Here is a 535,515-nt window from a genome sequence, read left to right as displayed (position 1 = left end):
AGCTGGATCAGAAGCAAACTGGACAGGACATAAACCAAGCATTTTAGTAAGGAAGGTGGGCATTCCAAGTCATTGCTTAACCTGTTGTGCTACAATGCCTGCCCCATTATCCAGTTTTAAAAGAGACTATTTGTTTTCTTCTTTCTATTGCTTTGCTAGAATTAGTAATATAATCTAGATTTTAACTCATTGTCATATGAGTAGTTTGCAGATTTCTAGAGATTCTTTCAGTATTGTCTTCACTGTGCCTCTTTTGTGTATGTGTGTGATGCAGAAGCTTTTATTTTGAAGTAATCTAAACTTTCTACTTTTGTTGTTGTGTCCTATGTTTTGGAATTGGATCCAAAAAACCCTTGCCTGTTCTAATGTTCTGAAGCATATCTCCTGTTTTCTTATAATGCTTTCATAGTTTCAGGACTTACAGTTAAGTTCTTTTCTTTTTCTTTAAAAAAAGATTTATTTATTTGAAAGTCAGAGTTACAGAAAGAGAGAGAAGAAGAAACAGAGAGAGTGAGAGATCTTCCATCTTTGGATTCACTCTCAACATGCCTTCAACAGTCAGGTCTGGGCCAGGCTCAAATAAAGAGTCAAGAATTGCATCCAGTTCTCCCACATGAGTGGCAGGAACCCAGGTACTCAGGCCATTATTTCAGGCTTCCCAGGTACATTAGCAGAGAGCTGCATCAGAAGCTCAGAGTAGATAGGACTTGAATCAGGCACTCTGATGTGGGATAGGGGCATCTCAAGGGGCAGCTTAACCTGCCATGCCACAACTCCTACCCTTGTGGCTAAGTCTATCCATTTTGAGTTGATTTTTAGAACAGGGTAAGACATAGAATCAAGTTTCATTCTTCTGCCTGTGGATATCCTATTTTTCCCATACTGTTTATTGAACAGATGGTCCTATCATTGATATGCATTCTTAGCATTGTTAAAGATCAGTTAGCTATAGATGTGTGGGTTTGCTTCTAGATTCTAGATTCTCCATTCTGTGTTATCAGTCTATGTGCTTACTTTATGCTAATACCATACTATTTTAATTACTGTAGGTTTGCAGTTGACTAGAAGCTGGGTGATATAGTGCTCCTGCTTTGTCCTTTTTGCTCAAGTTGCTTTGGCCACTCAAACTTTTCAGTGGTTTCATACAAAATTTGGATTTTTTTTCTAGTTTAGTGAACAATGGCGTAATTTTGATAAAAATTGTATTAAATCATAGTATCTTTGGGTAGCATGGACATCTCAACAATATGTATTCTTTCAATCCATGAACATGTGATATCGTTCCACTTTTGGAGATGTCATCTACAATGTCTTTATTCAGTATTTTATAGTTTTCATTGCATGAGTTACTCACCTATTTGGTTACATTTATCCCTGCATATTTCTTTTTTGTATCCATTGTAATGGAATTACTCTCTTGATTCCTTTTCAGATAATTCGTTATAAGCATATGAAAGCATTGCTAATTTGTACATGTTGAATTTGCATCTCAAAATTTTGCTGAACCCATTTATTCTAATAATGTTTTAATTTAGTCTTGCTCTTCTCTATAGAAGGCTATGCCATCTACAAACAGTGAAAATTTTACTTCTTTTCCAATTTAGCTGATCTTAGAAAGATTTCACTGTTCTCCCATTAAGGATAATATTAGCTAAGGGTTTGTCTTGTATATTCTTGATTATAGTGAGGTTTGGTTCTTCTATACCTATCTTGTTCAGAGTTTTTATCATGAAGAGATGTTGAATTTTGCCCACTGTTTTCTCTCCATCTATTGAGGTGATCATGTAGTTTTTAATCTTACTTTTGTTGATGTGGTGTGTAAAACTTACTGATTTGTATATATTGAACCATCCTTGTATCCCTGGGATTGGACCCTCTTGATTATTGTAAATAATCATTCTAATACACTGTTGGATTTGTTTTTTTTAGTGTATTCTTGAGAATGTTTGTATCTGTGTTCATCAGGGATATTAGCTGGTAGCTTTTCTTTTTTGTTATATCCTTATCTCATATCTTCAAAATTTTTGAATAGTTTAAGAATTAGTACAAGTGTTCTTTGAATTTCTGGTAGAATTCAGCAGTGAAATCATCTAGTCCTGCACTTTTCTTTGAAGGGCAACTTTTTAATACTAAAAGAACTTCCTCACTCATTACTTGTCTGTTCAGATTTTCTATTTCTTCATGATTAGTTTTGGAAAAGTACATATAGAGAAATTTCATTTTTAAAGCTTGTCAAATGTGTTGGTATACAGTTCATAATAATCATTTTTTATTTCTATATCAGTTATAATATTTCCTCTTTGTCTCTGATTTTGTATTCTCTCTTTTTTCCTTAATTTAGCTAGTTTAATCAATTTTTATCATTTCAAAATAACACTTCCCTGGATTGATCTTTTGTATTATTATTTTCTAATTTCTTTTTTATTATTTCTGTTCTGATATTTATGATTCTTTCTTGCTAATTTACAGATTGGTTTGTTCTTGCTTTTCTACTTCATTGATATGTAACAATAGGCTGTGTATTTTAGATTTTTTTGCATTTGGATGTTAATTGTTTTAACTTCTCTTAGTATGATTTTGCTGTATCCTATAGGCTTTTGTATGTTATGTTGCCACTTTCATTTATTTCAAGAAATGTTTTAATTTTATTCATAATTTCTTCCATTAACCATTTGCTATTCAGAAGTATGATGATTAATCTGGATGTGTCTGTATAGTTACCAAAGCTTTCTTGTCATTGTTGTTTAGATTTATTACATTCTGGCATGTTTTGATTTTTAAATATTTTTTAAAAATTGAGATTTTCTGTGTTTTTAAAAAATATTTTATTTATTTGAAAATGTTACAGAGAGGTATGCACACACACACACACACACACATATACAAATCTTCCATCTGCTGGTTCACTCTCCAGATGGCTGCAAGGCCAGGGCTGTGCCAGGCTGAAGCCATGCAGGATCTTCATCTAGGTCTCCCACATGGCTGGCGTTTTCCACTGCTTTCCCTAGCTCATTAGCAGGGAGCTGGATTGGAACTCAAGCAGCTGGGAAATGAATCAACACCTATCTGGGATGCAAGCGTAGCTGGCAGCAGCTTAACCAGCTATGCCACAACACCATTCCCAAGACTCGATTTGTGTTGTATCAAATGATCTGTCCTGGGGATTGGTCTGCATGATAAAGAGAAGAATGTGCATTCTGCAATTGTTGTATGAAATGTACTATAAAGTCTGTTAGGGCCATTAGGTTTAACTCTTCTGTTTCTTTTTTTGGGTGACTTGCCCATTGCTGGAAGTGAGGTGTTAAAGTTCCCCTACTATTACTGTATTGAAGTGTATCTATCCTCTTAAAGCTTTTAATATTTGTTTCATACATTTAAATGTTCCAATATCGGATGCATCTGAATTCAAAATTGTTATTTCCTCTTGCAGAAGTGAATACTTTATCATTATATGCTATTCTTTCTCACTTTTCAGTACATTTTGCATGATAGAAGTATGGCTCCTTTTTCTTTATTGAAGATTCCATTTGCATCAATTTTTTATCCATTTCTTTATTTTCATTTTACCTGTGTCCTTAGATATGAAATGTATCTTTTTTTTTTTTTTTTTTTTTTTTTTTTTTTTTTTGACAGGCAGAGTGGACAGTGAGAGAGAGAGACAGAGAGAGAAAGGTCTTCCTTTGCCGCTGGTTCACCCTCCAATGGCCGCCGCTGCAGCCGGCGCACCGTGCTGATCCTGGCAGGAGCCAGGAGCCAGGTGCTTTTTCCTGGTCTCCCATGGGGTGCAGGGCCCAAGCACCTGGGCCATCCTCCACTGCACTCCCTGGCCATAGCAGAGAGCTGGCCTGGAAGAGGGGCAACCGGGACAGAATCTGGCGCCCCAACCGGGACTAGAACCCGGTGTGCCGGCGCCGCAAGGTGGAGGATTAGCCTATTGAGCCACGGCGCCGGCTCATGAAATGTATCTTATAGGCAGTATATAATTGTCTCATTTTTTCTATCATTTCACTCATTTTATATTTCTTAATAGGAAAATTTAATCTATTTATATTTAATGTAATTATCAATGGGTAAGGGCTTAGTATTCTGTTTTGTTACATACTGTTTAGTTTTTTTTTCTTTCCTGCCCCCTCACTTTTCTTTCTTCTTTCCTTCATTTTCATTTTTTCTCTCTTTTCTTTCCATTTCCTATCTATTCTTTTCCTTTCCTTTTTTTAATGATCTTTTAAATTTTCTTTAAGTTATGCAAGCTTCATGAATTTCATATATACAGATTTAGGAACATGGTGACACTTCACCCACTTCTCTTCCTCCCGCCCATGCTCAATCCCTTCCTCCTCCTCCCTCTCAGATTACCACTCTTAATTTTTACAAAGATCTGTTTTCAGTTTACATAAACAAGAGATGTAACCAATCATCAAATCTCAAAATGTCTATTTCATTCCAATACATTACATTTCAGGCACTCTATTAGTTACTTTGGATCAGGGAAAATATATGATATCTGTCTTTTGGGGTCTGGCTTATTTCACTAAGCATAATGTCTTCCAGTAGCATCCATCTTGTTGCATAAGACAGAATTTTATTTTTTTTACAGCTGAGTAGTACTCCATAATCTATATACACCATATTTTTTTATCCTGTCAACAGTTGATGGATATCTGGGTTGATTCCATATCTTTTTTTTTTAAAGATTTATTTATTTACTTGAAAGTCAGAGTTACACAGAGAGAGAGAGAGAGGCAGAGAGAGAGAGAGGTCTTCCATCTGCTGGTTCACTCCCCAAATGTCTGCAATGGCTGCAGCTGCGTCAGTCTGAAGTCAGGAGCCAGGAGCTTCTTCCAGGTCTCCCACATGGGTGCAGGGGCCCAAGGACTTGGGCCATCTTCTACTACTTACTCAGGCCACAGCCAAGAGCTGCATTGGAAGTAGAGCAGCTGAGCACCCATATGGGATGCCGGCACTGCAGGCGGTGGTTTTACCCACTACACCACAGCGCTGGCCCCATGATTCCTTATCTTAGCTATTTTGAATTGTGCTGCAATAAACATGGGGATACAGATAACTCTTTCATATGCTGATTTATTTTGGTTTGGGTAAATTCCCAGGAGTGATGAATCTATCTTTAGATTTCTGAGATACCTCCATAATGTCTTCCACAGTGGCTGCACCAGTTTACATTCCCAACAACAGTGGACCAGAGTACCTTTTCCCCCACATCCTCACCAGCATTTGTCATTTGATAATCTCTGTGTAGGAGCCATTCTAACTGAATTGAGGTGAAACTTCACCATGGTTTTGATATGCATTTCCTTGATGGCTAGTGAGCATTTTCTCACTAAAGAAAGAAAGAACATTTTATCAAGTGCATGTTGGCCATTTGAGTTTCCTCTCTTGAAAAATTCCAGTTCAAGTCCTTTGTCCATTTATTAACTGGGTTGTTTGTTTGTTGTTGTTGGATTTCTTTTTTATAGATTCTGGATGTTACGCCTTTATCAGTTATGTAGTTTGCAAATATTTTCTCCCATTCTGTCTGTTTCCTCTTCACTTTGCTGGATGTTTTTGTTTGTTTGTTTGTTGTTTTGTTTTGTTTTTTCAGTGCAGAAACTTCTCAGCTTGATAGAATCCCATTTACCAATTTATTCTTGGATTGCCTGTGCCTCTGGGATCTTTTCCAAGAAGTTTTTGCTTATGCCTGTGTCTTGCAGACATTTTTTTGGACTTTTATATAATATTGTCTAGTAATGAGGGTATTGGATCATAATTTAGGGCTTTGATCTATTTTGAGTGGATTTTTTGTGTAACGTGTAAGGTGTGGATTGAGTTGCACACTTCTTCATGTGGAAATCCAGTATCTCCAGCAGTATTTGTCAGAGATTGTCATTGACATTTTGATGATGTTGATTTTTCCAATCCATGAATATGGAAGATTTTTCCATTTTTAATGTTTTCTTCCATTTCTTTCTTTAGTGTTTTGTAATTTTAATCATAGAGATCTATGACATCCTTGGTTAAATTCATTCCATGATGTTTAATTATTTTTGGAGCTATTGTGAATGAGACTGATATTTAAAGTTCTTTCTCAGCCATGGTATTGTCTGTGTATACAAAAACTTTGATTTTTCTGTGTTGATTTTATATCCCATCACTTTGTCAAACTCTTTTATGAGTTCCAATAGTCTCTTAGTGGAGTCTTTTGGACCCCCTTTATATAGGATCATGCCATCTGCAAATAGGGAGAGTTTATTTACTCCTTTCCAATTTGTATCCCCTTGATTTCTTTATTTGCCTAATGACTCTGGCTAAAACTTCCAGGACTATATTGAATAGTAATGGTATGAGTGGGCATCCTTGTCTGGTTCTAGATCAAACGGGGAATGCTTCCAGCTTTTCCCCATTCAGTAGGAGTCTGGCTGTATGTTTGTTATAAATTGCCTTGATTGTGTTGAGGAATGTTTCTTCTATACCCAATTTGCTTAAGGTTTGCATCATGAAAGGATGCTGTATTTTATCCTATGCTGTCATTGCATCTATTGAGATAACAATGTGGATTTTATTCTTCAGTTTGTTGATGTACCATACTCATTGAATTGGTACTATGTTTATCAGGGATATTGGTCTATAGTTCTCTTTCTCTGTTATATCCATTTTCTGGCTTAGGAATGAAGGTTATGCAGGCTTCATAGAAGGAGTTTTAGAGGATTACCTCCCTTTCAGTTGTTTTGAATAACTTGAGAAGAATTGGAATTAGTTCTTCCTTAAATGTCTGGTGGAATTTAGCAGAGAAGCCATCCAGTCCTGGGCTTTTCTCTGTTGGAAGGATCGTTATTACTGAACCAATCTCCATCTTGGTTATTGGTCTGTTTAGGTTTTCCATGTTTCCATTAGATTTTAATGTCTTCATTATTCCATTTTGGTAGATTGTATGTGTCCAGGAATCTATCCATTTCTTCCAGATTTCTCAACTTATTGGCATATAGTTCTTCATAGTAATTCCTGATTATTCATTTTATTTCTGTTATCTGTTATTATATTTCCTTTTTCATCTCTGATTTTATTGATTTGGGTCTTCTCCCACCCCCCCGTTTTAGTTGGTCCATTGTGCATCAATTTTGTTTATTTTTCCAAAAAACAGCTCTTTGTTTTGCTGATCCTTTGTGTTGTTTTATTTGGTTTCAATTTTGTTTATTTCTTCTCTAACACCTTCTTTTAGACCTATCAGTGTGATCAATTGTGAACTGAAATTGATTACTTGGACTAGTGAGATGGCATTGGTATATGCAACCTTGATGGGATTGAATTGGAATCCCCTGGCACGTTTCTAACTCCACCACTTGGGGCAAGTCTGATTGAGAATGTGCCACACTGTACATCTCCTCCCTCTCTTATTTCCACTCTTATATTTAACAGGGATCACTTTTCAGTTAAATTTAAACACCTAAGAATAATTGTGTGTGAATTGAAGAGTTCAACGAATAGTATTAAGTAGAACAAAAAAAATACTAAAAGGGATATAGTATTAAATTGTACATCTACAGTCAGGACAAGGGCTGATCAAGTCACTGATTCTCATAGTGTCCCTTTCATTTCAACAGGTTTCCTTTTTGGTGCTCAGTTAGTTGTCACCAATCAGGGAGAACATATGATATTTGTCCCTTTGGGACTGGCTTAATTCACTCAGCATAATGTTTTCCAGATTCCTCCATTTTGTTGCAAAAGACCAGATTTCATTGTTTTTGACTGCTGTATAGTATTCTATAGGGTACATGTCCCATAATTTGTTTATCCAGTCTACTGTTGGTGGGCATTTGAGTTGGTTCCAGGTCTTAGCTATTGTGAATTGAGCTCCAATAAACATTAATGTGCAGACAGCTTGTTTGTTTGCCAGTTTCATTTCCTTTGGGTAAATTCCAAGGAGTGGGATGGCTGGGTTGAATGTTAGGGTTATATTCAGGTTTCTGAGGAATCTCCAGACTGACTTCCATAGTGGCTTTACTAGTTTGCATTCCCACCAACAGTGGGTTAGTGTCCCTTTTTCGCCACATCCTAGCCAGCATCTGTTGTTGGTAGATTTCTGAATGTGAGCCATTCTAACCGGGGTGAGATGAAACCTCCTTGTGGTTTTGATTTGCATTTCCCTGATTGCTAGTGATCTTGAACATTTTTTCATGTGCCTGTTGGCCCTTTGGATTTCCTCTTTTGAAAAATGTCTGTTGAGGTCCTTGGCCCATCTCTTAAGTGGGTTGTTTGTTTTGATGTTGTGGAGTTTCTTGATCTCTTTGTAGATTCTGGTTATCAACGTTTTATCTGTTGCATAGTTTGCAAATGTTTTTTCCCATTCTGTCGGTTGTCTCTTCACTTTCCTGACTGTTTCTTTTGCAGTACAGAAACTTCTCAATTTGATGCAATCCCAAATGTTAATTTTTGCTTTGACTGCCTGTGCCTCCATGTCGCTCCCCCATTCGCGGAGGAACGACACCGGACCCTGCGCTGTTCTTTCTGCCCGGTTCTTCCTGGGTTGGCTGCTGGTCCCTCACTCACGGAGGAACGACGCCGTCCCGGGTTAGCTTCTGGCCCCTCCACCTCCGTGGAGGGGTGGCACACCCCGCCGCTTTCCCCGCTTCTGAGGAGGAGTGGCACACCGCCGGCCGGCCGGCTGGCTCTCTGGGGGCTGCTCAGATGGTCCTCAGATGTTCCTGGTGCATGTTGTCTCTCTCCTCCTTTATAGTCCTCTTCCACCAATCCCAACTCTTCTACCCACACGCCGAGCACGCTGCTCTCCTCCAATCAGGAGCAGGATCAGCTCCTGCAGCTCGTCAGTCAAATTGGCGAGGCAGCTGCGTGAAAGTTGTTTGCTCTCAGCGCCATATTGTGGGAGAGCAGATGCATAGAATAAGTCTTAATTCCAGTAACTTAGTCTAGTCTCAGTTGCTCCCCACACCTCCAGGGTCTTTTCCAAGAAGTCTTTCCTGGTACTATATCTTGCAGCATTTCTCCAATGTTCTCTAATAATTTAATGGTGTCAGGTCATAGATTTAGGTCTTTAATCCATGTTGAGTGGATTTTTGTGTAAGGTGTAAGGTAAGGGTCTTGCTTCATGCTTCTGCATGTGGAAATCCAGTTTTCCCAGCACCATTTATTTAATAGACTGTCCTTACTCCAGGGATTGGTTTTGGATCCTTGATCAAATATAAGTTGGCTGTAGATGTTTGGTTTGATTTCTGGTGTTTCTATTCTGTTCCATTGGTCTATCCATAGATGCAGAGAAAGCATTTGATAAAATACAACACCCTTTCATGATGAAAACTCTAAGCAAACTGAGTATGGAAGGAACATTCCTCAATACAATCAAAGCAATTTATGAACAACCCACGGCCAGCATCCGATTCAATGGGGGAAAAGTTGGAAGCATTTAAACTGAGATCTGGTACCAGGCAGGGATGCCCCCTCTCACCACTGCTATTCAATATAGTTCTGGAAGTTTTAGCCAGAGCTAGTAGGCAAGAAAAAGAAATTAAAGGGATACAAATTGGGAAGGAAGAACTCAAACTATCCCTCTTTGCAGATGATAGGATTCTTTATTTAGGGGATCCAAAGAACTCTACAAAGAGACTATTGGAACTCATAGAAGAGTTTGGCAAAGTAGCAGGATAGAAAATCAATGCACAAAAATCAATAGCCATTGTATACACAGGCAACGCCACAGCTGAGAAAGAACTTCTAAGATCAATCCCATTCACAATAGCCACAAAAACAATCAAATACCTTGGAATAAACTTAACCAAGGACGTTAAAGATCTCTACGATGAGAATTACAAAATCTTAAAGAAAGAAATAGAAGAGGATACCAAAAAATGATTAGGCTTTTGATCTTGCTTGTACATGAATAATATTAACAAAGTCTACTACATATTAACACATACTCTGTGCTAATGACTGTATTAAGTGCTTTCCTGGAGGTATTTTAATCTTCACAACAGCCACTTGAGTTAGTCATTATACCTATCTTATAAATTGAGACCTGGAAATTATGGAAATAGCTTGCTCATGACACTGATAGAATAGGAGATAAATTAGTGACTAAGACCTAGAGTCCTATGGTCACAATCCCCATGCTCCAGACTCGTTCAATACCCATCAGAGAGCTCAAGGACATTCCCCTGCCCAGACGGTCTCCTGTAGGCACACAGGAATTGGGACATCATTGCACACTTCATCCCTTAAAACCCGTCTGCTGACTGCTTTGGGTCTGTGGTGAGCTGAGTGAAATAAGCCAGTCCCAAAGGAACAAGTATCATATGTTCTCCCTGATCAGTGACAACTAACCGAGAACCAAAAAGGAAACCTGTTGAAGTGAAGTGGACACTATGAGAAACGGTGACTTGATCAGCCCTTGCCCTGACTGTTGATGAACAACTTAATACTTTATCCCTCCTAGTATTTTTTATTTGTTCTACTTAATACTATTGGTTGAATTCTGTAATTAATACACAGTTATTCTTAAGTGTTGAAACTTAACTGATAAGAGCAGGTTTTAAACACATACGTTACAGACCTTTGGCCTCCATAACTAGGAAGGAAAAGAATTTCTATCATTTTGAGCCACAAAATTTGTGATAATCTACTATGACAGCAACAGGAAGGTAACACAGGGCTCTAATATTAGTTATTAATAAATTAATATTCCTTCTATGGTAGGTCTTTTGCTTGAATAGTGAACAAAATATTTGTGGATCGACTTTTGGGATATATTAAACATATTTTAGAAGACAAACAAAGAAGTTGCTCCAAGAGGCACACATGCCCTGTGTCTTCTGCTATCTCTCAGCCTCTCACACTAACAGGTGCACTGTTTTGCCACTGTTGGTTCAGCAGATGCACTGTTATCTTCCATATAGTAATGAGGGGTTCATTGATTGTCTCTTACATTTTACCCTCTAAATCACAGCTGCCACATTTGTGCGGGTATTCAGAGAAGCTTCCTTTTATCTTTCCACTATTTCACCCTTCATTTCTGTGCCTTTTTGCCTTGTGGTTATATAATGGCTGTCATAAAATGAAAAAAGCATTGCCAGCTAAGTCTGTGTGAGAAAGCTGATATATATGGAATTTTGAGGTTAATGGATATTTTCCTCTTAAAAAACTTGTGGCCAGAGCAGAATGATTAACTGTAGCACTGTGTTCTCTGAAAATGGGATAACTACTTACGTGGTTCATGAGAATTTTAACCAAAAGCTTGATAATATTTGTTTCTGCTTGATATCTTAGATACCATGTAAATATTCACAGCAGATTGGTTTGTATACAGTTTAACCTATTGTGTGGCTTGCCTTAGATACCTTAGAATGACCACCCTGAAAGAAAAAAAGTAAAATATACCTCATCATTTATTTTATTGCCTTCTCTTATCGTGTTTCTAGTCATTTTTCCTTCCCAAGCATTGCTGGTGTGAAAGGAATACTTCTTTACAAACATGAAAGTCCTAGACATATTTTCCATGGACTTTCCATGATGAATGTAAGTTGTCTGTGAGATTTATAGTCTTTTCTTGTGAAGAGCTTAAATTGTACAACAGGGAGTACTCAAGTGTTTGCATTCAGAAATAGTAGAAAAATAATGACAGTGGTTTTGTGGAATGAAAATAAAATGCTGAATGAGCACAGCAATTTAAAAGTTAAAATATATTTTAGTATAATTTTAAAGTAACATCCCAAATATGAAATGGCATTGCAGTCATATTTCATTTGTTTTTAATTCTAAAATTTACAACCCTTTTCCAATTATTCTACCAAATATTATATCAAAGAGAAGACTCATCTTTGAATTCATACTTGAGTTCAACATGTACTTTCTTGATGTAATGCATGCTAAATGAACATCTTTTGGCAGATCATTTAATCTCTCTGAGCTTCGGTTGTCTCGGGTATAGATCAATTTTGATAATTGAATTTGCATGACAGATATTATGATGAACAAACTAATTTAAAGGGAAGGTTTCCAGAAACATCTGATACTGCACAAATATTTACCAATACTAACTTCCTCCGTTAGTCATTCAATACACCTTCTGTTCAAGATTCACTGTTATGGGATCAATAAAAGATATTTGTGTTCTTTTTCTCTGTGAGTTCCAGTTTGTATGATTGCAGTCCTGATAAAATTAGAACCTTGTAGGTGATTTTTATTGACATATGCCCATGATGGGGCAGGATTCAGCCCCTTTCCTTCAGTTAAATTTCCTCCACAGGTATTAGTGTGAAACAGCAACATTACCTAATCAGGTCTCCCAGAATCAAAGTGTGTATCACAAGCCATAAAGTAAGTGTTCAAAAATCAATGTGTGATATCAGTTTTCTACCATATTGACCCCAGAGTTTCATCTGCAGCTACCTTTTCTTCTTCATGCAGCTCTGAGTAAACTCTCCCCTATCCCACATCATTCTCACGCTCAGTCTCTCTCTATGATCTTCTTTTAATGGGCATGTCACTTCCTCATCAGGACTTTAGAAGGGAATTGTTCTTTCTTTTATTCTTTAATAAGTATACATCTCTTTTTTTAAAAAAAAATATTTACTTGAGAGGCAGAGTTACAGAAAGAGAGAGGGGGAGGCAAGAGAAAGGTCTTCCATCCACTAGTTCACTCCTCAAATGGCCATAATGGCTGGAGCTAAGCTGATCTGAAGCCAGGAGCCAGATGCTTCTGCCAGGTCTCCCATGTGAGTGCAGCGGTCCAAGCACTTGGGCCATCTTCCACTGCTTTCCCAGGACCAATATATTAGCAGAGAGCTGGATGGGAAGAGAAGCATCCAGGACATGAGCCAATGCCCATATAGAGTGCATGCACCACAGGTGGAAGCACTGGCCTAGAAGGGAATCTTTCTAAGAGACAGAAATGCAGATACAAATGTCATAATCCCATTTGGACTGGTTCACTTAACTAAAGCATGACAGAAGGTAAGTTTTCATGTGATATGGTGCTAATGCTCAAATTACATAAAGGACCTGTCCTTTGCCATACCTTGCTCTGTGTTCTTGCTGTTTTCACTTCAGCCAGGCTCTTCTTCATGGCAGCAAGATGACTGCAAGACCCCAAACTTACATTTTCATATTAGGGTGGGAGACACCAGAGTTCCAGAATTAAGCCACGCGTCTATCACTAAACTCCACACTGAGGCTAAGGTCAGGGCTATGGCCCCATCTGAAGATAAATGTCCCACATATATCGCATGAGCTCATATGACGGATTCCTCTAGACAACTGAAGCATTGACGCATGGTCCTCTAAAGGATGAACGATATGAGTAGCCAAAGTTCAACAAACTCCAGTTTGTCCCATACTTTGGAACATTCAAAGTCAGCCTTTTTCCACAAATACTTGATTGTGAAAGTTCCTCCTACTTTAGTACAGTACAGCCTAGGTACCCTTAAGCCACTTCCAAAATAAGAATATAAATTCACAATTAGTCACTAACTTTAGCTCCTGGTGCTTATCTCCCAGTGATGCAAGAAGTTTTGTAAAACATGTATTAATTAATTAATTAATTAAGTATTTATTTAAAAGGAAGAGGGACACACAGAGAGAGGGAAATCTCATCCACTGGTTCAACCCCCAATGATTGGGCCAGCAGAAAAACAAAGCCAGGAACTCAATCCAGGTTTCCCAGAAGGGCACAAGGGACCTAATTATTTTAACCATTACCTGCTGCCTCTCAGGGTCTGTATTAGCAGGCAGCTGGAGTCAGGAGCCTGTGCTGGGCGTCAAACCAAGTACCCTGATAAAGGATATAGGGGTCTTAACCAGTGTCTTAACTTCAAGGCTAATTTGTCCACCCTGTAATTAATGGGATCATAGAAATTCAAGCCATATACTCAATGGCTAAGTAATAAATTGAGCAACTCCCAAATCAGAAAATATGTAATGATTAAAGGAAAATTATGTCATAATAAAATTATTTTGTGTAAAGTAAAAAAAACCAGTAATTTCTGATTTTTCATATACTGTATGGGCAAATCTAGAGATTTTCCATTATTAAGGGGGTGATGAAAGCAGCCAAATTGTTGGCATGGACTGGGAAGAGTGCTTTGGAAATTAGGTCATGAGTTGGCAATCTCATTTCCATATATATTTGGCATAAGCTTTTTAACTGCATATGTTCTTAGAACTCCACAGACTGGTAACCAAGGCTATGGGTTTTCCCAAGTCAAGGTCCTTCAGCCTGTTTCTTAACAAGATGCTTTTTTTCCCCATTCTCCTAATCGTTTGCTCAAAGAGTCACTTCAATACTTCATAGCTATCTATCTATCTAAAATTGAGTTGAGTCCCTTTGAGTTGCAACTGATAGAAACAGAACTTAAATTTGCTTTCAAAGAAGGATTTTTTTTTAAAATCTAGTGTGAACTAAGTATTCATTGGTAGGCGTTTCAGGTTTGACTTGATCCATATGAACCAAGGACAATTGCTAGAATCTCTTTCCATCTCTTCCCTCTGGTTTCCTCTGTGACAGCTCAATTATCCTATTCTTTTGTAGCATCTGAGACTCATATCTTAAAATCTTGGCAAATGTAGTGGAAAGAGAACTCCATGTCTTTTCCTACTAGTTTTAATGAAAATCAGAGAATTAAGTGTTATTGTACTGGATCTCAGTACATGACCTTCTTAAAATAAATGCTTTTATCTAGGGGGCAGATAAAGTGTATTGAAAACCCTGGCTATTGCTTCAGGCCCATCTTTGGGTAGTGACACAATTCCCACGCAAGCCACATGTCTTTAAAATGGAGGTAGGGATGCACTCCAAGACACACATGGAAAATAAAGACAGAGAAAAACACACAGATTATGGCATTGTGACTAGGAAGCTGGAAACCAGGCCTGATGCTGAGCAGGCCCAAGGAATACATGGCCCTGACATGGAGTTTCTTTGATGTGTAACTTTACCCTCTCCTTAGGACATATGGTTCTTAGATGGGAAAGAATATAATAAATAATAACTTACCATATAAATATTAGTATTTTTTCTCTTATATTGGCATTTATCTACATACCATCCAGCATTGTTCCTCCCAGCCAGTAAATTAATGAGTTTGAACTGAAAAGCTGAGCGATATTTTTTTTTAACAGAAGCATAAAGCCTGTGTGGTTTTTCACATTTTCAGCAGTAGTGATGGTGTCAATGTATTCTGTGCCCCGTCTGAAACACCAGTGGAGCCATGTAAATGGTCTCAACTCACACTTTCCGGAAGACACATTTTAAGGAAGGAAATGCTGGAACATTTCAGAAGAATGCCAGCAATAATGAGGGTGACAAAATCCAGAATGAGAGCAAGGCCTTGGATATGCCAAGCAGCCCAGATCAGATGGGCCTTACTTCTTGGAAAGAGAAGTTCTCACGCAAACCGTGCAGGCTCCTGATGTCATTCACACTCCAGTGCAACCCATGTCAAGAGTCGGAGTCCCTCTAAATTGTGTATTCTGAGTCCTTAATAAGCTATGTTATTTTAGTTGATTTTTAGTCTATAAATTGAACAGAAGAAAATTCTGCTAATTGAGTCATTAATGCATTTGAATGAACATTAAAAAAAAATATTGCTTTCTAGAAGAGGAGAATTCTGAAAGGATGCCATCCATGTTGTTACCAGAAAATCTGAAAGGCCAACTTGAGACAATAATTGTTACCTTGTCTTAAGCTCTTATTATGTACTTAGTACAAAATGTGATGTGTACTTTATGTTGATTTCAACTTTCAATTCTCACAATAGCTGCAAAATACCTATTATTCATATTTTACATTGAGACAAAGGAAACACAGAAAGGTCAAATAGAGTGGCCCTCAAATTCACTTTGAAACTGATATTTAAATTCTGGTGTATCTAGGGGTGGGGGTTTGGTACAGTGGTTAAGATATTCACATCCTCCGGCTGAAAAGCCCATGAGAGTATTTCAGGCATGGAAAGCCAAGACACTCTGGCAAAAAAAAAAAAAAAAAAAAAAACTAAATGAAAGATCTCTATGAGTGAGATCCCAGTGGAAAGAACAGGTCTTCAAAGAAGGAGGTACCTTTCTCTGAAGGGAGGAGAGAACTTCCACTTTGACTATGACCTTGTCTAAATAAGATAAGAGTTGGAGAATTCAAAAGGCTTCCATAGCCTTGGAAACTCATGACTGGAGCATAGGGAGATTACTGATGCCATAAACAGGAGTGTCAATTTGTAAAGTCAACAACAGGAGTCACTGTGCACTTACTCCTCATGTAGGATCTCTGTCCTTAATGTGCTGTACATTGAGGCTTAATGCTATAACGAGTACTCAAACAGTATTTTTCACTTTGTGTTTCTAGGTGGGTGCAAACTGTAGAAATCTTTACTTAATGTATACTAAACTGATCTTCTGTATATATAGAAAATTGAAAATGAATCTTGATGTGAATGGAAGGGGAGAGAGAGCGGGAAAGGGGAGGGTTGCGGGTGGGAGGGAAGTCATCGGGGGGTGAGGGGAAGCCAATGTAGTCCATAAGCTGTACTTTGGAAATCTATATTCATTAAATAAAAGCTAAAAGAATATAAAAAAAAAAAGATATTCACATCCTGAACCAGCGATGGAAAACCTCTCTCTCTCTCCCTCTCCCTCTCTCCCTCTGTGTAGCTCTAATTTTCAAATAAATGAATCTTTAAAAAAAAAAAAAGATGTCCACATTCCTTACCTGAGTGCCCAAGTTCAGTTCCCAGCATTGCTCCTGATGCCACCTTCCAGATAATGTTCACCATAGGAGGCAGAAGGTGATGGCTGTAGCAATTAGGTCCTTGCTACCCATTTGGGAGATCTGGGTTGAGTTCCTAGCTCTTGGCTCCAGCTGTGGTTGTCGCAAACATGTGGGGAGTGAACCAGTGAGTGGGAGATCTCTCTCTCTCTCTCTCTCTCCACCTTTCTCTCTCTCTCTCTCTGTCTCTGTCTCTGTCTTTTCTCTGTTTCTGTTTTTCCCTCACCCTCTTCCACTCCTGCTCCCTCTTCTCCCTCTGCCTTTTGAATCTAAATATGTAAAATCTGGTGTGTCTAATACCAAAATTCATGGAAAATAACCAATTTATTAAAAAGTGCTTTTCAGAATTATAGCTTCCTCGCAAACAAATCTCCTGAAGTAAAAACAACATTATTACCCACTCCAAGCAGTGAAGCACAGACAAAGAGCACAGGCTGGAGTGGAGACATTGGAATTTCCACTTCAGTGTGCTGCTTGACACACTGACAAGGTATCTACTACAGGATCACATGGCCGATTTTCCTTATTAGTGAAAGAGAAGTAACATATTTTTATTGCATTCTTTATTGAAATTTTCATAGTCTCTTATATATACAAACATTATGTTTATCAGTATAGGTAGCACATAATTTCACAATATTTGACTTTATATGTGCATAAAACTATAACAACTTATTTGAGCCCAAAGGCATTAGACATTAACACAAAGATACTGTATCAATCCCATCAATATTTAACAGCCTTAAATAGGCTTACTGGAATGTAAGTGAATGTTCTCTAGACTTGAGCACTTACGATCAATCATGTAGCTATAGAGCACATCTTGCAATTATCAGAAGCATTTTCATGTTCTCTTCTCTCAAGGAAATGGTATTTTGGATGTGCAGATGATGCTTTTTACTTTTGGACCGAGTGTAGTCTGTCCCATTGTCACTGTGCAGTTCATATTCATAAGTTAAAAGAAGTACAGATGTCATGAAATTAGTATTCTAAAGAATTCTTATGAACACAATATACAGAAGCCTGAAAATTATATATAATCTTCTTTTAAATAAGTCTATGAAATGTTTGATTTAAAAATTTAGCAATTTTCAACACTTTGCCACTTTCACTTTAGTGTAGATATTATATATTACACATATATACTATATTTCTTGAAAACAGATGTTTATTTCAAAAAGTGAGGGATTCTTGATAACTATCAAAATGGGAAGAAAGCGTATCGTTGTCATGGACTTGTGATACAATGAAGCAATATGTATAACTACCCAAATGATATGACAGCCACACAATTTTAATACTATATGTAAATGAACTTCCACAAATAAGAGAAAATATGTGATAGTTGTTTATCAGGGTCTGGCTTATTTCACTTAGCATAGTCATATTTCATATTTCATTGCAAATGTCAAGATTTCATTCCTTTTGTAGCTGAGTAATATTCCTTTGTGTGTGTACATTATGCATATGTATTAGATATATTTTTATCACTTTTTATAAGTCATCAGTTGATGGACATCTAGGTTGATTTCTATCTTCAATATTGTGAATTGAGCTGTTAAAAAGTCAAGTGTGCAGGTATCTATTTCATATGCTGATTCCACTTTCTTTGGATATATTCCCAGAAGTGGGATAGCTAATTCATAAGGTAGATCTATTTTTAGTTTATTGAGGAATTTCCATACTGTTTTCCATAATGGTTGCAACAATTTGCATTCCAAATAATAGTGTATTAGGGTGTTTTTTCTCCATGTCCCCCTCCAGCATTTCTTATCTTTTGAATTGTGAATAATAGCTATTCTATCTGGAGCGAAGTATTACCTCATATTGGTTGTTATTTTCATTTCACTGATGCTGGTGATCATGAGCCTTTTTCCATATGCCTGTTGGCTATTCGTATTTCTTCCTTTGAAAAATCTCCATTCATATCTGTCGCCCACTTCTTAACTGTGTTGTTTGTTTTGGTGTTGTTGAGTTTCTTGCAATACCATATTAGATTCATAGTTTGCAAATATTTGCTCCCACTCTGTCGGTTGTCTTTTTACTTTTTTATTGTTTCCTTTGCCGTGCAGAAGTTAATGTAATCCCATTTGTGAATTTTTGCTTTTACTGTTGTGTTTTTGATATCTTGCCTAAGAAGTCTTTGCTTAGGCCAATGTCTTGCAGTGTTTCAGAAGTTTGATGGTTGTTAAGCCCTAAGTTGGGATCCTTGATCCATTTTGAATTGATTGTTATACTGGATGTAAGGGAAGGATCTTGTTTCAAACTTCTGGATGTAGAAATCCAGTTTTTCCCAACATTGTCCTTTTTCCAGGGAATGATTTTAGCTCATTTGTCAAAGATTAGTTGGTTGTAGATGTGTGCATTAATTTCTGGGGTTTCTATTCTGTCCCATTGGTCTACATGTCTGTTAGTGCTGTAACATGTCTTCAAATCTGGTATTATGATGTTTCCACTCTTGTTTGTTCATTTTTAAGATTGCTTTGGCTATTTGAGGTCTTTTGTGTTTCCATATGAATTTTTGGATTATTTTTTCTAGTTCTATGAAGGATGTCCTCAGAATTTTAATTGGGATCATATAGAATCTATAAATTATGTTGAGTAGTGTAGAACTTTGATAATATTAATTCTTCCAATCCAGAAACATGGAACATTTTTCAATTTTTTGATGTCTTATACTAATTCTTTCATTAATGTTCTATAATTTTCATTATAGAGCTTTCACATCCTTGATTAAATTTTTTAAAGATTTTTATTTTGTGGTTACTTTGAGTGGTACTAATCTTACAGATTCTTCCTCAGCCAAAAATATTATGGCATGTAAAAATGCTATTGGTTTATATATAATTTATCCTACAACTTTGGTAAATTTTCTTATGAGCTCTGATAATCTCTCAGTAGTCTTTTGGTTCTTCTGTACCAAGAATCATGTCATCTGCAAACAGAAAATTTGATTTCTTCTTTTCCAATTTGTATCATTTTTGATTGCTTCTTCTTGCATAATGCTTCAGATAAAACTTCCAAAACTATATTTAATAATAGAAGTGGCCATGGCATCCTTGTCTGAATTTTGATCTTAGTGAAATGCTTCCCACTTTCCCCCATTCAATGTGACAACTTTCTACATGTTTGTCATACAGTGCCTCTATTGTATTGAGGTATGTTCCTTCTATACCTGATTTTTAAAGTCTTTTTTTAATCATGAAAGAACATTGTATTTTCTTAATTGCTTTCTCTACCTCTATTGAAATAATAATATGATTTTTATCTTTGATTTTGTCAATGTGATGTATCATGTTTATTGATTTGCATATGTTAAACCATCCCTGTGACCCCAAGATAAATCCTGCTTGGGATTGATGATCTGAGTGGATGATCTTTTTAGTGTGTTGATTCAACTTGCCAATACTATTTTTGAGGATTTTTGCATTTTGTTCATTAGGGATATTTGCCTATAGTTCTCTTTTTGTTGTGTCTTTGGTTTTAGAATTAAGATAATACCAGCCTCATAGAATGAATTTGGAAGAGTTCCCTCCATTTCAATTGTTTTCAATAGTTTGAGAAATTTTAATGTTAGTTCTTTCTTTAAAGTGTGATAAAATTCAGCAGTGAAGCCATCGAATTCTGGACTTCTCTTTGTTGGAAGGCTCTTTTTTACTGATTCAATCTCAACCTTGGAAATTGGAGTCTTTTGGTTTTCTGTGTCTTCATGCCTCAATTTTGATAAATTTTATGTGTACAGAAATCTATCCATTTTTTTCTAGATTTTCCAATTAGTTTGCATTTTGCTATTCATAATAATTTGTAGTTATTCTTTATATTTTGTGATATCAGTTGTAAAGGAGTAGTATTTACCTCTGATTTTATCTTCCACTTCTTTTTGTTAGTTGGGCCAACTTTTTTAATAATTTTGTTTATTTTTTCAGAAAAACTGTTCTTCCTTTCATAGAGATTTTATATAGTTTTAATGTTCTATTTTGTTTATTTTCTATTTTTTATTATTTCTTTTCTTTTACTTATTTGAATTTGCTTGGTTCTTGTTTTTTTTTTTTTTCTAGTTCCTTGAGAAACATGCTAGATTATTTATTTGATACCATTGCAATTTTTTTATGTAGTAACTCATTACTATAAACTTTCCTCTTCACACTGCTTTTGCTGTATTCCAGAAGTTTTGATATGTTGTGTCTTCATGTTAATGAGTTTCAGATAATTTTTAAATTTTACTTCCCTCTGATTTCTTCCATGACCTGCTATTTATTCAAAGGCATATTATTCAGTGTTCATGTGTTTGTAGAATTTCTAGAGTTTCTTTTGTTAATTTCCAACTTCATTCCATTGTGGTCTTAAAAAAACGCCTAATATGTTCTCAATTTTTTTAGATTTGTTGAGAATTATAATTACCAGTCATCTTAATGCAGGGTTTAGACTGTAGGAAACGTGTTATTAATGGAAGCATTTTAACATGAAATCTAAGTTTAGAAAATAGAATTACCTCAAACTATCAGAACTTTGATATCTAAACTAATAAAAACAAATATCCAGTCCTTTTAAGGGAGAAAAACACATTTCCTTACAATTAGAAAACATGGAATAATTCAACACTATTAAAACAAGATGAAACTAACTTTAGGAAATGAAACATTTATTTTATAATTTATTTTAGTAATCAAATTTAACAACACTTACTCTATATAGCATTGATTATTATTTTATTAGTTCCAATAAATATAGTTGTTAATCATGATGACAGGATATACGGTTTTAAATGTCAGGTTTAGGTATGTAAACAATCACTTCAATATAAAAGAAAGAACTATACCATTGTTCATAATGGTCCAGAGAAAAATGGAAAAAAAGATGAAATGAGTCATGTGAAATTTTAAGCAAAACATCTTCAATGCTGTGATGTCAAAGGTAGAGAAAAATGTAGTGAAGTTATGAGTCCAAATTCGAGATTCACCACTGATAAGTTGCAGGACTTTTGACAAGCTATTCAATGCTCCTGGGAGATTTGCCAGAATTGAGCATAATCAGCATTTTTTTGTATTGAAACATAGAAACAGAGTCACAGAATATTAGAATTTAGAGGAGGCTTATGGAGTGCCAGGTGTTTTAAAGAAAGTAGCAACTTCAGTTCAGAAAGAATACAGTACCAAGCGTAATTTACTTTCCGGCAGCACTTTGTTGCATGAAAAGGATTGTCACATATATTGTCTTCTTGCCAAATTATCAAAAAGGAAGATGGCCCTGATTTTATAAGCCAGGGTCATTCAGTTGTCATCAGCTGAGGGGCCTAATAAGCCATACTGAAGCATGAGTTGTCTCTCATGATTTTACTCAAGGGCTGTTCATCCCAGGTCTGGCTGCCTAAGGAAGGCTTTGCTGCTGGGAAGAGAAAGATTTGATGCCATTGCCTCTGCAGCTAAGAGGCCTTGAAAAAAAATTAATACATAAGGGGGGGGGGGTTGATACTCAGCAATGACAAATGCCAGTAAAGTAATTTCTTCTTTATCCTGTTGTCACTTGGCTACCCAACTAGGCCTTCACTAAATGAACCCTTCTGGTCACCTAACACATGTGGCAGATTCACAGAGCTGTAGCCAAGGAACTTGGGGTTTATTTAATTTAAAAAAAATGTATTTATTCGAAAGAATGACAGAGAGAGAAATTTTTCCATCTACTGGTTCACTCCCCAAATGCCTGCAACAGCCAGAGCTGGGCCTTTACAAAGCCAGGAACCAGTAACTCCATTTGGGTCTGCCATATGGGGTACAGTGGCCCAAAGTCTTGGGCCATCTTCTGCTACCATCTTAGGCACATTAGCAGGGAGCTGGGGAGCATCCAGGACACCAATGGACACTTTGATATTGGATGCTGGCATTGAGTTCCTGGGGCCACAACACAGGCCCCAAGAACTCAGGAGTTTAGAGGAGAACTGCATGCCAACCCATAATGCAGTGTGTGAGAAAATCCAAGTGTAGTGAACTAGGCAAAGAATGGTAACCACTGCTGGTAATGAAAGGCAAAGTCCAAAACCTCCAACTCAGCCTGAAGACATGGGGTGTTTTCATTGGGGAGGTGATTTTAACCCAGGTATGGAAGGCGGAAGAGTCGGTCATGTCAGCAAGTTGAAGGAAAGCTGTCCCAGGATTAACAGTAACTTGGTCACAGAGTTGCAGGAAATAGAGAGAAATATATTGTGGTAGGAAGAGGGAGAAATTAATATAAGAAAGGAACTTGGAATCATGTTTGCATGGTCTATAACCAGCTCTTGAGTGTAGATAGATCTTCTTGGTATAATCTATTATTCTACTATTTTCTCTTATTTTCCTATTTTTACATGCATGTCTATTTCTCCAGCCTGTTCTCCTTTTTTTCCCTTGAGACCTTTTTCTAACAAACCATGATCACATTTAACCACAGTATTTTATTTCCTTTGCCACCTTTGAAAATGGGTTTTAATAAAAATACACTTGCTATCTTGGCACAGCCACCATCAGGATAGAGTTTCCTCGGTTGGAGTAGATTGATATATCTCACTACACAAGTGGTCCCCATGCTCTGTCCCGAGTAATAACAACTAATGGGAAATGAAATAGGATTATTCAGTGAGCTGTTGGGGTGTTTTCCCGTGTCACCTACACTCAGTCGGTAGATTCATCTCTCTCTTTGCCCTGAGAGAGTCTCTAGGAAATCCAATCCTTGTGAACATTCTTGGTTAATAAATATTCTATTTTTCTGGGCATTAAACTTTTAGTCCAGTCAAGTATAGTTTTAAACCTTTGTATTAAATGACTGCCCTCCCAGCTCAGTTGCACCCATGGAAGAGAAAGTTAAACTGGGCAAAGCAAGCTCCGGCAGCTTTCATTTCTCCTTTCTTCCCCGCACTTGCCAGCTGTTGTAGGTTTCTCTTCTAGCCAGCTCTGGAGGAATTGCAGTTTGAGGATGGAGTACATATGGGAAACTGAGCATTCCCTGTCTGATCATACCGCAGTCTGCTTCTGCATGCCCGCAGCATGCAGGTGCACAGACAAGGGCTACTGCCTTCTCACATGCAAACGGCTGCTCCCTCACTGCAGTAAGACCTCATCCCTCTGCCTGCTCTCCTGCACCCTCAGACTCTGCATTTGACCCTGCACACCCAGTCTCTTTTGTTCTGAGGTTGCCTTGCTCCTGTAGGAAGTGCTCTTGGACATGATGAAGCTGAACAGATACTTGTTGAGTCATATTTAAATGGATTGTCTTCATACGAAGTGTGCTGCCAAAAACCTGTATTTATGGACTAAAATAGAATATTTTGAAAGAAAAATAAGTCCATCTTCCTGCCTTTTGGCATTTATACTTACTGCCTTGTTTACCTCTAAGCCTCTTCCTTGGGACTTCATGCCTTGCTCCCTTAAATTTGAATGAAATTACCCACGTACAGCAATACTGTCCTAGGTGGTGTCAAAACTGAATTCTCTATTTTATTACAATGGTTCTTACCATATAGAACTGCTAACAAACTAGAATTTTTGAAGGTCTCTACTGTGCCAGATAATTATTGAACCTAGTTAATGACTCTTCCCCACCAATTATCTGTATACTCATTCTCCCCTATCCAGGGTATTAGTCTTAAAATATTTCATTAACATATTCATCAAGATAGTTCTGTGGTAGTGCCACAAGATTGAGTTTCTCTGTCTCTCTCTGTATCTCTCTCTCTCTCTCTTTCTCTTTCTCTCTCTCTCTCTATATATATATTTATACACATACACACATAGAGATAGATATATATAAATATGTGTTTGTGTATATACATGCCTATGTTGAATAAGTAATTGAAATATATAAATAGAGTTTTCCTTCTACACATTGTTTTTTTAAAAAACATTTATTAGTGCAGGGCGGAAGCACATGGACCATCTTCCACTGCTTTCCAGGACATAAGCAGAGAGATGGATCAGAGGAAGAACAGCCTGGACATGAATGGGTGCCCATATGATATGCTGGCACTACAGGCAGAGGCTTAGCCTACTATACCACAGTGCCAGACCCTTGATTTATTTTTCTTTTGAGAAGCAGAGAGATAGGCAGACAGAGATAGAGAGAAAGTTCCCATCCAGTAGTATTACTTCCCAAATGCTCACAGTGGCCAGGGATGGGCTGGGACCAGATCCAGGAGCCAGGAACTCAATCCAGGTCTTCCACATGTGTGTCAGAAACCCAATGACTTCACACATCACCACTGTCCTCCAGGGTCTGCATTAGCAGGAAGCTGGAATAAGGAGATGGAGCCAGGAAGTGAGCCCAGATATTCCTGTGTGGGACACAAGTATCTTAACCACTAAGTTAAACATCTGCTTCCACACACACTAATTATAATTATTTTCATGAAGGTTTGGGAAACAAAGTAATGGTTTTTCTTTTTAAATTCAGTTGTAAAATGCTTATAACTTTTGAGAGGTTCTGTTATGGTATATGTATATCTTGACTTTGGGACCATTCCAAGGTCATTCAACATTAAGGCTTACAAAAGAAGAGGGCAAGAAGCACAGCTCAATATTCTGTACATTCTGTTGAAATGGAAGAGTAAAAACATGTACTGGAGCACTAAGAGAGAGCTATGTTTTCAAATGTACTTGGCAGAGGATCTACAATAGGGCAAACTAAATTGATAATGACTGGATTCAAAACCACTGGATTCGAAAATACACAAAATAATCTCCCCCTCTCTCATTTTAACTCTGGATGGAGCTCTGTGTGTGTGCATACAGGTGCTTTTCTAATAAAATTCCCAAATACATACTTGAAAAATAAAAACATTTTTAACAAAGTACATTTCTCCTCCTTCCTTTTTTTTTCTTTAAAACTTCTGTTTTATTTTAAAACAGAGAGACAGAGAGAGACAGAGAGATATTCTATTCATTGGTTCATTCCCCAAATGCCCTCTATAGCCAGTGAGGCCAAAGCCAAGAGCCTGGAACTCAATGCCAGTCTCCCACATTGGTGACAGATTCACTTCCTCCAAGGGGCTTCATTAGCAGGAAGCTGGAATTGAACGCAGAGCTGAGACCTGAGCCCAGCCACTCCAGTATGGGACATAGGTGTCCCAAGCAGCATCTTAACTGTTCTGACAAATGCCACCGAAGGTGATAAACTCACTGGTTTTACAACAAGGCAATACTTTAATATGAGGTTATCAAAGATGTGTCAAATCTGATTTACTATATGATTTCTTTTCAAACGTCTCTGATGAATCTCTTTTGAGGAAACCCATCTGCTCAGGCTTTCGCCCTGCTTACTGACTAGTGATAATGCCTCAGCGGCTGCACAGTGTGCCCCAGGGTTTGCATGCATTCATGTAGGCAACAGGGTACTCAGTCTGTCCAGGACCTACCTCCCCGAGTTTCCCTTCCTGCTTTTCCTTGCCGTGCGTTAGATCAGTCCAGGCCCACATGCTACAGGCTTTCTCTGAACGCTTTCAACCTCTATCACAGGCTGATATTTTGCTCACTTATTTACTAGCAGGGATCAAAATGTGACATGGTCTCCGATAATGGATAACTTTATTAAAGACACACAAAGACCTGATACTTTTCAGAGCCAGGATTCAAACTAGATGTACTTGACCCTAAAGTTCATGCTCTTTTCATCACACAGAGCTGGCCTTCCAATTTTGATTTTATGTTTTGAATTTAGCATATTTTGAAAAAGTTTATTTTTATTCATTTGAAAGCCAGAGTTACAGAGAAAGAGAGAGATCTTCCATCTACTGGTTCACTCCCTAAATGGCCTCAACAGCCAGGGCTGGGCCAGGCTTAAGCCAGTAGCCAGAAGCTTCATCTGGGTCTCCCTTGTGGGTGAAGAGGCCCAAACACTTGGGCCATCTTCTGCTGCTTTCCCAGGTACATTACCAGGGAGCTTGATCTGAAGTAGAGCAACTGGGAATTGAACCAGTGTCCATATGAGGGGTCTGCACTGCAGGCAGCACTGGCTGCTCCCTATATTTATTTAAATAATTTGTAAACTATTCAAGTGATCAGGTTTCTGACACACATGTGGGAACCTGGATTGAGTTCCTATGTCCAGACTCTGGCCCCAGCCCATCCCTGGCCACTGTGAGCATTTGGGAAGTAGAACTACTGGATGGGATTTCTCTATCTGTCTCTATCTGCTTATGTCTCTGCCTCTCAAAAAAATTAATGTGTAGAAGGAAAACTTGATTTATATCTCTCATTTTTTTTTTTTTTGACAGGCAGAGTGGACAGTGAGAGAGAGAGACAGAGAGAAAGGTCTTCCTTTTGCCGTTGGTTCACCCTCCAATGGCCGCTGCGGCCTGCGTGCTGCAGCCGGCGCACCACGCTGATCCGATGGCAGGAGCCAGGAACTTATCCTGGTCTCCCATGGGGTGCAGGGCCCAAGCACCTGGGCCATCCTCCACTGCACTCCCTGGCCACAGCAGAGAGCTGGACTGGAAGAGGGGCAACCAGGACTAGAACCCGGTGTGACGGCGCCGCTAGGCGGAGGATTAGCCTAGTGAGCCGCAGCGCGGCCTTTATTTTCCATCTTTTCTAATCATTTTGCTATTTTGTAATCTTAAATGTAAATATTTGTAACAAGATCAGATATCAGTATCTGTAGGGAGTATGAATAATAGCAAATGAAATCAATTCTTTAGATATTCAATCTCACATGCACTCATTCAGTCACATCTCAGACTTTTGTCGGGTGTTCTCATAGGTCAGCTTCCATAGAAGGAGTCCTGGAGACAAAGGTTCTGGAACACAGGACGTACAGCAGAAACGAGCAGGGGGATCATGAGTGCTGCTCCTCCGCACGCGGAGGAGCCGCACCGGACCGGGCGCTTGTTGTTCCCCTTTTTTACAAGTCCTTTCTATAGTAAAGTAAGAATAAGTAAACAGCAAACTCCCAAAGCAAGAATGAGTAGAGAGAAATGAGAAAGAACGAAGTAACGAACTTCCCCGCGAACTCTCCAACGCACTCTCCAACCAACCCACACCACCATGCCGTCTCTCTCCTCCTATATAGTCCTCTCCACCAATCCCAACTCGGCTGCCCACACGCCGAGCACGCCGCTCTCCTCCAATCAGGAGCAGCTCCTGCAGCTTGTCAAGTTGGTGAGAGGCAGCTGGGTAGAAGCTGTTTACTTCTCTCCCAGCGCCATATTGTGGGAGAGCAGATGCATAGAATAAATCTTAATTCCAGTAACAGTATAGTCCGAATTGCTCCCCACAGATCCCCCTTTCTTTTTATTTTTTGGCGTTGATACGCGCCTGTGTAAAGTTCAGTGTGATCTTCATGCTATTGACTCTTGTTTGTCGTGCTACTTCAGAGTTTGTTGAAAAATGTCCCGTATTCCAAAGATCCCAGGGATTGGTTATTCATTGTTTTCTTCCTCAAATGGAGTTTTCTTCTTCTAGATCTTCTGCTGGCAGGTTTATCAACCGAATTCTTCTCTCAGGGGTCCATATTGGTTGTGCCGCACCCTGTGGAAAAAAACAAACGGCGCCTCGTACTCTTCTGAGTAAGGGGAACGGGCCTTTCCATTGGTTGTCCTGTAAATCCTTCCACATTACCCACTGTATTGATTCCTTATCAACTGATTGAGTATGCATTTCTGCAGGTGTTTTACCGTTCTTTTTCTTGTTCAAAAAATTAATTGTATAAAGAGCTAGGGCCAAGACATCCTTGTTGGATGTGGCCATTTCCCCTATTCCCCCTTTTTGTTTAATTATTAAATTTTTTAAATATAAGTGAGCGCGTTCTACCACAGCTTGCCCTTGTGGATTGTATGGAATACCGGTAATATGGGAGATTCCGAATTCTTTCAAAAATGCAGCAAAACGCTTTGATGTATATGCTGGGCCGTTATCCGTTTTGATCACATGAGGAACTCCCCAGGCTGCAAAAGCCTGCAAGCAGTGTTGGATTACTTGTTGTACTCCTTCTTTATTCATGGCTGTGGCCATAATTACACCTGAGTATGTATCTACAGTGACGTGAACACAGCTTTGTCGCCCAAAAGAGGGGATATGTGTAACGTCCATCTGCCAGATATGTCCTGGTTTAAGGCCACGGGGATTGGCTCCCGCAGGAATCTTTGGAACTATGGTAACAACGCACTTTTCACAGGATCTAATGATATCTTCTGCTTGCTTGCGGGGAATATTAAATTTAAAACTTAAAGTGTGGGTGTTAACATGCCATTTAGAGTGATATTCTTTAGCTTGTTCCAAAGCGGTGCATGCAAGCAAGAATCTTGAATAGTGATCTGCCATCATGTTTCCTCGAGTAAGTGGGCCAGGTAAATTAGAATGAGCTCTTATGTGGCCTATGTAAATAGCATGCTCTCTTTGATTTAATAACCCCTGAATTTCACTTAGATAAGAATAGACTGAGGAGGATTTAAGAATAAGGCACTGTGTAGCGAGCATCTGAACTGCATTCACCACATATGCACTATCAGACAAAATATTCATGGGTGCACTCTCTCTGCGTAATACTGTTGCGATAATAGCTAATTCTGCATGTTGTGGAGAAGGGGATGCTGTTAAAACGAAATATCGTTGATTGTTAAATATAGCTGCTCCTGTTCCGCCTTTAGCTCCATCCGTAAATACGGTAACTGCCCCTTGAATTGGATCCCTTCGCACCTTCTGCACCCGTTTGATTGAAACCTGTGTGCAGAAGTTAACAAATGGATGGCGAGGGTAGTGATTGTCAATCTCTATTTGTAGAATGAGAACTATGTATGCCCATTGCCAGCATTCCCTTGTAAAGGCTTCTACTGCCTCTTGAGCAAAGGGAACTACACATCGCTTTGGAGTCTTCCCTGCCATTTCTGTCGCCTTTTTTATTGCTGTTAATATTAAATCAGCCACCGCAATGCCTTGGGTGTATAGTACACGCGGTGCATGTGAATGTGGGTATACAAACAACAAGGGTCCTCCTTGCCAAATGACTGCGAAGGGATACAGCTGTTCCATAAAAATTAATATTTCTAGGGCTTGTTGTGGATCACATCTTTCCATCTGCATTGCTTTAATTTGTTTTTCAATTTTCTGTAACGCCAAGCGGGCTTCTATTGTCAATCTACGAGGGGAATCAAGCTGGGCATCTCCTTCTAAAATATTGAATAATGGCATCATATCTTCGGTAGTTAATTTACAATAGGGCCTCAACCAATTTAAATTGCCACATAATTTTTGGAAGTCATTAAGGGTCTGTAACCCATCTATTGCAATTTCAAATTCTAATGGGGTTACCTTTTCAGAAGTTACTTTAAGTCCTAAGTACTGTACTACTTCCCCTTTTTGTATCTTCTCTGGCGCTACTTGTAACCCAACTTTTTCCAAATATAATAGCAGCAGCTTATATGCTTCCATTAGGTGACTTTCACTTTCAGCCGTTATTAACAAGTCATCCATGTAGTGTAAAATTTGTACCTTTGGGCACTGTTGTCGAACCGGCTCTACTGCCTGGTCAACATATAGCTGGCATATGGCAGGACTGTTAGTCATTCCTTGGGGAAGCACCTTCCATTCATATCTTTTGTCGGGACCTTGATGATTAATGGAAGGTACGGTGAAAGCAAACCTCTGAGTGTCTTGTTCATGTAGAGGTATGCTAAAAAAGCAGTCCTTCAGATCGAGTACTATTAGTGGCCAATGCTTTGGGATCATAGTAGGAACCGGGAGTCCGGGTTGCAATGCCCCCATGGGTTGCATCTGCTGATTAACAGCCCGTAAATCATGCAACAACCGGTATTTCCCTGATTTTTTCTTTATCACGAATATTGGCGTATTCCATGGGGAGGTTGATGGTTGCAAATGGCCTGCCTCTAATTGTTGTGATACTATATCATTTACCGCAGCCAACTTTTCCTGGGTAAGGGGCCACTGTGGTATCCACTTTGGCTTGTTGTCCAGCCATGACAATGGCAGCGGCTGCATCTCAGTGGCCCCCACGAAAAACCCGTGTCCTGTCTTTTAAAATCGCCTATGGGCTGGGCTAGGTCCCTTCTGCCTTCTCTGGAGCCTAATCCTCTCTCCTGATATCCCTTTTTATACATAATACGCCGTCCTGTAGAACTCTCCAATTGATCCTCATTTGTTAACGTCAGTCCCAATTGTTCTAAAATGTCTCTTCCCCATAATGTGATGGGGAGTGCACTAACATAAGGTTGCACATTTCCCTTGTTCCCTTCTTGATCCTGCCAATGAAGCACCTGAGCACTCCTTGATGGTGTCATGGCCGCACCTAGGCCTACTAAAGTATTATCTCCTGGCTGAAGGGGCCATGACTTCGGCCAATCATTTTCCGAAATTATACTTACATCCGCACCTGTGTCTAGCAGGCCCTGAATTGACTTTCCTCTAATGGTTAAGGTCCACAGAGGTCGATCTGCTAGAGATAGGGACAAGGCTGCAAATTTCTCCCCTTGGGGTCCATGAACATCCTGCGCTCCAATCATGATCAGTATTTGAGCCACAGGTTCTTCTGGTTTGATTTGAATAATACCCTTTGTAGATTGTATTAGCACTTTTAGCTTATCAAAAGGTAATTGAATGACTCCGGTGATGACCATTAGGCCTCTCAAAGCATTTGTTTCTTTTCCTACAATTATTCCAAGTCCGTTATGCTCCGCTGAAATTGTTTCTGCCCTCACCTCTATGGCTTGTGGCCCCATTTGAGGTGTCAGTACCGAATATTCGGTGGCTCGTAACTCTGCGCGGTAAATATTTGGTTTTGGGACCGTGGCACCCACCGATTGTTTTGGCCCCGGGGTGCAGGGGCCCACATTCCGTTTTTTTGCTGTTGACCATATACACCTGATCTTCTTATGGGGCCCGGCTCATTTGGCATCCTCTGGGGATTGCCTGCGCTGTTTATTTTAAAGTAACATTCACTGACCCAATGATTTCCTCTTCTACAGCGTGGGCAAAGGCCTGGTCTTCTCGAGTTCTCTATGCCCTGCCGATCTCGGGCTGGAAATCTGGCCCTACATTCCCTCATTAGATGCCCTTCTCGACCACATCTAAAGCATATACGTCCCCTCATGTTCTGTCTAAATTGTCGGGTTACTGCTACTGCAGCATGTGATCCAGAAACTACATCATCCATGACATCCCTACAGATTTTCAAAAAGGTAGGGATGTCCTTATGCTGCCATGGTCTAAGAGCTTCCCGACATGTTTTATTGGCCTGTTCATACGCCAATCTTTTGACTAAGGGCATTGCTTCTTCCACGGTTTCGAAAATGTTTCCTGCTGCTTCCATTAATCGGTTCACGAAATCAGCGTAAGGTTCGGTAGGGCCCTGTACTATCTTAGTTAGGCTGTGTCTTACTTCTCCTTTTCTGGGTATCACCTTCCAGGCTCTTCTTGCTATCTCTCTCACCTGTAAGAGGACAGCTGTTGGTAATCGGGCCTGCTCATCGGGACAGGCAAATCGCCTTTCTCCATTTAACATTTCCTCATCCCATGCTTGATTCCCTGTTTGATAGTTCTGCTTTGAATATTCTCGCGCAAATTCTTTATAGGCAGCTAGCCACAAGAGGAAGTCACCCCCGCCTAATACCGCCTTTACTAAGTTTCTCCAATCCTCAGGTATTAGGCCTTGCTGCCCGATGTTATCAAGGATTGCCTGAGTGTAACTTGCATGGGGCCCATACAATTGTACTGATTGCTGCAACTCTTTAAGTAATTTATGGTCAAGAGGCGTCCATCCCCTGTTTCCCTGTGGATCCTGAATTACAGGAAACACCTGGCCTGGTTCCTGGTACTGCTCCCAAGCAGGTTTTCTATAAACAGCTCCCCTTTGCTTGTTTTCGGTTCTTGGCCTTTCTAGCTCCTCCTGCATACCTACTCCCTCCATCACTCCTTCTTCCTCCCACTCTTCTTCAATCTCATGGGGAAAAAAGGGGCTTTTCTTTACAGGAGGAAACTTTGGTAGTACCAATGGGCGATACCGGGGTGGTGATTCATCCTTTATGGTTGAATTTGCCAGCCTTGTATGGCCAGGCATCTCTCTCGGGGGCGAGGTTCCCTCCTCAGCTTCCTTCTCCCCCCCATAAGCTTCCTGGCTCTCTAAATCCTTCTTTGATTTTCTTCTCACTTGTTCGTTACAATAGTTGCTCGCCTGGCTGCCCTGCCATAATTCTTCCTGCATTTCACTCCCCTCATTAAGCAACAACTCGATCCCTTCCGTGGGGTTCTGAAGCACCTGATCAACGAGTTGCCACAGCTTCAGCACTTCTATCGGTTCCCCAGCCTCGCGCATTTTCCGTCCCACCTGCCTCCACTGCTGTGGAAACCAGGGGGACGTCTCTACGATTGCTCTTACGAATGCATGAATTTTCCTCCCCCCTCGTTTCCCTTGCTTAGAGGAAAAGCTGCGACGAGGTGGGGAGTAGGAAGAGAGAGAGAGAGAAACCATATTTAGCCCATAGATGATCTTTAGGGAGAAACAGAGGATGGTGCCCAGGAGGAGGAAGAGGTAGCCAGTGGGCAAAGAGTAGCCAAAGAACTCCATTGTCTGTACCGTCTGTGACATGTTGGAGCAGTGAGCGTAATGGAAGACTGAGTCTCCCAGACGTTCCCAGTTAATACCTCCTTCCTAGCTTCTAATTTTCTTCCCCCGCGGCTTTTTTCCTAGGTTCTGACTAGCTTTTCACCGGCACTCTTTCCGTCCGGCCTTCCCCTAGGCTCTTTGCTAGTCTCTCTCTCCAGTAATTTCCCACTTCTTCCCGGTCTTTCCCTCCTAGGTTTCCTATCCGAGTCACGGCACCACTTGCTGCTCCTCCGCACGCGGAGGAGCCGCACCGGACCGGGCGCTTGTTGTTCCCCTTTTTTACAAGTCCTTTCTATAGTAAAGTAAGAATAAGTAAACAGCAAACTCCCAAAGCAAGAATGAGTAGAGAGAAATGAGAAAGAACGAAGTAACGAACTTCCCCGCGAACTCTCCAACGCACTCTCCAACCAACCCACACCACCATGCCGTCTCTCTCCTCCTATATAGTCCTCTCCACCAATCCCAACTCGGCTGCCCACACGCCGAGCACGCCGCTCTCCTCCAATCAGGAGCAGCTCCTGCAGCTTGTCAAGTTGGTGAGAGGCAGCTGGGTAGAAGCTGTTTACTTCTCTCCCAGCGCCATATTGTGGGAGAGCAGATGCATAGAATAAATCTTAATTCCAGTAACAGTATAGTCCGAATTGCTCCCCACAATGAGGAGTGGGAAAGCAGAATGGGACAAAGCAAAGTCAGGATTCAATTTCAGTTGAAATCTCAGCCTTAGCCTGCTTCTGCAGGGATATGTGATATAAATTATACCTCAGAGACTCCCTGGAGACCTTCACTCCCCTGGTTATTGGCTAAGGACCACAGGTGAGGGGATGTGAATTGCTAAGTAACTCCAGCATCTTGGACAAAACAGCTCAAGAATCCTCATGGATTTTCCAAAAAATGAGTTGTAGATGCTATTCATTCCAGAAATGATAACATTAAAACTGGGGGAGGTAAGAGAGACCCAAGGGAATTCAGTATCCATTGCAATCTTCTACTATAAATCATGTGCTAGGATAAGGAGTTATAGATTCAGAATGAATTAAAATGCACTTCCTGCTTTTCAAAGTGGCGATACACCTGTGGGACACTATGATAAATACTGCATTGAAGAATATACAGAGTGACAAAAATGATTAAATTAAAATTTATAAAATTAACAATTTATAAAATTTTTAAATTATTAAAAAGATTATTAAAGTTTCCTTAAATATTTGAAATAACAAAAATCTCAATGTTAAGTAGGCTCATACAAATAGGAGATCTCACTCACTTTGAAGTTTTCTTAATATATAAAATATTAAAGTAGCCACAAGACACAAGCAAAGAAGGGAGAGATCTCAGAAATCCAGGCTGCTTACCTAGGCCTTTGTTTCTGGATCAAGGCTCTGAACTAGATTAACGTATGAGATATGAAGTGATGCATACAGCTACATCATTCCCATGTAATTTGGATCATGCAATGCTCCCATCTTTAAGTTCTTACAGCTACACAGATCACCTGATGTTTTCTTGGGATCTCTGCATAATGCCATGATTTCTAGCTCTGTTTATTATGAATAAACCTTAGAAAACCCGGTAACTTCTGCTAACGTTCTATAGCTCAAGAGCCTGCTACCAGCAGATATGATTAGTGTACTTGCGGGAGTCATGTGTTGTTAGGATGTTTACCTGAAAGTGTCACTGAGTCACCCTGCTTCTTCTTTCCTGGGACATCCCAAAGCCAAAGGAGAGAATGAGATATACTCCTGCTACGAATAATTGTTTTCTCCTCTATGTTCTTATTGAAGTTTTCATTTTAATCAATTACAGAAATAAATAGTTGTTTTAATAGATTAACTTAGATATGTGACAGGCAGTTGGATAAGTGATTTATGTCATAAAATGGTCCCAAAGGTATTATATTAGTTGCCAAAATTCCAGTGAGAACGACATAAGGATTTTCAGTGGGTCCTGAAGGGAAAGTCTTCAGCAATTTTTTTTAAGGATTGACATTGGAAAAAATGTAGAGGCTGGCGCCGCGGCTCACTAGGCTAATCCTCCGCCTAGCGGCGCCGGCACACCAGGTTCTAGTCCTGGTCGGGGCGCCGGATTCTGTCCTGGTTGCCCCTCTTCCAGGCCAGCCCTCTGCTGTGGCCAGGGAGTGCAGTGGAGGATGGCCCAGGTGCTTGGGCCCTGCACCCCATGGGAGACCAGGAGAAGCACCTGGCTCCTGGCTCCTGCCATCGGATCAGCACAGTGCGCCGGCCGAAGCGCGTCGGCCGCAGCGGCCATTGGAGGGTGAACCAACGGCAAAGGAAGACCTTTCTCTCTGTCTCTCTCTCACTGTCCACTCTGCCTGTCAAAAAAAAAAAAATGTAGAGAAGTTCCTACATCAAGATTATTGTGAAAAAAAATATAAAAGAATTACCTTTTAAAATTTAATAATATACAATAAAATCATTGAATTGAAACAGCACAATGATATTATTATATAAAGAAAAAAGTCAATCAGTAGAGCCCCATAGGGGATCTAAAATAAATCTTGGGATTTATTCTATGATGAAAATAGTTTTTCAAAGAGTATTTAATAAATTATGCTGGTACAATGATCTGAGTCAGAAAAAAAACTTGGGCAACTGTCGCTCCCCCTCTTCGTGGAGGAACACACAGGACCCTGCGCTGTTCTTTCGTCTGCTCGGCCCTCCCCGGGTTTGCTGCTGGTTCTTCCCGGGTTGGCTACTATCCCTTCCACCTCCGTGGAAGGGCAGTTCCCCCTGGCCGCATTCCCCACTTCCGCAGGGGAGCGGCACACCACCGGCCGGCTTTCTCGGGGGCTGCACAGGTGTTCCTTCAGCTAGATGTTCCCCTTAGATGTTCCTGGTGCATGCCGTCTCTCTCCTCCTTTATAGTCCTCCTCTGCCAATCCCAACTCGGCTGCCCACACGCCGAGTACGCTGCTCTCCTCCAATCAGGAGCAAGTCCTACAGTTTATTGGTTGAACTGGAGGCAGCTGTGTAAAAGCTGTTTACTTCTCTCCCAGCGCCATATTGTGGGAGAGCAGATGCATAGAATAAGTCTTAATTCCAGTAACTCAGTCCAGTCCGGGCTGCTCCCCACAGGCAACTGTCTCATCAATTAAGACATAAATTAAAAATGACTAAAATTAATATAAGGATTCTTTTTAATAAAGACAATCTAATGATGTTGGGGAAATGCATATGGTATAACTGACATACATGCTTTTACAAGTTAATAAAACAAAATATCATGAACAAAAATATAAGCTAATCAATAGATGTTTATCATTTTATATGACAAAGAGATAGCATCTGTTGTTACAAGGACCCCTTCAAACTAATTGAGGATAAAAGAAACTAAGTGATTACCTTGGGAAACTGGTAAATAACTGTAAAGAATAAAAATGCATCCCATTTTCTTATGTGAATTTAACGACTGAAGGGGTATATCATTATAAAATTACTTTAGCTAACAAATGAAATAAGACAGAGTTGGACTATCACTGTGTTACAGCCCTCAATGGGTCAATGAATCTAGGCATTGAATCAATGAGTCAATGGTTGCTAACATTTAAAAAGTGACAAATAGTATGTATATATCTTGACTAAAGAACGCAAACCTACCTATGAACTTGGCAAATGATCAGAAGTCAAAACAGATTTTTAGACATAGCTGCCAATTTGTAGTTTATACAAAGAAAATGACAATTTGAACTGTACCGTAAGGAGGCAGTCAGCATCAATGAAACAGATTTTTGGAAACTGTACAGATAAGTTGGCCTGAGTCCTTCAATAGAAAAATGTAAATGGTCTGATAGCTATATTCTAAGTCCATAGTTTGTGTTTTCTCACTAAGAAAATGTTCTTGAGTACTATCAAATATTTTTAAATATTTAAAAAGTTAGTAAAATCATATACAAATTGTCTCCAAACGAGAAAAGGAAACTTTAAAAAATTCTTTTTATGAGGCTAGGAAATCCTCAGTACCAAAACCTAACCTGCACATTAATAACAAAAGAAAATATAGGCCACCCTCCAATGGCCGCCGCGGCCTGCATGCTGCGGCCGGTGCACCGCACTGATCCGAAGCCAGGAGCCAGGTGCTTCTCCTGGTCTCCCATGGGGTACAGGGCCCAAGCACTTGGGCCATCCTCCACTGCACTCCCAGGCCACAGCAGAGAGCTGGTCTGGAAGAGGGGCAACCGGGACAGAATCCTGTGCCCCGACCAGGACTAGAACCCGGTGTGCCAGCGCCGCTAGGCAGAGGATTAGCCTATTGAGCCACGGCGCCAGTTAACATAGCTTTGGCAACTCATGACAAGAGCCTAGGGTGATTACTGAGGCCATAAACAAGAGTGTCAATTTGTTAAGTCAACAACAGGAGTCACTGTGCACTTACTCCTCATGTACGATCTCTGTCCTTAATGTGCTGTACATTGAGATTTAATGCTATAACTAGGACTCAAACAGTATTTTTCACTTTGTGTTTCTATGTGGGTGCAAACTGTTGAAATCTTTACTTAATATATGCTAAACTGATCTTCTGTATATAAAGAGAATTGAAAATGAATCTTGATTTGAATGGAAGGGGAGAGGGAGTGGGAAAGGGGAGGGTTGCGGGTGGGAGGGAAGTTATGGGGGGGAAGCCATTGTAATCCATAAGCTGTACTTTGGAAATTTATATTCACTAAATAAAAGTTAAAAAAAAAAAGAAAATATAGGCCAAGTTCTCTCATGAACACAGATGCAAAAATTTCTAACCAAAATATTGCATTCCTGCAGAATGCAAGAGGAAATCATATCTTTATCCAGTTGGATATTATTTCAGGAATGAAAACTTGGTGTAACATTAGAAATATCACTCGATGTTATTCATCACACAAGTGATATAAAAGATAAACATCATAAATTATATGATCAATTTCAATGAGTGAGGAGTATTTATTTTAAGTCAACACCTCCATGGTGAAACGTTGTCAAACAACTTCATGACCAATAGTAAGTGAAAGTAAGAGACTTCTTATCCTTCTTAACACCACATCTAAAAAAACCCTGCAACAAATGGTGAAGAATTCAGAACCTTTCCTCTGACATCAAGAGGAACAAAGATGCTTACTGTGGTCAATGTGAGTCAATACTGTGCTGTATGAGAGGGCTCCAAAGTCTGGAAGGTCAAGCATTTGGTACAGTGTTTAAGACACCATCTGGGACACCTACCTATTTTCAAGGCAGAGACGAGAGATGAGTCACCATTTACTGAATCTCTCCTTAAATGTTTACAGCATCTGGGAGTGGGCCAGGCCGAACCCAGCAGCCCAGAATTCAAGCTGAGTCTCCCAGGTGAATGATAGAGACCCAAATATATGAGCCACCATCTGCTACTTCCAACATGCACATTAGTAGGAAGCTGGAATTGGGAGTGGATGAGGGACTTGAATCAGGCACTGGCATCTGATATGGGATATGGGAGTCCCAAACTGCATCTCCTGAGCCTGCCTTTTTTGGTTAAAATAAAAATGTGTACTTAGTACTGTTACTTCTGTTGTCATTTTAAGTTCCAGTGAGGCCCAAAGGTTATAAATTTATTCATGGTTATCTTAGTTAGCTCCACCACCTGACAGAGCTCTAGGGTAACACAATAGAGTCTCAGCTGTTTACATCTGTTGTTGCAGGATAACCAGAAGCCATCTGCAATAGCTCCACTGGAGGTAGACGATGAAAGAAATCATTCTGACAGGAAGTCCTGTATTATTGACAAAGGGAAAATTAATATGGAAGGAAACTGTGAAAGATGGTTTTCAGGTGGAATGGAAGTCAGGTATTAGAGTTGTGAACACAGACCAAAATGCCTCTCGCGATATTTTCTAAAAATCACAGCTCATGGATTTCACTGTACTTGTTCAGTGTAGTCAGCCTGACATATATTGTATCTCTGTCTCCAGGTTAGAAAAATGAGAAGACAGGGCTGCCCTTTAACTGTTCCCTGTTTTTAGAAACACTGGGTTTCCAGCCAGTATCCATCTTTTGAGAGTTTATCATCTATTGACTACCAGCTCTCTCCTTCAGCCTCTAACCCAGTGTTCCTGGGCTTTCCTTTAAGCTTCGGGTCATGTAACACCAATCTACATACATTAGCGTGGAAAATACTGATTTCCGTCAACTTAAGTTTAGTATCCACTAATGGGTTCAGAAAGCCCTCTTTCTCTGCCTACCCACATCCACCCTCTCAAGATGCAGTTCCGTCTGTCACTGGCCTACTACTAATGGAAAACAGTATAAAGTTTCTTCAAAAAATTAAAAATAGAATTACCATTTGATCCAACAATCCCACTACTGAGTATGTATCCAAGGAAAATGGAATTAGTATGTTGAAGAGTAATCTGTACTCCCATGTTATTCATGATAGTCAAGATATGGAATCAACCTAAGTGTCCATCAAAGGATGAATGGATAAAGAAAACATGCTATTAAAAATAGGGAGTCAATACTCCCTATATATATATATATATATATATATATATATATATATATAGGGAAACCAGAATGCTTGTGCATTGCAGATGGAAATATAGATTGGTACAGCACTATGAACAATAGTGTTGTGGTTTCTCAAATTAAACAGAAGACTGACATTTAATCCTGCAAGTACTAAACAGATATCTGTACACTAATATTCATAACAGCATATTCACAGTAGCCAAAAGGTGAAAGCAACACAAGTGTCTACAGATAGTTGTATGGATAAACGAAAGAGTGGTATATGGATATGATGCAATATTATTCAGTCTTTAAAAAGAAGGAAATTCTAGTACATGCTGCACCATCGATGAACCTTGAAGACATTAGACTAAGTCAAATAAGTCACTCACAAACAGAAAATACTGAATGATTCTACTTATTTTAAGTACCTAAAGTAGTCAAATTCATGGAAACAGAGAGGAGAATGGTGACTGCCAGGGACTGAATGTGAGGAGGGAATGGGGAGTTGTTTAATGGATTTGGAGTTTAGTTTTGCAAGATGAGAAGATTTCTGAAAGTTGGTTGCATGACAATGTAGTTCTAGTTAACACTAGTGACCATACACTAAAAAATGCTTAAGATGGCTAATTTTATGTTGTATGTACTTTGCCACAACTAAAATAAGAAAAAAAGAATACATGGTATATTTACAAAATGGAACATTTTCAAGCCTTAAAAAAAAAAAAAAAAAAGGAATCCTGTCATTTACAGCAGCATAGTTGAATCTGGAGCTCATTGTGCCAGGTGAAGCGAGCCAAGCACAAAAAGATGTACACACATTAGCTCACTTAAACTCACATGTGGAGTCCATCAGTCAAACTCATTGATGTGGAGAGTGGAATGGTGGTTACCAGAAACTGATGGATGGGGAGGTCCCAGGAAAGGGGGAAATTTTGTTCAAATGATAAAAACCATTTTTTAGCTGAGAAGAATAGGTCCTGGTGCCCTGTTGCACAGCAAGGTAACTATAGTTGGTAATAATGTATAATTAAAAATTGCTATGATTTGGGGCTGGCAATGTGACGCAGCAGTTAAGCCACTGCCTGTGATGCCAGCATCCCATATGAGCACCTTTTTTAAATTAATTTTTAAGGAATGCAAATGTCATAAGTACAACTTTAGGAATATAGTTATTCTTCCCACCATACATGCCCTTCTACCCATACTCCTGCCCCTCCCCTTCCTCCCTCTCCCCTTCCCGGTCCTGTCCCACTCTCCATTAAGATTCATTTTCAATTGACTTTGTGCACAGAAGACCAACTCTATACTAAGTAAAATTTCAATAATTTGCACACACACAAAACTAAGAACTAGTTTACAGTTAACTCTCATAATACAAGTCATTGAGGACAGAGGTCTTGCATGGGAAGTTAGTGCACAGTGACTCCTGTTGTTAATTTAACAATTAACACTCTTATGTATTATGTCAGTGACCACCCAAGGATCTTGACATGAGCTGCCAGGGCTATGGAAGCCTTTTGAATCCACAACTTCCATCAGTATTTAGACAGGGTCATAAGCAAAGTGGAAGGTCTCTCCTCCCTTCAGAGAAAAGTACATCCTTCTTTAATGGCCCCTTCTTTCCGCTGGGGTCTCACTCATAGAGATCCTTCATGTAGAATATTTTTGCCATGGTGTCTTGGCTTTCCATGCCTGAAATGGAGCACCAGTTTGAATTCTGGCTGCCTTATTTCCAATCCAGCTCGCTGCTAATGCACCTGGGAAAACAGCAGATGACCCATGTGCTTGGGACCCTGGCACTTGTTTGGGAGACCCAGATGGAATTCCAGCCTCCTGGATTCTGCCTGGCTCAGCCCCATCTGTTATGACCATTTGGGGAGTGAATCAGCAGATGGAAGATCTCTCTCACACACTTTCTGTAACTCTGCATTTCAAATAAATAAATCTTTTTATAAAAATATTACTAAAATTTGTTAACTGAAATGATTGTATTTGCTTAAAACTCTGAGTGGAAGTTTACCCACGTAGTCAAACTGAGGATTTAAACCTGGGAACAGCAAGTCAGCTGAGTCAGCTGTTCTACAAGTCTGAGCTTGGTTACAGGTTTTATACTTTTCTTACAGGATGTGTACATACCTTGAGTCAGGGCTAAATGACATAGACTCATATGTGGTTGAAAATAAAATACCTGGTACTGGCAAACAGACTTCGATTGTCCATTAAGGAGGTGCCTCACAATCCCACACCCATTTCTGTATGGGATGTGATCCATATGCAGGAAGGGGTAAGCAGAGGGAATGTAACTCACTCTTCCTCCCACAGATCTGTGGAACAAAAATCTCATTCCTTCTGAAGGTAACACAGATGGTTGTGCCCCTGGCTGATATTTGTTGAAAGGCCCCACTACCTGGGGACCATTTTCAAGGCCTCTTCCCAGCATGTATAGTAAGTATCCTGGCTGACTTAAGGCCTCTGTGGTCACTTTTGAAGGCCAGAGTGGATTTGGCTGGAGGTTGTGAAGAATGAGAAGGATAAGAGGATTTTAAATGTTTTTGTTACAAAACAAATACTAAGTGTGTGAAATGATGGATTTGTTAATCAGTCTGATTTTGTCATATACATACACATTACAAGCGCACTTCAAAAATTTCATGGAGAATGGAATTAAAAGATGTTTCTTTTAGTGAAAAAAATTGGAATATATGAGGGGTCTTCAAAAATTCATAAAAGTGCACTATGAATAGATTTCAAAATTTTTTGCACCAAAATAAATTTATATTTTAGTTATATCAGTGGCTGGGGCTGGGCCAGGTCAAAGTCAGGATCTTGGAGCTTCTTCTGTCTCCCACATGGGATCAGGGATCCAAGGACTTAGGCCATCTTTTGTTGCTATCCTAGGCACATTAGCAGGGAGCTGGAATTGGAAGTGGAACAGCCATGTCTTGAGCCGGCACCCACATGGGAGGCTAGCCTCACAGGCAGAGGCTTAACCTGCAACACCAAAGTGCCAGCCCCAAAGTTCTCCAGTATCTTTTACCCTACAAACATATACAATTATTGTCAATTTAAAATAACTTTTTTTAAAGATTCTTTTATTTATTTTATTTGAGAGGCAGAGTTACAGATAGTGAGAGGGAGAGACAGAGAGAGGTCTTCCATATGCTAGTTCACTCCCCAAATGGCCACAACGGCCGGAGCTGCTCCAATCCGAAGCCAGGAGCCAGGAACTTCTTCCAGGTCTCCCACGTGAGTGCAGGGGCCCAAGAACTTGGGCCATCCTCCACTGCTTTCCCAGCCCATAGCAGAGAGCTGGATTGGAAGAGGAGTAGCTGGGACTAGAACCGGTGCCCATATGGGATGCCGGCACTGCTGGCGGAGGATTAACCTGCTATGCCATGGCACAGGCCCCCTAAAGTAACTTTTAATAGAATAAACTTTGTCTTCTCCTACCAACTATGCACTGGCTTTTGTCCTTGGAAGAATTTTATCCAGATCCATTCACACTGGCTGTTTGTTTATTTGTTTGAGAGGGAGAGAGACTCCCATCAGGTTGTTCTCTCCAAAATGCCTGTAATTGCTGAAGTGCTGAAGTTGGGAGTGAGGAATGCAATATAGGTCTCCCACATGTGTGACAGGATCCAATCTCTTGTGCCATCACTGCTGCCCCCCGGGGTCTGCATTACCAGGAAGCTGGGAGTTAAGAGCCAGACCTGCTACTCCAACCCAGGTGGTCAGGTATGGGACATGGCGCCCTAACTGGCATTTAAACCAGTAGGTCAAATGCCTGCCCCAGGTGCATTTTCATATTAAATTAGTCCCTTCACCAGGTATAAAGCAAGTGTGTTGTCTTTGTGGATATCAGTGCCTAAGCATGCGCATTCTCTGAGTATTTTGTGAATCCAAGTAGAGAGTTGAAGAAATCTGAGCAAAGCATTCACTTCTTGTTCCCATTTCCTACTGAGCCGGCATCTCCTGGGTCCTGTTTAATTCCTAAGTCTCCACAGACATCTCCATAACTGAATGCTCAGGGCCAGGCAGCCTTAAATAGTCCATGCCATCTATAACCCATTCTCCTGATCTAGAAGCAGGGCCACTGGCTGCAGCCCAGGGTTCCATGGCTATCAATCACTGTTCTGAGAACTGGAACCCGAATGCTTTGTACAGGCAGTTCTCAGCTGCCTGCTGCCGAAGTCTGCCCTTGCCTCTTACCACGATTTTCTCATCTGCAAGTATGAGGATGTTTATGACGGCATTGCTACTTGACCCTCCATCTGGGAACTCCTGTCCTTGAGCCAGGGAGCCTGCTTTGCCCACGCTGTAGAGAGTCATAGGGTGCACAACACAGAGCAGTGGGATTGGTATGAAAATTAGAAGGTTCTATTTTTAGCTTTTCAAGCAGTGAAGCAAACTGTTCCTGCTCAAGCTGGATTCTTTCCGAGCTGCCCCTTCTCCCATGCTGTTGACCCTACTACTTCTGGTTTGGTGGAGAACTTTGCTGTGGTTCTAAATCGTTATTCAAATATTTCCCAGGTTTCACTCAGGACTTTCAGCCCGCCCACTCAGTTTAGGAACTGCCATACTGAGTGTTTTAGCTGCAAACTCTGATCACCTTCAGCTATGGAAAACGCTGCTCCAAATGCCCACTCAGCACACTAGGTACTGTCCTTCAAATAGGCTTTAAGCTGATGCCTCAGGACGCTTTTGGGTGTGAAACCAGGCAGCACTCATGGGTAGTCTTCTTTGAATTCTGCACAAGATTCCAGTCTAAATATGATATTTACAACTATTTCCTGATAATGAGACTGCAAATAAGGCCTTCTTCAGGTTTGTAATGACCTTCTGGTCTGCCGTAATGTGTTTCATAAAGTTGGCTGCCTCAGTACCCATTTTCAGGGTAATGAAAGTTGTTTGAAGCTTAATGCACCCTCACCTTTGGCCTATTGAAAATTTCTCTTTCTTGCATTGTTGTTTGTGATGGAACCCACTTTTTTCTCATCTCCCTGACCTGAACTCCATATATCCCACAGCTTCTGACCATGATAAATCCCAGTGGTCAACACCAGAGGTCTGCAAATAAAAACTGCCCCTTGGTGCGTGCAAGTCCTTGCAGAAACTCCTGGAAGATAATGCACAGGTCTTCTCTCCCCTCTGCTATTGATGTCCCTGCTGCCTCCACACTTCCTGCAGAGCTGTAAGTAGCACATTTCTTCTGTTCCATGCATTTGGTTTTTGCTTCCTGTGTTTTCTCTCACCAGCACACCCAAACTTATATCTTCCCTAGTCACTGCTCTCCTAGAAAGAGGCTGACTTGGCCTCTTGCCATTATCAAGAGAGAAAACTCGAGATGTAGCATGGCTATGTAAAACAGTGAGATTTATGTCTTGCGATCTCTCTAGTGAATTTCTTGTGGTGTTAGGTTCTGGCTTAATGCTTATTCGATAACATAATTGTTTCTCCTTTTCATAGAGATTCTCTGTGGAGGTAGGAGATAATGTTTGTGGCTGTTTCCCCAACAGTCGTGGTAATGAGAATGATCTGATTGTGGTGGTTCCTAAACCGAGTAGCCAGCTAAGTATCTGTGGGCATGCACTCATCAAGGCAGAGACCCTAAAATATCAAAAGCTTTCCGTCTTGGTCTCTGCTCGTTAGAGACACCAGCCAGAAAATTCATCCCCTCCAAATCTGAGATTTCTTGTTGATTAAGCATGAGTAATACAGATTCTAAAATCTGATCAGGATCACTGTATACATGGAGACTGTGGTAAGCCGGAGATACTGCCAGCAATTCTCCCTACCTTAGGGAGTAGAAATCTTTGTCATATTTCAGTCACTGAGAATCCAGCTTTACAGTGGTTGGAAGCTTGTTCTTTTGATGCAGGTATTGGTGCGGGGGTCTTAGGTCTCATTCCAAACAATGAATTACTGGTGTATATGAGACAACCATCAGTCTAAGAAAAACAAATTCAAATTATTTAGATACCCCCCCCCAAAAAAAGGAAGATATTGAAGAAATGGACAAGGAAGTATAAGAATTCCTTCGCTTTCTTGGAACTGCCGTTTTCTTTGCTGACCCAGCTGTTCTGCACCTCTTGGTTCCTCCCTGTGTGGTAGGGACTTCAGAAGTAGGGCGCAGATGATCTCTGATCGGGGTGGCCCTCACCTTCAGTGGATTTTCCTGCGAAGAGAGTGGACGACACAATTTCTTGAGCCACTAACAAAGTACTTGAACTCTATGAGGTCATAGGCTTGGTGCTTTTTGGGCTAGTCCTGAGTCTACTTCATGTCACTCCAAATTCTACCTCCAGAAGCCGCTTGTTGTGCACACACCACGCAGCAAGGGAAGGAGATACAGCAAGGAAACCCAGTGGAGAAATAATGAGAGCATGGATCAAAGATGATGCCCACAAATCAAGGCTACAAGAGGAAGAATGGCTACATTAGTCCTTGGGGAAAAGAACAGTGTGTGCTTCCAGCACAGGTATAGCCACCAACAACACTGCTGTGCATGCCACAGAATCCTGCCTTCCTGGGGTGATGGGTGGGTGGGCCAGGCCTGGTCACTCCACTCGAGATGCACTGATGAGGGCTGAGAAGGGAAGAATGTGATCAGTGGGGAGGACCGCACAGAGAAGCAGAGAAAATAGGGAGAGGGAGGGCAGGGGAGGGAGAGCGAGCTGGTTGGTAAAGAACAATGGATGTGTCGATGCCCGGCTAGCAGCACAGAAACCAGATGCTGGCCCCATCCCCTCTGCATGCTCTTCCCGAGGTCCCCCAGTGTTCCTACCTACAGCTTTTGTGAGACACCGTTACAGTCAGTGTCCTCATTAAGACAGGGGTGTTTATTGCCCTCAGTTTATGTGCTGTTGCCTCCAGAGAATCCTATAACAATACTCATTCATACAAGGATGCTTTTAAATATTGGGGGGGGGGGTGGAAATAAAAGACAAGTTTATTTTTATGCAAAAATTAGAAAGTCTTTATTAAATATTTCTGAAATTTTTGAAGATCCTTCATATATACATAGGTTGTCAGCATAGCTTTTTTATACCTATTGATTCAACCTTGAATCAAAAGAATAAACTGGGCATCATCACCTTTCTATAGGGGAGAACGAAACATGTGATTGTTTATGAAGCACTTAGAGCCGTGTCCAGAACATACCATACCATGTGTCAGCAGAGCCCATTCAGACTAGGTCCAGCTTATTCATTCCTGATGCTACATGACAGATGTGCCATAAAGGTTTGGTTATTGACCACATGAAGCTTGAAGTGTGGTAACATCCTGTAATCGGTTCAATGTATGATTGGCATAAAACTAGCATCCTTTAGATTGCCACCCAGATTCAGCAAAATAAACCTGTATTGATCTGAGTTAGTGTGACTATTGTGAATCCCCTTTTTACTTAGTTTTCTCTCCCTTTATTCTCCATTGGGGTGTGTGTGTATGTATTTCAGAACTGGTAGTTATAAAATACATGATCAACACCCAGAAATTTAGTACTTCTGAATAATGGAACTATGTAGGCCTGCAGGCAACACATGTGTATATGTGATTTATGTTCTTTCATGTCTCTTCTCTGTCTCACAGATTACTAGAATGAGTTTTGATCAAGTCATGAGATTTTATCACACAAATATGTATGCAGTTAGAAACTGAATCAGTCTTATACTGTTTACAAGTATAATATTTGCATACTACTTATAATATCAGTGCATTTTTACATATTTCCATGCAAAGAACAATTATTAAATATGAGTGAAATAATGCTCTAGTATTTTAACTAGGTTAATTATTCTCCTATTCAACCAGGAGTCAAATATACATCTTTGGATTTAGAAATTCATGTTGGTAGAGTCATTTGTCCTAGTGATTAAGATGACCATGTTCTAAATATGAGTGCTTGGGTTTGACTCCTGGCTGTGGTTCCTGACTCCAGCTTCCAGCTAATGCAGACCTAGGAAGGCTACAATGATGACTCAAGTAATTAAATTCCTGCCACCCATGTGGTAGAGTTGGATTGAGTTCTAGGCTCCTGGCCCAGCCCCAGCTATTGTGGGGATTTGTAATGTGAGATGACACATGGGAGCTCCTCATTTCTGTCTGTTTTTGTCTCCCTGTGTTGATGTCTCTCTCATTCTGTCTTCTGTTATCCCTGCCACTGTCTCTAAATATATCAAATCCATAGATTTTAAAAAATTCATGCTATTTCTAATTTTGGATCACTTGCCATTAATAAAACTTTCAAACTTACTCAAGTATTAGGATACCAGATAATCATATTAGACAAAGGAAACCAAGGATGGAATAAAAAATAACTCACTGAGCTTCTATTATGTACTGAACATTGTGTCCATTCTGTATGTGTGTTTCCATTTGATCTACAAACATTTGTAATCTTTACCTCTGTATGTTGGATATCAATCCCAGAAGAATAGTGAAAACAGAAGGTCATGGTGTGATTTCCAAAAGTGATTCTGAGTCCCAAAATACCATTGGTTAGCATTGCCTGCTTATTGTTAGAAAGATTCGCTTGGCCAGAGAATTTATAAATGAAGCAGCTTATGGTCATTGAGTTGGAAACATTGCCCGGGTTTCTAAGGTCGGGTTTGAGTCAAGACAAATGTGATGTTTTGAAAGCCGTGCATTCTTCCGCAGGCTCCTCACATGGTAGCTGCATCCTGCATGTGAGTGAACATGGGTGCTTTTCATCTCTCTCTGACAAGAGTAAGTAAGCACTGCTCCATTCTATACCAACAGCCCAACATCATTCTCTCTGAGCTTCCAAACACTGCAGTGAAACCGCTTCTGAAACACAACAGAAAGATAAAGATGCACTTTCTTTGAAGTAAGGCAACTTTCTATTCACTGAGTGCATTTCTTAGAAATTCATACATTTTTGACATTTCCATTTGCTTATTGCTCAAACTAGCATCCAGAGATATACACAGGTGAGATCATTTGGGCAGCTCAGGACCGACATCTCTGTGAAGAGTATTGTGAGTATTTCAGACTCAGTGCAAAAGGAGGACAGATACGAACCCTTTATTGCTTTTCTTCTGTGAAATAATTTGTTTCCTTTTATTCTCTCAGAATGCTAAAAACATCATAAACTTGCTTTTAACAAATTGCTTCAAATTTGTCTTTGCACCATATGTGTTGTGGGTGAGGAAAATTAGCCATAGACTGAGTAATTTGATCACATGGCATACCTGTTAAATCCTGCCCTGCTATGGAGTTTCAGCTTCAGTAATATGTATGTGGTGCTGGGCCCTCAAAGGTAGAAAGATAAGTTCTTGGGCTCCATTCCAAATCTAAAATCTAAGTGGGTGCCCCCAAATCTATGATTTAATTACTCTCAGTGATGCTTACTAATGCTAATAACAGAAATTTTCATATGGACCAGTCTCAGCAAAATGTTCCCAGGTGTTGACTCATAGCTGGAAATTCCTAGAGGACAGACTGAAGACTAGGATGTGGGTTCTGTTCAGGTGAATAACATATGGTTGACCTCTGGGCCTCCAACCAGGATTGCCAACAGCACCTCAGCCAGGTGAAGAGCAATCCGTCTTTGTGGGCTCCTGTCTGTTTCTTCACTGGTGATCTGGTTTGTGCTGTCCTGGACAAGTGATCTCATCAGATAACCGACTGCTCTGAACTCAGAGTGCTTTCTCTGCATTGTCATGTTCTGCTTGGGTCAGGAGTGTCATCTCATAGCCCAGACTGCTCCCCAGTCTTTTATTCTGCAACTACAATTTAGTGATGTTGCATTCTCTGATAGGTAGAATTCTAAATCTTAGATCCATCTATCTGCAACATCTTGCCAAGTTCAGAACTGTGTAAGCCAGAATTATGTCAGAGACTGCGCCTTTTGTCCTAACTCATGAGCTCTCCTCACTGTGGCACTTTCTGCTGTCACTTGAATTTAGTGATGCAGAAACCAAGTAAAGTGAAGCGAGAAGTTGTATTCCATGGAGTGGAGGTTTCTGAAATACAAAGAATTCTGTCAAACCTTAAGGGGAGGTGGGTGTAAATTACTCATGCCAAACAGCCTTCTTCAACGTTTTTAATGCTACAAATTTCTCTTTGAAAAAGTTAATTCTTTGTAAGAGCTAAGGTAAGTATGAACTTAAGAAAACCATCACGTGCAATTTCAACTTAAACCTTTGTGTCCCTCCCCAAAATGGACGAAAAGATGTAAACAGCTGGAGCCCAAAACAAGCTTTGGAGCCCCTTGTTTTCTTGCCCGGTAAATGCTTTCTCCTTCGAGGCAGAATGAACCACATACAGAAATCTAAGGACCCTGCAGGGACTGCACTGGTTTTCCATTGCACTCATTAAACGAGGACAAAATGTGCTCTCCCATTAAAATTGCATTTTTAAAAATGCCTTTATTTTTGTTAACCCATTATTATCTTTGTAGCTCAAATGAGAATGCCATCATTATTGATAATTACTAGCACCCTTACAGCATAGGCAAATCATGATCAAAATTGGCCTCCATTAGCATTTTACAGAGGAAGACTTTCTCCAGGTCAGAGATCATCTGGGGCAGAGTCAGGTTTGGAAATCTGGTCTCCTACAGTGCAGCTCACTGCTATTCCTACCATAAGTCACTGCTTTTACTGAACTCAGAATAAAGGAAAGGAAAAAAATAGGTTGTTACCCAAAAACAGCTCATGCTTTGGATGAAATACCCATTAATTCCAACTGTTTCTCTAATGACGTTCTTTAATTTTGTGTTAATAGCTTATGATGTGCCAATCACTCTTACTTTTACATAAGGGGTCTTCAAAAGGTCATGAAATCAGAGTTGACCTAAAATTAGGGGGGAAAATGTAGAGATTTCAATTTTTGTGCCAAAATAAGCTGATTTTAATTCCATTTTCTATCAACTTAAAAATGTGTAAACTCAAATAATACTAAGATAGTACAACAAATAGTCATTTTGGGGGCTAATATTGTGACTTCGTGGGTTAAGCTGTTGCCTGCAACACTGGCATTGCACCGGAGCACCAGTTTGAGGCCTGACTGCTTATCTTCTAATCTAACTTCCTGCTAGTGCATCTGAGAAAGCAGCAGAAAATGGCCCATGTACTTGGACCTCTGCCACCCAGAATGATCCAGGCTCCTGAGTTTGGGTTGACCCAGTCCCGGTGTTTGCAGCCACTTAGAGAGTAAACCAGCAGGTGGAAGATATCTTTGTCTTTGTATCTTCCTCTAACTCTTCCCTTTAATATAATTTTTTAAAGATTTATTTATTCAAAGAGCCCAGCTGTGGGGTGGGTGCTTGGCCTAGCAGTTAAGATGCCACTTGGGAAACCACATCTTATAGTGGACTGCCTGGGAGGCTGAGTTATGGCTTAAGTAGTTGGATACCTGCTACCCACACAGGTAACTTAGACTCAGTTCTCAGTGCCTGGCATTAGCCTAGTTTAGCCTCAGCCATTGCAGACTATTGGAGAGTTTTCTTTTCTCACTCTCTCTGATTTTCTCTCTCTCTCTCCCCCTCCGTTGCCCCCTCCCCCCAAAAAATAAAGTTTAAAAACAAAACAAAATCCCAGAAGCTTTTTTTAAGAGAGGCAGAGGTGGTGGTGATGTTGACTTTATTGTTATCTCATTTTACACATGAGGAAATTGAGGCCTACGATGTTAAGCTGTGTGTCATGTGGACAGTACATAATGGTTCAGTAGTGTGATCCTGGTGGTATATGAAGATAACCTCTGTACAGTCCTCCATGGTTTTGTAACAGCATCTCTCAACTTGAAGTACTCCTTGTGATAAGAGGCATCAAACACCTTCATTGTCTAATTGCAGTATCTTGTGTAAATCATTTTTGCAAACTGCTAAATACATTTCCATAAAATTAAAGGGAGTCACAAATAATCATTTCATTTATATTACATTTATATTTATATTACATTTATATTACAAGAGCAAGTGTTGCTGATATTTTTAGAGTTTATATTTATTTGAACAGCAGAGAAAGGAGAGTAAGATCTTCCAGGCAGGGGTTCACCCTCCAAATGTCCTCAAAAACCAGGGTAGGGTTGAGTAAAAGCCAAGAGCCAGGAACTCAACCCAGGTCTCCCACATGGGTGGTAGGGACCAAGTATTTGAGCCATCATCTGCTGCCTCCCAGGCAGACATTAGTAGGATTCTGAATCAAAAATGGAGGCTGGACTGGATCCCAGGCACTCTGGTAAGAGATGCAGTTATCCCAATGCAGCCTAACCCATTGCACTACATTGTGAGGAGTGTGCCTCCTCACACTGTTAGCATTTTGAATTTTTCCAATCACAAAAGTAACTTCATATTTATATATTTTATAAATTTTCAGTAACTGTGAACCAGCTTTTCCCCAGCCTTCAGCATCTATGGGTAAAGAGAAAATTCTGCTGTCACAAAGTCCTGGTTTGAAGCATTAATGCAAGTCCTTCCAGGTGTCTAACAAGTGCTCACAGACCACCGTATTCACTGGACAACACATGGAGCTCAGGCCTTTCCAGGGTCACTGTGGTCCTTCAAGTTCCTGAGCATTTCCACCCTACCATGTGTCACCACTGGTAGGTTACATCCCTCAGATTGCCAAGGGCACACAGTGAAGTTAAGAAAAGTGGGAATTCGACCTTGGCCAAATGAATGAATGCATGAAGGGACACCCACAGACCTGCTTGGCCCCCAGCAGTTTGCAGAATTTTCCTTCAATTAGGTATGTGTTTCTTCTCCAGCGTTGGAGGCCGACGTGTATGTGTATTCAAAATCACATGGGTTCTGGGCGAGTTCATTGTATCTCCTTACGGGAAGAGCCCAACAACCCTGGCACGCAGATTTCTCATTAGTCTAGCAAGTCCATGTGTGGAACAAAACAATCTTGAATCATTTCTCATAAAGTCCCTAACATGCAAAAACATGGATTTTTGTGAAGGTTTCTTTGGCTGTTATTTCATCCTCCTAGCCTGGCTAGGATGTCCATCAGCACAATTTACTTTATACTTTTATTTCCTGGCAGCAAGTATTTGCGTGTTTTGAATATTTCCTAAGTTACTAAACAAAAAATAATATGCCACACCATTTAAAATTGTGCTTTGTTCTATTAGTCAAAACATAATTTTCTTATTTAATAAATATAAATTTCCAAAGGATAACTTTGAATTATAGCAGTTTTCCCCCCAAAACCTGCCTCCAATCCTCAAACCATCCCATCCCCTACTCCCTCTACCATCCCATTCTTCATTAAGATTCATTTTTAATTATCTTTATCAGAAGATCACCTTAGTGTATAGTAAGTAAAGATTTGCACCCACACAGACACACAAAGTATAAAGTACTGTCTGAGTAGTAGTTTTACTGTAAATTCACATAGTACAACACATTAAGGACAGAGATCCTACATGGGCAGTAAGTGCACAGTGACTCCTGTTGTTGATTTAACAATTGACACTTTTATTTATGATGTCAGTAATAACCCGAGGCTCTTGTCATGAGCTGCCAAGGCTATGGAAGCCTTTTAAGTTCACCAACTCCGACCTTATTTAGGCAAGCCCATAATCAAAATGGAAGTTCTTTCCTCCCTTCAGAGAAAAGTACCTCCTTCTTTGATGAACCATTCTTTTTTTTTTAAACTTTTATTTAATGAATATAAATTTCCAAAATACAGCTTATGGATTACAATGGCTTCCCCCCCATAACGTCCCTCCCACCCGCAACCCTCCCCTTTCCCACTCCCTCTCCCCTTCCATTCACATCAAGATTCTTTTTCGATTCTCTTTATATACAGAAGATCAGTTTAGCATACATTAAGTAAAGATTTCAACAGTTTGCTCCCACACAGAAACATAAAGTCAAAAATACTGTTTGAGTACTAGTTATAGCATTAAATCTCAATGTACAGCACACTAAGGACATAGATCCTACATGAGGAGTAAGTGCACAGTGACTCCTGTTGTTGACTTAACAAATTGACACTCTTGTTTATGGCCTCAGTAATCACCCTAGGCTCTTGTCATGAGCTGCCAAGGCTATGGAAGCCCCCTGAGTTCACTGACTCTGATCATATTTAGACAAGGCCATGGTCAAAGTGGAAGTTCTCTCCTCCCTTCAGAGAAAGGTACCTCCTTCTTTGATGACCCGTTCTTTCCACTGGGATCTCACTCACAGAGATCTTTCGTTTAGGTTTTGTTGTTTTTTTTGTTTTTTTTTTTTTTGTTTTTGTTTTTGTTTTTGTTTTTTTCCCCAGAGTGTCTTGGCTTTCCATGCCTGAAATACTCTCACGGCTTTTCAACCAGATCCGCATGCCTTAAGGGCTGATTCTGAGGCCAGAGTGCTGTTTAGGACATCTGCCATTCTATGGGTCTGCTGTGTATCTCACTTCCCATGTTTGATCATTCTCTCCCTTTTTTCTATCAGCTAGTATTTGCAGACACTACTCTTGTTTATGTGATCCCTTTGACTCTTAGTCCTATCATTCTGATCAATTGTGAACAGAAATTGATCACTGGGACTAGTGAGATGGCATTGGTCCATGCCACCTTGATGGGATTGAATTGGAATCCCCTGGTATGTTTCTAAGTCTACCGTTTGAGGTAAGTCAGCTTGAGCATGTCCCGAATTGCACATCTCTTCCCTCTCTTATTCCCACTCATATTTAACAGCGATCACTTTTCAGTTAAGTTTCAGCACTTAAGAAGAATTGTGTATTGATTACAGTATTCAACCCAAAGTATTAAGTAGAACAAACAAACAAAAAAAATACTAAGAGGGATAACATATTAAGTTGCTCATTCTTTCCACTGGGATATCACTTGCAGAGATCTTTCATTTAGGTTTGTGGTTTGTTGTTGTTGTTTTGTTTTTTTTGTTTTTTTGTTTTTTTTTTTTTTTGCCAGAGTGTTTTGGCTTTCCAAGCCTGAAATACTCTCATGGGCTTTTTAACCAGATCCAAATGCCTTAAGGGCTAATTCTGAGACCAGAGTGCTGTTTAGGACATCTGCCATTCTATGAGTCTGCTGTGTGTCCCACTTCCCATGTTGGATCATTCTCTCCTTTTTAATTCTATCAATTAGTATTAGCAGACACTAGTCTTGTTTTTGTGATCCCTTTGACTCTTAATCCTATCATGATCAATTATGAACTGAAACTGATCACTTTGACTAGTGAGATGGCATTGGTACGTGCCACCTTAATGGGATTTGGAATCTCATGGAACGTTTCTAGCTCTACCATTAGGGGTAAGGAGCCAGGAGCTTCCTCTAGGTTTCCCACATGGGCACAGGGGCTCAAGGACATGGGTCACCCTCCTTTGATTTCCCAGGCCATAGCCGAGAGTTGGATTAGAAGTGGAGCAACCTGGTCTCAAACCAGTGCCCATATGGAATGCCGCCACAACACACAATGGCCTTACCCATTACGCCACATTACTGGCACCTGAATCCTTTCTTTATCCTCTGGAAGGAAATGTGCCAGGCACCTTATTCAAATCTTATATTTTGTGTGTTACTTTTTTGAAAATTTTAATAGAAAATGTTGTATACATTTATGGAGTACCATGTAAGATAAAAACATCGCATAGCATATACATAGTAAACATATATATCTCCTCAAATATTTAGTATTTCTTTATGGTAAAACCATCCAAAATCCTTTCTTCTGGTTTGCTTTTGTTTTTCAGAGAAGCATACAGCATGTTTTCATTTTCTATAATCACACAACTATTCAATAGAACACTGGAAATTCTTACTAATATCTAACTATAACATAGTCCTTGTTAGTCTCACTCCATCCCTCTCTTCTACCTACCCTCCCCCACCTCTGATAACCATCACTCTACTCTTAACTGCTTTGAGATCAACTATCTTACATCCCTCTATGAGTAAGATCATGTGGTTCTTATATTTATGTCCTCAGCATATTTCACTTAACATGACCTGCAATTCCATCCATATTGGTGCAAAATACAAGATTTCAATCACTTTGTGGCTGAGTATAATTGTATTTGTAGATGTACTGCATTTTCTTTGTCTATTTCTAGTTGATTGACATTCACGCTATTTTTTTCTTGGCACTGTGAATAGTGCTCCAGTAAAGTTGGAAATATAGATATCTCTTCAACAGTGATTTCATTTCTCTCAGATATGTATATCCAGCAGTGAGATGGCTGGATCCTGTGGAACCTCCATAATGATTTCCACAATGACCAAACCAATTTACCTTCCTATCCACTCTGTGCAAAGGTACCCTTTTCACATACCCTAGCCAACACTCATGTTTTGTCTGTCTGAAAATAATCTATCTAGATGGGGTTTATAGTAGTTTTGACTTGCATTTCCCTGATGATTAGTGATGTTTAGACATTTTTCCATGTACCCATTGGCCGTTTGTATGTTGAGAAATGTCTGTTTAGATATGCAATTTAAGTTGGATTGTGCTTTTTTTTTTTGACTTTTTGTTCAAGTAAGTTCTTTATAGGGTCTTCTTTAACCCTTTGTGAGATGTATAACTGGCAAATGAAGATTGCCTCTTCATTCTCTTTCCTTTGCTATGCAGAAGCTCTTTAGTTTGATGAAATTTTGTTTCTCTACTCTCACTTCTGTTGTCTGTTTTTTGGGGAGTCATATCAAAATCATCCATGCCCATTCCACTATCCAGAAGTATCTTTTCTAGGTTTTCTGCTAATGGTTTCAAAGTTTCAGGTCTTACATCTAGATTTTTATTCTATTTTTATTTGTTTTTGGTACATGGTGAGAGAGACGTGTGTTTAGGTTCATTCTTTAACATGTAGATACCCAGATGTCCCAGCATTATTTATTGAGTAGATTGTTCTTTTCAAAGTGTGTTCTATTTTTAAGATTTATTGTATTTATTTGTAAGACAGAATTACAGAGAGAGGTAGAGACAGAGGTCTTCCATCCTCTGGTTCACTCTCCAGATGGCCACAGTGGCCAGAGCTGTGCCCATCCAAAGCCCCAAACCAGGAGCTTTTTCCAGGTCTCCCATGTAGGTGCAGGGGCCCAAGGACTTGGACCATCTCCTACTGCTCTCCCAGGCCACAAGACGAGAGCTGGATTGGAAGAGGAGCAGCTGGGACTAGAACTGGCACCCATATGGGATGGTAATGCTTCAGGCCAGGGCTTTAAACTGCTGCGCCACAATGTTTGTTCTTAGCATCTTTGTCAAGGATCAAGTAATTGTAGGTGTATGAATTTTATTCCAGCGTCTTTATTCTGTTCCATTGGTCTCCAAGTCTTTTTATGATAGTACCTTGCTGTTTCAATTACTATAGACTTATACATTTTCATGTCAAATACTTATAGTTACTCCTGCTTTGTACTTTACTCCAAATTCCTAGGTTATTTGCAGTCTTTTGTTCCATATAAATTGTAGGAGTATTTTTCTAATCTGGAAAACTGTCATTGGTATTTTGAGTGATATTTCATTGAATATGTAAATCACTTTGAGTAGTAAAGATATTATAATGATACTGATTCTTTAAATCCTTGAACATTGGATGTCTTTCCATTTCTTTGTGTCCTCTTCAATTTCTTCTGTAGTGTGTTATACTTCTCATTGTAGTGATCATCTACCTCTTTGGTCAAATTCATTCCAAGGTATGTATGTAAGTATGTATTGACATGGGATTGGTTTCTTGATTTCTTTTTCACATAACTTGCTATTGATATATAATTGGTTTTGGGTAAAATCTTTGTGGTTTTCTATGTGAAAGATTGTGCTACCTGCAAAAAGTGACAATTTCACTTCCAAAACTGTTTCTTTCTCTTGCCTAATAGATCCAACTAGGACTTCTAGTACTGTGATAAATAAAAGTGGCAAAAATAAACACCCTTGTCTTGTTTCATATCTTATAAATCCTTGCACTTTCCCCCATTCAGTATGATGTTAGCTGTTAACTTATTATTTGTAGCCTTGATTATGTTTCTTCTATATACAATTTATTCAGAGTTTTTTTAAAATATATAACAATTTTTTTCATAAATACAAGTTTAGGAATATTGTAATTCCAACCACACTCCCACCTTTCTTCCTCCTCCATCTCCTAGTCCCATTCTTATTTTTTACTAAGATATATTTTCACATATGACTATATCCATACGATTAACTCTATACTAAGTATATATATACAATTTTATACATATGTGATTAACTCTATACTAAGTGTTCCACAAATTGTGTTAAAAAAGAAACTATTCCTCAACAATTGAGACAAAGGCTGTCAAAGTCATTGCATCTTGAAGTGTTAATTTCATTTCTATATAATACATATTAGGTGCTCTATTAGTTGTCACAGATCAAGAACATAGGTATTTGTCCTTTTGGGTCTGGCTTTCACTGAGTATCATGTTGACCAATTTCATACATTTTGTCGCACATGACAGGATTTCATTTTTTTTTTACCACTATGTAGTATCCCATGGTGTGATATACCATAATTTCTTTACCCAGTCCTCAGTTGATGAGCATTTTGGTTGATTCCATATCTTAACTACTGTAAATTGAGCTGCAAGAAGCATGGGGATATAGATAACCCTTTCATATGCTGATTTCATTTACCATGGGTAAATTCCCAGAAGTGGCTTTGCTGGGTCATATGGTAGATCTATATTCAAATTTCTGATGTATCTCTATATTGGCCTCCACGGTGTCTATACGAGTTTACATTCCCATCAACAGTGGATGAGAGTACCTTTTTCCCTGCATCCTCACCAGCATTTGTCATTTATTGATTTCTGTATGTGAGACATTCTAACTGGACTGAGGTGAAACCTCGTTATGGTTTTGATTTGCATTTCTCTGATAGCTAGCAGAGAGTATGTTTTCATGTGTCTGTTGGCAATTTGGATTTCCTCTTTTGAAAAATAATCATGTGAATATTTTGCCCAATTCTTTTTTTTTTTTTTTTTGACAGGCAGAGTGGACAGTGAGAGAGAGACAGAGACAAAGGTCTTCCTTTGCCGTTGGTTCACCCTCTAATGGCCGCCGCGGCCGGTGCACTACGCTGATCCGATGGCAGGAGCCAGGTACTTATCCTGGTCTTCCATGGGGTGCAGGGCCTTCCACTGCACTCTCTGGCCACAGCAGAGAGCTGGCCTGGAAGAGGGGCAACCGGGATTAGAACCCGGTGTGCTAGCGCCGCAAGGCGGAGGATTAGCCTAGTGAGCCGCGACGCTGGTCGCCCAATTCTTAACTGGGTTGTTTTTGTTGTTGAGTTTTTTGATCCCTTAAGATAAACTGGTTATTAATCCTTTATCAGTTGCATAGCTTGCAAATAATTTTTCCCATTCACTTTGATTGTTTCTTTTTCAGTGCAGAACCTTCTCAATTTGATGTAATCCCATGTGTTAGTTTTGACTTGATTGCCTGGACCTCTGGGGTCTTTTCAAAGAACTCTTTGTGCCAATATCTTTCAGGGTTTCCCCAAAGTTCTCTAAGAGTTTGATAGCATCATGTCATAGATTTAGGTCTTTAATCAATTTTGAGTAGATTTTTGTATAAGGTATAAGGTAAAGTCTTTCTGCATGTGAAGATCCAGTTTTCGCAGCACCAATTGTTGAAGAGACTGTCCTTGCTCCAGGGATTGATTTTAACTCCTGTTTCAAATAAGTCGATTGTAAATGTGTGTACTGATTTATGGCAGTTCTTTTCTGTTCTATTGATCTCTCCATCTGTTTTTGTACCAGTACCAGGACTTTTTGATTATAACTGTTCTGTAGCATGTCTTGAAATCTAGTATTGTGATGCCTCTGGCTTTGTTTTTTATGTGTAAGATTGCTTTAGCTATTCAGAATCTCCTGTATTTCCATGTGAATTTCAGCATCATTTTTTCTATATCGGAGAAAAATGTCCTTTGAATTTTACTGGTATCTCATTGAATTGTAAATTGCTTTCAGTGTTATGGACATTTTTATGATATTGATTCTTCCAATCCATGAACATGGAAGATTTTCAATTTCTTGTATTGTTTTCTATTTCTCTTTAATGTTTTGTCATAGAGATCTTTGACATCCTTGATTAAATTTATTCCAAGGTAGTTGATTTTTTTTGTAGCTATTGTGAATGGAATTGATCGTGGAAGTTCTTTCTAATCTATGGCATTGTTTGTGTATGCAAAGGCAGTTGATTTTGTGTGTTGACTGTATATTCTGCTGCTTTACCAAAGTCTTCTATGAGCTCCAATAGACTTTTAGTGGAGTCTTTTGGATACTTGTATATAGAATCATATCATCTGCAAATAAGGATAGTTTGACTTCCTCCTTCCCAGTTTGTATCCCTTTGATTACTTTTTCCTGCCTAATGGCTCTGGCTAAAACTTCCAGTACTATATTGAATAACAATGGTGAGAGTGGGAGTACTTGTCTGGTACCAGATCTCAGTGGGAATGCTTCCAACTTTTCCCCATTCAATAGGACTCTGGCCATGAGTTTGTCATAAATTGCCTCGATTGTGTTGAGGAATATTCCTGCTAAACCCAATTTGTTTAGAGTTTTCATGATGAAAGGGTGTAAAAGGTGTTGTATTTTATCAAATGCTTTCTCTGCATCTATTCAGATAATGATATGGTTTTTTTCTTCAGTTTGTTAATGTGAGGTATCACATTGATTGATTAGTGAATGTTAAACCATCCTTGCATACCAGGGATAAATCCTACTTGGTCTGAGTGGATGATCTTTCTGATGTGTTTTTGGATTTGATTGGCTAGAATTTTGTTGAGGATTTTTGCATCTATGTTCATCAGAGAAATTGATCTGTAGTTGTCTTTCTCTGTTGTATCTTTTCCAGGTTTAGGAACGAAGGTGATGCAGGCTTCGTAGTAATAATTTTGGAAGATTCCCTCCCTTTTTAGTGTTTTAAATGAGAAAATTGGAGTTAGCTCTTTTATTTTTTAAAGGATTTATTTATTTGAAAGGCAGAGCTACAGAGAGGCAGAGGCAGAGGCAGAGAGAGAGAGAGAGAGAGAGAGAGAGGTCTTCCATCCAATGGTTCACTACCCAGTTAGCCGCAATGGCTAGACCTAAGCTGATTGGAAGCCAGGAGCAGGGAGCTTCTTCAGGATTTCCCATGAGGGTTCAGGGGTCCAAGAACTTGGGCCATCTTCTACTACTTTCCCAGGCTATAAAGAGAGCTGGATGGGAAATAGAGCAGCCAGGACATGAACCAGCACCCATAAGGGATGCTGGCACTGTAGGCAGTAGCTTAACCTACTACATGACAGCACCAACCCCAGAGTTAGCTCTTTTTAAATGTCTGGTAGAATTCAGAAGTGAAGCTGTCCAGTCCTGAGCCTTTCTTTGCTGGGAGGGTCTTTATTACTGATCAATTTCTGTCTTGGTTATTGGTCTGCTTAGATTTTCTGTATTCATGGCTCAATTTAGGTAGATTGTATGTGTCCAAGAATCTATCCATTTCTTCTAGGTTTCCAGGTTTGTTGGCATTCAGCTCTTTGGAGTAATTTCTGATGATTTTGTTTTAATTTTGTGGTGTCTGTTACATTTCCTTTTTAATCTTATTGATATCCATCTTCACCCTCTTTTTTTGTTAGATGGGCCAATGGTGTGTCAATTTTGTTTATTTTTCAAAAGACCATTTTTTGTTTCACTGATCTTTTGTATTTTTTGTTTCCATTTTCTTTGTTCTCTAATTTTAATTATTGTCTCCTACTAGTTTTGGGCTTGGTTTGCTGTTCTTCTAGATCCTTGAGATGTCTTGATAGCTCATTTATTTGGTGCCTTTCCAATTTCTTGATGTAGGCATCGATTGCTATAAACTTTCCTCTTAACACTAATTTTGCTTTATCCAATTAGTTTTTTTTTTTTTGATAGGCAGAGTTAGAGACAGGGAGAAAGGTCTTCTTCCGTTGGTTTGCCCCCCAAATGGCCACCACAGCTGGTGCTGCGCTGATCCGAAACCAGGAGCCAGGTGCTTCCTCCTGATCTCCCATGTGGGTGCAGGGCCCAAACACTTGGGCCATCTTCCACTGCCTTCCTGGGCCACAGCAGAGAGCTGGACTGGAAGAGGAGCAACCGGGACAGAATCCAGCTTCCCAACCAGGACTAGAACCTGGGGTGCCGGCACCGCAAGCAGAGGAATAGCCTAGTGAGTCCCGGCGTCGGCTATCCCGTTAGTTTTGATAGGTTATATTGTTGTCTTCATTCGTTTCCAGAATTTTTATTTCTCTGATTTCTTCTATGACCCACTTGTTCATTCAGGACCATTTTGTTCAGTCTCAATATGTTTACATATGATTTAGATATACTTGGGTTTCCAGCTTCATTTCATTGTGGTCCAAGAAGATGCATGGTACAATTTCAATTTTTTTTTTTTTTTAATTTGCTAAGACGTGCTTTGCAGCCTAGCATGTGGTCTATCCTAAAGAAAGTTCCATGGATTGGTAAGAATGTGTATTCTTCAACTGTAGGATGTAGGATATCAATTAAGTCCATTTGCTCTATAGCATCCATTATCTCTGTTTCCTTGCTGATTTTCTGTCTGGTGGTCTGTCCTTTGCTGACAGAGTACTGAAGTCCCCAATTATTATTTTATTGGAGTCTATGTCTCCCTTTATATCCATTGACATGTCTTTCAAAGGCCAGAGAACCTGCATTTTGTTGCCTCTACATTTACAATAGTAACGTCTTCCTGTTAAATTGATCCCATAATCATTACATAGTGCCCTCTGTCTCTTTTAACAGTTTTTATTAAAGTCTATTTTGTCTGATTTTATGATGGTTGCATCAGCTTTTTTTGTTTGTTTGTTTCTATTTGCATGGAATATCTTATTCCATTCATTCACTTTTAGTCACCATGGATCTTTGTAGGGAAGATGTGTTTCTTGTAGGGAGCAAATACATATGTGTCTTCCTTTTTAATCCATTAAGACAGTGTATCTTTTAACTGGGGAGTTGAGGCCATTTACATTCAAGGTGACTATTAATAAATAAGGACTTGGACCTACCATTTTTCCATAAATATTTCTATTTATTTTGGAATTCCTTTGTAGTTTTACTGGGAGATCTTCTGCATTCACCTTCTTTCATAGTGTTACCTATGTTTCTGTATATCTGTGTATAGCACATCCTTTTGTAAGGGTGGACAAGTGGTGACAAATTGTTTCATTTCTGTTTGTTATGGAAGATATTTATTTCACCTTCATTCCTTAATGAGAACTTTATAGAGAACATTTTCTGGGTTGATAGTTTTTTCTCTTAAGAACTGGAATTCTCTCCTAGCTATAGGGTTTCTGATGAGAAGTCAACTGTGAGTCTAATTAGAGATCCTCTGAAATTAATCTGATGTTTCTCTTGTGCACATTTTACAGTATTTTCTTTATGTTGTACTGTGGAAAGCTTGACTATAATATGTCGTGGTGAAGATCTTTTCTGGTCATATCTGTTAGCAGTTCTATGTGCTTCTTCTAATTGGGTGTCCCGTTCTTTCTCCAAATTGAGGACGTTTTCTGTAATTGCTTCACTACAAAGTCCTTCTAGTCCATTCTGTCTTTCCATGCCTTTAGTAATTCCTAAGACCCATGCATTGGGTCATTTGACAGTATTCCATAAATCTGATGCTGTTTTTTTTTGTTGTTTTCTAATTTCATCTATTTTTTCTTTTCTTTTTTTTTTGTATTTTTTTAACTTTTATTTAATGAATATAAATTTCCAAAGTACGATTTATGGATTACAATGGCTTCCCCCACATACCGTCCCTCCCACCCACAACCCTCCCCTTTCCCACTCCCTCTCCCCTTCCGTTCACATCAAGATTCATTTTCGATTATCTTAATATACAGAAGATCAGCTTAGTATACCTTAAGTAAGGATTTCAACAGTTTGTTCCCACACAGAAACATAAAGTGAAAAATAATAGATGATTTTTTTTAAATGATGATGAAATCAGAGCAGACCTATTGTCATGTTTAATCCCAGTGAGAGTCAAGTTGGGAGTTGATAATTTCTTTCTTTCTTTTTTTTTTTTTTTTTAACAGAGGATCAGTTTAGTATACATTAAGTAAAGATTTCGACAGTTTGCACCTCCATAGAAACACAAAGTGAAATATATTGTTTGAGTACTCGTTATAGCATTAGATCTCAATGCACAGCACATTAAGGACAGAGATCCTACATGAGGAGTAAGTGCACAGTGACTCCTGTTGTTGACTTTACCAATTGACACTGCTGTCTATGGCATCAGTAATCTCCCTATGCTCCAGTCATGAATTTCCAAGGCTATGGAAGCCCTCTGAGTTCTCCGATTCTTATCTTGTTTAGATAAGATAATTTGTTTAGATAAGATAATTTCATCTATTTTTTCTGAAAAATTTCCTGAGATTTGTCTTCAAAATTGGATATTCTTTCTTCTGCCTCACCAAGTCTATTCTTAAGGCTTTCCATAGTATTTTATTTATTCTATTTAATTCTTATTTTCCAATTTTTCATTTTGATTTTTCTTTAAAATATTTAATATGGAAAAAATTTCATGTACAGATTTCTTTAGTTCATAAATTTGCTTCTGTTTACTTTAAATTTTTTTTATTTGTATGTATCTCATAAATACAACATTAGGAACATTAGGAACATAGTTATTCTTCCCATCATACCCAACCTCCCACTCACTCTCCCTCTCCTCTTCCTCCTCTCTCTCCTGTTTAGTCTAATAAAGAAATAATTTTTGCATTCTTTATTTTTCTAAGAAAACTGTTCCTCAGACCTGGCGCCGTGGTTCACTTGGTTAATCCTCTGCCTACGGCATCGGCATCCCATGTGCATGCTGGGTTCAAGTCCCAGTTGCTCTTCTTCCAGTCCAGCTCTCTGCTGTGGCCCGAGAAGGCAGTGGAGAATGGCCCAAGTGCTTGGGCCCCTGTACCCACATGGGAGATGTGGAAGATCTTTATTTCACCTTCATTCCTTAATGAGAGCTTTATAGGGTACATTTTCTGGGTTGATAGTTTTTTCTCTTAAGAACTGGAATTCTCTCTTAGCCTATAGGGTTTCTGATGAGAAGTCAACTGTGAATCTAGGAAGCACCTGGTTCCTGGCTTCAGATTGGCGTAGCTCCGGCCATAGTGACCATTTGGGGGGTGAAAAATGGAAGGAAGACCTTCCTTTCTCTCTGTCTCTCACTGTCTAACTCTGTCAAATTAAAAAAAAAATACCTGTTCCTCAACAGTCTAGACAACAGCAGTTGTATGTTATTGCTTCTCAAATGTAATTTCACTTTTCTCCCCTTCTTCTTTTCCCTTCCTTCTTCCCCCATCTTTCCTTTTAGAAACTTAATTCTCTTTTATGGGCTCTTAGACATAACTATATCTTATGAAACATAGCATTATCCTCCATTTAATACACTAAATGAAGTGATTCTTAAGAACAAGTTTTACTGTTAAATCTCATGATACACCTCTTTGGGGACAGATGTCCTGCATGGGAAGTTAGTGCACACAGACTCTTGTTTATCTAACAAATAATGATCTTATGTATGACATCACCCAAGGCTCTTGAGATGAGCTGCCTTGGCTATGGATGCCTTTTGGATCCACTAGCTGAATAAGGCCATAAGCAAAGTGGAAGTTCTCTCGTCCCTTCAGGGAAAAGTTCTTCCTTCTTTGGCCACTTCTTTCCACTGGGGTCTCACCCATGGGAGTCCTTTTATATAGGGCATTTTTTTGCCAGGGTCTTGGCTTTCTGTGCCTGAAACACTCTCCCAGGGCTTTTCATCCAGACCAGAATGCCTTGTGGGCTGATTCTGAGGTAAGAGTGCTACTTAAAGCAATTGTCATTCTATGAGTTTGCTGAATGGACTGTTTCCCATGTTGGAGCCTTCACTCCTTTTTAATCCTATTATTTCCAAACACTTAGTCTTATTTATATGATCACTTCAACACTTGATCCTATATACGGTCACTTTACATCTTAATCCTTTCATTTGATCTTTATAACACTTAAGCTGCTATTTTTAAGAGAATTTGGGTTCCTATGGCAAGTTGTTAAGCTGTACCCTTAGAATTAAATCCATAGCAATGTATACAGGACTATACTTTGCAGTTATGAACTTCATACATTTGACAACTACAACTTTAGGATCTTGGTATTTCTTCTCATCATGCCTGCACTTCCACCCACACTCTCAACCCCTTCCTCTTCACTTATTCTCACTTATTCTTTACTAATATCTATTTTCAATCTATCTATTACCTATCTATGCTAGGTAAAGAGTTCAATTATTTGTATGAAAGAAAGGCGATAAGGAAAATATTATAAAGGAAAAAAAAGCAAAAACATAGAATAAAAAGTTGTTCCTGTAGAATCAAGAGGAAGTCTGTTTAAAATCATTGCTTCTCAAAATATCAAATTTATTTCTATATGTTGCCTTTTATGTGTTCTATTAGTTATCACAGGTCAGGGAGAACATGTAGAATTTGTCTGAGACTGGTTTATTTTACCAAATATGAATGATGTTTTCTAGTTCCATCCATTTTGTTGCAAAGACATTTATTTTTTACTGGTATTTAGTATTGCATGGTGTATATATCCCATAATTTATTTATCTAGTCTTCAGTTGACAGGTATTTGGTTGATTCCATGTCTTTGTTATTGTGAATTGAATTGTGATAAACATGGAGACACAGAGTTAGCTCTTTCATATGCTGATTTCATTTCCCTTGGATAGATTCCCAGGAGTGGGATAGCTGGGTCATATGGTAGGTCTTTATTCAGACCTCTATAGTATCTATACACTGTCTTCCATAATGACTTTACCAGTTAACATTCCCACCAACAGTGGATTAGGGTACCTTTTCCCCACATCCTCACCAGCATTTGTCATTTATTGATTTCTGTATGTAAACTATTCTAACGAGGGTAACATGAAACCTCATTGTGGTCTTGATCTGCATTTCTCTGATGGCTAGCAATCCTGAACATTTTTTCACGGGTCTGTTGGCCATTTGGATTTCTTCTTTTGAAAAAATATCTGTTTAAGTTCTTTGCCCATTTCTTAACTGGTTTGTTTTGTTGTTGTTCAGTTTCTTGATCTCCTTATATATTCTGGTTATTAATCTTTTATCAGTTGTACAGTTTGAAAATATTTTCTCCCATTTTGTCAGTTCTCTTTACTTTGCTGATTATTTGTTTTGTAGTGCAGAAGCTTCTCAATTAGATGTAATCCCATTTGTCAATTTTGGTGTTGATTACCTGTGTCTCTGGGGTCTTTTCCAAGAACTCTTCTCTGTGCTGAAACTTAATAAGGTTTCCCCAATGTTCTCTAATAATTTGATGGTGTTGGGTCATAGATTTAGGTCTTCAGTCCCTATTGAGTGGATTATGTTGAAAGGTGTAAGGTAGGGGTCTTGCTCATGCTTCTGCATATGGTGATCCAGTTTTCCCAGCACCCGTTGTTGAAGAGACTGTCCTTGCTCCAGGCATTGATTTCAGCTTCTTTATCAAAGATAAACTGGTTGTATGGGGAGGCCAAGGCAACTTCAGCTGACTGACAAGGTCACATCAGAAGGTCTGTCTCAGCAAGCTGTGAGAAGGACAGCTGCAGTGGTAGTTTTAGGTTTGTTTGGGAACTACACTCTGCATTAGAAAGCCGGAGCTTCCTGGTGGTCCTGCTAATGATTGCTGTGTTCCTAATTTTAGGGAAGAGCACTTAGTCTCATAACCTCCAAAATGTCCATTGCTTTGAAGAATTTTAATCAAGCAGAATGTTAGTGTAGGAGAAAGGATTAATGCTTTATGCAAGGTTGAGCTGTTTGTGGAAAAGAGTTAAAAGGCAACAGGCTCCCTGGTATATACTTCCCACTAGAATAAAGATAAATGTTATTAAAGCTTTAATTCAATATGATAGAAATACTACAATGGTTAGGATGTCAAGACTGGAATAGATCTAAGTGAACCTTTAAATAAGTACAATAAAGAAATTAAAGAATTACAGAAAGAACTACAAAGAGGGGATACATTTTAAAGGTTTTGCTTTGAACTTGGGGCTTCTAGTAAAGATTACATTAGGAAGGTTCTATTCTAGCTTGTGTGGCCAATTTCTACATAGTTCAGCACTCCAGGCCTTGGCTTGTGTGGGCAGCCTGTTAACTAGCACCTGTCTGTGCTTGTAACCCATGCTCTTAATATGCCTTTGAAAATCAAAGAAATTATAAGTAAAAGAAAAAAAATGGACAACAGACTTGTTATTGTGAGAAAAAAGAATTATTATTTGACTCATGATATAAAAATAAAGTCTGGTGCTCGAGAGCCAGAGCCATGCCGTCAGCCTTGCTGTGAGTGTGTCTCATTTATTTGAGCGCCGACACCTCTCACACCTTGGGGCCCCTGGACTGGCTAGAGCTGGTCTCCGGCAGTTGTAGATGCTTGGATAGACTTTTAGCACTTCTATTCTGTTCCATTGGTCTCTCCATCTGTTTTTGTGCCAGTATCAGGCTATTTTGCTATATAACTGTCCTATAGTCTATCTTGAAATCTGGTATTGTAATGCCTCTGGCTTTGTTTTTGTTGTATAAAATTGCTTTAACTATTCAGGATTTCCTGTGCTTCCATATGAATTTCAACATCATTTTTTCTGTATCTGAGAAGAATGGTATTTTGATTGGTATCACATTGAATCTGTAAATTGCTCTTGGGAGAATGGACATTTTGGTGATGCTGATTCTTCCAATTGAACATTGAAGTTTTTTTCCAATTTTATGGTATCTTCTATTTCCTGAATATTTTTTAATGTATCTGTTGGCCATTTGGATTTCCCCTCCTATTTTTTAAAGATTTTATTTATTTATTTGGGAGACAGAGAAAGGTCTTCCTTCAGCTGGTTCACTCTCCAAATGGCCACAACAGCCAGAGCTGCACTGATCCGAAGCCAGGATCTAAGACCTTCTTCTGGGTTCCCATATGGGTTCAGTGGCTGAATCATTTGTGCCATATTCAACTGCTTTCCCAGGCCATAGCAGAGAGCTGAATTGAGGAAGAAGAATAGCTGGGACTAGAACTGGCACACATATAGGATGATGGTGCCACAGGTAGAGGATTAACCTGCACCACTGTGCTGGCCCCAGGATTTCCTCTTGAGAAATATGTGTTTAAGTCCTTTGCCCATTTCTTAACTCGTTGTTTTGTGTTGTGGAATTTCTTGATCACTTTGTATATTCTGGTTATTAATCTCTTATCAGTTGCGTGCTTTGCAAATATTTCTCCCATTCTGTTGGTTGCCTCTTCACTTTCCTGTTTCTTTTGCTGTATAGAAACTTCTCAATGTAATGTAATGTCGCCGTGACTCGGATAGGAAACCTAGGACGGATAGGAAACCTAAGAGGGAAGAAAAGGGAAGAAGCAGGAAAATACCGGAGAGAGAGACTAGCAAAGAGCCTAGGTGCCGGAAGAAGCTATTGAAAGCCTAGGCAGAGACTCGGATACGGACTGTGGGAAAGAAGTTAGGATTTAAAGTGAAAGCAAGAAGAAACTTAGACTCATACGGACTGCAGGTTGAAAGTGAAAGTGAAACCTATAAGAAACTTAGACTTGGATACGGACTGTGGGGAGAGGCCAGGAGAAATGAGGGAGGAATATTGTTGGAAGAAAACTTAAGGAAACATACCGGGTAGAGAAAAATGTTAGGGAGGATGAAGCCGCGAGTGCAGGCCGAGGCGGAGATATAAGCCACCTTGGAATTCTTCAAGTCACCCCGGGGAGCAAGAGGCGAAGATCTGGAACCAGAGGCAGAGACGTGGGCCGCCAGGTTGAAAGTTGCCAGGTTAGTCCGGGGAACTTGGACTGAATGCCGGTGGTGGCAGAAACATTCGCGGAAGCCGCCGCGTGCAGAGAGAGCACGGGGCGTGAATAGATAGGGAACGCGGGGCTGGCGCGAGGCCGTGGTGCGGGCGCGAAGTGCGTGGAGACCGCGGAGCGTGCGCGCAGAGCCGGGAACCCGCCGGCGGGGCGAGGCGCCGGGAAGCCGCGCAGAGCCGTGAAGCTGCCACGGGGTGAGGTGCCGAGAAGCAGCCTCGGGGCGAGCGCCGCCGGAAAGCCGCAGGGATAAGAGAAACAGAAGTTTAGAAGTAAAATGAGAGAAATAGGAATGCTGGAAGATAGAAGTAAAATGGGAGAAATAGGAATGCCCGGAGATAGAGAAATAGAGAAATAGAAAGGCCTCCCCTCAACATGGCAATGAGAAAGCTTGGATTCGGTCTGCCCGATTAGTGAGGCGATGAGCACCTGCGGCGGCTAGCAGCTTATGCGCCGCAGGTCACCGAAGACAGGCACGAATTAACATCAGAAAGGCCTCCCCACAATACTGCAATTAGAAAGCTTGGATTCGGTCTGCCTGATTAAGTGAGGCGATGAGCACCTGCGGGCGGCTAGCAACTTACGAGCTGCAGGTCACCGAAGATAGGCACGAACCAACACTAATAAGTCTCCCCCACAATATGGCAATGAGAAGGCTTGGATTCGGTTTGCCTGATTGTTAGGGCTTGTAAGCCCCTGCAGGCAGAGCAGAGCATGCGCTGCGGGGCACCGAACACAGGCACGCATCAGCGCCTAAAAACCTCCTCACAATATGGCGAAGAGAGGACCCGGATTCGGTTTGCCTGATTGATAGGACTTGTAAGAACCTGTGGCAACTCTAGCAAGCAGAGCAGAGTGAGTGCCACGGGGCACCGAAGACAGGTGCGTATCAACGCCAAAAAATAAAAAGAAAGGGGGATCTGTGGGGAGCAGCTCGGACTAGACTGTTACTGGAATTGAGACTTATTCTATGCACCTGCTCTCCCACAATATGGCGCTGGGAGAGAAGAAAACAGCTTCTACACAGCTGCCTCCAGTTCAACCAATAAACTGTAGGACTTGCTCCTGATTGGAGGAGAGCAGCGTACTCGGCGTGTGGGCAGCCGAGTTGGGATTGGCAGAGGAGGACTATAAAGGAGGAGAGAGACGGCATGCACCAGGAACATCTAAGGGGAACACCTGTGCAGCCCCCGAGAGAGCCGGCCGGCGGTGTGCCGCTCCCCTGCGGAAGTGGGGAATGTGGCCAGGGGGAACTGCCCTTCCACGGAGGTGGAAGGGATAGTAGCCAACCCGGGAAGAACCAGCAGCAAACCCGGGGAGGGCCGAGCAGACGAAGGAACAGCGCAGGGTCCTGTGTCGTTCCTCCACGAAGAGGGGGAGCGACAATGTAATCCTATTAGTTAATTTTGGCTTTGATTCCCTGTACCTCTGGGGTCTTTTCCAAGAACACTTTTCCTGTGCCAGTGTCTTGCAGAGTTTCCCCAATGTTCTCTGCAGGGTCATAGATTTAGATTTTTAATCCATGTTGAGTGGATTTTTATGTAAGATGTAAGGTAGAGGTCCTGCTTCATACTTCTGCATGTGGAAATCGTTTTCCCAGCACCACATATTGAAGAGACTGTCCTTGGTCTAGGGGTTGCTTTTAGTTCCTTGGTCAAATATAAGTCAGTTGTAGATGCTTGGATTGATTTCTAGCATTTCTATTCTGTTCCATTTTTCTGTCCATTTTTGTACCAGTACCAGACTGTTTGGATTATAACTGTCTTATAGTATGTCTTTAAATCTGGTATTGTGATGCCTCCAGCTTTGTTTAATTTCTTTGTAGTACTTCAATCAAAATGGTAGAAAGTCTAATTCCAATCAGGGTATACATGTTTCTCATAAGTCATTTGTTCATCTATTCACCTTGAACCCTATCCAAGCATTGAAAGTGCCGGGTAGAAGTATATTTTGCACTTGGAGACTGAGAAAATGATGTTTATTCTGTGAAAGCTTATATAAAAATGGAAACTAGGTGCAGAAAAGGTGAAATAAGAACAAAATTCTGAGCCCTTTAGTACCTTTCTTAATTGAAAGCAGGAACATAAATTCAGTCTCTATTTCCAAAAATGGAACTGACCATCATTTGAGGGATGATTTCACTGATGGGAGCTGTTAAATAAGTGACACTGTCCTCCCTTACGATGTCAGAACGAGGAGGAAGACCATGAGCACACAGCTGCTTCACTTACCTGCACTCTTGGAGAAATAGTATACAAGAAAAATAACTAAACTATTTAAAACAGAATGACTAATTCCTGTTTCTTAACCGTTTTTGTGCTTATTTGTCAAGAAACAGCTCAAGTGGCACTTTGCTTCTGAAACATTCTTTGTTTTGTCCCTTGTACCTCAATTGAGAGCTTACTTATTTCTGGCTTGTATTAAGTCCCAATCATCGGCCGGCACCGCGGCTCAATAGGCTAATCCTCCACCTGCAGCTCCGGCATACTGGGTTCTAGTCCCGGTCGGGGCGCCGGATTCTGTCCCTGTTGCCCCTCTTCCAGTCCAGCTCTCTGCTGTGGCCAGGGAGTGCAGTGGAGGATGGTCCAAGTGCTTGGGCCCTGCACCCCATGGGAGACCAGGAGAAGCACCTGGCTCCTGGCTTCAGATCAGCGCGATGCGCCAGCCAGCGCACCGGCCATGGCGGCCATTGGAGGGTGAACCAATGGCAAAGGAAGACCTTTCTCTCTGTCTGTCTGTCTCTCTCTCTCTCTCTCAATGTCCATTCTGCCTTGTCCCTAGGTGGGCATGTAATTCAGTAGTTAAGTCACCTCCTGCACCAGCTCATCCCCTATGGGAGTTCCTGGATTTGAGTCACAACTATTCCACTTTTTATCTAGATCCCTGTTAATGAACATCCTGGGAGATGATGTAATTACTTGGGTCCCTGCCACCCATGTGTGAGAAACTTGGATTGAGTCCCAGACTCTTAGATTAATCTGACTTGGCTCTGGCTGTTTTGGGTATTTGGGCAACATACCAGCAAATGGAAGATCTTGCTTTATCTACCTGTATTACCTGTATTTTTAAGAGGAAATTTAGATATCTTTTTAAAATTTTTATTTAATTATATAATAAGCACTTAGTGTTGTATTGTTCTTGTATTGTGATGCTTATGATTTTTACATATATAAACGGTTTGAATTCATAGCCGGAGGTTTGTAAAATACTATTATTTTAAAGATTTATTTATTTGAAAGATTTACATAGAGAAGGAGAGAGGGTGAGTTTTTCCATATGCTGGTTCACTCCCCAAATTGCCACAATGACTGGGGCTGGGCCAAGTTGAAGACAGGAACTTCTTCTGGGTCTTCCTTATGGGTACAGGGGCCCAAGGACTTGGGCCATCTTGCACTGCTTTCCCAGGCCATAACAGAGGGCTGGAACAGAAGAGGAGCAGCTGAGACAAGAACCAGCATCCACATGGGATGCTGGCGCTTCAGGCCAGGGCTTTAACCCACTGCACCACAGCACCAGCCCTTGTAAAATATTTTTTACATTAAGATTTTGTGTATCTCCATTTAAGTTTACTTTTAAAGAAGTAGGAAGGTCTATTTTCATGGGTGATTATTTATGTAAATACAGATGGTAGATTCAAGGAACAATCTCATCCTATAAGGAAAACAATTTCATGCCTGCTGTGATAACTCAGCTGAAATTATAGGCTCTATAACAGGCGGCACCAGGCTGAATTTAATTCTAAAAGACCTTCTCCTTCCCTATAAATTTTCTGAAATCACATGTAATATGCTATCTTATACTTGTTAAGAGGATGATGTTGATTTATTTACAAAGAAAAATACTTTTATTTCTTGAACGCCAAGATTCTTGTAATCCCGAACATACCTGCAAAAATAGGGCAACCAAACACTATCAGTATTAATCATAATAATAATCACATTTAACCTGTCTATAAATAATTATATAATTTTATGAAGACAAATTCCAAATACACTTTGTCCAAAGGAACAAATATATCTTCATTTGCATGCATTTCATAAGTACAGCTTTAGGAACATAGTAATTCTTCCCCCTGTACACGCTCTCCTGCCCACTCTGTTGATATGGAAATGGAAATATTGATGTAATTTATAAAGTGATAAGATGGACATTTGGAAGTCAACTGCATCTGAAATTCTGATACTTTAAAAGAAAGTATTCTAAACACTTTTTTGTTGTTGTTGTTGCTTATAGTGATTTTGAAGATAGTGCTTTACAAGGGCATTATAAACTGATTCAAAAAAAAAAAACGTTAAATCCTGAAATTGTTTTATGGCTAGTAAAATGAAAGTATAGACAAAATCCATGACTATTATTTCATTTCTTCATGTCAAAGTACAACAAAATTATTTATCATGTTTTTTATTAATTCACTCTGAGAACTGGATAGATTTGATGTATTTAACACCTAAATTAATTTCTTCACATGATTACTATTAACATATTATTTCTTTTTCATATTTTTAGAAATTTTGGATTTTTTTTCTTAAGATTTAGGTATTTGAAAGGGAGAGAGAGAGTGTGTGTGAGAGTGAGCACACTCATTCACTGGTTCACTTCTCAAAAGGCCAGGGCTGGGCCAGAGCCAAGCCAGGAGCCCAAAACTCCCTCTGGTCTTTCACAAGGGTAGCAGAGGCCCAAGTACTTGTGTCATCATCAGCTGCATCCCCAGGTGCATTAGCAGGGAGCTGGATTGGCAGCAACACAGCCAGGACTTAAACCGACATGGCAAGCTGGAGCTTAACCTGCTGTGCCACAATCCTAGACCCATTAGATATTTCTTTCTAAACTGCTATGCATACCTGAATAATTTTTGAATATATTTTAATTGGGAAAGTAGGTAAAGGTATTTGTAATAGCAGTTAGGATGCTACGTGGGACGCCCCATATTGATGGGCCTGAGTTTGAGAGTTGGCTCTGCTCTCCATTCCAGTTCTCTGCAGTGTGAACTCTGAAAAGCAGCAGGTGATGTCTCAAGTGCTTGGGAGCCTGCCACTCACAAGAGACTGGGACCTAATTCCAGACTCCTGCATGTGGCCTGGCCCAGCCCTTGTTACTGCAGGCATTTGGGGAGTAACCTAGCAGATGGAGGAGAGCTCTCTCCCCACCCCTATCTTCCAACAATTTTTTTTAAATGTTAAAAAATAAATTGAGAAAGTTGAGCTGATGAGCAAAGAACTTCAACTCACTTCCTTTATATCTACCCCCTTGTGAAAAATTTTACTCATATTTGGCCCTCAGTCCTGTTACCAGTGGATGGACTATAGCTTTCGTGACGGTGACGTTTTAGACCAACCCCTTCACATGTGATGGGATCCTCACCTAACACATTCTTCCTGTAATCTCACCCTTTCTTCCTGTATTATCATTTCCCCTCTGAGCACTAGACTCTTCCCACCAGCTTGCTATCCTGTCTCATGTCTAAACAGTTTCCCTTGCCAACATGTTCACTTTGATACCTACCAAAGCCAGTTCTCTTTATACAAGTCTTGAAAGTATTGTCTCTAGTTGCTGTCTCCATTCCTCCTCTCACTCTCTGAAACCAGTCCTGATGAGCACTTTTTCTAATCATGCTACTGAAACCAGTGTCACTGGGACCACATGTGAACTCATGTTATCAAACCTGTGGTCCCTGGCAGTCCTTCTCTCCCTTGGGCTACTAACAGCTTTGATTTGGGTTTCCTTCCCTCCTCCTTGAGTTCCTTGTTGACTGGCCTTCCTTAATGCCTACCTCTTGGTTCTTCTGTCATCTCATTGCCCACTCCTTTTCAGTCTCCTATTTACGTCTTTAAAACACTGCCCATCTCTGTAACTTAGCTCTAGACTTCTTACCAATTGAAGTTTGAGAGGATAAGAAATTTTCTGTCTTGTACTTATTTAATCTACAGACATGAGAAAAAAATAAAGGCACCAAATTAAATGTTTCAGCTAGATCACTACCCTGAATTCTACTTTTGGATATACAACTGCCTATTAAACAAAGGCATTTGGCTATGTAATTGGCAACTCAAATGTAGCATGTCACAAATGACCTTTAGCCCCGCTTGGACATGCTTCTCTGTCACTTCTCCCCTTCTCAGTACGTAGTGCATCACTTCTTCCACATGCTCAGGTCAGAGGCCTACAAGTCTTCCTCAGCATCTCCCTCACACCCTGTCTCTGATGCAGCAGAAAAATCTTACCAGTTCTAACTCCAAGATACATGTAGTTTAAACAGTTCTTACTACCTTTAGCGTTACACATTCATTGTGATATAGTCTCAGGTTTCACCTCAACTATTTAAATAACCTTTGAGTCAGTCTACCTTCTTCCACCTTTGCCTTATTATAATGTAACAGACCCAGGAGCCTCCCAGTGATCCTTCCAAACAAGATACTGGAGTGTGTGGTGCCTGTAATTAAAACCCTGTGGTAGTAAAGAGCTGTGTGATCCACCTGCCGCAGACTCTATCATCTACATTTCTGTAGCCATGCTTGGCCCTCAGCCCTTACTCAAACACAGGAAACATACTTCCTCAAGACATATATTTCTGCTTGATGTTTGGTCTTCCTTGAGTAATTCATTTAGTCTTTTCAAATTCACCTCTTCAGAGAGGCTTTTCATATGTAACCTACATCAAATAGGGGCCTCCTGTACCACTCTCAATTCTGTCCCATGTTGGTAGCTGATGCCCAAGACTCCCGCATGCTTGGTGATTGACTCTTCCTGTTGCAGCACAAGTCTTGAAAGTGGGGACCTTGCTCTACCTGGAACATGGCAGGTGTTCACTATGCTTTTGTTTAATGAATGAATTTCATATTTTACAGTTTTAGGGATAAAATGACTTTATAAACAGAGTATACATCTCTCCTTCAATTTATAATCTCTTTAAAAGTCATATTTAAAGAAAGGAAGGATTAGGGAGACTTTCAATTTTTCTAGTTAATCATAATAAGTGGGTCAAACAATCTTCACAAGTACAAGAATATTTAAGGCTATATTTCAAATTTATGTTCTTATGGTTTTTCTTTGATGCTAAAGTAGTAAGCGGAGGAGAAAAGAATTTAAAAAGACACAATGATCCTTTTATGATTAAAACTCGGGCATAAGAGTAAGGCAAGGATGATAGTTTCAAACTCTATAGAAGCTTTTCAAACTCCTTTGCTAAGAGAGAGAACACAAATGAGTGACACTTTGAGGGAAGTATAGTTCATGTGTTTGAGAAGGAGCATAGGGGCCAGGAAGGCTGTAGAAATGTGTATGATGGAGAGTGTGGAAGGGGGATCACATAGGTCCTTACCATTGATGAGTTTCATTTATTACTTATTTTTAAATATTTACCAAATATTTGAAAGCCAGAGAGAAAGATTGAGATCTTCCTTCTGCTGACTCATTCCCCAAATGGTTTGATTGAAATGGTTGAGGGGTTGGGCCAGGCCATAGCCAGGAGCCTGGAATTCCACTGGGTCTCCCATGTGGGTGGTAGGGGCCCAAGCACTGGGGCTCTCAGGTGCATTAACAGAAAGCTGGATTTGAAGTGGGATTGAAGTGGCACTCATATGGGATGCCAGTGTCTCAGGGGGCAGCTTGACCCACTGGCCATGATGCCAGCCCCATTGGAGGGTTTTAACCACAGAAGTGACATCTTGTTTTAAATTAAGAAATACTAGGATACAGTGGGAAGATCTGAAACTGGGGCTTATCCTCAGTCCAAAGATACTAGTATTCAATTGAAAAACAGTTCTGTAACTAAAAACAAGTACCAGCTTGTAGATATTTCCCAAAACTTGTTAGTTGTGACCCCTGCTGCAGGAAGAATAATGTTGGAGGAAACAGCAAATGTCAGAGCTAAAACATCTCCTTAATTATACAAATGAGCTCTTCGATTGGAACTCAAAAGTGAATTTTTTAAAAGGTTGAATACAGATTGTGAGCTCCAGAATCCAAAGCATGTGATAATAGACTACTACTATGTAGTTGAACAAAAAGGAGAGTTTAAGAGAATATCAATACATACCATTTACACATCATTTAAGGAGAAATGGGATCATAATTCTTTCGTCACTTGTTCTGGAAAATATCTTTTCAATAAATTGCTGTTCATCACTGACTTCTAATGCCTTACTTATTCTGGGTCCCTTTTGGTGGTGGGGGAGGGGGGAACTCCAGTAATTTTTCTCACACTAGTTTATATACACAGTTGATCAGAATCTGAGTTGTCCAGATTTAAAGATAGCTGCTAACCTTGACCTTTCCTTTTCTATTCTAAGTGAGGGCAGAAGGAGATATATTTCAGAAACCCAAGGTTCTGCAGAGTAGAGGAGAAGATAACTAAGATTTGCTATGTGTGCTCACCTGAGACCTCATGTGTGGTAATCACTGGATATAGTAGCTCTGATCATAAACACATCCATTTGCAAGGTGGATATTTCAGTGCCATTCCTGTTACCCAATAAACTCATATTCTAGCTCTGTTTTACCTTAATGTGGCAATGGAACATATTCAAATGTTACAAGTAATTAGAAGTATTCAGGCCTAAAACGAACATAACAATTCCATCTTAATTGGCAACCTCCTGTGTTTTTATGTAACAAATGCCTTGCTCTTATGCCAGATCATTCTGCAGCATAAAAAGGTTTATATGACTTCTTGGAGAGTTGGCCACGCCTATTCTGCAGGAGCTTCTGAATGATGAAGCTTCAATTCATATACTTAAAGCATTGGAGTACATACATAATGTAAGTTTAGCTTATCAATGTGCTATCTGGCATACTCTCTTACATGCAATACCCATACACATGCTTACACACACACAGTCTTCCATTCATACTATAAAGGGATTGTTGGGAAAAGTTTCAAAGTTAATTGATGTCCAGTAAAAGCAGTCAATGTGGGAGGAAAATGATGCTCTGGATTTTTCTTCCAACTCTAATATTTTATATCTAGTAGGGGGCATGGGTGGTTCTCATCCACTTGACAGCCATGCTATTGTGTCTCAACCTGGTGACAATTATGTAGAGATGTTCTCCACTCTTCCTCACTGTCTTATGCTCATATTTTCCAAACATCAAAGTACTCGCTCAAAAAGCAGATTAATATTATTTCTTTTTTTATTTCTAAAAAGGCACATATGAGGAAAATTGTGTTTATGCTTAAGGACCAAGAAATAAAATATGGGATATTCCATGACACTGATTAAGAGCTAGAAAGTGAGTGGATGAGAGAGGCACGACAATACTGAGGATTGTTAAAAATATAAATCAGGGAAGGAAAGAGAGCAAGGGAGTCATATGAAAGAGCAGAGGCATTGTTTAGTGTGATGGCACCTGAACAGGCAGTCAGAGGGAGACAGTACTCCATGTTGGCTTAATAAGAGGTCTCCTGTGGTGTCTTGGGAGGCCCAACCCAGACACCAAACATTGAAAGGTGGGTAAGTGCTACTGCTCCAGCCTCATCCCCAGGCTTCCTGGCCCATAGCCATGAGATTGCAAATACCCATTTTGGACCAGTTGATTACTTTAGCATCCTTTCAGCTTTGTCTATTTGTTGCAATTTGTGAAAAAATAATAACATTTTTCCTGGAAGACATATTTTATCTTTCCTGAGAGTGTTAAGTTCTGGATTGGGTGCTGAAGTTACTGACATCTTTCCTTTGCTCTCTCTTTGTGGCCTGGGGAAATCTAATATTTGTGTTTGACTAAAGAAACTGTTATTTTAGAAACCAAGTAAGATTTACAGCTTTCCTCCCATATGACTGTGAGCCCCTTGGAATGGACTACTTGGTTCAATACTAAAATCCCTGTCAGTCTCCTCACAGTGCTGACCCAAAAAATAATTGTTTTGTAGATGAAACAGTAGGTTCCAGACATGCTTGAAAAGTTTGATTTTACAACCAATGATTGTCTGGCTAACTACAGATGATTATAACACATTACAACTGGTTCTTGCTGAGGTTGTGTGTGATGGATTTGTTCTGTAGTCATTCCATTTATTTGCAAATTGAGTTATCTAGATCATGGCTATTCTATGTCACAAACTGCTCTGTAAAACAGTGAACCTGTGCTCAGGGAGCTGGCATTCTCTCTGTGTAGAGAACAAGTCAGGAAATAAATGTGTAACAGGCAAGGTGGCAACAAGATCAATGGTGACAGCTACAACTGATGTGTTAAGGAATTTTATTTTATGGAAGCTGGTCAAGGAAGACCATGTGAAGGAAACGAGCAGGAACCATTTATCTGAGGATGAGCCTTCCAAGCATGGCAATGAAAAGAACAAGTCTTCATGGAGGGGTTTGTTTGACCGACTTGAAAAATAGCACAGAGGCCCATAAGGTCAGAGACAGGTAGTGATCTGGGACTATGGCAATAGAAAACTTCAGAGTGATCTGGGACTATGGCAGTAGAAAACTTCAGAGAGGGATTGTGTTTGGGTAGGTGAAACAGATCATGCAGGATCTTACAGTCTTTTAAAGTCATACAATGGGAAACATGGAAGATTTTGAACAGATGAATTAAACTCACCTGCTATCAAAGCTGAACTCTTGCTGCTATGTGGTGAGATAGAAGCTAATTAATTACTGTAGGACCAGGATGATATAGAGGTAATTTGAAATGTTCAAATTGTGGATACGGTTGCTTTTTTTATTAATAGTAATTAAACTCCATAAAGTTGCCAGGAACATGGAATTAATGCATACTGAACCATAAGTTACGAGAGCTCTGGGGTCAGACTACCACGAACTTCTGTTTTATCAGTCGATCAACATTTAACCTTTTATTATATGTGGTTCTGTGTAAAGACATCTTAATATTGTTGATTCATGAACATGCAATCATGGCCTAGAGCACTACATGTTAATGTAATATATCTTTTCTATTAGGGATGTCACAACCCTCTGCACTTAGTAACACTACACAGCTCTTCAACATCATAGTTGAGGGTGATTGTAAGCAATGAGCACCACCACCACCAACAACAACAACAAAAATGACACTCTACAGACTGTAAAGAAATCTGTCCAGGGAAGACCTGAATGGAGTTTATGGCACTTGGGTTTGGCCAGGCCGAGCCCAGCCTGTTGGGCAAATTTGGGGAATGAACCAGAAAATGGAAGATCTCTCCCTCTCTCTCTCTCTCTCTCACCCTTCCCCTACCTCTCTTCCTCCCTCCCTCCCACCCCTTGCTCCCTCCCTCCCTCTCTGCCTCTCTAACTCTGTTTTTCAAATAAATAAATCTTAAAACTTTTACTTGAATAATTGGATCAGTAAAATTTTAGTTGTATAGTATATTTTCATTTAGTTCAGCTGTTTGATTAGAGAAAGCATTTCTGACTTACCATCTCATTTACTACTTCCAGAAGTAAGATAAGGAGAAGATAACGTGGCCAGCTACCAAAGGGCTTGCAATGTTGAACTGGACTGTGTTCCTGAGAAGACCGATAGGAATCAAGACTCAATTTTCTTTTGAAAGCCAAGAGGGGATAATTTCTTTAAACTTGCTGAGACACTTCAGCAACCCCTTTGGATTTCCACTAAAAAAATGCAGTTATCTTTACAAAGAGCACTAATTTTGAAGTTGTATAGGAGATTGCATTATTTTAAGATCTAGAAAATATCAAAATATCAAATCAAAAGCCCTGTTGGGCAGCCTCTCATACTATCACCCTATTCTTCATCTTCTATCATGCACTTTTTCTTTTAGTATTTTCACAGTGGAGTACATTTTGGTACAGATATGATTCAGAAACAGGCCTGTTCTCACTGCATTGCACTCCAGCTCTGTAGGGAGATAGTCATGTTTTTCTCCAACAAATACTAACTGAACACTTACTATGGATTCGTCCCAACACCAGAGAAACTTTGGTGAGCAAAATGAGTTAAAATTCCTAATTCCTAATGAAACAGACATATTCTGGTAAGAATACTACTTGTACTTTTTAAAATATGCTAGAAATTTAAACATACACTTACACACATACACACTGTCTTTATCAGTTACAATTTAGAGTTAAGTACCTGACATATGTACAATAGAAATAAAGCAAAATGGAAATGAGAATAATCCAGTAGAAATTATATACCTTTAACTTCTCCCATCTTTCTCTGGTTTACACTCTGGTTGTCCCTTGTTTTCAGCCTGTATAGCATCTTTACAGTCCCCATTGCTTCTTTAAGCTCTGTAAGGATAGAGAAGAAAAATAATTCTTTTCCCCACTAAGTTGCTGGATACTTTTTTTTTCTTCACAAGTTTTTGTTGATGTAAGATGAACAAATTTCATGTATTTCAAACATACCGATTTAGGAGCATAGTGATACTTCCCACCCTATTGATTTTATTTGAAAGAGTGAGGGAGAGATTTTGAAGAGACATAAAATCATTAAGTGTTGTGTTTTCAGTGTAGTAAAATGAGAGAGATGATTTCCAAAGGTTTGTTGGTTTTAAAAGTTCAATACAATAAAACTGTGATTATTAAAGGGACATTTTGAACATCTACTTAGGCATAATATAGAATATTTTTATGTCTAACACTGTAATGAAAATGTTTAAAAGAAAATGTTTTCTTTGCAGTGCTCAGTTTGATTGACAAACATTTAATGAGTTGCCCCCAATATATATCTAATTTTATGCAAGGGAGATAAAAGTAACTTTTCCTCAATCCAATTCATTACTGGTCAGAGCATCTAATGATCAATTACCAAATGATAAATTACTAAGGAGAGGTTTAATAAAAATCTCTATGGAGAATTACTCCATTTACATTCAGGGTTATCATTGATAAGTATGATTTGGTCAGGATCCTGCCTTTTTTTTACATGAATATTCCTATTGTTTGTTTGTTTTTTTTTTTAACTTTTATTTAATGCATATAAATTTCCAAAGTACGACTTATGGATTACAATGGCTTCCCCCCAATACCGTCCCTCCCACCCACAACCCTCCCCTTTCCCACTCCCTCTCCCCTTCCATTCACATCAAGATTCATTTTCGATTATCTTAATATACAGAAGATCAGCTTAGTATACATTAAGTATGGATTTCAACAGTTTGCTCCCACACAGAAACATAAAGTGAAAAATAATAGATGATTTTTTTTAAATGATGATGAAATCAGATCAGACCTATTGTCATGTTTAATCCCAATGAGAGTCAAGTTGGGAATTGATAATTTCTTTTTTTTTTTTTTTTACAGAGGATCAGTTTAGTATGCATTAAGTAAGGATTTCAACAGTTTGCACCCCCATAGAAACACAAAGTGAAATATATTGTTTGAGTACTCGTTATAGCATTAAATCTCAATGTACAGCACATTAAGGATAGAGATCCTACATGAGGAGTAAGTGCACAGTGACTCCTGTTGTTGACTTTACCAATTGACACTCCTGTCTATGGCATCAGTAATCTCCCTATGCTCCAGTCATGAGTTTCCAAGGCTACGGAAGCCCTCTGAGTTCTCCGACTCTTATCTTGTTTAGACAAGGTCATAGTCAAAGTGGAGGTTCTCTCCTCCCTTCAGAGAAAGGTACCTCCTTCTTTGATGACCTGTTCTTTCCACTGGGATCTCACTCGCAGAGATCTTTTGCCAGAGTGTCTTGGCTTTCCATGCCTGAAATACTCTCATGAGCTTTTCAGCCAGCTCCGAATGCCTTTAGGGCTGATTCTGAGGCCAGAGTGCTATTTAGGACATCTGCCATTCTATGAGTCTGCTGAGTATCTCACTTCCCATGTTGGATCACTCTCCCCTTTATTTACTCCATCAGTTAGCGTTAGCAGGTACTAGACTTGTCTATGTGCTCCCTTTGACTCCCAGTCCCTTCACCATGACCAACTGTGAACTGAAACTGATCACCTGGAACAGTGAGATGGCAATGGTACATGCCACCTTGATGGGATTGAATTGGAATCCCCTGGTATGCTTCCAACTCCACCACTTGGGGCAAGTCAGCCTGAGCATGTCCCAAATTATACATCTCTTCCCTCTCCCATTCCCACCACCATGTTCAACAGGGATCACATTTCAGTTAATTTTCAACACTTAAGAATAACTGTGCATCAATTATAGATCTAAACCAGTCATATTAAGTAGAACAGATAAAAAAACTACTAAGAGGGATAATGTATTTAGTTGTTCATTAACAGTCAGGGCTATGCTGATCAAGCCACCATTTCCCATAGTGTCCACCTCACTCCAACAGGTTTCCCTCTTGGTGTTCAGTCAGTCGTCACCAATCAGGGAGAACATATGGTATTTGTCCCTTTGGGACTGGCTTATTTCACTCAGCATGATGTTTGTTTTGAATCTCTTTTGTCCAAAAATCAACCTTCAGTGGATCAAGCACCTAAACCTAAAACCTGAAAACATCAAATTACTAGAAGACATAGGGAAAATGCTGCAAAATATTGACATAGGCAAAGCATAAGTAATAAAAGCAAAAATAGACAATAGGATTACATCAAGCTAAGATGTTTCTGCATGGCAAAGGAAACAATCAACAAAGTCAAGAGGCAACTAACACAATGGGAGAAAATATTTTCGAACTATGTATCCAAAAAAAGAATTAGTATCCAGAATATACAAGGAACTAAAGAAATTCAGTGACAACAAAACAACCCAGTGAAGAAATGGGCAAATGTAATGAACAGGTATTTTTCAAAGGAAGAAATACAAATGGCCAACAGAAACATCAAAAAAAGTTCAGGATCACTCACCATGTGGGAGATGTAAATAAATAACACAATGAGGTATCACCTCACTCTAGTTAGATTGACTGTCATCAAAAAAACAAGAACAACAAATGCCAGCAAGGATGTGGAGATAAAGGTACCTAAATACATTGCCAGTGGGAATGTAAACTGTTACAACCATTATAGAAGACAGTATGGAGATTGCGTAGAAAACTGATAGATCTGCCGTCTGACTGATATCCAAAGGAAAATATCCAAAGGAAATGAAATCATCATACCAAAATTACCTGTACTCTTTTACAGTAGCTAAATTACAAATGCTAGGATATAGAATCAATCTAGATGTCCATCAACTGATGATTGGAAGAAAAAGTGGTATATATACACAATGAAATATTGTTTAGCCATAAAAAGAATGAAATCCTGACATTTTCAACAAAATGGATGTAACTGGAGATAATTATACTAAGTGAAATAAGTCAGACCCAAAATGAAAAATATCACATTTTCTCTTATTTGTGGTCGTTAATATATAGAGACAGGATAAAAATGATGTGGATGTTGGGTCATTTGGTATGTCATTGTAAAAATTGTTTCACTAAATTATACTATTAAAATGAAAATATATTTGTTTCAAATGTTGTCTTGGTGTATTTTAATAACTTTTTTTTACAAAAACAAATGAATGAAAGGCACAACTTTCATCTTTCTACTATTTGTTCTATAACACCTATGAAATGAATCTACTTTCTTCTCTCACTTTTCATACCTGATGTAAAAAGTGTTGTGTATGTTTGGAACACATAAATATGCAATGAATAATCAAGTTAAATTTAAATTCTCAAGCTATTGCAAAAGTCACTCTAAAACCTCTTTTCAAGTTAAGAAAGAAAAAGTTATTGACAGAATTCAGTTAGCAGAAAGAACATTTTCCTTAGGTTTTCTTCAGTTGGCAAATAGTATTTCACCAATTTATGGCATGTCGCCTTAACATTTAAGAAAAATTAAAGAAAATTTTGGGACAGACTTAGCAATATGCTATCTTATTTATTCCTAGAATTTTGTTGAATTAAATCATTTTATTCTTAACCATTTCAGTTCCATTTTAGAAGCAATGCCATTTGTTGAGATCTAGTTCCAGAAGCATTTTGAGATGATTTACTTTAAGGTACTTATACATAATGCTACACAAATGCTTTGAAAATAAGATCCAACACAAGGAAGGGAGAGAAATAACTGCTCATCACAGAAACAGGTACTGATACTAAGACTAAATATCAAATATCTTTCAGATATCCTCATAGGAGACAAGAAAGAAATCAAAGTAATAGCATGGCTTTTGTTTCTTGCAGAGAATGATACCATTCTTCAGGCACATAAGGTGTTGACTTGCCATTAAGATGCTTATCTCTGTTTTGAGTTGGCAGACAGAGAAACCCTAAATGAGGATAGTGACTTGGATGGATCTCTCAGGTCATGAATTTCAAAATGAACATAGCGGCGGCGGAGCCAAGATGGTGGAATAGTGAGGGCGCACACCGATAGTCCGGGAAAAGATAGTTTAATAAAAGTGAAGTTATGGTAGCCTCAGGAAAAGGATCAGGAAATAATTGCAGAGGAAACTTCTGGATCTAGTGGCTGTGACTCGGAGGACCTACGGGGAGAGCAAGGTCGCCCACGGCATGGAAGCCGAGCCGCGTGAGCCGCCGGAGCCATCTATTTGCTGCTTACAAGAAACACATCTTTCCAACAAAGATCCATACAGACTGAAAATGAAAGGCTGGAAAAAGATATACCATGCCAACAGAAATGAAAAAAGAGCAGGTGTAGCCATCTTAATATCGGACAACATAAACTTTACCACAAACTGTTAAGAGAGACAAAGAGGGGCACTATATAATGATTAAGGGATCAATTCAACAGGAAGATATAACAATTATCAATGTATATGCACCTAATTATAAGGCACTGGTTTATTTAAAAGATTTGTTAAGGGACTTAAAGGGAGACTTAGACCCCAATACAATAGTACTGGGGGACTTCAATACTCCACTCTCAGAAATAGACAGATCAACAGGACAGAAGATCAACAAGGATACAGTAGATTTAAACGACATTATAGCCCAAATGGATCTAACAGATATATACAGAACTTTCAATCCTACACAGAAAGCATTTACATTCTTCTCAGCAGTACATGGAACCTTCTCTAGGATTGACCCCATACTAGGCCATAAAGCAAGTCTCAGCAAATTCAAAAGAATTAGAATCATACCATGCAGCTTCTCAAACCATAAAGGAATGAAGTTGGAAATTAGCAACTCAGGAATCCCTAGAGCATACGCAAACACATGGAGATTGAACAACATGCTCCTGAATGAACAATGGGTCATAGAAGAAATTAAAAGAGAAATCAAAAATTTTCTGGAAGTAAATGAGGATAACAGCACAACATACCAAAACTTATGGGACGCAGCAAAAGCAGTGTTAAGAGGAAAGTTTATATCAATAGGTGCCTACATCAAGAAATTGGAAAGGCACCAAATACATGAGCTTTCACTGCATCTCAAGGACCTAGAAAATCTGCAGCAAACCAGCACCAAATCTAGTAGGAGAAGAGAAATAATTAAAATCAGAGAAGAAATCAACAGGATTGAAACCAAAAAACATTAGAAAAAAATAAGCGAAACGAGGAGCTGGTTCTTTGAAAAAATAAACAAAATTGACACCCCATTGGCCCAACTAACTAAAAAAAGAAAAGACCCAAATCAATAAAATCAGAGATGAAAAAGGAAACGTAACAACAGACACCACAGAAATAAAAAGAATCATCAGAAATTACTACAAGGACTTGTATGCCAGCAAACAGGGAAACCTATCAGAAATGGATAGATTCCTGGAAACATGCAACCTACCTAAATTGAACCAGGAAGACATAGAAAATCTAAACAGACCCATAACTGAGACAGAAATTGATACAGTAATAAAGGCCCTCCCAACAAAGAAAAGCCCAGGACCAGATGGATTCACTGCTGAATTCTACCAGACATTTAAAGAAGAACTAACTACAGTACTTCTCAAACTATTCAGAACAATTGAAAAAGAGGGAATCCTCCCAAATTCTTTCTATGAAGCCAGCATCACCTTAATTCCTAAGCCAGAAAAAGATGCAGCATTGAAAGAGAATTACAGACCAATATCCCTGATGAACATAGATGCAAAAATCCTCAATAAAATTCTCGCCAATAGAATGCAACAACACATCAGAAAGATCATCCACCCAGACCAACTGGGATTTTTCCCTGGCATGCATGGATGGTTTAATGTGCGCAAATCAATCAATGTGATACACCACATTAACAGACTGCAGAAGAAAAACCATATGATTATCTCAATAGACGCAGAGAAAGCATTTGATAAAATACAACACCCTTTCATGATGAAAATTCTGAGCAAACTGGGTATGGAAGGAACATTCCTCAGTACAATCAAAGCAATTTATGAAAAACCCATGGCCAACATCCTATTGAATGGGGAAGAGTTGGAAGCATTTCCACTGAGATCTGGTACCAGACAGGGATGCCCACTCTCACCACTGCTATTCAATATAGTTCTGGAAGTTTTAGTCAGAGCTATAAGGCAAGAAAAAGAAATTAAAGGGATACAAATCGAGAAGGAAGAACTCAAACTATCCCTCTTTGCAGATGAGAGGATTCTTTATTTAGGGGATCCAAAGAACTCTACTAAGAGACTATTGGAACTCATAGAAGATTTTGGCAAAGTAGCAGAGTATAAAATCAATGCACAAAAATCAACAGCCTTTGTATACACAGACAATCCCATGGCTGAGGAAGAGCTTCTAAGATCAATCCCATTCACAATAGCTACAAAAACAATCAAATACCTTGGAATAAACTTAACCAAGGACATTAAGGATCTCTACGATGAAAATTACAAAACCTTAAAGAAAGAAATAGAAGAGGATACCAAGAAAGGAAAAATCTTCCATGCTCATGGATTGGAAGAATCAATATCATCAAAATGTCCATTCTCCCAAAAGCAATTTATAGATTCAATGCAATACCAATCAAAATACCAGACCTTCTTCTCAGATCTGGAAAAAATGATGCTGAAATTCATATGGAGACACAGGAGACCTCGAATAGCTAAAGCAATCTAGTACAACAAAAACAAAGCTGGAGGCATCACAATACCAGATTTCAGGACATACTACAGGGCAGTTGTAATCAAAACAGCATGGTACTGGTACAGAAACAGATGGATAGACCAATGGAACAGAATTGAAACACCAGAAATCAACCCAAACATCTACAGCCAACTCATATTTGATCAAGGATCCAAAACCAATCCCTGGAGTAAGGACAGTCTATTCAATAAATGGTGCTGGGAAAATTGGATTTCCACGTGCAGAACCATGAAGCAAGACCCCTACCTTTCACCTTACACAAAAATCCACTCAACATGGATTAAAGACTTAAATCTATGACACAACACCATCAAATTACTAGAGAGCATTGGAGAAACTCTGCAAGATATAGGTACTGGCAAATACTTCTTGGAAAAGACCCAGAAGCATAGGCAGTCAAATCCAAAATTAACATTTGGGATTGCATCAAATTGAGAAGTTTCTGTACTGCAAAAGGAACAGTCAGGAAAGTGAAGAGGCAACCAACAGAATGGGAAAAAATATTCACAAACTATGCAACTGGTAAAGGGTTGATAACCAGAATCTACAAAGAAATCAAGAAACCCCACAACATCAAAACAAACAACCCACCTAAGAGATGGGCCAAGGACCTCAACAGACATTTTTCATAAGAGGAAATCCAAATGGCCAACAGACACATGAAAAAATGTTCAAGGTCACTAGCAATCAGGGAAATGCAAACCAAAACCACAATGAGGTTTCACCTCACCCCGGTTAGAATGGCTCACATTCAGAAATCTACCAACAACAGATGCTGGCGAGGATGTGGGGAAAAAGGGACACTAACCCACTGTTGGTGGGAATGCAAACTGGTTAAGCCACTATGGAAGTCAGTCTGGAGATTCCTCAGAAACCTGAATATAACTCTACCATTCAACCCAGCCATCCCACTCCTTGGAATTTACCCAAAGGAAATTAAATTGGCAAACAAACAAGCTGTCTGCACATTAATGTTTATTGCAGCTCAATTCACCATAGCTAAGACCTGGAACCAACCCAAATGCCCATCAACAGTAGACTGGATAAAGAAATTATGGGACATGTACTCTATAGAATACTATACAGCAGTCAAAAACAACGAAATCCGGTCATTTGCAACAAGATGGAGGAATCTGGAAAACATCATGCTGAGTGAATTAAGCCAGTCCCAAAGGGACAAATATCATATGTTCTCCCTGATTGGTGCTCAGTTAATTGTCACCGAAGGGGAAACCTGTTGAAGTGAAAGGGACACTATGATAATCAGTGACTTGATCAGCCCTTGTCCTGATTCTTGATGTTCAATGTAATACTTTATCAATTTAGTGTTTTCTCTTTGTTTTGTTCTAGTACTATTGGTTGAACTCTGGTGTTTAAATTTTAACTTAAAAATGATCCCTGTTAAATATAAGAGTGGGAATAAGAGAGGGAGGAGATGTACAATTTGGGACATGCTCAATCGGACTTGCCCCAAATGGTGGAGTTAGAGTCATGCCAGGGTATCCAATACAATCCTTTCAACGTGGCATGTACCAATCCCACCTCACTAGTCCAAGTGATCAATTTCAGTTCACAATTGATCACACTGATAGGTCTAAGAGTCAAAGAGATCACACAAACAAGTCTAGTGTCTGCTAATACTAGCTGATAGAATCAAAAAGGGAGAGAACGATCCATCATGGGAAGCGGGATACACAGTAGACTTATAGAATGGCAGATGTCCTAAATAGCACTCTGGCCTCAGAATCAGCCCTTAAGGCATTCAGATATGGCTGAAGAGCCCATGAGAGTATTTTAGGTGTGGAAATCCAAGACACCCTGGAAAAAAAAGGAAGACCTAAATGAATGATCTCTGCGAGTGAGATCCCAGTGGAAAGAATGGGGCCATCAAAGAAGGAGGTACCTTTCTCTGAAGGGAGGAGAGAACTTCCACTTTGACTATGACCCTGTTGGAATAATATCGAAGTCAGCGAACTCAAAAGGCTTCCATACCCTTGGCAACTCATGACTAGAGCCTAGGGAGATTACTGATGCTATAAACAAGAGTGTCAAATTGTTAAGTCAACAACAGGAGTCACTGTGTACTTACCTCTCATGTAGGATCTTTGTCCTTAGTGTGTTTTCCAATGTGAAGTAATGCTATAACTAGTACTGAAACAGTATTTTACACTTTGGGTGTCTGTGTGGGTGCAAACTGATGAAATATTTACTTAATATATACTGAATTGATCTTCTGTATATAAGATAATTGAAAATGAATCTTGATGTGAATGGAATGGGAGAGGGAGCAGGAGATGGGAGGGGTGTGAGTGGGAGGGAAATTATGGGGGGGGGAGCCATTGTAATCCATTAACTGTACTTTGAAAATTTATATTTACTAAATAAAAAATTAAAAAAAAATAAAAATGAACATAGGATAATGGAAAAACATGAAAAAAGAAGAGCAGATCAGACCTGTAATTATATCATATGCCATGGACCCAGCCTATTTCAAGAGTTAAAGAATTACAATCATGTAAGCTGGAAGGCTGTATTAGAGCCCGGTGTGAAACTACCAACCACCTCACTTCCTTCCCTCCTATGCCCAGACACTAGAAGTCTAGAACTGCAACTCCATCTTTGATGTTCTCGAAACAAAGTTTGAAAATAGCCTCTTCTCTGAAGGGAGGAGAGAACTTCCACTTTGACTATGACCTTGTCTAAATAAGATCGAAGTCAGCGAACTCAAGAGGCTTCCATAGCCTTGGAAACTCATGACTAGAGCCTAGGGAGATTTCTGATGCCATAAACAAGAGTGTCAAATTGTTAAGTCAACAACAGCAGTCACTGTGTACCTACTTCTCATATGGGATCTCTGTCCTTAATATGTTGTCCAGTGTGAATTAATGCTATAACTAGTACTGAAACAGTATTTTACACTTTATGTTCTGTGTGGTTGCAAACTGATGAAATCTTTACTTAATATATAGTAAATCGATCTTCTGTATATAAAGAGAATCTTGATGTGAATGGAATGGGAGAGGGAGCGGGAGATGGGAGGAGTGCAGGTGGGAGGGAAGTTATGGGGGGGGGAAGCCATTGTAATCCATAAACTGTACTTTGGAAAATTATATTTACTAAATAAAAGTTTTAAGAAGAAAAAAATAGCCTCTTAAAAATAAGTAATGATAGAAGTTACAAAACCAACATTAAATCAAGGAAGAAGTGTATGAAACCAGATGCTTCTGTTCAAAATTATTTTCTCCAGGGGAAAATGAAAAATACAGTATGGTTTCTGGGCATAATCTATACCAAAAATGTATCAATTACTTTATAATTGAAAAAGATCATAAGGAAGACTGGATTTCTCAATAGAATAAAACATTACATTTTCTTGGTAAGTGCATATTTTTGGAAGCTAAGCAAGTTGATTTCCATGAGTTGATTTCCAAACCTTAAAATGTTGAACTGGGAAATAAAGATCAGGAGAATCTAGTAGTAATGGGACAGAATAGTCACTTGGGATGAGTACAGACTAATGTAGTTAGGATACATTCAATATGTAACTGAACGATCAGGAGACATTTAACCTGAAGACATTTCGGCAATACAAGTTTAAGACAAAACAGGTGCCAGCATTGTGGTTTATCAGGTGAAGCCATTGTCTGCAACACTGGCATCCTATCTGGGTGCCATTTCATGTTCTGGTTACTCTACTTCCAATCCAGCTCACTGCTAAGGTTCTGGGAATAGCAACAGAGGATTGTCCAAGTACTTGGTCCCTTGCTACCCAGGTGTGAGATCTGGAAGAAGCTCCCGGCTCCTGGCTTCAGCCTGACCCAGCCCCAGCATCTGGAGAAGGAACCAGTGGATGGAAAATCTATTTCTGCCTCTCCCTATCTCTATGTAACTTTCAAATAAATCTTTAAAAATGATAAAAGATAAGGTGTTAGAAGAAATTCAGAAATTATGCATGGTATAACTGAATTACAAAATAAGGCAGATTTATTCTAAAATTTCATTCCTTTTTATATACTTTCCATAATGAGATAGCATGGAAGGAAAAGAGTAGTAAGAACAGATTTTGAGAAAAGCCCAGAGTGTGGGAAGAACTTCTCTTCCAAGGAGAATGTTTGTATTATGAAAACAAATTAGAAAAATGAAACCAAAAGCAAAATATTGAATTGAACCAGATGCAAAATTTGCATTTCAAGAGTATCTCCAGAAATGCCATGCCAACAATCTATGCATTAGGGCAGAGGTGAGATTTTAATATCATTTTATGATTTTTGTGGCTAGATGTTCAGAAATTCTAAATCCTGCCCTGTAAGTCACCCTGCTGCTCTTAATAATAACAGAGCTTATTAAGAAACACACACACACAAAACAAAGAACCAGCAAATATGAGGGGTCTTCAAAGAATTCATGAAAAATGTATTTATGAAAGAAGATTTATAGTATCCAATTACACTTCCAATTCCATCTTCCATGAACTTTTTGAAGGACCCTCAAAACAACCAAAGCAAAGGTCATTCCTTAAATCTTGTTTACTATAAAATGTGATGAGGTTGGATTTTAAGCACACATACAATGAAATACTCAGGCCTAAATGAGAAAAAGAACAATCTAAATTTTGATACTTTCTACAAACAATGAAATATCCAGCACACTCAGATAAGTGAGATAGAAGAAGAAATGGAGGCGCAGAAGAGAGACCTTTCCATGGAAAACATGGAACTGGAGCCCGCTTGCTCCAGTTGAATTTGTGGAAGAGAAGCAGAATAGCTGTCATGGAGTGTAGGTTCATGGCATTCAAACACAGTGACTTACCCACCTGTAGACCGTGAGCCCATCATGCTTCTGGCTTTCACTAAAAGATTTAGGATCTCCTCTTTGGAAAGAATAAAAAGGTAGACAAGGAGTGAAGAAGGCAGAGGTGAATACTCATGAGACTGCTGTTCAATCTCATTTACATAGTCTTCTTTCTCGTCCAATACAGAAACTGTAAAGAAACCAGTAAATAGCCCAACTGCATGTTTCCTTAGGATCCTGGAGAGTTGTCAACCTGACAGTTAATTCAATTCTTACCCCTGACAACTTGTGAGCACATATGGGAAGAAATGGTCTCAAGGTTGCTTTCACGTATGTGTGCCCATGTGTGTACTGAGGTGTGTACACATGAGTGTGCATTTAGTTGGTTCAGGATTCACTGTTTGTTCCCATAGGATACACCAGAAGGCTTCATATAAACCAATAACCTGTGGCCATTGTATTTATCAAAAGATTTTTATTCTTGCTCCAACGTAAACTTTTTTTTTTTTTTTTGACAGCTGAGTGGATAGTGAGAGAGAGAGACAGAGAGAAAGGTCTTCCTTTGCCATTGGTTCACCTTCCAATGGCCGCCATGGCTGGCGCGCTGTGGCCGGCGCACCGCACTGATCCGAAGCCAGGAGCTAGGCTCTTCTGCTGGTCTCCCATGGGGTGCAGGGCCCAAGCACTTGGGCCATCCTCCACTGCACTCCCTGGCCACAGCAGAGAGCTGGCCTGGAAGAGGGGCAACCGGGACAGAATCTGGTGCCCCGACCGGGACTAGAACCCGGTGTGCCGGTGCCGCTAGGTGGAGGATTAGCCTATTGAGCCGCGGCGCCAGCCCCAAAGTAAACTTCTAATTCAATTTCTTGATCAATTTTTTGTTATTTATTTGGAAGGCAGAGATAGGCAGACAGAGACAGAGCTTCCATCTTTCAGTTCACCCCCGAAATGCATGCAATAGTCCCAGCCTATCCTAGAGTGGAAGCTGGAGCCAGGAACTCAAGCAAAGTCTCCCACATAGGTGACAAGGACCCAGCTACCTAAGCCATCACTGCTGCCTCCTGGAGTCTGCTTCAGCTGGAAGCTGGAGTCAGGATGTTGAGCAAGCTCAGGCTCTCAGGAGAAATGGGCATCACAACTGGTGTCCAGCTGCTAAACCAAGTACCTGCCCCTCTGTACACTTTTTGAAGCACCCCTGTGATGTGAAAAGCACTGTTGTGGGCACCAAGGTTACCATGGTGAGAAGAACACGTAGCCCAGGCTCTTTCTGTGATGGAACTTAAATTTTAGTGATGAGGAGGCAAACATTAATAATTACTCAGAGTATGCAATTGTGAAAAATGGCAGTATGTAGAAGGGTGCTGGTTGAGCAATAGTATAAAAGTAGATGAAGAGGGGCCACTGCTGTGGCATAGCGGGTAAAGCCACCTCCTGCCGTGCCAGCATCCCATACGGGTGCCAGTTCAAGACCTGGCTGCTCCACTTCCGATCCAGCTCTCTGCTGTGGCCTGGGAAAGCAGTAGAAGATGGCCCAAGTCCTCGGGCCCCTACACCCATGTGGGAGACCTGAGGAAGCTCTTGGCTCCTGGCTTCAGGTCAGTGCAACTCTGGCTGTTGAGGCCATTTGGGGAGTGAACCAGTGGGACAGATCCTCTCTCCCTCTCTGCCTCTCTGCCTCTCTGTAGCTCTTTCAAATAAATCTTTTTTAATAAAACAGTGCAGATGAAGAGACAGCTCACCAAGGAGGTGCTGTTTGGGGCAGTCCTTGCAAATATGAAGGGGGCAACTACTCCAGGCCTAGAAAACCGTGCAGAGGGCAGAGCAATGAGGAGACACTTATTCCACCAAACGTCTTGCATATGGCTTAGGGAGGTAGGTAAAATGACAGAAGAAGAAAAAGAGGGACAATTTTTTACCAAATTTCCAAAGCAAAGCTATTGTAAGCAAAAAAGAAATGAAACTAGCTCATTCAGGTTTTGAAATAACATTTCAAAAAGTTATAATGCCACTTGCAAGTATTCACCTTGGCTAAAATTAATGAGATGTAGATAAATAAGTAAACATGTATTATAGTATTAAAAAAAAACAATCTGGAAAACTACTGAGATACTATCTGTTGGCTTAAAACAATTGATGCCTAATATAATTTGAGGCAATAATGTTCAGGGACATAAAGCTGAAATGAGGAGAAATGAAAAAATGCCAATATACGCTATATCCATCAGCCAAAACCATTGCAGAAAGCAAAGAGCTGCATTCATGTTTTCATTTTGCAAGCATCATAAATGCAGCCTCATTGGTAAAATATGCTTTCACTTTTTTTTTTTTTTTTTTTTTTTTTTTTGCAACTACTGAGGATGAGATGTTTGGGAGGTTTCAAGGGCTGCAGTAGAGAATTATTTTCTGGTCAGTTTTCTCTTTGAAAACTTTTAAGGGCAGGCATTTGACCTGGTAGCTACGATCCTATGTTCCATATGAGTGTGCCAGGGTTCAACTCCCAGCTCTTGACTGCAGCTTCCTGCCAGTGCATACCCTGGGAGGCAGCAGCTGGAGGCTCAAATAGTTGAGCCCTACCACTCACGTACAGAGACCTGCTCTAGGTGCCCAGCAGGGTGCCTTTTTCTAGCTCTGGCTCTCCTAAATTAAAGTGTTATACAATCAAAACGACTTCTATTCCTAATGTGTTCTGATGAAGACCACACAGGTCCTTTATTGGCTAGTAAATGGGTCAAGCATATTTGTGGAATGACCCAATTTGTGAGCAATTAATGAGGTGAGGTGAAAGAAGCAGCAAAGTGTAGAAATAATTTTTTTCTGGGATTTATCTTGCTTAATTGAACATGAAGCGAGTGGTTATCTAAAATTTCAAGCACATCTACCTGCTCAACTATTTTTCTGTTGCAGATGAAATAGTAGTAGTTCCTTGTAGATGGATTTTGTATGGTGCTGTTTAACAAGGCAATGAGAAGTGGAGATTGCATTCCCTTAAACAAGCTGTGTCTCATTTGCATTCATGCTTGGTGCTTCCATATAGAATGTTTTCCTTCCTCTTCCACCTTTTATCTAATAATAGTTTAACCTCCAAATCTCATTTATTCCTCTAGAAAAATTTTCTAGATAACATTTTATAGGTAGCCAAGGCATATAATTCAGTATTTCTTTTTTAAATTTTGGATTATATGATATGTCTGTACATTTTATGGAGTATAATGTATTATTTCAACAGACATACATGGAATAAACCAATCACACTGGGCAGTTAGACCTTCCATCTCCTTTACCTCAGACTGTAGTTACTGTACTGCTCTGTGCAATGCTGGAACCTGTCACATCACCTAACTGTGCTTTGTTACCCATCCCCCAGGCTCCTCTATCCCTTCAGCCTCTAGTAATCACTGTTAGATTGTTTTATACATACATGTGAAATTTTCACAAATGAGAGAAAGCATGTGGCATTATCTTTCTGTATATGGCTTATTACACTTAAAATAATCTCCAGTTCCATCTGTGCTTTTTTTGTTGTTGTTGTTGCAAATGTTAGAATTCTTTTCAAAAAGATTCATTGACTTATTTGAGAGAGAGAGAGAGAATATCTTCTAACTGCTGATTCACTCCCCAAATACCCAGCCAGAGCTACACCAGGCCAAAGCCAGGAGCCAGGAACATTCTACCCTACTCTCTCACATGGGTGGCAGGAATTCAAGTATACTTGGGCCATCATCAAAAGTGTGGAATAACCAGAGCTGGAATCAGGCACTCCAATATATGCAGGCATCCCAAGCAGCAGGTTAACCTGGTGCACCACAATGCACCCACTAGGATTTCATTCTTTTCTTAAGGCTGAGTTGTATTCCATTGTGCTTATGTATCACATTTTAATTTTTATTAAATTAATTTTTAAGGAATACAAATTTCATATGTATAACTTTAGGAATATAGTTATTCTTCCCACCATACCCGCCCTCCCACCAACACTCCCACTCCTCCTCCTCTTCCTCCTCTCTCTCCCCTTCCCAGACTCATTCTCCATTAAGATTGATTTTCAGTTAACATTGTGCAAAGAAGACAAACTCTATACTAAGTAAAGATTTCAACAATTTCCACACACACACACACAATCTAGGAACAAGTATCACATCTAGCTCTCATAAGTCATGGAGGACAGAGGTCCTGCATGAGGAGTTAGTGCATAGTGACTCCTGTGTTAATTTAACAATTAACACTTATGTATGAAGTCAGTGAGCACCTGAGGCTCTTGACACGAGGTGCCTAGGCTATGGAAGTCTTATGAATCCACAGACTCTGTCAGTATTTAGATAAGGCTTTAGCAAAGTGGAAGTTCTCTACTCCCTTCGGAGAAAAGTACATCCTTCTTTGCTGGCCACTTCATTATATTGGTATCTTACTCACAGAGATCCTTCATAGGAATATTATTTTGCTGCAGTGTCTTGGCTTTCCATGCCTGAAATGCTCTCACAGAATTTTCAGCCAAACCAGGAAGACTTAAGGGCTGATTCTGAGGTCAGAGTGATTGTCATTCTATGAGTCTGCTGTGTGGACTGCTTCCCATGTTGGAACACTCTCTCCTTTTTAATTCTATCTGTTATTACCAGACACTTGGTCTTATTAATGTGATCCCTTTGACACTTAATCCTATCTATATGTTCACTTTTTAACACTTAATGTGAGAACTTTAACACTTAAGATGACGTTTTTATCACTCAGCTCAATTGGATTTGGGGTCCCATGACAAATTTTTAAATTCTACCCTTAGAAATTAGTCCTTAGCAATGCATGCAGAACTATGCAGTGTTATAGCTATAAACTTCCTCCTCCCTCTTATTCCCACTCTTATTTCTTACTGAGATCCATCCTCAATTGACTCTATATACATATGATTAACTCAATGTTAAGTAAAGAATTCAATAAATAGTATGAAAAGAAAAAAAATGAAAGAAGCTGTTCCTCAACAATCAAGAAAAGGGCAGCTTAAGTCATCCCTTCTGGAAGTGTCAATTTCACTTCTGCAGATTTCACTTTAGGTGCTCTATTCATTCTCACAGATCAGGGAGAACATAGAGTATTTGTTCATTTGGGACTGGCTTATTTCACTAAGTGTTATATTTTCCAGTTTCATCTAATCTGTTGCAAATGACCAGATTTAATTTCATTTTTTATTGCTGTGAAGTATTCCATAGTGTATATATCCCATAATTACTTTATACATTCTTCGGTGATGGGCATTTAGGTTAGATCCATGTCTTTGCTATTGTGAATTGAGCTGCAATAAATATGGAGGTGCAGATAACCCTTCTATTTACTGATTTCATTTCCCTTGCATAAATTCCCAGTAGTAGAGGGGCTGGGTCATATGGTAGGTCTATGTTCAGATTTCTGAGATGTTTCCATACTATCCTCCAAAGTGGCTTTACCAGTCTACATCCCACAAACAGTGTATTAGGGTACCCTTTTCCCCATATCCTCACCAGCATTTGTTTGTTGATTTCTGTGTGAAAGCCATTCTGAGGTGAGGTGAAACCTCATTGTAGTTTTGAATTGCATTTCCCTAATGGATAGTGATCCTGAACATTTTTTCTTTTTTCTTTTTTTTTATAATTTATTTATTTTTATTTTTATTTTTTTGACAGGCAGAGTGGACAGTGAGAGAGACAGAGAGAAAGGTCTTCCTTTGCCGTTGGTTCACCCTCCAATGGCCGCCATGGCCGGTGCACCGCGCTGATCTGATGGCAGGAGCCAGGTACTTTTCCTGGTCTCCCATGGGGTGCAAGGCCCAAGCACTTGGGCCATCCTCCACTGCACTCCCTGGCCACAGCAGAGAGCTGGCCTGGAAGAGGGGCAACCGGGACAGAATCCAGCGCCCCAACTGGGACTAGAACCCGGTGTGCCGGCGCTGCAAGGCAGAGGATTAGCCTAGTGAGCTGCGGCGCCGGCCTATGAACATTTTTTCATATGTCTGTTGGCCAATTGGATTTCCTTTTTTGAAAAATGTCTAAGTCCTTTGCACATCTCTTAACTGGGCTGTAGTTTTGTTGTTGTAGAGTTTTTTTGATCTCTTTGTATAGTCTGCTTATTAATTCCTTATCATTTGCATAGTTTGCAAATAATTTCCCCCATTCTGTCAGTTCCCTCTTCACTTTCCTGAATGTTTATTTTGCAGAACAGAAACTTCTCAATTTGATGTAATCTCATTTGTTAATTTTGGCTTTGACTGTGCCTCTGGAATATTTTCAAAGAACTCTTTGCCTATTCCAATGTCTTTCAGGGTTCCCCCAATGGTCTCTAATAATTTGATGGTGTTATGTCATAGATTTAGATCTTTAATCCATTTTGAATGGATTTTTATGTAAGGTGTAAGGTAGGGGTCTTCTATCATACTTCTGCATGTGGAAATCCAGTTTTCCCAGCACCATTTGTTGAAGAAACTGTCCTTGCTCCACGGATTGGTTTTAACTAGCTCCTTGGTCAAATCTAAGTTGGTTGTACATGTTTGGATTGATTTCTGGTGATTCTATTCTATTCCATTGGTTTATCCATCTGTTTTTGTACCAGGACCAGATGTTTTGATTATAACTGTCTTGTAGTATGTCTTGAAATCTAGTATTGTGATGCCTCTAGCTTTGTATTTGTCATATAATATTGCTTTACCTATCTGAGGTCTCCTATGTTTCCATATGAACTTCAGCATTATTTTTTCTAGATCTGAGAAAATTGTCTTTGGCATTTTGACTGGTATAGCATTGAATCTGTAGATTGCTTTCAGAAGGATGGACATTTTGATGATATTGATCCTTCCAATCCATGAACATCAAAGATTTTTCCATTTTTGTATATTCTTCTATTTCTTTCTTTAATGTTTTGTAATTCTCATCATAGAGAACTTTGAAATCCTTGGTTAAATTTATTCCAACAGATTTGATTGTTTATTTGATTACTATTCAAAAATAGCTCTTTGTTTTGCTGATCTTTTTTTTTTTTGATTCAATTTTGTTGGTTTCTTCTCTAATTATTTCTTTCCTCCTATTAGTTTTGGGTTTGGTTTGCTGCTTTTCTAGATCCTTGAGATGCATTGATAGCTCATTTACTTGGTGCCTCTCCAATTTCTTGATATAGGTACCAATTACTATAAACTTTCTTCTTAACACTGCTTTTGCTGTATCTCACAAGTTTTGATATGTATTATTGTCTTCATTTGTTTCCAGAAATATTTTGATTTCTCTTGATTTCTTCTGTGACCCACTGTTCCTTCAGGAGCATGTTGTTCAGTCTCCATTTGTTTGCATATTTCTAGAGATACCCGAATTGTTGATTTCTAGCTTGACTCCATTGTAGTCTGAGAAGATGCATGGTATGATTCAATTTTTTTTTTGAATTTGCTGAGACTTGCTTTATGGCATAGCATGTGGTCCTAGAGAAAGTTCCATGCACTGCTGAGAAGAATTTGTACTCTGCAACTGTAGGATGAAAAGTTCTGTAGATATCAGATCCATTCAGTCTATAGTGTTTGTTAACTCTGCTGTTTTCTTGCTGGTTTTCTGTCTGGTTGATCTTATTGCTGAAAGTGAGGTATTGAAATCCCCCATTACTATTGTATCAGAGTCTATGTCCTCCTTTAGATACTTAACACTTCTTTTAAATAGCCATGTGCCTTGTAACTAGGTACATATGCATTTATAATAGTTACATCTTCATGTTGAATTGATCTCTTAATCATTACATAGTGCCCTTCTTTGTCTCTTTTAACAGTTTTTTTTTTTTTTTGAAGTATATTTTATCTGACATTAGGATGGCTACACCAGCACTTTTTTGGTTTTGGTTGGCATGGAAAATCTTTTTCCATTCCTTCGCTTTCAGTCTGCATGCACCTTTGTTGGTGAAAGGTGTTTCTTGTGGCAGCAAATACATGGGTTTTGTTTTGTAATCCATTCAGCCAGTATGTATCTTTTAACTGAAGAGTTGAGGTCATTTACATTCAAGATGACTATTGGTAAGCAACGACTTTTCCCTGCCATTTTTCCAACCATATTCCTATTTTTTACTTTGATTTTCCTTTGAACTTTTACTGGGAGATGTCCTTCTTTTACCTAATTTCATAGTATTGACTGTGTTTCTGTGTGTAGTGCATTTTTAAGCATCTTCTGTAGGGCCAGATGGGGGGTGACAAATTCTTTTAATTTCTGTGTGTCATGGGAGGTCTCTATTTCACCTTCATTCATAAATGAGACCTTAGCAGGGGATAGTATTCTTTTCTCTTAAGGCTTATATTGTATCTCACCATTCTCTCCTAGCCTGTAGGGTTTCTAAAGAAGTCCGCTGTGAGTCTAATTGGAGATCCTCTGAAAGTAATCTGGCATTTCTCTCATGCACATTTTAGAATCTTCTGTTTTACTGTGATGAGTTTGATTACAATGTGTCATGGCAAAGATCTTTTCTGGTCATGTCTATTAGTTCCTTGTGTTTCCTATATTTGGATTTCCATTTCTTTATCCAAAATTAGGGAAGTTTTCTGTTATTATTTTACTAAAAAGGCCTTGTAATCTTTTCTCTCTTTCCATGCCTTCAGGAACTCCTAGAACACCTTTGTTGGGTCATATGATAGTATTCTATAAATTCCCAACAGCGTTTTAGTTTTCTAATTTCCTCTCCTTGTTCTTGGTTTGACTATAATTTCTTGTGCTTATCTTCTAGGTCGGATATTCTTTCTTCTGCTCCACCAATTCTGTTGTTGAGGCTTTCCATTGAATTTTTTATTTGTTCTATTGAATTCTTCATTTCATTTTGGTTTCTCTTTAAGATCTCAATTTCATGAGAGAAATTTTCTTTCATGTCATGTACAGATTTCAGTAGCTCATGCATTTGCTTCTGATTATTTCTATGTAATCTTATGATCAATGTTTTTAATTCCATTTCTGGCATTACTTCAATCTCATCATCTTCACAAACTAGTATTGAAGTGTTGTGTTCTTTTGGAGGAGTTATGGTGTCTTCCTTATTCTTGTTTCTTGAATTGCTGCATTTTTTATTTGGCATTTGTGGAGATACTTATTGATTTCTTTGTTTTTTCCACTGTGGCAGCTTTTTTCTTTGTACTATGCCTCTGTGGATATATGGAATGTCTGCTATCAAGTGAATAACTAGAGGCTTGTAGTGAATGTGGCCAGGGAGCTCTATTCAGTTCTCCAGGGTGAAGGGCATGCCTAAGGTGACATCCAGGTTTGGCATGGTAAATCTTTTTTTTTTTTTTTAATAAAAAGGGAGATTTATTCTGCTTAGCTGAGCTCCTCTCCTCAAAGGAGACCAGTACCTGAGCACTAGCCCCAGTGGGTGTAATATTCTTCTGCTCTGTACCAAGGACCACACAGAGGATCTGCAGTCTTCAGTGTAAGCTCAAGTTCCCCAACAATGTCCCTTACCAGATAACCAGGAAGCTCTGAGCATGTGGACTCTCACAGTGACCGAGCAAAGTCCCAGCCACACTGTGAGTCCTCACAACCTCAGTTTTTTTTTTGTTGTTGTTGTTTTTGTTTTTTTTTTTTTACAGTTTCAGCACACAGGCCTCCACATTCATGAGCACTCAGCCTCATGTTACTACTATCCACTAGAGTCAGGAGTTTCCACTCCACTGATTGCTGACATGGTCACAAGCTAGCACAGCTGTTATGTATGTCTAAAATTGTGCCCACTCTATTGGCTTGTTAAATGACACCATTGTAAGGTGATTGTGGAGAGAGAAACGTGTCTCTTTTTTTTTCTTCTATAGTTTGGTAGGTACACTATCCCCCGTGGGGCTCTAAGCCAGGTTCCCTCTAGACTCTTCCTGTGGCTTTATTGCCAGTGCGTTGGGCTGCTGCAGTCTGGTCTCACCTCCCTCTCCCACAATTGTGTAGAAGTTCTCAGCAGCTAGAGTCCTAGAGTAGGTGTCCATGCCTTCTACATAGGTTCACTGTGTCCCCCTAATTTGCATAGCATTTCATCTGCCATTTTCTCCCTAACTCTTCCTTGAGGCTGTGCTCTCTCCACTTTTTTAAAACTATCCTCTCCTAGACCAAAGCAGTAAGCTCACTCCCTACTGCACCATCTTGGAACCACCACATTTTCTTTATCCATTCCTTAACTGGTAGACATCTAGATTGACTCCATGTCTTGGTGATATTGTGAGTAGTGCTGCAACAAACATGGGAGGGTAGGTATCTGTTGGGCTGATTTCATTTCCTTTGTTATATTCCCACAAGTGGGGTATGTAGTTTATATGGTACAAAAATGTTTAGTTTTCTTGAGGAATGTCCATACTGTTTTCCATAATGGATGTACTAATTTGCATTCCCACCAACAAGGTATTAATGTTCCCTTTTCTCCACATGCTCACCAGCACTTATTATTTTATTTTCCACTCTAACTGGAGTGAGATGATACCTCCTTGTGGTTCTTATTTGCATTTCTCTGATGGCTAGTGATACTGAGGATTTATTCATGTATTTGTTGGCCATTTGTATTTCTTATTTTGAAATGTCTTTTAGATCCTTTGCTCATTTCTTAAAAGGATTGCTTTGTTGTTTTGAATTCTGTGTTATTTATATATTCTAAATATTATCAAAAGCATGTCACAAATGTTTTCTCCCATTCTGTTTGTCTCTTCACTCTGTTCATTATTTTCTTTGCTCTGCAGACACTTCTAAGTCTGAAATAATCCCATTTATCTATTGCTTTTATTGCCTGTGTCTCTGGGGTCTTATCCAAAAAAAATATTGCCTGTGCCAAGGTCTTGAAGTGTTTTCCCTACATCTTGAAAATTTTTGTTGATCTTAAATGTGGCCTTGCCCTTTTCTCTTGTATATTTTAGAATTCTCTCTTTGTGTTGAACTTTTGAAAGTTGGACTACAACGCACTGTGTTGATATTCTTTTCTGGTCATGTCTATTTGGAGTTCCATGGGCTTCCTGGACTTGGATGTCCTTATCTTTCTCAAAATTAGGGATATATTCAGCTATTATTTCCTTTAATAAGTTTTTTTAATTGCTACTTTTTCATTCCTTTTTGAATTCCTCAAACAGAAATATTGATTCACTTAATATCCCAGAGATTCCAAATGCAGTTTTCATTATTTTCCATTTTTCCTCATTTTTTTTTTGCCCAACTGAGAACTGCAATATTTCAAAACACCTATCTTAATGCTTAGATATTCTTCATTCTGCTTGGACTAGTTTGTTGCTAAGACTTTGAGCTGTGTATTTTATTTGACTTATTGAGTTTTTCATTTCTGTTTTGTCCTGTTACAGGATCTCATTCTCTTTGATGAATTTCTTGTTTATATCACTCATTGATTCCTAATTTTATTTAACTCCCTATCTGTATTCTCTTGCATTTCCTCGAATAACTTTATTCTTTGGAATTCCCTCTGGCATTTTGTCATTCCCCTTTTCTTCATAGTCTGATACTGAAGCGTTGTTGTGTTCCTTCTGAAGTGTCTGTCATGTTCCCCTGTTTTTTCATACTACTTGTGATCCTATGTTGATTTTTCTGCATCTGAGAATCAACTTTCTATTGCTTCATGAATTGAAGGCTTTTTTCTAAAGATGATTCTTTGGGTGTCAGTTTGGTGTGTTGCTGTGGTTTTATTCTCAGTTTATTGTAGTGTAGCCTCCATAAACTTATTTGTTTTGTGTTTCATTTTTTACTATAGTTGATGGTAGAGAAGTGGGATCTGGACTATTCCTGGGGCTCAGGGTATAGTTTCTGGAGCTACAAGTAGTTCATGTAGTTCCCTAGCCATCTTCTGAGGCAAAGACTGGAGTCAGGCACATTGCTGGTATTGGGAGCAGGCCCTGATGGTGGTACAGGTGGCCTGGAACACTGACTCCTAGCTACCACCCAAGTCAGGAGCTGGAGTTGCCAGAGCAGCATTGGTGCTTATGGCAGCGGGACTAATGTTGGAATTGGGTTGGGCTCTTGGACCCCATACCACTGCCTGACTCTGGAGCCACAAGAGCAGCACGAGTGCTGGATGGTACAGGCAGGGCCTCCCATGTGTTGTCTAAGGAATTGACTGGGTCTGCAGGAGTGGATTTGGCTCTGGGAAAACAGAGTGCACATACCCTGAGTCATCTCCATGATAGGGGCTTGGAGCCCCAAGTTGTGTGCTGGCTGTAGTCCTGAGTTAGGGGGGGCACTGAGATGGGCAGCTTCTGGTGAGGGAGAGGGCTGTGGCTCTGCACTGGACTGGGCACAGAAGTCAGGCCAGTGCTCCAAGCAAGGAGCAACTTGGCTGGATGAGATATTTTGCAGAAACCCATCAGTTCTCCCTTAGAGAAACAGTGGTGCCAAGCAGAGATGGAGCCCAGTCTTCAGGCCCTTTGCTATACTGGTGTTGGGAGCAGGCTAGGCACATGCATAATCTCTAACATGCATGCAGCCCAAGCATTCCTGTCCCTAGTGCAAGCACTGTCCTCAGCGTCCATGGGCATACCACATTTGGCCCTGGCAACCCTGTCCTGTAGACTTTATATGTGCAGGTTCCAGCAGCAATAAACAATGCCCTGAATGGCTGGAGAAGAAGGGTTAGAGGGAGATGATCTCTGAGTCTGAAGAGGCAGGCAGACCTATTTCTAAGGTCCTAGGGACTGTATTTTGCAGCTGCTCAGCACTCAGTGTCCCCTGATATGCCAAGTGCTGTGTAGGCTAGGGTGCAGGGAGTGTCCCTGCTGCATGGGGCCCCATTGTGAAGCTCAGTCTTCCTTGCTGAAGAGTGGGGACGTCAGTGGGTCCCTAGGAAGGAGAAGAGCAAAAGCTTCTGCTCCGCATAGCACGTTAACTTGTAGTAATGACTCCATTCTCACGGTGGCACCATGCTGCCACAGTCTGGGGCTTGAGTGTTGAGGCCAGGGAACAATGTGGGTTCCTTTTCTAAAGCAAAGGGGTCAGGAGTTTTCCCAGCTGCTCTCCTTACTGAGACTCTGGTCTATGGCGATGGATTCCTCCCCAGCCGGGATGACCACACATGAAGTGTTCATGCAGATGGGCTCTGCTGGGCTGTCTTGCTCACACATTCCCCTGGGAACCCCCTGGCTTCGGGGCTGGGGATCCAGTTGCCAGTTGATTGTGTTCTTCTTGCTATGCTGCTGTCCATGTTCTTGGTATCCTACTGGGTTCCTGCTATACCCTGGATGAGTTCATGTGCTCTTCCTTGGGCGCTCAACTGGAGACGGAGTGAGTTTACTCACCTGGTGCTTTGGGTCTTGTCTTGGAGGAAGAAGCAAATTCTAGTTATCTCTCTTTGGTCGTTGAACATTTCTAGAATATTTTTTCTTCTAAAATTCTACATATCACACAATTCTGTAATTTACTGTCTGCATCATCTTCTGGTTTATAACTCTATGTGGACATAAGCTGTCCATCTCAGTATTCCCAGCAAGGTGTACATTGTAGAAAATACTTAAATGGTCAATAAATAGATTATGATTCAATAAAGCAATGAGTTAAAGTACATAGTTTGTTAATAACTTATTTGTACTGGTTGTTTTTGTTATGGATTTTCTTGGGGAGTGAGGGATTCTTCTGTTAAATATATTACTATTTTTTTCTTTTTTTTCCCATAGTATCAAGTATTACTGGGGACATCAAGCAGATCTGGTGTTTCTTGTCCTCATGAATGTGCTGTGATTACACTGATGTAGGTATATTGATTTGACACCTGACACAACACCAAAAACAGCAAGTGTTAGGATCATAACCAAAGGCGCAGTATGCTCTTTGCCTTCTATTTATGTCATTACCTCAGTGGTTGCTAATGCAACAGACTTGTGTTAACTTATAAATTGGTCATTGCGCATTTTTCCAGTTTTCAAGATGATGTGATTCTGAAAACATAAATTAAGATGTAATAGCAATGTTCTGCTGTGTGAAGCTGTCTTAAATAACTGACCTAACCTTACTTTATTGCTTCCATTTTAATAATTATTTGATTTGAGCTTGTTGTATGTCAGACATTTAAAATGTCCTAGAGACTTTAAACAATGGCAAACAGCACAGGCAAGATTGACCCTGTGGATATAATTTGAGCAGTCTTAGAGAGAGGCATGTATATAAGTGGGGTGGCAGGAAGGGACACTAGTGACAAGTGGAAAGTCATGAAAGCTTATGTAATGACCCGACCTACTTTATTTCTGCTTGATGTGTATTCAAATTGCTTTTTCTCTTCAAAAATGTTTTTAAAAATTACAGTAAATAGGCTCAAGTTAAATTATCACTGAAGGCAATAAACCAATTTAGCCAGTTCCTCAGGTGAGGCTGGGTTCTGTTTAGGTAGCATCTGCATTCTAGAATAGCTTTGGCAAGACTGACTGCATTGACATTTAGAATTCACAAAGCTAAAAGGAATTTCCCAATAGTATTTTGGGAAAAATTGGGGGAACACACAGTGCTCAAACAACCTGGCATTCAAATGTCAATTTTAGTACAAATCTGGCCACAAATTACAGTGATAAGGATTATTCAAACTGAGGTTGACTGTTGTCCTGAATATCCACCAGGGTTGAGCAAAAAATCTCACTTTTCTTTTTTTTCTTTCTTTTCTTTTTTTTTTTTTTTTTTTTTTTTTTTTTTTTTTTTTTTTTTTTTTTTGACAGGCAGAGTGGACAGTGAGAGAGAGACAGAGAGAAAGGTCTTCCTTTGCCGTTGCTTCACCCTCCAATGGCCGCCACGGCCGGCGCACCGCGCTGATCCTATGGCAGGAGCCAGGTGCTTCTCCTGGTCTCCCATGGGGTGAGGCTCTAAACTGTTCCACATGTCTCCCTCACCTCCCAAGAGGGATTTTACAACGTATCAAAGTGTAGCTCTTTTTACCCAGGACACAAGGATTGATTAACTATCCTTTGCTCAGTACAGATTATCACCACCAATCCATGTAAGATCTGTATTTCGCTTATATCTTTCTTCTTCCCTAATCTCTGCTTTCCCTTTCTGTTTCAGATATGTCCTCAAATAACATCTAAATGAAATATTTAATGTTACTGTATCTGTCCAAGGGGTATTTAAAAGTTTGTGGAAATGTATTCTACAAAAATTTATTCAGAGACTTCAAAGTTTTTGCAACAAAATAACTTATTTGATTCCATTTTCCATGAACCTTTGAAATATGCTCCTGTGTTTCAATACCTGACATAAATAAGAATGTGTGTGTAGACGTTGTGGTATCCTATTTTCTACATGAGTAAAAAATAACCATGTTGCTGAAATTTTTGTTAATGGCTACATAATGTTCTCTAATACACATACATGTCCTCCACATTTTATGTCTGTTGTTTGCATTATGTTCCTCTCAAAGATTAGCCTGAAACAGACACTGTTGTACATGCTGGGGCTCCCCAGCTGAGTGATTTGGATATTAGTTTGTCCACGAGTGAATTTTTGGCCATTGCATTCATGTGTACCTAAAATTACTAATAGTTCAGAGGTTGCTTCCTAGCATGACAGTGCCTGTTTACACTCCCACCAGCAGCACATTATAGTTCCTTAGCATGTGATATTATCCACAATGGAATTTATTTTCTTTTTTCTTTCTTTATTATTTATTTATTTATTGACAGGCAGAGTTAGAGAAAGACATAGAGAAAGGTCTTCCTTTTTACGTTGGTTCACCCCCAAGTGGCCGCTGTAGCCAGCGCACTGCGCTGATCTGAAGCCAGGAGTCAGGTGCCTCCCCCTGGTCTCCCATGCGGGTGCAGGGCCCAAGGACCTGGGCCATCCTCCACTGCCTTCCCCGGGCCACAGCAGAGAGCTGGACTGAAAGAGGAGCAACCAGGACAGAATCCGGTGCCCCAACTGGGACTAGAACCCAGGGTGCCAGCGCTGCAGGTGGAGGATTAGCCTGGTGAGTCGCGGCACTGACTGGAATTTATTTTCTTAATACTGAGTACATATTTCATGGTCACTTCAGTTTGGAATTACATTAACAAACAATGCACAAAACCTTTCAAGAAGACTTTTCTAGCTCTAAGAAGATATTAAATATAAATAATCTGAAGAAATGGGTAGATATGCCATATTTATTGATGTGTTTAACTCAATATTATATTGAATTAGGGGCTGGCACCATGGCTCACTTGGCTAATCCTCCGCCTGCAGCACCGGCATCCCATATGGGTGCCAGGTTCTAGTCCCGGTTGCTCCTCTTCCAGTCCAGCTCTCTGCTGTGGCCTGGAGGGCAGTGGAGGATGGCCCAGGTGTTTGGGCTCTTGCACCTGCATAGGAGACCAAGAGAAAGCACCTGACTCCTAGCTTCAGATCAGTGCAACACCAGCCATAGTGGCCATTTGGGGAGTGAACCAACGGAAGGAAGACCTTTCTCTCTCTGTGTCTCTGTCTCTGTCTCTCCCTCACTGTCTATGACTCTGTCAAAAAAATTATATTGAATTAAATATATATGAATGATATATAAAGCATATTCTATTTTATATTAATTTTATATTCATTAGTCCATTATTACTCTAAATATGTACATTACCATCCAGAATTCTATCTGGTTTATCTCAGATGTACAATAAATATGTATACCACAATTAATATGAATTTATGGTTTTGAAAAGAAAATTTATATCATACAGAAATACAAAGTAAAAGAATAACGTATCATTAAGACAAAAATAGTATTAAATTGGATTATTAGCAGACTGCACAGAAGTAGTTTTATGATTATATGTGGTATGAATGTATGATCAAGTAGGCTTCCAATCAAAAAGGAAAGAACCAGTTGTAACACATGGTGCTGAGAAAGCTCTTTAGTTATGACATAGGAGAGTAGAGCTGAGTCCCAGTCACATGATGTAAAAATGTATAAGACCTGAATGAGAAAGGAAAGCAAAGAGAAGCAAATGTTTGACAACTGTGACATTAGCGCTGCAGAATGACTTCTTGGTAGAAACTGCTTTTTAAAATGTGATGATGTGATTACATCAAAAACAGTGATTTATAGAAAACATAAATACCCAATGTTGACAAATACATGATGATGAAAAAAGAAAAATTGATGAATGTTTAATATCTATGATTGCATCTATCATAGTATGTTGTCTTTTTTTTTTTTTTTTTTTTGGACAGGCAGAGTGGACAGTGAGAGAGAGAGACAGAGAGAAATGTCTTCCTTTGCCGTTGGTTCACCCTCTAATGGCTGCCGCGGCCGGCGCGCTGCGGCCGGTGCACCGCGCTGATCCAATGGCAGGAGCCAGGTGCTTCTCCTGGTCTCCCATGGGGTGCAGGGCCCAAGCACTTGGGCCATCCTCCACTGCACTCCCAGGCCACAGCAGAGAGCTGGCCTGGAAGAGGGGCAACCGGGACAGAATCTGGCGCCCAGACTGGGACTAGAACCTGGTGTGCCGGTGCTGCAAGGCAGAGGATTAGCCTATTGAGCCGTGGCACCAGCCAGTATGTTGTCAATTTTTAATGTATCAAAATAGCAATCGCAAATAATTTCATCTATTGCAATAAAATTTTGTAGCTTAAGAAAAACAGGAAAACGTTAAAAGAATAATCAAAGCATAGAAATAGGGCAGAGAAAGAAAACATCCAATGGCTAACAAATAAAAAACAATGTTTAAGATAATCCAATTTATTAGTAATAAGAAAATTGAAACAATTTGATAGTATGCAAATTTATTAATTCAAATCAGTTATTTAATCATTCATTAATTTTAAAGCTGAGGGTAAGGAAATAATACCCTAAATGGATATAATACTAAGTGGGCACTGAGCTAGGCTCAAATTAACACTCTTCATCCAGGGCACATCACTCTCATGTGCCATGTTTTCAATCATGGCAGTAGAGGAAGTGGGTTGTCAGCAAAGGGTAAGTTACACGGAGAAAGTGCTGAGTGACTAGGGAACCATGGAGTGGGGGCTTGTCAGGGCTCAAACCAGAGCTGTTCCCACCCCACCCCCCCACCCTGTGGGACTCAGGTAAAATGTCAGTTAATCTGAATCCCACGGGCCTTTAAATCTGCGACAATTTTAGGCTATGGCTCACAGTGGTATTGGGACGATTATACAATGAGGACTTCATCAAAAGCCTGGTGCATAATGTAGGCTCGAAAAATGTTACCTATTATATGGATCTGAGTTCTTTAGGCATTGACTTTTGTTAAAGTTGCTAATATTTTTTATTTCTAATTGCATCAATTATTGATTATATTATAGATTTAGTATCCTGTATTCTAGAGGAAAAGTCTAGTGAGTATAGGCTAGCAATAGAGCCATATGAAATCTCCACATTTGTCTTAAATTCAATATGTGTCCAAATTTAGTATCACTGTCAAAGCAAGATGAATTTCTATTTATCCCAGTTTCTTTGTATGTTTGGGGAGGGAGTTAAATTGTGGTACATGGAAGAGGCAAAATATCAGTCAATAAATGGAACTCTCCATTAATATTCCTGAAACTCTGAATTTAAAATCAGACAGAAAATAAGTCCCAAATATTGGCTATGAAGAAGGGAAGTGAGGTAATCAGGATAAAGGGGAAAAGAGGAGGGATGTGTGAATGAGAAACAGAAAGACTACTTTGCATAAATGTGTTCATCTGTTCGCAAAGTGTTCAGTCCGAGTATAATGACATGAAATCATTAATAACAGCACTTCTGGATCAGGCATACACACATCTCATGTAACCCTCACAATAATCCAATAAACCCAGTATTTATCACCCCTACTTATAGGTGAGAAATTGAGGCCCAGAGTATTAAATCCTTTGCTAGTGATGATTCATGAATTGATCCAACATCTGTGTGGCCCCAAAGTCTATGATGCATTTTCCCAGACTTTTTCTAATAAAAATAGAACATGAATGTGGTATAGATCAATTTTTAATCAGTCCCTGAGGACTGTTGAGTTGTTAATTCTCAAAGTAGTACTCTTGCATTCGTAAAATCGTACATGAACAACTCCATTATACTGCTATCTTAAACATGTCGTGGGAAATGCATTTCTCACCTAGGAAGATAAAAGACTGGTAAGAACAGAAACAAATTCAGTGACCTACAAAATACTATTTTTTAGACTCAGTACAACTTGTCCTCATAATTACATTTGTATCTATTTAAAATCATTTCTGCTAATAGAAATGTTCTTGTAATAAAGGACCTAATAAATACATGCAGAACCCTGAGGCTTGAAGTGAACTTTTGAAATGTAATTTGAACCATTAGTTTTAATTATGGGATAAATATTTTGATAGTTCACTCTGCTTAATAGCCAGTCCAGTACTTTTCCTGCTGGGCCAGAATTTGGCAGCTTTTTAATATTTCTGACTACTAGAAAAGAACATTTGTTTTTGTTTATTTGAATCTATCAAAGTAGACAATGATACTTGTAAGCTGTGCCTGCAAAAGATGCGAGTGTACAGGTGTGCCTTTATTTGCCTCCAGACAGGGGCTCCCCTCAGCCTTGCGCACTCATAAGGTGTGTTAAGATGGAAGGAAAGTGGAGGGTTGCTTGTATAACTGTGCCAGCCTAACTTGGCAAACCGTCCACCTGTTTGTGAGATTTATATAACTTCTCACCTTATTCAGCAGCTTATTTTGCAAAGATACAACTGTAGTTTCCCATTTCCATCGACCTGCAAGGAGTTGGCAGACAGGAAGGGGTTGGAATTTGAATTAAGTTTTGCCAGACAATGGGAGGCTACACACCCTTTGAGACTCTCCTGATCAACACAAGATTGTTGGGGCTATCAGAACTTTAGATATGAACTAGGCAAGCAGATGAAACACCATCTAAGTAATTCTTTTTTCCCCTGTATATATTTTTTTATTTTTTAATGTATTTTGACAATGAGAGAAAATATTTGCAAGCTTCACATCTGACAAAAGCTTTAATATCCAGAAAATATCAGAAAATCCAATGCTCAACAGCAGCGTAACAACCTATCCAGTTAAGAAATAGGCAAATGATGTGAAAAGACAGTTACCAAACAAAGAAGCACATGTGGCAAAGAATATTTGAAAAAAGAATACTCAGTATCACTAGCCATAAGGGAAATGCAAATCAAAACCAGGATAAGGTATCACCTTACCCTTGTTAGAATGACTGTTATGAGAAAGACAAAGTAACAAGTGCTGGTGAGGATGTGGATAATGGGGAATTCTGATACACTATTGGTGTGAATGTAAATTAGTATAGCCACTATGGAAAACATTATGGTGATTTCCTAAAAAACAACTGCTACTGGAACCGCCATATGATCCACCTGAGTCTACTTATTCCTTTATTAAATATAGAACACATTTATGTGTACAAGGAATTTTCTAGAATATAAGGAATAATTAACTAATTTGACAAGAGATACCTTAGTTTCAGCATGCCTGGAATTTTATCATTTATCTGAGCTAGCACTCAGATGTAGTTTAGTAAATATATTCAAATGAGAACTAGGTTCTTTTTTTCCATTACATCACCCTATCTCCCACTGCACAGAAGTTTATTTAATCTGTGTCATGTAGGCAATTTGACAATTCAGTGTTGGAGATACAGTGATAAACAGAACAGATATGGGACCTGACTTACTGTAGTGCACATTCTGATGAGTGACACATGGAAGTAACAAAAACAAGAGGTAGCAAATAAAATTAACATCAACAAAAAAAGCACTTTGTAGAATACTGTAGCAGGGAAAGCAAAAGGAGATCTCATATAGATACAGTGAAAAGGAAGGACCTTGCAGGAGAAACAAGCACTTTCTCATGCTGAGAAGAAAATAATCATTTAAAGAACACAAGAATGAGCATTCCAAGCAGAAAGCAGCATATGCCATGGCCCTGTGGTACGAGAGGATTCCCCACATTGCAAACTGAAAGAACACCCAGATGGCTGAAGAATTGGGAGGTTCAGGAGGAAGGGATTGAAAATGAACTGGCATAAATGGATAGAGGTCCTTGCAGACCATATGTGGGGATTTTACTTTAACTGCAATGAGAAGTAACTGACATGATTAAAATGGGTTTGAAATATGATGCTGATGTGAGGTTTAAGACAGCCACTGTAACTAAACAGTGGGATGTGGCTTGCCAATAGAAAACTTAAGAGGTTCTTTCACCATCCAAGTGAGTAATGATGGCTACCAAGACTCAGATGCCCTGTGGTAATGAGGAATTCAAAGAATGCGGATGGGGAGTGATGAGTGAATGGCAGTGCTATCAAGTGGGCAGGTCTACTTGAACTATGGCATTGTCAGGACCAGGTCCAGTGGAAGATGACCTTCAACAACAGAAAGCCAAAGAATGAGGCTAAAATTGTCATTATCCAGGGAAATCCCTGATACTTGAGAGACCAATGAGATCTAAAGGACTCAAGAAAAATAGTGAATAAGGTTTTCATTAGTATAGGCAATCACTTCATGTTACTGTAATATCCTTTCTGTCAAAGTAATTACTTGAATTTTCTACATCTGATTAACACATCATTTGTGTGACATATGAGTATTAAACGCTATAGTAAGGATTTATTTTTGTGGCTAAATCTGTTCTGAATATTCAGGACATAACATTTAGTAAGAGCATCTGCTAATAAACTCAGGAAGGGGTGGGTGGATGTTGTGATGCAGCGAGTTAAGCTCCCACTTGGCGTGTCCTCATCGCATATCTGAATGCCTGGCTCCAGTTTTGGCTGCTTCACACCTCCAATCCAGGTTTCTGCTAATGGTCCTTAGACCCAGTTGACGGCCCAAGTACTTGGGTGCCTGCCATCCATGTGGGAGATCCAGATGGAGTTCTTGCTCCTACCTACAGCCTAGCTTAGCACCGCACCAGCAATTGCAGGCATGGGGGGCGGGGGGAGTGTATCAGCTGATGTAAGATACTTTTGTCTTTCGATTTCTCTCTATCCCTGTGTCACTTTGCTTTTTAAAGAAATATGTAAGTAAGTAAATAAATCAGTAAGTCAAACAAAATCAAGAAGGCCTTTTCTCTACAGTGTCTCATTTAATTTTCAGACAATTACTGGGAGGTAAATAAATCATCTTCATCTTAAAGAAGCAGATATTCCAAAGCCTTGACTAAATCATATTACAAATGATAGAGTATGAATTCTACTTCAAGATGGTTTGACTACAAAGACTACTGTATTTCCCTCATGTACTGCCTCTTCATTATGATTTATTACTAATTTCCATGGACAAATTAAGCTTTTAAGTTTATATAGTTTATTTGAATATATAATTTGATGATTTATATAAATGAGCCAGTTAAATTTCTAAAGCTTCATTACCATCTAGTCTAAGGAGTCTTATCTTTATTTACTAAATGCAAATTGTTAGCCATCACAAAACACACTGAACACCAGACCACTGGAGCCAAGGGCCTAGCCTGTAAAAAGGGAACAGAGGTGGAGTGTCACTCACACCCACTGTTGCCCGGACACAGTGTCCGTAGAGGCTAAAGGCCTTAAGTAGGAGAAGTAGGGGTGGTGGCTAGTGTACAGCACCACGATCGTTACGAGAGTCAGGCGAGCATACGACAGAAGACCACCACTTGAATAGGAGTCGCTGTGACGAATTTCCGTTCCGTGTCTTACCTCAAAATTTGGAAGGCCAATGTGTGGATGGGGATCGCAGAGCGTTTGGTGGTGTGGAAGGAGTTCCGGGGGCGTGTTTTGCAACTGGCAGGAATCCGGGACCCCAGAGCACTGTGGGACGCTGGATTACCAATGTTAGCCATCACAAAACACACCAAATGCCAAAATAGGGGAAAGGGTTTATTGGGGAATACCCAACAGACCACAGTGAAGGGGCAGCAAAGGGAAAGAGAGCACATGTCTGGGTAAAGGGTTCTAATATCCCCTTTCTAGGGGGCGGGCAGTGAGGTAGGAATTAGCCAATCCCATTAGGTTGGGTGGAGCTTGGCACAGGTAGTTTGGGCCATGTGGCTACCTGGCTTCCAGCAATGGCAGAGGGGGATAGAGCTTGGGATGTAAATCAGGGTATAGATCACGCCATAGATAAAACTGTGCCACTTTCCTAACACAAATGATATACAAATACCAGCCATAAAATTCAATAACTCGTTGTGAATGTGCTATATTAAAATTTCTTTAAGGATTTATTATTTGAGACACACAGTTACAGACAGAGAAAGTGGGGTTTTCCATAGGCTGGTTCACTCCCCAAATGACCACAACAGCCAGAACTGGGTAGATTTGAAGCCAGGAACTTCTTCGAGGTCTCCTGTTTGGGTGCAAGGGCCCAAGCATTTGTGCCATCTTCTGCTGCTTTCCCAGCTGATTAGCAGGGAGCTAGATCAGAAGTGGAGCAGCTGGAACTCGAATTGGTATACATGTGGGATGCTGATGCTGCAGGTAGAAGCTTAAGCTACTATGCCACAGTGTGTTAACATTTCTTAAACTAAATAAAGCAGCATATAGGAATATTTGATCAAGCTTCAGGAGCATAAAATGCATCTTATTTAAGGATCACTGTAAAATTTTAAGTGAACATCCCATTTACTAGTAATAGTCACAAAAATGCATATATTTCTTCCTGACACCCAGAATCTTTTTGATCTTTTCTACATTATGTTAGTGTCCTTTTGAAATTCCCCTACACCAAAAATTTAGTCCAATCCTGACTTCACCAGGAGACATTGGTATTGGGTCTCCAGCACCTGCAATATGGCACTAAGCAGTGACCAGTTCCACAGAGTCCATCAGGACACTCTCCCAGGGATGATCTAGTTCCTTCTTTTAATACTTAATTTCAGTCTATCCAACAGTTAATTCTACAGTCTTGTGTATCTTGTCTTTTATTATATACCTGAAAAAAATCATTGAAATAACTGTAATATTTCCCATATGTTTTCAGGGTTTCTGGAAAAAAATATCTAATGAATTGAAAAGTCTAAGGCCTCAAGTCTATAATAGGGTTTGTGGGTATGCCCAAAGGGTTATTCTTTCTTTATATTTAAAATACATTTCATCAAAATGAAATAACTCACTTTTAATAAATATCACCAGCATATATTAAATGAATATATTAAATGAATGTATTAAATGTATGTATTAAATTAAATGCATGTATTAAATGAATGACAGTCTTTTGGGTTTATTTCCAGTTTCCATTTCCTTGCTTACTAGAATTAAGGATCTTGTCAATGCTTCAATGAGATAAATATTAGAAATATATGTGCAATATGTTTTTAATGTTTGTTTTCCAAGAAATAGTCAATGAGGTTAGACTTTAATGACTGAATTGGTTCTCCTTGATGCTAAGCTAGTTGAGAAGATTCAGACTACTGTCAGTGCCAAAAGTGAAAATGCTTCGGGAAATTTAACAGACTTTGTTTACTAGGGTTGGGTCTGCATTTTTAGACCCTGATGTAGATCCTGCCTGAGCATGTTAGATCATGCTATGGAAACCTTCTGATGACTTAAATAAAATCTTCAATCTATAGCTCCTACTACTTCCTCACACTTTACCCTTCAGTTCCCATTTCGCAAAGAGATTCCAAGATCAACCTTTGAATTTTTCATTGTAAATGTTTTTTTTAGCTCTGCCTTTTAATTTTTTTAAAATTTCAGTTAGTTTTTAGCAGATTCAACATGATTTGTAATTACAATACTAAGAACATAATGATATTCCCTTCCTCTCTCTCACCCTCCCACCTTCCTTCCTTCACAATTGTTGTATTTTTTTTCATTTTTGAGATAATGTGTTTTACATTTATAATACAGTAAAAGGCTTTATACTTCAGCAAATAAGTTTAACAAGTAAAAAGCAAAAAGACCCTAGTTTAGTGGGAATGTAGGCAACCACTATAAACAATAATTAAATGGGAAAATAACCATTTCATCCATGTATAGCACATCTTAAACTAATCACAAATCATTAGAACTATAGTAGTGTAGCATTCTTAACCATTGATTTAACAATGGTATAAAAGTTTTGCAAAACTACATTTGCAGCAATACAAATATACAAATATTTCATTTTTTTTATTTTAACTCCCACTTATAGGAGAACATCCAGTGTTTGTCTTTCCAGGTCCAGCTTATTTCACTCAATATTATGTCTGCTAGTTCATTCCATTTTGCTGTAAATGGTAGAATTTCATTCTTTTTTTATAGCTGTAATATTCCATTGTGTATACATACAATATTTTCTTTTTTTTTATTTATTTGACAGGTAGAGTTACAGACAGTGAGAGAGAGACCCAGAGAAAGGTCTTCCTTCTGTTGATTCACCCCCCAAATGGCTGTCACGGCTGGAGCTATGCAGATCTGAAGCCAGGAGCCAGGTACTTCCTGGTCTCCCATGCAGGTACAGACGCCCAAGCTCTTGGGCCATCCTCCACTGCCTTCCTGGGCCACAGCAGAGAGCTGGACTGGAAGGGGAGCAACTGGGGCTAGAACCTTGTGCCCATATGGGATGCCGGTGCTGCAGGCAGAGGATTAAGCAAGTGAGCCATGGCGCCGGCCCCCACATAGCATATTTTCTTTATCCATTCATCTGATGATGAACACCTTGGTTGATTCCAAAGTTTGGCTATTGTGAACAGTGCTTCTATAAGCATAGTGGGAACACCTTGGTTGATTCCAAAGTTTGGCTATTGTGAACAGTGCTTCTATAAGCATAGTGGTGCAGGTATCTCTTAGATATGTTGTGTTTAAGTCTTTGGGGCATATAATCAGTAAGTGGGATTGCCGTATCATATGGCAAGTCTATTTTTTTAAGAAATTTCCACACTATAGTTTATGGAATAATGTATGTCCCCACCAACAGTGTATAAATGTTCCCCTTTCTCCTATCCTCACCAGCATGTTACTCTCTCTGTTTTGCATTTTAACCATTCTGACTGGTGAAGTGATATCTCACTGTGGCTTTGATTTGCATTTCCCTGATGGCTAGTGATTTTGAACATGTTCTCATATATTTGTTGGCCATTTGTATTTCTTCTTCTGAGAAATGTCTATTAATGTTTTTTGTTCATTTGTCAATGGATTATTTGTTTTTGTTGTGGAGTTAAGTAGCTGATATATTCAGGATATTAATCATTCATAGGATATGTTCTTTGGAAACACTTTTTTTCCCATTCTGTTGGATGTCTCTGCACTTGATTGATAGTTTCCTTTGTTGTGCAAACTTTTGAGTTTTCTATAGTCCCATTTGTTTAGTTTTGGTTTTGTTTCTGGTGCTTTGGGAGTGTGTCCCAGAAATTGCCTCCTACACCAATGTCTTAGAGTGTTTTCTTTATGTTTTTTTAGTAACTTCATAATCTCAGGTCTTAAATTTAGGTCTTCGATCAATCTTGAGTTGATTTTATATATGATGAGAGGTATGGATCTAATTTCATTCTTCAGCATATATACATCCAGTTTTGCCAGCACTATTTGTTGAAGAGATAATCCTTACTCCAATGTATAGTCTGAGCACTTTTGTAAAAAATAAGTTGGCTGTATGTATGTGGATTAATTTCTCAATTTCCTATTCTGTTCCATTGATCTCTGTGTTGGGTTTTGTGCCAGTACCATGCTGTTATAATTATTATAGCTTTGTAGTATGCTTTGAAGTTAATTATTGTGATACCTAAAGTTTGATTTTTCTTGTTCAGGATTCCTTTGGCTATTCTGGGTCATTTGTGATTCCATATGAATTTCAGGATTGCTTTTTCCAATTATTTAAAGAATATCATTGGTATTTTGTTGGAATTGCATTAAATCTGTAGATTGCTTTGGGAAGTATAGATATTTTAGTGATTTTGATTGTTCCAATCCATGAGCAAAGAATATCTTCAAATTTTTTGTGTCTTTGATTTCTTTCATCCATTTTTGATAATTTTCATTGTAGAGATCTTTGACTTCTTTGGTTAAATTTATTCTTAAATATTTATTTTTTGTGGCTATTGTGAATGAGATTCCTTTCTTGATTTCTGTTTCTGTGGGTACATCATTAACACACACAAAATAAGCAACTGATTTTTATATGTTTATTTTGTAACCTGCAAATTTACTGAATTGGTTTATCAATTCTAAGAGCTTTTCAGTCGTGTGTAGGTTTTTCCATGTGCAGTATCATGTCATCTTCAAACAAGGATAACTTGGTTTCCAATTTTGATGTGCTTTATTTCTCTCCCTAGTTTTGTGTGTTGATTTTATAACTTGCAACTTTATCAAACTCTCTTATAAGAGTTCCAATAGTCTATTAGTGGAATCTTTTGGTTTCCCTATATTATAGGAACATGCTATCTGCAAACAGGAATACTTTGACTTCCACCTTTCCAATCTGTATCCATTTGATGTCTTTCTCTTGCCTAATGGCTCTGGCTGGAACTTCCAGAACTATATTGAATAGTAATGGTGAAAGTGATCATCCTTCTCTGGCTCTGGATCTTAGTGGAAATGCTTTCAGCTTTTCCCCAGTCAACATGATGCTGGTCATATAGTGCCTTGATTGTGCTAAGGAATATTCCTTCTATACCCAATTTGCTTAAGGTTTTTGCCATGAAAAAATGTTGTATTTTATCAAGTTCTTTCTCTGCATCTACTGAGATAATATATTGGGGTTTGTTTTTGTCAATTTTTAATGTGATGTATCACCTTTATTGATTTGCACATATTGAACAATCCCTGCGTCCCTGAGATAAATCCCACTTGGACAGGGTGGATTTTGTGTGTGTGTGTGTGTGTGTGTGTGTGTTGTTGAATTCAATCAGCTAGTGTCTTATTGAGGATTTTGCATCCATGTCCATTAGGGATATTGGCCTATAGCTCTCTTTCTTGGTTGTATCTTTTTCTGGTTTTACAGTTAAGGGGATGCTGCATGCCAAACTTCTATACCCACTTCTTACTGCCCTATTGCTATTGTCTATTCACCCCAACACTCCTATCCAGCTTTGTTGCTGCTCTTAAACTTGCCAGTCATTATTCTATCATGAATCTTTGCACTAATTGCTCCTCCTTCCTGTGCTTTCCCAGATTATAGAGAACTGTCACCTCCTTCAGTTTTTTTCTCCACTCTTACCTTCTAAATGAGTTCCACTGCCATTCTCCTAATTATTACTATGGTACACTCTTTGTTTACCTTTAAACATACCAGATAGCCAATCCAGTTACAATGATGATTGATTCCTCTACTAAAATAAGCTCCAGGAAGATGGCAGGGAATTCCACTGTTTTGCTCACTACTGCTTTCTACACACCTAGAACAACGGCTGGCACACAGCCAGAGCTTAGTAAAAATGTTTGAATACATGAAGGAGTCTTACTCTGAAATAGCCATTGCAAATGGCCTTTGAGAGTCTCTTCTGTTGAGTGCTTGGCACAGCCATCAGGCTGCCCTGAGCTTCAGAGTGAATGGTGGCAGGGAGGGGGGAGAAGAGGCAGTGAAGCTAGGCTGCCCTCTGGAGAACTTAGGTGGTATTGGAAGAAGAGAAATCAGAAAATGGGTAATGAGACAGAAGCAGAGGTCAGTGGGAAATTGCTTCTATGATGAAGCAGACCTGAGCACATTTGGAAGCTTAAGGACTCTGTGGGAAGATAAGCTAATGATTTATGTTAGAAAGACAAATATGGGAGGAAGAAAATCAAAGGACTGGCTCTGTGTGGCTAAATGATTAGCTAGGTCACCTCCACCTTCAAGAGCATTCCTAACAATCATGAAAATCCAAAGCAAAGACAGAAAAAGTAGCTACTGCTTCTGACAATCTCAACTCCATTTTGGGGACATTACAGATGTTAGAGCATTCTGGCTCAGGTTATATTGCCATTCCAAGCAGCATGCAACAGCTGAGATATTACTGTAAAATCTTAAAAACTAGAATGTTGCACTTCCACATTGAGACACAAGTTCAGAAAAGGCCAGTGAAATATGGCTCATCCCAGCAGGAGACATGGCTGGGCATGCGAGTTTCAGTAGGGTCACTGGGAAGTGCAAAGTGCTGCACTGATAGACCTTCAGATTTTCCGCCAAATGCACACTTTGGCTCACTCGTGTAGGATGACCACACAGGCATTTGCTGATGAAGGGGTTGTGGGTGTCCCTTTAATAAATGGAAGAGTGCTGTCTATGGAGGGAGAACTGGAGGTTGGACTACTAATCTCAGCCTGATCCCAGTTATAGTCAAATTCAGGAGTGAGATTTTGAGAAAGTAACCTTTGGGTCTTAACCCTATGACTGCGAAATGAAGAATGCTTAGACAAGATAATATCTAAAGGTCCTGTCTGAATCAACATTAACCATCTCACCCTGTAAGATAAAGCAGCACAGAGAGGAGAAGCCAGCCAACAAAAGGGGCATCACAGTGCCCACTCTATTTCTGTTTTGGGCAGAGGACCGTTCAGGCAGATGGACCTTTCTGAGAAATTGTGACCTTAGTTTAAAATAATCAAATGTAATCTTTTGAGATCTGTGGATCATCCTTAAGAAGATAAATCTATTTTCTCTGGAAAATCTATTTTTAAACAACCACAAAACTTTACTGTGCACTTAATGCCTATAAGGCACCGTGTTCATCACTTTCCCTGGACGATTGAATTTTTTGCTTAAACAGCCCCATGAAAGATGTGCCATTCTCCTCCTTTGTTATGTGATCCTATAGGATCCTAAGTATAAGATCCTGTAAGATCCTATAGTAGCATAAGTAGCACTGGGGAGTTAAGTTAGACTAACACTTGGCTGGGAATAATTGTTTTCTTCCCTGAAATAATATTTTTGAAATTTTGATAAATTAACCAACCACCAAACAACAATAACCAAAAAAACCCTCCTTGGTTAACAAGGACATCATCAAATAAACAATTTGTTTGAAACCAGAGATTGGGTGGACATAGCAGCTGTTAAAAATGACAGCTTTCATGTAGCAGCATGGGTACTGCCCACAAGATAGACAATGTTTTACATATCCTGATGTATCAGGATGGGGGTAGTTTAGGAGGCCATTCTAATACTTAAGAAAACTGTAATAGCTTTGTGATAAATTATATCCTCTTGTTTCCTTTTAGAATTTGTGCTTTAGATGTGAAATTTAGTGAATTATTCTTTTCCTTGCTTGGAAGGCAGTGTACTGATGAACTGCTAAGTTTTGGTTTTGGCTCTGTATCAATTAGCCAAAAGCAGCTGGGTCCCCAGGGAATGTTTCTAGTATTTGTACATGTGTTGATAATGTCTGTACACTCTGAAGGTGGTTTTAATACTTTATTTCAGTTCAAGCAGTTTCATTTTAGCAGTCCCGTTTTTCTTAATCCTTCTGTAGCAGTGATTTCATCCATATTTTCATCACTTTGAAATGATTTTCTTTAAATCTTATATTGAAGTAGATTCATCATAAAGAAAATGTAAAATAAGTACAGAGGATTGGCTTGTTTTTGATATTTATACAAAGTGTATTCATAGGGGACCCAGCACTGTGACTTAGTAAGCTAAGCCTCCACCTGTCATATCAGCATCCCATATGGGTGCCGGTTTGTGTCCAGGCTGCTCCTCTTCCTATCCAGCTCTCTGCTATGGCCTGGGAGAGCTGTGGAAGATGGCTCCAGTGCTTGGGCCTCTACTCCCGTGTGGGAGACAGAAGAAAAAGCTCCTGGCTTTGGATTGGCCCAGCTCCGGCCAATAGTCATTTGGGGAGCGAACCAGCAGGTGGAAAGAATTTTCTCTCTCTCTGTCTGTATCTCTACCTCTCAGATAAATAAAACTATTAAAAAGCAGTGCATTCATGTAAATATATGAAGAAGAAATTTCATTAGTTAATAGCTTGGAGCATGTTTGCACCATTGACCATCTTTGCAGAAGTACATAATAGCTAGTCCCTTTGACTATTTCTTGAAAAAGAGAGTGCATATAATTAAAATTTTATAGTTACTGAAGGTCATTTTTAGTAAGTTCACCTTATTGTTTTTTATGAATTATTTGAAAGGTAAAATTAGAGAGAAGGGGAGATAGGTAACTTCCATTCACTGGTTCACCCTCCAAATGACTGCAATGCCAGGAACCAGGAGCTGCTGCTTCTGGGTCTCCCACGTGGGTGCAGGGCCCCGGAGACTTGTGCCATCTTAAGACTGCTGCTTTCCCAGGCACATTAGCAGAGGGCTGGATCAGAAATAGAGCAGCCCAGAGTTGAACCAGTGCCCATATGAGATGTGGGCACTGCAGGCCGCTGCTCCACCCGCTGCACCAAAGTGCCGGCCCCCATCTTATCAGCTGCTAAAGTCAAATGGTCGCTAGGGTTCCCCAAATTGGGTTATGCAGTACCATACGTGAGACCTGGTGACCTTGGGCCTTGAAGCAAAGCTGTGGTTCATTTATACATTGAAGATGATGAGGATGAGGGCCAAGGTTTTATTAATACTTAAAGTTTCTGTGAGATATTACATTAGGCTCTGTGCTAACAGCTTTATAACATCTCATTTCTCACCGCAATCATGCAGTGGTGTATGACAGGTCTGCCCCCAATCTTTACAGATGAGGAAATGGAACCGTAGTGAAGTTATCCAAGGCCAATCAGGCGTGAAGTGATTGGGGTTTAGACCTGAGCCTTGTTGGCCTTTGCAGTTCAAACTAGTAACAACCATGATATCGTGTTTCTCTACTAGCTAATAAATGGGATTCCATTGAGATGTTCCCTCCTCCTCTATGTCGTAACAACCATGAAATCGTGTTTCTCTACTAGCTAATAAATGGGATTCCATTGAGATGTTCCCTCCTCCTCTATGCCCGAGTTTCCAGTGGTGAATTCCCATCGGTCGTCAGGTGATCAAGTTTGTGTGTACGCTTTTACAAAAATCACTCTGAGATTACAGATTGTTAAAAACACAAGTTCCCCTTCCTCCTAAATCCTGGCATGGTTGCCCTACTCTCCTTTCCTCTCCTTAATTTCCAAGGGACATTGCATAGTTAAGTAGAAAGTCACCTCCCCCAGCCGCTTATTTTTTTTTTTTTTTTAAAAACAGTATGGCATACCTTGATGTGAAAATAAGACATACAACCACTTCATTTGATCTCCTTTAAAGCAAATACAAGTTGCAAATGAATTTAATGCCATTTAAGCTGTAGGTGGAAAGAATCTGTTGCCAAAACTCATGATAAAATCTAGATAGAGCCAGATCTATTAACGATTTTATTGCTACATGCTCCCAATACAACAACAGCATCAGTAGTGTACACGTTGATAAAAAGGAATGTGTAGCTTAGAAAAGAAAGCTCAGAGATGAGAAGTACACTGAATATGCACATCTTAATGGGAGGTGTGTGTGTGTGACATCTCAGCATTCCCCTGGGACCAGATGAACGCATGCCCATGTAAACTAGAGAGAATTTCATTCTTGGGAATTTTTTAGGGAAAAAAAAGAACTTCTAGTTAGGGCTCAGGGATTCTTTTACTGTCTGGAATTTGCCTCATTCGTTCAACCTTCAAAAGTCTTGCACAAAGTAGCAGCGATTCTTAGAGGTACGGAGTCAATAGCTCAGCCTGGTAGTTTACAAGGGTTAGAATACAAGAGCCTGAGCATGCTGTCCTTTGAAAAGCTAACCGATCTGTCTTCCTCTGCATAACATTTCTCTGACAGTTCTGGTACTGACCTTTCAAAAACGTCATGTTGACAGCACTCACCTCTTTCACATTCTTAAAAAATAATTTCTAATCGACTATTTCATTAGACAGCTAAGGTCATATTTTATATTTCCTTGAAGGGGAACAAATCATCAACTTTGTAGCAACTGTTTCAAAAATGCATAACCTCAAATTTGTTCAATTTTAGCTCTTTGAGAAGGCTGTGGTACTTTGTTCATACAGGAGAAATTGAAGCAGAACAAAACATGCATCCCTTCTGTCTCTCTAGTTTACCAAAATATGTCATTGATATTGGTGTAAATATTTAGTACATAAAAATACTATCAAGAAAAAAATCAACTTTTAATAAATAGCTTAGGTTCTGAATTCTATATACAAGTACTTTACATCTACTCCCTGTTGAGAGCATTTCTGGCTTCACTGTGAGCAAGATAATCACTGACATAAATTACTAGCACATGATTGCAGTCAGATGCATCGTGGTTGTGAACATTTGGATATGAACCATGCAGAAAATAAATATCTCAACCCTTGACAAATGCTTTCTTGAACCTCCTTCCAAAACACTACTGTATTTGAGTGTCAATTCTAGTTCAATGATTCTTTTCGCAGCTACCAACATAAGTTATTTCCAAATATCTTTCCTTGGTGATTAGTACAGTACGTGGAGTAAAACTCTCTGTATGCGCCAACAATGGGAAAATAAAAACACAAGAACATAGGACACCTCAATGGCATCTCTTATCTTGAACAGGTTCATTTACTGTTCTCTGTGGCCAATAGTATGCCAAGATAACAAGCTTATCCCTTTTCATTATAAAGATAGAAGGCAACAGATAAGCTGATATCTGTATATCTGAAGTTTTTTTTAAAAAACTATAATTTGGGTATCACATTGTTGATTCAACAAAACCATACAATGAACTTCTTTGTGTTGTAAGTAGCTATAATTCTAACCTCTTCTTCATAACCTTCTGCTTTGAAAATCAACCTATGGAATGTCAAATAAGGCAATACTCAATGACAGGCACCTAGAACATCCAGAAATGTAATATAGTAAACAATCACTTGAGAACACATCTCTTAAAATAATACTGATTTCTGCAATATACAGTATTTACACAACAGCTGCAAATTTGCTCATACAATATTTCTAATATAGATAAATAGGAATACAAGTCTAAGAATTCTTTGCTCCATTTTCAAAATTTCTGGTTAAAATGTAAACTGTTGGCATCTCTTTATTTTCACCATAACTTTTTTTAAAATAAAAATCAGCTGATATGCACAAATGGTTCCAGTCCCTTTTCTGCTACAGAGAGTGACCAACATACTTCACAACTTTCCTTCCGCTTATAATCTTTGGTGCTTTCTTCCAATTAATCCTAGTAAACAAGTCAATGCAGAACAAAAGGAGGATGAAAGCAACTCCAAAGTGAACCAGCACTTTTTGTTCTTCTATTTGGAGATGAACTGAGTTGATGACCGATGGAGAGTTCCACGTTCAACAAGCTGTATGCACCATGGGGAGAGGGAGGTCGCCCAGGCTTCCCTCTGACTTCTAGCTTCTTAGCGTCACTTTCTCATCTCTCTAAGTTGGATGATCTTACTGGATGTCTCTTATTAATCATCTTTTCATCTTTCTTTGAGGTTCTTGTCTGAGAAGAAGCACCTATTGAATTACTGACTGCAAGGAAGGGAGCAGCAGCCAACTGAGAAGCTGAACTGAGGTGGCCGCTCTGGGTGGGCGAAGAGGACGGTACTGAGACCGGCCTCAGCGTTTCGCTTCCTGATTGCTGAGCTCTCTTCTGGTGTAATTTAGCACCATCACGTTTCCTATTTGGCCTGAAAGCAGTGTGTGTGTTTGGACCTCCCATGGAAGACTTCTCAGCAGGGGTCTCTGCATAGTAAGGAACCAAGGAGGTGGGCACCACTAGAGATCCAGGGAGACCACTAGGACTAAGAATAGTATCCTCTTGAGTTTCAGCAGCTTCTAGAAGGTACGGTGGGGGCAGGGTGCTACTGCGCTTGCTACATGACTCACAGCATAACTTGTTGTAGCCTGGTATAGAGCAGTACCGAGCCAGCACCTCCATTTGACAGAATATGGACTTGTCTCCCAAGCACGGCTCATCTGCAAAAGTCAAAATAAAGGGCAAGAAATAAACATAATTAATGAATTAAAAATATTTTGGTGAAATCTGGAACAATGAAAGTTATCTGCATGAATGTTGCATTAAATCTGAGTATTCAGGAGGAATTCACTGAACTAAGTAGCTCTTGATTTACAAAGTACTGCTGGGCCCTGGCAGTTGTGGGTTCTACCTGGATGGATGCAACTCATAGTAGACTTGAAAATATTTTAAAGAGGAACAGATTTTTTTACAGCTTAAGGATTACTGGGATAACATTTATATTTTGTAGTAAAAGGCAGGAAGTAAAAGGTCATATGCAAACGCTATAGCATCTGCAGATTGCATATCTGAGGAAGGTCTGGGGACCTTTCCTCTGTGGATGTGCAGGGACAACTGTTCAAGGAACGACCTCCATGTCCCAAGCTCCTGAGAAGTCCTAGACCAGTGAGTGTGTTTCTGTCAAGTAGGAATGTATCATCTGATTTTAGGATGAGAAAATAGGATCCATTTGACCACAAACTTGTTTCTCTTTTTATTATTTTATGTTATTTCTGGCTTTTAAATTTCATGTAGTCAGTACTCTAGTAATTTTTTAATAAAGACTTACTGGGACAACATACCAATAATACCAAAAGAAAAATGAAAATTCCATTTTGGTTAAGAGAATATGCTCCAAGTGGAATACAATAGCTTTATGTTTACTACCAACTATTTTCAGCTTATTTGAAAGCACAAATTTGGGTGAAGTGTGTCAATTTGTATTTCATTGACTTGACAGCACTTTATGTTAATAGGGTACTAATCTAATGGAACACTCACATAAAGCGCTTGATTTGTATGTCCACACAATTTTTATTTTAAAATCTTATCTTGTATAAGAACTGGACTTCAAAAAATCCAAACACCTGCGCTCTTGGGAGTGTTAGTAGGTACTGGTTGTCCAGTTGTTCCAGGGCAGGCCTGTGGGATGGGTCCAGTTCCTGCTTCTCTCTCACAGGCAGAGCCAGCGCTCAGAGTAGCACCTGGAGCTATGTGACACTGCAAGACTGATCCGCATCCAAATAATACATGCCAGGAACTGTAAATTGTGGAATTTTTTAATAGTCATTTAAAATTAAGATACATTATTGGGTAATACCATATTGGGAGCTAAGCAACCTACTATTTAGCTTGCCAAAGAAACTGGATAATACTTTTTCGAAAGTTTGAAAAATAAAAACAGAGGTGTGTCAGTTGGCAATGGTAACTGGCTTAAATGACCAGTTTTGTTGGAGTTCTAAGATTACGTCCACTTCCCAAATCTGGACTGACTTGTACTGGCCTGAGCTTTGTAGGCCTATTAATTGGATAACGCTTTTGAATATTTCCTATTAGCGAAGGTCATCATCTAGCTACACTGTAAATGCCTTAGAGTTACATCAGTGGGTTTCCCCTTAAATGTGAGGGTCACCTCAAATATCAGTGAATTATTTTTCTATGCCTGCTTCTTAAAAGAAGAAAATGTTTTTCTTTGTTTGATGAGAGGCCCTTAGTTAACCTTATACTCCTTATGCTTTGACCCTCTTCAATCGTGGTCTGAGTCCTGGCTCATAAGTGTGACCTATTCTTTCTGAGGGTCTCCTGTCTGGACATGTTTGTGCCCTGGCACTGTGGAGACTGGGTCACAGCCTGGGCCTCAGGACAGGGTGTACTTCTGTATGGAAGAGGAAAGGGAGAGAGATTCGGAGAAAAAAACACAACCCAGCAGCAAAGGAATACATTTAATTTGTCTACATCTAGAGAAGAGCTTTACAAATGAACAATGAGCACAATCAAAATATGGAGTCACACGACAAAACTGATCACTAGAGAAACGTTTTAGTCTTATTCCACTCCAGCCTCATCCTAAGCAGCTCAGGAAAAAGGACCCACATTTGGTTTCGAAAAGCCACTTGGTGCTTACGCAGGTTGGGTATCCCTGCTCTGAGATGCCTGGGACCAATGGCGTTTAGGATTTTGGAATAAATGCAGAGACTTTACCCAGTTGAGAGTCCCTAATCCAAAATACTCTGAAACCCAAAACTTTTTAAAAGTTTTGGAGTGAGAGTCTGGTGAAAAGTATTACCTATTTGCTTGAAATATTGTAAAATATGTGACCTCGCAAAAACTCCTGGAATTGGCATTTGGGCCTGGATTTCAGAGCAATAAAGCAGCTAGAAGGAATGTGGGAACACCAATGTAGTTTTGATGCCTCCGTTGCACCTGGGCTTGAGAGCAGCCTCAATCCAGTTCTTGCTGGCATTTGGGCACATCTGCAGAAACACACTGCTCTACCAGCTATTAAGAATAAAATCTAATGGGGACAGTTAGCTTTAATGTTTCTCCCTCAGTTGTTTGCTCTTTTGGGTATAACTTGGGTTTTTAAGACTTCAAATATATTAAACCTTTTACTTGGGAAAGTATATAAGTCCTATGTCTCCCCCTCATGGCCATGCTTGTTCTTACCACTACAAAGTTTAAAGACTTGAAACTTGGGCTTTTCAAAAAAAATAAAATATTTTGTAAAGTAGTTCCTAAAAAATTTACTTGGGGAGGAAAAAGTATCACTTAGCAGATGTCGATATTTAATCAATGCCTTATGTTGGTGTTGCTAGCCACAGAAAAAGCAAGTTGTACATCCTTAGAATGTCAAAGCAATGTCCATTGTTGTCATTGGGCATAGATTTGGGAGAACTGTTGTTGTGGAGAGGCGTGGGTGGGCCAAGGAGAAACAGGGGGGGGGGGGAGGGGAGGGGAAAACAGTCACAGACAGAACAGGCAAGGGGACTGGGAGACAGACACTGGGTGCTATGGTCTGAACATTTATGTCCCTCCAAAATTCTAACCCCAAGGGGACTGCAACTAGAAGGTGACACTTTGGGTGGTGACTTGGGCATGAGAATGGAGTCCTTGTGCATGGAATTGGTACCCTTAGAAAAGAGGCTGTGTGCAGTTCCCTGGCCTCATTTGACAGGGGAAGACAAAGCAACAAGGCAGTATCTAGAAAGCCCTTATCAGACACTAAATCTGTGGGCACTTTGATCTTGCACTTCTCTACCTCCAGGCTTAGAGGAATAAATTTCTGTTATAAATTACCCAGTCAAAGGTATTTTTATAGCTATATGACAAGCAGAGACTGGGGAGGGAGAGCAAGAATACCATGAGACCATGAGTAACGTGTGATGGACACATGACAGCAAGTAGCGAGTGAAACAATGGCAATCAGAGAGGAACACAAATGGAAACAGAGAATGAGATACAGACAGCTGCTAACAGATAACGGAAGCAAACAGCAATAGATTGAAGCTATCCAATGTAATGTATGTTTAAAATAACATGAAAGAGTTATCAGTAATCTCATGTTTATAACACAATAGCTAAGATACAGAATCAATCCAGATGCCCATCAACTGATGACTGAATTAAGAAAATGTGATATACACACAATGGAATACTATTAAGTCATAAATAAGAATGAAATCCTTTTTCAACAAAATAGATGCAAGTAGAGACCTTATGCTTAATGAAATAATCAGACACAAAAGACAAATACATTATGTTTTCTCTGATTAGTGGTAGCTAATATGTAGAAAATAAAAATGAATGTGATTTTGAAGAGTGAAATTGACCTCTTTGGATTATAGTCTATCACCCTTGGCTATAATTCTGTGGAATAGTGGGCTCTCTACTTTTTACTTGTTGAATATTATATTTAGCAGAGTATTAAGCCTGCGATTATAAAGTAAATTGAAAGAATGTTATTGCAAAAATTAAAAGGAAAAAGCAGGAGGGAGGGAAGATATCCTTATGTTCCTAGAATTTTATCTTTGAAATGCATGAAATATATTGTCTTTGTATTAATAAAAATATTTTTAAATAGCAAACCAATTTATAGTATACTCTGCTTTTGCACTTCAGCAAGTTGGTAGATCAGGCAAATGCCAGAGGCTGGCATATATGTGAAATGTCTGTATATGGATGGAAACAGCTTTAAAACTGAGTGGCATCAATCACGCTCATGTTGAAATTGTGTAATTGTATTAAAATAGTTCAGAACCCTCTGCAATGCTATACCTTTGACAGATGTGACAGTACAGGTAAGGAATAGGCTAGAAAACAAAAAATACGTATCCCTGTGGATCCAGATGAATGTTCATCACATATGTCTGATGCAGCCCTCACCACTGCCACTGAAGAAACAGGCTGGGCTGTGGCAGGTATGACAATTAAATGGTAGGGGCTCTGCCCCACAGAGTGTTCTTACAGAACTCTTGGGTGGATATTTGAAGGGCATTTTCCTTTGGGGATTTCTTGATAGGCAAACATACCTTCTAGAGCTTATGCTGAAATGAAATTCTGCCTTTTTTTTTTTTTTAAGTTTAGGAAACCTCATTGGAGCAGTGAAATCCATGGGTAGTACACATACCATTACAGGGAGGCAGCTGACAGGCTCTGACCGACTCGGGCTTCGCACCGTCGCAGTGGTCTGCGGCCCTGCAGATCACCTGTCTCACCTCTGTCCCTTCCCCACAGGTGACGGAGCACTGCACAAACAGAGGCTGCAGTTAGAGATCCAACAGCACAAGTAGCCACACCAACATCATCAGGACAGCGGCCAGGCCCCAGCTGGGTCCAGGGGAGTAGAGGACTCGTGGTCTTGCTGCATCACAGCCTGAAAAGGAGGAGCCACAGAACTGTCCTCACCAGCTTACTACAGGTAAGCGGCACTGCCTTTCAGATGCAGAGAAGTGGCTGGGAAAGGCAGCACCTGGAAGGTGGTACAGGGACCATGGAGATGAGCCTTGGTGGGCAGGAGAGAGACTGTATGATAGGAAAAAAGGGACAGGCAAGCTAGCCTGAACACAGGTAGGCCTGTGTGTTTTTGGGACAAAATGTTACAGAGAATACAAAACAGAGGAGCTAGCACTGTGCCACATGGGGAGTGACTCCCATTCAGTGTAAAGGTCTGGAATTAATCCCGTAAAAACCGTGAAGTCAACCCAGATGTCACACAGATCAGTTACCTTTCATACTCCTCCAATCACAGAACACCCAAACAGGGTTGGTTTCTACTCCCACCTACTCTTAAATGCAGCTACAATTTTCCCTACCTCCTTCTGGTGACTATAAAACACGCCTCAGTTTTCTGAGTTCACACAAAGCCTACCTGTACTCATGCTACATTTCAATACATCACACATGCTTACACACACCCACCTCATTCCAGGGCCCCGTCTTCCACTGGGCTGGACAGGGCACTCTGTTACAGGGCCGGCGGCTCTCGGGACGGTCGCCCACACAAAATTTGCTGTGCACTGAGCGGTTGGTGCCATCCTGGAGCGGCTGCAGGCAGCGGACGGTGCGGAGTTGATAGCCAGTACTCCCGCAGGTTTTGGTGCAGTGTTCCCACTCCTCCGCTACCCAGCTGTGGGTGTAGTGGGTTAAGGGTAGACAGTGTCATTGGGATGTGTAATATTTATGTTCTCGTGTTACAAAGCCTAGACTTTACTCTCAGAGGGACTGGCAGCAGCCGTCTGGGAGTGGGAGCCTCAAACGCCTTTCTAACTATAACAGGCTTCATGCTTTTGTTGTTAATGCCCTACTGTTTTTCTGCCTCTCAGTGACTCTGATGCCTTCTCTGCCACCCCACCCACCCTCCCAAAGGCGATCTACAAGGACAGAGAGTTTCTGAACCTTATCTTAAGGTTGCCCTGTTAGGTTCAAGTGTGAAGTTAGTTTTCAAAGGCAACTGCCAGCCATGGTGACTAATGGTGCCAAACATCTCTAAGTGAATTTAAAAAAAAATTGCAACCACCTGTTGCTTGCCAGGACAAACTGATTTGGCTGCTGCCTTTTTTTTTTTTTTTCATGGACTCTAAGAGTTTATTCGTGTTTTAATATCCTGACTGAGATGACTCTTATTGCTATGGTTGCTGCCATGAAGGCTCCCCAACACATCTATCCTGTTTGGCCAACTCAGCTCTTCTTGTTGGTCCTCCATGGGCCTGCCTAAAGGTGAAGGTAGTGTGCATTCAGGGATGGGTAGAAGAAACATTTCCAGAGAGACACTTTTAGAAGGACTTTCCAAGAGACATTGCAATGTGGGTGCCCCAAGCACTCTCCAGATAAGTTACAGGCACAACATTCTGGACGGTTCTCCACATGTGGTTACGCATGGTTACTGAGCCTTTGGGAGCACCCATTCCATCTGGTAATCGGAAGGATCTACATCTATGAAGAGTATATCTCCTCTGAGAATCACATTCAATGACAGTCATTATTAAGGTCTCTTAAAGTGAGTAACATTGCTCAGTCTGGTTGCCATAATATATTTTACTTCCAGTTGGACAAACTAGAGGAGTTGTACATTGTGAACACCAAAGATTGCCAACATGGTTTGTGGTAGCAAAGATGCTGCAGAAGGAAAATAATATATTTTATAACCTTTCTTTTTAATCCCTGGATTTATATTATCTTTTTTCTTTATCTTCCCATGAGTTTTTCAAAGAAGCAAAATAAAACAATTAAAAAGACAACTAAATAGTATGCCTCAATTACACACTGACTAATTCAATTGAAGAGCAGGGAAGAATTGTACTGAAAAGAAATAATGCATGAAATGGGAAATAATCTTTAATATCCTAAAAGTGATAAAATAATATATTGCAACCATGAAATAAGAATCAAATACTCTGAGAAAAGAATACTTGATCAACAAATAGAGCTCATGGATATAAATTATATAATGCCCAAAAGGAAAAACTCAGCAACTGGACCAAACTACAGCTGAACTATAAATGTCCAAGAAAGAATTAAAACTGAAAAATGGGTGGGAGGAGCAGTTATCAAAGAAGTAGAAGAAAATCTTCCAGAAATAAAAAATACTGCTTTAATGTTTTCAAGTCTAAGACCATTCACAACAGCATGGGTGGAACTGGATGTCATGTTCAGCAAAAGAGATGAAGGCTGCCAGATCACACTAATGTGTGGAGTCTAAAATAGGTGAACTCCCGGCAGTGGTCACACCAGAAGCTGAGGTAGGGATGAGGGTAGGAATGGAAAGATATTGGTTACAGGATACAAAGTGTCAGCTAGAAAGAAAAAGTAAGCTTTGAGGTCCACTACAAAATATGGTGACTAGAGTTAATAATAATGTCATAATTTTGCTACATGAGTAAATTCTGAATGTTTGTACTTCACACAAATATGCAAGATAAGGAATATTATAATTGACTTGATTTTACAGATCAAAAATCAGTGTATTCCATGAGTAATTGATTATAAAAAGTCTATAAGTACACAGCACAATGCATGAGAGAAGATGAACATCAGGATAATTTCAGGACACTGAGAACAAAAGAGGATACTGCAAACTTTGAAAGAAAACCAGAAGGACAGCTGGCTACTCAAGAGCAACACTGGTGTCTAGAAAGCAATGGAACAGTATTAAGATTCCGAGTGAAAATTTAGTTTGGAATTGTATATGCATGTGTGTCTCCAAATGGTCAAGGTGATATAAAAGAAAGACACTATACATAATCTTTTATGCTATTAGGCTTTTAAGAATGTCCTACACAAAAAATTTACATTTCATATACTCTTTTTCATGAAGCTGCTGGAAGACAGAAGCTCCAAGAAAGAATTAAAAAACCAAGAGTCAAGGAGATAACTAATGCAGGAAGCAGGAAATTATATACAACTAGAGCCAGGCAGTGGGAATGTCAAGGAGGACTGGGAGAAGAAACCCCATGATGAAAGCAGGGTAGAAGCCTAGGCATCTGTTCTCTGATCTCACTATCTCCACCAAGATGAAACTGACAGACACGAGTGTACAGTACTTAGAGGATACTGATACTCAGAGAAGAGAAATTTCTTAAATAACTGGAAATAGATCTACCATGTGATGCAGCACTCTCACTACTGGGTTTATACCCAAAAGACATGGATACATTATATCAAAGAGATATTTATACCAACATGTTTGTAGCCGCACTGTTCATAGTAGCCAAAATAAGCAATTAACAAGTGTCCTTCAGATGAATTAATCAAGAACATTTGATACACACACAGTGGAATATTACTCAGCTATACGAAAGAATGAAGTTCTATCATTTACATGAAAGTGACTGGAACAGAACGACATCATGTTGAGTGAAATGAGCCAGACACAGAAAGCAAACACCACATGTGGGAACTAAAGTTAAAAATGTAGTAAAAACACAAACTACATGCCCATATCAGTTTTGCTGCAAATAGTGTGTAGTAAAGCTTTGTTTCGAATCTTTGTCAAAATGATACTAGCTATATACTGCTATGCTTTTAATGATTTTTGAGTCTTAAAATTTTTGAGTGAAGTTGAACATATTTTCATTTGATTATTATTTATAGCCCTTGCATATTTTCCTGCTCAACTGCAATCTTTTTGTTTATGTGTTGAACACTTTATGTAGTGGAGCACTAAGCTTTTGACTATAATATTACGTTATCACAAAAATAAAGAAAAACAAGACATTCATTTACTCTAGAAGAAGTGTTCAAGAAAAAAACGATAATCACAGCATGTTATATGACAACTATTGAGAGATATGCTAAAATAAGAAGGTACTGCAAAAAGTTCATAGAAAGGCATATTATGAAAAAAAAAACCTATGCATGGATTTGAAAATGTTTTACACCAAAATAAACTTAAGATTCTGCTAAGTGCCCTGGTACAAACCCTGGATATTAACATCAGTAAAGATATGTCTATCAGTATTGGAAGTATTTCCCAAGGTGATTCCAAAACAAAGTATATGTGCAGCAGGGATATGGTAGAAGGCAGGGAACTGCAGTTTGTTTAAAGCAGTACACAAGAGAGTTGACTAAGAATTAATTCAAACTAAAGAGAGCTGAAGACATATAGACCTCTGCTTCGAATTAGGTGAAGACAATCAATGCTTACAGTGGATGTGTGCACTCTTGGATATTGCACATTCGTCTGATAGGTTTTGGCTTTTTGTTGGCTTCACAGAAACTTCGATGCACCATTTTATTATCACTTTTTCTGCGGCATCCATATTTAGTATACTGAAAACCTGGAAAATAATTTAATATAATCACATGCATGCTATTATCTATTTGATCATTCATCAACAGATATTTATTGTGTACAATAAGCTACATATTGCAAGGGATGCGAGATGTCCTAAGCCAATTAAATAAAAATCTTACTATTTATTGAATATATAAGATAAATGAGAATATAATTTACTTCTTATCATTAAAAAAATAAGAGGGATTGAGTGATAGAGACACGGTGTGAGCTGGTTCACTTCCCAAATGCCTACACTGGCCAGGCCGGACTGAAGCTGGGGGGCAGGGACTCAATCACTTGAGCCATTACCTGCTGCGTACCAGGAAGCAACAGTCAGGAACTGAACTCAAACATTCCAATGTGGAACAAGGACATATTAACCAGTAGGACAAACATCTATTCCTATTACAAATCATTAAACATTAATTGTGTGCTTGTTCATGAACTAGAGTTGACTATACATGGTTTGCTGTAAAACACAGATGAAAATTGCATTGACATTACATAAATGAGCTGATTTTATGGAGCTATGTGAATAAATTACTGTAGAGGGCACTAAAGGAACACAGAGGGAAAAGATCTCCACCTTAGCTGCAGGAAGGGGAGGGAACGCCTGCAAGATTACACTTCCAGAATCCCCTCAAGGGAGTGTTAATAGTATTGGGTAAAGGGAATGAACCCGAGTGACAGCAAAGGACATGATAATAGAAAACTGCAGGTGGCTTAAGAATCATGTATGAAGCGGGTGGAAGAGAGGAAAGGATTGGATCTTGAAGCCTTGAGTGATAGACAAATGTTTAGACGTTAAACAAGAGGGTCATAGGGAGTTAATAAAGGAGGTTTACTCTTTAAATTTTTATACCAGTACACATATGTACCTAAACATACATGTTTTTTGAGAAAAGTATATTTTAAAAATTTCAAACCTACAAAAATTTTTGCTAGGAAAACCCAAATGAATGCTTGGAAGCCTTACCTCTAGATTAACCATTTGTTACTGTCACCCATTTACTATATTTCATATATATACACAAGGGGACTTCAAAAAGTTTGTGGAGAAATGGAATTACAAGATAAATTTTGGTGTAATAATTTTTGATAGCCCTCATAGAAATTTTTCATAATATGCAACATCCACAAACTTAGTGAAAACTCGTTATGAGTATACTTCCAAAAGTTCATGGAAAATAGCGTTGGAAGATGATGCACATTCCCCATGGACTTTGTATGTTATTTTGCTGAACTATTTGGAAGTTACAGACAGCCTGATTTTTGAATTCTTCAGAACATATAACAAGCACATTTTTGCAGAACATCACAGTATAATTCCTATGGTCAGGAATTTTAACACCAATACATACATAACATTGGAAACTCATGTCCCTGTGATGTACTTTATGGTGATGGTTTTCAATCAAAGATCACACATTGCGTTTAGTTGTAGTGTCTCTCTAGCCTTTATCAACCATAAATAGTTTCTGAAAGATTCTTTTCGTCTTTGAGGACAGTTAATATTTTTGAGCTGGAGAGGCCAGAACTCCTGCAAAATTTCCAACAACTTAGGCTTCACTGTCTCCTACTGATTAGAATCAAGTTATTCTCTTTTTTGGCAAGAATATTATACAAATAGTGTTATCTTCAGGCAGCACATTAGGACACAGATGGATTTTACTCAGGTAAATAGTGTATTTCTGCTCATTGTTCATTCATTGACCTGAAAGATTGCACTGAAATATTCAGATGAAAAATTGAAGTAACTTAACTAGTTAAAAGACTGTGGTCCCAATTTTCCCTTCCCAAACAGCAAAGGAATTCTGATTGGGAAGGAACATATGTTGTAAATATTAAAGAATAGTGACTAATCTTGGGACCAAGCAGAATTTTAACATGCAGCAGAAGGGAGGATCTGAATCAAATAAGCATCCTGTAACAGATAATGAAGTGTCATTCTCAACAATTAACTAAAAATATTTTACAATCTTGGATTTTAAATTATAAATGATTGATCTAGGCATTCCTTCCAATGAACAGTGTTTTTGTTCTTAATTATTTAGTGTCATTTTTGTAATAGTCTCTTGCCTTGTCTGACCTGTCTGGGACAGATGGTAATAAAGTGTTTATTTTTCAAAATAAAAGGATGGATGATGGGAGAGACTGAGAGACACGGTAGACAGCTTACTGGATTTCCTATGGAGAAGGCAGAGAGGCAGCATAATGCAGCAAGTAAGAGCTTGGGCTCAGAAGCTAGGTTATTGGGGTTTGAATCCTAGGGTCCTGGGCAAATTACTACTCTTCCCTGTGCTTCAGTTTCACCATCTGCACAATGCTAGATAACCATAGTGCCAATCTCATGGGTCATTATTGGAAGTATGCATGCTTTGCTATGTACATTCAGAGCAGCATCTGGTTCCAGACACAGAGCAGAGTGAGTCCCACAGTCATATGTAACTAATAGCTCCTTTTATTAAGAACTGTGACTGAAAGGAAATGCACAGATATGGGAAGCACAAGAGGCGAAGAAAGGTGACAACCCAAGTGCACTGAACAGGAACTACAAGACCTAAAGAACCCTGGATGGGAAGGCCTTGTTTCAAACAATTCTATCCTTTGCTGATTCTGAGCTTTCAGGTCAGATGTTTGGTAGTTACCTTCGGAGGGTTAGGTTTGGCGTTTCTCAGGTTGTAGACTCCTTTAGAGACAGTCCTTAAGTAAAAGCAAGATTGGCTTTTATACAAGATTACATTTTAATAGAATAAATGGGTTCAAGTGTTACCTCCACCACAGGGTTTGGAACACTGAGACCAGCTCTTCAAAGCCCACTCAAAAGTGTCTAATTCTTCCTGGATGACATTGTTGCTGTTGATTGTAGGTACAGAGTCTTCGTGGATGATGTATTTATATGTCAGGCTAGAGCGAGTATCATTCTCCTGAGGTATAATCTAACATATACATGAAATTGACATGTCAAACACCTGGTTTTTAAACTTTGCGTGAAAAACATCACAAATATTTCAGATTATTGCTCTTATTGAAACTGAAACATTTTCAAGTAGCTTCAAAAATTAATTTTTTTCTAAAATGCAAGTGTTTGCCCTTTAAAAATGCAAATATATAAACTTGGAACACAAACATCTATAAAAATGCATACACTGGGAAGTAATAGCTTATATTATCGCAATAACTTTAAGATTCACTATAGTTTTCCTTTAATTACCATCTCATTAGTGTATTTAAAATTATCCTTTAAAATCAAGTTTGATTTTATATGATACTACCTTCATTATCCAATGAAAATTTATAATTATTGGAGAATACAAAGCCAATAAAATCATCCATAATTGTTCTGAATCATGGAAACGCAAAGCCATGTTTATTGATTCAGCATATTCCCTAAAGATGTTTGCATTGTGTGTGTGCATGAGCAGGCACAAACTTTTCTAGCCTTGCTTATCTCAGTATGCCATGCACATTTTTTGAAAGCCTGCAAAATGTCAACAGTCTTTAGTCCTGAGGTTGTTTTGAGTTACTTTACCATTTACTCATCAGTATTTGTATTGATTAGCATTTGCTTCCACCTTTGTGGAAATTTCTACTTCATAGGCTAAAGGGTACAGACACTTTGTGTGGTTGCTATAACAGACTGCAGGATGACCCACTGAAGAGTTGGAATAATTGTTGCTTTTGTAATAGAAGTATATGAAAGTGCCCTATTTCAGTACCACATATAATTTTCTCCTTCATTAATTCAATGGGCAGAAAACCATCATTTTAACTTGTTTACTTTATAATAGTAAAGTATAATTTTCCTATTACTCATATTTTGTCCACTGCACATCACATGATTGTCATTTTTTTTTTGACAGAGTGGACAGTGAGAGAGAGAGACAGAGAGAAAGGTCTTCCTTTTGCAGTTGGTTCACCCTCCAATGGCCGCCGCGGCCAGCGCACTGAGGCCGGCACACCGCGCTGATCCGATGGCAGGAGCCAGGTACTTCTCCTGGTCTCCCATGGGGTGCAGGGCCCAAGGACTTGGGCCATCCTCCTCTGCACTCCTGGGCCACAGCAGAGAGCTGGCCTGGAAGAGGGGCAACCGGGACAGAATCCGGCGCCCCGACCTGGACTAGAACCCAGTGTGCCGGCGCCGCAAGGCGGAGGATTAGCCTACTGAGCCGTGGCTCCGACCTCTGTTGTTTTTTATTGATACACATTTTTCTTTTCTAAATAATCCCTGTAGTAAAGTTAATCTTTTTTGTAATAAGAAATGCAAATATTTTTTCAGTTTGCTATTTGCCTTTTAATTTTGTTTATGGAAAGGCAGTCTTTTTAAAAGAAAAATGTTTTTGTTGAATTTCATGTACTATGGACTCATATCAATTACAGAGGGGGAGAGTGATATGCAGCTCACTGATATTTTAAATCAAACTTTTAGAAACAGTTTTTGTTTAAGAATCAAGTGATACTGAACCCTGTGGGGGTGAATGATCTGGTTAGCTGGGTTCTTTTTTTACATCAAGTACCAGCATGTACATTGTAGCTGAATATCTTAGTCTAGGCCCCTGTGCTCTGGGGCTCCAAACTTGGGGTTCCAGTCCTTTAAAGGGGGGAGATAAAGGTCATGGCAGAACACTGCCTGTGTGCAAGGCCCCTCTCCTAACCACAGCCTTCCTCCTTGCATCGTCAGCCCACCCCAGGGCAAGCTTTCCTGCAGTGTGGCATGTTTTGAAACCATTCACAAGAGTTGCTGGAGTTAGAATTCTGTGCATTTATATAAGAGTGAAATAGAGCTTCTGATCCCCAGTCATTCAAACTTCAAATGGGATTTTGATTAGCACAGATCATTTGCTATAAAATTATCCAACCCATGGAACAGAACAAAAGCTCATAAATTCAGACAATTAGTTTCTGACATAAGTGAAAAGGCAATTTAATGGAGATAGAACATTCTTTTTAACAGTCCTGGAACAACTAGACATCATGGTGGTTTAAAAAAATAAGTCCTGGTGTTGTATAGCACAGTGACTATAATTAACAATAACATATTTTATGAATTAATAGAGGAGAAAAGCTCAAAGACTTCAAAGTAATGAGGAGATGGAAATGCTAATCACCTGGATTTGATCAGTACACATTACATATATTTATTGAAATATCACACAGTGCCCTATAATTAATACAAGCATTATATGTTAATCAAAAAATACTTCCTAAGAGTTTGAGATGGAAATACTAACTAACCTGATTTGACCATTGCACACTGTATCTAGGTTTTGAGTGGCTGTACCGAGCCCTATTCACATAAAACACTAAATAAATTAACTGCCCACAGTTAGGTTGTAAGAAATAGTGACTACTATCTTGGGTGCACTATCTTGGTTTCTCTGATACTTGAATCACTTGTTCTAGTGGAAGTCAGTGCTATGTTGTAAGGACACTTAAACACCACAGGGACAAGCTCATGTGGAGAGGAACCAAGGCCTGCTAGCCACCACATGGGGAAGCTCGGGATGGATTTTCTGAGCCTATCAGCAGCCATGTGATAGAGGCTGGAAGCAAAGTCAAAGCCGGTCCTGCCTTGGGGTTATTGTGGTCACAACTGACAGCAACTTCACGAGACTTCTGCCAAAACCAGTCAGGTAAGCTTCTTGCAGATAGCTCACCACTCAACACTGCAAGATGAAGGCTGTGTGTGTCTGGCCACTACATGTGGAATAACTTATGTAGAAATAAATAACTGATATTGACATCCATTTGCAAAAATAAGAACCTAGCATTTTATAGAAAAAAAAAACTTGAAATGGTTCATAAACCTAAATGTAATTGTAAAACTACACAACTTTTAGCATATAAAGTAGGAGATGACAATTAGATGTTGGATTAAGAAAACATTCTTCCATATCACCAAAATTTTGATACACAAAAGAAATTGATGAACTGGACTTTGGTGAGGCTAAACAATTTTGCTCCATGAAAAAGAAATTACTGAAAGAATGAAAAGAGAAGCTATAAACTGGAAAATGTATTTGCAAATCATATATTTCACAGAGGATTTTATAGCCAGAATATAAAAGTTTCAAAACTCAACAATAAATAACAACTGACAATGGGCAAAATGTTTGAATAGACACTTCAAAGGGAAATAATTTTCCAAGGAAAATTAAACTGAGTAATAAGGCTTTGGATTAGTATAATTTCTTAGTAGGGAATCCAATGGATGCTTATATGCAGACTCCAACAATATATTTAAGTCATGTAGGTATCTTCTACTTCTATCCATAAGGAATAATGAAATTGCCTTCCTGATACTAAAAACTGTCAGGCCGGACCAAATCCAGGAGGGAGCTCTTGTTCCTGCAACAGATAACAGGGCTGAGGGCAAGGACCCCTGTGATAAGACGAACAAATCACCTTTTGCCTCCTGACAGATGCCAGAGTGGGGACCATGGCCCAGGGAGGAGGGATATGGGCCCACTCTCTCTTAACTGGGGAGAGAACTAAGTTTGGTACTTGCACGGTAGGGTACTAAAGAGGGGCCTGCAGAGAGAGGTGGCCCAGAAGTCTGCATGTGTCCTTGGCTGCTGGCTGAGCAGCCATGCCCAGGTCAAGACATCTGGTCTATCAGTGAGTAGGGGCTCCAGGGTTGAGAGTGGAGCACAGGTCGCAGAGGTCAGGCAGGCTTGACAGTCCCCGCAGTTCTGATCCAGAGTGAAGAGCACTCACTATCACCTCAGGGATTCGTCACAGGCCCAGAGAGGCTATGTGTGGCATCCCTTAGGAGTGTGGACAAGGAGCCGACGCCTGCAGTCCAGCATCCCACATGGGTACCCGTTGGAGTCCAAGCTGCTCCACTTCCAATCCAGGTCTCTGCTGTGGCCTGGGAAAGCAGTGGAGGATGGCCTGACTCCTTGGGCCCCTCCATCTGAGTGGGGGACCAGGAAGAAGCTCCTGGATGCAAGTGGGCTCAACTCTGGCCATTGCATACATCTGGGGAGTGAAGCAGTGGATGGAAGACACCTCTCTCTCTTTCTCACTCTGCCCCTCTGTAGTTCTGCCTTTTCTTTTTTTTAAAGATTTATTTTATTTATTTGAAAGAGTTACAGACAGGTAGAGACAGAGAGGTCTTCCATCCACTGGTTCACTCCCCAGATGGCTGCAACGGCTGGAGCTGCACTGATCTGAAGCCAGGAGCCAGGTGCTTCTTCCTGGTCTCCCAGGTAGGTGCAGGGGCCCAAGGACTTGGGCCATCTTCCACTGCTTTCCCAGGTCACAGCAGAGAGCTGCATTGGAAGAGGAGCATCTAGGACTAGAACCGGCGCCCATATGGGATGCTGGTGCTTCAGGCCAGGGCTTTAACCTGCTGTGCCACAATACCAGCCCCATGTAGTTCTGTTTCAAATAAATAAATCTTTAAAATATATGGACAAAATTAAAATAGAATAAAAATAGGTCTCAGAAGATCAGGAGGTGAGACCATGATGCAACTGCCTGCCAGAACCAAAACAACCAGACACCTTGCAGTTTATCAGCAATAATGTCCAGTGCACAATAGGCAGGAAAACGTGACCCTTAATCAAAAAGAAAAATAAGCTACCAACAGAGGCAACACGAAAACCTCGGATTCCATCAGAAATGATAAGCAAACACATGTGAAATATCAGCAGAGAGTGAAAATCAAAGAACCTAATGGAAGTTCTAGAAAGCAAAAGTGTAACATTTGATATGAAAAAAAATTACTGGATAGGTTTGTGGACATATTGGAGATCATGGAAGAAATACTGAGTAAGCATAAAAATGATCTAATCTGAAAAAACATTTTAAAAAAAGATTAGAAAAGAATGCACAGAGCCTCAGATTTGTGGAACAGTTGTAACTCAGCTTGTTTACCAGGGAAAATGTAGCCAATATCAACTTAGAGTCAAGATTCTTGTGAACCCAAATTTAATAAAGATATCACTTTATTATATATCACTCTCAAACTGCTAAAAATATTTAAAAAGCAGAGAAAATGGGCACATTACATTCAGTGCAGTGATATGATTTTGAAAGAAAAATGTTATAGAAAATGAGTCAAATGACTTCTGTGTACAGGTGCCTAGGTTGCTTATCTTTGCACAGCAGGCTGAGACTACAGCTTCAAAGCCAGCTGATGCTACGTGCAAATATGTACTCATCCAATTGTTTTAAATGCAGCCTAAACAAGAGTTTTAGCCACTTAGAGCCTGTCCGTTTTGCATATCTCTAGAAAACCTCACCCAGCATCTGCTGGATATAAAGAGGACCTTGTGGGCATAAGGACTGCACACTGCAGATGTCCTGAGATCTCTGACCAATGCAGGGAGACACATAGGCCCTCTTACCTTTGAGTCTGTCTCTCTCTAGCCTTTTTTCCATGGAGTGGTGGCCCTACTTGCTAACCTACCGAGGCCTCACCCAGATAAAGCTGCCTGGTAGGAAGATCTTTTTCTCTCTTCAGTTCCTCAATCCCTCAAGCTCGCTAGAAGGACATAAAAACTACCTCAAAATGCTAAAAAAAAAAAAAAAAAAAAAGGAGGAAAAACCTGAGCAATGCCAAATATCATATCTAGGGAAGATGTCCTTTAAAAATGAAGGTGAAATATATTTTCAGGCAATTGAAAGCTGAGAGAATTCTCACCCACACAAGGAATGCTAAAGGAAGTTCTTTATGCAGAGAGTACATGATACCAGATGGGAAGAAAGATGTATAGGAAGAACACGGAGTACCAGAAATGACAAATACATAAAGATTTACTTTTACATTTCTTGTCTCTAAAAGATAGCTGACTACTTAAGTAAAAAAAAGACAATATTATTCTGTTCATAATGTATGAGAGTACATCAAAAAGTTTGTAGAAAATGGAATTAAATGCTGTTTATTTTGTTAGAAAATATTGAAACTCATGTTTTTTGGCAACAATATATATTTTCCACAAATATTTTGAAGACCCACTCATATGCATGGATTTCAAAACTTTTTATACCAAAATAAATTTAATTTTTCATTTTTCCACGAACATTTCAAAGCTCCTTCATACACATAATGTAGTATGATAGTATTGCACATAAAGTAGGGGGACAGATAAGTGGAATTATAGAAAACAAGCAACTAAATATTTAGTGCTCAAGGCAAAAGTGTTTTCAGGTAATAAGTAAATGAATTTTAAAAATATATTATAAATAAAATTAAAAATTAAATTATAAAGAAAATTAAGTATACAACTAATTATGAAAGTATAAAGTAACCAACTTCATAATGAGTCAGTAATGCCACATACCAAAACAATCACAGGATCACGTAAGGGCCCATCAGTGTGAAGAGTTTCAATGTCATCTTCAATGTTATAATCCCACTCCACGCCAAGGTCGATGAAGGTGCGTGACTTGGCTTCCTCTCCTTTGCCATTTAGAATATAGTGGCCAGTAGCCTGGCTCTTAATAGCTAATGTAAGCAAAATGAGCAACCAGCATACATTTTATTTGATCTTTTTAGAGTTAAAAGTTCCATAGCAGGTCTCTCTCCTTCTAGAAATCAATGACCACGTTTTTTAGTATCAAGCAATTGAAATGAGTGTTAGCTGGACTATTAATACTACCAATTTCTTCAGGAGACTTTCAAAATGCTCAGTAAGCATTCTTAATAGTAAACAAAGCCAAGATGGTTAAATAGGCCAAAATAATGTTTGCAAATAGTCCCATTTGAAAACATTGTCAAAGACGTTACCAGTTGCTAACTCCTTCATTCTATACGTTTCCTCAGAAAGTTGAGAACATTTTAAATAATGGATAATTCTACAGTAACCAATAAACAATTCATGCTCAGATGTCATATAACTATTTCTTTACAATGTATCTAAAGTTAGTCAAATATCTGTAGACATCTAACATAATTAAAGCAATTTTCAGGCCAACAATTTAATTGTTGCGATTGTAAAATTCCAAGGCCACATCGCCTATTATATAGTTAGAAGAAGCTGCTTAGTGTTGACAGAATCCTTAATGAATTACAGATCTACCATCTATTATGAAATACAATGCTTTTCTAGTGGGTAAAAGGGTTTTTAAATTTTGGAGGTGGTTAGTGGCATATAATGATTAAGCTTAAAAAACAAAATTTCATGTGTCACTAACATTACTGAAAATGTGTAGCAAACATGAGAAATTTTAACTAAAACATTTATTCCTCCTGAGCTTTTAAACAAGTCTAATTTTCCCAAGGTTAGTAATCTGAATTCTTGGATGAAAAATAAGGAATTTTAAATACTGATGAGAGAATTATGGCAGATTGCTAGACTATGAGAACATCTAGTAGTGAATATAAATTCTATAAAACATGTTTTTAAAGTTATACATAAAAATTTTGCAGCAATTTTGCATGGGGCTGAGAGATGATGCTTTATTTCAGAAATATTAGTGTTTTAATAGGCTACTGAATATGTGGAAGTTTACACTCATATATATACTTTATGCTCCTTTAAAGCAACATTTCTACATGATCCTCTCCAAAAGAAGTCAAGAATCTTCTTTATGAAATTACAATTAACCATGCAAATAGGTCAACATGTGCCATTTGGAAACCTCACAGATGTTAAGACAGTTCAACATTACCCTAGTAAAATTCACCTGTGGTTGATGTTCAAAGGATTAAAATGCACTAAAAATAAATGGGTGTATATAGTGTGGCATTAATAAAAATATCAGAATTCATTAATCAACAGAGATATGATGGATTTTTCCAATAGTGCTTAATTCAATTCATTGTACCTACATTTTTATTCCCTTAATACAGAACATAAAAAGGTATAACAAACTTGTCAAGTGACTTTTTCCCCTCATGCGACAATGAACCCACCCCAGCTCCTACTGAAAATGAAAGCTCTATTTTAGAATAGTTCTTGTTTCAAGGAAAGAAGAGTTGGGAGAAATGACTAACAAAACCACAATATTCAATTTGTGCATATATGTATACACATACATATGCATCTATATATATACATAAACATATGTAGATGACTATATATGTGTATAGTCACACACACATATATACATATGTATGACTTCTTTGACATCTCAATGTTCAAGTGCATGTTAAAGGTGCGCCAGCAGGTAGAGACACTTACCAAGAATATGAGGAGAAGCCTCGTCTTCTTGGATTAACACATGTCTAGCCCCAGGGGGTATATCAAACATCTTAAGGTACCCTTTGCATGTGTTGCAATATTGGAGGAAGCAAAGAAGAAAACAAAAGCAACAACCATGGTTAGTTGAGCACTACGTTCTCGCTCCTACATGCAGAAGAGGGCATCCATGAACAGAAAGAAGCAGTTTCAGAAATGAACTTCGAAGCTTCTGTGGCTTCTGTGACATCGACATGAGATTAGAGGAATTTTTCTATTAAGGGGGAAGAGGCAGTCATTCTTGTGACCAACTTATTAGTCATCTACCTTATTTTCACCTACAAAGTGTGTCAACAACTCTGGCAAACCCTACATGATTCCAGCTTTCCAAACCACCTTTGTGAAATGCAGCCAACGTTCAGTGAGTTTGCTTAAGTGATGAACTTCTTGACACGTTCCTCTGCCGATGTATTATTTAAAAAGCTTTGGTGGCAAGTATAGGTGGCTCAACTTGCAATTATTGAAATATTTGTATATTTAATATTTAAAAGCCCACTTTATTATAAAGACATTACAAAAGAAAAGTCAGTGACTAGCTTTCACTCTCTTGTCAGTAACTTTGGGTTTTTAAACAAGGTTATTTACTAAATTTTCAAAAATACATGTTGCAGATTTGACCAAATGGTCAGAAAATGAAATTGATGTCATACATTGTTTTTGTATGCATGCTAACCTCCATCTGCTAAGTCAAAACATTTTTTAAAATGCTTAGTTACTTTGAGTTTTAAAATTATGTATCATTCCTAATTCTGCCAATATTATGTATGATAAACTTAATACTATCACATATCCTAGGAATTAACAATTAGAATTAAGTCCATGTCTATAAATCAACAGTAGATCAAATAGAGAAATTAGGATCTTATTTCCATCAATAATAAATGGATATAGAAAGACTATGCAAACTTCATATATACCATCAGTACATTCTAACACATTCAGTTCATATACACAAAGTAAGTACTGACATAAACTCAGTTATCAATGAACAGTTCTTGATGAAATAAGAAAAACACATGGCTTTTGTCATTTTTATGTACCTATATGTTTATCTATGTACCAAAAGATTTACCAAAGCTGTGTATATTATGTACTCAAAGATTTCACAGTATTTCTTAGCATTCCAGCTAAAAGGAATAGTAATTTTTGGATCAAGGTTTAAACCACCTTTGCCTGAGGTCAGAGGCAACACATGCAATGTGTCATGTGTGCCTGAGTATGTAACATGCTTAAAATGCCAAGCACAGAAAACAGCTTGATGCCATTTATGGATGCCCATCTTTCTGCAGTTCACTACAACTTACCCAGTATATTTCTAGCTTCTCTTGTTTCGGCAAGAGAAATGTTACGAGCTCCTTTGGGTAAAGTGAAAGCGCCTCTCGTCTTCCCTTAAATAAAATGTCTTTAATTAGTGGAGGTTTTGTGTTTATCAGAGTCTTACTGTTTCATTGACTATTCCATAAGCCATATATATATTTTATTAGATAATATAAAAATATGTCCCATAATTTAATGCAAAGTTAAAATGTATTTATAATAGTTAATGCCAATGAAAGTTAAATAGTCAATGAAAGTAAAGACTAAGTAGGAATTCAATTCAAAATGATGGAGGTGATTTGAAGGTGAATACTTGCAGATTTCATTTTCCAGCAACTTGAATTCTTTATGGCACCTCTTGCTTAAATGTTTCCCTGTTGGAAAAGGTTAATTAGTCTATTGAATGACACTGATGACAACATTACTGCAAAGAAAAGCATGTTGGATTATCTTTGAATAGTTTGTATGACTGATGAATACTTCTTTTGACTTTGATCTGAAGATTTAGCATAATGGTTGAAGAATCTGAAAAACAGTATCACTACCCTATATTATTCATGATATAGAATGAATGATTGTGGCAAAGATGTTTTTCTTATAATGATTCATTCTGGAAATAAAACAAATTGATTATTTTACACCCAAGAGAAAACAGCAATATATAACTCTAATAAAGCAAACAAGTACAGCACATTACTTCACAGAAAGTGGGAGAATATTACATTGGACACCACCCAAACCAGAATGTATACTGTATGTATAATTATAATGCTGTTTGCTTTATTAAAATAATCAGCCAGAAACAGTGATATTTGCTTTTTTATAATTTTCACAGCACAAAACATGGTAATTTACCACACAGGAACAGACAGCAAAGACATCTGTATGTGGAGTAGAAACACATTATAAAACACATCATAAGAAACACATTATAAAACAATCACTTAGCTCTCAATCAATGTATACCAGAGAGCAATGCTGGTACACGTGGAATCAGCTTGACTTAGGAAGCTGTGGTATAACGGGAGTAACAGAACCATTCCATTTGGATGGAAACCCGCTTTTTATTTTCTTCTCTAAATGTGAAAATTGCCACCAATGACAATGTCATTAACCAAATTTGCTTATTTCTCTTTGTTTTAGCCATTCTTTAAGATACTATACTGGCAGTGCTTTGGAAGCAGTAAGATATTCTTCTCAAGAAAACACATCAAATTCATCTTTAAATGTTGAATGCCCAGAAACACGTGCTCAATCAGTCCTTATTGAAAAACTGAATAATATTTGTTACATGCTTAAGAAATTATGCAGCAGTAAAGGTTTATATCCAAATCTTTTATGGTTATTCAAACAACTATTATGAAACTAATATTTTGCATATTATTTGATTGAGGATAGTTACTCCACTTTTTGAACCTCCAATGTATGTTCAAGTTCAAGCTACTGACATTGTTGCAAGCACAAGAGTTCATACACATGAACAGTGTACTTTAGGGGTTTTTTTTTTAATCATACTTCAATTTTGTCATTTATAAAAATTTTCAAACTATCTAATTTTTACATACTTATGCATTCATAATTAGGATTCTCTTTTATTTATAGATTATAAAATTCTTCACTTTTAAGATTCAAGAATTAAACTATGCTTTATTATAAATTCTATTTAAAATCTCATTTTTAGAACTCCTTGTCAACAGTTTATGTGCAAGATATTAAAATAAGCACCAATGCTAATAACTATTGCACTTTATATTAAATATGCAAAATAAATGATAGCACAGATTTTAGCTAATATACTTTACTTCTTTACTTTTTTTTTCTTAACCACACAGAATTTTTCACCATGGATCCTATGAGTGAATTTACTCAAAGTTTATCTTTTAAGGAACTATTACAAACAAGACAATCTGAATGAACATGAACTGGCTGCTAGTTTCTGGGTATGTTTCCTGAGGAAATGTTGCACTACAAGAAGTCTTAAGGACCACAAAGGATGGAGAAGGACCCTGAATTCATGAAAGCTCTGGTCTTACCAAGCTTCCTGGGAGTTCTGGTAAATGTCCCCTTCACGGTCCGGCAGTGGGAGTTGTCTCCTCCACAGACACCACACTTATCCTCAACCTTGTTAGAACCGATTTCTTTATCACAGCCCACTTTCTGGGGAGAGAAGATGTGAAATGTGGCCAGTCTGCGTGTGCCAAGTTCAGGTCAACAGCTCAGAGAATGACGAACTATTCATTTAATCACAGCCCATTGGCACCATACTTTCTCGGTAGCCATGAGATTTAATGCATAGAATCTTTTAAAGAACCGGTGTGAAATCAAATGACTTGTACTCTGAGGAATAAAGGCTAAATTGTCCTAGTCTAATGAAGTATTTACCCCCACAATAGACTTTCTTAATCATCAAATCAACACTCAGCAGAGGGGAGACAGAAAAAAAAAATAAAACCTACAGGGTGCTTTCTCCTTGCTGTTTTCAACTTTAAAGATGAACAAGAATAGAGTGAATCCTACATTAGTGCAATCTTTAAGCCACCACCTGCAACACCAGCATCCGATTTGAGCAACAGTTCAAATCCTGGCTGTTCCACTTATGATTCAGCTCCCTGCTGATGTGCCTGGGAAAACTACAGAGGATGGCTAAAGTGCTTGCGGCCCTGTCAACAATGTAGGAGACCCAGACGGCATTCCGGGCTCCTTGCAGCCCCAGTAGTTGAGGCCCTTTGGGGAGTGAACCTACAGATGGAAGATCTCTGTCTCTATAACTCTGCTTTATAATAAATAAACAAATCTCAGGTAAAAAGTAAAACAGTTGGCGAGGATGGGTGATGAAACTTGATAAAGCAGTGTAGACTGCAGAGGAGTTCAAATAGCCAGGAAGTTGTATGTTCCTGGATTGTGGGTAGGAAAATCAATATTTAAACCCAAATTTAAATCAAAAGAAAATAAGTTCTACAATATAGGGAAAGAACAGTGAAAGATCTGCATAGAACAGGCTGCAGAAACCTGGAGTCCCAATGGGAATTCACATTTTCATGTTAATGTATTGGGATTTCTGAAGGGTTTCTGGCTGGGACAGGTCCTCAGTGGTCAGCAGTGTAAGGTGATGACAAGGGGAACTGGTCAGGGAAAATCATAACTGCACATCACTTCATGCATCCGATACTCTGGCAGGTGAAAAGTGAACAAATACACATACTCTACTTCCAGGGAAACCTGAGTTCAACTATGAAGCATCTGTGAGGAATGAGTATAAACTTTAGTTTTGTGGAGCTGAAAAGAAAATTGACAATACGAACAATGTTTCAGGTAGCAAGGATAATTACAAATCAACTTCACTACTAACATGAATAAGAAAACTGCCATTAAAAAAAGAGATTAAATATGGTATAAAAATGTTGTTTTTCTTCCTCCACTACTTCTGTTATGGAAGTTGAGAAAAGGAGAAAGAAATGTATTTGTTACTTTTCCAACAAAAGATAGAATACATTTAGCATTGATTTTCTTTAATAAGAAGCTCTTGTATTTTAATGCGATATTGCTGCTGGTAAAATACTCAAAGCAAATGCATTGTGCCCAATTTTTGTATTTCAAATCTGGAGGCATCAGAAAAGGCACCTTTCTGGAAATTAGGAAAACTGTTTAACTCTGATTCTGCCAGGGACCTAAGTTTGATTTTGGAAAGCACAATTTCTCCTAAATTTATTTTTGTTACTGAACTATAAATAGACACATTATAATGTGATTTTGCATGTAACAGACAATTCAAAGATGCAAAATCTGCAGATAAATGGTAGTAAAAGTACAATTGCACAGCCCTTTAGGAAGCCTTTTGGGACGTGATGGTAACTCACCACACACTCTCCTCTCACACATATACTGTATGGATCTTTGTAGGAACAGCGTGTCCCATCATGCACCAGCTGTTTCATATAAGCAACGTCTCCAGTCTCTTTGGATTGACAGTATAGGTGGCATCTTTTCTTGGCTGCATAAGAATCAGGATAAAATTCACTATTTACATAAACTGGAATGTTTGCACATCATTGTCTATCTTAAAATATAAAGTTCCAGTGTGGGTCCCAGCGTGGGTTTAAAGGAATACTGTGAAAATTAATAACATAAGACAAAAAACACCAATACATGGATATGTCATATTTTCATTACAGCCACCATGTGATTTGTCATCTAATGTACAATGCTTAAAAATGATTTATGTATTTGAAACTCAGAGTGCCAGAGAGATTGGGGAGGAGGGGGAAGGAGAGAGAGAATCTTCCTTCTGGCGGTTCACTCCCCAAAACACCACAACAGCTAGGCTGGGCCAGTATGAAGCCAGGAGTCAGGAACTCCATCCAGTTCTTCCATGTGGGTGCCAGGAATCCAAGTACTTAAGCCATCATGCACTGCTTCCCAGGCACATTAGAAGGAAGTTGGAGGGGCCGGTGTCATGGTTCACTTGGTTAATCTTCTGCCTGCAGTGCTGGCATCCCATATGGGCGCCGGGTTCTAGTCCTGGTTGCTCCTCTTCCAGTCTAGCTTTCTGCTGTGGCCCGGGAAGGCAGTGGAGGATGGCCCAAGTGCTTGGGCCCCTGCACCCGCATGGGAGACCAGGAGGAACCACCTGGCTCCTGGCTTCGGATTGGCGCAGCGCTGGCTGTAGCAGCCATTTGGGGGGTGAACCAATGGAAGAAAGACCTTTCTCTCTGTCTCTCTATCTAACTCTGCCTGTCAAAAAAAAAAAAAAAAAAAAAAAAGGAAGTTGGATCAGAAAATGGAGCATCTGGGACTTGAATTGGCACTCCAGTGCGGGATGCAAGCATTTCATGCAGTGACCTAACCTTCTGTGACAATATGCTGCTCTCTAAAGTGGTATAGTTTTGAGACAGAAAAGGGGCTTTATTAATAATTGAGCAGGCACAGCAAGTAGAATTGAGGACTGCCCAGCTCTTTAATAAATTAATTCAAAACCACTTTTGTTTTACTGATGATCGGAGCCTGAAAAAGGTTTCTACTGGTTTTGATCCACTCATCTAGCATAGTTTCTGCCTTCTGCAGGATTGTGTTAATTAATTATAGCTTATGTGACTCACTTCATCAAAATAAATCGGTGCCAGCATTGTGGCACAGCAGGTGAAGCCACAGCCTACAATGCTGGCGTCCCAAATGGGTGCTGGTTTGAGTCCTGGCTGCTCCCCTTGCAATCCAGCTCCCTGCTAATGTGCCTGGAAAAGCAGCAGAGGATGGGCCAGGCGCTTGGGCCCCTGCCACCCATGTGGGAGACTTGGAAGAAGCTCCTGGCTCCTGGCTTTGGTCTCACCCAGCCTTGGCTTTTGTGGCCATTTGGGGGAGTCAACCAGCAAATGAAAGATATTTTCTTTCTCTCTCTCTCTCTCTCTCTCTCTTTACTTCTCTACCTCTGGCTTTCAAATAAACAAACCTTTAAAAAATAAAAATGTCTTCTCAATGCACTGCAACTCTAACATATATTCACGCTTAAAAAACATCTTTAAGCTGAACCCTGTAGCATAGCATATAGTATCCCATAACTATCTTCTTTAACTAATAAAAATAAGAAAAATGGCAAGAAGTTGCTATCTGAAGATATTCAACCAAAAATTCAAGGGGTAGAAAACATTAAAAGAGAACTTAAAAGCAAAATATCAAAATAGAAGTAAAATCTTAAAAGTATTTTTTTAATAAGTAGCTTAAAGTTCAAAACTAGAATGTCATCAAGTGCCTTTTGTAAATAATGGTTTCTTTTTCTTGGTCCTGATTCACTGTAGGAGAACTGTGCTTTCCTCTAGCTATTCAGAAAGGAAACATCACGATGATCCAGAAGCACTTCCTTGGAGAGAGATTTCAGCTGCAGCAGGGAATGCAGCCTCTCTCCCAGGCCTGACTTTCTCCTGGGCTTCCCACTGGTGAGGGCGCAGTGCTGTTGGACAGCGTTCGTAGTCCACAATGCTCACATTGCTAGAGAATAGAATACTTTGGTCCTATTCTAGGAAACCCAGGAGGATATACCTGTAAGTCCTGCTTCTCCTACGATCCATGGAGACAGGACGAGCAAAGCGTAAGCCCTCCATACTAAGGCCAGGACAGGGAGACGAGGGTGGGCTACTCACAGTCTGGGTGCTCGTAGGGTAACCAGTGGTGCCTGCTGTTCTGGTATTCAAAGTGGGAGTTTCGCTGCTGGCACTGCTGTGCTCTAAAGTCCTCAAAGTGTTTTTGGCATTCTTCTGTATTACAAAGCTGGTACTCAAAATTAACACCAGGGCAATCCTGACCACCATTGATGGGCCTAGAGAAAAGACAACATTGAAAGAGCCCTCGGGCTCCAGTCCAGGGCTTGAAGCTTGCAGACACAGCGCTTGAGGGCAGGAAGCCAGAGCTTCTGTGCTGCCAGTGCTCAGTGAATCAACGCAGACGTCCTCATTTCAGTCTCTCCCAAAGCACCCTTCTCTTCCTGCTAATACGGGGGTGGCAGGGCAGACTCCAAAACTCGATTTAAATCAGCCTTTCAAACAGTGAATTCAAATGCATAGCAAATGTACATAAAGAAGTAAAAGAGCACGCATATGGACTCAAGAAAATTATACTTTCTACCATATGTCAACCTCATAGCTCCAACTCAAAGACATTAGATCAAAGCTCTATGCCTCAGTTTCCTCATGTAGAAGACGCAAACACTATTATCCTCCTTAGAATTGTGACAATTAAGTGAACTGTCACATTTAAAGCTCTTAGACCCTGGCTCATAGAGAACCTCGGCTGTTGCTGTTATTTTGATTATTTATGTTCCTTCTCCTGATGTGCCCATCATCTCTGCCTGTGAAGACAGGTACATGGCACCTGCCAGTCCTTATAAACACATGACCAAGACCACTGTGTTGCCAGAAACAGAAAAAGGCTGCTCCCACCTTAAACCCCGATGAGGAAGAAAGCCCCATGTTTAGTAAGTCAATTACCTATTTTCCCCGAGGAAAATAAAGTTTGTTGAGCACACAACAGAAATTCAATAAATTGAGCCCAAGTGAATGAATGGACACTTTTTCCACAATAGTTTTCCGACCTTCCATCACAGTCCCTGTTGCTCTGCGTATGCAGAAGCAGTCACCTCCTACCCAGCAGAGACTGATTCTGTCTGATGGGCACCCTTCTCCCTCAGATGCTCCGCCGCTTCCTGCAGCGCCCAGGGCCTGCTCAGCTCCTTACAATGAGGGTACTTCAAAAGGTTTGTGGAAAATAAAATTGTTTTATTTTGGCGCAAAAAAATTTTGAAATTTATGAAAAGGATTTGTCATCTGATATGCATTTTCTAGGAACTTTTTGAAGACTCCTCATATACACAGATTTTAAAATCTTTTCCAGGTGAAGGTGCATTTTTTATGCCAAAATAAACTTATCTTTTTGAACTATCTCTAGATTCCCAAGCAGCAATTTATTTAAAAACTCTACTCTTCATCAGAACTTCTCATCTTCTTCATTGTCTACTCTACATGAGGTTGGTAAATGAATATTTGTTTTCAGTCCTGTATATTAGATATAGTTCATCAAACAGAATACTAAGAACCTAATATACTTTTCTGGTCTGTCCCAAATCAGGAGAATTGCAGAGATTATACTCACATGGGATTATTGCACTGGCGTGTTCTGAAACGAACACCAGTTCCGCATGTCCGGGAACAAGAGCCAAATTTCGTCCATGACCCCCAGTTACCATCTTGCTTTTGTTGATTGGCATTCTTCCACATGCAATGACCCTTATAACACCACTTAGGAAAATGACAAAAAGTAACTGTGAAAATCATGCACACATGAAAGCTGTGCTGTTATTCAAGAACACTTTTTTGGGGCAGATATTGTGGTGCAGTAAGTTCAGCTGCCTCCTGTGATGCTGGCATCCCATATGGGTGCCGGTTCGAGTCCCAGCTGCTCCACTTCTCCCAATCCAGCTCCTTGCTCTCCATGTGGGAGACCTGGATGGAGTTCCAGGCTCCTGGTTTTGGTCTGTGCCAGCCCTAGTCTTTAGCCATTTGGGGAGTGAACTTGAGGAAGGAAGACTGGTATCTTTCGCTCTCTCCCTCCCACCTTCCCACCTTCCATAACTCTGTCTTTTAAATAAAAAAATAAATCTTTAAAAATAAATGGTCTGTCCTGACCATGTAAAGACTTAAACAAAAAAGGAACTCTCTTTTTGAAATTTCCTTTTGTCTTTTCTTTTCCAGGTGAAAATGCATTTTAAATATCCAAATGCAATGAGACCATTACAATGTCCTATGAGAAGAGTTAGATGTGCATTTTGAAGTATAAATGTAAAAAATGATAACCACTCAGGTAAGTTTTTAAATGAAGCATTCACTAGTGAATCAATAATTTTTCCAGTGCCCAATCTGCACAGAAGTTACTTTTCCACCTTTCATCTATCTAGCTACATGGTACCAGGGTTCTAAAAAATTAACTTTTATTTATTTGAAACACAGTGAAAAAGAAAGTGAGAAAGAGAGACAGCCAAAGAAAGATCTCGCATCTGGTGGTTCACTCCCCAAATGCTCTGAACAGCCAGGGCTGTATCAGGTCAAAGCCAGGAGCTGGCAACTCAATCCAGGTCTCCCACATGGGTAGCAGCAACTCGACTACTTGAACCATCACCTGCTGCCCTCCAGGGTATGAATTACCAGGAAGATGGTGTAGAGAGTTGGGGTGAAACCTGAACCCAGGCACTCAGATACAGAATTGCAGGTCCCAGGCAGTAGCCTAACCACTGTGCCAAACACCCAATCTTGTATCATGGTGTTTTTGAGGGCAACACGCTCCCCATTAAGATCACATGAAATATATACTTGCATGCCTCAACTTAGAAATTAATTAACATATCCAAAATATTTCATGTTTCAAAGCACTTTTACTTAATGTAAACATTTTTCCTTCACACTGATTCTGAGAGTTAGGTAGGTCAGAAATATGATCTTCACCCGTCAGAACAGGAAAATTGAGACTAGATAGGTTCATCACAGTGTAAGGCTATCTTCCATGAAGCAATTAAATGTGGCTACTAGGATTCTGATGGTATAGAAGGCAATCTACTACCCAGCACTTACACTATCCAGCAAATAGCAGGTACTCAAACGGTGTTAGCTATTTTGCTTTCAAACATTTTGACCTTCCTTTTTGCACTATAGACAATAAAAGTGGTTCTTAAAAACTCAACATTTGTAAATGTAAATAACAGCATAACTATAGCAGAGTACTTCAAAAAGATTTTTTTTGTATTTTTTAATTTTTTATTTACATGAAAGGAACAAATTTCATGTGTTCATTATATATAATTTTAAAAGCATAGTGATAATTCCGTCCTAACCTCCCTCCTCCCAAGCTCCCACCCTTCCATCTATCTCCTTCCTTATTTTTTCTTCTCATTTTTACAATGACATACTTTCAATTTACTTTATAATCACAAGCTTAACCCACCACTAAATAAAGAATCCAGCAAGTAGAAATATAAAGACCACCGTTCCTTCAGAGTATAGTCAAGGACTACATTAATCTCCCCTCCCCTCACTCTGTCAAGGTGCCAGACTCAGGTTGCCAAGGTGGAGCACTGGCAACCTTAGTGGGGCAGGTAGCTGGCACCCGGAATGCTGCAGCGCTCTCTCTCTCTCTCTCTCTGCAGATGGGGAGGCTCCTGGGGCTGGGAGTGGATGCCCTGCACCCTGTGACTGTTGGAATCCTGTGACCGTGAGACAGGGCATGGGGTGTGACTGAGTCTTTGGGAATCACTGGGTCTGACTTCGAAATGTTTATGGAGAAATGGAATTTAAAGTTTTTGTTGGGGGTTGGCATGGTGGCATAGTGGGTTAAGCCACTGCCTGTGATGCTAGCATCCCACATGGGTGCTGGTTCTGGTGCTGGCTGCTCCACTCCTGATCCAGTTCCCTGATCATGTGCCTGAGAAAGCAGATGAAGATGGCCCAAGTGCTAGTTTCCTGCACTCACGTGGGAGACCTGGATAGAGTTCCTGGCTCCTGGCTTCAGCCAGGCCCAGTCCTGGACATTGCTGCCATTTGGGGAGTAAACCAAAGAATGGAAGATCCCTCTCTCTATCTCTAACTCTGCCTTTCAAATAAATAAGTAAATCTTTTGAAAAATAAAAATAAAGTTTACTGTACAGAAATACTTTTGATGTATATACAAAAGGTCAAAATACTCATGGAAATCTACATTATGAAAAAATTATACATGAATTTCAAAAGTTTTTGTGCCAAAATAAACATATTTAATTCCACATTCCCACAGACTTTCTGAAGTACCCCTATATTTAGAAGAGTTCAATGTTAAGTGTTAATTCAAGATACCATTTTTAAATAAAGAATGAACTCATTGTTGTTTTTAGTCAGAAGAACTTTCCCACAGCAAGACACTGTATATAATGTATTTAGCATAGTGCCTAACATAGTACAAACACTTTATGACAGGCTTTACTATTATTATGAATAATTCTCATCAAAAGGTAGTTTATACATATTTGAAATGGAGCATTAGAAGAACTGAAAGCTATAGATCTTTGCCAGATGGTGGCCCTGTCTGCAGTATCTGATTTCTCTCCTGGGCCAGGCTCTTCAGTTTGAGTTCTCAGCATGCTTTTGTTTGGGAATCTCTGCCCTTACTTAGTAGCATAGCTGGGCACTCAGCCACTTTCTGAGCATTCAACCCTGACTACACAATTTGAGATTTAAAACCTCTGGGCATCTTTCCCCAGGGAGCAAGGCCAACTCTTCCCAGTTCACATGACTTTATTTCTGGGCAACTTTCACAAGGAATGGGACGCCAGCAAGTAAATCAAATCCCACTAGCAGGGGGCCAGAGTTTCTGTGGAGGCACTTCTTCCGAGTCTATGGGTTATGGGCTGAATGGAGATCCAATGTATGGGGCCCTAATCTCTGGAATCTGGATGTATTACCTTCTTTAGAAAAGGGACCTATGCAAATGTGACAAGGCATTTTAAGAGTGGGAAACCATTCAGTATCTTTCTGAGAGAGGGATAGAGAGTCCGCATTCTCCGGAGAGGAAGAGGCAATGAGACTATAGGAGGCAGCAGGGGGAGGGGTGCAGCCGCCCCAACCTGGAATAGACAAGGGAAACCTTGTCCACAAGGGCCTCTGAGGGCATGTGGCCCTGTTCACTTCCTGATTTGAGCTCCAGGACATTAATTTTGAACTTCTGGCCTCCAGAACTGTGAGAGAATACATTTCTGTTGTTTTAAGCCATAGATCTGTGGTCATTTGTCAAGCAGCCACAGAAAACTTGTACACATTTCTAGTGCATGACTGTAAAGAAACCTCCACATAGTTCTATGGTTTTCATGAAAATGACAGCGCAACTGCATTTATTATGTTCCAGACTTTTAGAGATCATTATATAACACATCTTAAACCCTCGTTGAGTAAGTATATATACTCACTTTTCCAGCAGAACATTCAGTCCCATCAAGCGGGGGTCCCTTTTTAGTCTTACAGAAGTACGGATTATCAGGATGGCTACACCACAGCTGTTTACATGGGTCAAAGGTTCGGAACTGGAAAAGACAGAATCAAACTCTCATTGGTCTCTCAACTCACATGACATGCACCAATATGATATATTATATGGTTTCTTCATGTCATATTTCTTGCATATTTTCAAGTTAAGAACCACAATTGAGAAAAGTTAAAGGGAAAAAAAATACTACATAAAGGGTCAGACATTTGGCACAGCAGTTAAGACTCTATTGGGGAAGCCTGCATCTCACATTGGGATATCAGGGCTTGAGTCTAGCTTTGTTCGACTCCAGCTTCCTGCCAATACATATACTGGGAAGCAGCAGTGATGGCTCAAGTAATTGGGTTCCTGCCACCCACACAGGAGATCTAGATTGAGTTACCACCTCCTGGCTTTGACTGCACCCAAGCACTGTTACTAGCATTGGAAACCAGTGAATGAGAATTCTGTTCAATTATCTGCCTGTCTATATCTGTCTCTCATATAAATATTTTATTTTAGAAAAGCCAAACAGGGAGTCCAAGATAAAACTTGTTTATTATTGTTACTTTAGAAAAGCAGAATATTCTGTATTTGGAATACTAACATGGCATTTTTTTTTTATTTTTTAATTTGAGAGAGAGAGAGAGAAATCTTCCATCCACTGGTTCCCCAAATGTCTCTAACAGCTGGGGCTGGGCCAGACTGAAGCCAAATGCTAGGAACTTAATCTAGGTTTCCCACTTGGGTGATGGGGACCCAAGGGCTTGAGCCATCATCTACTGCCTCCAGGGGTGGAAGTTAGCAGGAAGCTAAATCCGGAGCACAGGCAGGACTGGAACCCAGGCACTCCAATATGGGATGCAGGTATCATATGCAGCATACTAACCACTGTGCCAAATACTTGTCCCCTTCAAATCTGTTTTTCATAAAACACAATATGACATCCAAATGTTTGTGTATGCATGTACACATATTTGTGTGCATTTCTTGTTCATCTGTACTTTCCTTCTAAATGTAAACATTCTTTAGATTAAGAAAAAAAACAGACAACAGTCTATCCACATATCTACTGCCCACATTGCTAATTACCCACTGACAGCCTTATGTTCAGATTAGTTTTATTAGTACCCATTTTTAGGCCTGGAGTTGTTGTTTTTATTCTTACTTATAGCAGAAATTGTACTTTTCCATGACAGTCAACCATCATTTTAGAATTCTCAGATCTAAAACATTAATACGATTAGGGAAGAACTAACAGTATATACTTTATAAGACCAAAAAAGCTGTATTTGGAAGATTTTAAACAGATTAATGTTTTTTCTAATAATGAGATATTTCCCTCACTATGCACTCATATTCAAGAGTGACATACTAAAAATGTTTTTGAAAACTGCATATGTGGGCTGGGCTGGGCTGGGTGACTGGTCAGCTACACCTTAGGGTGATCAGGTAAGAAGCTAATCTTTTACTGGGACCCCCTTACCAATACCAGTTTTACCAGGTCTTTCTCCTAGTTTTGTTGTAATACACAAAGCTTACTTCAATGTATAAAAAAAATACTTCCCTTTAAAAAATAAATTATTAAAGATCAACATGGAATTGAATGAACTATATTTCCAAACTGGGTAGTTACGCAAAGAATGACTTCCATGGGTTCCTTTGAGCATTTGCTATGTGCCTGCATTGTACTAAACACTTTAACTACATTATCAAATTTAACCCTTACAATAATCCTATGACCTAGATAATACCATTATCCATATATTACATGTGAAGCAACTAAGCCAGAAAGATACATAATGTGTCCAGTGTCACATGCTTACCAAGTGTCAGAGCCAGGATATAAACCATATGGCAGCCACATTCCTGATGCCCACCCATGTACACCATTGGATTCTCCTACGACAATATACTAGCACAACCTTCCCTATGATCAGAAATCTGGAATACTGGCCATCAAAGCAATACATGGAAGGCATGAGAATAACATCTGAAGGTCATAAAAACCAGGTAGAGAATGAGAGTATAAAGATTTGGAATTGATAGCCTTGTGTGACAGTCCCATTCCCCCATTTACCAGATGTGTGAATTAAGCAAGTTACTTAACCCCTGTAAAATTATACCAAATTTTGTCACCTGCAATTAGGTTTAAATAAGATTATATATATATATATATATATATATATATATATATTTAAATCATTTAGCTTTTGCATGTAGCAACATAGCAAACACAAAATAATTGGTTGATGTACATATACTTGGATCAGTAAGTCTGCAAAGCTTTCTGAAGAGGAGCTACATAATTAAATTTCAAGATGCAAAGTCTGAGTTGACTATGAGTGACGTACCGCAGTGCACATTTTATAACCAACACCAAAATCAAAACGACATTGCTCGTCCATAGAATAATTTATTCCAGGAAGTTCTGGGAGTTTGGGCCAGTCATGTTCAAAAGGGTCATCAAGGAGACAGTCATAGGAGCTGTAGAAAGGAAAACATGGCATGTAGTTCAACGTTCACCTTTTAAAATTAAGTCCTAATAGAAAAGTGCTCTAGGGGATTGCCATCAGATCACAAAGCAAGTTCAGAAACGCATGCATTCTGAGGTTTCTTGTTACAGTTCCAATTAGAAAAAAGATATTTTATTCTTATTGAACCCATAAAAGTGAGCCAAGTGTGATTTAGGAAGGCAGTAGTGCTAGGATACTCTTCTGGTGTCACTACCTAACCATCACATGGTGTGGCAGGGCAGATCCCAACACCCATACTGTAGCAGAAAGGTAGAATAATTTGAAGGAATCCATGGTCATCTTCTTCCCATCCTCAACTCAAGCTTGGTCATTACACAAAGATGCCATGAGGAATTCACATCATGGTTGAAAATGCACTTTGATTCTAGGCTTATTGCTTGAAGCAATGTGATTACAGTATGGAATTGTGCCAAATGCCCTGAGTTATGGGAAACTGCTTATGAGTAACAGCAGTTTTCACTGGCTGGAGATTTTGTCATGGTCAAGATCCTAAGAGTCAGTGTCAGGTCTGCAGTCTACAAGATCCAAGCACTCAGGTCACCTACTGGATGTATCTTTTCAGTTCTTGACCACTGCATCGGGACCAGTGGTAACGATGAAAGGCCGCCTGCACCAAGGGAGCCATGACACTGCCCATGGCAGTCTCATCACCACACCTGTTGCCTTGTCCATCGTGCTCCATTCCCAAGCTAGAACACAAAGAAGATCCCAGGGGGAAGAATCAGAGGGCTGCAGCTTTTCTTTCTCTTTTCGAAAAATAAAAACTAGAACTGGGAGATTGATTTTTTAAGCCAACATGGCTTCCATGGAGAAGCCAGTCTCTGAAATTGGGGACAATCTGACAAAAACGCCCTGCTTATTCTATAGCTCTGCAAAGCACAGGAGTTCTGTGAGCTGGACTCGCTCATTGTGTTTCAGTGCATGACTTCTTCACTGATTTCAGCTTTGGCAAGGGAAGGGAATCGCACACTGGCATGCATTCTGCCCAAAGTGCAAACAATACGGGGAGGAACAGGAATTTTTTTTTTTTTTTTTTTTTTTTTTTTTTTTTTTTTTTTTTTTTTTTGCTTTGTAGCTGTCAACAGTGACTTACACATGGCCAGTTTCATGGGCAACTACAAAGGCAGATGAAAACCCATCCTCATGATTTAGGGTACAACTTCTCACTGGATGACACATGCCTGTGACTGGAGCATATCCTGCAGAGAATAACAATCACTTTTATTTTCATTTTATGAGAAAACCCATTAAAAATTTCTACTGGACCTTTGCCTGCTGGGGAAAAAATAGCTTTCAGAAAACAGGAGCAGTATTGTGTGCCTGCTGACATTGTGCCACATTATCTTGGGAAAGCCACAGGTAATAGGCTCTAAAAAGATTTATTGGGTCTGCATTTTCTCTTTTCCTAAGGAAGGAACTTCTGGGGTTACCATTCTGTTCTGCCCACCAGCTAAGCCCTGTCATTCTGTTGTAGTAAATGGTCCTTCATATCGTGATACTGATGAGGGAGCCAGAAATTCCATCCACAGTGAAACAAAAATCACCCCTCTGCTTTTTCCAAAGTCCACATCAGAATATATTAGGTAAATTCAAGCTGACTTTGGAAGAAAGCTCTTTGGCTGCAGTCACTGGTTCAGTATCTCTTTGCTCATCTCAAGCACTTAGGGGAAGGCACACTGCATCAACAGTACCCTGTTAATACCCCAACTGTGCCATCCTTACTTAAAAGGCAAGTACAATACATTGTGATATTTAAGTGATATTTAACATTATGCTTTCCACAGAAGTCAGTGAAAGCCATCGAAAGAATGCATGCCCGGCTCATGTGTGGTAGTGGGGATCAAAACATTTGAACAGCCAGCCTGATTTAGTATTACTTCTGAAGTCATGTCCTTAAGTGTGTCTTCTACAAATTAATGGCAATACCTTGCATTCCTGCTGGCCCAAAGTCTTGCCTCGTTAAGAAAATTGCATGATCATGGTGTTCAGAGTGGTTGGGATCCGATTTTTGTTGTTGGCAAGCCCAGCGACATACATTCTCCAAGCTCCTGGATGGGTTTCCCCTTTCTATGAGGCTGATGGACTAGGAGGAAATAATATGTTAAAGACACTTTTGACATTTCCCCAAAGATGTCTCTTAGTAACTTTCTGTGAGGTTGAAATTTGGGGTTACTGTACTTTAATAATGATGAAGTAATATTGAACTGATATCTGGGTTTGGAAAATTGTACATGTCACTCAAGATAATTTTTATGATGATTAATATTACCTGTGCAAAAGTTAACTGACACCATTTATGAAATTGTCTGATGTTGAAATTGCTGTTGTGAGATAACTCAATGTTAATTATTTCAGCAAGGATTTTAATAGTCTAAATATTTTGTTTAGATATTTAGTTTCAGAGATATTAAGAAGAAAAATATTGGGAAATATTCTGGCATGGGACTTTTTCCAGAGATATGAAAGCACAAGATCTTAGTTAAAATTTTTGTGCATTTTTTGGTACAGAATTAATCAACATGTGGGAAGAATAAATTTTTCCACGAGCTGGCAAAGCTGGTCAACTTTATGTGGAGCAGTCAAATTATGCGATTCTCATACTGTAAATTAAAAAAAAAAACTATTTTTAACCTCATGAGAATATAATAAGGAGGGTGCACTCTCATCTTGCAGTTCTAAAAGACAGTATCAAGTTCCTTAGTATATTGCTTCTATTTCATTATGGTCAGGAGTTAAAAGTTCAGAGGGGAGAGGGGGCTCAACCACCAAAACCGAGGAACCACACTTCTCAGAGAGTTCTGATGGAATGCGAAATTAAGCTTGGAACCCAATATCAGTCCCTGCTTGGCTGACAGGCTGAGAGCTTTGTTATAATTCAGTAAATGTTATTATCAGTGTTTACATTCTTAATAAAAATAGCTTGATTTGTTATATGCTGATTGCATTCTTCTCCAAACAAATAATGTTAAAAACTAACTGAAACCGATTAACGTGCCCAGCTGGAGTTAACTTGCATTCCTCTTTAGCAACACAAAGTAGGTCAGGTTTATGGGATAAACTAAAGGTCAATGACACCCTATCATTAGAAAATGGTAAGTGGATGTTTAATATACTCATATCATGAAATGCAAACACATGGGTTTTTCCTGTTTCCTAATTGCAGAAATCCATTAAAATTTCATAATCAAGAGAATTAATTATAGGAAAGGGACATGCTATTTTAAACATCAAGAAAATTTACAAGTTAGTTATTCCCCCTGTACTTCCTCCTCAATGGGAGAGACTTCTTCAACCATTTCATTATCTCCAAAAACAGAGCTACATCCTAGCACCATTTTAAAGCCAGGTAAACTCAACAAAGGTAATGAAATTTGGATGTATTTGTTGTTGTTTTCAAAAAGATGACAATTCTTTTAAATGAAAAATATTTACTGTGCTCCACTTCTCTGTAAAATGCTGTTTTTAACAAATCAGGAGAAACCAAAGGTCTATGTCATCTTTCTTTACATATTCCAAGTACCTAGACAGCATATGCCACATAATAGGTAGTCAGTATAGACATTTTGAAAGTATAATGAATCACAAACTTGATAATGATAGGAAAAGGCGATTCTCTGTCCTCACAATGAAATCCAAATGTGTTCCCTCTTACGGCCTTTCTTGAAGTCAAGATGTCTACCTCACTATTAAAGTAAATCAGTAAACAGGGCAAAAATAATTCATTGTCTGCTTGAATTTGGAGAGCTCTGCTGACTGCCAGTTCCTCCTCCTCAGTTCAGAGCAACCTGGAGTCTACTTAGGACACATGGCAGTTCTAGCTTCAGCAATGCAGTCTTCCGGCTACCCACCCAGTCCCCAGTGTTCACGGCTAACATATTTCAAGACTTTTTACCTTTGCATAGCCCAGCATTATCATGCGCACCAGCACCACATTGATATGCACTCCCAGGGACTCATCGTGGTAAATTTCATTCACCTGAAACAAAGCAGATCATTGCTGGAAGGAATAGGACACAAAGGAATTCATGGGACATGCAACACCTGAGGGACTAGCCATGGAATCCCAGTACTAGAGTCAGAGGATTATTTTCAATTTGGTTTAAGCTGAACCCAGAAATGAAGTCATTTACCTTTGGTTTTGGGAACAATCCTGGGATAGGTGCATTACTGATTTTGTAGGTGCCACCGGGAGGTGCACATGCAGATCATAATCAGAAAGGACTTCATTCGAGCACTGTAGTGTTAGAGTATGTGTGTAATTTGCTTACAACATTTAGCTAAAGCAACTGCAGGAGGGTAACTAGTAAATCCTCTGCTAGCCCATGAGTCACTGCAGCCATGATGGAGAAAATCAGGACAGGCATTTTCCACTGGTGCTCACGTGACCAGCAGGGGTATGGTGTGTGGGTGACAGAGTCCTTGCCTTTAGGGTCTGGTCTGTGCACAGGAGCCGTGATGGCCTATTTGTATGGCAATGAGAAAGCAGCTGGAACAATTTTGTTGTTGTTTAGAAGTCCTATAAGTAAGACGCCCTTCAATATTCAAGTCTCTAGTGTAAGAGGTAGGTGTTTGGCACAGCAGTTGGATCACAAGCTTAGATGCCTGAATCTCACATTTGAGTACCCTGAGTACCTGTTTTGAATCCTGGCTCCTGAGCTCCCAGTCCATCTTCCTGCTAACACACACCCTAGGAAGCAGCAAGTGATGGCTCAATCACCTGTGTCCCTGCCACCTCTATGGGAGATTTGGATTGAGTTCTTGGATCCTCACTTTTGCGTGGCCCAGCAACGGCTGTTGTAAGCATTTGGGGAGTAAACCAATAGTTGGAAGATCTGCCTGTCTTTCAAATAAAATGATAAGTTTTAAAAAAGATGATTACCATTCCTTAAAACAGGAACAAATTACTAAGAGGACTGTACAAGTACATAGTAGGTGAATGTCAGCACTGGATATGGCTCAGAAGAGCAAGTTAGGATAGGCTAGAAATTAAGACACTCCATGGGACACCAGCATCCCGCACCAGAGTGCTTGGATTGGAGTTTTGGCTCTGCTTCCATTTCAGCTTGCTGATAACATATACTCAGGGAAGCAGCAGGTGATGGTTGCCGTACTTGGCCTCCTGTCATCCATGTCAGATACCCAGATTGAGCCCTGGCCTTTACACATTTGAGGAGTGAGCTAGTAGATGAAAGCTTGGTCTGTCTCTCCACCTCTCTAATAAATAAAAAAAATTCTTTTTAAAATAGAAGAGTAAAGTTAAATCATTGTGGTTTACTTAACTTTTAAAGTTAGGCTTAAATTTCTAAAAGTGATTTTACACTTTAAAATCATACATATTGGAAATAAAGCAAACTCAGGGCTCCTAGTTCCAACTCTATTTTATACAGATGAGGAATATGAAGTCAGGAGAGATCAATTGGCATGCAGAAATCACAGTTATTCAAAGATATGGATCTAAAGTAGACTATAATGATATATTCTGACTAAGCTACTGCAAAATGAATGCAAGTAAATAATGTTGAACAACTTGGTACATACTAGCAGGAATGAGAAAGGTAGAGTTGGTTGGTTAGGTTACAAAGTTCTTAGCTGTTCCCAAAGAACAAGTACTCCACATTTGTCACAATAGCTAAATGAAAAATAAAAAAAAGTCACTGAAATTTGACTTGAGATTCAGGAGATTTTGACAGTAGGTGTAGCAAACCTAAGGCTTGCAAGGGAAAGACAGGCATAATCCCATAGAGAAGCCTTAAAAGAAATCTAATTCAAGAATGCTCTAATAAAGGAAATTTGTAAATAGTAACATTTTTACTTCCCCCACTAACCAACAAAAAGACTTGAGAAATCTCAACTGAATGTTTCAAGAGTTCAACGTGACAGAACAGAACACTTTAAGCAACCAAGGCCTCAAATGTCAACTGAAGGTGTATTTACTGCCTTTATAGGTGGCATTAAAAAAAAAAGAAAGAATAGTGAAGATGAAGGTACAAAAAACCCAAGACTGTATTAAAAATGACAAACTGGGGAGTATGTGCTGAGAAATTAAGATGTTCCTGTCCCACGTCTGAGGTCTGGCTCTCAGTTCAAGCTCCTTACTTCAGCTTCCTACCAATGTACACACTAAAACACAGTAGTGAATGCTCGGGAAACTGGGATCCTACCACTCATTTGGGAGACTTGGATTATGTTTCCAACTCTTGGCACCAGTCCAGCTCTGGCCATTGCAGGCATCTAGGGAATGAACAAGCAAATGGGAGCTCTATTTTCTCTGCATCTCAAATTTTAAAAAATTTGAAAAATAAGTGGATCAAAATATTTTTAAAATGACATAGTTCAACAAGAGAAAATGTATTGTTCTTTTAAGTGGAAAAATGCATATATATAAATAAACATTTAAAAACCTACTCACACACACGTGCACCCACACACAGGGAAAATGGTGAAGTTTAATACCTGTATGAAGTATGTCAAGTAGTTACAAAAAAGAAAAGAATACTTGTAGTGAACTCTCGCGTTGCATAGGTGTGCAGGGGAAGGTATCTAACACCCAAATCCTCACATTCTAGGTTAGAGAGCACCTGCAGGATTGAGTTCATTTCTCTATGCTAGTCTTTCAGAGAAGTATTTGACAAATATGAATAGATTCAGAGAAGAACAAATAACAAGATGCCCAGAAAATGTTTCAGGGAATGAGTAAGTGGAGGCACACGTTGGTTACCAGCCTGCACATTAGACATGGTCTCAGGAAAATCCTTGTCTGACCCCTCTTTGCCTGTGAGATTTCATCATTAAGAAATGGCTTCAAAGAATTATGGCATGTTTTTAGTAGAATGTGGTTGAAAAGTAAAAGCATTTGATACATATTTTTTAAAACTTTGAGAGCAATGCTAGTAAATGAACAAAATTTAAGAATACTAAAAGCTAATAAAGTTGGGTTGGAAAAGTAGGCTAATGTCTGGAGAAGAGGAGTGACAGAGGGTAGAAGGCACAGCCCTTACAAAATAGCAGTGATGACCAGACGACTATACTGTAACATTTATAACACATACATATATGTAACAGGAAACATGTACATGAGAAATCTCAGAATATAACATTAAGAAAAAGTGGTAAACACGACAAACAGCTTGTGATATGAGTTAGTGTGAAATGTCTAGGCATCACTCAAAATTAGTGAATTCATCTGTACTTGCAATTTTAAAAATCAACACATGCCAAGGAAGTATGATGAACAAAATTCTTGTTCCCAGTAGCAACACTACATTAAAAAATCAATGAAAAGACACTTTGAAAGGTAAATTTACCATTTACCAAAAGAAAAATATTATTTAACTGAAGTCACTATTACGCTAGGTTAATTAGAAAATGGGGGCTTGAGTGAAACCAAAATCAGCTATGAAATGTTCTCAGGCACAGCATACAGTTTGGAAACAGGGTGTAGGTAAGTTATTCTGGATAGGAATAATAAAATATAAAACTCCTTTTATAAACAAAAGTATTCTTTCCATGGGACATATTATTTTGCAAAGCACTAGATCTTATCATTGTGATTTTCAAAGCTTACAAGAATTGGTTCCTATTTTTTTTTTGAAGATTTTATTTATTTATTTGAGAAGTAGAGTTACAGATAGAGAGAGGGAGAGACAAAGGTCTTCCATCCATTGGTTCATTCCCCAAATGGCTGCTAGGCCAGAGCTGAGATGATCCGCAGCCAGGAGCCAAGAGCGTCCTTTGGGTCTCCCACATAGGTGCAGGGGCTCAAGCACTTGAGCCATCCTCCACTTCTTTCCCAGGCCATAAGCAGAGAGGTGGATTGGAAGAGGAGCAGCCAGGCATGAACCTGCACCCATATCCTATTATGCCACAGTGCTGGCCCCATGGCTCCTATTTCTTATTCACTTTTTAAAATGCTCTTAGAAACCAAGTTCATCTTTCCAGGACTTACCAATGCTAGAGATGCAGTATATACACTCTGAGACGCATAGGGTCTGACAAGTGTTGGAGGAATAACCTAGCACTAATAGGATTCCACCTCCTGGATTCTGGTCCCAGTTCTGTCACTGATAATAAGCAAGGCCAAGGGTTGGTCATTCAACCTCTCTGAGCCTACTAGGTTTTCTCTGGAAAATTTTAATCACACTTGCTCTGCCTGCTTCACAGGGTTATCACTCAAATCAAGCAAGATGTCTCATAAATGCACAAAGCAAAATACAAAGTACTTTAGCATCTCTCCACCAACTCCTGCACAAATTTTAAAGATTTGTTGATATAGCTTCAGAATACACTTCATTGGTCCCATCAGAATTTTCACTAAAAGACATGTCAGGACTCTACAATTTGAAATTTGTTAAACCCCAATCAATAAAAGATGTAAATTATAAGGAGGAATAGGCATCCAGCCTAGTGGTTAATATGTGCACTTCCCATCTGAATACTTAGGTTTGAGTCCCAGCTCCAGCTACCAATTTCAGCTTCCTATTAATCAGATTCTGGAAGGCAGCGGGTGATGGCACAAGTAGTAGGTCCCGGCTACCCTGGCCCCTGACTTTCGCTGTGGTTTTCAACCTGCCCCAGTTGGTGAGGACATTTGGGGAGTGAACTAGTGAATGGGAGCTCTATATCTGTTTGTCTCTCTGTCATTCTATTTTTTTTAATTATCAAGAAAATTATAGAAAAGTAATTTGACACTTTTTTCAAAATCAGTCTAAATGGTGTAGGAAAGCTCATTCCAGCAGATGGCAGTGTGCACACTTCAGAGAGGGAAGACAGACAGCTACTTAAAACACCTGGACAATATTTACACCCTGGTTGGTATGTCTAACTCCTCCTCTATTTACACATACAAAAAATAACTTCCCTGAAATTAAATAAAAATATTATTACAACCCAAGACAAATGCTAAATTTTCTATGTTTATTCATTTGACTCTACAAAGCAAAGGAAAATACTGTAAAATAATCTTCAGATTTTTTTTTCATGTCATCTGGTTACAATACAATATAAAAGACCTGTAGAAACCCACATGATTTTGCTGTTTTTAGGACTCAGTAATGCACATATAGAAATAACTAAAAGTATCTCAAAATGAACTAACAACTTGGACTGTCATGATCGCTTAAATAATATTTGCTAAAGTATTTTTACTATTTTTAATAGCAAGTTAATTTTTCTGAAGTAACAGCAAAGTCAACAACCAACAAAAACAGCAGCTAATATTATATAGCCCTTTCCAGGTTCTAGACCTGGTTTTCAACATTATATAAATTCAAGTAAACCCTGCAGAAGCCTTAGATGGAGATCCAAGAGAAGTAACTTGCTCAATGTCACACAGGTGACAGTGCAAGGGATGACAAACCAGGCAGTTTGACTCTAGGCAGTGGCTTTAACCATTTGGCATCTCTTTCACAGACCTGCAGACTACAGCACTACCACTATACATAGGGGACCTGGTTTTAGGACAATCAATGGTGATTCACTGTCACTGAGTTTAAGAATATGGTTTGGAAACATATTTAAAAAGAGAACTTTGGGGCCAGCGCCATGGTGCAGTAGATTAAGCCTCCGCCTGTGGTGCTGGCGTCCCATATGGGCATCGGTTCTAGTCCCGGCTGCTCCTCTTTGGATCCAGGTCTCTGCTATGACCTGGGAAAGCAGTAGAAGATGGCCCAAGTCCTTGGGCCCCTGCACCCACATGGGTGACCAGGAAGAAGCTCCTGGCTCCTGGCTTTGGATCGGTGCAGCTCTGGCTGTTGCAGCCATCTGGGGAGTGAACCAACGGAACGAAGACCTCTCTGTCTCTCCCTCTCACTGTCTGTAACTCTACCTCTCAAATAAATAAATAAAATCCTTAAGAAAAAAGAAATAGAACTTAGATTTTCAATTCCTTTTCATAATCTCCCATCATACAAATTTTAAGGAAATGAAGAGTTGGATTGTAAACATAATCTAAACAAGAATTTCTCAATGATTGATGATTGATATATTGGAATTCTAAAAAGAATTGGGGAAAGATAAAGAGGAGTTAAAGCAAATAAGTGTAAAACTTGCATTAGAAAATAAAAGGTAAAGTGAAATATAACCAGTGTTTGGGGTTATAAGAAGAACCTCAAGCCTAAACATTCTAACAAGTCACTTATTTTTGACACTATAAATGCAATCAAAGTAAATATATGCAACCTCAGCATCTTTCTACCATGTGAGGCAACCCACTGGACCCTGGGTAGATTTCCTGTTAGGTGTTCAGAGCTGAGCCCAAATTCTTTATTAAATTACCTGAAAGAAGCGTAAACAGGACATTAATTCAGTTTTCAGATGACCTTAAATTGGAAGAGATTGCCAATGATGTGAGAGAGGAAAAGGTAAAATCAAATCAAGTATTCTTTTCCTTGAAAGGAAAATTCCTCCAGGTTTGTTCCCGGACAGGACAATTTCTCCCAGGACATTTCCCTGGCAGGACAATCTGACCTGCTTTGTCCGACTAGCTGATGAACAGCTTTGTCTGACTTCAACAAAGCCACCCTCCTTTTTCTTTCAGATGGGTGGATTAGGTCTTGAGAGACCAGGGTAGTTTAGTGGTTTACATCATTGGATTTTCAGTCAGATTGCCTGAGAGTCTGAACTCAGCTATCTAACCTGAGTTATACAATTTATCTCTCTCAGTTTCTTCATCTGCAAAATGGTATAATTGTAGTGCTATCCTAGTAGACTTGCTGACAGACATATATGAGCTAGTACAAGAGAATACTTCAAAAAGTTTGTGCCAAATAGGATTAAAAAGTTAAGATTAGTATTCCTTAAATACAAGATTTCTTTGGGGAATAAATAAATAAGTTTATTTTGGTGCCAAACTATTTTGAAACCCATACAAGTGTTTTCATGATATGCATTTCCCATGAACCTCTTGAAGCACTCTCATAGGTTCAGTGCTTAAAATAATGTCTGCCTCTTACAAAGACAAATAACAAAATTATTAGCCATCATTACTACTATTAGTCATAGAAGCAAATAAACAGTACATGCATATGAATTTTTAAAATAAGAAATGCTCATTAACTGAAGTTAAACAAGTTATGACAAGATAGCCAGGGTGATTCTGGATGCGTATTAAAGAATTCTGATACACACTAAGGAAAAAGTATTGCTCGCCCAGAACTATCTTCTTATACCAATTCATTCTAAACACAATCTACTTGGGTTTTCAGCCCACACTCTACATTCCTCAGGCTCAGAGTAGGTGGGCATCTTCCAGCCTCAGCTCTCCTGCCCTCACTTTCCATCTCACACTATGACCAATTACTGTTTATTTATACTCACATTGAATATTTATGGAACAGTGGTTATGTGCCCAAATGATCTTGGGGTGGGATCTGAAAATTAATTTAGAATCTCTGTCCTTCCCAAGCATATATTGTAATGGGCATAACTGTAAGCATGAAATAAGTGAATACAAAGACACGCATTCAAGGGCATTTCAGATGAAAATATGTGCAAAGGAAAAAATTAACCTGAGTGATGAGATACAGGAGGGCAGGGAGAGAAAAAGATCTGGCACTACTTGAGATTAGGTCATCAGAGAAGAGGGACCTTTGGAAAGGAACAATATGGTCAAGTGACTATTTGAGTAGACAGCAATCCAGACAAAGGGAAGAAGTGCAGAAAGCCCAACGTGTGTTAGGAAGCTCAAATCCCTATAGTGGGCATAGTCTTACCTAAATGAAGAGTCTGAGACCTACAGAAGTTATACTTGCATGGTGTTTGGCCAACGTATCAGCAAGGCCAACATCCAACTTGGTCTAGGTGATGCCAATGCCTGCTCTCTTTTCACAACTACATTGCATGCCCTTTTCTTTCCTGTCAAATCAGAAATGTTAAGTCTCAACATTCCTACAAGGCTGTTTCCTACTTCTATATGGACAATGATTAAAAAAAAAAAAGAAAAATAAAAACAAAAACAAAGCAACCCTTCATGCTCCTTTTTTAATCTCTCCCTTCCTGGGATTTACTTTTCTTCTTCTACTAACACTGAAAAACTCATCTGAATATTTTGCAGCATTAGGCACTATTTATCTCTGAATTCTTCAATGTTTCTGTTCTATATCTTTTGAAATATTAGCTCATCCTTGTCTGCTGATCCCATACAGTGCTTTTCCAAGTTTCATTTTTCAACCTTCTTCTTTTCTCACACACTTTACACACAGTGTTTTCACTGCTGCTTCTTTAACCAGAACCTGCAGGCTGATGAACTGCACATTTTGATCTAACCTTGATTCATCTCTATCATGGTCCACACCCATGTATTCAACTCAGTAGCAGGCCTGTCCTTTAGAAGTACAGCTTTATGTCTTAAAGCTCATTTTTTCTAACACCTGTTCTTCTGTTCTGAATAGTTGATCGCAGTTGAAGTCTCAGTCATTCCTGATTCAGTCCTCTTCTTTAAGTTACTCCATCATCGAGCCCTACAGGCATCTCTCTCCTGTTGCCACCTTCATGCTCAGCAGCTTAGTATGTATCCAACTCACTTGTACTGCAGCAACTGTTCAAACTTTTATAAAGGTCTGTATTTCAGTGATTTGGGTCCATTCTGTTAGCCCTCCAGGAAGAAAGACTTTAAGGTCTAGATAGATGTTTTCAATAAACATGAATCCAGTCTTTCATGTTAATTATGCATTTACCTCACTGAAGTAACAAAGGAGCTTTGCAAGGAACAAAATAGGCAGTGAACTAGCTGCAAAGTGCTACAAACTCTTCTGACCTTGGTAAAAATGAGCTAAAACGAAAAACCCAGGAAGTACTGATTATTTTCCTTCATGAATGAAAAACAGAGTTCTCTCTGCAAGGTAAAAAACTGGTTGTATGTTCAAGGATCCTGGGAAAAGATAAAGACTGGAGTAAGTTAGGCAAGGCAAAGGTCAGTCTAAAATCCCAAGAAATGGGCATGTGTGGACCTCAAGAAGGAAATTAGAGGTTGCAAAACCAAAGGAGAAAGGGGGCAGTGAACAGTGCTCCAGAAAAATCACAGGCACTTTTTAGGTAGCAACATTGTCTGTATGCTGTTGGGTTCATTTAATTTGTTTTTTTGTTTGTTTTGTTTTTTGACAGGCAGAGTGGACAGTGAGAGAGACAGATAGAGAGAAAGGTCTTCCTTTTTTCGTTGGTTCACCCCCCAGTGGCTGCTGCGGCTGGCGTGCCGCAGCCGGCGCACCATGCTGATCCGTAGCCAGGAGCCAGGTGCTTCTCCTGGTCTCCCATGCGGGTGCAGGGCCCAAGCACTTGGTCCATCCTTCACTGCTTTCCCAGGCCACAGCAGAGAGCTGGACTGGAAGAGGGGCAACCGGGACAGAATCTGGTGCCCCAACCGGGACTAGAACGCGGTGTGCTGGCGCAGCAGGCAGAGGATTAGCCTATTAAGCCACAGCGCCGGCCTGGGTTCATTTAATTTGCAATGTGAGGACTTGCTCCTGGAAATATGGGCCCAGGACAGTCTTGGGAAGGTGTGAATGTTTATACAAGGGTGGCTTGAATAGATGTGTGCGCCCTGCAATGTTTCCTTGAGGCAGTATGTTCAATATGATGACAGTCTGTTGAGATAGGCATGCATAGTATACACAATGGGGAATGCAGACCCAGAGAAATCATGGTAAGCCCTCTATTTCTGGTACTGAGATTCTATGTGTCTATGTTCATAGTCCAGTGTCTAACAGTCTCAGTCCTCCAAATTATTCTAAAGCATCCAGAATTCCTTTTGAAGACACAGACTGATTTCTTTAAAACCTGTAGAAGTCTTCATTAACAAGATAACAACCAAAGTCCTTAGGATGTTACATATGATTTTCTAAAGTCGCCCCCAGCTTCTCTATGCAGCATCTTCCTCTGTCCTCTCCCGTAAATACCCTTCCATGTTATCATGCAGACAAATCCAGAGTAGTTCCCAAACACCATGGATAACACCTTGAGCATCTTGTTACAAGCTGTCCCCCACGTTCCAACCTAGCAGGGACATGCCAACTCATTCTCTCAGGTCCAGCTCAGAGGACACATCTTCCAGGAGGACTTCATCAGCCATTGATTGGCATTGCTTTCCAGCCACATCCCCTCATTTTCAATCCATGTTTACATAGTGCATTGTGGCTGAATCCTTTGAAGAAATTATCACATTTGATTGGTATTATGTTTATTTTAACTTTTAGAATCAGTTCCCTGTGGAAAAGTCCTAAGGTTTATTAATTTTTGCCTCCCAAGAATCTAACATGACTTGGCCTAAGGGAGGCTAGTCATGCTAGGTTAAAAATAATGCCCAGAGCACTGATGTGAAATCAAGTCTAAGAAATAATTGCAGATATTGATCCCAAATGGAAAAATGCTACATTATTTGCTAGTTGTCTGAATATATATACCCTCCAGATAAAATTGCCTTGTCTCACATTTAGTGTTTTCAGAAACACTGGTTATGAAATCAAAGGCAGTATATTGATTTAGTCATCATTAAGTAACCAGTAACCAAACATATTTGCTAACCCTTAAACAAGTCCATTATAGAACCACAGCACTTCTGGGGAGTTTGTATTTTCTGTAAAGAAATATTGGGAATCCTGTCAACACATTTATGCTGCTATTAGTTTATTTTCCAACATAAGTAACCAATCTCAAGATACAAAAGAATCAATCTTTAGTTATTTATGATTTCTTGGAAGTATAAGGCTGCATTTTTGTACTGGGAGGCATTATTTCAAATGATTTATTTTCGTTTTCTTTCACAAATCTGGAAATTAAGGCATAGACTCAATTTTCTGAACTGCCACTGAATATGTTAGTGACACAACAGAACAGAAGATTGCTGCATAGATCTCAGTAAATGACAAGGATACCTGCTACAACAACAGAGTGATGCTGACAGGGAACATGTGGCACTGTGAAAGTAAGACATCTATTTTTTTTTTTTTTTTTTTTGACACAAAGAGTGGACAGTGAGAGAGAGAGAAACAGGGAGAAAGGTCTTCCTTTTCCCTTAGTTCACCCCCAATGGCCACTGCAGCATGCGCGCTGTGGCTGGCGCACTGCACTGATCCGAAGTCAGGAGCCAGGTGCCTCTCCTGGTCTCCCATGTGGGTGCAGGGCCCAAGCACTTGGGACATCCTCCACTGCACTTCCGGGCCACAGTAGAGAGCTGGACAGGAAGAGGGGAAACTGGGACGGAATCTGGCGCCCCAACCGGGACTAGAACCCAGGGTGCCGGTGCCACAGGCAGAGGATTCGCCTATTTTTTAATTTGTTTTTATTTTTATTTTTTGAAAGGCAGAGTGGACAGTGAGAGAGAGAAACAGAGAGAAAGGTCTTCCTTTGTCGTTGGTTCACCATCCAATGGCCGCGGCTGGCGCGCTGCATCCAGCGCACCGCGCTGATCCGATGGCAGGAGCCAGGTACTTATCCTGGTCTCCCATGGGGTGCAGGGCCCAAGCACTTGGGCCATCCTCCACTGCACTCCTGTGACACAGCAGAGAGCTGGCCTGGAAGAGGGGCAACCGGGACAGAATCCAGCGCTCCGACCGGGACTAGAACCTGGTGTGCTGGCGCCACAAGGCAGAGGATTAGCCTAGTGAGTTGCGGCGCTGGCCGACATCTATTCTCTTAACCACCAAAACCTGTCCACCCTCCTGCCAGACTTTTAAACTAGATAGCTAACTGGATTGATTCAACCAGGAAGAAACTGTATCATCATTTCAATGATTTGAGTATTATAATATTGCACAGAAGCAGGTAAAACAATTTTCTCTGGCAAGGGATATATGTAGGGGTCTTCAAAAAGTTCACAGAAATGTCAATTATAGGCTGGCGCCACGGCTCAATAGGATAATCCTCTGCCTGCGGCGCCGGCACACTGTGTTCTAGTCCTGGTCGGGGCGCCAGATTCTGTCCTGGTTGTTTCTCTTCCGGTCCAGCTCTCTTCTGTGGCCCGGGAGTGCAGTGGAGGATGGCCCAAGTGCTTGGGCCCTGCACCCACATGGGAGACCAGGAGAAGCACCTGGCTCCTGGCTTCGGATCAGTGCGGTGCGCTGGCTGCAGCATACCAGCCTCAGCGGCCACTGGAGGGTGAACCAACGGTAAAGGAAGACCTTTCTCTCTGTCTCTCTCTCTCACTGTCCACTTTGCCTGTAAAAAAAAAAAAAAAAAGTAAAAAAAAAAAAAGTAAAAAAAAAAGTGAATTATGAAAAACTAATGCATGCATTTCAAAATATTTTTGCATCAAATAAGCATCCTTTAATTCAGTTTTCCATGAACATTTTTAAGTGCTTTCATCAAACATTTCAAACTTCTAATGAGAGAGAAGACCAGGGAGGGTACGGGGCTCATAAGTCAGAGGTATCCATCTGGGCTTCAGCCTCGACTCTGCTACATGTGAATTGTCTGATACTGGCAATTCACCTCACTTTAAATGCCAGTCTCATCTGTGAACTCAGGCTAAAAATGAGCACATTTAGGAATTGAAGAATACTGAATAATTCCTGTAAACTTTTGAGAAGAGAATCCGAGCACAGCAAGGCTAAAAAGGTGTAAATCTTCATTCTTAAATACCTTCAAAGACTGCATCTCTAACATTGATTCCACATAACCCCATAAAAGGCATCATTATCCAAGAGAATGTTTGAGCCAAAAATGTGGAAATAACTGGATTCCTCTCTTTTCCTCAGTCCATTATTGATCCACTGGCAAATCCTACTGATTTCATCATAAGTTCTCCATTATTAGGATAATCACTATTGTCCAGCTATCATCTCTTGCCAACATGTTTGCAGTTAATTTCCAATGAGTCCCCAGACTTCTGTGATCTACTTTTGTCAAGGTGCAGAAAACAGAGACAGGGACAGGAGACTGGGCAGTGGGTGGAAGGGAGGCGGGGAGAGGGAGAGAGAGTAACTTCTATCGAAAACTTTGCACTGCACTTAAAATTGCACTTCTACAGCCCACAAGGTAACTATCTTCTAGCCCCATGCGACTTCTTGTACAGCAGATTAGAGCCACAATGGCCTTCTTTTAGTTACTGAAACACATGCCATTGTTCAATGGCTCTGTTTTACTTTAAGTCTCAATTTAACCATCACTTCTTGAGACAAGGCTTTCTGGTCCACCATTTCTCTACATAACCTTTAGTCAGCCATTTTCCCCATCATTCTCTTTTCTAGCAAACAATTTTGCATCCAGAATACCTCTTACATAATCTATGATGTGTTTATTTGATTTTCTAAGCAGTCTGTAATCTCAGAGCAGGAAATTTTGTTTTGTTTTGCTATTGTGTGGCATTCACCTCTGTATACCTGGAATACAGTATTAAAATATATGTTAGAAATTAAATCAATTAAAATTTTATCACTTGTCTACTATATTGAAGACATTGTTTTTGATGTTGTAAATATGAAGATAAAAATATGCTTAATAACTGCATTCAAGGAGTAAACAATCTATTGGAGGATTTTCAAGGATCTACAAATTACACTAAGGTGGAAATAATTTGGGAAGATTCACAGGAGCTGATAGTTGATCCTGATCTTAACAAATGAAATGCTACCAGAAATTATAGAAAGGGGGGCAGGGAAAAGAATAAAGGAAAGTAGGTTATTTTGAGAACAAAGAGCAAAGGCATGGGAGTGGACTGTAATTGCCACCATATCCATTACTCAATGCCTTGGTTTTAACTCAGTACAAAAATTTTGAAAAGATGAGCTTTGCCCAAAGCCGATATATCTTATTTCCTTGAATCAAAAATGGACACTCTAATCAAAACATTATAGGAGATATGTGCTATTTCTCCATACATGAAATGAAGAGGTTACATTAACACACCTGTTAAAGTCTTCCCAAAAGCAAAGGACCATGATTCTTATTTTTTTTTCTCTTCATTCATAAGCATCTTAGGAGCAGGAAACATTGTACTGATGGTTCACTAAATGCTTAATGCATTCATTCACTTTTACATAGATAGCATAGGTTCGATATTCTATTGGTAGTCTCATTATATGTGAATTTAAAATCCCAATAGTAATTTATTAATAATTGTGACAATCACTACTTTATGGATGATTAGACAAGAAACAAGACAAGTAGTTTCATTTTAGTCAATCTTGGAACAGTCAATATTTCTCTAAACTTTGCTTTATTCTAAGTGAATATATTAAACAGGAAGAACTCAGAGGCAAAGAAAGGATGACAAAAAAAAGTGATGCCTTTTAGACATTATCACCAAAATGTATATAAATGGACATATAAAGAAAGAGAAGTGTCAGTGATTCAAAAAGCAAGACGAATCATGGCAAATGCTAGTTATGTGTGCAGAGAGAAATTCTAGTTTCTACAAAGGACCGGAATAAACACATATCTTTTAAGTCCAAATCGTTAACTTTCATTTAATAATTTGATAAAATAATTAATATGTTCTAGTACAACAAAATGCCACGACACAACACCACTAACTTGTACTCCTTTCAAATAAAACATTAAAATGTAGAGGAGTTGTTTTTACTTCATCATCTTTACTAAATTTTTGTGCTTCCTGTTCTTAAATTGCCAAGAACAGGTGCTGTGGCGTAGCAGGTAAAGCTGCCTCCTGTAGGGCTGGCATCCCAAATGGGTACCCATTCGAGTCCTGGCTACTTTTCTTCCGATCCAGTTCTCTGCTATGGCCTGGGAAAGCAATAGAAGATGGCCCAAGTGCTTGGCCCCTGCACGTGCATGGGAGACTCGGAAGAAGCTCCTGGCTTCGGATCAGCACAGCTCCAGCCGCTACAGCCATCTGGGGAGTGAACCAGTGGATGGAAGACTTCTCTCTACCTCTGCCTCTCTGTAACGCTACCATTCAAATACATAAATAAATATAAAAAAATTGCCAAGAACAAAAGGGTAAAAACCTCTCAGGGTAAAATACTGTGGAAACCAACATATGATTTTTGAGGAATGGGAAATTTGGAAAAATTCTAACAAACCCTAGACAGTGACATTCTTGACCAAACTATAAAGACTTTCCTGAGAAACTTATATATTAATGTTATTTTTCTAAAATTTAAACTTCCCTTTGAAAAGTCATTCAAATCATCTTAATTGACTACATATCCAAACTCATTCCAATTCCAAAAATATTTGTTGCAGTTTCTTCGGTCTGTTTACTTTTATAGGTGCTGTCTAAATACCCAAAGCAGAACTGGTGGATAATTACCACCAATTTTTGAGTGGTTTCCTTGCAATAATGTTTTATATAAAAATTTGTATTATAGGCCATATCTAAAAATGAGCAGACTCTCAGAGCCATATGCATGCAATAAATACATGAAAAAAAGAGCCTATACTCATCTCTGTCCAGTGTTTCTGAATGAGTTTTTAGAACATAGCCACAGGCCGGTGCCGCGGCTCAATAGGCTAATCCTCCGCCTTGCGGCACCAGCATACCAGGTTCTAGTCCTGGTCGGGGCGCCGGATTCTGTCCCGGTTGCCCCTCTTCCAGGCCAGCTCTCTGCTATGGCCCGGGAGTGCAGTGGAGGATGGCCTAGGTCCTTGGGCCCTGCACCCACATGGGAGACCAGGAGAAGCACCTGGCTCCTGGCTTCAGATCAGTGCAGTGCACCGGCTGCAGCGCGCCGGCCGTGGCAGCCATTGGAGGGTGAACCAGCGGCAAAGGAAAACCTTTCTCTCTCTCTCTCTCTCTCTCTCACTGCCCACTCTGCCTGTAAAAAAAAAAAAAAAAAAAAAAAAAAAAGCCACAGGTTCCCTGAATCTAGAATAGCCTCACCGTAGTATAGTTCAAGAGATCAATAGATCAATAAAAAGCTCTGCATGCAAACAATTAACATATTTGTGCAAAATGTAATAGAATTTTATGCCAATACTGGAATTTTTCATAAACATTTTATTGATTTTTAAATTACTTGGTTACAATTCTGGATTTGAAATGTTTTCAGAGAACCTTAACTGAACCAATATGATTCTTGCTTTCTCTTTCTCTTCAACAGATTCCTAAATCAACACAGTCCCAGCAGAATAAGTACAGGAGATATATCTGACGAATACAAAATCCCCCTGGTGTTCATCGCCTTCCTATTGTCATGCTTCAGCTTTGGCTCAGCCCTCCTCAAGTCAAATAAATAAAAAATAAAAAGACCATAGTTGTGAAGAAAATAGGCAAGGGCCATAAATAATAATCAAAAAATTATATTTATGTGTGTGTGTGTGTTTGTGTGTTTATGTGAGGGAAACTGACGTGTCAGAACTTGATTGATGTTACAACTATTGTATGTATGCCTGCTAAACAGTGGTCTTTCTGCTTTTAATTTGTTGAAATCTTTACTTAGCGGAACATTAAGCCTATGATTATAAATTAATTTAAAACATGCTATCACGAAAGTTATAAAACAAAGAAAGGGAAATGGAGGGATGGAGGGAAGTATCACTCTGTTCTTGGGATTGTATCTATGAATTACTTCTAATTTGTTCTCTTTATATTAAGAAAAAATTTAAATCAACATTAATCAAATGAAAAGATGTTGAACTTCAAATAGCCCAAATTTTAAATTGTCACAGAATCATTTAATTTACATAAATACATGATTCTTAACACTCTTGTATGACAGATTTAAACCAGAGACTGAGAAAACACTGTATGTGCTGCAAAACTGAAAGTGCCCGTGGTCATCGGTTTTGCTGCAAATATTATAACCTTTGAAGGTTAAAAACAAAATAAATGAAACAAGGGATGCACTACATCACAGGTTCCTTTATGTATTTATTTTTAATTTTTCATTCTGAAATAATTTCAGACTTAGACAAAACGCAGTGAAACACGTACAAAGAATTTCCATATACCCTTCACCCCACTTCTCCAAGTGTTAAAAGTTCCTCCATTTTTTTTTCTTTGATGACCTTGATACTATTTTTAAAAATTTACTTGAGAGAGAGAGGTGTGGGTGGGTGGGGCATTGGGTGGGCTTGGTGGAGACAGGTTGGGAGATAGAGAATGAGACGGAAGAACAGGAAGAGGGAGAGCTCTTACTTACTGTTTCCTTACTCTAATGTCCCCAACAATTGGGGCTGAGCCTAAAGAAGGTCAGGAGCTGGGAATGCAATCCAGGTCTCCCTCTTGGGTGGCAGGAACTCAACTACTTGAGTCATCACTGCTTTCTGCCTTAGCAGGAAGTTGGAGTTAGAAGCCAAAGCCAGATACTGAACCCAGGCACTCCAAGGCAGAGGTGCCAACCACTAGGCTAAATGCCTGCCCTCCAGCTTTGTGATGAATTACAAAATTATAAACATCTCAATGAATCAATTTTTTAAACACATAAACCAAGAGCAAGGAAGTTTCCTGATTTATCCAAAGTCACATAGTCAACCAGAACTAGACATAAAACTAGGCCTCATCCTCCTAGCCTCAATTTAATAGTCTGACCATTTCATTATTGGATGACTATCATTTCTCCCTTTCCTGAAGTATTGTGACATCTATAATATAATACTTGTGATACAAGTCTTAATAATACCATCCCTTTTACTAACATATTTTTTTTTCAACTTCTCTTTCCTCCTCAATTATTCGGAAGATCTGTGAGAAGGACCACATCAAATTTCTTTTGCAAAACTCCAACAGCCTTAGGGAGTTCTGAGCACCAGTCAGGAATGTGACAAGTCTATGCTGATCTGCCTGGTTCCCTAGTGGTAGGAAACAGTCCAGGGGTAGAATGAATGATGCAAATGAGCACAGGAGCTCCAGGGGAAGTTCAGATTTCAGATGATTTAGGAAGTATATTTGACATAGAAAATCAAAATACAATTGTATAGTTATGTGCTGGTATATATCACTGTGCAAAGCACATGACTTATATTTAATCCTTGAATCCTTGCAACACTATAGCTGTTCTCATTATAAAGATAGGGAGCCTGCAGCAGGCCAAGCAGCCCGCCCAATGCTAAACAACCAGTAAGTCATACACTAAGTTAACAGTCAAAAGTTGGAAATGGTCATGTAATTCACCAACAATGATCCTCTGTACACACCTATTGCCAAGGCAAGAATTTCTTTTGTGTGTGTTCCTTTGTCTTCCTAATAAGAATCAGTGCGAGTAAACAAGCAAATTTTAAATTTGAATTTGAGTTTGAATGCGAATTTCTATACTCATTTTCCCCTTCACTATGGTATACTGGCAGTCATTTAAGTTGACGTCTCAATGAACAAAAATATATTTAGCATACCTAAATATTAATATAAATAAATCATGATTCATGATATCAAATTTTTTCTATTCCAGTATACTTGTTTGAAATCTATTCTTAGGCATAGCTAAAACAAAAGTAAACATTGGGGGCAGGGAACAGGTGTACAGAGAGTAGGCTCAGGTAATAAACCTGCAAGATCATTATGATATATATTTCATAATGCATCAAGTAAAATGTATAAGATATAGTGTACTACTATCTCAACTATTCTTAGACGAAGTAGCTGTTCCTATGTCATTTCTCCTCAATTGCTGTTTGCCAATTAAAAAAAAAAGAACACTGGCTTGAGGATGTGTACAAAATCTCTTCTGAATCTGATAAAGGTCATCAGGGAGCAATAAAGGACAAGCTTAAAAGCACTTTGTGAAAACTGTGCAGTGCTGTTGCCAATATTTGTGTGCTTCGTAAATACATTACCTCTGTCTTAAATTGCTGGAGGAAAAAACCACGTTTATTCTAAAGCTCTAATAACAACATTCTACATAGAGTTAGCAGGCATAAATCATTCTTCTTCCTCCAAGGATACAAAGTGATGTCAGGAAGAACAATTGCATCCTTCCTGGTCTACTTCAAGACAGAGGGACAGAGTCCTGAGCGTTTTGATGAACCAGAACAAAATGAAAATCATAATCCATGTTATAATTCCATCTCAGTATGGCTTTGAAAATGTGTCATTTGGGCCGGCGCCGCGGCTCACTAGGCTAATCCTCCGCCTTGCGGCGCCGGCACACCGGGTTCTAGTCCCGGTCGGGGCGCCGGATTCTGTCCCGGTTGCCCCTCTTCCAGGCCAGCCCTCTGCTGTGGCCAGGGAGTGCAGTGGAGGATGGTCCAGGTGCTTGGGCCCTGCATCCCATGGGAGACCAGGAAAAGCACCTGGCTCCTGGCTCCTGCCATCGGATCAGCGCGGTGCGCCGGCCGCAGCGCGCCGGCCGCGGCGGCCATTGGAGGGTGAACCAACGGCAAAAGGAAGACCTTTCTCTCTGTCTCTCTCTCTCACTGTCCACTCTGCCTGTAAAAAAAAAAAAAAAAAAAAAAAAAAAAAAAAAAAAAAAAATGTGTCATTTGGAAAACTATTTGATCAACCAACCAGAATGCTTGCTTTGCATTCCCTTTATCTTTGCATTCTTGTTTGTTTTTTGATTTTTTATTTTTGACAGGCAGAGTGGACAGTGAGAGAGACAGAGAAAGGTCTTCCTTTGTGCCGTTGGTTCACCCTCCAATGGCTGCCACGGCCGGCGCGCTGCAGCCAGCGCACTGTACTGATCCAATGGCAGGAGCCAGGTGCTTCTCCTGGTCTCCCATGTGGGTGCAGGGCCGAAGGACTTGGGCCATCCTCCACTGCCTTCCCGGGCCACGGCAGAGAGCTGGCCTGGAAGAGGGGCAACTGGGACAGAATCCGGAGCCCAGACTGGAACTAGAACCCGGTGTGCCGGCGCCGCAAGGCGGAGGATTAGCCTATTGAGCCACGGCGCTGGCTGCATTCTTGTTTTGGAATACGTAGATCAATATGCACATTTAATGCAGTTATACACATTTGGGAAGTGGGGCATAATCATGGAAGCTCTCACACAGGTTTCCAAAGGACACAAACAAAGCAAGAGAAGTGAAGGGAAAGATGAAAAGGCCTCAGAAAGGAGTCGCTACTCACAATGTTCATCAGGGTGAGGAGGTAGTTTTGGACGTGCTCTTTGCCATGGAAACGGACCACAGAGTCATCCACACCCAGCAGCACCTCGATGTTGTAATCGTTTTCTCCTGCGTGTCTGCGGCGCCTCATTGTTTCATTCAGCTGCTGGTCAATGCTGCTGTAAATTGTACCTAGATCATCAAGGCCTTCCACATCGGACTCTATCAGGAAAGAAAAGGAACCCAGGTGTTTCAGTTTACCCAAAGGGCCTTCTAATAACTTCTGAGTATAGTGAATCTTCCCCGGGGGGCCATCATTAAAATCTATAATCACGTAGATGCTTCTTTAAAGTATAGCCTTCAATAACCAGGCGCATGCAGAACTCCTATAGATTCAACATGGACCAGCAACACTGAGGGTAAAATAATATTGCTGTACAGATAGCTGTACCACCAGGCCAGGCTGAACGCTCCATGAGGCTAACAGCAGCTTGGTCTTTCTCCTGGCTATATCCCCAGGGCACAGCAAAGGCAGTGAAGTACAAGAACACATGTTTATTCAGTAGTTGTAAACTAAAAGGAAATTATAAATAAAAATTGCATGTCACCATATTAGCAGTTTTTAACTTATGGCATTATAAAGGTGGTATATAGAATTGGTATCATATAAACTTGAATTTCTTCTCTGATAATTTTAACAAATTATAGCACAGCAATAAAAAATGTCTAGTGGGGTGATGACTGGTCAACTTCTATTACTTCTTGTGAATACTGCTGTCTAGCAGATGCTGCTAAAGAAGAAGTGCATAGACAGGTATATCTCGTTAACACTATGCAATAGTTCTCTGCATCTGCACAGGCCATCACAAGTAGAACAGGCCACCTGTCATTTCAGTAGCTGTGTATCTGAATCTATGAGATACCAGAGTAAAGGGTAAGTCTGAAAATGGCCTACATCAAAGAAAAAATAAAAGTATAAATAATTTTATGCAGTTCAAGGAATTTCATTTTATACCTTACAAATGAACATTTCATATATATTACACACACATACAGATATTTATACACAGGAAGATATATACATGTATACACATACATACTTATATACACACGTATACAGATATACATAAATAAATTTATATAGTTATACATGAGGACTTCAAAAGATTATAGAAAATAGAAATTCTGGGTCCCCAAAAGTTTGAAATAGATGGATAGTTTTTTCATAACATGTAGATTCCATGAAGTTTTCAAAGATTCCTCTTTGGTTGTGTGCCATTGACATATAGATACATATATGGAGAGAAAACACAAGAGAGATATTTTCAGGTTTTAATGAATTAGATTCTCTGCCTTCAGAGGACTGTATCTGTAGAGGAAAAAATGTTTTGTGAATTAAAAAATCATTGGATACTAAAATTAAAGAGATTATTCAAAACTGCTCATATAAAAACTGAGAGTATATTCATTTCCATTTCAAATACAAACTCAGAAAGGACATTATTTTATAAACTGCCTTTATGGCTAAAATAAGCTTGACAGAACAAATTTGACTCATGCTGTATTCGGACGTTCATTTAATGCTATGAGGGACCTGTAAGCCGTCTGATTCTGTGTCTGACAGAAATGAACATGGGTTTTCCTCTCTACCTTTGTGGCTTTAGTAAGGTCGAGGGGGAAAGGTGTCTCCTGGTCGGGAAGACTGATGGCCAAGCCCTATCCTCATTGCATCAGAAGCAGTGGAGGCAAAGATCCCACTCACACCTTTGCTACTTTAAAAAATATATATATGGAAACATCAACACACCCCTTCCATGTACAGGCAGAAGCTATGAATATGACAGTGCACGTCTGAAAGCTGTACTGTGGTTCACTTTGACCCAAGCCTAAAGGCTAGCTCATTAGGTAGGCATTTCTTCCCACAATTATATAAATACTTCTCACCACTGTCCACATCAAACAGGAAGCTTTCCCAAAAAGTTGTTTTTAAGAGCAGTAAGCACACACTGAGGGCAAGAGACTATACCTGTGCAAAGCTCTACTTTTGAACCTCAAGTCTTACCACACATTTGAGCATGTGAAAGGTTATGGCAGCCTGTGTGCTGCCAACAAACTCTTATACTGGAGTTCTCAGTTCAACATCTGTCAGACAACATCCAGGGGAAACACACTACTAGTGTCATCACATCAGCAAACCTGATGCTTGAATGAGGAAGGCTGAGTACTTATTTCAGAATGACAGTTCATTCTGCTCTAACCCACTTTTGGCTTGGTATTTGCATCGCTCTTTTGGTATCTACCTTGGTATCTGCATCTGCCTTTCTAGTAAGAGAAGAGAATCACATTTTATTGTTGTTTCTTACGGAATCTGGGAAGAAGGAGGCCTTTGTGAGTCAAGAATACTTTGGTCCCTATTTTCCTGTGTGCTATGCTATGTCCCTGTGTTCTCTTCCATGATCCCTAAAGTAAGCAAAGTCAAACACTTCAAAAAAAGACAGGGAGATAGTTTCTGGTAGTTCTTATTTACATGCAGCTTGGAGGCTGGGAAGTACTTTAGTGCAATGAATTTTCTTAGACCTTGTCTTTTACAGTGTAATAGTCAAGTGATTAGCATGGGTTTTATCATCAGACATACTTGGTTTCAAATGTTGGTAATATCATATCCTAACAGTATGATATGACTTGAGATGCCTAAGCTCTTGGATACTCAGTTGCCTCATCTGTAAAATCTGATAATACTACTTAAAGTTTGCAGAATTACATAAAATGAGTTAATGGTGGTAAAAGAATTATGCATAGAGATTAGATGTAAAGTGGTCAACAAATGGTACTTACTGCTCTATGATTTTTTTCCCCTTAAAACAAGCCTTCAGTTTGTAAAAGTCCTATAGATCGAAAATCACATACTTACAGTGCTTTTAAAAGAGATAAGTAAAACATCTGGAATTAGTTAAGGAAATTCTGCATTACTGATAACCTTCAGAAATGAGAATAGTATCTCATTTTTAGAGAACCAAAGAAATATAAGGAGAAAATAATCTAGAGTGTTTGCTTTCAGTTAAAATTAGTGTTAAGCCCAATGCTAGATGCTTGTTTAGTGGCTTCAAAATTTAATGCTAGATTGCAAAAAGTTAATTTACAGACAACACTCATCTTCTTCACTCAACAGATACAAGAGGTCTTCAGAAAGTTCATGAAAAATGCATATTTTAAAAAGATAGTCATATATAATTGTTTATAAGATTTTTATTTTATTATTTGAGAGGTAGAGGTATAGTCAGAGAGAGGGAGAGATAGACAAAGGTCTTCCATCTGGTACTTCACTACCCAAATGGCGGCAATGGCTGAAGCTGGAGATCTGAAACCAGGGGCCAAGAGCTTCTTCCCGGTCTCCCACGCAGGTGCATGGGTCCAAGGATTTAGGCCATCTTTTACTGCTTCTCCAGACCATAGCAGAGAGCTGGATCAGAAGTGGAGCAGCCGGGACTTGAACCAGTGCCCATAGGGGATGCCGGCATGGCAGGTGGTGGTTTTACCGGCTTTGCCACAGCGCCAGCCCCTATGTGTGACTTTCAAATGGTTTTAAAGATTTAGTTTATGCACTGCTGAGAAGAATGTAAAATCTTTAGCTGTAGGATTGAAAGTTCTGTATATATCTGTTAGATCCATTTGGGCTATAGTGTCATTTAAATCTACTGTATCCTTGTTGATCTTCTGTCCTGTTGATCTGTCTATTTCTGAGAGTGGAGTATTGAAGTCCCCTAGTACTATTGTATTGGGGTCTAAGTCTCCCTTTAAGTCCCTTAACAAATCTTTTAAATAAACCGGTGCCCTGTAATTAGGTGCATATACATTGATAATTGTTATATCTTCCTGTTGAATTGATCCCTTAATCATTATATAGTGTTCCTCTTTGTCTCTCTTAACAGTTTTTGTGGTAAAGTTTATGTTGTCCGATATTAAGATGGCTACGCCTGCTCTTTTTTCATTTCTGTTGGCATGGAAAGCCAAGACACTCTGGAAAAAAAAAAAAAAACCTAAATGAAAGATCTCCGCGTGTGAGATCCCAGTGGAAAGAATGGGTCATCAAAGAAGGAGGTACCTTTCTCTGAAGGGAGGAAAGAACTTCCACTTTGAACATGGCCTTGTCTAAAAATTATCAGAGTCAGTGAACTCAGGGGGCTTCCATAGCCTTGGCAGCTCATGATAAGAGCCTAGGGTGATTACTGAGGCCATAAACAAGAGTGTCAATTTGTTAAGTCAACAACAGGAGTCACTGTGCACTTACTCCTCGTGTAGGATTTCTGTCCTTAGTGTGCTGTACATTGAGATTTAATCCTATAACTAGTACTCAAACAGTATTTTTGACTTTATGTTTCTGTGTGGGAGGAAACTATTGAAACCTTTGCTTAATGTATGCTAAACTGATCTTCTGTATATAAAGAGAAACGAAAATGAATCTTGATGTGAATGGAAGGGGAGAGGAAGTGGGAAAAGGGAGGGTTGCAGGTGGGAGGGACGTTATGGGGGGAAGCCATTGTAATCCATAAGCTGTACTTTGGAAATTTATATTCATTAAATAAAAGTTAAAAAAATAAAGATTTAGTTTATTTGAAAGGCATAATTATATAAATATATATGGGGGGGGAGGGAAGGAGGGAGGGAGGGAGATATCTTCCACCCACTGGTTCACTCCCTAAATGGCTGCAACATCCAGGGTTGGGCCAGACCAAAATGGAGAGCCTGGAAGTTCTTCTGGGTCTTCCACGTGAGTGCAGGAGCCCAAGCACAGCAGCCACTTTCTGGTCTTTTCCCAGGCACATGAGCAGAGAGCTGGATTGTAAGTGGAGAATCCAGGACTCGAACTGGCACCAATATGGGATCCCAGCATTACAAGCAGCAGCTTAACACACCATGCCACAATGCCATCCCCTCAACATTTTTGCACCAAAATATACTTAATCTTTAATTACATTTTCCATTATCATTTGGAAGTGTTCTTGTATTCACTGAGTAGCCACACCTGTACACCCTGAAAAGCTGTACATCTCTCTAGGTGTCAACCCTGGGCACCACACAGTTCCATTGGATTTACATTTAGAATGCAGCCAAATTTGTTTCATGTTGCAACAATTATATAGGTTTGAATCCTTTCCACAGCTGGTAGGTTAGGCAGACTTTATCATGGTACTAGCACATGCCAGTTAGTACTAGATCACATCTTCATAAAGCCATCACAGCTTAAAAATGATGCACTCTGACAAAATCTCAGGTGTCTCTAGCTAATCCTACCACTATCTACCATCATCCCCCAATAAGATTAAGGAATAAAGCATTTAAATGTGATTATCATGCTAATCCTCTCAAAATATTTTCTAGTAAGCAGATCTGATTATAGCTGAATTGGACAGAGATGAATCACATAAACTGCAGTAGGCAAGTTCAAGAAGTGGAAACACAATGACACTGCACTGGATGTCGAAAAGTATGAAACACCACTAGTGCTCTCTTGGTATCCTGCCATTTAAGTGCTAAGGTAACAGGAATGGTGGCGGCTCAGTTGGGCAGGTGGAGAATGATTCCTGTGACAGCAGAATTAGCAAGAAAACAGAAAAATCTAGGTTAGGAAGAACTTCTAACATTTGTGCTTTCAATGGAGTACTTTAAAAAAAAATGGCCCTGAATAGGTACAGTAGTGTTACTATTCCCTGCTTTATTCCAGAAAAGTGATGTTCAGAGACTTTTTTAAGCTTCTCAGAAATATCAAAGGCAAACCCATCTTAGATTGTAAGAGTCAGTTTTCTTTTCTTGAACTTTTTCTTTTTACAGTAAGGTTTTGAAGTATACCTTAGGGGTTACTGATAAGGATTAATAAGGATTAATTGCTATCTGGGGAACATTTTGTACACTGTCTGGTTTCCAAATTGCTGTATATGAATTTTCAGAAAAAGAAAAATTATACCATAAAGCCTATTTTATTGTAATGCATTTGTGGGGAATATAATGATCAATTGAGCCACGACAAATAGGTGATTTTTAGTAATAAATATGGACTTGTGTCAAATCAGAATTTTGATACTAAACAGATAAAGCAAAAAACAACCTGCTTTTCTGACTGTGAACACATACACTTGAAACAGCAGAGCACGTTTGCTTGATGTGTCCTTGCCAACACAACTGCTGATGGGACTTGAAATTCAATTAATCCAGGGCAGACTAATTTTTAAGTTGATAATTTTGTATGGCCTAAGAATGATATTATAAGTATCTTGGTAGGAAAAAAGGCTCTCTACCCCTGCCTATGGTAATACAAATTAATTTTCATATTTATATTATATATGAATAGTAAAGTAAGATTCATAGTGTCAGAATGCATCATAGCACTGCTTTTGTAGTACATCACATCAGAAAATAAGGATGACACATACTGTTTTATAATAATAAATAACAAAATGAGTCTATATGTAGAAATTTGGTAATCTTCACAAGCAGAATAACATAATGAAATAGGTGCGAGATACAAAAAATGTCACTTGTTAAGAACAGGAACAGGTAACAGTTTTGTTGAACTATGTCATTCAGTAGTCTTTTATATTATTTTTAAATTTAAAGTTATCATTTTTAAAAGGATATAGTAACAGGATACATATGGCATCACTATTATTCTAAGATATAAAACGTTTCTGTGAAAAGCAACCATATTCTTCACCAACTGGGAAATGCCAGGATGACAGTTAAAAAATCTATATTCATACCAATTTATGATGTCAACTAAGAAGTTTCTCTAAGTCATTTTTTAAAATTACCATTAAATGAATTTTAGAGTATAAGATTCCTCCAAAACTTCTGAATCTAAAATATATGTGCTTACTTTTGTTTTCACTATTTTAATGGATAACAAAAATACTTTTTAAAAAATGGAAAAATGCTATCTTTTAAGGAAAATAATAATAATGTTTTCATGCTTTGAGTTTGAGATCATTAGCAAACTAAAACAGAAATTTTCATCCTATAGTTCCAGAATATGCATTCTTCTCTCCAGTCCAGGGAGCTTTCTGTAGCACTGACCACACACTAGGCCATAAAGCAAGTCTCAGTAAATTAAAAAAAAAATATTGAAATCATACCATGCATCTTCTTGGACCTCAATACAATAAAGCTGGAAATCAGCAACTAAGTAAAAGAATCATCAGAAATTACTACAAAGAGTTGTATGCCTAAAAGCTGGGAAACCATTATTATATTGAATAACAATGGTGAGAGTAGGCATCCCTGTCTGGTACCAGATCTCAGTGGAAATGTGTCTAACTTTTCTCCATTCAATAGGATGCTGGCCATAGGTTTTTAATAAATTGCTTTGACTGTATTGAGAAATTACACAACTGATAAAGGATTAATAACCAGAATCTACAAAGACATCAAGAAACTCCACAACAACAAAAAAACCTACCCACTTGAGAGATGGGCCAAGGACCTCAATAGACATTTTTCAAAAGAGGAAATTAAATGGCCAACAGACATATGAAAAAATGTTCAGGATCACAGGCAATCAGGAAAATGCAAATCAAAACCACAATGAGGTTTCACCTCACCTTGTTGAGAATGGCTTACATACAGAAATCAACTAACAACAGATGCTGGCAAGCATGTGGGGAAAAAGGGACACTAATCCACTGTTGGTGGGAATGCAAACTGGTAAAGCCACTATGGAAGTCAGTTTGGAGATTCCTCAGAAATCTGAATATAGCCCTACCACATGACCCAGACATCACACTCCTGGGAATTTACCCAAAGGAAATGAAATTGGCAAATAAAAGAGCTGTCTGCACCTCAATGTTTATTGCAGCTCAATTCACAATAGCTAAGACCTGGAATCAACCTAAATGCCCCTCAATAGTAGACTGGATAAAGAAATTATTATACTCTACAGAATACTATACAGCAGTTAAAAAACAATGAAATCTGGTGATTTGCAACAAAATGGAGGAATCTGGAAAACATCATGCTGAGTGAAATAAGCCAGTCCCAAAGGGACAAATATCATATGTCCTCCCTGATCTGTGACAACTAACTGAGCACCTAAAAGGAAACTTGTTGAAGTGAAATGGACACTATGAGAAACAATGACTTGATCAGCCCTTGTCCTGACTGTCGAGGAACAACATACTACTTTATTCCTTTTAGTATTTTTGTTCTACTTAATACCACTGGTTGAACTTTTAATTAACACACAAGTATTCTTATGTGTTAAAATTTAACTGAAAAGTGACCCCTGTTAAATATAAGAGTGGGAATAAGAGAGGGAGGAGATGTACAGTTTGGCACATGCTCACTCGGACTTACCCCTAATTGTAGAGCTAGAAACGTGCCAGGGGTTTCCAATTCGATCCCATCAAGGTAGCATGTACCAATGCCATCTCACTAGTCCAAGTGATCAATTTCAGTTCATAATTGATCATAATGATAGGATTAAGAGTCAAAGGGATCACATAAATAAGACTAGTGTATGCTAATACTAACTGATAGAATTAAAAAGGGAGAGAATAATCCAACATGGGAAGTGGGATACACAGCAGACTCATAGAATGGCAGATGCCCTAAACAGCACTCTGGCCTCAGAATCAGCCCTTAAGGCATTCAGATCCAGCTAAAAAGCCCAAGAGAGTATTTTAGGCATGGCAAGCCAAGACACTCTGGCAAAAAAAAAAAAAAAAAAATCACCTAAATGAAAGATCTCCGCGAGTGAGATCCCAATGGAAAGAACGGGCCATCAAAGAAGGAGGTACCTTTCTCTGAAGGGAGGAGAGAACTTCCACTTTGACTATGGCCTTGTCTAAATAAGATGGGAGTTGGCGAACTCAAGAGGCTTCTATAGCCTTGGCAGCTCATGACAAGAGCCTCAAGTGATTACTGACATTATAAATAAGAGTGTCAATTGTTACATCAACAACAGGAGTCACTGTGCACCTACTCCCCATGTAGGATCTCTGCCCTTAATGTGTTGTACTATGCGAGTAACGGTAAAACTACAACTCAAATAGTACTTTATACTTTGTGAGTCTGTGTGGATGTAAACTGTTGAAATCTTTACTTAGTTTATACTAAGTTGATCTTCTGTATATAAAGATAATTGAAAATGAATCATGAAGAATGGTGTGGGGAGCAACTCGGACTAGACTGTTACTCAAATTAAGACTTATTCTATGCATCTGCTCTCCCACAATATGGCGCTGAGAAAGGAGTAAACAGCTTCTACACAGCTGCCTCCAGTTCAACCAACAAACTGTAGGACCTGCTCCCGATTGGAGGAGAGCAGCGTACTCGGCGTGTGGGTAGCAGAGTTGGGATTGGTGGAAGAGGACTATAAAGGAGGAGAGAGACAACATGCACCAGGGAACATCTGAAGGAACACCTGAGCAGCCCCCGAAAGAGCCGGCCGGCTGTGTGCCGCTCCCCCGCGGAAGTGGGGAAAGTGTCAGGGGGAATCGCACTTCCACGGAGGTGGAAGGGTCGGTAGCCAACCTGGGAAGAACCAGCAGCAAACCCGGGGAGGGCCGAGCAGACAAAAGAACAGTGCAGGGTCCTGTGTCGTTCCTCCACGAAGAGGGGGAGCAACATAATGGTGCCGTGACTCGGATAGGAAACCTAGGCAGGGTTTAGTGTCGTTCCTCCGCGAAGAGGGGGAGCGACATAATGGTGCCGTGACTCGGATATGAAGCCTAGGCAGGGTTTAGTGTCGTTCCTCCATGAAGAAGGGGAGCGACATAATGGTGCCGTGACTCGGATATGAAGCCTAGGCAGGGTTTAGTGTCGTTCCTCCATGAAGAGGGAGAGCGACATAATGGTGCCGTGACTCGGATAGGAAACGTAGGCAGGGTTTAGTGTCGTTCCTCCGTGAAGAGGGGGAGCGACATAATGGTGCCGTGACTCGATATGAAGCCTAGGCAGGGTTTAGTGTCATTCCTCCATGAAGAAGGGGAGCGACATAATGGTGCCGTGACTCGGATAGGGAACCTAGGAGGGAAGAAGCGGGAAGAAGTGGGAAAATACCGGAGAGAGAGACTAGCAAAGAGCCTAGGGAAAAGCCGGACGGAAAAGGTGCCGGAAGAAGCTATTGAAAGCCTAGGCATAGACTCGGATACGGACTGTGGGAAAGAAGTTAGGAGTGAAAGTGAAAGTGAAAGCAAGAAGAAATTTAGACTCGGATATGGACTATGGCGGGGAAGCTAGGAGATTAAAAGCGAAAGTGAAAGCTAGAAGAAACTTAGACTTGGATACGGACTGCGGGGAGAAGCCAGGAGAAATGAGAGGGGAATATTGTTGGAAGAAAAGTTAGGAAACATAGTGGGTAGAGAAAAATGTTAGGGAAAATGAAGCCGCGGAGGCAGGCTGAAGCGGAGACGTAAGCTATGTTGGGATTCGTCAAGTCAGCTCGGGGAACAAAAGGCGAAAATCTAAAACCAGAGGCAGAGACGCGTAAGCTAGGTTGGAATCCGTCAGATTAGCCCGGGGAGCAAAAGACGGGAAGCCAAACCGAAGCGGAGACGTAAGCTAGGTTGAATTCGCCAGGTTAGCCCGGGGAACTTAGACTGAATACCGGTGGCGGAAACGTGAGCTAGGCTATGTGACTCGCAGAGAGCGCGCAGGGCACGAATGGGGAGAGCGCACGAGGCGCGAGTAGAGAGAACGCGGGGCTGGTGCAAAGGCCGTGGTGCGGGTGCAAAGGGCGCGGAGACCGCGGAGCACGCGAAGCCGGGAAGCCGCTCAGAGCCAGGAAGCCGCGCAGAGCCGGGAAGCCGCTGAGTGGTGAGGCGCCGAGAAGCAGCCTCGGGGTGGGCGCCGGGAAGCCGCGGGGATAAGAGAAACAGAAGTTTAGAAGTAAAATGAGAGAAATAGGAATGCTGGCAGATAGAAGTAAAATAGGAGAAATAGGAATGCCCGGAGGTAGAGAAATAGAGAAAAATAAGGCCTCCCCACAACATGGCAATGAGAGAGCTTGGATTTGGTCTGCCTGATTAGGGAGGTGGTGAGCACCTGCGGGCGGCTAGCAGCTTATGCGCTGCAGGTCACCGAAGACAGGCACGAATTAACACCAATAAGTCTCCCCACAAGACGGCAATGAGAGGGCTTGGATTTGGTTTGCCTGATTGATAGGGCTTGTAAGCACCTGCAGGCAGTTCTAGCAGAGCAGAGCATGCGCTGCAGGGCACCGAACACAGGCACGCATCAGCACCTAAAAACCTCCTCACAACATGGCGAAAAGAGGACCCGGATTTGGTTTGCCTGATTGGTAGGGCTTGTAAGCACCTGTGGGCAACTCCAGCAAGCAGAGCAGAGTGTGTGCCGCGGGGCACCGAAGACAGGCGCGTATCAACGCCAAAAAATAAAAAGAAAGGGGGAATTGTGGGGAGCAACTCAGACTAGACTGTTACTGGAATTAAGACTTATTCTATGCATCTGCTCTCCCACAATATGGCGCTGAGAAGGGAGTAACAACTTCTACGCAGCTGCCTCTCGCCATCTTGAGTGATGACCTGCAGGAGCTGATCCTGCTCCTGATTAGAGGAGAGCAGCATACTCGGCGTGTGGGTAGCAGAGTTGAGATTGGTGGAAGAGGACTATAAAGGAGGAGAGAGACAACATGCACCAGGAACATCTATCTGAAGGAACACCTGTGCAGCCCCCGAAAGAGCTGGCCGGCCGTGTGCCGCTCCCCCGCGGAAGTGGGGAAAGTGGCAGGGGGAACCGCCCTTCCACGGAGGTGGAAGGGATGGTAGCCAACCCGGGAAGGACCAGCAGCAAACCCGGGGAGGGCCGAGCAGACAATAAAACAGCGCAGGGTCCTGTGTCGTTCCTCCACGAAGAGGGGGAGCAACATAATGGTGCCGTGACTCGGATAGGAAACCTAGGCAGGGTTTAGTGTCATTCCTCCATGAAGAAGGGGAGCGACAAATGGGATGGTAGAGGGAGTGGGAGAAGGGACGGTTGCAGGTGGGAGGGAGGTTATGGGGGGGAAAAGCTGCTTTAATCCAAAAGTTTTCCTTTGGAAATTTATATTTATTAAATAAAAGTTGAAAAAAAAAAAGAAAGAAACTATAACTTATGACTTTATTTGCAGCTACCAGGACAGAAAAATCTTATCTACTAAGCTTGAAACTAGCAGAATATAACAATGTAGGTGCCTGGGGCTGGCATAGAAATAGATGCTGATTTAAGCTTAACGCAAGGAGAGTAGAAACGACGGATGGAGAAAATCATAGATTATGCTCCAGGGATGACTTTGAGTCTCTGAATTCATCCTTTCATTCCTCTAACCTTGGCCTTTCATGTTTCATGAACTAAAAAACTACCACTACTTCATTTTCTTTGAACTGCTTTGCTTTACATCTTTGTGCTTAAGACAGTTCGATGTGAATTCCTGACACTTGAAACTGCAAAGATCCTGATGAATAAGCTCACCTGTATCCTCTGGGCTTCAGTCATCAACAGTGCTCATTTTCCTTCCCTCTCTTTAGTCAACTCTTCCTAAGCGATGAAGTTCTTTGGAAAGCATTACATACTCAGTTTTGTCTCCCAGATTAATTACTTTATTCTCTTTTTTAAAAAATATTTATTTTATTTATTTGAAAGGCAGAGTTAGAGAGAGAGAGAGAGAGAGAGAGAGAGAGAGAGACTTTCCATCTGCTGGTTCACTTCCCAAATGGCTGCAATAGCCAAACTGAGCCAATCTGAAGCCAGGAGCCAAGAGCTTCTTCTGGGTCTCCCACATGGTTGCAGGGACCCAAGGATTTGTGCCATCCTCAGCTGCTTTCCCAGGCACATTAGCAGGAAGCTGAATCAGAAGCAGAGCAGCAGGGACTCAAACTGGTGCCCATATGCGATGCCAATACTATAGGCTGGGGCTTTAAAGTGCTTTTAAACAGCATCGGCCCCTATTTTATTCTCTTCATTCAATTTTAAACTAAAGACTTTATTATCAAGGAGGTGCTTCCTAGTTTCTTTTTTTGTTCTTATTCAGCTGAAATTAAATTTTGGAAGGCAGCGGTGTTTTTAATTCTCATATCCAATGACTCTAATCCTTTAATAACACTCTAATTAACATTTCTCTTCCTGTTGACTATATTCTTTCTTATTTATGGCTTCTGTAGTTTAGCTCTAGTCAATCATGGAGCAAATGGAAAAGTAGAGGAGGGGACCACTATCTCCCATTTATTAGATTACATTCTAACATTTTAGACTGATACAAATTACAGCTGTTAAATATGCTCCTGTACATACAGCAGAGATATGATTCTAATTCACCACTATCAATTTCAAAGCTCATGTTCTCTCCTTCAGTTGCTTCCCATATGCTATTTTATTGAGGATGGAATATTCCTATGCCTAAAACTGCCATAGAAACCCTACACGAGCACATCGAGTTTTTCTCAATTGATGAATGGAATGTTTAATAAAAAATTAAGCAAGACATTATAGCCAAACTGTTAATATGAACATTTGCCACTTGTTCCTTTAGATAGATATTTAATGACAATAGAGACTTTCTCTGATACCATATAAAACACTGGAAGTCCAGCAGTAGACAAGACAAATACGGTGCCTGCCCTCAGAGAACCTACATTTCAGTGATAAGAACCATGAAGCATGGTAGGAAGAAAATAACAAGCTGAGGGAAGCCATAGACAGAAGGTGAGGGCAATACAGTTTTAGATAAGGTATTTAGAAGAAGGTAGGAAATGGGCAGAGATCTTGCAAATTGATGGAATGAGTCACATGAGTATCAAAGATATATTTTCATTAGATATATGTCAACTCTTCATAGGCGTAGTGGGTAAATTCATAGATCTTTCAGAAGACATTGTATGGTATATTTCCAAGAAACTCTAAATGAATTTCAGAATATGATAAGCAGACTTTCTAAAACGTCCCTACAAAGATGCCCTGTGTTAGGCCTCAAAAATGTGAATAGGGCCAGACATACTCCTATGATATATAGTATGGTACAACTGACCATAAGATCAAGGTGTTATCCAAGTGGCCTGATCTAACCTCATGAGTCATTATGAGCACAGAGCTTTCCCTGGCTGGAGGCAGAAAGGAAATTCAGAAATATGAACCATGTGAAGGCTTTGATGTAGCACTGCTTGATCTAGAGATAGAGGGGGTTGATTAGATCACAGAGAGGCCTTGAGATGCTGACAGTGAACTTGCAGCTAAAGGTCACAAGGAAATGGGGAACTCAGGATGGTAAGGACAAGATCCTGAATTCTGCCAAGACCCTGAAGTACCTGGGATGCACTGTTTCTCTGAGCTTCCATCTAACAGTCCAGCTTGGCTAGCATTTGATTTGGGACTTGCATAGAAACAGTGCAGCCATATTAGCCTTCTGATCTATAAAGCTGTGAGTTAATAAATGTCATTTTAAAATACTATGTTTGTGGCATATTATTTATTACTTTTTTCTTTTTTTGAAAGGCAAAGAAACAGACAGCTCCCATCTGCTGGTTCACTCCACAAAAGCTCACAACAGCTGCTGGCTGGACCAAAGCTGGTTGCCAAGAATTCCACCCAGGATTCCAAAATCGGTGGCAGGAACCCAGTCACTGCAGCCACCACCTACTGCCTTTCAGGGTGCACATTCGCAGGAAGCTGAAGTTAGGAGCTACAGGTGAGTATCAAGCACACTCTGCTACGGGACATGGGCGTCAGCCCTAGCGTGCGGTGATTCACTAAGCAGCAATGCCAACATTATACCAGGGGGCCTGAGTGCTAGTTTTGGCTCTGCGATGATCCAACTGTGATTGTGGACAGATCCTAAATTTAGGTGACCCCAGTTTCCTTTTCTACACAATAAATGGGCTGTCCTAGAGGATTACTAGAATCATTTTTTCTGGCCAAATCTCCATAACTAATAACTGGGCAATGATTTTACTGTTTAAAATGTTAAAATAGTTATTATTATGGCTTTTTAATAATGTAAGACTGAGTATATTTATAACTTCCTTGATATGGAATTCTTAGTCAATAATAAAATGACACACATTTTTACATGGGAAAGACTTTTTTAAATGTGCTAGACTTACATGTGCTGTACATTGTGATTTAATGCTATAACTAGTACTCAAACAGTATTTTTGACTTTATATTTCTGTGTGGGAGCAAACTGTTGAAATCTTTACTTAATGTATGCTAAACTGATCTTCTGTATATAAAGAGAATCGAAAATGAATCTTGATGTGAATGGAAGGGGAGAGGGAGCGGGAAAGGGGAGGGTTGCGGGTGGGAGGGACGTTATTGGGGGGAAGCCATTGTAATCCATAAGCTGTACTTTGGAAATTTATATTCATTAAATAAAAGTTAAAAAAATAAAAAAATAAATGTGCTAGACTTTGAAAGAACCTACTTTATAATATAAAATACTTCATAACAATGTTGAAGTCCAGTATTTGTCACAATGAGAAATAATCTGCTATATTTATCCTTTAAGGAGGAGCACAGAATACACATGAGGTCTGAAGACTTAAGCAAACACAAAATTTGTCAAGAATACCTTCAACCTTTTCTAAAAAATAAAATCTGTCTACACTTTGAGACCATTTAGACAACTTGATTGGTCTAAATCTGACATCTATATCATTTAAATAATGACAATATTAAAAGCCCAGATCAGAATTTTATTCCAACTGATGAGAAATTCACTTGATGTTTTTCTTGTGATGCAATAAAATGTTAGTAAAACACGTGGGCTACTTGCAATAATATACAAAAAGCAGAGCTCCAATAACAAGTATTAAAAAATGTATATTATCATAGCATAACTACTGAAGTGGTCATTCCATGCTTTCTTTCTCAGAACTAATGTGGTTATGCACATTTGAATAATACAGATTCAAGTTCATAAGGTTAGTTGTAATAATTACACCATACGTAGTTAACACACGTAAGCTATAGTAATCACAACAAATTTAAGACAAATCTATGACAGAACATTTGTTATCAAATACTGTAAAGAGGATAGTATAATTCCTAAGAGCATTGTACTTTAATAGTATAATTCCTAACACAAAAACATTAAGTTAAATTTAGTAGTGTAGCCTTTTTTGCACTCCAAATAAACCATTCTTAAAGTGAATTTCCAAAAGATATTTATTCTAAAATAAGTGTTCTTAGACTAAGGAATAAGATATGCCATAGTAGAGAAACATTGTATTTACATTTTAGTCATATAAATTCATATCTGAAATATTCTTCCAGATAGTATTGATCATATGGACACTACACTGAGTGTTTTTGTACCTTGCATGTTTTTAAGTATGTGAAACAAAGCTTTAAGAGTTGTTTTAATGGCTTTTATCTAGCATGTCTGTCAGCTCAGGGTTAGTTTTATCAAATTTTCTCATCATTATAGATTGCATTTTTCTGATTCTTTTCATAGGTGATTCTTTTTAAGATTTCTTTATTTACTTGAGAGGCAGAGTTACAGAAAGAGAATGAGAGACAGAGATAGCCCATCTGCTGAAATCACTCTTCAAATGACTGCAAAGATGGGTGGGGCCAGGTCGAAGCTAGGAGTGTCTTCTGGGTCTCTACCTATATGGTTGAGGGGCCTAAACACTTGGGACATCCTCCACTGCTTCCCATGCACATCAGTAGGGAGCTGGATCATAAAGGGAGCAGCTGACACTCAAACAATGATCTACTTGTGATACCAACATTGCACCCTATGCCACAACATGGGCCTCAGAAAGTGATTTTTGATCAGAAGTCCAACCTAAAGCATTTTATCTTTCTGGTTACTGGATATATCTGTTTCTTTGCAAGCTTGAGCTTTGTTCTTGGATGAAGTTCAAATGCTTGGAAACAGCTTGTTCTGTTCAGCTCTTGCCTTTTGATTTATCAGGCAGTGGCTAAGTATTGCTCATCTAGAGCTAATTATTCACCCCTAATGAGTCTACTCTCCACTGCTGTGGACCTTAATATTGTAGTCTGGCCCGCTAGAACAAGCACTATTCCCAGCCCAAGGGAGCTCCTTGCACCTATCCCTGCAAAGGTCTCTCTTCTATAGTCAGTGCCAAGAACTCGGGAAATCTTCATCTTCCCAGACTCTCACCTCTGGGAGACAACCTATACTAATCCCCTGCCACAATATTGAGACTGAAATCCACAAGGCAGTACACTGCAGGTAATCCTGAGGCTTGCTTCATTCATTTCTCATCTCTCAGGAGTACTGTGGTCCATAGTGTCTTGCAAATGGTTGCTTCAAATATTTTGCCCATTTCTGCTTGTTTAAAGAAAGAAAGTAAATCCAATCTGCTATTCTATCTTGTCCAGGCATAGAGATTCACTTAATTAGGTTCTACTCCAAGCAAATGATGGCTTAGAACTTTGGATTCATAGGCAAGTTACTCTACAACATGACATAGAATTTTGATAGCCATTCAGCTTTCCTTAAATGATTTTCTATACATATTAACTTGAATGTTTAAATTAGTAGTCGTGAAATATTCAAAATACTCTGCTAATGCCACTATAATAAAAAAATAATACTGCTATGAGACATTAAATCTCCTTGAATAATTCCTTGCAATACACAGTATCATATGCAAGGGAGAGCAATTAAATCATAAATTAAATCTTCAAAAAATTAAACTCACCTTTCTCATAAAGGAATATGAACTTCTTTGTTCATTAAAAACTTTCAAAGCCAAAAGGTGCTGTAAATGTGTTTACAGAAAGAAACTGTCTTCCAAGAAAAGCAGAGGAAAAAAGCAGCTTGTTACTTAGCACAAACATGGAGGGAGTTCAAACAATCCAAATCTTAGCAAACACAGTATCAATTCCCAGTCCAAAAAACATGGTGTTTGAAATAGTTACTGAATATGCTTTGCTCTGAGTTTTTACAAGAACAAATCAGGTTTTCAAAAATCACATTTGGATGGTAGAAAATTGGGGTGAACTTTAACAGAGTCATGCTGCAGAGGTTAGGGTGAGAAATAAATTTTACAAGTTAGAGTTTGTTGGGGACCACGTCTTCAACTCAGCAAGAGCAACAGCAGAACGAGACCAGTCACTCGAGAAAAGAATTGCCTTGGCACAATGGTGACCCTGGGTGTAGTACACTAAGTCCTATCATATCTCAGTCTTTCTAGATTTCAAAGATTCTTTTAACATTTTAGTTCTAGAAATCTAAACATTAATATATCCAATCAAATTGAGGTATGACATATTGATAGATTCACACATATGTAATGAAAATATTTTGCCACTGTCATCAATGTAAAAAATATAGATATTTTCTTGAAATAACAGAAAGGAAATCCAGACTTTAGGGAGTAAATCTATTTCTAAGCGAGTGTGTAACTTCACTCCTCAACTCTTCATGTAGTTTTGAAAATCTATCACTTCATCAGAAGCTAAAATGCAGAATTACTCAAAAAGGTACAAATGAAAATGTAGAATTACTCAAAAAGGTCCACAACCTCTCCTGCCTACCCCACTTTTTTTCATTTGTTGGTTCTCTCCCACCTCTTCTGTATTTCTCCTTCTTTCTTCCATTCATTTGGGTAGCTTTTCAGCACTGAAACTGATCTAGTTTCTACAAACAAAATATAAAGAAGCTCAGTTCCTGTCATTGAGGAGGTTATATCTTAAAAGGAGATAAGGGTATGTAAACAGAAACTTTCTTACATGATAAAATACCTAACTGTTTACTTTACCTGGAAACGGGGATGTGAGTGTGGGGGGAGCCTTCCAGGAAAAGAACACAACACGTGGAAAAGCTCAGCAAAGCACTGTTGGAAGAACAGAACTTCAAAGATGATGGAACAAAAAGAGATTTATGTTGAGATGTGATCCGTAAGGGAGGCTGAAGCAAAATCAAGAAGAAACCTATTTTGTAGACAGGCTTAGGGTTGGTGTTCCTAGGGCACTTTTATGCCATGTCTGTTATCCTGGCATAAATATCAGTAATGGTTTTTCATTCACTCTGAAATGTGTGCTAATTTGAACAATAAATTAAGTAGTTAACCTCTATGTAAGTCTTTCAGTCTCACAATGTGATTTCTATAAGACAGGACTGAGTCTATACAATTGTTTTTTGTGTGTATATTTGTATTCAATGATAATGAAGAGACTGAAAGCCTACAGTTTCTATGTTCTTTCCACAATTACATTGTTCTCACTTATAGTAACTGGCGTGGTGAATATGATTATTTGACGGTTGTTATCCATTCTAAGCCCCTTGTAATATGAATAAGGGTACTTAGAAAAGTTCATGAAAAATTTAATTAAAAAATATATTTTGGTGCAGACATTTTTGGAGGTTCATGCCTAGCTTTTTTTTAAATAATATACATTTTTCCATGAACATATTTAAGTTTCCTCATATTCCTGTAGAAGGTGAACCATTCCTCAGTGGGTTTGGGGTTGGAAATCCAGGGAAGAATTTGGTTAAACCAATGAGATGGACCCAAGTGCAGTCTGTAATTCAGAAGTGACAGCTGGGTTATGGAGCCACCGTGCAGAGGAGCTCTTTCTGAATCAGGGCCCTAGGTCCAGTGGCCGGCTCTGTGGATGCTGAGCAGAAGGTACAGTAGCAATAGCAGCAGTTTGTTATCCTTGGACAACATCTTTGGCTCAAAGCAGCTGGAGTCAGCCTGGAGGCAGCTATCTCATTCTCACCGCCCTGATTTGAGCAGCAATAGCAGCTGCACGGGTGGGCCAATCTGCTATATCGTTCTGGGATCTAGTCCCGGAGCCTGCGACTACAGGCTACTCCTCCAATCCTTCCAAAAGTTTAATGTGCACTTAATTCTTTACATTAAATCCTTTCATGCTTAAAATAGCTAGTGTGGTTTCAATTTCCTGGAACTGAACCTTGACATACGTATGGTAAGTTATTTAACAAAACTGGGCCTCAACTCCACATCCGTGTAATAGAGGGTTGGGCTATTCAGTGACCTGCAAGATGCCATCTATGTCTAGAATTCTACTACTGCAATTCCTCACTTTTGTGGAGTTTTCCTAATAACCTCTAATCTTTTCTCTCTTGCATCCCACAGAGACTACTTTACATATGGCCTTTGCTCCTCCAGATCACTTATTAAAATATCTTCAGTATTCAGAAAAGGTACCAAAGTCATAGCATCTGTATAATACAGAGATGAGAGTTAACTTATTCATTTAACAAACACTGAGCAGCATGTATGTGTGAGGGGCTCTCAAGTAACATTCAATATACCCCTTTATGTATTCCAAGCATTTGTTTAGACAGAACATTCCTAGAAATACATTCCTCCTGACCTGTCTTGCCATTTAAGAAGTCACACCCCCAGCACGTAGGCACCCCTCCCTGACCTCCTCTATTCCAGGCTGCAGTCCGCACGGCTGCTGCTTACCACATTCTGTCTTCAGTCAGGTAAAGATGAGTTTGTACTTTTGTCTCGATCACTGCCTCTATTTCTAGCCCATGCTGCTGCCTTGAAGGGAGTGAATCATCACATTTTCCTCACTGCTGCAGTCTGCTAACTCCACATGTCACTGCTCTCCACTCAGCTTCCCAGATGTTTCTTTACGTGGTCCTTGGAGAGACCTTGTCCTTGCCAGTTGGCTGAGAATCACCCATGGTCTTTTGAGTTTTACAAATAGTCCTTTGACAAATCATTCAGTCACAGCGTTTTACTGCATTTTTTTCCTCTTAAGTTACATACCTTGAGTTATAGAATATTTTTACTTTGATGTTCCAGTGTTTGTGCATTATTATTCTCAAAGTATTAATTTATCTCAACATAATACATCCTTCAACAACCTTCTTATACTAGTGTTCCAAGAAGTCAAAACCTGAAGGCATTTTTACTTTGGTTGTCTCATCAGGCCATCACCAATTCTGGCAATTCCAGATACATAATAGTCTTAGATTGGCCATTTTGTACACATGTCTGCATCTACTATTATATTTCAGATTCTATGATTTAGACTGTGTCTTCACTTTATGGATTTTATGTCTCCTATACCTATCCAAAGTTCAGTGGTTTAAACAGATTTCTTTAAATTTTACCCTGAGAACTTTTGGTAGTGCCTATTTCCTGTCTTCATTAACTTTGGACCTTTTGGCATTGGCCAAATATTTAACAAGATTATATATCCCCCACTATATCCTAGTTTTATTCTGTCTCCACAAGAATCAATCCAAATTCTTTTATGATATAACCTATCCTTTTTGCCATTTTATTTATTTCATCAACCTAGGAAGTTGTACACCTGAACAATAACTCAAAAAGACGTTAAAGGAATTTTTCAGTCTTCCCTATTCCAACAGACCAGCTTAAATCACCTTATCTAATTCTAATCAGGTGTCCCATTGCACTTTCTACTGGTTTGTAAAGCCAAAACCTCAACATCAACCAGACAGTATTCAAAGATATTCTCTCTTTTTCAATGGCCATCAGAATGAGTTCTTGGTAGAAGAACAGACACAGATAATAAAACTCAGCCCAGCAAATAACTTCAGATATGAAGGCAGAAAGCAAAATATGTTCCATTCCACAACATTTGTTACAGTAAAGTCATTATCATATAAGTACCCTATGATATGTGAGAATTAGGATGCTTTTATGCCATCTATCTTAGATGCTTCATTATATTAACTATGGCATTATGGCAGGACAAAAATACATGTTCTTGGTAATTAATGACTGAGTTCATTTAAAACAACAGAAAACAATGTTTAACAAGTAATCTGATGAGCCTGAAACAGAGAATGTGATCAACAAATGCTTATTAAAAAGTAAGTGAACAAATCAGCAGGTGAATTGCTTTGGATTTAACAGAAAATGAGGACAGAAATGCATTATAATTTGTCATTGTGTATGAAGTGGAAGAATGAAAAAGCAAAACATAACTAATTCTCATGAAAATCTCTACCAGTTTTACAAGTGATAATATTAAAGAAAAACAGAAGGCAGCTTATATCTAAGAGAAGTGAATGAATTAAATTTGTCTTATGATATATACAAAAACATGCACTACTATATGATGCCACATATTTTTATATATATATATATATCAAAAACAGTTAATTCTTAGCTTTGATAGATTCTGTTGATGTATGTACTAAAATTTATTTGTAACTGTCAAATCAATACTTGGGCATTTTCCTAGCCAATTGCAGACATACATGAAATGGCAAAAATAAAACTCAATAAGGAGAGAAACTAACATAAGAAGTAATTATGATTTCTAAGTTAGAAATAAGTATTATTATCTGCTAAAGACATAACTTTTCATATAGAATTTCTAAAGAAATCTAGATTGACTCAGAATAAATGAATTAAGCAATCCCTCACTAAAAGCCACTATATCAGACACCTGCATTTTATATAAATGCAACAAATGATGATAAAGGAAATATATCTTCATTGAGAAAAAAAATACAAATTAAAAGAATACTAAAAAACAAGTTTTTAGGAAATGTCTAACAAAGATGTGCCAGACCTCAACACTGAACATCATAAAATTATAAACATTACTGTAAGTCAAACATTATTGAGTCACAGAGCTGGAGGAAACATTTATAATATACTTCTTATCTGACAATGTATTCACATCTAGAAAATATAAAATACTTACACAAAACAGTAATAAGATACCTCAATTTTTAAAAATACCCGTGTAGATATACTTTACCCAAATAACATTATGATAGACTACAAATGTATAGATATAGATAGAAGAAAGATAAAGTTTTCAACTGTTAGACTCAAGAAAAAACAAATGCAGATAAAGCAGATTCACTATCATGCTAAAAACAGGAAATAAACATTAAAATGCTAAGCATCAGAATTTGGATCAACTGAAACCCTCAGATCCTGACAGTGGGAATATATAAAGGTATACTACTGTTTTAAAACCATTTGGCAGTGTGCTAAAGTTGAATATATGTGTACCAGGATGAATGTTTACTAACACCCAGCATTATCCAAGTAAAAGAATATCCATAGCCATTTATAATAGCCAAAAGTGGAAAATAGATAGAATAACTAAATTATGATATATTCACACAGTAAAACAATAAAGCAATACAAAAGAACAAATAGCTACAGATAAGTGGAACCACATGGATAGACGGGTAGAAATAATGTGAAATCAAAGCAGCCAGACAAAAAAGAGTAAAAACTACATGATTTCATATATATATTATAAACATTAATTTCATGAAAAAAGCCAAACCACACTAGGTTAACTGAATTCAGAACAGTGATTGCCTTTGGTGGAACAGATAGCAGAAAGTAAACTATTGGGATGATGAGAAAATTCTGTAACTTAATTTGCATGTATAGTTAATATTCATAAACATTCAGCAAGCTAAAAAGTTGAGATTTGTGAACATTACCTAGCTTATAATGTAGATTGAGAAAAATCACCAAAACACAAAAAATTAAGTATAAACCTATTCTATCATATGCCAATTACCTTGTTTGACACATGAACAAAGTAATAAGAAACTCTGCAGAACATCAAAAATATCTCAGAAAGATGTTTTGTAGCAATCTAAATCGGTGGACAATGATTTATGCAAGGGAGGCTAAATCCTCCCACAAAAACTATCTTTCCTTCCTCCCAAAAGAGTGGTTTGAAAACAAAACACTCTAAATCAATCTACAAAATTTACTTCCTAGGGGGTGGAATGTCTGGTTAATGTAAGCTTCAGCAGAGTACACAGGACATGTGCCAAATTTTTGCCAAGGAAGCCTATGAGATCATTCTTCAAAAGGCCTCACTCTCAATACTCCTGATGCTTTATAAACTATTTTGGTAGTTAAGCATGCTGGAGACTCCATTCGTATACTTTATAGGTCTTAAATAAAACCAGTTGCCATTCTAGCTAAACTTCAGTGGAGTAGGCCAAGTTAAAAAAAAAAAAAAAAAAAAAAAAAAAAAAACACAATTTCTCTACAACACTCTTGTGTGCATAAGAATCACCTAACTCTTAAGTCTCCACCCAGACATATTACTGGAGCTGGGCCCTATTATCTGCATTTCAAAAAGAACTCTGGTAGTTCCTGAAATAGCCAGTTTGGTTCTTAGGTTTACAACATATGGCTCTATACAATAAAATGAGCTATTAATTTTCAGCGGATGTGCTTATTTGTAAAATGTGAAGACTTTTACTCTTTGACTTACATTAGCTTGAATGACAGAACCTAATACAATAAACACCTTACTCCACAAAAAACATTGATAAGTCTTTTATCTGCTAAACTTCACTTCGAACAGTTTTATCAGTGTAACATCTTTTATCCTATTAAATATTCCAAGAAAGAAAGTCATTGAAGTTATGACTTTCAATGTGAGTTAAGTATTATCATGTGAATAAAATGATTCCTCACTCTTAAGAGAAGCACCTCATCATGAAGGAGGTGTATAAATTCAGAGCTAATTAAGCTCACTAATTTTAAAGGTGAATGTATATAATTAAAATGTGGGTGAAAAACTATAAAATGATAAAGTGAATTTTCCTAGGCTGAGTGAAAGGCAGATAGGTAAGAGCTTCTGAAAGAAACAAGGAGAAAGGCAAAGAAAACAGGAATCAAATAAAAAAAAAACATAGAAAATACTGAAAAAGAAACTAGAGAGAAATAAAGCATTTGAAGTCTAAATTTGCAAGTAAGTAGATAAAAAATAGAACAAGCATGTTGATTTACATAGAGAGCAAGACTACTTAAGAATCCATGGTAGAAAGCAGAAGATGCAATTTTCAGTAATATTTATCTTGGGGCTGGTGCTGTGGCATAGCAGGTGAAGCTGCTGCCCCTAGTGCCAGCATCCCATATGGGTGCTGTTTCGAGTCCTGGCTGCTCCACTTCTGATCCAGCTCTCTGCCATGGCCTGGGAAAGCTGTGGAAGATGGCCCAAGTCCTTGGGCCCCTGCACCAACGTGGGACACCTGGAAGAAGCTCCTGGCTCCTGGCTTTGGATCGTCACAGTTTGGAGAATGAACCAGCAGATGGAAGACCTCTTTCTCTCTCTGCCTCTCTTTCTCTCTCAGTGTAACTATTTCAAATAAATAAATCAATATTTTAAAAAATAATATTTATCTCTACAATTGTAAAAATCATTTCCTAAATAAGCAACTAAAGAACATCAGCCCTTCCCACCCAAGCAACTCAGATCGGTGCTATTATTCACAAAAGGAGCCTTGGGGTACACCCCTGACTTGCCTGCTTCTGCATTCTGCACCCATATAAAGTGAACATGACAAATGAGATCTATTCCAGACACCAAGGAACTACCATGTAAATAATGAACCAAAGTTAATCAGTTATTTTGAGTTTCTCAAGATATAAAACACAGAAATTCAGACTATTATGTTTTCTATTTTGTGGGGAGCAACTCGGACTAGACTGTTACTGGAACTAAGACTTATTCTATGCATCTGCTCTCCCACAATATGGCGCTGGGAGAGGAGTAAACAGCTTCTACGCAGCTGCCTCCAGTTCAACCAATAAGCAGCAGGATCTGCTCCTGATTGGAGGAGAGCAGCGTACTTGGCATGTGGGTAGCAGAGTTGGGATTGGTGGAAGAGGACTATAAAGGAGGAGAGAGACAACATGCACCAGGAACATCTAAAGGGAACATCTATCTGAAGGAACACCTGAGGAACATCTGAGCAGCCCCCGAGAGAGCCGGCCGGCGGTGTGCCGCTCCCCCGCGGAAGTGGGGAAAGTGGCAGGGGGAACCGCCCTTCCACGGAGGTGGAAGGGACGGTAGCCAACCCGGGAAGAACCAGCAGCAAACCCGGGAGGGCCGAGCAGACAAAAGAACAGCGCAGGGTCCTGTGTTGTTCCTCCACGAAGAGGGGGAGTGACACTATTTATACTAATTAGTAAAACTATATGAGTTAAAGCTTCAATAACATAGAGTATCACAAAAACACAAAGTTAAGCATATCCAACTGTGGAAATGGAGAATGGGGAAAAGGACATGTTACCAAAATATATGGAACTGTGAAACCTTCAGTGAACGAATACAATTATATCTTCCCCCCGAACCAGATTTTATTTGAATTTGAAGGAGCTAGACATACTAACACCTTATTATTAAAAAGAACATTTTTGAGGATAGTAGTAATACTGATGAAATGCATATAACCTACCAAAAGTTTAAAATGTGAATTAACATAGCTTGATTATTAGTAATTATATCAAGGTGAATATAAATCACCACTTCATTGTATTAAACAAATTATCAAGGAGTTATCAACATGGGCAAAAGTAAACTAGTCTTTTTTTTTTTAAAAGTGGGTAAAATGTATAAATTATATACAAAATTACTATTAGAAATAGGACTAATCTCTATATAACTAGCACACATTTTTTTCATTACAGAATATTAGGGGGATTTATTCTAAAGGGAGGAGGGCAGAGGTGAAGCAAATCTTTAACCCGACTCCCTACATGGAAAAGGCAGCAGTGGCTTACTGTTCTCAGCAGGTTGCTGCTGTTGGATGATGATAATCCTCACTGTTCCAATTCTTCTGACCACTGGGTTAAGGCTTCCTGGCTACAGAACTACTCTGATGGCCTTGCTATCATTTGCTTGTATTCATCCCTACATAACCCACATGTGTATAACTATCCTATAAGAATGTCTTTCATGGGGCTAGCATTGTGGCACAGGTTTATCCTCCACCTGCAGCACCAGCATCCCATATAGGCATCAGTTCTAGTCCTGGGTGCTCCTCTTCCAATTCAGCTCTCTGCTATGGCCTGGCAAAGCAATGGAAGACGGCCCAAGTGGCTGGGCCCCTGCACCCATATGGGAGACCTGGAAGAAGCTCCTGGATCCTGGCTTCAAATCGGCCCAGCACCAGCCGTTGCAGCCACTTTGAGAGTGAACAAGCATATGGAAGACCTTTCTCTCAGTCTCTCCCTCTCACTGTCTGTAACTCTGCCTCTCAAATAAATAAAATCTTAAAGAAAAAATAATGTATTTCATACCATAAATAAATCCATTTTTATTATTTTATTTATTCCCTTGCATTTCCTACTCCTTGACAGTGACCTTATGGTGCAATCATGATGAAGCATAACCAAGCAAGGACTTGGCATGCTGAAAAGGATGCAGGCCCTTGTGCTGAAAGTCTGTGGTCTCATACCAGTTCATGAGAGTGAACAAAAGGCCAAATGGAAATTCTTGTAGAGACTTTCATTCACTAATTTTTGATTGCTGCTTGATGTAGCAAAACAAAATGAACAAATAATTGTATTTACTTGCATTTCTTCATTTATTAAGCAAAGATCACTTTCAGGAGTGATTTACTAAACACTGTTGAAATTTACAATTTTACAGCAATGAACATACATTATCAAAGACAAGACCACCAGTGATATCATGTGTTATGGAAACATACACAAGCAAAGGATCTGTACAATATTTTTTTTTAACTTTTATTTAATGAATATAAATTTCCAAAGTACAGCTTATGGATTACAATGGCTTCCCCCCCATAACGTCCCTTCCACCTGCAACCCTCCCCTTTCCCACTCCCTCTCCCCTTCCATTCACATCAAGATTCATTTTCGAACTCTGTAATTAACACACAATTATTCTTAGGTGTTTAAATTTTAACTGAAAAGTGATCCCTGTTAGGAATTTGGAAAACATTATGCTGAGTGAAATAAGCCAATCCCAAAGGGACAAATACCACTTGTTCTCCTTGATAGGTGACACCTAACTGAGCACCAAAAAGGAAAACCTGTTAAAGTGAAATGAACACTATGAGAAACGGTGACTTGATCAGCCCTCACCCTGACTGTTGATGAGCAACTTGATATGTTATCCCTCTTAGTATATTTTTTTGTTTGTACAATATTTTTTAAAGATTTTTATTTATTTGAAAGGCAGACTTACAGAGAGGCAGAGGCAGAGAGAGAGTCTTCCATCCACTGGTTCACTCCCCAAATGGTTGCAAAGGCCACAATTGGGCCCATCCAAAGCCAGGAGCCAGGAGCCAGGAGCCAGGAGCTTCTTCCTGGTCTCTCATGCAGGTGCAGGGGCCCAAGCACTTGGGCCATCCTCCACTGCTTTTCCAGGCCACAGAAGAAAGCTGGATCAGAAGAGGGGCAGCTGGGACTCAGATGGGTACCCATATGGGATGCCAGCATTTCAGGCGATGGCGATGGCTTTACCCATATGCTCTTAAGTGAAAGAGATAATGTGTTTCGTTGATGAGCAGGACAGGGAGGATCCTGTAGCATCAAAATCTTTATGGTGAACATTTACATTCTATAGACTTTAAGATGCTTTCATTTCTGATTTTATATTTATGGAGGTTTGCAAAGTGGCATCATCATGATAAATCACACTAAAATTCTAATTAATAATTTGGGTCTAGACACTTCTTTTATGCCCATTCTGCTCTTCATTGTGCTCTCCTGAGCCAATTTACCAATCCCAGCAACTTTCATCCTCATAACCCAAGATCACTGCACAAAGTACAATGTCGCACTTTCACCAAAGACAAATCAGCCCTATTGAGGTCTTGGTCCTATACTTCTAACAATCAGCTCACGCTGCATATTAGTTCATCCCAGTAAAATGTATCACCTCCTACAATTAAAACCTATAAAAATTACAGTTATTCATAAGATTTTAAAATTTATGAAACTAATTTTAAAATCCTTCCTGAGCTTCAGACTCATATTTCCACTGCTGGAAATTTCACAAATAAATCTCACTGGAACTGCAATTTCTAAGTGTCCAAAATTACAGCAGTTATCTCCTCCAACCCCATTATTCTCTTTGTGGCACCGTGCTACTGCAATCCACGTAACAGCAGTTTGAGGAACTCCTCCTGTTGGGTAACCGGACAAAAGTAACATTTCCTCAAAGTCACTTTGCAGGCCAAGACCAAGAAAATGAGTAACTTCAACTGACCAGACAACATAGCTAGAACCAGTCATGACCACAGCCAGGACAACTAAGCATCTCCAAATGTTGGAGAGTTAACCTTTCCTTAATTTAAAGATCTCCTTATACTCCTTATACAAGACATCCTGGAGCAGGTGAAGCCTAAAAATATATGCTGTATGATTTAATGTCTTTCTAACTGTACCTGCATGAACCTATGCTCACCCAGACATGACAACAAGTACTTTTCCCCTTGCATATTCTTGTCCTCTAAAATAAAAGTACTCACTTTCCTTTGTTCAGGGAGCCACTGCTTTAGAAACGATTCCCTGCAGTCTCCTTCCTTGCTTCAGATAAATTACTTGGCAGGACAACTCCTTCTAGTGGATGTTTATATTTCTACCCACTGAGAAGCGGACCCAAAACTTGGGAGGTATTATGACTATCATGATCTTATGAGCCATCCAGCTCAGAGACTACTTGGTAATTCAATCACATATACATTTTATAAATCTGTACAAATGTCTCTCCAATTCCATGCAGAGAGTAGTAGGTAACTTAAGTCTGTTTTGCATGCTATGATTAATAGAATGTTTCATTAGGAGGAACTCAGAACTCTGGCAATCATGCAATTTTACCTGATCACAAGAGCCTTAGCTTTAAATGGTTCTTGGAGCTGGTATTCAACATGGTGGTGAAGACACCACTTACACTGCATCCCATATCACAGTGCCTAAGTTCAAGTCCAGCTCCACTCCTGATTCCAGCTTCCTGAAAATTTGCACTCTGGGAGGCAGCAGGTAATAGCTTATTCATAGTTGGGTCTCTGCCACTCATGAAAGAGACTTGGGTAGAATAACTGGTTCCTGATTTCAGCTTGGCCCTGGCCCAGCTATGGCAGGCATTTTGGAAGTAAAATAGAGGATGGAAGATTGCTCTGTCTCCATTTCTATCTGTGTCAATCAGTCTTTCAAATAAAACTAATTAATTGATTAAACAGCTCTTAATTTAAAAGAAAAGTCAGGGAATTTCAAATGTGTGAAAATTGTCTTCTGAAAAGTCTTGGTAAGGTTGGCTTATGATGTGTTTCCTGTGTATACACCAAAACTACATAAGGTTATTAAGATGAGATTTTGGAAGATTTGAACAACTTTTTTTTTTTTTTTTTTTTTTTTTGACAGGCAGAGTTGGATAGTGAGAAAGAGAGAGACAGAGAGAAAGGTCTTCCTTCCGTTAGTTCACCCCCCCAAATGGCCGCTACGGCTGGCGCTTCACCAATCCGAAGCCAGGAGCCAGATGCTTCCTCCTGGTCTCCCATGCGGGTACAGGGCCCAAGAACCTAGGCCATCCTCCACTGCGCTCCCAGGCCACAGCAGAGAGCTGGCCTGGAAGAGGAGCAACCAGGACAGAAACTAGCGCCCCAACCAGGACTAGAACCCAGGGTGCCGGCACCGCAGGTGGAGGATTAGCCTAGTGAGCTGCAGCGCCAGCCCAGATTTGAACTTCTAATTCAATTCTAAGATATATCAAATGTTGAAAGTTGTTCTTATTAAAAGCTAGAGAAAATTCATTTTACTTTTGGGAAATCATTTCAAAATGGCTATTGCTAAAGATTTTTTTGTAGAATATCTTTAATACACACTAGGAGTACTTAATGAATGTGATTTTTATAATTTAATTCTAAATATTCCCAGTGATAATGCTTTATTTCCATCTAACACATCCTTCCTAAGATAACAAAGGCAGATCTCCTGGAAAACAGTCAGCATCACTGCCAGAGGGGAGAAATAACGTGAAGGTTCACCTTTTGCTTTTCACAAGAGTTATGAGGAAAAGTCACATAGGACCAAAAGCAGTAAACGCACCATACATCCTCAACTCAGGAAACTCAGTAACGTCCAGGAGCCAGTCCCCAAATTTCCATAGATTATACTGAGAAAGAGGGCAACAGGAGATACTGCAGTAAAGATTAAGCCAAGCATTTTAAGTAAAAACAGAAAGTAGTAAACAGCCCTCAAAAATATCAGGTACAGGAATGTTAGTAATAGCCATAAGCCTGGGATTGCAGTACCCAAAGGATGGGAAGTTTATGTGTATAAATCAAAGACAAGTTCATACAAGGCACGGTAATAAATGACAGTGAGAACAGGAACAAAGGCTAATGTAAAGAAAAATCGCCTTCAAAGACAATAGAGTAGAAAAGATCAAGTAATGTCAGATTATTCCACATAAAGCAGAGGTCCAAAAATCATATGTAATTTTGATGAATCCCTACAAAAGGAGGGTACTAAAATGATAAGATTTGGTGAAACTTATTGGGCAGTTTTAAAAATAAGAATGTGATATGCATGAAGTTATTGTTTGAAACATACAGGGTATAAAAGAAAAGCATATATACATAAATTTTATCAAAACTAATATACGTAGAAATATATATCATATAGTATGTAGGAATACTCAATATAAACCAAAATATAAAAACACAAGACAGTCTTCCCTGAATGTAAAAGTTCATTTAAAAGCAATCAAAATCTCCCACATGATTCTTTTTTGAAACTTGACAGTGATTATAAAATTTATATGTCAGGGCAGCCTGCAGTCCTGGCATCCCATAAAGGCACCAGTTCAACTCCTGGTTGCTCCACTTCTGATCCAGCTCTCTACTATGGCTTGGGACGGCAGTAGAAGATACCCCAAGTGCTTGGGCCCCTGCACACACATGGGAGACCTAGAAGAAGCTCCTGGCTCCTGGCTCCTGGCTTTGGATCAGCCCAGCTCCAGCCCAGCTGTTGCAGCTATTTGGGACATGAACTAGCAGATCGAAGACCTCTCTCTCTTTCTCTCTGCCTCTCTGTAATTCTGCCTTTCAAATAAATAAATCTAAAAAGATCTATGTAAAATAAATGTATAAGAATAAACATTTCTTTTTGCTTTGTCTTTTAAAGTTCAAGAGGTGGGGTTTTGGCGTAGTGATTATGATGCTGGTTGAACACCTGCATCCCATATCAGAGTGCCTGCGTTTGAGTCCTGGATCTCCTATTGATTCAAGATTCCTGTTGGGGCCAGCGCTGTGGCTCACTTGGCTAATCCTCTGCCTGCGGCACTGGCATACCATATGGACACTGGGTTCTAGTCCCGGTTTCTCCTCTTCCACTCCAGCTCTCTGCTGTGGCCCAGAAAGGCAGTGGAGGATGGCACAAGTGGTTGGGCCCCTGTACCCACATGAGAGACCAAGAAGAAGCACCTGGCTCCTAGCTTCGGATCAGTGTAGCTCTTGCTGTAGTGGCCATTTGGGGAGTGAACCAATGGAAGGAAGACCTTTCTCTCTCTCTCACTCTCTTTCTCTCTCTCTCTCTCTCACTGTCTATAACTCTGTCAAAATAAAACAAAATAAAGATTCCTGTTAATGCCAACCCTGGGAGACAGTAGGTGATGGTTCAAGTAGCTGGATCCCTGCCATTCACGTGACAGACCTGGATTTAGTTCCAGACCCATGATTTCTGCCAGGTCCAACCTGGATGTCATGGGCATTAAGGGAGTGAACTAGCAGATGGGAGCTCTCTTTCTCATGTGTTCTCTCTGTATTGCTCTGTGACTCTGCTTCTCAGATAAATAAAATAAAAAGTTTTGAAAATTGCAGGAATAAGCAAGAAAATTCAAACACAGACTTAGGTACAAAATTAATGTGTACTGAACAAGTTAACTCCAAATAGTAGGGGAAAAACATGAAGATACTTCAAAACATTTGTGGAAAAATACAATCAATCCCACTCACAATAGTTACAAAAACAAGCAAATACCTTGGAATAAACTTAACCAAGGATGTTAAGGATCTCCACGATGAAAATTACAAAACCTTAAAGAAAGAAATAGAAGAGGATACCAAGAAATGGAAAAATCTTCCATGCTCATGGATTGGAAGAATCAACATCATCAAAATGTCCATTCTCCCAAAAGCAATTTACAGATTCAATGCAATCCCAATCAAGATACCGAAGACCTTCTTATCAGACCTGGAAAAAATGATGCTGAAATTCATATGGAGACACAGGAGACCGAGAAGAGCTAAAGCAATCTTGTACAACAAAAACAAAGCTGGAGGCATCACAATACCAGATTTCAGGACATACTACAGGGCAGTTGTAATCAAAACAGCATGGTACTGGTACAGAAACAGAAACAGATGGATAGACCAATGGAACAGAATTGAAACACCAGAAATCAATTCAAACATCTACAGCCAACTTATATTTGATCAAGGATCTAAAACCAATCCCTGGAGTAAGGACAGTCTATTCAATAAATGGTGCTGGAAAAACTGGATTTCCACGTGCAGAATCATGAAGCAAGACCCCTACCTTTCACCTTACACAAAAATTCCCTCAACATGGATTAAAGACTTAAATCTACGACCTGACACCATCAAATTATTAGAGAGCATTGGAAAAACCCTGCAAGATATAGGTACCGGCAACAACTTCATGTAAAACACCCCAGAAGCACAGGCAGTCAAAGCCAAAATTAACATTTGGGATTGCATCAAATTGAGAAGTTTCTGTACTGCAAAAGAAACAGTCAGGAAAGTGAAGAGGCAACCAACAGAATGGGAAAATATATTTGCAAACTATGCAACTGATAAAGGGTTGAGAACCAGAATCTACAAAGAAATCAAGAAACTCCACAAAAACAAAACCAACAACCCAATTAGGAGATGGGCCAAGGACTTCAATAGACATTTTTCAAAAGAGGAAATCCAAATGGCCAACAGGCACATGAAAAAATGTTCAAGGTCACTAGCAATCAGGGAAATGCAAATCAAAACCACAATGAGGTTTCACCTCACCCCGGTTAGAATGTCTCACATTCAGAAATCTACCAACAACAGACGCTGGTGAGCATGTGGGGAAAAAGGGACACTAACCCACTGTTGGTGAGAATGCAAATTGGTTAAGCCACTATGGAAGTCAGTCTGGAGATTCCTCAGAAACCTGAATATAACCCTATCATTCAACCCAGCCATCTCAATCCTTGGAATTTACCCAACGGAAATTAAATTGGCAAACAAACAAGCTGTCTGCACATTAATGTTTATTGCAGCTCAATTCACAATAGCTAAGACCTGGAACCAACCCAAATGCTCATCAACAGTGGACTGGATAAAGAAATTATGGGACATGTACTCTATAGAACACTATACAGCAATCAAAAACAATGAAATCCAGCCATTTGCAACAAGATGGAGGAATTTGGAAAACATCATGCTGAGTGAATTAAGCCAGTCCCAAAGGGACAAATATCATATGTTCTCCCTGATTGGGGACAACTAACTGAGGACCAAAGGGGAAACTTGTTGAAATGAAATGGACACTGTGAGAAACAGTGACTTGATCAGCTCTTGTCCTGACGGTTGATGTACAATGTGATACTTTATCCATTTTAGTATTTTTTTTGTTCTAGTACCATTGGTTGAACTCTGTAATTAACACACAATTATTCTTAGGTGTTTAAATTTTAACTGAAAAGTGATCCCTGTTAAGAATTTGGAAAACATTATGCTGAGTGAAATAAGCCAATCCCAAAATGACAAATACCACTTGTTCTCCCTGATAGGTGACAACTAACTGAGCACCAAAAAAGAAACCTGTTAAAGTGAAATGAACACTATGAGAAACGGTGACTTGATCAGCCCTTTCCCTGACTGTTGATGAACAACTTGATATGTTATCCCTCTTAGTATTTTTTTGTTTGTTCTACTTAATACTTTTGGTTGAATACTATAATCAATACACAATTCTTCTTAAGTGCTGAAACTTAACTGAAAAGTGATCACTGTTAAATATAAGAGTGGGAATAAGAGAGGGAAGAGATGTGCAATTCGGGACATGCTCAAGCTGACTTACCTCAAATGGTAGAGTTAGAAACATACCGGAGGATTCCAATTCAATCACATCAAGTGGGATGTACCAATGACATCTCACTAGTCCCAGTGATCAATTTCTGTTCATAATTGATCATAATGATAGGACTAAGAACCAAAGGGATCACATAAACAAGAATAGTGTCTGCAAATACTAGCTGATAGAATAAAAAAGGGAGAGAACGATCCAACATGGGAAGCGAGATACACAGCAGACCCATAGAATGGCAGATGTCCTAAACAGCACTCTGGCCTCAGAATCAGCCCTTAAGGCATGTGGATCTGGCTGAAAAGCCCATGAGAGTATTTCAGGCATGGAAAGTCAAGAAACTCTGGGGAAAAAAACAAACAAACAAACAAACATAAAAACCTAACTGAAAGATCTCTGTGAGTGAGATCCCAGTGGAAAGAACGGGTCATCAAAGAAGGAGGTACCTTTCTCTGAAGGGAGGAGAGAACTTCCACTTTGACCATGGCTTTGTCTAACTATGATCAGAGTCGGAGAACTCAAGGGGCTTCCATAGCCTTGGCAGCTCATGACAAGAGCCTAGGGTGATTACTGATGCCATAAACAAGAGTGTCAATTTGTTAAGTCAACAACAGGAGTCACTGTGCACTTACTCCTCATGTAGGATCTCTGTCCTTAGTGTGCTGTACATTGAGATTTCATGCTATAATTAGTACTCAAACAGTATTTTTGACTTTATGTTTCTGTGTGGGAGCAAACTGTTGAAATCTTTACTTAATGTATGCTAAACTGATCTTCTGTATATAAAGAGAAATGAAAATGAATCTTGATGTGAATGGAAGGGGAGAGGGAGTGGGAAAGGGGAGGGTTGTGGGTGGGAGGGACGTTATGGGGGGGAAGCCATTGTAATCCATAAGCTGTACTTTGGAAATTTATATTCATTAAATAAAAGTTAAAAATAAAAAAAAGAGTTTGAGGGAAAAAAAAGATATTTATTTTGTTAATAAATTTTTTTGAAACCCAGGCTTAGTTTTTTTCATAATACAAATTTTTCAGTACTTAGACTTCAAAAACAATTTGCACCAAAATAAACTTTTTTTTTAACTCTCTTTTCCATGACTGTGTTAGAATACCCTCATATTCCATTCATTAAGCAATACTGGGACAATAGCTTACTTTAAAGGAAAAAAAATTGTCTATTAAGCCTCACACCCAATATTATAATAAAATATACGCATTTAAATACCTAAACATGAAAAGATAAAATGAAGCCAACATAAAACTGGGAACGGAAAAATGCTGATACTGCCTCAAGCAGAACCTGTGGACCACATTTAGGTTGAGTCCAGCCTGCAGTGCTAGTTGGGGGCAGAGTCCCCTCTTAACTCCATGAATAAACAGCATATTGCCTGCTTCCCATTCCCACCACAAGGGCTCCTGGCTACAAGCAGGGAGGAGGCACCATCTTGATAAAGCGAGTGCAGCCAGTCCTGGATGTGCACGAAAGTAGGGGATTTTATCCGAGATAAACCCGTGGTCAACACAGACTGAGCTGGCACCAAGGGATGGCAGACGCAGGCACCCACTTAAGCCTGTGAGGCACTGCGCTCCCCTAACTTTATCACAGGTAACCTTTCTCAAACTGCCGAGGCATAACGCTAGCAGGTAGAAGGATTTGGTGCTCTCTGTGGATGAAGCAGGCTCAATGGAGCCAGGAGGGGATCCCCTGCACCCTCTAACTGTGGGATCCTTGTGCACCATCAATGTGGGAATTTTGTGACTGCGTGATAGGGTATGGAATGTAGCTGGGTCTCTGGGCAATCCCTGTGTCTGGCTTCAGGGGCTCAGAGTTCCTGGAGTGCCTGGTGTGGATCACTGGAGAGGGTTCTGTGTTTACCCTGAGGACCACACAGATACTTTGTGCAATTCAGACACATACATGGGTGGGGTGTGTAGGAATGGTGGGCTCGCCCCAGACACTGATAACCTCGGCCAACAGCAGGTGTGGCAGCGATTACACTAGCTCTTATGATCATACCACCCTCCCCTGCTGACAAGAGAGATCTACCATGTCCAAGTTGGTGTCACACTGGACTCTGGCACTTCCCCCAAACACTGGCTAGAGCTTCTTGGCCCCACCTAGCACATGCCTCTTAATACTCACTAAAAGAGCAGACAGTCCACTAAGCCAGAGGCATAGTTCAAAGACAAAACCCATCAGAGGAGAAAATCTACAGGCGGTTCCAAAAATTTGTAAAAATAAAGGTAGAACTATAAGAAACATTAACAAGAATATATGACTCCCTGAAAGAAACACAACACTTCAGCATAGAACGTGAAGACAACTGATAACATGGATGAAATGGAATTCAAAAGAATGATCATAGAATTACTCAAAAATAATGAAAAACAAATACAGGAAATAAAAAACCCACACATGACATGCCTAAAAAATTTTGCTAGGAGATAGAGATATTCAAGAGAAATCAATCTTAAATATTACAAATGAAGAATTCAATATTTCAAATAAAAAATACACTGGAAAGCCTTGACAACAGATATGGTGAGGCCGAAGAAATATCTGAGCCAGAAGAAAAATCTTTGGAAATATCTCTGTCAGACAAAAAGAAAAGCAGAAAAAATTAGAAAAACAACAGTGTTCGAGATTTATGGGATACTATCAAACGACCTAACATATGGGACTTAGGAGTTCCTGCAGGTATGAAAAAAGAGAATGGATTAGCAGGCCTATTCAGTGAAATAATAGCATAAATATTCTAATTTTGAGGAAAAAAAGGGACATGCAAATACAGGAACCCCATGGAACTCCTAATAGACATGATCAGAAAAGATTTTCACCATGGCATATTATAGTCAAGCTTTCAACAGTAAAACAAAGATTCTAAAATGTGCATGAGAGAAATGCTAGATTACCTTCAGAGGATCTTCAATTAGACTGACAGCTGATTTCTCATCAGAAACCCTATAGGCTAAGAGAGAAAGGGGAAACATAGTACAAGCCCTAAAAGAAAAAAAAAAACTGTCAACCTAGAATACTGTACCCTGCAAAGCTTTCATTTATAAATGAAGGGGAAATAAATAAGTTTGAAAACAGAAATTGAAATAATTTGTCACTACTTGTCCAGCCTTACAAATGACACTTAAAGATGTGCTAAACACAGAAACAAGATAGTCATCATTCTGAAAGAATGTGAAGGTAGAAAATCTTCTAGTGAAAGTACAAAGGAAATTAAAAGCAATCAATAGAATATTGATGGAAAAGGGAAGGAACAACTTATAACGTATCAATAATAACCCTGAATGTAAATGGACTAAGTTCTCCAATTAAAAGAGAGACTGGCTGAGAGGATTAGAAATAAGACACATCTATCTGCTGCATGCAAGAAATACATATCACCAAAAAAGATACACACAGCATGAAAGTGGGAAGATGGAAAAAGAAATCCCATGCTAACAGAAAGTAAAAAGGAGGACATAGCCATCCTAACAGCAGACAAAATAGACTTAAATACAAAAACTGTTATAAGAGATGAAGAAGGGCATTATGTAATGATTATGAGATTAGGAAGATGTACCTATTGTAAAAGTATATGTACCCAATGCCAGGGCTGTGGGCTATTTAAAACAAATGTTAATAGATCTAAAGGGAGATATAGCTTCCAATATAATAATTGTGAGGAACTTTAATAACCCACTTTCATCAATGGACAGATCAAATAGTAAAAAACAATCAACAAAGAAACAACAAACCTAATCTACACTATGGACCAAATGCACTTAGTTGATAGCTACAGAATATTTCATCCCACAGCTACAGAATACTCATTCTTCCCCTCAGCGCATGGAACTTTCTTTAGGATAGACCATATGCTAGGCCAAAAAGCAAGTCTCAGCAAATAAAAAAAAAATGAAATCATACCATGTACTTTTTATGACCAAAACTGAATGAAGCTGGAAATTAAGAAAATATGCAAATGCGTAGAGACTGAAAACACTCTTCTGAATGAACAGCAGGTCACAGAAAAAATTAAGAGAAATAAAAAAATTCCAGGAAATAAATGAGGATGACATCATAACATATCAAAATTCAGAGGACACAGCAAGAGCAGTGTTAACAAGAAAAATTATAAACATTAATTCCTGTATCAAATAAATGATCTATCAATGCATCTCAAGGACCTAGAAAACAAGAATAAAACACATACCAAATTAGTAGGAGGAAAGAAATAATTAAAATTAGAGAAGAAATAAACAAGATTGAAAAACAATACAAATGATCGGTAAAATGAAAAGCTGTTTTTTTTCTTTTTTTTTTAAGATTTATTTATTTGAAGGTCAGAGTTACAGCAAGAGAGGGGGAAACAGAGAGACAGAAGGGATCTTCCATTCTCTGGTTCACTCCCTAAATGGCCAAAATGATCATGGCTGGCTCAGGCCAAAGCCAGGAGCCAGGAGCTTCATTGTTTCTCCCTCATGGGTGCAGGGGCCTAAGCACTTGGGCCATCCTCCACTGTGCTCAAGCACATTACCAGGCACTGCAGACAGTAGTTTACCCTGATGAGCCACAGAACCTGTCCTGAGAGCTGCTCTTTTGAAAAAATAAACAAAAAAATAAGAAGAAAAGGAGGAAAACAAATTAATAATATCACAAATCAAAAATGAGATGATATAATAGATACATTAGAATCCGGTCATTTGCAACAAAATGGAGAAATCTGGAAAACATCATGCTGAGTGAAATGAGCCAGTCCCAGAGGGACAAGTATCATATATTCTCCCTGATTGGTGACAAAAAGGAAACCTGTTGAAATGAAATGGACACTATGAGAAACAATGACTTGATCGGGCCTTGTCTTGACTGTTGATGTACAACTTAATACTTTATCCCTCCTAGTATTTTTTTGTCCTACTTAATACTATTTGTTGAACTCTACAATTAACACACAATTATTCTTAGGTGTTTAAATTTAACTGAAAAGTGACCCCTGTTAAATATAAGAGTGGGAATAAGAGAGCGAGGAGATGTACAGTTTGGGACATGCTCAATCTGACTTGCCCCAAATGGTAGAGCTAGAAACGTGCCAGGGGATTCCAATTCAATCTCATCAAGGTGGCATGTACCAATACCATCTCACTAGTCAAAGTGATCAATTTCTGTTCACAATTGATCATACTGATAGCACTAAGAGTCGAAGGGATCACATAAACAAGACTAGTGTCTGCTAATAATAACTGATACAATTAAAAAGGGAGAGAACAATCCAACATGGGAAGCGGGATACACAGAGACTCACAGAATGGCAGATGGTTCAACATATATGAATCAATAAATAGGATACATCACATTAACATATTAAAAAATAAAACCTTAGGATCTCAATTGGTACAGAGAAAGCATTTTATAAAACACAATATCCTTTCATGACAACAACCTTGAGCAAATTGGGTATAGAAGGAATGTCCCTCAACACAATCAAGGCAATATATGACAAATCCAAATCCAACATCATATTGAAAGGGGAAAGGTTCCACTAAGATCTGGAACCAGACAAGGATTTGAAGATTGTTATTCGATATACTTCTGGAAGTTTTAGCCAGAGCCATTAGGTAAGAAAAAGAAATCACAGGGCCACAATTGGAAAGAAGGATGTCAAATTACCTATTTTTGTATATTACGTGATCCTATATATAGGGGAACCAAACAACTCCACTAAGAGCCTATTATAACTCATAAGAGAGTTTGGTAAAGTTGCAGAATATAAACTCAACGCACAAAAATCAATAGCTTTTGTGTACAGAGATATGCTATGTCTGAGAAAGAACTTGTAAGATCAGTACCCTTCATAATAGCTACAAAAAATTAAATACCTTAGAATAAATCTAACCAAAGATATGAAAGATCTGCATAATAAACATTTCAAAGCATTAAAGAAAGAAATAGAAGACACAAAAAATGAAAAAAACTTTCCATGTTAGTGGATTTGAAACATTAATATTATCAAAATGGAGGCCAGTGCTGTGGTGCAGTGGGTTAATGCCCTGGACTGAAGCGCTAGCATCCCATATGGGTGCCAGTTCTAGTCCCGGCTGCTCCTCTTCTGATCCAGCTCTCTGCTATGGCCTGGGTCCCTGCACCCATGTGGGAAATCCAGAAGAAGCTCCTGGCTCCTGGCTTTGGATCAGCACAGCTCTGGCTGTTGTGGCCAACTGGGGAGTGAACCATTGGATAGAAGACCTCTCTCTCTCTCTCTCTGCCTCTCTTCTCTCTGTGTAACTCTGACTTTCAACTAAAAAATAAATATTTAAAAAAAAATTGCCAAAATGTCTATACTACCCAAAGCAATCCACAGATTCAATGTAAATTCAATCAAAGTACCAAATACATTTTTCTAAACAAGAAAAAAATGCTAAAATTCATATGGAAATACAAGAGACTCCAAAGAGCTAAAGAAATCTTAAAAAACAAACAGCCAGTGGTATCACAATACCAGATTGCAAGACATACTACAAGCAGTTATAATCAAAACAGGCTGGCACTAGCCAAAAAAAAAATAGACATGTTGACCAATAGAACACAATAGAAACTCCAGAAATTAATCCACACATCTACAATCAACTAATTTTTGACAAAAAAGCTAAAATAAATGCCTGGAGAAAGGACAGTTTCTTCAACAAATAGTGCTGGGGAAATTGGATCTCCACATGTAGAAGTATGAAACAAGATCCCATACAAAAATCAACTCACATTGGATCAAATATCTAAAGCTATGATCTGATACAATCCAATTAATAGAGGACCACATTCAGGAGCCTCTGCAAGACACTGTAATAGGCAAAGACTTCTTAGAAAAGATCCCAGAAGCACAGTCAATAAAAGCAAAAATAAAAAAAAAAAGTAAAAATAGACAACAAATAGGATTATACCAAGCTAAGAAGATTCTGCACTACAAAGGAAACACTTAGCAAAGTGAAGAGGCAACCAACAGAATGAGAGAAGATATTTGCAAACTATGAAACTGATAAAGGATTAATATCCAGGATCTATAAAGAGCTCAAGAAATTCAACAACAAAACAAACAATCCTGCTAACAAATACACAAAGGACTTGAACAGGTATTCTTCAAATAATGAAATTCGAATGGCTAACAGATGAAAAAATGATCAGGATCACTAACCATCTGGGATTGCAAGTAAAAAAGCACAAAAAGTTTTCACCTCACCCTACTTAGAATGGCTAACATGCAAAAATCAAAAACCAGTAAATGCTAGCAAGAATGTGGAGAGAAAGTTACCCTAATCCACAGTTGGTAGGAATATGAACTCGTACAACCAATATGGAAGACAGTATGGAGATACCTCAAAAACCTGAAAATAAATCTACCAGCCATCCCATTCCTAAGAATCTACCCAAAGAAAATGAAATCAGCATATGAAAGTGTTATCTGCACCCTCATGTTTACTGCAGCTGAAATCACAATTGCTAAGATATGGAATCAACCCAGATGTAATTCAAGTTGATGACTGGGTATGGGGCCGGCGCCGCGGCTCACTAGGCTAATCCTCCGCCTTGTGGTGCCGGCACACCGGATTCTAGTCCCGGTCGGGGCGCCGGATTCTGTCCCGGTTGCCTCTCTTCCAGGCCAGCTCTCTGCTGTGGCCCGGGAGTGCAGTGGAGGATGGCCCAAGTACTTGGGCCCTGCACCCCATGGGAGATCAGAAGTACCTGGCTCCTGCCATCGGATCAGCACAGTGCACTGGCCACAGCGCGCTGGCCGCGGCGGCCATTGGAGGGTGAACCAACGGCAAAGGAAGACCTTTCTCTCTGTCTCTCTCTCTCACTATCCACTCTGCCTGTCAAAAAATAGAAAAAAATACTTTATCATCTGTTAACTCATTGAATTCTCCAAAAAAAAAAGAAAATGTGATATATATACACTATGGAATACTATCCAGCAATGAAAAGAATGAAATTCTATGTTTTGCAACGAAATGGATGTAACTGGAAACTATTAAGCTTACTGAAATAAGCCAGTCACAAAAAGACAAATATCAAATGTTTTCCCTGATGTGTTATAATTAACATACAGAGTAAAAAATATAATGTAAATGAATGAAATTGACATTTTGATATTTTATTACCGTTTACAGCCTTAGTCTATACTCTTGAGGAGCATTTGTTTTTCTACTTACTGCTTGTTGAATTCTTTATTTAGTGTATGTTTAAGCTTATGATTATGAAATAAACTGAAAGTATGTCATTGTAAAAATTAAAAGACAAGTAGGAAGGAGGAGGGATGGTGGGAGAATGGATGGAAGGGAGGTTAAGGTGGGAAGTATCATTATGTTCTTAAATTTATACCTATGAAATAGATGAAATTCGTTCATCTTATATAAATACAAATTTTCAAATTAAAAAAAGACTTATCAAGATTCTTTAAAAGTTTTGCATGATAGTGAAAGCTTCACTCAACTGGAAAATCTGATTATGTGAAATAACTCATGGCTTGACACTAATGTTATTATATAAAAATGCAATAAAGGGCATTTACTAAATAAAAAAGAAATGTAACAAGGTGTCATTCAAGTAGTTTGTTAAATGAAGTGATTATTATAATGAACAATGAATAAAAGAATAAAACAAAAACCTGCAACATAGCACATTAACATGATGGTTTTTAATATTTTAAAAACTATTATTTCACATAGTAAGAGTTTCCCCGTCACAATAAAGTCTGAGCAAAGACATGAAAAAATCAAGGAACTTACACATCATCAACTCCACAGTGATTCATGAATGGATACAGGAATCAGAAAATATAAAAATCCAAACTTAAATCACAGATTCATAGAGGCACATACACACATACAGAGGAAAAGTAAAGACCAAAAGAATAAACAATAAAAGAATTTTCTTTTTATATTTTTATTTTGTGAAAATTCTGGGTATTACTATAACTAAGAAAGACATCATTAAATGATCTTCAAAAGAAATCAAAAGAAAAAAGGGGGGAACGGCGCTGTGGCATAGCTGGTAAAGCTGCCACCTGCAGTGCCAGCATCCCATATGGGTGCCAGTTTGAGTCCTGGCTGCTCCACTTCCAATCCAGCTCTTTGCTATAGCCTGGGAAAGCAGTAGAAGATGGCCCAAGTCCTGGGGCCCCTGCACCCACATGGGAGACCTGGAGGAAGCTCCTTGCTCCTGGTTTCGGATTGGTGCAGCTCCAGCTGTTGTGGCCAATTGGGGAGTGAACCAGCAGACTGAAGAGATCTCTCTCTCTCTCTCTCTGTCTCTCCTCCTCTCTGTGTAACTCTGACTTTCAAATAAGTAAACAAATATTTGAAAAGAAAAGAAGGCCAGTGCCGTGGCTCATTAGGCTAGTCCTCTGCCTGTGGCACTGGCACCCCGGGTTCTAGTCCCAGTTGGGGCACTGCATTCTGTCCCGGTTGCTCCTTTTCCAGTCCAGCTCTCTGCTGTGCCCCGGGAGTGCAGTTAAGGATGGCCCAGGTCCTTGGGCCCTGCACCTGCATGGGAGACCAGGAGGAAGCACCTGGCTCCTGGCTTCGGATTGGCGCAGCGCGCTGGCTGCAGTGCACCAGGAGTAGCAGCCACTTGGGGGGTGAACCAACGGAAAAAGGAAGACCTTTCTCTCTCTGTCTCTCTCTCTCTCTAACTCTGTCAAAAAAAATTAAAAAAAAAAAGAAAAGAAAAAAGAGGTATACAATGATTTGTAACTTCTCATGAAATCTTAATTTGTATTAAAAGAATAATACCACCAATAGAACTTTTTTTAAATCTAGCACTTTATAAGCACACCTTTCTTGCACTTTCTATACTGTTTAAAGTTTGTTTGTTTTGCCTCCTCTATTAATTTTATAAAATTGTGGAAGAATTGAGCATGTTTGTGTCTGTCTGCATACAATGGGCCTAAACAATATAAGGAGCTTCCAACAACTTCATGGAAAGTGCATATTATGAAAAATCTGTGCATGAATTTCACAAATTTTTGCACAGAAATACATACGTTTGAAAGCCACTTTCCACAAACATGTTTGGAGTGTTATTGTGCAGCCTCTGGCTCATAAGATGGCATGTAATAAATGACAGCAGAAGCATTTCATGATTGCGGGAGTGAATAAACTAAAAGTAATACTATCACAGACCACAAAGAAATAAAGTTGTTTCAGAAACTAATCTCTCTCAGATACAGTCTTGCAGCTGCAGAAAGACACATGCAGCCTTGCAGTTGTTAAAGAGCAGGTTATCAGCTGGATAAATGAGCGGGCATCTCTGGCACGGAAGGAAAATCACTCGCATTTGAATTCTACCTCATTGTGTTCCTGGCAGATATTTTATTCATACTTGATACTTTTTTGTTGAAAATGTTCCCCACACTTACACAATGCAATGTCTTTCATGTTCCTCACAAGTCTTCCCTCCTACCTATATTATGTGCAAAACAGTGCTGCCTTGTGGTGTTATTTGTGTTTGGCCTCTGAGGCCACATTGTGCCATCTCCAAAGGGAAACGCATTACAAATCAAGATCACTACACACAACTCCTGCAGGCTGTGTACTTCACAGGAGCATAAGGTACAAAGAAATGCTGTACACATCAAGGATATAAGTTGGGGCATTTGTAACCTCAATTTTCTGATGTATAGGGGTAAATTATCTGGAAGAAGGAGTCCTTTATTCTCTAACGTACAAAGTTCCTGGAGCACATAAAGTTAATTAAACAATATTTAGATAAATAAATATACCATGAACCGAACCAATATTTAATGTTCAAAAATTAATGTATTAAACATTGGCTTTATCTTCACAATGATATATGGGGAAACTACATTCAAAATGGCAAATGACATACATGAAATGTGATAAACTAAAGCTCTTTTGGCAACAAATATTCTTGAGTTTGATGGCTTGCAGACATACATATTCAGTATTATCAGAAATCATAGGCTCTATTCTTATATGCAACACTTAAAGCTACCAAAACAGGACCCAGCGTCCAGGAACTTACTCTTTCTCAAACAGTGCCACACTTTAATACCACATTCCATGACACACCCTTCTATTTAGGCCCCTAACAAATAATGTTTTCACTTTCAGATCCTCAAGGACACTGTGTTAATAAAAATAAAAGAAGCAGCATTAACAAAAATAACCACAAAATAGTCTGGTCTCTCTTTTCTCCCACTGAAACAATATTTCCTGAGTATGTGCTTTATAAAACACCATGTTGAATATAAGCACTTTTTAGGCATAATCATGTTACCAAACATTTTACTCAGGAAGATGATACTTTTCAGTAATTTGATATTCACTGTAGGGTTAAGGTAGAAGATACCTGGATGAAATGAAGTTCTACAATCTAATCCCAGGTTGCCAGAGGTATAGTACAGCTTATCCCGTTGTCAGCTGGGCCCTGCTTTGAATAAAAGTGCTTCCCCATATTTACAAATATGATGAGATGTGACCTTTTTTTCACAAGCTATGCCTTTTATGCTTCCTTTTTAGTAAATTCCTTATGCATTTAATATGACCTATAATTTATAAAAATATGTTTTATTCCACACTTAAGAGGACCTCTATTCTATTGCATAAAGTAACATAAACCTTGTTATAATGGTGTTGGTGGGAACATTAGTCCTCTTGGGGACATTAATGGCATTGAAAAGAAGCTAATGTGTCTAGCCAGAATTTTCTAGATCACTCCATGCTCAAGAGGAAAGTTTTACAGGGTGTTTTATACCTAAAGCTTATTTTTCAGATGATGCTTTTAAACAGTAAATTAACAGCGTAATAGAATGCAAGCCTTGGAGGGACAGGGAAAGTTTACAGCAGATTCTTCATCTGCCCTAAATAAGGGTTCTCGCTCTTCACTCTGTTGCCTATGGTTTTGACAAGGACAATTGTGGAATTAGGCCTCCTTCACCTTCAAAAATGTAGTAAGAAATCATACTCTTTAAGAGCTCATAATTTGATTTTAAATGTTATTTTCTTTAGTTTAAAAAAATATTAATTTTAGAATTTCCAGTGTACAAGTCAAATAGCCAGCTTTAGGTTTCTGATGTTTCCATAAATTTGATACATTCCTCTTAGTCCATCAAAAGACATTTCTAGTATCCACAGTGCCTTCTACTTTAGAAACTGAACCAGATTAGATTAGCCTATAGCTTACTACTTAGATGTTTGCCATCTTTATACAGAACTACATTTCAATATGTAAAAGTATGATTCTACTATCAATAACAGGTTGCATCAAAGCAGATGGACATCAATATTTCTATTACAAAATATAATTAAAAGTGTATGTACTAATTTGGGACATGCTCAGGCTGACTTGCCCCAAATGGTAGAGTTAGAAACATACCAGGGGACTCCAATTCAATCCCATCAAGGTGGCATGTACCAATGCCATCTCACTAGTCCAAGTGATCAATTTCAGTTCACAATTGATCATAATGAAAGGACTAAGAGTCAAAGGGAGCACATAAACAAGTCTAGTACCTGCTAATACTAACCGATAAAATAAATAAAGGGGAGAGTGATCCAACATGGGAAGCGAGATACTCAGCAGACTCATAGAATGGCAGATGTCCTAAACAGCACTCTGGCCTCAGAATCAGCCCTAAAGGCATTCCGATCTGGCTGAAAAGCCCATGAGAGATTTCAGGCATGGAAAGCCAAGACACTCTGGCAAAAAAAAAAAAAAAAAAAAAAAAAAAAAACCAACCTAAATGAAAGATCTCTGTGAGTGAGATTCCAGTGGAAAGAACAGGTCTTCAAAGAAGGAGGTACCTTTCTCTGAAGGGAGGAGAGAACCTCCACTTTGACTATGACCTTGTCTAAACAAGATAAGAGTCGGAGAACTCAAGGGGCTTCCATAGCCTTGGAAACTCATGACTGGAGCATGGGGAGATTACTGAGGCCATAAACAAGAGTGGCAATTTGTAAAGTCAACAACAGGAGTCACTGTGCACTTACTCTTCATGTAGGATCTCTGTCCTTAGTGTGCTGTACATTGAGACTTAATGCTATAACGAGTACTCAAACAATATATTTCACTTTGTGTTTCTATGGGGGTGCAAACTGTTGAAATCTTTACTTAATGTATACTAAACTGATCTTCTGTAAAAAAAAAAAAAAGAAATTATCAATTCCCAACATGACTCTCACTGGGATTAAACATGACAATAGTTCTGATCTGGTTTCATCATCATTTAAAAAATCATCTATTATTTTTCACTTTATGTTTCTGTGTGGGAGCAAACTGTTGAAATCTTTACTTAATGTATGCTAAACTGATCTTCTGTACATAAAGAGAATCGAAAATTAATCTTGATGTGAATGGAAGGGGAGAAGGAGTGGGAGAGGGGAGGGTTGTGGGTGGGAGGGACGTTATGGGGGGGAAGCCATTGTAATCCATAAGCTGTACTTTGGAAATTTATATTCATTAAATAAAAGTTTAAAAAAAAGTTTATATTAGTGAAAAAGATTCAGGGAAAATACTAAAAAATTGAAAAAATATTTATTTCGAAATATGTTGCAATAAAATGAATTTAATTTTAAAAAAAAGTGTATGTACTTATATATTTATTTCTTCTGAGTGCTTAGAGGGAACTAAGAAAGAAGCACAGAAAATTTTTAGCATAATCAACTTACTATACACACACACACACAGATCCCTAGCTGGGAGTCTAACAAGTGTTATAATTATTTAAAAATGTCAGGGTTGTTATGTATTTATGGCTACTTATGTGCTTCTAACTTTTTGGGTGTTATGTACATAATGTCTTAGAATCTTATCTATGAAATTCATGAAACCTTTTCTATATATATTAATAGTTGGCTAAATTTATTCCTAAATATTTCATTTTTTGTGACTACTATGAATGAGATTTCTTTCTTGATTTCTCTATGACTTCATTATTTATGTATAAAAAGTACTAGTTGTTGTATGGTGATTTTGTAAACTGTAACTTTACTGAATTGATTTTCAGTTTTAACAGCTTTTTAGTGGCATGTTTAGGTTTTTCCATGTACAACATCATCTTATCTGTAAATACGGATAATTTTAGTTCCCCTTTCCAATTTTGATGTTCTTCATTTCTTTCTATACCTTAACTGTTCTTGATAAAACTTCCAGTCTATTTCCTTCTAGCAATTTATCTAAGCCTATGCCTTTGGATTTTTGTTAGTTGTATATAAGCAATATCAAATTCTGCCTTCTTTTTGAGAAAATGTCAAATTTTCCCAAATTGTTACCATTATCTCACAGATTCAGCTTTAAATAGTTGCCAAATATTTCCTTATGGTGATGTACCTATAGTTTGACAATTAATGAATTGCTAATATGAGTATTTAATTATTTTCTTGTTTTTTAAAGATTTTATTTATTTATTTAAGAGGTAGAATTACAGACAGTGAGATGGAGACACAGAGAGAAAGGTCTTCCTTCCATTGGTTCACTCCCCAAATGGCCGCAACGGCCGGAACTGTGCCAATCTGAAGCCAGGAGCCAGCAGCTTCTCCTGGTCTCCCACGCGAGTGCAGAGGCCCAAGCAATTTGGCCATCCTCTACTGTTCTCCCTGGCCATTGCAGAGAGCTGGACTGGAAGAAGAGCAGCCAGGACTAGAACCGGTGCCCATATGGGATGCCGGTGCCACAGGCGGAGGATGAACCTACTGCGCCACGGCACCGGCTGTATTTAATTATTTTCATATGACTTTGCCAATCTTGACATCTGCCTTTACCTATGATTCTGTGTAGTATTCACGAGAGTCCAAATTCTTAGCCTCTGCCTGCAGTGCCAGCATCCCATACAGGTACCAGTTCATTTCTGGCTGCTCCTCTTCTGATCCAGCTCTCTGCTTGTGGCCAGGGAAAGCACTGAAAGATGGCCCAAGTGCTTGGGCTCCTGCACCCATGTGGGAGACCCAGCAAAAGCTCCTGGCTCCTGGCTTTGGATCAGCTCCGCTCCAGCCACTAGGCCAGTTGGGGAGTGAACTAGCAGATGGAAAACCTTTCTGTCTCCTCCTCTGTCTATAACTCTACCTCACAAATAAATAAATAAAAATTTTTAAAAATTGATGGAAGCAAAAAAAAAAACTTTCTAACATTTTTAATGTGCTAAAACAAAGTATTCTAATATAATAATTTTAAAAGTGAGGGTAAAAACAAAAGTGTTCCCAAAGCAGTGAAATTGTAAAGAATAAATAAAATCAACAATGTTGTCAGCAGACTCAGAGCAAAAGGTAAACCAACAGCCTTTTTTCAATCAATAGGGATGTAACAAAAACCTGAGTGAACAGGAAGAAAGAAGCAGCATCAGAAAAAGGGAACAACAATTAATCTTGACTAATTTGGCATGTTGAAAAGATGTGTAAAATTAAAACACATGACAATTATACAAATATTAGTAGTGGGTGGTAAGGAATTAATGTGGCCTAAGATTCTAATATTTTCCTATGGCATGACAAAAAATATTAGACAATAATAAGTAAAATATATATGTTATACTTTTAGCATATATACTAAGAGGGAACAGGCCTTTAGCCCCAGGGTAAAATGCCAGTGAAGATACCAGGATCCAACGTCAGAGTACCTGGGTTCTAACTGCAGGATCTAGCTCCGACTCAGTTTCCTACTACTGTTGGCTATAGGAGGCAGTGCGGATAGTTCACATCATTAACTTCCTTTCTCCCATGTGGGAGACCTGGACTGAGTTTACAGCTCCCACTCCCAGCCCAAAGCAGGCATGAGGAGCGTGAACCAGCAGGTGGGAGTTCCCTCTGTCTCTCTGCCTCTCAAATAAAGAAGCAAATAATGATGTGTTTAAGGCTATGTGAAATGTAACCTTATTTGGATGTGGTGTCACATCACTGCAGATACACACATTTCTGTTGTTTTAGAGATCCAGTTTGTGGTACTTTGTTATGATACAACTAGTTGACATGGAAATTTATTACATGAGTTCATGGAAACAGTAATTTAAACTAATTTTGGAAAAAAAGTTAAATTCATAAGTTTTTTATAATATGAATTTTCTACAAACTTTTTGAAGATTACTTATACTTAAATTAAAAAAAATGAAGGTTTCATACTATGAAAGAAAACTAAAATTAAAAAATCCAGCAATATGCAATTTACGAGATACACCTTCAATACTAGAAATGAAGAAAGACTAAAAATGAAAGGATCTAGAAAGATGTACCAAGAAAACACTAAAGAAAATAAAGCAGGTATAGCTATACTAATAGTAAATAAATTAGATATTAAAGCAAGAGCATTGCTAAAAACAAAATTAACATTTCTAAGATCTCAATACACAATCTGTATGAAAGAAAAAATGATTCAAAATTTGCATTCAATTAATTATACGCCTTTATTGTAAATAAAGAATAAATTGATAGAAATACAGGAGAAAAGTATCTACAACCATAATGGGAGACATTAACACAGCTAATACTCAGTAAAGAACAACTACGATATGACCCAGCCATCCCACTCCTGGGAATTTACCAAGGAAATGAAATCAGCACATGAAAGAGTTATCTGTACCACCATGTTAATTGCAGCTCAATTTATAATAGCTAAGATATGGAGTCGACTCAAATGTCCATCAACTGAAGACTGAGTACAGAAATAATGGGATATGCACACCACAGAATACTACACAGCAGTTGAAAAAAATGAAATCCTGTGTTTGCAACAAAATGGATGCAACTGGAAAACATTATACTTAGTGAAATAAGCCATTCCCCAAAGGACAAATATCATACGTTCTCACTGTTCTGTGCTAACCAATAGAGCACCTAAAAGGTAACCTATAAAACTGAAATTGACACTTTGAGATGCCATGACTTTGAACAGTTATTGTCTCAACTGCTGAAGATCTTTTTTTTTTTAACTTTTATTTAACAAATATAAATTTCCAAAGTACAGCTTTTGGATTACAGTGGCTTTTTCTCCCCCATAACTTCCCTCCCACCTGCAACCCTCCCATCTCAAGCTCCCTCTCCCATCCCATTCACATCAAGATTCATTTTCAATTATCTTTATATTCAAAAGATTAATTTAGTATATATTAAGTAAAGATTTCAACAGAAAACACAAAGTGTAAAGTACTGTTTGAGTACTAGTTATAGCATTAACTCACATAGTACAACACATTAAGGACAGAGATCCTACATGAGGAGTAAGTGCACAGTGATTCCTGTTGTTGACTTAACAAATTGACAGTCTTGTTTATGGCGTCAGTAATCACCCTAGGCTCTTGTCATGAGTTGCCAAGGCTATGGAAGCCTTGAGTTTGCCAACTCTGATCTTATTTAGACAAGGTCATAGTCAAAGTGGAAGTTCTCGAGGAACATTTTTTTTTCATACTATTTGTTGAACTCTTAGTATAGAGTTAATCTTATCTGTATGGGAATAGGAGAGGGAGGAGGAAGAAGGGTGAGAGTGCAGGCAGGAGAGAGCGTAGGTAGGAAGAATCACTATGTGCGGAAGTTTGTATTTTTGAAATGCAAAAAGTTTGTATACCTTAAAAAAAGGTTTCTGGGGAAAAATAAACTTATTGGGGCCACAAAAATAGAACAGGTACATTTTAAAAGCTAGTATATCTCTAGAAGACCCAAACAACATAATTGATAAATTTGTGTTGCTAGTAGTGTTGTAGTGTCATATTCCAAAATTACAGAAGTCGCATTCTTTTCAAGTAGTCATGGAACATTTGTCCATGGCTGGATGATAATAGTTTTTCAGCATGAACAAATTTCAGAGAAGTGAAATCTTTTAGTGGTTTCCCACTTCAAAGGAATTAAGCAAGAAATCAAAACCAGAAAAACAATTAGAAAACATGCATAAGTGGAAACTACGCAATTCAGTCATAAAACATGTGTCAAAGAAGACATCACAATAGGAAGCAGAAATTTTTCTGAACTGAAAAAAATATTGGAATTTGTGACACGTATATTAGGCTGTAACTTAGAGGAAAATATATAGCCTTGAATACCTAAATTGGGAAAAGAAGAAAGGGTCAATAACAGCTTCTTAATATTCATCTCAAGTTAGAAAAGGAAAACATTAAAGGCCATTATACTAGATGGAAGAATAAAGTGCAGGATAAAATAGTAACATATATATATATATATATATATATATATATATATATATATGTATACCTATGTGAACACATATAAATAAAAAAATATAATAGAAAAAAAAACACAACCAAAATTCAAATCTGTGGAAAGATGCTATAATACTAGAAGACTTCTATAAAGACTGATCAGACAGCAATAAGATATAAATTATCAATATACAAAAAGAGAGAGATTACCATTACAGATCCTAAAAATAAAACTGGGACATATCATGAGCAATGTTATTTTTTAATTTTTTAATTTTAATGTTTAATTAGTTTTTAACAGATTCAATGTGATTTGCAGATACAATTCTAAGAACATAATGATATTTCCTTCATCCTTTTCTCCCTCCCTCCCCCTCTCCTCCTCCCAACCTTCTTTCCTTTTCACTTTATCTTTTTTTTTTTTTTTTTTAGTTTTTGAGGTAACATAGTTTAAAATCACATCACAGTAAAAAGGCTTAATACTTCACCAACTAATAATTTTTAACAATTAAAAAACAAAAAGACCCTAGTTTAGTGGGAATATAGACAACGGCTATAAACAATAATTGAATAGAAAAATGAGCATTTCACCCATATATAGTAAATTTTAAAGTAATCATAAATTAAAACTCCTAATTCCTTGAAAAACACAGCTTGCTAAGAATGATATCATAAGGAAAAAAGTATAAATTAAACTATATCTAAAGTAAATGAACTTGCAATTACAAATCTTTCCAGGAATTCAAAGGATTCTATGGACAACCTGAATTCGGCCAGATCTATGGACATAAAGTCAATATCAAAACAGCATTTTTCTATATGTTAAAACAATTTTAAAAGCTAGAATTCATAACAGTGTAAAAAACCTTTAGATAATCAATAAAACAAAAAGACAATATGCATTAGTCACATTCATTGCTGTTGTTACCATAGTGAAATATGTGAGGCAGACTATGTAAGTATACATATACATATATAAACATATTTGTATATATATACTTTTCATATACTTACTTGCTATATATGATATATATATAGACACACTTCATATGTATGATATCTATGTACACACTTATATGTATAGGTTTGCTACAGCTCGCAGTTCTGAAGTACAAAGTCTAGTGACCTCATCTGGTACAGGTCTTCTTGCTGGCAGACACAATGGGGTGTACAGCATATAAGTAAGAGACCAAAAGTGTACATGTCTGTCTCTGTGGTCTGCCTTCCTCTTTCTATAAATCCGCCAGAATTCAATAGGTGCACTCCCTAATGACTTGTTCTAATCCTAACCACTTACCAAGACCCCACCTTTAGACACTATAGTTGAATTATTAAGTTTTCACGCATGACTCCTTTGGGCATGCTGAAACTACAGCAAGATGCTTTACTTGTATACTAAAAATTATAAAACATCATCAAGAGAAAATCAGAAATAGCTAAATAAAAGCAGGGATAAGCTATTGTCATAGTTTAGAAGACTCATTATTACAAAGAAGATTCATTGTGCTAAAGATAATGTCTCCCTAAATTAATCTTTAGGTTTCACATAATCTCAATGTGAAGCTGGCTGGAAGCTTGAAGTGGAATTTTTAAAAATTATATGAAAATGCAGAGTCAAAAATAGTCATGGAAATCTTTAAAATTCAACAGAGATTTGAACTACCTACCCCCTACATCTCAAAATTTGCTATGAAGCTGAAATAGCTAATGGTGCAACACTGACCCAAAGATAGGATCCAAAACAGAAGCCCACACACATGATAATCCCTAACACAAGGCCATCCTAGCATGCAATGGAAAAATGAACTTCTCAGTAAACTGTGGTGCTTAGCCAAATATCCACATTAAGTAGGGGTAAGAAGGGGGAATCATTAGCTTTAACTCATAACAAACACAGAAATAACTTCTAGATGATTTAAACCTGAATATGAAAGAAAAAACAGGAGAGAACTGAAATGAAGACACTGTCTTCATGACTTTGAGACAGGCAAAATTAACCACGGAAAAATTTGGATAGATTCAATAGTAACATCTGTTCATCAAAAGATACTAAGTGAAATCATTAACAAAAACATACACTCCAACAGAAAAACTATCAGAAGACTTCAGTAATTGGCCTGCACTGTGGCACAGTGGGTAAAACTGTCACCTGGGGTGCAGCCATCCCATATGTATGTTGGTTCAAGCTCTGGCTGCTCTACTTAGGATCCAGATCCCTGCTGATACACCTGAGAAAGCAGCTGAAGATGGCCCAAGTCCTTGGGCCCCTGCACCCATGTGGGAGACCCAGAAGAAGCTCCTGGGTCCTGGCTTCAGATCAGCCCACCTCTAGCTGTTTCAGGCATTCGGAGAAGATATTTGGAGAAGACTCTCTCTCTCTATAACTCTGCCTTTCAAATAAATAAATAAAACTTAAAAATAAAAGACTTCAGTAGGCAACTCATCATACTGGATATTCAAATGATCAATACATATGGAAGTATGCTCAATCTCAATAGTCATCAAAGAAATGATAATGAAAACCATTATGAAATATCACTATACACTTTGAAAATGGCTGAAATTAAATAACAATGGGCAAACACAGCATTGATGAGGAAGTGGGACAATTTGATTTTTCATATAATTTTTGGTAAGAGCATGTATTGATAAAGCCACTGTGAAACTTGGAAATATATACTAAATCTGAACATACAACACAGAAATTTCACTCCTTGGTACATACCCAGAAGTGTATACATATGAGCACCAAAAGCATGTATAAAAATGATTACAGCAGCACTGCTTATAATGGCCAAATGGAAACAACCCAGGCTATGAACAATACAATATATAAGGAAATTATGATACAGCCAAGCACTGGGTTAGTATGCATTAGCAAGGATGAATAAACTACGGCTGCACACATCGATTAAGTTCAGAAAAATAAGTGAAAGAAGACAGACATAAAAATCCAAAATTTAAAATTCAAAATTCAAAATAAGTCAAAATACACTTATCATGGTTTAAGTGAAAATAGCAGTGAGAGAAGTTTGTGAGGTGCTGATCACACTACACCCCGTAAATGTTTAGAGGCATTCATGCAAAGGCAAATGATCATCTGCCCAGTTTAGTAAAAAATATGCTAGGATAGGCATACTGCATATTCCTTCACTTCTTCACACAAAGCATGGTACAAAGGATGTAGAAAACAAAGGATTCTTAGGCTTATAACATTTTCAGCAATAAAAAGATACAGTGCTCGCTTTGCAAGTTGGGCTATAACTTTTTTTCATGGTAACATTAAAAACATGTACTTATTTAATTAAACAAAAAACCTGAGTGGCTGCCCATTTGCCCTACTGTATGTTTGGGAATTGGTTCCTTTTCTGCTGGTGCACAATTCCCTATTATTATCTCTTTGGTTCCCTGCTATGCTGAATCATCACGGCCAAGGGTTGTTTTTAGCATTAAGCAGCTAACCCAGAAGCAAAGAAAACCAGTCACAAGGGATTATCTCCTGTAGGACTGTGCTAGAATTATTGCACATGTGAATCATTAAAAAAATGAATAATTGTATGTGGCACATGGAAGAAAAAAGCTATAAATAGAAGAAAGCCAAAGATGTCACTAATTATTAACTAGGCAATATGAAAATGAACCCTTCCATAAATAGACTTTTATATTTTTTCCTTACACTAAATTTTCTTCCACTTCTGTTTCTTCCATCCTGTCCACATTGGTGGATTATTTATTGCTATTTCAGTTATATATTTCAGGAGAATGAGGTGACTGATTATATTTTTACATAGTTTCTTGGTCTAAAATGCTGTGAAAGGAATTTAGTTTTAAATGTGGAACCTGTTACTATGACATCAGAAAAATGACAACAGAAATGGATAGCAAAAAGACTCTCAACACTGTTAATTCTAGTGACTATAATCGCTCAAACTCTCTTGTCCTTGCTATAAGCAATTATGACCTTTAAGTGAAAGGATGTGAGGATGTGTCTGTATGACACTCCAGAAGCCATTTGCCTAGGCTTTGCGGTTTGTTCTTTACTATTCTCTTTAAGACATGCCTCCCATATCTCACAGGTTACTACATGGAAAGAGATCAGTGTTTATAGACTTAGTTCAGAGCTGCTAGCCCTGAAATGTTTCCTCCCACTATATTTCTTCTTGATCTTGGTCTTCCTGGCTACCTATTTTATTACCAATTCTTTCATTCCTTTTCTAGCATTATCTCACCCTTCAGAATTGATGCTAGGCACCGCTCTCTCTTCCTCTCTACTATGACTCAGTAACTGGCCTCTGGCAACCCTGAGTAAATCTCTATTTCACCCTCATGAGGTAGCAAATTAGCCCAACAAGCCCGACTTTACCACAAAGAATTGCCACCAGGCAGCCAGTGCGTTTTTGGGGGTTCAGTCCTTTCAATTCCACAGATATTCCCTGTGTGCCTACTACGTGCCGAAACTCTGCCAGGTGCTAGAAAAGAAAATGATGAGTAAAACAGAGGCTCCTGGCCCTTCAAGGGCTTACAATTTAATGGGAAACACAGAGCTGAAACAAGTAACTGCACAGATATATGATTACACACTGTGATGAGTGCTGAGAAGGGAAAGTTCTCGGTAACTCTGAGGGCATAAGAAGCTTGGCCTGACCTAGTCTGCAAGGTCAGGAAAGACTTCCAAGGAAGTGACATTCAGCCAAGATCTAAAGAATGAGCACCAGGCAGGAGCCATACCAGGCAGGAACTTGCATAACAGCATACGGATTAGTGCTCATAAAGCCAGAGGTCCTTTCTGCTGGAAAATTATTAAAGCATTAACCAAAGATACAGGGATAAGGAAAAGCTTAGGTATTTTGACATGGGGAACAAAATTAAAACTTATTCCAGTACAAGAGCTATTTCACTTCAAAGAACATTAAGCCAGTAAGTTCCTAAATAGGTGAGGGCATTCAAATGACCTGTGGAGTCTGTGAAACAAAGACTGCTTGGTCGCATCCCCAGTTTCTGATTGGCTAGATCCTTACTGGAGCCTGAGAGCCGCATTTCTAGTGAAGCTGCAGGTGATGATGAAGCTCCTGATTTGAGAACTTCTGCTTTAAGGACATCTTTATTCACATGCAAAACAACGGGATTACTGCCTCTGGGCACACTTTACAAACTTGATGCATAAAATCAGTGAACCCTTTGAGGATATAAATGGTTCCATATTTTTCTTGCACTGCATTGCCAAAGATGGTGAATTTGAAAAACTCAATAGCTACATTTTATTTACAAAAAGATATTGTATGGTGTTAGATAGTAATGTTAAAATATTGAAGAAATCTTCACACGAGGCATTCATTTAAGTGGTATGGAGAAACAGGAATTAGAATATTGAAAAAGAGAAGCCAAGATTGAGTAGCTATGTAGTCAGTACTGTTAGCATTGTCCTAAAAAACATTTTAAAATATAAGGGTATTCAAGAAAGTTCATGGAAAAATAGAATTAAAGAAGTTTACTGTGCTGCAAACCTTTTGGAATCTATCCATCGTTTTCCAAAATACACATTTTCCATCTACCTTTTGAAGACCCCTCACACGCATGGATTACAATAGGATTTTTACACCCAAATAAATTTATTTCTTGTTCCATTTTCCATAATCCCTTTGAAGAGCCCTAGTTACTAAAGTGCTTCCATACCAATTGACAAGTAGTTATCCAATCTGATTCTTGAGACTCACAAACCCACAAAAGCAACTAAAAAGGTCCACAACCACACTGCTACAGCCCCTACTTCTGTCTGCTCTGAATGGTTTGTGTCCTTGCTGGTAGTTAAATATTTCGATTATTACCCTTAATAAGGGGGAGGGATAAAACTGTTGCCAGCTCTTTTCAGACATCTGCCCAAATCATTCCAGTACAAATCCTGGACTTACAACAATGTTTGCTCCTCCTCTGCATTTCTACTCCATGTGACTTCTTACAATAAGCTCCAGGAGGCCGGCGCCGTGGCTCAATAGGCTGATCCTCCACCTTGCGGCGCCAGCACACCGGGTTCTAGTCCCAGTCGGGGCGCCGGATTCTGTCCCGGTTGCCCCTCTTCCAGGCCAGCCCTCTGCTGTGGCCAGGGAGTGCAGTGGAGGATGGCCCAAGTGCTTGGGCCCTGCACCCGCATGGGAGACCAGGAGAAGCACCTGGCTCCTGCCATCGGATCAGCACGGTGCACCGGCCACAGCGCGCTGGCCGTGGCGGCCATTGGAGGGTGAACCAACGGCAAAGGAAGACCTTTCTCTCTGTCTCTCTCTCTCACTGTCCACTCTGCCTGTCAAAAAAAATAAATAAATAAAAATAAATAAATAAAAATAAAAACAATAAGTTCCAGGAGTATTGAGAAAGAAGAAAGACCAAAAGCTGGGGAAGGAATTCAGGATATGTCATTGCAAAGCAACTCCACTTGAGGGTTGTTAAAAGGTGCTCAACACAGTCAGTTTACAAAGACCTACTCAAACCGCTAATGAAGAAAGGATGCAGTAGTCCTGACTGGTCTACATCTGTCTTCTCTGTCCCAGCATTTTCCAAAGCTATGTAAACTTTCCTTCTGCAGATGCTAGAAGTATTCCAAGTTGCCATCGGGTGTGACATGGTTCCATTGCCAGGAGCTCTGCCACCTTGAGCTGTTTCGGTCTATGGCCTTGATATTCTGAGTGGCCTTTGGAGTTGCCAGCATTGGACAGAAACAAGGAATTCATACTTTGGAACTGCGTCACTGTTGTTTCCACCTGTGCTCAAAGAAAGGACTTTTTGCCTCCAGTATTCAGTTAAAGTTTCTTAGCTTCAAATCTGGGATTCACTAACCAATATTTGAAAATGTAGGAAAATCAAGGAATAACAAGCACACTCTGAATTTCTTCAAGTGTTTACCACCGAGTAAATCAATTCAAATCAACTCACTCTGCACACTCTGAGTAGTGTTCAGGTGAAGAAAGCATGCTTAGGGCCACAAAAATACTCTTCCAGGAAATGTATTCTGAAAAATATTCTGTCTTACTTGGAATTAAAATTAATAACAAATGAATACTCCCATATCAACTGGTAAAGATATCACCCACATTAAAAAACTAATTTCTCGTTAATTTCCTATTCATTCCCATAGAAAATGGTGACATTCCTTGCGTTTACATTAGCTGCAACTATAACAATGGGCACAATGAAAGATGGACTTCGTAAATCATCATCCATTTTACACTGGATATTTTCAATTCGTCATCATAAAGAGGCAAGATAATCACTCATTAGGAAAACTGACAGGCACACTTGCTGGATCTCTGTGTTTGAGGGATAATTACTTTACTTCAGAGAAAAAGGCACAGATTCCTTTAAATTAGATAAGAAAACTAACTGAAAAAATACAAGAGGTAAACTACAAATACACAATCAAGCAAACAAGCAAACAAACAAAAAAAACTGTTGAGAGAGTCCTAACACCACTAACAAGCAATATGTAGCAAATGTTACACAGCAAGGCACTACTGTCCCAGCCTGTGCCGTACAAAAGACGTGCTCACTGTTTAGCTGTGAGGCACTGAGGAAAATCTAAAACATCACTTCATTGATGAAAACTTGTCTTGGCCTTCTGTTCATTCAAAAAGTTTTCAACAGAAAAGAAATACTGTGGAAAGACAAAAATGGTACATAAATGTTAAAGCCTAAAATAATAAGACACAGAAAATAGCATTCCAGAAACACTACATGAGAGATGTGGGGGGGGGGGGGTGGTAAAGTGAGGCAGCACAAAACAAGGCAGAGAGGTTGAAAGTCCGAGCAGGGGTACTTTGAGTCAGTGTTGGCTGAACATACTCAGCTCTTAAATCAGAACAGTTTTAAGATCTTCAGAGAAGAGCGAACAGAAAAAAATAAGATAATTATATTTAGGGAAGGAGAAGGCTCTCTGTTACGAAGCCTTTTAATCAATCGTGAGAATAAAGCGGCAATTCAACAAAGCACATGGATAATCAGGAGAGGGGAAGAGGCATGGGGGTGAACATACAGCTGTTCGCTTGCTTTTACCTGGGAAGAAGGATAGATTTCTATAACATATATCTAGGAAAATGGAACTGAGACATGAATCAGTGGTATTTCTTGGGCTTCTCAATATTTGTCTTTTATAAATAAAGCTTTAGTTATCTTAAAATTGGTGAATTACAAAAAAAAAAAAAACTATGTCAGTTATTCTAAAAGATGTACACTTGTAGTTATAGATGTTTATGGTCAGGTCTTCTTACTAAAAGTTCCTGAGCTAAAAAAATATGCAATTCCAAATAATTTCATTTAAACTGATGGGAAGGAATTTTGAATGAGTGCAAACTATTAGGAATGAAACAAAAGAGATATCACTGATGGGTTCTTCAATTTCTTTTCCTTTTTTTTTTTTTTTTTTTTTTTTTTTTTTTTTTTTGACAGGCAGAGTGGACAGTGAGAGAGAGAGAGAGAGAAAGGTCTTCCTTTACCATTGGTTCACCCTCCAATGGCTGCTTTGGCCAGCACGCTGCACTGATCCGAAGCCTGGAGCCAGGTGCTTCTCCTGGTCTCCCATGTGGGTGCAGGGCCCAAGTACTTGGGCCATCCTACACTGCACTCCCTGGCCACAGCAGAGAGCTGGACTGGAAGAGGGGCAACCGGGACAGAATCCGGCACCCCAACTGGGACTAGAACCCGGGGTGCCGGCGCTGCAGGCGGAGCCTGCCTATTGAGCCACGGTGCTGGCCGGGTTCTTCAATTTCTAACACAGGGAATAAGTTACTTGATCTCATTGAGCTTGCAAAATTTCAGTAAAGAAGAGGATATAATGCAACCTGTATCATACATATTTATTATATACAGCTTTATTTATTTGTTAGTTCACTAGACTGTAAAATCTGATGGCAGTTACTTAGTCCTTTTTGTTCATCTCTCACACTTTCTTCCTAGGCTATACAGGGCATTAGACTTTAATGTGTTTTTATAAGTAAGTTTACAAAAAGTTATAAAACACCTAAGTCATACATTTAGTGCTTCACAGAGAATAAGAAAGAGATAGGATCTATCCTTAGGCTAGGATAGATCCTAAGTTTACAGGCAAAGCCATTTATCACAGTCCCTAGCACATAGTAAACACACGTTTCTTTTCTTTCTTTCTTTTTTTTTTGACAGGCAGAGTGGACAGTGTGAGAGAGAGACAGAAAGGTCTTCCTTTGCCGTTGACTCACCCTCCAATGGCCGCCGTGGCCAGCGCACTGCGCTGATCCGATGGCAGGAGCCAGGTGTTTCTCCTGGTCTCCCATGGGGTGCAGGGCCCAAGTACTTGGGCCATCCTCCACTGCACTCCCTGGCCACGGCAGAGAGCTGGCCTGGAAGAGGGGCAACCGGGACTAGAACCCGGTGTGCCGGCGCCGCAAGGCGGAGGATTAGCCTAGTGAGCCGCGGCGCCGGCCAACACACATGTTTCTATATGTCAGTGGATTCCTGTCTCTCCCTAAGAAACTGGGAATCCAGAGCTCTTTTCATGATTCCAGCAAATTCTCAAAAGCTTCCTACCTCTTCATGGCTCCTCACTCCCAAGTTCTACAAAGTATCTCTTCCACATCTCTGTTGCCTATGACACAGGTTCAATTCTCTTTAGTGCCCCCACCCACCCACCAAAGGAAGATCCTCTTGCAACAACTGTTTGTTGAGCTTACTTACTTTCTTGAGATTTTTCATAGAAGGGTGACCTAGCCCATCACCTTCTACCATTTCAGGGTCCCCAGCATCCTCCTTTGTTCTCCTTCTTTCCCCTTTCTGATGCTTCTAGCAAATCCATCCTCTTTTCTCAAATAGGAAAGTTCTCCTCACATGCATGTCCAATATTATTGTATGCTCATCTTCTGACTGAAGATCTTCTGTTTTTCCAACAGAGGCTGGTACCTTCCCAAGGAGAATGCTCAAACATACAATAAATATCACAGAAGAATCACACCTGTCCCACCAATTACACTACCTACTGTTCTCCTAACTATTATATTGTTTTCCTGCTATTACTATGACTATCGGGAGGATCTTCCATTTCTAATTAGGAGTAGAGTCACATGAAACCATCCTAGATGGGGCATTAATACTAAAGCTGAGATTCTATACAAAAGGTAGCTCTTTTATAACCATCAGTTGAAACATCAGTGCTTTCTTCATATAAGTGGTTATGAAGCTTCCAAATCATAAAGAGCATGACTTGGAGTTTGTATTTGCAGTCAGAGAAGTTACAGGGATTAGCCCTATCTGCCTCAGTTCGTTCTTTCTCTCTCTCTCTCACTCACTCTCAGACTCTTTCTTTCTACCTACTTACCTATATACTTATCTATCTTAAAAGGCAGAGCTATCCAGAGACAGTAAAAGAGCGCGAGAGAGGTATCTTCCATATCTACTGGTTCACCACCCAAGTGGCCACAACAGTCATGGCTGCTCCAAGCTGAAGCCTGGAGCTAGGAACTCCATTCCCATCTCTAACACAGGTGGTAAGGGCCCAAGCACTTGGGCCATCATCTGCTGCCTTCCCACGCACATGAGCAGGAAGCTGGATTGAAAGTGGATCAGATGGGACCCAATCCAGTGGTTTGATACAGGATGCCAGTCTTAGTAGGTGTTGGCTTAACCTGCTGCACAGCAATGCCAGTCCGTCTCAGTCATAAAGTCATAAAGTCAGGGCCTTCAATCAACTCTCAGTCATTATTTTACAGTTTTGTAGGTCAGAGTATAAGCAGGACTCAAGTGTTTGTTTTGATTTTTCAGGTTCTCAAAAAGCTGAAATCAAGATGTCAGCCATATTGGGGTTCTCAAATGAGCTTTAAGGTCTTTGTCCAAATTCTTGATTTGCTGGCAGAATGCATCCCCTTGAGATTATGTGACTGAGGTCTCAGTGTTGTGGCCAGCACTCAGCAAGGACCACTCAGCTCACAGAGACACCCCTTGGTTCTTTGTGGTCAGGGCTCCACAGGCAGTGTACCCCATGGCTATTTGCTCTCTTCCAGGGCAGTGGCCCATCGCCTTCTTTAAATCTGGTCCCTTAATTATACCAAGCCCACGTGTATAGTCTTCCTTATGTTATCCCCTCAGATTTACAGACTCTGCCCATACTGATAGCCCAGGATGATACAGGGCAAGGACACCAGGACGGAAATCTTAGAACTCTGTTTATCACACCAGTCTTGTGAAAACCATGTTCCACAGAGCAGCCACTGAGGCCACAGAGACAAACTGAAGGGAGGGACTGACATCATCAAACAGCTCTCCTTCCACCTACTTCACACACTGGAAGTCATGGCATGGGATTTTTCTTCTCATACGTAGGTATCCAGGTAAGTAAAAAGGTTTCTTTTTTTTTTTTTTTTTTAATTTCACAGGTAGAGTTATAAACAGTGAGAGAGAGAGAGACAGAGAGAAAGGTCTTCCTTCCGTTGATTCACTCTCCAAATGGCCACTACGGCTGGAACTACGCCGATCTGAAGCCAGGAGTCAGGTGCCTCCTCCTGGTCTCCCATGTGGGTGCAGGGCCCAAGCACTTGGGCCATCCTCCACTGCCTTCCCGGGGCCACAGCAGAGAGCTGGACTGGAAGAGGAGCAACTGGGACTAGAACCTGGCATCCATATGGGATGCTGGCGCCGCAGGCAGAGGATTAACCTAGTGAGCCATGGCGCCAGCCCCAATAAAAGGTTTCTAACATCTTATGATTTTAGAAGAAATATTAATTCAAGTCAACCACAAAGTTGAGAATTGGATAGAGTGAAAAGAGCATTTACCTTTAAATCACAAATTCTGAACTCAAGTTCTACACATATCAATTATTTATCTTGGCATTCTGGAAAAATCAATACAGTCTTTATGCAATTCAGTTTCCACATACAAAATGGTGATAATAATTATAGTAAAAATAGAAACATCTTCTTCAAAGGGTTATTACAGCAATCAAAGAAGATAATGTATATAACATTATTAAAACAGTATGTGAATGTAATTATTTCTATTATTCATATTATTATTATTAACACCACCAGCTCCCCATCAGGATAACCACTTAATGGATAACAATTGCTGTTATAATCCACATAACAGACCTGGTGAACATCCTTTCTTAGTCATTAAATATATTCCATATTAGTTAGGATGATGCTAACAACACAACACTTTGCTATACCACAGTAATAACTTGTGAGGACATGGAATCCCACTGGCAGTTAAAAATTATTACGTAACTCTAACTTTAATACATTTTAAGGGGTAGGGCCAGTAGAATACTCAAACATACTCTATGGGTATTTATGATATTCCTAAGGAGATACTGAAATAGAAAATAGATATCCCAAAAGTTGTCAGAATCCCGAAATTCCAAAACTAATACCCTGCCTTAGGTCCAAGAGCTATTTGTGATAGAAAAGACCAAATAAAAACCACTGGAGGGGCAGGCACTGAGGCTGCGCAGGTAAAACCACTGCCTGCAGTGCTGGCATCCCATATGGGCACTGGTTCGAATCCCGAATGTTCCACTTCTGATTCAGCTCTCTGCTATGACCAGGGAAAGCAGTAGAAGATAGCTCCAGCCGTTTGGCCCCTGCACCTATGTGGAAGACCCAGAAGAAGCTCCTGGCTCCTGGTTTCGGGTCAGCACAGCTCCAGCCGGCTGTTGTGACCAATTGGGGAGTGAACCAGCAGTTGGAAGACCTCTCTCTCTCTCTGTCTCTGTCTCACCTTCTTCCTCTGTGTAACACTGACTTTCAAGTAAATAAATAAATCTTTTAAAAAAGTCATTGGATCTCTGTGTCCACAAATATACAGTAAATTTTATCAAGTAGACAAAATTATCAAATTCTAATTTCATATTTTATTTATTTTTTAAGAATCATTTTATTTATTTGAAAGACAGTGTTAGAGAGAGGTAGAGACAAAGAAGGAGGTCTTCCATACGCTGGTTCACTCCCCAGATGGCTGCAATGGCTAGAGCTGTGCCGATCTGGAGCCAGGAGCTTCTTCCGGGTCTCCCACATGGGTACAGGGGCCCAAGGACTTGGGCCATCTTCCACTGCCCTCCCAGGCCATAGCAGAGAGCTGGATTGGAAGAGGAGCGGCCTGGACTAGAACCGGCGCCCATATGAGATGCCAGTGCTTCAGGCCAGAGCTTTAACCTGCTGCGCCACAGTGCCAGCCCTCAATATCATATTTTAAAAGATTTATTTTTATTTGTTTGAATGGCAGAGATACATAGTGAGAAGGAGAAATTAAGACAGAAAAATCTTCCATTTGCTCATTCACTTTCCAAATGGCTACAATGGTGGGGGCTGGGCAAGGCCAAAGCCAGGAGTCTAGAACTCCATCTGGGTCTCCCCCATGGGTAGTAGGAGCCCAAGCATTCAGGCCATCTTCCACTGCTTTCCCAGGTGCACTAACAGGAATCTGGATTTGAAATATACCAGCTGGGACTCTAACCAGTGCTCATATGGGCTGAAGGCATTGTAGTTGGCCACTTAACTCACTATGCCACAACAATGACCCCTCAGAGATCTTAAAAATGCCAAGGTGGTGACTCTTGTCATTTAACTTTCCACTGTAGGCCGGTGGAGTGGTCAGATTTTAAAGTATGATAGTGTGATTTTACGAAACTAATTGGCAGTGATTATAATTATGGCTGCAATTCCAGACACTGAATGCTTATAGGATCAAATTAGCATAGCTTTTTCTTTTTTTATATTTATAACCAATTTTCTATTTTGAATAAACAGATCAGCTGACATTAAGAGGCAGTGGTGATGGTTCAAGTAACTGGATTCCTGACACATACTTGCCAACCCTGGATTGAGTTTCTAGTTCCTGGCATCAGCCATAGCATTTGAGGAGTGAACCACAGGACAGAAGTTCTCACTCTGTCTCTCAAAAAGTAAATAAACAAAATTGTAAAAAAACCAAAAAATTTAAAGTAGGAATTTTTATGCATATTCTCAGTCATTCACTAAAATTCCAAATAATAAAAATATTAAATTTTAACATTAACAGACTGCAGAAGAAAAACCATATGATTATCTCAATAGATGCAGAGAAAGAAAGCATTTGATAAAATACAACACCCTTTCATGATAAAAACCCTAAGCAAACTGGGTATGGAAGGAACATTCCTCAATACAATCAAAGCAATTTATGAACAACCCATGGCCAGCATCCTATTGAATGGGGAAGAATTGGAGGCATTTCCACTGAGATCTGGTACCAGACAGGGATGCCCACTCTCATCACTGCTATTCAATATAGTTCTGGAAGTTTTAGCCAGAGCCATTAGGCAAGAAAAACAAATTAAAGGGATTCAAATTGGGAAGGAAGAACTCAAACTATCCCTCTTTGCAGAGATAGGATTCTTTACTTAGAGGATCCAAAGAACTCTACTAGGAGACTATTGGAACTCATACAAGAGTTTGCCAAAGTAGCAGGATATAAAATCAATGCACAAAAATCAACAGCCTTTGTATACACAAGCAATGCCACAGCTGAGGAAGAACTTCTAAGCTCAATCCCATTCACAATAGCCACGAAAACAATCAAATACCTTGGAATAAACTTAACCAAGGACGTTAAAGATCTCTACGATGAAAATTACAAAACCTTAAAGAAAGAAATAGAAGAGGATACCAAGAAATGGAAAAATCTTCCATGCTCATGGATTGGAAGAATCAGTATCATCAAAATGTCCATTCTCCCAAAAGCAATTTAAAGATTCAATGCAATACCAATCAAAATACCAAAGACCTTCTTCTCAGATCTAGAAAAAATGATGCTGAAATTCATATGGAGACACAGGAGACCGAGAAGAGCTAAAGCAATCTAGTACAACAAAAACAAAGCCGGAGGCATCACAATACCAGATTTCAGGACATACTACAGGGCAGTTGTAATCAAAACAGCGTGGTACTGGTACAGAAATAGATGGATAGACCAATGGAACAGAACTGAAACACCAGAAATCAATCCAAACATCTACAGCCAACTTATATTTGATCAAGGATCCAAAACCAATCCCTGGAGTCAGGACAGTCTATTCAACAAATGGTGCTGGGAAAATTGGATTTCTACATGCAGAAGCATGAAGCAAGACTCCTACCTTTCACCTTACACAAAAATCCACTCAACGTGGATTAAAGAACTAAATCTATGACCTGACACCATCAAATTATTAGAGAACATTGGAGAAACACTGCAAGATATAGGTACTGGCAAAGACTTCTTGGAAAAGACCCTGGAAGCACAGGCAGTCAAAGCCAAAATTAACATTTGGGATTGCATCAAATTGAGAAGTTTCTTACTGCAAAAGAAACAGGCAGGAAAGTGAAGAGGCAACCAACAGAATGGGAAAAAATATTTGCAAACTATGCAACAGATAAAGGGTTAATAACCAGAATCTACAAAGAGATCAAGAAACTCCACAATATCAAAACAAACAACCCACTTAAGAGATGGGCCAAGGACCTCAATAGACATTTTTCAAAAGAGAAATCCAAATGTCCAACAGACACATGAAAAAATGTTCAGGATCACTAGCATAGCTTTTTCACCTAATTCACAGCTTTCCTTTTGATAAATGTACTTTCCCCTCTCTACTAAGACAAGAACACCACTAGTAAACAGATTTTACCTGGAAGGACCAGCCATATACCTTTGACATTCTGTCTAAAGGACACATGCTTTCTCACACAATCTTGTAAAGTACTACTGTAGTCTATAATATTAAATTCATATTACTTGGGCTGGTGTTTTGGCATAATGAGTTAAAGGACACCATCTGCAACTCAGGCACCCCATATGGGTGCCAGCTTGAGTATTAGCCGCTCCAATTCTGATCCAGCTCCTTCTTAATGGCCTCAAAAAGTGGCGGGGGATGGCCCAAGTTCTTGGAGCCTTGCACTCACTTAGGAGACCTGGGTAAAGCTCCTGGAGTTTGGCCTGGCCCAGCCCTAGCCATGTGCAGCCATTTGGGGAGTAAACAAGCAAACAGAACATCACTATCTCTCCCTTCCTCTTTATAACTCTGCCTTTAAAACAAATAAAAGAAGTTTTAAAAATATTACTGGCAGAACATTAAATAGCAATTAACCCAACTCAAAACAAATGTACGGCATACCCTGAGAAACAAATGCCTTTGAAATACATGATCATGTTACCTCACTAAAGTGTTTAAGGTTGCACTGAGTTAGACTTGTCACTAGTTTTCTCCCATAATGAAGGGCGTGTTGCCAAATCTCTTATAATCTAAAACACCAGGCTATCTACTGTGACTTGAGAAGTGATGTTCATCACTAACTCCATATAGTTTTATATACTCCATATAGTTTTTCAAAGCTACAATTTTTGATAGGGTCCAAAAGGGGAAAAAATAAAGGTTCTTAAGGAAATGGCTCCTAGCTTCCTCGCCATCTCTGGCAAAACTGAATACCTGATGGCAGAATACTAGATAAAGATCAGTGTTTATCACACATCACACATTCCAGAACTGAGTTCTATTGGATGAATGTCTGCCATTATCACAGGTATAACTGAGAGCAGTTCATCTCCAGTATCCAATGAAAATAATATCTATGAACTAGGTCCTAAGGGTGCAAATGGCATAACCATTTTGCTCACCTGACCTATGCCGTGATCCTAACCTATTTCTGCTTCTCACTCAACATTTTTTTGGTCCTGGGAATTTCCATCTTGCAGGTGAAAATCTTCTAGTCTACCTAACTGTAGCTTCTGTAAGGTATACAAGAACCATCCAGAAATGGACTATGAAAGTGTTACAGGCTCCTTCAAGGACAGAATTATAAACAATGAAGAACAGTCCACAAAGTGCTGGAATTTAAATACTGCATATCATTTTACCTGGAAGGAGATTAGGAGAAACAGCCCGAGGCTAAGAGCTGCAAACCAATTCTCAAGTGGTCTCCTCAAGTAATTAGTCATGAAAGAAACAAAAGTGGCAACTAGGAAGCCTGCAGGAAAAGTTGGGCTAAATTTATTTGGCATGCAACCAAACCCTAAGAATGACTATATGCCCTAAGAATGTTAAGCAGAAGACTTCCCGTAGAAGATGTTCTTAGCCACATGGACAGAATAACTTGTTCTGGACATGTTCATACCCCTCAGTGCTATGAGTGGCAGGAACCAAGGCTGTGAGGCAGGAATCAACATAAACCTAACCTCTACAAGGCTCTAATGATGTTCCAACTTGCCACAGAGAGTACCTACCAGGATGCAATACCTCAAGTGAAGACACCATCCTAATCTATTTTATGTCATGGTACACAGAGTTAAAAAAAAAAAAATCAAAGAATTGAGTCTTTTTAAATTATACCGAATGATTAAATATCAGCCCCCCCATCCTCCAACTCCTATAATTCTGAATTCTGCTGGCATGGATATTCTAGTAACAAAGGTAAGGATATTTCAGCAGGGAACAGAACAATATTTCCACTCTGCAGAAAGCTGAAACCTTATGCCCAAGTCATTTTAACTTCTTCATTGGCTGAGATGCCTGGTAAAGACAAGAATAAAGAATGGGTAAAATTAGAAATAAATGTAAGCCGTAGCCTAGAAGGCTTTGAAGGAAAAAAAAAAAAAGAAACTCGTGCAATAATATACACGTACACTTTTGTCATTTTCCTTATTTATTCCTCCCATTATTACATATTCAAGGGCACTTCCAAAAGTTCATGGTAAATGTGTATTATGAAAAAACTATGAACAAGTTTAAAAAAATTTGCAACTAAATAAACTTATCTTTTAGTATCTTTTCTACCTGAAATTTTGGAAGTATCCTCATATGGTGGCTAAAGGGTATCTTCATTTACCTTCTTTTCTAGATGGTATAGAATATTAAGATGATAACATAAAAACCAGGAGGAGCAATTGTTATCACCTGGACCTGAAGAACAGTTCATCCTGAAGAGGTATGATTTGGGATGTCCTCTACTGGGAACAATGGCACATGTAGTTATGTTCAGAGAATTTCACATTTCTATTAAGTAGGAAAAAATCTGAAACTGTATCTGTGGTGGGGAGAGGCATGCTTGGGGGGTCAGAAGGCAGACTGGACTGCTGGTCTTATTTTTTTTTCTGCTATCTCTAAGATTAACAAATTGTCAGTAATAGTACCTTTGCTTCTCAACAGAGGAGTGGAAACAGGTTCCATGATAAGTCAATCAGATTCTGCCTTTGCTATCTGAATTGTGAGAAAAGACACAAAGTAACTGATAGGTAATGGAAAGGTTCTTCCAATAACAGCACTCAGAGTGCATCTCCATGATTCTGCAAATGAAGATTTCCAAGTTGCCTCAACTTGTTTGTTTATCTCTGGGTCTTTGACTTATGAAGGGATCCTTTGCTTAAGCTAATGCAGTCCCATTCTGTTGTTTGCAGGCAAATAACCCTACAATTAAATGCCCAGGAAATCACAAATCTAATTGCTAGAATCATTCAGATACCTCTTCTTCCTTAAATGGACATTCAAAATAATCCTATGGAGGTCAAAATCTCAGCTGGGATTAACAAACTAGTAATTCTTGAATTAAACTGTGGAGTCAGAATTATCCATGCAATGGGTTAACAACATAGGTATTTAGCAACATCACAAATGACTGAAATCAGAGTAGGATATCCAAGAATCTATATTTTCCAGAACCCACATTGACTTGCATGATGCATCCTAAGGATTAAAGAGCTGCTTGATCAGATTCTCAAACTGAAATTTGCAAGCCAAGTGCAATAAAGAGCAATATCATACTCAAATATATCTTTTTGTGTCTTTAATCACCACCTTAGAAATCATAACCTCTAAACCTTTAAGTTACAGGAGAGAAAGTAGACTAAAACAGCCTCTTAAAATTTGATTTTAGCTTGTTAAATATTTTTAAAGATGTGACTGATATATTGGCAGATTACTTGCACAGTGCATGACAAACATAAAGATCTAGGAATAAAAGAAAATGAAGGTAACACATATGCATATACTTCTCAACTAGGTAGAGAAATTCTATTAAGTGGTCAGCCTTGCAAATACTTTAGGTCACAATGTTATGAAAATAAATCAATGCGGTTCCTTGAACACATTTTGCTCTCTCTGCCTCAATCCCTTCTCTTTTCCCCCTTCAAACAGTTTATTCTTCTGCATTTCCGGTTGCTACATTTTCAAGCCTCTTTTTGTGTCACCCAAACATAAAAAACACTTTGATATTTTCAGTTTCCTAATTTGTATCTACTTTTGCACATTTCTATCTCTGCTCCCACTTCTACTATTCTCAACTACAAATAGGGAAGGATTAAAGGAGCTATACCATCTACTTTGGCAAACGCCAAAAACAGAAGTGCTGTGTAATTTATAGGTTTGTGTAGAAAGAAACCTCTAAAGAGGACCACCATCCAGTAACATATTTCTTCCTAAGCAGTTATTTTAAAGTACCATTGGGGTGAGCGGGAGAATTGGGTATAATTTAACTTTTATTTAAATGATCTCCTGCTGGACTAATAGTTTCTTCCCTGAAGCAAAATATTTGCTTTAAGGAATATCCTATGAATAGAAAGATTGTTCTAAGAAGAAAGTTTTCCACTTTTATTTATTGCTAGTGTCATTTTCTTTGCTCCAGAACAAAGGAGAGCAGTCCATGTCTGCTACAACTAAATATTTCTTAACTAACCAATCTTCTTATAGATAAGAGTATACACACTAGATAAAACAGATGAAAGGGCTTCCTAAGCCACAGGAGAATGAGCAAACACAGGAAGCTATGGTTACTAGCACTTGACAGAATAAAGTGGCACCCTGGGGTAAGGTGCACATAAAGGTAAAGTGGCACTAGATCTCCATGGGTGGCGAAAACTTAGGAAGACAGAGGAATAAAACCATCAAGGGCTAAAAAGAAAATGCCATCTAAACAAAAGCACAGAAATGGAGGACGGTGAGGGCCTTTGGGGTACTAGTAATGCTTTATTCTTAATTTGGACGTTGGTTATTAGTGTTACCAGATGACAAAAAAAAAAAAAAAAACAATTCATTTATCTGTACACTTACGTGTATTTCTTGGTATGCATGATATATTCTAATATATTTTTAACCAAAAACTACTGTCAACTTTGAATTCAAAATCTATTGAAAATATTCTTCAAGTATGAAGATCATGGGGCTGGTGCTGTGGTGTAGTGGGTAAAACTGCCGTCTGCAGCATCGGCATCCCATATGGGCTCCAGTTCTAGTCTCAGCTGCTCCACTTCTGATCCAGATTTCTGCTATGGCCTAGGAAAGCAGCAGAAAATGGCTCAAGGCCTTGGGCTCCTGCACCTGGATAGGAGACCAGGAAGAAGCACCTGGTTCCTGGCTCCTGGCTCCGGATCGGCACAGCTCCAGCCTTAGCAGCCATCTGGGGAATGAACCAACAGACATAAGACCTCCCTCTCTGCCTCTCAATAAATCTTAAAAAAAATGAGATCACAGGAAAACATTTACAGAGAAATTAAAATTAAGAGGCAAAGCAGATGTACACTACAGGAAACACTACAGGAAGTTCTTTGAGCTGTAGGGAAATGATACTCAATAAAATTCAGCTACTCAGAAAACAACACTGAGTATCAGAAATATCAATACGTGGGTAAGTATAAAATACCACTTTTTACCACTGATCTCTTGAAAATTAAGGATATGCATAATATAACAAAATAACCATTAAAAAATAAGATGACAGAATCCTCTGCTGTGGTGCAGCAGCTTAAGCCTCTGCCTACAACATTGGCTTCCCATATTAGAGCACTGGTTGCAATACTAGCTGCTCTGCTTAAAATCTAGCTCCTTGTTAATGCACCCAGGAAAAGCAGCAGAAGATGATCCAACTATCTGGGCCCCTACTATCCACATGTGAGACCAGGATGGAGTTGCAAACTCTTGACTTGGACTTGGCCCTGCCCTGTCTATTGTGACCAATTGGATAGTGAACAAGTAGACGATCGATCTCTTTCTCTGTTTCTCCCTCTCTTTCATTCTTTCAGATAAATATGATATATCTTTTAAAAATTAGGTTATAGAGCTTAAAAGCTTATAGATAAGATAAAATAGAATTACCCAGAGTGCTGCATGAATCTAAAAAGCAGCAAGAAAGGAGGTGCACAAAGATCAGCTAGGCCAAAGGGGAACAGCTTCTGAAACAGTGACCTACCTCCACTCATATAAATACTAAAATGTTAAAAAAATTAGAGATTATAAAAGTGGATTTAAAAAAAGGCCAAACTATATGCCTTATACATAAACAGGTTAAAGGTTAAAAAAGAGAAAAGAGATGACATGTATAAGGAAAGCATAAAACAGCTGAGTAGCTATATGAATATCACATAGGGTATACTACCTAGAAAACAAATTTGGAAATTTAATGATTTTTTTTAATTTAGTATAAAATTTAAAAATAATTTGTACATGTTAAATTTATCAGGAAGCTTAAAGCCAACAAAAAGATTTTGCTTTTTTACTTTTCCTTACCTGAGAAACAGAAATGTCTGCACCTTGGGGGGCTGAAGCAGAGAGCCTGGAACTCAATCCAGGTATCTCATGTGGGACCAGTTTCTTGACTGATCATGGCTGCACCCCCAGGGTCTGCATTAGCAGGAAGCTGGAGTCAAGAGACAGAGCCTGGAATCAAACCAGGCTCTCCAACGTGGGATGTCACCACCATAACCAACAGGCCAAATGCCTGCTCAGTTGCGGCTTTTGATGACACTCAAACTTCATTAAATTAAGCAATTTTTATGTGTTTGTCATGCTTTTAAAGAATTCTAAAATATAAATGTTAGAGAACATGTCCTTGTGTTAAGAGAGGCAGAAAGACAGATATGAGCACATGTGTGTAAGAAAGAATAGGAAGTTCATGCAGGAAGGGGCCTTGATGTCTTCAAAGCTACTCAACATTTGCAGATCAATGTCCTCTCCAGTATCATTCCAGGGGAGGCCCCAGACCCTGGGACTCTCCCCACCAGTATCATACCAGGGAATCTTCCTGTTTAATAACATTCTGGGACAGATGACAGAAAACTGGTAGGAAGTTTGACCTAGCTACTTCAGTATGAGATAGAGCCATAAAAACCCTGGTAAACATAGCACTCAGTTCTCTGCTGAGTTGGCTGGTCTGTCAGTTGTAGCCCTCTTTAACCTCACTGGCCTGCTTACTGCTAATATTCTTTTCTTTTTTCTTTTTATTTATTTGACAGAGTTAGACAGTGAGAGACAGAGACAGAGACAGAGAGAAAGGTCTTCCCTCTGTTGGTTCACTCCCCAAATGGCCACAATGGCTAAAGCTACGCTGATCCAAAGCCAGGAACCAGGAGCTTCTCCCCGGTCTCCCATGTGGGTACAGCGGCCCAAGCATCTGGGCCATCCTCCACCGCCTTCCTGGGCCACAGCAGAGAGCTGGACTAGAAGAGGAGCAACCGGGACTCGAACCTTTATTTCTAACCAAACTGTTGACTGTGTATATGTACATGGATGCATAGATGTGAACATGTCTTTCATATAAATGTTTTAAATTTTTATATGATATATATAGGGAGAAATGAATACCAAAGAATCTGAAAGACAGAGTTACTATCTACTTGTTCACTCCCCAAATGCCCATAACAGCATTAGTTGGGAAAATTCAAAGCCCAGAGTTGGGATTCAAGCCAGGTCTTCCATGTGGGTAGCAGGAACTCAATTACTTGGGTTGTCATCACTCCCTACAAGGATCTGCATTATCAGGAAGCTAGAGTCAACAGGTGGAGCTGGGAGTTTAAGCCAGGTACTTCAGTAATGGTAATGCCTACCCCATAAATTCTTAATTTCATAAGGTTATTTTTTAATTGGAAAGGAAGCACTACAAAGAGAAAGAAAGACACACTCACACAGAAAGAGACAGGGAGAGATCTTCCATCTACTGATTTCACTTTCCAAATGCCTGTCCCAGCCAGGGCCATGCCAGGCCAAAGCCAAGAGCTGGGAAATCCATCTAGGACTTGCACATGGATGGCAGACAGTCAAGTGCTGGGACCATCATCTGCTGCATTCCAGGGTGAACATTAGTAGAAAAATGGAAAAGGAGCAAAAGTGAGATTGGATCCCAAGCACTCTGATGCAGGAGGTAGTTTTCCCAAGTAATGGCTTAACTCACTGCACCACAACCTCTTCCCCTAAATTCTTAATTTTAAGAACACTTTTCAGCCATCTGTGTCACTCTAACAATACTGAAGTTAAAATTCTTAGCCAAAAGTATTGACAAAGGACATTTTATGAAGACAAAGCAAACTATAGAAAGCAAGGATATTGTGTTCTGTTAGGTCTTTCTTAAAAAAATAAATAACAGAGGGCAATGACTGATTTATTTTTCTAAATGCGTTTTCAAATTTTAAATTAAAGTTGGGTGGGTAGGGAGGGAGAGAGGAACAGTGGTTGGTGGGGGATTGATTAACACTGCAGAACTTGAGGGAAAGCATGTGGAAAAACACCCAGACACCTAGGATCCCATGAGAGTATTTTCATAAGCCCCCCAAAATGAAATAGCAGGTAATTTTCCCACACTCTGCATCTATTAGGTATGCAGCGTGGATTCAAATACAGGCTGTCTAATCCAATCCAAGAGTCTACCCTCTAAACCCACTCACTATCATCTTATCAGAAATAATCAAGCCTGAACACTGTAGTGTGTTTAAGGATTAATAATAAAGCAGATTTTCACTGTTGTGAGCTAATATGTCTTTTCAGGAGATCTTACCTGCAGGCTTTTTTATTTTAAAAATATTGGGAGGTAAAAATAAAATGCCTAGTTAAAACATGAGTGCCTTGACAAAAATAAAAACTCTTATTGATAGCTAATGCTAACCAAAATCTCAAGAACTTGTTCTTCATCTGTGCTTGTTGCTCAAGAAACTTTTAAAAAAGCAAGCCACTGAAATTCTCATGGTTAGTAGACATTATCAAGATAGAAATTATCACGACTTCTCCCTTTGGACAACTTAATCTATTAGCAGATAGAAAGTTATTAAACAGCTAAAATCCTTAAAGTAATTACACGTGACAAGATGCTTCTAATATGAACATTTCATTTAATCCTCCTAGAAACTAGGTGAGGCTGGCATCCTTACCTAATTATCAGACAATCTTGGAGACTGAAACAGTGAGATATAGCCGTTTAGTCATTCTCTCACAGCTTGCTATCTGGATCCCTATTCAGTCAACTATGTTAGCTGTTTCTTACCTATGACATGAATCACTGCAGGAGTTCTTCAGGGGCAAATTTCGTCTGTAAATAATAGTATGACAAACCAGGTGCTATTCAATTGCAGTTCCCCTGTTGGAATCTCCTAAGGAAAGGTGGTGGGCCAAGTTGCCTGCAGGCTATCCTGTTGAAGAAGGCAGTCGGCATATTGAGGGTGCACACTGGGATTCTCATGAGTGACTTTATCTAGATAGGATGCACAAAGTTATTTAGCAGAAAGAGGCATCTAGAGTTGGTGTGAACTTGCTATATTGAATATAGTATCATCAACATTTCCCATGAAAATTAACTTGAATTCATTGCTGAGAGTAACTTAAGGAGCGTTGGTAAAAACATAAAGGGGCCAGTCTCTTTCTAGCTGATTAAAAGCCTCAAACTCAAAAAAAAAATGGTACTCATTCCTGTCCCACACTATGTAATTAGCAAAAGATTAAAAAGGTGGGTTTTTTTCTTTTGCAAGTTCCTAAAGAATGTTATTTGGCAACATCAGACACTGAAGAAGTAATTTTCTAACATCAAAGTATAAAAGCCTATTTTTTTAAGTCCAGGTAATTACCAAATAATTACAAGCAGCCAATCCCTCTCTCATTTGTCAGTGAGACAGAAAATAACTGAAAGCAAGCTCATTACTGAAGCACTGAATGGTCTGTCACATGCAGTGAGACTACTAAGCTCTCTCATTGAATAGACATGTACCTACTCTAGGTGCACTACTACTCTGCAGTAGAGATTATGGTTTTGCTCTACCCAGTTCTCTCATGTTTCTACCTCTGTGGGACACCTGAGAATAGGACATAAGGAATCAAGCTAAGGCCAGAGCTGAAGTACTTCATAGAAGAGACTCTAAATAATGTGTTCATCAGAGCAGATGTTCTTCTTTGCAGCTGACATGAAGCACCTCCAAGTTTCATTCTAAATAAAATGAGTCAAGGAACGAAAGTAGAGAACAAGCAGGATGGAGCAACAAGAGGAGAAAAGGACAGAGAGCACAGGAGTTCTTTCTTAAACAACAGCCACTGGGATCCTTTGTGTTATCATATGTTTATAGCCAATAAGAAAGATACGAGCATCACTGGACAGTAACAACACCTTCCTCAGTGGCCTTTTTCCATGTGATTTTACAACTGATCTTGAAAAGCAAAAATACATTGTAAAGAAAGGCCTGCAACACTTGTATCTGGATAAATTATAGAAACAGTTCCCTAAACTTGTTTTATGGTTCAGCAATGTCCAACGCATCCCCAATCCTTTAGACAACAAAGCCAAAAGCAGAATATGGTGCTGATTGACAACACCAAAATAAGGGAGATGAGGTAAAGAGAAAGGAGGGAAGGAGGGGGGCCTTTGCCAAACTTGGTATCAAGAAATACATGGTGAATGGAGTCAGCCCATTCATTAACTAAGAAAAAAGTCCATTTTTCTCTGTAAATGGGCATTTTTCTCTCATATGGGCATAGTATACAATTATTTAATTGACTATTTCTTATAAAAATTACAACAAACTCCTGGAATGTCACTTGAGTGTGGATTTTTGCCAAAAAAAGCAAAACAAAACATTAGTCAGAAACAAATAAAAGAATATTACCAACTTCTTATTAAAAAGGCACAAAATTCCAGAAATGCTAGGTAAGATATAACCAGCAATTTTTTTTTTTAAAGATTTTATTGATTTGTTTGAGAGGCAGTTACCGACAGAGAGAGACAGAAAGTCTTTCATCTACTGGTTCACTCCCCAAATGGCTGTAACGGCCAGAGCTGCACTGATCTGAAGCCAGGAGCAGGAGCTTCTTCAGGGTTTCCAATGCAGGTGCAGGGACGCAAGGACTTAGGCCATCTCCTACTGCTTTCCCAGTCCAAAGCAGAGAGCTGGAACAAAAGAGGAACAGCCAACCCATATGGGATGCCAGCACCTCAAGCAGAGGCTTAGTCTACTGTGCCACAGCGCTGGCCCCATAACCAGCATTTTTGAAAATAACCTAATATTGCAATTAAGGAGAAGTCCCCAGTACCAGAAACAAAGAAGGAAGTAACCTCCTTTGAGCAGTACTAAGCAGCCAGGTGAGGAAGAATATCCAGATAAGGTGGCTGGGAAACAGTGAGCAAAAGCAGCTACTGTGTGTTCAGACTAACCACTTTGTGAACAGGATAATATGAGAAAATCAAATCTTCTGTTAACATGGGGAGAAAAGATAGATTCTTCTCCACCATGGATGTTGATGCTAGCTTGCCATGTCACAGCCACAACTTCAGGGCTTAGATCCCAGCTCACTGATGACATCTGGTGTAAGGCTGGGGCTCCTCCAAACTCTAACCATCATCTGGCTAGGCTGGGCTGAAGCCAGTGTTCTATTGGGCCGCAGACTATTGTTCTTGGCCTATGATCATGCCAGGAGAGGAACTGGTGCTTCTCTGGTCACACTGCTGAAAAACACTACAGACCTAATATCGAGGTTCCTTTCCCAAAGTCAGCCACCAAGACCTGCTAGAGTTGTTTGTGCAGAACACAAAGGGCATCAGAGGGGCTACATTCCTACTCTCCATGCTTTGTTCTTCCTAAGATTTCCTAATGAGCTCCAGTAGCTTACATGTGTACTGTCTTGTCACTTACCGTGGCCAACCTAATAGTGGTCCCCATACTTCTAGACTTTTACATTGGGAGAAAGACATTTTTGCTTGCTCAAGTAACCTCATTTTGGGTCCCTAGTTTGCAGCAGTTTAGCTTATATTCCAATCAATAAATATTCTGGTAGGAGTCTCCAAACCCAACTACAGGTCTGATGATGCTTCAACAAGACTCATAGGATTCAGCATGTAGTCATGTAGTCATGGTCATGATCACAGCAAAGCACCATTAGGAGGAAAAATCAGCAAAGGGAAAAGAGTCATCAGGGAAGTTCGGAGAATACTGGCATAATCTAAGAATCCTCTCCCTGTGGGGTCAAACAGGACACACTTAACCTCTCTAGCAATGAGCTGTGACAACACACATGTGAAATGCTGCCCTCCAGGGAGATTCTCTAGAGCCTGGCGGCCAAGGCTTTTGTTGGGGATGGGTGGCACAGGCAACCTCTGTTTAGCATATGCCAAAACTACAGAGTTCCAAAAGAAAAACAAAGACTCAACATCATCCATGTTGTTTGCATAGGTTGGGAGCCACTGTCCTCGGTTCTGGAAGTAGTGGGAATCCACCCCCACACAAAATCCAAGTTCTCAAAATGCCATATAGGGCCATCCTTGCAAGTGCCCTTCTAAGGACTGCAGTGTGAGGTCTGCTGTGCTAACTCTTTTATAAATAAAAAAATATATATCATATATACATATATATTAACACTGTGTATAGATCCAGTAAAAATATACAAATATAGGTAAGAATAATTCACATAAAACTTGGAAGCAAATATCTCTAAGTGGAAGGCATGGAGGGGGATGAACAATGAGGCTTTAACCGTGTCTGTAATCTTTTACATTACAAAGTAAATACTGATGGCTATTTAGTCTTCTGATACACACATAGATACTATTATTTTATTTTTGTTTATTTTTATAATTTGGAGATCTTTCACTTAAAAAGCAAAAAGTAAAAAATGGCCACAAAATTGAAGTCATACAAAAAGGAAACTATCCTCAGCAAAGCACACCATCCATACTACTCAGAAAGGCACAGCAGAGAAACATGCCCTTCAAATGTCCCAAAATGAAGAGAAGTTGGGGCCAAGCACTGTGGCACAGTGGGTTAGGCCACCATCTGTATTGCCCGCATCCCATATGGGCACCAGCTCAAGCCCTGGTTGCTTTGCTTCTGATCCAACTCCCTGCTAATATGCCTGGGAAAGCAGTGGAGGATGGCTCCGTTGCCTGGGCCCCTGCACCCACGTGGGAGACCCAGAGAAGGCTCCTAGCTTCATCCTGGCCCATCCCTGGCCATTGTGGCCATTTTGGAGGTGAACCAACGATGGAAGTTCTCATTCTCTCTCTCTTCTCTCTCTTCTCTCTCTCTCTCAGTGGCATTCCCATTCTTTGACTCTGATTTTCAAATATACGAAAATAAAAAATAAATGAAGACACTGTAAGACACACCAGAGGATGTCACAAACTGATTTTTAAGTCGCCAGAAAGTACTATGGAACAATAAAGATAATGAGTACCAAGAAAAAGAGAATCTGTGATTAGTTCAAAATCTAGTCACTTAATCAATCACAAATACACCCCACACCCTTCTAACAATAAAGACCCCCAAAGACCTTCATATATTCTAAAGACATTAAAAAAATAACAAGGGGTGAAAACCTACAGAACTCCAATGTACAACAGTTATTTAGCTTAGAATTCACTTAATATGTTCCTATCAATACAGTAGAGAGAGTAGGAATGAGTAGATGTACATATCAGTGTTTGCAAAAGACAGAGAGAGAGAAAAAGAGAGAAAGGGATAGAGAAACAAGAACCAGGATGAGAGAAGGAGAGGAGCAGGGGGAAGGAGATGGAGACAGAGAGAAGGAAGAGAAAGGGTGGAGGGACGCAGAGGAGAAGCAAATCTGGGAAGAAAGAATGAATACAAATGAAAGAGAATGTATTTCCGTTCTCCACCACTAAGTTAGATATCTCCAAATGAAAGTTTATTAGAGGTGCAAATTCCTAAATGATCATACTTTAAGATAGTTGGCAAAGTTCAGCTTGTAAAAAGAATATGAAATAATACTTTTTGCTTCACTGGAGCAATGAAGACCATGTTTAAGTAAGTAGGAAGCATAGAAGACTTAAAGAATTATCACAGCCCTATGGTATTCAGCTGAGAAGGAGTGCCTAAGAACTATGTCCCAAATGCTAAGCACATTAACCAACCTTGCTATAAAGCCCTTGGATTCTGAGGACTACTTTTATTTAAGACAATACTGGGTACATTTACTTATGAAAATGGTGATTACAAGTACTTTATCTCCTTTGATATCTCAGAACTCCATGAGGACATTATTCTTCCCATTTCTCTAATGTGGAAACTGAGGCACAGGAAGTTTTTAAGCGAACTGTCTCAGGTACAGCAATAATTCACACAGGCAGGCTAGATCCAAAGCCTGTATTTTTAACTTACTTCACCAACTTCATTTCCTATTATCTCATCTTTATGAAAATATTCAACTAAAAATAACTGTATTCCCTATACTGATTACTCATACTTTGGCAAAGTAAATGCTACAACACAGGAAGAAGCAAAGGGTATGTTTCTCTGTGACGGAAGAGAAGGCTTCAGTAGCATTTCTCTTGTACCAGCTTTCCAAAGCTTAGCAAAAGCACCTGTCTGGGATAATGCTTCACTTCCTAAGCTGTTTTCTAAGTGCCCGAAATCTCTGAAAAATAAAAATAAAAAACCCACAAGTCCTGGAAACTGCCCCCCTTTCCTAACTTTCCAGTGCTGAACCATTTTCCATAGGTTTCTGGGTGGGAGGGGAGGCGGGGGGGTTCTGGCTAACTTTTTAAACGAATTCCTTTGTGTGCAGGGTCACAGAAAGTCATTCTGAGCTCACTATGAACTGACTGCCTTAGAAAATTATACTGCCAGATTCATGGATCCCAAACAAGGGAAACTGTTCCCTCTGCAGTCTCTGCTCATCCAGCACATCTATGGTACAGTGCTCGGTTACTGGTACCATCAGTGAAATGGGACATATGAAATGCAGGGTCAGGGTAGTTATAGGGAAGGAAACCCATCTCTCCACAGTACTTTTCACTTCCCAAATACTAAATGCTTAGCATTATTGTATCTACGAAATATATATATAGTCTCTCCCCAACTGCTGAAATGGGTGTTGACCAAGCCAAGTACAGGGCTGAAGGCTAGTGATGGGAGGAAGCAAGGGGACAGCATTTCTACTATGGGGAATGTCATTCCCATAGGCCCAACACTGCAGAGAAAGGTTAGCAGCCTAGGAACTGAAATTCAGTGCAGCTGGAATGTAGGCAGTGAAAGAGACTGGGAATAGAACAGGCCAAGGGAAAGCAAGGGCAGATCAGGGGAGCCCCTGAGAGTTAGGACAAGAAGGGGGCTGAGTGGGAAGGTTAGGAGAGCCATGAGACACCTTTCAAACACTAGAAGCAGGGACTCAGTCTCTTTGACTGCAGAATGGATAATGAACTTGAGTTGCACCATTTGAAATTTTCAATATTCAACAGTCTTGGACCTGCAAAAAATGGCAATTATCTATTGCTCAATCTCATGAAAACCTTCCTAAAAAACAGGACTAGAAACCCAGGAAATTGTCCAACAGTGTAGTTAAGAATGAGAAAACACAACATAGTCACAGAGAAACTGGAATATAGCTATCACAGATAAAATGACTGTATGATGAAAAAAATAACAAAGTGACCTAAGGGGTCAGTATTGTGGCCTAGCAAGTTAAGCTGCCACCTCTGAGGCCAGCATCCCATGTGGGCACCAGCTGGAGTCCTAGCTGCTCTGATTCCAATTCAGCTCCCTGCTAAGGAGCCTGGCAAAGCAACAGAAGATGGCCCAAGTACTTGGGACCCTGCCATCCATGTAGGAGACCCAGATGGAGTTCCAAGCTCCTGGTTTTGGCTTGACTCAGCCCCCTCCATTGTGGCCATTTTGGAGTAAACCAGTGGATGGAGGATCTCTCTCCCTCTCTTGCTCGCTCTCACTCTGCTTTTCAAATAAATAAATCTTTTAAAGAAAAGTCATCTAAAATCCGGGGATCTTAACATATTTTTCTTCTCATTTTATTTGAAAGGCAGAGGGGCAGAAGATGGCACACACACACACACACACACACACAGAGAGAGAGAGAGAGAGAGAGAGAATCTTCCATCCACTGGTTAATTTCCCAAATGCCACAGGGACCAGAGTTGGGCCAGGCTAAGGCTAGGAGCCAGGAATTTCATCCAGGTTTCCCACAGGGACTAAGTCCTCAAGTCATCATCCACTGCCCCCAGCATGCACATTAGCAGGAAGTTGGATCAGAGGCAGAGTAGGAAAAATGTGAACCAGGCACTTTGATGTGGGATGCTGATATACGGGTAGTTACTTAACCACCACATCAACACCCCATCCCCTAACATTTAATATTTAAGAACTTAGTATAAACCCTAGAAAAAAGGACAACATACCAAACTACCATATCCCACACTATTTTTAGGATCAGCAAGCTTCTGTATTTTCACTCTAAAAATATATTATGAATGTTACAGATGCCAAGCTCCATGCGTGGTACTTCAAGGGACTTAAAACCAAGTACATCTAACTGGATAGGGCTCCAAACATAAGAGAAGTGTGATCCTTATGCCTTACTGCTAATGGCAAAATGAGAACCCTGGGTCACATTCCCTGACTCTTAGATACCAGGGTCTTTTTACTCTACTATCCTGCTCATATTTCATTAGCGTCCCCTGAGAAACACTAGAGCTGTGACCCACCCTCGACATTCCAACTGGGAACAAGAGGAAGGGGCAGCACCAAGGGAGTTCAATGCCAAGCACAGTTGTAACTAATCATGGACCTGTTCCTTTTCCCAGCTCTCCCTACTGTGGCCGTCCCTCTGCTCCATGAGCTCAGGGCCTTTATGTTTCTCTATCAATTTTGCCCAAATACAGCTTCACCAATCACTATGTTACCACACTACTAACATTGCATTGCCTTGCCTTCATACATACCAAAAAATTCTACCTCTTGCATTCAAAGTAGTGGGGAAATCATATGATTATATTATAGACTTATTTCACAGTAAAAATTCACTGCTTTGACTTATCCTGAGAGTTTTCCTTGTTTCCACCTGTACCTAAATTAGGCACAGGGTAGGGCACCCAGCTGGATTTAAAGTACACCATCAAAGTCCTCCAAAAACAGTTTAACAAGTGAAAAAAAAAACAGAGGAGCTGTCCAAGGGATAAAGGAATGGAAATTATTTGATTGTCCTCTTTGCTAAAAATCAATTTATTTCTTTAAATCATTTTTAAGGATTCATTTATTTTGAAAGTCAGAGTTACAGAGAGTGAAGGAGAAAAGAGAGAGAGAGAGACTCCATCTGCTGATTCACTCTGCAATGGCCTGTGCTGGGCCAGGCCTATGCCAGAATCCAGGAGCTTCATCCAGTCTCCCAAATGGGCGCAGAGGTCAAAGCACTTGGGCCATCCTCTGCTGCCTTTCCCAGCTGTTAGCAGAGAGCTGGATCAGAAGTGGAGCAACTGGGACCCGAACCAGTGTCATATGGGTTGCCAGAATTACAGGCAGTGGCTTTGCCCGCTACACCACACCAGCCCCTCTTTTTTCATATTTGTGTACTCTGTTGTTTCAAAGATCTTGGAGATAGCTAACTTTATTTTAGTTCTAACAAGAAATAGGAAGGAAATTTTTATGACTTGGTCTTCAAAAAATTGTGCCTAAAAAACTTTCTTCTCTCATCCATCAGATACTTTGCAATGGAAATATTAATCTCTCTCCCCTTTCCTTCTTCCTTATCATCTGGAATTTTTAGACTGGAATTGAAACCTGCTATGAGATATTATCTTTATAGGCTTGAATCCAAAACAGACAAGAAAATTGGATGAAAATACTGCTTCTTTCAGATTAATAAATTCCCTATTTGTTGTTTTAACTCTTTTTTTCAAAAATATAATAAGTGAATACATAATTGAATTTCAAAGATTGAGCAATAAAATACAAGCAAAAGGGGTGGAGACTGTGACTCAGCAGGTTAAGTTGCTGTTTGGGATGCCCATATCCCATTGGAGTACCTGGACTGAGTCCCAGCTTCTCTGATTCTGACCTAGCACCTTGCTAATGTGATCCAGGGAGGCAGCAGGGAATGGTTCAAGTGGTTAAGCCACTGCTACCAGTGAGTGACATTCGGGAGACCTAGATTGAATTCTGGGCTCCTGGCTTTGGCCTGGCCCAGCCTTGCTGGATATTGCATGCATCTGGGAAGCAAGAAAACAGCAGATGGAAGATCTCTCTCAAATAAATAATATAAATAAACATACAAAAAATGAGGAAAAGTCTTCCATCACTATCTTATCTCCAAATTACTAGCGCATTCCTAATGGATGTCATCATTTGTGCTATCACTGTCATCAAGTTTGTCATTATAACACTGAAATCTTGTTATCCTCACACATAATATTCTGACATAAAATGGTAAAATACATACTTGATCTTTTCTGTAGACAGAATATGCAAACAAATTCAGGATTAGAGAAATGAAAAGGGTATAGAATTATTAATCTTATAACAAGATGGTATATAATTATTTTTTAAACATATAAATCTGCTGGATTAATGAAATGATATTTCAGAGTAGGAAACAGGAGCTGAAAGAAGAACAGCTCTTTAGCATATGATGACACAAAATGATCCTCAGGAACCATTTATTAAGTTTTGGGAACATTTTCTTTATCAAGAAACTGAATTTGAAAACGTTATAGTTATGTAAAGAACAGTAGTAAATTAAAAGTAAATACTCAAAACAGTCTATATTTTGATACAAATACTGGCACTCTCATTCTCTCTCGCTTTTTTACCACACTGATTTTCCCACAGGAAGGAACAGATTAAAGGGTGGATTACTTCAAGAGCTCTAAAGGTCTCTAGGCCTGACCCCACTCTTAGAGGGAACCTTTTCAGAGGAATAATGCCAAAAAGAACAGTGAAAGGCCGAGAAAACCCACAACTGAGCCCTTCAGTGGGCCCTCATTCACAGTCGCCATTGACTGCCCTTGGCCTCTCTGGGGGAATTCAAAATAATTCAGTGCCCACCGTAATACTGAATGCACAACAGAGAGGGAGAAAGTGATGGAGCTGCTTTGCATCTGTTTACTTTCCTACAGAAATGTGAAGGGGGTTAATCTTCTACAAGTCTAGTCATGTGCTTTCACAAAAGGCCAAGAAAGGAGTCGCAAAGCCTGCCATGACTCAACTGAATTATTTTGAATAATAATAAGTGAGCCAAAGCCCACTTATGCTTATATTTCAAACATGCACAAAAGCATTCACTAGAATACTGGGAAAAATATAACTTCTATAGTTGTCTTTTTTACATTCTTCATAATTCTTATCTCCTGTGGGTTTTTTTTTTTTTTTTTTGACAGGCAGAGTTAGACAGTGAGAGAGAGACAGAGAGAAAGGTCTTCCTTCCGTTGGTTCACACACCCCCCCCCCAAATGGCCACCACTGCCAGCACGCTGTGCCAATCCAAAGCCAGGAGCCAGGTGCTTCTCCTGGTCTTCCATGCAGGTGCAGGGCCCAAGCACTTAGGCCATCCTCCACTGCCTTCTCAGGCCACAGCAGAGAGCTGGACTGGAAGAGGAGCAACCGGGACAGAATCCAGCACCCCAACTGGGACTAGAACCTGGGGAGCCGGCGCTGCAGGTGGAGGATTAGCCAAGTGAGCTTGCAATGCTCTTAGATGATTCTACACTGGGGTTGGCATACTGGATGCCTCATCACTTCTTACCTGTAGCCTCCCTTCTCCCGGTACTCTGTTCTGGACTTGAGTATATTCTATACTACACATGACAGGAGATAGATCTTTCTAGACCTCACACCACAGTATATCATTTTTGTGAGCACATTTTTTAAAAAATGTATAAGTTTCTTTCTAATCTGGCATAAACAGGCCTTTCTGGAAACAAATATGAGAAATGGATATAAACTATGAAATACTTCCAAAAACTCTAAAAAGAGGGAATTACATGATGTTTATTTGGGTGTAAAAAACTTTGAAATTCATACATGGTTTGTTCATATTATGCATTCACCATGTACTTTTTGAAAATTCCCTTGTGTGCATGAATTTCAAATTTAATTGGCACCAAAATAAGCCTATCTTTTAATTCTGTTTTCCACAAAAAGTTTTTGAAGTCCTTTCATTCAGTTTAACACATAAAATGGGAAGATGTGGAAAAGATTACAAGTCAAATGCCCACTTGGTGCAAGGTACCATATCATCAACAGCATCTCCGAGTGGATAGAATTTCAGTTTTATAGATGGGGCAACAGGATCTGGAGAAGTTTCCCAAATGCACAAGGTCACAAAGCCAATCAGGGGCAGGACTGTTATGTGAATCCAGGTCTGTTTGATTTTAAAATTCATGTCAGAAAAGGCTTGCAGATATTCAGTGAAAATACGTGAAAGCCATGAAAACAGCACCTCTTTTGAAACTATGAAAGAATGATAAGAAAAAAGAAGATTCAAAATCGTTGACTAAAGACATAAAGGGGTAAGGAAGCTCCATTGAATGTATCAGAAGACTGAAGAACACACGTCTTAGCAAAACAGAGTGCTCTGTAGATCAGAAGCCATGAAGTGGGCAGGTGCTTGAGATCCCACGTCAGAGGGTATGGTTCAACTTCCAGCCCTGCTGGCTCCAGCTTCCTGCCCATATGCAGCCTGGAAGGCAGCAGGTGATAGATGACACCCATGTGGGAGACCAGTATTGAGTTCCTGGCTTCCTTTGGGGCTGTCTCAGCTGTTGTCTGGGGAGTGAACCAGTGAGTGAGTGATCTCTCTAATTCTCCCTTCTTCCTGGTCATCTGCCTTTCAAGTAAATTTTAAAACTTTGTTTTTAAATGCTAAAAGAATAAAGCCATCAAGAGGCCCAAGAAAATAGGTTCTGAGAAAAGAAGTCCACTTCAATTGTTAAGTATCCGGAGAAAAGCTGTTTATATAAAGCAGGGAGAATGAAAGCCAAATTGAGAGGGAGCTGGATGAGACCATGTGATATGAGGGAGGGAGCAAAAGAAATTATGTTTTTAGAGAAATGTGGCAACAACAATGATGGAAAAAAGAAAGCATCTACAAGGGGCCAAAGAGCTCAAATCCAACATAAATACTTAGGAAAACTGGAAAGACCAGTATCATCCAAGGGAACCATGCTCACCTTTATCAACGTTTGTATGATATTTTTTAAAGGTGCCTTTACAATAACAGAAAGCAACCTGTAACAGACACCACAGTGACAAAGTCAGCAAGCCCTGCCTCATAGAAGTGGAGCACCACGCAGATGATCGCTCCTGCTCTATGCATCCCATTCCTGAGTGCCATCCACCCCCCACTCCCACCCCCACTGCTGAACTACTGAGCCTGTCCCCAGGGGAGGTCATCACACAGGCTGGGTTTGATAAGGGGAAGCTGAGGTGCCATGAGGTGCTAAGTGCTCAGTCAGATTGTCCCCTTGTAACCTTCTCCCAAGATTAAAGAGAATATCTGACATCAGGGTCACCTCTAGGTGGCCACACTGGCTGCCTCTAGTATTTCATTTCTGACCTTCCTGTATGAGTTGAAAGATCCTTCATTCAGTTTTAAAGGGCCATGCAAAGCTTATACTCTATTATCAATTTCAGAGTTTGGAACAAAATTTTAACTTATTTTCCCCTGGCAAAGTACTTAAAATTTCTGAATATCAGAACTCAATCATTTATTCATTCAATATCTATTGAAGACTTATTCCATTCCTAAGCAATGCTAAGTAAAGAGGAAAAACTGGTATAACCTCCACCTATTCTTTGTCACATAACTCTTGGCATACTCACATAAAATAAAACTTATGAAGAAAATATGAGAACTGGCAGAAAGATATAAACATGGTGCAAACCTACACGCACATTGTCCAACACAGAGGCTATGATTCATGGCTATTTAAATGAAAATTAAATAAAATTAAAAATTCAACTCTTCAGTTGCACTAGTCACATCCCAAAAGATATCTAGTGGCTACCTTGCAAGACAGCACCAATGTGCAACATCTCTACCATCACACAAAATCCTATGGGTTACAATTTCCTACAAGTTTGGAGTAGAAACGAAAAAGAGAGCATTTGCACAGTATTCAGGACAGGGAAACAAGTGATTTGGGGGAGGGGATGCATTTGGCCTAGCAGTTAAGCACCCATCAAGATGCCCACATTCCAAATTGGTGTGTCTGGTTTATGTCCCGGTTCTGTCTCCAATTTTAGCTTCCTGTGAATCCACTCCCTGTGACGCAGCAGGTGATGGCTCAAATATCTGGCGTCCAGCTGATGCTGTAGGAGACCCAGATTGCACTGTCACCTCTGAGAGGGAGGGAGGGAGGTCTTTCACCCACTGGTTCACTACCCAAATGGCCACAGTGGCCAGAGCTGGACTAATCTGAAGCCAGGAACCTGGAGCTTCTTCCATGTCTCCCACAAGGATACAGGGGCCCAAGGATTTGGGCCATCTTCTACTGCCTTCCAGGCGACAACAGAGAGCTGCTTCAGAAGTGTAACAGCCAGGACTCGACAAGCACCTGTATGGGATGCCAGCATTGCAGGGGGCACCTTTACTGGCTATGCCACAGCGCTGGCCCCTGCCTTAACTTTTGTCTTCCTTCTTTAAGAATGATCTCTGCTGCCTATCCAGCATTCTGCCTGGGAGGCAGAAAATGATGATCCAAGTGCTTCAGTTCCTATCATCCACCTAATGAGGCTGGGAGGCAGCAGATGATCCAAGAATTTGGGTTCCTGTCACCCCTGTGAGAAATCTGAATGCAGCTGTGGCCCCTAAATTCTGCCTGGTCCAGCACAGGCTGTTGTGGGCATTTCAGGAGATAATTAATGAATACAGGATGGATGGATGGATGGATGGACGGACGGACGGATGGACAGATAGGTCCCAAAAAAAATTAGGTGATGAGACAGGAGGCTCATCCTGGGGAAATTAAAAATAAATGAATCGATAAATGAATGAAGTTCAGCATGCATGAATGAATAACTTCTTTTCTTGATTCAAAACCCCTTGCATCATTCAATCCACCTAAAGCCCTCAAACATTCCAGCCTCCACTGATATCTTTAAAGCCACATAACATCATTAGACCATTCACTACAATGATAACTCTACAATGGTTTAGTTTTAATTGCATGCTTTAGGGCAATTTTTAACTAAAGAATACTATACTATTTGATGAGAGCACATATTAAGCATCCAATAAGCAAATAGCATCTAATAGACACACAATAATAACTAGGTAACTTGTATCAATAATAACCTAATTTGTTCAAAACTTAATGTTCCATCTTCATATTTTAAAGGCATAAAGGCTCTGCTAAATGCCTTCATTTATTTGTTAAAGAGCTCAAATATAGGAGCTCTTTTTCCTTCTCTATGAGATAGAAATAACAAAGATGATTACAGATACACATATTAATCTAGTATCCCAAAAAGCCAATGTTTATATTTTTATTCCTTAGCATTACAAAGACCCAGACTAAAGACCTAATTTTAAAAATTGCTCAAAAGATAAGATTCAAATGTTTAAATCTGTTTATATGGGGTATGCTTAGCTAACTTTAATAAATTTAACATAGTTGTACTATCTTCTTTGGCTAAGAAACACTTTTCATAGAAATGTCCATTAAGATCTGGGGAGTGGTATGGAAAGGGATTTGAAAAGAAATTGTGATCCTATCTGAATGTATCATGTTGCTATAATAGCAAAATTACATTTCTAAAATAGTTATTTATTTACCTTATTTTAGGTCCCTATACCTGGAAAGGTAAGGGATATTCTTTTTTTTTTAAATTTTTTTTTGGGGGGGGATATTCTTAAGGGATATAACACTGAGCACTTACAGTTTCCCCTTCACTTACTAGCTTTTCCATTGTGCATAATAGTGAAGCTTTCTCCAAGTTCTAGTCACTGGATCTGGGCACCTAGGCTAAGGAACTGCCATGATGATTGGTCTTAATTTTTCCCTTGTTATTGCCAAGAATTGAAGAAACTAAAACAGATGACCTCTCTATTTGTAGCAAAGGAGGCTTGAATATAGTACCTCTGTCATTTTCAAAACCATTAAACTATCTCTGGACAAAAAATTAGAAAATCTGCAAAAGTATATTTATGGTTTCATGGAGAATATTTTAATAGTATGTATTTTCTGATGCACATAAAATCAATGATAAACACCCCATTTCTACATTTTACTTGTCTTTAATCAGCTAATTAAATAAAATGCTTTATTCGCCTATATATGGTAGAAAAGAAAATAATAGACTAGGATCCCAAAGAAGATATATAGATACATAAAACTGAAAATTTCAAGATTTTTCCTAGTTATTTAGGATGTCATTGCTATTGTGTGGTACATTTTCAGTTACGAATTGTGTGGTAAATTGTGCTTAGGAAGATTAAATTTCACTTCTACTAACAATAGCTACATTTGTAATCCTGGTTTTTGCTATTGTGCACTTGAAATCTTACCATTCCTCATCCCAAATTACAAGTATAAAATATTACAAAGAAAATTAATAAGAGCTCTTTCAATAATCCTTTGACACATGATTTCTGCAACTACAATAGTTTGGATATATAATAATATTTAACTACAGAGATACAATAACTTAAATCATGGTGAGGATGTGGGGAAAAAGTTACTCTAATACACTGTTAGTGGGAACATACACTAGTACAACCATTGGGAAAGACAGTATGGAAATTCCTCAGAGATATGAAAATAGATCTACCATATGAATCAACCATCCCATTCTGAGAATTCACCCAAACGAAATAAAATCAACATATGAAAGAGATAACTGTACCCCCATGTTCATTTCAGTTCAACTCACAATAGCTAAGATACAGAATGAACCCAGATGTCTATCAACTGATGACTGGATAAAGAAAATGTACATATACACTATGGGGCACTATTCACACATAGAAAAGAATGAAATTTTGTCTTTTGAAACAAAATGGATACAACTGCAAACCTTTATACTTAGTGAAATAAGCCAGTCTCAAAAAGACAAATATCATATGTTTTCTCTGATGTATGCCAGTTAATATAGAATACAAAAACATGTTTAGGAATTAAACAGACATCTTGTGATTTGATTGTCATTTTTAGCCCTTTTTTATACTTCTGTGGACCTGTGGTTTCCCTGCATCTTACTTGTTGAGTAGTATGGTTAGTGGTGAATTAAGCTTGTGATTATATAGATGAAAATTATATCTTTGGAAATATTAATGAAAAGAAAAGATGGGAGGGAAGGAAGCAGATTCGAGGAGGGAATGGGAAAGGTAGGGAAGTATGATTATAGTCTTAGAACTGTACCTATGTAATACATGGAATCTGTTCTCTTTACATTAATAAAAAATTTTAAAAAGAAAGAAAAAGAAAAAGAAAAAATACAACTGTGCAATAAGGATACTGTTTGGAAAGTGTAACATTTATTTCTCCCTGCCTTTCTATATGAATGAACTACCCATTACTCATCCTTAAGAACTGTTTGGAAGCCTTCATATCGACACATCAAGAATAAAGACGACAGGTGTCAGTGTTGTGTAGTGAGTTAAACATCACCTGCAAAGCTAGCATCCCAAAGAGTACTGGTTCGAGCCACAGCTGGCCACTTCCTATCCAGCTCCCTGCTGGTGCACCTAGGAAAGCAGCAGAAGACAGCCCAAGTACCTTGGTGCCTACCTCCCATGTGGGAAACTCAGACAAAGCTCCTGGCTCCTGGCTTCATCCTGGCCAACCCTAACTGTTGCAGTCATTTGCAGACTGAATCAGTGGATGGAACATACCTAACCACCCATCCACCTCCCACCCCCAAATGCCTTTCAAATACATAAATAAATCTTTAAAAAAGAATAAAGACATGAATAAATAGAATGCATCTCATGTTCACAGATTGGAAGACTTAATGCTATTAAAATATCCTAATATATAGAGATTGCAGATACTATGCAATCCCTTCCAAGCTCCCAGCGGCATCACACTGCCTGCTATCAAAGTCTACCACAAACCTATAGTAATCAAAGCAATCCAGTATTGCCACAAAAACAGACATACAAACTGATGGAACAGAATAGAAAACCTATAAATAATCCCATGCATGTGTTGGCAACTGGTCTTCAACAGGGAACAAAAATACAAAAAGGAGAAAGTACGGTCTCTTCAACAATGAGAAAACTGGATATCCACATGTAAAAGAATGAAACTGGACCCCTATTTCATATCATACACAAAAATCAAGTCAAGCTGGGTTAAAGACTTAAATGTAAAAACTACAACTATAAAACTCGTATAAGCGTAAAGGAAAAAAAAAACTTCATGAAACTGGGCTTGCAAATGATTTTTTGGATATGATCCGAAAATCACAGACAATAACAACAGACAAGTGGGACAACATCAAACTAACAGCTTCTGCACAGGGAGGGAAACAATCAACAAAGGAAAAAGACAACCTGAAGAAAAGAATATTTGCAAATTATACATGATAGGGGGTTAATATCCAAATTACAGACTGGCTTCAAAAGGGTCATGGAAAACAGGATTGAAAGATAAAAATAAAAAATATAAACTTTGGGCAAGCACCTGGTCTAGTGGTTAAGATACCAGTTAAGATGCCTGCGACCCTTATTGTCCTTATTGGAGTGCCTAGGTTCAATACCCATCTCTAACTTCTGGCTTCAGCATCATGTTCATGTGGACCGTGGAACACAGCAGTGATGGCACAAATTACGGAGTCTCTGCTACTCATGTGGGATGATCTGAATTGAGTCTAAGTCCAGCCACAGTTGTCAAAAGCATCTAGGGAGTGAATTAATGGATGGGAATACTTGTTTCCCTCTCAACTAAATAAATAAGATCTTAAAAACATAAACTTTCATCATCATTTAAAAAAAAATCATCTATTATTTTTCACTTTATGTTTCTGTGTGGGAGCAAACTGTTAAAATCCATACTTGATGTATACTAAGCTGATCTTCTGTATATTAAGATAATCGAAAATGAATCTTGATGTGAAGGAAGCGGAGAGGGAGTGGGAAAGGGGAGGGTTGTGGGTGGGAGGGACGGTATGGGGGGGAAGCCATTGTAATCCATAAGTCGTACTTTGGAAATTTATATGCATTAAATAAAAGTTAAAAAAAAAAAAAACATAAACTTCAGGGACAGGTGTTCTGCTGCAGGTGGGTAAGCCACTATAAGGAACACCCAAATCCCATACTGAACACATAGGACAGAGTGCCACTTCTGCTTCTAATCCAGCTTCCAGCTAATATGCAAAAAAAAAAAAAAAATGTGCTCTCCAACAAATGACAGTATGAGTTCTTGAGATCCTGCCATCCAAGTGTGAGATCCTATAGAGTTTCTGGCTCCTGGCCTTGACCTGACTCAGTCCCAACTATTATGAAAAACAAAGCAGCAGATGAAAGCCTTCTCTGTGTCTGTCTCTCTCTTTCTCTCTCGATAACTCTACCTTTCAAATACAGGAATAATCCTTTTAAAAATAATAAACTTTATTTCTCTGTATAAGCACTATCAAGTTGAAGATACTTTTGTCAGCAATAACAACATTCATTCAGTCTATCCTTAAAGAACTGAAGGTCCAGGGAATTTAACCATGTCAATGTAGTCTCTTTTTTTAATATATATTATTAGCTAATTAAAGATAGATAGGTTCCCTTTAAAAGTTGTTTAAGATTGGGAAACAAAATGATATCCACAGGAGTCAAGTCAGGACTTAAAGGGGATGCCTAATAACTTCCCAGAGAAACACTCACAAAATGCCCTGTGTTTGATTAGAGGAATCAGCAGGAGCCAGGTCATGGTAGAGTACTTACTCTGGAAACTGTCCCAGGTGCTCTTCTACTAAATCTTTGGCTAACCTTCTCAAAACACCATCCTAATAAGCAGACATTATCATCATTAGCTCTCTAGAAAGTCAACAGGAAAATGTCTGAGCATGCCATAAAACTATATGATCGTTGGTCGTTACCAGTCTGCTTTTGCTTTAACTGGACCACTTTCACCTCTTGTAGCCATTGTTTTGATTGTGCTTTATTTTCAGGACAGTATGGTAAAGCCATGTTTATTCTCCTTTTATAATTCTTTGAGGAAATGCTTCAAGAACCAGATCTTACTTCCTTAAAATGAGAGATCTGCCTTGTTTGCAGCTGATCTGAGCATCTCAGTTTTGATACCCGTGGAGCAGTTTATTACATTTTAGTTTTTCAGTCACAATTGTGTCATCTGAACCAATTGAAATATCTATGGTGCTGGCTATTGTTTCTGCTGTTAACCTTCCAGCTGCTGTGGATGGCCTGGTGCTGTGGGCTTCCTCTTTAATGTCATCTCATTCCCTCTTAAATTGAGTTATCCATTTGTACACTGATTTCTTTGGGGGCAGTACCTCCATAAACTTGTTATAATACATCCAAGATTTAACTACTTTGCCACCCAAGATCAGCCATAAATTTCATGTTTGTTCTTTAAGTCATGTTGAATTCATATTGTTCTGATAGAGGCTCTTTTCAATTCAAACTGATGCCTTATTTTTTTTTTTTTTTTTTTTTTAGTGTCTCAAACTAGACCCTGTCCAGACACACTATAACAAGTTGCTATGAATTTATTCTGGTATAAAGAATTTTTGAAATCTACACATAATTTTACTAATGTACATCTCCACACACTTTTTGAAGACCCTTTGTATATAAGTAACTCAAGTCAATAGCTAAAAAATAAGCTAACTAAAGAGTGAGCAAAGGACTAGGACATTTTTCAAATAAGATGTGTAACTGACTAACAGATACATGAAAAGACACTCCAGTTCTTCTAGATGAACATTTGTAGAAAATCAATAAGTGTCACCATGTAATCACTCTATTGCTAAAAGAAATGCCAAATTTTTGCTTTTATTTGAGATGCAGACAGACAATAGCTCCCAGACACTGGTTCATTGCCCAAATAACTGCAACAGTAAGGACTGAGCCAAAGCTGGGAGCCAGGAACAAAATCTAGGTCTCCCTGTAGGTGATAGAAACATAATTATTTGACACTTTTGATTACCAGAAAGCAAATTAGTAGGAAGCTGGAGTCAGGAGATTGAACCAGAAATTGAACTCAGGTACTCTGATGTAGGATGTAGATGTCTTAACTGGAATCTTAACTGCTCGGCTTAATGCCCAACCCTGGCTACCAATTGCTGGTAATTCCTGCTACACAGAGTAAGTTCTTGACTTTCCATTTACTTAATTCGTACTTGGGATATAAAATGGTATAAGACTTAAACTTAATTCAAATTATCCGAGTTGCTTTATCATAGTCGTCTTAAAGGGATGAAAGAAAGAAATAGATGAATAAGCCTTGCATACATTGCAGATTGAGCCAAGCAATATGAAAGTCCTGGATCTCAGTATAACAAGGGCCAGATAATTAGGAAAGACGGCAAATTCCTCAGGGGTCAGGCTTTTATTCCAGAGTAATTACTCTAATAAATATTTTATCCAGTAGCCTTACCTTAAATCGTAATCTATAAAATAATCTTCATATATCATAAAATACACAATAATGTGTATAAATCTGCACTGTCACTTTAAAACATTTCTTCCATAAATTTAAGAGAAAGAGTGCTGAAGAGTGATGAAAAGATGCCCAGAGCAACTTAGATGATGGCAACCTTACCTGAGGCATACAAATGCTGTACCGATTTTTTAAATGTTAGTGTGACAATTAATTTGAAGTGTCAACTTGACTAGATTGAAGAACACCTATAAACTTTGAAAAGTGTTATTTTGGAGGTGTCTGGAAGGGTGTTTCCAAAAGTGATCAGCATGCGAGTCTGAGCTGAATAGATGAGAAGACCCAGCTGGGTGTAGGCCGCACATTCAATTGCCCATTGGTCTCTGACACCTGGGACATGTTCCATTCCTGCCTTTGTATCAGTTGCTGGTCTTTGGTCCCTACCACTTATACCAGTGACCCCATGGTGGCATTCAGGTTTTCATACTGAAACTGAGAGTTATACCCTTGGCTTCCCTGGTTCTGAAGTCCCTAGACATGGAGTGAGCCATGCTCACTCCAGCATTCCAGGGTCTCCACTCAGTAGGTGATTCAAAATGGAACTTCTCAACTACCATAATAGTGTGATCCAATTACCTTAATAAAGTCCCTTTCATAAACTTAAGTATATACCTTATTGATTCCATATTTCTGGAGAATTCTACTGGAGCTAGATCATCAACAGAATGAAGTTGGATATTGAAAGAGGAGAAACATATTCCGACCTCATTAATCTAAGTCTATCTCCCTGAAACACAAATAGAGAGGTTCATCAACTCTATCCAGCAGTGATTTCCACTGTGACTGCCCACAGGACTCCAAAGCCAAGGCCAGCTTCAAGAACTGAGGCAAAATCGTGTACCTCTGCATCACTTTCCATTTGGTTTCACTTACATGTCATCCAAAATTTGGAATTAAGACACTATAAAGTGCTTCTGATATCCTAAATTTTTGTTACTAAAGATAGTTTGATGGCAATTTATTAGTACAGGTGTCTTTGCACAGGACATAAGGAAAAATTGTTTTTGTCATTCACTTATCTTACCCAAAAGGGATTGAGACTTCCTTTTATTCCCGCAGCATGTGGAATAATACCTGCTAACACTTGAAAATATGAAAACAAACCTTGTCAAAATACTGAAACACAGGACTGAACCTTGGGTACAAAAAGATTGAGTACCACATAGCCTTAACACTTTGAGAGGTCACCGAGATTTGTAAATTATACCAGAGACCAAAAGTCTTTTACAGGAACTGGATGAAAGTTTCTTAGAACTAAAGTTCTTTTATATTCTATTTTTAAAGCTGTTTTCTGAATATATATAAAGCATTAAGATGCTTATACTATTAATGAGAGCTCTGAAATAATTAATAAACAAATCTCTCAGGCCAAAAGCACCAAATAAATTACATGAGAGAATTTAAGTAGTTACAATGGTTTTGAAAGATTAAAAAAAAACTATTTTGAACTAATGCCTCATTCAGACTTGTCAAATATTTTTTAGATAGTTAATGAGTTGCTGAAACTTAAAAAGGAATATACTGGTTATAGTTGCCTACAATAAACTCCATATAATCTTATGTCAGGAAATGGTTCCAATCACTCCTAAATTCTTCCACCACACAGCTCCATGTTCAAGAAATCCAATTAATAAATTTTAAATTTAGATACCCAGACCACATAGATTAGAGCTGAACATGAGAGTAAAATTTCTAGCATATAGAAAGAACAAGCCCAATATTCAGGTCCATTTATGGAATCATGCATTGGAAGAGCATTTGTTTTAAGGAGTACTCACATTTTCATTTGCAGTCCTCATAATATAAACTCAAACAACGTAGAAATAAAACTATTACATCTATGCTACATTTATTTTTCCCCATGGTTCCATTTTTCTTCAACATATACAAGGGGTCTTGAAAAACTCAAGAAAAATGAGTAGTAACTATGCATGGATTTCAGAGGTGATTTTTTTTGCACCAAATTGTATGTGCTTGTATGTGTGTGTGTATGTGATATAAGTATATATATCTTAATTGCATTTTCCATGAACTTTTGGAAGGTCCCTCATAATACTAGTCTCTACCTCACATACCACAAAGATGCCCACATATGGAGACAGGGATTTAAAAAAAAAAGAGCAAATAAAGAGAAGAATTGGGAAAACACCCATATGAATATTCCAAAGGGAGGTAAGTGGCTCACCACAAACAATAACAAAAATCAACTTTGCAAAACTGAACATGTTCATTAACTATTGCATTAATCCTCATAAATTAATATTTAATACCTGTCGCTCCCCCTCTTCGTGGAGGAACGACACTAAACCCTGCGCTGTTCTTTTGTCTGCTCGGCCCTCCCCGGGTTTGCTGCTGGTTCTTCCCGGGTTGGCTACCGTCCCTTCCACCTCCGTGGAAGGGCGGTTACCCCTGCCACATTCCCCACTTCCGCGGGGGAGCGGCACACCGCCGGCCGGCTCTCTTGGGGGCTGCACAGGTGTTCCTTCAGATAGATGTTCCTGGTGCATGTTCTCTCTCTCCTCCTTTATAGTCCTCTTCCACCAATCCCAACTCTGCTACCCACATGCCGAGTACGCTGCTCTCCTCCAATCAGGAGCAGGTCCTACAGTTTATTGGTTGAACTGGAGGCAGCTGTGTAGAAGCTGTTTCCTCCTCTCCCAGCGCCATATTGTGGGAGAGCAGATGCATAGAATAAGTCTTAATTCCAGTAACTTAGTCTAGTCCGAGTTGCTCCCAGTTGCTCCCCACAAATACCCTATAACCCAACAAGGAAAATAAAACAATTATAGGAAAATAAATAACATTTAATGTACAGCAAATTCTCTTTTTGAAAAATATCAATCACCAAAGTGAGAAACAGAAGTGATGAGGTGAGAATGCCAGCTGCTTGATTTGATCAGTTAATGCTGTAATCATGTCCTGAAATATTGCACTATGCAGAAAAAAGATGTGTAAGTATTATACAATACTCAAAAACTCAAAAATATAAAATATAAGAAAAATAAATGTAAATGATCAAATTTTATTAAACCTCAAGAAACATGTGGGCCAGTGCTGCGGCTCACTAGGCTAATCCACCGTCTGCGGCGCCAGCACCCCAGGTTCTAGTCCGGGTTGGGGCGCCGGATTCTGTCTCGGTTGCTCCTCTTCCAGTCCAGCTCTCTGCTGTGGCCCGGGAAGGCAGTGGAGGATGGCCCAAGTGCTTGGGCCCTGCACCTGCATGGGAGACCAGGAGGAAGCACCTGGCTCCTGGCTTTGGATCGGCACAGCACGCCGGCCATGGCAGCCATTTGGGGATGAACCAATGGAAAAAGGAAGACCTCTCTCTCTCTCTCTTTAACTCTGCCTTTAAAAAAAAAAAAAAAGAAACATGTGGACTCCATACACAAACGCTCCCCACTCACTAACATGGAAGTTTGTAAATCATTTTTCCTGGAAGGAAAGTCAGTACAGGCTTTAAAATATGTCTAAGCAGGCATATTTCTCATAGGCAGAGTCGAAGTATATCTAATACTTTAATAACAATAGGGTCATTCCCTTCTAATCAAAAGAGTTGACCCAAGTGAAAGTAAACACGAGAAGTATATTTTGAAAATGGGGTATATTTTATATTCAGAAAGAGCAAATACATGTAAAATACTAATAAAGCTTTTTGATGGTATGAACTGCTCCCTGATGAATCAATAATTTAAACTGCTTCTGGGTAGACAATAATTTAAGAATCAAGATCTAGTCCAAATTCTCTGAATTAGCTTTCTGCCTTCATATGCATCCACTACCTTTAACTTCACATCAGTCATTCAGCTATACCTAAAACCTTCTGATTCTCACTCTCCCATTAATGCCACACCAATAACTAAATATAACTCATTCTCAATAGTCTGTATCTTTCTAAATTCATTTCTGTATTGGAAAAATATGGTTACATATATAACACATTAATCCAACCCTATATATTTCATAAACAAGTTCCTGCCATTGAACCTATTCATAAGAAAGTAGAATAGGCCCAGTTACATGTTTCAAAAAAGAAAAAATCATTATCTGTTATGCTTCACATCTGAAAACTCTTTAACCCTTGCTCTTTTTCTTGATTATTTTAAACAATAAGTCAATCTGCATATTGCCACTAATTTTGTCAGTAATTATTATAAATACCCATCCAGAATGGGAAATATACCCAAGCAACTTGAAAAGAAATTCTATAAACATGATTAGTATTTCCATAGAAATTGCAGTGGTAGCCTTGACAAATGACTACCCTTAGGTTAAGTTAGAAATTTTCATACAGCTATGAAAAGTCTGTAATTTAATAACTACCTAGAAGAACGGTTGTAACTTGACATATCTTAATACTCTAGTAATATAATGTATATGACTCAATTACTAAGAAAACACATGGTAAAATTAACTTCTATGGGCTGATAATATGTGTGTGGAGGAAGGAGGGGTGATTACAAAGCCCACTACTGATTCTCCTTGATCAGGGCACAGGTCATGAGAATATCCAAATACAAAGCATTACAGCACCTACCGATGTGTCTATAGATTCGCAGAGGCTGCTGGGCCTCAGGAGCTTCTAGCACCACTAAAATAAAATAGTCTTCCCATTATTCTGATTCTTGTTGCAGAGTTCATTCCCCAGCAACCAGGAGCAACTCCCAAATCATTTCTGACTTCTCCATGTTTCCCACCTGGGACAAAGACACTCCTTGGCAGCACCATGACAACCATACCAGCAACACAAGCACTTGAGTTCATGAAGGAAAATGAAAATCCTGAAAGGCATCTAGGAGATAAAGGCTCACTATTCCTTGTTTCCCACTGGTAGGAAGTAATTAAAAAAATTACTTTAACACAAAGCTTCTGGTGAATGAATGGTTTGTAATTTGAGAGGCGATGCCTAAGGGCCTAGGGCTTAAATAAAAAATATGAAAAGCTGAATGATGTCATACAAATACAGCCTTTCTCTCCCCAAAAGTAGACTGCCTAAAGAAAACTTAATGATGAAAATGTAAGCATTCTTAAGAGATGGATGGGAGTATATTTTATATGCACATGTATTTGTTTTTCTTTCCTTCTTGTAATCTGAGTTTGAACAAATGATTGATTTAATAGTGGGGATGAACTTAGTGGCCTTTAATATTGTATTGGTTATGTGGTTACCAATTAAAATTTCAGAAACAGAGTCAAGTACGAAATAATTTTGTTCAAACTAAAGATGCCAAAAATTCAAGGTAGTTTCTATGCCCCGAAACAGAAATACAAAAAAGAAGCAAATTAGACTCTAGCACCATGATTAAGTAGACAACTTTCTTGGCCATCAGCATGCCAAGTTTATGTCTGTTGTTTAAGAAAAGGACTGTATTTCCTTGCAAGAAACTGGCACTGGTCTGTGTTATGAACTCCTCCCAGTTCTGCACTGATCATGATTTATATTCTCAAATGTAATACTGCTTTGGATCTTGTTCCTGAAACAGTGATTCTTTTATAAAATTTAACTAAACATTTATTTATCTGAGAGACACAGAGAGACAGACAAAAAGAAAGAGCTCCCAAGAGAGACAGAGAGCTCCCATCTGCTGGTTCACATTCCAAAGACCAACACTGGGGGTGAGGCGGGGAGCTGGGCTGGGAGCCAGAAATTCAACCTAGTTCTCCCATGCGGGAAATAGAAGACCAACTACTTGCCCCATCAACTGCTGCCTTCCAGGGTGCGCAACAGCAGGAAGCTGGAGTCAGAAATGGAGCTGGATTTTGAATGCATGCTCTAGTGGGATGTAGACATCTTAACCAGTAGACCAAATTCTTACCCCTTGAAAAAGTAATTCTAAAGCAGAGGCCTGCATCTTTGATTTTATAGCTAGTTTAATAACAACTCTTCATATGCTTCTGCATTTCAAAAATAATACAATTTCTCAATTAAAAGCTAATGAAAGAATCTGTGGTAAATATAGAATTCTTAGTTCAATCACTGTTCCAGTGCATCTTAAAAGTTATATCCAAAATAGTATCCACTTGTCATCCTCCATCAAGCCTATTTCTGCTCATAATGTTAAACCTGGCAAAGAGAATTCTCTCATCCAGATTTGAATTCTGGGTCATCCCTTGATTACTCGATCGGCTTCCAATATTTGCTTCATTGTGAAACTCCACCAATTTCACTTCATTCTCTGTCTGGTGTAGCTTCATCACCCTATCCTACTGCTAGTCACCTCGTCCAGGTCTTCATTAGTTTTAATTTCAAATACTTGTAACAAACCACAATTCTGGGGAGCCAGGCAATCACTATGGAAACTAGCAAGATAGGGTAGAATATTTAGAGGGTCCTTACTAATGAAACCCAGTTGTGGCAGGAATAGCTTGCTTATGATCAAAACTCCTTCACATCACTTGCTTTCAGAGAACTTTATGAAGACCATCCTCAAGTGCACTTCTAAGTAAGGCTGAGCTTACGTATGTCATTACTCTTTTCATAACACATTAAAAATGACTTTTTATGTCTCCTAAAATAACATCTTTTACCCAGAAAAGGCAGTATGTAAGGTACTTTGGTTTCCATTTGTAAATCAATTTGCCTTCTTAATCCTCATAAGGAATCTTAATCCTGTTCAATTTCACATTTTAGAGTCATATAATACATTATAAAAATATATTCTTAATTTATATTTAAAAGTAGTTAGTCCATGGAAAAAGCTTGACTCTCAGTCCTGTGGCCAGGAATTTAAAAGAAGAATTTAAAAGATACCATGAGTCACAATTTAAAGTTCTGAATCTGATTCTCTGTTTACAACAGGGAAGATGTTACATTGCTAATATACATGGTGACAACTCAAGATCTCAATCAGAATTTCTAAGAAGAAAGCAAAAATAATTAACTTCATATAAAGATTTATGTTGGAACACTCTAAGAGAATCGAATGGTTCTTAGTTGATTCAATTTTTAAGATAATTTATAGTAAACCAAGGAATTCTTTTTGTTTTGACCCATGACCACTGAAAACCTTTCCAAAATGTATTATTACAGTTCACGTCTGACTAATAAGGGAAACCTCTATTTATAATTGAAAACAAAGTCCTCAGTGTCCACATTTTTAAAAACAAGCCTTTCTGTAAACTGAGTATGTATACTGATGCCATTGCAACTGAGGTTTTACACAAGTTCCCAAAATAATGTTCCGAATTTCCTTAGTCCTATGCAATTATTTTAAATTTATATGCCTTGGCTATTAAATTATATTTTCTATTCCATCATCTAAAAATACAATAGGTATTAAACATAGTATTTCTTATAATTTTCTTAATTGCAAAAAAAAAAAGTAATCTCTTTCAACTTCCTGCAAATATCACACGAATGAAAAGCGCCAAAACTGATGTTTATGGAATTAGTCATCTTTAGGAACTGAAATGGAATCACAGGGCACAATTTGGTGGGTACCTGGTGACAACAGATGGAGCAAATGGGAGGATAGCTATAGTTCCTGTTCTGGTTCCACTTATCCAACACAATTCCATAGCATGTGGGCTAGACTTTTCTACAAGATACTTCACCAGTTCCTTGAGAGATATATCAGATATTAATAATATGCAACAACTAAAACTTGGAAAAAAGCACTACTTGTCCTTTGACATAATCATTCTTTTTATTTAGAAAGATGCTTTAAATAAAGAAAACGTAAGTGAGAATTAAGAGTAAATATTCACAACATGAAGGCAAACAATGTCCAAACTTTCAATTTAACAAACCACCTAGCATGCAAATCTTTTGCACAAGATATTCAATATTAATACTTAATAAGATAAATATAAAATACCTAGCAATGATTAAACACTTTTGGTGGTTGAAGGCTACACTCAACAATTTGCATATATGATTTCTAATACTTTCATCAATTGTGTGATATATTTAAATTTTTGATTCATAGATTAAAAATTGAGGCTCAAAAAAGTTAAGTACTAACCTACAATAACAACATAATAGTGCAGAGCAATTACTCACACCAAATTCAACTGTAAAGCTCATTTCATTTCTGTTACACAAGAGTCCTAGAGTTAGGCACACATTTTATACTAATTTATTTTAAACATGTTTTATTTGAAAGGCAGAGAAAAGGAGAGGGGGAGAAAGAAAGGAAAGAGAAAGAAAGGAAGAGGAGAGACAAGGAGAGAGACAGACATACGGACAGATAGATTTATCTTGCATCTGCTGGTTCACTTCCCCATGAGGTTGCAATATCCAGGGCTGAGTGAGGCTGAAGCCACGAATCCAGAACTCCATCTGGCTCTCCCAAGTGGGTAGCAGGGGCCCAAGCACTTGAGCCACTACACTCTGCCCTTCAGGGTGCATTAGCAGGAAGGTATATCAGAAGCAGAAATGCTGGAATTCAAACTGGCACTCCCATATGGGATGTGGGTGCCCCAACCAGCTGCCACAATATCCATACCCATAATAATGTATTCATTAACACAGTCATCTTAGTTTCAAATAAGAAATCTCTCAAGAATTTCTGTGCTAATTTTAAATTACACTATTCCATTAGCACAGAATATATTTTATTTACTTATTTATTTGAAAGAGTTACAGAGAGAGAGGGAGAGACGCTGACAGAGTGGGTAGGGAGAAGGGGAAGGAGGGAAGGATAGAGGAAAGGAGGGAGGGAGGGAAGGAGGGAGGGAAAGAGAGAGAGAGAGAATGAGAATCTTCCATCTATTGCCTCACTTCCCAGATGGCCACAAAGGCCAGCATTGGTCCAGGCCCAAGCCAGGAACCAGGAACTTCATCAAGATCTCCCATATGGATAGCAGGGAGTCAAACACTTGTGCCATCTTCCACTGTTTTTCTCAGGCCATCAGCATGGAGATGGACTGGAAGTGGAGCAGCCAGGACACAAACCAGTGTCTGTATGGGATGCCAGCATCTCAGGCAGCGGCTTTACCACCTACATCCTAACATTGACCCCATAGCCTATTTTTTTTAACAGATTAATTAATTAATTAATTTGAAAGACAGAATGACAGAAATGGGGGAGAGAGAATCCTCTATCAGCTTGTTAATTTCCCAAATTCCCACAATAGTTGGAGTCAGGCCAGGCAGAAGCCAGGAGCAAGGAACTCCGTCTGGGTCTCCATTGTGAGTGGCAGAAACCCAAGTACTTGGGCCATCATACACTGCTTCCCAATTTCCTCTATTAGCAGGAAGCAGAATGGGAAGCATGGAGTAGCTGGGATTTGAACCAAGCACTCTGATATGGGATGCAGGTGTTCCAATCCGTGGCTTATCCTGCTGTCCCACAAATCCTGCCCCGGCACAGCATATTGAGGGAAGCTGGCAGGATCTGAAAATCAAACTAATAACTTGTAGCAACTCTCAGAATGGTAATCTGAAAGATAAATAATTGTTAAATGAAGGTAATTTCTACCCTTGAGATTTCCTTTAGGGAAACATTTTTTTTATTATCTATAATTTAAAAATTGCCCTAGCAAAAGCATTATTTTTTTTAAGATTTGATAACACAGACACACAGACACACAAACACACATACACATATATGTACACACAAATATCCTTTCTTGAAATTTGTGTATCTAAGATATAAAAATATCTCCTTAATATCAACTTACTTTCAGATTGCATTTGAAAAAAAGTTCATGTGTAGAATTTGTCTTTAGTGGTTCCAGTTTATTGTGAAATAAAATTCTGCAGAAGAATTTGACTTATGTCTCCTCCACATAATAAAAAGCATTACAAAATAGATATTAAAGTAGCGTAGTTATTTTCAAATGTACCCATCACATTGTTCTTAAAACACAACTCTGCCATGCCAACATATCTTATTTAAAAAGTTTAAAACTAACATAAATAATGCATAATGTAGATGTTTCTGGAAAAGCAAAAATATTTTCAGATTTTGACATAAGCTAGAAAAAAGATAGTTTTAATGTAAAACTTTTAAAAGAATAAAAAATATGATGGTGATACTATGCACTATAAATAACAACACTTATGTATTCTCTAGAAAAGAGAGCCGTATTTCATTATTTATAAACTTTTTCTACCTTCATACAATATATGAGCACATGACAATCACATCTGCTAGTTGCTGGAAGCCTGTTTTCATCATATCTTAAAATCATGTTTAATGATTAAACCTTGTCAAAGATGCCTACCTCTGTAGTGGAAGTCAGTGGACCTGTCTATGGGAGCCCGTTCTACTGCTGATCTCTTGTAGACAACATGAATCCTTCCTTTTTCTTCCTCCATCTGCTTACCTCTTTCCAAGGGTTCAATGAAATATTCTTCATTATCACTTTTGATCATTCCAGCCTAGAGGAAACATAAGATGTGTTAACTTAACAACATCACCTTCAGATCACAAGTTATGTCTTTTAAATGGCAAGTATGTAATTTGTGAGATGGAATGCTTTTTCTCCCCCAGATTTGACTGCAAACTCAAAATGGTTAAGCTACTATGCACTAGTAATTCATAAGAGTACCAATTCATATATGATAGGAATGGCAAAATTTCACATAGGGGAGGACACAAAATTCACAAGAAGAATAAGAAAATCAGACAATGCACCCATTTTATCGGAATGCAGAAGAAATACAATAATATATTCTACTCATTATTTTATCCCTCCATGAAATCATATGTGATATGTAAACTGCAAATGCATTTCTAATTTCCCATATCAACCCAGGGTGAAGATGCTGCCAATGCATGTGAAGTTTTTTTTTTTAATCCATTTAAACTTTCCTCCCATACCACTATGCCATGAAAAAGATGAGTCCCAGACTATACCCAGCAAAGATTCTGTCTTTAAGTAGCCTCTTTAAGCTTCTGTAGAATCACACATTTCTAACATGAAAAACCAATTCATATTTGCTTTCTTAATCAAAGATCATGATTATGTTTGTTTATTGCTCGAGCAGCACTTCTCACACCTATCCTCACCTTCAATGCCTTCCAACTCTCCAGTGTCTTTCTCTAACTCTGTTTCATCTTTGGATTATTCAGAAAATACCAGGATTATATCCAGTACTACAGCTGCAGACAAATGATGCTTTGCCTAATAGGTTCTCTTCCTTAACTATCAAATCTACATCACAGTCAAATAGTAGCAGCTCATATTTCTACTTTAAAGGTCATGCATTAATATATGTTATTCACTTAAATATCAGCACATTTACTTGAGGAAAAAGTTGAAGAAACACTGTGTAAGTCTGGGAACTGCAATTATTTTGAAAATACTTACCAGACTTACTACTTTTCCTGAGACCTTTAACTTAGTTTGTATTTTCACACGTGAGATCTAGGCTGTCATGAAACACAGGCCAGGGAAAGATTCCTCACTCCTTCTAACTCAGGGGCTAATATCTCTGTCATTATGGTATCAAGTAACATGGATGTTAGAGTACCCAGTAAATATGCCTCTGACTACAGCTTTTGTATTATAAACAAATCTTTATGGTCCTTCCCATCTCAACTCTACCATCAGGCAAGCTCTACACCTGCTTCCCCTGTGTAAGCCTCACAGGGGATTCTCAGAAGCATCTTCATGGGCCACTTCTACACCCACCTTGATGCTGTACACATACAAAATAGCCCTTGAACCTGTGGAGCCAGAAATTTCAAGAAAACATCACCATGGCTTTTTCTCCATACCTGGTTCTTGCCCTCTAGAATAAATTTATAGTCTTTACTTAAAAGAACATTAAGCTAATAGATACTCAATAGTAATGTTATCTCTAGACACATGTGCTAAAACCAGGGGGGGTTTCAAAAATCTCATTAAAAATGGAATAAAGTTTCATTGAAAATGAAATTAAAAAAAACTTTGAAATTTCAGTTTTTCACAATGCACATTTTGTATTAACTTTTTGAAGACTACTCCTATTTGAGGTAGTTTTTTTCTGATTTTACTATTTCTTACCTACTCCTGTACTGCAAAAATCACTTTTTTTTTTTGCAGGGGTATCTTTAATTCTTCCTTAATGGATTCACATTCTACACACAGAAAATTCTCCCCATGCTTTTCAATTTTCACGTTAATCTCTTCAACATTATGGTTTTGTTCTTATTTCTCTTTCTTCAAATAATTTCAACACACTGCTTTTGCCTTTCTTAGGTAGAGGTGGATTAATAATATCCATAAAACACATCTGAACTGTTCACAAACACAGTAAACAGAAAATAAATTCATCAAACAGCTCCACGTCCGAGGCTATAACAAGCAGTCCCTTCACTGACAGCATCCATTTTGAGCAGGAAGCATTCGCCAGCTTCACCTTACAACACAGATATGTGACAGACTTTATTTTACAAGTTGAAGTTCATTAGCATGGGAGCTTCAATGTCCATCTTCCTCCCCAAAGCCATTCAGTGGCCCTGCTCTGGAACTTGCATTCTTCTCCCACCCTTCCTCACACTTGCTACTCACACATCTCATCGCTCATCTGGGATCACAGAAACTCCCTATCTTGAGACAGAGATTACACTGATTCCCCCAGATGGGTGCCTGGCACTGGGTGGAAGTAGTGTCACCAAAGAAGTTTGCAGCTCTGAGAAACAGACAGATTCCAGGGTCACTGGAATGTGAAGTCGAAGGCTGTGAACAGCCCACAGGCCTTCTAGGCCAGCATTCAAATCTCAGGTCCCATGATGTTGCTTTCCTCACTAGGCCACAGGGAAAACAAAACGAACCAAACAAAAAGCTCCTTACAAAGCAAAGCAAAATCTAAATTTCTGGCAAGAAAGAACTGTGTCCAGTGACATCTAATAACTCCACAGGACACAAAGGAAACCTGGGAGTCTACCCTTTTATTCATTAACCAAAGCCAAGTTCAACTCCAATGGGGGTGGGAGGAAGTACCTTATACAAAGCACTGTACTCAATGGCACAGGAAAGAAAAAATTCTCAAAGATATCTGAGATTTGACCTCCAATCAACTAAATTCAAATAAACAAAACACAAGGCTAAAGTGTTCAGTGAGGTATGCTACAGGAGTCCAGGCAGCAATGTGACCACTGTGAATCAAATACAGTCAGATTTTTTTTTTTCAATCTCACTAGGCATAGTAAACTATCAGTGGGGGCTGATGATTTTGCCTCCAAAATCATCTCACTGCATCTGAAATGTCCCCAATCCACAATGAAATAAACCTTCACTTGATCCATGTCTGTCATTCAGACTGTCACACCTTCACATAGCACAGTAGCCAAAACTGCCCTATCAAACGACCATAGTAACTTGGACAAACTAGGTAATAAATGGACCAAGCACATAAAGATTCAACATAACAGGAGCTTCTTTCTTGCTCACACCAAGATTCCTGACAGTTCTAGGTCAATCGGGAAGTGGTTCTGCTCTACAGAGCTCTGCAGGGATCCAGGCACAAAGTGGTTCTGCCTTTGCAGTAAGAGCCCTTGTATTTACCCAGGCAGAAATGGAAGCAGCGTGAAGAAGCCCACATTTTTATGAAGTGGCCCTGATGGGGTGTTCACCACTTCACTTACTTCTATGTGATGAATACAGTTCTTATGTGGCTCACAACCGACTGCAAAGAAGTCCAGGAAATGTAATCAGGCTGGGTGTTCAGGGAGAAGACCCAAATGGACTGATGAACAGATGAAAACGGCAGCCTCAAGCAAGCTCATGCCATTGTGTGCTCACAACACTTCGACTGCTTCCCATTGCACTTGAAACCAGACTCACTGCCACGGCCTTCAAGGCCCCCAAGCATCACCACTCTCACAATTCTCACAGGGACCTGTGTTCAGTGTTGCTTTTCTTCTGATATTCCCAAGCCACTTAGAGCCTCGGGCCTCCAAAATGCTCTCCCCTCCACTTACAGCTCCCTACCCTCACCACACCACACTTCCTTTATCCGGTTCTATTTTATTCTCCAGATCTCAGATGAAATGTCACCTTCCTTAAAACTCACTTCCTCACTTTGTCGCTCTTCAGAAATTAAGTGCTGCCGTCCAGGAGAAGCATTCTAGCCAACCATCTTGCTCATGGCAATGTGTTTTTGTCTGTCACAGCTCTTAACACAAATGTCAGAGTCCTGTTTATGTGAATGTCACACTTTTGATTCTTCATCTTCCCCATGGGGCTATCAGCCCCTGAGGCAGACACTCCCATCTTAGTTCTCCTTAGAATCCTTCAACACCAGCACAATGCCCGACAAAATATGTATGCAATATATTTTTAATGAAAAACTACCTGATGAGTGACACGGGTGAGGCAATGAATTTTTGTGTATATGTGGGGTACTTTCCAAAATGTGAGGACTACTGCCCTGGTGACAGGAGAGAAGGGACGAGAGTAAGGCAATGCAGGCCAGAGTGAGGGTCCCAAGACAAAATTCCGTGGGGATCTGGGAAATGTAAACACCTGATAGGTTAGCTGAGCTGCAAGTACCTGCAAACCACTCCTCCCACCAGCCCATACACCCACTCCCTATGCTTACTCCCAACTCCCCTCTCCTCACCACCAGGCCCCATGTCATTCCATCCTCCTACTTGTCAAACAAAACACCCCCTTTGCCAGGACACATCTGCTTCATCGGGACCTAAAAGGAGACATCATGGAAATATGTATATTGAGCTCCAAGTAGAACTTGGGGAGGTGCTACATAATTCCCAGGTGGATTCCCTCCTAAATGCATCACCTGCAACCTCATAAAAAAGACCAACAACTGGAAGGAGCTCTTGCTCCCTTTCTTCCACGGCAGAGCATGGCTGGAAGTATTGCACAGGTGCTCTCTCCCACCCTCTCCCCCTGCCATCCTCCTTTCAGGCAACGTTCTGGCCCACTCATGACAGGTGTTTCTCTGTATGGGCAATCCAGGCTAGCATGTGTGTGTGTGTGTGTGTGTGTGTGTGTGTGTGTGTGTATACGCACCCACTTACTCACCTTTTAAATCAATTTTATATTTTGTGCATCTTATTTGTGTCAGCACTTACAATGTGTGTCTTTGTTCATGACAAGAACCTGGAGTGAAATGAGTATCACCCTTGCCCACATCAGTGGTGTATATGAGGCGAGGGAGTCAGCTCCTCACCTAGAGAACAGCCTGGGAGCAAGGCTGTGAGTACTCACACAGCCTTCAGTCTGAATTTTAACACAGAGAACCAAACAACAGCAACAAAAAAGATGCTGCTCATCAGACTGGAACAAAAGGCTGCTTTCAGATTTATCTGATAATTAAGTATGCAATGGAAGAGTCTGGAAACAAGCATGCAAGAAGCAAAAATAATAGTCCAGGTGGAAGAAGTTGCAATGGGGGAGAGAAAAGTAGAAAGAAAAGGAAATGGAACTGATGTTAGAGAGATCCCAGGAAAAGATAAATACTGGTACCTGCTGGAATAAGCTCTGCTTTCAAAACCTTCTGATAATGAGTTCACTGAAGTTCTCACAGGGACCAAACAGAACATCACTGACCCAGCACCTCCACCTACTTGGCTGTCACCTCTCCAGTCCCATCAGTTCATTCCCTGCCTAGCTGGCTCCATTCCAGCCCACAATCGGTGTCTGGCTGATTCTTGAACACCTCAGGTAGGTGCCCTCTTTAAGGCCTCTGCACCAGCTCTTTACTTGGAATTCTCTTTCCCCAGGACTCTACATGCCTAACTCTTCCCCCACTTTTAAGTCCTCACTGAAGTGTGACTTCTCAAAGAAGCCTATCCTGACTACCCACTAGCTTCCCACAGGAAGCAGGCCATGCCTCCTCCCCTCTCCTGCTGCACCATCTCCATTGCAGTGTCCTTGACCAGAGAAGATCACTTAACCTATGATCCGGTCCAGTTTTCATTGACAGCTGGGATCCCCTCTGCTACCTTCCTGGGCAAGACTTGCTCTTAATCTATTCACAAAATATACCCAAGTGCCTAAAACAGTGCCTGGTACAAACTAGGAGCTCAATACATGTTGCTTGGATGGAAAACAAACGAGAAAGAAGGAAAACAGAAGGCACAAAGGTGTAGTTCACAATCTCAGGGTGACACGGAAATGGTCTCTCGTTTGTGGAAACAGAAAAGCCAACAGGGAAAGCTGAACAGAAGGCAGGGAGAAGAAGCCGATTTGCTTTGTGTGACTCAGGTTCACCTGAAGAAGTGCCAGAACCTTCCACACTTAGTGGAGAAATGGAGAACTGTTTTTCAGGAAAATGGTCATAGCCACAAATATACTGAAATCAGGATGCTCCTTCTCAGAGGCAATGACAAAACAGCTATTAAAAGAAACAAGAAACATTCAAAAGAGATCTGTGGGTGGGCTGATAGAGACTCAGAAAATTACTATACAGGAACTTCCTAAAATCTAAATTCCAGGCCATGGTCTACAAGGCCCTGCATGGTCTGGTCCTATCTATCTTGTCTATTTTTCTGGTCTATTCCATATACTCTTTACACCTGAACTTTCTGTTCTAGCCACTGGTATTACCCCAGTGACCTAAAGTAGCTCCCCCTTCATTCTCTATCCCTGTCTTTTTTCCGCCAAGGCATTGCCTAGGTTATAGTCACCCCTTGGGAACATAGTCTCTACACAGGCATAGGTTGTGTCATAGTCCCTGCTATGTCATTATCACAGGGTATAAAATAGCACCTTAGCCAAAGTAATCATCCAGAATTTGAGGGGAAGTAGAAGAGGAAATCAATGTAAGACACAGACAAATGAAAATAAAACATCCTAGAAAGAAACTGAAAAGTTAAGGTAAGAAAAAAAAGGAGGAAATGGAGAAGAGGGTTGTGGTCCCTGTGCAAGAGATAGCTTTATCAAAGTAACTGTAAGGAGGAAGACTGTGAGAAAGAAATGAGACAGACAAAAGTGATTAGTAGAGACAGGAAAGGAAAATATTACAAAGGGTTACAGAAAAAGCAGGTGGCAAAACCACATCTGAGTATATTTCAAATGCCAGAATATTCTTAGCCAATAGAAATAGGTTCTTCTGCACTCTTCCTACCACACTTTATCGACTTTTCTTCCTCAGTGGTTACCAAAAATGGTATTTAAAAAGCACCTGTGTTTTCAAACAAGACTGACTGATGCATATTTAACAAGAGAAAAAATCATCAATACTAGTAACTGAAGATTAAAGGCTCTTTTATCTACAAAGATACTCACTTAGGTAGTCATGCATTCAACACATGTTTCTGGAAGTCTGAAGACATTGCACAGTCATATTCTAATAGTAAATAACTCGTCCCTGCTCTCAGTTCCCCATAGTTTTAATTCATACAATACATTTATATATGTGAGCATGGGGTGACTTACAGGAAGAATAAAACTAGGTGTATATAAGCAAAGAAGTTCAGACCATGACATTCCATGAACTAGCACCATTTATAATGATGCCAGAAATTTATACTTTTAACTGTAATGTAGAAGTTTATAGAAATGTCAACCACAGATTTCCACATGATTCTAAGGCATTCTGTTTATATAGGTGCACTTATTTTAATTCATCTTTAATGTTAACTAATTGATACATGATATCAACATAATAATTTATAAATCCACATTTACTATTCTAATCTTATGCAACAATACCAGAAATATGTTTTGTACTGCTCAAACTATTTTTCAAAACTGAATACTGCATATTTAAAAATATTCATTATACTTAACACAGAATTGGGCAACATTAAAACATTATATACATTTTTATTAATTCTTCACATTGGTCCTTTGACAGCATTTTAGAGGGGATATTTATAAAATAATGACTTATGCTGAAAATCCAGCTGCATAATTTCCCTCTCATCTGGTCAACCCTTCCAGCTACGTCACTCAACTCAAACACTGCCAAGAATCCAGAATCAAGTTAGAAAACAGTCTCTGAGGATGGAAATAGCTATCACAAGGACCACACTGCTTACTCCCTAGGAGAGGTCCTCCCAGGCACATGTGACACTCAATTCTACCAAACTAGTTTGGATGGTTCCCTAATCTTCATCAGAGTATAAAAGGCAAATGAGAATACGGGGTGTGGAAGACAGGGGATTTCAGATGAGATAATGTCTGTGAATATGCAGGCTATGAAACCCTACAACAAATGTAAAATGCTAGCCTTTATCCATCATAATAATAAGTCTCAGTCAGCAAGAGAAGATTAAACTGTGTTTAACTTATGATGAAAATCAGCCCAAACACATTTTAAAAGGAATTCCATCAAAAATTACCAGTTTTCTTGGAAATTCTGTGCCCGAGATTCTCTACAACACCTACATCATGGAAGCACTATGTTGGAACTGTGACATCTAAATGTTTGTTGATGGCAGTACATCTCAGATGGGTTAAGAAAGAGGAGTGGAGCCAGGTTTCCCGTTTTGGTACCTCAGGAAATGTATATCAAATACTTAATGTGTTGCTGCAACTGAAATTAAATATCCCTCAATTTGTGCAGAAGTGGTTACACTTTTATACTGGCTCATAACACAGAAAACTATTAATAAGCTTTAAATATCTGGAAGACAACAACAACAAAAACGTAGTAACGTGTGTATGAGACAAAACAAATGTAACTATTACACTGAAGCATGACTTTACCTTAAGGGCACAACATCACATTAGCTCACTAAACTTTCATGACCAGATCCGGAGAATCGCCATTTCACCGCACAGCTTCCTCAAATATTTATTCCATCACTGTACCAAGCAAACAATACCTGGTTCCTATTTTATCAATAGAACAGCTAGATGTTATTACATGAACATAATTTCTAAATCTTTCCTGAACTTCAGAGGGCACTGCAGTGGTATTTCTGGAATTTTTACAGGAGAGGCACCAGGAAAGGCAAAATAATTGAAATGGGCTAGAAAAGAGTAACCACTGATTTGAAGCTGGACTTATAAACAAGCAAACAACAAATACAATTCCTCTATTTAAAGAGGCTGAAGTATTTGAGATACATTTGGATGGAGCTTGCAAAGATCGAGAAGTAGCTAAACTGCCCCCTAACTCAACACTTAATAAAATTTTCTATTAGTCTAAGGCCAGAAGTAACTTTCTACTCTTTTAGACTCCCAACATTTTAGCTACATTTCCATGGGGCTTATCACTGTCAACCTTGTTTTACAATTATTTTTAACCATGCTACTAACTGGACATTAAGAGATAGTGAGTAAGATGTCAGCTGAACCTAAAACATAAATCTGATTAAATATCAGCTTTATATTTGAGTTTGGCTGGCATTTCATTCAACAATGATCTGTCCACACACTTTCTATATTGCAACTACATCTAACAAATTGACAATACTCAATGTGTATTTGCAGAATCTCCTCCATAAGGAGTGGGAAGGGGTGCTTTCCAGCCAGGCAAGTATTATGGCCGGAGTCTTAAATTTAAAAAAAAAGACTATGTTATCTTAACTCACAATTCAATTAACTGTTAAGGAAATTGATCCAACCTTAATCAGTGATGTTAGACATCACTACTTGTTTCTTTAATTAGAGAACATGACCTCCAACACTCTGCTGCCTCATCCTTACTAAAATATAGGTCGCCAGAAAAAAAAAGGCACACAGAAAGACAAATTTCACATGTTCTTTCTCATGTTTGGAAGCTAAAAGACAAACAAGTTGATCCAATTTTTTTTTTTTTTTTTTGACAGGCAGAGTGGACAGTGAGAGAGAGAGATGAGAAAGGTCTTCCTTTGCCGTTGGTTCACCCTCCAATGGCCACCGCGGCCAGCGCGCTGCGCTGATCCAAAGGCAGGAGCCAGGTTCTCCTCCACTGCAATCCTGGGTCACAGCAGAGAGCCGGCCTGGAAGAGGGGCAACCGGGACAGAATCCGCCGCCCCGACCAGGACTAGAACCTGGTGTGCCGGCACTGCAGGCAGAGGATTAGCCTATTGAGCCACGGCGCTGGCTGATCCAAATGTTTAATAGTGATTACTAGAGGTTGGCTAAGGGGAGGAATGGAATGATAGAGGAAGGTTGGAAAACAGACACCCAACAAAATCAGGCAGAAGGAGTAAGTTCTAATCTTTCACAGCTCAGTGGAGTGACTACAGTTAATAATAACCTATTATATATTTCATTCAGATCCAGAAGATAGGTGCTCTAAGCTTCCAAACATAAATAAATCATAGACAGAAATGCTAACAACCCTGACTTGATCAATTCAGGCTGCATGCATGGGAAATATCACACTATGACTTAAAATATACACTAATAAAAATATATTAACAATCTTGTAGAATATAAAAAACTTTTAATTATAAAGCCTAATACAGACTGCAAGAAATAAAATACTAGGAAGATTTCCTGAAAGTTAAAGGATTTGCTATATATCCAGTCAAATCCCTCTAATTTTCAAAGTCCTTGTCTCTATTAAGCCAGGCCATAGTAATTTACTGCCCAAATAGGATAACTTCCATTCAATGACACAAAAGTATTACATAGTAGCCCAGGATGATGGAGATTAGTCACAAAGTGCCTTGAGTACCTTCTTTCCATAACAGCAGCATGTTTGTACCTTCGAATCTCTCAGTCTCATATTGTGTATGTGAAATGAGAATCCAGGAACAAACCTCACAGATTTTAGTAATAAAGAACAGTTTTGCTTCTCCTGAAAAATTCATTCATTTTTGGGCCAGCGCCGTGGCTCAATAGGCTAATCCTACACCTTGCGGTGCCGGCACACCAGGTTCTAGTCCCGGTCGGGGCACCGGATTCTGTCCCAGTTGCCCCTCTTCCAGGCCAGCTCTCTGCTGTGGCCCGGGAAGGCAGTGGAGGATGGGCCAAGTGCTTGGGCCCTGCACCCCATGGGAGACCAGGATAAGTACCTGGCTCCTGCCATAGGATCAGCACGGTGTGCAGGCCGCAGTGTGCGGGCCGTGGCAGCCATTGGAGGGTGAACCAACGGCAAAGGAAGACCTTTCTCTCTGTCTCTCTCTCTCACTGTCCACTCTGTCAAAAATAAAAAATTCATTCATTTTTACTGCATAAACACTGTGTATTAATCAGTATCTGAGAATATTCAAAGCAAAATCTGTATCCTACTTATAGGAGAATCTTGTTCCATGAATCCTTGGATACTGACTTTTTCTTGAGAATTATTTTTCCTTCTCTTTTCTCTTCTTGCTGACCTGTTCTATTTTCAGTATCTTATTTTATGCATGCATATAAACCATCACAGATCCTTTGTCATACAGAATAGGGTAGTACTTACAAAATTCTGTACAAGTCCTATACTTTCAAGCTAATACTAAAACAACATTTAGTTTAATCTATTTGAAACAAGAAAACATATTATGGAAATATGTAAATTATAGGAGCCTAGGTCTTAACAATGTTTAGCACTATCCAATAGTTCATATATACATGAATATTCTAGAAAATGTAGAGTATGTATAAATAATCACTTTACCATTCTTAGAAAACAGAACAGTGTGGAATGCTAAATATTGCTTTTCCAATAACTTATCAATAATTCAAACTATACAATGGTCACACAAATATGAAATATTTATTTTTAGTTTGGGTGTTTGATTCTCCACTAATACACACTCAGTATTCTCACTAATCTGGGAAGAAGACATATCTAAACCAAGGCAGCATACTTTGCCCTATTTATATCCTTTCTTTGCTTGGTAAAATACAAGGTAAATCAAGCAAATCACTGTGTCAACAACCAAAAAACTGAAAGTAGTCATTTACTTTATTGCCTTTCAGTTTGACTCTTTCTAAAAATTAAGTCAAGTGGCTGGAAAAAGGATTAGATCTTACATTGTTTGTCAGTTGCTTCTGTACCAGATTACCACAACCAGAATATCTTAAAACATTGCAAAGTCATCATCTTTAAATTCTGTAGATCAGAAGTCAGCCAGGTGTCACGGTGTCAGCAGGGTTAATTCCCCAAACTCCTGAATGGCTTGATGCAAATCCTTCCCACCCTGCTCCTCACACATGCCCAGCCACACCTGCTCACCACGCCTTGGAACCTAGTGGGTTCTTCAGTCTTTCCCAGGCCACACTCCTCCAAATACAGTCTAAGCTAAAAGCTGCAAGAACTTTAAGAGTGGAATCCAAGAAATTCCACCATATTTCCCCACTGGGAATCATATGCTTCTTCATCTCTGCTGCTGACAACCACAGACAACTGTGGCAATGCCCCCTCCACCTGGCTGATTGTGTCGGGAACTGCAGAGTTAACATCTCTGTCCTGTGTCCAGCAACAATCAAGTTAAGGCACAGTTATGCATCTGTCAGGCTTGTAGTCACAGCATCTCACTAAGCAGGGAGTGAGATGAATAAAGAAAGCCAAACTGACACTTAAATTAAAAAAATATATAATTTAAAAAAGAAAAGACAGTGGAAAAAGGAGGAAGAAAAAAGCAAAGAAGATAGATTAGTTCAATCAAAGCCTATGCTCTAACTTTGGAGGGTCAGACAAACGTGAAGAAAGGCAGAGGTGAGACAGGCAGAGACAGAATAGACTTGGGAGGATCCGCTCTGTCCTGCACTGCACAGTCCACATCCAGCTGAGCCCTGCTCCCTCTCTTGCTATGTCACGTCCCTACCACAGCTGTGCCTCAACAGACACAATAAATGTGTTGGTAAAATTGTATAAAGGAGAAAATGCCCAAAACTATAAAGGCACATTGGAAAACAAATTATCCAACATTCTTAACTAACTTTGTCATTTAAAATCAACTAATTAACAAAATATTTAAAAAAATGGGCAGGGACACAGATGTGAAGGGTGTGAAGGGAACTGAATTTGGAGGTGGGTTCCCAGGAGAAGTTTCATTGACCTTAATTTTTTGGAAAGATTTTTTTATTATTTTATTTGAAAGACAGAATTAGAGCGAGGGGGAGACAAAAAGAGAGATATTCCATCAGCTAGTTGACTCCCCAAATGGCCATGATGATCAGGGCTGGGCAAGGCGGAAGCCAGGAGCCAGTAGCTTCATCTGGGTCTCATGTAGGTACAAGGGCCCAAGAACTTGGGCTACCTTCTGCTGCTTTCTCAGGTACATTAGCAGGAGCTGGATTGGAAGTAAACAGCAGAGACTTGAACTGGTTCCCATAGGGGATGCTGGCAAAGTGGAGGGCGGCTTAACCTGCTGAACTACAGCACCAGCCCCTAACTGAGCCTAATTTTCAAAAAGTCTTAAGAATCTTTCATAAATTCCATTTTATAAGTATTTCACATTTATGTAACCTAAGGCACATATTTTATTCTTTCAAAGAAAACTGTTAATCCTTCAAAAGAGAGAAAGAGAAAGAAAGAGAGGAAGACAGGAAGGCAGGGAGAGGGAGAGGGAGAAGGAGAGAGGGAGAGAGGGAGAGAGGAAGAGAGAAAGAGAGGGGGAGAGGAGGAGAGGGGGAGAGGGGGAGGGTGAGAGGGGGAGAGGGGGAGGGCAAGAGGGCAAGAGGGCAAGAGGGTGAGAGGGCGAGAGGGCGAGAGGGCGAGTGGGAGAGAGGGAGAGAGGGAGAGAGGGAGAGAAGGCAAGAGGGAGAGAGGGAGAGAGGGCGAGTGGGAGAGAGGGAGAGGGAGGGAGGAGGGGAGAGGGGGAGAGGGAGGGAGGGAGGGGAAGAGGGGAGAGGGACGGAGGGAGGGAGAGGGGGAAAGGGAGGGAGAGAGGGGGAGAAGGGAAGGGGAGGGAGAGGGAGGGAGAGAGGGGGAGAAGGGAAGGGGAGGGAGAGGGAGGGAGAGAGGGAAAGAGGGAAAGAGGGGGAGAGGGGGAGAGGGAGGGAGGGAGAGGGGAGAGGTGAAGGGGAGGGGGAGGGAGAAAGGGGGAGAGGGAGAGAGGGGGAAAGGGAGAGAGGGGGAGAGGAGCGAGGGGGAGAGGGAGAGAGGGGGAGAGGGGGAGGGGGAGATGGGAGAGGGGAGGGGGAGATGGGAGGGGGAGATGGGAGAGGGGAGGGGGAGATGGGAGAGGGGAGGGGGAGATGGGAGAGGGGAGGGGGAGATGGGAGAGGGGAGGGGGAGATGGGAGAGAGGGGGAGAGGAGGAGGGAGAGAGGGCGAGAGGGAGAGAGGGGGAGAGAGGGAGAGGGAGAAAGGGAGAGAGGGGGAGGGAGAGAGGGGGAGGGAGAGAGGACAAGTGGGAGAGGGGAGAGGGGGAGAGGGCGAGAGGGAGAGGGAGGGAGGGAGAGAGGGGGAGAGAGGGAGAGGGAGAAAGGGAGAGAGGGGGAGGGAGAGAGGACAAGTGGGAGAGGGGAGAGGGGGAGAGGGAGGGGGGGAGGGAGAGAGGAGGAGAGGAGAGAGGGAGGGGGGAGAGGAGAGGGGGAGAGGAGGGAGAGGGGAAAGGGGGAGGGAGAGGGAGAGGATACCTCAAAAAGTGTGTGGAAAACAATTTTAAGATGTTTACATTGGTGCAAAGTTCTGAAATCCATACAGAATTTTTTCATAGTACTTATTTTCCATGAAGATACCTTATGTGCATGGATCTCAAAAAGTTTTTGATAGCCAAAAAAAGGACAACTGCACAAGAAAATTTATAAGACATAAATAAGATGACTAGAGCTCTGATAAGATGGATCACAGACTATAAACATTAACATTACTTAAATGGTCAATTCAGCCAATAGATCCTTTCTGATTAAATGTTCAATGCTTCCTTTATGATCTTGCCATGAACGTATCTAATTGCCAGACTTAAAAACAATTTGAACCTATCTTGTCTTACAGAGTGTAAAGAAGAAACCATAGCATGGTTGACCCAACATTTAGGTTTACATCATAGATTTTGCTTCTAACAAATAATAAAAGTCACTTTTGGAAAGTCACTTAAATTCTTTGGAGCTCAGTTGCATAATCTAAAAAAGTATAGAATCTTGCTAGATAGTCCCTAAGATGTCTTCCAGTTGAATTGTTCTATTATTTAATGTCCATTATTAGAGCTTCTAGGAAAGACATGGAATTAGAAAAGCGGCTTTCTCCCAATGCCTCAAGACCTACTTATTCTCATATTAAATAACCTGAAATATTATTATAAGATGAATATAATTAACTCCTTTGAAAGTAGGTCACAAAACTTAGTGTGCCAAGAATTTAGGTCCCAACCTCTGAGACATTTCCATGTTCCAATTCCAGAAAGTCTGATTCAAAACGACTGGGATGAGAATCAGAAATCTGCAGTTTTAACAAGCACTTCAGATGCTGCAAATAGTAGTTGTCTGGAAATTACAGCTTGAGAAAAACTGCTTTAAAAATAATGTGCCAATCAAAATGAATCTTTGGGATGTTTATTCCGTTACTCTAAAATAAATTTAAGGTGACTATTTAAAGGAAACATGAGTAAATGGAACCTATGAATTAAACTCCGTGTAATAAAATCCATAGTAGTCACTACTGAAGATATAATAAATACTGTTAACATTTTTTCAGGGTTTTAAGAGTTTATAGAATGACTCAGTGTTTTAACAGTTATAAGAGAAAATTAAAAATCATATTCTTTAATTCAGTAGTAAATAAATATCTACCAATAGCCAGCAGTCACAGGAGGAAAGACGTTTTACAAACTGCAACATTTAAAAAATAGTTTAAAGGAAATGTAAAATCCAAAACAATCATTTTACCTTAGAAATCATTCTAAATAGCATAATGAAGTACACAGTCATTCTAAATCTCCTTGAGTCAAGGATATTAATGGCTAACAACCATTAAGGCTAGGACTGTGTATTATACTATAATTTGAGGGTACAAATTATAGTCATGGGTTGAATAATTTGTCTAGCAGTTAAGAAACCTGCTAGAGGACCATCTATCCCAAATGGGGGTGCCTGGCTTCAACTTGCTCCACTCCTGAATCCAGCATCCTGCTAATGCAGCTGTGAGAGGCAGCAGATTGTGGCTTAAGCTGTTGGGTCCCTGTCACCCTTATGGAAGACCTGTATTAGATTCCCAGCTCCCAGCTTTGGCCTGGTCCTGACCTGGCTGTTGTGGGCATGTGGGGAGTGAACCAGTGAATGGGAGTTCTGTTTTCAACTCTCTCCATCTTTTAGCCTCCCTAATGACACCAATAATAAACTTTTTAAAGAGCGTCACTGATCCCGAAGAGATCACAATCAACATTAACAAAATTAGTAATGACATGATGCCACTATTTGGCCTGAGTGGTTAACATGCCAGTTGGAATACCTGCATGCCATATCAGAGTGCCTGGGTTTGAGTCTGGATTCTAGCCTTCTGCTAATGTACATCCTTGGAGGCAGTAGGTGATTGCCCAAATGCTTGGGTTCCTGCTACCCTGAGAGACCTGGTTCAAGTTCTTGGGTCCTGGCTTCAGACCATCAGTCTTAGTTGTTGTGGACATTTACAGAGTGAGCCAGTAAATAGAGGCTCTCTCCTCTTTTCCTAATTAATAAACAAATAATAAACAACAAGAAATTAGCTATGATAGGTATAATTTAAAGTATAGACATTTTGCTCATATATAGGAGTTCAATCCAGAGCAGGTTAACTCTTCCTTCAGGTCACTCTTTTCCTTCTGGTGTTTAGGTGGATATGGAGGAGCCCACAGCACAGTCAGTATCTCCTAGAGTAGGGCATCTCAAACTTTAAATGAATTACATGGAGACCTTGTCAGAACACAGATCTGATTCAATGGCCTGAAATTCAACATTTCTCATAAACTCCCAGGTGATACTAATGTTTTGGGTCCCTGACTAATAGGGTCTCAGTGTATTTCAAGCTCAACTTCATTGAATTAAACAGGAAATCCCATGAATTACCTGTAGGTGAGTGGATAGGTTGCAATGCTGAAGATGGCCACAACACAATTTTCTCCCATCCTCCAAGATTTTCTCAGTATGATATTCACTCATTAAGAGGTACACTTTAATTCCCCTCCCCTTGAAACTGAACCAGCTTTAAAAGACTGGATTATAACAAGGACAGTATGGTAGAAGTTCCACTGCCTGACTCTTGAGCCTGGATGAGAAAATGCCTCTCAGCTTCTGCCTAGTTCTAATGGAAAACTCTGTCTCTAGATGCTTCCTCTAAGAATCCAGCCCAAACCATACAGAAAGGCCACAGTAGGCACTCCGCTGCTGATGGTGCAAGCCTTGAAATCAACTCAATGCATACACCCGACATGTGGGTAAGGAAGCCTCCAGAGAGTCCCACAATCAGCCATTCAATCACCCTCAGTCTTCTGAGCATTCCTGGATGACCCAAACATTCTGGAGCAAAGACAAATCATCCATACTTTCATCTTCTGGATTCCTGATAGACAAAATCCATGTATATAATAAAATAGTTGTTGTTTCATACTCTTAAGTTTGAGGCAGCTTGTTTTACAACAATGGAAAACCAAAGGAATAAAGTTAAACTAGAGAAAGCACACTAGGTTTATAAAGACGAAACTTGATCCTACACACTATTTGCAACAGTTTAGACAAAGTTACACAACTTTTGTGATAGTTTATATAACAAAACTTTGTATAAAAAGGTTATACAAGATTTGACAATAGACATTGAAGGCATACAAATATCTTACAAGAACTCAAGGGAAAAGTTTGGCTAGAAGAGAAGCAAGCCCAGAGATAAGGCAATCAGTAATAACAGGAGTTACTAATAAGGATGCTGGCAAAGGAATACTGAAGGTATCCATCCACATCAAATAAACAGTGAGCAAGTAAATAGAAATTTGAAAAAGAAATGTGGGGTTGGGGCCACTGTTGTGATACAGTGGGTTAAGCCACCACCTGTGAGTTCTAGCTGCTCTGCTTCTGATCCAGCTTCTTGTTAATATGCCTGGGGAAGCAGCAGGCGATGGCCCAAAGTGTGAGCCCCTGCACCCAAGTGGCACACTCAGATAGAGTTCTATGCTCCTGGCATTGGTCTGGTCTAGCCCCAGCCATTGCAACCATTTAGGAAGCCAACCAGGGGTATGGAAAATTGACCCCCCCTTCCCTTCCTTACCCTGCCCTCCCCTCTCCTCTCTGTCTCTCCCTTTCACATAAAAATAAATAAATAAATCTTTTAAAATAAATTTAAAAAAGGAAATGTGGAGTTTTGGTTTTTGACTTTAAGTTGCTTTAGGTTCCATCAGGGCGACACCTTTCAATGGACTGATTTGAGTGCTTGTAAAGCAAAATCTAAATCAAACTAGAGACAGCAAAGGAGGAGTTGTAAGGAAAGAAAGAGAAGCAAGGCAAAAGAACATCTACAAAAGCATAAACAGGTGTGGGAAGAAAGAACCTCAGCATAATGGCTAAAATTACTCAGGGAATCCAGTCTTATGACCACTGAACAAATATTTCTGAGTACCTACAGTGGGTCATTTATTGTCACTGGAACTATGGAACAAGGTGAGGAATGTAGCGGTCATTGCCTCAAAGTTGAAAATACTAGTTAGGATGAATCTTAATGAAGAATGGGATGAGAGAGGGAGTAGGAGATGGGATGGTTTGCAGGTGGGAGGGTGGTTATGGGGGGAAAACCACTATAATCCAAAAGTTGTACTTTTGAAATTTATACTTATTAAATAAAACTAGGAAGGGAGGGAGGGAGAGAGGAGAGAAAGGAAAAGCAAAGCAAAGACTAGTTAGGATGATGAAAAAGTAACAAGGAAATAAATGCATTTTCATATGGTGATGAGTATTATGAAAATGAAGCAAATTAATGAAACAGAGATGTTCTGGAGTACACAAATAGGAGATACAAGAGTATACTTCAAAATGTTCATGGAAGATTGAATTAAAAGATGATGCATATTTTTCGATGAACTTTCTGAAGACCCCACATACAGGATCTGAATATACTAAATAAAGAAATAGTGTATAGAGAATAAAAATGAGAGAAAGCCAGGCAGCATTAGAGATAAAGAGGTCATCAATGGATGAGAAGCAAGCTCAAGACAATTTCCTGCACACACTCCACCAGGTGTCGCATGAGGAATTTGGGAATCACCCTTGAGCCTCAAAGCAGAGGATGCTGATACTTACCCAGTATCTCTATTACAATTCTTTCTAATCACACAGAGAACTGCATTTCCCAGCCTCCTCAGCAATTAGCTGTCTCCAGATACCAGCCAATGGAATGATCCTGGGGTAGACACATCGTACTTCTTACCTGGGCCACGAAATCCTTCTACAGCATCTTCTACAACACAGGATGGGAGATGAGAGAAGCTGAATGTTTCTACTTTCCCTCCCTGTTACCCTGTGGATCTAACAGTGGCGGTGTTCTGTTCCACTCAGGTATGCTTTTCCACAGCTCTAGCTATAACACTGTTTCCCTGTCTTGCTTCTGAGGTCTAGGGAAAATAACACACAGCTCTTGACAGGTGCCGCATCAAGCTAGGCTGCTGTCCACACCCTTGCCTGCAACTTCTGAATGAATCCTTCAGAAGATTCCTCTCAGTTAAGCCTTTTAAAGGACATCACTGCTCCATGACAAGGACATGGCAGCTACAACATGCTGCCTCATTAAAAAATGTAAAGATTACAATAGTTAACTGTAGCACTGGGCTGACCTTGGAAGTCATGTTGGGCCTATCCTTTAAAGACCAATTCTCTAACAACATCTGGCTCATGACAAAAGAAAATGTCTATTATATGCCAAATTTTTCATACATTTTGGAATATTTATTTATGACATTTACAGTATTTTCAGGAAAAAAAGGGGAAAGATCTAATTCTTAAAGTTAATACTCAGAAACTAGTTCTGCATTGGAAAAGCACCCACCTAAGCTGGAAGGCAAAGAACATACATTTCTCGGTTCTCATTCTTTCAATGAAACCCTACTCTGTTTATAGAGTTGCCAAATGGCTGAACCAGCCCAAACAGTTTACAGTAGTGAAATATGCTGACTCTTTTTCCTAATGATCTTCATATGATGGAAAAAACAAACTTTAACCAAAGCTGACCCTGATCACGAATGTCAGCTCCCAATTGACAGCCACACCCGATCTGCAAGTCACATTAAGATACTAAAGCTTCTCTCCAGTTAGAAGTTCAGCGGGAATGGCAAGTGTCCATGACCAAGCTCCCAGCATAAATGTTTTTCTAGTTTCTTTCATTTCCCTCTAAATCTACCCTTGCACTGAAGTACCCATCTCCTAAACTGAGCTTCTTCTAATATTCTTATTTGAGACATGACATTAATATGTACCATCTTATGAAAACTAGGAGGCATATGTGTCAAAAAGCTAAGTGTAGCTTCAAGCCTTGATGTTGGCATATTAAACATGAGGCTAAATCATTTAAGTGTCCACATGTATTGCTCTCATGTGTGCCCAGCAGAGTCCAGTGTGTTAAACACATTTTCTTCAATACTGCTGAGTCTTTCCTCTTGCATTTTTGCTGTATGAAAATGAAACATGTCAACATGTTATCATTTCATTTAAAATTTATTAAATTATATGCTGCTATCATAGTATGTCTCTCAATTTTGTTATCCTGGTCAAATAGTTTGCTTATGTATAAATGACTTTCCAAGAATTTTAAATTATTTCTTACTTATTCTCTAACAAACAGTAAGGTGTGCTTTCTGTCACATTATGGCAGCTGATTGATTCCTTTATTCGAAGGGATTTGTAACTCCTAACTTGATGTTCTTTCTACATTTATTGATTAGAGTCCCAGACAGGTAAGAAATGCAAACCCTGAAACACCATTGTAGAGGACTAAAGAAAAAAGAAAACACACTCTGTGGTTAGGTCCTATGGCAGGCAGGATTCTGAAATATCGCCAAGATTTCTGCTTTCCAGCATGCATAATTCTCTCCCCTTGAGTGTGGGAAGGGCCTTGAATAAAACAGAATGTCATGCCCAGAATGAGGTTACATGCATGGCCAAAAAAAAAAAAAAAGGATATTTCAGATGCAATTAAGGCCCAAATCACCTGATCAGGGTTAGCTAAAATGGAGATTACTTCTTGTGGACCTGATCTAATCAGGTGAGTGCTATTAAAATAAGTGAAGGTGTTGTATTCATTTACCATATTTCCAGAGCTTTTTACACTAAGCCTATATCTAAAGATATCTTTTGGGGCCAGTATTATGAAGCAGCAGGTTAAGCAGGTTAAGTCACCATGCGCAATGCTAATATCCCATATGGGAGTGCCAGTTTGAGTCCAGGTTGCTTTGCTTATGATCCAGCCTCCTGCTAATGCACCTGGGAAGGCAGCAAAAGATGGCCCAAATATCTGGGTCCTTGCCACTCATGTGGGAGACTAGGATAGAGTTCCTTGCTCCGGACTTCATCTTTGCCCAGACCTGGTTGTTGCTCTAATTGGGTAGTGAACCAACAGATCTTTTTTTCTGGTCTCTCCCTCTGTCTCTGTCGCTCTGCCTTCAACTAAATATTTTTAAAATTACAAGATATTTTCATTTTAGAGACCAAAAAAAATCAAAATTACACACAGTGAACTGCAATGTCTTCTGAACATTTAGATAGTTATATTAACCCTCTATTAAAATCACATATTTACTTCTGAATCCCCTAATTGACTATTAATTCATTCAGAAAGTGTCTGACACCTAAAGTACCAAATAAATGTTGAATTGAATGAATGGACAAAAGTTCCTCAAACATGGGGGACAGTTTTCAATATGGCAACAATTAAAACTAGAGCTGAAAACTGCATAAATATTCTGCAAAAGTTGACAAATTATTTGTCACTAAATCTCAACAAATAAGGCAAGAATACAGGAAATAAAATGAGTTTATTTGATAAGAATCAGCATGAAATATCTACACCACTGGAACCATCTACATTAAAGACTTGTCAACCAACTGCCTAAAATATTCTCAAATTAGCTGAACGCCTATTAGACTCTGTAACAATTTACTGCAACACAAAGATGGCCAGATGTTTTTTTTTTTTTTTTGCCCATGTATCTGTATCCTCCTGAGTTGATACTAAATATTTTATAGATATGATTCTAGTCAAATTTCTACCACAATTCACCACACATATTTTTAGGTTGAAAAACTGAGGCAGAAGATGCTTTGTTGGGGTTACATAGTCAACAATATTCACCAAGCCCTAAGCTTTCAGCCAGGCCTCTGCACTGTCCACTGTGAACCAATTCTGCAGGAGGCCGTGGCAACAAAAGCAATGCTAGGATGTGCTCATAGCTTTAGATCATGCACCTCTAATGACTTCACTACTACCAACAACCAGCACCCACAAAATAAAGAAAATAAAAATTCTTCCTGGTCTCACCAATGCTAGGCGGCCGTGAGACATACACTCATTAATGCTAACAAACAGGTAACGTGCTGAATGATGAAAGCGGAGGCAGTTTTGGGGAAATACATTAAGGCATTCTTACTACATAAGGTCTGTTCCATTCTGTAGGACAGATTTTACATTGATGGGATGGTTTCTGTACTTTTGATTTCCCACAAATTTGTGTTGTTTCTTTTGAGTTGTCATGATTGAGTTATTGTGATGTTAAGCCAGATGTAACTTATTTAACCCTCTTTTACTCTGTGTGTATGGAAACCAGGATACAGAGAGTCTCACTGCTAACAGTGGTAAGACAAGGATCCATGGTCCCACCAACAAAGTCTGCTGAAAGACCCCATGAATGATTTGGCGCCGAAGTAAAAGGTCCTCTCTGGTAGAAATATCTCTAAGCAGCTGCCCTCAAATTTTTTGGCCTAAGGACTGTTTTACTCTCTTTAAGATTACTAGGGGCCCCAAAGGAATGTTTGTTTAGGAAGGTTCTATTTTTTGATATTTACTATATTAGAAGCTAAAACAGAAATTTACAGAATATTTAATTGACTTAAAAATAATCTGCTGATTACATGGTGAAATAACATTTCTATGAAAAAGTATTTTTTTTAAAGATTTATTTATTTACTTGAAAGTCAGAGTTACACAAAGAAGGAGAGGCAAAGAAAGAGGGAGAGAGGTCTTCCATCACTGACTCACTCCCCAGTTGGCTGCAACAGCTGGAACTGCGCCAATCTGAGCCAAGAGCTTCCTCTGGGTCTTCCCATGTGGATGAAGGGCCCCAAGGACTTGGGCCATCTGCTACTGCTTTCCCAGGCCATAGCAGAGAGCTGGATCAGAAGTGGAGCAGCCGGGACTCGAACCGGCACCCATATGGGATGCTGGCACTGCAGCAGTGGCTTTACCCACGCCACAGTGCTGGCCCCGAAAAAGTATGCTTTTCAAGAAAGAGGATTTAGTAGGAAGAATGGCATCATTCTGCATTTTTGTAAATATCTTTCAACCTGATGTAATTCAAGACAACTGGATTGTTCTGCCTGCTTCTGAATTCAACCTATCACACTTCTCGTAGCCTCTGGAATATTCTGTAAACCTGACTGTTGATGAGCAACTTAATATGTTATCCCTCTTAGTATTTTTGTTTGTTTGTTCTACTTAATACTTTTGGTTGAATACTGTAATCAATACACAATTCTTCTTAAGTGCTGAAACTTAACTGAAAAGTGATCGCTGTTAAATATAAGAGTGGGAATAAGAGAGGGAAGAGATGTGCAATTCAGGACATGCTCAAGCTGACTTAACTCAAACGGTAGAGTTAGAAACATACCAGGGGATTCCAATTCAATCCCATCAAGGTGGCATGTACCAATGCCATCTCACTACTCCCAGTGATCAATTTCTGTTCACAATTGATCGTAATGATAGGACTAAGAACCAAAGGGATCACATAAACAAGAATAGTGTCTGCAAATACTAGCTGATAGAATAAAAAAGGGAGAGAATGTTCCAACATGGGAAGTGAGATACACAGCAGACCCATAGAATGGCAGATGTCCTAAACAGCACTCTGGCCTCAGAATCAGCCTTTAAGGCATGCAGATCCGGCTGAAATGCCCATGAGAGTATTTCAGGCATGGAAAGCCAAGACACTCAGGGGGAAAAAAAAAACTAAATGAAAGATCTCCACGTGTGAGATCCCAGTGGAAAGAACGGGTCATCAAAGAAGGAGGTACCTTTCTCAGAAGGGAGGAGAGAACTTCCACTTTGACCATGGCCTTGTCTAAATATGATCAGAGTCGGTGAACTCAGGGGGCTTCCATAGCCTTGGCAGCTCATGACAAGAGCCTAGGGTGATTACTGATGCCATAAACAAGAGTGTCAGTTTGTTAAGTCAACAACAGGAGTCACTGTGCACTTACTCCTCACGTAGGATCTCTGTCCTTAGTGTGCTGTACATTGAGATTTAATGCTATAACTAGTACTCAAACAGTATTTTTCACTTTATGTTTCTGTGTGGGAGCAAACTGTTGCAATCTTTACTTAATGTATGCTAAACTGATCTTCTGTATATAAAGAGAATCGAAAATGAATCTTGATGTGAATGGAAGGGGAGAGGGAGTGGGAAAGGGGAGGGTTGCGGGTGGGAGGGACGTTATGGGGGGAAGCCATTGTAATCCATAAGCTGTACTTTGGAAATTTATATTCATTAAATAAAAGTTAAAAAAAAAGAAGAATGAATAAAAATCTGCATTATTAGGAAAACAGTTGTGATCTCACAGACTTCCTGAAAGGGCCTGAGGGTGTTGGATGATCACCCTGTCTGGTTTTCCTGGGATTATCCTGGTTTCTGCCTAAGTCCCTTGCACTGGGAACCCCTCAGTGTGGTATAAACCATACCTCAGGTAACCCTTTGCATACTATGCTCTGAAAATCACATGCTAACATAAAACCAAAAGGTCTATTTATTTAAGATCACAATATCTGCTAACTACTACTGTGTCTTCAAAATCATAAGGTGATCCAACTCCTGGCAACACATATATCTACTGTCACTTTTACATGCTGATTAATAGTAACATACTAATTCAAAATCATTGCCATTGGGGCTGGCACGGTGGTGTACCGGGTGGAGCCACTGCCTGAAATGCCGGCACCTCAAGGGGCGCTGGTTCGACTCCTGGCTGCTGCACCTCTGATTCAGCTCTCTGTTATTGCCTGGGAAAACTTTGGAAGATGGCCCATGTCCTTGAGTCCCTGCACCCACATGGGACAACTGGAAGGAAGCTCATGCCTTCGGATCGGCACAGCCCAGGCCATTTCAGCCATCAGGAGAGTGAACCAGCGGATGGAAGCCCCCCCCCGCCCCGCCTCTCTGTTCTCTGTGTAACTCTGACTTTCAAATAAATAAATGAATCTTTAAAAAAAAATCAATGCAGGCCAGCGCAGTGGCTCACTTGGCTAATCCTCTGCCTGCAGCACCAGCATCCCAGGTTCTAGTCCCGGTTGGGGTGCCGGGTACTAGTTTTGGTTGCTCCTCTTCCAGTCCAGCTCTCTGCTGTGGCCCGGGAAGGCAGCAGAGGATAGCCCAAGTGCTTGGGTCCCAGCACCCTCATGGGAGACCGGGAAGAAGTACCCGGCTCCTGGCTTCAGATCTGCGCAGCACTGGCCATAGCGGCCATTAGAGGAGTAAACCAACGGAAGTAAGACCTGTCGCTCTCTCTCTCTGTCTATAACTCTACCTGTCAAAAAAAAAAAAAAAAAAAAAGGCAATGCAATCTTCCTAGCAGCATATACCGAAGAATACTCAAAGTAACAAGAGTATGACATTTCAATAGCTATGTCAAAATTAAGCTATATTTAATATCTGATGGTTTCAGATCCTAGGATTGAACCAGTCTAACTTAATAAGTGGCCATTAAAACATTTATTTTTGAAAGGAAAGTACTATATATACCATTTCATCAAATATTTATACACAAAATGCAATCCAAACCTTCTCTAACAGTAACCTATTACCCTCAGTAATAACATTAAAACAGTATTCAGTGTCCTGAGAATTAGTTCATTTTTTTAAAAAACTTTACTGAATAAGTATATTAACTCTCCTTTATGACATTCAAGTGCCAAACCACACGTTTTCCCTCCATCACTTTTAGTTCCTTTTAAATAAAATTGTGTATGAGTAAGTCATTCGTCAAATAATATAGTCATCTGTTTCCATCATCTGCTTTATTCAGATGAAGAATTTATTAAATGTTATATACTTGACAGCAGATAGTGACTGGTATGATCTTTGAACAATTCTTAACATTATTTTGTTGAACATGAATGACAAATTTTAGATTAAAATGTTCTAAGAAATCACCATCGTAACCAGTTTTCCTTAATGTGAGATATTTCATATTACTGAATTGGCAACAGACATTCATTTCAAGCTCAAGACATTTTTCTTGCCATCTTTCTCACAAAATTAAATGTGCAGCTACAGTTGCTATGTTACTGGTATAAGCTTCACCTTGGCATAGTAATATTGTTTAAATAAATCACTTTCTGAAAAGGTGTTTTCCGAAACTTTAGAGCATATTTCCAAAAGCAGTGATGCCCAAAAGAAAAAAACATGATGTCCATCTCCATTTTTTTCTTTAGCCTTCAACTGTCTGCAAGTTCACTAAGAAGACTAAATGGCCTGGGAATGACTCAAATGGCTGAGGTCTGCAATCTTCTGGAGGATCTTCACTTACATATAGGGCACCTGGACTAGGATACTTCAAAGACTGGCCTGTTTGTGGTGCCAGGGCTTCTCACAGAAGAGTGGCTGGATTCTGAGAGACAGCACCAGAAAGAAAGATGCAGTGAAGAGAGATCACCCAAGTGGAACCCTTGAGAGGAATCGTCCAAGGGGGGTCACTCTGGAAGTGATGAACAAAGCATTAGGACAGGTACCTCGCATGAGAAGGCATCCCAGTACAGTTTCACCACAGCAATAAAGAGGCGGCTATTTGGTTTTCTCATCCTGGAATTAAGTCTCTGACTGTAAATTGGGAAGGTATTTGTTATTCATGTGGAAGGACGTTCAAAAATCCAACCAATGCTCAAAGTTCTTTAACCAGGAGGCAGCCCCTGCTGTGTGTGTCTGCTTAAAAATGGGACCAGTACTGCCTTCCCTTCTGAGGAGAAAACACAAACACACAAATGCCCAGACAGTCCCTCCTCTTGTTCCTAGAAAAACAAATACAAAAAGAATTCCTGGATACCCTCATCAAAACCTAAATGGGGACATAAAGGAGGGACAGAAATCACTGGGTATGACATGTGATGAAAACTCATTCCCCTCAGGTCTTTCCACGACCACAGGAAATCAAGTTGGTAGCTGTCAACATGGCCTTATTCTGGACATTTAAGGATAAGCATTAAACACCTCAGGGTATTTTTTTTTTTTCAATTTAAATCTAACTCAGGCTTACATCTATTCTCTGTGTTAAAAGTAATGCATTCACCAATAACTATGAAGAAAAAAAGAAGTCAGCAAACTCTCTACTTGGTGTAGGGTTAACCTTATGAATATAAAAATTAACTGAAAATTGATCTCTGTAAAAAATAAGAATGAGAAAGGAAGAGGAGGAAGAAAGGCAGAAGTATGGGTGGGAGGGGCATGGGGAGGGAAGCATCACGTTCCCAAATTTGTATATATTAAATGCATAAAGTTGTATTTCTTAAATAAAAAAAAAAGTTCAGAAGAAAAAAAAACACAATGTACTCACATGAGAATGTTTAAATCCAGGAATTCATGTGAATGGGCATTTTTGTTAGGATGTGTGTTTTCTTTCTTCCTTTCATTCTGTGTGTGTGTGTGTGTGTGTGTGAAGCTACAAACATGTTTTAAAAAATTAAGTAGTCATTTAACAAAGGCTCAGTATGGAAATGGAAGACTTGAATGCTGTAGGGAACCTGAGGAAAACAGCAGAGGATATAAGCGCATGACCTTGCAAGTTATAACACCAAGTGAAGGGAGTTTTGAGATGAATTTGAATCACAATATTGAATAGTTTATGATAGCCAAGAAGTGGAAACAAGCCAAATGCACCTTAACTGAAGAATGGATAGATAAAATATGGGTTAGCCATACAATGGGATACAACTGTGTAATAAAAAGGAATGAAGAAGTGTTGCATGCTATAACACAGATGATCCCTGAACTCAAACTAAGTGAATGAAGCCTGTCATAAAAAATGCACAATATAAATCCATTTATATGAAATGTCTAGAATTGGCAATTCCAAGCATGCAGAACAATAGATGAGTGGTTTTTCTAGAACTAAGAGGAAAGGGAAAGGAACGAAAGGAAATGAAGAGTGACAGCTAATGGGCACAGGGTTTCTTTTGGAGATGAAAATAATCTAAGATTGATTTTGGTGATCGTTGCGCACTCTGAGAATAAACTAGAAACTGCTGCATTGTAAGTAAATTGTATCATGTGTGAATTAGATCTCAATAAACTATTTGTAGTGGTAAATGACACAGGCATTTAATTTGTATATAGAAACAGAGCATGAAATAAAATACTTGTCCATATTTATAAGCATAAATCTTGGAGGATAAGAAGGGAGGAAACACCAGGAGAAAGAATTCTTCCTCTGAATACAGTGCCATAAACTGAACACATATCAGCCAGCTAGTGCAGCCACTAGTGCTCTAATCACTTCTGGCAAAGCTTCTCAGCCTGCTTCAAAACCTCGATTAAGAGCACTGTTCTCTGTGACAAGTACCAGGGGAAAGAAGTCCTGTCAGAAAGAAAGCGGAAGGGTCTAATTTTTTATTTTATTTTGAGAAATACAGACAGAGAAAGAGATAGAGAACATACCCATCAGCTAGTTTACTTCCCTAATACCTGCAACAGCTGGGGATAGGCCAGGGCCTAAGGCAGGAACTGGGAATGTAATGCTGCCCTCCCAGGTAGGTGGCAGGAATCCAATTCTTGAGCCACTGCCTCCACAGTTTGCATCAGCAGGAAGCTGGAGTCCGGAACCAGACCTAGGAATCAAACCTAGGCACTTTGATATGGGACTTGGGTATCACTACTGCTAATTAAATGTAGCTCTCCATAAGTTTTTAATGGAATTTGAAAGGTTGAATGGGAAAAAAAAAGCCAACAAGAGCAAAATATTACTTTTATCAGCAAGGTGGAATTGTGAAAAACAGACCAAATGATATAAATTTATATGGACCTGGGTTGGAGGAACTTCATTTTAAGAAATCATAGGCCCAGGGCCAGCATTGTGGAGTGGCAGGTAAAGTCACCACCTGCAATGCTGGCATCTTATCTGGGCACTGGTTCATGTCCCAGCTGCTCCACTTCCAATCCAGTTCCTGCTTTCCCTGGGAAAGCAACAGAAGTTGGCCCAAACCTTTGGGCCCCTCACCCACATGGGAAACATAGAAGAAGCTCCTGGCTTCAAACCAGCCCAGCTCCAGGCATTGCAGCTACTTGGAGAGTAAACCATTCGTTCTCGCTGTAAACTCTGACTTTCAAATATACAAATAAATCTTTGAAAAAAGAAAAATTATAGGCCCAAACTAGCCTACCTCAATGTTAAGCCCCTTACAGAAAAACTTTGTCGAGTGTTACCATTGTAACCCCAGCAAGAAATTTTGAAAACAATTTGGCTTTCATAACAATCATGATATGCAGGTTTGCTAATATTTATGAATCATTGGGAAATTCAGTCATGTATAATACTCATAATTCCATGGAGAAGATACTAGAAATAATATTATGGGCATCAATGATTGGCAAAAGTTGCATGTGAGGTAAAACAGACAATACAAGGAGCTAGGTATGTATCAGGATGTTTCAGCTGAAAGTAACAGAAGAACAAAATCATCAGAAACAGAAAATAATCTGTCAGGTCATACATAGAAGCTCTGTGGAAGGAGTGCTCTCAGCGTGACTCAGCTGTTCTGTGGGACTTCAAGCGCCCAAATGCTACCCCTGGAATACTGGCATGCCACTGCTGTCTCACTAATGTTTTCAATCTAACTGAAGCAATCCTAGGTGTCAACTATGGACACTGTTCCACAACCAGAAATTAAACATGACTTTTTAGTACGTTCTGGCTGAGGCCAGAGCTCCTGTTCTTGCACTTAGAGCAACCATGACCACAGCTGGTTGTCAATGAAAACAAAGTCAGGATTGAAGAACATGGGAGAAATGAAAATGGCACTTAGGTTTAGAATTGCTTTAGATCAAGCTGAACTTCTTTATTCTCTTTAGCATATTATGAGTCAAGAAAAGACCATTTGAATCAAGACTGCTTGATCTATGGGAAACCATTTTGTTATTTCTTTGGTTGCCATTTAAAAACACCAATTTTGCCATTTAAAGGTTAAGTTGGCTGATTTGTTGAGGACGAAGGAACTTAAGGGAATCTTGGGAAAAAGCCCCTGACCAAATTTTCTCTCAGGTCACTGCCAGGATTGGATTGGATGACCATGCTTAAATCTACCCCCAACAAAGAAAATGAAACCACAATAACCAGCTCATATTACTCATGGTTTGCCTCTAGAACTGGGCAGGGGGGATCATCCTCAAAACTCAACTGGGAGAGTGGAGCAATGAACAAAATCAAGGTGAGCAACCATCACCAAAAGAAGAGTCTCACGATGGTGTGTAAACCACTTTCTGACACACAGAACAACAAAACAAAAACACACAACACAAAAATTTGAAGATGTTTAACATACACAGAAGGTAATGAGGAAATCTTCAAATAAGTGAGTCTTCAAGTTCCATGTGAAAGTGATCTGATTAATTAAAAATGAAGCCTTACAACTTTGCCAATAGCATGTTCAGCCATTGTGAGACGTAAGCCATTAGATTATTCAAGGAAAGGCTGGATCATCATCTACAGAGGAACATGAACTTTAGATAAATGGTTGAACTAGCTAATCTTTCTTGTATTCCTTCTCTAGCTTGTCACACATTTGGGAAACCTCCTCCCTCCTCAACAAATCTGCCAGTGTAAGATCCAACATTGATGTTTTTAAATGGCAAGAAACGAAATAACAAAATGGTTTTTCAAAGGTCAAACAACCTTTTCTTGTCAGATAACATAGTAAAAAGAATAAAGAAAAGTCAGAGTATCACTTCTCTCACACTGTTCAAGCCCAGCTTCATTCTCTTCAACAGGCAACTGTTCTTATAGCTGTTCTAAGTACAAAAACAGACTGCAGATCATAAACGGGCTCTAGCCTCAACCAGAACACACTAAATAAACACCAACATCTGAGAACCCCTATGCTTTCCCTTGCTGTTACTCTAGCTGCCAACAGGAACAAGCAAAAGGAGCAATTAAGGAACCTGCCATCAGTACCACAGGAGGATACTGTCACAACCCATCATGTCCCTCTCCTCTTCCAAGTCCTACCTTCCAATTTCCATTCTGACCTATTTTCATGCAGTTCATACTGATGATTATTTAGACAAATAATGTGATCTCAATCTAATCTCATTTAACTTTCTGAGCAGAATTTCAATACTGAGTAAAATTATTAAGTTTATATTCACTTACAGGATTGAGTCAGGATAGTCTCTCTAATGCCATGTTAGAAAATAAATTTAACAAAATGTAGATGTAAAAACTACTTAGGTTTATTTTCCTGTGTTCAAAAATAATTGAGGATTTGAGATGTGAGAATATAAGGACCTTGACTTAATGGAGAAAAGTCTTTGATGGCCCTATGCTCTTCATCATAATCATCTCTATCTTCTTTATCCATATGCTGGGTAGCAGATTATTAAACATAAAAAGATACAACTTTCTCTAAAAGATAAAACCAGGGAGAAAACATCTGCAAACTAAATATCTGACAAGCAGTTAGTATCCAAAAATTAAAAAAATAAAAATAAAAAGAAAGAAACTCAAATGACCCAACAGCAAAAGAAACCCACAAATAATCCAATGAAATAAGCAATGGACCTAAATAGCTATTTATATGTCATCTTTTGAGAAATGTCTTGACATGTGTAGCAAAAAATACTCAATATAACTAATCATCAGGGAAATGCAAATCAAGCCACAGTAAGGTATCATCTCATTCCAGTTAGATTGGCTATTATCAAAAAGACAGAGCAGGGCCAGCACTGTGGCATAGAGGGCGCCAGTTCGAGCCCCATCTACTCTGCTTCCAATCCAACAGCTAACGATGGCTCAAGTGCCTGGGCCTCTAACCAGGATGGTGTACCACCCATAGCTGTAACAGCCACTCGTGGCATGAACCAGTGGATGGAAGATCTTTGTCAGCTTGTATCTCTCTCTCTCACACTCTTTAAAATAAATAAACCTTATTCCTGAGGAACAGTGGTTTTCTACTTACTGCTTGTTGAATTTTTAATTAGTGGAGGGTTAAGCTTGTTGTTTCAAAGTAAACAAAATGTATCAATGCAAAAATCAAAAATAAGAAAGGAAGAAGGCGAGAGGGGGTAGGAGTATAGCTTTTTAAAAAAAATTATTTATTTATTTGAAAGTCAGAGTTACACAGAGAGAGGAGAGGCAGAGGTAGAGGCAGAGGCAGAGACAGACAGAGAGAGAGTGAGAGCGAGAGGTCTTCCATCCGATGATTCACTCCCCAGATGGCCGCAACAGCCAGAGCTGCGCCGATCCGAAGCCAGGAGCCAGGAGTTTCTTCCCACTCTCCTACATGGGTGCAGGGGCCCAAGGACTTGGGCCATCTTCTACTACTTTCCCAAGAGACTACTACTCAGCCTTAAAGGGGATGAACTCTTGGTGCCAGAGTTGTGGCGTAATGGGTTAAGCCTCCACCTGCAAGGCCAGCTTCCAATAAGGGCATCATTTCTAATCCCAGCTGCTCTACTTCTAATCCTTCACCCTGCTAATGAAGCTGGTAAAGCAGCAGATGGCCCAAGTACTTCAGGCCCTGCACCCATGTGAGGAATTCGAGGAAGCTCCTGGCTCCTGGTTTCAACCTGGCTCAGCCCCTACCATTGCAGTCATTTGGAGAGTGAACCAGCAGATAAAAAATCTCTCTCTCTCTCTCTCTCTCTCTCTCTCTCATATATATATATATATATATATATATATATATATATATATCTGTGCAATCTCTCTCTCTCTCTAACTCTGCCTTTCAAGTAAAATTAAATCTTTAAAGAAAAAGAGAGAGAGAGAGGGAGGGAGGAAGGGAGGGAGATAAAGAAAGAGAGAGAGAATGAGAGAGAGAGAAATAGAGAGGAAGAAGGCAGGCAGGAAGGCAGGAGGGAGGGAGGGAGAGAGGCAGGCAGGCAGGGAGGCAAGCAGGGAGGCAGGCAGGCAGGGAGGGAAAGAAGGGATGAACTCCTGCCATTTGCAACAACATGGACTGAACTGGAGGTCATTATGTTCAATGGATTAAACCAAGAAAAGAAAGACTATGGCCTCACTCAAACGTAGACTTTAAAAGGTGGATCTCATAGAAATTGAAAGCTGAATGGTGGTCACCAGAAGCTGAGGCAAGTGGCCATGTGGCAGGAAGCGAAGAGGGGAAGGCTGACCAACAAATATCAAGTTATAGTTGGGAAAGAGAAAGAAATTCTGGTATTCTGTTGCACAGCAGAGAAATTTTAGATGCCTGTAGTGCACTGTATATTTTCAAATGCTAGGTAATAAAGAATTTTTAAAGTTTTCACCATAAAGAATTGATACGTTTTAAGAGAGATCTTTATCCTGATTTGAACATTATACAATTTATCAATGTAGCAAAACATCACCTGGTACTCCATAAATATATAGTTTTTAACATGTCCATTGAAAACAAATTTAAAGGGGAAAACCCAAATTCCAGATACATCATATGTTTATATTTTTCTTTGTTTTGTGAGGAAAATAGGTACTCATCCATGTGGCTCACATCAACAAATTTAGTTATTTATCTCCACTAGCCCGGAGATTATACCACATCCTCTGCCAATCACATCACATTGCTATTTACACAGGGCTTTTCACCCAAGATGGCAGAACAATATTTTTCACACAACACAATTTTCTATTGGAAATCTTATGAGGACTCCTCGCTTTGCATCGCCCTTGATCTTTCAGTTGTCCTATCTGCATCTTCCTACCAGAGGAAAGTGGAGAAATTCTAAGTTCAGGGCTTCTTATTTGCTCAGCCACTTATACAGCCCAAGGAAGCTGCAGCAGTCATTGCTACAGCCCTACCAATATTTCTGTAATGCATTTTATGTTTCAGCTTGCAAAAATAAGCTATTGATAAGCTATTTTTAGATCAATTACCTACAACTGCTCTTTCACTTTAATCTCCCTTCTACACCATTCATGCTTATGATGAGACACATGGTAAGCATTTTGGATTCTTGTAGGTAGAAGTAGAATTGGGAGTATATTCATTTTGGGTTAAATGGGATGCACGTTGTAGATGCAGGTACTCTCCTGTTTGGTTCGGATATTTATAGCTGGCCCCAGTCTAGATATACTTTGCAAGCTGTTGACACAAAAACATCAATAACAAACTGTTTTATGACTGTTATTGATTCAAGGATTATTTGAATAATATGTGTGAAAACTTAAAATGTCATGAAATCATGAAGCTCATATAAAAAAAAGATCTTGATAAAAGTTCCCACAATTTGGCAAGATTTCTGCTAAAAATGACAAAACTTTATCAATAATAAACTGTAACATTAAAAGAAACTGCTCTAAACTGATCAATAATAAAAACATACTTTTGACCAGCAATGCTAAACACTAAAACGTCTTACTAATAGCTCTGCAGTAGGTACACAAAATTTCTGTAACGTGAGGAAGCAATTCAATAGTCGGCATTCTCTTTCCTCAAAATAGAGAAGGAAAAATGTGTTCCAGAAGTACATAAGGTATATACTTAACACGTTTTAATTCTGTTATTCATGACATTTTTTAACTTTTTTTTTCTTCTTTTTCTTCTTCTTTTTTTTTTTTTTTTTTAACAGGCAGAGTGGACAGCGAGAGAGAGAGAGAGAGACAGAGAGAAAGGTCTTCCTTTGCCGTTGGTTCACCCTCCAATGGCAGCCACCACGGCTGGCGCGCTGCGGCCGGCGTACCGCGCTGATCCAATGGCAGGAGCCAGGTGCTTTTCCTGGTCTCCCATGGGGTGCAGGGCCCAAGTACTTGGGCCATCCTCCACTGCACTCCCTGGTCACAGCAGATAGCTGGCCTGGAAGAGGGGCAACCGGAACAGGATCCGATGCCCCTACCGGGAGTAGAACCCGGTGTGCTGGCACCGCTAGGCGGAGGATTAGCCTATTGAGCCACGGTGCCGGCGACATTTTTTAACTTTTAAACTTCCTAAGTCTATCGTTTCCTTCTCGCTTTGAATACTCACCTTAGAGCATACTAGCATTAGTACCTAATTGTGTATGAATTATTTTTCTTCCAAAGCACCTCCATATTGACTAAGCTTTAACTCCCACAAAATCTAGAGCACTTATGTCTTACTCTTAAAATGCTATCTTCTTGGCTTCTGCAAAGCCATAGTCCTCATTTTCCTTCCACAAACTAACTACTCCATTGTCCATCTCCCATACTAGATCCTTCTCTACACTTCAGCCATAAAAGTAGGGATGTATCAAGACTGTTCTGGGCTCCTCTTTTCTGACAATTCACTTCCCTTAAGATGATCCCATCCAGTTCCATGACTTGAAAGAGCATCTTCTGACAGCTTTTGTCACCCACTTTGCTGTCTCCATTGCTAACCCTTAGTGAGGTGTCAGGCTGGATGATATACAACTGCCTAGGAGACACCACAAGGGCACCTCTACTAGGCATCTCCAACTTGCAATGCATACCCACTGCTTCCCTAGTGTTCTGCATCTGCACTGTTCCTCACATTTAAAATCCCCATCTTTTCCTCTGCTCCTATTATTCCACATATCATTTCTATTAGCAAGCCCTGTCAGTACACCTCCAAAACATATCCCAAACTGCTTACTTCTCTCCATGTCCTTCATTGCCACCACAGTTCAAGCCACATCCTACTGCACCTGGAGGACCAGGGCCTCTGCCTGAGACCCTTGGCCTCCCCTGTTACACTCTACACCTCCCTTACACCTATAGTTAAACGTTTTACTCTGGCTTACCAAGTCACACAGGGTCTTTCATCTTCCCATCTCTGATTTTCTCTTGTAACATCCACTCCCACCCTGCCTTTGCTCAATGACCTTTGTAGGGTTCCCCCTGCCTGAAATGTTTTGCCCCAATTCTCCTGATTTCCCCCACACTTGCTGCACTACCCTATTTTATTTCTTTGCATCACATTGAGCCCTTTGTCAACCCTGTAGCCTCCCATGTGCTTGTCAATTACCATACATCCTTCTTCAGAAACCTCATCGGTCACCTTCAGGACACCCCAGCAATTTGAAAAATAGCACTGATAATTTTGGTGACTACTACTCCAGGCCCATTTCAAAGATCATGGTACAGGGTTTAGCTTGGAAGGAGGGTACAAAAAGCTAAACCATGCCATTGTTCACATGACCAGTGCTTGAAACAATATTTTTTTCACTTCACCTAAGCACTGAATACTATGATCATCTTCAGATGTGAAATATACACTCCCAGAAGCCATAAGGCTCTGGGAATAACATGGGAAGAACAGGGAAGGCACCCCATGCTCCAGGTATCCCATATTGTTTTCCAGGTATGCCTGTGCTTACTGTGGCTTCATAAGAGACATCCAAATGACAAAATCTTCTGCTTAACTCATGATATGACTACTCTCAGGTAACTGTCCTTTATTCTATCACAATCTAGTATTCCCCCTTAAAAAGAAAAAAAGATTTATTTCATTTATTTGAAAGGTAAACTGACAGAGAGAAAGAGAGAGTCCATCCACTGGTTCATTCCTCAAATGGGCACAACAGCCAGGGCTGAGCCAGCCAAAGCCAAAAGCCTGGAACTCCATCCAGACTCCCAGGTGGGTGGCAAGGGCCCAAGTCGTTGAGTCATCATTTGCTGTCTTCCCAGATGCAGTGGCAGGGTGCTGGATCAGAAGTGGAGCAGCTAGGACTTGAACCAGTGCTCCAAGATGGGTTGCTGGCTGTTTGCAGAGGCAGTGGTTTAACATGCTGCACCACAATGCTGGCCCCTTACAATATGGTATTTCACCTGCCTGAGTAAAGGTGGATAGCTTTATCTTAGAGAATTTTTTTCCCCTAGGCTTTCTCTGGTGTCAATGCCACAAATAAACACAAGGTCTGCCATGCTTGCCCATTTAATAAAGTATGTGGTAAACTACAATCTGCGGCTAATGTCCTCTTATTGCACATGTGTATTTCAGGTCCACTGTATGTAGGCGGCCAGCATCATTCAACCACCTTTTCCACCCGCCTTGCTAGAAATGCTTTCATGAGAGCACTGGTAAGAGGAATCAGACAAGCAGCACAGGAATGCTTCCACACAGCATGGCCCCCAGGAAAGGAAGAGCTGGGAGAAATAGGAGAAGGACAAGCAGAGGACAAAGGAGGAAGAAAAGGAGAAAATAGAGCAAGGACAGATGGAGAAGAGGAACAGGGGAGGAAAGAAGGGAGAAGAGGATTAAAGAAACTGCATCAGATAAGATATTCCAGAATAAAGTCCTCAGCACTAACACACAATTTCCGTTATTTTCACAGACAAGTGAAAGGACAGCATGGCCTTTCATGAAATCACCACCAGACCTTCAGGAGCGTCAAAGCCTAATACTGGCCAGAGAAGTTGGCCAGGTATCTAAAACTGGACAGCATCAAAGTCTGACCCAATCCTGGCTGGATCTACAGATTTCTGAAGGTCAAATAACACTTAGCACAAAGTGACTGGCTATAGTAGATCTGAGCTACTCAGAACAGATGTAAGCCAAAAAAAATAAAGATAAATAGACATAGATTTCTCAATAACATCTGAGGTCATTTCTTACTAGCAAACTCCAAAATGGTAGCAAACCATGTGTGTAACAGATTGGCTATCAAAAGAAAACATGTGAAATCTGAATTTTAAAAGATAGACGTGGAAGCACTAGTGGCAAAGCTAGCCTCGGTCCAATGCCAGTATATTTAGAAATAAGGCCAGTTCCACTTCATAGTACAAACTGAACATCTTTCAGGCTCAGAAATTTATAACTTCAGATACGGAAACAGAATGACACTAGGGAGAAAAAAAGTGTAACACCGACTCAAAATTTCTTTCAAAATTTCAAAGTAATGAAACTAAAGCCAAAATCCAATGTTTCTGACAAGTATTCTCAAAAGTAAATCATGCATATTGGAGAAAATATAATCTCCCCCATTATGTTCATATGCAAATGGACCATTATTTTAAAAATTCTTAAAGATAGGAATTTTAGAAAACTTTTATTTAATATAAATTTCAAAAGTACAACTTTCAGATTATAGTGGTTTTTCTCCCCATAATCACCCTCCCACCCACAAACCATCCCATCTCCTACTCCCTCTCCCATCCCATTCTTCATTAAGATTCATTAATTATCTTTATATACAGAAGATCAATTTAGTATATATTAAGTAAAGATTTGAACAGATTGTACCCACACAGACACACAAAGCATTAAGTACTGTTTGAAGACTTGCTTTACCATTAATTCTCATAGTACAACACATTAAGGACAGAGATCCTACATGGGGAGTGACTCCTGTTGTTGCTTTAACAATTGACACTCTTGTTTATGGCATCAGTAATCACCTGAGGCTCTTGTCATGAGCTGCCAAGGCTATGGAAGCCTTTTGAGTTCACAAACTCTGATCTTATTTAGACAAGGCCATAATCAAAGTGGAAGTTCTCTCCTCCCTTCAGAGAAAGGTACCTCCTTCTTTGATGGCCCATTCTTTCTGCTGAGATCTCACTCACAGAGATCTTTCATTTAGGTCATTTTTTTCCTACAGTGTCTTGGCTTTCCATGCCTGAGAAACTCTCATGGGCTTTTTATTTTTAGCCAGATCTGAATGCCTTAAGGGCTGATTTTGAGGCCAGAGTGCTGTTTAGGGCATTTGCCATTCTATGAGTCTGCTGTGTATCCCACTTCTCATGTTGGATCATTCTCTCCTTTTTAATTCTAAAGATAGAATTTGATATAACAGGGACTATATATAGGCATTTAAAGCTCTGATATTTGAGTAGTAGTAAAATAAATTCAAATGACAAAGTTTTGAAAATATGAATATTTTAAAACTTTCTTTGGGTCTACTGTTGTATTTGGGGGGGGCTGGAGGAAATTGGAATGAACGGTAAAGTGAATAATATAATTCAATACATATTTGAGTGAATGAGGAAAATGAATACATTAATAAAGAAGATCCCATGACAAAATTTTTCATACACTACTGCAGACTTTTCTAGGATACCTTGAAGTCATCCCCATGTCCTCAAATTAATTTTTTTTTTTTTTTTTGACAGGCAGAGTTAGACAGTGAGAGAGACAGAGACAGAGACAGAAAGGTCTTCCTTTTTCCATTGGTTCACCCCCTAGTGGCCGCTATGCCGACCTGAAGCCAGGAGCCAGGTGCTTCCTCCTGGTCTCCCATGTGGGTGCAGGGGCCCAAGGACTTGGGACATCCTCCACTGCCTTCCCGGGCAACAGCAGAGAGCTGGACTGGAAGAGGAGCAACCAGGACAAAATCCGGCGCCCCAACCAGGACTAGAACCCAGGGTGCCGGCGCTGCATGTGGAGGATTAGCCTAGTGAGGCACAGCACCAGCCTCAGATTAAGAATTTCTAAAATGGGCTGGTGCTGTGGCCCAGTTGGTTAAGCTACACGCCAGCATCCCACATGAGCACTGATTCAACTCCTGGCTGTTCCTTTTCCAACTCCCTGCTAATGTGCTTGGGAAAGTAGCGGAAGATAACTTAAGTATTTAGGTCCCTGTGGGAGACCCAAGTAGAGTTCCAGGCTCCTGGCTTTAGCCTAGCCCAGCCCTGACAATTGCAGCCATTTGGGAAGTGAACCACCGGCTGGAAGATTCTCTCTCTCTTACTCTCACTCTCTCACTCTCCCTCTATTTCTCTGTCTCTCTCCAACTGTCCCTTTCAAATAAATAAGACTTTAAAAAAAAGAAAAGCATGATTATAAACAGAAATTCACTGAATTCCTCCAGATATCACAGTTTCTACTGCTGACTGCCATAGCATTTTCAGGAAGAGAAGGGCTGAAAGTAACCGAATTCTTGAAAGAACACTTAAATGTTCTATTTGGAACAAGTGGCTACAAATAACTCCATTTTATCAAATTCAGCTTGTTTATTGCCCAAAAGGCATCAACTACCAGAAACCGGAAAAAATAGGAAATATTAATGAAAAATGCTAACAGAAAACAATTTGTATATAAAAAGTTCTTTTTACTTCTCGGTAGTATTTCACATACTGTGAGTCATTAAATATAAAAACTACTACTATTAGATTATGAGTGTATTAGAGATATTAAAGACCAGAGTCAACTTTATTTTGATCGAGTTTGTTGTCAGGCCAAGGAAAAAGCCTAACTTTGGAGAACAGGGTGAAATGAGAGAATGGGGCTTTGAGCAAGCCACTGTTTGCTCAGCAAAGAGATTGGAAAACAGCTTTCCCTGTGTATATCAATACCCAGTCTTCAAGAACACTTTGAATAAAAATCAAAAATTCATTTACTTAAGAGATAGATTGTGAAATGACCATAAAATATATCAAATGAGGGAGGAAAGCACTTACAAACAAATCCCTAGCAATAAATACAAATTATCAAAACCAACATAATTGGCACTGAATCATGATTAAGGGCAAAGAATGAACACTGTCTCTACAGCTAGTTTTTCTTCTCAAAGCCTTATCTTCAATAGCTGTGGAGAAGACATAAAAATGAAATTAAATGACAAAATGCATAGAAATCCAGTATCCTGAACACATTTTTACAATCTCAAGTTATAATTTTTACTAATAGTTATTGTCCTATTACCAATACAAACACTATTATCTTAGAAATAAATAATCAGAGTACAACTTTAGAATACTAAACTTTAAAACAGAAAACATTTAAACAGTAAGAATATCTTCTTTCCAAACTAGTCTTTAGTGTGTTTTCAGTTAAATATTTGGTCATCTTAAATAGCCATAGATTCTTTAATGTGTTTCTTGGAGTCACACAAGATTGGTTTTCTAGTTTCTTTTTCTCTTGTGCAGAGCAACAGATCTGAGAAAGGAAGAAGAGCTACATACTCTCTATCATACAAAGGTGTGTTCACATACATGTGGCTTTTAAATTTGAAAACAATTTCAAAAGCCACTAGCACTTCAAACATTGCAGGCACAGAAAGACAAAAGAGTTTCAGGAATATCCAAGTTACAGAAACCTCACATGAAGTAAGAACATTATAAAAGGCATAACTGGTAAGAAGCTCAAACAGAGATGCCTCGCACTATCCTCATTCTCCACAAAAAACAACCACAATAGACCAGTGGCTGTCCCTTTGGAGGTGAGTAGTGCTCAAACTCAGCAAGAAAGCCATGAGAAGTGTGCAGACATGGAGACCTGGGAGAGTAGCACAGAGAATACAATAAAGTGCCCCAGCAATGGTAATCCCAGTCCTTGGCTGAAGGGAAAAGGTAAACAGGAGAATCTATGGCCACAGGTGCCACAATCCCTAATGGCAGTTACCACAGGCTTGAAGGCCAGCTAGGGAACTAGCTAGAGTCTGCACCAAAGCTCTCTTTAAAGAAGGAACTTGTTTTCTCTACCTCAACTTGCAGAGCCCAGGCTACTGTGTTGAGGTGAGATACAGAGAGCAGAGCCACACTGCCAGTCATCTACAGGCCTCGAGCCCCCGCTGGGTCAGTACCATAGCTGGGTCCCAAAGGAGTGCATTCCACACTCCATCCCACCTCCTGCTGCTGCTGCTGCCCATGACCCATGCCTCTGCCTACCCTCAGCTGGTATATACTATACCATGCATTACCATTGCTGGGAAAGACTCCATGTGTACCATGTTTGCCACCACTCTCACCACTGGAGTGGCCACTCCAACTGTTGCATGCACCACTCCTGCGTGGGCCACTACAGTATATTTACTGAAGATTTTATTCAACAGCTGCATATTACACATTCTTTTCATCAGTACACAGAATATTCTCAGGTCATAAACATTTGTTGACAAATTTAGAAAAACTGAAATCACATCATGTATCTTTCTGACCACAACAGAATGAAACTAGAAACTCACAACAAAAGAAACTTTAGAAATTGTACTAATGATATATGGACACTGAGCAATATGCTATTGAACTAAAAAAATAAAAAGGAATTAAAAATTTCTTAAAACCAGTAAAAGTGGAAACAGAATACAATAAAATTTATGGGATACAGCAAAAGCTGTACTAAAAGGGAAGTCAGCATCAATAAACACCTACCTCAAAAAACAAAGATTTCAAGTAAACAATCTAATGATACATTGAGAGGACCCAGAAAAGTAAAAACAAACCCAAACCCTAAGTTGATAGGAAGAAACAAACAACAAAGATCAGAACAGAAATAAATTTCATGGAACCCTCAAAAGTATAAAGGATCAATAAAACAAAGATTTGGTTTAATGTCATGATAAAATTGACAAATCTGTAAATAAGAAAATAAGAAAGAATGCTCAGACAATTCAAAATAGACATGAAAAAGGAGACATTACAACTGATATCCCAGAAACATAAAAATCACTAAGGATAATTATGAACAACTTTATATCAAACAACTGAAAAAGCCTGGAAGAAATGGATAAATTTCTGGACACATACATCCTACCAAAACTGAACCACAAAGATACAGAAAGGTTAAACAGACCAATGATAAGTAATGAAACTGAATCAGTAAGAAAACATCTCCCAACAAAGAAAAGACAGCTTCACTTATGGATTCTACCAAACATCTGAGGAAGAAAAAAACACCAATGATTCTCAAGAAACCAAATGAGAGGGAACTCTTCCATCATTCTGTGGAGCTATCTTTATACTGACACTAAATCAGACAAGGACACAGCAACAGAAAACTATAAGCCAATATCCCCAATAGGATAGAAGCAAAAATGCTGAACAAAATATTAACAAACTGAAACTAAAAGAATATCAAAAAGATCATTTACCACAATTAAGTAAGATATCCCAGGGACTCATGGATGATTCAATATACAAAAACCAATAAAAATCATATTACATCAACAGAATTTATTATGATCATCTCAGCAGAAATATTCAATAGAATTCAATATCAATTCATTATAAAAACTTTGAAGAAATTAGGCTAAGATAGATCTTACCTCAACATAATAAAGTCTATTTACAACTCAGTAAATGTCTTACTAAATATGGAAAAGCTGAAAGCTTTTCTTCTTTTCCTAGATCTCACTTTAAGATCTGGAACAAGGCCGGCGCCGCAGCTCACTAGGCTAATCCTCCAACTGAGGTGCCAGCACACCGGGTTCTAGTCCCAGTCAGGGCACCAGATTCTGTCCCAGTTGCCCCTCTTCCAGGCCAGCTCTCTGCTATGGCCCGGGAGTGCAGTGGAGGATGGCCCAAGTCCTTGGGCCCTGCACCAGCATGGGAGACCAGGAAAAGCACCTGGCTCCCGGCTTTGGATCAGCACAGTGCGCCAGCCGCGGTGGCCATTGGAGGGTGAACCAACGGCAAAAGGAAGACATTTCTCTGTCTCTCTCTCTCACTGTCCACTCTGCCTGTCCAAAAAAAAAAAAAAAACAAAAGGTCTGTCTGGAACAAAAATATTCACTGCTCTTAATACCAGACTAGAAGTTTTAACCAGAGAGAGCAATTAGTCAGACATAAATATAAGGCATTAAACTAGGAATCAATGAAACAAATTACCTCTCCTCACATGATTTTATGCATATATATACATATGCATGTGGCATATGTATGTGTGTATGTATATATATAAACATGCAAATACAAACATACATAAGTAAAGACCCTTAAAATAGACTATTAGGGCTGGCGCCGTGGCTCAATAGGCTAATCCTCCATCTTGCGGCGCCGGCACACTGGGTTCTAGTCCTGGACAGGGTGCCGGATTCTGTCCCGGTAGCTCCTCTTCCAGACCAGCTCTCTGCTGTGGCCAGGGAGTGCAGTGGAGGATGGCCCAAGTCTTTGGGCCCTGCACCCCATGGGAGACCAGGAAAAGCACCTGGCTCCTGCCATTGGATCAGCGCGGTACGCCGGCCGCAGCGCGCCAGCCGCGGTGGCCATTGGAGGGTGAACCAACGGCAAAAGGAAGACCTTTCTCTCTGTCTCTCTCTCTCTCACTGTCCACTCTGCCTGTCAAAAAAAATAAAAATAAAAAATAAAAAAATAATAGACTATTAGAACTGATAGATTCAGAAAAGTTGCAGGATACAAAGTCAAAAATAAAATAAAAAATCAGTAGCTCATTAATAAATTTGCTAAGAAAGAAATATTATTCCCAATAGCTATAAAAACTAGCTAAGAATAAATCTAACCAAGAAAGAGAAAGATCTCTACAATGAAAATTACAAAACATTGAAGAAAAAATTGAAGAAATCACATAAAAATGCAAAGAATTCCCATGGTCATGAACTGGAACAATTAATACTGTTAAAAATGGTCACACTATCAACAGTAATTGACACAGTGTAATCACCATCAGAGTACCTGCATGCTTTATGGAACTAGGGAAAACAATCCTAAAATACTTAAGGAAAGACAAAGACTCCAAATGTCCAAAGCAATCTGGAAAAAAAAAAAAAAGAAAAGAAAAGAAAACAAGAAAAACAAAGCTGGAAGCATCGTGATAAATTGTAAGAAACAGTACAGAGTTACAGGAACCAGAGCATCATGGTATTCGCATAAAAAGCAGACATACAATCCAACTTGCATAGAATAGAGATTCCAGAAATAAACCCTTCTAACAACAACGGATTCTCAATAACGGCACTTCAAACACACACTGGAAAAAAGATATTCGTCAATAAAGACCTGAAACTATGAAACTGCTAGAAGAAAACATGTGGAAACATTTCAAGACATCAGGATAAGCAATGATTGTTTTGTATTTGTTTTTGGTTAATAACTCAAAGCACAGACAACAAAAGCAAAAGACAAACAGGATTATGTTAAACTAAAAACTTCCTGCAAAATAAAGCTTCCAAATCAATCCACAGAGTATGAAGACAACCTACAGAAATGGAATAAATATTTGTCAACTGTTCCTCTGGCAAATGATTAACATTCAGAATATACACTGAAATAAAAAAAAAAAAAACATTGCACCAAAAAATGGTGAAATTCAAAATGGGCAGAGGCTGGTGTTCTGGCTCAGTGGGTAAAGCTGCCACCTGCAATGCTGGCATTCCATATCTGTGCCAGTTTGAGTCCCAGCAGTTCTACTTCCAATCCAGTTCCTTGCTAATGCACCTGAGAAAGCAGCAAAGGGTGGCTCAAGTGCTTGGGCTTCTAAACCCACATGGGAGACTGGATGGAGTTCCAGGCTCCTGGCTTCAACCTGCCACAGCCCTAGCTCTTGTGGCCATTTGGAGAATGTACCAGCAGAGGGAAGATTTCTTTCTCTGTCTCTCCCCTTCTCTCTTTCAAATAAATAAAATCTTTTTTTTTTTTTTTAGAAAAAATGGGTAAATAATCTGTATAGACAGTTTCCATGAGGAAGTAAACAAGGCTAATAATATCTAAGAAAACTGCTCATTAGCCATCAGGGGGAATTAAAATCAAAACCAGAAATCAAGGGCCAGTGTTGTGGCGTAGCAGGTTAAGCCACTGCCTAAAATGCCTATATCCTATATGTACGCCAGTTCAAGTCCAAGCAGCTCCACAACTGATCTAGCTCCCTGTTAATGTGCCTGAGAAGGCAGCAGATGACAACACAAGTGCTTGGGCCCCTGCACCTGAATGAAGCTCCTGGCTTCAGCCTGGTCCAGTCCTATCTATTGTAGCCATTTGGGAAGTGAACCATTGGATGGACTCAATCAATCTCTCTCTCTCTCTCTCTCTCTCTCTCTCTCTCTCTCTCTCTGTGTGTGTGTAAAAAATCACAAATCAAAACCAAGGCATATCATCTTAGCTTATAGCTATTGTTTTAAAGAGTTTATTTACTTTATTCATTCATTCGAGAGAGAGTTACAGAGAGAGGGAGCTACAGAGAGAAAGGTCCTCTGGTTCAGCTGGTTCACTCCTCAAATGGCAGCAGATCTGGGCTGATCTGAAGCCAGGAGCCAGACGCTTCCTCCAGGTCTCCCACACGGGTGCAGAGGCCCAAGCACTTGGACCATCTTCCACTGCTTTTCCAGGCCATCAGCAGAAAGCTGGATTGGAAGAGGAGCAGCTAGGATACAAACCAGTGCCCATATGGGATACAGGTGCCACAGGTGGAGGTTTAGCCCACTATGCCATAGCACCGGCACCAGCTTGTAGTTATTATTAAGAAGACAAAAAATAACAAAAGCTGGCAAGGGTGTGGAAAAAGGAGGAATTCATTTACACTGTTTATATAATCAATATGGAGAAACGCATAGAAATTCCTCAAAAAACTAAAAGTTGATCTATCATATGACCCAGCAACCTCACTTCAGGGTATAAATTCAAGAGGAAGTTAAACCAGCATAATAAAGAGGTACCTATACTCCCATGTCTGCCAAAGTGCTATTCACAAAAGCCAAGATGAGAAATCACCCTAGGTGTCTATGGATGGATGAATGGGTAAAGAAAATGTGGGGGTTGGCGCCATGGCACACTGGGTTAATCCTCCACCTGCAGTACCGGCATCCCATATGGGCACTGGGCTCTAGTCCCAGTTGCTCCTCTTCCAGTCCAGCTCTCTACTGTGGCCCAGGAAATCAGTGGATGATGGCCTGAGTGCTTGGGCCCCTGCACCCGCGTGCAGGAAGAGGCACCTGGCTCCTGGCTTCAGATTGGCATAGCTCCGGCCATTGCGGTCATTTGGGGGGTGAACTATCAGATGGAAGACCTTTCTCTCTGTGTGCCTCTCTATCACTGTTTGTAACTCTACCTATCGAATAAATTAAAAAAAAATAAGAAGAAAATGTGGTAAATGCACACATTGGAATATTATTTAGCCATGAGTAAGAACAGACCCTGTCATGGACAAAACTGGAGGTCATTATGCTAAGTGAAAGAAACCAGGCATAGAAAGACAAATATTGCATATTCTGTACCTTATGTGAAATCTGAAATAAAAGTTGATCTGAATGCAAAATAAGTGATGCCTACAGGCTGGGAAAGGTGAGGGAGTGGGGAGGAGGGCAAACAGAAGGAGGCTAAATAACAGGCACCAAGATGTATTCCATGTGCACAGCACAGTGGGTGACTGCAGTTCACAGCAACCTACTGTATCTGCATATTTTATAAAGAACTCAAGCAGAAGGGGGGAACTCCAAGGCTCCAAATGTGAAGAAATGATAAAGAGATGGAAACGTGGACTACTCTTACTCAATCAGAACAGGCTAAGCATATTTACTGAAATATCACACTGTACCCCAGACACATGCACAATTATTAAAAATTCCATTAACAGAACACTAAAGAACTCTTCCCTTTACATGCCTTTCTCTCTCTTTCTCTCTTCTCTCCTCTCTCCCTCTCTCTCTCTTTCTGTTCTACAACATAGGAATGCACAGCAGGAGGCAAGCCAGGAAATAACTCTCCAGTTTCTCAAACTGTGAGAAAATAATTTAAGTAAGAAAAAAAACAAATTAATTTAAGCTTTCAATATAATTAGGGAGCATTCAAAGACTTCTAAATTCCTTGAAAAAATAATGAGAAACACAATTCATAACAAAAATAACTTCATAGAAGTCAAAAAATCTTTTCTCAATGACCATTCCAAGAAAAGCAGGCCAGCAATTAAAATGAAAACTAAAATAGATGTTACCTATAGTGCATCAGAAAGAAGAAAATGCTACAAGTAATGCTAAATGGAACTAATGAAAAGTACCCTTATTTGTTTTATAAGACCAAAGGAATACTCTAAACTGAAGGTTTCATTGTAGACTATTGTCATCTGTTCACAAATAAAAAGGTAGAAAAATGTTCACAACCTATGACTGGGAAATCTTCACAAAACCATATAAGTCTGAAGAATCACAAAGCCATAGAAATTCACATAGAAAAGTCATAACATCATTATTTATAACATAGTAAACCAGGAAGAAGCTAAAATAACAAAAAATCGACGAGTGGAAACAAATACAAGCATGAGAATGAATATCTTATAGGGTGTTCACTAATCCACCAATCCATTACCACCAATCTCAAATTGACAGGCTATTTCTCATGCCATCTGTCATATGTCAAACATCTTCTTTATGTTTTTTTTCCAGTGGACAGGAGATATTTTCTTCAGTAAATTCCATCTGTTCATGGCAGCATATGCCATGGCAAAGAAATGCTTAAATACAAGGGTACCTCATTAGTGGAAATCTGAAATTAAAGTACAAGTTTATTTGGGTGCAAAATACTTTTGAAACCCACACTTAGTTATTTAACATGGAGAACTTCCCATGAATGTTTGGAAGACCTCTGGATAGAAGCAACTAGTAGGGATTCTGAAACTGACACACCTACTCCTAAAAGCAAGCATATGGCTGGCAACAGAACTTTACTGCCCTCTTAATAACCAATGGTACCACTTTGGAATTTATCCCCCTAACATCCTTATTAAACAGATCTAATTCCTCTAGTATGCTCTGTTCAACCATACAATGAAATGTTTTCATTTTCCCTGATCTTGGGCTAACTTAATGATTTGATGTTCTTGCCATAGTGATATGCTTCTTACATGCAATCCAGTTTACACTCAGCTTTATTAGAAATACTAATGAACATTTCACATGTGCAAATATTGATGAACATCCCGGGCCTGCTTTAAAGCATGGCACACTGAATGATACTATCTGCAAGGCAATCATTATTTCCTTTCCTACTTTATCCATCTTTGCTCTTTTCATATTTATCAAGCACTTACAATATCCTTGAGATTCTTCTGAGTTTGAGGATTAAGCAGTCAAGAAGAGAAAACTGCTCTCAGTCACACACAGTAGAGGAGATACAAAAACAAAAAATCATTCACATCATAATAAGTGCTACAGAAAAGAAAGCAGGTGAGCAATTTAAGAGTGATGAGGAGGGGCTGCTGCTGTGGGATAGCAGGTAAAGCTGCAGCGTGCAATGCAGGCAGGCATCATCTGGTTTGAGTTCCAACTGCTCCACTTCCAATCCAGCTCTCTGCTATGGCCCGGAAAAGCAGTAGAAGATGGCTCAAGTCTTTGAGACCCTGCAGCCACGTGGAAGACCAAGAGGAAGCTCCCGACTCCTGGCTTTGGATCAGCGCAGCTCCAGCCATTGTGGCCATCTGGGCAATGAACAATTGGATGGAAGACCTCTCTCTCCACCTCTACCTCTCTGTAACTCTGACTTTCAAATAAATAAATAAATCTTTAAAAAAAAATAAGAGTGATGAGGAGGCAGCCTGCTGTTTGGACTCCTCTGAAGAGGCAATGTTTGAGCAGAAACCTGAATAAACTGAGGATTTAATAAAGCAAAGGACCTCGTGAAACTCTCCACACCTATAACTACTTAAGTGATATTGCCAATCTTTTTCAAAACATGTAAACCAGAAACAATTAATACTCGCTTCCCTTCTGCACTGCTCATTCTAAGAAGTCTAGTTACAGCTCAAGGCTGCTGGAATGTTGCAAAGCCACTGAGAGTGACAGACCAAGAGGAGCATGACCCCAAAAGCACCAAACAAACCTCAGTGCATTTTGCACAAGTATAGCTGGTGCATAGCTCTGAAATCCCCAACTCTCAAATATTTGTCATGTATTTTTCAGGATAGCTCTATGTGGATATGGGTTCCAAGCAAAAATATTCATTGTAATCACTTGAACACAAAACTTCTACCTAGACCAAAGCAAATAAGACAAAAAGCCACAGTGAAAGCAAAGCAAATTATTCTAATAAAGTATCTCCTCACAGTTCTCCAAATGTCTAACTATATTATAAGTGGACCCATTTGTCATGCCTCCCCAACCACTGCCATTGCCACTGCCCAAACATAGTGGTGGGATTTAGTTTCTCTTTTTAAATTCTTTTTCAGTGTGTTTTGAAACTATTTTGGATTTTAAAGTAGTCAAACAAACAAGAAAAAGCAAGCAATTGTTAAGTTTTTTTTTTTTTAAAGAAGAAAAATTTCCTCTTCCACATCTCTGCATCTTTAAAAAAAGAAAAAAATTCTTGGCCAGTTACAGGTGGCTAGCAGCAAAGAACTCTACCCTGCCATTAACCAAATAGAAGCCTCACTGAAAAGGATCAAGAGCTCTGTGTTTCATCAATTTAACATCCCAGCATTAGCACCAGCCAAGCAGACACAGCCAGCCTGCCAAGACAAACAAATGGGACTGGCTAAAGGGGGACCAGTTTCTGGAGACAGCCCTCCAGTCTAAACTTCTCAAGGAGTCGGCATAAGCGTGCTTTTATTGAAAAGGTGCTGCTCCATCTAAAAAGCCCAGATTCAATTCAAACACTGCCACCTTTCACTGGTTATGTTGGCTTAAGGTGTGTGTAGCTCAATGGCTGTGCAAAACCTGCGTCACAGCTACCTGCTGCTCGCTTTTTTAGTGCCCAAACCAAAACTTTTGGAGCCACACTGAACACTGGCTGTTTTATCAAAAAGAAAATAAGAGTGAAGAAGGATGCTGGGCCACAGAGCCTTTCCCTGCCACCACCCCAACTCCACCCAAGTAGAGTTACATAGGTGAAAAAGTGATTACAGGTCTCCTCTGTTTCTCTAGCCTGCTAGACAGAATTTAAATTTAGCGTGGGGATAGCACCCCTTCATTCCTTTTCTAAAGTGTGTCAGTAACCAAACATTTCTCAAAGGGCCAGTTTCTTGGTTGGTGGAAGGGGGCTCAGTTTTGAAATCCACACAAACGGAAAAGATTTTACAGGAACTTCTAAATTTTGAGCTGTAAATATTTTTCTTAATTACCATTAAAACATGTATTGAATTCTGGGAAAGGTACTGAGTTTATGGAGAGAATATGACATTCATGATTCTTGAGGAACTAGCAATAGGATTCCATCACATACTGTCAGCAACAACTAAGAATAAAAATTAGAACATCCTGAAAGTTCGCAGAGTCTGGATTCCTAAGAATGTGCAAAAGGAGTCTCTATAAAATAATGTACTGGAATTCCATGAGCCAGTTTGGAAAGGTAATTTTATAATTTAGTGTTCCAACTGCAGAACCCTCATCCTAGAAGTCTTAGACATTATTTTTAAACCTGAGGGTCTCCAAAAGAGTACTCAAGTAGTCATACCCTCAGAAGTGCAAAGGATTTTCATTCATGCATCCTCACGTATTGGGCTTCTAACATGTGCCAAAGCACTCCATCTGTGCACTGCAACTGTGACAGTAAATAAAACAGAAAAAAGCCCCTGCCCTCAGGAAGTTCACATCCATCTGACAGAATATTAATCAATCAATCAGTAAACACTATTATTTAGTCAGTGACGATTATGTTGCTAACACCCAGGTTAAGCCCTGGGAAGATCTGGGGTGGAAGGGCAGGTGTTAGAGGGATTGTGTTAATGGAATGTGGTGCAGAGAGGGCTTTCAGAAGTGATACTTGAGTGAAGTTCTGAAGGATCAGAAAGAACCAGCCATGTAGAAGGAGTGTCTGGCTAGGGGAGTAGCAAGAGGAAGAAGTGAGCTTAGCAAGTTCCAGGAAGATCAGGCCAATGTGGCTGGAATGTAATCCATCAGGGTGGAGCGGCAAGGCTACAGGCCAGTCTCTGCCAAGGACTGGATCACGTAAGGCCTTGTAAACGGCAGTAAGGAGTTTGGATTTTATTCTGAAGTGATGGGAGGCTACCGTGGTGATCAGTTTAAACCAGGGGTGACCTCATGTGGTTTATTCATTTAAAAGAGCACTCTAGTGTCCATTCATCCAAGTGTTCATTAAGCATTACCGTGCCTACACATTGGAGATACAGGAGTGAACCAAACAAAGCCAAATCTCTATCCTCACGACATTCGAGCACAGGACAAGGGCTTCAGGGGGCAATCAATACAAAGCAAGTGAGTCTGGTATTTCAAGTGATAATCATTTCTATGAAGAAGAGAATGAAAATACAATCGTGGAAGATGTTGTTCCAGAGATGCTGGTTGGGCTGGGAAAAGCATCTCTGACAAGTAGTCAGTGCCAAAGTCCAGGAGAGAGCCCGTTTGGCTGATGGCTGCACTGTTGCCCAGGGAAGGAAGACAGAAGCTGAAGTTAGAGCAGGAGCCGGTGGCAGAGTCCTGTACGGCCTCATGGGCCATGGTCCTGAGAACAGATTAGAATCTACAGGACAAGGATGACCAGTGCGCAACGCTGAGCTGAGGAGTGACAATTTGTCCTACAGTTTGAAAGGACTGCTATGACTGCTTTATGAAGAAAAGACAGTACAGCAAAAGAGATGGACTCAGATGATGCTGTTGAACCACAAGGAGTGCAGGCAGCTTGGATGGGGGGTGGAGGAATGGGCAGATTCTGCCCACATCCTGAAGACACAGCCAACAGGATTTTCAGATGGACAGAACGTGGGGATGAGAAAGAATCGAAACCTTTGTTTCTTGTTTGGGATGCAATGCTTATCCTAGTAACCCTGCTGCCTCTCCACCAGCATAGCTATAGAACCCAGGGGCTTCTATTTAATCTAATGCCATGGCCCAAATTCTGTTTTTGGCCATACTTTCTTCTGTCTTCTTGAACACTCCCATTTACACCCATTACTTTAGCCACAGCCACGAGATGATTCCAAGAGCAACAGAGTAGAAAGGGCTGAGCTTTAGGGTCAGATAGGCCCAAAGTCAATCCCAGGTTCTCCCACCTCTAGCTATGTCATTTTAGGTAGGACCTAAGATCTCTCTGAATCGGCATCTTCAGTTCTCAGAGATGAGGATCCTTCAAGTGGATACTTTGATAATTACATACATCCAGGGCACAATGAAAGTATTCACATATTATTTCAGTGTTGTATTTCATTTGGTTTTAATCTCTATGCCAAACTAAAAGCTCCCTAAAAAGAGCTTTGCTTCTCTCTTCTGCTTTCTAGGGTCACCCAAGCCTGAAGCCTAAGAATTGCCCTGGTCCCTCCAGCTTCTTTAGGCCCAATTCCTAATCAGCAAGTCACAGACTCAAACTTATCCACCCTTCTTGGCTTCCTTAGACACCCCCAAAATCTCTGACCACTGCCTTTAAATCTAATGTTTACCAGAACCTTAAGAACAATAAATCAGGACAATATCCAACATTTCTTATCAAACATAAATACTTGGCAAATATTATACAATTACTTCACAGTTCATAGCTTTGTGAATTTATTTTCATTTAACAGCAGAGAAACAGATAAAGACAGAGAGAAATACAGTCAGAGGGAGATCTCTCTACTGGTTTACTCTCCAATGGACACAATGGGTCAGGCCAAATCCAGGTCTCCCATATGGGTGAGCCATCACCTTCTGTCTCTCAGGGTCCACATGAGGAGGCAGTTGGAATCAGGAGTGGAGCCAGGACTTGAACCCAGGTACCCTGGTGTGGCTTGTGGTCGTCTCATCATCATATTACAAACTGTGCCAAATGCCCACCCTGTGTTTTTAAGGTATTTTTGCAATTTTATTAAAAATTGTCCTAATGGTAATTACATAAATGATGAACTAGACATCAGTTATGCAAAGAGACTCTCTCCCAGACCTATGTAAGTAACAGATCTAGAATAATAAATTATGATTAATAAAGCATTACCCAAATACAAAAGGTTATGTAACATTTTCCTTTAATGCTTAAAGAACATCTCAAATAAATCACATGGGTTCTCTCAGACACTACTGCCTCAAACAGATCACAACAAAGTTAAATAAATAATGTTAAAATTGACATGCATTTTAGAAAACCAAACTTGAGGCTAGAATTTGAATCTTCCTGACTTGGTTCATGGTCTATTTTGCCAATCCCTATTCAGATAATCCCCTTTTCAACTGCCAGTCATCCTACTGTGTTAAACTCTATCATGCTTATTTTTTGTATTTAAAGAAGCTGTCTTCTATATTTCAATAAGACAGCATTCCACTGTTATCTCCAGGAGTAACAGTTGTTCAGAATTTTTCACATGCAATTAATTTCCTACACTACATACTTAAAATCCTACCCTTCAATCACTATGTACTTAGCAAATTAGCATTTTTGCACCCCCTAGTGGATGAATGAACATAAAATTGAGTTTATTTTCCATGGAAAAGTGAAAACTGAACCTGAAGTGTATAAATATATACTCAGAAATCTCTTTATAAGACAGACACAGTAAGAGCTAATCACTTAGCAATGTGGTCCAAGAGGGTCATGAATTCTGATGAAGACATTATATCACAGGGAAAAGACATGGAGTGAATTTCAACTCCACCCACAGGAGTGTTGGAGCCTTCAGTTACTTGTTCAACTTGAGAAGGCTCCACTTTTGATAAGAACCATAAGAGTGACTTCACAGATGGTGAGAATCAAGAGAAGTAACATAGGTGATGTATACTGCAAAGTTATTGGCACCCATCAGGCCCTTAATAAAATTACATTCCTTTCCCTAGGTTGCTGTCTAACCCCTTAATTCTCAGTGGTTGGCATATACAACTCTCTCAGGCTTGCCCCTAAAATATCCTTATGTACCATATTTTCTGAAATACTCTTCCTCAGAGATTATTCACATTTGTGTACAGATGAAAACAACTACAAATTGAGACAGGCTCATGCTCAGTACCATTTTAGTCCAGGCTGTCACAAACTTTCCTGTTGCTTTCACTCTGAATCAGGATTTTAGCCCTCTTTATCTCTCAGACAGATATTTGTAATCAACACCAGTTTCTCGGGATTACAATGAGGATTACTGGGATTATCTTCAGACATTCATTTAAATTTAAAGCAATGGGGCAGCCATTTGGTGCAACAGTTAATATTCTACTTGGGACATCTGCATTGTATATTAGAATGCCTGGGTTTGAGACCTGGCTCTGCTCCCAATTCCAACTTCCTGTTAATGCAAACCTTTGGGGTCAGCAGGTGATGGCTCAAGTGCTTGGGTCACTGCCCTGCACATGGGAAACCAGGTCTGAGTTCCCAGCTCCAGGCTTCAATCTGGCTGAGCTGGGACTCATCTGAGTATTTGAGGAGTGAACCAACAGATATGAGCTTTCTCCCTCTCCCTTTTTCTCTTGCCAATAAATACATTTTTAAAAAATAATTAAGATATTTCTACTCCAAGTTTATACATTTTTTAAGATCAGATTTTCTTCACATGTACTTCAACTAAACATATCAAAATGCAAAAACAGATATGAATACCCAGATGCCTGCTATTAATTCAGAATGTTAAAGAGGGTAAAATGGGAAAAACATTATCCTTCTTAAAAAATTGTTGTTTTAATATTCAGATATTTTTCATGAAAAGCTATTTATGTAACATATACCAAGTTTTCACTAATGTCAAATAGATTAATAAATTGATATTTTAAAATATTCTGAACTAGGAGCTCCAAGATGGCAGAACAGGGAGGGAGCGCACTGATAGTCCAGGAAAAGATAGTTTAATAAAAGTGGAGATACTGTAGTCTCAGGGGAGAGTTAGGGAAAAAACTGCAGAGGAAACTCTTCTGGAACTAGAGGGACATGGTGGACCTAAGTGGAGGGCACAGGTGCCCACGGCTTGGAACCCCAGCAGCCAAGCCTATGCACCAGAGCTGGTAAGGGAGGTTGAGGCGAAACTGCAGTAGCCGGAGACACTGGCGGAAAAGCGGCAGGAAGAGTCTAGAGGGAACCAGGCTTGAAGCCCCATGGGGGAAAGTTCACCAGCCTAACTAGAGGAGAGAAAAATAAATAAATAAAAGGGCCAGTACGGACATGATTCTCTCTCTCCACTCAACTTACAAAGGTGGAGAAAACTTTACAGCAGGCACCATTTTGGGCATACATAACAGCTGTGCCAGCTCAGGGCTGCACCCGCCCTCAGCCAAGCAGAAAAACCTGACTGTGGTACGGAGAAATAACAGGAGGTTAAGTGAATGTGTGGATCTTATGAACTGGGACTGTGGGAAAAAAAAAAAAAAAAAAACTGAGGGTGTGTAAGAGAACTCATGGTGTGCCTGAGATGGGAGACGCCACAAACTCAGTAACCTTGGCAACACGGTGGGAGACACTGCAGGGGAATCCGAGCACACACTGAGGACTGCACAGATCCTTTGCGTGATCCTTGGGACAGAGCAGACAAATATTATACCTACTGGGGCCAGAGCTCAGGCACTGATTGCCTTCAAGGAGAATAGCTCAGCTGAGTAGAATTACTTCCCTTCTGAATAAAAAAGAGAGAGAGAGAGAGAGAGAGATTCACCAACCCAAACCTGGATGTTTCACCTTTGGCACACCCTTAACCCTGAAGAACCGAACTGAACAGAGCTCTCTGGCCATATCCACCACTAGCCTCTAGAGATTCACCAAAAGCAGACAGTCCACTTAACCTAGAGTCATAGTATAACGAGAAAAGCCATCACAGTGAGGAAAAAAAAAAGAGAAGAAACCAAAGAATATCTCCACAATGCCAAACAACAAACACAGAAACCGAGGAAATAAGAACAAGGAAGACATTATGACACCCCCAAATGAACATGACATTCCAATATAAGATTATGAAGATGATGAGATAGAAGAAATGCAAGATACAGATCACAAAAAATATATGATAAGAACAATTAGAAGTTCTCAAAAACAAATTCATGAACTACAGAAATCCTTACTGGATAGGACAGAAAATCTCCCTCAAGAAAATGAAATATTAAGGAGGAATCAAAATAAAATGAGGAACTTAGAAGAACATGAAATTGTGATATTGAAGAGAAATCAAAATGAAATGAAGAATTCAACAGAACAAATGACAAACGCATTTGAGAGCCTTAAAAACAGAATCTGAGATAGAAGAGAGAATATTGGAATTGGAAGACAAAGCACAGGAAAGTATACAGTCAAACCAAAGAAAAGAAGAGGAAATTAGAAATCTAAAAAATATTGTTGGTAATCTTCAAGATACTATTTAAAAAGACCAACATTCGGGTTCTAGGAGTGCCTGAAGGCATGGAGAGAGAGAAAGGATTAGAAGTCCTTTTTAGCGAGATACTAGCAGAAAATTTCCCAGGTTTGGAGAAGGACAGAGACATCCAAGTACAGGAAGCACATAAAAAACCTAATAAACATGACCAAAAGAGATCATCACCATGACACATTATAATCAAACTCACCACAGTGAAACATAAAGAAAAGATTCTAAAATGTGCAAAAGAGAAATGTCCGATTACTCTCAGAGGATCGACAATTAGACTCACAGCAGACTTCTCATCAGAAACCCTACAGGCCAGGAGGGAATGGCGAGATATAGCCCAGGTACTAAGAGAGAAAAACTGCCAGCCCAGAATATTATATCCTGCAAAGCTCTCATTTGTGAATGAAGGTGAAATAAAGACCTTTCACAGCAAACAGAAATTGAAAGAATTTGTCACCACTCGTCTAGCCCTGCAAAAGATGCTTAAAGATGTGTTACACACAGAAACACAGAAACACGGCCATCAATATGAAAGAAGGTAAAGGAAGGAAACCTCACAGCAAAAGATCACAGGGAATTCAAAGCATATACTAGAAAAGATCTTTGGGAAAATGGCAGGGCAAAGTTACTACTTATCAATAGTCACATTGAACATTAATGGCCTGAACTGTCCAGTTAAAAGACACTGATTGGCTGATTGGGTTAAGGAACAAAACCCATCTATTTGCTGCTTACAAGGAAAACATCTTTCCAATAAAGATGCATACAGACTGAAAGTGAAAGGCTGGAAAAAGATATACCATGCCAACAGAAATGAAAAAAGAGCGGGCGTAACCATCTTAATATCAGACAAAATAAACTTTAACACAAAAACAGTTAACAGAGACAAAGAGGGGCACTATATAATGATTAAGGGATCAATTCAACAGGAAGATGTAACTTTTACAAAGGTATATGCACCTAATTACAAGGCACCAGTTTATTTAAAAGATAAGTTAAGGGACTTAACTATTCAACATATTCAACTGGAAGTTTTAGCCAGAGCCATTAGACAAGAAAAGGGAATTAAAGGGATACAAATTGGGAAGGAAGAAAAACTATCCTTCTTTGCAGATGTTATGATTCTTTATTTAGAGGATCCAAAGACTCTATTAAGAGGGTATTGGAACTCATAGAAGAGTATGGCAAAGTAGCAGGATATATAATTAGTGCACAAAAATCAACAGCCTTTGTATACACAGGCAATTCCTTGGCTGAGAAAGAACTGCTAAGATCAATCCCATTCACAATAGCTACAAAAACAATCAAATACCTTGGAATAAACTTAACCAAGGATGTCAAAGATCTCTACAATGAGAATTACAACATCTTAGACAAAGAAATAGAAGAGGATACCAAAAAAGGGAAAAATCTTCCATGCTCATGGATTGGAAGAGTCAATATCATCAAAATGTCCATTCTCCCAAAAGCAATTTATAGATTCTATGTGATGGCAATCAAAATACCAAAGACATCCTTCTCAGCTCTGGAAAAAATGATGCTGAAATTCATATGGAGACACAGGAGACCGAGAAGAGCTAAAGCAATCTTGTACAACAGAAACAATGCCAGAGGCATCACAATTCTCGATTTCAGGACATACTACAAGGCAGTTGTAATCAAAACAGCATGGTACTGGTACAGAAACAGATGCATACACCAATGGAACAGAATAGAAACACCAGAAATCAACCCAAACATCTACAGCCAACTTATATTTGATCAAGGATCTAAAACCAATTCCTGGAGCAAGGACAGTCTATTCAATAAATGGTGCTGGGAAAACTGGATTTCCACATGCAGAAACATGAAGCAAGACCCCTTCCTTACAACTTACACAAAAATCCACTCAATATAGATTAAAGATCTAAATCAAGGACCTGACACCATAAAATTATAAGAGAACATTGGTAAACTCTGCAAGATATAGGCGCAGGCAAAGACTTCTTGGAAAAGAGCCTGGAGGCACAAGCAGTCAAAGCCAAAATTAACAATTGGGATTGCATCAAATAGATTAGTTTCTATACTGCAAAAGAAACAGTCAGGAAAGTGAAGAGACAACCGACAGAATGGGAAAAATATTTGCAAACAGAATGGGAAAAATATGCGACAGATAAAGAGTTGATAACCAGAATCTACAAAGAGATCAAGAAACTGCACAACCTCAACACAAACAACTCACTCAAGATATGGGCCGAGGACCTCAATAGACATTTTTCAAAAGAGGAAATCCAAATGTCCAACAGGCACATGAAAAAATGTTCAGGATCACTAGCAATCAGGGAAATGCAAATCAAAACCACAATGAGGTTTCACCTCATCCCAGTTAGAATGGCTCACATTCAGAAATCTACCAACAACAGATGCTGGCGAGGGTGTAGGGAAAAAGGGACATTAACCCACTGTTGGTGGGAATGCAAACTGGTCAAGCCACTATGGAAGTCAGTCTGGAGATTCCTCAGAAACCTGAATATAACCCTACCATACAACCCAGCCATCCCACTCCTTGGAATTTACCCAGAGGAAATTAAATTGGTAAATAAAAGAGCTGTTTGCACCTTATTGTTTATTGCAGCTCAATTCACAATAGCTAAGACCTGGAATCAACCTAAATACCCATCAACAGTAGACTGAATAAAGAAATTATGGGACATGTACTCTACAGAATACTATACAGGAGTCAAAAATAATGAAACCCGATCATTTGCAACAAAATGGAGGAACCTGGAAAACATCTGAGAGAAATGAGCTGAATGAATTAAGCCAGTCCCAAAAGGACAAATATCATATGTTTTGCCTGATCAGTGACAACTAACCGAGCACCAAAAAGGAAACTTGTTGGAAGTGAAATGGAGACTATGAGAAACAGTGACTTGATCAGCCCTGACCTGTCAAGGAACAACTTAATACTTTATCCCTTTTAGCATTTTTTGTCCTATTTAATACTACTGGTTCATCTCTTTAATTAACAATTATGCTTAAGTGTTTAAACTTAACTGAAAAGTGATCTCTGTTAAATATAAGAGTGGGAATAAGAGAGGAAGGAGATGTACAGTTTGGCACATGCTCAATCTGACTTCCCCCAAAAAGTAGAGTTAGAAACATGCCTGAGGATTCCAATCCCATCAAGGTGGCATGTACCAATGCCATCTCACTAGTCCAAGTGATCAGTTTCAATTCACAATTGATCACACTGATAGGATTAAGAGTCAAAGGGATCACACAAACAAGACTAGGGTCTGCTAATAATAACTGATAGAATTAAAAAGGAGAGAACAATCCAACATGGGAAGCAGGATACACAGCAGACTCAGAAGGGCAGATGCCCTAAACAGCACTCTGGCCTCAGAATCAGCCCTTAAGACATACGGATCTGGCTGAAGAGCCCATGAGAGTATTTGAGGCATGGAAAGCCAAGACACTCTGGGGAAAAAAAAAAAAAGGACCTAAATGAAAGATCTCTCCGAATGAGATCCCAGTGGAAAGAACAGGCCATCAAAGAAGGAGGTACCTTTCTCTGAAGGGAGGAGAGAACTTCCACTCTGACTATGACTTTGTCTAAATAAGATCAGAGTTGGCGAACTCAAAAGGCTTCCATAGCCTTGGCAACTCATGACAAGAGCCTAGGGAGATAACTGACGCCATAAACAAGAGGGTCAAATTGTTAAGTCAACAACAGGAGTCATTGTGACTTACTCCTCATGTACGGTCTCTGTCCTTAATGTGTTTTACTATGTAAATTAATGCTATAACTAGTACTGAAACAGTATTTTACACTTTGTGTTTCTGTTTGGGTGCAAACTGTTAAAACCTTTACTTAATATACACTAAATTGATCTTCTGTATATAAAGATAATTGAAAATGTATCTTGATGTTAATGGGATGGGAGAGGAAGCAGGAGATGGGAGGGTTGCGGGTGGGAGGGAAGTTATGGGGGGGGCACTGTAATCCAAAAGCTGTACTTTGGAAATTTGTATTTATTAAATAAAAGTTAAAAAATATTCTGAACTGAATTTTAATATGGTAAATGTCAAATTACATAACCTACAATAACCTAATCAGAAGTCTTCAATAATTGGGGGAATAAGCAACACAAAGTAAAAAGTTTGAGAATCCCTCACTGAGAAAGCTCTAAGTAGAGACCACTCCTACCTCAGTTTGAAGCCAGATGTCAGGAATTATGACACACAAAGAAGATATCAGAATTCCTGTAATAAATGCAAGGAAGACCTGGAAATGTGAACAGACTTTTAAATCTGGAAATCCTAGTCCAGGAAAATATGAGACAGGAATTGATAATTAACCAACAAATAGAGTTTTTATAAACATTCTGATATGCATACATTCTCAATTCTACTGCATCTCTTATTTTTGTAAGTCTGAAATTTCATGACCCATAGAAGAGAAACTTATTAAAAAAAAAAACCATATACTGATACTTTTTCTTCAGAAAATAAATGTTATCCTCTTTTACTGTGGAATACATGCCAATATAGAGAGATCCCTGGTGAAACAGCCTTGAATAACACGCAAAGCAATTTTCTGAAGGTTTATACAGCATAAAATACATGCAGGGGCCAGTGCTGTGGCACAGCAGGTAAAACCGCTGCCTACAGTGCCGGCATCCCATATCAGCACCAGTTCGAGTCTTGGCTGCTCCACTTCCAATCTGGCTCTCTGATGTGGCCTGGGACGGCAGTGGAAGACAGCCCAAGTGCTTGTGCCCCTGAACCCACAGGAGACCCAGAAGAAGCTCCTGGCTTTGGACTGGCCCAGCTCCAGCTGTTGTGGCCATTTGGGGAGTGAGCCAGCTAATGGAAGACTTTCACTTTCCCTCCCTCCCTCCCTCCCTCCCTCCCTCCCTCTCTCTCTCTGCATCTCTGTAACTCTGCCTTTCAAATAAATAGCTAAATCTTAAAAAAAAAAAAGACATGCAAACAGTGCTGTTGACATCAAAGTAACTCTTAAAGTTTTGCTTCCATGAAATTTTGTTTTCTTACTCTTTCTACCAAAATAGGCTAGTTAACCTACTAGTCCACCTTACAAGTTACTTTTGAAAAAATATTTATTTATTTCAAGGAGTTGGGTGGGGGAGAGGGAAAGGGGGAGAGAAAGAGAGAGAGAGGGAGAGGGAAAGAGACTGATTTTCCATCTGCTCAGCCAGATGGCTGCAACAGCCAGGAGCCAGGAGGTTCATCAGGGCCTCCGGCATGATGATAAGAGTCCAAACACCTCGGCCATCCTCTGCTGGTTTCCAAGACTCACTAGCAGGAAGCTGGACTGGAAGTAGAACATCCAGGACACCAACCAGCGCCTATATGGGATGTTAGCATTGCAGGCATCCACTTTACCTACTGTGCCACAAAGCCAGCCCCTGTAAGTTGCTTTAAATTAAGAATGTAACTTTTGTATTTTCCCTTCCCCAATAGGTATTTGAAAGCAAGTTCCTCACTTAGAATAGAAAAATCAGAGTTGTCATAACAAATACTCTCATGGGAATAATTACTGGATACTCTATACACACAAGATTGTCAAAACAAAAGGGAAAGTAATTTTTTATTCATGGTAGCCAATGTTGACAACTGTAGAATGACTTGACTTTCTAAAGAACTTTGGTAAGGATTTGTCTCAAGTAAACACATGGGTTGATCTGAGGTGGTTCAAGTTCAATTGTAATATTTGATGGTGATGAATATCAATAAGGGAGAAATTCATCTAAAAGTGACCACAGGGACCAGCACTGTGGTGTAGCAGGTAAAGTGGCAGCCGTGGCAGCATGTGATGCCAGCACTCCACATGGGCTCCGGGTTTGTGTCCTGATTATCCCACTAACAAACCAGCTCCCTGCTAATGGCCTGAGAAAAGCAGCAGCATATGGTCCAGGTGCTTGGGCCCTTGCCACTCATGTGGGAGACCCAAAAGAAGTTCCTGACTTCGGCTAGACTCAGCCCTAGCAGTTACAGCCACTTGGAGAGTGAACCAGTGGATAGATCTCTCTGTGTCTCCCTTCCCCCAGCACCATAACTCTGCCATTCAAATAAATAAATAAATCTTAAATAAAACAAAAGTGACCATAAAATAGAGTAAAATACAATCACTAAAGTGCAACAAAGGTAATTAATGCTGTTCCCTGCCTTACCCTCAGGGCATATGTTCCAAGACCTCCAACAGAGGCCTGAAAGTCTAGATAGTACCAAACCCTATATATAAAAGTCCTTCAAGAAGCTCATGGAGAAATGAAATTAAAAGTTCGTTCTGATGTAAAAAATTTCTTAAATCTATGCATAGAAGCCATCTCTAAAAAGTTAATGAAAATGCATATGAGAAAACTGCATGGATTTCGATTTTTTGAACAAAAATATATTTCTCTTTTAAATCTATTTTCCATAAACTTTAGAAGTATCTTCATATATTACATTTTCCTATGCATAGATACTGATGAAAATAAAGTTGAATTTAAAAATTAAGTACAGTAATAAATTGATAACAAAACGGAACAGTTTTAGCAACACATAACAATAAAAGTTAAATGAAAGTGGTCTCTCAAAATTTTACTGTTCTGTACCCGCCCTTCTTTTGGGGATGATTTTTGTTTGTTTATTGTTTTGTATCCTTGAGAGGACACAAAGCCTCACTGATGTAGGAATCGAGGTGAAGGATACAAGTATTGGGACCCCGAGTTAGGCTATCACTGACCTGACGGTACATCAGAAGGACAAGCATCATAACTCTGGCCTAGACTAGGAGTTTTTGGTTGGCATTCTAGTCCATTCTCACTCTCTGAATCTGCTTAACTTGATGTCTTTAATTCTTAACCTTGCAATCCAGGTGTGTGTGTGTGTGGATGGATAGATACATACATACATACATACATACATACATAATTTGGGGTCTTTAAAACCCTGTCAAACATCACAAAGCCTGTGAGTACTATGTTAGAAAAAAAACCTCATTCTATTGCCCAAACATTGTAGAGTTGAGATGGAAATAAACTTCCTCAGCAGGCTAGTGCACGTATACCAGCTCAAAGTACTTGGACCCCAGCACCCGTGTGAAAGACCTGGATGGAGATCCTGGTCTCGAGTTGGCCCAGTCCCAGCTGTGGCAGCCATTTGGAGGGTGAACCAGTGGATAGCATATTTCTATCTGTCTCTCCCCCTTGCTCCCTCTGGCTACCTTTCAAATAAATCTTTAAGAAAAAAAAAAAAAAAAAAAAAACTGTGGCTATTATCAAACTTCTAAGAAGAACATCAATATGAACACGAATAATGGTAACTAAATCATGTACAGTCTTGGCACTCAACATGTGTAACTGAAGGTACAGATTCCAAAGATCCTGTTTTAATGCAGATTACGGACCTCCAAGTCAGAAAGATAGGGTAGATATACTTCAATTTCAACTAGGGTTTCTTCTCAGCAAAAACAACTGTATGCCTGATATTATATCTACAACAAGCATGAGAAGACACTGAAGGTATAAGACAACTCTGGAGGCAGAAAGAAAAAGGTAGATGGGCTGGAGACCTTGAGATTTCTAGCTAGATGCTGGTTTCATTTTGCTCCATACAAATCTGGTTTGGAGTGGGAAAAAGTTAGCAACTCAGAAAACCAACAGGCACAAACCAAAAAATAAAAACAAAAAACAAATCCCCAATGAAACACTGAGGACAAGGAAAAGGCAATTCTAGGAAGATGGAAAACTGAGGCAATAACAGTTGTCCCTCAAATACCACAGAACACATTATGGCCCCACTCATACTACATGAGCACAAGCCAAATGGGGAGCCTGAACTTCTACCTTCTCAAAGTGTAATGAGACACCCAACATCCTGGATCATGTGTGAAAGAACCAAAGGAAGAGCTGAACTTTCATCCTTGGCAATTGGAAACCAGCTCTTGCTAATACCTGCAGGACCACATGGAACCAAAGCTCTCACCCTCTTCTCATCAGTAATGAGGCAACTTCCCCTCTCCCCACTGGGGTCGTGTTAAACGAGGCAGGGTGGAGAATTAAACCTTCCACCATTGCCCAGCAATAAGGTTATCCTTTCCCAGAGGTCAACCCCTACATGATATCAGAGGAGGACACACAAGAGTCAGAAACCTCACTCCCACCCAGTAGGAAGGTTAAGTTCCTGTCTCTGGGTGCCTATAGAGACCAAATAGAAAACGTTAACCTCTAGCTCCTTCTGTCAGTAACAAGGCAGGCCCTCCCCACTCCACCTGCCACAATGGCATTTGGGAAATAGCCAATTAAAAAGGAATATTTAAATAAGGATGAGAATCTAACAAATAATGAAAAAGTCCAGATATCAATAAAAATGTCACTCATACCAAGCATCAGAAAGATCCAAACTAAAGGAAAAAAGACAACAAGTGTCAGTACTAAGATGGCAAAGATATTAGATAACAGATATTGTATAACAGAGATGTTAAACAAAAATGTTTCAATCATTAATTATAAACATACTGGAAATGAGCAAAAAAAGGAGAAAGTTCAGCAAAAAAAATAGAAAACATAATGTAAATATTAAAGTCGAAACTATATCATGAAATACATGCTCGCTTGAAATGGCTCAACAGTAGCATGGATGCACAGAGGAAAGAATCAGTGAACTGAAGACAGAAAAGTAGAAATCACAAATTTGAAAAAGAGACAAAATAGACATAGTAAAATAAACAGAGCCCTAGAAGCTCGGGGGACAATTAAGAAAAAAAGCAACATTTATGTCAGATAAAGTTTCCATACTTTATTCAAACTGGCAAAAAGACAACAACTGTAGTCTAAAATAAGTTGTGTATATGCACTAAAACCTACTCAAGAATATATCCCAAAAACATTGTTAATAAAGCAAAATGATAAAGTAATGTTTATAATGTAGGACATCAAATTTTAAATGCATACACTTAATGCATGCTACATTATAAATGTACATTTACAATCACTAAATAATGTTAATAGTTATAAATCTATGAAAACATATACAGGATTTGTATGCTGAAAATTATACAACACTAATGAAATAAATCAAGTACGAGCTAAATAAATGTAAGGATATACCATGAGGGGCCGGCACTGTGGCGCAATGGGTAAAGCCACTGCCTACGATGCTGCCATCCCATGCAGGTGCTTTGTGTCCCACTCTCCACTTCCCATCCAACTCCTTGCTAATGCCTGGGAAAAACTGTACATGTCCCAACTACTTGGGGCCCTGCAACCCACATGGGAGACCTGAGGAAGCTCCTGGGTCCTGGCTTTGGCCTGGACCAGTGCTGGCTGTTATGGCAATTTGGGCAGACAGCCAGTGAGCCTCTGTCTCTCCCTCTAACTCTCTTTCAAATAAATAAATAAATCTTCTTAAAAATTATGTTTATACATATATATATACACACACCAATCATGGATTAGAAAACTCACAATATTAATGATGTGAATCATCCCAAATTTTTATCCAAGTTTAATGGAATCCCTACCAAAATCCAAGCATATTTTCACAGATACAGTCAAGATTATTTTAAAATTTAGATGCAACTGGAGACCATTATGCTTGGTAAAATAAGCCAATCCCAAAAAGGCAAAAATATCATATATTTACTCTGATATATAGTAGTTAATGGAGAATACAAAATAAAAGTGTAAGAACGCAACTGCCATCTCATATTTGATTACTGTTTATAGCTCTTGTATATATTTCTGTGGAATAGTGCTCTTTCTACTTTTTACTTGTTGAACATTATGATTAGTGGTACTATAAGCCTATGATTATAAAGTAAATTGAAATTGTGTTATTGCAAAAGTTAAAGGAAAAAGAGAAAGGAAGGGAGGTTGAGGGAGGGAAGTATCGTTATTTTCTTAGAACTCTATCTATGAAATAGGTGAAATCTGTTCTGTTTAAATCAATAAAATTGCTTTCATTGCATAGAAAAGTTAAGGAATGAGGATAACTAAAGCTACCTTGAAAAAGAAAAATAAAGCAGGATGTCAGTAAATTTAATTTCAAGAGTAACATAGCTCTAAGAAACCAGATTGTGTGATACTGGTGAAAGGAGAAACCCAACGACCAATGGAACAGAACACAGAACCCTGACTAACATCCCCACAAATATGCCCCAGTGAATTCTGAAAAAGTTCCAGTCGCGCTTCCATGAAGGAAAGAGCCTATTCAGCAAATGGTGCTAGAGAAATTGTACATTCACAAAGAATACATTTTAAATTAAGTCTTATACCTTAACTATACAAAATTCAAAATGGATCTTAGTTTTATAAATCTTAAAACCACAAAATTTGTAGAAAGAAAACAAAAAACATTTAAGATCTAAATCTAGAAAAATAGCTCTTATGACAGAAAACCACTAAAAGAAAACACAATTTGATTCTACTCATCAAAATTAAGAATTTCTGGTTTGTAAAAGGCCATATTAAATGGATGAAAGAAAAGTCAAAAAGTGGGAGAAAGTGTTTGCAAACCAATTATTTGCCAAAGAACTGCTATTCAGAATAAATCTGAAACTGAACAGTTTATTCTTAAAAATCCAACTAGATGATAGAAAAAAGTAATAAATAAATATTTTGGGTATCTAGAAGATAGATGGAGAATAAAATGTGAAAAATCATTAACTGTTGGGGAAACACAAATTGAAAAATCTCTATCACAATAGCTAAAAAAAAAAAAAAACAGTAACAACAACAAATGTTGAAAAGGATGTAGAGAAAACTAACACTTATGCATCGCTCACTCATGCATCACTAGTGGGAATGTAAAATGTTACAAGCATTCTGGAAACTAGTTTGACAATTCTTTTATTTATTTTTTTAAATTTATTTCACAGGTAGAGTTATAGACAGTAAAAAGAGAGAGAGAGAGAGAGAAAGGTCTTCCTTCTGTTGGTTCACTCCCCAAATGGCCACTATGGCCTACGCTGTGCCCATCTGAAGCCAGGAGCCAGGTGCTTCTCCTGGTCTCCCATGCGGGTGCAGGGCCCAAGCACTTGGACCATCCTACACTGCACTCCAGGGCCACAACAGAGAGCTGGATTGGAAGAGGAGCAACCAGACTAGAACCAGCGCCCATATGGGATGCCTGCGCCGCAGGCAGAGGATTAACCAAGTGAGCCACAGTGTCGGCCCCGGCAATTCCTTTAAAAAAAAAAAACTAAAGCTGAACAAACAACTGCCATACTGTGCAGCAATTTCATTCTGGGGTATTTATCCTGCAGAAATCAAAAATTATCTTCATTTTTAAAAATACAAAAAAGTTTCTATCAGCTTTGTTTTTAATAGCCCCAAACTGAAAAAAAAACTTGATAGATAATGTTTAAACACATTTGAAATACATCCATCCCATAGAATAGTAGTCAGCAATAAAAAAGGAACAGACTAAATGCATACAGCAGCCAGGATGAAACACCAGAGAGTTATGGTGAATGACAAGAAGGCAGAGAGGTTTCTGTCTGATTACATTTACATTATACTCTTGAGATGGAGAGATTACAGAAATGGAGAACAAATTACTGGGTTTCAGTGCTTAAGGAAGCAGTAGAGAGGGAGGAAGCCGGCATGGATATAAAAGGCCACTATGAGAGACCCTGATAGCATGGAATTGATCTGTATCTTAAATGTATCGATATCAAGAACTGTATCAATGTCAGGTTGTAATGTTGTACTACAGCTTTATATGAGGTTCCCATTGTGGGAAACTGGACAAAAGGTACACAGAATCCCACTATATTATTTTTGTAATTACAATACAATTGATAAGTACCAAGATCTCAATGGAAAGAGGTTTGGGGTTTTTTGTTTTAGTTTTTGTTTATTTGTTTTTAATGTGGGTCCTGGAATAAGCAGGGCCTGATTCTGTCTTTCTTTCTTTTTTTTTTTTTTTTTTTTTTTTGACAGGCAGAGTGGACAGTGAGAGAGAGAGACAGAAAGAAAGGTCTTCCTTTGCCGTTGGTTCACCCTCCAATGGCCGCCACGGCCGGCGCACCGCGCTGATCCGATGGCAGGAGCCAGGAGCCAGGTGCTTTTCCTGGTCTCCCATGGGGTGCAGGGCCCAAGCACCTGGGCCATCCTCCACTGCACTCCCGGGCCACAGCAGAGAGCTGGCCTGGAAGAGGGGCAACCGGGACAGAATCCAGCACCCCAACCGGGACTAGAACCCGGTGTGCCGGCGCCGCAAGGCGGAGGATTAGCCTAGTGAGCCGCGGCGCCGGCCCTGATTCTGTATTTCTAACAATTCTCAAGGTAATGCAACATGGCTGCTCTGAAAACCAGACTTTGAGTCGTAAGTCACTGGAAAATCGGTCCCTGTCATTCATCACAGGAAGACACCAAAAATCAAAAACAACCAGATCATCTCAACAGACTCAGGAAAAGCACTTAACAAAATTCAGTTTCCAAAAAAGAGAAAACCTCTCACACACCGTATACTGAAGACAATTTCCCAACCTGAAAGAGGGTACTAGTGAAAAAATCGGGCTAATGTCATGGGGAGGGGTGAAAGACTAAATGCATTTTCCCCAAGATTAGGATCAAGACAGAGATTTTCAGTCTCACCTTGTTTCACCATTGCTAGAGAACCCAAACAACGGGCTGAGGTAAGAAAAATGAAGGCATCTATCCTGGAAATTAGGAAGTAAAATTCTCTTCACTTCCAGACAATATGATATTCCGTGTAAGAGATTCCAAGAGACATAACCCCTTAAAATTACTAAAGTTAAAAAACCACAGGATACAAGGAAACATGCAAATTGTATACCTAAACTTGCGTGATTTCATTGTATCTAAGTTATACTTCAATGAGCCAGATTTAAAATATTCTACAGCTTAGGGCCAGCACTGTGACATAGTAGGCTAATCATCGGCCTGTGGCTATCGCATCCCATATGGATGCCAGTTTGTGTCCCGGTTGCTCCTCTTGCGCTCCAGCTCTCTGCTTATGGCCTGGAAAAACAGCAGAGGATGGCCCAAATACTTGGGCCCCTGAACTCACATGGGAGATCCAGAAGAAGCTCCTAGCTCCTGGCTTCGGATTGGCCCAGCTCCCATGGTGAGACCATTTGGGGAGTGAACCACCGGATGTAGTTATCTTTCTCTCTGCCGCACCATTTCTCTGTAATTCTGCCTCTCAAATAAACAAAATCTTGAACAGTCTAGTTTTGGTTAAGGCAGTACAGTGATTAATCTTACAATAAATATTTTAGTTTTAGTTCTATTAATGGCAAACTCTTCAATCTTTCATTTTTCTTCTCCAAGAGAAAGACAGCCCCTTGACAATGAATTTCAGGAAGCACATTATTCTTCATTTGTCACTTAGATGGAGTGGTAACACCTGGTTTTCCCTGGTACAGGTGAAGAACCAATCTGTTACTAACAGTGGTTTTTCCAGGAAGTTTACACGGCTCCTACTGTCCAACATCACTACAAAAGAACATAATTGTTTGGATTTAATAAAAAGAGGGAAAAATTCCAAAAAGTATCCAAACAACGATAGTATATTATCAAATTCTTAAAATTTATTTTCATTTTATTAGAAAGATGGGGTGGAGGGAGAGAGAGAAAGGGGTAAGGAGGGTCTCCCATCTGCTAGTTCACTCCCCAAATACCCAGAAAATCCAGAGCTGAGCCTGGACACTATGGAACCATCACCTGCTGCCTCTTAGGGTACACATTAGCAGGAAGCCTGATCTGAAACAAAGGAGAGAGACTTGAATCAAAGAACAGGATGAGGATGTCCCAAGCAGCATCTTAACCACAGTGCCATTTTCTCACCCCTCTAGTTTATTCCAAACAACCCTGGCTCCCACCCCTAACTTAATTTAATCTAAGGAAGGCAGTAGGACTGGGATAAATGCATTAAAATGACTGTAATGTGTAAATAACAAAAGAAAAAGAATAACAAATGAAAAAAACTAACACCAAATTGTAATGCAAGTTACATATTAGGGCATATCCTAGTTTCTCTCCTATGTGAAACTCTTCCAGTGATGTTCAGAAAGCAACTGACCATTTTATCTTTTAAATGCATGTGTTTTTAAAATATGATTCATAAAAGAACTACCTTTACCTTTCCAAATCTTGTCATCCTGATCCTCTCTCACAAATACTAAGAGCAGGCTTAGGGGCCAGCGACGTGACACAGCAGGTTAACGCCCTGGCCTGAAGTGCTGGCATCCCATATGGGTGCCAGTTAAAGACCCAGCTGCTCCACTTTCTATCCAGCTCTCTGCTATGGCCTGGGAAAGCAGAAGATGGCCCAAGTCCTTGGGCGCCTACACCTGCGTGGAAGAACAGGAGGAAGCTCCCGGCTCCTGGCTTTGGATCAGCGCAGCTCCGGCCACTGTGGCCAACTGGGGAGTGAACCAATGGATGGAAGACCTCTCTCTGCCTCTCCTCTCTCTGTGTAACTCTGACTTTCAAATAAATAAATAGTAGGCTTAAAGGAGGGGAACAAAAGACCAGAGACCACATGAGTGTCTGAGTGTCACTAGGGCACAAATGGAGTTACCTCTGACTCACTGTCTTTGCTCTACATTCCCACACCAGATCAGAGATGAAACCAGGAACATTTTATCCCTTTGAATTTCTACCTTCACTTTAGCAAGCAATCAGGAACATTTTATTCCTTTGAATTTCTATTTTCACAGCAAATCTGAAATGCACACTTTTTTCATATTTGAAAAATTAGGAATTCCCACCATGGTAAAGCAGGGCAGGAGGAATACAAAGGGTAGAGGGAAGGGTTGCTCTTGTATTTATGATTACAGCCCAGGATAAAGGGGTGGGAGGGGACAGTATTACCTGAAAGATACTAAGTAAAGAGACAAATGGCAAAAGGCAAATGCTGGCTATCGACCACTTTCAGAAAAGGATTTCCAAAAGCATAAGGCTGTAAGAATTCTCCTAAGATTCAAAAATGATAGATAATAAATTCTACTCTTCCTTTTAATCAATTATCCTTCTTCTATTTCCAACATTAGAAAAATCAAAGAACGGAGCTTCTGCATGGGATCAGTGTGCCGAAGACCCCGGATTACTGCGAGAAATGTTAAACCGGACGAAATGGGCTAAAGAGTAATGTGGCACATCACACTTCTGGGTATGTCTGCAGCCACCAGATTGTCACTAAGCCTCTGGCTCGTGTGTTTGAGCTTACTGTCATGACAACTCACACTAAAACAGGGGGACAGGATCTGGAGTTAAACACAATCTTCCAAAACTTCACCACATATTCCAATATACTGACCCTGCAAACTGTTTCCATTTTCAAGTTTCTTGAAATCTCCACAAAAATGCTCATCTTAGTGATTCATTCACAAACGCTGAAACAAAATTTTCACAGCCTAGACTAGACTTCAACTGTCAAGTAGTGATTTCAGGTCTCAATTTTTTAAATTCTGGACAGATCATGGAAACTAGATAATAAATCAAACTTATGTCTAGCCACATGCAAACATATTCGTAAGTTTGACTACATCAACCTGAGCCTTAATTATCTGTGTTCTGGTCTAATAAGTTACTGACTTTTTTTTGTTTCTTTTGTTTTAACTTTTATTTAGTAAATATAAATTTCCAAAGTACAGTTTATGGATTACAATGGCATTTCCCCCCCCATAACTTCCCTCCCACCCACAACACTCCCCTCTCCCACACCCTCTCCCATTCCATTCACATCAAGATACATTTTCAATTATCTTTATCTACAGAAGATCAATTTAGTATATATTAAGTAAAGATTTCAACAGTTTCCCCCCACACAGAAACACAAAGTGTAAAATACCGTTTCAGTACTAGTTATAGCATTAATTCACATTGGACAACACATTAAGGACAGAGATCCTACATGAGGAGTAAGTGCACAGTGACTCCTGTTGTTGACTTAACAAATTGACACTCTTGTTTATGGCATCAGTAATCTCCCTAGGCTCTTGTCATGAGTTGCCAAGGCTATGGAAGCCTTTTGAGTTCGCCAACTCCATTCTTATTTAGACAAAGTCATAGTCAAAGTGGAAGTTCTCTCCTCCCTTCAGAGAAAGGTACCTCCTTCTTTGATGGCCCGTTCTTTCCACTGGGATCTCATTCGGAGAGATCTTTCATTTAGGTCCTTTTTTTTTTTTTTCCCAGAGTGTCTTAGTGTCTTGGCTTTCCATGCCTCAAATACTCTCATGGGCTCTTCAGCCAGATCCGTATGTCTTAAGGGCTGATTCTGAGGCCAGAGTGCTGTTTAGGACATCTGCCATTCTGAGTCTGCTGTGTATCCCACTTCCCATGTTGGATTGTTCTCTCCTTTTTAATTCTATCAGTTATTATTAGCAGACACTAGTCTTGTTTATGTGATCCCTTTGACTCTTAGACCTATCATTATAATCAATTGTGAAGTGAAATTTATCACTTGGACTAGTGAGATGGCACTGGTACATGCAACCTTGATGGGATTGTATTGGAATTCCCTGGTACATTTCTAATACATTATTGATTCTTTAAGTTCATTGGAAAAATATACTCACAATGAAATCATTCAAGAAATATACTTTCACTAGTCCTTTTACCTTCCAATTTTCTACTTTCTTAAGTGAACTTGATTTCTAACTTTCATTTCATTTCTTTTTTTCTCCTGAGATAGATCAGCCAATGCTAGCCATACTCAGATTTTTTAATATCATGTAAATTCATGACAACTGCTATGGTCTCAATTCTTGTACTAAAACCTAAAGCCCAATGCCTTGGTGTGAGAGGGTCTTCCAGGAGGTGATTCTCTGCCCTCACGCGTGATACTGGTGCCATCACAACCTGAGAGAGCTCATGGGCCTCTTCTGCGCTTTGGGGTTACAGGCAGCAGTGTGACTTCTGAAGCAAACAGCAAGCCCTCACTGGACACCACAGCAGCTGGCACCTTGATCTTGGATTTTCCAACCTCCATAACTGCAGCTGACATGTTTCTGTCACTTAGAACCCACTTACTCTAATGCATTTTGTCATGAGAGCCAGAATGCACGAAGGCAAACACTGTAATTAGGAGATTTACATATTATCCTAGTAACACTAGGCCAAAAAGCTATATAGTATAATTATTCTTATGAGAAAAAAATCATGATATATAGAAATAAACTTATAAAATTTAACAAAGTTTCTAGTAGTTTCATACAGTTCTAACACACCTAAAAACACAACATCAGTTCTCATCACTGTGGTAAATATTGAGATCAGCCTTGTTAAACTTTCACAATTGTGTGTTCATAGACATATCATATATCTGCTCAGTCCACTAGAGAGAGGCCTGTCTCCCACTGAGAAATAAGCCTGGGAGTCTCAGGTTCCATGTCTAGTACACAAAGACAACTGACAATCTAGCTTTCCATGAGGCCTCCAATGCTAATTAATTCAGGCCCTTGTCCACACTCTATTTTTTGGGTGCTTTAAGAGGGCCAAAGGATACAAAAACAAAATTGTCAAATAGGTAGATTTCTGATATCAAAAAGTTCAATTAAAGGAGAAAAAGTACTGCTTCTCAAAGCCAGATCGTACCACCAGAAGGAAGAAAGAGTGTAAGAACAAAAGTGCCAAGCACTTAATACCAGGCAAGAACCAGGCCATCTGGGAGTCAATGCACTCCTTACAATGGCTGGTACACCAGATTGCAGGGATATTTCACCCCACTTTCTGATGTTTTCATTCACCTGCTCCTTCAGTACCCTATTCCTCCTCTCCTGCCTTAGTTTCAAAAGGTGGGAGGCAAAATAGTGCCTTGGGAAATAATAAATGCTCAATAAATTATCAACTGTCAACTGGACTTACTGAAAACTGTGACCATGCTTATTGAATTTGAGAACTTATTCTAAGCAAGATCACATCCATATTTACTGCATTTACTTTATAGAAGAGAAGAAAAAAAAAAGATACTGGGAGGTCAGAATTTTCCCAATGCAACAAAAGGAAAGCAGGGTGCCTGTAGGCCAGAGGTTCTAGAGGGTTTTCATTCTTTACAGAAAGTATGTCAACTCTTAGATCATTACATCTTTTTCACAGAAAACACGGATCACTGTGACTGAGCACTTTAATAAGTGTATATTGGTCTAATGTTCAGAAAAATAAGCAGCAAGAAGACAATAGGAAAAGAAAAAACAGATTTTCTTCTCCCTTAAGAATGAAAAAAATGCCTATGCTAAAACAGGTATTTCAAAATTTGTAGCAAGTTGTCTTACTTCAACAAATACCAATGATTTTCTCAAGAGGTAGTTTGGAGTAAGAACAACCCACTAGGTCACAGCAGAAAGGGTTATAGGGCCAATCAATGATGTAAAATTTTTTTCGCTAATGGAGACAAGTATTTCTTTCCCACTCCCTAACATACATAAGTTATCAGTAATATCATTCTGAACTCCATCTTTAGTTCCAGTTTTAATATGAGTGCACAGTCTTCTACTGGGCAATGATGAAGTCTTTCTGTTCTCTTATCAACTATACTTTTCCTTCAACATTCAGCTTTGTATTCACTTCCTTTACATATACAGCAAAGCACACATTTAAAAAATTGGGTTGTGAGGCCAGCATTTCAGCACAATGAGTTAAGCCCCTGCCTGCAATGCTGGCCTCCCATATGAGCACCATTCAAGTCTTGGCTGTTCCACTTCTGATCCTGTTCTCTGCTAACACACCTGGGAAAACAGCAAAAGATGGCCCAAGTACTTGAACCCCTGACACCCATGTGGGAAACCCAGATGGATTTCCAGACTCCTGGTTTTGGCCTGGTTCAGTCCTGGCTGTTGCAGCCAACTGGGAAGTGAACCAGGGGATGGAAGATCAGTCTCGCTCTCCCTTTTCTTTTCTCTCCCTCTCTGCTTCTCCCTCTGTTTCTCCTTTCCTCCCTCTCTCACACCCTCTCCCCATCTCCCATAATTCTGCCTTTTAAATAAGTACATAAATCTTTTTTTGGGGAAAAAAATTGGGTTCTATACAATTAAAGTACAGAACTGAATGAACCTGCTTAATATAATTAACTTGTAAAGCAATGGCAAAAAGTGAGTATCCATAATCAAATATGAATATATTCTCTCTATTCCAATAAAGAGGTTAAGAATCCAAACAAACACTATGATTATTAAGAATTTCCATGAGATTACAAAGCTTGCCCTTTTTATTGTGCTTAATTTGGTTGCTGCTATTTTATTAGCTAATTCTACATCCATGTTCATCAGGAAATTAGCTTGCAGTTTTCTTATGATGTCTTTGCTTGGTTTTGGTATCAGAATTATGCTAATCTCATAAAATTAGTTTAGAAGTGTCCCTCCTTGTGGTGGAATGAGAAGGCCATGCCAACTCTGGCCAAAGGAAAGACATCCACAGCACTGCTGCCATAACAAGACAAATTCCTAGCACCTCAGCGGCTGATGGCATTATGCAGGGGGTTCCCTAGGTCAGATGAACAGACAGTGGTGTATCAGATCTTACGTATGTCCTGTGCTTAGTGGGGGACTTCCTTGATTCGTGAGGTCAAGGCCATATGCCCACCGGGTGTCTCCAAAGCGTCACCTCTCTCGAGTGAGGGAAGATGACTTGGTTCCGAATTCTGGGATAATCAGTTCCTTATGTTAATTCGCCGGGTGAACCGAAAGTAAAAGGAGGAGCCAAGAAGCAGCGTTACACTTCTGGGAAGTGTGTGCCTAACCTGGGGTCACTTCGACCGAGGACAAGGACAAGGAAAGGGGCATAGGAGGGGGTTCTGTGCTCACCCTCACAGAACCGAACAGCACACAAAACACCGAGGGGCCTACTTGCCGAAATCAACGAGGGACCTCACTGAGTCCGACACGCTGTCTCTCTCTCAGTCACGTTGGTGCGCCAGATGTTGAGGTGGATTCGTTCTGAGAGGAGGAGCATGGTGGGGTCAAGAGGCTCAGAGTCACCACACAGACCCTGGGAGTGGGGTGAAAGCAGGCCAGAGGCGAGCAGCCCGCAGACTTGTTTATTTCAGTTACTACAGCAGCTTAAATAGCCAAGGCAGCCAATCCAGTCAAGGGGCGGTTTATGCCCTAGCCAATCACAGCCTGTTGCCAAGTGGTTTCCCAGGGAGTTTCCAGGGGGTTTCCAAAGCCACTCCCGAGTAACTGATGCTTGCTTGCCAGCAGCCATCTTAGCATGGCCTTCTCATTCCACCACAGCTCTTTCATTTAGAATTTTTTAAAGGACTGGTACTAATTCTTTCAATGCCTGGTGAAATTCACCTGTGTAACCATCAGGTCTTAAGTTTATCTTTGTAAGAAATTTCTGATTATTCTTTGTTACTGTGCTCTGTTCAGATTTTTTGTTTCTTTCTGACTCAGTTTTAGTACCCTCTACATTTCTAGGAATTTTCCCGTTTCTTCAATATTATCTAGTTTGTTGGCATACAATTGTTCATAATAATTCTTCGGATTACTTTTATTTTTGAGCCATTCACTACAATGTCTCCCATTTCATTTCTGATTTTAACTATTTGCTTGAGTCTCTTTTTCTTGTTCTAGCTATTGTTTCTTTAGATAAGCTCTCTACTCCCTTTATCTCTATTCCTGTCAAATGTCAATGACTCCTACATTTGCTCTATTAATGCTATTATATACCTTATGCATTATGCTAACAGAAATAAGTCAAAGAAAAACATACTTTCTCTAATGTGGAATTTAAAAAACTGTTAAAAATGTAGATGCCATATTACTTGCCATATATATTATATAAATTATAAATGTTGTCTTCACTGAATGATACCCTCTACATAATAGTTTTTTTCATTTTATTATTTTTGTCATAATTTCCAAATACACATTTTTCCCAAGAGTCACCTGTATCTCAAACAGCATAGTTAATCTTAGAAAATTTTCAACTTACAGGCTTGGCAAAATGAGTAGATAAAATTTAGAACAATTAACAAGTCATCAATGTAACAGCTCTTGTGTAATTTTCTGGTCTTACTGTTTAATGCAACAAGCCAAGTATTCTTACTCTGGGCTCTATCTTGCCAAAACACATCTTACCAGAGTAAAATGACTCCATCTTGTGGGTTACCAGGACCATGGTTTTCAGATCTCATCTCTCTTTAGTTTCATAAAGACAAGACTAGAATCAGCCTGACCCGTTCCAGCCTTCACAATGTGTGGAATGCTTGCTTTCCACCGGGTACTATTCTCACAAGTCTTGCTCTGTAAAGAATAGATGCATAGAAGTGCCTGCCTCTCCCACGGTCACCATTCCTATCACAACTACAGAGCTTAGCTGATCTAGTCCATGGAGGCCAACAAGGCTGAGTGGCAATGTTATACTGGCCGCTTCACTTTGAATTCCATTGACATTTCTAAGGAAGATATTAAACACAGTGAGGAAGGCAAAGCTATGAGAGGACACTGATCTAATTACCTTATTACTTCACTTAGACTTTCGTCCTTCAGTACACCTTTCTATTTGCTTTCTGGAGCTAATTGCAATTCTATGCACTTTAAATCAAATATACCTTAAAAATAATCTATTTTAACAAGTAACAGCCAAACCTCTGTAAAAAAAAAAATCCACTTTGTTCTGATATTTTTTAAAAGATTTATTGATTGGGGTTAGTGCTGTGGCATAGAGGGTAACGCCACCGGCTCCAATGCCGGCATCCCATATGGGTGCCAGTTCGAGACCCAAATGCTCCACTTCTGATCCAGGTCTCTGCTATGGCCTGAGAAAGCAGCAGAGGATGGCCCAAGTCCTTGGGCCCATGCACCTGTGTGGGAGACCAAGAGGAAGTTCCTGGCTCCTAGCTTTGGAAAGGTGCAGCTCCAGCTGTTGAAGCCACCTGGGGAGTAAACCAGCAGATTGAAGACTTCTCTGTCACTCTACCTCTCATCTTAAAAAAAGATTTATTTATTTGAAAGGCACACAGAGGCATAGGCAGAGAAAGGAAGGAAGGAAGGAAGGAAGGAAGGAAGGGAGGGAGGGAGGGAGGGAGGGAGGGAGGGAGGGAGGGAGGGAGGGAGGGAGGGAGGAAGAGAGGGCTTCCATCCACTGGTTCACTCGCCAAATGGCTGCAATGGCCACAGCTGGGCTGATCCAAAGCCAAGGAGCCTGGAGCTTCTTCTAGGTCTCTCATGTGAGTGCAGGGCCCAAGGACTTGAGCCACCTACACTGCTTTCCCAGGCCATAGCAGAGAAGCCAGGGCTCGAACTGGCACCTATATGGGATGCTGGCACTGCCAGCGGCTTTACCCACTACACCACAGGGCCAGCCGAGCCACCTACACTGGTTTCCCAGGCCATAGCAGAGAAGCCAGGGCTCGAACTGGCACCTATATGGGATGCTGGCACTGCCAGCGGCTTTACCCACTACACCACAGGGCCAGCCACTCTGATATTTTCAAAGTTCAAAAACCACTGAGACTTCTTCTTGTACATCCATTCTGTACAGTAGTGATTTCAAACATTCAAGATTTCTTTCAGATGATATCCCAGTTCCCACCTTTGGCAGCTAACCGAGCCTAGACTCCAAAGTACACTTTGCTTGTCTAAAGGGAGTTAATCAGATGCAAAATGAATATACCAATTAATTGAAGATTTCAAACGCATATAATCCACAAGATGAAAGGCAGGCAAAGCTGTTGGAAATGTTATATCTTAAGAATAAATGAATGGGGTGCCTGTGGCGTAGCAGGTAAAGCTGCCGTCAGCAGCGCCAACATCCCATATGGGCACCGATTTGAGTCCTGGCTGCTCCACTTCCTATCCAGCTCTCTGCTATGGCCTGGGAAGGCAGTGGAAGATGACCAAGTCCTTGGGACCCTGCACCTGAGAGGGAGACCTGGAGGAAGCTACTGGCTCCTGGCTTTGGATCAACCCAGCCCCAGCCATTGTGGCCATTTGGGGAGTGAACCATCGGATGGAAGATTGATCTCTCTCTAACTCTACTTTTCAAATGAATAAAACAGGGCTGGCACTATGGCTCACTTGGTTAATTCTCCCATATGGACACTGGGTTCTAGTCCCAGTTGCCCCTCTTCCAGTCCAGATCTCTGCTGTGGCCCGGAAGGGCAGCAGAGGATGGCCCGAGTGTTTGGGCTCCTGTGCCCGCGTGGGAGACCAGGAGGAAGCACCTGGCTCCTGGCTTCGGATCGGCACAGCACCGGCCATAGTGGCCATTTGGGGGGTGAACCAACGGAAGGAAGACTTTTCTCTCTGTCTCTCTCTCTCTCACTGTCTATAACTCTACCTGTCAAATAAAAAAAAAATGAATAAAACAAATCTTTAAAAAAAAAAAGAAAAAGTAAAGAAAAGACACAAACTATTCTGAATAAAGACACCACATGAAGACCCAGAAGAAGCTCCTGCCTCCTGGTTTCAGCTTGACCCAGTCCTGGCTATTGTAGCCATTTGGGTAGTGAACCAGCAGATGGAAGATATCTCTCTCTCTATCTCTCTCTTTCTCTGTCTCTCCTTCTCTGAAACTCTGCCTTTCAAGTACATAAATTAATCTTATAAAAAGAAAAAAGAATAAATGTAAATGTACCTTATCCTTTCACTTTAGACTATGGACATTCTCCCCTGGAAATCAATATACAGACACCATCAAATTTACTTTGCATCACAATTTACAATAAGCAAGGCCCCAGCATGCAGAAATTGTAATGTTTCTTGTTACAGGTTCATCATAGAAAAAATTATTTATATTAATATTGACTTAGCCATGTTAACATAATGTAAACTAAACAAATAAGCATTTAAACACTTAGTAGTGAGTTTACCAGTGAGAAGCCATTATTTTTACATTGAGTACCTTTTCTCAGCTTAGTTAAAAGATAAAACCAACTAGATCTGCTTTGCCTGCTTGAGATTTTTAAAAGCCATAGCAATCTGAAAAACACAGATATCAACTACCTGTTTGTGCCGATGTTGTAACTGTCTTGCCATAACAAAAACGACTAGAACACAACCAAGTGTTTTCCATAGTACATGCAGTAAAATATATTTTTTGCCTTAGAGAGTTGGCTACTGTATGTTAAGTCTGGAAGTTTGGGCAGTTAAAATGTATCTCAAAAATAAACACTTGTTGCTAATGCTGTACTCTATCCTGGCGTAACAGCACCCTGTAAGTTTGTAAGCAATGTGCAGTGCCTTTAGTAACTTAAATCTGACTTCCCAACACTCTTCCCATTATATCAATGACAATGTCAACTCCACTCATGGTTAAAAAAAAAAAAAAAAAAAGATATCACAATGAAAACGATCCTACACTGAGACAAATGGAAGTAACAAAAAGGATTTTACTAGAAAAACTCGGAAGAAAACCTTTGTTTTCAGTAAAAGTATGTGCATGAGAATATAACTTTCAAGGGAATACAAGTTAAAACTACAGTCCTGGTATACTTACTGTGCTATGTTTATCAGATAATGCTAACATTTTCAAAATAAAAACAAGGAAAACAGACCATTCTGACCCACCCTGCAATACTATTATGCACATACACATGAAGTTATTAATGTATGAGATACATCTGGAACCAAAATATTAATTGAGAATCAAGTATTCACTCACAAGCTTCTATTTTGATTTCAGTAATAACAGAATGCTTAGCTATTTACATGAAATGGTATTTCCACAGTAAGTAATCTAAATTTCAGTATTCCAATACTTTGACTCCAATTTTTGAATTAATTATTCATAGTTATTACCTCTCTGAGCTAATTCATGAGCTAACATAAAACCACTCAGAACTGGGTTTTTCATGAGTGAGGCCCACAGACCACTGTCATCATAGTCACCTGGGATATCTGATAAAACTGAACTCTCAGTCCCCATGAGGCTTCCCAAATTTACATCTCCAGAAGACAACCTAGATACTTAGTTTTAGCAATCACCCCAGGTAAAGCTCATGCTAAATAAACTTGGAGAACTAACCAAATGGAAGCTGAAAGGTATGGAAATAACCTCAGAATATATTCTCTATTCTTTTGTCTACAATCTGCCAACCGCAATGAGAAATATCTTCCTGTCATTAAAGTTTATTGGGAATCTACCAGAAACTATCTATTCACACATACAGTACAAACTACAGATTTTTTTTAACAGCACTGTACAGGCATTTTAATGATTAGTAAATCAAGTTCTTTGTAAGATGATGAACAAGACACCGGAAGAAATGGCTTATTTCAACAAGAGACTCTCCTACTGGTAGACAAGAATACTCATGCAAGTTATTGAATTCCAAACAAAGTGATGTGAGAACACACTACATCTTTCTAAAAAATGTAAACTGCTTTTATTAACAACCAAACAACAACTTTCCATATTAAGCTGACCTCAGCACCTGTCAAACATTACAATCCATAATGATGAATTTTGTTAGCCCTGCATTTCTTTAATTTTTTTCTTCCTTGAGGGGAGAAAATTAGCTTGTGTAATCACTATGTCATCCACAGGAGTAGTGAATGAAGGAAAAAAAGTGGAAGAAATTATCCAAAAACCAGATGTAAGAATATGTATGAGTATGCACATCTGTAGATGTGAACGGACACAGGCATGGTTTTAGGAGGTGTTTGGTGTGGTTACATCCCACATCTTTGTGCTCAGGTTTGAGACCTGTCTCCACTCCCAGTTGCAGCTTCCAGCTAAAGCATATCCTAGGAGGTAGCAGGTGATGGTCAACTGGTTGGGTCTCCACCACTCACATGTGAGAGTTGAGCTACAGGCTCCCGGCTGTGACATGGCCTAGCACAGGTCCTTGAGGTCATGTGGGTAGTAAACCAGTGCATGGAAGCACTCTCTCACTTTCTCTGCCTCTCAAATAAACAAAAATTAGTATTAAAAATATATATTAGTTTGAGAGGCCACTAAAGTCCTTTTTTGCCACTTTTTATAAAAGAACTATAAAGTGCCATCACTTCCTTTGGCAGCCTCTTGTGCTTGGTGGTCTAGCATCCATTTTCCTTTCTTGTAACTACTCCACACCCCTCTTGTAGAAAGCAACCCCTCCCAGTCTCTGTGGCTCCGGCAGGCAATTAATCACAGGGCGACCTTTCAAAGAGCAACTCAATCCAAGATGACCCAATCAGAATCTCACTCCTGGGAGTCTGGATCCAGGGAAGGGCCACACAGGATGCTTGGAAGTCAACTATTCAACCTCCAAGGAAAGGTTGTGCTGAGAAACCTCTATTGCTGGTCCCTGCTCTCTTGAAGCTTGGCTATTTAGCTTTTCTTGCACTTTCTGTGAAGAGAATCCGCTACTAGTATATTCCATTGTTCCTTATGTTAGTCAGATACTATTGCTCTTGCCAAAAACCCAAAATACACCAACTGAAAAGGAGCAAGATACGCTTATAACGTATCTTTTTTGGGTCCATGACTCGTAGGGCACTGTAATTCAGTAACAACTAAAGCCACTAAAAAAATGCCAACATTCCCTTCATGAAACCCTTTCAGATCAATGGGACCTCAAGAGCCACTCTTGAATTCACCCTTTTTCCCTCACCTGAAACCCTCCAAAGGCTTTTTGTATATTTTCTTCCTAAAGAGCCCCTCTCTTTTGATTTGTGCAAATACTTCACTGCCTATCTCCTTACTGCTTTGATGCACTCATGCTGCTTTATTATGGTATGTAAATCCCATTGATATTGAGCATGTCATTTTTAGCTTACAGCAAACACAAATAATGAGTACATGGCATGGACTGAGCACAGTTTCATTCACCATGCATAACAACATGAAAGGATATATGGACAAGTTTTATATATATATATATATATATATGTGTGTGTGTGTGTGTGTGTGTATACATATATATGTATGTATATCTTTGAAGAGCAAGAAACAAACACGTACATTATAATATATTTCTAGGTCTTTAAGGTAAAACATGGAAATCCTACTACTCAGAGGATCCAATCAGAACATCACTCTGGGAATCTGAATCCCACCTGCCAAATCATCCCTCTACAAATAACTAATGAGTGTTTGGAGTGCTAGATTCTATTCTGTCTTTGAATAAGCCTTCAATCAAAACTACTCTTAAAACAAAATGGGGGCCAGTGTCGCGGCTCACTAGGCTAATCCTCCGCCTTGCGGCACCCACACACCGGGTTCTAATCCTGGTCGGGGCGCCGGATTCTGTCCCAGTTGCCCCTCTTCCAGGCCAGCTCTCTGCTGTGGCCAGGGAGTGCAGTGGAGGATGGCCCAAGTCCTTGGGCCCTGCACCCCATGGGAGACCAGGATAAGTACCTGGCTCCTGCCATTGGACCAGCGCGGTGGGTTGGCTGCAGTGCGCTGGCCGCGGCGGCCATTGGAGGGTGAACTAACGGCAAAGGAAGACCTTTCTCTCTGTCTCTCTCTCTCTCTCACTGTCCACTCTGCCTGTCAAAAAAATAAAATAAAATAAAATAAAATAAATTTAAAAAAAAATGGGGTCGGGGGGTTGGCACTGTGGCATAGTAGGTAAAGCTGTCACTATAGTGGCTGTAGTGCCGGCATCCCATATGGGCGCCGATTTGAGTCCTGGCTTCTCCACTTCCAGTCGAGCTCTCTGCTATGGCCTGGGAAAGCAGTAAAAGATGGTCCAAGTCCCTGCCCCCTGTATGGGAGACGCAGAAGAAGCTCCTGGCTCCTGGCTTCAGATAGGCACAACTCCACCCATTGCAGCCATTCTGGGGAATGAACCAGCAGATGGAAGACCTCTCTTCCCTCCCTCCCTCTGCCTCTGCTTCTCTGTATCTCTCCCTTTTAAATAAATAAATGTTTAGAAAAGAAAAAAAAAATAGGGGCTGGCATGGTGGCATAGTGAGTAAGGCCACCACATGCAACTCTGGCATCCCATATGGGCACCAGTTTGAGTCCCAGCTGCTCCACTTTTGATCCAGCTCCCTGCTATGGCCTGGGAAAAGCAGCATATGGCCCAAGTTTTTGGGCCCCTACACCCACATGGGAGATATGGAAGAAGCCCCTGGATCCTGGTGTCAGCCTGGCCCAGCCCTGACATTGTGGCCATCTGAGGAGTGAACCAGAGGATGAAAGGTCTCTGTCTCTTACTCCTTCTATGTTTGTAACTCTGACTTTTAAATAAATAAATAAATCTTTTTTTTTTTTTTTTAAGTGAGGTTTGTGTATTCTCCAAACCTTCACACTACAGCTCTCCTCTCAGGACAACCTCCTCTCTAAGCAGTGTCCCAGCTGCTGTTCCCTCCTCTATGCCCTTCTTCAAATCCCTGCCATTGGCCTTGTACTCTTCCCAGATATCCCACAATTCTCAACTGCCTGCCACATGTCTCCATTTGCACATCCCACTGTCAGTTCATGTACACAGTTTAACTTTTTTCCTTCTCCTGTTCCTGTTTTCTTTTTCTTTTTAAACTTTTATTTAATGAATATAGATTTCCAAAGTACAGCTTATGGATTACAATGGCTTTTGCCTCCCATAATGTCCCTCCCACCCGCAACCCTCCCCTTTCCCACTCCCTCTCCCCTCCCATTCACATCAAGATTCATTTTCAATCCTCTTTATATACAGAAGATCAGTTTAGCATACATTAAGTAAAGATTTCATCAGTTTGCACCCCCATAGAAACACAAAGTGAAAAATACTGTTTGAGTACTAGTTATAGCATTAAATCTCAATGTACAGCACACTAAGGACAAAGATCCTACATGAGGAGTAAGTGCACAGTGACTTCTGTTGTTGACTTAACAAATTGACACTCTTGTTTATGGCATCAGTAATCAACCTAGGCTCTTGTCATGAGTTGCCAAGGCTATGGAAGCCCCCTGAGTTCACTGACTCTGATCATTTTTAGACAAGACCATGGTCAAAGTGGAAGTTCTCTCCTCCCTTCAGAGAAAGGTACCTCCTTCTTTGATGACCCGTTCTTTCCACTGGGATCTCACTCATGGAGATCTTTCATTTAGGTTTTCCCCCCCACCAGAGTGTCTTGGCTTTCCATGCCTGAAATACTCTCATGGGTTTTTCAGCTGGATCCGCATGCCTTAAGGGCTGATTCTGAGGCCAGAGTGCTGTTTAGGACATCTGCCATTCTATGGGTCTGCTGTTAGCCACGCCAGCTCAAAACCTCCTGCTCACCCCCTACACACATTTTTCTTCCCTCTCCACATGAACTGCTGATTCTTGGGAACTGCACTCAATAATGTTATTGCAATCTTTCTCTTTTCATGCTCCACAACTACTGCAAAGGTGTCCTGTAACAAGCTGACAGAAAGCAGGCACCATTTTGGACACGCATAACAGCTGAGCCAGCTCAAGCGGAGACTCCTGAGTCTGGTGGGGATGACAGGGGGCTGGGTGCTCAGGACTGTGAGAGTCTTATGTGCCAGGACTGTGAAAACACTGAGGCTGCTTCGAAGGACTCAGGGTGTGGCCTGGACATCCGGCAGTCACCATGGGAGAAGACTCCACGTGATCAAGGCTTCCCGGTTACCTGACGAGGGACATTGCTGGGGAATCTGAGCTTACATTGAGGACTGCACAGAAACTTTGTGTGGTCCTTGGGACAGAGGGGACAAATAATATACTCACTGGGACTAGCACTCAGGCTCTGGTCTCCTTCAAGGAGAGGAGCTCAGCTGGGTCTATGCCAACAGACAAGAAGAAATCTCTCCTCTGATTGAAAAAAAAAAAAAAGGAGATGTACAAAGAAAAACCTGGGTGTGTCACCTCAGACACTCCCTTCACCATGGAGCACTGAACAGGGCTCCCTAGCCACACCCACCACACTCCTCTAGTTATTCACCGAAAGCAGACACTCTACTAATCCACTCAGACATATTCCAAGAATAAAAGCTGCCACAAAGTAACCAGAGTATCTTCACAAATGCTGAATAACAAATGCACTAATTCAAGAAACAAGAAGGAAGACAACATGACACTCCCAAAAGAGTACAACACTCCAATACTAGATTGTAAAGATGATAAGACTAAAGAAATGCCAGAAATAGAATTCAAAACATTGATCATGGGATTACTTAGAAGTAATCAGAAGCAAATGAAATCTATACATGAGATCAAAGAAAATTTCTCCCATGAAATTGAGATCTTAAAGAGAAATCAAAATGAAATCTTGAAAAATGAAGAATTCAATAGAGCAAATATAGTAGAAAGCCTTAACAACAGAATCGGTGAAGCAGAAGAAAGAATACCCGACTTAGAAGACAAGGCACAAGAAATTATACAGTCAGACCAAACACAAGTAGAAGAAATTAGAAAAATTAAAAAACACTGTTGAGAATCTACAGGATACTATCAAACGAATCAACAAATGAGTTCTAGGAGTTTCTGAAAGCAAGGAAAAAGAGAAAAGATTAGAAGGCCTCTTTGGGGAAATTTTCTCTTATTTCACTAATTTGGAGAAAAAAAGGGACATCCAAGTACAGGAAGTATATTTAACTCCTAATAGACATTACCAGAAAAGATCTTCACCATGACACATTGTAGCTGAACTATCCACAGTAAAACATAAAAGATTCTAAAATGTGCACGAGAGAAACACCGGATTACTTTCAGAGGATCTCCATTTAGACTCACAGCGGACTTCTCATGAGAAATCCTACAGGCTAGGAGAGAATGGTGAGATATAGTCCAAGTCTTAAGAGGAAAAAAAAAAAAAAAAAACCTGTCAACTCAGAATACTATACCTGCAAAGCTCTCAATTGTGGACAAACGTGAAATAAAGACCTTACACAACAAGCAGAAACAAAGAATTTGTCACCATCCATCCAGCCCTGCAGAAGATGCTTAATATATTTTAAAATAACCAGAAGAAAAGAGCCTGAAGGTTTCCAACACACAGACATGATTGATGTTTGAGGAGATGGAAATGCTAATGACCTAATCTGATCATCACACACTGTACACATATACTAAATTATACTATATCTCAAATATTTACAAACATTGTACGTTGATGAAAAAGTTTATTTGAATATTTACAGTCATTATGTCAGGTAATCCACATCCCTAATAACAAGTATTTAAGCCTGGTGCCTTACATTGATCCTTTTTTTTTTACTTTTCCAATCACATTCTATTAAAAATAAGAAGTATCTTTTGAAATCAGTTGCAAAAATGGGTTAAAGACAATGAGAATTAAGTAGCAAACTCACAAAACTGTTTCTAGGAGTAAATGACCTAAGACATGTAAAGTACTAACTATAGTGCCTGGAATATAATTAATAGTCAGTGGATATCAGCTTATAATTTCATTATAAACACTAGATTTATTTATAATTTGTTTCTTCCCAAAAACAAATTCCAGAAAGAAACATCTTCAAAAGTTACTATTTCTGAAATTATACATAAAAGAATCCCAAATAATATAGATTACCAACAGTTTACGCTAAATTCTATCACTGTCAATAATTATTTGTATTTAAATTGACATTATTCATATCTTCTAATTATCTACCCCCATTAATATAGTAAAGAAAAGGAAAGCTCAAGCCATAGTAATCATTTATAAATACTTTCAATAAATTAACAAAATGATTTCAATATGTTTCCAGGCTATTTAACTACAGCATTGCTCTACCTAGATATTTTTTAAAAGATTTATTTATTTATATGAAAGTCAGAGTTACAGAGAGAGAGGAGAGGCAGAGAGAGAGAGAGAGAGAGAGACAGAGAGACAGAGAGAGAGAGAGAGAGGAAGAGAGAGAGAGAGAGAGAGAGAGAGAGAGAGAGAAAGTCTTCCATACGCTGGTTTACTCCCCAATTGGCCACAGTGGCCGGAGCTGCGCCAATCTGAAGCCAGGAGCCAGGAGCTTCCGCCAGGTCTCCCACGCAGGTACAGGGGCCCAAGGACTTGGGCCATCTTCCACTGCTTTCCCAGGCCACAGCAAAGAGCTGGATCGTAAGTGTAGCAACCGGGACTAGAACCAGCGACCATATGAGATGCCGGTACTTCAGGCCAGGGCATTAACCCACTGCACCACATCGCCGGCCCCTCTACCTAGATATTTAAAATAAGTCTGAACTATCTACACTTTTTAGATGGCCCCAAAGATTCCTACAGAAGACAGAACTATAATTATCCCCTTAACCAAAGAAGGAAGAAGAACTCAACAATTTGAAGTTACAACACGGCAGACTTCTATAGAAATGAGGCTTAAGTGAGATGGCAGGTTAAACTGCTGGCACCAATACAATCGAAGATGGACCTCCAGGGAGGAACATTTCACAATCAATAGGAAATGGTACATCCTCTCTCCTACACACAAATGCACAACTGGAAAGAGACTGAAAACCTTTCCTCCCACCACTGACCTTGTGAGTAGGTGTCAGAGGACAAGCTTCATCCTCAATACTCACTGAAGAGTTGGATCTTTTTAACACCTGGACAAGTCTGCAAAGTCACTACATAATATTTAATCCAATTAGATTCTCTCCAGTCAACTTTTTGCTTCCTGAAATGTCCTCTTTCCACGGAATAAACAGCACCTACTACATTGCCCTGGTTATAATCCTCATGAGATGACAGAGCCCTTGCTTGTCCAAAACATTTTCACAGAACACTTAAGGTTAGTGGCGATTCAGAGCCAGAAACACAAAGGGAACTGAGGACATCCACAAAGCCTAAAATTCCTATCAGGTACCATGGTGAAAAAAGAGATGCTCTGAAATTACACCATTTTCATTGCTAACTTTAGACTAAATGCAGGGTGATTATACTTATCACCAAATGGAATTTTTAAGTCTCCCACACACACGTTCTATTCTATTCAATCACTACACCTTATGTAACAGCTTTGTTGGAAACTGATAGAGAAATGAATCATAAGCAATAAAAAAAGAACAATCTCCATTTCTGACAATGTTAGAAATGTTTAAAACATCAAAACATTTTAAAAGGTTATAATCATTATAAAAGTTAAAATGTTAAGTTCAGAGAATGTTTTTGAAAAAGGCAAGAAAAACCTAAGCCTTAGCCAGTACCTTTCTTCACACCAGCAATTGTTTAACAGATTGCTACTTTAAGTAATAAAATATAAATCCCCAGCCTTGACCCCACCAATAGCAAGTAATATGTTCTTAACTTTATTTTCTGACATATCTCTTCTATCAAGATGCATGAAATAAGACAATGATCCCTAAATTTAAACCCTACATTTTAGCTTTTAAGAGTCTTGGACATTACCAAATAATCTCTCACATGGCAAAGAATTAAGTATTTATTACTCCAAAAGTAAAAGATGAAAATAAAAGGAAGCCAGTGAACACTCAGTTTACACTTGAAATATGCATTTAAAAAATATGTATATAATGGAGCCGATGCTGTGGTTCACTTGGCTAATCCTCCGCCTGTGACACTGGAATCCCCTATGGGTGCCGGGTTCTAGTCCCAGTTGCTCCTCTTCCAGTCCAGCTCTCTGCTGTGGCCTGGGAGGGCAGTGGAGGATGGCCCAAGTGCTTGGGCCCCTGTACCCATGTGGGAGACCAGGAAGAAGCTCCTGGCTCCTGGCTTCAGATTGGTGCAGCTCCAGCCACAGCGGCCATTTGGGGGGTGAACCAACAGAAGGAAGACCTTTCTCTCTCTCTCTCTCACTGTCTAACTCTGTCGAATAAAAAAATGTATATAATTTCAAATGAATTCTTAGGTAATTATTTTATCTATCAGTTACAGAAAAAGAGAGAGAGAAAAAAAAAAAAAAAACACATATCTCCCATCTACTAGATTACTCCCTAAATGTCCCACAACAGCCAGGACTGGGCCAAGCCAAAACCAGGAGCCTGGAACTCAATCTGGGTCTGCCACAAGGGTGGCAGAGATTCAAGTACTTGAGCCATAGCCTGTTACCTCCCAGGGTATGCATTAGCAGGAAGCTAGAACTGGGCTTAGAGCTGGAAGTCAACCCAGACATTCCAATATGTGTTGAACGTATCCCAAGCAACATCTTAAAACCTGGCCAAATGTCTGTCCCAAGGCAATTTCTTTAAATTTTAACAAAGGGAACACAGGCCCCAAAAAGTTCTTTCATTTTTTTCCTTCAAAAGGGACACAATTTCTAGAGTTCTTAACTGTTCACACAATTAATATTTTTCTAAGTTCCAATTAGATTGGAGAAATAATTTCTGGTGTTCACTTTCATAACATGGTGACCATAGTTAACAATAATGTACCGTATATTTCAAAACAGCTAAACTAGAGAATTTTTAAATTGAATTTACCATAAAGAAATGACAAATACTTGAGGTGACAGGTCTGCTAAGTAGCCTGACCACCCCACAATGTATGCACATATCAAAATATTACATTGTACCCCATAACTACTTATAATTATTATCTATCAATTAAAAATAAAACAAAGAAAAATACTGGGACAGGCGTCTAGCTGAGCAGACAGGCTGGGACACCATGTCTCACACTGGAGTAACTGGGCTCCATTCTTGACTCTGCATCCTGCCAAAACAGACCCTCGGAGGCAGTGCTGGCTCAATTCTGCTGCCCACATGGGAGACCTGGGTTCAGTTTGGAGGCAGATGAGGAATGAACATTACATTCAATTTTAATGGATATGAAATCTGAAGAATCTATACACGACATTGCTATTGCCTCTGTTAGTTCTCAAAATTAAATGAAACTGGGGCTGGCGCCGTGGCTCACTTGGCTAATCCTCCGCCTGCAGTGCTGGCATCCCATATGGGCGCCAGGTTCTAGTCCTGGCTGCCCCTCTTCCAGTCCAGCTCTCTGCTGTGGCCCGGGAGGGCAGTGGAGGATGGCCCAAGTGCTTGGGCGCCTACACCCATGTGGGAGACCAGGAGTAAGCACCTGGCTCCTGGCTTTAGATCAGCATAGCGCCGGCCGTGGCAGCCATTTGTGGGGTGAACCAACAGAAGGAAGACCTTCCTCTCTCTCTCTCACTGCTTAACTCTGTCAAATAAATAAATAAATAAATAATTTAAATGAACCTATCAACATGCAATTGTGTTGACATTTTGATTCACTTTGACATTTAATTACTTCCATGTATAATCTGAAAATCTTTGACACATGGCCTGAATATAATTCAATCATATTAAAAATGAAAATTTGACTTGTAAGTGTAAGGATTGAATTGTCTATATTAGTCATAGTTTATTGTTCAAGATTCAATTTATATAAATTTCATCTGGGAATACAATTGCTATAACTTGATTTTGGTTTATTGGAAAAAACGTAAATAATATGCCTCTGAAGACTCAATGTATCTGGATTTTTATTGACAGGAAACTATGCAATCTAATGTATTTCTCTTAAACTTTAACTGTCAAAAAACTTCTGAACAATCTTTACTTAATTTTGTTCAGTTCCATATATTTGAAAAGATTCTTTTAGCTTCTTTCACATGTTCTCTTTTCTGCCTTCCTTAAAAGACTTAACAGGCACTGTCCGAATGTGGCCTCCTGGGGTCCTTTCACCAACAATTAAGAGGGAGAGGCTTTGACAAAGGGGGACATAGAAAAAGAATGGAGGGGGAGGAAGAAGGTGGAAAGGTGTACAGGCCTGACACACCTGCACCTCACAACTGCCACAGATCTGCTGTTCTGTTTGTGCAAAGAACACTAGGATCTTCCTTAAAAATAATTCATGCTGGCAATGGTCTATGATTTTTTAAAGCTAATGTAATGACAATGCTGTGTAAGTGACAAACAGATCATGTCTCAAGAAAATAATAATAAATTGTTTAATTTTAGGTCTCAGTGCTTCCATGGATTTTTTATTGGTAGAATAACCTATGAAATAGGCTTGTTTGTTATTTATTATCATCACCATTTCAGTAATGAGGAAACTGAGCCATGGACTGGTTTTATGCTCAGTATACCATGAACCTAGGTTTCAGTCTGCTGATCTCTAAAAAAGTCCATACCCTTAATCAGTATGTTCCCTTCATTATTAAATAAAATTTTCATTGTTAGCCTGTTGCATATTTTCTGAAGTATGAAGATATTTCCATAAGGATGTGAGAAATTGAATTAAAAGATAATTTCATTTTGGTGCAGAAAAACTTGAAATCCATGCATAGTCTTTTTCATAATACACATTTTCCATGAGCTTATTGAAGACCTTCCATATATTTCTGGCATCTTCATGAGAACTAGGCATAGGGCAGCCAGCTCAAATAAAATGCTGAAATGGATAATAATGTTATATAGCCAAGCCAAGCATTCAACTCAGCAGAGGGGAAGGAAAAAAACAGAATTGGACAGAACAGGAAGCTGCCCTAAGACCTCTCTGAAATACTCTGGATTCATAAACAGGTGCTAGATAGGAAAAATGCTGGAGACAGCAGTTTTGATACCTGGACTCCAGTGTTTTCTCTGCCACTGATTATAAATGTGTAACACTAACACCTCAACTCAGCTTCTGAGGGGATCAGACTCCTCATCTAAAGAACAATGGGGACAATCCTGTAATAGCCAGAGACCCTATGGCTCTACAACTGAAACTCAGGCCTGAGCTCCGCTCCTGTCTCAGCTCCAGGAGGGTCCAGCATCACACAGGGAAGAATATCTGCTGTAGATCATTAAGCATCAAAACACACAGGGAAGGGCAGGCATTGGACCTAGGTTAAGATACCAGTTAAGGTGTCCATGTCCCATTGAACCCATGTACCTGAGTTCAATCCCCAGCCCTAGCTCCCATATTCAGTTTCCTACTAATGCAAACTCAGAGATAGCACTGATAATCAAGTAGTTGGGTGCCTGCCATTAATGGGAGAGACCTGGATTGGGTGTCTGGCTCCTGGCTCGGTTCCAGGCTCAGCCCTGGTCATTATGGCTATTTGGGGAGTGAACCAGTAAATGGGGAGAGTATTTTGCTCTTGCTCACACACTGTCTCTCTATATCCCTCCCTGTGCCTTTTTGGGGGAACAATTCCCCAGGTCAAGTCTAGTGAGCCCTGATCGTTTTAGTCACTTACTCAGAATAGACAAATGTGATCCCGCTGCACTGAGGAAGAGTAGTCCACAGCAAACAAACTCAGATAATCACTGGGATCAGATAAAACAGAGATAAATCAAGAAGCAAGCAGAGAACAGATGTTTTGTCCACTAAAAGTACACCACCACATTGATATAACTTAGGGAAAACCCATCCTTAAAGTTCTCCCCAAAACTCTACCAATGATTAGAGGGACTTCTGGAACCAAAAGTAAAATAAAATCACTACTAATGCCCTGAGGGTAACTCAGAGAGGAAGCAGGCAACCATATTTCAAAGCTGTCAATGAAAGTTACACCAACACTTAGGAACACATTTGCTCATCTTCTGGCCTCACCTCTAAAGAAAGAATTGGGAAAAGTCAAGGTCAGACTTAAGTAGGAAGAAAAGAAAATGTGGTCTTTTTTTTTTTAACTCATCCCCTTTCTATGCCACAATCCTCCTTTCCCCTATGCCTCCTGAGTATTTCAGGAGCAAATTCACTCAGTTGCTTAGGGAGTTTGCTCTGAGCTTGAAACTCCTAGCTATAGAGCAACATCTGCACCAATAGTGGATATTCCAGGGAAAATGACTATGAACTGGAAAGCAGAGGGAAGCCTTTATGGTCCCCATAAATCACCCCTGTACCTGTGAACAGCACAAATCAAATTCCCCTGTAAGAAAAACACAGGAGTGGGAGAGGAGGGCAGTGAGGTATCACAAAAGAATTTAGAAGTCTGGGATTAGCCAGAACCAGCCTTTCTAGGGCTTCACCCAAAGCAGGAAATTGCTGCACTGCTCCATGGCTTCCCTGCACCGGTGCCCGGGCAATGGGCCAATCCGCTAACCCCTTCCCTGGCCTAGCACAGACAGCGTAGTCAGTGCTGCCCTGGCCCCACCATAACCCTGGCTGGCTTGAGAAAAGCTGGCAGAGAGAGAGCAGGCTTGTGCTATTTAAAGCCATAAGCAGCTACTGTGAATGGAGATGAGCTGTTTTAGCAGATGAGGCTGGACATGTAAGGTTTTCACTTGCCCTAATGAAGCTCATTCACCTGCTGAAGCTAGGCACCCAAATGTAGAAGAGCTCATTTCCAATTATCAGTACTCATCTCTCTATGCCATCTAGAATTTTTCATAAATTTTTAGATTACAAATCTATTCTATTATCTCAAAATATACTGATAAAATGATTACTATCTTATTAAACATATGCTATGGTTTGAATATGATTTATCATACATATGCACACAACTCATGCCACAGTTTAATCCTCATTTAAGGTAACAAGAGGATAGAAACTTAATCCAACTAGAGCGTTTAGGGGTAAGGCCTTTCTGGGGTGATTCAGATTAAAGAAGGTGATTAAGGAGGAATTCCTAGGATTGAGTCCTGGTGGCTTCATAAAAAAAGAGAGAGAAGGGCAGAGTTTTTGGTGTAGCATTTAAGCTACAGCTTGCTCTATCTATTTCCCATAACAGAGACTCCAGCCTCACTCTCTGTTCCAGTCTCTTACTAATGGGACCCTGGGAGACAGCAGGTGATGGCTCAACTAGTTGAGTCCTTACCAACCTTGTGGGAAACATGAGTTCCTGGTTCCTGGCTTTAGCCTGGCCCAGTTCTGGCTGTTGTAGTCATTTGGGGAATGAGCCAGCACATGGGATATTGGTGGCTCAATCAATCTCTTTGTCTCTCTGCCTTTCAAGGAAATAAAACAATCTTAAAAGACAGAAAAAAAATCAGAAGATGGACACACGTGTTTTCTCTGTCTCTTGCCATGTGATACCTTGTGCCATCCCAGGATTCTGCCAGCCAGAAGGTCACCACCAAATGCAGTCCCTTGACCTTGCACCTCCTGAACTGTAAGCTAAAATAAAACTCTTTATTCTTTATAACTTACCTAGTCTGTGGTATTTGTGCTACTGTGTTATTGGCAACATAAAATGAACTAATACAAAATAACACCAAAACATTTTATATAACCATATCAGCATGCACCTTTGTATACATTAAAGATATGTATATAGACAGGGAAGAGAGAGTGAGAGATGGAAGAGAGAGAGAGAGAGAGATCCATTTCTATGTCTGTGTTGAAATTCAAGCCATCCTATCTGAAAGTTCTGACTAGGGACATCACTGAGAACCAAGATGACACAATGATCAAAGGCACGGGTTCTGAATACAGCTCTCTGCAGCTTATGTGAGATACAGGACAAGACACTCACTTCTCTAGATTCCTAATCTGTGTATGGGAACTGATGTTAAGATTAAGAAGATTCCAGTAAGGACAGCCTGTGCCTGGCACATGGAAGTCACTGCTGGTTAAATTAACCTGCATTAGCATTATGACAGAACATCTATGGTAACTCAAGAGGACCATCATGGTAAATTAATTTTTTTCTGAATTTCAGACATTATCTCACTCACCCTGATAAAATTGGCCTCTCACTTGATCTTATTACTTCCTAAATGTGCTCACAAGCACCTTACATAGGGAGCTCTGATTCATTCTTAAACCTTTCTTTAACCAGTGTTTCCTCAGAGAAATCATCCCTGACCCTTGTGCCTACATCAGGTAACTTGGTTACTTTTTCAAAAAACATCTCTTTCCCTTGTAGCACTTATGCTAATTTGTTATTTATTACTCAGTTGAGTGACCTTTCCAATGGCTGTATTTCCCTCTGTAGCTAAACTCTATGGGGCTAACACTATGCCTGCTTTTGCTCACTGTTACACTGGCAGTGCTGAAAGCAGCAGACACAAGGCAGGTGCTCAGTAAACACTGAATGGATGAGTGATTTGGCCAGGTTCTACCAGGTATCAGTTAATCTACTTACACCCTCCCAAACAGCAGCAGAAGTGAGAATTTAGCCACAGGAACAGAAAGAGTCCTGTTACCCAGGAAGAAAAGGTTTGAAAGCCAATACTTGTCTAAAGAAGTCAAACAATCCAAGAAACTGAAGAGGTGTGCCTTTGTGCACTTGGCTTGAGAACCTTTATAATGTTCCATTAAGGAGAACTCATTAAAAAATGAAGGATTACAGAGTAGAGTTCTGAGTAGCAAAGGGGAAATACTGCACAAAGGAGGCACTGATTCAACTAAGGCTCTGAAACCTGGTGATGGGGAACAAAGGATGTCAGTCCCATAAAATGTATGGCCTACGATGCATTCATTCAGTAACCTATCAGAGATTTTGCACCTGCTATATATGAGACATCATGCCTAGTTTTGTGGGTGTAAGACTCAGTTCTCATTCTCATGGAATCTCCTGTTTAGCACAGGGACGGGGAAGAAGTAATAGGTGTGAAGTCAGTGCTCCAAAAAGCAAATGACAACTTTGATCAGAAAGTCAGTAAACAGTCATATTTATTTTATTCTGAAGAGTTAGTCAAAGGGTAGGCATTTAGCATATTGGGTAACATGCCAGTTAGCAGATATTTGTTTCCCACATCCGAGTACCTGGGATCATGTACCAGTTCCAGCACCTGATTACAGCTTCCTATTAAAGCAGACCTGGGAGGGTCTACTGGCTCAAGTAATTAGGTTCCTACCACCCATGTGGGAAATCTTGATTGGGTTCCCAACTCTTGGTTTTAGCTCAGTGCCCAGCCTTTGCAGGCATCTGAGGAGTAAACCAGTGGATAGGATAGATATGTGTGTGTGTGTGTGTGTGTGTGAGAGAGAGAGAGAGAGAGAGAGAAACATTTTTAATCTTTCTTTAAAAATTCAAAGTACAATACTATAACAATGTCTTTTAAAAATCATACCCATTGCCGGCGCCCCGGCTCACTAGGCTAATCCTCCGCCTTGCGGTGCCAGCACACCGGGTTCTAGTCCCGGTCGGGGCGCCGGATTCTGTCCCGGTTGCCCCTCTTCCAGGCCAGCTCTCTGCTGTGGCCAGGGAGTGCAGTGGAGGATGGCCCAAGTGCTTGGGCCCTGCACGCCATGGGAGACCAGGATAAATACCTGGCTCCTGCCATTGGATCAGCGCGGTGCGCTGGCTGCAGCGCACCGGCCGCGGTGCCTCACTGACATGTATCTGTTTCTGCTAACAGGAATAAGCTAATTTAAGAGACACACTATACCTCTAATATGATATTGAATTTAAGTGTGGGTTTAGGTGAAAATGATGTTGTTCCTTCAATGGATTACATGTAGGAAAAAAAAAGAGATGAGAAATGGGAGAGAAAAAATTACATAAAAATCAAAAAGAGAGAATGGGGGATATATGAAATCTTAGGAACCTTAAGTATTTCAAATTCGTAATGCTCTTCATTTTGTGAAAATCACACACAGCAGAAACTAAATACATCAAAGAAAGGATGATAATTCACCTTCCAAAAGTGACAAATCTCCCATTCCAACAGTTACACCAATCAGGCTGCTATTATTAACTTGTTGAGTATACACCATATGCCAAGCACTGCTAGGAACCCAGGGCATAGAGCTGCTGTCCTTGGGAGCATCATGAAATGCCTGCAACAAAGTTCAAGATAATTTAGAGATGTCAATAATGGCTACAAAGATTCACAGTCTTATTAAGTGCAAAGTGACTAGGCTTACTGCTTTAGCTAGAAGGTGAGGAATACCCTCCTTGAGGACATGGAATATAAGTTAATACACAAATGATGAATAGGTACCTCTATTTTAAGATATAGAATAGAATATTCCAAAGAAATAGAAGGTCCAAGTGGTCAGAGACAGGAAAGACCTGGAGTGTTTCAAAGACAAAAAGAAGACCAGAATGGTTGATTACAGAAAACAGAGAAAGGAGTAAAAGGGAATGACATCAAAGATCTGGCAGAAGAGTGATTCTCAAAATGTGGTGTCAGCTGGAAACTTTACAGAAATGCAAACTTTCAGGCCCCTCTGCATAACTACTCAGTCAGAAACTGACATTTTGTCCAGAAATCTGTTTTAACAAGCCCTCCGGGGATGCTGATGCCCATTAAGATCAGAGGCTTTTTGAAGAAACCAATGATTCTCAACCCCGGTTGTCTATTAGAGTCATCCAGAGGACCACCTGGCCTCCTTATCCTGAGCCTTACCCAAGTCCACATGAATATGGATCTCTGGAGTTAGGATGTAGATATCCGCTTCTTTTAACAATCTCTTTGGGTAACTATGATACACCCTAATTGTTGGAAACACTGACTTAAGATCTTAAAAGTCATGGTCAAAAGTTTGGATTTTAATGGGAAGCCAGTGAAGGTTTGTAAACAGAGGAGAGTTCATCAAATTTAGAAATGGCACTTCAGCTCCTATGTAAGGCTGAGAGGAGCAAGAACTGGGCCAAAAACACCAGTAAGGAGGTCACTAGGTGCTCACTTCGGCAGCACATATACTAAAATTGGAATGATACAGAGAAGATTAGCATGGCCCCTGTGCAAGGATGACACACAAATTCATGAAGTGTTCCATATTTTCCACACTGTGGCACAGTGGGTTAAGGCCCTGGCCTGAAGTACCAGCATCCCATATGGGTGCCAGTTCAACACCTGGCTGTTGGGGCTGGTGCCATGGTGCAGTAGGTTATTCCTCCTCCTGCAGCACTGGCATCCCGTATGGGCTCTGGTTCTAGTCCCGGTTGTACCACTTCCAATCCAGCTCTCTGCTGTGGCCTGGGAAAGCAGTAGAAGATGGCCCAAGTTCTTGGGCCCCTGCTCCCGCATGGGAGACCCAGAAGATTCCTGGTTCCTGGCTTTGGATCAGTGCAGCTCCGGCTACAGCAGCCAATTGGGGAGTGAACCAGCAGATGGAAGACCTTTCTCTCTCTGCCTCTCCTCTCTCTGTGTAACTCTTTCAAGTAAATAAAATAAATCTTAAAAAAAAAAAAGTCACTGAGATCGCCAGGGAAGAGACAATAGTGGTTAAGACCAAAGTTAAAGCACTATAGATACAACAAGTAGATTCAGAACATATCATATAGAAAAATCTCAAAAATATCATTTTTGATAGGGATTTGATGGGGGAGATGAGGAACAAAAGAAACTTTTGTAAGTCTAAATTTTGGCCTCAGAATAGCGCCCAAAATTTTCCTTTTGCAGGAAAACTGGGGTGGTTTTCAAGGGCTGATCTTTGGTCCCATTTGAGATTTGCCCATGTTAGATTTATACATCCCAATGAAGATGTTGAGCACACAGTGATATATACATGCAAGTCAGGAACTCAAAAGAGAGGTCAGGATCAGAGACATATAAGAGCTGTTAGTGTGTAGGTAGTATATAGTAATATAGGAGCACCTGGTTGGTTGGGAAAAGTGCTGGGTAAAGCAGAAGCTGAGATACAGATGCAATACATGGTTGACTTGTGGGCACCCACAAACTGACAGTCCTAGACTTAAAGCACAGAAGAACTGAAATTCTCAGAGCCTCCGTGCTACTCCATGGCACAACCCCAAAAGCAGATCACAGAAGAAAAATGGCCCTTCTTATGAACTACAGCCACAAAAGAACAATATCAGCAACTAATTCAAAACTCCATGTATCATCAGGAAATATCTCCCCAAACCAAATAAGAAAACCCGGAATCAGATATGATAAGCAACACGTCCAAGTCCACCAGATTTCTGTTTTATATTAGAATACAGCCTCAGAAGATGGCACCCATGGGTGCCATCTAAAGAATATGTAGCTTCCAGGCAAGGGGACCAAGAAAGGAGGCTATAGTTGGGCATAGGTAATCCAATTTGGGACCAACAAATGCTGAGTCACAAAACAGAGAGTTGAGCTAGAATCTAGCACGCAGATCATGTTAGAAATGCAGACTTTCAGGGCCCTATGCTGACCTCAGTCAGAAATGTATGCTTTAACAAGCCCTCGAGAGATCCTGATGCCCACTGAAGTGAGAAGCCCCTTGGGGAAAACAATGACCTTCCACTCTTGGTTACAACTTTCTCAAATGCAACATATGAGTGACTCTCCCAGAAAAATGGCTGCCTCAACAGAGCTGACACAAAAGTGTTACATTGAGTAACTCAGTGTTCCCCTACCAGCCCATCCAAGAGACAATTCCTGCAGTTCTTAATATTTTACACAAATAATTTCTCTTTACACAGATTATCTCCACAACTCAAAATAGGAGTCAAGCTGAAGGATCTCCCAAAACCATAAGAGCAGGTAGTTTCTTCAGTGGCCTCAAGAACACAGGACTTGGCCGCAGCTCAACAGGCTAATCCTCCGCCTGCGGCGCCAGCACACTGGGTCCTAGTCCTGGTGGGGACGCTGGATTCTGTCCCGGTTGCTCCTCTTCCAGTCCAGCTCTCTGCTGTGGCCTGGGAAGGCAGTGGAGGATGGCCCAGGTGCTTGGGCCCTGCACCCCATGGGAGACCAGGAGAAGCACCTGGCTCCTGGCTTCAGATCAGCACGGTGCGCCAGCTGCAGCGTGCCAGCCACAGCGGCCATTGCGGGGTGAACCAACGGAAAAGGAAGACCTTTCTCTCTCTCTCTCTCTCACTGTCCACTCTGCCTGTAAAAAACAAAAACAAAAACAAAAAACAAACAAACAAAAAAAACCCACAAGACTTACTCATATTTACAGGATTAAAAAACAAATTTCAGAGACCAGTGTTGTGGCAAAGCAGGTTAAGCCATTGCTGGTGATTCTGGCATTTGAGAGTGCCAACTCAAGTCCAGGCTGCTCCACTTCAGATCCACATTCCAGGTGAGGGGCCTGGATAGGCAGAAGATGCCCCTGCCATACATGTGAAAACCAGAATGGAGTTCCTGGACCTGGATTCATCTTGGCCCAGACTTGAATGTTGCAGCCATCTGGGGAGCAAACCAGTGAATGCAAGTTTTCTCTCTGTCTCTCTCTCCTACCCTCTCCCTGCTCCTTTCCTCCTTGTCACTCAAATCTTAAAAAACACTAATTTCAAAATTTAGAAAAATAGCTAGCAGAAAGTATCCAGCTCACAGCATTTGAAAACATAAATAATCATACATATAACCTCTACTTCATACTATGATTAATGAACAACAGTCAATATGATGCTTTGACTTGTTCTTTGGCTAGGAATGTACCTTCCATAAGATAAAGTAGAACACAAACTTCTAGTAATTGAACATGTATTCTAGGAAGGAGCTCAGAAAGCTAACAGCCTAAAGGTTTCCTATTTTTAGATCTCTTACCCATGGTGATCAGAGGCAGTGATGCAGATGACAGTGAATGCCCATCACTCTTTGACAGGGGCACACAAAGTAGTACTGGTCTAAAAATGATTTATTGGAAAAGGTACAGAGAAACCAGTATAGAAAAAGAAATGTGTGTTCATTAGGATATAAGATCAACAATTTTGGAAGTTTTCCAATACTAAAAAGCAGTAAAAATGATTCATTACACAGTTTGTTTGGTTTATAAAATACTTCACACATAAGATCCAACAAGTCACACCAAAAGAAAAAAAAAATCACTGAGCTGGAGTCAGCATTACAGCACAGCAGGTTGAGCTGCTGCCTGCAATGTTGGCATTCCATTCTGGGGTACAAGTTCAAGTCCAAGCTGTTCTGTTTCTGATCCACCTCCCTGCCAACGAGCCTGGGAAGGAAGCAGAGGACCTCCCCCCACCCCCACCCATGTGGGAGGCCAGGATGGAGTTCCTGTCTCCAGGCTTTGGCCTGGTCCAGACATGGCTTTTGTAACCATCTTGGGAATGAACTAGCAGATGAAGGATCTCTCACATTCTCTGTCTCTCCTCTCTCTCTCTGTCACTCTACCTTCCAAATAGATAAGTGAATCTTTTCTGGAAAAAAAAAATCACTGAACTAATTCAACCCATACTTTCTAAGTATGGGAAGGAGGAACAACATGGTCGCAGAATGCAGCCCAAATTTCAAAACATTCTCATAGGTGCACACATTTATTTCTCTTTTTTTAAAGCTCACACAGTAACTAAGAGGCCCATCCCCCAAAATGTTAGATCAATGGTTATGGTGCAAGGCCAATATGACCTACAGTCTTCCCTCATTTACCTGCTAAGTCTGGATGTGGTAACATCATTAAAGCCAAAAGTGGTAATGAGACACAGGTGACCAAACAGAACCAGCGATCTCAGGGTGACTGATTTTTATCAGAACCCACATCACTATGCTTGCTCTCCTTTCTTGTCCTGGCAGCCAGTCAATGCCATCCTCAGAGCCAGGTATGCAAAATGAAGGTCATAAGAAGGCAGGCAGGAAAACACAACCTACTGGCACACTCTACACAAGATCAAATATCCTGCATGCCCAAAAGAAGCATTACCCCAAGATTCCAATCACTGTGTTAAAAGCATCGTGTTTCACAGATAATGCTAAATAAAAAGTTTCCCACTGTGTTTGTGTGGCTAACATTTGGAAATTCTCATATTAAGTGCTGTCTGCATTTTCTCTGACTTCACAGACTCAGGGATGTATTGCAGGACTGGGCCCCACTATATTCTTAGGACACTACAGCACCTAATAGCACAGTCCTCTCGGCCTGTAAAGATCTGAACATAAGGAGATTACCAGGCAGAAGCAAGTCTTCTATGTAGAAATCATCTCCATTTTAAATTGGGGTTTGAAAGTCTTAAAAGCTAGCCAAAACTACAAAATACCAAAAATCAATTTTGATAATGCCACTCAAAGATAAAAATACATTTTCTGGTAGTTGGAGCCAGGCATTTGCATGCAACTTCTATCTCCATCCCCCTTAAACTGCCTTCAAGGATGTGTAGGAAATGTAAACTCTGTTAGATATTTTTTTTTCATGGAAAACTCTGGACTAGAAACAAAAGACCTAAGATTAGCTTATTAACCACTACCACCTAAGAAGATACGAAATGAAGAAGCTAGGAAGACTCTGAACAGTATGTACTCCATACTGCACCACACGCCTCATTATCCCAAAAATTTCCTCACTCTGCACTTCATAATCTAAAATATTTGACAAAGGTGGGTGTTCGGCACAGTAGATGAGACATCAGCTGAAACACCCACATTCCACTATCAGTGTTTAGGTTCAAGTATTGGCTCTGCTCCTGATTCCAGCTTCCTGCTAACTACAACTGGGAAGGTAGGAGGTGATGGCTCAAATGGTTGGGTCCCTGCCACCCTCATGGCAGACCTGGGTGAGTTTTCTGGTCTCAGCTGGGCTTGGCGCAACCCTGGTCCTTGCAGGCAACTAAAGAGTTGTCTCTTGTTCTCTCTCATGAGTTTGCATACATACTCTCTTTTCTCTGCCTCCCACATGAAAACAAACAAAATAAAAACACTTGACCCAAATTAAAAGTCTGAGAGAAATTTTAAAATGGAACGTACACCTGGTTAACTCCATTCCAACTAGGATGTAGGCTACATCCCATCACAGAATGGAAACGTTTCCTACAACAGAACTTGTTTCCTACAACAGAACTGAATGACTGATCAATAAAGTGCATTAAACCAAAGTATTGTAATAATAACAATAAAAGGTCAATCATGCTTACTGTACCTTCATCAACTTCGAAGATTCAGTGGATCAATATATTCTGACTTCATATTTCCAAGCAAAACCTAAAGGAAAAAATTTGCCCTCTGACAGAGCTATACATAAATCACATGGAAAATAGTAAGTTTTCCCACCAAGGGGGTCTTCTGAGACAGCAGAGGTTACAAAACCCCTCAGAGAAGAAGCTGTTAAATGAGTCCTGCATCAGGTGTTTAAGGTGATCACAAAGTTACAAGGATACTCACCAAGGTCTTGACAAATCAGCTCACTATCTGGGTGGGAAACTCCAGCACATTTTATTTTTCAACCTCAATCATTATGATTACTAATCACAAAATATTAAGACAAATAAATATAAATAAAAAAGAAAAGGGACACAGATAATAATCACTGATTTCCTTGAAACAACCATGTGTTTTTGAAAATGCACTAATACTCTCAGTAAGGCCTTGAGTGGCCTATCATTACAAACCCCTATTTCACTGAAAGACAGAAACCCTACAAAGGTTAAAAAATTTGTTCAAGGTCATAAGGCTCATAGTGGTAGAATTAGAGTCAGGTTTTTCTGATACTAAAATAACATTATGCGGGCCGGCGCCGCAGCTCACTAGGCTGACTCTCCGCCTGCGGCGCCGGCACACTGGGTTCTAGTCCCAGTTGGGGCGCCGGATTCTGTCCCGGTTGCTCCTCTTCCAGTCCAGCTCTCTGCTGTGGCCTGGGAAGGCAGTGGAGGATGGCCCAGGTGCTTGGGCCCTGCACCCCATGGGAGACCAGGAGAAGCACCTGGCTCCTGGCTTCGGATTGGTGCAGCACGCCAGCCGAAGCGGCCATTTGGGGCGGTGCACCAACAGAAAGAAGACCTTTCTCTCTGTCTCTCTCTCTCTAACTCTGCCTGTAAAAAAAAAAAAAAAAAAAAAAAAGAAAGAAAAAAAAAATTACATGGGCTGACGCTGTGGCGTAATAGGTAAACTCACAGCCTGCAGTGCCGGCATCCCATCTGGGCATCAGTTCGAGTGCCAGCTGCTCCACTTCCAATCCAGCTCTCTGCTGTGGTCTGGGAAAGCAATAGAACATGGCCCAAATCCTTGGGCCCTGCACCCATGTGGGAGACCCAGAAGAAGCTCCTGGCTTTGTACAAGCCCAACTGTGGCTGTCGTGGCCATTTGGGAGAGTCAATCATGGAAGGAAGACTTCTCTCTCTCTGCCTCTACCTCTCTATAACTCTGCCATTCAAAATAAATAAATAAATCTTAAAAAAGAAAAAAGCTTTGTTAAAAAATAACATTATGACAACTCCCAACATGAGTCATTTCCCACAACCACTTTACAAATAGCTTGGCGTTTGTTATGAACAATACTTAACGTTTTCTAAAAGTATCATAACTTGGAATAGTTTGGCCATTGCTCCTCTTAGTTGATACTTTTGATTATTCTCACTACAAAACTGCAAATTTAGCATTCTAGGCACTTTATACATGTAGGACACAACAGGTAGGATTTAGGAAAGGTGGGGTACAAAGCGCCAGGAATCTATCTACCTGCTCAGACTACAATTGCACTGGAAAAATTTGTTGAATGATACAACTTTAAACTCTGGAGACCACTCAAGGCTTGAAACTTTCGAGGGAATACTTGAATAATAAATTCTGACTCACTGCTATTGATTTCAGCTCTTTGCACAGTACCACGTGCCACCTCCGCCACCCATCAGCTCTGTAGCAGGCAGACATGCATGTGCTCCTACAGCTTACATACAACTCACAGGAGCCAGGGTAAGCAAAAAGAACCTGCCGTCCAAATATCAGGGATCTGTGCCCTTGTCACTGATTGCTGATTCTGATCACAAAAAGGCAGCAAAATGGCCTTTGTTGCACCTCCCTTCCTTGTTGAAAAATGCCCTCCTTTTCTGGCTGAAGTGAACTGAAGGGAGCCACCATATTTTTTGGGTCTACGTCATTTTTATTTTTTGTCCATTTTAGGGGCTACATGTTGAATAGTAGGACACTCAATACAATTGCACATGTGGAAGAAATCAGGAAGTTACAGTGAATGTGTAGGGGATAGTGCAGACTCAGAAATTACCTGAAAAGACCTGATGTTTAAGCCTGAGGCTAATCCTCTTAACAGAAACAGTCTACAATAAAAAACGAAAAAAAATAAGAGCAAATCCTGGAAAAACGGGGAGAATCTGACTTCCAGAATTACAACATAAATGGACTGAAATATCCAGTTTTCAACAATATCATAAGGTATACAAAGAAACAGAAAAATATGGGCCAAAAAAAGACAACAAAATCACTTCTTTAGTCTCAAAGACTAAACAACTTCTTTAGTCTCTCAAAGAACTGAAGAGACACTTGGAGAAACTCAAAATGATGTACCGGGGATGGTGCTGTGGTGCAGCAGGAAAAGCTCCTGCCAGCAACGCTGACAACCCATAGGAGCACCGGTCCAGGTGTCGGCTGCTCTGCTTCCAATCCAGCACCTGCTAACAGCCTGGGAAAAGCAACAGAAGATGACCCAAATTTTGGACCCCCTACTACCAATGCAGGTAACCTGAAGGAAGCTCCCAACTCTTGGCTTCGGCTGGATCAGCCCTGGCCACTGTAGCCATCTAGCTAGTGAACCAGCAGATGGAAGACTGATTGATTGATTCATTCATTCATTCTCTCTCTCTCTCCCACCTCCTCCTTTATCTCTCTCCCTCCCTCAAATACACAGATAAATCTTTTTTAAAAAAAAGAAAATGATGCATAAACTAATGGCATTATCAAATAAGATACAAACTCTAAAGAAAATTCAAAAGGAATCCTACAGTTAAAAAAGACAAAAAGAAAAAAATTTCACTACAAGATTCAAAGATTTGAGCAAGCAGACAAGTTTCTCAAAGAAGAAATTAAAATTAGTAAATACTTAGAGATGAATAAAAATGAAGACATACATATAAAAATTGTGGTAAACAGCAAAAACTATAAACTATATAAAGCTATAAGCACACTAAAAAAAGGATTTCATCAAAACACTATGAACACAGTAAAAAGTTAACACAGAGAATGGAGAAAATATTTGTTAATCTGATAAGTGATTAACATCAAAACAGATAAACTCTTAAAACTCAACAACAACAAAAAAATCTGACTCAAAAATGGACAAAAGACTTGACTAAAAATTACTCCAAATAAGATACACTAATTGCCAGTAAGTGCATGTGCATGAAAAGATGCTTACCCTCTTTCCTAACTAGGAAAGTATAGATTAAAACTATAATGAGATATCACCTAGCACTCATTAGGATAGCTACTACCTAAAAATGAAACAAATAAGTGCCAGCAAGGATGCAGAGAAAGTGGAATCTTGGTGCATCATTGATGGGAATGTAAAATGGTATAGCCATTGTGGAAAACAGTGGCAGTTCCTTAAATGACAAAATATAAAATGATCTTTTGATCCAACAATTCTGCTTCTGGCTGTATACTTGTATGAATGAAAAGCAGAATTTTGAAGAGGTATTTGTACACCTATATTCATAGCAGCATTATTCACTTTAGCTTATATGTGGAAGCAAACCAAATATCCTTAACAGATGAACAAATGAAATGTGGAATACACAAACAGTATATTATTTAACACTAAAAAGGAAGGAAACTGTTGTGACCTAGCAAGTTAAGCCACCACCTGTGACGCAAGTATCCCCTATGGGAACCAGTTCATAATTTGGCTGCTCCATTTCTGATCCAGCTCCCTGCTAACACACCTGGAAAAGCAGTTAAAGATGGCCCAAGCGATCAGGCCCCTACATCTATGTGGGAGACCTGGAAGAAGCTTCTGGCTTCAGGATGGCCCAGCTCTGAACATTACAGACATTTGGGGAGTGAACCAGTGGATGGAAGATGTGTGTGTGTGTGTGTGTGTGTGTGTGTATCTTTCTATCTAACTCTGCCTTTCACTTAAATAAAATAGATTCTTTAAAAAAAAGGAAACTCTGACAGATGCTCCCACACAAACATATTGTTGTACAATACGATTGCACTTAACATCATTTAAGCACATACTTAAAAATGGTTAAGGTAATAAATTTTGTTATGATTTTATCACAATACAAAATACTAAATACAAAGTACAACTGATTTATCTTCAGTTTTGCAAATTCACAGTTTCACAGTGACAACAGTAAGTTAAAATCTCATGTTTCAATTGTATTTCTGATTAATCTATCTATATTCCTTTTTTTTTTAATTTGACAGATAGTGTTATAGACAGTGAGAGAGAGAGACAGAGATGTCTTCCTTCTGTTGATTCACTCTCCTAATGGCAGCTACAGCTGGCGCTATGCCGATTCAAAGCCAGGAACCAGGTGCTTCCTCCTGGTCTCCCATGCAGGTGCAGGGACCCAAAGACTTGGGCCATCCTCCACTGCCCTCCTGGGCCACAGCAGAGAGCTGGACTGGAAGAGGAGCAACCAGGACTATAACTCGGGGTGTCAGCACTGCAGGCGGAGGATTAGCCAAGTGAGCCACAGAATCAGCCAATCTATCTATATTTCTAACAGTATTAAACCTTACAAAGTAACTCATAGCACAGCCTCCTTACCAACAATCCATACTGCAAGAAGCAGTGAAGTACCTTGGGATAAAGGAGTGATCATGTGCTATGTTACCAGCACATCAACCTGCTAATCTAGCTCTGCTGACAAATCTGTGACCTAAAAGCAAACTCTGACATTTGTCTCTGGATGAAAATATTTAACTAATCATTGATTTCTGTCTTTTCTATGTTTGATGAATATATATGTGCATACATGAGACATGTATATACGCACACAGTGCAAGTACATGTGTGTGCACATATACTCCCATATGCACACATATAGGCATATAGTACAAATACTATAATGATATAAAATGTGACTTAACAGCACAATTAACTTACTGGTAGCTTATTTTTGTTTTATTCTTCAGAGTTAATTAAGGTGGATCAATTTTTTTTCCACATAAAAGCACACTTCAAACAAAAGTCACTAGACATTGGAGATACTCCCTGGACATTAGAAAGAAGCGATATTAGTGTAGAAAAAACACAGTGAACAAAAATGAGGGAAAGGTGCCACATGGAAAAAATCCTATCACAGTAAGAGATTTAATAAATGGGAGCTCTAAATCCCTCAAACTTGAAGGATGAAGAACCCATAGGATGGGAGATGGAATCAGCTTCAAAACCAAATTTTATAACTCTGTCAGGAAGAATTTTAGGAAGAAACGCTAAGAAAGAAAAAGAAAAAAGGTTACCAGTAAATACTTCTATAAACATCTGAGACAACAGCTTTGACTTCAGAGAAACTTTTCTATGAAGAAATGCAACACAATTCAGACACAAACCCTTGTTCTTTTATCATATGGGTGTCCATGCCACCAAGACAATACCAAGTACATGTTCAGTGAGTTCAGCCTCCAGTAACAACAGTAGGATAAATCCACCTTTATTTTTTCTCATTCTTTTGTGTCACATTCTGTGCTATGTTCAAGTAAACATGGGCTAGCACTGCTTTTGTTCTCCTGTGCCTGTGTTTTAAATATTACAAAGTTCATACCCTGCTCTGCCATTCTCATGGCCACTGTGTACGGCCCTCACACAACTCTCCCTGTCCCCTCTGAGGCATGCAGTCTTCCCATTCTTCCCAACCCTGCCACCATGACTGACAGCCCTGATTACTTCAACATACCTATGCATCTTCCCAATCCTCTGGAATCACAAATATGGTTACACGCATGAGGCCTTCAACCATCCTTCCAGGCAGGAATAGTCTCCCCACCATCTAAGCTCCCGTGTGTTGTCTATTCCAGGCTTATAGCTTTTAAAACACTCTGCCTGTACTCTGGTTATGCTGTTGCATGAAGTATCTCCTACTTGGAGACAAAGATTATGCCCACCTACCTCAGGATTCACCCCAGCTATCACTATAGTGCCTTACTTAAATCAGTGCTTCAAACTGTTTTATTAACTTGCATCAGTAATCCTAGAATCAACGATTAAGTCAGTTAACAGAGCTTACTGTTGAGAACCTTGAGGCTAGATTTAGTGGACAAAAACTCTGACCTCAATGCATGATTAAGTGCAAGGTCATCATATCAGTTCTGTGTTGGGCTTTGATTCTTGTGCTAATAATAATTTATCCAAAAGAGGATATTTAAGATGCGAACAGAACTTTTTGTAGTTCTTAAGGTATTTCTTGAGTATCTTACAAAAAAAAAAAGTATTGGGGCTGGCACTGTGGTGTAACAGGTAAAGCCGCTGCCTGTAGTGCCAGCATACCTTATGGGCACCAGTTCGAGTCCCGGCTGCTCCACTTCCGATCCAGTTCCCTGTTGTTGCACCTTGGAAAGTGGTAGAAGATAGCCCAAATCCTTGGGGCCCTGCACCCATGTGAGAGACCCGGAAGGACTCCTGGCTCCTGGCTTAAGATCAGCCCAGCTACTGCCACTGCTGCCGTTTGGAAAGTGAACCAGCAACGGAAGGTCTCTCTCTCTCTCACTCTCTCTCTCTCTCTGTCTCTGCTGTCTCTCTCTCTCTGCCTCTGCTTCTTTGTAACTCTGCCTTTCAAATGAATCAAATAAATCTTTAAAAAAAAAACAGTATTAATTATAACAACATCAAAGTTTCATGGCATTGATGATAACAGGAAGCCTTAGAGTCCAGGCCAACAAACAATGGAAAAGCATTCCCTACGCCCATTTTACTTTCCTTTTCTCCAAGTCTGCCAAAGAGAAATATGTAATAGTGTATTTATTTCTTTCCCAATTTTAACCATCCTTACATTTAAAAAATTTTCCATACCCAATTTAGAGGATAATAGGAAATAAATTATAATCAAATTAATGTCAATAAAATAATGAACAATGAACAGGTGGTACTCATAAATTAACATAATTCAGATTGACTACAAAACTATTATAAGGAAAAAATCTGAAAATGCTGTTTCACTTTTTTCTTTTCTACTTCCTACATTATTACAAGTTCACATCCTTGGATGGTCTTTGTCTAAGATGAAATGAGTCCCACAGGAGACACACAATTTGGGAAAGGTTTTGATATATGCTTGACTCAGGACATATCCCAGTTAGATACAAGATGTGAAAACTCTGACAAACCTTCCCTCTTTATCCTGATGAAGCACAAACTGCTGCCTTCCTATCTGGAAAAGGAGTCAGGGTGGAAAACGCACCCCAGGGCTCAGATGTGGCATCATCAAGCCCACAACACTAAGCAAACTGTCAGCTCCCCAACCACTCCATCAGTATAACATGTTGCCGCCTCCCATGGGCATCTTCCGGGGGAGGAAAAGGTGGACAGAGACAGGCTTTTGAGATCTGCTCACAGAAGCAGATGCTCAGATGTGAACATCTGAAGATCAGCGCTCACACACCCTTTTTCCAAATCTACTGTAATAGCCACCTGAATTAGCTGTATTTATAATCACTGATCAAAAGTTCCCAATCACAGGCACATTGGCTCATAGCACTTTTTTTTTTTTTTTTTTTTGACAGGGTAGACAGTGAGAGAGAGAGAGAGAGAGAAAGGTCTTCCTTTTGCCGTTGGTTCACCCTCCAATGGCCGCCGCGGCCGGTGCACCGCGCTGATCCGAAGCCAGGAGCCAGGTACTTATCCTGGTCTCCCATGGGGTGCAGGGCCCAAGCACTTGGGCCATCCTCCACTGCACTCCTGGGCCATAGCAGAGAGCTGGCCTGGAAGAGGGGCAACCGGGACAGAATCCGGCACCCCGACTGGGACTAGAACCCAGTGTGCCGGCACCACTAGGCGGAGAATTAGCCTGTTGAGCCGCGGCGCCGGCCTCATAACACTTTTTAAATGGACTTTTTATAATGTGCCCCTGCAGCTAGACTTGCTGAAATAGGCATGACAAAAAGCATGTTTTTGAAGGGACCAAAGCCCAAAGCTAAGATGTTAAGGCCAGGATCTAAATCTATTTTCTGAATACATTTGCACGTGCCCACAAAGACTTCCCATGGTACTGGCCCATTTCTGACAAGGATTAAAATGCCTCGGACATTAACCACATGTGACTATCAGATAGTTTAGGACACGAGTTCTGTTCAGGGTTCCCAGACTGCTAACTTTAAGCTTCCAACAACCTTTGCCCTAGCAGAAAAGAGCCCTTCTGATGCTGAGGGGCCCCCCAGTGGTCTGGAATGAGGAGAAGGTGAGAGGAAGATGAAGTACAGAAGAACATCTCCCATCTGCGTTTTAATCAGTCCTGTCCTGAGGTTTTTCATTTCATCTATTTCATTAGATAATGCCTAGTGATTTCATTTGGCTAGAGAATTACACGTTTAAATAGAGGCTGGACATCTCTGCCCCAGCCAAACCCCCTTCATCTTAAAATCAGCCCGCGAGGAACCTGGAGAGGGAGAGCGAGTGGTTAGTGTTTCCATTCCCAACCAGCTCCCTGCCATGACAACTCAGGTGCATTTACAAATCAGTAGTCCTCTAGCAAGTCCACAGAACTCTGGTTCCTTTACATTATGAAACACTTGACATAAAGCCGAGTACCCAAACACTCCTTTATTTTGGCAAATTTGGAGACCACAAAATATGACTGTGAGCTGCCAACACTCACAGGGGAGATTTATTGGTTTTACTGAGCAAAGGCAGGAGAAAACTATTTTCATCTGGATTCTTAGCCACAGCGTCTTCCCACCACAAGGGTGTAAAGTGTCTGCCCAGTATCAAGACTGCTCACCATGGACTCTCATTTTAGAAGTGCAGAGGCAGAGCAGTGAAGCATGTCATCACCTTCCTGCCCCCAGGTGCACCTCAGCTGACCACCTGCAGGGAGGGAGGACACACAGCAGAGGGAAGCATCTCCCTTAGAGACTGTCAGGAGCAACCTGTGGGCATCCGGATTTGGGCCTCGGTTTAGGGGCTGGTTGGAGAGGCAGAGCTTTGTTCTAGGTTAGATGCTGCCATAAAGTGGAGATGATTCTATGCCTGCATAGCACATTCTTCCCCATAAGAATAGATCAGAACAAGAATAAAGCTGGCGAGGAATTAGCAGACGCTCCCAAGTGAGTATCTTGACAAAGAACAGGAAAGGCTCAGTACTAGATAGCAACAGATACTGTTCTTGGTCATACAATAAAAATAAGAATCACTGCTAGTTACTCTGTGTATGTGCCTTACTAATTTCAGAAACCAATCATATAATATTTTAGTTTTTATGCAGATCCTTGTCTAGATCTCATTCTAGACCATGACTCAGATATGTCACCCAAGGCATTTTTTTTTTTGTCCTTGTCATTAAGGCTCAAATTAAGGTGTCTTTCCTGCAATTATCATAAAGTTACCTGAAATAAGACAACCTAGTTATTCCAATCACATTTCTAATGCCCACACTGGGTAAACCAGCTGCGTGGCACTGTGTGCTTCTCAAAGTATCTGTGATGAACAAAGTGTTTGCTTCTCAGCCAGTCTCAGACTGGCTTAATCACATGCAATAGAAACAAAATAAAAAAGCCAAAGACAAAACATCAGCCCCCATTATTTTTTAAAATTCATCATACCCAACACACATAATAAAAATCATCAAACTGCCATAAATGTCTCTAAACAGTTTCACTCTCTGGATTCATGAAGCACACTTTGAGTTGCATTTTCTTAATTAAATTAAATGCATTCTTTTAAGATAAGTTAATTTTGTCTGCACTGCCATCCATTTCAAACTCCCATAATACTTGACAAGGCAGCGTAAGAGAAAAAGGTCAGGAGTTTCGCCCTTGGAAAGGGCCATGCTATGAGACCTCCAGCCTTACTGAAGAATAAATACCTGTGGCTGCTCCCCACCCCCTCCCATACAACAACTTCAAAGGACACATACAGAAAATCAGATCACCAACATCCCTGCTACACCCATCTAAGATGAACCTCATCAAAAAGCTTAAGTTTCTCATCCAATGAGGGGTTAAAAGGCTTTTTCTTCTTATCAGGAGACTGAATCATATGCTTGTTAGAGAATTTTGCATAGGAACTTTCAGGCCAGTAGTGGCTGCGCTTCCCACCAGGACACTGTAGTTGGTGAACACCACAGAGCCTCTCAGGGCATTGGTTTAAATTCCAGATTAACCCTTGAGCACCCACCTTATCTCAGCATCCCTGCTTCCCTCACTAACGTCCAGAGGCCCAGCTTATATCCTTAAATAGCAAATTAAAGGAACAACAATAGTAGAGACATTAAATGATCAGCCAAATTAATCCACATCTTTATCACTTAAAGCATCACTTCATCTTTAAGGACTTACACTGGCCTACACCATTCTGCAATTTTAGGAATCATCCCCGTTTCAAGGTAGCAGCCACTGTGTTCTCTCTCCACTCTGTTGAGCTGCTCTCCAGGACACTCACTGCACCTGTTTCTGCCACCATCTGCATTCTTCCTCCTGGCACACAGCTGCTCTAAGCTGGAAATGCTAAAACAGGCTCCATTTAGGCAAGTTCATGTGGTCACCAGTGCCTGATAAGACCAGACGCACGCTTTTCTTGGATCAAACTCAAGGTCTGGGCCCCTGCTCTTTGCTTAGAAACTGCCCCATCTGGCTAGCATTATGGCATAGCTGGTAAATCTAGTGCCTGCAACACTGGCATCCCACGTGGGCACTAGTTCATGCCCCAGCTGCTCCATTTCTGATTCAGCTCCTTGCCAATGGCCTGGGAAAAGGAGTGGAAGATGACCCAAGCATTTGTGCCCCTGTCACCCACACAGGACACCTGGAAGAAGCTCCTGAATCCTGGCTTTGGCCTGGCCCAGCCCTGGCCATTGCAGCCATCTGGCTAGTAAATCAGTGAATGGAAGATCTCTCTCTCTGTCTCTCTATCCCTCTCATCTTGTCCCCCATAACTCTGACTTTCAAATAAATAAGTTGAAAAATCTTCCAAAACGAAAAAGAAAAAAGAAATTAAGCATTATCAACAACAACAAAAAAGAACCTACCCCACTGATAAAATCTCTAGAGCAGATACTTCCTTTAACCATAATTTAAGGTAAATATGACTTATACACATATACACATAAAATACAGGTTGAGTATTCCTTATACAAAATATTTATAAGCACAAGTTTTATAGATTTCAGACTTTGCCAGATTTTAGAATATTTACATAGATTTTATCTGTTGAGTAAGTCACAAAAAATTCCAGATTTTGATAAGAACTTTTGACCTATATAATATGTATTATAAATACTGCATTATATAATTATATATAAAAGTATATGAATATGTAATATATAACTATGCACTTATACATTTTTGCCAGATATTCTGGAGACATATATTATGGCAGACTAACATCTTTGAGCTCCATGAGGATTACCAATGGTTATTTCTTTCACCATTTCCCAGTGCCTGGAAGAGACTAGCTTCCTACAAATATTTGTAATTTAATTAATTAATGGATCAAAGAATGGAGCATGAATACTTGTAGTATACAAGTTTTAAATACAGATACATAATATTATGTTGACATATATGATGTCGTAAAAGTGAGAAATTAAAGAATAATAATTAAAGTTCATTCACACTTTATATCTATTTCTCCTTCTTCATAATAACCTCTCATTACCTCAGATTTCTGTATACATGAGTAGATAATCTGACATATACAGTTTAAAAAAAATTATTGACTCAGGTTTAAAAGTCATCATAATCACCCATTAAAATGATTTCCCTGCCATTTTCCTTCCCTAAATTGATTTTCAAGCCAGTACACCAATTTTCAAATCTTAAACAGAGGACATAAAAAGTGCATACTTTTATGTCAGAAAAGTTAAAAATAATACTAACATTTTTATTCAGGATACTCTACTCATAAGTGTGATAAGATGGTACCTTTTATATAATTTACATTTTTAATTAGGTTATTATATTCATTCAGGCCATGTTAACCTTTTATGAATAAATGAGAAAAAAAATTAGAGATTTCTTATGTCTCCAAATCTCAGAAGTCTGTCTAGCTCCAAGCATGAAGCTAAAGATCCTAAACTAATGGAATTAAAGTTGGAGACTTGGACCAGGTGCACATATGCTATACAGTTCTCCGCACTGGTTTTTAAAACCATACAGAACATCAAGAGTCAGTACAAGACTGCAAACGTAGTCTAAAACATAGTTTTAGCAGTGTTTGTTAAAACATTTAGTATAAAAACTCCAGCAGGCTGGGTCTAGTCATACAGATAACAATAGCATAATAGTCAAGGTATCATTGAAGGACCAGCCAAAATAGAATAAATAAATAAATAAAAAATAAATTTACAAACAATAAATTCCTTATTATAGATAAGGAATGTAAGTAGTATTTTGAGAATTCTCAGAGGTAATGTCAAAAGTAATAGCTTTGAATGCCCAAGAAACAGTAAGCTAAGTAAAGGAAGTCAAATGAATGTTCTTTTTGAACAAAGACTTAGAGTCAACAGTGAATAGAAGAGGGATAAACACTGACACAATTATCAAATAACATCTGGAGATATAAACTAAATAAAAACACCTCAGATCTGCACAAAGAAGGCCGGGTTACTATTGGCCTCAACCGCAAAACTGAAAAAGCAATATATGGTATTTTATTTGAAAACAGGAGAGAAAGTACATCAAAGCCACCATACAGAGAGACCTACATCTCATGTTTATAAAGTAAAGCCATTTGGACAAATTCTGACCAAAGATCTGCTTATTTCCCACTTCAGCATTCTGGGAGCAGGCTAAAGAATACTTTCAAAATACTTTTTTTTACAAAGATAGCCAATGACTCCACATAAGATGTGAAATACTGTCCTTTTGGAGGAATCTATGTTTCTTTAGAAAGGTTTCAGAAACCTTTGAAAGAAATACAGAAACAAAATCCCCCAACATCAAACAAGAGAAAACACATCACAAAATACTAAAATAGTCATCTTTGTTTCTTGGAATGATGTTGTTTTCATGTTTCAAATTAAGCCAAATATTACAATTTTTTAAATGTTCTTCCCTAACCTTCAAATATCACAATGAGGCTTCCTTTCCCCTCTCCCTTCTGAACCCACTGAAGCCACACTATACTCCCCTCCCATCACCTGAAAACACACACACACACACACACACACACACACACACGAAAGGGAAGGAGTCTTACCAGACCATCACAGTTGCTAATGGCAACAGAGGTTCCTGGAACATCCATGATATCGCCAACATAAGCACAGTTAGTATGCAAAGGCTCTGTTTTCCAGATTCTTTCTGAAGCACTTCCTGGTTGGTGGTCATTAATGGGGTCGGTTGTATTCCCAGGCACCAGAGGTGTCTCGTGCCATTCCACGAGAGCTCCAGGAGCTATCAGCTGAGTGTTGGGCTTCAGTCGCAGATGAAAATCTCTTCCAAATGCTGTGATGTTAAAGAACAATTGCTCAGGGTTGGAAGACACATCCCTCGTTGACCTCTTTTTGTGATTTGCAGAAAGAATATGGGAGAGATAGTGTCCTTCTAGGTTTGTGCTGACTGGAGTCACCAGCTCATACTCTCTATGTCTCTTTATTGGTAAATCTGTGGGGTGAAAAATAGAATTGTAGAACCCTGTGCAACAAGAGACCACAGGAGGACATAACATAGGCATAAATTGCCCACCTCATAAAACTGTATCATGACTTGCATTAAAAAATATGTTCTTGGATCACCTCATAAATACTAAGTTTTGAGAACACAGTTCATTTCGCAAATGCATTCAGATAACTCCATGATTTTTTCTGTAAATTCTATATTACATTGTGTACCTACATGCTTAAAAACATGAACATATAATTTCTATATCTGGCTTCCTTAAAATCAAGACACATCCCCAATTAACTTGTTATAAACATAACTAACATCTGCCACAAACTTTTAACAAATTTGTTACCACGTAGAAGTTTTTTCTTATTATTTTCATTTCCTCCATGTAAAAATTTTAAGACTTAGACTAATCACAATAGCACTTTAAAGTGCTTCTGCTATGAAACCTGAAGTTTATACACCATAATTTATAGTTTATGGTTTATACACATTTTTTTCTGCATAACAAACCACACTTTACAGGGGAGAAAACAAATTAAGTAACAGAGGAAGACTTTGCACCCAAGGTCAAACTGTGAAGGTCAGATACAACTCCAAAGCCCACAGAGCCGTTTTGCTGTATCAGTGTATCCCTGTATCTTGCCCCGTAATGGGGCAAGAATGAGGGGAGAAAAGAAGAAGTAATAGTATATAAATTGAACATGGATATACTGGTTATTCAAGAAGGAATAGTCTCATTTTACCCTGTACTCCTTACATGAGACAGATGACCATGTGAATATGAACATATATAGAAGCCCATCTTACATTATGGGTGGCCACTTAGATGTTAAACTGAGTTCCTCAATTAGCACTTATTTCCCCTGTCTTAGCCAAATATGAATATCGTGTCTACTAAAACACAATCATCAGAGAGGTAAGACATTAAGCCATTTTTCACTCCAAGCAATGCTTCTAAGACCAAAGGAGAAGCACATACTAGAGAAGGAAACAAATAAGGCGAAAAGAGAGCAGGGAAAGGAAAATCTAAAACCATGAATTTTAAAAGTTCCTCATTTTCATAAGTCTAGCTTCAAACTAGTCCTGTAGTACGTTGAAGTACCCTGAAAAATTATGAGAATCAAATACTGCTCATCTATAGAAACTGCATGTTTTGTCACCCAAAAAAAGTATTAAAGCATGAGATCCATAAATGAATTTATGACCTGCACTCTTAAGGTATCCTTATAGAATCACTGCGTTCTCAAGCAGTGTGTAAAGTAGGGGAAGGCAAATGAAGATGTTTGCCAGCAAGAAATTCTGTATGCATGCTTGCTATTATGATGTCATCTGCAATGCCCAAGCATCTCTATTAATAAAATGTCCATGGCATGCAACTCTTGTAAATACGCACTAGGCAGACAGGAGGGTTCGCGCAGTAACGGAGTCACGTGGTGCCTGAGCGGCACGATTCCCGAGTGCCAGTACAGACACAAAAGTCTGGACTCCCATACAAACAGACCCCTGTAAACATTGTTGTAAAGTCTGCTTTAGACTAAGAAATCTAAATTTGGGAAATGAACACAAATGTCCCGCAAGCACAGTGATGGATGGAACATTTCCACAACAAGGGATAAATCAAAGCCTTGAGTGTGGGTCTGCAAAGCCCATCCCAATTAACTATGAATTCCTGAAGTCAAAGAACTCTCCCATCCAATGCGATACTGCCAATGTTACCTAATTCAAGATTTTGTATGTTCTAGGGCTTCCTGATGGTTGAATCTGTTGAATGAGTATTAAGTCAGGAATGCAGGTAATGGGAGAACATTTACTTTGTCTGTGCTGCTACACATGCTGACTTACATGAGACTACTCGAGGTCCATGGGTGTCTGTCTATACCAAAAATCTCAATTATAACTCTCTCTCTCCAATCACTGGCTTACTGTCTCAAGGGAAGAAAGAAATAATCCTTATTTTCAGTGTGTGGATTCCCCACCTCCACTGAAGGGGATTCACCCAATCGAAGTCTAGACAATATCCTGATGCCTGGATTAAGTGACTGGAGAATCGACAATTTGGAAGATTGCAGAGACTCTTCCACACCCTGGAGGATTCCCAAAGCCTCATGCTTACAGCAAATCACACATCCTTGGCTCTCTAGTACAATTCCATTTTCCAATGTCAGACAGCATGTTCTGAAATTTTATTCAAAATAAGAATAGTGAATTTCTATAAATGACAATGAATAAATCATTCCTAAAATGTGCATATAAGAGACATTTTTTACATTAAACCCTGAAGGAGACATTTTCCAGGTGAGAATTAAGGTGATCAGGAAAGAACAACCCCTTAGACTACCATCTCCAGGAGGGTAATTAAGGGAAATGAAAAACTTCCCAGTCACCTGCCACTTGCTAGCAAATTAAGTACCAGTCTCTGCAACCTATGCTTGAGAAATTATCGTTTCCAATAGTCATAACAATCACAGTTGGTATTTTCAGCCCCATTTACCAGTAGTAAAAAGTAGACCTTAAATGTCTAGAAGGCCTGATGCACAGTAAACACGGAGATAAAGGGAAAAAAAATCTCAATCCTGACCATTTTGACACAGAAGACCTCGTTCTCGTACACTTCAGTGTGGATGGAACTTCTATGCCATCAATTTCTAAACTGAGATCTGACATATACAGGGAACCCCCAAGAATGATGACATTCTACTTACCCACAGTCAGTCAACAGATTCTCCCCCAGTGCAGCTTTAATAATTTCCTTAAAATGCTCTTAAATTTTGGGTCTGTGGAGGTTGGGCAATAATGGGTAGTAGCTCAAAGCTATCTAAAGTACATTAACCTCAGATTATAATCAGCAAGTCAGATTATAACCAGTGTTTATTTACTGCATTCAGAAAGTACACATTTTACAGGCCCAACTACTTCCACAAAGCAGTACAGCCCAAGGTGAAGAAAGAACCTAACATAGTGTCATACAGCAGTGAGTCGACTTAACAATCTTGAACAAGTAATTTATTTTCTCAGAGGCTGTTTCCTCAGTTGTTAACTGGAGATCAGTAACTTCCAACTTCATAGATTTGGTAAGAGGTTAAAATGAGACTCTACAAAGGAGTCCATAAATATCAGGTACTGCTAATGTTAAGTGTACTAGTTACTTATTAAAATAATGCCATGTTCAATTTTTCAATTAGAAACTACACTATCATCAGCCAAGGAGCTGCAACAATTTAAATTGCACACAGAGAGCAGGAACCACTGAAACACCCTACTGTTGGTCACTAATTACACAAGAAATGATTTTTCCACAACCCACTGGCATCTGTGAACATGCAGTCCAAGACTGACATCTAAACCAAAAGCCAACCTTCCTCTTGTGAATGAAATTCCAGCCCATCCTGACTCTTCAAGAATGGTTTCAGCAACTGCCCTCTCTTTTGCCTCATCAAGTTTCTCCGCAATGCTGGGTAACTCCCACCAGCAAATAAAGTTGCTATTCTATCTCCCACCTTTTTAATCAAAAACCTTCTGGTAGCCACATCCCCTTCTGGCTAATACCCCATTCCTTCACTCCCCTTGCGAGCAAAACACTTCAAATGATTGATTATAATAGCTGCTTCTAAATCCTCTCCTCCAGTTCTTGTTCTTTCTTCAGCCTATTTCAATCAGGCTCTTGTAAGGTCACTAGGAACCACAAGTTGCCAAAGACAATAGTCAGCTTCCATGTTTTCACTTGCTCCGAGGCAGCATCTGAGTCAGTTTCTCTTTCCCTCTTGAAAGAATTGCTTTATTTAGCTTCTAAGACATCATTCTCTTCCAGCTCTCCCCTTGACACAGTGCTCTCACTTTCTCATATCCCATCCTCAGGTCCCTTTGTTTGCACAGCCTGTAAACATGAAAGCTGCACAGTACCTGGCCCGTGAACTCCTCCCCTCTGCATCCATCCTCCCTGGAGCCTCGTGAGATCATTGTGTCCAGTGACGATGCTTTCCTAGCCATATACCTCTACCCAAGGTTTTATCTGAGAGCTCTTCTCTCAGAAATCCCAATGCCTATGGATCCTCTCCTAGTGGATATTCACTGGGCATCTCAACACCTCCAAAAGTGAACTCTCGAGCTTCCTACTCCAAAATCTGTTCTTCCTTTCACACATCAGTAACTGGCAACTCCATCCTTCCAGATACCCAGACCAAAAACTTGGCTGAGTCACCTTGAGCTCTCCACACACCATAAACGCAATCTTTTACCAGTCTGTTTATTCTACCTTCAAAAGACACCCAGTCTCTGACTCCGCACCACCCTACCTGCTTCCATCCTAGTCTAAGCCCCACCATCAGTTTTCAATGCACTTCCTAACCATTCTCCTTGCTTCTGCTCTTACCCATTGCAGGTTATCCTCAAACCAGGGCCAGCACAAGCCAAGAGCCATATCATGTCACTCACCCTCCAACCCATCCCACTCAAGTAAAATGATTCACAAGGTCTTGGCAGCTCAAAGCTGGGAATTCTAACATCTCAGGAGTTCTATATTTCCTACTTTCTCCGCCAAAGCTTCTTTCTCCATCATCTACATGGCTCACTCCCTTGATTCCTCCAGATCTTCGCTCAAATATAACCCTCCTAATGAGCTCCTTCCTGATCACTGACAACAAATCATCCTCTTTCCATGTGTTACCCTTCTCCACAAATCCTGTTTCCATTTATCTCCATTTATGTGTGCATTTACTTGTATATTAGTCATTCATGCCTACAGTAGAAACTTCATGAGAACTGAGATTTTTTTTTCTCTTCTCTTCATTACAGTCCCTTCTACATAAAACAGAACCTGAAGTCACTGAATAAATATCAATGATTGAAAGAATGAGAGTAGTTTTAGCCTCAAGGGGTATCTGAAACTAGCATACATCCTCTTCTCCCTAAATGATAATATTACCACCAAGCCATCGCTGACAGCACACTGCACACACTATCGTGTGCTTCTGAAGCCAGAATTTTGTTTGCAAAACTTGTAAATATTTACCTCCCTCCTACTGCCCAGGAAATCAAACATTTCACAGTACCCAGGTCTCACAAGTGAAGCTATCAAGAACAAGAAATGGATCTAATCATTAAAACAGACCTCCCGGAAAGCAGACCCAGAGCCCCTCATCCTTAGGAGCAGGAGGCAGGAAATTGGCCTTCATTCTGCCATCCTTCTGGTTATTCACAGAACTCAAATTACACAGGTCAAAACTTACAAAGGGTCTTGAAAAACCATCTAATCCTTGCCTCTTTCATACCACTCGGGCATCTCCAGGGGATGAAATTCTCTTTTCTTCAGTTAGGGATGCAGTGCCTTTGGCTTGCTCCTGCTCTGTGAGGAAAGGATTTTCTCAGAGGACTCCACACCTCTATCTCCCCTTAACTCACCTTTCCCTAGAGAAAATGATTTATGTAGCTGAAGGTCTGGAAAGCATAAGAGACTTGCAAAGCTCCGCAGCTCCCCTCCTCTCCTTCCCGGAAATGAGCCAGACAACGAGCATGAGGGAACTTTAAAAAGTTCATGAAGAAGTGGAATTAAAAGATCAATTTATTTTGGTGCACAAAAGTGTTGAAATCCATACAAAGTTTCTTCATCATACCCATTTTCCGTGGACATTCTGAGGATCCCTCTTACGCATGCGTGGATTTCACCAAGATAAACTTATTTTTAATCCCATTTTTCCATGAACTTTCTGGGGTTTACTTATACATGCCCCCTCTCACTTGCCCAGGGGCATCCCTGTGCTGGATCAATGAGGCTTCTCCCACACCAAGGCTGATATCACTTACCTATCTGTGTGAGAGCTTCAAGCTCCAAGCCAACCTCTTTTGTAAAAGATATTTTATTTTTACCTACAAAATTGCCTTTTCCATTTCTCAACATGTTCAGAACACAGGCAGACAAGAGAGGGATACTTTCATTCAGGACCTCCTCAAAACCTTGAACTGACATACCAATAAGTGCTGCCACATCTCCATCAGCAGGCTCATGATAACACAAAAAATTTTCTTGTCAAGGATTAGTTCCTATCTAAATTTCCTCAATCTGGATTTTAATATAAAGCCTTCTTCTGTGTGCTATGTAAAATAACCACATTCCTGTATGTATGTGTGGTACACAGGAATCTGCACAGACACATGCAATTACTACATGTAACCTTAAAAGACTTCAGAAAACAATGTTCTGTGTTTCCCTACACAGATTGAGAACTTGTAATCTGAAAATCCAAACTCGGAGATGCTCCAAAATTTGAATGTTTTTGATTACCACCATGATACCACAACTGGAAACTTTCATACCTGATCTCCTGTGATAGGTTCCAATCAAAATGAAAATGCACTAAAAATACTGTATAAAATTATCCTCAGACTATGTGCATTAAAGTATATATGACACATTAATAATATTGATGTTTGGACTTGGAACTCATCCCCAAGATAACTCACTATATATATATTTTTTTGAATATTTGCATGTATACTTATATGCAAATAAACTTATTTGAATGTATATTTATATGCAAATATTCAAAATTCTTCCAAAGTATTTCTGGCCCCAAGCATTTCAGATAAATGATATTCCATCTATACTTAAAGACCTTTAACTTTGTGTTTTAATCATTTCTGAGCATTCAGATCCTTTGGTAGCATGCAAATAAAAAACACCTCAGTAAAAGTAAATTAAAAGAAAAAAAAAAGGTTACACTGAAATGCAAATGGCTGAATAGTGAGAAGTTACACTGACCTCAGACACAGAAATAGACCAAAAAAACAAAGGAAGGGCCATGTCCCCAGAGAAGTAATAGAAATTTTCAATGCAGAACAGACAGAACAGAACAGAGGTTGTATGAAGCAGTTCGGAGAGAGGACAGACATGCCCCCTCCAGCCACTCCTGCTTCTACACAGCCAGCTTCAGGCTGAAAAGCACCATCTTCCCAGGTCAAGAGGAGGCTGACTACTGGCAGCTTTCACTGAGGCAGAATTCCATGGTCCCCACTGACTTCAAGCGCGGCCTGGGGTGCTGCTGGGGGTCTCGACAACTACTTTGCTCCATGGACTAAGGCCACATTGTCTTCCTTCCTTCTCCCCATCCTAGTGCCAGACTCAATTCTATCTGCTGAGGTGGAGCAACAGCTGAATTCTGTCCTAAGTCAGGAACAGTGGATGGTTTCACTGCTACTGGAGGCCACTGGGGCTAGAACAGAGGAGCCTGAGGTGAGAAGAGTGGAACCCCTGTACCCCGTGACTGGGGGAGTTCTGAGCATAGGCCACACAGCTGAGAGGGTTGTGGACTCAGAGCTCCCTGCATTCTGGGGACATATCTTGTGGAGAGGTCAGGGACACACTGTGGATGGGTCAGTGTTCTGGGGTGGGTGGGGTGCAGTGGCACTGTGAGCTCACTCTAGGCTGTGAATCAGCTGGTTCTCCCTGGCACACAAAGCTGGGGCTGTGAACATACTATCCAGGTCCAACATCCCCTCCCCTCACTGACTTCAGCAAGAGGTGCTCCACCAGGCCCAACCTGGATGTCACTCTGGACACTTGCACCACCCACAAATGGTGGCCAGAGCTCCCTGGCCCCACGCAGCATACACCTCCAGAACTAAAGAGTAATTCTTAGATACTCTATCAAGTTCTAGAAGCACAGGGAATAAAGTCTTCAACTGAAGAGAGAGTGACAGAGAGAGAGACAGAGAGAGAGAGACAGAGACAGAGACAGAGAGACAGAGAGAGAGAGAGAGAGAAAGGAAGGGAAAGGGAAGGGGAAGGAGAAGGGGAAGCAATTCTCCAGAGGCAATACTAACAAGACTTCCCCAGAGGTACAAACATCAACAAAGAACCACAAAAAAAAAATAACAAGGCAGGCAATAAATCTGCTCAAAGAGAACACAGCAACTCATTCATACTGGACTATGAAGAGGGGAAGACTGATGAAATGCCTGAAACAATTCAAAAGAATACTTATAAGGTTATTTATAAAGAAATAATCCAATGAATTAGGAAGGCAGTACACGACATGGACAAAAAATTAAGCAAAGAGATGGAGATGATGAAGAAAAATTAATAGGAAGTATTCAATAAGTCAAATAAAAATACAGTGGAAAATAACAACAGACTTGTGAGGCAGAAGAAACAATGCTCTATCTAGAAGACAGGTTCTTTGAAATGTCTATCAGGAAAAAAGGGGGGAATAAACTAGAAATACCCAAAACTATGTTAAGAATCTATGAGAGACTGCACCCGCTGGAAGAAGCTCCTGGCTCCCAGCTTCGAATCGGCACAGCTCTGGCCATTGTGGCCAGTTGGGGAGTGAGCCATCGGATGGAAGACCTTTCTCTCTCTCTGCCTTTCTTCTCTCTGTGTAACTCTTTCAAATAAATAAATAAATCTTAAAAAAAAAAAAAAAGAATCTATGAGAGAGGGGGCCGGCATTCTATATGGGTGCTGGTTCTAGTCCCAGATGCTCCTCTTCCAATCCAGCTCTCTGCTATGGCCTGGGAAAGCAGTAGAAGATGGCCCAAGCACTTAGGCCCATGTATCCACCTGGGAGACCCAGAAGAAGCTCCTGGTTCCTAGCTTTGGATCAGTCCAGCTCCAGCCATTTCAGCTATTTGGGGAGTGAACCAGCATATGAAAGACTTTTCTGTCTCTCCCTCTCACTGTCTTTAATTCTACCTCTCAAATAAATAAAACATTTTTTAAAAAGATCTATGAGAGAACATCAACATACCAAATATAACAAGTCTTAGGAATTCCTGAAGCTATGGGGAAAAAGAAATGGCTTAGAAAAACTATTCAGTGAAATAAAAGAGAAAATTTCTCCAATCTGGACGAAGATATGGCCATTCAAACGGAAGAAGTGCATTGAACCCCAAATAGGCTTAATTAGAAAAGATCCTCACTGTGACACATTTGGTCAAACCTTCAAAAGTAAAACATAGAGAGAATACCCTACAGTTTGCAAGAGTAAAATGCCATATCACCTTTAAAGGAAAAGGGGAAAAATAAATAAATAAAAAATTTTTAAAAACCTTCTATCAAAGAATACTTAATCTAGCAAAGCTCTCATTCATAAATGAAGGTGAAATAAAGACCTTCCAGGACAAACAAAAATTTAAAGAATTTCTAATTATCCAGATAGCCTTACAAAAGGTATTTAAGAATGTAGTACATAGAGAAATAGAGAAAGATAGTCAGACTCAAGAAAGAATATGAAGGCAGAAAACCTTCTGGTAAAAAGGCAAAGGAGGCCGGCGCCGCGGCTCAATAGGCTAATCCTCTGCCTGCGGCGCCGGCACTCCAGGTTCTAGTCCCGGTGGGGGTGCCAGATTCTTTCCCGGTTGCCCCTCTTCCAGGCCAGCTCTCTGCTGTGGCCCAGGAGTGCAGTGGAGGATGGCCCAAGTTCTTGGGCCCTGCTGTGGCCAGGGAGTGCAGTGGAGGATGGCCCAAGTTCTTGGGCCCTGCTGTGGCCAGGGAGTGCAGTGGAGGATGGCCCAAGTGCTTGGGCCCTGCACCCCATGGGAGACCAGGAGAAGCACCTGGCTCCTGCCTTCAGATCAGCGCGGTGCGCTGGCTGCAGCGCGCCAGCTGCGGCGGCCACTGGAGGGTGAACCAACGGCAAAAGGAAGACCATTCTGTCTCTCTCTCTCACTGTCCACTCTGCCTATCAAAAAAAAAAAAAAAAAAAAAGGGCAAAGGAGATTTAAAACAAATAAGAACATTTATGGGAAAATGGTAGGACTAAGTCATTATCAATAATAACCTTGACTGTAAATGAACTAAATTATCCAATTAAAGATACACACAAGCTAATGGATTAAAAAAAAAAAAAGCAAGACCCACCTATATGCTACCTACAAGGAACAAACATTTCACAAACACTGAAAGTGAAAGGATAGAAAAAGATATTCCATGCAAATGGAAAAAAACATGAGCCAGAGTAGTTATAATCATTTCAGATAAAACAGACTTTTAAACAAAATTTTTCAGAAGACTAAGAAGGTTATTTTGTAATGATGAAGGGATCAACAAGAATATGTGACTAGCACACAATGCTAGGGTACCCAGTTTTATGAAACAAAGTGTACCTAAAGGGAGAGATAGCTCCAGTATAATAATAATGGGGGACTTCAACATCCCACTTTTATCAATGGACAGATCATCCACATAAAAAGTCAAAGAAACAACAGAGCTACTACTACTGACCAAATGGATCTGATAACTACAGAATATTCCACCCCACAGCTGCAGAATGCACATTCTTTTCAACAGTGCATAGAACATTCTCTAGAAGAAACTATATACTAGGCCATAAAGCAAGTCTTAACAAACTCAAAAATTGAAATCATATCTTCCCTGACCACAATGGAATAAAACTGGAAATTAACAATAAAAGAAATTCTAGAAAACTTACAGAGACTGAACAACATGCTCCTGAATGTACAATGGGTCATTAAAGAAGTCAAAAAAATCCTTTAAATGAATAAAACACACAAAATATCAAAACTTATGAATACAGCAAAAGCATCGTTAAGAGGAAAGTTCACAGCAATAAATGTCTGCATTATAAACTTAGAAACAGTTCAAGTAAATGATCTAATATTGCATCTTAAGGATCCAGAAAAACAAGAAACAAAGCCAAAATCAGTAGAGGGAAATAAACAATTAAAAATAGAGAATAAACAAAATTGAAATTTAAAAGAGCTTTGTAAAAGATCACTGAAATAAAAAGCTGTGTTTATGAAAAAATAAACAAAATCAATGAACTGTTGACCCAAGTAACCAAGAAAGAGGAGGAAAAAAACCCAAATTAATAAAAGCGGAGATGGAAAGGGAGATATCCCAGAAATACAAGAATTATTAGGAATTATTACAAAGAGTTATTTTCCAGCAAACTGAAAATTCTAGAATAAATGGACAGATTTCTGAACACATACCATTTACCAAAATTAAGGCATAAAGACACAGAAAACCTGAGTAGGTCAACAACTGAGACAGAGATTCACTGGGTAATACAGACTCTCCCAACAAAGAAAACCCCAGGACCACATTCACTACTGAATTCTACCAAACTTTTAAGGAAGAACTAATCTCAATTCTTCTTAAATTATTCAAAACAATTCAAAGAGAGGGAACCCTTACAAATTCATTCTATGAGGCTAACATTAACTTAATTCCAAACCAGACAAGGATACAACAGAAAAAGAGGATAAACCAATATCCCTGATGAACAGATGTAAAAATCTTCAAAAAAAAAAAAAAAAAAAAAAAACTAGATAATCAAATCCAACAATGCATCAAAAAGATTATGCACCCAGACCCACTGGGATCTATCCCAGATATGCAGGGATGATTCAACATAGGCAAATCAATAAATGTGATCCATCACATCAACAAAATGAAGGATAAAAACCATATGACTATAGCAATACGTGCAGAGAAAGTATTTGATAACATACAACATCCTTTCCTGATTTTAAAAAAGATACATACATAAGAAACATAAAATCAAAGCAATATTTGACAAACCCACAGCCAGCATTACACTGAATGGGGAAACACTGATAACATATCCACTAATATCTGAAACCAGACAAAGATGTCTAGTCTCACCACTGTTATTCAATATGGTTCTGGAAGTTTTACCCAGAGGCATTAGGCAAGAAAAATAACAAAAGGGGTACAAATTTGAAAGAAGGAAGTCAAATCATCCCTGTTTGCTGATGACATGATTCTTTATATAGGGGAACCAAAAGACTCCACTAAGACTACTGGAACTCCTAACAGAATTTGGTGATACTGCAGGATACAAAATCAACACAGAAAAATCAATAGCAATCTTACACAACACCAAGCCTTTGGTTAAGAAAGAACTTACAAGATCAGTTCCATGCTCAAACACTACAAATAAATCAAATGACTTGAGATAAATTTAACCAAAGATGCGAAAAGTCTCTACAATGAAAGTTACAAAACACTAAGGAAAAAGACAAAAAATGATTAAAAAAATCCTATTCTGGATAGAAAGAATATCAAAATGTCCATACTACCAAAAACAATTTACAGATTTGATGTAATCTCAATCAAAATTTCAAGGATGTTTTTCACAGAAAACAAAAAACCCTATAATTCATATACAAACACAAAAGACCCTAAATAGCCAAAGCAATCTTAAACAATTAAAACAAAGTTGATGGCACCACAATACTAGATTTCAAGACATACCATAGGGCTGTTATAATCAAAACAGCCTGGTTCTTGCACAAAAACAGACATATGGATCACTGAAACAGACTAGATTCCCCAGAAATTAATACACACATCTACAACCAACTAATTTTTGATCAATGAGCTAAAATCATTCCCTGGAGAAAGGACACTCTAGAACAAATGGTGTTAGAAAAATTGGGTTTCCACATGCAGAAGTTTAAACAAAACTCCTACCTGCATCCTATACAAAAATTAACTCACAATGGATCAAGGATCAAGGTCTTCAATGGAAGTCCTAAAACCTGAAACCATCAGATTACTAGAGGAAAACAAGGGAAATGTTGTAGGACATTGGCCTAGGCAAAGACTTCTTTGATCAGACCCCGAAGCATAGGCCATAAAAGCAAAAATAGAAAAATGTTATTACCTGGAGCTAAGAAGCTTCTGTACAGCAAAGGAAAAAACAAATTAAAGAGGCAACTAACAAAATGGTAGAAAAATCTGCAAACTATGCATCCATTATAGAATTAATATCCATAATATTTAAGAGTCTCAAATACTCAGTAACAATAATGCAAACAATGCAGTTAAGAAACAGGCAAAGGATATGAATGGGCATTTTTCTAAGTATTGAATATAAATCACTAACAGACATTAAAAATACTCAGGATCACCAGACGTCAGGAAAATGTAAGTAAAAACTACAATGAGGTATCACCTTATCCCAGTTTGAATGGCTAGCAGAGAAAAGTAAAAAATAACAAATGCTGATGAGGATATGCAGCATAAGATACCCTAATGCACTGTTGGTGGGAATACAAACTGGTACAAACATTATGGAAGATGGTATAGAGATTGTTTAGAAAACCAAAAATAGATCTACCACATGACCCAGCTATCCCACTCCTGGGAATTTATCCAGAAGAAATGAAATCAGCATATGAAAGAGTTACATGCAGCTCAATTCAGAATAGTTAAGACATTCGATCTTTTTTTTTTTAGATTTATTTATTTGAAAGGCAGAGTTACAGTTTGGAGGTGGGAAGAAGAGACAGGTCCTCCATCCACTGGTTCACTCTCCAAAAGACCGCAATAGCCAGAGCTGGGCCAGGCTGAAGCCAGATTCTTCCTGGTCTCCCAAATGGGTGCAGGGGTCCAAGGACTTGGGCCATCATCCACTGCTTTCCCAGGCCATAGCAGAGAGCTGAATCAGCAGTGGAGCATCCAGGACTCCAACCAGCACCCATATGGGATGCCAGCACTACAGGCAGCGGCTTTACCCACTAGGCCACAGTGCTGGTCTCCAGAAAATCTTTTTCTAAGCTGCGTGCCATTTCCCCTACTCAGAAATTATCACATGGCCCATATAATCTACAGAATGAATTTTGCCAACATTTACTGCAAAGTCTTCTCTAGCCTGGGTTTCCCACTGCACTTGTCATGGCCCTTCGTATGTTCTTTGCCCATGGTATTTCCTTCCCTTTCTGTTCCTCTTCATCTAGGTGTAACCAAACCTACTCCATAGCTCCATAGAGTATCTTTTTTTTTTTTTTTTTGTATCTTGAAACGCATTCTCCAGGGAGTTTCCATAACATTTTTTAAAAACTGATTTTAAAATTTTTCATTATGGGGCACAGTTTCTTGCTTTATTTCTGTGATTCACATCATACAGTGACTTCATTTACAATAAACAACAGAATTATTTCTTCTCCATAATCCCTATAATTGGCACAGGGTAGACTTCCAAAATACACTTGTATAGCAATTGAATTCTTAAAATTAAATGTATTTTTTCTATATCCTCATTTTTTCCTTTATGTCATAATTATAGGTGTTTGCTGTTGATGGCTCATAATGACTTGTGAAAGCTGCTGGTTACATTTCCAGGAATTTAGCCACATGTTGCTATTAAAATTAAATTATATGTGCATAATTAAGTAAATCATATTTCAAACAAAATTAATACTTAAAAGTCATCACTACATAATTATTTTGCATTCTACATATTAACACTCTTGAAGTGATGTACCTGTATGTTAGAAATATTATTTAGTTTTTAGTAGTGTGCTATTGTACATCTTTTCCTAACAGTGAAATTTTTTTCATTTTTTAATTTATTTTTTTTATTAAATATAAATTTTAAAAGTACGGTTAATGGATTACAATGGCTCCCCCCCAAAAAATTTCCCTCCCACTCACACCCCTCCCATCTCCCGCTCCCTCTCCCATTCCATTTACATCAAGATTCACTTTCAATTATCTTTATATACAGAAGATCAGTTCAGTATATATTCAGTAAAGATTTCATCAGTAGGCACCCACACAGAAACACAAAGTGTAAAATACTGTTTCAGTACTAGTTATAGCATTACTTCACATTGGACAATACACTAAGGACAGATCCCACATGAAAAGTAAATACACAGTGACACCTGTTGTTGACTTAACAATTTGACACTCTTGTTTATGGTGTCAGTAATCTCCCTAGGCTCTAGTCATGAGTTGCCAAGGCTATGGAAGCCTTTTGAGTTCTCTGACTTCTATCTTATTCAGACACGGTCATAGTCAAATTGAAGTTCTCTCCTCCCTTCAGAGAAAGGTACCTCCTTCTTTGATGGCCCCGTTCTTTTTTTTTTTTTATCTTTTATTTAATGAATATAAATTTCCAAAGTACGACTCATGGGTTACAATGGCTTCCCCCCCCCCCATACCGTCCCTCCCACCCACAACCCTCCCCTTTCCCACTCCCTCTCCCCTTCCATTCACATCAAGATTCATTTTCAATTATCTTAATATACAGAAGATCAGCTTAGTATACCTTAAGTAAGGATTTCAACAGTTTGCTCCCACACAGAAACATAAAGTGAAAAATAATAGATGATTTTTTTAAAATGATGATGAAATCAGATCAGACCTATTGTCATGTTTAATCCCAATGAGAGTCAAGTTGGGAATTGATAATTTCTTTTTTTTTTTTTTTTTACAGAAGATCAGTTTAGTGTACATTAAGTAAAGATTTCAATCGTTTGCACCCTCATAGAAACACAAAGTGAAATATACTGTTTGAGTACTCTTTATAGCATTAAATCTCAATGTACAGCACATTAAGCACAGAGATCCTACATGAGGAGTAAGTGCACAGTGACTCCTGTTGTTGACTTTACAAATTGACACTCCTGTTTATGGCATCAGTAATCTCCCTATGCACCAGTCATGAGTTTCCAAGGCTATGGAAGCCCCTTGAGTTCTCCAACTCTTATCTTGTTTAGACACGGTCATAGTCAAAGTGGAGGTTCTCTCCTCCCTTCAGAGAAAGGCACCTCCCTCTTTGAAGACCTGTTCTTTCCACTGGGATCTCACTCAGAGATCTTTTTGCCAGAGTGTCTTGGCTTTCCATGCCTGAAATACTCTCATGGGCTTTTCAGCCAGATCCGAGTGCCTTTAGGGCTGATTCTGAGGCCAGAGTGCTATTTAGGACATCCGTGATGGCCCCGTTCTTTCCACTGGGATCTCACTCACAGAGATCTTTCATTTAGGTCCTCTTTTTTTTTTTTTTCTTTTTTGGCCAGAGTGTCTTGGCTTTCCATGACTAAAATACTCTCCTGGGCTCTTCAGCCATATCCAAATGCCTTAAGGGCTGATTCTGAGGCCAGAGTGCTGTTTAGGACATCTGCCATTCTATGAGTCTACTGTGGATCCCGCTTCCCATGATGGATCGTTCTCTCCCTTTTTGATTCTATCAGCTAGTATTAGCAGACACTAGTCTTGTTTGTGTGATCCCTTTGACTCTTAGACCTATCAGTGTGATCAATTGTGAACTGAAATTGATCACTTGGACTAGTGAGATGGCATTGGTACATGCCACCTTGATGGGATTGTATTGGGATCCCCTGGCATGATTCTAACTCCACCATTTGGGGCAAGTCCGATTGAGCATGTCCCAAATTGTACATCTCCTCCCTCTCTTATTCCCACTCTTATATTTAACAGGGATCACTTTTCAGTTAAAATTTAAACACTAAGAATAATTGTGTGTTAATTATAGAGTTCAAACAATAGTACTAGAACAAAAAAAAGAGAAACTACTAAAATGGAAAGAGTATTACATTGTACATCAACAATCAGTACAAGAGCTGCTCAAGTCACTGTTTCTCATAGTGTCCATTTCACTTCAACAGGTTTCCCCTTTGGTCTCAGTTAGTTGTCACCGATCAGGGAGAACATATGATATTTGTCCCTTTGGGACTGGCTTAATTCATTCAGCATGATGTTTTCCAAATTCCTCCATCTTGTTGCAAATGACCGGGTTTCGTTGTTTTTGACTGCTGTATAGTATTCTATAGAGTACATGTCCCATAATTTCTTTATCCAGTCTACTGTTGATGGGCAGGCATTTGGGTTGTTTCCAGGTCTTAGCTATTGTGAATTGAGCTGCAATAAACATTAAGGTGCAGACAGCTTGTTTGTTTGCCAATTTCATTTCCTTTGGGTAAATTCCAAGGAATGGGAAGGCTGGGTTGAATGGTAGGGTTATATTCAGGTTTCTGAGGAATCTCCAGACTGACTTCCATAGTGGCTTAACCACTTTGCATTCCCACCAACAGTGGGTTAGTGTCCCTTTTTCCCCACATCCTCTCCAGCATTTATTATTGGTAGATTTCTGCATGTGAGCCATTCTAACCGGGGTGAGGTGAAACCTCATTGTGGTTTTGATTTGCATTTCCCTGATTGCTAGTGAATCCTCATGTGAATGGAAGGGGAGAGGGAGTGGGAAAGGGGAAGGTTGCGGGTCGGAGGGACGTTATGGGGGGGGGAAGCCATTGTAATCCATAAGCTGTACTTTGGAAATTTATATTCATTAAATAAAAGTTAAAAAAATAAAAAAAAAAAGAAAGAGACTTCATTTCAACATTTCTACCATGGGATACCTTCAAGGCCTACTGATTTTTCCTTAGAAGTTTCTCTCAAGCTAACTCCTCCTCTTTCAACAATTTTTATCACTTCACACTGAAAAGCTGGGGCTGCCAAGTCCAAACTCTTCACACAGAATTTCTCAATATCAAATACTGTATAAATGAAAGCAAAACACTATCTAAATAACTTCCAAGAACATTATTTTAAATCCTCAGATTTAAAATGCCTAGGTTTCACAACTTATATCTTAGTCACTTTGGTCACTTCAGGCTTTCTATGTCAATGTCAGTTCTTATCTGTCAACTTGGAGAAGGTAACAGTATTTACTTCATGGGTAACAAAAATCAAATGATTGGACCACTTCAAAGCACTGACAACACTACCTAGCAAACAGTTGAAGCACAGAAGTTTCCCAACCTGTGATGGTTTGATTTAGAGCCTTTTGACTTCACAATGACGTGAAAGTGCTGCACATTCAATAGAAACCATACTCTGCATTTTGGACTTCTATCTCTTCCCAGGTTAGTGGCATGCGGTAAGTAGCTCTGCACAGTGGCAGTGAGTGCAGCTCCCAGGCAGCCCCGTGATCACAAGAGTAACAAGCAACACTCTACAGTGAGCGATACTGCTGAGCTGAACTGCTTCTTAGGTGAGCTCTAGTCGATGCATCTTCCATTTATGATCAATTAACTGGAATATAACTCCATAGTGACGGGGGGGGGGGGGGGGGCAGCTGTACTCAATAAATTCTAGCAATTTCTAATACTCTGTTTTAATAGTTTCAATGGTTCATCATTGCCTTCATAATAAAATACATTCAAAAACTCTCCCTCTTTTTTTCACATTAGGCTTGAGATTTGCTAATCAGAACCTCTCATTTCACAAGAAAAAAAAAATCAGAGGAGAAGCAACCTAAGCTGGGCACTTGAGACCCCCTATACTCTGTCCTAATTTCTGTATCGTCTCCACACTAGCCTACTGAAAGTTTCCAAGATGCTCTCTAGAGCCAGTTTTGTCAGACCTGCCTTTACAGCTCTACCTGGCGATATCTCCAGGGTAAAGAACCACTGCTTTATCTCCATGTGTGCAAATCCAGCCAGTAGAGTCTCGAAGGCCTACCTCAAGCCTCATCTTTTCCAAAAACTTCCCAGTGACTTGTCTACACAATACAGACTTCTTGGTCTGAGCTCCCACAGCTCTGTCAAGTCATTTGACACCGACTGTGAACTCTTTGTATAAAAGCTTCAAAAATTTCTATAGGAGAAATGGTTTATGCTTAGGTCTTGTCTTCCAGAGATTTTAAGCTCTCTGGAGCAGAGCTGTAGTGTCTTGACTGTATTTAAATGTCATCAGTGTACCTTTGCTAGGAAAGAAAAAGCGGATGAGACAGAGAGCAAGAGGGGAAGAGCGAGAGAGAGAGAAAGATGAATATGAGAATAGAGGTGCAGGCTCGTTCCAGAAGTGAGGCTCCATGGGGGGCATATAGAAGCTGGTCTATCCAGTAACCTTTCAGTAAATGAGAAACAAACCAATTGGGGCCAGCAGTGTGGCACCACAGGTTAAAGCCCAGCCTGCAGTGCTGGCATCCCACATGGGCACCAGTTCAAGTCCCTGCTGCTCCACTTACGATCCAGCTCCATGCTAATGCACCTGGGAAAGCAGCAGAGGATGGCCCAAGTCCTTGGGCCCCTGCACCCATGTGGGGGACCCAGAAGAAGCTCCTGGCTTCAGATCAGCTCAGCTCCAGCTGTTTTGACCATTTGGGTAGTGAACCAATGGACTGAGGAGCTCCCTTTCTCTGTCTCTTTCTCTATAACTCTTTCAAATAATAAAATAAATCTTTTTTAAAAAAGGAACCAATATTATTATCATCACCATCTTCATCTGTAACTGGAACTACAGAAGAAAAGTTGGTTTCAGAATCCTTCCGTGTCCCAGCACCCCTTAGCCCTCTCTCCCTACACTCCTACCCGAGCCTGGTATTTGATGTGGTTAGAAGGACCTTAAATTCAGTATCCACCAAGGGCCTCACATCCAGTATGTTTATAACAAGCCATGCTCCATGACCCAAGCTACAAGATGAGATTCTCTCCCAAGAATTGGCTGATTATTTTACTACCAAAAAGCAGTTCACATAGGCAATTTCCTTTATCAGGTATAAACTCAGGATGCAATAATCTGGCCTCAAGAAAGAAATCAAAGAAGCATTTTCAAGATCAGCCCAAGCAGCAGCTCCAACAATAACATTTCCAAATCCTGAGCTGAGGGTAAGAGTATGACTTTCATCAGAAATGACAGGAGCCAGCTGCTTCAAGAAAGATACAAGCAAGGGGAAGAGTGGACATTAAAGAGGACACCAAATGCCAAAGGACTTAGTGAGGCTATAAACACTCACAGAGAAGGGAACACATCTTCTCTCAAAAGCAATTAAAAATTAATTATGATACACTGAAATTCTGAATCCAGACAAGCCCTTGTTTTCCCTCTTCATCCCCTCTAGGCTCTTATCACAAGGCACAGACTTTCTGGTTTGTGTTTGTCTGTGTGCGTGTATGTTTTATTGAAAATCCATTTTCATAGTTAAACATCTTTCATGAAGCTTTTTGGGAAAAAAAAAGATACTGGGACTTTTAAAAATTCCTAATCAAAAAAGAAAGAGTTGAGAACTTAAAAATTCTTCTCATTTTTTAAAATCTGTCTTTTTAACAAATATTTGTTCAATTGCACAATGTTTATGTTCAGGAAAGTCACTTAGGAAAAAACAGCACATTCTTTGGTCTTCCAGAACATGAAATCAGGTAAAAGATCTTTCAAGAAAAGAAAAAGCATGCTTTCAAGAAAAATACCCAAGAGTTTCCTTTGTCTGTCACATCTTAAAATGATGAAATATCAATAGAACATGATAACAAATTAAGTTTATTTTTTAAATATTTATTTATCTATCTCAACGTCAGAGTTACAGAGAGAGAGAGACAGAGACAGAGAGAAAGATATCTTCCAACCGCTAGTTCACTCCCCAGATAGCCACAACAGCCATTGCTGGGCCAGGCCAAAGCCAGGAGTCATGAACTTCTTCCAGGTCTCCCACATGAGTGCAAGAGCCCAAACACTTGGGCCATCTTCTGCTGCTTCTCCCTGGCCACTAGCTGGGAGCTGGATGGGAAGGGGAACAGCCAGGACTGAAACCTATTCCCACATAGGATGCCATCGTCACAGGTGGTGGCTTTACCTGCTAAACCACAATGCTGGCCCAATCTTGGTTTGTAAACAAGCACTTCCAGGGCTGGCACTTTGGTGCAGGGGATTAAGCCTCTGATGGCAACCACAGCACCCCACATCAGAGCACCAGTTCCAGTCCTGACAGCTCTGCTTCTGGTCCAGCTCTCTGTGTGGGAAAGCAGCAGAAGATGGCTCAAGTGCTCAGGCCCCTGCTACCATGTGGGAAGCCCAGATGCAGAGGTAGACTCCTGGTTTCGGCATGGCCCAGTCCCAACCATTGCAGCCATTTGGCAACTGGGGAGTGAATCAACAAATTTAAGATATCTCTCTCTCTCTCTCTCTCTCTCTCTCTCTCTCTCTCTCTGCCTTTCAAATAAATAATTATTTTAAAACATAAAAAAAAGCAGTTCTATTTATACTTCTCGTCACTGGAAATTTTACAGACTTAGGAGCTACATTTTACATTCTACAAATTAGTATTTCTCAAGCCTCTTAGAATTCTTTGATGGATATCACTTTGAAAGATTAAGTCTAGAATGTAAAGCCATGAAAATTAGCATTTGTTCCCAGGGGCAAAGACTAAGGAAAATAAGATAGCTAAGAAACGTAGATAGCATTTTTAAAGATTTTCATGGAAACTTGTGATAATTATACTTCCTAAATACAAAGCAGTCCAGCTTATGGTCTAATAGATGTATGAGAAACAGGGGCGGTCTATCTGGCCACTACATGAGCTTTCTATGCCGCTCTAGCAAAGTACCACAAACTTAGTGACTTAAAACATCACAAATGAATTCTCTCACAATTCTGGAGGTCAAGTGTCTGCAACAGGTCAATGCCAGGCAAAACTCATGGTGTTGGCAGGGCTTCCTTCTGCGGCAAGCTCTGGAAGATTCCCTCTGTTCTTGCATTTTCACCTGCCGGGCACTGCCTGTCTTGCAGTCCTCTTCTTCCATTTTCAAAGCCAGAACATCAGACTGAGTGCTTTCAATCCTGCCATCTCTCTAGAAGGTTCTCCTTTGATCCTCTCTTCCACTTATAAGGACTCCCATCCACAGAATCCAGGATCCTCTATTTTTACTCTAAGATCATTTGAACAGCAACCTTAACTCTTTCTACAAATATAATCCCCCTTTCCCACATATCATAACATGGGCATGGGTTCCAAGCATTCAGACATGGCCATCCCTGAGGGGCCATTGTTCTGCCTTTAACAGTAACCACTTCCCATCCAATGGCCTGGAAAGTGCTCTCAGTTGTGCCACCATTGTACATGTGTGACTCCCCCGCATCTACCCCTCCTTCAACCGTTCCCCTATTTTCCTCCAGGTTAGCCATTCCCCACTCTACTCTTAGCCCCTGTAAGTCAGGGGTAAAATGTCTTAGTCCAGGCCAATGAGAACACCACATCCCCAGACCATGGTGAATGGTTCAAGGACAAGATTATGACTTAAGTCAAGTAGCCAATAAAAGCCTTACTTACTGGAACTGTCCAAAAAAGGGGGGTGTTCAGTCTAGTGGGATGAAAAGTAAAATGACAGCCTAGAGATGTTGGCAACATTCTTTGCCACACCCTGGAGTGGTCACCAGTGTCATCCTGAGAAACACTGCCAACACAGAGGAAAAGTGGAAACAAAACAGGGAGAGAGAAAGGGAGGACAAAAGAGGAAAGGGAAGACAGTGTGTGATCCCTAACATTATTTGAACTCTAGAACCAATTACATCTGATTCCCTTATCAATTTTGTTTTCTTTAATCTGTGTGAACTGGGTGTCTATCATTCACATCCAAAAGTCTTGTGACTTATACAGGCCTTTTCTCTCCGTGAAATGGAAAGAAGATAATTACAACAAATAAGATGAAAGGAAGTGAAAAAAAAATATGCCTGGTGTGCACAAAATATAGTTGGTGCAAATCCAAATCCAACTGCACTATTCTTTACTCATCTATCCTCCCCCAACTGCAATACTCCAAATATCAGCAAAAATACACTGAAACATCAATGTGAAGAGAATATATGAAAACAGAACTCTAAAAGAACTGACACATGGCGAGCTGGGGGGCTGGATAATTTACATACCCATGGCACAGTAAATTAAGGTTCCTGGAGATACAACATGGCAAGCATGACAGCATGCCTATCTAAAAAGTTGAATTAGAATGAAATGCCTCTCTTTGAGTAAACTTGTATTTTTTTTAACAAAGCACAAGTTTAGCAGACAGAATAAGAATAATAGCTAGTATTATAGCTTGCTTGCCAACTGTCCACATTTTCTGAATCCTCATGTAATCATAGCAACTCTATGAGGTAAGTAGCAGCATTATGCCTGTGTTTTATGTAAGAAAGCGACACTTTGAGAAGTTTAAGGTCACCAGGTAGAAAGTGAGTAAGGATGTTAAACCACACTAGTCGGCAGTCTGTGCTAGTGCTATGTGATGGAAGAGAGATGATGAACACTATCAGGTTCTCTACTGCACACATAGTTTAGAGTTTAGATTAAGTCATGGAATTTGCATGTAAAAAAAGATGCTTTATATGTGAAGGAAGGAAGAACTAGCTCTTACGAATAATGATTTAAATTACTATTTTTATTTCTGTATATGCACATTAAATATATTTACCGGGTTGGGTGTGACAGCAGAACATGTTAAGGGGTCACTTAGATGCCTCCATCTCATATCCAAGTGCACGGCATCAAGTTCTATCTCTGCTTCCCATCCAGCTTCCTGCTAATCCAACCTCTTGGAAGGCAGCAGATGAAGGTTCAAGTACTTGTGTTCCTGCCACCCACATGGGAGATCCAAATGGAGTTCCTGGCTCCTGGCTTCTGCCTGGCCCAGCTATTGTAGGCATTTGGGGAGTGAACCTGCACGTCCATGTTCTCCCTCTGTGTCTGCGTGTATGCTTCCCTCTCCCTGTCATTCTGCCTTAAGTAAATAAAATTTTAAAATAAACATTTACTAAGCATGAACAAATAATTATAGGAAATGTGACTTAATGTCTAAGACCACAATACTTGAGAATGTATGTATTTAGTTTGCACGCATTTCCTAAAAATTATTTTTGTTTCATCATTCACTTTAAGAATGAGAAATACTATTTCATGTAGCTCAGAATTTGACCTAAAATCCACAGACTCATCCTGCTGGTTTTGTGGCAATCATTTTTATAAACAATAGTCTGACATTTTACCACAAAATGTCTCCTAGGGATTTCCCTTGAGTCAGCAAAGTCAAGCAAGCTTACTTGGAGAATTAGGATAGATCAATTACATGTGAGAATAGAGGTTCATTATGATAGAAAACTTCCAACATTTCACCATCCATTTCAAAGAATACACAGCTGTCAGTTCTATCCTATGAAGGATGTATCTTTACAGTATTAAGAAGATTATCAAAACACCTGAATATGATTGTTTGTACTTTTGAATACTTATCTGATAACCAGAAAAACAATGAATTTGTTGCATTATCCAGATCATACAACCATACTAAAATTACATTCAAACATCAAGAATGAAGCCAAAATTAAATAATTAAATTTATAAAAGTCAACATTTTCCTATACTGCTAGAGGAGTTTAGTTAGTACAGGTGGTTCCAAAAGCCATTTGTGAAAACACACCTTGTTAATTTGTCTTTACTCAATAACCAACTTCCAGGTCTTGCTCCTAAAGCAGTCATGTGAAACGCAGTCAGAGATCTGCAGAAAACACTGTGGCAACATTCACTATAGTGAGAAAATTGATACTCTTAAGAAAGAGATTGCATAAACCAGGATATATTAGCATGATGGGATTAAAATGATGTCCACAGGAAGTTTGAAATGATATAAAAAACTTATACTCAAATGTTAAATAAAGCAAAAAAGGTATATAAAAATCAGTCTGTGTATTGAAAGAAGACTGACAAAGAATATACACTAAGCTATAACAGCAGTTTGGAATCTGGAGTGATTGTCAAAAATCCAGAGAACACAAAAAAATTGTAGAATACAGTGGGAATCCATGAAACATTTATAATTGCCCATATGGGATTCCAGTGCTGCAGACCAGGGCTTTAACTTGCTGCACCACAGCACTGGCCCCTAATTAGAAAAAAAAAAAATGATTAGTTAAAAGAGTAACTCCACTATTTAGAGTAACGGTATGGAGTAGGAATAAAAGCTGATCTTATTACAGGAACACCAGGGAGGATTCCCAAGATTCTAGTAACAGCACCCCTCTTTGGAGAAGCATTCAAGTTCCATATACACCAATACTCTAAGTCCATCTAGTCCAAGTAATACAATCAATCTCTTCATATCACAACCACTCAGGATTTTACCAGGCAATTTGGAATTGTCCCTTGGAATTTCCAAGGTAACCTAGGTTGGCTACTTACAAGCAAAGAATGCTTAAAGATCATCCTCTGGCAAGCAGAGGCAACCTTGAGGATTTCCTGACATTTCTAAGCAATATTATAAAAATATTCAGTACAGTGAGAAGTGAAAGAATTAGGAAGAAATATTTCAGCTAGACAACAGCAATACATTTCTGGTGACATACAACACACTACACTTAATAACATCTAATCTAAGAAGTTTGAGCATTTAACATTAACCATTATGATGGAGTCATGTGGGCTAAATTCATAAAGCCAATTCCTTGACCCTGGCTAATAGAAGAATAATGGGTTGGATAGCTAAAATTGTAAACTTTACACAGGATACTTGTAAATTGCCTTGTCCACCATCCTCTTTTGTATGGTTGCTGGCAAACTGCATTGCTAGATTTTAATTTGGCCTATCTTATTCCTGACATAATAGGGGAATAATCCTAAGTAGAGTATTAAAAATTTTGTAGGTATTGCAAAATTGCACCTAGATTTCAATTCATCTTTCCTGTTTGCACTTACTAAGCACAAAAACCAATAGGTCATGGCACCTGTGCTTTGTGAGTTGAAAAAAGGAGTCAGTCCTAAGAGGTCTTGGTAACACTGAGTTACTGTATAGCCAGCATCATTATCCTCATTTTCTTGAGGACCAAGAACATATAAGGATACCCAGAATGCAGACAAATCCCAACATGAAAATACCTTGCTTACTAGATCTCTTCATTGAATAACAAATATGTGAAAACCCACAAGGTACCAAGTACTGGGGCAGCAGACTATGGCCTCAAATTCAAGTCTTGGCTGCTACACTTCCAATCCAGTTCCCTGATAAAGCCCCTTGGGAATGCAGCATAAAATGGTCCAAGTACTTGAGCCCCCGCCACCACCATGGGAGACCTGGGTGGTGTTCCAGGCTACTGGTTTCAGCCTGGCTCAACCCATGCCATTGCAGTCATTTGGGAAATGAACTGGGGAATCGAAGATCAATCTCTCTCTCCCTGTTCCTCTCCCTGTCCTTTTCCCTCTGTAACCCTGCTTTTAAAATAAATAAATAAACCTTAAAAAAAAACAAACTACCAAGTACTGTTTTATGTACTGGGATACAGCAGTGATGGAGCCAAAGTCTTTGCCCTCAGAGGTCTACACCAGTGGCAATGCTTACCATATCCCAAAACTAGGTATGTGATGCACTGTAAACCTTGAAAACCAAACACTGTCTGATAATGAGAAAGTATCTCAGTAAACTAGATATCTGAGTGGACAAGATTAGCAACTTCACATTTTTAAGAGTGAAATGTAATGGAATTTGCAACTGGGAAACAGAAACTTAGGGCAGAAAAGGATAAACATGCCTCAGTCTCAACAGAGTGGGGAAGACAGCTGAAAATCACTGTGATTTTTCCTCAAATGATAGCCTAGGTAATCTCCAAGTAGTAATTTATGAAACAAAGGGACTCAGAATTCTTTTTCAGGTTTTCCCATTTCTACAGGATTCGGATTATGTCCTAAGCCACATGTGTCACAGAGCCAATCTTCTTACCCAGTTCGGCCAGCCAGCCAGCCGCCCATAATTACCCTTGGCATTCCACCAAGGCCATAATCTGAGTCAGGAATGAAAGAACTTCCTGATATGCCTCAGAAATACATTAATGATCTCATGAAACATACTTACACATGTATAAATAAACACACTCAAAAATGTGCAAGTATGAATATATGTAAGGGGGTAGGTAGGTAAGTAGGTAGGAAAGTAGACAGGTAGAGAGAAAGTTGCTCTCTGCTTGACAGACAGGCACAGAACTAGGTCAGAGTTCAAAACCTGGTTACCCATTTTCTCTAGGGTGAATCATACTTGTCCACAAACCACGAGGGGCATTTTTGCACTGGCCAGAAAGAGGAGGAAAGCAGCAATATCCCATGTGAGACCCTGCATAGGTGATGACTTCATACATATTCTATGCTGCCCCTATCACAAACTGCCTTCTCCCTTCCTAAATTAAAGTCTGTAGGCTCTAAAGGGTTGAAATGTATCAGGTTAGTTTTAAATGTGTTTCCCAAGCCACACAGTAAATACACATAGATAGATAAATACATAAGTATTGGCAGACATATATAGAGACTGTGGTTCTATTTATCAAAGTGCAGAGAACTGGCAAAATTAACCTATTAGAAATCAGGAGAATGGTGATGGCTCATCAGGGGAGAGTGTGGCATGAAATGGGTACGAATGCTTCTAACAGCCTATGCACTGATCCAGGAGCCATTTACACAGAGCAAATGCTTTGTGAAGAATCAGCAAGGCGTCTATTTAGGTGCATTATCCTGCATGTATATTATAGTTCAACACCCAGTCCTCTCTATAATTTAGCTTCCAAACAATTTAGGTTTACCTCTAACATACAGTTATCTCTTCCTGAGAAATTAAACTATTTGTAAATTAGTCACTGCCATGGAACTCTGGCCAATTGTTTAAGCAATAAAAAAATAAATAAATAAAACCTACAAATCTTACTAGTCTCTCCCTAATGCATTATTGATCAAACAGCACCTCTGGGCAGTTAGAGAAAACCACTTTTAAATCAATTACTGGGGGATAGGGCAACTATATGTATAAGAGCGCATTTTATCAAACCTCCAAAAGATTTTCTTAAATATTTATAAATTCCTCTTCAGAATTACACAAGTGACTAGAACCCAAAGTCAAGTGACAGCTATCACAAAACCTGTGAGCCGAAGTCTACCTACTCTTTGCCTCTTCGTTCAACTTGAAAATAGTTAAATAAAAATAAAGTGACAACTCCTATAACAGAAGATTATGGGGACAAATACATCTACAGCAATGCCTTGCCCTCCTCTTTTCCAAACTGACTTGTCTGCCTCCCTCTAAATTTAAGCACACCTGTACTCTTTATTCCCTGCAAAAGAGGGGGAGGGGGCGTCTACCAAAGTAATTTACATTAACAAAACGACAGGAATGAAGCTCAATACCAGGTCTCTTATATGAGACCATTCTAATTCTACTTGAAAATGTTATCACAGCAATATATATTACATTTTGTGAATGTTACTTTGGTACAATGGGCAAGCTTAAAACATTCATTTCATATTTAAAAGATGAGATGTTTAAGTAATAACATATTTAAGTAATTAAGAATAAGATTCTTTTTTTTTTTTTTTTTTTTTTTTTTTTTTTTTTTTTTTTACCTTTTTGGGGATTGATTTTTTTTTTTTTTTAAATCAAATCCTTGGGGCCGGCACTGTGGCATAGCAGGTAAAGCCGCTCTCTGTAGTGCTGGCATACCATGTGGGTGCCGGTTTGAGTCCCAGCTACTCCACTTCCAATCCAGCTCTCTGCTATGGCCTGGGAAAGCAGTACAAAATGGCCCAAGTCCTTGGGCCCCTGCACCCACTTGGGAGACCCAGAAGAAGTTCCTGGCTTTGGATCAGCGGCGCAGCTCCAGCCATTACAGCCAATTAGGGAATGAACCAGTGGATGGAAGACCTCTCATTCGCTCTCTCTCTGCCTCTCTTTCTCTCTCTGTGTAACTCTGACTTTCAAATAAATAAATCTTTAAAAAAAAAAAAAAAAGAATCAAATCCTTTTTGAAAAAGATTTAGATTGATGGCCAAATGCTATCAACTGCAAATGACAAATATCTCTTCCATCATTGACACTGCATTTTTTAGTGCATCTAACTCTCCTCTCCCTGCCCTTGCCATGAAAGTCTACACTTGCAGATGAGACCAACCAAAGTTAGGCCCTCAGTAGGAAGGAGCATTCTGACATATGTTGGTGTACAATATGCGATGAACACATAGTTTTTCTGACTTCACAATGGTGTGAAAGCCGTATGACTTCAGTAGAAACCTTGGTTCACATTTTGAGTTTTGATCTCCTAGGCTCGTGAGACATGGTGCAATACACGGTTGCGATGCCTAGCAGTAGCTACAGCTCCCAATGAGGAGGGGAAACCACCCACACCCCCAAAATGCTACAGACTACTGTGCTGCCAAGCTATGACGTTCAGTAAGCTAGGTATATTAAATATACATCTTTCTTACAATATTTTCAACTCACAGTGGGCTTACCAGGATGTAGGCCCATTCTAAGTCAAGGAGCCATCAGTACCAACCTCTAGCCTGGATCTGCCCACCCCACCCCCTATCAGTGAACAGGCACCGGCCTCTACTCTACTACAGCAAGTAGCTGAACCACCTCTCAAGCTTCATTCTCCTTCTCTGGCAGATAGGCATGATGGTTTCCCTACCTAACACAGTGACTGTAGATACCAGGTGACATGCACCGAAAGCCATTAGCCACTGCTCTGCACGGCATTTAGTAAACAGCCAATGACTTGTAACAATGTTTGCAGCGGCAGTAATGAAAACTTTTCTCCTACAAGACTTTAAGATTTCACTTAGCAAATATGGAATTTACCAAGACTAACACTTGACCAAAAAAAATTATATTTAAAGTCACCCAAGTAAAGTGTGCATAAAAGACTCTAAACTGTGCACAAAAGACTCTAAATGTAACCTGGCTTCTTGCCACCTGACTTGCAGTCTCTGCATTCCGAATATATTCTTGTAAACTGGTTCAAGAAAGGCTCTGTTACACATCCCTTACACCTCTTGAACCTCAGTCTACTCACCCATAAAATGGGAGTATAATCCCCATTACATGGTAACACTGAGGTTGTAAGTGCTATTTGCAAATGGCCTGAACAGTTCCTTACACATTAGCAGAGAATTATTTTCAGGAAGATGGAATTGGTGAAATCATCGAAGCAGGGAAACTTTCCATGCTTTGTACTCCATTTTCCCTCTCTGTAGCATTTTACAGCTTGCTTTCTGTTCCAATCAGACGCGCTCCTCCTAAGGCTGCAGAAGTGGTTGCCTTGAGTTTATTCATGTCTGAGCCTTCTCCCAGCCCCGCCGTCACCCTCCCAGTACATACCAGTGGCCTGTGCAAAGGCAGTACCAACCTGATGCTTCAAAAGTCCGACTGCAGGGCAACTTTCACATCACTATAATTTAGCCCCAGCAAAGTGCAACCCTCATCCAGGAAGAGGAGGAGAAGAGTGGAAATGTTCCTGGACTACAAATTATATTTCTTTTACCCACCAATGGGAAAAACGTCAGAAACGTATTTCGCTTCGCTGACTGCGGCCCCTACTTTCAAACTAAGATAAGAGTGACATCTGAGAATGAGGCTTACCTATTTGCACCATTTCTTCATTACCAGCCTGGAAGGGGGCGGGGGAGAGGGAGAGTAAGAAAAAGACACAGTTACTGGGTTTCATCTTATCACCTCTGTGCGTCTCATTTCCCCCACGAATGCTTTCCAGGAGCTGGCTAATCAGGAGCCGGTGGAGACTGGGACTGATGCCTACAGGCTGCACCTTAGGTCTGCGCAGGGCTCTTGTGATAGCAGGGACCGCCGATTCAGCAACAATATTAGGGAAGACGGCTGTTTTTCCAGTTTTCGTTTTAATTTAGTATTTACAAAGCCAGCAAAAATTGATAAATAAATACTGACCCTGCAGGGTTCAGTACTAGGTCGAGATTAGAGGAAAAAGGCTGTGAAGTTAAACGGGGCGGGGAAGGAGCCTCAGAGGGGGCCAGATTCACCACAGGCTCGCAGGTCCCCAGTCAGCTACAAAATTCCCTACTTTCCAGCGGGGACCAGGGCAGCTCTCCTAACTCACTGAGAGGCTGCCCCGCGGCCCCGCGCTGCTGAGATCTGCAGCCAGCCAGCGGCTCGCCCGGCCCAGCCTCCGCGAGCATCGGGCTTCACCTTGGAGCTCCCGAAGGTGGGGGCAGGGCCCGAAAGGAACACGGCCGCCCTCCGCTCGGCTTTAAACAGGGGGAGGAGCTGTGCCCCTAGCGGGAGCGGGGAGGAGAGGAGAGGAGGGGAGGGTGGCGGCCGGCGCCGGCAGCCGCTGCCCAGGAAAACGCCGGGCAGGAAGCGTCCCCGGCCCCCCGCCCCAACTGTCAAACTGCAGCCCGGCCGCGGTCCTCCCAGGACACGTGTCTACTGGATCGCTGTCCGGCCCCAGGACTTCCTGCAACCCTCGTGTCCCGCTGCCCGAGACAGCCGTGAGTCAGGCGCAGAGAAAGCCCCGCGAGCCGGGCTCGGGCTGCCGCCACCGGCGCCCGGGCAGCCCGCAACTTCATTCCCGCGCCCAGCCCGCCCCCCCGGAAAGCGGACGCCTGGACGCGGGCCCCGAGGATGCGGAGTGGCTGCGGCCCCAGGTGGGACCAGCCCGGGCCCCGGACTGGGGGCGAGGGTCACAGCCTCCCCTGCAAGTCGACCCCCACACCCCCCAAAAAAAACACCACCCTTCCTGACGCGGAAGATAACAGGGGAGAGTGGGGGAGGAGGGGGCAGAGCAGCGGGGAGAGGGGAGGAACTTTTCCAGGGAAAGGTTGGGTTTGAGTCTCTGATTGTTGTTATTTTCCACTTACTTGTCCATCAGCCGAAGTCCTAACCTCTACCAGAGCGGCTACTATCAACCAAAGTGACAGGAGAACCATCACGAGTCGAGTGCCCTTTGCAACTGCTGGGCAGAGCGATGCCCAGAGCAAACCCCTCCCCAAAATAAGTTCAAAAGGAAAAAAAAAAAGGAAGGAAAAAAAAGGCAGAATAAAAACAAAATGTTCTTCTGTGCTTTGCTTCAGTGAGAAGGAAACGTGAGCTCTGAGACCGGCCCCCCGCTCTCGGCGGCTCTGCCCGCTGCACCTCAGCCCGTCCTCGCCGCCCGCGCGTGCAGCCGGGGAAGGTGCAGCGCGCGCCGGCACGGGCTGCGCCCGGAGAGCTGCAGGGAGCGGGGGCTGCCGCGGCCCGCGCCCCGCGCCGCGCCGCGCCGGCGAGGAGGCTGGAGCGCCGTGGGGGCCTGAGCGGAGCGCGGAGAGTGGCCGGGCGCCCCGGAGCGCGCGGCGGCTGGAGCGAGCGTTGGCGAGAGCGCCGAGCGAGCGGGAGAAAGAGGCAGCGAGAGGGCGCCTCCGCCGCGCACGCAGAGGGGGGCGGGAGGAGCGAGGAGCGAGGGGCGGCGGCGGGCGGAGGCGGAGGGAGGAGGGCGCCGCTCGCCGGCTCCGGGGCTCGCCGCGCGGCCGTCTGCTCGCGGCCCGCGCCCCGCCGGGCGCTCATAAGGCGGCCCCGCGCCCCCCGGGCGGCCCCTCCCGCCGCGGCGCCCACGTCACACGGGCCGGGCCCGCGCCCCCCGCGCCCGGGGCAGCGGTGGAAACCGTCGGGGGCTCTCGGGGCCCGGCCCGGAGCCGGCATCCCCGGAGCCTCTGCTGGCCCCCGACGAGAGCGAGGGGAGGGGCTGGCGGGACGCGCGTGGAGTTCATTATAGGCAGGGGGAGGGTCCGCGGCCGGTAGGAGTCACCTCCGGCCGCCTCCCCTGCCCTCCCGGCGGGAGCGGCTGCAGACACCGGTCGCCTCCCACGTCCCGGGGCCGGGGGGCGCCCCCCGTTTCTTTCAGCGCCTGTTTTTGCTTCCCCGGTCTGGCGGAGCTGGGAGAGAGACCGCGTCCCTGCCGGGGCTCACCGGAAGCCAGCGTTTATCACCGGAGTCCACAGGCCTCGCGGCTCCGGCTGACACCGAGATTAAGTTATCAGAGGCTTTCTGCCCACGGTGGCCCGGAGCCGCCTGCGTGGAGACGGCTCCAACCTGAGGGCTGGCCGCAGTCCCAGCCGAGGCCACTCCCAGGGGTGGACGGCAGCGGGCGCTTCCCCGGCCGGCGGGGACTCCCGACCTCCGCCTTCCACCTCCCGGGAAGAGATCCGGCGCACATTTAAGTAATGTCTACACCTGGAGACGGCCCTGCGGCGGCCTGCCTGATTAAAGCCAGAGAAGCTCCTGTTTCGCTATGAGATGCTTCAATAAGTCAGGCTGGTCTCTCTCTCTATATATATAAAACATGCTCTGGGAGAGTTTCTTGTAACTTTGATTCATTGTTTATTCCTAGAGAGGTGCGTGCATTTAACAAACACATTGCAAGACTGGGTATGCAGTGGTGTGCCGTCTGCTAGGTCTTCCCCGAATCCTACTTTCGGGGCGTTTACATGCACACATGAGAAACCGCATAACTAAATGGCCCCACCTAATAATACTGTATGGAATTAGGTTAATCAGTTATTAGGTGGCATTGGAAGTAGACCCCAGCGCTGAAGTATCTCTAAATGACTTTTTTCCTTCCACTGAAGTCTGTACCGTTTTTGTAACCTGTCATTGACTTGCTAGCCCAGAATGATTTACTGAACGGTTTTCTTACTCATTAAAAAGAAATAACATGAAACATTCTCTATATTAAAAAATGTTGTCAATTTGCACAGAGCTGCGAAAGAATAGAGTACGCGAGAATTGGGTGGGAGGCCAGCCAGCAGCTACCTGACCTTGGAAAGTCCGTGAGAGTCTATTTTAGGTTTCTCCCCTGTGAGATAGTTCAGCTCTGAAGCTCTGATTGTAAGTAATAACATCTTGAGCTATGGTGTGTCAGTAGTCTTTTTTTGTGTGTTAATTTTACAACATCCAGACATTCGTTATGGCCTAAAGCTCAGGAAAGCAGTGGCTTCAAACACTTTTGGACAAGCTCAATACATGCATTGTATGTTGTGATCCATAGAAATTGCCTGATTTAGTTCTTCCCATACTGCATGCAGCAAACCTGATATTTTCTTCCTATTCATTTTCTTTTTTTTTCAAATACTCGTCAGGACCCACTTGACTGATTTCACAACCCACTGGGTCACGACCCTCACTGTGACAAATGTTGATGAAAAGCATAAAGTAGTTCTGTTCCTTTGATTCTAAATGAGTGCTTATTAATAAGGTTATCTCAATATACTCTATGGTGGCAGTGTCCAAAGTATTCCCTAGAATATTAAATATTTTACCAGGAAAAAAAACTCAAAGTTTGTGAACTACTCAGGTAAACAAAATGAAATGGATTTATTTACTTGTGACATCACAGGAACCTTAATTTCACAAATGCATTGCAACAGGGAGAGAGATGTGATTGGTTGTACTTGTATAACAGGAATGACTTTTTCCTCATGCTTTATCACCTGTGGACCACAGTTGGGGAAATGCTATCACAAAAAAGTAAAATGAATTTCAAACGGGGTAGATTGCATTCACATGCAGATTAAGTCTCCAAGTTCTCAACTTAAAAATCAATTTAATAATACTGTCTTTGAAAAAAATCTCAAAAATCAACATGATCTGACACATAAACCGTCTAGCACACTTTGTCTCAAACACAGTGGGGGCTACTGTGACGGTGGATGAAAGTGATAACATATGTACTCATACAGGGTTCAGCACTCTCCATGGTTTCTCTCATCCACTGGGAGTCTTGGAATGATCCCTTATGGATAAAGAGGAGCCATGTTATAAACATTTTAACTGTACAACCTCAGTTGTCAGCAGTCAACTAAGAGAGCTATAATTCCGAGGTTGTCTTTTGAAGATTTTTGTTTAAGGTCTATGTATATCTTGTCATAATTGTGTACAAAATATATCAATAAGATTTATTTCTCACAGCAAGGTATTCATCAACCAGGGATTGCTGTTTGGCCTAGTGTTTAAGACACTGGTTAAGATGTATCCATACCAAGTCACAGTGCCTGGGTTCATGCCTCAGTACCCACTCCTGATTCCCATTTTTAACCAATGCAGACCCTGGAAAACAGCATTTATGGCTCAATTAACTAGGACGTTGCCACCCACATGGGAGATAGAGTTGGTGTTCCTGGTTCCTGGTTTTGGCCTGACCTGGCCTGGGCTGGAGCAGCCCTAGCCATCATAGAGAAGAGGGCAGTGAGCCAGTAAATGGGTGCTCTGTCTCCCTGACTCTCAAATAACTTTTTTAAAAAGTTCATTCTTACATGCATTTTGGCGGGGCGGGGGGGGGGGGGGGTTGTGTGTGTGTGTTTTGGAGGAGGGCGGTATTCAGTTTTCCCACTTTTAATATATTAACATCCACTTGTCAGTATTCATTAGAGACGTGATAATTTTTTCATTTATTCCCATGGTCAAATTTAAGAAATTTTGCACTCAGCTTTGTTCATAGTGTAAGTCCAGAGTGTTATTGCATCCTAAATGGCCTCCTCTTCCCAAAGTTGCACAGTCCTTGGCTGGCGCCGCGGCTCACTAGGCTAATCCTCCGCCTAGCGGCGCCGGCACACCGGGTTCTAGTCCCGGTCGGGGCGCCGGATTCTGTCCCGGTTGCCCCTCTTCCAGGCCAGCCCTCTGCTGTGGCCAGGGAGTGCAGTGGAGGATGGCCCAGTGTCGCTCCCCATCTTCGTGGAAGAACGACACAGGACCCTGCGCTGTTCTTTGGTCTGCTCGGCCCTCCCCGGGTTTGCTGCTGGTTCTTCCCGGGTTGGCTACCGTCCCTTCCACCTCCGTGGAAGGGCGGGCCCCCTGCCACTTTCCCCACTTCCGCGGGGGAGCGACATACCGCCGGCCAGCTCTCTCGGGGGCTGCTCAGATGTTCCTCAGGTGTTCCTTCAGATAGATGTTCCTGGTGCATGTTGTCTCTCTCCTCCTTTATAGTCCTCTTCCACCAATCCCAACTCTGCTACCCACACGCCGAGTACGCTGCTCTCCTCCAATCAGGAGCAGGTCCTGCTGTTTATTGGTTGAACTGGAGGCAGCTGTGTAGAAGTTTACTCCCTTCTCAGCGCCATATTGTGGGAGAGCAGATGCATAGAATAAGTCTTAATTCCAGTAACAGTCTAGTCTGAGTTGCTCTCCACAGCCCAGGTGCTTGGGCCCTGCACCCCATGGGAGACCAGGAAAAGCACCTGGCTCCTGGCTCCTGCCATCGGATCAGCGCGGTGCGCCGGCCGCCATTGGAGGGTGAACCAACGGCCAAGGAAGACCTTTCTCTCTGTCTCTCTCTCTCTCACTGTCCACTGTGCCTGTCAAAAATAAAAAAAAAAAAATTGCACAGTCCTTGAGGCCATTGGCCCTACTTTGTTCTCCCCCACACCAACATACAGCACAGTTTGCATCCCATGGATTTTACAGAATACTTTCAGTGCTGCATCTGCAGTATATCCAGGCAAAATCAATTCACTTTCCCCCACCTACTGATGAGCTTTATTCCAGGTTCTGGGATTCTTGACACCTACAACTACCAAGAGGAATATTAGAGGGGCCGGCGTTTTCGTGCAACAGGTTAAGCCACTGCCCGCATCCCATATGAGCAAGATTTAAGTCCCAGATGCTCTGCTTCTGATCCAGCTGTCTGCTAATGCCCCTAGGAAAGTAACAGCCCCCAATACCCATGGGGGAGACCCAGATGGAGTTCCAGGCTCCTGGACATTGCAGCCATTTGGAAGGGAGATCCATCCAGTGAATGGAAGACCTCTCCCTCTCTCTCTCCCTCTCTCCCTGCCCTTCCCCGTCTGTAACTCTGCCTTTCAAATAAATATATCTCGACACACACCACTCCTGCCCTTGTGCCCTGATAGAATGTAGCTATAGGACTTAAAAAATGAGAACATAGAGCTGATAGCAATAGTATGAAGGTACTTCAAAAAGTTCATAGAAAATAGAAGTAAAACATAAGTTTGTTTTGGTGCAAAACAATTAAAATCCATGCATAGTTTTTCATGATCAGCATTCTCCATGAATATTTTGGAGAGTCCTCCTACAGAATTACTTTTTGCTCAGTGAGGGCAAGAATCACCGTCAGTCTCATTCTTACATAACACCCTCTCACTTTATTCAATAAGGTCCTTTTCATTGATGGGTCAAAGAATTAAGTATGCTGAATATACATCACTCCTATTTTTTTAACCAAGGCATTGGGTTGTTAGGAGTTAGAATGCTAAACTTTCACACTCAGAATGGAGACTGGCACACACAGGCACTGAAAGAATATATGTGGACTAAGTGAGGAGTGAACATTTACTGTCCCTACTGATATAGTGAAATGAGTAGGCTGTTTTCACTCCCCCTAAATCAGTGAATAAGCTATTTCCAACTTCGGCCTGTTTCACCAAGTGTTCATAAATTGCATCAAATGATTTTTAAAAAGGAGCAGGAAAATTTATGAGTACAGGGGTCAAGAAATTCAAGACGGAAAAGCCCAATGAGTTCATCTGGCTCAGGCTTTGGCTAGTGGTGGAGGCAGTGTTGTTCCTTTAGAGGAAAACTGTTATCCCACAAGGATAAAATTGGGTGTCCAGGATTTTTTATTTAATCATTTGTTTTTAGAAGAATAATTCCACAATGGAACAATCTAGAGGGAAAATCATTCCTAATATCACTTGATTTTCCTTTCTTTTTCTTGGGATTATTGATTGCATCCTTCACTATGGTTCACACCATAAACAGGCTTTCCTTAATAGTGTTTGGACTCACAATTATTATTGTTCCTAGCTTTTCATACTCCACTTACAGAAACAGATACTACTGTCTACCTTCCTTTGTTTTTATAGTCTTTGTTTCTTCAAACCTTCAAAACATTTTTGCTTGGAAACTCTGAATTAAAATGGAAGATCAGAGTCTTCCTAGGGCCAGAGTTTAAACAGAAACAAGGGAGCAATTAAAATGTAAAATGCTTTCAAATGTTCCTTATAATGGCATAATCTAATAGATATAACTATTTTCATAGCAAAGCATTTAAGACTATTGTCAGGTTACTTTGCATTTATACCAGGATTTCTCTCTTGCAGGCTCAAGCAACTCTAATAGAGCAGAATGCGTGATAAAATAGATTAGTGGGGCCAGTGCTGTGGCATAGTGAGTAAAGCCCTGTAGTGGCAGCATCCACAGGGATGCCAGTTCAAGTCCCAGCTGCTCCACTTCTGATCCAGCTCTCTGCTATGGCCTGGGAAAGCAGTAGAAAATGGCCCAGGTCCCTAGGTTCATAAATTAACGGGTGATGTATCCTTCTAGAGTCAGAGGTTCAAAATCAGAGATGTGTGGAAGTGCTTTTCACATTGTAGAGAATCCAGTAAACATGTAATGAATAGCTAACTTCCTGATTCAAGCAACTGGAGTCCTGCCACCCATGTGGGAGACGTGGATTAGGTGCTCAGCTCCCAGCAGCTGCCTGGCTTAGTTCCAACCACTGTGGTACTTTGGGGAGTGAACCTGCAGATGAGAAACCTCTGTTTCTCTGCTTCTCTGTCCCCCAAATAAATGGCAAATTGACCTCTACTAATTATCACACTAACACTTGAATTTTAGAAAGCTACCAAATTGCTAACTTCACAACTGAGTTGTTTGCTGCACATCTCAACTCAATGCTGTAAAACAATTTGGAGATATATCTCAGTACCAGAGATTGTGGGTTGGTTACTATTTTTTTTTTAATCTTGATTAGGTTTCACAATTTTCAGGTGGACTCCATGGGCTTTATTGAGAGTAAGAAATCTTGCCAAGTAGCAGTGACAATTGCTAACCAGGATTTGCTTATAGAAGACTTTAGGTGCATACAAGCCAAAAGTTTACTCAAGTGCTCAAAATTTGCACTCAAAATAATGAGTTTTTATGGGGACGAATATTAAAATTACGACTGAGAGAACCCCTCCATTTAAAAATTGTTACTGCTGGTTAGCAAATCAAATTCTGTCATAACATTTCCTACAGATATTTGAGATTAGGATAGAAAATCAACTCCTTTCTGTCTGCAGGCAGTTATCTTCTGGGCATTCAATCCAGTGACCAAGCAGTGAACTATAATTCTGTCACATGTGAAACAAGGTATTTTGAGTGTCAGTGCAGTGCATTCAAACTAACAAGGATAGTTTATACTTATATTATTAGTTTCCAAGCTATCATATTATTTATCCAATGTCTGGCAAAGTTTTCATAAAATGTTTATAAGGTTTTTTTTTAGGGAAAAACAAATCTTTGCATTGTATTGAGTTACTCAAAGTTACCCCAATTACCTCATGAAAACAACTTTCAAATAAGATCAACTCTATAGTTCTCAGGATATTATATGCATTCATTAAGGTAGCAATTAACTTATTCCAGACTGGAGCTAGGAATAATTAGCAAAGTGAAAACTGACAAAAGAATCCACCAAAGAAATGAAACATTAGTCATTAAATCAACAATCAGTCTTGACTGTCTCTCCCTAAAACACAGACTTAGAATCTAGCATTTTCAGAAGAAAAATCAAGACAAAAGAAAAACTGAACTGTGATTTGGAAAGTTGGGGTTATTATGTAAATAGATGTCAGCCAGATGATAAAAGATATAATCAAGCTAGAAATTGTTGCTGCTGTTATTTGGTTGCTATTATCACAAAAAGTCATTTATGTTCAGAAAGAACTCTAGGATTTATGTTTAGGGTTTTTAATCTGTTTCTGTCACACTAAACAAAGCAAGAACTCAGGAGCTACCACTATCTTGGCAACTGCAAGTGCTGAGTGCTTAGTACAGACAGTTAAAATGTAAAATCACTTCATGTGTCTTCAAAAAAATGAATATTTCAGAGAGAACTTTTGCTATTGATGTAACAACATGTAATCATATATTCTAATGGCATTTAATACTTTTTACACATTTGGTAAAAATTATCCTAAATATTCTCTGGTCTCAATTATTTTAATAACTCAAATTATTAATAACATGAGGAAGTGATATAAGCCTATAAACTTCAGTTAACCCACAAATCTGTAAACTTGATCACTCAAAAAAAAAATAAGTTCCAACATTTGAACTAAATGTGTGCTCTGATAGCATATGTTTCCTGAAAACACAGGTCACTACATACTATGTAGTTTTCTTCCCACCACTAGAGAAAGTGTAGGTGTACAAAAGAAATTGACCTGCAAAGGTTTTCTAAAAAGCACATACTGTGAACGACCTCAGCTATTCTGTAAATCTACAGGGGAAGATTGGTATCTGTTTTTCTCAAGAACTTCACAGGTAAGTCATCCTAAATGTGGCTAATCAAATATTGATTCTATTTTATCCTAATAAAGGCATATTCTGACCTAGTAAGTCTAGAATAGGGCATTTCTTTGTTTTTAATGTTTATTATTTCATTTATTAGAGAGAGAGAGAGAGAGAGAGAGAGAGAGAGAGAGAAACAAACGCTCCATCCTCTGGTTCATTCCCCAAATGCCTACAAAGTGTTGGGACTGGACAAGATAAAGCCAGGAGCCAGAATGCAATCCAGGCCTCCCATATGGGTGACAGGGACTCAAGCGCTTGAGCTATCAACTACTGCCTCCCTGCGTCTGCTTTGGCTGGAAGCTGGAGTCACAGCAGAGCCAGGACTTGAACTCAGGCACTCCACTATGCTATACAGTTACTCCAACTGTTGTCGAAACCACTGCCCCAAACATCCAATCAAAAGCCTGGGCATTTCCAATGAGTTCCCAGGTGATGCTTATGTCACTGGTTCTCAGAAACACTGTGAGTTGCAAGGCCACAGTATTTGTAGGTAATTACAGAAAATGGGAACCATGTGACATTAAAACAAACATGAGCTGTTTAGAATAAGATCTAATTTTATCCCCTATTCCTTACTAAACACCCATTATACACAATCAACATATAATTCAGAACTGGGTAGAAATAAGTCTAGGCATCTCTGTGGGATTGACTAAGAAATCAAAAGTGATTTTAGTAAAAAGTCACTGAGCCATGTACTTCCTTACACAGTAAGTACATTAAATAAAACTAGTTTGAGAGGTTAAATATTAATTTAAAAAAATTACAATCTGCAACCCCTTTAGGAATGGTTGGTGGCCCCAGGAACGCATGGCAGATTTTTCCCCCCTTAGGCACTGCATTGCTGAACTGCTCACGTGATGAACCTGCACTGAGGAGGGAAATTTGCTCACAATCTGCTGTGCATTAGCACCTTACTGAAAATAAGTATTGAGATTCACTGAACTTTCTGAGGTTACTCTTCAAAGCAAAGACAGTTCAAGGACCATTTTGCTGATGCTCATATTGAAAAAATAATCCTAAAACACTCTCTGGGCCCTGTAGCCTGAGGGACTTAGATTTAAGTAGAAAAGGTAGGTGGTGACACAAGTCACAGAAAGTCTTCAAAATTCCAATATTCTAGTATATGTATTTAGGCCACATAGAAAGTTTCTTAAATTCAAAGTGTTTGTTTTTCCTCCTTATATCCATATAATCAGGTCTCATTAAATCCTGTGTCTGGATATATAACTGTCCTGTTAAACCAGTTGATCATTCTAGAAAAAGCTATTTTTTCATCTTCTATGAGATACATGATGTGCTATTAATCTGCAGATAGAGATTAGCCTTATAAAGACAACATTCCACAAAAGATGTTGACCACCATCAAGCAGCAAATACTTATTTTGTGTCTTCTTTCTTTTTTCTATCCATCTTCACCCCCCAACTCCCCCAACACACCAAGTTCTATGCTCCCCTTGCTTTAAGGAAAGACTAAAAAGAGAAAATGTCCCCCACGTACAGCTTGTCCTTGCTTTGTTTCCCAGAATCTTAAGGGTAGAGAAGTAGATGCTTTTGACAGGTGAGAACACAGGGAAATATCAGGATCTGGCTTTCCCAGAAAGCCTGGGAAGCCACAGTCCATGGAGACATCAAAGTCTTGGAGGGGCAGAGCTGTTGCTGTACCTGAACCAGCCCAGACCCAGGCACCTGTGCATCCCACCAGGCCACAAAGGCCGGGACACACAACATCTAGGTGGTAACCCATGTCATCAAGGCTGGAAGGGGCTGCCCTCAGAATTTAGTGAGGGTACGATTCCATGAAGTGAGAACAATTAATAGGTTGAATCTCCTGTCGGCTCAGAGACCTGGGCCTTGAAAATGGTTTTATTAGATTCAACTAAAATAAAGTAACATTGTGGGCGCCGCGACTCAATAGGCTAATCCTCCGCCTGCGGCGCCAGCACACCGGGTTCTAGTCCCAGTTGGGGCACCGGATTCTGTCCCGGTTGCCCCTCTTCCAGGCCAGCTCTCTGCTGTGGCCCGGAAGTGCAGTGGAGGATGGCCCAAGTCTTTAGGCCCTGCACCCGCATGGGAGACCAGGAGAAGCACCTGGCTCCTGGCTTTGGATCAGCGTGGTGCACCAACCGCAACGGCCATTGTGGGGGTGAACCAACGCAAAAGGAAGACATTTCTCTCTCTCTCACTGTCCACTCTGCCTGTCAAAAAATAAATAAATAAAGTAACATCGTTTGAACATCCTGATTGTGGTTGTGAAATCACAGATTTGAAACCTAAATGTGTGCAATGCAGACGTGAGATTCTAACAGAAAAGTAAGGTCAACCCCGGTTTTAATAAAACCTGGGGCGTTCTCTGAGACTTTATTTAAAAAAATGTAAATGACTTTCTGAGAAAAATAAAAAATCAACCACGAATACAAAGTCCAGATGTATTTTCCCATAGGTTAGTGTAAGCACAAATACAGACTACACAGTGAACTCTGTAAGGGATTGGTAAGAATCTTTGCACTGGCTGAGAAATTGTTCCTTTACTTCAAGTTGGTTCTGAGCTAACCTCCTGATATGACTGTTCAAGCTTGCCTGATTATTTATCAAGATGAATTATGCCTTTCTGACTTCAAAGTCACCCATTGCTTTCCTCTATGGGAAGCTTCTTTGCTGACAGATTTCACGATTTGCAACTGCAAACGTTCACAGAGGCCTTTAAGAAAAATCGTTGCCAAATGATTCCTCTGGAGTTTCAGAGTTCTCCTTCTCAGACTTTCAAAATGCCAGTGGTGTACTGAATGTATTCTAGGGGGGAAGTATAACTGGTTAGCCCCCGAACCACCTAACCTGGGGCCTCTTCGCCTTGTTGTCACAGAAGAGGGGCACTTGAAATTCCACTTTGTGGGAAGTTATCAGCACCCCATTAGAACCTCAGGTGCAAAGCAACTCTTTGGGGGAGAAGAGCAGAGTCTCCACAGCCGGGGTTGTTCAACCACAATGATTTCTTTCCTTCAAGTTCTGACCACACAGATGACCAAGGCACCCCTCATTTTTGCACTGCACTCTTTTCTTTCACATTTGTGATGTAAGGGTGCATGATGCCAAGCAAGCAAGTGCACTAAACTCCACCCCTAAGAAGCAAATACAAGCTGCAAATATCGCTGGCAGCCAATCAACAGGGAAATGTGAAAAATCCACTCGGTAAAAATGCCCCTCATAGAGCACCCCAATGAGGCTCAACCCAGTACCATAAACGTTCATTCTTCAAGTACAAGCATTTGTTCCTCAAGAACATCATGCCTTTAATTGGTTCCATCACATATACATCTATTGCCAAATATTTTCCCAAAAATATCAGCAACTTCAAAGTCAAAATCTTACTTTTACCAGAAAAAATTCATTATTATTAAAAGAGAAAAGCTTATCTAAATGATGAGCATCTTAGAAGTTTTCCCAAACAACTCTTGGATTAATGCAAGCAAAGCATTTGACAGTGATAGTCTAACATACACTCTGATGGCTCCTTTAGACTCCGTGAGCCTGGTCAACACAACACACATAAAGCAATGTCCTTGTATACTGTACAAACAGAGGTTACTTAACCTGCTAACTGCCAAAAATATTTGAGTATGCCACATCTACTTATCTCAATAAACAGAGTCCTCAAAAAAAAAAAAACACACAACATGAAAACTGTAAATATTGTGTCTGAGCCAAACTCACTTTCTCCCTGTACCATCTTATTTGGAGTTAACTGGTAAATGGATCCATTCCCTGCTGGATATGGGATTGTTTTCTAGTCTAACATGTGCCTTTGGCAGGAAAAAATCTCATTTCAAGTTTTTATCACTCTTCATTAACTCTGGTTTTTTTTAAAGATTTTATTTATTCATTTGGCAGGTAGAGTCACAGACAGTGAGAAAGACAAATAGAAAGGTCTTCCTTCTGTTGGTTCACTCCCCAAATAGCTGCTACAGCTGGAACTATGCTGATCCAAAGCTGGACTGGAAGAGGAGCAACTGGGACGAGAATCCAGTGCCTATATGGGATGCCAGTGCCACAGGTGGAGGATTAACCAAGTGAGCCACAGCACTGGCCCCTCATTAACTCTGTTTTCAATAAATCCATACTCATCTTCCTGTGTGATGCTTTTTAATTTATGTATATATAGAGAGAGATTCAAATATGTAGTAACAAAGTATCAAGCTAAAATCATATATAGATGTGTATACAAATACAATATTCTAAGGTGATAATATGCTATGATAATTTAGATATCAGATGCTTATATTTTTATATCATAGTAATATAGCAACATCATGTATATAAAACACAGTAACATTACATATGCATCATACACACATATATACATGCACATCACATATACACAGAGACAAAATCTGGCAATTTTAATTATTGTAGCACTGAAATATCTTAGCATAATATTCAAGATTCATCCTTTTTTTACTCTAAAATTTTGTCAGCTGTCCACACTTCAGAAAAAGTACAGAAAACAAAGAACAAGATTAAAAGGGAGGACAGGAAAGAAAAAGGGAAAAGGAGGAGGAGAAAAGAAGTCATAGTCACAATGTAGACTGGCACTGGAATTATAACTTACGTTATGGACAACGGCTTCTGGGTAAAATTAAATCCTGCCTTCTGTGACTATGATGTGCCTTTCTATTTAAATCTTTTAGGACAATGCATCAATTTTCATAACTTTTCTTACTTCTTGTTTTTTTATTCTCAAGCATATCCATAGCTAGTTTATACTTCTGTTGCTATTATGAATATGATCTCTTATTTTCATTTTATTTTCAAATTGGTTACAGCCCCAGACAGTTGTACAGCTGTTATTTTCATTTTCATCTCCTTGAGTCCTTTGTGTACATCTCAACTGGCTTGAACTCAAGGAGGAGCAGACACTTGGACAATGGCTGTCATTGATCACCATCCTCCTGGCCCTAAAGATCAGCAAATATTTATACAGATTTTCTTCACTGGCCTGTGGTTGATATGTACTGCATCATAAGTTTCCTAATCTTGAGCCTCTTTCAGGATAACATTCAGTATCCATCCTCTTTTTCTCTCCCTAAAACTTCAAAATATCTTCTGGTATACTTCCTTCCCAATCATGGTATATTTAAATCATGTTGCACTAAATTGGTATCCAACTTGAATGTTTGTCATGACTGAGGTAGAACTCAAGCTTTTTGTGTTTTTGTAAACTCTTACATTAGCTAAATTAGAAAGTTTCCCTTCTATTTCTGGGTTCTTCATTCTGTGGAGATTTAGAAAACATGCACTTTGGGCTGGCACCGCAGCTCACTAGGCTAATCCTCCGCCTGTGGCGCTGGCACCCCAGGTTCTAATCTCAGTTGGGGCACCAGTTCTGTCCTGGTTGCTCCTCTTCCAGTCCAGCTCTCTGCTGTGGCCCGGGAGGGCAGTGGAGGATGGCCCAATGCTTGGGCCCTGCACCCGCATGGGAGACCAGGAGGAAGCACCTGGCTCCTGGCTTCAGATAGGCACAGCGCGGCCATTTGGGGGGTGAACCAATGGAAGGAAGACCTTTCTCTCTGTCTCTCTCACTGTCTAACTCTGCCTGTCAAAAAAAAAATTTCACCTATAAAACTATCTGGACAAGAGCCTTAAAAAATAACACACAACTTTTAATTATTTCTCTGGTTATTGAACTTTATAATTACTTTAGAGTTCATTTTACTAATTTACATTTTCTATAAAATAGTATGAAATAGTTTGTGTTATTGAGATTTTACCATCATTAATACATATTTTATATTTCTATATCATGTTTTATACATATCACTATATTAACATTCTAATTCCTTTTTGTTGTTTAGATTTGTCTGTAATTTATATAGTTCTCATTTTTAAAAATACCAGTTATTGTTTTCATGGCATTCTATAGATGTTTAACTTGTCATTGCTTATTGTCCTATCATATTACTTGCTTCCTTTCTCCTACTTTCCATAAACTTGACTGCCAACTTTCAAGTGTTTTGAGAATTTTTTAAAAATTATTTTCCTCCATTTGTGTTTAAAAACAGAAACATGTAGGCTCTGATTCTCTAGAATGATTTGAGTCATTTACTTCAAGCTTAGATACACTGGATTCTCATTGTTTTCATTTTCTGTGTAATTTGTAGACTGCCTGGAAATTTTCTTTTTCATTCCAGAGCTGCTAAGATGTAACATATTTTCTTTGAACTTATGTTATTAATTTTCTTTTTTTATTTATTTTACTTTGTGTTCAGTGAGCCCTCTGGAGTTTTCAGACTCAGGCTTTCTTCAGTTCATTAAAATTTCCCTTAATTGTCATTTCATGAACCCGTCTCTTTGGCTCTCTCTTTTCCAGAAATCTCTATTAAATATATGTGAATCTTTGCAAAGTTCACAGAAAATGTGTATTACAAAAAAAAATCATGCATAGATTTCATAATTGTTTTGCACTAAAATAAACTTTTATTTCCATCTCTCCACAAAATTTTTGAAGTGCCTTTATATGCTAAATTCCTTGTTTCTGCCTCCATGTCATCTTTTCTATCATTGTTTCTAAGCTTTGTTTTGTTTTGTTTTTTTTTTTTTTTTTGGTCCCTGAAGAATTATGGAGCATGTCAAACTTTTACAATTCCATTTTCTATAACAGACAACTTTCTCCTTTGCCTCTTTGACTGCTTTTAATTTGGATAATTAAAAAAAAAATCTTTTACTTCCCTTTAAGTTATAGTTCACTTACTCTTTGATTGGTATCTTTTCATTAGTGACCATGCTGGTGACAGGGATATAATATTTCTTTGAATCTTTCTGAATACCCAGAAAAAAAGACTCAAAGTTTGTTTTCTTTATTAAAGTAAGCTCCGGCACTTCATGGCAGTTTTCTTCCTTTCGACTAAATAATTGATGTGCTTATGATTTTCCTGTCTCCCCAGGAACACCTGAGACAAAGGAAATTCTCTTGTTGACACATTTAAAGGCTGGTACGCAATGGTCAAAGACTGTGTGGGTCTCTGGTCAAAGCTTGCTAGCATGAAATGACATAAGTATGAAACATCGAGATTTACTGTAATCATACATTGCTAGTTCAGAAGTACAGTGGCCTGGGGAGAATTAGGAAGTATCTAAAGCCAAAGATAGCAAACCATGTCCAGAAACTGGCTGTCAGAGAGCCACCATTCTTTACCTGCCACAGCTGACTATGCTACAAACCAGCTAAAGAAGAGCCCATTGCTTTCCTTGTAGGGCCAATTAGGCAGAGAGTAAATGCCACCTTGGACATCTCCACTTGCTATGACCTCCTGGAACTAAGTGTGTTTCTCAGAAGCAGTAATAGGACCCACATTTTCCTACTGACTTTGGGTAGCAGAGATGGAAAAGGGCTGGTGATACACTGAGATTTTACTAGGCCTTTTGCACTTGCCTCACCTGTAGAGAGGATGTGTCCAATCACTTTTTCTTATCAAGTCTCTTTATTCAAAGCAAGTTGAAATTCCTCAGTTTCTTGTGGGAAAACCACTCTTTCTTAGGTTGCCTGGATTGATAAAAGTTATTCCTCCTCTTATATTCATTGGAGATTTCAATTAGAGTTATATTATCTGCAGTAATATGTGCTTAATTAGTGAAGTTTACTAACTTAGGTCTTTCTGGGGCCACAGAAATGCCTTCTATTGCTCTCCAAAGGTACAGTCCTATGGTTTTTGTTTTATGTCTACCTCTGAGTGTAATGTTTCTGAACACAATATTTAACAACTGGGTCAATTTGTCCATTGACATCTGGGAAAATACTAAACTTACTTTGGTCGATGAATAGAAGAGAAATCACCTAGAAACATATGCCCTCTTCACATTTTCCCAGCTTCCAGCAACTTCCAAAACAGCTGCAAAGAGTTTTATTTCAGGAGGTCTCACTAGTCTATTTGCTCAGAGAGAACAACCTCTCCCTGTAGATTAAAGGTAATCTATTCTACCACCTCAGGCATAAAAGAATTATATTTTCAATCTGGAGTAGACTATACTACTCATTCACCATTTAAAACAAAGGAACCAATTGCATTTGTAGGTTGAATCTGTTAAGTGATATTACTGTAAAGCATACTTATATATACTTCCCTGACAGTAAAAGCAATAAAAAATGAATGAATGAGTTGAATGTTTTAGATTAAAATGTAAGGATATTTCAGCAAATATGTAAAAATCCTCTTAATGGGTGGGCATTTTGTCAAGTCGTTGACATGTCAGTTGAAATATGCACATCCCATAACACAGTGTCTGGGTTCAAGTACTGGCTGTGTTCTGCAATCCGACTTCCTGCTAACCTGTACCCTGGGAGGCAGTAGTGATGGCTCAGGTAGTTGGTTTCTTGCCACCCATGTGGAAACCTGGATTGAGTTCCTGCCCCACTGGCAGGACTACTGGAGGCATCTTAAGACTGAACCAGAGGATGGGAATACTCTATCTCTATGTATATTTCTGTTTGCCTCTGAAATGAATAAAAATACTTAAATAAATAAACTCCCTAAAAAATTCTCCTTGATCTTTAGAGATATCTCTTATTAAATTCCCTTTTATGTTATCTTCTACTTCCTACCAAACATATTGTTCCCTCCTAAACTTCTAACATCCAGTCCCTTAAAATATCTCAAGTATTTTTATATGGATATTGCTATGCAATTCAAAAAAGAAGGCATTCATATGAATGCAACCAATAAAACAGGCAGGGTGGGCATTGCGGCACAGTGGGTTAAACCACCACTTGTGACACCACATTCTATATCTGAGTGCCTGGGATCAGGTTCCACATTCACTTCCCACCCAACTTCCTGTTAATGCACCTAAGAGGCAGCAGATGATGGCCCAAATACTTGGGCTCCTGCCACCCTTGTCGGAGACCTGGATGTTGTTTCTGGCTCCTGGCTTCAACTTGGCTCAGTCCCAGCTATAGCAGGCATTTCAGGGGATTGAACCAGCAGATGGAAAATCTATCTTTCAAATTAAGGAATAAATAAATCTTTAAAAATAATGCATTTCTCACTTTACTTGAGATACTAATCCTGCATGAACAGATCCACTCACTTTACTCTTCTATCATACATCTGGGGAAAAAATCACCACCTTCAATTCTAATTTTGTTTTGTGTTGTTTTTATATATCTAATACACAGTTTATTTTACATTATATCAACTCTTTGGCAAGGGAATAGGAGCATCAGGTATGATGAATTTCCTTCAGTTTTACCTTTCAAAATATATTATCTTAGGGACTGGCCTCGTGGTGTAGCAGCTAAAACCGCCATCTGTGATGCCTGCATCCAATATGGGTACCAGTTCCAGTCCTGCCTGCTCCAGTTCTGAGCCAGCTCCGTGCTAATGTGCCTTGGAAAGCAGAAGAGGATGGTAGATACTTGTGCCCCTGCACCCATGTGGAGACCAGGAAGAAGCTCCTGGCTCCTGGCTTCGGGCTGGCCAGTTGTAGCCATTTGGAGAGTGTACTGGTGTGTGGAAGATCTCTCTCTGTTTCTCCCTCTCTCTCTCTCTCTCTTTGTAACTCTGGCTTTCAAATAAGTAAATAAACCTTTAAAAAACATGAAAGCACACCAAAATGTATTATTTTTAATTGGTCTTTAACAAAGAATAATGTTCTAAGAACATGGATTTACCATGAATCCTTTTAGATTCATGACTCCCTTTTGATTCAAAATAGGAGTAATAAGAAAGTAATAAGAAAGCCCAGTAAGAGATGACACAATCTACCATCACTTTACAAATCAGCTCCTACTAAATCAAGGTGCGTGTGTGGGAGGGGGGAATTAGAAAGCCTATAATACAAGATATCAGGATGGGATATTGGCTAGTCTATTCATTGCCTGATTATGAGCTGATCTGATTCACTCAATCGATATTCTCTTCTTCCTTCATTCTTGATGTCAAATCTTGCCTGAAAGCACATTATCAGTTTAAAGAACTTCATTGGTAGAGAATATTTCTGACTCCACAGAATTCAGTAAAAATGACTTTATTTGAATCAGACAAGAAGGAGATGATATTGCTTAGGCTAGTGAATTTACTCAAAACTGCCACCAAGGATCTGGACGTCTGTCTTTCCATCCTGTGCTCCTTAATGTGTGAGCCTCAGTGGATTACAGCTTCATGGTCATGAAATTACTGCTACAAGATAGGTACAGAACCTAAGTGATAGGAAGGAATGAGGAAAAGAATATCTGGTATCTATAAACCAGAAGACAAATATGGGGCCAGCATCATGGCACAGTGGATTAAGCTACCACTTGCAATGCCAGCACCCCATACCAGTCCTGGATGCTCTACTTTGCATCCAGCTTCCTGCTAATTCACCTGTGAAGGTAGTAGATGATGAACTAAGTGTTCGATTCCCTACTAACCATGTAGAAGACCCAGATGAGATTCTTGGCTCCTGGCTTCCTTCTGACCTAGTCTTGGTTCTTGTGAGCATTTGGGGAGTGAATCAGAGAATGGAAGATCTCTATCTCTTCCTGTTACTCTGCCTTTCAAATAAATCTTTAAAAAAAAATAAAAGGACAAAATTGGGGCCATTGTTGTGGCATATACAATAAAGCCACTGCCTGCCATGCTGGAAACCCATATGAATATCAGTTTGTATCTCTGCTGCTCCACTTCTGATCGAGCTCCCTGCTAATGCACTTGGGAGGGTAACATAACATGGTCCAAGTGCTTGGGCCCCTGCGCCCATGTGGGAGACACAGATGAAGCTCCTGGATCCTGGCTTCTACCTGGCCCAGCTCTGGTCACTGTGGTCATTTGGGAAGTGAGCTAATGGTTGGAAGATCTCTCTCTCTCTCTTTCTCTGTTGCTCTGTCTCCATCTGTCTCTGTCTCTGTCTCTCCCTCTCCCTGCCTCTTCTTTCCTCTCTGCTACTCTGCCTTTCAAATAAATAGATCTTTTTACAAAACCTGCTCCAAATCCAGAAGATTTTTTGTTGATATCCATTGCCCATAGCTGTGTCTTGTGACCACTACTAGCTTCAAGAAGGGGTTATTAAATTATTTTACATGGGCTATTTATCTCCCTTAACCAAAGTGAGAATCGTTAGTAGGGGATAGAAATACAGATATAGATCAACAAGAGGGTATTAGCTGCTGAACAGTTTTCTCTTTTGGTGTAAATAGCTCATTCTCAGAGGTGCTGGATCTGTAACATCAGCTAATTCCTATTGATGCTGATGAGTTAAATGTATGACTTCTCTCAACATCTGAACAATGTGCATATTGTGCTCATTGGGAATAATCATTGAATAGATCTTATTTCACACATACTTAAATAAATGCTTCTTCACATTGCTGATTTAAAACAATTTATGCAATATACTCACTGACATTCATTTTAGAATCTCTGTTGAACTTACTACCATTGAAACCTTTTACACCATCTTCATGAACACCAGCCCTCCAACTCCAATAGTTCAGAATATCCCACCTGATGTCTACTGAATTGAGATCATCAAAGCCATTCCTCCCAGTAAGTCCATTTCTCTTCAAAAGCTATATCTGACTTTTCTTTTTATCTGTGAGAAGGCTAAAAAATGCCCACTTCTCATTTCAAGGGTAGTTATTCCAATGCAATATTTAAAGAAAATAAACTTTATTTTAGAACACAGGTAGCTCCAAATACGATGATTGGCTTACAATTTTCAAACTTTTAGATGGTGCCAAAGTGATACACATTCAATAGAAACCATACTTTGGATTTTGAATTTTTATCTTTTCCAAGCTAGCGATGTGAGGTCAGATCCTCTTACCCAGTGCTGGGCAGTGGGCACAGCTCCACTCAGCCATGCAATCACATGGATGAACACTGGATACTCTGCAGCGTGCTATGCTGCTAAGCCATGGTATCTGGCATGTTAGGTATGTAAAATGCATTTTGGATGTTCAATAATTTCTACAAAGGATTTATCAAGACATACCCCCCTACTTACTATAAGTTAAAGGGCAGCTATAATTTATGATCTAGAGAAAAGGTGCAAAGATAGTACAAATTCCCTTAAATACCACACCAAATTTCCCCTATTAACATTTTACATTAGCGTATTCATCATGCATAATGAGCTAATACTGGTATGTTATTATTTTTGACACATTACTAACTAAAGCCCATAATTTACTCAGATTTTCTTTGACCTAATGTCCTTTTTCTATTCCAGGATCTCTCACAGGACCCCAAATCACATTTAGTCATCATGACTGTTAGACTCTTCTTGTACTGTTCTTGTTTTCCACAACCTTGATGATTTTGATGAGTACTTGTCATTTTATAGAATGTTCCTCAAATGGGATTTGTCTGAAGCTTTTCTAATGATTAGACAGGGGTCATGCATTTTTGGAAGGAAGACCACAGAAGTGCTATTTCCGCAAGATCGCATCAAAGGTACATGCTATCAATACAACTTACGGATGTTAACCTTGATCACCTGCCTGAGGCGCCATAGAGTCTCCCCTGTAAATGGATATTTTCTCCCTGCTTCCCATGCAGTAGTCTTTGGACAGAAGTCCCTTGATTCAGCCAAAACTTAAGAAGTGGGAAGGGCAGGTGTTTGGCTTAGTGGTTAAGACACCACTTGGTACACTTGCATTCAAGATTGAAGTGCCTGAGTTCAAATTCTAGTCCTGCTCCTGATTCCAGTGCCTTGGTAATTCACACCCAGGGTCATGATGGAGGCAGTGATGGCCCAAATTATTGGGGCCCTGCTTGGGAGCTCTCTCTTGGCCTTTCAAACAAACAAACAAATAAATATTTAAAAGTGGGAAATTACTCCTTCCTTGGGGAGATAGTATCTATTCTTCTATTCTAATGATTTAAAATTCCACATGGGAGAGCTGTCTATTGTCTTTCATTAATTTATATATTAATCATGAATTAATATTAGCATAGACTCATGAATATTTAGTCTTTATATTATAATACTACACTATTTCCTCTTTGTCTTGTTTTGAAAAATTGGAAATCCATAAAATAAAGGACTGATACAAGAAAATAGACAAATAAGCCGGCGCCGTGGCTCAATAGGCTAATCCTCCACCTTGCGGCGCCGGCACACCGGGTTCTAGTCCCGGTTGGGGTGCCGGATTCTGTCCCGGTTGCCCCTCTTCCAGGCCAGCTCTCTGCTATGGCCAGGGAGTGCAGTGGAGGATGGCCCAGGTGCTTGGGCCCTGCACCCCATGGGAGACCAGGAAAAGCACCTGGATCCTGGCTCCTGCCATCGGATCAGCGCGGTGCGCCGGCTGCAGCGGCGGCCATTGGAGGGTGAACCAACGGCAAAGGAAGACCTTTCTCTCTCTGTCTCTCTCTCTCACTGTCCACTCTGCCTGTCAAAAATAAAAAAAAAATAAAAAATAAAAAATAAAAAATAGACAAATAGAGGTCTTGATTTGATATACAATGTTGTATAGCTACAAGTTGGATTTGTAAATTTTATGTCATAACGTTATAATATAGTGAAAACATCAGGAGTTATAGTTATGCATAATTTTGCTTTTTTAAGTTTTATTCATTTGAAAGGCAGAGTTACAGAGAAAGAGAGAGAAAGAGGGAGATCTTCCATACACTGGTTCACTCCTCAAATGACTGCAATGGCCAGGGCTGGCCAGGCTGAAGCCAGGAGCCAGGAGCTTCTTGCAGGTCCCCCAAGCATTTGGGCCATTCTCTGTGGGCCATTAATAGGGAGATGTATCTGAAGTAGAGTGCAGGACTCAAATTAGCACCCATATGGGATACCAGCACTACAGGCTGCAGCTTAATTCACTGTGCCACAGCTCTGGCCCCTGTTTTAAGTTTTTAAAAACATTTATTTATGTATCTTATTTACTTATTTAATATGTTTATTTATAAGGCAGAAAGAGAGAGAAAAGGGAGTGTGAGAAGTAGAGGAAAAGGGGAGGGAGGAGACAGGGAGGAGAGAGAGAGAGAGAGATTTTACATTTGGAGGTTCACCCTCCAAATGGCCACAATGGCCAGGGCTGATCCAGGCACCAAAGCAATGAGCATGGAACCCCACCTGAATCTTTCCCATGAATGGTCAGGGCCTAAGCACTTGGGCTGTCCTCCACTTACTTCTCAGGTGCATTAGCATAGAACTGGATCAGAAGCAGAACAGCCAGGACTCAAACCAGGCACTATGATATGGGATGCCAGCATCACAAGTAGTGGCTTATCCTACTGCACCACAATTCCCACCTTGTTTTAAGCATTATAAATAAAATAATGTGTATAATTATATAATTAGACAGAAAATACATTAAAATGTTTTAAGTGACCATCTTGGAGTGAGGTTGCCAATAATTACTCGTGGAGTTTTTGTGTTTTTCTACACTTTTACCAGTTCTCTACAATGAAAAGTATTATTTGTTTAATATTAAAAGATGCATAAAAATAAACTGCTGCCTTACCCACAAATCTAGATAGGACATTTTAACATGAATCATGCTACTAGGATTCAAAATCCATTGCATATAATAGAAATTCCTTTCACTTTGCAATTTGGAAGCTGAATATAGTATTTCTCTAGTTAGCATTCAGTATTCACTCCTCAACCTACATGGGACACACTCTTATATTATGTATCCATGTGTTTCTGTCCAAGATTAAATTATACATGACATTGAGAGCAGTGGTGGCTGATCATATTTCTCACATCACCCAGCACAGTGCCCTTCAAAAATGACAATAATAAGAATGAGCTGTATAGATCTTTTCATTTATTCTTCACCAGTCTCACATATAACATCACTGCCACTTGGTCCTCATTTTAAAGAGAAAGCTGAGTCTCTGAGAACTTAATTTGCCCAATGTCAGACACAGAATAAGTAGTAAAGTTAGGATTCTAGGCCGGTGTCACGGCTCTCTGAGCTAGTCCTCCACCTGCGGGGCTGGCACCCCGGGTTTAGTCCTGGTTGGGGTGCCAGATTCTATCCCGGTTGCTCCTCTTCCAGTCCAGCTCCCTGCTGTGGCCTGGGAGGGCAGTGGAGGATGGCCCAAGTGCTTGGGCCCTGCACCTTCATGGAAGACCAGGAGAAGCACCTGGCTCCTGGCTTCAGATCAGCACAACTCGCCGGCTGTAGCTGTCACTTGGGGGGGGTGAACCAACAGAGAAAGGACCTTTCTGTCTCTCTCTAAAAAAAAAAAAAAAAAAAAAAAAAAAGGACTCTTGCCTAAGAGTGGTTACAGTCTGAACAACAAAAAAGGCAAGAATGAAGCAATGAATTCATTTCTTCTCTTTGTTCTCCTTACATCCTAAGGTCTGATTCCTGCAGCCTATGTCTCTGACTCCTTTGTCAATCGGCTTCTTTCAGTTGGGCCAATGCAAGGCACCAGTAGGATACTGGAGGACTGGAAGAAAGGAGAAGATTTCCATCCCATCTCTGCCTTGCCCAGCATCTGCACCCAGCTCTCTAGTCCCCAACAGACCAGCCACTTCTGCTCTCTGACCCCCAACTGCATGATCCAAAGGTCTCCTTCCCCACCCCTCCACCCTACCAGCAAGCAAGTCTACAACAAGCAGTTGTTGCTGATCTCTGCCTCACCAACCTCTTCAGCTGCTCAGACTCTCCCTAACATGTTTGAACAATTCCATGGATTGAATTCCTTGCTTCCAAGATTGATATCCTCCATAAAGAAACTCTCCTGTTAAAATTTTCCCAGAGAACGCTTGCAAGTTGTTAATATCCAAAATTCACAGAACCTATGAATATCTCAATACAATATTTTTCCATTGATACTTAAAAGGAAATATTTGCATATATTTCCCAAGACTCTATAGACAATTTTAAAGAAAGCAAGGCCCCCTACATTAAGGAGAAAGCCTTGTGCTACATTCAAGATCCAAGTAGTACAACATCAGAATCACTTGTAGACATTTCTTCCAGTGTGCCAACAGCCACAAAGAGGAAACACTGCATTCTTCTTGGAGCCCTAACCTCATAGGTTCTTTGGAATTAATCTTCACCAGGCCATGAGAGCAGATGCTTTGTGTACTGCTCTAAATTACAGCTTTCCCAGCAGTGTCAGGCATAAAAGAGGTGCTCATTAAGGATTTTGTTAAGGTAATGTTATCAGGTGCTTTAATTACTTCATTTATAAACTTCAGAGAATTTTCACATCTTTAACTTAATTGCAAATTAACTGACCACTTTTTGTACATTTTAAAATAATTATGAAACCCCACAGAATGTTCTCTGATTGAAAGAGGAAAGCAATAGAGACTTCTGGAAGAGTTTACCATGGCCAACTGGAGCCACAGCACATGTTACTCTAAAAGGTTGACCAGAAACCCAGAAAATCCTCAGTGGGCCAGAAGAGGAAAGATACTACTTTTCTAAAACTATTTTTCAAAAAGAAAAGAACAGAAAAAGCAGAAGGAAAAAAACTGAGTCTCCAGGGGTCAGAATTTCCCCTATTCACTCCAGCACACAGAAGACTTTTTAAGAAAAAAAAAATCTAATTTTGGCAGAGATTGTGGACAGCTTTGGATAGTCACTTAATCTCTATCATTGAGTGTAAAGTGTGGGCAATCTATCCCATCTATGTTACAGGAGTTAAAAGATAAAATAATATAAAATTTATCTATGTAAAAGGGAACACTGAACTGTAGTCCAATACCACCACTATCAAATTGTAAGAAATCATAAGATCAAAATATTTTCAAAGAAATTCCATATATTGTGAACACCTGATTTATAAATACTCTGATGACTTTGGAGTATACTATGACCCATTCTAGTGAAATAATCAAGCATGTCCAAGCCAAAAGTCCTCTCTCAAAATCTACATCCTGATGAGAAAACGAAAGATTCCTATCAGCCCACATTCTTTCAAGTAGTGACTCACATGTCAAGGACAAGTTTAAATGTTCACTCTGTGCTTTGTATCTCTTTTGTATTTCACACTGGAAATTAATACTGAAAACCACATATTAATACGAAGACTGGATCATTACCAGCCCTACCAGGGGAAAGCAGCAACTGAAGAACTCCTGAGTTGTAAGCTTTGTGATATTTAAACAATCAGAAGATAAAAGGTCACCTACAAGAAAAGCCAAAATCTGACGTATTGTAGCTTCAGTCAGGCAGAGTGTGAGTTATCCTGTCCCAATCACGTAAGGAAACAAAACTGCAAAACCTTTGTTCCCTTCTTTCCACCACCAAGGCCTCCTTCTTCCACCATGCCAGAGGCTGAAGCAGAAAAAGTAATCCTTAATTGGTTTCATCTGTGCTGGTCGTGCGCCCTCTCTTTAAAGCAGATCTCTAAGTGGCCTTTGCTTCCCCTCACTACCAATTTGATATGGTTTGTTTTTCAGTCGTCTCCATGAGCTGACACTGGGCAGGGCTGTGCCTTCTGTCCACCAGTCTGGGGTTTCAGGTAGTGACACTGCAGAGTTCTAGCTGTGAGGTCTATGGGAGGTACTTTTGTACTGAACAAGTGTAGACCCAGGACACTCCAAGAAAAGGTCGGCATTGTCACGTTGGAGTTCTTTTTTGCTCACGGTAGCCTGGCAACCAAACTCCGTCTCTTTGATGGAGGGCGTTCCAACTAGAGAACAGCTTTATGAAAAGTGTCAGGGTCATCTTTAGAAAACAAAACAAAACCCCCCAAAAAAGCCCACCACCAAGAAGGCAAAGAGAAAAAAAAAGCACACAACTCAATTATTCAGCTGCCACAAATGCCCCTGTCAGGTCTTCCTAACAACACTCACTTGAATTTAATTAAGTTTGTCCATGTAGCCTGTGAACGGCTCAGCCAGACCTGCTGGAAGGGGATGAAAAGCCTTAAGGCAGGCCCTATGGGGCCATTGTTGATAAGTGAGGGCACAACATTCCCAAGGTAGGTAAATTCCCATCCCTTTGCACAGAGAATGCCCTGAGGGATAACCTTTGGAAGGGAGCAGTAGAAATGTGGGTGTCCTGAGAGCAAAGCCAGAGGGGGACTTTTCCCACCAGCACACCACCTCCAGATGGGGTGTATGTGGTGCTGGTGGGATGTGCCCCGCCTTTGAACTTTGAAGTCTACCCCTTAGATTCAAACAACAGCTCTGCCACTTATTAGTTCAATTGCCTTGGGAAAGTTAACTAACCTTGCTGAATCTCAATGTCATCATCTATAAGCCGGAAAGTCAAACAACCTGAAAGATTGACAAGATTAAATGATATTGGTCAAATGCCTGGCACTGTTGGTTCTCAGTGGCACTCCTCATTTGTCTGCTCCAATCTTGTAAAGCATAACCCTATTTCTTATCCAACAATTAACTTGGTAACATGAGAGAACTTTCAGAGTGGAACCTTGGCAGCATACGTGTTGCCTCTAAATTGCCTCTCAGAACCACCTGTCATCTCTTGGGCACCTGATTCTACTGCTCTACCTGTGCACATACTTTTTTTCCTGACTGCAGCATATTTTTCCAGTCAGTCTTTAAGACCCCACCCAAGTGTTCCCAACTCTTGTGGTTTTTTTTGTTTTTTTTTTTTTTTTTTTGACAGGCAGAGTGGACAGTGAGAGAGAGAGACAGAGAGAAAGGTCTTCCTTTTGCCGTTGGTTCACCCTCCAATGGCCGGCACGGCCGGCGCAGCGCGCTGCAGTCACCGGTTCGAGTCCCATGTGCTGCACTTCCAATCCAGCTCTCTGCTATGGCCTGGGAAAGCAGTAGAAGATGGCCCAAGTGTTTGGGCCCTTGTACCCACATGGGAGACCTGGAAGAAGTTTCTGGCTTCAGATTGACCCAGTTCCAGCCATTGTGACCATTTGGGGAGTGAACTACTGGATGGAAGACCTTTCTCTCTGTTTCTCTCTCTTTCTCTGCCTCTCTGTAAATCTGCCTTTCAAATAAATAAATAAAGAGTAGTGAAATGAAAGAATGAAGAAGCTAAAATGCCAAAAAATACTAATTTCTGCATCTAAAGGCAGCTTTACTAGAGAATGCTGGAAATATTTTCCTAATAAGATAATAAAGCTAGATCAGAGATAAGCTGTGACAAATTAAATCTTTTAGCTTTTAAAGTATTTCCTAGCAGTTTCATCCACTGAAATCAAATTATTTTAGCTTCATTTTGATTAATTCTATTTAAATTACTTTGACTAAATTTGATTTCAATTTAGCAAGTCCTTTACTTTTAAAAAAGTTTATTGAATAAAGACACAGAATCATAGATTTATAAGATTTTAGAACTTAAAAGTATGGTATATATTAGCTGGTCCTCCTTCCTCTTTGTTTTTTAACATGAAAAAACAAAGATTTGGAAATGTTAAGAAACCTGTCCAAGTTTTGCTGCTAGTCAGAGCCAGAACTAGAATTGAGTTCTGTTGTCTCCCCATTTAGAACTCTTTCCAGCAGGCCACTGAAAGCAAGAACAAGTTGATAATATGGAGATGCCGGCAGTTTGGAAAACCATGACATGTTGCCATTACTGACACCTTCCCTAGTGAACTCCCCCCACCCCACTGCTTAGATAGAAGGCTCTGGAAAGTTTAGGATTAAGAGAATCTATTTTGTTCATAGCTGATTTGAAAAATATTTATTGTTTTATCATCCTTCATATTAGTTTACTTTCTAGCTTACACTTGGAATTAAATCTTGACTCTTTAACAGGGCCAGTGGGACATCTGCCTTTCTGTTATTGGAATAGAGCTCTAGCTATGCAAAATGTGGTCCTCACACCGACTGGAATTTGCAAAAAGAGTGAGAAACTCGAAGAGCAGTTTGATGTGGGCACATCTTTCTGAACGGTACTAATCTCCTACATGCATACTTTCAATGAATGTGGAACAGTTTTTGTAATTTTTCCTTATTATATATCATTCATTGAAATATGGTTTTATGATGCTAAATCTCCTTAAAAACTATGGGCTTCTATCTTGTAGATGTGTGCATTTCATTTTATAGTGATCATATTTTATCAAAGAGGTCTATCCCTCATTCATGCACTAGCCTTACTGTTTCCCCTCCTGAGCCCTCTCTCCCACCTCCCAGAATTCCAAGCTCTGTAACTCTTTCTGCCTTGGCTGCCTTGCCCACAGGTCGCCTCAGGGCCAGCTCCTTCTTTGGCTCCATTATCAGGCTCAATGTTAACCAGCTTGGGGCCACCCTCCCCCTTCCTTCTCCCTAAACAACATGCCACCTTCCCATGGCCCTTCATATTTACCTGATTAACTTTTGCATAGCTGGTACTATTGCATAAACTTCTCTTCTTTGTTTCTTGTTTGTCATCTGCAGAGACTTTGTTCAGTTCAGTGCTGTATTCCTGGGGCTTACTTACTGTCAGCTCATCAAGATTTGTGGGATGGTACAAAGGAAGCCCAGGTGTTGTTTCAGTCCCCCTTACAAAAACTAAATTGTTCTCATGCTTGCCACAGGCATACAATGCAGCTATTATCATCCTCATTAACAGCTGAGGAATCTGACATTCAGAGAAATTAAACTTAACTAAGATTATACAGCCACATTATGTGTTTCTGATTCTTAAGCTTTTCACTGTGGTGGGTAAGAAGAGTTTCAAAGGCTGACATCAGTCATAACTTAACATTAAAGCCAATTAGAGGTATTATTCAAGTATTCGGGAATATTTTCTGGTTCCAATATAGACAGAAAAGAGATGTAGGACTCATTTTAAACTGAAACAAAGAGAATTGTTGCCATTATAAATGAGTGCTCTTCAAATTGTCTCTTTAGAATGACTACATTTAGCAAATGAAAGTGCTGGATTCCTAAATCTGGATTGCAACTACACAGTACATAATTTATTAGGATATAGGAAATACTTTTACAAAAAATTATTAGTTGTTGATACGAAAATTAAATTTAGCAGTGCATCCTTATTTTGTCTGGTAACTCCAGTTCACAAGAAAACATAATAATGGTAAGCACAAAAACCAGTGGCCGGTCCATGAATGGACTGAAGTTTGCAGCCAGGGAAGCTGTGTTGGTCGCCCTGTCCCCACCCCAAGCAGCACCTCTATCCATCTACGTTTACACAGCGGGAGATTTATTATGGGAATTGGCTCATGGGATCATGGAGGCTGAGCAGTCCCCTCCATCTGTTCTGTGCAAACTGGAGAACCAGAGAAGGGGTGAGTCAGAAGGCCTGAGACCAGCCAGTCCCACTGCTGTAAGTACAGGACTCCACCAAGCCCCAACCAGGAGCTCCGAGGGCTGCCTGAGCTCACAGACTGGAAGAGGCCTGGCCATGTATTTCCTGGTGATCTTCAAACTACTGAGTCCAATCCTAACCCTTTCTGGGAACGCCTCACAGACACACGGAGAAAAACTGCTGCACCAACTGTTCGGGCATCCTTTAGACCAGTCAAGCTTACACAGAAAGCTAATCTTCAAAGAAGTGTTACAGGAATATGCAAATTTCTTCCCAAAAGGTTCACGGGGAGTTTCTGAACAAGTCCCTGAACAACCACGTTCTTTAACAGGGGTTACACCACCAGACACACTTGGGTGGGATTATTTGCCGGAAGTGGAACAAGTAGCTGTTTCAAGATGGTAGTTTTCAAAGAAACTAGAACAATTCATCATTTTAAAAAAGAGCCAAGCAAGGAATGATTCTCTAATAGTAAACAAATATGTGAGAGTGATTATATAATAGTTATCAGCTGCTTTGAATTTCCATTGAGGTCACAGTAAGAAAGACATAAATGACGCTAGAGCGTGAGGCATTTCGTTTGTTTTGGACATAGTATTTAAGGACTTCCTGAGAGTGAAGTTCCTAAAAGTTTGTGTGTGGCATCTTTTGATAAAAACCACTCCGTCTGGCTTCAGTCAGTGCCTCTGACAAGCCAGGACTGGTTTCAGCTGTAGGCCAAAGGCGCTGTGTCAGGGGGATAAAATGAGGAAAGATGGATTTGGATCTCTCGATGTCGAGGAATAAAAATCTCACCTTAATCAGGATCAGACTGTTATGGTTTATTGTGGACTTTCTAAACTGGGCATGGCCATTTGTGTATGGAATGGTTACCAGGGCCCATAGGCAACTACTGGCAAATGCTGCAAATCACAAATCTCTCCAGAGTATAAAAATCCTGACTGTATTCATCCAGAATTTCCTAAATTTACGCAAACATGGAAAGTCCCCCTTCTCCCTGCCCCATCCTTTTTTAAAAAAATGAAATACCTATTAAAAGGCTGCATTAGGGTGGCAGTTTCCATGACCAGGTTTTGGAACTTCCAAGCGTGACTCCATGAAGAAGGCTTGGATGTGTGCCCTGCTCCCACCTCTGAAAAAGCCCCTGACAACAGCATCTGCAGAAGCCCACTGGGCTGAGTGCTGTGTCCACTGGGCGAATATCAGCTGTCAGCACTGGCCTCTGCCCTCCGGATTGCGGAAGCTCCAGAACACAGCTAGTCAGTGCTCACTGCCATCCACGGGGTAGTTCTCTCAGAGGTTAATGTAGTAACAGAGAAGATAATCTGTTGAGCATCTGAGAAGAACCATCAACTAATGAGATGGCTGAAGAGTCTGGCTGGTTTCTGAATCCAGAATAAAAGGAAACCTTAGTTCACTACGAATGCCTTTTGCGCAGGTTACTCCCCAGCAACCCCTAGGGAGCTGTTGGGTTTTCTTGTCGCATTTGCTCATGAACCCACTTCTTGGATAATAAGACACAAACAAGGTGGCCAACATTTTGATGTAATGGGTTAATCCACATCTTGTGACACCAGCATTCCATATCAGAGCATAGATTTGGGTCCTGGCTACTCCGCTTCCCATATAGCTCCCTGCTAATGCACCTGGGAAAACAGCAGAAGATGGCCCCAGTACTTGGACCCCTGCAACCCATATGGGAAACCTGGATGGAGTTCCTGTCTCCTGGTTTCAGTCTGGCTCAGACCTGGCTGTTGGGGTCAATTGCTAAGTGAACCAGCAAATTGAAGATCTGTCTTTCTCTCCTTGTCCTATCTTTCCCTCTTTTTTTGTTGCTCTGCCTTTCAAATAAATAAAAAAGCCATCCTGAGGCATTGTGACATAATGGGTTACACCACTGCCCGTGACTCTAGCATCCATATGGGCACCAGCTCCAGCCCCAGCTGCTCCACTTTTGTATTTGTATTTGCAACTATTATATAACTCTGTTAGGAGAAAGTGAAGGCATTTTCTTTCTCTGAATTTTCACTTGCTCATCGACTAGGTTAGAGCACTCTAGATGTCTTTTTCAAAACTCCTTGCTCCTTTTTGGAAATGAATGTCTATGTTTCCTGTTAGACTATAAGCTCTGTGTGAGCACGAATTGTCTTCCTTGTTCATTGCTATCTCCACAGTACTGAGCCCAGTGTGTGATGCACAGTAAGCACTCAGTGAACGTTTCCAAACTAATCCTATTTCCTTATATTATGTCCAGATCAGTGCCTGATTAGGTGAATGAATTAATAAATGTCCTTTACCTTTAATTTTTTAAAAAGATTAATACTAATAAAACATATTGATAATCTGGGGGAAATATATAAGTGGGAAAAGATTGGTCCATTGCTCAACCTTACAAATGGGGCACGTGCGGCCAATGTCAACATTATTAGCTGGATTGTTGGGACAATTCAGTGATGAAACACTGCTCTTGTACTTGGTGTCCAGGAATGCACAGCTCAACCCCTGCCTGCGCAAACCCATCCAACCTGTGTCTGACCGCCAGCTAACATGAACCTAGTGATCCAGGTAGGCAAAATATTCCAGCCCCCATATATTTTTCTCCTCCCCTTCTCTCTTCCTTTCTTCTTCTTCTTCTTCTTTTTTTTTTTTTTTTTTTTTTTTGACAGGCAGAGTGGACAGTGAGAGAGAGACAGAGAGAAAGGTCTTCCTTTTGCCTTTGGTTCACCCTCCAATGGCCGCCACGGCTGGCACACCGCGCTGATCCGAAGGCAGGAGCCAGGCGCTTTTCCTGGTCTCCCATGGGGTGCAGGGCCCAAGCACTTGGGCCATCCTCCACTGCCTTCCCCTGGCCACAGCAGAGAGCTGGCCTGGAAGAGGGGCAACTGGGAACGAATCTGGCGCCCCAACCGGGGCTAGAACCCGGTGTGCCAGCACCGCTAGGTGGAGGATTAGCCTATTGAGCCGCGGCGCCGGCCCCCTCTTCCTTTCTCCCTCTCTCTCTCTCTCTCACACATACAAGCATGTACACTCACATGCACACACCCAAAGCTATCCCTATTTGTGTACCTTAACTCAAGCATTTCCCTTGTCTAGGATTCTGTTCCTTGTCTGTCTCACATATTCATTTACCATCTATCATTCCTGGGTCTAGGAAAGGCTTTCCCTAAAAGCCCCAGGCCTCAGTGGTCTTTATTTCCTAAAGTTTCTTATTAATTTCTGCAGACTCCTGTACACCCTCAAGCCCTCCTAATGCCTACATATAATTAGCTCTTTACTGTATCAATAAAATGGAACATAATTTAATCTTGTTGCCAAGTTCTTATATAGGTATCACTGACTTTGGTATATTGAAATATTAAATATCTCATAATTTTTGGAACCCGCAAAATCTGTTATGAAATGTTTATGTTTTCTGAGAATCAATGAATTACCAAAAAATTGCCATTTGGGGCCTATTTGACTTTCCAAGATTAGAATCCATAAATTAGGGAATTCCTTAAGGTTTTAGCATTAGGAGATGTAATGAGACAATGGAAAATAATATATTATATAAGAAGCACCCTGAGTAATATTTTACTTATCAAAATTAATTCCTAAGATGCATTATGAGGTAAATTCTCATACTTTCTTTTATGGATGTGGGAAGAAACATATTCCAAGAGAGTATCAATCTATTGATTTAATCTATTGATTTAATTCCAGTGTGTCTCCTACGTGTACATAAACACACACACATGCGCAGACCAGAGACACAGAAAGTATGAGAACTTGAAATAAAAGACATACATTAATTTATTCACATTCCCTAAGCCTTTTATGACTTATGCCTACTTTGTTCAACACCGTTTGTCTGAGAATGAGGAAAAATTTCTTTTCTAAAATAAAAGACATCAGCATTCTATTTTTTTCATGGATAACCTAATGTTATTTACTCAGTATATTTATTTGTACTTGAAATATTTATTTAAATATAATCATAGTTCAAATTATTATCATAGATTAGAAATTTTTATAGTAAAGTGAGGTAGCTTTTACAGTTAAACTTTCCTTAAATGTAGATGATTATAGTACCTGACTTAATGGGATTTTCTGGGAGTAAATGAGCTAATGTGTGAAATGTATGCTGCATTGTCAGAAGCACTAACAAATATGATGTTAGCTCTTACTGTTTATTGTTATCAGTACTGTCCATCCATTTTCAACAAAACCTGAAAGGTTAATTATAATTGTATTCACCTCTCCATTTATACCATTCTGAATCAGAATTGGAGATATTGGAAAGATTACAATTTATCTGAATTTTCTAATGTAAGTGACATTGTGAATCTTAATAAATAAGGAAAGAGATACTTTGAAGGCAAACTCCAAATTATGACCCATTTTTCTCACTTCTTTTCTGTACAGACAAGCTCTGTTCAGGCTTCCAACACCTAAAATCATTAGGTAGAGCAATGAGCCCAGAATTAGGAACCAGCATCAAGTGGAACCAAGGTCCCATCTATCTCATTTCTAGTTTGTTTTTTCATGTAAAAACATTACATTTTTGGAAGCAAATCTTAAATTTTATTGCTTTTTCTCTTTTCTTCTGCTGCTGGTAATGACACAGGCTGTTAATCTTTTTGGTCTTTATGGTCTTTATGATATAAGAAAATATCTATATGTGAAAAAACACATTGTATTTGCTAAATTTCCAAATCATATTTAAAGTAGAATTAAGCAAATGTTGTACTTTTTCCTTAATTTCAGTTTTTAAAATGTCCATTTTTTAAGATGCAGTACTTGAACACCTTCATGGGACACAGTGCGGTATTTTAATTCATGCATAAGGTATTGCATCAAAAGTATAAAACATGAGAAAACTACCCAACTCAAATATTTGATATTCAAATTTGAGCTCTCATTCCTAATAATGCTTCTGAAGAACGTATGCTTTTTTTCATTTTTAAAAAAGCATTTTTAAGTTGCAGTGAGCTGGTTTTGACACATCCGTTGAGACATGTTAATCAACTCTCTTCAAGGACAGAAATAGGACAAATAATATTTCATAAATCCCAAGGACTTCAGATCTTGATTACTTCCTCAGTGAAAAGCTTCAATAACACAGTTCCTACTATCATAAGTGTCATGGTTTTAATGACCCCAGTGGAGAACAATACACCAAACTCTGAGACAGCTGATGGTGCCAGAAGTGTGACTGAATGGATGCATGTAAACATGTATTTTAAGTCATTCTACTAGTTGATATCCTACATTTAATGTCCTAGATCCAAATGAAAACCTAAATATTTGTATGATTTTATGAAAAGCCATCACAAGCTGTGAGAATGATTAATGCTGGGCACATGGCCTTTGAAATGGAAATTTATTAAATGTAATGAGATTGAATTTACTCAATAAAAAGCAGGGCTTAAAGTCCACTGTGTCATCTTTCTTTTTTCCCTTCCCAATTAAGGCCCAGAGTTGTACTCGTGTTCCCACTGGCCTAAAGCTATTTCCCTCCGCTGTCAGAGGGTTCCCTGCTCTTGTCCCCTTGTTTCTCAGAGGGAGAGCTGTTGCCCCAAATGCCTGAGCCCTGCCGCGAAATCTCCAAGATACCTGGTTGTGGCCACTGGAGAGCAGGAGACAGACTCCAGAAAGCCCCTGGGCAGTTGTATTTTTCCTTTTCACCATGAGGTAAATTGGCTGGAAGTCTTTAACAAAGAGAGCAGTCATGGGTCCATCTTGCTTGTGTTTCGCTTTGTGTGTGTGTGTCTCATCCCTCCTACAGAGGATGACATCTGAGGCCACTAGATTTAACATCTCAGAACACTCTGATTTTCCCAGAGTCTGCTGAACTTTTCCAGCAAATCATCACCCGAGACTTAATTTTCAACCACAAAAGCAGGAGATATGAATGACTCCATGTGCTGTTAATCTGTTCTCTTTTAGGGACCAAACTCCATCACTCCAAGATATTTCATTATTGTCCTGACAGTGACCAGATATAACCTACTTTGAGGAGTTTACACAATGAATATTCCACACTACTGGTAAAATAGATTACCCACTTTGTAGGATAAAAAGCAAACACTTGAAAAATCAAATTATGATCCTTTCACAATTTAATACTAGATAAATTATGTATGCAATCACAAAAATAAACAAAAAGGCATTTTGTTCAAGTTATAAAATTATATTAAGCAAAGGCAATAAATTGGATTACAAACATGTAAATAAATCTTATTAATCATAATTGCATTTTATTTAAAATTTGGATAGTTCTATAAATAATGCTACTATAAGTGAGGTAGTATGGGGAGCAGTAGATAAAATAAGATAATTTTTAAAAATCACAAGGAAGTGTATCCAAGCACCACACCTAGGAGGAAAAGCAAATGAAATGCTGGGTGTCTATAACCTCAATAGCAAGACTGCAGAAGGAGAAAGGAAAAATATACTGATAGGGAACTAGAAAAATAAAATGTATGATTGGACAGCCAATGAAGATATTTAAATATCTCTAAGCTTATCAAATGTCAAAAGTATAATTTATAATTTCAATATTAGAAACACAATAAAACAAAAACCTACAAGTCAGAAAATCCCAAGGACACAGAGCATGAAACAAGTTTATCTAGGCCTGGAACTAATCAGCTTATAGGTAATTTATAATTTAAAGCCCCATTCAGTTCAATATGCGGCCAGTCTCTGACATCTTCTAAAGTCTAAAGCAGCACAACACACATAAAAGAGAAGGAAGGGATTTTTGACTTGAAGATTTATTGAGTCAATATATTATACGATTTCTTAATTATGATCTCAAGTCCCCATGTATTCAATTTGCCTGGGTACTTATTAAAAATATAAATATTTAACATTTAGTCTTATCTACCTTGTATAAGGGCACTTCAAAAACTTCATTAAAAATGAAATTAGCAGGTAAGTTTATTTTGGTGCAAAACATTTTTGAAATCCATGCATATGAAGTCTTCAACATGTCATAGAAAATCTTATTATGAAAAAATTATGCATCAAATTCAAAATACTTTTGAACCAAAACAAATTTGCCATTTAATTCCATTTTTTGTGAATTTTTTGAAGTAGCTTAGAAGTACACAGAATATGTAGGTAGAGAATGTAACTTAATAGCACCCAAAATACTCTTCTCTCTTCTTTTTTTTTTTTTTTTTTTTTTTTTTTTTGCTTTATTTATTGGAAAGAGAGAAAGAGAGACGGAAAGAGAGAGAGAGAGAGATCTTCCATCTGCCGGTTCATTCCCCAAATGGCCAAAACAGCCAGGAATTGGCCAGGCTGATGCCAGCAGACAGAAAACCCCTCCTTGTCTCCTGCATGGGTGGCAGGAGTTCAAGTATGTGAGCCATCATCCCATGGCTTCCCAGCCTCATTAGCAAAGAGCTGGATCAAAAGCAGAGTAGCCAGGACTGCAACAGGCACTCCAACATGGGATATGGGCATCCCAGTCAGTGACTTAACCTGCTGAGCTACAATGCCTGTCCCCAAAATATCTTTATGTATACTGAACTGTGAGTGTCTTGTAGGACTTTATTTAATTGTAAAGGTAGAAAAAACTCTGCAGTGTTGAAAATGAAAAAGCTGCAAAATCAATTACTCACAGATTCCCAGCATTATTTAAGGCATAACAAATTTTCCCAATAATAAAAATTGTTGTTTCAGTTTTCAGATTTATAAGGTAGAGACTGTATTATTATGAGCCAAAGAAAGGTTAGAGCAAAATAAATTTTATTTTTTATTTAAGTTATAGGAAAGTTTGCTAATTGTTTCCTAGTAAGTTAATTTTTTAGACTTACTTTATTAATTTAAAAGGCAGAGTTAAAGAGAGTGAGAGATAGAGATAGAGAGGGAGATCTTCCATCCGCTGGTTCACTCCCCACATGGCCGCAACAGCCAGGGCTGGGTCATGCCAAAGTCAAGAGCCAGGAGCTTCATCAGGGTCTCCCATGTGGGTGCAGGGGTCCAAACACTTGGGCCATCTTCTGCTGTTTTCCCAGGCACATTAGCATGGAGCTGGATCAGAAGTGGAGCTCCAGGGGCTGGAACCAGGACCCATATGGAATGTTGGCATTGCAGGCAGCAGTTTAACCCATTATGCAACAATGCAGGCTCCTAGAAAAGTATTTTTGACTACTCATTGCATCAAACCATTTTTTTAACCTTCTCATATCTCCATAATAAAGAACTTATGATGAAAAATATTGCTAAAAGATGTTCTCCCTCTTTGAAGAAATGAACAAATCAAAGGTCTTTGTCATGTGATAAACTTGCTGCAATAGGAAAGGCTGACTGAGAGCAAAGCTCAGACATATAAAACTAGGGGCCAGCATTGTGGCTTAACAAGTTAAGCTGCTGCCTATGGTTAGAATACTGGCTGCTGCACTTCGATCCAGCTCCCTGCTAATACTCCTGGGAAAGCAGCAGATGACCCAGGGGCTTGGGCAACTGCAAACCACAAGAAGCTCCTGGCTCCTGGCTTCAGACTGGCCCAACCCTGGTTGTTGTCCCCATTTGGGTAGGGAATCAGCAGATGGAAAATATTTCTCTCTCTCTTGCTCTCTCACTCTCTCTCCCTCTCTCAATCAGTAACTCTCCCTTTAAATAAATAAATAAATAAATCTTTAAGAATGAATATCCAGGTTACACAGAAAGAGATGTTTACTTAAATTTTAGAAGAAAGCTAAGGCTAAATGAGCAGTAATGACTAGAAATAACTAAGAAATGTGTACTACCACATCAACAGTATGACTATATCCTAACATATCTTCCCACTATAAAACAATGAGATACTGTGTGAATAAAGACAAAAATAACATTCAATGAATTTCTGAATCACGAGAAAGTAAAATAAAAATAAATCACCAAAGAGTAAGCAAAACCAAACCAAGCACACAAATGAATCAATTCCAAGTTGAAACCAGGATGCAAGTCAAAGTGGAAAAGACTTGCCTGGGGATAAATTACAACAGCAGAAATGTTAGATCATTGAGAATCAATGACTGCTCATGAAGCATCAGTAGATAAAACCTATGGCCTGTCCGAAATAGGGGAGCTGAACTGAAACCCCTCCATGAAGCTGCCAAACCAAATAGGCTATACTTCCTGTGAACATTTGAGAAAACAATTGGCCTACCAGTCCAGGGAACTAAAAGGAAAACACTTGTTTCTGGAACTCTGGGTGCATGACAAAGGAAAAAAAAGTCAATCTAATAGTCACCACTGAGAATCGAAAATCACAAATCTGTTCTCACACAAAACTAAAGTTCAAATTTATATTTTTCATGTGTTCATGGAAAAGCCAAGTTGACAAATTTATCTGGTCTCAGTTGTAGTAACATCCCCTGGCAATGCTTGAAAAGAAAACGTTTGAGAATTTCTAGCATTATTGAGAAACACAAATGCCACAGTTAAAAGAAACACCAGGATAGGCTGCACAAAAAACTAGAGCAAATCTGCATCTAAACCATCACAGTGAAACTGCAGAACACAAAACACAAATAAGATACAGAGGAAGTCAGTCCCCTGCAAAGATGTGGCAGACACATGCTAAGATCATTCCCTTAATGTGTCTTCTCTTTATATAAATCTCTTCCCTTTGTGGGCCACCTTCACCTGTGCTTTTAGTCAACAGAATATGACAAAGAAGAAGATGATCACTCTCTTGAATAGGTTATTTTTGCTCATATGAGGTTCGGTCTTACAAGACCATAGTGAAAGACTCTCTTGGCTGGCTTTGAAGAAGCAAACCACCATGTATGAGAGGGCCTGGAACAGTGCAACTGGGCAAACAATTACAGGAGCCTATAGTTACTGAGAATGCCCCTGGCTGACAGACAGAAAGCAGATTTCAAGGACCTGCATTTGTGGTGCATACGGTTAAGCTGGACCTTGGGATACCAGCATCCCATATCAGAGTGCAAGATTGCATCCCAGATACTCCACTTTTCATCCAGTTTCCTGCTAATGTACCTGAGAGGCAGCAGAAGATGGCTCAACTACTTGGGCCCCTGCCACCTATGTGGGAGACCAGGGTAGGAGTCCTGGCTACTGGCTTTGGTCTGGCCCAGACCAGGCTGTCATAGCTAAATAGGGTAGTGAACCAGCGGATAGCAGACCCCTTTCTGTGTTTCTCCCTGGTTGTCTGACTTTCAAATAAATAAAACTTAGAAAGAAGAGGAGGAGGAGGAGGAGCAGCAGCAGCAGCAACCACTGAATTCTGTCACTAATCACAAGGGTTTGGGAAAGGACCCACACTCAGGCAAGAAATGCAGACCAGTTGACACTGGCTGTAGAGATAGGAGACCCTGCAGAAGGCCCCACTAAGCCATTCCTGAAATCCTGACTCATATAAATTATGAGATACCAAATGTATGTTTTAAACCACTACTTTCTGCTAACTTGCTATGTAGCAGTAGAAAACTAATAAATAATTTTGGTGCCTGGGCTGGACTTTGAGCCACATGGATCTTTGTCCAGAATGTATAGGACAGAGCTAAAGCATTCCTCCAAAGAAATTCATAGCATTAAAAAGATACAGCAATAAAATAAAAATAAATCAATCATGTAACAAAAAAAAAACAAAGGTCAACAAAGTAATGAAAATAAAACAAATGGAAGAAATTACTAAAGGTAAACACATATAAAAACAGACAACAAATTACTAGACCAATTAGCATCAAGGAGGAATTCTGCAAAACCTAAGATTAAATAATCATAATGCCAGTTCAACCATGCTGGGGTATTTGTGAAGAAGTGAGGAGTCCCACTTTTTTTCATTAAGTGAGTTTAACATTGTTACTAAAACCACACATATACAAATATACAATTTCATTACTACCTTTCTTTTTAAAAAAATGTATTTATTTAGTTATTTGAGAGAGAGAGAGAGAACAAGCAAGAGAGCAAATGCCTCCATCTGCTGGTTCACTCCCCAAATAGCTGCAACAACTAGGGCCTGGTCAGGCAGAATCCAGGAGCCTAGAACTCCCTATGTGGGTCTCCCACATGGATGGCAGGGTCCATGCACTTAGATCCCCCTTCTGCTGCTCGCCCAGGTACTTTAGCAGGAAGCCAGATCAGAAGTGGAGCAGCTAGGACTGGAACCAGCACCCTAATATGGGGTAGTGGAATTGCAAGTGGCAGTTTAACCCACTGAGCCACAATGCCAGCATGACCAATCTCATCATTAAATGTAGACATGAATATACAAAATAAAATATTAGCAAACAGAATCCAGTAGTATATAAATATTAGGTGGTATTTTAATATTAGGAAATCCATTAATAAAATCCATTATATTAAGAAAAAATGTATTTGATATGTTCAAATATGCCAGAAATACATATCAAATAAATGTCAATTTATAAGAAAATTTTTAATAACATAAAAATTAATGAATCTTTTCTTAGTATGATAAATTATACATATTTGTCAACCCAAAAGTCAGTTTCTTGCTTAATGGAGTCACATTAGAGAAATTTGCAGTAGAGTGAAGAACAATACAAGGAATGTTCATCAACACTCTTACTATTTAACATTTTACTGAAAGTTGAACCAATATAACTAAATTAGTGAAAGCAATTTTAGGCATAATAACTATAAGGGAAGAAAATTGTCTTGTATACAGATGATATGATTGCTTGTCTAGACTTACCATATGATAAACTGGCCTTACAAACAATAAAATAATGTTCAAGGTAGCAGAAAACAAAACTAACATAAAGTCAAGAGTCTCCAAATATGAGAAAATTATCAGAAGATAATAATGGAAGAGTGAAGCCCCCTATGCTAGAAAAAGGTAAAATAATAGATCAGGAAATAGAAGGAAAACTATAAAGTAATTATAAACTTTATAAACTATAAAGCAGCTGTAAGATGCAGAATATATTTGAAAAAGTGAGAAACTACAAAGATTCTTTTCAGAAAGTTTTTAAATCCTTGAGATGACAATTCTCTCTTTTGGTTTCTAACTATATCATTGTCCCAATTTTTTTAAGTGCCATTTTTTCTGGAGCAAGACAAGGTGATTTTAATGTCAATATGTAGAAATAAATAAACAAGAATAGTCACAAAACAATACTGTGCAGAGATAGAAGTGCAAGAATGGGTAACTGCTCACCCAGTAACATATAACTCTCTTATGGATAAAAGAGGCTGATATTAATACAAAGATATATAGGAAATGGAAAATAACAGAAAATCCAAAAACTGACTCACATGAACATGGAAATTTAGCCAATAATAAAGGAGATATCTCAAATCACTAGAAAAAAAGATTATTAATTTTCAAATAATAACTGGACAACCATATGAATACAAGCAGATGGAGAACTGAAGCCAATGATTGTACCATAAACCAAATTAATCCCAAAGAGATCGAAGATCTAAGTGTGAAATATTAGCCTGAGAGAATGACTGAAATCCAGGAGCACTGGAAAAAAAAAACCTAAACAAAAGATAAATAGCACATTGGGAAAAATACTGGTAATATCATAAAAACTAATATCATTTATGATTAATTAAGCCTTAAAATTAAAAGAATAAGGCCAGTAACAGAAAAAATAAAGGATAACACTAGTGGTTTATAGGAAAAAAATTACAAGTGTCCTGAATTGAGATAATATTGTTCCCCCTAAATTCATGTTCACTTGAGACCTCAGAACATGATATCATTTGGAAACAGGATTTTTACAGATGTAATGTTTTGATGTGTTGTAGAACTTTTATTAGAGGATGCAAGAAGAAAACAGAGTGCTTCATCAGCCCAGACAGACCGTGAGCAGTAAGCTCAGTGCAAAACCTTTGACAACCTGCTGATTGCTGGCTCATTCGTCTAGCTCAGATTCTGTTCCTTAGTTACTGCCAATTTCAGAATTTACGTTCTCGATTTTGCACCTCAGGAGACCTGACAATGTGCTCTTGTGCCTCTTTCTAGAGCATCTGTTTGGGAGATGACCCTTGGGCCTGCTGCAGAGAAGCTGCAGTGGCCTGCAGTGAATTCCTGTGCCGACCCACAGGGCCACAGAAGTCATTCACCTCCCCAGCCACTCATCCATACTGTGATGGGATTAATTCAGGTGTGATAATAATAGATTAGGGTGGGCCCTAAATCCAGTGACTAGTGTCCTTAATAGGAAGGCCATGCATGCAAACCAGTGAGGTTTCACCTCACCCCAGTTAGAATGGCTCTCGGACAGAAATTAACAACAGCAAATGCTGGTGAGCATATGGGGAAAAGGTACCCTAATCCACTTTGGTGGGAGTATAAACTGGTCCAGCTACTGTGGAAGACAGTATGGAGAGACCTCAGAAATCTTAATACCAAACTACCGTATGACTCAGCCATCCCTCTCCTGGGAATTTACCCACAGGAAAGAAATCAGCATATGAGTTATCTGTACCCCCGTGTTTATTGCAGCTCAATTCACAATAGCTAAGATATGGAATCAACCCAGATGTCTATCAACTGAAGACAGGATAAAGAAATTATGGTATAAATACACTATGGAATACTACACAGAAGTAAAAAGAAAAAAATAATTTCATATCTTTTGCAACAAAATGGGTGCAATTGGAAACCATTATACTTAGTGAAATAAGCCAGTCCCCAAAAGACAAATACCACATGTTCTCCCTGGTCTGTGGTAACTAATATAGTGCCTAAAAGGTAATTTATAGGAGTGCAATTGATACTTTGAGATGTGATGATTTATAATGGCCCTTGTTTTGACTGTTGAGGAACAGTGGTTTTTGTTTGTTTGTTTGTTTGTTTTCTTAATACCATTTGCTGAACTCTTAGTGTAAGGTTAATCTTATGAGTATAAAATGGAACTGGAAATAGATCTTTGTAAAAATAAGAATGAGAATAGGAGAGGGAAGGAGAAGAAGGGTGGGAATGTGGTTGGGAGAGAGGGTAGGGTGGAAAGTTCCTGAATCTGTATACATGAAATTTGTATGCTTTTTAAAATCCTGAACACCTTCATAAAAATATTTGAAAAGAAGGCCATGGAGGGCATAGTCAGACACAGAGGAAAGAAGACCTGTGAGGAAGGAGGTAGATGATGCAGCTCCATCTCTCAAGCCAAGGATCACCAAGGACTGCCAGCAACCACCAGAAGCCAGGCAAGAAGCAGGGGATGGTGGTGAATCACTGAGACTCCTGAAGGAACCAAGGCTGCCAACACCCTGGTTTCAAATTTCACCCCCCAACCCAGGAAAGTGGAATAATACATTTCTATTGTTTTAAGCTGCCAAATGTGTGGTAATTTGTATAGTAGCCCTAGGAAACAAATACATTGTCCAAACCAATGCAAAATAGGCTATCAGAAAAGTGCAAAAATAAAAACTAAAACTAAAAAATAAGAATAGGAATAGGAGCAGGAGGAGGAAAGGAGGGAGTGCAGGTGGGAGAAATCATTACGTTCCCAAATTTGTAAATATGAAATGCATGAAGTTTGTAAAAAGACAAAAAAACTACAGTCAAAAGATTTTTTGCAGTCGGCACCGCGGCTTACTAGGCTAATCCTCCGCCTTGCGGCTCCGGCACACCGGGTTCTAGTCCCGGTCAGGGCGCCGGATTCTGTCCCGGTTGCCCCTCTTCCAGGCCAGCTCTCTGCTGTGGCCAGGGAGTGCAGTGGAGGACGGCCCAAGTGCTTGGGCCCTGCACCCCATGGGAGACCAGGATAAGTACCTGGTTCCTGCCATCCATCGGATCAGCGTGGTGTGCCGGCCGCAGTGCGCCGGCAGCGGCGGCCATTGGAGGGTGGACCAACGGCAAAGGAAGACCTTTCTCTCTGTCTTTCTCTCTCTCTCACTGTCCACTCTGCCTGTCAAAAAAATAAATAAATAAATAAATAAAAAGATTTTTTGCATCCACCTAGGTAACACAATTTTAAAATCCAGGCAACGTTATGTGTTGCAATTGCTTTTGATTGCAGGAGCATTTGAAAGACACTTTGAACATGTGTAGGCCCTACATCCCTGCTATCCCACTCCTAGATAATTTCCCTGGAGCACAGCTTCCTAAACAATTTGCCTTAGGCCACAGGAATACCAAACACTTACTTGCCTTGGCAAGTCTACCCAGGCCTAGTCAATTGCTTCTGGCCACAGAAGTCCCATTTGTTTGCTCTGGTGAAACCCAGAATGATGTCAATTCATGATATCCAGTTAAAAAGGCTGGGCAGTTCTGCTTTAGAAAACTCTTAGATGTGTGCTGCAGCGAGAATGTAAAAGAATGTTCACAAGAGCACAGTTATTAGCAAAAACACTAAGAACAATTCAAATGCCTGCTGATAAACAACTGGATCAACAAGTAGGAGTATGTTAATGCAACAGAACACTACATAGTTATGAAGTAGAAACATCACAAAAAGAAATGTTAAGTGAAAAGGGAAAGTTTCAGCAGAATATGCATTATATTAACTGGAGGAACAACAAGATTCTATTTTCTTACACTGGATAGTGGTTACCTGGGAGAGAGGCCTTAGGGAGATGGTGGCAGTTATCTTTAAATGCTTTCAGATTTTGTGAACACAGAGAAGCATGGATGTAAATTGTACTCAGAAGCTAACATTTTGTTTAATTCTATTCTAATTGTGTCATCTTAAAAATAAATATGATTATTGCTATTGTATAAGCAATGGACTCACATTCATTTTTTCCAAAGTAGCATTTAGGCAGTGAACAACCGGGCTGACTGGACTCTTTTTTAGACAAACACAACCATTTGGATGTTGTTTGGGTCTTGATACCATGATAAAGTATCCCTAACCCACCCGCTGTCAGGAAAATCCAAATTATAGATTTAGAACAATAGCTGGTTTAGGACTGTTGGTTGTAGATTTAACCCTGTTAAGTAAAAGATAACATTTATTCTGGGATAGGGATATTTGGTTCCTTATTTCCAGGAAAGGACTGAAGATTTCTTATTTTTTGCCATTATAGAAATAGAACACCTTCTTGCAGTCTACAGTTGAAAGCATGAATCCAATACCTTGCCAATGTTTCACTGTTTCTCAGTAACACAAATGCCAGTGATCCATGTTTTATATGCAACTTAGTGCTGATAAATATATGAAATCAAACATAGTCAAAACTTGTATTGTTTATGTCTGATTATACTATGATCAATTCATTAAAGGAAATGGTATCTGTCAGACATTGACCTGCATCTGTTTGGATTGCATTGTATTGTTGCAATAACAATGATCACAGACACCACCTGATATTATTGGTCAGATGACCCCAGCAACGGCTTTCTGTCCTCTCTTTCCTGATTCTGGCTGCTATTCTTCAATGACTCTCAGCAGAGGTGGCTCTGATGTGTCCCATTTTTTAACAATATCTCCAAGTGAATTCCAAGGCTTCAACCTTGGCTGCCAGAACATTCACATCATTTAAGTCACAGACTGAACCTTGCCTTTGGGACACTGACCAAATCAACCCTTTGTTAATACCACCTCACCCTTCATCAGGGTGCCTGTTAACATCTGGGTGAATTCTGCATGATAGAAGTCCAGGAAGCCTTTCTCCACACTACCAAGAAAACAGCATCAATCCCTGGGTTGTTCAAGGCTCTTCATGTCCTTGATGGAGCTTACTTTCAAAAACTATATGAGAACTCTGTTAATAAAACCCCCACTATCCCTTTATAACTTGTATATAGAAAAAAAATCTTCTGTAGAGAGAATCTTGCCCTGTAGGCATAAAAACATGCCTTGCCAGCCATCATGGGTGCCTTCCTGTCGCACTCTTGAAGGTTCTGTATGTTTGAGGATTGGTATCAAGATCTCTAATTCAGCTAAGTATTTCCATGGAAGGCCTCAGAGTTCCATGTTTTGTCAGGTCACAGTTCTTCTGACCTCTTGGAGAAGAGGAGGAGCTGGACAGTCTCAGTGGAGACCCTTCATGGGAAAAGCTAATCTTAAACTGAGAAGCAGAGGTCCAGTACCTAGAAAAATGGTGAAAACTCAGACATTAGTGTATGATATGCTCTTCACTTGATTCAAATTCTAGATTACTGTTAGCCTCCATAGGAAAACTCACCATTTTTCTGAACCTCAGGTAGTCAGTCCTCTGCAGTCCCATGGCTGCTTGAATCTCCTTTTATCAGTGGGCTGCTCCACTTGCCTGTGGCAACCCATTAATCTCTGCCATTTTCCAGATGGTATCCTAGACCTGGAGGAGGCTGTCATTAGCAAGGATTTGGAAGATTAGTATTTCTGCCAGCCATGCATGCAATGTGTGCATGCATCCGAATTGTACTATTAGGTGAAGCAGCACTTCTCCAGTGGACCTGGCTACATCAAACTGTCCATATGAAGTACAAGGGCTCCTAGTGGTTCAATATCAACTACCCCACATTGCCAAGGTAAAATGAGGAACCTTCCCTTGAAATTTGTATTTTTCTGGGGGATCCTTTGTCTCGGCTTCACCATTGACCATGGCCATGGCATCATCCTTCACACTGCAGATGAGCTCCCATGCACACAAGGAACAGCCTGCTCACTGCATGTAATCTCCCACTGCTCCACATCACCTTCAAGATGGAACCCTAATAGAAAAAAATCATCTACAATCCCCAAATCCATGATTACATTCTCTTGAACAGAGAGCCTTTGCTCTCTTTTTCCTTCAAGAAGACTCCTTTTGACATCTGTATTTATTACTATTGTTTAATTGTAAATTATCACAAACTTCGAGCTTAATGCAAAAACCCACTTTTTAGTTTTCTATTTGTGTCATTGAAAAGTTTTAGGCACAGCATAGCTGGGCCCTCTGATCAGCATTCCACAGAACTGAAATCAAAGTATCAGGTGGACTTTATTCTCATTTGAAGATTCTACTAGAGAAGCATCAACCTACTAGAAGCTGCAGGTCACTGCAAGAATTTATCCCTTAAGTCTGCAGAATTCACTGTTGCTTGCTTCTTGAGAAATAAAAACAAAGGAAAAGAGAATCTCTACTGCTTGAAGTTTCTAGATTCAGGAAAGGCCCAGGGTCTACACTTTAAAAAACAATTTCATCAAATTAGATTAAGCCCATTTAGCATGCCAATTCTTTTGATTAGCTTACAGTCAATTGATTGGGGATCTAAATTGGATCCGAAAAGTCCTACCACCTTTACAATACTATGTTGGTTAGAAGCAGGTCATGGGTTCTACCCACTCTCAAAGACAGAGATTACATAATGATTTGATTGATTAGCAATCACTGTGGGTCGCATCTGTCAGAATACAGTAGTTCTTCATTATCCAGGGGAAAGAGTCCCATCCCTTGTGTGAATGCCTCAAATTTGGAGTAGTTCCTGCTATGGGTTGGATGGGTGTGGTTTGCCCCCTAGGCTTGACATGTTGGAGGCACCATCCTTGGTGTGGCAGGAGATGGTAGAACCTTTAAGAGGTGGGGTCTACAGGGAGATCTCTGGGTCACTGGGGCAGCTGCCCTAGGAAGGGATTAATCTGGTTGTCTTGGGATCCCTGGACACCTATGGGATCCTTGAGCTCTCATTAAAGTGAGTGGTTACAGGAGCAAGCCTGAACCCAGAAAATTGCTCTCTGGCCTCCTTGTTTTGAAATATGATGATTTCTTCCTTCCACACAAACACCTGCTGTGGTAAGACCATCCAACATTAGACCCTCACTAGAGGCAGAGTCAACAGAGCTGCCTGATCTTTTGGGAAAACATCTTTGAAAATAACTTTAAAATAAACCTTTAAAACCATGAGATAAATAAAATTCTTAAAGGAAGCACTTTTTATGACTTCTCTTTAGCATATCTGAATTGCCAGCATCACTACTCTTCCACATCAAGGCCATCATTAAAACAAAGGCATCTTTTTGTGATGCAAACTTATAAATGTAAACTTCACCAGATGAAGGAAGGTCTAGAAACCTAAAAAAGCATTATTTGGGGTGTGTCTGTGTGGGTGTTTCCAAATGAGATTGGAATTTGAGTCAGAGGAGACAGAGTGGGAAGATGGCTATAGTATGAGCAGGACCACCAACTGGATGGTGATCTGGAGAGAATAAATACAGATTGAAAATTAGTGCCTTATTCTAAGAGCTAGGACACACCCCGTTCACTCAACGCCTGCTTTGGATGCCAAAATTCTGGACTGGCAGGAGTTTGGACTCCAGTGTTAAACCAGCAGCCCCTTTTTGGGGAATTCAAGCTTTCAGTCTGTTTCTTGTTTTCAAAGGCTTTTTAAAATTTATTTACTAATTTATTTTAAAGGTATAATTACACCCAGAGAGAGAGAGAGAGAGAGAGAGATTTTCCATCTGTTGGTTTATTCCCCGAACAGTCAAAATAGCCAGGTCTGGGCCAACTTGAGGCCAGGGCCAGGAACTCCATCCAGATCTCTCACACAGGTGGCAGAGACTCAAGTACTTGAGCCATCAACCACTGCATCTCAGGTATATTAGCTAGGAGTTGGATGGGAAGTGGAGGAGGCAGGACTGGCACTCCAATGTGGGATGCAGGCATCCAAAGCCACAGTTTAACCCACTGTGCTGCAGTACTCACCCCAGGCTTCTGGTCTCAGGCTGAATGTTATACCCTCAGTATCTTTGGTTATGAGGACTTCAGATTTGTACCAACCCATGCTATAGGCATCCCATGGTCTTCAATCGGCAGATGACCTGCCTTAGAATTTCTCAATTTACATAATCATGTACCAATTCCCCTAAGAAATTTCCCTTTGTCTATTATCTCTCTATATATTTCCTATAAATTCTATCTAGAAAACACTGCCTATTACACTTGTGCACAGCGATGTGATACCATGGCAACTGATCTGCTAACCAAGATAGCTTCCAAGTGACTAACAGGTAAGTAGTGTATATAGTGTGATATGTTGGACAGAGGGATGATTAATATCTCAGGTGGGATGGAATGGAAATAATTGGACATCGCACTACCCCAAATGCTGTACAAGTTGAAATTTATGAATTTTTACTTCTGGAATCTCTACTTCATATTTTTTTTTTGACAGGCAGAGTGGACAGTGAGAGAGAGAGACAGAGAGAAAGGTCTTCCTTTTTCCGTTGGCTCACCCCCAATGGCTACTGCGGCCGGCATGCTGTGGCCGGCGCACTGCGCTGATCTGAAGCCAGGAGCCAGGTGCTTCTTCTGGTCTCCCAGGCGGGTGCAGGGCCCAAGCACTTGGGCCATCCTCCACTGCCTTCCTAGGCCACAGCAGAGAGCTGGCCTGGAAGAGGGGCAACCGGGACAGAATCCAGCGCCCCGACTGCGACTAGAACTTGGTGTGCTGGCGCCGCAGGCAGATTAGCCTATTGAGCTGCGGTACCAGCCTCTACTTAATATTTTCAGATCATAGTTGGCTACTGTATCCTCAAATGAAGATATGTTTGTTCTCTATGGTTAGCCACAATCCAAAGCATAGGACATACAGATATATACTGGAACAAACCTACAAAGCTACACTTAACTTTTTCCTTGGTCATCCTTCCTTAATACAGAGTGACATCACAGTACTGAAAATTATATCTCCACCAAGAACACCAGGCTGCAGTCGCTGTGCCCTTCAATTTTAGATCATGATGCCCTTATCTGTTGACCCAGCCAATGTCAAGAAGAGCAAGAAGCAGGGGCCAGCATTGTGGCATAGCAGGTAAAACCGCCACCCATCCCATATTGGGGGTGGTTCAAGTCTTGGCTGCTCCACTTCTGATCCTGTTCCTACTAAAGGCCTGAGAAAGGCAGCACAACAGGGGCCAAGTACTTGGGCCCTTGCCACCCATGTTGGGGACCTACATGAAGCTTCTGGCTTCTGGCTTCAGCCTGGCCCAACCCTGGCTATTATGGACAACTGGGAGTGAACCAGCAGATGAATGATACCTCTTTCTCTCTCTCTCTTTCTGTAAATCTGCCTTTCAAATAAATTTATAAATTTTTAAATTTATAAGAGAAGCAGACCTCTGCACAGGTCATTTGATAAAGTGAAATCTATTTCCTTAAGCTGAACACCATGCAATTAATTTCATTCCTTTTTCCAATATATGCAATTATATAAGAAATGAAATTAAAACACTCTTTCTGCATAAGACAGTTGAACTAATTTTGCCCTTTATTTGATTTGTTTCTGTTCTGTAAAACCTTATTCTTTCTTATGCATGTATTTTTAGGTTGCTTTGGGTGTGTGATTTTTATTTCAGGGAAATTTTAGGGCCTCAAATTTCAGGAAGAATGATTTAAGAGCTCAATTAATATCTGGCTAATGATGTAAAAGATTTTAAAAGGGTGACACAATAGCAAATCCTCACATCAACAGAGAAGTATAACACAGCAGGGAGGTCTTGAATGCATCTCTCTGCTGTTTCTTCCACGACTCCTTACCCCTATCTTCCCAGAGCAATAGAGCTCCTGCCTCTGTCATTTCCATTACAGTTACTTTCCACCTTTATCCCTCTTCCTTAGGTCTGAGAGTCTGTTTCTTCGGTTGAGTTGTTTGAAGCATCAATTGGGAGAATTTTTGTCCTGGACATCATCCGTCTTAAGGTCAACTGATACATCTTAAGGCCAAAGTAAAAAGACACAGACTTTTCACAGACTCTCAAAACACGAGTTTAAGACCATGAACTGCAATGATGATGGTCACAGACACTAAGTTACTATAGGATCTAGTAACCCTGCTCACATATTTTTTTTTTGCCTAGCCACTTAAAATTGTATGCAAAAAACCCTACAATCATTCCCAAGTTCTGATATTTTAATACTAAGGTCTTCCTTCCATGACTTACTCTGGGCTTGAGGTAAACACACTGTTCCTCACGTTCTTTGTAAAATTTTGGACTCCACACTCCATCTGGAATCCCACTTCCCCTGCTTCCAAAACAATTGACTAGAAACATGATAATATTTTCCAGGCTCTGTCAGGCTCTCTGCTGTGCCAAGGCAGTGGCTGGGGGACATGGGTGGGCACAGGTCTAAGAAATGGACCAGAAAAGCTGCTTCACACTGTAAGTGACAACCTTGATAACGGAGACGCCCCTGTGTTCCCACACCTAACCCTGTGTTTTAAGGGGCAAAAGATTAGATTTGGGCTGTGTGTTACTAGGTATAGAAAATTACCTTTAAGACACTATGAAGTGAGCTCATACTTAGAGCCTTAAATGAGGCATTATCAAGCTAAGACACTGTCCAGAAGCAATGGTGATAGCCCCAGGAACTGCTTCCTGTGTTCTTGTCTCCTCTTACCTCTGCTGCTCTCCCTCTTTGCTAATCCTTGGCTGCTTCTCTTGGCTACTCCTCTGGCATCCACCCTGCTCAGCTCATGGCAAGAATCCAGTTCTTTGTCTGCTTCTTTGCTTGTGGAATGGACCTGATGTCTGTCTAGTTTTCCTGGACTAACCTGGCAAGTCTCCTAGCTTTGACCCTGTCTAGCCTGTGTCACCATCTTTAAAGTTTCTAGCTACATTTTGCTTTTCTACTTGCTCATTTTTAAGCAAGGTATATTCTAACCTCTTACCAAATTTTGAATATATACATATGTATGGATATATATATATCTCTTAATTTTAAATTTAGTAAATATTTCTTCTAATAAAATTGGAAGAGGCATTTTAGATGAACAAACCTCAATATATTTTAATGAACAAATAAAATTTTTATGAATGAATCCAGGAGGGTATAAAATACATAATACCCAACATATAGAAAAAATGAGAAATGCATTAATTCAAACATCATCTAAACAAAGGAGAGCTGAAATACAGTAGGACAAACAATGAAAATACATCAGAACCACAATTTTAGCCTTAACTCAGCTCTTTACAAAATGATTAGCTTTTTTGGGATTCAGGTTTTTTAACCTGTAAAATAATGACAAAATATCTAAAACTATACAATATTTCACTTTCAATGAGTACTCTGATATTATGGGAATTAAACATAATTGTTTCTTTGGCTCTTGGTCCCATTCGTAAAAGGACCCACTCTCTAAGTGTTCAGAGATTCATCAGGGAAAGTTTCTAACTGTTCACAGACTAGTGTAGGCACTTGTCTCAAGCACTGAGAACATGTGGCTGCCTTTTCTGGTACCATTGATGAGATAGGCAATGGTAACCCTTCTGCTGTCCTGTATTCTGCACACTGCCAAAGTCTACTAGTTACTGCTTTTCAACCTGGGTATTGCTCTATTTCCCAGGCCCCACTGTTGCATACTTTGTGTATTTCTGTGCCTGCCAGGCATAACCATTGCTGCTTTTCATAACTACTTTTCCACCTGTTAATCTTTGCTGCCAGACTCCCAAACCATCTCCTACAAAGCACAGCTGTCTCTGGGTGGACACCATGATGAATGTACCGGAATCTTTGAAGGCCCAAAGGTAAGGGACATCTGACATTTTCAGAAAAGGATTAAATTCTTCCCCACGCAGGAATTTTAACAAAGGATTTCAGCTGGAGGAGCTACCTAAAGTTTTCCCTGCAAAACCTAGATCCATGTCCATTAGAGGCTGAAGGGATAACTAATACAGTACATGTGGGTTCTTCTGAGAAATAGAAGCACCAGGTGCCACCTGCAAGCTAGAGAACCAGGAAGCCAGTGATTTATTTTTCGCTGAGTCCAAGTGTAATTCGTAGTACAATTCCTAGGTGAGGGGAACAGGTGTAAACCCCTGAGTTCTAAGACCCAAAAACCTGGGTCTCGTTTGTCTAAGAACAAGAGAAGATGGGTGACCCAGCTCTCTAAGAGATCATGACTTTGCCTTCATCTGCTTTTCTGTTCTCTTTGGGCCCTCAATGGACAGGTGATGCCCACCTACATTGATGAAGGAATATCTTCTTTACTCAGATGACCAATCCAAATGCCAATCCCTCCTGGAAACAGCCTCACAGACATATCCAGGAATAACCTTGACCACCTATCTGGGCATCCATTAACTTAGTCAAGATGACACATAAAATTAACCAGCACAAGTGACAAATGATTCTATGCAGAGCCACTCCGCCCCTCCAACCTTGTCCTTTCATTGTTGGGCCAAGCTTATGAGTGACTGCATCCTGCTGCACAGTCTCCCTTGAGGCTTGTCTGAGCAGCCTCCTGGCAGGCTGCCCCTCACTTCATCGCAAATGACTGGGCATGTCTGAATCCCAGCTTATGCACAAACCAGACCCCCTTGGTATGACACAAAAAGTTTCTGTAATAAAAAAGATTGAAAGGAAGGTCATAAACTATGGAAGAGGAGAGAAGTTTCTGTACTTGAATTTCCTTTCCTGGTAGCTTCTGATGATTTTAGGAATTCCGGATGAGACAATTATTGTAAATAAGCAACACTGACAGCTCTGAGCTCAAGGGCTGCCAAGATGAACATATGTCATAAATGTGTCCACAGATCTCATCACTCAGAACGCAAAATTGAGTTATATTTTGTTAAATATCCAAATGGATTTCAGGAAGTCCACTCTTACTCTGGGTTCCACTTCCCGTTTGCTTTCTGAAAATCCCCGAGGAAGTCTTTGTTCTACAAATCAAACCTGGTGGTCTCTTTTCTGCTGGGCTCTGAGCTTTGACTACAGTGCTCTTTCAGGTCAGATCACCCCATCTTGTAATTTGATTCTTTTAATTTCTCCTCACCCCAAATTTCTCCAGTTAGGAACATGGAACCAGGATTAATTCTCCAAATACGATCAAGTCCGTACACCAGGAATTCACAAAGCTTCATCACTCATAAAGGGTCAATAGAAGTCCAAGTTTCAGTGTCTCTCCTGGCTAGGAGCAATAGACACGTTTGATTTTGTAGGAGCTAAAGCCAACCTAGGCATCCCCAGCTGGATGCAATCAGCTTCCACATGGCACTGACTAGATCAACTCCCACCATCTTCCATGCTGTTTCCTTTTTGGGTATTTAGCTATCTCCAAGTCCAAGCATGCAAATCCTAATCTTACAGACCCAAGGGTCCTTTCTTCTCTACTATAAAACTCTCCCACCTTCTGCCCCAGTAAAATCAAAGGTGAGGATATTTATTTCTTCCAGAAGGCACAACCCTTTACAATTCATTGACCTATTTAGGGTCTATAGGAGGCAATAATAGTAGTTAATAGACTTATGCCAGGAGTCTACATTATTAATCTTTTTTAAAAGATTTATTTATTTATTTGAGAAGTAGAGTTACAAGGAGAGAGAAAGAGAGAGTGAGAGAGGGAGAGAGATCTTCCATCTGCTGGTTCACTCCCCAAAAGGCCGCAACTGCCTCAGGCTGAAGTCAGGAGCCAGGAGCTTCTTCCGGGTCTCCCCAGAGGGTGCAGGGGCCCAAGTACTTGGGCCATCTTCCGCTGCTTTTCCCAGGCCACAGCAGGGAGCTGGATTGGAAGTGGAGCAGCAGGAACTCAAACCAGCACCAATATGGGATGCCCACACTGCAGGCAGAGGCTTAACCTGCTAAGCCACAGTGCAGGCCCCTCTATTATCAATCTTAACACACCATGAGTGATGTTGACAAGATGATCAAAATCCATGTTTTATGTAATCATTCCAGTAGTTTTTCAAAGCCAATATTTGGGAAATAAAGATACAGTTTTCACTAGTGAATGGATAACATCTCAATGTGCAGCCTCTATATTCAAGTTTAATAGGACCTCACAATACTCCCCTGTGTGTGGGTACTTGTTTTACAGTGGGATAGCTTAAGAGCCTCACTGGTGATTTTCCTAAAATAAAGTGGATCTACTTCAAATATCTGCTTTTATATCTACAGAAACACAAAACCTCACAAACAGCAAGTTTTTCTTTTAAAAAATGAAATTTCTGAATTGATTAGATACTCTAGAGAATTTCTAGAACTACTTCTACCACTTCGATTATTTCTAGAAGGGATATTCAATGAATACATGCACTCCTTTCACATCTCAAGTACTGTGCATGATGCTGCTTCTGTGTTACGAATGGTACAGAATGGATCCTGTCAACCAGGGAGGACATAGCCCAACAATAAGCATCAGTCATTGTTCTAAATACACTATCTCATCTCTTCTTAACTGTCATTTCTGTGAGTTAGGTTTTACTTTCATTTTATAGTTTAGAGAAATTCAGTAATCTTTTTAATCCATGTAACTAACATATGGTAGAGCTGGTATTTAAAGCAAAATCCTGTATTAAACACAACACTGTGATTATTGAAAGCTCACAGAAAGAGATTATCATCCCAGCACCTAAGCACCTCCTGAAAAACAACTAGTTAGTTGCAGATATCAAGTAATTCAACTTTGGTTAAAGTTAGATCCACTAAACAATGCCTGTCAGGAGAGCAAAGAAAGATAAATTCAAAATACAATTCTCCCAAACAATCTCTGGCAGGTGCCTATCAATGACCCAGAACATCATAGTTATACACCAAGAAGACTTACCTGTGTGTGAGATGGGCAATTGTTTTTCAGATTTAGAAAATCCCCACTTTTTTTTAATTCATTAGGTACACTTTATAGAGATTACATCTTCTAATACTGGCATTCAATTTCTCATGCTTCATATATTTTGCATAGTTGTCTAAAATTTAAATTTATATACACTTAGCCAGCTATTTTAGTGTTTGATAGCAGGAAAATATCTTCTTTGTAGTTACCGGACTTAATACATGAAAAATTAAATACAGTTAAATTTGAATTTCAGATCAACTACAAATCGATTTTTAAATATAAACATTTCCTGTACAGTATTTGGGACATACCTATGCTGAAAAAATTTATTTATCTGAAATTCAAATTGAATTGGATGACCTCTATTTTATCTGGGACCCCATTGTGAGAACAGAAGCTTAAATCACTAAGCTGTTACTTAAACCTTGGGCAGCGGTCATTTCAGGGTACCATGAGAAATGAACACTTGTTCCAACCTATTTGGGAGCTTTAGCATGGACCACTTAAATTGCAAAATGGCTTGGTAGGTCCCCTATAGTTACCTACCATTACAGAGATTTGCAGCATATGTGGCCCTTGATCTGAACTATAGTCAACTCCAAAAACTGTCCATGATACTCTGTTATTTTCTGCTGTGCTGAAGCCAAGATAATTATGGATTTCTCTGGAGGAAAAGACATCCATTGATTTTAAGTTGTTTGGGAGAATGTTAATTTAACGTAAGTTTCCTTCTGCCATGACTGAGACTTTCATATAGTCTACACAAGGGTTGGGTAGAAAACAAAGTGTCTTTTGTTGCAAAGTCTGATGTTTTGCCCTTTTTGTTTGTTTAGCTTTAGGGAGGCAGTTCTGGGAGAGGAGCTGCTGGAAAGCAGGGGAAGCCAGTGGAGAGGTGAAGAGACGTTAACCTTGGGTCACTGAGCTCCGGAGGGGCAAGGTACGCTTTGGTCCAGGGAGTTTTCTCTGCCCTCAAGTAGCCAGCTCAGCAGTCCACCACAGACTAGACAGAAACATGAACGCCCTTCTGCCACTGCGCTGATGTTGGCTCTCCGGCCCTCCCGAAACCAGCTCCACAGGAAAGCCTAATATTTGAACTTTTCACTCTCGGTTCACTTTATTAGACAGCAGTGAAAGTTATCCTTGTACTAAACGTGGAAGGGAAAAATATAAAACATGCTCATTAATTAGTCACTGCATTTCCCCTGTCTCTTCTCTTTAGGTACATTTCTTTAAGAATTTATCCCCCCTTAATCCACTTTGCTATTGAAACATGTTTGAAAATATTGGTGATAAGGAGCAGGAAAAAATTTTTATAAGATGAGTTATAGGGAGACCACCCAAGAAAAATGTTTTTATATGCTATTAAATACTTTCCAGTCTTTTAAACTCATTTTTACTTCTGACCTGAAAAGACTAGAACCAGATTTCGCACATATTAAAAAGAAAAAGAAGAAAATAACATAGTCTGTATCCAAATTTTTCATAGAAGTTGTAGAGGAACCTATTATGTATTATAACATTTTAGTTATTTCTTAAAAAGTTTCTACATAAATAAATTCCTTTTTTAAAAAACAAGAATTTATTTTAAGAAGGAATGCTGTAATTGAATCCTTGTTCTCTTCTTTCCTGATGCTGTATAGACAAAGCATTATCCAAATACCGGGGAACCTCAACTCAGAGCAGCCAAGCTGGGGGCTTTAAAAAGCAAAATTATAGACTTTTCTTTTTGGAGCAGTTTTAGGTTCACAATAAGACTGAGTAGAGGTAGAGAATTTTTCCCTAGTACCCCTTGCCCCAACACATGTATAGTTTACTCTGTTATCAACATCAGTTGGGTGCTTTAAACTCAAACAAAAATCAAAAGAAATTGTAGTGGAAGACAAGGATCAGAAATGAGTAATCAAATCATCTTTTTTTCTGTATCTTTAGTCTCTGTGTTATAGCTTTGTATGTATGTATATAGAGGCATGCATGTACGTGAGGGTACTTCAAAGGTTCTTGGAAAAATGAAAGTAAAATATAAAACATATTTTGGTGCCCCAAATTTTTGAATACTCTTCATGGTTTTTTTTTTCCATAATATGCATCTCTATGGCCTATTCAAAAGCTCTTTTTGTGCATGGATTTAAAAAATTTTTGTATATCTTATTAATACATCATTGTCAAAAGTTCTATATGGCCTATATATTACAATAACCTTTCACTAATATTGTTAGCTATGATTCCAGACTGACCATTGACAGAATGAGCTGCTGGTTGCATTCTTCTAGAAGGACCATCTACACACATCCTCTCCCCAGACAGAGGAAATGCAACATTGTTACGGAGGATGATGGGGGTGATTCATTTAGGATTGAGCAATCAAAAAGATAAACCTGAGCTATTTCAAGCATGAAGATTCTGTCATCAAATGAAGGACCAAAGATGTCAAAATAAGTATTTGAGAGACCGTGGGTTTGTGGTGGTGTTGAAAACAGTAGGTTCTGCCCCTAATGAGGACACTGATTCATTTTTATGATTGCCAAGAAATCATGGAACTACTTGCAGAAGCCCTCTTTGTCTGTAATGTGGACAATCATCCCAGGAGTACGAGCTTGCCTAAGGGAATACGTGTTAGGTAGTTTTAAATTTCAGAAACCACATAGAGAATTAAAAGGAAAAATTTCCTGATAGGAACACAAAAAAGAAGAAAAGAAGAGCCTGTTTCTCTTATATTAAGGTTGCTAAGAATGTGTTTAGTCACTGGAATTAATGAGCTTTAGAATATCCTGGGCCTTCATGATTTCACTCACCCTGGGGCCCCACGCCCCTTGGCAGGTTCAAAGCTGTGAAACAGCCCCATCAGGCATGCCCCGAAGGAATGGAGCTGAGTTCTCATTCAGAGCATCCACCTTTACTTTCCCAACCCACATCACAATGAACTTTTTGTCCAAGGAACACCTACTGATGCCCTCCGTGCATGTGAGTGCCAGGGTTCCTCCATGGGCCGAGGATTGTTTGAGCACAGTGTAGCATGTTGAGTAGCTGCCTTGGCCTCTGGTCTTACCCTCCACATGCCAGTAGTACTCAATCCTGTCCCAGCTGTGATGAGCAAGAGTGTTTCCAGATGTTGCCAGATGTCCCCTCAGGGAATAATGTCACCCTTAGTTGAGTTACTAACACAGCAGCTCTCAGACTTGAAAACACAAGACTCACTTAACCTGCTTGTGAAAATATTGTTTCCTGGGCCCTACATCCTTAGGTTTAATTCAGCAAGGCTGAGCTTTGTGGTAGTAACTGGATTTTTAGTAGATACCCTAGACGGCTCCAGTGCAAGAGATCTACGTCACAAACTTTGACAGACTCTCTGCAAGAGGAAGACAAAGATTTTAAAAAGCACAATTTCTACCTTGAAAGTGTTTATCTTCTAGTTAGGAAGCGGGACAAGTGCCTCATGAGCTTATAGGACCACAATAGGACACAAAAAGTAGGTACTATGTGAAGAAAATAAATACCCATGGCGGAAGTTGAAGAGACCATGATCCATTTTCTCAGATTGAGGAAAGTTAGGAAAGTCTTTAAGGTAAGTAGACACTGAATTGTGAGGTTCGATGAATGGGATTTTCATGGGTAGTTGTGAGAGAAAAGAGGGTTCAAAGGCAGAGAGTATGGAATATTCATAACTGGAATCACTGATCTATGTCCCCAATATACTTTGAGACAATGGTCGAAACCCATCTAGTACCATGTCTGGTATGCAGGAGAAAATCACCGTGGTGCAGTTCTTCCTCACTGTAAGTATCCCTTTCCTCCAGGAACCGCCACAACTTCCTTCCCAGAACACACACTCCACTCAACTCATCAGTGTTGGTCAGGAATCAACATTTGTCTCTCTTTTTCCATTTTGGGAGCAATGAACAAATTTTTTCATGGTTCACTTTCATGAAATTTAGCAGCAGCAGGCTAAAGCTGACATAATGTGGGGACAGAATAGGATGTAAATTAATCCTTACAATTTGAAAATGGCTTTAAAACTCTCTCTTTTATATCTTACTGGTCTTTCTTGGAATAGGTGGTTTTCACTAAAGTATATAATAAGAGGTTTCAAATAGATGATAGACAGGCAAGACAGACAAGTCCAATCTATACACACGATTGATCTTGGCTTCAGCCCCAATTCTATTTTTCCAGGGTTAGAACTCATTGCTTACTGCTACAGGGTCTCTCAGGAATGTAACAAGATGCACCTCTTCTGTCCATTTTCAGACTAAGTGGCTCCAGTCTATACTGAGCTAAGCGAAAAAGCACTTTTGTTTCTACCCTTGAAATACCTGGTGTGAGTCTGGGGAGATGAAGAATAACTTTCTAAGCAAGCTTACAGCACTTATTTCTGTCACCCACCTTGGTACCTCTGAGGTCCTAAAAGTCCTATACTCAGTCACCCTTAATTCTCCTCTTCCTTCCCCTCCACTTTCTTCTCTATTCCTCCTCCTGCTTTTCTTCTTCTTGCATTTATTTTACAAATTATTGGCTTGAAGCAAAACTGATCTCCTTCACAGTAGAGATTACTTTTCTTAAAAAGATTTATTAATTAGAAAAGCAAAGTTACAGAGAGAGAAGGAGACGCAGAAAGAATGAGAAAAAGAGAGATCTTCCATCCACTGGTTTACTCCCCAAATGGTCGCAATAGCTGGGGCTGGGCTAGGCTGAAGCCAGGAGCCAGAAGCTTCTTCTGAGTCTCCCACGTGGATGGCAGGGACTCAGGGACTTGGACCATCTTCTGCTGCTTTTCCCAGGCACATTAGCATGGAGCTGGATTGGAAGTGGAGCAACTGGGACTCGAACCAGAGCCTATATGGGATGCTGGCACTGTAGGTGGTGGCTTAACCTGCTGTAATGCAGGGCTGGCCCCGGTAGAGGTTATTTTGTAAAAAACACTTTTTATAACCTTTCTTCCTAGAAGAGTGTGTGGTATAGAAAGGTGTTATATAAAAGCTATTTTTCAGGAAATTATTTCATAAATGGATTATTCTTCAGTCTTTGCCACCACTGGTTCTAAAACTCTTGACTTCTAAACTTGTTTTAAACAAGCCTACTCATGTATCTCAGTTTGTCAGGGTAAACTTCATCTGAAACTGTTTGCAGTTGCATTAAATCTTTTAGCTGGAATCTAACAAGTTTTTCTTCTTTCAAAGCTCACACCCCCTTCTTGGACACTCACTGTGCCCAGCTTCTTGGCTGACAGTCTTTAACCCAAAGCCCATTCACAGAGGTGACTGATGTCCTAAGGAGCTTTTGGTCACAAGCCCTAACCACCTTCCAATTTTCTCTGTTATTGAAGTATCATGTAGCTCTTCCCAAAGGAAGGGTGGAGCTCTCACTTGAGGTTCTTTAATAACATTCATATAAAGAATTTTATATTATATATTAAAATTATGCAACTATAATTCTCAATCACAGAACGATTTGTTCCCAAACTTAGAATACTGCCTAAAACCTTCCTTCTGGAAGACCTATTTTCCTCTTATTTGTTTTCATTGAAAATATAGACCATGTGGTCCATCATTTTTTTTTTCTCTACAACATTCTACAATATAGTTTAAGTGAAATAATTATAAATTTGGAGAGTTTTTCTGCAAAATTTACTATTACAAGTTGTTCCTGTTTCTGATTCTATGACATCAAGAACATCGTGGAGGTTACACAAGTGGAATTCCAAGTGATCCTCTCCTTTATGAGACATGAAATTGCTTTGTGAGACAATAGTCAAATGGTGCTATGGTTTGGATGTGATTTGAGTGATCAGACTTTGGGCTGGAGTGCCCCTGAATGACTGTTTTTTTTTTTTCTCCAGCTGATCTCTCTCTCATATGCAATCTTTCCAAGAAACCATTGCCATGTTGTGAAGCAGGCAAATGGACCCTCACCAAAGGCCAAACATATAAGGCCCACCAATCTTTGACTTTAAGTCTCCAAAACTGTAAGCTATATAAACACCCATTTTCTTTAAAAAGTACCCAGCATCAGGTATTTTGTTATAGCAACAGGACATGGACTACTACAATTGGCAAATGGTTAAATAGCCAAATATGGTGGTCTATAATTTAGTGCTAAAGTTAGGAGTTCCGACATAAGTTTATAAAGGCATTCTGAACTTTTAGAAATCAAAGTTACTGGCATATCCATGTAAAAGGTGAGATTCAGACTGATGAAGAAGAAATAGTGTATTTATCAGATGATGGGCATGCAGGAACAGGGCAGGAGGCAGATCTCAGAAAAATGTGAAATATTCAAAAAAACAAAAACAGTGGAGTGCAGTGCAGGGTGTGTATTGATAACTACTGGGATGGAGGGTTATCAGCTACTTGCTGTGCTTAATCAAGAGTACCTTGAATGCCCAACTGTACAGCAGGCAGCTGGGAATAATGAGGCAGTAGCAACAGATGAGTAAGAGTGAGAGTAGAATTTTAAGAATGTTAGTTTGGAGTGGTTGCAGGTTGGATAGGAAAAAAAGAGATAGTTTACAGAGTGGGTATGGCCAAGAGGAGACTGGAGGCAGGAAAACCAGTTAGGAAACTATCACACTAATCCAAGAAGAAGGCAATGAGGTCGCGAAGTAAGCTGGTGACAGAAAAGAAAAGATGGTTGTAGGTTTTTCAAAACAGAGTTCATAGTGCTGGGCAAACTCATTGGCTATATGGAGTGAAGTAAAAGGGTGAGAGACTGGCTCCAAGTCCAGTCGCAAAATACAAGGATAGATGTGTACTGCAGTCATCTAAATACTTTCCCTCTATGGTGTCCTCTTAAAACTTACACAAAATACTGTAACCCTTACAGTTGAGACTCTAAGCATGCTTTTATTATTGTGTGGGGGTTAGTTTTGTTTTGTTTTAGATTTCCAGGGGAATAGTACTTAAAACCTAAATCCGACAACACTGGCAACGAGATGGCTTAGACGCCAAGTCCAAAATCTACACAGTCAGAATATTTCAGAGATAATATCTATCTGCATAATATTCTTACCACACCCCTCCATTTATTCATAGTGTCATTAAAAATGTTCAGTGTTCATTCCTGAAACCAACCTTAGACTTTTGGATCCAACAGTAGAGTCAATTATATGATTGCTTAAACATCAAAGCTTTCACACACTAATGTCCTTACCAGGGAACTTAAATAGGCAGGTCTTTTCTTTCTGGTGAAGGCAAACGCCTATGTTGTTCAAACCAGCATACTGTACATTCCTGTGTGATTTTATGTGTTTGATCATTGAACAGATGGAATATCTGCTTTTCCCATTGCTATCAATTCAATGTGTGCAGTGAACACCCTGCTCAAAGCAGACCTGTTTTGTTAGGCAGAAATTAGGGCTCACTGCCCTCAGAACAGCCCATTTCTTGGAAATGCTCAGAGGATCTTCAGTTTCCCTTTTGAGGTATACAAGGAAAATATTGCCCTGGGGAAATATCAAAGGATTTCCTGAAACCAGCTGAATAAACAGGTGCATAAATTTTTGATTTGATAAAAATAAAGAATAGAAGCGGTGGCCACCATCCAAGCATCTTATTCTCCCTGCTCAATGCTTTCAGTGCTCCACTCAGAAAGCTTCCACATTCGGTGCTCACTGTATCCATAATAAAGGTGAATGCCTGAGTCTGGAATTCGAGTTCCTTCGTAATGTGGCCTCAAATGACCTTTCCAAACATAGTCTGCACTACATCCATTTAAAAATCCTACCAAACTAAGCCACTTACTGTTCCCTGGCCTTTAACCTAAACCCTACCTTTGCTTATGTGCTTTCCCCAGTTTAGAATTATCTTCCTCTACAATCCAAATGTTCTTATTGTCAGCATCATGAAACTCCTGTTTGGGATAGTCCCAGTCCCCTGGGTAGAAGTCAGCTCCTGCTCTGTCATCCTCCTGTTTCAAGGTATATGCATTTCTCTTATATGCCTTCCATTTATACCTTGAATCAAGGTCACTAATCTCACCTGTGGACTGTGGGCTTCTGGGGAGTCTATCCCTGAGCGAGTGCTCTACCTAAGGTCTTGCACCTATAACATGTAGAAAGACTATCTGGAGCAAGAAAACTTGGGTTCAAGTCTACCTTATTTTGACTGTGTCACCATGATTAAGACCATGAATCTTTCTGATTATGAATTCCTAAATTTTAGTTTTAAAAAAAGTTTTATTTATTTATTGAAAGCTAGAGTGACCAAGAGGTAGAAACAGAGAGAAAGGACTTCCATCACTGGTTCCCATCCCAAATGGCTTCAACAGCAGGCCTAGGCCAGACCAAAGTCAGGAGCCCAGAACTCTATCCTGGTAATCCACCTGAGTGGCAGGGGCCTAAGTACATCCTCTGGGACATCTGGGCACATTTTCAGGGAAGAGAAAAAGGTGAGACTCAAATCAGAGCTCTGATATAAGATGCCAGTATTGCAAACAGCAGCTTAACCCTCTGAACCACAATGCTAGCCCCGCTAAGTTTTTTTTTAAAGATTAGTTGTAGTTATTGCATAAAGCCATTATCTAAATTATAAAGTATTAGACCCTTTATTATATCTTATGTTCACATTAATACCAATGTCATGGATGACAACATGAGTTCTGAAAAAATATATTTGCTAGAGAGATTTATTTTTCTGAGAACCATCACATACCTGCCCAATTTGTTTTACCAGTTGGGAAACCATTGAATTGGACTGCTCACGAGAGGAGAATAAATTAAGACATGATGCCATTATTAAAATTGCTAACCCATCTCCTCTTGTCTCTCTCTCTCTCTCTTTTTTTTTTTTTTTTTTTTTACAGGCAGAGTGGACAGTGAGAGAGATAGAGAGAAAGGTCTTCCTTTTGCCATTGGTTCACCCTCCAATGGCCGCCGCAGCTGGCATGCTGCGGCTGGCACACTGCACTGATCTGATGGCAGGAGCCAGGTACTTATCCTGGTCTCCCATGGGGTGCAGGACCCAAGCACTTGGGCCATCCTCCACTGCACTCCCTGGCCACAGTAGAGAGCTGGCCTGGAAGAGGGGCAACCGGGACAGAATCCGGTGCCCCGACCGGGACTAGAACCCGGTGTGCCGGCGCCACAAGGCGGAGGATTAGCCTAGTGAGCCGCAGCGCCAGCATCCTCTTGTCTCTTAATCATTAGTTTAGCCTACTGGCATTTTGTACTATACCCAGCTCATGTTATAGTAATATACAAAAGCTTCCATTTGTTGAGTATTCTGAAGGGCCAGGTACTCGTGGATTCCAGGGATAGAGAGATGAATAAGAAAATTTCTTCTTGTCCTCGAGATGTTTATAAACAAGTAGAGGAGAAAGTTTGGCAGGCAATTCCACTATAGTATTACATGGTATGTTAGTTTTCAGAGTCAGGAAGAAGGAGAGAGTGGGCAAAAAATGAACTTGCCAGATGAAACTAATTTTATGCTATATAATAGACATTCTTTTTCAACAGGCAATATTTATTTTCAAGTTCACATGTGTCCTTAAAGTGTACTTAAATTGAATCCATTATGTCAAAACAACAAATGTTGGCAAGGATGTGGAGAAAAGAGAAACTTTGCACACTGTTGGTGGCAATGTAAATTGTTATAGCCATTTCGGAAAATAGTATGGAGATTCCTAAAATATCAAAAACAGAACTACCATATGATCCAGCAATTCCATTACTGGGTATAAATCCAAAGGAAATAAGTCAGTATGTCATAGAGATTATCTATACTCCCATATTTACTGCAGAACTATTCACAAAAGCAAAGAAATGGGATCAACCATAAAGAAAATGTGAGATAGATAGATTGATAGATACATACATATATATGCACACAATTAAATACTACTGAGCCATAAAAGTAAGAAATCTTGTCCCTTGTGACACGAATGAACCTAAAGGACATTATGTAAGAAACAAATACTGCATAATCTGACATATATATAGAATCTGAAAGTGTTTACCTTATAGAAGGAGAGAGTAGAATGGTGGTTAACAGAAGCTTAAGTTGTTGGGGGAAGGCTTTGCGAGATGTTGGTCAAAGGATTCAAAATTAGTTAGATAGCAGTAACACATACCAGAGAACCATTGTATAGCATGCTGACTATAGTTAATGACAATATTTTGAGTTCTTGAGAAAATGCTGAGAGTGGTCCTCACAATAGCAATGATTAATATGTGAAGTAATGCATGTTTTAATTACTTTATCTATTCCAAAATGTATATGTATACTTCAAAACATCATAATGCATATAATAAACATATAATATCATCTGTCAACAAAATAAATAATAAATTAAGCCTATTAAGAAAAATGTGAGTGGTGTATTAAGGCTATTCAGATATAATGATTGATTTGAATCCTCAAATCCTTAGAGAGAGATGCTTGTTTAAACTCAAGAATCATACTAAGTGTGTTGCTTATTGTGCCTGGCACATGCCAAGGCTAGAAAGTATTGAAAAGGAGAGTGAAATCTCTCAGAGTTCCTTTGGCTAAGGATGAAAGAGGAGAGCTGAGACAGAGAGCAGGAGGAATAGATGGCTAGTACTCAAAAGAGAGAGGCTTACACTCAGCCACCTTGGGGCAGAATATGCACGTGCACACATGAGCTCTCACGCACATTGCTGGGGTGGAGAGATCAAATATACATCTAGGTTTGGTGATTTAAAGGCTGAGCAAACCCTGTCCTTTTTCCCTGGAAAGTCCATGGGAAAGGGAGCAAGGTCCTTGGAAGCCGGTCACAGTGTGGTAGCAGAATGGATATATTTAGTATCTGGGCCTCATAAAGGATGGATAAAATGTTAAAAATGCCAACTATTCCCTAGAGAAGAGGAAGAACTTTTTTATAAAATAACTATAATAGTGTGCAATATACAAATGCAAATTTTGATAATAACCCATCCCATCATTTATTGACAATGAATGAAAATTGGTGTTATTTTATGCATGCCTAAATTTTTAGCATAATTTGTACATTTGATTTTCTATGCTATTGATATGATCAGAATTTAAGAAAAATTTAAAAGTTTCAAATGAAAAGTAAATACTGGAAACTAATGCTTTATTGAAGTTCACCTAAGTTGAAATACACAGACTATGTATCTCATTTCCATATTCTTGGAATATTTGAGATAATCCTCTCAGATTCTAAATATATTCAGGTCTGTGATACACTTCATTTTTGAAGATATTTTTTCAAGAACTCTTTCTTATTGGTATATAATAATTTAGAAACTTATTGTGATTGGGTTTGCTCGGTTCCAACCACATACATGAGGCTCCCTCTGCATTAGGCTGTTTTAGTAGATGATGAAGAGTGACCACAGAATGATAGGAAATGACTCCCACAGTGGTCCAATTCAGATCAACATTTAAAATCCTCACTTTCTCTCCAGTTACTGTCTCTTTTGTAACTCAAATACTAAGTGGTCAGTGTGTCAATATTTCTAACATCTTATCTAATCTTCTGCTGATAATAAACATACTTATTTACCAATATAGTGTAAGCATTTAACTAGATAAAATTAGATTCTTGGTTAGTGCTATCAATGCCTATGTGAGACAATGTATCTGTTAAGAATAATTTTAACTTTTTCAAATGTATTTTTTCTATATCTTCAATTTTCACAAAAATATTTTGTGGGGTTCATTTGTCCCTCAATATTTGACTCCATCAGTTAAACTGGGACATAATTATGACATTATTTGCAATGTATCCAAATTGTAATTTTACTAATAATTTACAAAATATAACATAGTTGACATATCCATATATCATGGTTATAATACATATAGAAAAACTATTTAAGTGTATCATTGGTTTTCAAAATATCTAAACTCCTGGTGATCTGGACAAACCCCAAAATGGAAAGCATGGGAACATTATTGAAGAGGGAAAATCCAAGATCACATCAAATGTAATTTATTGCAGGGACTTACAGATAGAAGCATGGTCTTAGGTGACCACAGGTCAAGGATTCCTGAAATATTCCAAGACAGTAGTAAGGGTTTATGCATTAAGGCAGACAAAGGCAGCCCTTAGCTAGCCTAAGTGCACCTGGACTTTCTCAAGGAACACTAACATTCCAGGCATTAGATAAGGGACATTTCAGGGCCCAGTCCTGCAAGACAAGCTTGGCCAGATGACTGTCAGTGTTACCTGGAGGGCAAGATGATGGTAGCCATGTCAAACTGAATATACCCAGACCCATTCATTTCACTTTTGTGGATCAATTGTAAAGAAATATTTGGAAATCCACAGATTTTTGCATTAAAATAGTTATTGTGCCATTATTTGCAATGGAGAAAAATTCAAAATTATTTACATTTGCACGATAAGAAAACTGATGGATAACTGGCATTATAAATGTGTGAAGGAATATTATGTGAAAGATGCTGATGAAGATTCTCTGACAATATAGAAAACATTTATACTACAGTGTAGAGGAGGGAGGGTGGAAGCTTAGCTGGAGGGAGTATAGTGTGAGAAGTATCTTTATGCTCCTAAATCTGCATATATGAAATACATGAAATTTGTTCACTTTATATAAATAAAAAAAATCGAAAAAAAGAGAAGAAACTTAGATGCAAAATTGCCCATACACATAAATTGGGAAGAAAATAACTTTAAAATCATCCATTCTTCAGACAATTTTCCCACAATTTAATTCATTTCCATGATAGAAAGTTATAAAAGGAGTGAATACTAGAGGTGTATTTTCCTGAACAAAAATATGTAGTTGCTTTAATGGCTACAATTTCAAGTAAACAAGAATTAAACCCCTTTAGACCATCCAACATGTCACGTAATTGCTATATTTGAAAACATTTAACTACCTGAGTCAATTCCACTTATAAAATAGTGATGATGATATTACCATGTCCATAAGGTTTCTGCGAGAACCAAAATTCATCATTGTGCCTAGAACAGATGAGCATGTTCTGTAGTGCTGAGTCCTAATTATCTAGTAATCAACATACATACATATAAACATTCTAACATTTCAAATCCATCAGAAAATACAGAAACCTGAAGGAAAAATAAAAACAGGTAATTACCAAATAGGCAATTTTTAAAAGAAAAAAATAGTTTCTAAAAATAGAAACCTCAAAGCCAAAAATTAACTATTGGGATTGCATCAAATTGAGAAATTTCTGTACTGCAAAAGAAACAGTCAGGAGAGTGAAGAGACAACCGACAGAATGGGAAAAAATATTTGCAAACTATGCAACAGATAAAGGGTTAATAACCAGAATCTACAAAGAGATCAAGAAATTCCACAAAAACAAAACAAACAACCCACTTAAGAGATGGGCCAAGGACCTCAATAGACATTTTTCAAAAGAGGACATCCAAATGGCCAACAGGCATATGAAAAAACGTTCAAGGTCACTAGCAATCAGGGAAATGCAAATCAAAACCACAATGAGGTTTCACCTCACCCCGGTTAGAATGGCTCACATTCAGAAATCTACCAACAACAGATGCTGGCGAGGATGTGGGGAAAAAGGGACACTAACCCACTGTTGGTGGGAATGCAAACTGGTCAAGCCACTATGGAAGTCAGTTGGAGATTCCTCAGAAACCTGAATATAACCCTACCGTTTGACCCAGCCATCCCACTCCTTGGAATTTACCCAAAGGAATTTAAATTGGCAAACAAAAAAGCAGTCTGCACATTAATGTTTATTGCAGCACAATTCACAATAGCCAAGACCTGGAACCAACCTAAATGCCCATCAATGGTAGACTGGATAAAGAAATTATGGGATATGCACTCTTTAGAATACTATACCGCAGTAAGAAACAACGAAATCCAGTCATTCGCAACAAAATGGGGGAATCTGGAACACATCATGCTGAGTGAAATAAGCCAGTCCCAAAGAGACAAATACCATATGTTCTCCCTGATCGGTGACAACTGACTGAACACCAAAAAGGAAACCTGTTGAAGTGAAATGGACACTATGAGAAATGGTGACTTGATCAGCATAGCCCTGACTGTTAATGAACAACTTAATACATTATCCTTCTTAGTAGTTTTTTTGCCTGTTCTACTTAATATGACTGGCTTAATTCTGTAATTAATACACAGTTATTCTTAAGTGTTGAAATTTAACTGAAATGTGATCCCTGTTAAAAATAAGAGTGGGAATAAGAGAGGGAAGAGATGTACAATTTGGGACATGCTCAAGCTGACTTGCCCCAAATGGTGGAGTTAGAAACATACCAGGGGACTCCAATTCAATCCCATCAAGGTGGCATGTACCAATGCCATCTCACTAGTCCAAGTGATCAATTTCAGTTCACAATTGATCATAATGAAAGGACTAAGAGTCAAAGGGAGCACATAAACAAGTCTAGTACCTGCTAACACTAACCGATAGAATAAAGAAAGGGGAGAGTGATCCAACATGGGAAGCGAGATACTCAGCAGACTCATAGAATGGCGGATGTCCTAAATAGCACTCTGGCCTCAGAATCAGCCCTAAAGGCATTCCAATCTGGCTGAAAAGCCCATGAGAGTATTTCAGGCATGGAAAGCCAAGACACTCTAGGGGGAAAAAAAAAACCTAAATGAAAGATCTCTCTGAGTGAGATCCCAGTGGAAAGAACAGGTCTTCAAAGAAGGATGTCCCTTTCTCTGAAGGGAGGAGAGAACCTCCACTTTGACTATGACCTTGTCTAAACAAGATAAGAGCCGGAGAACTCAGAGGGCTTCCATAGCCTTGGAAACGCATGACTGGAGCATAGGGAGATTACTGATGCCATAGACAGGAGTGTCAATTGGTAAAGTCAACAACAGGAGTCACTGTGCACTTACTCCTCATGTAGGATCTCTGTCCTTAATGTGCTGTACATTGAGATTTAATGCTATAACGAGTACTCAAACAGTATATTTCACTTTGTGTTTCTATGGGGGTGCAAACTGTTGAAATCTTTACTTAATGTATACTAAACTGATCTTCTGTAAAAAAAAAAAAAAAAAGAAAAAGAAAAAAGAAATTATCAATTCCCAACTTGACTCTCACTGGGATTAAACATGACAATAGGTCTGATCTGATTTCATCATCATTTAAAAAATCATCTATTATTTTTCACTTTATGTTTCTGTGTGGGAGCAAACTGTTGAAATCTTTACTTAATGTATGCTAAACTGATCTTCTGTATATAAAGAGAATCGAAAATGAATCTTGATGTGAATGGAGGTGGGGAGGGAGTGGGAGAGGGGAGGGTTGCGGGTGGGAGGGATGGTATGGGGGGGAAGCCATTGTAATCCATAAGCCGTACTTTGGAAAGTTATATTCATTAAATAAAAGTTAAAAAAAAAATAAAAAAAATATTAAAAATAGAAACCTGCCTGTCTCACGGTCTAAAGCATCCTCCGAACGCTGTTACAGAACTCCTTCATCGACCCTGCAGCTGCAACTTGAGAAAGAGCTGCAGCTTGAGAAACTTCTCAGTACTCTTGCCTCAGTGCTCGCCTACCTCTTTCCCTTTCCAATGCTGCTGCCTGAAAATGAGCCTGATGTACCAGCAAGGAAACTGGCGGGGCGCCGGTCGGGGGCGGGGGGCGACACTGGACTCCTCGTCAAAGAGCCTGCTGTCCCCCGAATTATGCTCCCAATTTTCATGGCAAAAAACTACTGAGGTAGCAGCTGGTTCTCTTCCATCCACCTCATCCCATTCGAAGCCCACATCCGGCCAAATCCCCAACTGCCCTCCCCTTTAGCAAGTGGGAAAACCCCATGCCTCTGTGGTTCAGCTCAGTTTGAGTAATGACTTTTATAATGCCACAGGCCACTGAACCACAATCATAAGGGATCATAAAACAACAATGCCGCCTCTGAAAATCACCAAATGGCATTGGAGATTAGCAGAGGGGAATTGGGGTTATCTATGGTTATTTCATTAACATCAAAGCTGGCAGTGGGGTCCATCAGGAAAGTTGGAGCCCTCTCATTCGTTTTTTAAGTGGTAATTTCTTTTTTTTAACTTTTATTTAATAAATATAAATTTCCAAAGTACAGTTGATGGATTACAATGGCTTTCCTCCCCATAACTTCCTTCCCACCCACAACCTTCCCATCTCCCGTTCCCTCTCCCATTCCATTCGCATCAAGATATATTTTCAATTATCTTTATATACAGAAGATCAATTTAGTATATATTAAAAAAAGCTTTCAAAAGTTTGCACCCACACCAAAACACAAAGTGTAAAATACTGTTTGAGTACTAGTTATAACATTAATTCACATTGTACAACACATTAAGGACAGAGATCCTACATGAGGAGTAAGTGCACAGTGACTCCTGTTTAAGTGGTAATTTCAAACCAGAACGTGGCTCTTGGGAACTTGCGGAGTTTGCGACACCTGGCTGTCCACTGCACAGACTGTGGTGCCCCAGCTGGGATTTTAGGCTGGTTCTCTCCTTCCGTGGTGTGTGCTCACCTTGTGGCATGTGCTGCCGTGCTGCACTTTGAAGAAGAGATACAGTAAATAAGAGACCAAGTCTGGTGACTCCTTTGTAACATCTCTGTGCTGGCAACTGGGTTTTGCTTCTTTCTTTCTGAGATGGCACTTGGCTTCCACTTCCACTCCCACAGTCGCGCATCTGTGGCGCTTCCTAAGAAGTTAGACCACTGCCATGCTCAGTCGTACCATATGCTTTAAAACTGACTCACATGCTGCAATTATGCCAATGAGATTTTTCATGCAGAAATCTATACTATAACATCTTTAAGTCTGGATGGACATTTGGTAGGACTTATTTAGAATTTCACCCCCTGTCCAAGTTGATGGTTCAAATATTCTAAGAGCTGGGTGATTAGAGCACCCTAACTTTGGCCTAAGAAAATTAGATGAAAGGGTTTAGTGATGTCCTTGGTGCATGGTAGCTAGAACTTTATGAGCCAGAGGTTTGAGAAGAGTTTAGTGAAACAATAAAATCATCTTAAAATAAAATTAGTATTGCAGGCCAAGTCACAAATCATTACCTTTACAAAAATAGTGATTTGTGAATATTGTTATTTAGATGCAGAACAGTAAGAATTCAATTCCATTAACTGTGAATGAGTTGAAATTACAAGAATATATCACGGAACTGGTTTGCTAAAACTCTAAAGATGTTAGGCTTCATGGAGTATACACCTGAAGAGGTTTGAAGCCAGTGGGGTGGATGGTTTTCCCCTCCACTGAGAAAAATGAAAGTCAAGCAGTATACCCATCTGAGTTTGTATGAAACAAAGTATATGGGCCTCAGAGTGCTCGAGCCAAGTAGCAGTTGGGGCACGCCAGGAAGGGAGACAAGAGTCAGGGCTGGGGAAAGATGAGAGGCTGCTAAGAACTGGTCTGAAAATCAGCCTCATGATATGAAACGCAGCCTTTTGCCAACTGAAACAATATTGATATCACATTTTTCTCTCTTAAATAGTATTAGAGAGGCGAGATTGGGAAGGATGGACAGTCAGGAGGATTTCACTGTGGAGATACCATGAGAACAGCACTGTTAGGTGACTTCATGTATAGAATGCACCCCACATACTAAAATGGTAATGCAGACTCCACACCCCAGCTCTGCAGTATATATGCATGGTATAGCCCATAGCCTCTGCGGTCATGATAAACAAAGCCATATGACATTAAATCAAGCACAAAAGAAAACAATGCAATCAGAGATGAGTAAACACAAGATGCATGAGGCTGCTGCTAAGGTAACATGACAGGTGGTTCTACAGTAAATGTTTTTCTTTATAAGTAGGAGTGCACTCCAGCACAATGATGACCATAGAAGATAGTAAATTCATAAACCAGTAATACAGTTGTTTGTTCTTATCAAGCATATAGTACATGCTATAGTTCATAATTATTCATGCTATATTTTCTACAGCTGACAGCACCATAGATTTTCTTCCATCAGCATCACCACAAACACTTGATGAATGCATTGTGCTACGATGTTATGACAACTAGAACGTCACTAGGTGGAAGCAATTTTTCAGTTCCATGATAATCTTAGGGGACCACCAAGGTATATGCAGTGTATCACTGAGCAAACCATGTGGAGCCTAGGTATGCATGAAGTCTAAACCACGTTCTTTTTTTTTTTTTTGAAGATTTTATTTATTTATTTGACAGGTAGAATTACAGACAGTGAGAAAGAGAGACAGAGAGAAAGGTCTTCCTTCCGTTGGCTCACTCCTGAAATGACCACAACAGCCGGCGCTGCGCCAATCCGAAACCAGGACCCCGGTGCTTCCTCCTGGTCTCCCATACGGGTGCAGGGGCCAAAGGACTTGGGCCATCCTCCACTGCCTTCCCAGGCCACAGCAGAGAGCTGGACTGGAAGAGGGGCAACCGGGACTAGAACCGGCGCCTATATGGGATACCGGCGCTGCAGGCGGAGGATTCACGTAGTGCACCACGGCACTGGCCCCTAAACTACGTTCTTAATTTAAGACTGCTCTTGTGCAGTCTTGGAATAAGTTACTGAGCAATATTTAACACATACACACACACGCACACACACAGGCTTGAAGAATAATATTGCCAATTTGAAAATAAAATTTTATAAAGGAATACCATAGTTATCCCTCCCAGACTGAATCAACACCTCTCTCCCTTAGATGTAGCCAATATCCTGAATTGCATGTCTATTATTTACATGCAATTCTTTATCACAATGTGGGCAATAAGAAACATGTGGCACTATTTTATGTAACATTTTCTCCACTGGATGCCATACGCTTTGCTTATCTACACTATTAACACTGCTAAAATTGTGTCAGTCTTTTTCTACCATCTACTTTAACTCTGTTTAAATAGTGCCATTTTTGCACTTCTTTCTCCCTCTGCCATCACTAGCAGTATCAATTAGAACATTGAAGAATGATCTCATCTTCACAAAAGGACTCATTAAATGTCTCATAGTTAATTTCATGTAGTTCTTTAAAAATTCAGGATGCTTAGGGTTACGCTAATTTAGAAGATCCTATTATAGATAAGTAAAATGAAGTTCAGAATTGAAGTCCCAGCTCTCCTCCGGCTTCCTGCTAATGTGCAACCGGGGAGGCAGCAGGTGATGCCTCAAGTGATTGGGTGACTGGGTCCCTAGCACCTCCATGGGAGATCCAAACTGAGTTAGCATCTCCAAGCTCAGAGCCAGCGCTTTGAGGATTGAGCCAGTGGATGCTAGAGCTGTCTTTCTGCCTTTCAAATAAATATATTTTAAAAATTTAAATGCTGATGTCTAAGATACACTGTTAGAACAATAAATTTTAAAGAAGTAAACATGAGGGTCTTGCACTGTGGATTAGCAGGTAAAACCACTGCCTGCAGTGCCGGCATCCCATACGGGCGCCAGTTTGAGTCCCGGCTGCTCCATTTCCAATCCAGCTCTCTGCTATGGCCTGGGAAAGCAGTAGAAGATGGCCCAAGCCCTTGGGCCTCTGCACCTGCGTGGGAGATCCGGGAAGAAGCTCCTGGCTCCTAGCTTTGGATCAGCGCAGCTCTGGCCATTGTGGCCAATTGAGGAGTGAACCAGTGGTTGGAAGACCTCTCTCTCTCTCTCTGTCTCTCTCTCTCCCTGCCTCAGCCTCTCTGTAACTCTGCCTTTTGAATAAAATAAATCGTAAAAAAATAAAGATTTATTTAAAAAAAGTAAACATGAGGCATAGAGTTTGCTAAAATATTTTTTTAAAGATTTATTTATTGGCTGGCACCGCAGCTCACTTGGCTAATCCTCCGCCTGTGGCACCGGCACACCGGGTTCTAGCCCAGGTTGGGGCGCCGGATTCTGTCCCAGTTGCTCCTCTTCCAGTCCAGCTCTCTGCTGTGGCCTGGGAAGGCAGTGGAGGATGGCCCAAGTGCTTGGGCCCTGCACCTGCATGGGAGACCAGGAGGAAGCACCTGGCTCCTGGCTTCAGATCTGTGCAGTGCACTGGCCATAGCAGCCATTTTGGGGGTGAACCAATGGAAAAGAGGAAGACCTTTCTCTCTGTCTCACTCTCTCTCTAACTCTGCCTGTCAAAAAAAAATAAAGATTTATTTATTTATTTGAAAATCAGAGTTACACAGAGAGAGGAGAGGCAGGGAGGGAGGGAAGGAGGGAGGAAGGAAGGGAGGGAGAGAGGGAGAGAGAGAGAGAGAGAGAGAGGTCATCCATCTGTTGGTTCACTCCCCAGATGGTCACAACAGCTGGAGCTGCACCGATCTGAAGCCAGGAGCCAGGAGCTTCTTCGGTTCTCCCATGTGGGTGCAGGGGCCCAAGGACTTGGGCCATCTTCTACTGCTTTCCCAGGCCATAGCAGAGAGCTGGATCGCAAGTGGAATAGCCGGGTCTCAAGCCGGCGCCCATATGGGATACCGGCGCTTCAGGCCAGGGTATTAACTAGCTGCACCACAGCGCCAGCCCCCGCTAAAATATTTTTTAGTCCATTCTCATTTTGTGAATTGAGAACACAAAAGTTTAGAAGATATTGATTCTGTCCTGGTACTCAAGAGAACCGGAATTGAGAGGCATGTTTTCCTTTATCATTTGACACCTTCCCTGAATTAACAGGTTTCTGAAGAAATTGGCTTTCTCTCATTACCGTTTATTTCTACCAGATATATAACAATATCAAACTTCTTTTAAAATATATTTTTTCTTGGCCGGTGCTGCAGCTCATTAGGTTAATCCTCCGGCGCCCTGACCGGGACTAGAACCCAGGGTGCCGGTGCCGCAGGTGGAGGATTAGCCTATTGAGCTGCGGCGCCAGCACCCTGGGTTCTAGTCCCGGTCGGGGCGCCGGATTCTGTCCCGGTTGCCCCTCTTCCAGTCCAGCTCTCTGCTGTGGCCTGGGAAGGCAGTGGAGGATGGCCCAAGTACTTGGGCCCTGCACCTGCATGGGAGACCAGGAGGAAGCACCTGGCTCCTGGCTTCGGATCGGCGCAGCCCACCGGCCACAAGGTACCAGCGGTAGCAGCCACTTGGGGGGTGAACCAACAGAAAAAGGAAGACCTTTCTCTCTGTCTCTTTCTTTGTTTAACTCTGCCAGTCAAAAAATATATACATTTTTTTTCTTGAGTGCTGACACAATAGTATCGGGACATACTGGCTTCCTCTGTCTTATTAAGATACTAGCATTAAATGTGAAACATGGCATATTACTGAGCCCATCTTTGAATATGAGTAAGCCACTTCTCATTAAGTACAGCATTTCTTCCAAATTCATGAGACTTTTCATATTTAGCTTCCAAAACCTCATTAGAATTTCTCCTTCCGCCACAAAATTGCCTCACAATAAACAATTCATCAACCTTGAGAGGCTAAGAAAAGTTTGAAAGGTGTTCTGGCTTAACAAAAATGCAATGGCTTAGCTTATGTAATATACCAGGGAATTAAAAATCGGTGAAAAGTTCATATTTGTGCTTCAGAATGACTGGATGAATAATACAATGGCATTTCAGTGACTTTATTTCAAATGGTTTTGGATAACATCATCTTTTCTTTTTTTTACCCAGCTACTGAACATAACTTTTAAAGCACATATGTATATTTGCTGTCTAAATTTAATCATGTTAACTGCTCTTTAACATGTTTTGCGACTTCCTAAAACTTGGTCTTACAGAGTAAAGATTAGATTACATAAAGATCTAGTCTTTGGGCTGCTGTTATGGCATAGGGGGTTAAGCCACTGAGTGCAACACTGGCATCCAAGATGGCATGCCAGTTCAACTCCCAGCTACTCCACTTCCAATCCAGCTCTCTGCTAATGGTCTGGGAAAGCAGTAGAAGATGATCCAAGTGCTTGGGCCTCTGCACCTACATGGGAGACCCAGGTGTGGCTTCTGGCTTTGGCCTGGCCCTGCAGTCATTTGGGGAATGAATCAAAGATGGAAGATCTCTTTCTCTCTTTCACTGTCTCTGTAAACACCTTTCAAGAAAATAAATAAATCTTAAAAAAATTAAAAACTACAGTCTTCATATCATCTTAGTTCAAATAGTTGTTACTTTCTGAAATGAAAAATGATCTGATACCCTTTCCTAGGGCTAAGAAGACAAGTTGCCTTCAGACATTTACAGTTATGAAAAGAAGCTCTTATCCTGAGTCCTTCCCTCCCTCCCCTCCTTCTTTCTCACTTTTCTTCCTTCCTGTCTTCTCTTTTCTCTTTCCTTTCCTTCCAATCCCCTGTTCTTCCTCTTATTTTTCTCTCTTTGAACATTTATTGTGTACCTACTATTTGCCTGAAATCATAGATGCTGAGATGAAGGATTCATGATTCTGCAATCTGTGTTGGGACAGACATTAGAAGAAACAAGTACAAATGACCAGGGATCTAAGCATAGATAAACACTATCAAAGCAGGTGGGGCTGTAAAACGCTGGCTCCCAGGCCACTCTTGAGTTGTAACTTTCTGACTCTTGTCAGATTTCCTTGAGGATCCACCAACCCCCTACACACGGGGGATCTCATCGAGATTAATTGTCCCCGTGGGCCTAGATTAGTAATCAATAGTGCAATGCTTCTAGAGTTTCATTTTTAGATTTCTACAGCCAAATTGCTCCATTCTCTTGCTCACATTACCTCCCACGTTCCCACGCATTCACTCGAGCCCAGAGGCCACTGTCCTTGCTTTGGTTCTTTTGTTCTTTCTGAGCTGTGCAGCAGGCATGCGGAGGAGGAAGACAGAAAACAGAGAACTCTTCAGAGTGGGCACCAAGCTGTCAGCCTGTTCCTGCCGATGGCCCTGATCCACTTCTGCTAATCCCCACCGCAGCACCACTTGCACACCAAATGTCCAGGAAGGCAAGCAAGCCCACCATCTGAGACAGCTCCCCCCGTAAAAACAAGACTCCTTAACACCCAGACCATTCACTGAGAACACAAAGGAGGGATTGCAGGGCAACTGCCTGGAAGGACCTCACAACCATCCCAGTGGAAGATTAAGCAAAGAAGATAATGAGTGACATGCATTGAGCGCATAAGGATCAGGCCTGTTCCAGGCACAGATATGGAACTGAAAAATCCTTGCCCCCACCTACCAGACAAATACACTATTGCCTCTATTTTACAGCTAATAAAATGCAGGCACAGAAATATACAGGTGCCAGAGCCGAAAACCACCTCATCTAGCACTCTGTTGGCAGACTCCATTTTCTGAACCATAGGAGAACTGTGGGTTTGTTTTTTTTTTTAAGATTTATTTGTTTATTTTTGGAAGTCAGAGTCACAGAAAGGGGGAGAGACAGAGAGAGTGAAAAAGAGATCTTCTATCCACTGGTTCTCTCCCCAAATGGCTGCAGCAGCCAAGGGTGGGCCAGGCTGAAGCCAGGAGCCAGGAGCTTCTTCAGGGTCTTCCATGTAGGTACAGGGGCCCAAGGACTTGAGCTATCTTCCACTGTTTTCCAAGGCCATAGCAGAGAACTAGATTGGAAGTGGAGCAGCTGGGACTCAAACCAGCATCCCCTACATGGGATGCTGGCATTGCAGGCAGCAGCTTTACCCGCTATGCCACAGCAGCAGCCCCTGTGGGACATTTTAATGCAAAGTGGTATATGATATTATTGACATGTTCTCAGGGAACTATCTAATCAAATGGCTGGAGAATGCCGTATTAACTGCTACTTCAGAAACCAATTTTTTTATCTTTCCCATGCAGATAGCAGCTTGAAGAAGTCTTATCATGTCTTCCTCTCACCAAGAGACTGCAGGCTTCCTTTGGATTAGGAATTACTTCTCTGGGTTAAGAACTACTCTTTTCAAACTGTAGCTATTTGGTGATAGCTACACCCTGGCAGACCTGTCAGCATAAGATCCTTTTGTATCTAGATGGCCTGCAGATAGTTGGAGTCTTATTGTCACCTGCTAATTTATTTGTCTTTATAGTCCTAAGTCTTTGATAATTGTTGCAATGTCCAAATGTCTCATGTCCAGTCACTCTTCATTCCAACACAGCAGCCTTAGTGCTGGCAGAGTGTGAAGTAGCCTCCTAACAGGTTTGTACTTTTCTTTTAAAAAAAGATTTATTTATGTATTTGAAAGGCAGAGTTAGAGAGAGGCAGAGGCAGAGAGAGAGAGGTCTCCCCAGATGACTGCAATGGCCGGAGCTGTGCCAGTCGGAAGGCAGGAGCCAGAAACCTCCTCTGGATCTCCCAGGTGGATGCAGGGACCCCAGCACTTGGGCCTTCTTCCACTGCTTTCTCAGGCCATAGCAGAGAGCTAGATCAGAAGTGGTGCAGCCAGGACTTGAACCAGCACCTATAAAGAATGTCAGCACTGTAGGTGGTGGCTTTACCCGCTATGCCACAGTGCCAGCCCCATGTAGTTTTTTTTTTTTTTTAATTTTTTTCAGAAAGGAAAATCTTGTAGGAATCATTGTAAGCATCTGCAAGATGTCACAGGAGCTCTCAGTGAAGTTACTTGGGATATATGCCCTTTTTGTACACAAATAAAAAGAGGACTATGAAATCATGAATTTATCAGGTACACTTTGCTTTCCAGAACTAAGACAAAACCTGTTGATTTTTGAGGAAAAGAAAATGATAATGTGACATGGTTAACAATGCCAGTTTTCCTAGCATCTCAACTCTCTGCAGTGACTGGGTTTGTGCCATATGAGAACCATTTCCATTGCTAAATCAACATACAGATGAAGGAGAGCAAAATTTGGTAAAGGTGTTCCTGGCCTGGCAAATCAGGAGTTAAACTTTGGGACTGACACTCCAGTACTCGGAAACCCTCCACCCCACCCTTGGCTGTAAAATCTGTGAAGTAGCCTCCTTCCGGGAATCAGCTTTTCTAGTAATACCATAATTGGTTAAGCATGTATTATGGTGCATTTAATAAAGAAGCCGCATGATTTTCTGAACAAATGGCACCCACATGCTTGCTATTAACCTTCTGAGTTGTGAATAATATATGCCAGGCTGCCATCAGCCACTGGGTGTTCAAATGGTTTCCCTCACGTTTGAAACAGTGCTGCTCTGTAAGGAAATGACAAGGCAGAACTCTATCACAAACAGAACACCTATCCTACTCCCTAAATCATGCAAACACTTTGAAATTCAGTGGTGGTTTAGAATCGTGGTGGCCAGTGGACTTCCCTTTCTGGTACAGGGACAAAGCTAACTATTCTAGTGTTTTAAAGCAAAACTGAGGCCTGCTGCAAGAGTTCTTGCAACTAGCGAATTACAAGTCAACTGCTGATAACATGAAAGTCAATTAGTTGCATGAAGATTAACAAATAATAATAGAAATAGCTAACATTATGTCTTAGCTTTGCGTTTCCTGCCAGCCATAATCTTCAGTCTATGCTGAAAGGCGCTATTTCTACTTTCCAAAAATCTCAGCACACTGTAGAATCTAAGACGTTGCCTGGCAGACAGTGCTCAGTGTATATGTGTCGAGTGTGAGAGTGAATAAAGAATGCCAAGCCCTGTCCCAGGTGTGTTACAGGTATATGTCTAATTGCTACAATAACTTGGAAAAGATATCTATTACCTCCATTCATGAAGAAGGAAACAGATTTAGAGAGGTTAGACAAACTTGCCCAAAGTCATATCACTTCTATGTTTTAAGATTTAGATTCATTCCTAGGCCTCTCCAACATCATATTGCAAATTGTATTCTTTTCTTGGGTTTTTGAGGCCAGGAAATGAAGGATCACACAACAGAAAAAAGGAATGTCTGAAAGATCCCTGAAGATAATACATTTATGAGCAAATGTATACCAGGACAGATCTCTGTGTGTGTCTTTATGTACTTCAGTCATTCCATTCTTTGTTTACCTCTTATTTTCCTTCTCCACTTGGACATCATTACCAGAGAAATGACAGGACCAGATCTCAGTAAGTAGAATTCGTGTATTTGTAGGTGGAAAAGATTGAAAAAACAGAAAGCAACAGGAAGCAAAAGTAGGGAAATAGGAAAGAATCAGAGAATGTACACGTGGATTCATAAATTCTATGATGTCAAAAGAAGCATCATGGATTCAATCATTGCCTTATAGAAGAATTTCTAACAAAGATGAAAATATCTTTAGATTTTTGCAGAAGTTGTTCTTAAAAGTGTTTATCATCAATATTTTTATTTTTGTGATTTCTCTTGAGATTCCAAAATGATTAGATGAATGTACTAGAATAACCTTGTTTGAAATCAGATTTTAAGGTTGTTTCTGATTTTAAGCTTATTAGAAATTCTGTTCTTAGCTGTCCATCTTGCTTTCATTTGCTATGCTAAGATCCAAACTCAAAAATTCTAGAAATGCTAGATTTACTACATATTATGTTTAAGTGTCAAACACCTGGGAAATTAATTTATTCTGTAATGGAGAATCATTTTTTAAGTGACTATACTGCTTAAATTGCTGTGGGAGTGAAAATAGAGCAAAACATAGCAAAAATGCAAATGAAATACAGTATCTTTTTGAAATGTTGATATTGCAGTCAGGTCATGGAAACAACTTAAAAAATAACAAAAGAAAGAGCTTAGAACTTTTTGTCCTGACATTTACCAATATATCCTGTCTCTGTTACATTTGGAAGAGTGAATTTAGTGTTCTCTAAGATAAAATGTGATTTCTCTCTGACAAAGTATGCCTCAGATTTTCCCCAACATATAAATTCAAAATAAATGCGTTATGCATTTCAACTTGAGCAGTAGAAAAGGCAAAATCCTTTATAAAACAGGAAGCAGGAGTGGGTGTTTGTCCTAGCAGTTAAGACTGGTTCAAGTCCCAGATCCACTCTCCATTCTAGCTTCCTGCTAATGTGGATCCTAGGAGAAAACAAGTGATAGCTCAAGTGCTTGGGTACCTGCCACCCATGTGGGAGACCAGGATTAAGTTCCAGGTTCATGGTGTGGGTATTTGTAGAGTGAACCAGTATATAGGAGTGAGCTCTGTCTCTGCTTCTCAAATTAAAAAAAGAGACAGTAATTAATAAATACAAAAGAAAAAATTAATTTGAGTTAATTGAAAAAAGATGTAACATTGAGTAACAATTATCCAAAGTGTGTATGCCCATGGCAATGAGAAGTTCACACAGAGTCTTGGTTTCTTTCTCTTATCTGGTACTGCTCTAAGAGACTGTGTCTTTGACCAGAGACATTGTTATTTTCTTGCTTGGGAGATACTTTAGTTAATTTTCCTATTTGTGATTTCCCATTGAAACAGAGGTAATAGACCTACTACCAGGTACTTAAATAGAGATTTTGCTTTTGTAAAGAAAAGGCTACTTGTTAAAATAAGAATGACATAGACACCTGCAATTTACAATGCATCACTAAGGAACTCAGTTGTTGGGAATATTTCTTAAACTATTCCTGTTGTGAATTATACTTGACTATGTTACCAGAAAGCTGATCACACTGATTTAATGAAATGAAGTCTTGACTTGCATTCTTCAGACATAGATTCTGGGATGAAGGATTGCATATGGGAGATAAATGCGGCAGAAGTCTCAGAATGCTCACCTGTAAGGAAACGAGGAAGCTGGGCTGAATGGAGAAGGAGATCCTCAATGTTGTTGCAATGGAGGCCTCAGCCAGGCAGCCCCTCAGCGAGCTCTGGGGCTGAAAACCTTTCAGAGTGGTCCCCACCCTGGGCATTGTGTTCCCACATCACATGGTCACTGACTGCAGGTCACCCCTTTGGAGTGGACTTGCCCTTGGACACAGCCTTTCCTAGAGCTTAAAGTTACTCCCAGTAAGGAGCACTACCATGAATAAAGTTTGTACTTCTCAGTAGATGAGGATGGATATGTTAGCCCTTAAGAGGGCTGTGAATGCCACAGTTGACAACACAAAAGTGTCTTCCTTGTTCAGATCCACTTGCTTTTATAGCAAGCTTACCCTGTCTAGGAACAACTTTCTCAGGATGCTGGTTTCTTTCATTCCCTAGGGAGATACAAAAGGTGCATTAACACACACACGAGCTATACCTCAAGACTGTGATTGATTTTACAAGCCTGTAGCTGAGGCTATCATCTCCTTTCTTCTCCACTCATTATAGATTCCCTCACCTGTAGCTGGCACTCCTGCTGGTGGGGTGATGCCCACCTTTATCCCTGGAGCATCTCAGCTCAAAGTTGCCAAGTCATTTTTCATCTATAACAGTTATTCTTGACTGTTCACTGTTAAATACTGGGCATAGAAACACAGAGAAAAACCTCATAGATTACCTGGGTAGCAAATGTAATCTTCCCTGCTCCCCATCCATGCTCAGCCAGCAGTGATTACATGGCTAACCTAAGTTACAGGGACTCAAGTCTCTGGTTCTTGGTATCTTTAGAGGAAAGAGTAGTAACCACATAGGTGGGTGGCTGTTACTAGCAATGCTGAGCCATTAAAGAGAAATAATATGGGGCCAGTGTTGTGGCATAGCATGTATAGATACCACCTATGATGGCAGCATACCATATGGGCATGGGTTCGTGTTACAGCCGCTCTACTTCTGCTTTAGCTCCCTGCTAATGGCCTGGGAAAAACAGCAGAAGATGGCCTAAGTGTTTGAGCTGTTGCTACTCACATAGGAGACCCAGATGAAGCTCCTGGCTCCGGACTTTGTCTGGGCTCAGCCCCAGCTGTTGCAGCCATCCAGGAAATGAATCAGTAGATGGAAGGTCTCTCTCTCTCTCTCTCTCTCTCTCTTTCTCTGTCTTTTCTGCTCTCTGTAACTTTGACTTTAAAATAAATAAATAAATCTTTTTAAAATAAGAGGGAAATAATAAGAGGAATAGGGTGATAAAATTCAAAGCAAAAATATGAAAGTAAGAGTGTGTCATGTCATAGAAGCACTCAATGAAACTCATAATGTCTTTAAGATGACAGCAGGGTAAAGAGAATGGCATAAGACATAATTATAACACCAGCAAAACTTCACAGAAAAATGATTCTCAACCTTAGCAGGGCCTCCACATCAAGGTCAGAAAACTCAGGAAAGAACAGAACACTGAGACTTCAATGGGGTTTCTGGGTAGATGTATCAAGAAACTTAAAATCCCAAATTTTTATGAACATGGTAGGCCTGCAGAAACAGCCAACTCCACCTTGTATCAAAATGCTAGACCATTGCTTGTCGCTCCCCCTCTTCACGGAGGAACGACACAGGACCCTGTGTTGTTCTTTTGTCTGCTAGGCCCTTCCCGGGTTTGCTGCTGGTTCTTCCCGGGTTGGCTACCGTCCCTCCACCTCCGTGGAGGGGCGGGCCCCCTGCCACTTTCCCCACTTTCGCGGGGGAGCGGCACACCGCCGGCCGGCTCTCTCAGGGCCTGCACAGGTGTTCTTTCAGCTGGATGTTCCTGGTGGATGTTGTCTCTCTCCTCCTTTATAGTCCTCTTTCACCAATCCCAACTCTGCTACCCACACGCCAAGTACGCTGCTCTCCTCCAATCAGGAGCAGGTCCTGCTGTTTATTGGTTGAACTGGAGGCAGCTGTGTAGAAGCTGTTTCCTCCTCTCCCAGCGCCAAATTGTGGGAGAGCAGATGCATAGAATAAGTCTTAATTCCAGTAACTTAGTCTAGTCCGAGTTGCTCCCCACAATTGCTTAAGATTATTCATAGGCAGGAAGCTAACTAGGAAAAGTATGTACCCCTCAAGCTCTATCTCCATATTCTCTCCAGGAAACCAAGACAACAGCATAGATAAAACCCAGCCTAGCAGAATTTGATAAAGGACAGTGAAGAGACTTCATATTGAAGCTGATGCAGGAATCTCTGGCTGACATATTTTCGAAGGAACTTGAAAAGGATGCAATGAACTAGATCATGAGGGTTCTAGATTAAGGGGCATGAATAAAAGCCCATTGATATGGGAGAATCTTGTCATTACACTGGCTTTAACATCCAGGAAAGCCTCCAAGAATTAGTCACTACTTGACTAGCATAACTATTGGAGGCTTGGAGAAAGCAATGACTCACTGCAAGTGAACTATAAATTATAGAACTGCTATGTCAGAAAGTGGAGAAATAGTTAAAATTGTTTAAAAAAATGGGCATGCTAGGAGACATATCCTTCACAAGGCTGTAAAACTCTTGATCCAGATACTTTCTATAGCAGCAACAGAGGATATCCCATGTACCAAAATGAAAAAGAAAGGGGTAAGAGGGGCACTGGCATTGTTGGGAGGTTCAGTAGTGAAGTCCTCCACAGTTCTCACAGAACTAAGCTCCCATAATAATAGAAGCCAGATGGTAGCACTTCATTGTCAAAATTAGAAACCAGTTATTTTAATGAGTGACAAGGTCGAAATGGTAGCCAGAAGTGGCTGATACGACAGTTACAGAAATGGCTAAAATATATGGTCTTTGGAGCACAGATATTTATAGCAATGAAATTGCATCTGTAATGATACTGTAATGGTAGATACATGACATTACATATTTGTCCAAACTCATAGACTATGCAACATCAATGGTACATCCTTAATGTAGATTATGGGCACCAGTAATAATAGTGTGTCAATGTAGGTTTATCAATTGCGAATAATATACCACTCTGGTGGGGGATGTTGATAAGGGGGGAGGCTATGCATGTGTGGGAGCAGCGAGGATATAAAATGCTCCATACCTCCTTCTCAATTCTATGAACCTAAGCCTGTTCTAAGAGCTTATATTATTTTTTAAAGTGTATGGGCTTCATAAAGCATGATAGCCAACACAGATATTGCTCAACTTATATAATCAAAAGAAAGAAGGATGATTAGGAGGTTGAAGGAATTTGCCAATAAAAAAGTCACAATCCCTAGACCAATTTGAAGATCTGAGCTGTTTCTAGAACTTGAGTGCATTGACTACAGCAGAAGCCAAGTCCATGTTAGAGAAGATCAACACTAGCATCTATGGCATTTTCTTGGGTGACCATGAACTGAGAAAGAAATAATACCGGCCGGCGCCGCGGCTCACTAGGCTAATCCTCCGCCTAGCGGCGCCGGCACACCGGGTTCTAGTCCCGGTCGGGGCGCCGGATTCTGTCCCGGTTGCCCCTCTTCCAGGCCAGCCCTCTGCTGTGGCCAGGGAGTGCAGTGGAGGATGGCCCAGGTGCTTGGGCCCTGCACCCCATGGGAGACCAGGAAAAGCACCTGGCTCCTGGCTCCTGCCATCGGATCAGCGCGGTGCACCGGCCGCAGCGCGCCGGCCGCGGCGGCCATTGGAGGGTGAACCAACGGCAAAGGAAGACCTTTCTCTCTGTCTCTCTCTCTCACTGTCCACTCTGCCTGTCAAAAAAAAAAAAAAAAAAAAAGGAAATAATACCAAGATATTTTAAGGATTATTGGATATGGGCTCTCAATTGGCATTTATACCCAATTTACTATGTTCCCATCATTGCCTGTGTGGTAAGTAATAAATGGAGTGACCCAGGCTTGGTTCATAGCAGGTCCACTGTACCCACATGCTCACCTGATGGCCTGTCATTGAAAACCATATGCACCTTGAAAGAGAAGTATTTAGAAATCCACAGAGTCCTACATAGTTCTCTGGCTTAAGGACTGCAGACTATCCTAGTGGTGAAGGCTAAGTGAAAATGCCTGCAATGTCCCTTCTAACAAAGCTAAGACACTTAAAAAATAACCAAGTCCAGAGAGTGGTAGTAGATAATAACTTCAAGATAAAACTGTAACGAAGGGATGGTGGTCCCTAGCAAATATCACATTTCTAAGTCTGACCCTTACGAAACTCAGATGGACCATGACAGATGAACATTTATGAATAAAAGCTTAAGCAAAATCACCTCAATTTTATTGTGCTATGTGTAGAATCTTGACCAGAGCAAGTCAACGTGAATTTAGTACATGGTATACAGCTATTGGTTCAGCAATTTTTTTCTATTCCATCTCTGTGGAGAAACAGGGCCAGAAGCAATTTGTGTTTATGTGAGATGAAACAAAGTTATACACACCTATGAGTTTTCCCTCTGATTATGCTAGCTCACTTCCCATCTTCCTTTACACCATCCAAAGGAATATGTGTGGACATTCTGTAGAACATTACAGTGTTCAGTGACCACGTTTATCAGCCCACACAATATCCCAGAGGGTTGGAGATAAACCCAACATTTCAGTGAACTCTTGAGGTTCAGTGATCTGGGGTGTGCTGGGATAAACCCTTCAAAGTTGAGATCAAATTGTTGTATCTTACAGCTGCCACTAAAAAGGAAAAAACATAAGGTTGATAAGTTCTGTTTATGAAAGTGGCTTATTCTACGCTTGAGAATACTGCTCCAGCACATTTACCAAGTGGCTCAGAATGCTCCCAGCTTTGATTGAGGCCAGAGAAGGAAAGAATTTTGCTGGTCTAGGTTCTAGTAATAACCATGCCTGCTGTGTGGGCCAAGTAGCCTGCAGACACCCCTCGGGGAAAGGTGGTGTGCAGAGCTGGTAGAAAGCCCCAGCGGCAGAATCACAGCGGAGACCTGCACTATCTGGAGCAATGCCAGGCCATCTGCAGTAGAGAACTAGACCATTCAGACCCAGCATCTGAGCCATGGGAAAGAGAGACCACCTTTCTCATTCAGCCCTGAAACATCCATTCTTTCATGGATTGATTTCTTCCTTCCTTGGTTCATTGCACACACTCATTCTAGTTTATTGCCGACCTGCTCACAGCCTCTTCAATCTCTGTGCCCAGGATTCTGACATCTGCATTTTCTGTCCCTTCTTGTCATCTGAGCTCCAGATCGAATTGCCTTCTTGATTTGTCAGGTGACCTCAAACCCAACAAACATAAAACTAACTTTCCAATCCAAATCATATATACAAGAGGACTTCAAAATGCTCATGAAAAATAGAATCAAAAGACAAGTTTGTTTGGTTGCAAAAAAAATTTTGAAATATGCATATGAGGGGGCTTCAAAAAGTACATGCAAGATTCACTTTATGAAAAAAACTGCCTGGATTTCAAAACTGTGTAAACCCAAATAAACATATCTATTTTCATTTTCCACAAACTTTTTGACATGCCCTTGTATGTGATTTTGTACCACCATACATATTCATAATTATGTGCATACACAATCTTTGACTCATAGTTGCCCAAGGAAAAATGCTGAATATTATTGCATGAATTCCTTTCTCACATGTAATGGATGATGAAGTACTGCTGACTTCACCCTTTAAGCTCTTTCATATTCTTCTTCCACCCCAGGTACACATCTGCTGCCATCATTAAATCCCCTATTCAGTGATGATAGTAAATGTAAATGCTAAACAATGGGCTCTCAACAGAAAAAAAAATCCCTGCCTTGCATTGCCTAACATTTTCTGTGATGTAAGTTCTTGCACCATGGACAATTTCAAGGTACCAATGCAATATCATCGATTTCAGAGTTAAGCTGAGAAGTGCAGTAGCACAGCATTTTATAGTATTTCTATCCTAGAGATAAATTCTAAAGCATGGAGAAAACTATGGCTCAGTAATTAGAAAGTAGTGAGTACTTACTACCTTTGTTTTCAATATGTTACTTAATTAGGAGTTTCTGTCATTTTGTTTTTAACAATGGCTACTTTTAACACAATTCTGGCTTGCAAAATTACTAACCTTTAATAATCAGTTCCTTGGGGTTAATTCAATTTGATCTGGGTTCACTGGTAGATGGAGAATATTTTGCCATTTTCTCACCACCAGAAAAATCCCTTACCTCCCCAGGCGGAGGGTCAGGAAGACTTCCATAGTCCAAAGCCAAGGAGTCCTGGCTCCTAGTGGTCATGTTGTTAGGGCTAGTCCATCTCCCCTCACCTTCCCATAGTCGTTTTCCTTTCTCTAAGGCACCTTTTTTTTGGGCTCCAGTTTGCTTTACACATACTTCTTTTGTTCTTTATTATGCTCAAAAGCATTGAAATTTTTTTTTTAGTTTCTAAAAGATGGCTGTTCCTGGCTCTTGGCTCCTGTCTTTGGCCTAGCCCAGCCTTGATTGTTGCAGCCATCTGTGGACTGAACCAGAGAATGGAAGAGCTCTCTCTGTCTCTACCTCTCTATTACTCTGCTTTTAAAAAAACAAAAGCTAGAAATGACTGTGCCTTCTTCCCTGACCTCAGATCAGCAGGATTTTTTATTTCTAGGATCACTGAGGAGAGATGATAGCTCCACAGTAAAGCTTTCTCTTCCCCAACCAAATTCCTGCCAAAGCTGCTCTTCTGGGGGTCCCTGTCTAAGAATGGCTTTCTTTCTTTAATCAAGTTTTTTACATAGGGGACTTCCGCACTGCCTATGCTTGTGATTAATTAGATGTTTATACTAGGCCCCCATAGGATCCAGCAACGCCCTATGTTCAAGGTTCCTCTATACTTCTGGTGCATCCTGATTGCTTTGGGAATTCCCAGGACTTCTTTATTCTGAGTAAATGTCAGTGACAATCATCCATCAGTTCCAGTGCACATAGCACCTTGTCGGTGTGTGTTGTTCTACACTGGCTGTGACAGAACCCCTCTGGGCATCAGTGATTTCTGTCACAGCCAGGAAAGAGCCTGTGTCAGAGTCCGTGCCAGCCATGAATGAGTCTATCCACCACAGCTTCAGAAAGACCACATGCTGTTGTCTCATCCCCACATCCAGCTCTGGACTCTCCTGGGTCACCAACTCCCCGGTACAAGAGCAAGAACCAAGGCATCTGTGCTTCTGCTGGTCACTCCAGTTTTGATATTGTCTTAAGTCTGCAAGGTGAGCCCAAGAAATCCCACATATAATCTCACCTTCACTTAGAAATCTCTTGCAAACTCACAGAGGGGAGTGATATTTTAAAAACCATTTGTGGAGGGCCAGCACCATGGCTCAATAGGCTAATCCTCTGCCTAGCGGCGCACCCCTGGTTCTAGTCCCAGTCGGGGTGCCGGATTCTGTCCCAGTTGCCCCTCTTCCAGGCCAGCTCTCTGCTGTGGCTCAGCAGTGCCGTGGAAGATGGCCCAAGTGCTTGGGCCCTGCACCCCATGGGAGACCAGGAGAAGCACCTGGTTCCTGGCTTCAGATCAGGGCGGTGCGCCGGCTGCAGCACACAGGCCGCGGCGGACATTGCAGGGTGAACCAACGGAAATGGAAGACCTTTCTCTCTGTCTCTCTCTCTCTCTCACGGTCCACTCTGCCTGTCCAAAAAAAAAAAAAAAAAAAAAAGAAAAGAAAAAGAAAAAGAAAAAAAACATTTGTGGAGGCATTAAACTCTAAGCCTTTATAGTCTTCTGGAGAGTAGATTGACTTCCTCTAGGAAGCTGTGTGCATGTCCCTGTGTGTGTGTGTGTGTGTGTGTGTGTAACAGTGCCCATTGCCTGTGAAAAAGGGTGGGGGGCATGGAATTTCAGGAGAACCTTTGGACAGAACCGGAATATAGCACGTTTGTATTCTTTCCTAACAAAGAGTGAATATACAGACATGAAAGTGATCTTTGGGAGCACAGCCCTTCGATTTTTTCCCCTCTGCTCCCACAACTGCCCTCACTGTCTTTGGTGAGCTCTGGGAACCACTGGGTAAGTGCCCTCTGCAAAGACATCTTTGTTGTCCCATTTTTAATGTTCAGGTTCCCAGGCTGCCTTTTGCCGGAGTCTTCCTT

At 39.9% G+C, this 535,515-nt stretch overlaps 1 protein-coding gene, 2 long non-coding RNA genes and 1 other non-coding gene across 12 annotated transcripts; 3 read left to right on the top strand and 1 right to left on the bottom strand.

The window, feature by feature from the left end:
* Nucleotides 1-125,364: 125,364 nt before the first annotated feature.
* ADAMTS3 (ADAM metallopeptidase with thrombospondin type 1 motif 3) lies at nucleotides 125,365-445,229 on the bottom strand. Of its 8 annotated transcripts, none has more exons than XM_070048039.1 (22): nucleotides 445,113-445,229; nucleotides 442,779-442,806; nucleotides 412,423-412,829; nucleotides 295,229-295,385; nucleotides 187,526-187,725; nucleotides 167,525-167,608; nucleotides 165,559-165,715; nucleotides 164,726-164,831; nucleotides 164,178-164,321; nucleotides 163,450-163,582; nucleotides 161,040-161,153; nucleotides 157,208-157,353; nucleotides 155,704-155,879; nucleotides 153,430-153,563; nucleotides 151,606-151,729; nucleotides 148,199-148,279; nucleotides 146,357-146,520; nucleotides 139,840-140,005; nucleotides 136,935-137,067; nucleotides 133,211-133,418; nucleotides 132,420-132,537; nucleotides 125,365-127,974 (listed from the first exon to the last, which is right to left on the bottom strand). In XM_070048039.1, the coding sequence occupies exons 2-22, from the start codon at nucleotides 442,789-442,791 to the stop codon at nucleotides 127,424-127,426; spliced, it is 3,516 nt and encodes a 1,171-aa protein (XP_069904140.1). In that variant the 5' UTR covers nucleotides 442,792-442,806; nucleotides 445,113-445,229; the 3' UTR covers nucleotides 125,365-127,423. The 8 variants fall into 8 exon arrangements, with proteins under 8 accessions (XP_069904140.1, XP_008265985.2, XP_051676187.1 ...); XM_008267763.4 differs by lacking the exon at nucleotides 445,113-445,229 and adding an exon at nucleotides 444,029-444,161; XM_051820227.2 differs by lacking the exon at nucleotides 445,113-445,229 and adding an exon at nucleotides 444,029-444,161 and having other exon boundaries at nucleotides 295,331-295,385.
* LOC127483385 (U6 spliceosomal RNA) lies at nucleotides 394,127-394,233 on the top strand. Its single transcript, XR_007909558.2, has one exon. It is a non-coding gene; the product is annotated as a U6 spliceosomal RNA (small nuclear RNA).
* On the top strand, nucleotides 443,276-444,230 carry LOC138843559 (uncharacterized). The gene is made up of 2 exons (XR_011378404.1): nucleotides 443,276-443,659; nucleotides 444,040-444,230. It is a non-coding gene; the product is annotated as an uncharacterized lncRNA (long non-coding RNA).
* Nucleotides 445,230-469,586: 24,357 nt separating the features above from the next.
* LOC103350778 (uncharacterized) lies at nucleotides 469,587-473,098 on the top strand. Of its 2 annotated transcripts, none has more exons than XR_007909474.2 (3): nucleotides 469,587-470,368; nucleotides 472,128-472,264; nucleotides 472,752-473,098. It is a non-coding gene; the product is annotated as an uncharacterized lncRNA (long non-coding RNA). The 2 variants fall into 2 exon arrangements; XR_007909473.2 differs by lacking the exon at nucleotides 469,587-470,368 and adding an exon at nucleotides 470,519-470,945 and having other exon boundaries at nucleotides 472,752-473,097.
* Nucleotides 473,099-535,515: the final 62,417 nt, after the last annotated feature.

Source organism: Oryctolagus cuniculus, chromosome 8, assembly GCF_964237555.1.
Source record: "Oryctolagus cuniculus chromosome 8, mOryCun1.1, whole genome shotgun sequence".
NCBI classification, from domain to species: Eukaryota; Metazoa; Chordata; class Mammalia; order Lagomorpha; family Leporidae; genus Oryctolagus; species Oryctolagus cuniculus.
The sequence above is the reverse complement of the archived record's forward strand: the minus strand, read 5'-3'. Positions and strand labels throughout refer to the sequence as shown.

Excerpts from the sequence above, each read along its gene's own strand:
- ADAMTS3 (XM_008267763.4), bottom strand. The coding sequence starts at position 444,097 with ATGGTTCTCCTGTCACTTTGGTTGATAGTAGCCGCTCTGGTAGAGGTT. Across the intron at positions 137,068-139,839 it reads TTCCAAACCCTGTGGTGGAG|GTTTTCAGTATACTAAATAT; the intron begins GTAACACTTGAA and ends ATTATTTTCCAG. Across the intron at positions 132,538-133,210 it reads AGACGGGGCCCTGGAATGAG|TGCTCCGTCACCTGTGGGGA; the intron begins GTGGGTGTGTGT and ends CTGTTTGTGCAG.